The sequence below is a fragment of the Falco rusticolus genome, chromosome 1 (genome assembly GCF_015220075.1).
Source record: "Falco rusticolus isolate bFalRus1 chromosome 1, bFalRus1.pri, whole genome shotgun sequence".
Lineage (NCBI taxonomy): Eukaryota > Metazoa > Chordata > Aves > Falconiformes > Falconidae > Falco > Falco rusticolus.
Window position 1 is genome coordinate 56,751,196 of NC_051187.1, and position 576,716 is coordinate 57,327,911.

Consider the following 576,716-nt stretch of genomic DNA (forward strand, 5'->3'; position numbering starts at 1 on the left):
TGGAAAGACAGTTATGCCAGTCACAAGAAAAGCTACAGTCTGTATTTTACAAACAGCTCGGATGTGTTTCTAAAGGAAGACTGTACCTGCTACAGATTTCCATAAGCCGTCTTATGCCTGCATTCATTCCATAGATTTGATAAAAAGTGTATTTTTCAGCATGTTCCACCGTGCAAATCACTGAACAAACTTTTCCCAAGATATCCTACATTACTCCAAGGAGACAAAAGTCAGATCTGGAGCTTCTCTTTAAAAAAGGAAATATGCAAAAAAGGCAAAGCCAGCACTGCTGCAATTGTCCAGACTTCAAGTTTATCTTTTCAGTTCAAAAACCATTCTGCTACTTATCTGTACTAACTGTGTTAGTAGAAGACTGCGGTTTTTCTGGAATAACCTGCCAAAGAGACAGATTTCTTTTCAAACCTCCTTTGGAGGTTGCTTTCTGACCTCAGCAAGTCACTAAAGTCTCAGCTTCATTCTGTACGTGACGTAAGTATTTGAAACAAAAAGTCATTTATACTGCAGAAGTGTTGCTACTGTGATCAGACTTCACAGAGTTGTGCTTTCAGACGATGATTGTCCGGTGCCTAAAGCAGTTTACAAGGGAGGAAGGAAGTCCTACCTCTGTGTTCACATAAGCTACCTTCAGAAAAAAAGGTGAGCAACATAAGACCAAGAACACAGCATTTATTTACATAACATACACAATAATAAAAATGCAGGCTATTCCTGCAAATGTAGATGCAAGCTCTCACAATACGTTCTGTATTTCATTCGTTAGAGACTTACATCCATTTTCAATACATAACTTTGCAACTAGTTGTCTTACTGTCTTTCACAATAATTTTTTTTCCTCACAGTAAGAAATAAGATCACAGCAGGCTTAAAATCAAGCACACCTAATGCCCCATTAGGAGAAACATCAAACTCTCCACCCTGGAAGCAGAACTGATAACAAATTTTATTCAATATAAAAATCCCTGTCTGGAAAAACAGGAAAATGCCTGTATTGTATGAATATGCCTCACTTGTTTTAGATTACAGCATACAGCCCAGAGTGCAAGTCATCTCTCCTTTAGTTTCACAGCCCTTCAGCCAAAGCCATGGTACTTGCTGTGTGCCAGCCCTTACCCAGCAGTAACTGAGGAACAAGTGATCTTTCATTTGCCAAGCAGTAAAACCCACACAGAATAATTACCAAGCAACAGCCAACATGCTGTAAATCTAAAGTTGCTGCACAGCCATCCCCTCAAGAGGCAGGAGGTTTGCTGGCTGTGTTTCAGAGATCTGGAGGAGGCCACATCACGGTACAAGCACAGGTCTCAAAGAATAGACCTTCTCCCTGCTTGCTAGCATCATCCCTGGGTGAAAGGCAAGTTGGAATGAACGGTCTTAAATTGTATTCTCCCAGGCATCTAAGAACAATGTTGAGTTCCTGAGCAAACAAATTTCCCCTTCTTCCCTTACGGTTTTCCAAGCCTGTATGCACTAGTGATAACAGAAGGCCCTGAGAAAGGGTAGAAAAGGGCTGGGAGAAATAACAGTAGGCATACTGGGAAAGGGATGCCACAAGAAAAGGCAGTTGCCAGACAAGTCCTCTTTCCCAGGATCTTCACTTCCATGTGAGTTCATTGCACTATGATCACTGAAAACAGAACTGTCCCCCTAGGCTGCAGACCAGGATTCCGTTATCCACACAGCCCTGCTCAAAGATAAAGGCATCCAACTCCAGTAAGATTATAAAGGAATACACCTTATTGCACAATGGACTGTAAGGAACAGGAGCCACAGCATTTGGTATCCTTTCAAAAGGTATGGTCATATGGTAGAAGACACCACTTTCAGAAACTGTCTAAACTCGTGGATCAAGAATGATGGCCCAAATACTGTGAGAAAATAGCTGATTCCCCAACAGCATGCACCTGGGATACATTCAGCAGGTTTGCTCATTGCTGTCCACATCTGTCCCAGGAAAAAGTATGGGCCTTTCTGGGGTGACACGCATCCCAGCCACCCTCACACAGCCGAGTATGGGATGCACCAAGTTACAAATGGCTTTTAACAAGGACTTCCCTGAAGACAGCCTCCATGTCAAACTTTCTTGCCAAAAAAGGTGTTATACTTGATAAATGATTATGTTCAGAACACTTAGAAATTGGAGAGGTGTATTTCACGTGCTTCATAGCCATGATTTAAAGTGATCCTCATTATCACAGGGTCTGTGTCATGCCAGGCAGGTGGCTACTGAATCTATTGCCATCATAGTCAAAAGGTCTAAGTATCTCTGATACAAACCACACACAGGCCACAGCTGCCACAAAAAGCCAGGTTAGTTTGTTCAACTGAATGTTGTTGCCTTTTGTAAAGCTATAAAGGATGGAAAACTATTGCCTGCCAGAAGTCTCCCATCACCACTTCCACAACCTGCTTTGTCTGCACAAAAGAACGTCTCTGTCTCAATAGCTGTAAATTAAGTAAAACCATAACTAATATTATACTAAAGTCTTCAACAACTTCACTATATTTTTACAGGGAATGGCTTCACTTTGTTGTTTAAAAATTACCTGTGACTGAAAATGCCACCATTTCCAGAGAAATTATTAGTTTTCAGAGACAAATTAACCTTTAGTCTAATGCAACTGAATCCACTGACACTGCTCTTGGTGAATCAAATTATTCCAAAAATTCCTGTCTGTAACAAGCACTAACTAATGCCCCGTGACTACAAAACACAAGCTAACTTGTGGCAGATGTCACTTTCAGATTTATTCTAATTGAGTCCAACTCAGACTAGAAAATCCACATCAACGCACAGCACGTACAAGCTGAGAGTGCTGGTATGCTCGCCCCGTTCTACGTTTTTAGCTTGGTATAACACACATGCCTACATACATGAGCACACATCTACTCTGGAGTTTTTATCCATTAAAATGGTAAAGGGGATTACTCCTTGCACTTATTACTTGATTGGCCACACTTCTATAAGCATAGGAAAAAAAGTTTTAAAAATGCTCAGCTTTAAGTAAAATTAATCAAAATGGTTTGGGGTTTTTTAACCAGGGTATACAACTTTGTGCAGTTAGTATTGCTCCCATATTTCTTTTAGAGTAATAAATTGCAATGTTCTTTCCCTGCCTTTGCAATCCAGTTTCTTATTTTATCTCTTGATTTTTATTCTCTCCCACGTGCTCCTCCCTTAATTACAACTTCAGACATTAGAGAAAAAAATTGTCACAATGAATCAGATGGTTAGTCCATGAGGTGCGATATGCTATTTAATACTGATGTCAGACTGGCAGATCACTTGGAAACAACACTGCGTTGCAAGTCAGCTGAAGAGAAATTCACCTAAGCTTTCTGAACAGTCAGTTCCTTTAGCTGACTCCATAGCGGATTAAACTGATGTAAACCAAGGAAAGACAAAGAGACTGCCGGCAACAGTTGCCACACACAGGTTTCAAACAGATAGCATTTTCTCTGGTGGCAGCACAAGACGCCTGCAGAAAAGGCACATCAACTGGGTCTGCAGAACATGTTTATACATAAGTCAACTCTCCACCCAGGCATACCAACTTTCTACCCCTATAGGATTCTATTCTGTATGCTCAGTGAAAAAAAAAAAAAAACAAAACCAACCAAACAAACAGAAAAATACGTTAGGTTTATGCATTTGTCCTAGCAGAAAACGTTAATCCCTTGAGAATCATATTTGCACTGTCATTTCAACTATCTGCTTCTCAAGCAACAGATTCTCCTAACATTTCCAGGTGGTGAGAAGGTAAGCAACAGAGTTAAGTTAACCTAAAGGCCAGCAAGGTCCACCTGAAGTCACAGGTTGTGTTTAATCTCAGGCTGAAAAGTTTTCCCAATTTAAAGTTTATAAGTTTTGAGCCTTTCAGTAACTCTGGCCAGAAACTTCAGTTTAAAACTATTTCTGTGTTATCCAGTGTCAATTAGCTTCCCCAACAGAATCACACAGCTTGGGTTTTAATTTCAGATTGGTCCAAGATGTATTTCATGAAGGAGTAAGTGTAAGGGCAGTGTAGAACTAGAGCCTGTATAATCGGCTCTGCAGTGACTCTCCCTTTGGTTTACGTGCAGTCAGAAACCAGGCAATCCATGTGTTTTTTGAAAGGTAAATGCACATGTGAGAAACCTGAAGCAATTAACACACAAGAGAACAAAGACATGGATAGGAATTTCTACAGAGATGCAGTTAAGACAAATGTTGAGTCTTAAGAGTTCATGATTCAGCAACCTTTTCTAAATATCCTGTTGTATATTCAGTGTAATCTCTCAAAGAAGGTCTGAGATAAACTAGGCTTCAGTGCAAGTGCAGCAGCAGGGCATGCACCTGCAATCAGTAAGACTCATCCACTTATGTCCACAAGACCAAAATGAATTTTGACTAAGACTTCTTGTTTATCATATAGATACATACTGTTTACTTAGAAGTCTATCCTCTCCTTCCTGCCTAGACAGGTACTGAGCAGTTGCTGCACTCCTTTAATACAGCTGGAATAGCTGAACCATCAACCAGAAGGTAATGCTGCACATACTGTTTTGTTAGGTATTTTATGATAGATTATACTCATTAAACCTGTGATTACTGTTTGCATTTATTGTGTTCCAAGGATGGATTACAAAACAATTACCAGTCGTACAGGCCTGCTAGAAGGCTTAATTGCAGATTTGCTGTATCTGCACCACAAACTAAAAAGCAGAAAGTTACATTCTTTAGGCAAAATTAAATTTGCCCAGACATACATACCGAGGGTTTTTTTCTAGTTGTTGGATTTCACCACACTTTATTATAGAGTCCTGATACATAAAAGGCCCTATTTCTATACATAATGCTTCAGAGATTAGAAAAAAAGAAAGAAATGCAGCTACACAAAAGCTTGAAATTATTTGTAGAAGTAATAGTCATTGGTAGTGGTACCTCTGCATATCTGAGCTGTCTTTTTTTACTTACTGGTAGACTTGAGATCGAAGTCCATCCACATGTTTCTGCTAAGTTTTCTAAGGGTTGCACTTAATTATTTGGCTACATGGTAGTCCAATTAAACAAAGAAGTAAAAATGCCTGTTATATGAAAAATGTACAGATCATGGCAGGGTAGAGTTTAAAGAAATGGATGAGACCAAATACATTGTAATAAAATATATAAATAAATAAATAAATCTTTTCTCCAGTAGCTAACAATGTGTCTTTTACGTGTCAGTAAGATTTAGGCATTGTCAGTTTTCATCCTTCTGAAGGTTGCTGCTATTTATTCAGCACTTCAAAGGGATTTGGCTTCATTTCAGCCTCAGACTGTGATCTCCTCTCATAACTGGAAAAAAACTGCTTCAGATTTGCAAGAGATTTCAAGCTTTTTCTCACTAGCATAGAGATCTTTCTGAAAAAACTATGTTGTATGAAAAGTATGGAAATGACCAAGCTGGACAGACCTGTATGACTCATTTGAAGGGAGCTCTTCAGCAAAGCCCTCGTAACAACGTCATTTCTCCTGTACCAACCAATCCAGCTCCAGAGCCATGCTCCATGGGAACGACACTGAGTCATTTGTAGTGAATACACATGAGCAATACCGACACCAATTCTTCACAACAAACTGCGTACGAAGTAGATATGTGCCAGAAAGGAATCCTGATAGTCTGGTATTGTATACACACATCATAAGAGCAAGCAGCATATGCAGCAAGGTCATGGGGAATTAGGCTCGCAAGCTGTATTGGGCGGAGGCCATACTGCAACACAGTCGTAACTGACGCTCTCAGGGGAAACTAGCCTACACCTCGCCCCATTTGCAAGAACTTACAGTTTAGTTTGATAATACAGCTTGAATAATCAAGTGCTTGCGTGAGTAGGAAATGTACATACACCTATGAGTGCTGAGTGCAATCTAGCACTATAAATTATAAATAAATTTTATATCCAAACAGGGCACAGATGTCATGATTGATTTTGCAGGGGACTTAAAAGGTATCAGGTTCCTTTATAAGCCTGAGATGACCATAGCAACGTGGATTTTTACCCTAAAATTTCCTCGGAATTTTTCCACCAGGTCAAGCACAGTTTGCTTATTTCGGTGTCTCAAAGATCTGCCCTGCACTGTAGGCTAACTTTTTCCTGTTTAAGAAAGCAGCTGGCCAGTAGAGATTGGTTTGCTACCTCAGAATTTAAAGCCAAATGTGTAATTATACAAGCTATAAATAAGCGGATTTTGTGCAGCAAGAACCTCATTACAGCAGTGTAGCTATGTTGAGCCAGGAAGCGATGTGATTAACAACTGATAAGTATCTGACAACTCAATAACTTGGCTTTGCCTTATAATAATGTACATCACCTTCTAAGTTTTGTCGTTAGTGTCTATCTGTTGTTAATTGTCTCACAACAGAGGGGAAAATTGTTTCCAAACATGAGGAACAGCCAATATGTATGCACCAAACATATGCAGTCTAACAAATAAAAAACTGTATTACCTGACATATCTAGCCACTGTTTTAATTGCTGGCAAATTCCCTACTCAAAATTCTGTAAGGTGGTGCAAATTATGACAATAAAACCATTTCCAGTTATTTCCAAAGGGTATTTTTCAACAGGGCATTAACAGGAACTCATCAGACATGTGAAGATAATGAACGTCCGTTTCTGTATGTGATTTCCTTTTGAAGGGAGGGAGACAGTCACAATAGAAGGAATCTGCCAAGGGAAGAATGAAAGCGGCCTTTATGTTACAGCCCCACAGACAGCAGTCCAGCAAGAGGGACAAAGATCACTGGTCTAACCCCACAAAATCCCTCAGCCTCCGTTTATGAAACACACACTTATGAATAACAATTGAGGTGATGCAGCTGAGAGGGAGGTGTTACTCTTCTCCAATACAGGCAGTATTTATAGGAGGGACACTGCACAAAACCTCAGAGCAGCTTTGAGACCTAGAAGGATTTAAGTGAGGAGCTCTCTCCCCTTAGTCCATATATTAGGCACAGTTGCACAATCAGTGTTACTCTTCTTAAAATATCCCATATGCAAATCCAAAATGAGCAGATATTACAGACATGAACCATGTATTTCCGTGGCAATTCTTCCATGAAATCATCAGCCGGGTTGTCAGCAGCACTAAAGCCAATGAAAACACTACAGAAATTACAAAAGAAGGAGGTGATTTGTAACACAGGCAAGCATTATTCTTTGTCAGTAAGAAAGAAGAGAAAATTGAAAAGAAAAAGGAGTTCAAGGCCAGGAAACTAATTTCTCCAGCTGCTATACCAGCCAGCAAGATCAGAAAGGCTTCAACCGCAGTTGGTAATAGCTCTTTTCCTCTTGACACTCTTTGGAAACCACAACTAAATGGCCAACTGTGGGAGGAAAAAAAGTACTCTATATTGTACTTTATTTCCTATATTATTGAGCTAAAGAGTGTCTCATGAGCAAGGATTTTTTATCTTAATAGAATCAGTCCAAGTTTATAAAGAGAATACTGAGAGTTATATTTCCTAGTTTGTCATCTAAGCAAAATCTGTTTCCTTTCTTTCCTTCTTGTTACTGGGTTAAAGAGAACACTAACACAGAACCTGTCTTTCCAAAACACACCTTGATTTTTGAGAAGAATGTGTGGATGATCCTATCCAGGAAGGGTTTGGGGAAAGACACCTTGAATAGAAGAAATCCCTAAGATTCTCCAGTAGTTTCTTTCAATTAAGCTTAAGTCTCGGGCCTCTGTAGATTCCATTTTTTGATTGTCCATACCACAAACAAGAACTTCAAGAGCTTCAGCTGGCACCAAGAAGTAACAGCACATGGTACTGTTGCCTGACACAAATATTCCCATGGTGGATGGAGGTTTTTTATCTTAATTTCAAGCAAAAAGTACGTAATTAGATTTTAGGAATAAACAGGGCAAGTATAGCACTGTTGAGTTCACCAAAACTTCTTTGCACCAACATGGAAATCAAACAGTTCCCACAAAGTGAACAAACAAATAAATAGTAAAGAATACACTGATTTAATTTGCCGAAAGCGCAAGTGACATCAGCAGCTCTAGAATACCAGAATCTAGTCACAGTACATACGTTTTCCATGAGAGATTGTCCATTCCAATTTTTTCTGCTCTCAGAACAGTTGCACCCAGTTGCTAAGGCAAGACAGGAAGAGCTGTCATTTCCTACCCAGAAAACCGCCTAAGCAACCAACAGCAAACCAGCAGTCAAATCTTTCTCTGCTTTAAGCCTCCAGTGTCTGCCAGACTCCAAACTGTTTCTCCAACATGCTGTCTCTAAAATGACTTGCTACAAACTTTAAGCAAGTTTGAGCTCTCAGCTGGGAGTGCTGTTGTCTAATGTTGTCTGCTTTATTTCAGTCCAGGCTGCCTTTTCAGGTCCTTCAACACAAATATCCCAGTGCACAGATCTTTACAGGGACCTGAGCTTTCTGGTTTATTCCACAGCTTAAATGTCATGTTCACACCTTCCTCCCCTATCCACTGCTGTGTGACTCAGCAATCATTTCCCCCACACCTGCATTTCCTCTAGCATTTAGTATCTTGGCTCAGTACTCAGAAGCTGCTCTGACCTGCAGCCCACACATGCAGGTTCTGTTGCCAAGGGCCTGGTTAGCCCTGTTATCCCAGTCTGCAGACATGAAGACTGGACCTCCAACTTTTTTTTTACTAGAAAGGGCACAACCAAGGTCTGGTCTACTCTATGAACAGAAGGTATTCAAGAAAGCCAACAAAAATTGCCACGGAAGACAGACCATATATATTCTTACAAGTTGTACAGGAATTGTATTAATTCCAGCCTTCAACTTAGGTCTGCAGATTTGTGATGAAAGGAAATTTTTAACTTGACTAGATTCAGCTATGAAATATATGGCCTTGCTAAAAATGAACATTAGCTCATTTACCCTGACCATGATATGGACCAAATCATCAATCTGGACATGGATCTAGATAGACTGGACAACCTTCCAGTACTGCAAAGCCAACTGGACTTTGCATTTGTCTATTCATGTTAAGAGAGTCGCTATGTTCTTTTTATCTTTTTTGAAAGAATCAAGAGCTTAAAAATTCAGCATAAACTAAGCATTTTACTTACATGACTAGACAGTTGCCGCCTTGTCATCTTGGATCTTGGTTTGAAACTAGAAGAGAGATTTCTAGTTAGTCTGCCAGACAAATTAATGTTAATAGCAGCAGCCAGCCATGCTAAATCCTTCTCCTGTGGGAAGACCCAGGATTTAGCTGGGACTGCTCACTACAGTAGCAAACACTGGGTTCCGACTTGCAGAATTGTACCACATCTGTGAAGAGGAATTTCCTGTCTGGGGTAGCTAGGGAAAGCCATAAGAACCTGGATGTACAAGTTTCAACTGACAGGTTTTGATACTCACTAGTAGAAATACAGAAGGGCAGCAGTATGATAGTACGCAGTACCCGTTATAGGAACTTCTTCTCATACTACCACCCACACACTTCTCCCTGGTGGCTTCTAGCACAATGTTTTGCCATTCCCAAGTCTACTCACAAAGTGCTCAATAATTTTTTAAATCCTGAGAAACTTCCCCTGAAACTTGCCTGCCAAGAAGTAATACAGAAGCAAAGCAGTGTTTTGCCTCCAAGGTTTGAAACACTTTTTTTTTAATTTATATATGTTTTGAAGAACAGAGAGCAAATAGCTCTGTTGTCACTATATGAGTCACAAATTGCCTCCCCAGGCACAGACCTCAGTGATGTCAGGCCTGGGGTCAAAAGTGGATCTAAAGCAAGTTGACACTGATGTGCTTTTATTTCTGTGGTAATAACAGAGTGGCAATTTGACATCATCCAAGATGGCTATCCATTTACAAAGTGTTTTACAAGCATTAACAGCTTGCAATTAGCAATGCTTTAAACTGATAGACAAGATGGACCATTATTGCCATTTCGGGGAGGCAGCATAAATGAAGGAAGAAGGTAGACTTAAGTGATCTACACAAAATCACAGCTGCAGCTAAACTCAGACCCAACTTGCAAGCTTCATGTTGCCTTTGTCTGAAAGTCAGCAAATATGCAAGTGGGATCACATGCCATCACACATTCAGCAGTGAGATATGGGGAGTAGCATAGCCAAGTTCTTGTGAACTCATACCCCATTTAAATAGATACTGGCTGCACTGCTACATTAATACAGTCAGCCTTGTTACAGACACGCTGTTGCAGACCCAGGGAATTTGGGCATCTCTGTACCATGTTCCTCACGCTTCCATTCAGGAATTACTACAAGCCAAGCTGAATGTTTCTTTACCTGCAGCATCAGCAAGTCACATCGTCTTACTCCTCCTTGATGTCTTGTTTTCCAGAGAAGAAAACAGAAAGCTTTTGAAACTGTTAAATTTAAATTTTAGATATTATTTTCTGCATAGCAGTCACCATAACGTGTAAATATTTATGAATTTTGTTAATACCACTCCTGTCAAGTGGGAAATTTTCAGCTTACAGATCAGAAGCGCAAGCAAAGAGCTCTCAAAGGTCCTTGCTTCTCCATCTTAAACACAGTATCTTCCTTACTATTCATTCTCTTCGTTAATTAGTTTTCAGTTATTTGATGCTCCCCTTCACCCAACAGTGAGCAAAGAGGAAGTGATAAAAGTTCTTTCCTAAACCTCTCTCTCCAAGAGGGTATGTTCACATCCACTAAAATTAAGCAAATACACTCATATTAAAAGAGACCAAACTACTGGCAGGCACCCTTGAATGCCCACAGACTCCAGTGGCTTCATTCCTCATAGAAAACACTCAGCATCTAAAAGTCATCACCTAGCAATTACAGCAGGAATATAACAAAATAATAGTAAGAACATCATCCCCAACAGCCTGGGTACCTAACAGGACAGAACCATTTAAAAGAGAAAGAACATCATCTTCACAAAACTTTGTATGTTCAGATGAATGCAACCAAAAGAACTCATTAACAGTTCTCAAAAATCACATTTCACACACATTAACAAGTAAGTCCCAACAGCAAAACAAAGTTAGGAAATTATAAGCTATAAACAAATTGCTTTTAATTAGCCCAGGCAGAGCAGCACATCAACCCCACTATTTCACTTACCCCATTCCTGTGACAGCTCAAGCGACAAGCACAATGTGTTACACGAACACAGTCCGTGTTCTGCTGGGCAGCTCTCTCTGGCACTCTGCACAGCATAGCAAGCAGGGCAACAGACTTGGATTCAAGTACCCAACATCATCTTGCATTGAGCTGTAGATCGATACACAGCTAAACATGTGCATCTGAACATATACAAGTGACCTGCAGCTACTTCCCCTGCCATCGTTTTTACAATGCCCACAAAACTATACACCACAGCAATTATGTAACTTCCAGCTCTTTTTGCAGTGATTCAGACCAATGTTCTATAAAGGCTTCTTTATAGGATTTCCCTTAGAAATCTGTGTTGCAGCTACCACTACAGTGCACTTGGTCCTGGAGAAATCTGCCACTGCAGTTCCTTTGCTTCATGCTTCCCTTGGGTTTTCCACACACTGGGTTGTAGCACAGCTCTCTGGCTAGCATCCTCAGCACTTCTCGAAAAAAACAGCTGCAGCACACCAAAGCAGGTTCAGAAAAGCAGAAAACCACAATGCAGCTCCATGCCACCCACAGTAGTAGAGGCTCCTCAGCTGCCCTAGCTCACCCTTCCCAGCAACACCACCACTCTTACCACCTCCTCCTCAGCTCAAATCTACACCTAAGTCCCAAGAAGTTCAAGCTTCTCTCCAAGGTTTCCTAGCACAATCCAGGCTCTAGTCACTCCCTTTTCAAAGCCAGGCATTTTGTTTCCTCAAAAGCCTTTATGTAGTGAAGTCTCTCTTTGGCTCATGTTTAAACTTAGCAGGATGAGTGGCAATAAGATACCAGTAAGGCCCAGAAGGAACCCTCTGTCCTGTTACAAACATCCTTAAGACTGCTTTTTTAATCCATTTATGGTGCATCTTCATCAGTTTTATATATTCAAAATTTTTAAAGCAGGCTGTTTCCTGGCCCTGCAAAAGCTTCACTCAGTCTTGTTAGCCACCTGAACCTAACCGAGAGAAGTTGTGAAGTTCATTATTACAGCTAATGGCTTCATGCACGCTGCCTGGGCTGGGGCACTGCCTCAGCATGTGCTTGCCGTTCACACCAAGGGAAGCCTCTTTTGTCAATGCATTGTTCACATCTGCAACACATACTACAGCATATATAAATAGATATATTTAATTACCTCATCTCACTGATGTATTCCAACATGGTACGTCTCTCATGTGCCTCTGCCCATATCTTTCCCACGCTGTAGGGTATCCTTTATGCTACTTTCTTTCAGATCTTTATAGCACATGCTCCAAATCCATGCAAGGTTACAAGAAATCAGAGGGTAGGCATGACAAACTATAGTCACCCATCTATTCTATTTGTCCTTTTCCAATCTAGATAAAACATCAGCAGTTTTCCTGTTTTTCTTCTTCCACGACATCATCCATCCCCCACATTACCAGACCTTGCTTTCTCAGTATACCTGCCCCAAAATCCTCCAGCTGACTCTTTCTTAAGAAGTCCTGCCTCGCTCACCAGCAACACTGCCAGCCCCAAGCCTTTGCTTCTCTTCATTATTTAGTTTCTCACCAGTTCCACCCTCTGGTACCTTCCATTTTTCACTAAAGAGTGCAACTCCTCCTTAACTCTCCCTACAACAGAAACAGCAGGTGCTGTGCCATTCTGTTTCCATACCAACATTTCACCTTCTTCCTATTCTTGTACCCACTGCTCAGGACTTCACCTTTCAGACTCTGGCTTCAGCCTGTTATTGCCAGGTGCTACATTAGGACTCCTGCTTATGCAGGGATCAGTGAGACTTCAGGTGATTAGCTGAGCAGACCTCTCTCTCCTTTGCCCTTAGTGAATAGCAAACAGTGGCCAGAGGAGCTGGTGCCTTCCATATGCTCCCATCCTTGGCTGAGTTTCTTCAGGAAATTGATTGTTGTTATTTAAAGTATTAAACTACGATATTTCTTAGCCTCAAAAAGGAAGTCACTGTTCACCATGCAAGGGGAAAACTCTATTTGAATTATCTTTCACTTCACAAGCCACAAATCACAATGTGTCCATAACATTAATTACAGCATTTAGTGCAAAAATAAATTTATGTAAATAAAAGTAATTATAATAATTATTGCTACTGTGGTGCAATTATACTACCAACTGCCCTCTCAAATTATGATTGCCCTGACTTGCATTTCTAGTATCAGCTATGTCTTTATATACTTCCCCCCCGCCCAACTCAGAGGGAAAAAGAACAAGAAAGCTCCTCCCTCACACACCTTCATCACCTACCAGCATTCTAACCAAACTATCCTGTTCTGACCTACTAAACAGATTTACTAATCTTGTCAGGTTTAGCTGCTGTTCAGGAGGCAAACAGAGTGGATACAGCTGGGGGACAGGCAGTATCTGTGGCTCATGGAGTGCCCTCTGTTATGTAGTAAAAAGGACTAAATTTCCCACCAATACAAGTATTTTCAAGTTTCTCATAAACTGCAAACTGGGATCCAGTTTCACTTTGAAGACACAAAATGATAATGTTACTGAAACAGAGCACGTTCCCTGAACCCTCCAGGCTGGGAAGTCTGCAGGTACTTCACACCCACACAGGACAAGTAATTTCTAGTCAAATGTGGTTTACAGCTCCAATTGTCTCTATAGCTCCATAGCTATGTTGGTACCTATGTTTGTGTCTAAATCACAAGGCAAATATGCTCTGGAGAGTAAACCACAGTCCCAGGTACGCCACTTGCCTAAAGCGAACAGCTACACATCTACCCTTCCTGGCAAGCCACTTTCCTTCCAGTGGAAATTAGAGTGGACACAGAAGGTAAGAGTGTGGAGGAAGAATGTTACTTACTGGGTCTCATCTTAATCTGGTGTCAAGATGTATCCGGACTCTCATCCAGTTATCAGCTAAGAAGTATTCTTAAATTGCACTGGTGAGATCTGCCTTATAAATCGACACTCTCTGTTGTGTTTTACTCTGTAACTTTCTCCTCAGCATGGCTAAATAGACTAGGAAATACGACTTCAGCTAAGGTCAGGCTGCAACCCAGTAAGTGATTAAAAGGTCTTCAAGAATTGACTTCTAAGGTGTTGTAGAGAGTATATTGAACCAGTATTGCATTACGGTGCTGGAAATACCAAAGACGATCACTTTTCAGGTAAGGTGCAAAATGCAGGTTCTGCTTGCTGTGATCATTGTTAGCCTTTCAAATTTTGGAGCTTTACTCTCAGTGAACAAGCAAATGCCATTCTTTTTCACTGTTTTGAAGAGCTGTTTCTTACTATCTTGTAGCTGCATTCTACACATTCTACTCTGAAAAGAAGAAAAAAAATGATGAGTATGTTAAACTGAACTAGAGTGAGGATGTTGGTGTATAGGCAGCTTTTATGCCAAATCTGTTAGAATGCAGTTATCACAGAACAAGTTCGTAGTGCAGTAACCTCCAACACCATATATACATTAAAGACAGAAAATCCCGTGCCTGATACTTACTATGCAAATATATAATACTATCACTTCATGGAGATACATTATCACTGTCACAAAGAGATACTGTCATTTCATGACACAAGGGTTGATGCCTTACCAATATGGCTGTCCTTTTTCCTGCATGCACTATTTATGAACACGTACTGCTCTGTTTATCTGAGCTAGTATAGATCTCTTTCAAGACAACCCATCATTGTGCAGCACATGCCCATTTAACATCAAGAAAGAAGTTACAGAGTGCAAACCCAACAGGACCACATTGGTTTCTACGTTCACAAAACAATCTTGGCAGAAGACATCTTCAAAGACATACATTTTTCAAGTATGAAATATGGTGAGTATGGTCACATTTAGAAATCAGCTCTATGCCTCTTGCACACCCAAAGCTCTCCCTGAAGTATATAAGAAATTTTTTACTTCAGCAAACAAGCCACCCTTTATTGTTATCAATGACAGTCATCCACTTGAGCTGCTAAGTGATTTTTCATTATGGTAAGACAAGCAACCATGGATTTAGCTATCATTAGAAGAGCAATAAAAATGCAAAAAAGGGAAAAGTAATTTTTATGGACTGATTTTTTTAAAAACAAAAAGGGTCAGGGAACATAACATACCTCATCTAATTACTTAACAATTCAGAAGAAGCTGTAGCTTTGATTTCACTAATACACAAACGAGGTGAAAAAATACAAAATCTCTAATGAATGGAGGACAATTTCTCTGTTGCTACAGAGAACCATGCTCTTTAATACAAGATCATTAATCACGACATAGTAATTTTTTTGCACTTGGGTCTGCTGTTTGTAAAAGGAAATTTCAAACAAATCACACCATAACTTAGTTCTAATGAACACTTACCTATTGCAAATTACTACCAACATTTTTAGAACTAGAAGGGGATCTGTATGATCTTACTAATAGCTTATTAAAATGGTCAAGAGCTTCCTGTAGACGGTAAGAAGTACATAGAAAATTAGAAAGGAAGAGAGACACTAAAAGTTCTGTGATAAACTTTACAAGACATCAATTAATTTCAGTATATGAAAACCTAAGAAATTATTTCAAAATCTTAGCATCAGACACAAGTTTGACTCTCTTAAAAATAAAAGAAACATTCTAAAAAAGTTTTGATTACAATTAAGTCAGCTTAGTGCAAGTCATTGCAAGGACAAAAAATATACAAATCTGTACCATAGCAATAATTATTTTGTCTTACAGGAACAACTTGGGAATTACTTACCTTTCTCTAGACAATACATTGTTTTTGTATATACTGTGACACAAAAACTCCATTACCTTTCACCCATGAATTGGAAAAGTGGATTCTAGTGTAGTTTCTGTATCCTTTAGGCCAGTGACATCCAAGCCACTTGGCATTCTCTTTACTAACTAAATATACTTGACTTATATAATCTCATTTCATGTGTCCTCTGATTAGATTGGTTTTCTCACTCTTTAGCAGTAGGGGAATGACACTGTGCATGTTTTCTTCTCAAGAACCAGCCTAACCAGAGATGACTACTGCTGCTGCCTTTCCAACTGACTAAGGCAAATTGGATATAAATTTTCTTCTTGTCTTTGATTGTCCATACCATTACTGTTCTACATAAAATGTCTAGTATAACTACTAAATGCTTTTGTTGAACAGGATTACTAGTTATTATTATTTTCTTTTTAATAACTCAGGCATTGCCAAGACCAACTCCATAAAACACCATGTAGCTAATTTCAGCAGCTTCATAGGTCCAATTATATTTTCTTAGCAAACAAAATCATGATGGGCTACTCCTCAGCACTTGCTAAGATAATTTAGAATGGGATATATGTAGCTGCTGTCAAGAGATGTTGGCTGTGAATGATGAAGTCAAGCCATAATAAAACAGAGATAGCAGAAGTGAACAGATTTTGGAGTTTGAGAAGCAGGATGTTTTTGATCTCAGGCAAGAGCCATTCAATGTTGTATCTTGCCATCTATGCAAGGTCTGGATTTTATTGCCAGAGAATAGCATCTTTTTATTTATTAAACTAAACCACATTTATGCATGTTACTCCCAGTGTCATTAACAACAACTGTACATACACAAAAGCTACAGAAAGCAGTGGACAGATTGTAACCAATATTTTTTAAAAGAGCAAAATAAAAACATTAAGGAGAGCTTCTGATGATATTAGTATTTGGGATGTCAAGAATCTTCTCAAATGGTTTAAAGGATAGCTAACAAATATAGACAGAAGACTCTCATTCTACTCTGTTTCTTGCCTTCTATTTCATGTTTTTGACTGACTTTCCTTATCTGTAAGCTCTGCTATTTACACAGAACCCCTTCTATGGGACAATTTGGGATCTAGATCTGAAATGAGTACACGAGAACTAAACAGTTTAATCTGAAGTCAACACAATAACTTAATATGCATTGGAGTTTGTTGTGAGAATCACAATAAGAATATTTTATATTCAAAACTCATAGAAGAATCCAAATAAGCACAGGAACAAGGGTAGCACATCATAGCGAGGGTAGGTGGGTTTTTCAACATTAAGTAAAAATAATGACTTTTTTTCCAGTAACAAAAGCTAAGATTGCAAGTTAAAAGACAAAGCAAGATAGCTAGTAATCAGTAGGAAATTAACAACTATCCATGGAGGTAGTCACAATAAGGAAAAACAGTACTGGACTGGAATTAAACAGGGTGAAATAACTGAAAAGCTTTGCTCATCTGTTTAGGACTTTCAGATACAATAGCCTTGTTCGTAGTGCAGAGAAACAAAATAAGAATTAAAAGTTCAGAGAAAATGTTTTCCAAATTCTTCAGTCTGGAATTTGGTCTAAAGAAGCAGTTCTCCAAGAGTTTTACTAAGCAGCTTTGGTAAGAAAACAAGCATTTTTCTAATGAACCAATTCTACTTCATATTCTTTCCTTGCACATGTCCTGTGTAAAGAATTACTTCTTGGAGCACTTTGATCAGCGCAGTGCTCCTGATGCATTTTTAGGCATATTCTCTTTATTTTCTTGTACAGAACAGAGACATCCCCCAAAAAAACCCTCCCAAAACATGATGATCCACCAGTTTCCTTAATTTCTAGAGGAAAGTGAAAGACCAGGTGGAATATTAAGCACCATTGAGCCCACTATGACACTATTACAGATGCTATTACTCACCTCCATCAATGATTCTCCCAAAGTCTTTTGACATACAAACAAAAACTGTAAATGACACAGTCACAAGATAGAACAGCTTTTTGAGTGTGGTACAAACATCCAGGTCCCTCTTTGAATACTGTAGTTGCTGCTTTTTTATGTAGCCTTCTATCTTGGAAAAATGTAACAATCCTTACTTGAAGCTGTTTATTCTTAGAGTCAGGAACTGTTATCTCTCTAAAGGAAATCAAATCTGGGTCCTGTGAATCCTTCATAGTGCTTTCACCCAGAGCAGCAGTTCATAGCTACATCATGGAGAATTATATTAAATCCTAAATTTACATGCTATTTGTAAATTCAGACTGCACCTTCCCTGCAGTTCGCTTCCTATGCCATTCAATATCTCCTGTTTTTACCCCAAACCTTAAATGCTGTAGCACGTAACTTTAAAATGGAAAATGAAGTAGAAATTGTGGAGGGTTTTTAAAATTAGAATTAAGCATGATGATCATAATAGGGACTACAAAACATGTAAATGCATTATCTTCTTCAAAAGTATTGTAACAAGTTAAAAAAAAAAAAAAAGAACAAACAACAATACATCAGGTACAAAAGAAAGTTAGTAAGGATTAAGCCCTAAAAATACAATATCACCTTATCTTTCACAGGTGCAATGTATCTACTACTAGCAGACATATAGCCTTCTGTCTAGTTTTCACTTTAGCAACCTTTGTCAGCTTGTCACACCTGTACATTTTGGATTGAATTGCAAGATAGGGAGAGGAGTTTCTTCTCAGATCTTAAGAGAGAAATCTTGTGCATCAAATATTTTAAGAGCTGGTAAGGCACTTACAGTATTCCTGGAAACTTGGGGATATTATAGTAAATCAAAAGTCAAGAGCTACAATATGCATTTGGTGTATATGCATACGTAAAATCGTTTGCTGGCACCTACCAATCTACACAGAGTAACTGCCTGCAGCGGGATAATCCAAGTTAGTGCCCTTATCCACATGTATTTCTGAAATAAAACATACATTTCTAAAGACAATTTTTCTCTATCTACTTTTTCTTTAGTCAAACTTCCATTGAGGAATTCTGACCGATTTTGATCCTGTTGGAAATGGTCTCACAGCATTGTGCTTTCTTGGACTTATCACACAGGCTGGAAGCTCAAACATCTGAAGCTGTTGCAACATACGCAAGGTATCAACTACAGCTACTAGCTCCCATAACTGTAGAGAGGAGAGTGGGACTGTCTCTTGTTATATGTTCTTGTTCTTACAATCAGATTTCTACCCAAGCAGTTTTTACTTATCTCAAACAGTTTGTGGGATTATATTTTTTTAAGTTTCAAGGGATCTGAAAGATTTATTGAATTCTACTGCTTAGCATTATTGCCTAGAGTTAAAGGAAACATGTTAAATCCATGTTCTAAATTGACATGTTCAGAGAATTTAAAACTTGGTTCAGCACTGTTTGCCTCCGTAAATGGCTTCATTAGAATTGCATGAAGTAGACCGTTACTAAAATTGACTTCTCCCCAGATCTTAGTTGCTTTCAAATTTACACAGATGAGATGCTACAGTACAAGACAAAACATGCAAATATGTATATCTATTCACTTATGCACACCAAAACCCAGTTGTTTCTTTAAAAATTACAGATTGCAATATAGAAATTGGTATACACAATTGATTTTCTGTGTATCAAATCTGAGATATTTCCACTGTTATCGTTAGCATAATAATGTAATTTATGCATATTCAGTGATCTTTAAACTATGTTGATCAGGTTTTGTAGCTCTTTTAACTAAGGCAATGCTAAGCTTCAGGCAGGCTGCAAAACTTGATGAAGCATCACAGCTTCAACATATAGAAGACCACAATAAGTTCCAGACTGCTGTTAGAGTGGTGCTGGTATTTAATTTAGCTGGTTATAGTTGAGACCAAATTTTTAGTTTGATGCTTTAAATCCTTATTCAGTAAAGAACCCATTCAAACATCAAAAGCAATAACCCTAAACTTTAAGTATCTATTTAATTAATTGCCCATTTAATTTTTCCTGAAATCATAGACAGTAATTATGTATTGTACTTTTGACAGGTTTCCCCCACAGACCGTGTCACTTTTTTGCATATCCCTTCTTCAAGGGATCAGAAGAAAGGTTTATCCTTTGTCCATGTTCTTGCTTTTTCTATGCTTCCGACTCCAGAATCAATTGTTCTTCCTCCTTTAGTGTCTTTTATAGGTGTGGGGGTTTTGTGGCGGTGGTTTTTTTCCCCCAACTCTAGTGAAATTTACTGAAGTGTGTCTTGGGTCATGAACTACATCATCAAAAAAAGAGGAAACTTTAGGACAGCGATCCATTTATGACAGTATACTATCTACGATAGTATTGCATTACAGGGTAACCTCCTAAGTGTATGTTAGAGAACATCTAACATGAGATGTCAGATAATTTGCCCTAAGGAAGTAACAAATAAAAAAGGGTGTAAAAGCCCCCTGAAATTACATTATACACAGAATTTTCACCACTGTTAAAAAGAAAGCTGAAGTGATGACAGAATATAGGATGAACAGTATTACAGACAACATTAACATGAAAAATACGAAAATCTTTCTCTCAACTAATTTCCAAACTTTCAGGGAGTAACTTAATTGCAGTCTTATTTGTCACAAAACAAGAATTTTTTGAGTGTCTGCTTATGCTTCTTCCTCCCTGGACATATCAGCAAAATCTAGGAAATCATTAGCGGTCCTAGAATTGGAATAGATTTATTGTATATGTACTGGACAAACATAATAGCAGAGATTATACAGACAAACCAGTTCATACAGAAATCAAAAAGCTTTCTTACCTACTAAATACTCCACTAGCAGAAAAGGCAATTTGGTTTGTGACTAAAGCCCTGAAAATCAGACTTTGTTCACCCCTAGTCTGCTCTGTGATGTCCAAGTAGGTTATTTCAACGAGTTGTTTGTCTCAGTTTTTCCTCCTTAAGGGAGGTAACAAAAATCAAGCCTCCCTTGCAAATGTTTGGATTTAAAGATGAAAAGTACCATGCAGGCATCTTATAATAATCTGATGAACTAACAATGGTAAAATGATTTTTAAAAGTTAATCAACATTTATAGTTACTATAATACAGTCTTGTCATATACAAGAGTAGCATTTACAAACAGCTTATATCCAAGGAAACAACAAAAGAAAGAATTAAAGGGAAGAACAGGGAGTGGGTGGACTCTTCTTCACAGAAACTTAGAAGGCATAAAGTGACTAATAAATGTTTTTTCCATAAAGCAAATATCATAGACTACTATAATTACATCCTAACTTTTATGACATATTTTAAAATAAGTATCACACACAACTCCTGTGCAGTTTGCCTTAAAGTTTTTAATCAACCAGACACCTAGTTATTTTTTCTAATGTAATTACAGATGAGACTTAAATAAAGTATTAAAATAAATCCCTTACCTGATAGAAAACATATTTTAATAATGAATTAAAAATAAAAGACTTGTCCCTTCCAACTGCCAGGAAATACGTCAAGAAACACTACCATCTTTGAACTTGTAAAACTTGCCTAAAAATAAGTGGAAAAAAATTAACTTACAGGAGAATAACAACACTTCCTTCAAAGTTTAGTGGTGACTGAAATGGAATTTTTTTTTTATTAATTTCCTTGCACACATCTTACAAGACCAGAGTAGCTGAATTGTTTATTTCAGAAGAACTCATACATATAAGCATGATTTTAGAAAGTTCACATGCAACAGATTGTGGTAAGAGTTCATGTATTTCAGTATCACTTAATTTTACCCAACTGCACACAAGGAAATTATTCAAATTACAAAAAAGCTTACTGGAATGCTGATTTTAGCAAGTTTTTTCTAAATTCCATTTTGCTAAACTGACAAAAAAACTTTAAAAATTCTAAACCAAAATACTGATTTTTAAAGGTATATTTGTGGAACTTAAATGTAAAACATTATTCTTTTCATAAAATACAAAATGCTTGAACATGTTTAAAATACTCAATGTTTCTGAAATATTATGGAGTTGATAAATTGTCATAAATTTAACACAGGATCCCTCTAATTAAAAAAAGTGGTTCTCAACATAAATCAACAATTCCCTAGTGCACTTAGAAAAGATCAAAAGCAGTAACTGGTATCTTTCCTTCCAGTGTTAATTAGTTATTAAAAATCTTAGCTTCATTAGTACCTACTCTGAAATAGTTTGATTTTTTTTTTTTTTTTGGGGGGGGGGGGGAAGGGAAAAGGATGTTATACAAACAAATCCTACAAAAAGAAAGTCATGAAAACTAACTTGTTTTGAAACTTTTTGCCTTTATCACAGTAAAAAAAGGATATGAGACTCCATTATTTTCTTTTAAATGAGCATCTTCCTTGAAAGACCTCAGCTTTCATTTGGTCCTGAGTTGCATGTAGTTGTACGTACTGCATAATTCTACTGGCCAAGTAATATCCTTTCTCTATGTCAGTTCAGATATGTCTGATACTTGTAAGTAGAAATTAAAAAATCAGAATCAGTTCTTTGGCATAGTACAGAAGTTGACAGCTCCTACTATTTGGATTGACTGCAAGTTCTAAAGAATTTCCTGTAATTGGAGCAAGGGGGACAGGATGGGACTTCATTTCAAAACCAAGTAGATTAAATGAATGTTCCTTTATGGATTTCAAGTGTCTTCCATTTGTAATTTACTTGATGCCTTCAATACCAATTCCATTTTCACAGCTGAATATTTCCTGCATACAAGGTAATCATCAGTATAGCCGTAAACCCTGTTAGTAAACCAGCATTCTGAATAAGGAAGAATGTGAGATCCATCTTTCTTCCTGTCACTTTCTCTCGCAGCATATCATTCATCTCTGGGAACTGAAAAAAGGGATATTTTTAGGTAAATATTGCCATCTTGTGGTAGTATGCATAACTCGAGGCATTAAGAAAATTATATTGCTACTTCGGACTGAGTATTACAACTAACAAAGGGTGAAGGCAGTCACAGGAATAAGTCATCCTAATTACTCTGAAAAACCACTTCACTGAGGATGGTAACATGAAATGGTGTTTTGTTCTGCTCTACTGTGATTTCACTTGGTTTTCTCTCACGCAAACTTCCTTTTTTTGATTCCAGCAGTCTCCTAGGGTCCAACTATATCTAGGAGCAATTGCCATTGCTACATATTGTGTTTCTTCCTTCACTAGTATAAACAAAGGGAAGTGGAAGATTAGGATTCTTCTGCTTTATCTATAAGCAAATAAAGTGAAGCTGAAAATAGAGACAACTCATCAGAAATAAGAAACCTGTTACAAATAGAAGGTCTGGTGGGCTGATGAGGTAGTGGTAAAGCAAGAAAGAAAGAAGAATGTTGTGAAACACAGCATTGCATTAGATTGCAGTGAAGGGATTCCTCATTACATAACATACATCTTAATGGCTACATAACATCTATGGATAACTGATCTGCTCTTAACTGCCACAACAAAGATAACTTTGAGAGCCAATGGAGGTGATGGCAGATGAGCACTAGTGATAAAGTCCCCTGTATGGGGTGATTCAGGGTATGTTTGCTGCAGATAAAGTCAACCGCAGTGGATTTTGACAAATGTGCTCAAATAAGCTTTAAACTCTTCTCCTGTTGTGCTGAGAGTAGTATACCCAAAATGCAATGAAAACTGTGTATTTCAGTGTTAGTTTAGAAACCTTCAGGCTGGGTGACTCAGAAGCTGTATCTATCTTTGATCTGATAAGGCAAAAACACCCACTGAAGGTAATGTAACTCTTGAAGAACAGACTAAGGTTAGTGGGAACTGGCCAAACTTCCCAGAAATCATTCCAGAGCTCTGTAATCCTCTTGCATAAGAGGCAAAGACAACAAACCAGATCAGCTTCATGCCATACAGCAAGGCTCATTTGTGCACGCGCATCACTGTACACATTGTCACATGCCCGCAGCCTCACCACAGAGTGATCTTACTGGTAGAGGTTGGACTATGCCAATACTGAAGGAAAAAAGCACAGCAAAAAGGAAAGAAGGAAGGAATGACATTCTATTTAATCCTACCTGCTTCTGGACAAGCAAACCAGAAGTGTGTGAAAATCGTAACAGAAAGCAGAAAGCCAGATCTCTGTACAGAGCACTTGAATACCCTATTTCAGACTTTTCAGGGGGAAGAAAAATTCAGATAGGTAATTGATACAATCCAGAAACCTATAAAAAGAGAGACTGGGATTGGGGGGCGGGGGCAGAGGGGGAAATACAGAGAGAGGAACAGAGAGAACAGAACAACAGATACAAAGAAAAGAATGTTACCTACTTTGATGGATTCAATAACAAATTTAATTTGAGCTACTCTAAATTTATGTCACGAGTTTTACACGTCATAGTTCAGTACAGTAATATTCATTATATAAGTGAAACTAAATGAAAAGCATTAGCAATTAAGGTACTGCAAACTTGCAAAATAAACTATTTCTATTATTCATTTAACATCAACATTATTACTTACTAAATATAATATTATTACCTAAGCTGTAATAGTATTTAATGAAATAGTCACTATAACTACATAACATTTCTTAAATGCATATAGAACTAAACTGGGGTCTCAAATCTTTTCAAATTCAGGCCTCAGTCTTCCAGTTCTACACTCAAATGGATTCTCATGTGGTAGGCATAAACACCTTTGCAGATAAATCTGTTCTCACAACACTGAATTAAACATAGTAAAACTCAAAATTATTAAAGGATCTTTCTTAAGATAAAGCATCATCATAAGAGTAAATTATGGAATATTGTTGACTGCCTGTGAATCCAGATTTTATTTCCCAGCATCTAAATCTGATCTGGATCTTAGCACAATTTCTTTGCTTATAACTTCTAGCACGCTTAAAAAAATAAATGATAGACAAACCGTTTTGAATAGAGTTCAGCAAATGTTTTAGTCTGAACCAAGAAAATGGGGCTAGCACTGTTTAATTTAAACATAGAATAGAATTCAAGTCAGATTTTTCATCTAATCACTGTAGTTACACACCTTTCATTCAACTCAAAACTAAATGTTTCCTTTTGTTGACTTTTTTTTTTGCTTTTCTTTCAAAATATGGTTTAAATAGAAAAATGAACCTTTTTAAAATAAGGTGAAAATACTCTGCCACTTTAAGATGCTGAAACAAAGTATTTAAAAACTTCTTAATCTTTGATGAAACTAACTCAAATTCAAAAAAAGCTTGTCTCTCTCTAAAACTCCTTTTAAGCAATGATCTGATCAGCTCTATTTATGAGCTTTCATGTTTCATAAATAAGCATAACCATTTGTGGACCTCCATTAGAGGTATAATTGATGATTTAACATAAGTAGATGACACTAGCATGAGGAAGACAAAATACAAAATTCTACTGGAAAGACTTAGTGCAGTCTTTTTTTTCTTGCAGAAGAATAAATCACTGAATATTAAATTCTATCTCACCATATCTGCCAGAGAGATGTACAGGAACATTCCACCAGCTACAGCAAAGATGATGTTAGGAGCAAAGTTGTTGCCTACTAAGATACCAAAAGCCATTCCAATGTAACAGGAACATGCAGACAGAAAGTTGAAAAACAGGGCCTGCCGAGCACTCATTCCTGCGTTAAGCAAGATGACAAAATCCCCTAAAACAAAAGAAAAAAAAGAAAACCATCTTCAGAAAATGATATTGTGATTATTTTCTGTTTTCAAAGGAAGTCTGAAGAAAAGACATGATTCGTATACAGATTATAACCCCTTGCTGTTTTTTTCCATTCAATTAAACAATGGGATTTCCCTTCAATACTAAGGTAACTGACGTACTCTAAAGCAAGCAGATGATGCACAACTGAGCTAAGAGCACAAGAACTTAGAACTACCTATAATGATTAAAAAAAAAAAAAAAGATAATATAACAGTGTATACAGCATATATAAACAAGGCAGTTAATATCTCTCTAATATACATTCCCAACTTCCACCCACCTGCACTTGGGAACTTCCTGTGCTAGATGTGTATTTTGGTGCTTGGGAAGTTTTTTATGAGTACTTTTTCCATTCATTTGTCTAAACTTTCTTTAAATCTGTGCCAACTTTTGACCAGCACAACCTCCAACAACAGTGATTCCCACAGTATAGAACGTGTTGAATGAAGTCCCTTACCCAGTTCATGAGGAAACTCTTCGCACAAGATGGCTATGGAGGTACTAAGCCCTTGAAACAGAGACAAAGTGAAAGAAGCACCAATAGCCAAACCATCTATGAAATTATGTACAGCATCACTCAGTGTTACCATCCAAGCAATGGTCCCAATCTTTGACAGTGGACGCCCCTTAAGACACCTGCATAAGCTGCCTTCAGTGGCTTCTGCCTGGAAAAAAAAATCCACAATAAAGCAATTACATAAAACACTGAATAAAGAAGCCAACGAATCACCTTTCTGTCTTTAAACGAATGCCAATTATCAAACAAAGCACACTACTGTCTGTGGACACCAAAATGCTTGGTCCAAGAAGAGGCATATGTAGCAGAAGCAATTGTTTCCTATTTCAAAATGTTAACACACAAGGTCCAATCACCCTTCTGACTACAAAGCTTTACCTGAATGCCCTTCAGCTGAGACAGAAAGCAGTTCAGGCCATAGTGGTCTGAATGTCTCTCTGGAGTTTCTGTCAGATTAAGAGAGTGCCAAGGCTCCTCACAGCCTCTTCAGCCATCTCCATTAAGCACACACAGACAGAAGGATCTGATCACAGTGACTGACAGCATCTGTATTTCCTACCTAAAACACATGCAGACCAGTTACATACTGCCAGTACATCACGCTCTCAGAGACACACTTAGATGCCACAGTAGCAGCAAGGTACATGTGAATAGACACACAGCCAGATACTCCATAAACTTTATTTCTAGTTGTGGGCAGTGACAGTCAAGTCCAGCTATTCAAAGTAGCTTCTACAATGTTCACGTTTAATAAAAACACTAGTGGGTAATTTTGACTGTGTGAGTCAAAGGCTCAGAGCATGAAAACAGGCTAATAGAAAATAGCAATGCACATACACATCAAGGATCTCCATGCCTTCTAGAAGTAGAAGTGATCTATACATGTGGTGCCATGAAATAATGAAAAACTTGAAGCAGATAAAGTAATTTACATTTTCACTAGGAACACAAACTAACTTCCCCTAAAAAAATTCCTGATGATCCTTTCTGATAATTTCTGTACACGCATATACTGCAGTTATATAATACTTGCAAGCTTTATAGTATTTCCCCCCTAAAAAAAAAAAAAAAAAAGGATTTGCATGTAAGGCATTAACTAGTGCTTACTTACTGGAATACATAAGCAGTAATACATACATCTGTGTGCCCATAGACGTATTTATACACCTCTTCTTCTCTTGTAGAAGAAGGGTTTAGAGAAACATGTCTTCCTCCTTATGAAAAGGTCACAGATTATTCTAAGATATTTGACGTGGTAATGCCATATCAAATGCAAACACTACCAGGCAACTGTATTTTGAACTTCCTGGAAATATAATGGTTAATAAATTCTTACAAAATCTTTAATGCCAGAGCAGTAAGGTCTGTCTCATTATTTGCTCACCAGACTCTTATCTGACATACCACTTACTGACTACTTGTATGAAGGAGTTATCTTGGGACAGGACAGGATAAAAGTTCAGGTCAGCGATTTCTGAGTCAGATGCCTGTTGCACTACTTCAAACTTGTAGCTAATAAAGCCTTGATTGAGTAGTGCCACAATTGCCATAAAGCATACTTATGCCTCCTATTCAGTGCATAGGAAGTCCTGAAATAGTATTTGTGCAACTGTACTTAAAAATTGTTTCAGTCATCAGGGAAACTCCCACATAGGTTTTAGACTTGTACTATACGCTTACCTTCAGTTTTGGAGGGTTCCCTCTCAATATTTCATCTAACACACAATCAATGCCAATCATATTTTTGGGATGATTAATTTCTACCTCTACTAATTCTACCTGAAATAGGATCACTTATGAATAATAAACCTCTCTTAATCCACAAAGGCAAATTCAAAATCACTTTAAGAAAGAAATATTACAAAGCCAGCTACATAAAAATACATATATTAGGTAACTGGAAGTAAATAGAAACATGAGTATGAGAAAATCCAAACAAATTAGCAAAGCTCTTCCACCTATTCATCTAGCTCCCTGAGCTGAAGTTCTGTTTCCCCATGTTTTTTTCTGTTCCCTGGTGGCCATGTTCCAAGCTGCCTAAGAACTGATGGAGGCATTGTTTTGTCGATCATCCTGATTTCTGCCAAAAACACATCTTCTTTCTGGGGCACGTTTCTAGCTTCACTGAGGAAAGGGAGTTTGAGGAAATGCACAGAATTTCATTTTGAGTAATTCATTCATTTTTCTACTAAAAAGGTACATTGTTCTTTTGGAAACCACACACAAACGCAAAAATCCCAACAACAGCAGCAAATATTTTCTGATAAAGCAACAATAATAATCTCAGGGGAATGTATTTTGACAAGGTATATTAGCAACTTTATCACACATGATAAAGAAAAGTAGTGGTGGTTTTTGTTCTGTAAAAACTTTCTACTACCAAAAATTCTCACATCAAATGCCAAGCCCCTCCATAAATTAAATGGGTTTATGAAAAGAGTTTATTAGGATGAAAATTCCTAAAAGATAATGAAAACAGTGAGCAAATAATACAAGTGTGCAAAAACGTCACTTATATACATACTTGTCTATGTTTGTTCCCATTAAAGCACATTTGGTTTTATGTGGGAACCATGTGTGTGCCTACAGTTTTCTAAGGGCTGTAGGGGCATAAATGGCTTAGCCGCAGAACTTAAGTGAAGGACCCATTTTCTGGTACCAGTTGCACTGCTGAGAACTCCAATGACAGTCCAAAGCACTGCATATACATAAAAAAAAACCATAAAAATCTGATCTGAAGAGTTTTTTTGTTGAAATAAATAATTTACAAATATATGTGCTGAACTTTCTATGTGTGTATGAAGAAAATGAATATTGAGTAAGAAGATGATATTAAGAATTACCTGCCAAACTTATCAAGAATGGAACTGATTCTGGAAATGTGCTGAGGTTTAGGCTGTTTTATCTGTGTTTGGTTGTATTTTAAGTAATTGCAATTAATTTAGGAGAATATTGATTTACTTCTAAAAAAATCACTTTCTTGATCCAACCTTTCAAAATGCAGAAATAACTGTAGTTTAAAATCCAGGAATCAGTCTGAGAGGGTCTGTAATATATATAGCTATCTGCCATTTACCATGTTGCTTTGAAGTATCATAATTCTTGCCTGTAATCTATTTCAGATAATGTCTTGACTTCTGTAAATTATGTAAAGTACAATGACATTGCTTGTCTGAGTTTATATGCTGAACTTTATACTAGATTGTGTGCCTGATAGAAGTAGGTTAACAACTAATGCATATTCTTAATGTTTAAGATAAGGCAGGCTACTGTCAAATTTACCCTACAAATACATAGGATTCCAAAGCAAAAACATGTCTGCCTCTGCTAGACTGTTCTGACTTCGAGATGGTAGTTCAGCAGATGTCACAGAAAAGATGCCAGCTAAGGAGCTCTGTAATACCCAGCTGGACTATCAGGTCTGACTTTTATTAGTTATTAGTACAGTTCTGTATTATTTGTACCTCTGCAGTTTATGGTAAACCAAAGACATCCTTGGTATTTTTGCTCTTCTGAACACCATTTTTTCTTTAAAAGTAATGGCCACTCTTTGGTTCCCAAATTTAAGAAATTATACACAGACTCACTTATTTTATCCTACTGTGTCTCACCAGATTACTAGTTATTTTTAATGCATCTGACTCCTACAGACATGAACCAGACATGTCATTTTGTATCCTCTGGAAGTGCCCACAGGACCAAGAAAGAATCCTGACACTGCCTCCAGGGCATAAATAAAGGCCACTGTAAACTTTTGTTATACAGCTCTAACGTTGTGCACCCGAGGATAAAGGCATTTCAGCAATTTGTCTCTTGTAGAGGAATTATAGAGGACTGTATGAAAAGTTTATTTGTAAAAAGGTTGTGATGAATGGTAAAAACGTAAGGTATGAGAGAGAGAATGCGAGCCCTGGATGAGGAGAGACTAGGAGAAGGCAGTAGAGGGACTGGCATAAAGACTATCTTGGTATGAGATGATAAAAGACCTTGTTGCAGCTTGATAGTTTTGAGAGTGCTGCGACAGTTTCTGAAACAACTTTTGGTCAAAGTTACTGTTCTAAAGCCATATAATTTTAATGCATAGTAGATACAAATTTTGGGTAAGCACAAAAGTTTTCCAAGGCTGCAATTACTGCTGCAAGTGAAATCCAAAAGTATGTGACTAATTAAACATTTAGATTTACTTTGGCAGTCAGTGTGTTCTGGTATTAAAAAAACGAATATGGCCAAATCCCCATGGCTGAAAACAGCTACCTCACTTTGGCACAACTGGACTTCAAACTCCCTCCTTAAAGCCTACGTGATGATATCTGGCTACGCTGTTTGCCCTCTCTTAACTTTCAGATTACAATGACACATCAGAATTCTATTAGTTAAGTGTTGGCTTATGCCAAATTGTTCCTTCATAAATACCAAACGCCTGTAAAGTTGAACCCATAGCTACCCCTCGTGGTACTACCCCAGCTGCCCCAAAACCCCTCAGCCACATTGGCCCCTCCCTGCCTGCTAATGACCCTGAAAGGCTACCCAGCCAGCCCCTTTGAACCTGCCTGCTGGAGAAAAAGAGTAATGATGGGGTTTTGTCTGCTACCTCCAATATCAGCAGCAGACTATCTGCCACTGAGATTTCCTTGCAGCCGGCCTTGGCTCCAGAGTTAATTTTACCTGGTTACTTTCCGGAGGTTTTAATACAATATATTCTTTTCCTGGATTTGGAGAAATGGAGAGCAAGAAAGAATGGAAAGCATGAATTTTCGTAAGAACAGTAAGTAGAGAACAACTTCTGTGAAATTTTAAGTTCTTGAAGTTAAGATTGCATGTAAGAGGAGATGTATGAGCATTCCTCAAAGGATCTTGGGGTGACCTACAATACTTCATGATCACAAGCACTGCATCTAAACTAATTGCTGGAAATAAACGCTATACAGTTACAATTTATTGTTATAATATATGGTATGATTTTGTTATGTTTACATTATATGCAAGCAGATGGCTAGCCAAAATGTAATAATGGAATAGGTCCAGATAAAACTTCTGATAAAAAGGGCAGAAAAACACCACCCATACTGAGATGACTGTCTCCGCAGAGAATGGAGGGTTCTTTGATTTGTTTTATAAATCTCAAAATACAGTTTAAATATACTAATTTCTTCTTGTTGTCCAAGCATTTTTAAACATTAAGCATGTTTCTCCTAGATTGTAAAATGCCCAGTATCCACCACACTTCATGACATTTCTACAGTAAGGACAAGTACAATTTTGGTATTTAAACTGTGTGCATCGAATGTCTTGTGAGTCTGCAGGGTCAATACTGTACTTTCAGATTCTCTCCCAGCTGCTAGGGCCTGCCTCTGGCTTCCTTTTCTGTTCCTCATTGCTCCACACAAACAACTTACTGGCTAAAGAACACGGGTGGTAAACCAGAAATCTCTACTATGAAAAAATCTGCCTTAGCCACCAGAGAATTGTTTCTATGTCTTATTTTTTTTTAAATAAGGGGCAGTACTGCCTCTCCCTGTACAGGGAAAAAGAGTAAAGCAGCACACCACTTTCTCCTCCTGCTTCCATTTTCTTCTTAGACAGAAGAAAGTCATATTTGTAGTATGAAAACAAACACAGAGAAATATAGAGAACAAATCTGAAAGAGAATCACACTTAAACCAGGAGGAATGTCTTCTGTTTCAACATACTACCTCCATAATTCCCACAGTATCCAAATACACTGGTCTAGCTCAAGCAGAGCTTACAATATATTGCATGAAAATTACTATACCAGTTTACTTAATTAATCATTGATTCAGAGGAATCAGGTTCTCACACAGCTTTACATAGTCAGAAACACGATACAGAACATGGAACACTACAACATACTATCACTCTTCAAGCAAATCAGTAACAACAGCAAAATCAAAATTAACTGAATTATCTGATTAAATATATAAATGTCTGTCCTACCCACCCCAATACTGAGCTCGATTAGTTCTTTTTGTTGGCCACAAATCGAATGCATCATTCAAATTTTATAAACTTGCCCCAAAACCCTTCATTTTTTTCATAGGTCTCAAACAAGTTATAAGTTTACAAAAACTTGACAAATGTAACAAAAATTAGTATCTAACTCTCCTCTCAGATATGCTCATATATTTGGCAGGGATAAAATAAATACACACAATTTTCATACCTGTGCTGAGACCACACTGATGCTGTCAAAACCAAGATTTCCATTGCTCTCTATGATGGCAGAATTTGCGTAACACGTCCCCCCATTGCTGGATGACAGTGGTTTGGGTGGGTTAGGCTTATCCTGAGGATAATTCTGTTCTCCATTTTCAGAGTCGTTATGGCCAGTCTAGGTGACAAATGAATAAGTAGGTAGCTAATTAAAACAACAGCAAAATAACAAACATAAGAAAATAGAGACCAAAAAAGAAAGGGTGGGGGCATCACATTCATAGAATCATTTAGGTTGGAAAAGACCTTTGAGATCATCAAGTCCAACCATCTACCCAGGACTGCCAAGTTCACCACTAAACCATTTCCCTAAGCACCACATCTACATGTTGTTTAAACACTTCCAGGGACGGTGATTCTACCAATTCCCTGGGCAGCCTGTTCCAACACTTGACCACCCAAAGAAATTTTTCATAACATCCAATCTAAACCTCCCCTGGCACAACTTGAGGCATTTCCTCTTGTCCTATTGCTTGCTACCTGGGAGAAGAGACTGACACACACCTCGCTACAACCTCCTTTCAGGTAGTTGTACAGAGTGGGAAGGTCTCCCCTGAGCCTCCTTTTCTCCAGGCTAAACCACCCCAGTTCCCTCAGCTGCTCCTCGTAAGACCTGTACTCCAGACCCTTCACCAGCTGCATCGCCCTTCTCTGGGCACACTCCAGCACCTCAGTGTCCCTCTTGCAGTGAGCGGCCCAAAACTGAACACGGGATTCAAGGTGCAGCCTCACCAGTGCTGAGTACAGGGGGACATTCACTTCCCAAGTCCTGCTGGCCACAGTATCTCAGATACAAGCCAGGATGCTATTGGCCTTCTTGGCCACCTGGGCACACTGCTGGCTCATGTTCAGCCAGCTGTTGACCAGCACCTCCAGGCAGCTTTTCAGCCACTCTTCCCCAAGCCTCCCCGTTCCATGGGGCTGTTGTGAGCCAAGTGCAGGACCCAGAACTTTCTCATCGAACCTCATACAATTGGCTTCGGCCCATCAATCCAGCCTGTCCAGATCCCTCTGCAGAGCCTTCCTACCCTCAAGCAGATTAGCGCTCCTGCCCAATTCGGTGTTGTCTGCAAACTACTGAGGGCACACTCAATCCCCCCATCCAGATCAATAAAGATACTAAACAGGACTGGCCACAGTACTGAGCCCTGGAAAACACCACTTGTGACCAGCTGCCAAATCGATGTAACTCTATTCACTACCACTCTTTGGGCTCCTATTCACACAGCTCATATCCATGCTGCCTTGCTTTCAACACCATCAGTAAACATTCATATGTTTAAATGAACTCCACATGTATCTAAGTTCCTAACTTACCTCTTACTTTTAGTTAATCGGAATATATGTGGGGATTTATCATTTTTATACCTTTATACAGAACCTCCCAAGCAGAACGTCTGACCATAAGTGATCAACATTTGCTAAATATTCATGACTGCTTGTCAAATACAACTTATAAGCCTTTGTCAACTGCTCCCAAACACAAAGGGCAACACTTTTTTATATATTTTTTTTCTGGTGCAGTTAGTACAAACGAGGGAACAGGAACAGTTGATCTTCATAACCTTCAATATCAGCAACAGTTTGAATGGGGGGACCATAAGTGAGGTAAGAATGGGAAGGCAGGACAGTTTTCTTCACAAAATGTGAGAAGAGAGGACCAAAAATTTTGGGACGCCCTTCTCTCAGACAAATTCAGCCTCACTCCTGTGAGCACACAGAAGCCAAATACACTGACATATGGGTAGAAAGCAAAGCCCTGTGCAGTAGGGATAACTGCAGTGTCACTAAGGCAGTGTACTCTGTGTACCAGAGCATGGGGAACCAGCTAAGTTACTGAAGGTGAGATTCAGGCACTGTCAGCACAGTTATACTTTATAGATAACTAAGAAGGTATATAGAATCAGAGAATCATTTAGGTTGGAAAAGACCTTTGAGATCATGAAGTCCAACCATTAACCAAGGACTGCCAAGTCCATCACTAAACAATGTCCCTAAGTACTGCATCTACATGTTTTTTAAACATCTCCAGGGATGGTGATTCCACCACCTCCCTAGGCAGCCTGTTCCAGTGCTTTAATATGTCACATCGATTTCTCCTTCCCAAAGGGGAGCTCCAGGGGCAGACTCAATTCTCTCCAGCTCTTACATATTTCCACTTTTTTCTGAAGCATTTAGCTAGCACGGCAACAATTTGGCCGTTGAGAGCAACTATAGTATACTCCAGTGGCAGCAGACCACACACATCTGGATTCTATTCCCAGCTCTGCTTTTAACTCCCTTAAAAAAGTGAGATTGCTTCCACTATCCATATGGATTTTAAACAGATATATAAGAACACGCAGTAAGGCTGAATTCCTCAGATAAAATGGAAAAAAGCCACATTTTATTAACTTACCAACTCACTCATAAAATATAACAGGTACTTTAAGGCAAGGTTCATTCAGTTAGTGATATGTTTCATTACCTGGTTATAGATCTTCAATATCACTTTAAGAATCCTTTCCACAAAGAAGAGAATATAGAATCCACCAAACACAGCAACTGCTTTCTCAACATAGTTGTCTACTTTAGGGTCAAACCCAAATGCCTAACAGTGAAGAAAAAAGCAATGCAAATTAGTCTGCAATCTTAGCACATTTCCAGAACAACAATCAAATACAACCCCACACACAGATACTCTAATATACATACTTACCTGTCTACCAACCATGAGTTTTCATGAAGTTGAAATTATGAAATACCTGATCTTTTTATTTTTTTTAACTTGGGATTAAACGTTAACAGTGTTTTAATTTAGTAGAACTTTATATGCGGAATATGTAGTAGTAAAGTACAAGACAAGGAGGGTCTAACCTGTAGGCCATTAATGGTAACTAGAATTTTGTTCAATACATTTCTCTTTCTGTCTAGAGGCAGAATAGCCTTTGGTCCTTCCCATGGCACTACAAGACAATATCCCGATGGCTCTGCTATAGAGATAGTAGCTAATGATGCTGAAGCCCACCCACAACTCTTTGCAGATTGCAGCCCACACATAGAACCCACTGAAGCATGCTTCTAAAATTAATACACTTTAGAAACGAGTATGCAAACCAAATAATGATTGCCTTTGCTTACCTCTGGAATGAGCTGGAAAACTGCATTAGAAAAAAGAGTGCCAATGGCCAAACCCACAAAGTAGGTTAAAACCTTGGGAAAATATGACTTCTTTAAGAGGGGAGTTAAAACCAATCCCAGAAGTGATGCCAAGTTAATGATAGTCACAGCCAGGAACCCAAATCCCCAAACTGTGGATAAACAAGCAGAAATACAAAATATTTTAGTATAACACCCACTTCAGGCTGTTTGTGATTTTTCTACTATGGAATTGGGAAAGAGAGTGGTTCCCCTTGTTGAAATTACACTTCACAAAAATAAAAATCTTAACATGCATAGATACTTAAGATGCATACTTGCAGAAAGGAAATATCTGGAAACATTGCCTGGGACTACCATATTAAAAATGGAAACTGTGATAGTGTAATATCTGGGATAGCCTATCTGCTTCTAGTATAAATCAGGACTCTCTACAGTCAGTGAAGAGTAAAAATTAAAGCTGAAGCCAACAGTCAAAGTAGCTATAGCACAGACATAAGACAAAACTTACTAGTACCATGGTTAGATCCAATTATCATTTACTCCTAAGGAACTCCAACACAGAAAGTCTACTGTCTTAGCTGTACTAGATCCAAAAATACTTTCTGATGAAGGATAACTCCTTCAAATCATCCTGAGATGGTAACTTTCTGTTCTTAACAATCCTCCTCCTCCTCTAATTCAAAGTAGCTGGCTGGAAATGCTGCTCATCACTGCTTCTTAAACAGGTGAGGTAGCAGACAGCTGATAGTAGAGACAATTATAATACAGAAATTAAAGCATATAAAAAAAGAGGTCCTAGGTTCAAGAAGATGGACATGTGGTTTAGGTATACAATAGGGAAAACCTTTCCTAAGAAGTGGCAAAGGCACCAGGGTTCACCAATTTAGTTTCCTTCATCATAAGCATAGTCTCAGATTTTCAGAGTTCAGACACCAGGACTTGTACAAAGCCATACCATAATTATTCTGGAGTCTGAATTACAGGTTCGGGGGGGGTGGGGGGGGGGGTGGAGAGCAGAGCCAGGTGGTTGCTGTTGCTGTTCACATGTATCACAAAGTTGTGTCTCTGTGCATGACTACCGTTTTTCCCAATGATATCTCAAGCCCCTGTGAGTACAGAGAAAAAAGCTTTAAAAGTTGCACTGACTAGTCTACAACACTGCCTCAAGTGATGCCACCAAACCACCAAGTTATCCACATAGACAGTGGGTTTGTCTAAATAACAATCAAAGACAACACAATGTTGTTGATTATACCAACAACAGATTGGTATAATCCAGGAAGTTACATCATTATATGCTTTACAATACATATGCAGAGAAGTTACCATAAATTCCTTTCTGCATAGCAGAAACTAACAGATCAGATTATGATCTACAGCCTAACTTTCTTGCAACACAACCAGCAAACACACTAAGCCAGATTCCTCACCTGCAACTAGGATGGCTCTGCCTTGTTTGCACAGTGTCACAATTTTTATATGTAATTAATTTTATATTATGTCAAAACCAGAAGGCATTAGAAACATTTAAAGCATTTGCAGAAAGTAAATCAATGTCAATTAGGGCACTCATTTGTCATTTGGAGGGGGGAACACAAAACTAGATATGGGTAGATTCACTAAGCTACACAGAAGATTAATTTCCATTAATATATGACATTTCAGTTTGTAAATATGTTTTTGAAATCAAATCTATAATAAACAAATGGGCTTCCAATGCCATCGTGAGTCACAAACCATCGTTTACAGTTTGGGATTACTACAGAAGCACAAGTCTCTCAGTTCGAGTATACAGAAAGCTCCTACACAATCCTGTGCAAATGTGCATAATGTGTATTTTAAACTGAGTTAACAAAATAAACCCCCCATTTATCAGATATGAAGCATCTAGTGTACTTGCCCAACTTCACCTAACACAGGAAATTAGAACAAGTTTCAAAAATTACAATAAAAAAAGCTAGTACTAATTACTTTTTACAACACAAGACAAAGAGGATAAACCTACAAATTATGTGTGTAGGTTAGTGGATGACAAAAATGATAGAAGAATGGAGCTTAAAACCAAGCACAGAAAAACATGTTCTTGCTGAATTGTGAGAGAAGTTCTCCCAATACCATATGCTTCACTAACAAATGGTCTAACTTTCATGCTGGTACTCGTTGTTCAGAACAGCAAAACATACCGGGACACTCAACCTGAAGTACGTGTTACAAATAATACAACCATTTTGTATGCTTAAAGCAACGGGAGATGTCTCATAACACACTAAATGACCTGGACTCACAAGTAGGGAAATATTCTGAACCACTGGAAAAGCCTTTCTTCTTCCTGATTTACCAGAGATTAGAGGTACCAGAAGATAGATGTGGTTTTACTTTTAAAATTCCGTCCTAGATCTGGATGGGTCAAAGAACTTGGGATTTTACATATTGATATTTTGTTTCTGATTTACTCACCCAAATTGGGAGAAAAAGTAAGAATTAAATTAAGCAATCAAATAATCTCAGACAATTCATGAATGCATTAAGTATTATCCATCCTAGGCATTCCACAGATCCTACAATGAGCCTCAGTAATATGGAGACTAGTTTAAGCTAATTAAATTTTTAAAGATATTCAATAAATCTAAGATCTTTTTTATGCATTCTCCAGGAAGGTGCTCCTGGGTCTTCTGGCAAGCTTTTCTTTGAGTTCAGGAAGACCTGAAGTGTAATTGGAAAGGAAAAAAAAAATATTACCCCATAATTACACAATTACAGGAACGGGTACTTCAAGAAAAATACCACAAATGGGAGGAGGGGGTAAGTGATAAAATTCCAAGGCAACCAATGTTGCCAAATTTCCTGCATTATGGATTGTATTTCACAATATCACCTATGCAATCCTGTCTTAAAATCAGTTTTATTTACTAGGACTCTATCCACACCAAGCTTTCCATGAGTCCATGCTGGCTAGTAAGCCGGCTAGTCTGACTTTACGTATCAGAGCAGAACAGTCTGCTTAGGACACACACTCTCTTCCCCTGAGAATGGTGGCATGGTCAGCTTTTGCCAACTACCATTATTCCTTCTGTCTCTAGAACTCTAGCCCCAACAAAGAGACAGTCAAGACACCCAAAGCCACAAGAAACAAAAAACAAAAAATGGCAGGAGTGCAAGTAATATATCCTCCTTAAGAACACCACTGCTCATCACTGTTCCTTGTAAGAAGTAGGGACAATTGCTCTGGACCTTCCTGAGGCAGGCTCAGGCTCTTCCTTAGTTGTGTCCTGGGATGAAGAGGAAATAAGGGTACGAATACCTCTCTAAAGAAGCCAAGCAAACAGCACAAAACCTGTTTACCTTGGACAGAAGGAATGCCGCTGGGCATTTCCAGCTGTTTCATGCAGCTCTATACACCTCCCTATTATCTTTCAGAGAAGCAAGAAAAGGAACAACATGAGCAGGCCACTAAGGTCAGCTAGGTTAGGTATGAAGTTATACAAATCACAAGGAAAAAAACATGCTACATGCTGCCTGTTAACTTCTACTGTGCTTCAGCAGCACTTTTTTTTTTATTGCAAGTAGCTGTCCTGTAAAGTTTATTGTACTAATTTGTTCTGTATGTCTTGTCCATTTGTATTTTGGAAGACAGAATATTGTTAAGCATGTGGGAGTCCCTGGGCAGAAAACTCAGATAAGCACAGCTGGAATACATGCATAGAGGATTTTGCTTCATGGGTAGTAATTGAAATCAGCTGGTCTCAATGCTGCCACAATACAGATTCATTTTGTAACGGGCTGGAGGTATGCATAAATCAACACCTGCATTTGGCACTGGGCCTTACTGTGAATCTCCCTTCAAAATCGATACCAATGTGTCACAGCCTCACATACTTGTGGGTTTAAAACACCCTAACCATGGGTCTTGCAGATTTCTTGTGCTACAGCCAAGGGAGGGGCAGGGAGAAGGCTGCCTTGCTTATCTGGCTACTGGACATTGTTTCTGAGCTGGCAGGATAAAAGAAAAACAAGAGGGATGGTCTAAAACAGCTTAGGAAGTTAACTATAGGTCAAGCTTTCCATGTACAACCTACTTAAACTGCCCCACAACAAAACAAAACAAAAAAATAAAAATAAAAAAAAAAAAGAGAGAGAAATCCTACTCTCCAGTGCACGTATTATGGACTTCTTGACAATATGTGCCTTTCTGTGGTATAAGCCATCTAGAATAACCATGGTAAACTGATGCCATGGTTTCAGTGATTAATCAAATATAATTCTGATTATTCACTGACACAGCTATTTTTTAGGAATGATCTATAATTCTTTATAAATACCAACCAACACTTCTATTAATCAGAATGTTATTAATACTAGAATTTCAAAATTTATGAAAAATATTGCTCTATCTCTGCTCATAAATACTGCCATTAGGCACCTGCTTATTGAGCATCCTAACTTTTAACTTTAATTCAGCTGGTTCCCTTGGAACAATAAATTTATTTGGAATACTGAGTCAAAAAAATAGGCTACTACCTATTTAATCTTTATCAGCGCAACAAGCAACTTCATTAACCAGCTGAATCTTCCCTGTCCCACATTTTTTACTGCACTGTATAGTTCTGTGCATAATAAATACAGAAATAGGGAGAAAAACAGGAGGAAGGAAGATTAAGGCTACTCAGCCAAGTGATGGTATTACACGTGGAGGGCGCAGCACATAAAGGTGACATGAAAGCAGGAGTTGGAGTTTGGAAAGAATATGAGTAGTTTTCTTCAGTAAAACAGTCACTGGCTCCCCTAATGTCATGACTCCCACCTGCAAATAATTCCACTCAAATGCAGTCCCCCTAGTAACTTTACCTTGAGTTGCCTTGATACATGCACATCCCACTAACCCTGATTTGCCACTGCAAATCATGGGCACAAATTTCCTTTCTCTACGCCCATCTTTTCTCCTACTGACCAGCTATTAGCAAGAGTCTTTACGCTTCAAGGCACAAATCATTATCCAAATAAAACAGGTCAGAAAGTTTCTTCCTTTAATGGGCCGGTTATTCCATAACTAGCTACTTGGTTCTTTCATCTTTCTCTAAAACATTTTTAATAATCACTGTCAAGAGATAGGATATTTATTTAGCTAGTCCACTGAGCTGAAACTGCATTTCAATTTTATGTTCCCACTTTACAACTATATCCTCCTAAAAAAGATGTTCCTGTTGTGTATAGAAAAATGCTTACTACTCACCTAAGAAAATTCCACTGCAGTCACAGTATTAATGCAATAAATATTAACTAACCTTGTAAAGAACGTGGTTTAGATGTATCCACGAAGTCTTCCTGATGATCACACGGGTGAAAAATTAGCTGTTGCAAAACAGCAGGACATACTGTAGAGAAGCTTGAATTTGACACGTGGCTGTTGTTCGGTATTCCATGCAAAGAAAAAATTTCCTCACTAGTCAAACACTGGAACAAAAAGGGATTCTGTCAACTTAATACTTCAAATCAAAAAATAAGTCATGCACTGAGAAATCCAAGAATTACAACATGAAAATACTGTAATGCATTTTCAAGGAAGTGTACGCAGTGTTTGTAAGATTGCTTAATGTGAGGCAGAAGTGATCGAAGTATTTTAAGTAAGAAATCACTAATAAATGTAACATGATCTCAAAAGACCTTTTCAAACCTTATTTCCTATGAACCAGGACAGTTAAACCTTACAATATATTTGGAAAAATAGCTTCAAAGTAATTAAAATCTCATGTAATTACCAAATAATTAAGTTTACGAGCAGACTAGATACAGTTAAAATCTCAGTGAGAGTATGGCAGAAAGTGATTGGTTACTCAGTGACCACTTGTTTAAGTGACCACTTTACTTTACAACAATGCTTCTCACCTATCTCCCCAGATTAGCTGTTTAAAAATGATCTAAATGTTAGCAGCACTCAACATTTTAGATTAATTTTATAGCAATCATTGTTAACAGCAAACGTTGTTTTGCAGAACCATTCTGTAACCCAATGAAATAAACTCTTACTTGGGATCTTCACTTGTCCTCAGGACGTAACAGTATCTAATGGATCAAGGATAAACGTACTTAGTGCTAAACCAGGCCAAAGGCAGGGCCAGTTGCTCTGTTTGTTATTTTCAACCACAAAGATAAAAGGCAAACACCATGAAAAATCTTAAAATATACATTACAGAAAAATTGGTTATCTTTACATGAAAATGTTATATACTACTCTTCCACCTTTTCATTTATTCACATTCAGTATTTCCTACAATGATCAATAAGGAGTGTTCTTTTTTGAGTTTAATAAAAAGCAATTTGGTTTATTGCTGTACAAAACACATGTACCAAGGTCGAGTTTGAAGACAAAAAAAAAAAAAAAAAAAAAAAAAAAAAAAAAAGTCAAACGTTTTCCTTTTATATAAAACATCAAGTTAGAGCATACTTGTCCCTGTAGCAAATCTCAGTTTGGTTGCAAAAGTAGAGCACTGGAAGTCTTAGCAAATTTAAAACGAACGTTCACTCACTGCTCTTTTCAGTTTTGCTAGCCTTCAGATTCCACAGCACTTCTCCAATAATTCAAGATTATTATTGATAAAGTAAATTCCTTCTAGATATAAGCCAAAGCAAGTAATTTACTTCAGAAGAGCTGCTTCTGTTTGTATTTTTCTAATACTGTCCAAAAGGTGAAAGGCATGCACACATCATTTGAATGTGTCTATTTCTGATTTAGCTTGGAGGAAGAGAAGATGCAGGCCAATTCAAGTCACTTCAGCTAAATTACATCCAGGATGGTTCTGTCCTTCCTCTTTAACGATGCAGTCCAACAGAGCACTCAAGTACATGCTTGAACTTAAACATAAGTATAAACTGTGTTAAGGCCATGAGACCTTTAAGACTCAAATGTGTACGAGCAATGTGCATATACTTTCATCTTACAATGTCAATGCTCATGTCGAAGTATCACATATAAAATAAATATAGCTTGATAAAAGAAAATGTATTTTTGTTTTAAAGCATGTTGCTCCATTTAATCTCAGTGGAAGTAGTGCACAGAGAAATCATCACTGAAGATAGAGTCTAAACAGCCCAACACATAAACTCTGGAGCTTTCTATACTGGTTACATGCCTAATCATTCTACTGGTAACTCTGCATTATGAAATAATGCAAAATACATGGCTAATATGTCCAGCATGAAACAAAGAGAGGATAGCTGTGGTCTACAGGAACAGTTCCTATATAGTGCTTCTTGTACTACTTGCTTATAGAGCCATTTCTGGAAGTCTACAGTGAAAAGCCCTTACAAAAAAAAAAAAAAAAAAAAAAAAGCGCCAGTAGGAGCCATGTTCTCAGTAGAAAAACAGATTATGGAGAGAAAATAAATCAGAGACAGCACGAATTAGTAAACGTTGAGACTTGTAATTTCAGCTACATACAAACAAGTGAGAAATACCATCAGACAAGAGTTCTTTTATGTGAAGAAGAGAAACAGCATTTTATTTAATTACTATTATTATTTTGATCAGGGACAAACCCAGAGGATAATGATTCCTATAAATGATTCATTGTTTTAAGTCACCTCATACTCTCAGTAAACTCCTACATACATCCAAGAGCTAAAAAGCAAGCTTGCATGAGTTCATTGGCACAATTAAAGGATTAATTAAGAGATTCAATCTATTAGAAGCCTTGGATTGGAGCAACTCATGTTTGCACACTGCAAAACTCTGCATTATCTTTGGAAGATAAATATGTTAAGACAGCCACACTGCTGTAAAAACGTAAGCTATTTATTTTGCAAGACTGACAGACCATCTCAGCAAAAAGGAAATTTAGCCTCATGGAACAGGGGACTGAGAATGATGTCCTTGCTCACCAACTATATTGTCACGATTGTCCCGTGCTGTTCAGTAAGCCTTGTCATAGTGATTAGGTGAGGGGACTGCTTGTAACATGACTGTCACCCAGTGTTTAATATACAACTGCAAAAAAAGATAGGACTGATCATGTCCCTGAATTGTTAAAAAATCATTTTAAAAAATGGTTTTATCAAAATTGTGGAGGACTTAAATCATGAGAATTTACACAACTACAAAGTAATCAGACTTAAAAAAAAAATTTAAACCATCAACTCTGTTATTTAAAGAGATGTTTACTTTTCCACTGGTAAGGCTCTCCCCAAAATGATTGACTAATACAAGATTTAATTTTTTTTAAGATGGTAAGTGAAGTGATGCCCAACTATCTAGAACCTCTTTATGCCAGTATCTTTATAAATGAAAAGCAGATGCCAACTCACCACATCCTTTGGAGGAAAGGATGTCACAATTCCTCAGACAGAAATAATGCAGAAAAGACCTCTAACTGGAAAATTAACAAAAAATGCTAGAGTGCCAACCATTTCATAAGTGTTTCAGTCCCTTTTCTGATCTTCTGCCATGTTCTTATCTCTGTTCCACCTTTGTTTTATCTGTAGCACTCAACATGCAAAGTACTAAGACACCGAACAGCAACCTGGATGGCAGTTTCTCAATGTTGCCAGATTACATACTGCCTAGCCCACACCAGGCTGAGCCGTGGGTCACACAGTACCCACAGCAAAGACAGAATGCAGTGAATACCTATCTGACCAGTTTGGGTTTGTTGGTTGTTATTTTTTCTTTTACTTAGCCTGAGTCTGGATAAGGCAAAAAAGGGACATATGACTATGCCTTCCACAACTTACCTGTAACAATTTAAAGAATCTAATGCTGATGTGGTGACACCTTTTTGTCACTTTGCACAGGTAAAAACTGGATGCTAGGAGACAGGAGACAACCATGCCTTCAATAGGCAGCACTCCATGAGAAAAAGTCAAACCAGATGAAGCCGCTTGAATGCACTTGTGTGCTTGAGGGATTACACACGCACCCCAATGTGTTCAAGGCAGCTGAAAACTGTCCATGAATGCTAAAATTTGCTGAAGATATTGTAGAAATAAAACACTTAGAGGGTACAACAACTAAGGCTATTTGTCTTCTCACTGGCCAGACAATATCAGATCATGGTGTTGGATCAAGACCATAAGCCACACACTGTCCGACTATTCCCGCTTCTTTGAGAAAGCACAAGTTGTTAACTACCGAAATACTACCAGAAAAAGAAAAGAAAAGCAGTTACTAGCCTGGTACTAGTTTACCTGAAACACTTAAGTTATTGGTTTTGACTCATCTTGAGGTGAAAATTAATTATATCTGATCATTAATATTAATAAAGATTTTAATTTCATTTTGTCCAAAAGTTTTGTTCAAAAATTAAAAAGACACAGTATTCGGGCAGCATAACATCTAGACTGGCATAAATACAGATTTAGAAAAGTCAAAGAAGGAAACTGGAGCATGATTTTAACACCTACTGATTATGTCAAAGCACAATATAAAGATGACGTTAACAAGCTTTCTTTCTAATGCCCATTTTCCTTCCAGGTATTTTTTTACAAAAACTTTTGAGCATGTCATATAGTCCTTCAGCACACATGTGTTTGGCTATCATACTACAATGAATCCAACAACAGCAGACCAAGCATAGTTTCATGTTTTTACATCTTGCTAATAATGTAAAATACAGAGTGAGTAAACATGCCATCATCTATTATACTGAAATTGCTAATTTTTCTCCTAATAGTAGCACTAAAATATGTTGGAATTCCACAGTAAAATGTGAAAAAAAAGCAGTGACCAGTATTTGAGTTTGCTTGGTTACCCTGATTTCTCTGACAGGAAGTCTTAGCTTATAAGGTGATACGGAAAAATTGAAGAGCCAAGAAAATATAAACATAGAATAAAGAGAATTACAGAAGTGCATGATGAAAGCAAAAAAAGAGCATAAGGAATTTGAGACAGTTCAATCAAAAATTCCAAAACAGTACCCAAAAAATTTTACTTTTTTGTCTTTCACAGGAAAAAAATTAGCATCTTCATAGACATCATAGGACATAAGTCACCATAAATGCCTACATGAGTATACGTTCAAACACCATCATCAATAAATCAAATATTTTTTTCTTCTCCATTATCTTTTCAAGTCAACCTGGTATCAAAAGAAAATAGAAATCAAGCATCCATCTTCTGGCTTACATATTCAGACACTTTCAATCTTTGAGCAAATGGATCAGGTTCTGGTAGATCTTCTCTTGTGAGATTAACAGGCTTACCAAAACTGTTATGAATGAAACATTAAAACTAAACACTAATACTGGGATAAAACTAAGAGACTGTTCCTTCCTGCCAGTTTTTGAAGTGCTATATCACCTGTCCCTTACAGATCAGCTCTCCACTAAAAATTACTTCAGGCTTGGATGAGCGACTCTGATAGAGCAGAGGCCTGTTATCTAGATTGGAAGAAAGGCCTGGGAATCATCCCACTAGCTCTGGGCACTGAAGTTAAGAACTGAAAGTCTAAGATAACCTTGGTTCCTCCTACAGGCAGATATTTATGCAGCCTGAATGGATTCAGCCTACTTGAGAAAGCCCTGACTCACTCTCCAGAGTTATTTACTTTCCTCTGTAGCAAAGCAGTAGAGCTTACACCTCTGATGCCTTCCAACACACTGTTAGATTCAGCCGCTCCATGTCTTCTGTCATAACCAGTAGGTACTCTAAATTATTAACTTGTAAGCACAAAGAGTCACAGTGTTTGAAAATGATCACACGGAATGTACTTGGTATGAGTATGCATTTGCAGGTACCACCTGCCTGAAATCACTGATAAACCAAACATCTATGAGGGATCAAAAGCCAGGAGGTAAAATGCACTTGCTTAAATGGTACTAGCTCATGGAGCAGCTGTAAGGCCAATTTTAAGACAGAACACAAGTAACTCAGCAAAAAAATATACACATTTCAGTATGGTATCCTAGATACTATTCAAAATAGATGCAACTAGAACAGGCCTGTAAAAAAACTTCAGTTAAACTTCAAATGACTTATGAGGCACATGCATCTACAGTAATAAGAAAAAGCATTACTACTTTTTTTCTTCTGTAGCCTGTGCCAAAGCCTGTGTACGAGGGCTACGTGCTTTTGCAGAGAGAAAACCTGAAGGACTAAAGAATCTACTAATTTCTGTGCCTTTTTAAAGAAAGCACCTTTTCATAGCCATATTCAACACTGCAAACTTGTATTTAGCATGTGTAGTTGGGAGTATTTATGTTTTTAATACACTGTGTTGGAACAGTGTTCCATTTGTGAGATTTGGGAACAGCTACTCTGGCATATATTGCCATGCGTATACAGAATACTACATTGATTTCAGTGGCATGAACTCCCAATTAAACCTCTCACAAGAGTAAAGACATCAGAATTGCACTCCATCTAAAACAACGGGAGTTTTTCCAAGGTTTGCCTCCTTCACAGAGCAAGCAAGAGAGCTACTACTCCAAATGTAAAAAAAAATTCTCAAGGTCCCAAAAGCCATGCCTCCCCCATTTCTTAGGGAGTGGAACCAAACCAGAGCGAACAGTCAGCCCTGCTTTCCTTTCATTTTCATGACTAACTTCGTGTCCCTGATTCCTAAGCATAAGGAAGCCTCAAACAGCCTTATGATTCCCCTTCAAGGAGACAAACTAAGTCTACGACACTACAGAGACATGAAATTAAATAGACTTTTAAAGTAGCAATGAGGTCCATGTTTTGTATGGAGACACTAAACCAAGTAAAATATTTTCATGAAAAGTAAAATTCCAATTTTATTTAGTCAGTAAATTAAACATCACTTTGAAGAGTGTTTAGTTGATTGATGGGTGTACACTTTGCAACTTAGTAAGCTGCAAATTGACTAAGTAAGTAAATTTGGTACTATATATAGGGCTACAGCTTGATATATCCTTACTACATAAAGAGGACTCTGGAAACTCAGATGAAACTTTCTGAAAAAGTTTCTTTATACAAGTAGACTGCCCATAATCAAGTTTATGCTATCGCATGACAACTGCATTTTAACAAGTCCTGAAGATTTGTTTATACAACTCTCAGAGGGAAACACTAACTGATTCTCATACATTTCTTGCTGTTGCCCAGATGTTATTTACCCAGGAAAACTGCCAGTTTAAGAGCTGAGCAAGGAAGAGGTAGAGCTAACCCCACGGGCAGCCCCACATCACGGCAGGCAGCAGCTCACTGATGGGTGGCAGTTTCTCCCCTGCCGCTCTCCTGGTGGACCGGCACCTCCGCTCGAAACCCGGCCCCAGCGCCGCAGGAGCCCTTTGCTCCCTCCCCGCTTCAACGTGAGGAAACACGACGACATCTAAGAAACCGGGCAGCTGCCCACCCAGCTCGGCACCCTCGTTCCTGGACGTGCGCCTCCAGCCCAGCCCTCACCGCCGGCGCGGAACGGCAGCAGCAGCACCCGGACACACCCTGCTCCCGCCGCCACCGCGGTACCTGGTTGTGGTGCAGGTGGGCCAGCGGCAGCACCGCACCCAGGGCCGGCGCGGCGCCCAGCTGGTGCAGCAGCGCCGAGAGCTGCCCGGCCGACAGGCTGTGGTTGGCCCCGAAGACGCGCAGCACATCGTCGGCGAAGGTCGCCGTGACCGGGGCGCTCCGCGCCGCCGCCGCGCCTGGGAGCATCTCCAGCCCCGCGGGACGCGAGTGTCGCTGAGCACGCTGCACGGCGCGGCCCCTCCGTACTGCCACCGCCTCTGCGGGGCGGGAGGAGCGGCGCCCGCCGCCTCGGCCCCTCCCCGGGGGGCGTAGTGGGGCGACGGGGCGGGCGGGCAGCAGCGCGGCCGTGCCCCCGCGGTTCCGGACGGGGCGGGCGCCGCTCCCCGGCGGCCGCGCCCCCGCCCCCGAGCGAACCCCGCCAGGGGGCCGTCCCGCTTCTGGGTCCCCGCCGCGGTGGCGGGCCGCTCACCGAGCGTCAGCCTCGTCGCGCCGGCCCGAGGCTGAGGGCAGCCGCAGAACCTGCCGGTAACCCGGTGTCACCATGGAGGGGTGGCACGGGGCTGCCCGGAGGTGGCCGCACGCGCGGGCAGAAGGGGAGACGGCAAAACGCCCGGCTGCCGCCAGCCCCGGCCCGGGCACCAGGGGTCACGGCCCGTCAGCCACAGGCACGGAGGCACGCAGCCTGATCCCGGGGGTACACCCGGCTGAGCTCAGCCTGGCCGCCGCCCCCCGCCTGACCCCGCAGGCAGCCCCCGCGCCCACCTGCCGTGACCCACGGAACGCCCGGTGGGGCAGCTGAGGCCAAGGTCCAGGCACAGGCCCAGGCCCGGCGCGCAGGCAGGCACGGCCTCGCCGTACACATCTCGCCGACAGTATCTCCACAGCCGAGGCGCCTGGACCTTGGAATGAGCCGTTCGGCTGGCAGCCAGTTGGGCAACTCGCTTCTGCCGGGCCCCCTCCCTTCCTCCCACAGGCGAGACATGGATTCGTGTCGGGTCTACCTTTTAAGGAAAGTATAATGCACAAAAATAAGTATGCCATTTCACGCATGCTTCTTAACAAGAAAATTGTGACTGAGCCCCCAGAATATACCAGTGACATCACTTAAGCGGTTTAGGTGGAAACACCCATACTTCAGGACAGCAGCCTGGTATTAGCAACTCCAGCTCAGGAGAGTTTTGTACTATTAACAAGTTATTCTGTAACTGCCTGTTACAAAACTTCTTACATGTCCCTGTAGTGGCAGAAACAGCATATTTTGAAAGTGGTATGTTTTTTTTAACAAGACTCTTACTTAGACCTCTGTGGAACTGTGCTGAATTACATGAACTGAGACACTCGCCCCAGTTGCAAATTTTCTGAAACCGAGTTTGTACTCTGTATGCCAAGCAGTCTGGGTCACAGCACCATGAAGGAGGCATGATTAAAGATACTTCACAAGAAGCAAAACTCATTTGGATAAATTCTTCATTAACAACTTCCATACCACAACGCACAAAGCATCTAGCAGAAAAAAAAAATGCCAACAGCAAACTCCACTACCGGGGGTGGGTGGGCGTGGAATCTAGAGAGCACTACAGTCATATAATTCTACTACTGGAAAATTTGTTACTCTTTCTGAATTAGAGCCTGAATAACTAATATACTTTCCTGCTTCCTCATACTTTGTTGGTGGCAGCTAAAAAAGCCTGGCACAATTTAGCTGCAAGTTGTTCCAAATGACAGTCACCATCTGCACTGGGTTATACCAACAGCTGGTGGTTGAAAGACCTCCACCCCACTACCTCTCCGTTTACATGTGCATTTGCAGTTTCTTCCAGAGAAATCACACAAGATTTCCTTTGCGCTAAGGGAATTGCCAACTTTGGTCCTTTAGGTAGCAACTCTGTCAGTAGCAGAGCTGATAACCTCCTATACTTCTTCTTCAGCGGCTCTAAACATAGGTCTGGTACAGTTGATTATGGAAGCACTCTGAATTTTAAAAAAGTCTGTATTTGAAAAAGTGCCTTACCACCAGTAGATAACTGGAAAACAATGGCAAACTGATTAAAATATGTAAATCAAAACAATTGCTGGTTGCATTAAAAAAATTGTCACTGCTCTGTTCTGCAGGGCCAAAGGGTTAAATCTCAAAATGGTTATTTTAAGACTTCCTTGTTATCAGTAATAGAAACATAAAGGAGATTTAATTAGTGTAGTTAAACTCATATTTGCATTAGTTCTTAGGCCCATATTTGCTTAATGCTGAAGAGTTCAAGGAATTCCTGGTTTATTCTATTAAGAATTATTCTCTGTTGCCATTCCTCTGTGAAAACCCTGCTCCATTTCTGAGAGACAGCAATTTTTTCCCTCAAGGAGTGATGCATTCATACACTCTAGTTGTTTGTGTAGGGTCTGTACATCACAAGAACAAATCAAAAGTCTGATCTTTGTTCATGTCAAGTCTGATAAAGCTTAGCCAAATACTAACAGAGCAAATTCTCTTTTTCAACTGAAAGAACAATCTGTTTGTACACTGTAAACTAGTATTTCCCAACAGTACTTCACCGGTCCTAATTCACTATTGTCTGTTTCCTGCTTTCTTACACCTGTGTGATGTTACCGTCACGTTTAAACCATCGCAAGGTGCCAGCACACCAGATGGTGACTGGCAGTGGGCAAGACACAATCAGATTCTCCAATCTTCTAAAGGGCCAAATCCTCTCTGAAGTGGGTTCTCAGGAAATTCAGTGAAGCTGTAGCTAATTACATCAAAGCTAGCGTGATTTGTAATTGTATGTGTTATTTACTTACCTCACAGTCAGAAATCTCTCTGTTATTGTCATTCAACCCAACTGAAATAAATGTATTTGAAAATAGCAATCATATTATATTCTGTCATTTGGCAGGTAAAATAGACACCCATCCATTGTATTAAATTTGTACCCTTTTCTCTCAACGTAGTTGGATTAACTATTTAATGGGATTAAAAAAACTAACTGTAACTAAAAAACCCTTGAATTAAATAACATATTAGCAATGGATATTTCTAGGGGAAGTATCTAGGTAGATATGTAAAAACACTGGACTGAAGCCTTTTTCAAGTGTTTTCCCCAAGTAATTCTTCTGCATGCGGTTAAGTGTTCTAAGCAGTTCTGCACTGTTCATTTTTAACTTGGTCAGCAGACCAAACACTCACAGCCACTATATTTTAGCTTCCAGAGCCTCACAGTCAAATAAATTACAGCTTAATAGCACGCTAAGATAGATACTCAAGTTTCAATATTGCCAGCTCAGGAATCTTGCAGTTCTCAATTCTGCTCTTGCTAATACTAAAAAGAGTTAATGAATTAGAGCTCTAGGAACATAGTCAAAGGATATTGTGAAGATTCAAAAAAACAGAAGCCAAATAAAAAACATACTGTTTGGCTTAAAGTCTTAAAATAAAAAAGTCTGAAACTTACCAACCTGCAAATCTTGGCTCATTTTTGAAAGCTTGGGTTCACAGAGTGGCACTAGAAATATATCCTTATATATCATAGCAGCAATGTTTCTGAAATTACAGAATTAAAAGGAATCCTTCCTTTAAGGCACATGGGCCAACATACCTTGTGCTGGTACAGTAAAACATTCAAAGGGAAAAGTTTGACTCTGTAATTTTAATAGTTTAATAGTGAATTACAAGTGCTAGGGGCATGATACAGACCTCAAAGTAGAAGAGGTATAATGCATTGCTATGGGAAATCAATCCTAACTTGCTTCTTTTCTGAGGCTGCACATATTGTAACATTTGTGTATTGGGTTACTATACTGAGAAGCTTGGCTCCTGCAAAAGTTAAATTATGCAATAGATTTCATCCAGCAAAGAGGGTACTCATTCTACAACCCTTGCTAGCCAGTTCTCAGCTCTATCCCGTGAACCTGTAAATACCCTGTTTCTGATAAGAAATGTGATCCATTTGCTCCTTGGACTAGATATTAAGTAAGTATCTTTAAAAAAAAAAGTCTATCATAAAATAATCAGATTAAAGGTCTTCACTGCTTACATTTTCAATAGTAATATATAGAGATATGTAAGCCTCTTCAACCACAACAAGAATGGGAGTTGCCCTTAATGGACACATGCAGAGGAAATTATCTTCAGTCCCTACCTGTTCATTAGAAACTAAGCTTAAAGAATTCCACTTACACTTCTGAATACTACATTTCCCCATTGTTAACATAGGGTCGATATTATTTCGATCATATTTCTACTGTCAAGCTTAAAGTTGTATTGAATCTGAAGTTTTGGCCTAGAGCCATCTCTAATTTTCCATTCGTAACAGGCTTCTAACTTTAATAATCCAGTAGCTGTTGGGCTACAGCTTCAGATGCTATGCACTGAGACAGGCCTGGAGAGCTAAGCCAGCTGTAGCAGCTGTGAGTCATGAATGATTCAAGTCCCAAGAAAGGTGCACAGAGATATAGTAAGTAATAAACTTTCTTTAAAAGAGCGCCGTATTCACTATGAAGATCAATACTGGTCACATTGCTTGCATTGCTCAAATAACCTTTACCAGAAGAGTCGATTTTCTGGAAAAAAATACAGACTGTTTTGCAATTTTGAAAAAAATTACTTTTTTTAATAAAGGAAAAAGACACTACACATTCTTAACCATTAAACTTCATTTTGTAAGAAAATGGAAGTACAGAAGTTTGGAGCTCTTTTTCAAGGTAGCCTTATTTTGAACTGTAGTATTATAAAAAAGAATTTTTGCATGTACAAATTCAAAGTGAAACATTTCAGCTATTCTCCCCAGGTCTTGCAAACACACTTTGAAATTTAAATTTCCTATCGCTCTAAAACTAGATGAAAACCAACCTTAAAGTCTCAAAACCATTGATGAAACAATCTGTGTTTTGTAGGAACATGCCTAGTAGTGACCTCTTACCTGGTGATGACCTTTAAATCCACCAGAGGATCCCAGGGGACAGTGAGTACATGACTGAAAGCTACAAACTCAGATTATATTGACATATCTGCACTCAATTGTATGTATCTAAAGAACAAGGGTTACCACAGAATAAAGGAGAAGCAGTCATATGTCAATATGTATGATTAGATAAGCAGAGTAGTGTCAGCAGGATGCCTGAGACACAATATGCTGGCGTTGTATTTTACAAACTGGATTCTGCAGGGATCAAGATGAACCCTGTGGAGACAGCAATGCTAAACCAGCTGCAGGAGTCATTTAGTTTTTTTCCTCATAATCCAGTAAGGTGAAAAAGTAAGTAGAGTTTCTGGGGAGGGACCAGAACAGCCTTACCAGCTACCCATTACAGGACTTGGGGGGGGGGGGGGGGGGGTGGAATTGTTCTGGACACTTTTCTAGATCAGTGGCCTTCAATACATCTGTCCCTCCTTTTGTTCTTGGAATACAGCTGCTAAACATGCTTGAATAAGCAAATTCTTTCTGAAACCATGAAAACTCAGCTCTGAGTTGCAATTATGTCAGTATGCTTAGCACATCTCCAAATAGGTGCTATACAGGTCCCTGGGACTGCCAAACGTGCACTGAACCCAGCTTAATTTTTTCACAACTACGGATATGAGAGGGGAGGAACAGGTGCTATAAGTAGAGATATCCTTCAGAGGAAAACCACAATTGCAGCTAACACTTTCCTAGTTTGGGATGCACTGGGTTTTCATACAGAATCGGACCTTTCAGTCACTTCTCTTCCACACACTTACTTAGCACTGGTATTTTAAAAGTTCCGATTACCAGACAGTAGTCCAAGCCTGCATGAATTCTTAAGTACTGTTGCCATGCCACACTTAAGTTAAGGATATACTTAAAACTGTGGTGCAGTATCTATTAAACAATAGCCCCCCAATGATAAAGTTTTAAAATTTGAGACATGGCACTCAGACAAATATTAGTTCAGTCATTTGGGGGATGTTACTTGAACACAGAAAGCAGCTCACTTTCAACTTCATCCTGAGTGTATTTTTGCATCTAACTGCAGGAATCTGCAAGTAACAGTGTTAACATGATTTCAAAGATCTTTTGTATCATTCTATTGCAAGACCACAGCCCTATCACAATGGAGCATCGAAGCTGCACGGGATTCATGACAGCTTTTAAACTCTTTGTGCTTTCATGAACTTGTTACAAATATTTGTAGCCCAGATTAATAGTCAAACTCTGCCTGCCACAAAAACAGGTTTTGTTTTGTTGAAAAGTATTAGAAAGTAGGATTTCTAAAACTCTAGCAATTCATAATTATGCTGTAGAATATAGCCACAGGATGCCTTTGAGGCTAGATAGGAACTAAACACGATTGAAACAGGGCTGAATATTCATACTGATAATGAAAGCATTCAGGTACATTAGACAGGACTTTATAAAATGAAAGATAAAACGGTATGAACCCTTACCTATAGGTATAACAGTTAGGTATGAAGTTGCTTACAGACAACCTTACCAAGTCTGTATTTTATACACACCAAGGTGAAGCTTCTAATACCATACACAGAAGCAGCACACTAGATCAACTAAAGGTAGTTCCTTTTTCATCTTGAGGTTATTCACAACTGAAGCATTACATGTCTGCATTATTATGGACTTAGTTCACACAACAGTGGAATCCATTCCCATGCTTATTTCACAAAATATGACTGCATAAACCCAAACAAGAGAGGTGTTTAGAATATTCTACCACTAAATAATTTATAGGAAAATCTTTAACATATGCACCCAGAGGTACGGGGACACCCACAGGCTATGCACAGCACCTGAAACCTAGCATTTGAAGCATCTAGTAAAGAAAAAATAAAAGATTCTATTCAGTATTATTGTAAATAGATTTTGCCATTTTTTAAAAAGTTGTCTTAGGAATCTGAAAGCTATTAGTAACTTTACATACTTCAAGTATTTCTAGAATGCTTGTCCCTTAAAGGAAAACATACAGAATTCAGTCAGAGAGCTTTTAGTTTTTTTTATTATATACATTTTCATAAAGGGCATGGAGACATCTGACTTCTGGGATTTCATTGATCTGATGCTTGTGTGCTAGAAATCAGTGGAGTGGAATAAGCCCTGCCATAGGGTAATGCTGGCACTAGATCTTCCTTCAGCAAGTACAGCAGAAGCACCGAACAAATACCCGTTTCAGTTACATGTGTAAATCAATAAATAGATTCAACTTGCATAACAGCGTGTTCTAGAGCTCACTAGAATTTATGGGAAAAAGTATCCCTCTGTGAGGGCTCCTCACGTGCAGAAGGAAACAATAGTTCTAGTACCAAGTAGCTGTTTATCAGTGCTCATTCACTGGTTTCTCCTTTCTCCCCAACAAATTTTCTAGTTAAGCAGAATATTTCATCATCCACCCTTCCCACAGTGCCCTGTTTTCCAAGATATGTCACTGTGTTGAGCAAAGTACCAGAAAATATAAAAAAATTCATATATTCCCTTGGCATTCTCCCTTAACACTAGAGGGAAGTTGTGCATATGTACAGTGGCATTTCAGTATTATTTGACTAACTTGCCTGCAGCCTTTGGCAGTATGAAGTATAAGTTTGAACCTTCTCTCGCTGGTACTCAAAGTGTCAGAATGTTAATGGAACAGTTATTTCTGACAAGCAATTGATCTAGATGGTGGTGGTGATTTTCAAATTTGCATGCTTACTGTTTATGTAAGAATTTGTAATGCCATCTGTTACTTCCTCATGGCACACCTGTTTTAAATGTTTTATTTAATGTTAAAGTTACATGTCACAGCATGTATGAGTGTGTTTGGGTTTCTTTTTGGCAGGGAGGAGTTGAGAAAAAACATTTGTAAGTGACAGCAGATTCTTTAAATATTTAATTATTTTTGCTTTACAGCCCTGTACTCTCAACTCAGGCCTATCACCATTAAAACCTAGTTTACTGAAGCAGGAGTACTGCCAGCTCTGGTGTCTAGTCCTTATACACAACGTGTATAGAAACCAAGCCAAGCTGAAGTCACAAATGTATCAAAGCATTGATTTTAAAGGAGTTATGAGTTTACAGAACCAGAAAGATTCCATTACTTAAAAAAAATACTTAAAAAAATGTTTTGGAAGCTGTATGTTAACTTATCATCAGGTCAGCATACTAAAAAACCTCCGCAGCACCATTGCCTTTGTTTACCACAACTCAAACATGGAAGTGACTCAAACCTTAAAAATAAAAAAAGGGAAAAAAGCTCCAAACAAACAAAAACCACCACAACCTTCCAAAGTATATTTACTATCAGTTGGGGAATAGAAAGTGTTAAAATGGCTAAAGGATAACACAGAACAAACATCTGGCAAAAGTTTGATCTGAACAAGTTACATACAGATTAAAAAAGTTAGATTTGCAACTGCAGGTCACATGGAAAAAAAAAAATCACAAAAGAAATCAGAGAAGTAGTTCAATACCATTAACTGAAAGAAGCTGGCTGCAGAAGTGTTCAATAATTCTACAGCTCAATTCACACATTGGTTTCTTATCATCCTAACCCTAAACTGCTGTAGAAGATTTATAGTCAATTAACACTTTTAAAGGTCTTTCAAGACTAAATACATTATGTTAAGTTTTTTTGAGTCAAGTTATGCTCTTCTGGTATAAAACAGAGTAGAATCTCTATGGCAAAGCAGAACAAAGGACAAAATACAATCACAATTTGTAAGTCAAAAATTCAGGGAGTCCCATAGTCTCTATTTGCTTGGCCTACAAAGGTGTCCTCTCAAGCAAGCCCAGCCAAGAGAAAAGAAAGTTCAGGTCAGCTTGTTCCCCATTTGTGTGAGCTTATGAGGCAAATGTGCAGACACAATTTTCCCAAGTTCTGGGCTGCAGAAGCACACCATAAATTGCTACAGATGTGGAAACGTCCTCTCTATATCTAACTGTATAGCTATCAAAGTATATCAACATGAACAGATTATAAAATTATTCAAAAATAATTCTTATTTTTAGCACACAAACATAGGAAGAACCGAAAAACTTTGTGAGCAAATGCTAATAACTGTAAGGGCACCAATTTAAAAAAAAAAAAAAAAAAAAATGGCCTTAAGCAACTGCCCTAGAAATAGTTCATTTTGGGGGTGGGTATAGACCACCACACGATGGAAGAGCACAGCACAACCAGTTAGAAAGCTTCAGAAGTAAACAACTATCAGTCTACTGCTCAACATAATTGTTGAGATCCCTAACCTAGTTGCTGGTGGTTAATTATGATCTTTTCAGGAAAAAAGGCTCACTACCTAATTCCTGTAAGTAAACACAGTTTCAGTCCTCACTAAAGGGCAACCAAAGCAATAGTTCAATAGCAATAGGCACCTCAAGCGCAACCTTCATCCGAGATCTCAAGAACACTGAATTTAACAAGCTCATCTTCCCAAAACCTGCGGGTGAAGGAAATACGACATGACTTTTTACAGATCAGGAAATCTACAAATAGTGAAGTTCAATGATTTGAATGCAAACAAGTGAATGGAATCCACTTTGCTAACTCCTACTGCACATCAGCCAGTGCTGCTGCAACAGCAGGCCTTCTATAACACTATTCAACAGGGGCAAGGCTGTGTATAGGATTAATTCCCTAAACAAGAGAAGCAGAAGGGGTAAGCTCAAAATTTGAGAGGCATGTTAAGCACTTCACCAATACTTTTTTTGTTGTTTTGTTTGGTTGGTTTTTTAATAAATTCACCCTGGACACAGAGAACTCTGTTATTTAAGGAGATGCTGTCATTTTGTTGCTTGAGTGCAGGAAGCAAGTTAACCATTAGTTTCACAATAATGATGTGGGAGAATCACTAGTATCTCCTATTTCCTAGCAACCACATTACCTACTGTGGTAAGAGATGACCCTCCCTAATGGTTCCAAACTTTTAGCTGATCCCTTTTGTAGGGAGACAAAGGCTACACCTGTGAGATCAATGACAGGCAATGGATTTCAAGTGTGGCAAAGCTGCCACATCACTGAAATATCTGTCATCAGGTCAAGTGGCAATTGCCAAGAGGCCAGCTGAGTTTTCTTCCACAGACCAGCTAAAGCAGAGCATTAAAACATGATTATGGATTCAACAGCACAGAGGAATAATAAGGAAAGGATTTGGAAACCCTAACTATTTGGGGGCAGGAAGGGGATGTTGAATCTGTAGCTACATTGCCAGAGGAATCCAAAATTAAACAGTGGGTCTCAAAATGTAGTCCTGCATTTTAATTTTTCATGCTTTTGTCATTTCCAACATACTTATTGCAGTAAGAAACAATGATACCAAAGTCCTGACTTAACCACTCAGAGGTGTTGAGAAATCTAAAGGAATCTTCACACAGAGAAGCAACATTAGAAGCTGTCAGAAGCATTTTAAGATAGCAAAACCAGCCAACTACTCCTGCAGTGCCCATTACAGATATCACCTCAGGGCTAGTAAGCTCAGCACTATGTCCTGCTACCTTATTGTGCTCAGATTTATAGAGAACATTATTAGGAACAGATTCATTCCTTTGTATTGGTATGTATATCTTCTAGTACTTTCATGTTTAAAATTTTTAGAGAATTGGAACAGTAGTGCTAAAATATCCCATACTACACAATTAAAGATCCCAACAACACACAGAAAGTTTTGCATTGTAAAATTACAAATTTCTGTGACATTTTAGGAATTTCCAAGGCCTAAATCCTTAAAGTGCCATGTACATCACACATGCTTCACTCTTATAGAGTATTTTGTTGGTATTTTAGCATCTTAGGTTTTTTTCTCTAAAAAGAGATGTTATAAACTTCTTGTTGTGATGAAAAATAATGCTTGAATTATAGCTCAGTTACTAAACTACAACAAAAATTCAAAATGGGTTTTACTTATACCTATCTAGGTGATTGAAAGTAACACAAATAAAATTCAGATAGTTTAGTGATTGGAGTATACATACCTTTGTTTTACAGAGAAGAGAGTCTGTCACAGTGTCAGCTCATACATATTGTGACTATGTAAACACTTGCATCTCATACTTCATCTCCTCAGACATGCTATTTTCCTTACTGTTTATATAGCAAACCTTCCCTTCTCTGTCCTTCACTTGACTTGGTAGTAGTAACAAGCGAGTATTTCAAATTCAACAAAACCTCCTTGTTCTGAGAGTACAAGGGGTGGAGGAAGACACAGCTAGAGTAATAGGTTGTTCTTAGTGCCCTACACCACCCCCTTTGACAAAGCCAAGGACAGGATACTAAAGAGGCATTCAAGGGCAGCAATTCCTGGTCATTCCTATTTCAGCTCCTTCTCCACACTTTGTTACGGAGTTTCTAATGAGTAGACTGAAAGTTGAAAGTTATTTTTTAAAAAATACAAATAATGAAATAAGATAAACTTCTCTGAGACATTCTGATGACTATTACAACTACAGGAAAGAGGTGTTAGCCTCACGATAGAAAAATGCAATGACTAACAGCTGCCCTAATACTACCCACATACGGTGGTGGCTTTAATATTGCCAGGCAAAGGTTGTACATATACACAACTTCCATTTTGGTCTTTTTAATGAAGCAATAGGATTAGACTCCTTGATTATAAAATATTTGGCAAGGATATGGTCCTCATACACAAATTGGAAGCAGATAGGGGTTGATCATAATGCTAAATTGAAAAAGGAGAAAATCTTCATCTCCTGCTACAAGATTCAAGGAATATATAACTTCATATTACCTGTGAAGCTATTCCCATATTTCAGTATGTGAAAACAACTGTCAACACTCAAGGAAAATTGTGTTAAACAACCGAAACACTTCCAAATGATTTATCAAAAAAAAAAAAAAACACCACTTCCATCAAAGAGCTACATGAACACTTATTCATCTTAGCTCTTCAAATTGAGCAATTGCTCTGGGTTTTAAAGCCGTTTCATATTCTGCAATTGGAAAACTTCAGATTTCACTTTATTTTAATTTATTATCACTAATTACTACTGTGTTTACCACTGAACAGACTCAGGCTTTGCCTCAAGTAAAACCAAAGAAACTCCTCACATCTTAAGAAGAACCAGGATTTTGTATCTTATCAGGGATGGAACACTTCCTCTCTGTCCTCTCTTAAATTTGCAAGGAGAAATAAAATTCTTTAGGTAACAAAGCTGCGGTAGCATAAAGCCTAAATCAGTTTAATCATTCTAACACATGCACAGAGAGAGCAGATAGGCATGAATACAGACTAAAGAGCAGTCATAGATGACTGTTAGAAGACAAAGGAATGGAAAGCCAGGGATGTAAATCAACAAAAGATCTGATGAGCAAGTGTGCTGCTGAGCAGGGAACTGGAATCATCCTGAGAAAGTCAATGTGATGTTACTTTAAATAGTGTTCTCTCTTGCTCCCTAGCAAGTTGTACAAAATCAAACACATTTCATGCAGTAACGGCTTATGACTATATTGCATTTTTATTTTAATCTATACAACACTTACATGCTTTTTCAGGGCATTACCTTTCAGTCCTGTTAGAGCAAAACTACATTATCAGGGAATACATGGCACTGCTCCTGCCAAGAGGAAGGTTCACAGCCATCCTCTTGGCCTGCCCCCACCCTTAAATCCCAGCAACCTGCTGATCAACAGCAAGGGTTATGCCCATGCAGTTGTTCTGCTCTGACAGGTGCTGGCATTTGGCAGCATTCCCAGCAAGCAGACAGTTGCAGAGATATGAAGACTTAGCTGCAAGTCAGAAAAAAGCTCATGGAAAGATCCAAAGGATGCAAAGGTGTTAAACCTCTTCTGTCCTCAAGCAGCCAAATGCTGCTCTGAACTATGCTGGCTGCCAGCAATTGCAGGGAAGATTTTTTTACAGATGCTAGAACAAGACAAAAATCCTTTGAAATTAAGCGGAGCCAAATATTTATCAGAAAACCTAGGGGATGCCCCTTAGCTCTTCATCATCTTCCAGCTCATGACACACTAAACTATTTGACCTGCCCAAATCATGCCATCTGGATTACTTGCAGCTCCAGATCTGGCTTGAAGCAACACACCTACAGTCTTCACTCTAAATGAAGTCTAGCCTCTCCACCCTCCAACAGAAGACACGTGCCTTCCACTTTCTTCTGGCATTGCAAGGGCTGTTTTGATTCCATTGTTTAACAACTGTGATTACACAGTTTAGGGCTATACCAGCAGGTGGGATTCCCTTAAACCTGCTAGCAACGCTAAAGACAATCCACTTGCAACACTGAGCTTTCTTTTGATTTATCATGCTTAAATGCTAAGAATTCCATGTGTAAGCAGCACACAAAGCAGAAGGTTGAGTTATTTCTCCCTCCTCACACATTTCCAGAACATCAACACAAGAGCAGTCCTGAAACACTGAGTCTGAGCTAAACTTAAGCACGAAAGTTATCAATTTAAATTTCTTTGTACCTCAGCTTACTAAGATAATGTTCTTAATTACACATAGGTAGTGATGCTTAAAGCATGGTTACCATACTCAGGGAGAGAGGCCATAAGAAGTTACTTCATAGTCTTCTCAGCCAGCTTTATCTGCTTTAGTGCATCATCTTCCCCTGGACTGATGCTGTTGTCCTGTAAGTGGGTTCATTACCTGTTGCGTAGTTGCCAATTCACACACACTGAGTTGAAGTATTCCTTATTTCTTTATTCTAATTGTGCAAAGTAGGGAGCTAGGTGGTAACCCACAAATGCCTAGCTCTGACTGTCAAAACCTTACACTGTCTATACAGTTTAGTATACAAAGACATCGGCCTTCATTAGTTACAAACTACCTGACTCCTTCATTACTTAGTACTCAGTTTCCTATTTGTCAAATAATTCTTTCACTTCTCATGTTAATTATTCTGCATGCTCAGTCTCAACTTCTTTTGGGTCTGGGGGATTTCTCGAGTTGGTGTTCAATGAGTCAGCAGTCACGATCTCCCCCTGCCAGAATTATCTTTCCTTTAGTTTTTGCTGAGCTCATTCCTCATGGTGGACTTCCAGTCAGCTCATCTGTCTTGCGGTGGTGATTCCTTTTGAAGTTGTTCTTCTGGACAAAGGATTCATCAATGCTTAACAAAGAGCTTTGCAGGATATAAATTTTCAAATATACAAAATCACTTATATCTTGAATTAACTATTAACAGCTACTTTGTTTCGGTTGTTCTAAAGTCAAATTTCTAACAATACATTTGATTTTCTCAATCATTCCCTTAATCATTTGATGTCATCTCCCCCTTTGAGGCTAGAGATTTGTCCTAATCACAAACCTCATAAGCCTCACTATTCCTTTTAGCTATCATTGCATGAATCCCTACAGCTGATTGTACAATTATTCTCTCAACAACCTAAAGCAATATAGATTATAACAATAAAAATTACTATTATAATTGTAGTCTGAAGTACCGTTTGCCTACAAATCTACATCCCAGTAAGGGAGAATTCAAAAGTATGTAACACCGTTTAGCCAATTCTCCCCCAGCAAACTTCTAAGATCTCTACTAGATTTCACCACTCATTTTATTTCTTCAATTTGATTTCTAAGTCTTCCATGACATTAGGGATGTGTAACACCTAGTCAATCTGTAAAAACTTAAGACACTCTCTGAACTATTTCTGTTGTAAAATGGAGTCCATTATCTGCAGAAATTCCTTCTGGTATGCCAGACCTATGCAATTTTGCATATTGCCTCTATCCTGTCAGCACCCAGCTTCTTCTGCTCTCATAATCTCAAAGCCCATATAGTGGACTTCCTTCTTTCCAATCCGGCCCTTTTTTTCTTGAGACTATATCCTGCTAGGCCCAAGAAACTGCGTAAACTAACAATTGCCTCTAAACGTTCTTCCTGAGTATCTGACCCAATCAGTATGTCATCTACATATCATAACACTGAAATGGTTTCATACTCATGCAGCCATTGTTCCAATTCTTTTGCCAGAATATTACCAAATATTGTGGGGCGGTTCTTGAATCCTGGGAAAGGACAGTCCAACACAGTTGCATCTTTTGTCCTGTGGTCAGATTCTCCCATTCAAAAGCGAAGATAAGTGGATTGTATTTGTCCACTGGTATATTAAAAGAGGCTTCTTTCAGATCCAATACTATGAAATACACATTAGTCTCTGGTATTGAGGCGAGGAGAGTATAGGGATTTAGGATTACCAGGTGGACATCAATTGTCAGAGTACTGACTTCTCTTAGATCTTACACCAACCTGCATTTCAAGGATTTAGGTTTTTTTACTAGGACAAATGGAATATTAAATTCTGACTGACACTCTTGTCCAAGTTAAAAAAAAAAAGAGTCTATTAATGGTTCCAATCCTTGTCAGGCCTCTAACTTTATAGGATCTTGGGGTTTTTTTACTGGTTGGACTCCCGGTTTCAGTTCAGTTTTTACCAGATCCACATTTTTTGCTTGTCCTGGAATTTCGAATGCACAAACTAGCAATATAATTGCATCCAAAACTTGGTAGAAATCTCCTCTTCCATAAGTTTTTATTCATCAAGTAGGCATATTTGGGCCTTCCATGCATTTTCTGGACAAATATGCAACTGGACAAAGTCCTCAGAAAAGGTTAATTATGCATTTAATTTACAAAGCAGATCTTGTCCAATGTAAGGGACATTCTGGTATATAGAGAAATCTGTGCATTAATTTCACAATCAATAATTCCATTGGTTGTCAAAACAGCCTGTGGATCTCCCTCCTTGTTGCACCAACAACATTTACTTTGGTTTCACTTAAAGGTCCCTTGCAACTACTTACTACAGAATAAGCAGCCCCAGTGTCTATCAAGAAATCTATTGTTCCATTACCCAGCTTAATTGGAACCAGAGAATCAGCTGGGGAAACAGTGATAGATGCTTCCAGTCTCCTTCAATCTAGACCAATTTCCATTTGTAACTCCTATGGCTCCTTCTGACTCCCTTGCTTGCAATTAGTGGATGTGTCCTTCTTCCAATGCCCTTCCTGCCTGCAATAGCACATTGGTCAGCTTGGAGGGGTAATCCTCTTAATCCTCCCTGCCCTTGGACACTTACTCCTTTTCTTCATCCATGTCTATTAGCTAAAGCAGCTACAATGAGATGTGAAATTTGGTTTGACTCTTTTTCCTCGGCTTCATCTCTGTTATTATACACCTTGTAGACAACATACATTAGCTGTGAAATATCATTCCGTCTGCCCCTTCTACCTTTTGAAGTTTTTTTTTCCAATGTCTGGTGCAGATCATCCAATGAAAAGCATATTGAATAGCATCCTGTTTCCTTCACTTTCAGGGTCCAACTTATGAACTGCTTCATACAATCTCTAATAGAAGATCGAAGGAGATTCTTTCTCTCCTTGGTCTTACCTCATATAATTTTGCAAGGTTCTTAGGTTCTTTATTCCATTCTGAATTCCATACAAAATTAACCTTTGATACATTTTCAACCAATCTAATCCCATGGTCCTATTCGGGTCCCACTTCAGATCCTCTCTGGGGAGAAACTCATCAGGATTCAGGGTTCCTGTAATTTTTGAATCCAGACCATCAATTTTTCTAGTTACCTTCTTGGGCTTTTTCCAAAACTGTACTCCTTTCTTCATGGGTGAATAAATATCATACGAGAGCTTGAACATCTTCCTAATTAGGACTGTGTGTTAATATCACCGTTTTAATCATGCTATACATTCCATCAGGATTACCATGGTATGATCTTGTTTCATGTATTTCTTGTTTCCCGTTTAACAAGTCTGAGTGGGCAAATGGAACAGGTATGTACACTACCCTCTCCTTCAGACCCTACTGCCAGTCTCAAAGGTGCTTGCAGTATCAGCTTTTCTTTTCCTCTAGTCCTGCTTGAAACCAGGATCAGCTGTCATCCTACCTCAAGTTACAATTTGTCTGTTTAGGCAGATTTTTGCCATAGAAAATGGGCATTGTAGAGAAGCAGCTCACTGTTGTCAAGAAAAAGCACTGTATGCTCCATAGATTGGAGCCACAGTAGATTTGCAGCTACTTGAAAATTCTAGGAAGATTAATCCAAGTAGAAAAGATTTTTGTCCTTCTAACCAAGACATATAGATCAACATGGATACTTTTTGTCCAAAACTGTACATGTACTTTGCACAAATGTAAAAACTACACAAGGTTTAGGAGAGTATAAACACAGGACTTGTTGACTCAGACAACTTCATCCTTCATATAGTATTCTTATTTTACTGCATATAGGACAGAACTGTAAAAAGAATAAGGGTAAACAGAAACAGATTAGTAGGATTTGTTATATTTGTCCTTGGCTACGCAAAGTAAAGTTGCAACTTAAAACAACCATGTAGGCCTCTTATTAATGGAGATAATATTTGATGCACCTTCAAGTCAGAGTTTGTCAAACACTAATGGACTCATTCATAAAATTTAAAATTTCTTATGGAAGTAAATGAAGACAGTGTGTCATTACAGTGAAAAGATAAAGTACATCCTGACAAAGCTGTTGTGTTTTGTTTTTTTTACTGTAGACACCAAATGCTAGTTCATTTATTTTTTTTTTAAAACACTAAAAGAAGTTATTCAACACCTGCTGGGCAAAGAGCTAATATCTCTCATTTACATAGGGGTTAGACATGGCAGTTTCTAATCCACAGAAAGCTATTCTTAAAGAGTAACCATGCTGTAAAGTTAGATCAGGATCTGAAAGCCTCCAAATATGAGCAGAGCACTCTATTTTTTTGTGTAGTCTATAGGGCTCATTTGAAGAGGTTAATACCAACCCAGACTCCAAAAGTATACGTACAGCACACAACTAGCTACTCACACTAGTCTGTTAGTGAGAAAATCTGTACGTCTAAAACCCCTTGGGGAGGGGCAGGTAGGGTAGACAAGGCCTTTGCATCACCATTTTATCCCTGTACTAGACACGGTTAAGAATGCACATGAGCACTAGGATTAGAGGCATAGAAGCAACTACATTTGCAAAGGAACTGAAGACCTAATGAAAGAATTCAGCTATGAACCACAATCTTAGTTTCTGCCACACCAACAATGTGCCTTTCAGTCACTTACTGGGAACACCCAGTACATCAGCCTTTCACCAAGTACTTATTAAAGAGCCATTAATTACCATGAATCCAAGTGCTAGAGTATTTCAGTTCCCTCTGCTCTGATAGAAGTGTTGCTGTTCTTGATAAACCAGAACTGTAGCTAATCCTCTGGCTTTACGCCCAACTGTATGTTTGTTTTTAGTGATACAATCTGACTGTGCTGGATGTTTTATAAGAAACATGCTGTTAAAAGGACAGTTTGAAACTCTGTGATTTGTTTGGACAACTGAAAACTTGGCTGTCCCTGTTGTGGCCTTCTCTGCACAAACACAGCAACTCTGAGGAAGAAGAAAATATTTCAACACCACAAAGCAGGCATTTCAGTTTTGTTGTGAAGACTTACTTGAGAAATTAGGCAGTGTGCTGTTTCCTCTGGTCCAGTTTCCCAGCCCCCTTTTCTTCAGCTCACCTCCTTTCCCTTTCTGACCCTTCTTCCACATACTTTGCCAACCCAAACAGGGCTTCTACTTCACACCATCACCACCTCCTCTCTTCTGCTGCTGTTTCAGTCCTCCAGCTCCAACTGCGGGCAGTGAGACCAAACTGACAAGCCAAGCTAACTTGGTCTATAACTTCTCAGGTGTCCTTAAACTATACTCCTAGTGCCAGAAGCTGGTAAAGGTATGCCAGGACTTGTGCACATGGGCTCCAAGACATGACTGCCTCACCTGTGACGTGATTAACTCTCAATCATGGGAAGACATTTTACAGCTTGCATAAACATAAAAATCTTTCAGACACATCTTATGGTTGCCCAAGTTTAGAAAGCATTCCTCCCAGGTTAGGGTAAATGAAGCTGACATCTTGCTTCTGCACTTTCAAGCAGAGATACCTACTGTGGTATACAGCTTTGCTAGCTTAAGTAAGAATTCAACAGTTCATACTTATGCTCTTATCAGCCATTCTGTCACTACAACTGCACTCAAACTAAACCTTGGTGAAAGTTCAGCTTCAGAGTGGTACCATTCTGAGGTGGTAGTGCTTTCTTTATTTTTTATCAAAGTGATGATGATAATGCTGGATTTACATGTTATATACAGTGTGTATATATATATATATATATATCAGTCTCCAGGAAATAGTACTTATATTGTTGGCAAAGCAGGCAACTAACTACAGAACACATGGAAAAGTAGGCAGCAGGGACCAAATGAACAAGGTGGGTGTCAGATCTATCTTCTCTACGTTGACAACAAGAAACAGAAAACCATACGCTCCATACCTCAGCAGTCTTGCTACACTGAAGGGGTCAGGCTGTGCTCCTGATTTTATACCCCAGGATCACAATGGACTTGTCTGCAAACACAATAGAACCTTATTGTTTCCCCTCTTCACTATATAGATACTGCAAACAATATTGCCCTTAACTACAGAATGGCTGCTTAAAAACAAAAACGATCAGATCAACTGCTAAAGACTTAAGGGGAGAGACAAAATGAATCAGTTCATTTGCGCAGTCAACAGAACAGCTGCAATTACTGGCAAGGGGCTTTCAAAACAATTTCAGTGCTTTACTTAACAGCCTCAATTACCAGACGGCTCAGAGACCTGGCTTCTCTTTATTACCTAATTCCCCAAGTTCAAGGACTGAGCTTCTTTAAATCATCCTGCTAAGGCCACTGCCCTAGATTTAGAATACCAGATTCCGATTTCTGATTTACCTCTAGCCCTGCTGTAAATGACAAAACAGCTTTCCAGTTTTATATTGCCTTTACCCTGGGGAAGGCAAGAGATGCATGTACTTAAACCTAGAAAGCAACATCACTGAAGCAGCAGCAGAAGGGAAAGGTCTTGACCTGTTTCTCTCTTGTTCTGCTATGACAAACACTCTCCCTCAAGCCTTTCACTTCTTCACATTTCAGACACATCTAACCTGATCTAGTTGTGGAAATGAACAGAAAATTCAGTGAGACATTCAGCTGGCTCCTCTGGCAGCTTGAGTATGAACAGCATAGTCTTTCCTCAAGGAAATGGACTAATCCTTTGTATGTCCCCAGGTGGGAAATGCGGTCAAATAGTAATCAGATAGGGAAGTTCAGATTGAGAATCTGTAAGTATTTAGAGTTTGTTGACTGACATACAAACATAAAAAATGTTTTTAGGACACAACCTTCAAGAACAGTGAACCCTTGCAACCCAATCAAATGGCAGAAACAAGAACACACAAAGTCATGGGGAAAGATTCTGTTACTATATCATACTATTTTTTACCTAGACATATATTTGAATGGCCAGTGTCTCTTCATTCCTTTTTTCTTCCTGAACACCCCAAAAGGTACAACTAGCACTAATTCATGCTTGCTTGTGAAACCAATGATTTGCCAAGGAAGATGTCAGAAAAGCAGCTTCCTCCACTAGAACCCTTCAACCTTTGTTCAAATATGAATCTGTTCAATGATTGAAGGAGATGCCTTGTCCAATAGTGGCCTTCAAAGGGATATATAATCAAAGGTTCTCCGACATGTGAACTAGGGAGACACTTCTTGGCAAGAAAACGTCTCTGTTGTTACCGAGTTGTGCGACTACCTTGATTACCTTGAACTTAAAATAAAGATCGTAAGCAGACGCACAACATAAGTAATAAAAAAATGCAATCAGGTAATTTATGAGATTATAGTGAAATGACAAGCACATCAAAATAACAAAACATGCATTTTGTAAGAACCACTGAAAACTGGACTGTAAGAGCTTTGCTTGCGTCTGTTACTAAGAGCAAACTTCTGTTTAGCAATTTCTGAAGTTTCATTGATGTTTACAAACAGAAATTGGAGTAAATCCGAGTTGATACAATATACTTCAACAACAACTTTACTATCAGCAATGCTATTTCTGTTATCGCTTATTCATCACACCTTTTTTACCCCTCTGGGAATTCTTGCAAGAATTCCAAGACAAAACATCTCTTCGCCTTTTTTTTTTTTTTTTTTTTTTTTTTTTTTAAATGGCCAGTGTTACTTTCTGCTTCTCAGGAAACACAATATAATTGAATTTAACCAACCATGGATATTTAATTTCTTCTTTCTGTAAATGAAATAGTTCAGTCTCTGTCACAAGATCATTTTCAGTAAACTATTACATCTAAAAGTATGGAAGGTTTTCACTTCAGCTAAGCCAGCCTCCATGTTAGCAAATTTTAAAAATTCTTCAAGCTTCCTATCTTTATAAACCAATTAAGCAGAGAGATCTGCAGAACACACACGCCATCCAGGTACCTATTTTAGTTCTTTAATTCAGTCATGTTACAAAACAAAAAGCAAAACACCCAACCTTTGATAGTCATTACTACAGTTCAGAATTTGTTTGAGATTCTTGAATAGATGCTGCAGAGAAAGTATTATTGAAGTAACTAAGTCATGCTGAAAATTTAGTATCAAAAGTGTTAACTGTCCTTAAAATTAGATCTAATGTTTTAAAAACAATGTTAAAGATTAATGTTTTAATTTTGGTAATATGATGTGTTCTGAGGTGTGTTAGGTGTTAAACAGATCACTCAAAAGCATGCTTATCACTACCTTATGTCAACCCTATTCTTCAGGGGACCTAGCATATCCTCAAGTGCCACCACCGAGTTGGGGATCTTAGCAAACTTTAGGAGAAAGAAACTTCCAGAAAACTTTCCTTACTTCCAGAAGTAAGGAAAATACTTAGAAGATGGGAAATTCTTTAGCTAATTATCCTTTCTGCTGAAAGAGCTCTTAGGTTATCTTTGTTTCACCACTGCTTGACTGACTTGAAGTGCTTTACTTTCCTACATGTCATAGCATGCATCACATTTTTTTCCTTTTACCAAGTATAAGAAATTAAATAATTCCAAAAGGTACCATGCAACTGCAAAGGATGGTACAAATATAGCACACACACTTTAGAATGGCCAACGGTGCTTGCTTTTTCTAATCAGCTTTCCACATGCAATAACCAACGCAGTTATTAATACACATCTTGCAGTGCTGTATGTGGGCAAACAATTATATAACACATTGGCACAAATAATTTGCAGCATGTGATACGGTACTTCAACATGTATAATGCTCAGGAAATATTTTTGGTAGAGCTAGAAGGAGGAATAAACAGTAACTGTTGCCTTTTCTAGCTGGCCTCTGCTGGCACCACCTCTGACTTCCTTTGACAGTTGCCAGAGACTCTAACCATCTTCAAGCTCTCTATGGAAGCCTACAGCTTTATTACTTTGTCATCAATTTTTGTTCAAACCAGGGTTCACTTACAGTGCTGGAATGGTAGTTTTACACCAGGAATCCTTCCAACACAAGCAGCAGTAACAGTTCCTCTACATTAGTCCTAGAAGTTAGAGCTGCTAAAGAGCTGGGCAATCATCCTTGGCCAAGAATTTGCTAAGCATGGGAGATGTCCCACAGAGTAACTAGACTTGCATTAAAACAATAGCGTACATTTCCCTGCCACAAACTTCCTACAAAACTTTCAAGTTAGCATGGAAGAAGTTTACTAAAATAATTAGGTTAGCTAAAGATAGCAAGGTAATGTTTCTTATGGTTCTGTTGCTCTTAACTGTGGAAAAAATCCAACACGTTATATGTTAAACATAGGTCTGGCTGCACCAGGCTTGAAATGCAGAATAATCAGTCTCACTGCAATGACATTAAATATACAGTATATAATCAAGATAGGGAGCACTAACCAGCATGTGGCTGCATCACAACAGTTCAGCTAGTCACTTCACCCTAAAAATGCCCAGTTTTCGACATCACTAATGATACATTTTCTGGTTTTTACTTTGTGACTGGATTTGTCAGAAAGTTTCTGTACCAGACTGTCCTCTAATATATAAACCCCTGACTGGGATCCCATTGCATTAGAAGCTATAAAGAGCAAGGCCAGTTCCTACCCCCAAAATCACATTTGAGTCATAGCTGGTAGATGCACTTGCAATACAAAATGGGACAAACACACAGAAACCCACTAACATCAGCACATGCTTGCCTAAGTCATCCCATACAGTCTCCAGATTCTGGCCTTTTCAGTGTTTAGAATGAACAGCAGCAGTTGTGAGCAGGCACAGAAGGCTCTGACCGATGTGAAGGCATGATGAGATAACTGCAGCAGTACCCTTCCCCAGCTCTTTATCTTGCCCCAAAACAGCCTACCGTTATGCAGAGTGTTAAGCTGCAAACAAGTAGCAACATGAGTTCCTGCAGTTTACAGACAGCCTGAGAAAGTAAGTCAGCACCAGTTTTGGTTTACTTTATTTGCCTCAGACTAACTTCTGACACATCCAGTATCAGTCTACAATACCACAGGGATTCTTACAATAAGTCTTTTTTGTATGTCAAAGACACAATCCTAAGAAATGCAAGCACTTGCAGCCATTCAATTAGGATACATTCGTATTACCCAAATTCAGAGAGAACCCCTACTCCCAAGCATTGTGCTAACAGTCTTGGTAAGAGATAACACTAGCAACAGCTTAGTACCGCTACTTCTTCACTTTCTAGTATTCAGCTTGGAATTGTAACATTACTGAAGTGTTTTCAGGTAACATGTACTCCTGTGAAAACTTGCAGACAGTGAGTGAATGCCTCAAGTGTCTGGCTTTATCTCATGTATTTCATTTGCTGGGTAGGGATATAAGTTGATGTCCTGGTCTGATTTGGCATATGTTTGATGACTTTTATTTATTTATTTATTTTTAAAAACACCCTCCCCAGATGGAAAGACTTAGTTTGCCTGTCACATGTTTTCTGAACATACAAGAAAACTTCTCAGAAAGAAAAACCTGTGGACTACCATGAGACTCCTAAATGAAAGGAAGGTCCCTGCTGGAAGACCCCTATATCCAGTAAAATTGGGTCCAACATTTCTGGAGTTTTTTAAAATGTACAAAACTCCTGCTCTATCAAACTTATCGTAATCACATTCTGCCATTTTCCTCCCAAAACTGAACATCAGGAAAATCCAGGACCCCCCCCCCTCAATGTAAGCCTGCAGCCCTGCACCAGTTTAGTGATCTAGCCATGTTTTGCATGAATTCATCAAGGATCATGTATTAGCCCAGCTGTCAGTACAAAACTTTGCCTTAGGAATAAGACTCTTGACCACTTCCCCAGCTGATCTAAGTCCATGTGACTAATCATTGTGAAGCTATAACAAGTTACACTGCTGTAGAATAAATTTAGTTTCTGAAGCACACCTAAAGAAGGGAAGCGCCCCATTCCTTCTGCCCTAAGTATCTCACCCCGACTGAAGGAATCAAATGGAATCGTTTTTATTATGAAGATCTGGGGAGGGGATTAATACTTCTGTTCTGCAAAAGGTTACTAACCTGTGACCTATTACAATACATTAAAATTGGACACAACGGAGTCTGAGCATGAGATGTTTGCTGTGTCAGTAACAAGAAAGCTGTGGTAGGGGCCATTTCCAGGTGTTTTATAGTACTACCTGAAGCACATACCCCTTCATTCCTTCTTAAGGGGTTCAGAGGAAGAGCAGCACACTGTGTTCCCAAGGAACAGCTCCAACAGACCAGGTTCAGAACCCAGCTTAGCAAAGCTCACCATGCACTGGTTCTCATTCACAGGTTTACAGCAAGGCTGAGTTCTGAATCCAAAGAAAAATAGCCTGTTAATTTTCTTAATTTGCTTTCAATAGCCTTTAGAGAAACCAGCTAAGATCACAGTGCCATTGAGATGACCGGTATATACTGGATGCTTGTCCCTTTAAACCATGTAATCTGCATAAACAGTGGAATGACTCAGTGGTTTCTACTCAGTTGCTTCAAAACTGGAAGGCTCAGAGCGTGCTTTTTTCTTACACATCTGAGGAAAAATAACCTCCATGAGCTGGTATAGTAGGCTGCTACTGCCTAATGCATGCTAATTGGTGGTCATTGAATAAAGGTTCCATTTCCAGCTGAGTCTCTGCAGCTTTTGTCTTTAAAAACAGTACACTTCCTGGAGACAATCGAAGAAACCAGTTGCTACAGAGTAACGACATGAGAGGCCAGATGAAGATACCTCTTATGATTAATTTCTCCAATGAGATTTTAAAAAAATATCATACTTAAAAATTGTAATTTTAACTCTGGTTAAACTGTGGCTTGGTTACCTAATTACCAAAAGCAAATGCTGAAGAATGCTATGGCTCATGTAAGGAATTTTACATGAAATTAATCACGCATTTCCCTGAGTGCTCAGTTGATGCTTACTGAAATATTTGAAAAGTTTCAGAAACTGTGTGAAGTCATGTACTTGTCTTTTCTCACCATCTAATTAAGTAGATATTATATTTGAAAAATTTGCTAACATTTTGGTTATTTTTTCCCTAGTTTTGTTTTCTCTTCCTGGACACCACGTTTGAATGCTGACCTTTTTTTCCTTTAGTGCATCTTTCTGTTATCACACAAAGGATAGACAGAGCATGCCTTAAATTCACAAATGCGTCTCATATGAGATCAGAATTCAACCAATATAACAAATGCGTTCTGTAGTTTGCATCCATTTACAGTGTAAGCCTAATGAAAAATATAAAAAAATGCAGGGATATTAAAGGTCTGACTATTTGACTCTCCTGGAATGTTAAAGTTTGAGTTCATTAAAATGTATTTTATTTGTCAATTTTGGCAAGAACTACTGCCACTGAAAGGACACCCTAATGATCTCAAGAGGAATGTAAGCAATGCCACATTGTCAGACACAGATCTGTGATGCAGGTTCTGTGAGACTGCTACAGGAACGAATCACACTCTCTGCCTTGCCACCGATCTCAGCAACTTTCCATCGCTGAAAATACCACTAAAGATAAGCAGTGTAAGAATGGACATTTTTCCAAAAAAATTATATTTAACTGAGATTTAAACTTTCTGCAGGACCTACTCTCTTCAACTTTTCACTCAGCAAAAAAATACAGTGTTACAAATAAGGGTAAGAGATAGAGACATGAGAAAACTTAGAGACACTTAAGAGACCATCAAAAGCAGGTTACAGGTTTGTAACAGGAATCGCTCGCTTTCTGGGAAAAGCATGTCAGTCTAGTTTCCCCTCCACTCCTTGTCAGTGAAATAAATATGTTTCAGACACAAAACAGAAAGGTCTTAACTCTCTCCTGTGGCTGGGTGTGGTCATTATCACTACTCCTACAGATTTCTGTGAATTATCTTATTGTCCATTGAGACTAGGATACTACTGGTCTTTCCACATACTGCTGAAAAACAGTCCTTAATGAAGGGCTAACACAAGCAAAAGAGGCAGAACTGCAGCATGGGAGAGAAATATCATCCTTATTTCAGATTAAATAATTGGACATGAACAGATTAAGGGACAAATCTGCAGTGAAATTCAGTTGTCTAATACTCATTAAACTCTTAACAGGAGCTGTATCTAAGCCCTTTTATCTGCCTTGGCCTGTATTCTCCAGGTAACACAGACTATCGCAACATTAGGAGCTGAACCCATGCTATCCAAAACCTTCTGCAGCACATTAACCACACAGAATCATCCTTGTCTTTGCATACATAACCTCAACAATTATTTCATTGCCATAAAGGGTGAACATAGGATATGGGTTGAATCCATTCCTGAAGAACCCCAAATTCCCAACTAATATTGCATTTTCTAAGTGTATAACTTCCTATCAAATCCAGAGCCATAAGACGCTTCAGTGCCGTAGATGCCTTACCTATCAATGCCAGAATTGCTCATGGCTTGAATTTCTTCCACTCACAGTCAGTCAAACCTGCAGCATATGTTCCTAGATGACAGCAACAGCAGATGCTGCCAAGAGAGTGTACACATTGTCCCGTTGGCTTACCTTGGATTTCCAATTTGTATCCTCTGGTTATGTGCAAGGCCTTCATTTTGCAAAGAACACAGGTATACAAGTAATTGTTGTCCAAATGCAGTGACAAATTCAAGCCTACATGAATAATTAGGACCATGTGTGTTAGATTTATTACTATTTTTAAGTCACTGAAAAGAAGCCTATAGTCTGACAATAAACTTTTAAAACAGCTGAATTAGAGCTCCTATAATTAACAGAAAACTAGCTCACACTTTCTATGTATCATCATGAAGTAGTTAAACATTACTGTAGCCTAAAGCCTGGAAAAAAACAAATCAGGCTGTTAAATATATGCTTAATAAAAAGTCTGCAAAAAGTTAAGTTTGGTGTCAGATTACCAACGAAACATAGGTCCAAGTACCTGTGTCACTTCCAGAACAGAACGATAAACACCACTGCTGAACACATCTTCACCACATTGGTTGGTTAAAGAGGAAGGTGAGGGGGAAAATAGATCATGCAGTGAGTAGATTTTTGTATCTTCTTCTCTGTAATGGTTAGTGACAGTTTCCCAAAAGACATGCTATTTCCTGACTACCTGAGATTAAATCCTTTGCAAACTAGCTGACATCCACTGGAAAAGAAAGTGATAGAGGGAGAAGAAAAAAACCCTGTTCTTTCCTGGCAGCAACGAGGCACTTGACAAAGAATACAGCTTTAAATTCCCACTCTGCAAGTTTTATTTGCATGATCTATTAGGACTCTACTTCTGGTTCATCTCTTGCTTCCCCAGTGTCAGGAGCACCAGAGACAGCTACTGCCCTTTGCAAGCATTTTGGAACCCTCCCACTTCTTGGGACATACCTCACCTCTGCTCAGCTGGTGCAACAGCATTCATCACTGTGGTATCAGCAGGAGCTCACTCCTCTTTACATCTGGTGTCTGTTAAAGTGGTTCACTGCATAATGTGGGGAAAAGAAAGTGAGGTTATTTTAGGGTGTCAATCAATTAGCATTTGCAAGAAAAAACAGCTATCACATAATGAAGGCTAGGCAAATAGGACATGATTAACACATTCTTCAGAAAAGCATCTCAAGATCCTTAGGTGAATCCTAAATGTACTTGAAATCATTTACATTATATTGTAGTGTTCTCTGAGTGGACATTTAAGACCCAGTTATTACTACGTTGGTGTTTTGTTCGTTGGGTTTTTTTTGGAAGCTGGCATTTTTTCAACAGGACTGTAGGTGGCAGTAGCTCTACAGTTATTTATTTTTCCTGGTTCCCTCTTGCAAACACTTGGCTGTTAAAGAAAACAATAATAATAATAAAAAAAAAAAAAAAAAAGGACAGAAAATAATCTTTGGTCCTTTCTTGTGAAATAGGTGGTGGGAGGACAGTCAGAATCAAGAGAAAAAGACGTGTTCCCCTTCTGGTTGTCAAAATTCTAAAATGCAAAATGTTCTCATTTCCAAATTTTTCCCCCTCTCTCCTCCCCAGAAATTAGATCAGGTTCTGGGTCTAAGAGAGTAGAGTTAATTCTTTTCATGTCATGTTAGAGGGAAGGAAGGGAAATGTGTTATAATATCTTCAGAACATAATTTGTGGTTGGATTTTCAATAGTTACATAGGCCTATTTTGATGTCTAAAGGCAATACTGTACAGGTTTCCTTTAAAATGATATCATTCTACTTTGTTGGTTTTTTTTTAATACCGGACAAGTGGCAAGAGCCAAAATAGGCATTTTAAATTTTGTGGGTTTAAGTTACTTTTTTAGTTTTATGGGCTGTGATTCCATATTCAGGGTGAAGACAGTGAGAAACCCTGATGAGCGTATGTACTGGTATGTACTGGTGAGGACACTAGAAACAGCAGGGTTGATTCTCTGCCAAATTGCCCAAGTTTAGCCTGGTTGCCCCAGGGTTGGATCTAGTAAGACCAAACTAAACTGAAATCCTCTCTAAGTTACTTAATGAGTTTAATACAGTTAAGGTGCAATTTTTGCACATGTAGCTATATAAAGAACATTATGGTTACAATATCAGAGACTCAGCCACAAGAATGTCAGCATTCAGGTAAGCTGTATATTCTTATTTCATATACCAACACCTGTACCTTTTCCAAATACACCTCCATCTACATGATACCATATTTTAGTCATCCCCCTCCAAGTCACTGTTCACCAAACGAGCAGTGATACCTTGTTCTATTTTCCTTGCTCTACAAGCATTCCTGTACCTTGTTCAGTGAAACCTATTAGAATTTGGTGAGGTAGTGCTAATTTGCCCATTCATCCTCCTTTATGTTATTCATCCCTATGATAAATAAATAAATAAATAAACCTCACCAAATAACTTTATTGGATACAACCTCACAATCACCTTTTGAGTTGGTCCTCCCCTGCCAAACAGAGGATGATGTCAAAACACAGCAAGGTTGAAAGTTGCAGCCTAGCTAGATGTAGATCTAACACTACAGCAGCAATCACTTCTCTCCCTCCCACACATACATGCTATACTCTTTACTAAATATTTGATGTTGCTTTTTAAGTATCAGTTAGGCTTAGTATCAGCATCTTTTATAAAGACATCATTGGTTCCAACTCTGAACAGAATAAATCAATCTCGAGAGCAGCGTTTTGGGGACTGTTTTGCAGTTAAAACTAGTTTTATATTAAAACACAAATAAAACAGCAGTTGCCAATGCTGGACACTTGTATTTGTACCAGCAAAAGTGAAATGGTTTACATCGAATTGTAACAACCCCACTGCTACATTCAGCACTGACGCTAACTCTCATACCTGTAAACAAAACTGCAGCATATGTAGCAAAGAAAGGAATCTCTGATTCTCTTTACCCTTAGCATAAAGTTTATCTGTATGGGTTCTTGACTACTATATGAGCTATATAATTATTTATACAATTAACATAACTGGTGGATTGCAGACCTCAAACTTATTGCATTTCATGTTCTGTAAGTAGCAACTAATGCTATGGAGTAATTTTAGGTCTCTTAACAGTATTATGTTCATTCGATAATAAACATCTATTTCAGATCAATCAAAAGCAGTGAACTTACTTCAAAAAGCTAAAAGAGGAACAACTCTGTGGCCTTTATCTTCTTAAAATGAGAGTTTAGGAGTCTCTCCGGTAAGCTTATGAAAGAAACACAATGGTAAAACTCTGGCTACAGCCTACTTTGTGGATGGTGGATCACATCCTATAGTGTCTTGACACCATAGCAAATGAAAGATCAAAATCTGTTAGCTTCTGGCATGTTGGTTTCTGTAGCAAGGAAGACTTTGGGCAGATCCTCAGTTGAAGCAACTGGAGGACCGGGATCCTTAGGCATGGTGTGGCACACACTTGCTATAACCTTTCACATTTTTATGTGGACACTTCCCAAAAACTTCAAACTTTCCTTCTGATGTCATTTTCTCTGCTGTATATTGAAGCTAGCTCAGCAAATCTGATTGGCGCTGCATGTAGTATTAAGCAAATTTCAGAAAATTATGCATGGAGGTTCTGCTTTCTGTTTTTCTACATCACAGCCTGAATTTGATTGCAGAACATCCCTGTGTCACTGTTACCTGTTTTACTGCAAGAGTCAGTTCCTCTCTAGCATTTCTTCAAAAGTCTGTCCATACAGCTGGCAACAAGACCCCCTGCCACTGCACCCTACAAACAACTCATAATACAGTGTTTTTCAGACTCTTTAAGTCAGTTATCTGTTTGCCCTGACAAGCAAACTATCATATCAGTCTGCATCACATTGCTCCTGCTATCACCAAATATTCCATAGACTTATTGCTCTACCAGTTTTCTGGGCTGAGGCTTTTCCTGGACACAAGCTTGCTGTGCTTACTGTCAGTTCTTCACTTGTGGAGAATCCTGTCAAGACATGGCCTAAAAACATCAACAGGATACAGATGACATCTTCTAAGTCAGGCTCACAATTTAACATTCTCCCCACAGAGCCTAGCCCTAAGTCCCTCAGGAGCTTAAATACATTCCTTCCCACACAAATCACAAAGTACATGAGCTCTTCAGAAACGGAAAAGCTTTGCAAAAGATTTCTTAGCACACCACCCTTTTTCTCTGAAAAAAAGGCATTTACAGCTCTTGAGGAAAAAAGGAAAAAGAAAAAAAAAAAAAGAGCACAGCCCCTAAAAACAAGCACCTTTGCTCAGACTCACCCTGTCATTACGTGTCTCAGATTCCATATTTAATGAGAAGAACCAGAGTATTTTCTCTTATTACTGTCTTCCTGATAAAGCATACATTGTAGAAGCAAAAAAGCCCTGAATTTTCAACTCCTGTTAGGGCTCTTCAGGGTCTCTGTCATATGACTGAAGTAGCCTCCTATCAGATCATGAGAACTTTATCAGATGACTTGAGCACCAATATGCCTTTACTGGTATCCCCAAGCATACTGTTTCTTCTTTCTGGTGATCTATTTAATGTTGACAAAAGTGTTATTTTAAGACTAATTTCCTTAGCTCTATGACCTTCTGTTTGTAATACAATTTTTTGGCATTTAGTTCCGCTGTGGAAAACTTCCACACAGTGGCAGAGTACAGTACCCAGTTGTCAGTGTGGGTTAGTGTTTAACACAATGGATTAGATAGAAATCCACTGGGGCTTTTTTTGTTTGTTCTGTGGGAAGTTTGCATCCTTTCTTATGCGGCCAAGACAGACACTGATAAATACTGACTCCATTTACTCAGAATTTCTTCTATATTTTTTTCCTCTGGTCTTTGTTAAACAAGTTTAGATTGATGTAGGAAGTCTGACAAGCTGCTTAAGTTTTTTTAGAACTATTTCAGCAAGTCTGGAGATTCCAGAGCTGCTGTTCACAGCTCAGAGGTACTCGCCTAACAAATGCCTGACGTGAATATTACCAAATCTGGAGATTTTGGAGATTGTTCAAATTGTCAAATGTCTTTTAAGCTAGATGTTAAAAACAGAATACGTCTGTTTCTTCTATGGATTTCAGGGCAGGACTAAGTTTTAGACTGTCTCCATTAACTAGATGTGACTGTTCTGTATAGACCACCCATATTTTATTTACATTGTGTCTGTTCTTTAACGCATCTTTCAAGTGTTTCCATGCAAGCCAAAGTGGAAAATATTTAGAACTCACAATCAATGGGAGCTTTCCATTCTAGAAATGGCCATTGAATTTGGCAAAGTATTCTGTCAATTACACATTTTCTAAATAGGGTCTAGCTCAGACCCTTATAGTAGTCTTGGCACAGAAGCACATGCAGGAGTTAAAAGGAGTCAGAACTGATTTTTTGAATTTTTTTTCAAGATGATATGGCTTTGATATATGCATGGAAAGAGGCAGTTTGCATAGCTATTAAGAGATCTTAATAACAAACACAATAAATCTCAATAGCTGTTTTTTCTGTTAAGGGTAAGGTGACGAAACAGAAACACTTGTGGTTGGTTTTGGCCCCCGGGGTAAAGAACTGTAACAGGTTTGGGCATGCACTGCATGTGATCAGGCTTCTCTACTGAAATCTCTGACCTGCTCTGTTAAAGACATGAATCACAGTCTGAGAAACACTGCTAGAATCCTCAGAAAATCATGAGGCTCCTGACAGTTTGAGATGACAGCGTTCTTATTTTCAGTGCTACCTGATTATTTCATAACTTTACAGTATTTTATGGCAAGTAAGGAGTCATGCATATACTTCACACTGCAGGGAGAGACCATCAAGGACTTCAGAAATATTTTTCTTTTTAAAAGGGTGAGGATGAGGAGAATTCTTCCATTTCAGTAACATCAAAGACTTAATAAATGCCTGAGATTCAATGGTGCTTGACATTTTCAGGTCTTATTGGATGAAAATTACTGGGGATTAACTTTTTATGTAAGTCATCATGATAAAAAGCATCTCAGTAGTCCAGTTTTCAGGTTCACCTTCCTGCTCTGCATTTCTGTTTCAACTTGTGCTATTCATAAACAGAGAATCTTCTAAAGAAGGAATCACTTGCTCCATTTTTAGGGAGCCAGTATTTCTCAGCTAGAGACGCTGCTTATGTGACTTTGTCACATAAAGTATTGATAAAGAGGGGAAGACAAGTCATACATTGATTAAATCTGGGCCTGTCTCTTCCAGTTTCAAGTTTATTTAAGCCTCTTTCAAGGTTTTAAAGCCACTCTTCTAAAAGGCACAGCTTAGTGAAACTATTGGCAGTTCAGGAGACTGACTTGTGGTAGCTATCCAGTTTTAATACCCCACACCACAGGCATTTCATGCAACCAGAAAAATCACTACTGCATGTCAGTGGAGGACCAAAATAGGAGTAAGTGTTTTGCTATCTAATTCAGCAAAAACAGGATTTGGAGATTTGTTTGCTTGACATGCTGTTCATTTGTTTGCAAAGTGGAAAATAATTTAAGGGTTACATGCAATACTAAATAAGAATTTGTCACTGGCTATTACCTTTGTTTTAGCTCTTCCTACTCCTTCTCCAGTCTTTAACATAAATAGCCAGAGTTTCTTTTCTCAGAGGTTACACTGGAAGTTCAGATAGAGAACCCAGATTCTGAGACTTTTGCTCTAACCACAAGCTTGTCTTTATATTATAAATGAGGCTGATCGTATTATAGCACTAAAAATCTATTGATGAGAACTTCTTAAAGAATATTCTTTTCATTTTATAACTTTAGCAAAATTTCTTTGCTTTGTATGAAAGTTGTTGCTCCAGTGCATCTGTATCAAGCAGAGTTGTTAGGATGGTGCTGCTCTAGAGAAGAGCCGCATGTTAAAAGAGACTGCTTTTCATGAAGTCTCTGTTAATTTCCTGGTAAAAACTGTGAGGATTATAACAAACCTGGAAGAGACAGGTTTATATCCTTAATCCTGATCAAATAAACTATAATGTTTCCTCTTCTGTGCCAGAGTTCCCATATGATGCTAGTCACATCATTTAAACCAAACTTTTCACATATAGTCAGTGTTTCTCATTTTCTGGATAGTTGACTAGGACACTTAAGTACAATTGCAGAAGTACTAAAAAATACGTCTGCAGCTGAGGTCAACAGGGGAAAATGTTTTACAATAGCAAGTACTATACCAGTGTGTCCAACTTTTCTAGTCAGGCAGGTCCTGTAGTATTGTACAATGACAGATGAGTTTCTTCTAATGGCACAACCACCTCCTCCAAGTATTCTCGTGCGATGAAGTAAGATGCAGTGGGCTCCACAGCTGTACGAACTGTCCAAACATGGCGCACACAGATTGTAAGTGATAATGTGGGCATATTCATTTGTCTAGTGAGAACTGTGAGGAAAATGAGATTCTCAGTGTTTCAGATTCATCCTAACACACTCATATTTTCAATCTTCATTTCTTTGGGCTTTTGTTCTGTGTCTTTAGAATAAGAATAGCATTTTTGTCACAAGAACGTAATTCTAACATGCCTAGACCACTGTCAGAACTCCAGCAGACTCAGCTGGACTTACCCAGCAGCATTCATGAAGTCGCCACGACACCCACCTTACCTTCTTGCAGACCAATATACAGCTTGCAAAGCTAAGTCTTGCTTCAAGAAAATACTTGAATGGTTTTGCAGATGCTGCCCAGCCTTACTATTTACAGTCAGATGAGCCCACTGTCAGAACGCTTTCCAAGTCTGTGGAGAAGGCAGGGATCCTCCCTCAGCCGCCAGCCCTACACCCAGGTAGGTCAACAAGAGTTTGCTGTTGATCTGAATACAAGCAGCACTGAGTTCTCACTATGCTATCTAAGGGAGTGTCTTTGGGTGCAGCCAACTGTTGGCAGCACAATGCTTAAAGCTGGGAAGAACTGTTGTAAATACACCCAAGGGCTTAAACAGTAGTCTCATATTCTTATTTGGACGTCTAGGTAAACAGAAACAATTGAAGACTTTGCAATTCCATTTCCCTATCCTCAGGTGAGAAAAGTCACATGCACCTTCAAGTCAGGTCTCAGCTGCGCAGAGACCCTGAGTCTGTACAAGTACGCGTACCTAATGTGCTACAGCACAGTATGGGGATCCTTAGCCTTGAAAGCAAGGCGGGCCATGTAAGCATGACAGCATCCAAGAGAATGTGCTTCAGAACAGGAACAGAATTGCATGGTCATACCAGTTCTGGCTTTGGTGCTGGATATTAATTTATAGCTTAAAAGCCTCTGCACCGTGATCTTACACAGGGTAGAGAAATAATAAAAGACTGTTCCATTATCACCCAGGCTTCGGCTTCTAATCAGTAAATCAAGAGGGGAACTGAGAAAGAAACTAGAATAAGGAGAACACTCTGCTTCCTCCTCTACTATCACTCATTGCTTTTCTTGCGTAGAGTAGAAAACAGACTGAGGTCCCTCTCTTTTCCTGAAACCCTGCTCTGTCACAAGGTTGTTTTTTTTCTCATTACGGCATACTCTCTTGCTTTTCATCAGCCTGTTGCATCTTATCACAATCTTGGTTACCACCTATACTGTTTCTGATGTTGCAGCTTTAAGTACAGAATACGTTGGGAAGAAAAGTTTCTAGCTCTCACAGCTCTGGAGCAAAACTTGAGAACACTAAATTCTATGAAACCAAATCTGTAAGACTACTTGCCTTTCATAGTGCCCTCCAAATATTCTTTTATAATCTTGTATTTTTAGAAGGCTTGGTCCATTACACTAGTAATTTCCTTAGCTTACCACTCACTGTTGTTAACCCCCCATCATTAAAAAATGATAAATAAAGTCCCCTAAACCCACAGGATTTGCCTAAAGAGGCAAATGTCCATCCATTTAAAAAGATACTTTTAGAACGTTGAGACTTTGGGGGTTGTTTAAACCTAAGTTTTAAGTTTTCATCAAGACTTGAGAGAAAACTAGCCACATATCCAGAGATTCTGGGACTAGAATTTTAAGAAGAATATGACAAATTGTGGTAAAGGCTTAAAATTTGCAACAGAAACAGCTCCAAACATCAGAATCTACTTCTACCAACAGCTGACCAGAAGACAAACAAATCACTGCATGAGTTCAAACAGCAATGAGAGTGCCACTTTATGCTTTCATAATCTGTTTTCCATTATATATTTAAATGTTGAAAGTCCCGTGGCAGAGGAAATCTCTTCCATATATATGGTACAGTGCTTAGCTGTCTCAAACTTCTTTTCTCTACTGGGGCCTTAAAGAGTTTGTACAGCATAAAATAGCAGTAATATAAAAATCAAGTTAGCTAAGTTTTGCTTTCTCAACAGTCTTAACATTGGTCCTATTCAGTATACCTAACACAAAATGACCTCATAAATTGAACTGAGCATATATTTAACTAAAGTGACTATTAACAAAACAAAGTGACAATGACAACAAGAATGAAACAGCTGTTCTTGTTTGCATTAGCTAACTGGGTGAAATATTGCTGAAGCTCTAAAGCAGTCATGTTATGGGAAGAACTTATGTTTCTTGGGAAAACAATTGGGTCCCTGAACTGGGTTCTGATGGGTGTAATCAGATAAAAATTAGAAGTATATATCGTTCATATATGACCATAGTGCACTACTAGTCATAACACAGGGAAGGTAGGTGGGAAGAAAAGGGAGTGAATCCAGTGGACCGGTAAGAGCCTGCTGTCACTGAATTCAAACAGCAAAACCCCGTCCCTCTGCTTTCAGTGGCTGGTGAAGGTGTTGGGTATCTGAGCTACAGAAGAGTGAATGACTCACAATTGGTACTAGGTCCAGATTCTGAGGAACTAACTGGTAGATTATTAGAATTATTACCTGGAAGCGCAACTCTTTAACTGTGACTGCTTGCTGCAGCAATTTGTTTTTAGCTCTAAGGTACACGTCTTCACATTATTGCAGTGCTACATACCACTAATGGTCCTACAGCTTCTATAAACAACCATTTACATTCTGAGAACACATGTACATACTGTACACTATTACACAGGTAAGTAGGACAAGCCTAGGCACCGCTTTTGGAGCGGTCTGTCTTTTGCATGAAGCAGCTTCAAGGCCCAGGTGAGCTACTTAGCTAACAACAACTCACTGTGCTCCGGATAGCCCTCCATTGAGAGCAGCTACCTTGCAGCAAGTTCACACAGAATATATAAACCACCATTTCCAGTGTAACTGAGAGGTTTGCTGTGAAACACTCCTTGCTATCTGCCAGTGTAAAAGAAAGGAAGAAGGCCTGGCATTACACAGCCAAACTGAGGGAAGGCTAGGCTAACCATTCCAAAAATGATATGCATACAATTGCCTTCTCTGCTTGGTTCACTCCATGTGTTCATGCGATACCCTATACTGCATCACAGCTATAAGAGTAAATGTTGAGCAGTCATACATAAAAACAAAGCAGACTGTGTCAGAGCTGAAGTTGTTAATGTAACACCTAACGTGAGTGTTTATGCGTAGATTTTCTAAATGAATTGGCACAGTTACTTTGGGGAAGAAGAGATAAAAGTAGACTTATAACTGTATCTATCAGCTATTAATGCAAGAGAACTATAGGAGTCTGGAGGAGAAAATACAGAAAAGGCAGTCTGATGAACTCCCATCCATTCAGATCTTCACCCCACCCAGAGCACAGAACCAAGCTAACCTGTTATTTACCTCTATCTGTATCTCATGCACAAAAGTCAGCTATTACACAGACATACATGGTTCACTCACTTCTATTCAAATTGTTCAGATTAGTGCTTATCCTCAGTAATACCCTATTTGAGGTTTCGTGATAACTTGTTTACTTCTAGCTCTCTCCAAAGGTTCCCCTTTCTCTATTAATTATACGCATCAGCCTCATGGATCTCTTATTTAAGACTGCTAAATCTACTTCCCCACACCCCAACAGCTATTCACTACTGAAATCTTCTCCTGCTTCAGCTCCAGCACTTTTCCCCAGTCCACTAGAAATTTAATCTTTTAGCATAGTTACAGGTCTGAACCACTTTGGGGGTAACATCAGATTCCGTACCTGATTTGCAGTTCTGTAGGAAGCAAGTGAAAGGTACATTTGGGATGTCACCTGTGTGACTACAGGAGAGACCACACATGAATTTTGCAGGGTGTTGTTGTGTCCATCTAAGTGCTGATTAAGTACATGATGAATTGAGGCCAAGTCACCATCCACCAGAAAATGGCAAAGATGACAGACAGAAAGTACATCTTATGGATGCTGCAATGTGGGAATTCAGCAGCGCTGTTGAATTCTAGACCCTGCTCTAGCTGCAGTTCAAACTGGTTGGCTTTGCACACATACTTTGGCTATTTAGAGTTTTTTATATGGTTTCTATTCTCTACTTCATTAGATTTTGCTATATATTCTGTCTCCAAATGATGTCACTGTCTTAAAAATATGATTTTTTTTAAAGCATATTGTCTTCTTATGTCCCTGGTGATTCAAGTTACAGGAGATAATAGCAATACCAACAGCAAACATCAGCTAAGCATTGATAAACTCTGTAAGGATTGCAGTGTAAGACAATTGCTGGCTACTATCCAAGGCAAATCATTTTTTAAGTTAGAACTTCTGGATGATAAAGAAATAACGGATTAACCAGCAAGAGATTTGGATAGTATGACCTAGCATACCAATGAAGGCAGGCAGCTGAAAACTTTAAAAGGAAGTATCTCTCAGTAGCTATTTTCGACTTTTCCTCATCTTTTCCTGTTTTAGTATCAAAGTTACTACGTCAAAGGGAATGAAAAGATCCTGTTCTGATTCCACTAAATAACTCAGAAACAGGGAAAAAAATAAAAGTAGGAAACTTCAATGATGATGTTTTTCCAATTTAAGCATACCAAATAAAGGTAAAAGTGATTATTTTAAAAATCTCTGCTAGTCATTACACGTTCATCTTTTTGTCAGACATCCCTAAAGAAATAAAGCTTAATTCTCAGAAATAACACTTCATTCCTGAGGAGAAACAGTATTAGTTACACAATTAAGAAGCACTAAAACCACAGATTTCTGACCTTAGAAAGGAACCTGTACTCCCAGAGCAAACCTAGCAGAGAACATACACAGCTCCTGTATCACATATTACATATCAGGAAACATACATGTATACAACCTTACCAAGGTGAAACAGCCTGGATAAGCATACAACTAGAAAGTCTTACCTCCAATACACCCCAGCAGCTCCCAGAGACTGTAACACATCAAGTAACATTTCACAATGTCTCAGCTCAACAACATAAAACATTTGCTCCTTTGGGTTCAGCTTTGATCACCTGCTCTTCATTTGTGAGCTGATACTGTTGAGGTACTGAAGTATCTTTCTTTATGGTACTAGTGCAAACCTGTGTTATCCAGGAGAGAAGCACCACTTTATCACTGCAAACCACTCACACCTGAGTCTGTATTATCTGCACCATTTCCCTAGTGGTTGGAAACAGGATTAGAGAAATAATTGTTCATTTGGCTTTTCAGGTGAAAAACCTGTGCTTTAAAGTAGTTAATTTATCTAGAGTGTCCTATGAAGATAATTTTAGCAAACTGTGGGCTTACAGCCTGGCACTATTGTAGGCTTCAGTAGAAGTAAGATTTCTGTTATGGTGTTAAGGTCTAAGAACAACGAATTTAAGCTCTGAAAGTAATTGAGAAGAGGATTTTCTTTTAAAACCGAAATACTTGCAGAAGCTGATTAGGATTTCACAGGGAAAGCTAAGCCTGGGTACTTGGTAGTGCATCCTTTTAAAATAAGTCTATCAAGTAAGTCTCCTTAAGTTCTGGAACTTTTCCACCTTGTCCGATTTCCTGGTACTTGTTCATACAGGTTTTGCCCTGCGAGTATGCCTTTGACTAGCTGTGACATGGCACCTTTCCTTTTAAATGTATCTACTTTGAAACCTCTTGTATTTTCAATCCATCCATACTTCCTTCTTAAAAGGCTTTAGGGTCTGATTCTCTTCTCACTTACTCTGCTTACTTCGGTGCACTTGTTTCTGCAGAGAGGATTCATATTGTATCTTGAGTGTCTAGAAGGTACCCACATTTAATAAGGAACAATGTGGTTTACTGAAATGCTGAGTCATTCTGAATTCCCAGTTTGGACTGGGAATAGAACAGGGGAATGCGTTTTTAGAATGGCATCACAGAGCATGAGTGGCAATCCCAAAAAAAGCAAATGACTGTCTCTTCATACATTATGTATGTGTAACCTGTATGAGATACTGATTCTTTTATCAAGAGACAGAGAAAATACTGTGCATTTCCAAGCTCTTTAGCAGTCTCAGCACAAAAGGAGTACATCTCTGTTCCAACCTAGAGATGGGGCACAAAGCATACCATCTGCCTCTACACCCTTTCCAGGAATGAAATCAGCAACCATCTAAGAGACTAGAAGTGTTCAGCAGCACAGTCTATCTCTATGGCATGACTGGACTACCTATAAAGTATTAAACATAAACCTGTAATAGTTCTCTGGCAAAAAATATCTTTCTTCTTGTTCCAGTCAACAGGTGGCTTATGACTTGACCCTATTTCTTTTTAATCCTTTTTTGCTCGATTACAGTTCCTTGCTTCAGCACAAGAAGCAACATATAATTTCATTTATTAGGGCTTTTTAAAATCCTTTTTATAGATTACTTTCCTTAGTCTCATTCAAGTCTGAGTTAAATGACTATTGAAGTTCCACCTCATGTGGCCTTAGCATAACAGAATCCCCCACAGGCGATTTCAGGTGTGCTGCTTTCTGGGCTAACACACATCAGGTGAGCCATGCTGGCTGCTGATTTGGGTTGCTCTTCAACCTTAGCAAACCAGACATTTAAGACTCAGCATAAAGATGTTTGAACTTTAATGTTTCACATAGTATTTTTTCTGATTAAACATGGCACTAGCTGATTTTCTTGAGCCTTGATCAGATGTTTCTGGGGAACTTGGTTACTCTACTACAAACTTGGATTTCAGTATTAAGACAACCAGCATATTATTGATAGTTGGCATTGCTTAACAGAAGTTAACCAACCTTGAGTTTGCTCTGCCAGAAGCTGTATCAATCCACAGAGAAAGGGTGCTGTGTAGCCTGTACACTCTGCTCAGTGCTGTTTTCAGGCATCAGGTGGTAGCCAATCAGCAAGCCCCCTTTTATGAAATGCCCACGAAAGCCAGCCGATGGCCAGGCACTAGGTGAGTTTAAATTCACTCTATGCATAGTCTTTCTTCCTTCAGAACTTCGTTAACTAACACGAAGATGTCAGCGGCCACCAGATCGGGCCTGACTCCACAGAAGCGTTGAGAATGTCACTGCAGGCCAAGCAACACGGGCAACGACACAGTAATTCTTGTGGTGGTGATAACACCCCTGGGATGAAAAGGCTCATTTATTGACATGGCTTCCTCCAGGCTGGAGGGCCAGTCCCGGGGCGAGGGATTTCGTCGCCAGCGGGTGGGGGTGACAGGCGCTTCCCTGGCTCCGCGCCGCCCCGCTCGATGCGCGGGCTTCTCCTCAGCCCTGAGGCGGCGGACGGCGCCCAGGGCCCCCGCCAAGGCCGCCCGGCGCTGCTGGAGCCGTACGGGCGCCCCCCAGCGGCTGCGCCTGCCCAGCGCCCGCCGGCTCCCTCTCTGCCCCCCAACGGCTGCCCGCTCCCGCCCCGCCCCTCCAGCGCGGCCGTTTGCGCTGTCGGAGCGTCAGCGGGAATTTCCAGCCAGGAAGTGCGGCGAGCCGGGGGGCAGGCGGCCGCGGGGGCGGAGGCTACGCAGGCGGCGGCCGCGCAAGCCGGTGCCGCTCGGCTGCCCTCGCCAGCGGGCCCGGGGCGGGCGGGAGGGAGGGGGGAAAGTCCGCGCGGAGCCAGGGCGCGGGCGGCGCCGGCGTCGTCACGCCGGGTACATGGCGCGGCGCTGAGGGACGCGCGGCCGGGACCCGCCAGCGGCAGACGTCGGCGACGGCGACGAGGAGGAGGCGCCGCCAGCCCTGCCCCGGGTGAGCCCCAGGCGGCCCCTGACCCGCCGCCCGCTGCCTTCTTTCTCCCCCGCCCTTACCTCGGCGCCCGTTCGCCGCCGGCTCCGCTTCCTCCGTCGCGCACCGCCGCTGCCCGGCGCGGGGCGAAGCCGGGGCGGGAGCGGGCAGCCTCGGGCTGGGCTGGGCGGGAGGGAAGCGCTGCGGGGAGCGTGGCGGCGCCCCGCCGACGGGGGGGTGCTGCCGACGGGAAGCGTGTCCCCCCGTGCGTAGCGCCGGGCAGCCGCTCGCCTGCGGCCTCGGCCTGGGCGCGGACCTCCCGCTGAAGCCGGGGCGGCTGCGGCGAGCGAGAGGGGAAGGGCGGGCGGCCGGCCGGCGGCGGCCGGTGCCGTGAGGCGGCATTCGGGGCCTGCGGAGCCGGGGGCCGTGTCCCGGCGAGGCGCACACCGCCTTTCTCCCGGTGCGCGGCTGACGGAAGGGGCGGCCGCCCCCCGCTTTCCTCTCCGTTGCGGCTCTGAGAAGGTGCCCGGTTAGTGCGCGGGCCCTCACGCCTCTTCTGCGGCTTGTGTTCCTGTGAGCACGCAGGGGGCTTTTCCGCTGGTGGGTTAGACGCGGTTTTCCTCGCTGGGAAGGGGTGTCAGCGAGGGACTGTCAAGTAACGCGAACACGTTTGAACCCCCCGGTTCTGCTGACCGTGTAGCGGCTGTCTGTCGGCAAAGGAGGTGCCGCTTTTTTATGCCGGTGGTGCCGGAGGTGAGGGGCGCGGAGCCTGAGGCGCGGCGGGTCCGTGCGGGCCGGCCGCTGGCAGCTTCGGGTGGCCCTGGCCTGGGGGCCTTGCCGTGTCGCACGCTGTAACCTAAGGCTGCTTTCAGAAATGTTAGTGATTTATTTTTTTTTTCCTAAAAGGTAGTTTTGTAGTTAAGCGGTGAAACTGAAAAGCTCTTGCCGTGACAAGGAACTTTATTGGACCGGTGGCTCTGTTTCATTTGATCTTAAACCCAAGAATATTCAACACCTTCACAATTATTTTTTTACCTATTGACCCACTCTGCTTTGATGGTAACTTTGATAAAGAAGCACTGTTGACTTATTTTATGTGAACATAAAATGGGGCATTGTTTCTGAACTGTAGAACAGGTGAGCGATGTGGTATTTGGCCATTATCATAATGCAGCCTGCTGATATGTGATTTCATTTAAATAAGTAAATGTGGTGCCTGTAAGCATTTGTGAAGTAAGGTTTTATAGGCAAGGGATCATCTGCTGCGTTTCAGCTTCCTGCTTTAAAATGCTCAAAATTTTTGCTAAAGAGTAACATTCTAAAGGAAATACAGATGTATTTAACTGTTTCAAAGTACCAATCATATTTGATATATTTTGTGCTTCAGAAGTCTTCTTTTCATTTACCCTGTTCACAGGGAAAAGTAGCACTAAGTAGATGAAGTCTCAGCTGTGTTACCTTGTGCCTTACATGCGTTAAGATGCTATACCACCACTGCCAAGCTCACAGAACAGGGTTGAAAATACATCACTTGGCTTTTATTAACATCCAGAGTCTGTGCTATGTACTGTGAAGTATCAACTTTTGAAATAGTATTTCAGTCAAAGCATTTTTGATTCTTTTGTAAGAGAATGTAGCTGCCCATTCTAGCAAAGCATTAACCAAGACGTCATTGTAAGACGTCATCCTGTCTACAGTGTTTCGTAACCTACAAAAAATGACTACAAATTGAGAAAACGAAAGAGGAAAAAGCAGCCTGTAACTATCTGGAGGCAAATCCTCTCTTCTCTAAACTTTCCTGGCTCAAGAATTTAACTGACAGTTATGCTGAAATACTGTTGTCAGCATCTGCCACAGGATGTGGAGATTTCAAGGAAACTCAGTGCTGAAGTATATGCAAGGTTGGTTAAATTATTTAATGTGAAATATTATACAGAAGGGAGAAGGCCTTTTTCTTTCCACCTTCTATCCCATTTTTAAAGAAAGAAATGTTAATCAGCGGTAGAGTCATCAAAAAATGAAACTATTTTCTCATGCAAGTAATGAATACACTTTGAATAGAGTTAAGTTTGTAAAACTGAGAACAGCTTTGTATCACTTTGTGTCATGTGTTTTTAAAAAATAATGTAGCAGACAAACTTCATAACTATTCGCTTAGGTCAGTCAGCACCTTGGTAATATTTCTGTAGTATATATTTTGAAGTCAGAAAAAAGTATGTGTTGGGAGAGAGAACAGGGAATCTTGGGAGAGGGTAGAAAGCATACAATGATACTTCGTTTCTTTGCACATTTGAAAATTTCCTGCTTAATTTATTGAAAAACAGCAATTTCATTGTTTCTCAATTATGATGTATTTGACTTTCAAAATCAATTTTAATAATCAATTTAAATTATTTTTTTATTGCGGTGGTGTTACGTGAATTTGATAATAAGATACCTACAAATAAATACTACTGATGCGAATTTGCTAATTACTGGATTATTTTTTTTTTTTTTTTTTTTTTAGTTTTTCTGAAAACAATACTCTTCCTTTTCATCATTGCTTTTTCCCAGATCCTTCCTATGCCAGTATCTCTTGAATACATGCAAACTCTAGAAATAAGTGCAGTTAGGAATTCATGTTATCGTGCTTATTGTGTTGCTGAGTCTGGAAGGACAGGAACCAAGTTTGAAGGCCTGTGAGCGTGTACTATCAAGGATGCTGTATGCCAGTTAGAAAGTTCAGGTCTCCCTCCTCAATAGTTGAACGCATACAAAGTAAATGTTTTGAAGTTGTAAAGGTACAGTGAAAGGCAGTTTATTTTTTGCTAACTTATAGTTGGCTTCCTAATGTAGCTAGTGATGAGAAAATTCTGCGGTCTTCAGAGATTCTGGTTAATTACTTCTGTGCTTTCACAGTTGCTTCAAAATACACTTGCTAAAATCTTCTCATCTTTCAGTGCTGTAGATGTTTGCCAACTATATTCAGAAGCATTAGTCTTAAAGAAAATTGTTACTTATTTCCCTAGGCTCCTAATGAAAACTCTGAAGTTAGTTTAAAAAAAAATATTTCCATCATGTTGATAGCTTTTCTTTGGTTCTCGTACACAAGATCACACAGGTATTATAAAAGAGGAGAGAATGTTTCAGGTAAATAATGAAAAAGAAATTCTTGGTCCCTTTTAGTTCTGACACAGGTATTTTAGAAGTGGACCTTCTAATTTGATGTCCTTTAAATAAGCTGTGAACCTTTTATGAAATTCTGCATTGATAAGATCATAATTACGGTTGTCATTAACTGTGCCCTTAGGTCAGTCAGGCACTGAGTTTGCATCTAATTTTGAGCATAGAAATAATTCAATGAGTCTTCATCAGTGCTTTCATTTAAACATAGATAGTTTGCTGAAGCATTGCTGACAGTTTCAGAAGTAAGGCCTTAAAAGATGTTTCAAATTATTCTAGTCTCAAGGTAAAATCCTTTGTTTAGGACTTAGGTGGAGCTGACATACCTTGTGTGGGAAGGAAGCTACTATTGCTATTACTAGCATTTCCCCCCTCCCCTCCTTTCAACTTCTATGTTCTTTTGATAAGCAGTGCCAGATACTAATTTTTTTTCTTCATTTAAAGTGCAGAATTAGCTAAACTAAAACATCTCTGTATTTCATTGCATCCTCGAAGCAAACTGTACTGGTGTCAACAGATCAAGAGTAAAGTAGGTCTGAGTTGTGTGGTATTGGGTTTTTTCTGTTTGGTTTTGTTTCTTTTAAAGATCATATTCCTACCTGTTTAAATACTTATGGACAGATTGTAACACAAAGTAGAAACAAAGCGGGCAAATGGTTTTTGGGTCTTGTTAGTTTAGTCTGAGTGCTTTTTATGTCATAGATACTGTAGATAATTGAGGCTGTAGGATTTTTACTATTTCTTTGTAAAAAAATTAAAAATAAAACCAAACAAAACCCAAACCTTAGTAACCACTTTGCACCTATAGATTTGAAACCTAAGGTATAACTGTAATAGTGCTGGACTCAAATCTACATCTTTGGTTCCACTTACTGGTGTTATTTAACTGACTGTTTTCTGTCATGTTGTATTTTCAGTGGCTGTTCGAAACCAAAAGGACACTAAGAAACTCTTAGCTCACTTTTGTGATTGCAGTGGTAACAGCCCTTGCTACTTTCTGAGCCCTCTGGTGCCACCGTTGTTCATGAGATAAGGGACTGTGTCTTCAGTAAGACCCCAGAACCTGTGTGATAGTACTTGGTGATACAGCAAACCTTATGTGAACTGGACTTCTGAAGTCTTGTGTTTGCTTGTTTCTTGCTTCTCAGGAACACTGTTCTCCCCCCCTCCCCCCCAAAAAACCCAACAACAACAAAAAACCCCACCATCCAACCAAAAAGTTTGCTGTTTAATATTCATTACACTTCAGGCTTACGAAAGAGGTGTGTGTGGCTTTTTAAGTTAAAGTTTGACTTTGATGAACAACTTTGTATGAACTAGAACTATTTGTAAAGAATATTCAGTCATTCTTTTTAGTCTGCAGGAAAAAGTAACAGCATTTTAACATGATATTCAGGTTAGTTCAAGTAGCATTACCGTTCCACGTGGCTAAAATACAGTGCAGTTACTAGAGTTGTTTTGCTGTGTTGAACCTCAGTATTTTTACATATACTTAGCATTATACGTATACCAAAGTATGTTTGTCATATATTTGAATACTGTTTATTCTTTTGGTTTAAGTTGCTTTGAATGTGTTTTAACAAAAACATTCTAACTTTATTCCAACAATATCCTGGAAAAACTGTTCATATGTTTATGGCATCTTAGTGTTTCCTCCCATCATATTAGTTCACTACTTTGACATTTGGGAAAGGGGTAAAACACATAAAAATTCTGTTTGTAAAGTCACTTAATAAAGCAACCATTCAGGTTGTCTAGTTATTCTTTGCTGATGAATTTCATGATTCTATGAATTTTTCTTCAAATTCAGTAGTTATCTGGGGTAATAAATTTGAGTCCAGATTTTCTACAATAATTCTGCACCCAACAATTCTGATTCAGAGGATTGCACTTCTGAAGTCACTTTAATACTTGTGATTGATTTGATTTCCTAAATGTTTTGTAGGTTTTACACGACTGTCCAATAATGCATCCACTCATGACTGAAAATGTTTGGAAATGTTAACTTAAACAGTTTTTTAATTTTCAGAATATGTAGCCAGAACTACCAGGTCCCACCCAACAGGAAATAATAAGCAGACTTGGTTAATAACAAGAAGAGACAATCATCTGTGTTATATTAGAAAAACAAACAGTGTCTTTTAGGGTTATGTAGTATTATTGCAGCTGCAACAGTCTACGGATGAGAAGTAGTCTGCAGAGGAAAGTAGTATCTTTGATAAAAATGCCTCGCTGCACAAACCTTACCTCACTTTTATACTGAGAAACTATACTCAAATCTTTATTCAGAGATTACACGTCTTTGTAGCAGCTGAAGGAAAGTAAAAAATACAACTTCCATATGCTACTTTTGTGGAAATTGAGCACTGTGGAGTTCTATACTGAGAATACAGTTTCTGTAAAGCAGACCCCTATACCCCCAGGGTACTGAAGTCATAGATGGAAGAAGAAATATTAGTAAACTTTCAACATTTAAAGGCCAACTTCAAATTTCAAGTCTCTTTCATTACTGAGTTAAAAACCCTTCAAAAAACATAGCTGGTGGGGCTGCTTGTCAACTTGAACAAGTTTGCAATCACTTCTCGTGGTTTTACAATGTTTTTTCTTTCTTGTTTGTGCTAAAGAGATCTGTGCCAATATTGTGAGTGAAAGTATGCATGACAGTTAGTCCCTTAGTATTTTGGTTCTGTTTACTTTGCATATTTTAGAATGCTGTAGCTGTTTATCACCTTTTATTTTGAATAATCCAGGGATTCGCTGTCTGTAGCGCACCCACCCACCCTTTATTTTAAAAAGGAAAACGTATGTGTATTTTCCCAGTTTGTTCAGGCTGTGCATCAGGACAGTGTTCATCTAAATGATAAATATTAAATCTGGTATTAGCCTTTGTCTGGGGACTTCAGAAACAGTGTAATTTATTAAAATGGATACAATCAAAATGAGTAGTTGAGAACAATGTAAATAAAATAACCATTGGTAAAACCTTTTCTGTGTTAAGATTTTGCTTGATTAATATTTGGGAGGGGGCTGTCTCTTTTCCCTCTCCAGAAAATTTTCTTCTGCAGCAGCTTCACTAATAGCAACAGTAATGGAAGTAAAAGGTGCTGGTAGCTAAGGTTTAGTTGTGTAGACCTGCTTTAAGCAGGTTTGGACAATATGCGTTCAAAATGCCAGGAACCGTTTGGAATCCTGCCTGTACAATATTCCCACTGTTGTTACGTTGCTTTTAACAAAAATGGGATTTATTTTAAGGAAAGCACCTTCTATTCAGCCTTTAAAAATCAAAGTGGTTAGAAGGACATGCACAGCTTACACTAAAGGCTGCCCAGGTAACTGCTGTAGGTTCGTGACCCAGCTTATGTGTCCTCTGAAACATCAGAAGACTTAAGCCTGTGTATATGTATGGGCTACTGTTTTGTGCAGAGGTAGAAAACAGCAGTTCTCAGACTTCCTTTTTTCCTTTCCTTTGCTTCTCTAAGAATATATTCTGCACCAACGTTTTTTTCTCTGGAGCTGTACTTGCAGAATTTTGGGAAAAATAATTGGGTTACGAGGGAAATGAAGTGCTGGTTGAAGTTGAGAGGAGGTGGCCAGAGCTAAGGTGAAAAGGCCAGGTGTTGAAGGGGATGGGCAGCATCCTGACTTAGAGTGCACTGCAGTGATGAAGGTGTGAGACTAAGCATCATGGATTAATATCTCTGTTCTGTCAGAGCACCCTGCTCTGTCCTCTAGCCAGAACCATCTTATCAGCTCTTGTCCTGCTTCCAGCCCTGACCCAGCAACTCGGTGTATTGTGCAATGCATTTCCCAGCATCTCCACTTGGGAAATGCTGATCTCTAAAACAATTGTCCCTGTATAGATACACATTGCGTTTTGCAAAGGATGGAGAAGTGAGGCTCAAGGGTGGATAGTAAAGAAGTAAACAATACTAAGTAAAACACACTGTAGAGATGGTAAAGTACAACAGTTACTGGTTTTGCCTCAATATTTCATAGCCGCTACAGGATTCCAGAGAACTTGATGCTGTTCCTTAAAGCATAGTTCTCTGCAATCCAATAACTTGCCATGTTTTATAGCCCTGATGTAGCAAAAATATGCTTACAATATAATACACCAGCCACATGCTTTTGCATTTTATCTTTATTCATCTCAATTTTTAATAAGTGAAATAAGCAGGCTAAGAGCATAATCACAGCGAATTTCATTACTTTCATTCAGTGTCCAGTTAAAGAAGTTTATTTTTAACAGATAAATTCCAATGAAAGCCACGTTAAAGAGCGGAAGAACACTCTGCTAGAAAACTTGCAGGAAGAACTGTGCTTTCAGTGTATCAAGTCAGCTGAAGTGTAGTAGTTGCTTCTTGTCTTGAGGCTTGCTTTCTGAATCCCAGCCTTGAAAGGTGAGAACAGGTTGATGTAAAACCTTTCTTAAAGTAAGAGATGGGCATTCTTCAACATCAAAATTAATGTAAAGCATCAGACTAATTCCAGTTCACAAGTGTAATGAACTCTGGGTAATAAATACGATTCACTAGCATATCTTCAGTGCACCTTTTTGCAGAGTAATGCCTGAATTTCCATCTGGTTAGACTGGTCTGTGCTATAACCAAACCTTTTTCTGTAAAATATTGATCTGTCCTGAACTCAGTCTTTGTACTGAACTAATTAAAAAATAATGGACAAGTTTTAGAAGAGATGAGTTGATTCTTTGTATTTTAAAACACAACAGCAGGCAGATACCCCGATTCTCATCTTTTGCATTCATATTCTGAGGATATAAAGGGCATCCTGTCACATCAGGTTTTTATGATTTTGTTTGGTTGGGTGAAAGTTTAAGAGATGAGTGGCTGATAAGAGTTACCACCAGGCATCGCACTCTTACGATGAGGCAGGTCTTTGTGGGGTTGAGAAGTTGATAATACTGTTCCTCTTTTATCTCTCCAAATTGATTAAAAACCCAATATTTATTCAAAGAACACAGATTAAAAGTAGAGACCTGCTTACCATGTCTCCCTTTGAAGGTTTGGGAAAGGAAGTGTATGTCATCTTTTGTTTTCTTTCTCTGGTTATATCTGTGTTCAACTATTTAGGTTAATACTGAGATGATTTTATTTTCTGCTTGGAGGAATGAGAGGTCTTCCAAATTTGTTACTGTGGATACTGTTCAGGTTTTTAGTCAGGCCAGTATGAGACCAAAGGAAGAAAGGAAGGAATGATGTTTAAAATCTTAGGGTTTTTTAAAGGCATGCAGCTGTTGGGTGAGATGTCTATAGATGTTTTCAGAAATAACTGGGCCATTATCATCTGAATCAAACATTAAAGCTTGACTCCTTATAGCTGATGAAATTTGCATGGAGTTATGTTTGTCTGTAGAAAGGAAATAGAAAGCTGTCCCATTCCCTGTTTGCAAGTATTGGATTGGATACTGGTATCCAAGAGGAAAATTGTTTACCTCATTTTTAAAATTCAGGCCAGAAAATTGGAGAGAAACAGCAGAGGGAAGGGTCTGGTTGGTTACAGGCAGCTATCTTTGTTTTTAAAAGTCAGATACAGTGGATGTTGGAGAACAGCAGGAGAGAAATCTGAAATCAGATGATTGAGATAAACAAAAATGAGAATTGTTGTTCCTGGATGGAGCATTCCTACATTAATTATGTTGTTTCCATCTTAAATGCCTGATCCTTTTGAATCTTTCAAACAAATATTCAGAATACAATAAATGAACTCATGTTCTTCCAGCTGTGCCTACTTGTACCTGGTATTATTTAGTTATTAAGGAGTAGAGATGCAGAGTAACTGCCATTATGTTTGCTTGGTTGCATCATCTTCCATATATGCGTTTATATGTGTATTTTCCTAGGCCTTTTCCTTCCCCCCCCCCCCCCAACCTTTTTCACAATGGTAGCTGACCCACTGGGGGTAAAGGAATACTGCACACACACACATATGTGCTGCATACATGTCCCTCAGTTGGCACATCTGTGTGGTTTTGGACAAGTTCAGCTGGATTTTATGTTTTTCCTTTGAACTAGGAGCTAAACGACATGCCTTTAACCACCTTTGAATTTTCACACTAAAAAATACTGTGAGTTGAAAAGTTGAAGTTTCCTGTGCCCCATTATATGAAAGACTTCAGACGATCTCCAGGGTGGAGTCTGTCGTGGTTGACTCTGGTCTGCAGGTGTAAGGGTATTTTTTTATTGTAGATGCAAGTTTGCAGTACGGTTTGTGGGAATCAGAGATTACGTGGGAAGCAGGTATATGTGGTAACATGAGTTTCCACAACACAATTTTAATCCCAGTCATCTTCAAATGAGAGAGAGGTGGTTTTGACTTGACTTCTCTGAGATGCACATAGCAGCAAATACAGCTTGGATAAAAACAATCTCTGCCCCAAAATACAGCTTGTGTAAGGAAAGAATGAACAAAGGTACTCGTGGTAGATGCTAATCTTACCACTTAATGCATGTAGGAAAGGTGCTTAGAAACTCAAGCCGTAAGGGAAGAGGCCAATTAAAAGTCATACGATTAATGCTAGGGTCTGTTTTTCTGAAAGTGTCTCTTTGGTTTTTTAATCATGTTATTGACTCCCTGGATTTGCCCATTTTCTTGTAAAAGAAAGCTTAGGGATTTCTTAACTAAATAAATCCTAAGGAAATAAATTCTATTTTGGAGGCGGGGCTCACAGAACATTTTTGACAATTGTTTGGATTTGAAAGAGGAGAAGATATATAGTGAAACTGAGAGTGTTTTCAGTCATTTAGAGGGGTCATTTTAAACTGCTGGGTTAATTTTTATCTAGGCCCTGAAAAAGTAGTCAAGTGTCAGTTTACATGCACAAAGGCATATGTTTGCACATCTGAATCATGGTGTGTTTGTAATAAACTGGTGCAGCAAGCCAGAGAGAATGTCTTTAACCTCTCCCTCAAACGCTACTTGAACACAAAGGATCTGGTGTGAGAGAGATTGTTTAATACCTGGTTAGAAATTGATTAGTACCTACCTACAGGTAGCTGGGTAGTATGTGGGTGTTTACCTTGCTGCTTCTGAGTGTAATGTTCATCTTCAGTGACTGCTGTTTTGCCCTCATGGCATTGTTCATTGCATCAGTCAAAAAGCCAGAAATGACCACTTTCATCAGGTGCAATTGAAGGACTGATTCAGGTGGACGTAGGTTTTATTTCTGTATGGATTCTAATTTTTGTATCAAAGTACTTTAAATGAAAAGCTTTTGGCAATACTGCCTCTGCGATATTTTTCCACTTTGTTGAAGTCACATACTGTAGAACTGTAAATGTGACTAGGAAGCGTAGCGGGTGTGAGAACTGCCCTTCTCCCACAGGGTTCTGCTGGAGTGAGACCGATGCATATCTTGTTGGGCTTACAGAAAAAGCTGTGAGATGCTTTATTTGAAAGTTTTGCAGACAAGTATACATATAGCAAACACGCAAGTGGGCAGATGTTATTCATATTAGCTCCTTAGAATATATTTTTTTCCTGAATAAGCATATTTACCAAGGTCATTGGGTACTTCAGGTGTTTTGGAACACAATTTTGCATATGTGACTTATGACATAGTGAGTGAATAAATATGAGAGATCAAAAAACCAAGGCTTTTAGGACCAGCTTTTATTGTTTATACAGAATAAATCTGGCATTTGCACTCAGTTCGTATATCAGTGTGCATCAGCAGGGCTGTTGAGGTCTTAAGATTATTTTTTTTTAATGTGATGTCCACACCTTTAACTGGGATGTGTTTGCCAAAACCTAAATTGCAGTTATTTCAGTGATTTCAGCAACTTGTTAATTGGTGATGAGAGTTATATTTTTTCTATGAAATGGAATGTCAAATAATAACATCTTAGTAAAGTTTGTTGTATGCTGAAGGTTTTGTTACACCTTGTAAGTTTACTTTTTTCCATAAAGATTGATAATATCAATAGCAAATGACTGATGACAATAATACTTTGCAGAATGTGCTTGTGAGATAATGTGATGGACTGGTATTTTTTACGTAACTGAAATCCTGATGTATTAGGTGATGATGTACAGCATGGGTGACTGTGGCAGCTTGTTATGTCTGTTACTCATTTTTGGCTGAAATCTTAGGACCAGTGATTTGCTGTTGGCTCAAATACTACAAATAAATTTTAGCCAGTAAATATTTCTCTCTAAAATTGATAAACAAACGGGTGAGTACTTCTGTTTTTTAGGTTAAAAATCATTCTATCCTCATGGACCCCTTTTTCCTGGAAGTTGTCTGGGTATTGTCTGCTATTTCTCCATGTAAAATTTTGTTTCATTTTCTACTTGTGTGGCATGAGTGGCTATATGTTGTCTTTGGAGCTTGTTAACAAGCTGAATTGAGCCTCCATCGAAGTGGAGTACCTGAGTATTCCAATTTTCTTTTTGATATTTGCCTTTTTAGTTCCTGTGGAAGGTACATGGAGACTCACTTTTTCTTTACTGGTTTACTGCTCAGTTTTTCTTTACTGGTTTACTGATCGCTTGCCACTCTCTGTCTTACGGCAGTAGGTTTTCACAGTTCACTTTGTTGGAAAGCATGGTTCACATTCATTGTAGAATATGTGGGCCAGTGACATGTGTCTGTCTTCCATTATTTATTAACCTTATTTAAAGTGTTTGCTTGCATGCAGACATGAGTCTTTTGAGATAGTTACTACAGTTATTTTCAGATGCTCCCTTAGAGAGCCTTTGTTAGTAACATCAATGTAAGTGAAATTGTAATTCTTCCAATAACATCTCCATGAAAGGAAATAACACTGATCTTTTATAATAGACCTAATACATTCCTAAGAACATTTCCAGGGTCTGCTAATGGCTTGCTACTGGTCCCAGGAAAACTAACCCAGGCTAAACTTTCGCTTTCCCAGTATCCAGCATTTACATGTAGACCTGTGAGAGAGGATTAGGTATGTTGTGCATCCATAATTCTCATTGTCAGCAGAGTAGTTGTGAGAGCCAAGCACCAGCGGACCTCTGGAAATAAAGGTGTCCTCCAAAAGTAGTCAATATTTGACTCCTGGTTTTACTTAAAGAAAAAACATTGCATGTTCTTTCTCTGGCATCTTTATCTTGCATTTAGTAATACTTCACAAGAAAACCATCAGGGTTCATTCATGAATGCTCAGAAGTCTTTTTACTGTGTAAAAATGCAGAGTCCTGCTTTTGCTAAACAATGATAATTATTTTGCCTAAACTCTTAATGGCAGAATAGTCAGAGCAAAGAAAGAAACAAATTAATTCCTGATTTCAATACATTTTGACTTCAGAACTTGGACTGTAATTTTTAGCTGCTTGGGAGCAGGCAATGGAAAATCCTAGCTTGTAGCCTGTGGTGTCATTAGCCTGCCCCTTGCAAATACTGAGGAATCTTAAGAGTATTTTAGACATTATTAACATTATGAGTCAAATAGGAAGGGTCAGGGATGGGGCTTTTAACGCTAATGCTTTTCAAGTTTCTCTATAGCTGTACATTTTAAAAAATGAGAGTTCTAATAATGTTTTTGTGTTTCAGGACTTAAAATGGCAGAAGATTCCTATATTATGGGAGTGTCTGATCCCCAAGTAAGTAGATGTGTGTATTTTCCAAGCCCTGTATTCTTTCCTAGGTCTCTGTTTTGGCTTCCTCTTATATTGTCCTTCATTTCCTAGGCTTATCAATGTGGAGATATAAAAACATCGTAGGTATTGACAGAAATCAGATTCGGGGAAATCTAGGTGTGTTTTTTTTCCCTGTAAGGTGTTTTTTATGCGACCAGCCTTGGCACTGGTGAAATGGCTGAAATGAAAAGTAAAGCTAAGCCTGCTGAAAGAAGCAGTTGAAAAAATACTCATTTTTATTCCCCGTCTGCCTGTGATGCTTGCTCTTAAATTTCTTTTGTGGTGGACATCGGACTTTATCTGAAAATAATGCCCCTTATGCCCTAGAAAGCCCCTTTGTATCATCTTTTTGTGAAATTTGAATTGACATTGATGACTACAGTGCTCCTTCACTCACACAGATCAGTGGGCCTGGCTCTTCAGAAACTCTTCCTGATCTCATTAGGTCATTTCATGATTTATTTGAATTGTGAGAATGGTGTTTAAGTGAAAAGTCTGAGTGAAAAACAGATCATTCCTACTTACCTTAATTTCCAAAAAGAAACTACTTTCTCCTTTATGCTTGCTGCACTTTGGAAGATGATAGATTTATACCTGGCAACAATTACAGTGAGTTAAGACATATCAGTATTTAAAAAAAAAGAAAACAAAACCCAAACTGTAACTTGGCTATACTGTTTTCTTGTATTAGAGCTTGCATGAATATTTACATAAGGGATGTAGTCTGGTGGGGTTTAATCACATATGTGGAGATGAAAACTCACAGGTTCTCAGCAAGGCTTTGGGCAAGACATCTAGGATCAGATTTTCAGAATTTACCATATAAGCTCTTTTGAATATATAGTAGTTATTAGTGCATGTAAGCAAATTCCATATTTAGAAACACTGCAGTCTTGTGATACAGGTGAAAGAAACTTGGTCAGTACTGTCAGCTTTGTTTGCACTGCTGTTGCCAGCAGAAATAAAATAGATACAAAATGGTTATGTACTGCACCCGGGGTGTTTGCAGTCTCAGTATCTGTAGAGAACTTTGAAATCCTTTGCTGATGGATGCTTTATGAAAGTATGTATATATGTAGTAATGAAGAATAAATTTTCTTTCAATACAGATGTTTGCAATGGATCAGTTAGTGGGAATGAATGCATTATTTAGTAATACAAATTACATCACTTCAGACTTGCCACTACGAACAGGTAGGAACTGTTGCTATTTGATTGTGCTGTTGTCCTGCTTTTTCTTCGAGTTTCTTTTTTTGTGAAGTTCTTTTCATAGGCTTTTTTGTTTACATCATAATACTAGATCCTGAGGTTGTCAGCTAGACTTTGTATTACACCCTTATGCATCTCTTTCTTGCCCTCATGAAACTTTCAACAGTGAGGCAGATCTGATTTTCTTTTGACCTGTATAGAAACTGAAAGTTTCAATTAGTTAAATGAGAGTGACCAAAGAGCTTTAAGTGACCTGTTTTTATGAATTATTTTTTTTTTCTAAATTTGCATCTTCGGTGATCTACATGTTTGTATTGCCAGTTTGCAGAGTGCAACATGTATTTAATTTTTCTTTTGAATGGTGTTTCATTTGTTGTAGTAATTCTTAAGGTGCTTTTTTTTCCACTAATAAAATGCAGAGTATATTCAGCTTCCTGTATCATTCGAATCTGTTTTTCCTTCTTGGTGACTTCTCTGTTTCCTGTAAAGTAGCAGTCTGGTATTAAAAGTACCCAACAATTTCCTGAATAATAACACTAGTTTGAAAGTTCAGAGTCAAGTTTTGCGACCAACTGCTGAAAGTAAGCAAGTAATACTCTGCAAAGGTCTGATACACGGTTCTTACAGTACAGTTCCTGAACATCGATATCAAATAGAAGTGTGTTATATCTCAGCCAGTATTAGCTGCTTGATCCTTGGTCTGGTTTTGCTTACTGAATTTCTTCATAAGTATTACTTCATGCTTCAATTTAGAAAACTCTGGTTTTCCTGCTTAGTTTATTAGAATAGCTGATATGAAAGGAGGAAGCAAATAAAAATCTGTTTAAGCGTATGAGGTTTTTCTCGGTATATATTTCCAATATAGCTATTAATGTATTTTAACATGACAACTTTCTGTTCTTGATCTCTTTGTTGCATCAGGATGTAGCTGGTGTCTTCTGTATTGCGGATTGATTTCTTTTGTTGAAAATGCAGATCATTTTGTTTGCAGTATTTGGTACGCTTGATAGCAGTGGAGGTGTGAAAGGTAAAATGAAATAAACAGTTAACTTTTTACTTCTTAGGTAAAACTCCACCCTAAAGTAATAATAAATGCTGATTTAAAAATAAAAATTAAGGCATGCTTACTGTTCAGTGTTTCATGCTTTAAAACATTAATTCAGTTTTCTTGACTGAATAGTAGTGAAGAGGAAGGATCAAGAAACACATGATACAGAAATTCTGTTTCAAGCTAAAATATTTTGATGAGCAAAGCTCTTGACAAATATGGACAAGTATCCAACAAATTAATGTTGCAATCATTTGTTTGCAGTGTGTTTTTATTAAGGCAGATAAAATCGTTCAGTGAGATTCATGTGTGTAGGATTAAAGGGCTTGTGCATTGTATACCAAGGGTTTTTTTCACTCTTGTCCCAGAGTTTCTATGGAACAAATAAGATTATTGGATATTTTTTCCTCATTTCACCCATTTCCTCGTACACCTTTTAAGCTTGCTCTCTACTCCTCATGCCAGACTCATTCCATACAAGTTATTCTGATATATAGAACTGATATTCAGATAGCTATGTCCTGTCTAAACTAGAAAAACAGCTGTTTTTAAAACCATGTGGGGGAGTCAAGAATTCACTGAGTTCTGCAGTCACAGAAGACTCTTCCTGGGCTAAGTCTAGCTTTATTCTTAATTTGCAAAGTTGCTTAGAAAAGGCCTTTTTTTTTTTTTTTTTTTTTTATTTTATTAGTGGCACCGCTCTTGTCTCCTACTGCACTGTAGGTGGCAAGTTCCCTGTGTACAAAATGGGATTTAATAAAGGATCATGGATTTTAGGTTATCACAAACAAAAAGTTAAATCACAAGTTTTAGAAAATGTTGATCATTTCGATGGCATCAGATGATGCCACAGTGATTTTGCTTCTTGAGTAGTATCGCTATAATGCTTACTTCCTCCCTTGCTTGAAACTGTTGTGTTGTTACTACAGACTGTCTTCAGTTATAAGGTACTATGATAATTTATATATTACGCTTCAATTGCTTCCAAGCAGGAACTAATTCTTTCTTTCCACACAGCAGGGCCAGTTAAAAATTCATGTGGGGTTTTCCAAAAGTACTTCCAGCTGAGATATGGAGAGGGTAAAATAAGTGTTCTAAGAAACAATTTTTCTCTAGGACAGTTGGATGATTTAAACAGAAAGAACTGAAGACATTAGTTCTTCCTCATGGTTTGGTGTGTACCTACATCTTTCCATCTGTGCATTCATGAATGCACAATGTCAGTCTTACTACATTGGCAGGCAGGTTTAATCAGTAACTGTGGATTGCCATATCATGCCAGCATAGCTGAATCAACAAATAGCTGGGGAATCTGGGGACTTTCTGATGATAGATTTCTGCTGAAAGGTTAATATTTACAGTAATAGTAGCAAACCTTTGAGATGTCAGGACAAGGATTTTCTCCATGAGTTTGAGAGTGCTCAAGTGTCTTTGCTCACTTTGTTTTCTATCTCATGAGCATCAGTTTTAAGTAAAAAATTAGGCTTGGTTATTTTGGCTCTAAAGGTGTAGTACGTAGTTACGTGGTTCAAGTTCTACTTTTACATCTAAATCTAGAAAGATAAGTAATCTCTGTGTGCTTTTGGTGACAAAAGGATGGATCTGTAACAACTGCCATAGCAGTGCAAACTGCAGGGCTGAACTGTGTGTTTGAAATATCACCAGCAGCAAAGGCAGTATGTCATGAAGTCAGCTTCGTCTTTGGTTTGTGGGGAAGTATCCTCCCTTTGAGAGTTGGGTACTAATCCTCAATGGCATCAGGGAGCATTACCCGTGGCACATACGTAGGCAGTGTACAAGCAGATAGGCATCAGTGTGATGTCCACTATGTAGTGAAGGGAGAAAGTAACGACTTGAACTGGAGCAGCAATGGACATCGCTCCAAGCAAAGCCTTGTAGAATTTTGGGTATTTCTTACTTCCTCCTGATAATACCAGGCCATCTACAACCATGTAATCACGTAGCAACCTGTGTGCTAGTTACAGGTGGGTTTGGGAACTGGTTGTTTTGGGTTTTAGCGGCCCTAGCCTGACTAGCTGTTGGCATTAAGGTGTTGTGGTTTTAAGCCTGTGAAGTTGAAGCAGGGCTATCAGCAGCTGGGCAGTATTGCCTGGAGGCTGCTAAAATTACAGGTTTCTGATAGTTCTTTAACCTCCTCTGCCCAACCCTCTGTGGTGCTGGCTGTTGAGAAATTAGAAGGGCATAGAGGGAAAAAGAAAGCACTTACAAAAACTTTATTTCATGTTTTTTCAGAGGGAGATGATTTAGAGATTGAAGGGAGCCTGACCATCACCAAAGGTTAGATGAGCGTTCATTTTCCTCTGTCCCATAGCAGTGGCCCTAATATTCAGAAGAATGAGCAGACTTACATACTGCTTCCAGCGTTTTTTCTAAATCTTCTGTTCCTGTGTTTTGAAGAGTAAACTGAGGGGAGAGAGAGGTTAAGCAAAGCCCTTGTGCTGCTTGCTTTGAAACATCATGCTTTGATCACTGCAGAGCTGAGATGCAGCAGTGTTCCTGTGCAGGTGAATCCCTGAGGGAGATGACATACAAATGCTGCAGCAGGCCTTCAGGAAGGATAAGACACTGGGTCTAAAATCTGAGCTTTCAGCAGCAAAGTCCAGCTGCCAGGATGGGCAAAAGAGCGTTGGTGTTGGATTTAACAATCAGAACCTAGAGGCTATGGGTGTTTTTATCCACGTCCACAGAGCAAAACAGCACAGTTACACAGGTGAGATGCCTGTTCTGGGGGGTCCCACTAGCAGAGAGGAGGCCATGGAGGGCACTTGGCCATAGCTGGTTGCAGGTTAAATTGAATGGCTTCAGGTACGACGTAAGCTGTTAGATAAAGGAGCCCACTGGTCCTGAAGTGGTGCCAGGCTTGCAGGGATATCCCAGCAGCTCCACAGACCGCTTTTTTCTTGACTTTGCTATGATGGGAAGAAGGAACCACAGGGGAGCCTAAGATGGGTGCTCCTTTGGGAAGTGTGTGTGCAGGGTGAGGCCTGTCAAGGGGAAGAAAGAATGTAAGTGGTGCAAGAGTCAAGATGCAGGAGGGCCTCTGACTCAGGCAGGAAGGAAAATGAAGAAACACAGCAGTTGAAGAAGACGTGGGGAAGTGGGACTGTGAGTCAGCCTGGAGGGGTGGCAGTGGGATGCAGGTTGGTCTGTGGTAACTGAGGCTAGAAGACAGAAAAGGAAGCACTGAAGCATACTCAGGATGTGGCAGTCTGCACCAAACCCCCTCCAGGCTGGAGGACTGCATGATTTATTTGCAGTTCTTAGCCCTCCTGACTGCTGCAGTGCCAGGCAAACAGCGTGGAGTGCTCGTGCCAAAACTTGGCTCATGGCAACTGTGATAGTCATCCCTGTGTGGAGGCCAGCTCCATGACTGTATGCCACTCCAGCCTCTCTGTAGGGCAGAAGTAGAACTTAAGCTACGCATTAAGTAGTGTTCCTTCTTGTGGTTCCTTAACACTTAAAAGGGGGTTGCTTGTTAAACAAGAACTTGAAGCAAGCAGCTTTCCAGCCTAGAACGGAGGTGCAAAACATCATCGCAAATCTCTTCGTTATTAGTTCCTCTTGCAAGGTGTACATCTTCAGTTTCTTGCTGCCTGTCTGCTTATTAGCTTTGATTAGCAGAGATGCCTGCTAATAGAAATGAAATATTAAAAAAATCCCTGTGCAAAACACTGAACATTTTTCTTTTCCCCATGGGAAAGGATGAGAGAGAAAAGGAATCACTCATAGCCGGGCTGTCTGTCTACAGTATTTCTGGGAAGTAATCAGAGTTCAGTGAAGACAGCTGGGTGAGGCCTTTCACTAAGTAAAATCCTTTTTATAGTCACAATAATATGCCATTTATACTTGGAAGTTACCTTGCATATTGCTGTGGTTTTTTTAAATGGCATTTCAGATATAATGAAGTGCCTTCCGTTAGAGTGCCTTCGCTGTACTGTTGCTTGGATCTGGTCAGATGCTATACCAGAGTATTACTTGGTCACTGTGAAAAGAAAATGATTAGTCACAAAACCCAAAGTTTAAAATAAGACCTCACAAAATTTTGTTTTAAATATATTGGTATATAATTGATATAATCTGGATCAATGATAACAGACATCTAATTTGCCTTTGTACATTTACACTGCACCTTTTTTGCACATTCCTAGTATTAGTAAGAAAGATACTAAAACCCCCCCAAGGTATCTGTGTATTTGTATGCTTTTTACAAGGCTTTTTCCAAAGGGACATAAGAACCACAGTCCTAAGTTTTCAGTTTTCCTGAGTTTTCACAAGTGCCATGCAAGGTGAAACCATTTTAGTGGTACGAAGAATTACGTTTCAGCTTTCCAATATGCCAGTACAGTATATCCCTCTCTTACAAGTCTGAATTTCCTTATGCTGAGGAATGTTGGAACCTGGATCTGCTGCATCCTGGGGTACTGTTGCAGCCACTTAGCTGTTGGATAAAAAAGCATTTCTTTGTCTGGCTAATGTTTAAGAGAAAGCAGCAGTATTTTGTGCTGATAGTAACCCAGTGTATGTGCCTTGGAAATTAATTCCTAAGGGGAGAACAGCCAAAGAACAGTTACTTGGCAGATCCTGCCCTGGAGGCTTGGTTGAAAGTTGAACTACGCAGTTGTATTTCGGTGCATTATTTCTGCCAGTGCCCAGAAGATATAAGGCCTCTGGGTCATTAAAGTATAACATTTTAAATGCCTAAAGCATGGGGAGGATTAGAGGTCTGTGAACAGAGATCTTAAATTTAAGTGCAGAAAGAATGCTTAAACTCAACTCAGCTCATCTTGACTCCATGTTACAGACAAAACCTGAAAAATAAAACCACTCCAAAGCTAAGTGTGTCTCTATGTCTTTTAAAGTTTCTGAAGTCCAAACTGGTTTTCATGCTTTCTGATGTAAAATGTTGTGTATATGGTCTTGAGGCAATTGTTTTGCATGACTTCAAGATTTTAATTGTAGCACTTTACTTCTTCATAGGAGGAGTGTTGGTTTTGGAAAATAAATTATATGTGAAATTGTTGTGACTAGCATTTGCAATATGACTTTGACATGAAGCTAATTCAGTTGCTGAGTCAGCTAACTTCAACAGAAAAATACTAATTCCATCTATTAGTATATCTATCAAAACTTTAATGTTGAGAGAAGCCTGTTCAGTTAAGACCTGTGCTATTAAAGACATGAAGGTCTGTTCTATTAAAGTGAAGTTGTACTAAGGAGCTGAGAAGGATGCATGTAGTCATATTACAAACTATAAATTAATTAATCCTCTGCCATTTGTAATTATCAGTGAACATTAGGCCTGTTGGCAAACGAAAGCTGATACAAGTATGTAGTTCTCTGCTGAAGCCAAGTACTGCCTAGTTGAGTTAGCTGGATGGCAGCGTACCTGTGGATGATGCAGTTGTTCAGAGGCAGATCACACCTGGATGCTGGCAGGGCACAGTTTACTTCATATGTGGCAGACCTTGCAGGCATAGCTGTGGCTTGTGTGCTTTTGAGGTCTCACATGTCCCAGTGAGCTTGCTCGATTCCTTAGCATTAATACCTTCAATAAAGTGTAAGTGATGATATATAATTTCAACAGTAATATAGCTGGCAAAATATTGTGTAAGTGTACATAGTGAAGCTGTCATTTGGGATCTGCTTTGATAGCAACTGAATTTTTAGCATTGAAATCTGAATCTTCTTTGCTTAACAAGAGGCAGAGAAGAAGTCATACCTCTCAGAATCATCATTTTCAGTCTCAGGAGTGGCTTGCATTGTAAGAGGTATTTCATAGCCATCCACCTAGAGAGCTTTCCTTCTTGATGTAAAGAATCAAAATGATCAGAGTTGGAGCTAAGCTTTGATCAGGTGATGAATTTTTAACTCTGGTGGCACTGAGTTCTCATTGGATTTAGGGCCTCCTCAAAGGCTATTTAACTGATGAATTTTGAATTATGTTTGTGGTATGAAGTTAGCCACTGTCAGGGAGTGGTGCAAGACTGAAAGTCATTGGAGGAAGCCTTCTTTGAAAGACACAAACAGAATTTTAGTGAACATAGGATTCTATGTATTGACATCATGCTCAAAGATGGATCTCATTGTAGAGTCTGCATCTGTAGTCAAATAGAGTGTGTTCAGTGTTTGTAGAGGCACAGCAGAACAGTATATTTAAAAGTGTATCTGAAATTATTAAAAGAATGTAAATTATTTAGTCTACTCAATTCCAGGTTTGTTTTTTTCAAAGGAGTTCTGACTGTTAGGGCATGTTGAGACAGCTTAAATTCCTCCGATATTCCCATACCTCAGAGCCTCCCATTGCCTGTCTCTAGATTTTCAAAAGCACCTATTCAGTAGGAAACCCTAGGGCCAAGAGCTTGTGAGTATAGCCTTTAGAGCCCAAGGGGTTTAAATACAAAAGTTAACCTTAGCTCAGGAAGGCCAGGCTGCTTGTCAGTGGCAAGGAGAGGATCCTGTTCGTACTCACCCTTCTGAGTCTTAACTGAATGATCAGGTTGTTCATTTAGGCCCTCTGAGATAAAATTAACTTTTTTTAATTAATCCTTCCCTTCTTACTGCACTGGTCTTAGGGAATGTTGGAAATGAGAGACTGACAAGTGATGAAATTATTTGTTAAACTTTAAGTTCTAAGATGCTTAGGTGCTTTTCTTTTTTCTCAAGACATTCAAGGACATCAAATTTACCCCTGCAACTTCTGTCATAGTAATAAAAATGTAATTTCTATTATTGCTTTTCTTTCTTTTATGTTAGCAGATGGACCATACCTTCAAATCATAGAACAGCCAAAACAGGTAAGAAGAACAGTACCTTTTGAAAATCTTTAAGGTAGCTATGTCACTGTAATCAGCTTTGAATAAAATTATGACTTCAGGTGAGCACTGAAGAGGTTGAACTCTCATAACAAATGTGCCACTTAACCATGAGCAGTTTTTCCTCTCACTTTTGTAGTTAAATCATTTCCTGTTTTGTTCTGTTTTCATCTTCGTCTCTCTCTGGAAGTGTCATAAGACACAAAAAAACCCAAACACCTGAAGGTTTTAAAAAAATGTCTTGCTAAGTATAGACTCTTCATCTTATAAGTTACTTTTGCAGTACCCCAGTATTTTGAAACAAACAATTAGACCAAACATGGAAGATTTTTAGATTTTGTTTCATCTTTCTTGAAACATGAGTGGAAAAAATAAAAACATTTCATTCTGTTCCCAAGTTACTGGAATTTTCAACTTGTGTGTTGTCATAGTAAAATTCTGTTGTTCTTTGAGATTCCTTTTGTCACAGTTCACTGTTTTGAAACCCAAGAACAATAAAGATAAATACTTGAATGAAACTTTTTTGGTGACTGTGTAGCAAACACTCACTCACATTCCTCTGACAGTATGAAAGTCACCCCAATGCGCTGGTTAGTTTTCATGCACCTGATTTAGGAAGTAACTGCTGAGTGAAAATTGCCTTGAAATATGGCAGGATATTTTTCCTTTAGCTGGTTGCATCAGCAATTACAGGTATTCCTCTGGAAGCTATTGCAGCATGGAGACCCCTTTCCTGCCTCTCCCAATCAGTTGCTGAAAATCCTACCCTATGGACATGTTAAGTAGGCAGACAAACAGGGTGTCTCAAAGCTGTCCCATTTTCTTCTTGGTCTTCTGCAGAAGCATGCCACAATCCAGTCTTTCTAGTAGGAGATGATAGAGAACGCTGGTTTCAGCCACACACCAAAGACATTTTTCTGCCCGAGCATCCCTCCAGCAATAGGACACTTCATGGTCATAGGTGAAACAGCAGTGTACCGTGAACTCTTGGAAGAATACACTGCCTCTTCCATGTCGTTTTATTTCATCCCAAATCAGGCTGTGTCTTTGCATGGTGGAGCCTACAGTGTTCAGTACCTAAGGGGAAACCGAAGGGAGCAAGCAGCTCCTTTAACAGAGTACCCATGTGGCAGGCTGGGCAATAGTTTATAGCGGGGTGCTGAGGGTGATCCATCAGCAGAGTGCTGTGCTTGTGATCATTTTTGGAGCAAAGAAACAGCTGGGGGGAGTAAGACTGTATGTATGAAAATGTAGCTAGGATAGCAAGGGCAATAGACTGGGGAAGGCCACACAGATGACTGCTGGATCTGTTGGATCGACAGCGTAGAGGTGAAGAGAGACTGGGTCATACCGTGTGTCGTGACTGCAGAGGTTGTTTTGTCTTTTGGCAGCTTGAGTTCAAGCTCACGATAGCTGGGCACTTTGCTTGCAATACGCTCAGTCACTCAGTTTGCCATAGGAAGGCAAATACACGCTTAAGGATGAATTATGTTGCCTGGCCAGTATCTGAATAGAAGTCAGATCTTCACATTTGCCTGGGAAACAAATTCTTAAAACTGAAAAGGCTTTAGTGAGATAAGTGTTGAAGCTAATGATTACAGAGCAATTTTTGAACCAGGTTGTTTACCATCAGCTAATACAGACTTTGAATTCAGAGTTGTCTACTGTTAGAAAGAAGCTGAACGATTCTTGATGAAGGATACACCACTATCTGGTGCTGTTTGGACAGACACTGGGAGCCCTGTATTAGATGGAGATTTTGCCAGAAATTGCAGGACTGGGGAGCAGATCTATCCTGAAAGTATTTGAAGTTGGGGGCTACATGAAATAATGTAGGTAAAGTTACCAAATACATTTAAGAGTTGCATCTTTTGTGCCTTATACATTACCCTTTAAAGGGAATGTTACTTCCTATAAATAAAAATGGAATAAATGGACAGCTGTACTGTGGAGTGGTTGCTAACATCCTTTAGTTCCCCAAAGTATATTCAGACATCTATTTATGTAGCTGAGATGAAAGCCCAGCCATTTAAAGTCCCCTGAAGCTTTTGGGCTGTTTCTGGACTCCACTCGGAGAAACAGCTTTCACATGCTCTTCCCAGAAGGAAGAAGCATTTTTCTGTTTCATCCCTGTTCTCTTTTCTTTATGATTCTTTGGACTTCCTTGATTATTATTGGCTTCAGTTCTTTCTACCTAGCAGCAATCATGAGAGTATCTGCTGTTGCATTCTCTATGTGTTCATTTAATCTTGTTTTGAGAGTATAAATAGACCTCTGCTTCAAAATATCTTCATTTACTCAAAGAAAAATTTCAGATTGCTGCTGTGTGTAAGAGTGAAAATACAACAGTTTCTCCAGGGCAACAGTTCAGCAGTGCTTTGTTAACCACTACTCAGAAGGCATTTGAGGGATGAACAGTTGTAACTTTTCTGTTTGTAGGCTGTTTGGGCAAGTCTTGTTTGTGCATGTGCTTTTTTTTTAAAGTTTTGTTTCTAAACAGCTTTCAAGTTTCTTTTCCTTTATCTCCACAGAGGGGGTTTCGTTTCCGATATGTATGTGAAGGGCCTTCACATGGTGGACTTCCTGGTGCTTCTAGTGAAAAGAACAAAAAATCCTACCCTCAGGTCAAAGTAAGTACATAAATCATTAGTTTTGCGAACCGAATGCAAGTGTCATATGTACGTGTATAGGACCTTGCTGCATATCAACATAAATTTGTATGGAATTATTCAAAACTGACTGCATTTCAATCCCAACTTTCAAAATGTAATTGATTTTGAAAAGGAAGTTGTTTTCAGATTTGTGGAGATATTTTGGCACCATGTTTATCTGTCAGCAGTCGAGCAGTAAGCTTTCCTGCACCCACCACCTCACTGCCCTTGTGCAGACTAACGGACCTCTGCCTTAAGGTGCAGTTTCAGCACAAAACAAGGCCTGAACTGCTTGGTTGCTCCACTTCTAGCATACTGCAAAGGATGAGTCTGGTCAGTTACTCCACTCTAAGATGCTATTTACCAAGGTTTCCTTCTTTTTCTGTTCATGTTACTCCTTATTCAGTATCTCTAGGATACTAATTTCTTAAGGACTTAATTCCTTTAAAGTCAACAGAAAACTTCTCATTTTAATGGGAGCAGCATTATGTTCAGGTATTCGCAGAGCCTTTTTCAGAGCTTTTTCCCCCTGGAAAAAGTTCAAAGATGTTAATCAAAGAAACGTTCTGTGCTAGCACAATATGATTTTAACAGTGGTGATTAATCATTCTAGGATTAGAGAAGAACTGTCTTTGCCTGTGGTTCTTGCAGCAAATTATTTTTCCATGGAAAAGATACACTGTGTTTTTTCAGTATTTTCTTAACTTAATGAAAGTCTTAGTCTCGGTATTGCATTACCTCTTTGAACTATTGCACTAGAGGTTGTCTCACAAGGAGCAGGGTTAATGTGTTTTAATTCTAGTGTTATCTCTTTACTTTCTCCTTTATGGGGAGAGGAGGGAAGGGAGGAGTGGCAAGCAGTCAGCCTCTGCCTTGGTGTGTGCCACTCCTCAGTGTGCATGAGGTTCTTCTGCAGTTCTTGAGAAAGGCTGGAGTTTGGAACAGTTGCATCTCCATGATGAATCAGTATGAGCATGACTTAATGGAAAATAATCAGCATTGGCTGAGATAGCCTAGGGTGTTAGTCTTGTGAATGGAGAAGAAGCTGGGAAAGCTGTTTTCATATAGCCTTGCAAAACACCTATGAAAAATTACTAGCCCAGGCAAAGGATCTGCTTGCTTTTCCCTTTCCTGTTGTGATGGTAATGATGAACCAATGAATGACATTTCACCGATATGTTCAGATATAAAATAATTTACCTCAGTTAAGCCAGATCTTTGGATTCCAATCCAATCTGTGTCGATAATAATACAAATGATACTTTGTAGAGGTGTGATGGGTCGCACAATAGCACAACGAGGAGATATGCAAAGAGGAGCTAGTTATACAGGAGATGGAATTTCTCCGTGAATAAACTAGAAAGCAAAATGCTGTTTGGCTTTCCATCAAACCTTCTATTTTCATTGATCATTAGAATTTAATTGCATCTACAGCTTCCTCCCCAACACACACATGTGTCCCTTCCCCTCCCTCCCTCTCGTCCTACTGTGCGCATCTGTGTTTTTTCTAGTACAAATCCCCACATGGCAACACCTGCTGGGAGAGGCTGGCAAGGGAACACAAGTAAATTCCTCAAGGCCATTGCTTGTTAGTGCCTGTTCTTGATTCAAGTGGTGCCAGTAAAGACAGAAGTGTTTCACACCTTTTCCTGTAAGTCTCTTCTCTGTTTTGTCAAAGGGTGCTAACCTTGTCATAACTGAGGTGAGCACAATTGAAGATTGCTATTTTTTGTTGCATTGAGTTTTTTGTTTTGTTTTGGGGTTTTTGTTGGTTTTGTTTGTTTGTTTGTTTTTTTCTTGTGCCAAGGCTTTCACCATAAAACCTCCATTAGTTGATCGCAGTGCTGTGAAAGGACAGTAGTGTGAGTTTGGCTGTACTGTAAAAAGGAGGGTTTATGACATCTTTTAGCCTTGGCTATGATGTGGTCAGTCCAGCTCGACATTGGGATCTCCTTTCTGCTTGGCCATCTCTGCACAAAAAGCTGATGTAATTTACTGGTAGCTACCACGAGATGTCCTGAAAATAGGTATCTTCAGTGCACAAAAAAGCATTGCAGTCTCCCTATTCCCTTTTTATAGGATTATGGATTGAAGGCCAAAAGAAAACACATTTATCTGATATGACTTCTTGCATAATGTGGACTGTTCAACTTTTTTGTTGTCTGGTTTTTGGTTGGTTTTTTTTTACTGCACCCAGTTTGTAACTTGTAGCTGAGCTGGAACATACCAAGATATATCTTTCATGTAAAGGCTGGAGTGCTGAAGACTTTGCCATGTCTCTAAGCAAGATGTTTTGGTAGTTAATTAAATTAACCACGTCCTGTATAGTAATTTCCAGTCTTTGCGCTTAAGGCAAATCTGCACTGGCCAGCAAAGTGGAATTGATTTAAGACCTCCTATTTTAACAGCACAGTCACAACAAATGGAGTCTAGATAACAGTAGTAGTATTCTAGAATATTAAAAAATGGGTTGGTTTGTTAATGTTTATCATTTATGGAATTATATTCCTTTGTTTAACTCTGTTTTTGCTAACAGTAATCCTAATATCATGTACAAAATATCGTACGGTTTCAGAGGATGTTAAATAACTTTGCATGTGGTTACACAGGGCAGAGAAGTTGTAGATACTGAATATGTTTTAATGAAGTTACATTTCATGACAAGTTTCATGATTACAGTAGAAAGCTACCTAAAATTCTTCATTTGAATTTCATTTTCATCTGCTTAGTGTAAGTAACACAACACTGGAAAATGCTGATATCTAGAACAGTTGAAATCAAAGCTCCTGGGGTGCTTATTCATTGTTAGCATTTTGGCCAGGCGGGAAAACAGTCTATAGTATAAGAAGAAAGAATAAAACTGGATTGTCTAGTATTATCACCAACTTACTTAACTGTCTAAATTTTTTATTCATAATTCACTTGTTTATATGTATTTGAAAAACTGAGAAAACTACTTGTACAGAAAATTTACACTGGCCTTCTTACACATTTACCACGTGTGACCTGATCTTGCATGCTGATGTTAGTGTAAGCATATTCATGTTTTACGCTGAAATACTTGATCCAGTTTTGGGTGTGAAAAGAATTTGCTGAAAATAGTGGTGTGAAAGAAATGTCCTGAATTTTCATCTCCTTGGGGGCAAGTCTACGTGGGTGGCCGTAAACTCAAGTTGCCTATTCTCCGTGAGCGGAATGTAAATCTGCTCCAGCCCAGAAACTGAGTAACCGATGGCTCAGAGGTGTGCCCAAGCTAATGAACACCACCTCTCTGCCAAAGAGCTTGGACCTTGTGCAGTTCAGCTTGCAAATCGAAGCTGCATGCCAGTTAGGCAGCCCTAAACCCAGGCACCTGAGCAGGATGATTGCCCATCCCGTCGTGTCCTGGGGCTGTCCTAAATTATACCTCAATTTGGAGATAAGCGGTCTTATTGAAATCAGTGATTTCAGTATATGCTTCAAGTTCAAGAGGGGAATTTATGGAAGATTGAAGTTATGTTGTTGATGAACCGTTTTGGTGAAGAAAGGAGCAGCATATTTGCTTTTTTCACCCATAGGAGTTAAATTGTAGAGTGATAGATTGCTGATCACAAGTTAAAAATTCATTTAACAGCTGAATTAAGGAATAAACATAAGCCAAGAATGAGCAGACTTTCTGTTATAAATCTTGACCCCTCTTAAAAACCTGTACTGAACCAAATTCAGCCAAAGATAAATCTGGTGAGATTTGTGCTTTTTTACCGTTATGGTTAATTTGGCTGAATATGGGGCACCAAGTCCCTTTAGTCAGGCTCCTAAAGGAGAGCACCAAACTCTATTTTTGGCATGGGAGTGACCTCATGTTCAGAGGATCAGATGATCTTCAACTCCCAATTGTTTAAATTACTTTACATTGCTTATTCTTAGACCTCTAAGTAAGTGTTCAGTCACCTAAATGATTTGTGCCAAATCTGAAATACTTTGTCTTAAACTAGCAACTGAAAAGAAAAATGATGCTGCTTTCTGAAAACATATTTATAAAAAGTGAGCAGTGCCTTATCTGTGGAACGCTTCTTGTACTTGCATATTGAGGACAGCACTAGTCACATACTGAAGGTTAGTCAGGATTGGGGCTGTAGTTGTTGCAACAAAGTGATTAGAAAGAGAAATGGGCGCTTCTGTAGCTGCTGGCTTTGACATGGTCTGTTCCATCATTTGCTTTCTGTCATTGACCAGTTGGGTTCACTTCTTGGTTGTAAGAGTAACTGGAAAAAACATCTTTGAAGTAGAATAATGTTCTTATAAAATTTTTGTAAAGTTCCAGAAACTATAAAAAATTGGCTGGGGTCTGGATTGCAGGAGGATGTGAAATAACTGAAAAAACTTTCAACTCCTGTTTTGAAATTTACTCGATTTCAAGTTCATAGGGTCCTTTTAATCTTTCAGACAAATCTTCCCTCAAACAGAAACAGCAGATAAATGTGAGCCTGCAGCATTTTAACTTTTATGAGATTAGATCAATTGAATGCTGCTTCAGTACAGGATGTAATGAAGTATTACAGCTATGCTCTTCCCAGGAACTCCTTATTTTCTTTTTCTCCCCTGTCTTCAATTTGAAGCTTATTAGCTATTTTTTTCAGATCACAGCTCTGATTTTGAACAGTACAGCACCCACATGCTATCTCCTTCTCATGTTCCTGTATGTTTTTGTATCAACACCATAATCCTTAGGTTTCTGTAGATATTCAGCATTGTAATATACCTTATGCCTTTTAATGCCTTTGACAGTGTTTTTTAAGCTCTTACATAAAAGGTGATAGTTATTTATGTATCTTAGTGCCAGAATAAATTTCAAGTTATTCTGAAATTCTGGCATCAATTATTCAAAGGCACTGAAAAATTATTTCAGACTTAATTTATGGTGCATAAGGCTATTTAACCACCGAGGCTATTTTGCTGGGCAACGAGATAAACTGGATGTCTCAAAATCAAGTAGGAAGGTCTGCCTATAAGAAATATAGGTAGGAAACACTTCAGGGACATTCTGTAGCCTTTGCAGCATAGGACATCAGACTGGATGACAAAAACAGTCCTTTCTTGCTTTATGACCTACATAAGGTATTATGTTTTAAGAACTCTTGTTTTTCCCCTGGGAGGGACTACAAAGATCATGCTGAGCTGTGTAACAAGGGGAGATTGCAATCTGGTTACTGCTGCAGTTGTGTGTTCTGCTTTCAGAGGCTGGAAAGTCCTTGACGTGCAGCAGTCCTACGTACAGTTTCACTGTGGTTTCTACAGCTGATGAAGGATTGTCTTGAAATTTTCTGATGCGATACTAGAACATGCATGTTACTCATAATGAATATGATGCTATAGATGTGCTGGGACCTTTATAGCAGGAAAGGCTTATTCAGTGCGGGATGAAATGAAAATAATTTTTTAAAAGCTCCCCTCTTGAAAAGTTAATTGTAGTAGTGGTGGTGACATGTAGCACCAAGCGCAATCATTTTTATTTTCAGATGACTTTTGAAAGCTACGTAGGGATCCCTGCATTTTGTCGCTGCTGGTAAATTGTGGAAATGGTGAAGCAGTGATTATTCTGCATCCCTTTGTTGTTTCAGTCGAGGAGGGATTACAATTTGGAAGCAAGGGGAAAGCCTGAGTATCCCATGCTTTGTATTTTAGAAACTGGTACTTGTAAAATGCACATTAATACAGTATTACACAGTTAACCAGCAGGCAGTGAGTATGGAGAGGACTTTTGCACACCTGTTCTTCCTGGATTTATAGTAGAGAATTATTTTTTTTCTTTTATTAGTGAATAGGAAGACGGGAAGGGCATGTGTTGTACGTATGCAGAGTGTTTCAGCTGTGATGGAATGGGTTCAAGAGAGGGGTTAACTGGAGTGAAGGAAGCTAGCAGGACTTAGTAACATGGTGAAATCATGGCAATCCCTGGTTATCAGCATTTTATCAACAATATAACCTTAAGTATTCAGTTCATCACTGATTCATCACTTTAATGTTTATCGTGATCCTTTAATACCTTGGTTGATTAGATCTATAAGCTGCTGTAATACAAAGAACTTTGCCCAAGGCAAATTAGAAGAAAAATTAGAGGAGGAGGGAAAAAACCCCAACACTGATAAAAGGGTTAATTAAGCGAATTGGAAGGGAAGGTAATGTTTGCTTTGTTAAAAGTGGGGTAATTTTTATATTCTACATAATTTGAAAGTGGTATAGAACCAATAACTGACTTAAGTATTACTTGTGAGGAAGAAAGTAAAGTTCTAAATAATATATGTAAAGGAAGTAACTTACTAATGCAGTATGTTGTTAGTAAATTTAGGTTTGTTTTTGAGGCATTACTTGACATCACAATTTTAAAAGCTATTAAAAAGTGTGTAGTGATTAGCAACTATAACAGGGAAAAGAAGCTTTGTGGTCCTCCAGAGTTGGCTATGCTAAGGCACCCAGTTTATAATAGTTGCAGTCCTGCATAATCTTAGGTGGGGATTTAGCATATATCCACATGTACACTTAAAGGAAATATTTACTGAACTGAGTAATATGTGTTGATGTGGCGTATTGAACTAACAAAATACCTATGAATACAGATTTAATTCACTTTAAAATCTCTACCTGAAGAGTCATTGTAATGAGGCCAAAATGTTTAAAACAATCTTAATATTTAAAAATAAATTTTTAAAGTGTTTTCAAATTGGGCTAAATAATGCAAGGGTTTTTGTTAAATACGTAGATTTTCTGTATGCTTATTAACATGTAACAATGTTTATTAGGAATTCAGTGCTCTAATTGAAATTTAAGGAGAGCAATGTGGAGTAACTGGTCAGAATTCAAAACTGAGATTCATGATTTGGGAAAAGAGGTTGTTTTCCTTTAGCTTTGTTTTATTTCTTAACTTTTGGTCACTATGCCTGCCATTTGTATGTCAAGTCTAATTAAAAAAAAAAAAAAAAGTAACACACTTTTCTTTGTGATGAGCTGGTATAGTTTATTCCCATGGAAATGAATACACATTTCTCTGGTCTAAGTTCGATTGTACTTAGCTGACAGAAAATACCCAACTGGAATCATTACTTGTTCCATTTAAAAAAACCCAACCAGACAAACCCACATTTCTTTTAATATTTATTTACAGATCTGCAATTATGTTGGACCTGCAAAAGTAATCGTCCAGTTAGTTACTAATGGGAAATATGTCCACTTACATGCGCACAGCTTGGTGGGTAAATTTTGTGAAGATGGAGTATGCACGGTTAATGCAGGACCTAAAGATATGGTGGTAGGGTAAGTCTGTCAACTCATCTGTAAAGCTGGGCTAAAGGAGAAAGAATCAGCTATAAACACTGTAAGAACCAATAAAAAAATACTACTAAGTGGCAGCTAAGTGGAGCACTAGTCTTCACACTCTGATCCATGTTTTGCTTGTATCTTAAATATTAAAATAAATAGAGTTACTGTTTACCTTGGTAAAATTTGCCTTAAGCAAGCCAAATAGGCTTAAGCAAATAATTTTCTTTTGGAGTCTGTAGAGTTTCAGTCCCTTGGTGTGCAGTCCAAATTTGTGTTGAAAGCCCATTATTTAAAATATAAGTAGTTTCAATCAAAGAGAAGGAACTGTAAAATTCTGCAGAAAAGCTTTTGTTACCATTTTGATCAGTATTTTACTTTTGCTGAAGTCTGCCAATAGAGGTATAGTGAAAAGTGTTAGGAAAATAGGGTTAGTAAATTTGAAATTAATGCAAGACATGTATAAACATGAAAATACTAAATGAGTCAAACTTTTTAAGTTTAAAGCAGTAAGATTGTAGTGAAATTGTAGTTGGTCTGTTCTGGTTTAATTTAAAAGAATTAATTGTTTATATCAGTAAATGGAGCTGAGGCTCCTGTCGACGTTTTCAGGCTTAGATCAGGTTTCATGCTGGCTGTGAGTTTTATTTCTGTGATCTCAAGAATGTCTTTGTTGGTGAAGAAGATGAAGTTTAAAAAGCTGAGAAGGTTGGGAGAGAGAGATTCTTTTAAACTGTAACTTTTGATGTCCAAGCCCAGTGCACTAACTTTACGAAGCACAACAATTTAAATAGCTTTATTTGAAATGCTCCTTTTCATCTTGAAAAGTTTGGCTCATTTCCTAACCTGTCTTGTTTTTCATCAGATGTTTAGAAACAGCTTTCCTATCCTCAATTGACCCACATGAAAATTGAGTTATTGTCTTGTTTTCATACTTCTAGATCTAATTGATTTTTGAATGTGCCAGGAGATTTTTACAAAAGCAGATCTTGTATTATGGAAGTTTTGATTCAAATAGATACCTGAATCGTCTTGCTCAATGTCCAGTCTCTTGGTTAAAACATTTTCTTTGGAAAATGTTGCACTGTTTTTAGCTTAGCTTGCTCTCCAAATCATTTTGAGCAGATGGAGCTTATTCTGAGCAGTTGCTCTGCGTAACAGCCATATAGAATGACGTGTCATTGCCAAGATGGAACAAAGTGTGACAACCAGATTTTCAAGTGTTTTGTGAATTATTTCCACAGTGTAAGTCTGAAACCTAATAGATTACTATTTTTGCCAGGAGAAAATCCAATGCATTTGTACAATTGCTGCCATATGATGGTGCGCACTTTATGTATTTTGTAAGCTTGGCTATATTTTTCTTGCTGGAAAATTTGCCCTCAAGAATTAATAGTGCCTACATAAGCCTATAGAGTCCTTCCATTGGCTTCCTTGTGTGGCTGCCTCTGGCGAGAGACTGCCTGCTGCAGGTTTGGCATAAAGCATTAAGAAAGTATTTCCCCCGATCAAAATGCAACAGGTTTGCAAATCTTGGAATACTTCATGTCACAAAGAAGAAAGTGTTTGAAACTCTGGAAACACGCATGATAGATGCTTGCAAGAAAGGATACAACCCAGGACTCCTGGTGCATCCTGAACTTGGCTATCTGCAGGCAGAAGGATGTGGAGACAGACAACTAACTGGTATGTAGACATGATTTTAATAGGTCTTGTATTAAAAATAGGTTTATTTTCTGAAAACACAGATTCTTAGCCAGAAAAAGGCCGTGAGTAGGAAAACAACCTATGGCCATGTGGTTTAAGAGGTGGTGTGTTGCTGTCACGTTTTAGGGAATCTGAAAGAAAGAGTCTTTGCTGTGAATATGCACATGAGAACAGAGCAACTTCCTTTCATAGCTTCCTGTAGCCACCTCTGCATCTATATTTCATTGCTTTTATCCTGTTCAGTAAATGGATAAATAGAGTAATTTTGCATTATTGCTGCAAGACATGATATCCTTAAGTAGCTTAGGGACCTTCTTTGGAGAATACTGTTTCATTCAGTTGCATTTCACCCATATCCCTGTAAAACCAGTGGTCTCCGTTGCTTTCAGGCACTGTACAGAGGGGCCAGCCTTCTATTTATCACTCTTATACCAGGTGCTCAATGTCCTTAGTGGTGGCCTTTGTCCTTTTTGCAACCTTTATAAATTGAGAGCAGAAAATAGTAATTTTCTGCATGTCTTTTCATTATATACCATATCTTAAATAATATCTGATGCGCAAACTGCAAGATGACTGCAGTATATTGTGAATAGCTGCTTCTCTCTGCTTAAAAACAGAGAAGCCGATAGATACTAAATGAAATGGAAAACATTTCCTCGCTATTGGTGCCTTTTGATAGTAACATTTGGAAAATACTTTCTCTGTTTTGTTATGGATCCTCTACCCCTTGTGTTAATTCATCTGTCTACTTACCCGTTCCAGAACGAGAAAGAGAAATTATTCGTCAGGCAGCAGTACAGCAGACTAAAGAAATGGATCTCAGTGTGGTGCGTCTTATGTTCACGGCCTTTCTTCCTGACAGTAATGGTAGTTTCACACGGAAACTTGATCCTGTTATATCAGATGCAATATATGACAGCAGTAAGTATATTTGGGTTTAATTACCTTTCTAATAAGGGGCGAGCTTTTGTACATACAAAAATGATATGTAGATCTTGCTATACGTAGACTCATCCAGCCCTGCTGCTTCCAGTAACATATAGCCCATGGATAATTGGCCCTATGTCTATTCCAGTGCACATGGTGTCATTCTGGTTTTTAATGGATGGTGATATAAGCCGTAAAGGAAGATTTTATTTTGCTGTTAGCATGTTTAATCCTTGTATTATGAGGATTTTGTAAATTCTTAGTATATTCGTAAGAAGTGCTTGCATTTTGCAGTGTGTTCAGCTGCTTTGTATGACAAAGCCTTGTCACGCAAGATGTGAGGAAAAAATTACTTTGCTTCAGTCTTTGTTGAGAATTTGACACTTTTCAGTTTTGCTGGCCATCTGCTTGTCCTTGTTTTGTGAGACTAAGACAACCAGCCTTCTCAATCCATTTCCTTTAGACCTGTCAGTATTTTTTATATTTCTGTTATAACCCTCTATTCGTCTTTTTTTCTAAGTGAATCTTCTCACTTCATGTTTTCTCTTGTGCTTTTCGATTATACTTACTCATCTTACCTGAACCCTTTCTGCTGCCTGCATTTTCCTCCCTGTAGCTGTGGATTACCATGTTCTTGATAGTCGTTACGGAATGACTCAAATTACCTTTTTTTTTTTTTTTCTTTTCCTTTGCACAAGTCACGGCTATATCATCACTTTGTAAAGGACAAAGTCTAGGTGAAAAGATAGTAAGTGCAACTGTTCTAATATAGTGTGTTGCTTGCTATTAATTCGGGAATGTAGTGATGTAGCACAATCATTTTGCATATATTCACTGAGAGAACAGAAGTGAAGTCTGCTGTTATTATGGCACACATGACATACATTTTCTGGATGAGAAAACACAATCTTTTTATCTGGAGGCTGAGGTGAACTTACCAAGCAGTGTCTTTAAGAAATCTTGATTTTTCATTAGAAACAATTACAGGTTCCATTTGTTTTCATTACTCTGTCTCACACCTGAATAATGATAGAGGGTATTTGTAAAGCAGAGAGGAAGAGGACAAAGCATCAACAGAGCCATACGTATAAAACCTGTTGAAGTTACCCTATCCCTCTGAACCTGGCTATCAAAATATTGACTCCAACTAAGGAGATGAAATAGAAGGGAAATTTTGTATGCAGGTTTCTGCTGTTCTAAGTTGCTACATAGATGTCAGTTACTACTTTCTGAGCTCCCAAGGTGAATTCTTGGTTGTTAATTGCAAAAAATTTTTCTCAATTTTTGGTGTTTTCTAATACTCTTCATTGGCACCATTCAGGCCTCTTCCACAGACCAGACACAACTTGTGGTAGCATCGCTGCCTGTCACAGCTGCTTTTACTTGTCAGATGATAGTTCTGTCTTTGGGACCAATAGGTATCCATTGATGCCTCTGCTGAAAGCCATGAAGGTGGGCTTTTTTATCACAGTCCAGTATATTGGCCGAGGGCTGACAGTGCTTTCAAGTAAGCCACAGTGGAAAGCAAAGCCTTGCGTATTGCGTTGAAGTTCTGAGATACAGGGAACAGCTCTCGAGAATGTCAGGCTGTCAAGAAAGCAGGGAAGAAAAATTTTTATTCTTTTGTAATGCGCTCTTCTCATAAAGCTAGTACTAGTGCAGAGTGCTGGGTGCAGTTCACTGCTGTGCTACTTTAGTAATTGTGCTGAAATGGCCAGGGCCTTATTTTATCGTTCACGGTTCAGTCAAAGTTTAGAGGATGCAAGATTATGCCTTTCAGATGAAAAACTGTAGATTTCTTCATTTTTGAAAAAAACAAACACAAAAACTAGACAAATTTAGGCAGGTTGTATTGGAGGCTTGTCTTTCAATTGCATTTCTATGTGTTGTGCTTGGGTTTTTGTTGAAATCTAAAACCGTTATGAAGGTACTTTTGGGGGTTTTTTTACTCTTTTCTTTCAATAGAAGCTCCCAATGCCTCAAACTTAAAAATTGTAAGAATGGACAGAACAGCAGGATGCGTAACAGGAGGGGAGGAGATTTACCTTCTCTGTGACAAGGTGCAGAAAGGTAAGAGTCCAGAGTATTGTAAGGCACACCAGGGTGTTCACCTGGCGTATACATGAAGCCTGCTGTGCTGCCACAGTATTCTCCCACTGTGATAGTGCAGCAGGATTTGTAAGCACTCAGCCTTTCTGGAAGTCAGGCCAGCATTCCAGAAAATCCAGACAAAAAAATAAATCAAAATAGCCTGCTGCAAAGAAAATACAGCTTGTGTTGCCTCCACAAAGGACATGCTCTTCTCAGATTTCTGCCCTTGCCCATGTTCTGGGATTTTTGTGGGTGGTGGGTCCTGGGTGATGTTCGACTCTTATCAACTAACACCTGCTCAGAATTACTCTAAAGTTTCTGATTCATTATTAAGTTCCTGATTATAACGAGTAAGTATGGGCATTCTGTGTTAACCACCAATGGGAACTAAATGCATTCAGTACTGCTGCTAGTAACTTCATTTTTTTTATGTATATGCAAGTGGTAGAGATTACTTGGTGTAAACAGATACTTCTCACAGACTCATTTTGGTAATCTCTGCTCATGGCTATGACTGTGTCAGGATTGAGCCATGTGGATTTGGGTGCTCTTTTTTTGGATAGGAAGATAATGGTTAATGTGGTTGGTTGTAGTATTTGGGCTGAACTAAAAAGAAAAAAGATGGGAGTGTGGGAAATCCTTTGTAATTTTCATCTATAGGGAATACCTGAAACTCTCTGGTACAGATTGCGTGGTGGAGTGGGTGTCCCATTCTCACCTGTTTGGAATCAGTCCCTGCATATGTTGTCAAAATCATGCTGACATTTTCTATTAATACAGGCTGTCCTTTTCCACCTCTTTCTTGCAAATGTTCTTCTGCCACTTAGGAAAGAGAGAGGGCTCTGGAGGCTTTTAAAGGCTTTGGAAAAACTGTTTTCCATCGGTAGTGTATATACCCTCTGCTATCAGAAGGGCCGAGATGAAACATAACTTTTGTGCACAAAATAAATAAATAAATGTCTGACTCAGTGGAAGCCCTGAGGTGGGGTTTCCCCTCAGCCAGATCGGGGTTTCCCCTGACCTCATTGCTCTGAGAAATCTCCTGCCTGAAGGAGCTTGAGCTTGCAGGACAGCATGACTGGAAGTGGTGGTTCACAGTCTTGAGACTAGCAGGTGGTGGTGGATCAGAGGAAGCAGTTTGTCTGCTCCAAAAGCCTGTCTTGCATCAGTCACCCTAAGAGAGAGTAGGCTTTTTCTGTTTTCTTTCTTACCAGGGGTGGTGGGGAAGGAATATGCTAGTGTGCTATTTCCCAGCTTCTCCTGAAAATAAATAAATACAAAGAGAACAAATAAAAATTGTTCAGAGGAACAGAAGTCAAATCACATGTTTCTGGCCCATGCTGTGTCTGGGGGGTGTGGGATCACTGCTAACATGCCGCTCGCTCACATCACACCCTTGCCATCTCTCTGAGCTGCAGCTCTGAAGTGGCACGCTGCCAGCAGCAAGCGGAACTTGAACTGTGGCACTTCAGGTTTTGCTACGGTTTTTTGAACCGAAACTGTTGGAGGAGAGAGGGTGGTTTCTACGTTTCATGCTTCAAGTTCTCCCCTCCCTACATGTTTGTTCCAAATAAAGCTCCTCTGGAATGTTTTATAGCCCTAGAATAGGAAGAGGTAGCAAACCTAGTTCTCCTTTTACTGCTCAGTAAATAGCAGCTTCAGTGAAGTCATTAGAATTAGGCTGATCTAAAATTGATGTCAAGAACGGGTTATTTATGATGTTTTCATAAAATGGATAAAGATAATTGTCTGTTATGTACTGTTATCATCTAGCCAAAAAGTAACAGTGTTGATTTTTATCTGAAATAAACTTAGCCAAAGTTTAAACAAATGCACAAACATCCCAAAGTTGAAACAAATACACAAACATCCCAAAGAGTGTTTGTTTCACTCTTTGCAGATGATATTCAGATACGTTTCTATGAAGAGGATGAGAATGGTGGTATGTGGGAAGGCTTTGGAGACTTTTCTCCTACAGATGTACATAGACAGGTGAGTAACAGAGCATTTATAATTTGTTAATGATTTTTCTCATCTCTGTAAACTAGGACTATATTCCAATAAGTAAATTAGGTGAAAGCTTGTGTTCCATACTAATCTCTTCTCTTCTTGGTTACTTCTTAATAATAATACAGTCCTAACTGTTCTTTAGAGATGTACATTAGGTAACTAGGCAGGTTAGGAATACAGTGTGAGGAAACTGGGAGATAGACCCATTGCTTTAACATGCAGCACCAGTGTAAATTGGGATAGGATATACAAAAAGCTCATGGAGCTCCTGTGAACACACTGAGAAAGCCACCAAATAGATGCTGAATGATGAGGGGACAAACGGTGTGGTACTAACACACGTGATGCGGTGATACTTTGCATGGCAGTTGTGTCTTTCCCAGAAGGCTTTAGGACTCGAATTCAGAAGTGCAACTGAAAACTGAAATGGAAGTTTATTGTTGTGGCAGCTTTTGCTAAGAATTTTTGCCTCCCAAGCTGTTAGCCAGCTCCTACAAAATAACACAAATGTAAAAGCAAAGTTTTCAAAACCCATGCTCCATGATAGATGCAATTGTCATTGTTTCCTTCACAGTTTGCTATCGTGTTCAAAACACCCAAGTATCGAGATGTCAATATCACAAAGCCAGCATCTGTATTTGTACAACTGCGTCGGAAATCTGATCTGGAAACAAGTGAACCAAAGCCTTTTCTCTACTATCCAGAAATCAAAGGTAATTCATTAAACCTCTTCTATATATTGGAAACAGAAACTGTAGGGTCCCTAGGAATGTTTTTAATAAGATAGGACTTGTTGTATGAGGAATTTTTTTTGTAGTTGTTATTTCTAGAAAATAGAATATTTGCCTCCTGGTTCTATGCAGAGCTAATATGAAATGTGGTAGCTCTGTAATGGGTTTGTAGCGGTTTTTTGTTGGAGTGATAGGCAGTAAACCTGAGTATTTTCATAGTGAGGCTTACTCCCTGCAAGTTTCCTATATGCACATATGCCTGTCCATACAGTAGATGGCACTCTCTTCCTCTTGAGTTTCTGCAAAGCAATATACGAGGACTTTTTATTGTCGGCGCTTCCATATGAAACCTTAAACTAAAGACAGGTTCGTATCTGGTTGAAAAAGTACGTATTTTGCAGTTCTCCCCTTTTACCATCCCAGCTCACAATTTCACTGATGGTTTTTAAGTTTCCAGTTGCCTCTACTAGTTAAGTAAGCCCAAGAGACTTCTTGTGAGAGCAGGGAAAGTGCTGTTTCAGTCACTTGTGTTAAAATTGTAGTTGATTAGCAGAAGTAAATAGTTTGCATCAGGCCTGCTTCCTAAGTTGATAATGAAAAGAAGTTTTAAGTAGCAGATCTGGGCCCTTTAAAGTCTGCATTTGAAATGTTTGGTGTGAATGGCTGCAGCAGTCATGGTTTTAAATATCAACAGTGTTAATGATATGGAAATGCCTTGAGGCCCATTGAATTGGTGTTCCATTGTACTAAGACAATATTTCTGCTTAACGGTTTACTTGCCTGCAGGTTACGCTATTAAGTCCTAATCTTGCACGTTTTCAGTGCCTAACTTAGAGCTGTGTTAAATCAATACCCTGTCAAAATCTCTGGAATGTGTGTGCACCAGTGGTAGCGGACTAAGGACAGCTGAGGAGTGAGGGGGAGTGGTTGATGTCCAAGTGGATTTACCTAAGGCCTATTATAACAAAATATCAGGAAGCATGCATACAGAAAAACTTCCAGAGTTGCTAGAGGATTTTGTATTGGTAATCATTTCAAGAACATCTTGCACAAGTATTGTGGAAGGTGAAGCGTACAACTGCAGAGCAAAGTTGCCAGATTTGAAGCAGACTTATTTTATGTGCCTCTTACTGGAGTAAAATCAACTCAACGTTGTTATGTGCATTTTTGGATCCCTTACATGACCTAATCATGAAATCACCATTTATGGACTGCTTTTTTTCCCCGTGTTGCAAGTGTTAACACAAACTTAGACACGTGCATGTGGATTTGTTGTTTGTTTCTCTGCCTAGATTGCTCTCTAGAGTTTTCCCTCCCTGTCAGTGTGAGTATGCCTGGTGCGTGCATGCGTACATACTTCCAGATCATGTATGCCTGAAAATAATGCACTTGTACTTTTCAGTATACTGTTTGATGGGTTCAGCTATCTCATTTGGTGCACTGACTGATGTGCCTGTGCATGAAATTTCTTTTTGTCATATGGCTGTTGAAAACTATTAGATCGTTTGATGAATGAAGGATATTTTGTTATTTCCTCAGCAGTTCCACTGGATTTTAACCCTTGTACTGTTTGTATCCTTATTTTTGTAGATCTTTTCATGACATTTTCACTTTCCCCAGTCACTGGGATACATTTACATCTTTGTGTTTTGCTTTCCAGGGGGGCTATGCTATGGAATATTTAGACTTCTTTTCCTACTGTGGCTCAGCATGGTTTGACAGTATTATGTCCTGCCCGAAAATAAGCTATCTTTATTCTGGTGGCTTTCCTGATACTTTAAGTAAACCAATTCAAGCAAACATTGATTTCACTATTTCTTGCCATCCCTGCCCTTAAACAAAAGTTTAAAGGGCATTGCAGGTACTATGCACTGTTGGAAATCAAAGTGCCTTGTGGTTTGCTGACCCTTTGATAAGGATCCATTTCTGAAGCAGATTTGCTTGGTAGAAGAGCCTGTGCTTATATTCCCCAAAGACAAGTTTTCTTGAACCAGTCTGTGGTTTGGGGCACTGGTGCTGGTTTATGACTTGGCTTAGACATAGAAGAATTTTGGAACTGCTGATTTCTAGGGGTCTGAGTACCTGAGGCACTTTTGAAGGAAACTGAGCCCCCATCTCTGCACGTTTCCCTCCCAGTCTGAGCACAAGGCACCTGACATAACTGAAGAGGCCATGCAGGCCCGAGCAAAGCTGCTGGTCTGGCTGGGGACTTGGCACTAGCTTGTTTCTCACAGGAATTCTCACTGCTCCATTACATACAAAGTTGTTCTGTTATTTGGAGCTTGAAGAGAGTTGACTTTTCTACAGCACTCTGCATTTCCTTTATATAAAATAGTACACTGCAGTAATGCTTTCTGTATGCACATCCTGTTCTGTGTGTGGCCACCAGTAAGAGTGACTCCATATCCCATCTATTCCTTCTAACCCAGATAAGGAAGAAGTGCAAAGGAAACGACAGAAGCTCATGCCAAACTTCTCTGATGGCTATGGTGGAGGCAGTGGCGCAGGAGGCGGTGGCATGTATGGAGGGGGAGGTGGCGGTGCTGGCTCTGGTAAGGCAGCAGTTTTGGGGAAAGAGCGGAAGGGGGTCTACTTTGAGAGCAGGACAGATGTTTATTCTGATTTTTAAAACGTGGTGAGGATTTCATCTCTTTCTAGGTAGATAAGACCTGACTCACCTGTCTTTTTACCAGCGTTACTCATTTCAGTGAAGCATCTTGTTTTCTAAATATTTTGTCAGCTCCTTTGCCTTCCTACTTGGATATATCTGGTTTCTGGTGACTTTTTGTTTTGTTTTGCATTTCCTCCTTCCTTGAAGCTTTAAGTCAGGTATCCCCTTTCTAGTTGAGGGAGGCTGAGTCAGGAATCCATCATACCTTGGCTTTGTTGCTTCCTAGGGCCTCGAAGGCACTGAAATCCATGAGACAGCTCAGCTAAATACCATCTTGGGTGTTTAAAATTAAAACAGGTTCCTCATTATTTCTGAGACCAGGAGTGGAATTTGGCAAATTAACCCTGTCAGTGCAAAGAACTGTTAAAAAATTTGAGACGCTATTTAGCAAAATTTCTACTGTGCTCTATCTGTTGAAGCCAGAGCATATCTGAGATGCTGGATCATAAAAGCCTTGCTTTGATTCTTGCAGCAGAACATTAAAAACCTGTAGATCAGCAAGTGTCATCTGAACCACAATACCTTTGCGACCCTTTTTTTTAGAGCAGGGGACAGAGCAGCAGTTTTCAAATAGTTACATGCATTGCTAGCAGTGCATCTGTAGCATAATACCAGAATGCAAATCTATTGTAATCACAGAGATTTGAAAGCATAGAGGTAGCTTGTGCAGCCTCAGTTGAATTTTAGATGAAGCATACTAGTGATACTACATTTGTGTGGTCTTATGGATGCTGAGATAGAGTGTCACTAGCCAACCATGTAGAATTTATTTGGATTTTTGAAGGGGTAGGTTCACCTTCAGCCTAGAAAATTTGTTTTAATCAAATGGAGTAAAGCAGAAAGTATGTAGAAAACAACATTTCAGGTCTTTAGGTTCAGTGTTCTTCCAGATAGTGTTTTCCTTGCTTTAGGGTGCAATTGTATTAATTCTTAATCTTTTCCCTTTCTTTAGGGTTCAGTTACCCTTCATATGGATACTCTGCTTTTGGAGGAATGCATTTCCACCCTGGCACAACAAAATCCAATGCTGGAATGAAACATGGTAACACTAAAAATGTCATCTTGCAACAGCTGAATTGAGTTTAACCTGTAGTGTCCTGCAGGTCTAGCTAAGCATGCTGGGGAGGGCTGTATTTTTTTCCCCCTGAGAATTGGTGTCTCTTCTACAACCTCTGGCAGCAGAGGGGTTTATATAGATTGTACTGCCCTGAGTCTCTTTTATTCTCTCCAGGTCTACCTTAAAAGGTCTCTGTGTGTTCCCCTTTACTGCTAACTCCTGAGAAGCAGTCACCAAAACCCCCACCACAAGCTTCTGTATTCAGTGTGTTTCAAGCAACAGCCCTTTTGCTTGATTGAACATGCTGATTACAGGTCACACAAGGACTAGACCAGAGAAAAGGTATCTTCCTGTGTTGCGACAGTCTGGTACGACACAGTAGCCCAGAGAAATCACAGTAAAGTTAATGGAAAAGATCAAGTTAATAATAAGGGCATTTTTAGCTTCTTAAAATAGGGAAGTCATTTCAGATTGACCTGTTGAATACTCTGGAGTTATTTCCAAAGTCTCAGGGATGAATTTGCTGTCATAAACCCAGAAGTAAATCTGAGTAATTCTGCTAGATTTCCTGGGAATACTTCAGACTTGCATTCTTGCACCATAAAAAGAGAGGTATGTTTGTTCTTATATATAAAAGTTTATCTTCAAAGCAGAGGCTGACAAAAACATAACATCACTTCAGAACCAGTGACATTGCTATGTCTGTTCCTTTATATTGGCATCTGGAGTGTTATGATTCATGATTGTTTAATGATAACACCTATGTGGAGGTAAATTTTTGGACTGGGTTCTTTAGGGTTTGGTTTTGGCTAGTTGAGCTTTATCACTTGCATAAAAAAGCAACAGTATTAGACATTAATGAAACTGATTTTTGTTTGAAGGTCTATCAAGTAGTACAGCTGAACAAGATGGGAAGAGCTCTGATAAACAATGTGACAAATGGGACACGAAACACGACGTGAAAGTGGAAGCTATGGAGAGGAATGAGTGCAGAACCTCTGGTGATAATGAGGAGGAGGGTGCTGCTTCTTCCTGTAAAACTGAATTAATTGAAGCGGATTGCAGGTGGCAGGGTAAGTGGACAAGTAAATGTATTTAAGGTAGGTCAAACTGCAGTATGGGCAAAGCTGCTGTTAAAGGCCTGGAAACTCCATAAAGGTCTGCTTGCTGTTTTCAAAATATGGTAATGCCTCCTAGAGGAAACAGGAGGGATTCCATTCCCCCAAATCGAAGGTTCCTCCCCTTACATCCTTCTGTAAGATAATCTTCCACCTTTGTACTGCCACTGGGCAACTGAGCTGCTGCTTGTCATGCAAGGAGAAGAGATAGTTTAGCCTGCCGGGCACGTTTAACACTGCTTTATAATAAACCTGTAAGAGGAACACTGAAAGCAGTGAAAGTACGTGGAATGTAATTCAGCAATTGACTTAGCTTTTGATATTTGATAGCTTTAATGGATGAGTAAATGAATGTTGGCTGATTGTTGCAGTAGTCCCTGCAATCCTACTGTTAAATTGCATGCAAAGTAGTGTTAAAGGTTTGAATTTAAAATGTAAATGTGTCTGTTCCCATGTGACAAATACACAGTAAAATAACACTGCTGTTGGGTAGCAGTCCTAATAGCTCAGACAAAAGAGGAGGAAGGCAAGAGTAGTCAGTAGAAGTGGTTTAGCAGCAGAGCTGTGAAATACAAGAAGACTACAAATCACCCTTTACCAAACAGTAAGACATCCTTTTCCTGGATTGTTTTTTAAAAGCATTGTTGAACACTTTTTTTAAAGAATTTGAGTAATCACTATTCTCATAGTAGTGGTAGGAATTGAGCAGAAAGGAGGGTTTTGTTCTTGGCTTTTACCAAGTGCAGGGTGATCTTAGACCACTTTCGTTGTTCCCTAGGTCAGAGTGGGCACGTGGTCTGGTGTGTATCAGCCCTGTGTGGCACTTGCTATTAACAGCACTAGAAACTGTGGCTTGGGAAGCCAAAGTCGCATAGTAGATGGGTTAGTTGTAAAAACCTCCAAGATGCAGCTTCTTGTGATGTGAGAAACAGATGGTGTTCCTGAGAAAAGCTGAAGAACTTGCTGTTTGCCATTCTGGTTGTGGTAAATCCCGTGACTGAGTCAGAGAGCAAATTCTTTTGCTGATATGTGAAGAAATAACAACGTCCACGTAGCAGTCACCAAGGAGGGGCGTGAATTGTTGACCTGGATTCCCAGTAATGAATACTGTAGGCAGGAAGTTGACTGTTTCTTTATCTATTAATAATGGCGTGAAACGAGGCAAGTTCAAGCTCCAGATTATATGAAGAATAGATATAGAAGAGGTTCCATGAAATAGCTACTGCAGGTTAGAACATTTGGGTATTAAACTAAAAGATGCTATCATGTGGTATTTTGAAGGATATCTTTCCTGTGTGCTTGATATGGGAAACCAGGGAGGTTCAGCATCCAGGTTTTTGGTCTTTGGAAATGTCTATAATGAGAAAAGACTGAACTGTTTAACACCCTTTACCCTGGGTAGGTATCCTCAACATAACATCCATTTAATGCTGTTATTTAGTTTAAGAGGTAAATAGCAAATGTAAATGTGTCAGCCTGGGCATATAGTATAGGACTCACAGTGATGTATTGGCTAGAACAGTAAGCTTCATGGATAGCTGAGTCAGTCTTTGCTTTACAGAAGTGCTGTATCCATGTTCATCAGGGATAGGCTTCTGACCCAGTCTAAATGCGTAGCTGGGAAGCCAGGGTGTTCTCACCCTACGTGTGCTTTAAATGACAAAGTCTGCTTTACTTGTTTGCTCTGAAACTGTAATTTCTAACCTTACAAGGTTTTATAGAAACATGAAACTTAAAAATACAGGCTGGTTTCAGATGATACTGCTTCCCAGAATGATGACTGTGGTTTGAAAGCTCATCTGTTTCATTTTCACTGGTTTCTTGCTGATACAGAACCACAAAGGTATTGACAGAGCAGCTAGAATGACTTTTTTCCACAAATAAGTTTATTTCCTCCCCTTTTTCCCTTTTGCTTCCCCACCATGATGAATTCTGCTTTTTGATTTCTCAATGCTTGCACATTTTATCAACCTGAAATCAGGATACTAAAAATACTAAGCACTGTAAATACTGGAATGTTTTAAACAGGTGAACAGACTCTCCCTGCTGCTGCTGTAAAGCAGGAGAGACTGCGTGATCTGAGTTGGAGAGGGGGCACAAAGCCCTGCATTTATCCCATAGCTTTTCAATGAGTTTTTGTGCAAAATCTGACAAGTCACTTGGGCGTCTTGTGCCTCAGTTTCCTCAAGTCTAAACTACTCAGAACTGCATGAGAGGTTCTTCCGAGTGCTGTACAGACAAGAGTCCTCAGATGTAGTCTGTATCTAAGCAAGTTCCTGCTCCTTTTGTCTCATTACACACGAGTGCAAATCAATGCAAGTAAGCCAGTGCCACTCAAACTAGTAGCTTCCAGGGACTGACTGTTCGCACAATTCCTGCTGCCTAAGTGCTCAGCATGCACCTAGTTTTTCTTCCAAGGGACTCATTCCCTCTGTCCTTACTTACCTCTCAGGAGTGATTGGCAACCTGTCTCAGTGGATCAGTGAATAATGCTTCATTCAAAGGTCTGCGCTTCGTATATCTTTTGTCAGCACAGAACCTATCAAAAGAGGGTGGTGTTGGAAGGAAGACAACCAAAATGATGAACACAAAACTTTGTGTTTCAGGTGGTCTGTTCCTGGAGAAGGCCATGCAGCTTGCCAAGCGCCACTGCAATGCTCTCTTTGATTATGCTGTAACTGGAGATGTGAAAATGCTGTTGGCTGTTCAGCGCCATCTCACTGTTGTCCAGGATGATAATGGAGACAAGTAAGTTGGCCAACACGTACTGGGCTGAAAGTCGTGTTTTGGGTGGCAGAATGGGATAGTCAATTTGTTCTGTCCCTCTTGGGTGCCAATCATGGATTGCACCATTGCTGTAATCAAATACTGTTCCTCTTTGTGCAGTTTGGGAGAGGTACAACTGCAGTTCAGGTGTTTTTGTTGCAGCTGCAGAATAGTCACTCACACCACAACGTTCATTGTTCCAGTGCCTGTCAGAAAGTAATCTGGATGTTGAGAGTGTGTTGAACACGTTGTGAGTTTGTTTGCCATTCTCTACTTAAAATCTTGACTGATCATGAAGTTCTGTGGTTGCATCATGATACACAGTTGATGGCATCCTCAGCTTTGTGCTGAAGGAGAGTGCCCCGCTTTTTATTGCAAGTGCTTAAGTCTTCATAGGAAGCTCTGAAGTTACAGATGCAGCAGGAGACTAGAAACAATAGCTGGAAGGTCCACGCTGCTTTTCTCCCACTGACACTAAGCTCTTCCCAGAGAACGATATTTTGTGCCTGCTTACACCTGTACTGTATTGTAGTCTTCCAAGAGATGCATGGGTGTTTGTGGCAGATTTGGCTGCTAATATTAGCTTATCAGTCCTTCAGTGTAGAAATCCATTTTGTTCCTCTACAGCTATGCGGATTCTGTGGGACTTAGAGCGTGAAATACACTGGGGAACTAATGATTAGTAGTTATTTAAAAGCAAATTCAGCAGAAGTGGCTTTGAACACATGCAAAGATAATTTCTTGAATAAGCAAGTGACATTATCACATCTTCATTTTTTAGCTGGCAGGCTTTGGACACACCCTGTGCAATCACTTATGCTTCCTTAAATTGTAGCATTATTACAGTAGAAGCCATCTAAGCCTTAAGGTGTCCAGCTAGATGGAAAATTATAAGTGACTGAGACCTGCTGTCCCACTGTACTCTGTGAGAAGCAGTACTTTCACTGCACTTTCAGTGAAAATAGGACTCAGATTACTGATAAAGGACTGCAAAATCAGAGATGGGTACTTTACTTTGCTTTCTAATTGGCAATCTAATGTCTGCTTTGAGGAAAGCAAGAATATGAATGCGGCAAGAGCTAGGAACAAAATCTGCTGGCACTTTGGACAATACAGCTTCTGTGTTTTACCGGAAGAAAGCAGGGGGTAGAGGAGTACTGAGCAAGTAGGACCTGCATTTAAATATCAGGAAGGTGCCCCTCAGATCTTGACTAGCAGAGCATTTCAACAAAGTCAAAATATTTTTCAGAGTGATGGTAAATAGCTGTTTTCTTCCTGAATCAAGTACCTGCAAGTATGTGACGTTCAAGCTTATGTCGTCTTTCTCCTGGGATGCATTTTAGTCTGTGAGCATGTTATACATCTAAAGTACTTTGCAGCTTATTAACAAAACAAAGTTTTGGTAACTGTCTTCCAGCTCTCTTGCAGGAGTTGTCTTACAAAAAAAAAAGTCAAAATTCATATATAGTTTTCCCTGTAATCATTAAAATTGTATAGCAAAAACTCTAAAGCCTTTAAAGAAATGAGCAGAATTGTTGACAGCAACATCTGTCGTCATAGTAATATGTAGGGAATGAAAATACCCTTAATGGGTATAGTGTTGTGTTTTATGGCTTTGAGACAAAACACATTTTTCTGTGATTAGTGTGTATTTGCAGTGGGCACTCAGTAACACTGGCTGTTACTTTATTTATACCAGTACCGCTGCTTTCCAGAAGCCTGACAGTATTGTGGCACTCTGCCTCCACAGTGGTGCTGAAATGAATTTTTTGACGTATGACTGTTTAAGAAATGGCATTAGTTGCCCTTTCATGGTCTAGTCACCATGTCTTTACAGCATCACATGTAGTGGGCAGGTAAAATTAAAGCAGTTGCTACAGGAAGGAGAACTAAAGATAGTAGAAGAGCAAATTTGTTTCTGAAGTCAGATTTGGAAATAAAGTGCCAGATGATAGAGAAATAATAAGAAGCCCCTAGCAGAGAGCAGAGGAACAGCTCTTTTACAGTAGCGGTGGGACTGCGTGAACAGCACAGGAGAGCTGAAGGAGGGAAAGCGCCATGGTTCTGCCTGTGGCAACATCCAGAACCAATAAAATAAACCTTTGAGGATGAGTTTGGTTTTAGAAATGGTATTTTTGTCCGTTTTTAAGATATCTTTTGGTTTTGAGTGCTCTGAGTCTCAATTTCAAAATTACTCTATGCCCCAAATGGCAACAAACTTACTTTCGTCTTTCTGATGAAAGTGTAGGTCTGAGTCTATTCAGGTATTTCTGAAGCAGCATAACAAACACACCGCGTGTCCTGTGATACTGTGTGTCAGCAGCAATATGCTAAACAGAAGAGTCCAGAAGTTGGTCAGCATCTCTTAAGGGAGAGCTTGGCCAGATTTCAAAACAAAGGCCATGACTTTGAAATGAAGTCTCAAGGGAACAAGACAAATCGAGCTCTGTTGGAGAGGGGTGATGGGACTCACAACCTGACATCTTCCTGAGGACGTTTTGCAAGTACGGCTGCTCTGGCTGGTGGTGAAGGACCTGGCTCTGGAGAAGAGCACCGGAAAGGCCGTTGCATTAACCCAGAAGTGGTGAAGTGCCTTGCTACGCAGAGTCACTCGTGTCCCAAAACAGGTTTTTCCTTTGGCGTGAGGTCTCTGGCCACTGCTGCAAATCCTGTGGCTGTTAGTCACTGGGCCCGAGTCCTTAGTCATTCTTCTGTTCAAAAACGAAGAAAAGAAAAACCCACAGATCTGGGGAAACCCCCAAGGGAAAATCTGCTTTGGTGGTAGAGAGGCCTGTGGAAATTCTGAAGGAAGGTTTTGACAGTAAGTGGTGTTCATGTGCTGCATAATTCAAAATGAAAAAAAAAAAACCAACACAAAAACCAGAACAGCAAAGAATCTGGGGATTTCAACAAGTTCTGAGACAATTATTTTGTGCTACAAAATCTGTATTTATTATGCTAGTAGTTAAGTTACGCTCAGGACCAGCAGCAGCCATCCTGAGTCTGCTTTTGTGTTTGAAGGGTTAAACGCAGTTACCTTCTGACTAGCTTTTTTTAATGTTGGGATTCTTTTTAGGTGCTGAAATTCAGTGCTGAAATCATGATCTCTAACAGTCAGGTGTTAATATCAGTTAGAATTCGATCAGACGTACAGTAAAACCATAAAATTTTTGTAATAAATTCGAAAATAGTGTGAATTTTTCATCTGTCTTTTGTTTGTTTCAGCGTCCTTCACTTAGCAATTATCCATCTTCGAAGTGAGCTGGTGAAAAACCTCTTGGAAGTGATGCCTGATTTGAATTATAATGACATCATTAACATGAGAAACGACCTTTATCAGGTGTGCAGTTGTGGTGGTATACAAGTGTTGTTGATTGTTCAGCCAGTAAAAAAGAAATTGCACAACTTACAGGCTGTCTTATTTTTCTTCTATTCTTTGGAATGAACCAGATCAGACTCATGCAAACAATTTTAGAAACACAATGACATACTGTAAGGTGGTGGAGGAGCATGAGCAGGTTTTCACTGCTTTAGTTCGTAACTCCCCTTGATGTTAATAGAAATGTCTCCATGGGTTAATCGTAGAACAGGCCAAAAATACAAAATTCTTCAGTTCATGTTTTCATTGCTTGGCTTCTCTGTTACTAAACCAGCAGTATGGATTACAGTGTGCCAACTCTGGGCTTTTCTGATCTTTCTAATATAGGGTAACTCAGGATCGTGAGGCAATTGCTGTGTCATCAGTTATCTATAGGCTTGTGGGAGCTGTAACAAACTGCCCTTCCTATAGCACAGATGGTATTTGTGCCCATCGCATGAGCACCAAGATTTCCCTTTCATGTCTAGAGTCACATTGTAGCAAAAAACCAACCCAAACCAAAACAACAAAGCAAACCATCTCCATGTCTTTTACCTAGTAGGAAAACAACTGCCAGCCACAATTCTGTCCCTTCAACTTCATGTATGACAGAGTCTGAGCTTTTTTAAGAAGAGCTGTCCAAACCTGCCCAGAAAAGAATCTGGTTTCAACTGTGTGGACCATTCAGTTGTCCCAAAGATTACCAGCTGGACGTTACACAGCAACACTTTGACATTTGTGTCATTTCTTTGGCCATGAATAGTAAAAGCAGGTTTTTATTCTACACTGATAGTCCCAGAGGGTTTATTTTGACTTTTTTGTTCTCCTTCACAGTTCAGTTTTATGTTCATGTAAAGCAAGTTTGAAATGTGGAGGCTGATGAAAGCAAGCAGAAGGTTCTGAATTGAAATCTGTGCCCTCTGTTTAACAGAAACAGGAAGCAAAGCTGTGCTCCACACAGGAAAAATCTCTTAACTACAGGACCTCTACAGCTATTCCTGCCTTCTACTTACACCTTAAGCCATGGTTGGAAGGGAATGTAGGCTCGGGCTGGAATTTTCTTTCTGTACGGATATTCTGAAAGCTGAACCTTACAGATTCAGTAATTGCAAATATGTTGACAAATGTATTGACAAGCTCAAGCTTATCAATGAAGAGCTGGAATTTGTCTTTATCTGTTTATCACCAGAGGACTACAAAAAAATGATACGGAGATGGAATCTTGTCTAATTTATAGATTATTTTAGTGTTGGAAATACGATTTCTCAAACCTTATTGGAATACTTACTGTTTAAATACATACATTCCTGAGTATGTTCTGCACAATGCTCCTCACTGGCAAGACTGTAATACTTGAAACCTCTTGGCCTGAGAGCCTCCCAGTGCAGCACAAAATGTAGCTTTGCACAAAATGCAGAACGTTCAGCTGCAGTCCCCTAGCTAGTCACTTGCTGCAGAAATGCGCAGTTGTTCTGTACTTCGACAAATGCACAGTAGAGCAGGATTTTCTTCTTTTCTGTACAGTCCATTTGAGGGCTAAGGCAATCCTAAGCCCATGGCTGCAAACCTCGTATTCAGGAGCAAAATTAGAGTATAGTTCAGTGCCAAATGCAGATTTGCGTTGGCCCTGGAAAGTGTACGTATTCCCTCTGTGGTGTGAACTTGGCTATGGGGCAGCTGGAAGCAGAGTTACAGTGTCTGGGGGGGGCACAGGGATTACCTCATTTCCAAGTCACTTGCACTGCAACGCTCAAATAGCCAGGTCAGTGCCCTGGCTTATAGAGCAGGCAACTTCTTTGTTCCTACCAAAGTCCAACTGCTGACAGTGGCAAGGCAGCTTTTATTTCCAGCAAGTAGAACCCCTGTTTGTGGTGTGCAGTAGGAAAAAAAAATGTACACATAAGCAAGCTTTTAACTTCCGTTTGCTTTGGAGTAGAGTAACGTCTCGCACTAGCAGCTTTTAGGGGTTTAAGAGATTTCTGTAGAAGCAACGTGGCTGTTGCTTTAGCTTCTCATGGGCTTGTTTCTGTCACTTCTAGACCCCCTTGCACCTGGCAGTAATCACAAAGCAGGCAGAGGTGGTGGAGGACTTGCTGAAAGCTGGAGCAGATGTCAGCCTTCTGGATCGCCATGGCAATTCTGTCTTACATTTAGCTGCTAGTGAAGGTGACGACAAGATTTTGAGTCTGCTCCTCAAGCATAAGAAGGTATCTCCAATGGTCGACCTTTCCAACGGTGAAGGTATGGAAAGATAAAGGCTGTATTTTACATTTACCTCCTGGACAAGCACACCTCAATTCCTGCCAACAGTGTTTCTACACAGGTAGATACAGACCTTGGAAATAGCATCTTTCCACATTTTGCATATGCTATCCTTGGCTTTTACAGGCCTGCAGTCGCAGATGAGAGAACACAGACATGCAGGTTTTCTGGTTATACAGGATATAAAAGATTGGTAACGGCCACGTAACACAGTATAGATTTGAATTTTTGTTACTGTATATTCTCTTTAGTCTCACAAAATTTCACTGTGTTCCTCCTGAGATATTAGGTATGCAACCACTCCTCTTTAAAAAAATCCCCCTAGAAGAAAACGTTTCCTCCTTGTCTCTAACGAGTGAAATCCCCTCAAAAATAATTTCTGGACCAGTATCAAGTTTCTTATCTGGTACTTCATGACCATACAGAATTAGACCCTATAAAATTACTACAAAGGCACAATTCTCCCATTTTTCAGTGGCACAGGTCATTTGAATGTAGTACTCCTGCTCTAGTAGATTGTAAAATGTCTTAACCTAAAAATGTGATTACGGGATTCAAAACCCTGTGTGAAGTTCCTCAGGGGTGGGGGAGTAGGGGTGGTGGTGGTTGGTTGGTTTGGGGTTGGTGTTTGCTTGTTTGTTCATTTTTGAAATACAAGGCTTTATTAATCTCTTTCTGAGCTGGTGCAGGTAATTGTGGGGTGATAGGGCAGTGTGACCTTACAGCGGGAGGATAATACTAAAATATACCTATTACTCCCCAGACTTCCTAGAAGAGCTGTTCAGTAGCAGATGGGGCCAGAGCAGGGTACCTACTTGTTTAGTACCAAGATGCAGATTTTCTTTTTAAGGTTATTCTCCTTTGAGGCAAAGGGATGCTTTAGTGACCTCTTCAGTTCCTGACCTCTGTTCCACCTTGTAATCTACTGATTTTTATTTTTTTCCCATGCATGGCTTTGATTTGCCATCAGTAACACAACTAGTTCCAATTTATGCACAAAGAACATTAACGGTGCCTTCTACTCAGATAACTACAACTCTCACTCATTTTTCAATTCTCATAGATGCAGCCAGTTCAAAATTCATTGACATTTCTGTATTTTCAAATATTAATGCACGTGATGGATGGGTTTTGTTTTGTGTAGGTCTCAGCGCAATTCACATGGTGGTGATGGCAAATAGCATGTCCTGCCTTAAGCAGCTGATTGCTGCCGGAGTTAATGTCAATGCTCAGGAACAAAAATCTGGACGAACTGCATTGCATTTAGCTGTTGAACAAGAGAACATCCCTTTGGCAGGCTGCCTTTTGCTTGAGGTAAGGGCAGAATTTCTTTCTCCCAGGTCTTTTCATGTTTAAAAACTTTTGAAAATCTTTAAGTGCTTCAGGGGAACAGAAGTTTTTTTCCTGTTTGACTTGATTACTTAAATCAGGATAATGGCAAAATTATTGCTGATGTTACTCATTATTACTTGTTCAGCACTGCTGGAAACCTTTTTCCTGATTTGAGGGATTTAGAGTTTGTGACCCTGACCTGACTGCATATGCCATGTTATTGTGGCAGCCCATGAAACTACTCATGAACAACTTAAATGACTTAATCTGTGTGAGTGGAATGCGTATACAGACGCGCATAGAGAGATAGTTACGTATATCTATAAATATTTGTCTTGTCTCTTTAACACCTTGATCCTAGTGTGCTGAATTCTGCACACCCACAGCTGGCCGCAGTAGCTTTCCTTGGTATCCGTGCCACCAGCCACCAGCCCTACCGGCTCTCCCGCAGCGCAGCAGGAAGGCAGGTTTCTGTGCACACCAGTTCAGGCTCCAAACGCCGCAGGCAATCAGATGGCAGAACTACACGGGCCGCAAAGCGGCTTTTATCTACCTGACCTTTGGGTTTACGCACCATGCCTCCCGCTGTAACACTGGAGCACACAGCCACCATCTGTTCCTGCATGCAGACAGTTGTAGTTACTTTCTAATTCCTTCTCTTCAGACAGTGATTAGAGAGAGTTTTAATGGAAACAGGCATGGAGTGGTGCACATTTGCACCGTAGCAGTGTTTACGCTGACATGAGTCTCTGTGGCTGTATTGTGTAGATGAGTAGCACTTTTCTTTTTGTTGTTCAATAAAAACGTAGGGTGACGCAGATGTGGACAGCACTACATACGATGGGACAACTCCTCTTCACATAGCAGCTGGAAGGGGCTCTACAAAATTGGCAGCTGTTCTCAAAGCAGCAGGTATGAAAATAGGTATTTGCTGGAGATTTTTCTTTCGTAGTGACAATTCAGGTTAGAAGGCTGCAAGCAGAAAAGGATGTGCCAGTGAACTTGTTTAATAAGGTGAAGAAATCCGATGTTAGAAGCATGAAGGTTTGTTTCTCCTCAGCAAAGCCCTGCTTTCAGGTGCTGTAGTACTCTTCAGCACCATCTAACGGCTAAAAAACCAAATTATGTTCGTCAAGAAAAAAATCTTCAGCAGCCTTGGAAGTTTTTGGAGTGTTTCTTTTGTAGTCTTACAGCTGAACAAGCAAGAAAAGACCTTGTTACATAGTTGGGACGAGTGTTGAAATGCTTTAAAAAAAAAAAAGTCACTGAAACATAAGCTTCTTGCTGTCTCCTATTTTATATCACTGTGAGTTAGTTTTGAACATTTATCAGAACATTTTCTCAATTGTATTTAGACCTGATTTTTCTCCTTTAAAACAGAAATCCAAGCTTCCCCTTGCTTCATCTTTTAATAATATCCACATTTTCTCTGACACTATAAATAGAGGTACTGCATTGTTGCTTCATCACATACATGCTATGCTCTAGGTCAGCCAAGAATGGGACTGGAAGTCAGTGGATGCAATCATAGCTCGCTTTTTGGGCCCTAACACTCTGCTTGTCATTTTTCCCCTCTATCATGAGAGTATAATTAAAAGGAGATGTGACAGCATTTAACTTTAGTTGATAAAGTTATTTGCTGACTTAATATAAAATGTGATTCAGCTCAAGTAGCTAAATGAGCAGATTTACCTTTCAGAACTGAGAACACATATTTCAAATATTGTTGAAAAGCAACTTGAAGCCTTTTCTTGGGAACTTATCTGCACACTTTTTTCCAGGTGCAAATCCTCATGTTGAGAACTTTGAGCCATTGTTTGATCTAGACGATGTGAAAGATGATGATGATGAAGGGATTGTGCCTGGAACGACACCACTGGATATGGCAGCCAACTGTGAGGTTTGTGGTCTGTTTTTTTGCTTTTGCTTTTTTAATAATAAATGATAGTTCAGCGCTCTCAGCCAACTCCTTTCACTACAGCCACAATTATTTCAGTGGTGACAAGCTACTAATTTGCTATCAAAAATTAAACTAATTCAGCTACAGCCCCCACCCCGTGAAACAGCATTGGAAGAAAGTTCCACTTTAGTAAACTACTCCTGCTGAACAGGAGCAGGCATTTCTTGAAATAGTTGCACTACAGTCTTCAATACGGAGAAGTATTTAGCTGGCTGGGCACCTTGTGTTTGAAGGGCCGTGTTCAGAGACACTCTCTAGCGGGTTTCCCTGCTGCGTGTTCTTCAGAATTGCAGACCGCATGCATAGGGAAAACACACTCTTGTGTCCTACCCAGACAGTGATTAGGCTGCATGGCCAGTGCTTTAGTAGCCAGTTACGTGCAGTTGGTTTGGTGTAAGGTACACAAGTCAGCACCTCTCATCACGTGGAGCTGGGGAGTGGTACTAGCCTTAGGTGAAAATCTAACCCAGGCTCTTGTTTTAAATTACTAGTTGCAGGCAGGCAGAAACTAACTCCTCACTTAGTACCACTTACTGCAGACTTCCTCTGTGTCTTGAAAACAGTTGCCAGATGACATAGCTAAAGGGCAAGGGAGATTAACTTCTCAAGATCTGTCCCTCAAGCTTTGCACAGGTCTTCTACAGATCTTTAGTCATACAGACAAAAAATCCCTGGGACAGAAAAAATTGCTCATTTACAGATGGAATGAGGCCTTTATACAATACTACTGAGACTTGTCAAGATTAACGGATACTAACAAGGTTTCTGCTAAATACTAACTTTAATGTATTCTCTTAGGTGTATGACATATTAAAGGGCAAACCCTACGAGTCAGCAGTGGCTTCAGAGGACTTACTGACACAAGGTAACATCAATAAAGAAGACTTGACAATATCCCTCTAGTAACTTGAGTACTGAAAGTGTGCTTGCAGAAAGCAGTGCCCTGCATAGCTTGTAACTGAAATGGGGAGGGAGGAGAAGTACCCTCCCACCCACTCATTCACAGAACGAACGTGATTCTCTTAAGAGGCAGGGCACAAAGGAGTACATTTTCAGTATTACAGTAAACACTGGGATTGATGGACACTAAAATACTGTTTAATTTGGCTTTGGTTTTGCTTATACAACTTGCGCAGCAGTTCATTTCTAAATAATAAACTAACATATTTCTCTGTTTCCCAGGACATTTGAGAGATCTGAATGAAAGTTCCAAGATGCAGCTTTACAAACTATTGGAATTGCCCGATCCAAACAGAAACTGGTCCACTCTAGCACAGAAACTGGGTCTTGGCATACTTAATAATGCCTTCAGGTTGAGCCCTTCCCCATCGAAAACTCTGCTAGATAACTATGAGGTAATGTGGCTGTAACAAGTTCCGAAGAACACTCAGACATGTAGAGGATGTTGTCCTCCTGCACAGTGAGACAGTACAGCCCTTCGGTTTTAGCCAGCCTGTGTGATGTCTTCTGGTGTCTTCTCTCTTAGGTTTCTGGTGGTACAGTTCAAGAGTTGATCACTGCTTTGAGACAGATGGATCACACAGAAGCCATTGAAATAATTCAGAAAGCACTATCCATCCCACAAAGCCCATCTCACCTGGAGGACAATACAGCAAAAGCTCTTCAGTCATCATCACCACCCACATTTACAAAGGGAGAGACAGGTAAAATGGACAGCAAAACATCAAAACCTTTATTTAAAATGTTTTTTCAATTCTTCCCCTCCCCTGCTCCTACCTTGGACTGCTAATAGATTGCATAGCTTCTTCCACACTATGCCTGAGCTGCTTACCTGCTTCATAAATACTTCACTGCAGCACAACTTTTTCATCATAGACATTTGCTAGGCCTAGAAGAGAGGGGAATGCATTATGGTATTGATTATACTGCCTCCCTTTTCTAAAACCAGACATCTGCCACTGAGGGTGACTCCTTGGATGTACTGGGGATGAGTTTCAAAAGATAACCTAGGCAGTGCCCTCCCAGGCTGTACAAAGTGCCATTACCTTTTGCCATTTCTTTTCCCTCTCATATCTTGCTAAACAAAAACGTTTTGTGTTTGTGAACTATTCTGTAAGACCTTGATACTAGATTTCTCCTTCCACAATGTGTGGCACTCTGAAATGGCCCAGTGCTCTGTAGGCCGAGAAGCTGGGGATGGTTTAGGTTACAAGGGACCTCCAGCAGTCATGCTGTCCACCTCAGACCAGGGGCAATATAACGTTACATGAGGTTGCCCATGTTAAGTTGAGTTTTGAGCATATTCAGCAGCAGAGGTCCTATGGGGGTTTTGGGAAGGGAACTTTACTCACAGAAAAACAGAGGTGGTGAGGAGGCAGTAAATCATCAGGGATGTCCAGTCACTGCCTGGCCGTAGGGTGCTGCCAGCACCCTAATGTGGAAATTTACACCCTATATGAAAATACCATAGATAGATCTGGAAAGAAATACCACAGAAACTCCATCCTGGTCTAACATGGCCAGTTTACTCTCTGTAACAGCTGAACAGTCACAGCTAGCCAAATGTGTGCTTGTACACATATTGCCTCTTTAGATTAGATTAATCTTGAAGGGCAAGAGGGGTTCTGCTGCTTCGCAGCATGGATGGACTGCATCCAGTCATTTATTTTAAGATAGTTATTTAGAAAAATAATACTGAACTCTAATATGCTGACCACTGTTCCTAGTCACACTGAGTTCACATCACACCTTTAACTCGGATACGGTTCTCTTGCAGTCATGCACTCCTTTTGTGGCTCTTGCACAGATGACAGCTGCTGCTGACTTCTTCATATTTCAGGCTCACCTACTAGATGAAAATTGAGGATTTTTCTCAAAAAGAAATGTGTAAGTGAAATAACACAAGAAAGTTTTAGGAGACTCACCCTGGAGCAAATACTTGCACAGAGACTATGACTCTGAGAACCAGAGAACCTTTTGCCCGGCTACTACCACACTCGGGCCGAGTCCTGACTAGTGCAGTGACAGCATCAGTGTTAGCAGCCCACCAGGCTTCTCCATCGCATCCAGGCTCCAACTGCAGTCAGTCTCTGCCAGCCGTGCATCAGATCACATGCTTTAGTCAACTGAAAACATCCAGCGCAGCTTTTCCTGTTACAATATCTAAAGTTAAGGTTATTTTCTTATAGAAGAGCTTTAACCCTATATTGGTTTTCATTCCTGAGGCTTTTCTGAAAGCAACATTACTGAATATATTTCCCTTTTCTTTCTCCCCCAGACGAGCTTTATAATAGCAAATTTCAAGACAACGAAAGCATGTGTGACAGTGGCGTGGAGACCTCCTTCCGCAAACTGAGCTTCACTTATTCAGACTCTCTGAACAGCAAGTCATCAGTAACACTGAGCAAAATGATCCTGGGCTGCGGACATGAAAGTTCAGTGCAAAGCAATTATATAGCCAACTAGTAATATTCAGTTAGCAATATGCAGTTACAGGAACAAATATGACTTTTAAAATTACATCGATGTTATCCTGGCCAGAGGGAAGTGAATTCACAAACAGAAGCGCGCTGGAGGAACCACCTACAAACCTGACCCAATGGCAACTTCAGCATGCGGCTCCTTAGCCATTGCTTCCTTCTTCAAGTACATTTAATTTTATTAATTTACAAGCCATATAAAGTAACCAGGGCTCTACTACCGCATTAATACACAGGACTGGACACCGTGAATGACTGACTGACTGGGCCTTTCTGGTTTATGAGGATTTTCTTTTATAGATGAAAATCACTCCTTGTAAATGCGTAATACCAACTCACTTAACAAAAAGAGGTAAGGCGCACAGAGCAATCAAAGGATACAGTTTCTAGCTGCTCTCTTCATAATTCTTGCAGCACAGTTGCATGAAAAAGTTCATAAAATAGCTGGCAAAGAAAAATCATTACTTTAATCACAACTTGGAGAGAAAAGAGAATCCTAAAAAAAAAAGAATCTTTTATATTTCCAATACTGTATTTAAACTTAACTTTGGTGCCTCTTATTCAAAAACTTTTTCAAGTCTGGCATTTTCCTATCTGTAAATAGTTTTTTTTTATATCTGTTCCTTTAAAAAAAAAGTGCTTTTTAAATGCTTATTTTTATTTTACTTTTATAATAAAAACCTAAAATTAAGTATCTTGTCTACACTTGTTGTAATTTTTACATATCTTTCAAGTAGAGTTATTGAAGATTTATCATTTCAGTTTTAGGCACTGATACAAGATCATACAGATTTCCAAGTACTAAAATAAATAAAGGGTTGCAAGCCACCTATCTTAAAGCTGAAGTATCTTTCATGGTGAGAGACCAGGAGCATCAATACTGCTGAGCAGCTGTGCTTTGGAACTAAAGCCTCTGAGTCATGGTCTCTTTTAGTTCTTGTAATTACAGCAGCAGAGGAGCATTTCCACTGAAGCCAACTATTTAAGTGTCTCAGCAAAACCTTGATGAGACAGTGCTTCTTTGGGCTATCTAGAAACTCCGCTAATAACTGTGTTCCTGAGCAGTATTTCTGCTTGTTTCATGTTAATTCTGAGACGGTGAGTGTAACTGTTGGCCCTACTAAGAATGCAGAACAGTCACCAGATTTCATGATGAAAAAGTAGAGACCAGGGTGGTACCACACTCACTCACTTGCACCCAGTTTTCTTGGCACAAAGACGGAGACTGACAGTGGTGGCCTTGGCTCAGCTCAGTCTTCGGTAACCCAAGTGTCACTCCTGAGAAAATGAATCAAGGTAAACCTTAAGAATTGTTACGTTTAGAGTGGTAGTTGTAATGAATTAAACCATGAGTAATGAAAAAAAGCTTGTGAAATAATTTTATAGCCAGCTGAATTACTGAGTATGTTAATTACTTCCAGAGAAACAACACGCATAATAGTTGGAAATGCCATTCGTTCAGTTACTGTATGTAACCTACACATGCAGTGTCGAAGGCATATGGGTATTTGTTCAATTACTGTACTTGTTCAGTGTTCTTTTTGCGTTCCAGCTGCAAGAGAAACAGGCAAAGGTTCTCATATTCTGGAGGTGGAGGAGCTTTTTGAGCCCCAGCACAGCTGTTGTCCAAGTCTAACACCTGCTGCTGCCACAGAATTTCCAACACAACTCGGGGGGGCTGGCAGAGACTTTTTGTTGAGGTTTCTACAGTCCTGCAGGGTCACCAGGGCATCCTGGCTGTTGATTCTTACCTTTTAGTCTTATTTCTGACCAGTTCTGCTTTTAAACCGCCAGAAGACATCTGAGGCCGTACTTCATGACCAAATGCTGCATAATAGCTATTCATCAGGTTAGTGAACAGCAGGACATCTCCCCTAGTCCCTGTGTATTCAAGTGCTTTAAATGGCAGTCTGGCAGCTTCTTTCCTTGCAGCATTTCAGTTTCAGTCTATTTAACAAAAGAGGCTTTGGTCCTTTTTTCCCCTCCCTCTTTGTTTAGAAATAGAAAAATACTAATTTAAAAGTAGTCTCATTAATTCAAACAGAAACACTAAATTTTTACAGTTGAGTCACATAATAGGACAACTTTTTGCATCTGCATTAATCCTTAGCATCTTAAGTATATGTTGCAGGCACGTGAGACAGTTTGTCGAAACTAGGCAAGAGTAGGAGGTAAAACACACTGGCTAGTGTAGGACACACTACAGAAAGCGGCAAAACATCTATCTAGTAGGAGACATTTGTGTCTTCTGGTATAGTTCTCATTTGGCAGAGCAAACCTGTTGGAGAGCCTGGTGTTCACCTTAAGCAGCTCAATTAAAAGAAAATGCTGAAACGCACAGCTTTACTCTTTCTGCTTTACATTTCTTCTTACTAGTAGGTGGCCATCCCATACAGGGCATGCTGATTGTTGTGCTGATGGCACCTGGGAGAAGGTCAGGCTCCCAGCAGGTATGAGGAAGAAGGCAGCATACAGAGGAACCAGGCTTAGCAAGAGGAAAGTCTAAGTGATGCAGACAAGTCTTAACAGAAACATTTAAAGCAGGTGTATTCTTCCTAACAGGTAACTGTCAAGATAGTTATATTTATGTGCCTCATCATCGTATCTGCTTACATCAGATTTATCCTTGCACCTCCTTGCCCAGAAAGGAAGTGCTATTCCTGTTTCACAAGTGTGATGGAATAAACAACAAAAATAGTCCTGCAGGAACCCAGTAATTCACTGCCTGAGATCTCCTGCCTACACTTGGCTTACAGAGAGAAACTCATTTAACTGCTAAAGGGAGGGTAGTAATGGTGTAACTCAAGTCTTCTGTCTTCACGTTCTGCACAGTAAGTTAGCATGTGGGCCTCGCTACACCTGGTAGCACAGGGTGGTGTTCTCATTCTATTCATATTACCTTTGAGGAAACAAAACTGAGAAGGGTGGTATTTGGTAAATTCTCAAAAGTCAGGAATAATTTGGGGTTTTTTAAGATACATGCATGAACAGCAAGAATGGAGTTTCTGGAGTTGCATTTTCTCCATTAGAAGTTTTAAGAAAACTTCCCCACAAGGCTGTCAAGCTCTTATTTGTTCAGAGCAGGGCATCTCTGCGCTGCGGCTGGATGAACAGAAGTACTGACTAAGACCGTGCCACAGTGAGCTCTTCCAGTGCACCGCATCGTACTGCAGGAAGCGTATTTCCATTAGCAATTAAAACACTAAGGCTGGAGGTATGGTCAAAAAGCATCAACCAACAACCTCAAACTGATCCTTAAAAGCTGATTTCATGGGTTTGCCCTTCTGAATGCTAGTCGCACTTCCTGTTGCTTTCACAGTGACTGCACAGATTTACCTGAAAACACCTGCAATATTCAAATGGATCAGTATTAAAGTAAGAAACGTTATCTAATTAAGTTTTGGGGTTTTTTCCCCTGCTTTGGACACCCTCAGTCAAGCTTAGTATTAAATTTTAATTACAGTAAGGATTGAAATCTGAAATAACTCTGAACTTAATCTGCACTTGCAGTAATTGGAACTTGCTACCTCACTTTGCTACTGAACTGCAGCAATAAACACGAGAAACTTGTGGAATGCAGCAAAAGTTGTGACAACAGAACACAACAGGGGTACTACATTTGATGTAAAAAGCATTATTCAGAAAATTAAACTGCCCTTGATTTCAGATTGGCTGCCACAGCTGCAAGTTTCTGGTGTCGTCTTGGGATGTATTTACAAACTTGGAAATCGATGTGTTAGTGGAAAGTTCTAGGCAGCATTCTGAGATCTCACAGAATCATAGAATGGTTTGGGTTGGAAGGGACCTTCAAGATCATTTTGTGGACTGCAGGAAGGATAAGAATCTTACCTGCTGTCGTGGTTTAACCCCAGCTGCTAATTAAATACCATTCAGCGGCTCGCTTACTCCTCCTTCACCTGGAGGGATGGGGAGGAGAGTTGGAAAGGGATGTAAAACTTGAATGTTCAGATAAGAGCAATTTAATAATTGAAATGGATAAAAATGAAAGAACAGTTATAATGAAAAGAGGAAGAGAAAGAATAAAATCCAGAGGGAAAAGAAGAAAGAAACACATGGTGCACAATGCAACTGCTCACCACCCCCTGACCAGTGCCCAGCCAGTCCCCGAGCAACGATCTGCCCGCCCCGGGCAACCCCCCAGGTATATATATACCAGGCATGACATCCCATGGTATGGATTACCCCTTTGGCTAGTTTGGGTCAGCGGCCCTGGCTGTGCCCCCTCCCAGTTCCTTGAGCCCCTCCAGCCTTTTCACTAGCCAGGCCTGAGGAACTGAAAAGTCTCACAGCAAAGCCAAAACACAGCACTGTACTAGCTCCTAATAGGATAATTAACTCCATCCCAGCTGAAACCAGGACACCTACACATGGTGGTGTATGAAGTGTCTTTTCTCCCTTTTCTGGGCAAGTGGAATGCTGTTTTTCCTACATTTAAGGAAAAAGGGCAACTCCGTTCCCTCCACCCAAGTGACAGGAACGGTGGTGCCGGTAAGTTAGTCAGGATGCAATGGTCAGTACTCACCCACCATCCACAGCTTTTGGCTCTTCTGGAGCACACAATCATGTCATACAATAGAGCTGTTCTAGAGTAACGGCCAAAGGCACAGTCTGAACCTTTGCTGGCTTCAAAAGATTCCTACAGCTACAAGCAAAAGACAGAACAAGTTAATTACCTAGGAGTTGCTTTTCTGTATTCAGGGTTATGAAGCAGCGTGATGCCCTGCTTAGAGCAAGACTGTAGCAGATACATTATTCAAAGCCTGCAGAGGTTTCCCCATGGACTTATTTAAAAGCAACTGCTACAGAAATTTTTCAGCCATCCATTTGCCCTTGCTATTTTCTCAATACCAAAGAGCACTAGCAGATCAGTGGACTTTATTACACACTGCATGGGAAAACACTCATGACTCACTTAACATCAGTTAACCTGGGGCCTGCAGCAGTGCTTGCCAACATTTCAGCTGAGTCGGCGCACACATGTGCTCATGTGGGAGTAGCATCATGCTGTCTGGGCTAGCTAATACAATGAAGTTTGCCAGAAAGACAGGAGAATGACTAACGCCTCACTTCTCTTTCAGATGTGCAACCACCTCATCATCTTATCTTCAGCATCCCAGGCAAGAAACTCTACATTTGGCTCCAGTACAAACCAAAGTCTGTGGCCAGAGCACTTCCAAATGGGTAGCAGATGGCTAGATACACAAGCCACATCACTGCCCTAAACACTGGGCCTGCTGCTTCATAGAAGCTCCTCTGCTACCCTTGGCTCCTCAGCAGTGATCAGGCTGGGCAAACTATCTACAGCTTCCTACCATCTTACCAGTACCATGGAACAACTCATAACAAGAGATTGTTTTCCACTCTCTTTCACAGCAAACCGCCGGAGGGCTGGCTTACACCAACTGTCTCGCTCCTTCACAGTTTTTCGGGAAGTGAGCTGAAGCTTCAGTCCTGGTATAGCACATGCTGGTTGGTAAGACAGAATCACAGGACCAGCATGCCAGAGTACTACTATCTAGCTTATTTACAAAGGCAAAGGAGGACTGCTGCACCACTCAAAGAGAGAGAAGCTGCAATGCTGGCAAAAGCCTGGCCATCAAAACATTTGCAAAGAGGTATCGGAGGCCAGCATTTAAGGTTTTGGTATTTCACCACCACAAAAAAGGATTGAAACTTTCAGCTCCTGCATCTGACAACAGCATGATTCCCCACCAGGCCACCAGCTTGACAGACCACTTTCATTCTTATTTAGAGCTCCTGTTCTGGGTTACCAGCTCCCCACTGGGCCGTAGGGCCTGGATCGATCCACAGGCCACTGGTTCTAATACTCAAGGGTAATGTCCCTTCAGCCACAGCTATTCCCCTTGACAGAGTCAACCAGGTCCTCAGCCAGCCACAAAGTAAAAAGGCTATGCAAAGAAAGAGCAATCCCGAACCACTTTGCACTCAAAGCCCACCAAGAAATCTCAACATCAACTTCCAAAAGCAGACCCCCAAGAACAGGTCCTGGCAAGCAACCACACTCTCCACCTCTCTCCTGACTAGTCTTCAGCGTGGTGTTCCCCTCCACGCTGCAGCATGTTTCCTTCACTGTAGTGGCCTAGACCAAAGACAACTCTGTTTTTGTTACAACGCACAGTAATAATCGAAACGGACATTTACAGGTCTTTACTAACTCCACTTCCTACACTTAGATGGCCTTTCCTCACTGCTGGCAGGGACACTGTATATAAGGTTCTGTATATTTCACTTAAGTTCTTTTGGTTTTCCACCCTAATTAAACTAAACTGGGGCTATCATTTTGCTGTCTTTTAACGTCTGACTGGAAAGCAGAGTTATGTAAACCCAATACTTTGACTGGAACATGTCCTTAAACATTCAAACCACAAGCTCCTGGATGACTCAACTTACCCTTCAGAGGGTAAGAAAACTGCAATTCTGACAGCTGTAAAGGCTGGCCTGTAAGCTACAACACTGAACTGCCCTTCACTGAGACTAAGAAACTCCCTGGCCTGTTCCTCTGCACCTGACACTGCTACAGGTTAGTAAAGTGGTCTCTGCTACCCATCTCCAAAACCAAAACTAACAGAAGTAAAAGTACCGAAGAAAGACATGCCTCCAAGGCAGAAAAATTGTCCAGGCCCCAAGATATGCAAACAACAGGTTAACAATAAAGACTGGGAAAGGCACTTACTTAGAGAGGAACTCTAGATACATACACATGCTTCTTTCCTGGAAAAGATGTAGTAGAACTTGGAAAAGCTTCCAAGGAAGTGTTCCAGTAAACTGGAGCAAAATAAGTCTTCGTTGTGCAGCAGAAAGTAGCAAAGAAGTGCCCTCTAAAGCTCAGAATGGTCTCTGCAAGTCCCGACTGGGTTCAGAGCCAAATCCCTGCCATAGACCAGTTTTAGGACAATAAATTAGCCAATGCCATACATCGTTCTTCCAAAACCCGCTCTCAGATTCTGCTCTGGAAAGGCATTTGTCGTTGGCTCCTGCTAAGGGGAACTCTGCTGCTTCTGCCATTTGTGGAGAATAGCCCAGAGGGAGCCCAGAAGCAAAGGCCACCAGCACAAGCAAACCCAGTGATCCCTTGAACAAAACACGGAAATGCTGCACCCTTAAAGAATACTGATGAGGCCGGTTCCCCTCTACTGTTGCCACCAATAATATGACACTGAGGACAAGCACCACAACACTTACCAAATGCTTCCCCTAACGCTCCTGCTGCTGATCCCTAGTCAGATACAACTGGCAATGCAACAGATGGCTCCAGATGGATGTGTTGATAGGAGTGATAGATACTGTGACGATCCCTTCACCCTTGCATTCCTACCTTTGACCTGATCTGACACAAAGAAAGAACGACGTAACCAAGTGTAGCACAGCATGCAGTGGCAGAAGTACCAAGGGGAAATGGTTAACCAAAGTACATGTTACAACCACTGCTGCACGAGGGAGAAAAGAAACCAGCATCTATAAATACGTACCTACTACACCACCAGGAAACCAAAAGAAATTATTAAGGATATTAAAACAATAGAAGTGAACCTCCTCCATTAAATTCTATTTTGAACTCAAGTATTTGGCTTAAGCAGTTGCTCATCTTTCGTAACAGCGCCTAGTGCTGAATTAAAGCTTTCCAGTGAGAAAGAATGGACCCACTCTTTAGGGAGCTTTTGAGCTTCAAAAATAACAGACAATTAAAAAATTGTCTGAACCTTTTTATGCCAATCAGATAACTGTAGAAAGCAATGCTCTTCTGCGTATCAGTGCTAACAGGCATTAGTTGCATAGCCACTTCAATTACTGATCATGTACCACGTGATTTCTTTCATGATTTTGCTTGTGACAGGCTAAACAAGGTCACACATCGAAATTCATGGTTTATAGCTTCTAGCAATCCAAAAGCTCTTTTCTACACCTCTGAAACTTCATTCATATTCTGGGATGCACTACACAAATACCACTGACCTTCAGATAGTCCTCTTGATTGTAACAAATAATTCTGTAAAAGTTTTATTTATTTAACACTATTAAGTGTCATTTTGTAATTCTAGCTAGATGTTGCTGGAAGAGATTTTTCTACATCGATGTAAGAGAAAAACATCAACCAGCCTGCCCTTTTCCTAATACGCTGCAGCAATATTTATTAATCATTACTTATTCCATATTTTCTCCCCATTTTTTCACCCTTACCTTATACTGGCTACTGCTACTTTGATTCCAGGACACTGAAAAAACTGAAGGATTTTTCTTGTATTGTCAGCCCAGGATGCCTCTTGGATAACTTTTAAATTCCTTTATTGATGTCTGCATTTTCTGTCAAGCTCTATTCATGACTGTAATTTTCCCTATTTATTTTGCATAACCTATAAATATTGGCACATACAAATACATCTTTTGCTTTCATGTTTTCTTTCAACTAGGACAAGTTTTGAATCAGAAAAGCCCTCCTATGCAACTACAGTTAGTTGTTTTGGTGACCTAATAATGTATTTGTAAGCATTTTCCATTTATCATTTCCTTTTCATCTTTAAGTTTTTCCTCTTACTCAGGAGTATGTCAGTTTTGGTTAACACCCAATTCAAAAAAGCACGAGAAATCACTGAGCGATCAGTCAATAGGCTCGTCTCTTTGCCCATTAAATTTATGATCACTGCAAGAAAACAACTCCCAGTTCCAGGTTCTCTAACTGACCAATTGAGCACACAGCTGCTCGCCACACACACGCTCCAGCTGCACCACCAGCCAGCATCACCCACTTCGCACTTTTATGATGAAGATGGACATCACCCATAGAGCTTGTTCAAACACTTTCTATTCCAAAGTGCTGATACTGCTACGTGCTTTGCAAGAAAATTAATACTTGCTTGGACTGTGAGAGGAGCCTTGTGGAACGCCAGCAAGATTCCATCCGCATTTCAAACCACATCTGACAGACAAGCCCAATGTTTAATGACCTGCCCACAGCATGGCTCGGTGGCCTGGATTTCCCAACAGCCAAGCACTCAGGCTTTCAGCTCCACAGGATACCGCAGCCCCCCATGCTGAAAAAAGCTTATTTTCTTTGTCTCAAATGCCAAAATGAGACATTTCTATGGGAAACAAACATTTTAAAAACAAATTACTCAGAAACAGAATAGAAGGTGAAGCACTATTCCTTTGTACAGACTAAGGAGTCCAGTGTGCCACCACTATATCATGAGTCAACACAGTCTTCTACAGGGAACCCACACACAATTATGCAAAAGTTAAGATGTTGAGTTTCTCCTTTGTTGGGAAGAGAGGAGGGTCAGCATGGAGCACAGGGCCACTCATGAGGAATGCCAGGAGGGAACAGAATGGCTGTGCAGCGATGTCTGAGAACAGCAGCTCCTGTTCTGTATCTACTACAGAAAAAGCAGTCAGTTGTAATTCTGTGGTCCTCTCACATGACTTTTTCTTCTCTGTGCTGCCTCTTTCTTCTTTGCACCTTTGGTCAACTCTTTCCCTCATTCCTTTTCCCACAGCCAGGCATATCTCATAGTATGCCACATGATACAGGATCCCACGCAGCAGCGAAAGGTTTGTGACTGAACCTGGGAATAGTCAAAGCTAGATGCAGAGGTTATTGCTTATGTTGCATGAAAAGAGAGAAGAAAATCTCGTACTCAATTCCCCTTTCGGAAGGGGGAACAGATCCGCCTGATGTCTGAGTAGACAGCGCAGGTTTCATGTCTATTTGGAAGCCTACCTTGCAGGAGGCAGGCAGGACACCTGACAGAGTGACAGCCACAGATCTGAAAGGGTAGGAGATTAGTGCGTGCCCAATTTGGGTGCAGCTAGATCAAACAACTCCAAGTTGGGGCTTATCTGTGGAGGTGGTCCCAGCTTCACTCTCTGCCCTTCCCCCTTGCCCCCAGCATACCTTGCTGTTACCGTAAGATGAATTTCCACTGACGGCATAGTGAATCTGGAAAAAATACCGATTTTTACAGCCATAGTCTGGATACACATATTTGTGTTGCCTCTTAAGTTGGATTCAGAGCTCCAATCTCACGTGAATTGGAGAACTCAGACTAGCTCTCTTACACTGACTGACTCTTCCCATTTTATACATGGGATATATTTTTCCTGTTAGCTGAGAAAGCCTCATTTTCAATACACCACATATATTATATGCAAGCTTTGCTGTTGGTATCTTTACATTGAATCAGCAGTTAAAATTCACACATGACAGGAACAGACAATATGTGGTCCAGTCAGCTCAAATTTTACATCACTTCAGCTGTAGTAAAATTCTTCTAATTTTTTTCCTCTTCCCGTTTCACTCCTTGTCTAGAAGGAAATGAAGTGTCCTCAGACAACGTCCACCAGAGAGGTCAAGGTTAGTGACTTTTCTAGTTCTTCAACACTGGTAGGTTCCCAAGGATAAAACACAACCACTTTCTTCTTTTCAGTCATGAGGAAGCCATTATCACTAAATCTGCCTTTTATACTCCCTACATCCAGGGAAACAAAAGGAGCAATTGCAGTGGTCTGAAGAACAAATATATAAATGTCATCTCGTTGGGATACAGAGGCCTGGAAGAGAGAGAGATAAATAAATAAATAAGAGAAAATATATGTGTTAAAGAAGAACCCAGTTATGCCCAAACTGGGAAAGACCTGCATGTCAGTAAAACAGACTGAACAACCACGTTTGATCAAAATTATTCTTTTCTTCTGGAAATCTCTTCTAGAACAAAAGGTCAAGGCAACAGGATTCATATGTAACAATCATACAAAATCTGCAAATATTATTATAGCCCTCCTACTGAATACTACAGATTGTGGAAAAATGCCATGAAATGTGATCACTCTTATCCTACGAAAATAACCCAATAAATGGTAATCTGACTTGTACATAGTACTGGTATCCTATACTTACTGCAGTGAAAGAGATTTGTCCTTTCATCTGCACACTTCACTCAACGTACAAATTCACAGCTACTAAAGTAGCTGGCCTTTCCAATCACATCATAACAGAAATACACAGAAGCAAAAGATGTAAAAATCACAGTAACACAGGTCACCTCATCGTAATGGAACATGGCAGTGAAGTCCTTACACTACATTTAGAAGGCAGCTTTATTGTGACGTGTCAGGACAAGGTAGAATATTTTATATTAAGTTCTATCAGTAGTTAATCTCAGAGAGGCTTAAAAGCACAACCAGGACACATTTTGATGCAGCACTTGCCATTCACCATCATGAAATATTATGCTACATCATTTTCAACTATCAATTAACTATATATAAAAATGCAGATAAATTCTGTTAAGTGTAGAAACTATGTCCTCCTTACAAGACAAACAGCATTATTCATTTTTAAGAAAAAGCACATCCCCTTTACATTTTGTGTTTTCTGAAGAAACACTGAAGTTTTCATGTGTTTTAAAAGCAATGCTATGATGACTAGTGCTTGGATTAGCAATGTATTTGAAAGTCTGGTTAGTTTATTAGTAACTATATATAGAAGTACCAGCTTCTCAAAAAACACAATAATTTTTTAAATCACAGCTACATACTTCCTTAAAATAACGATTTTGCAATTTTCCTTGCTAGCTGCTCTTATTAGTTAGTACTGTGGAGACATGGCCATGGGAAAAAGGAGTGAAATTTCCCAATGATGCTCCAGTTGCAGAATTTTTATTATTGATGATGTCATCCACAAAAAAACCCAGCATGACTCAGGCTTCAGATTGTGCCACCAACTGAAAAAGAATAAAACCAGACCTCTTTCTTTCCTTTGTTTACTCAGGAGGCAGGCCATGCTGCTGTGAAAGAGATAAGAGGGGAAAATCTGGCCCATTTTCTTTCTGTAAAGCAATTATGCTGGTCCAGACTCAAAAAGATTAAAGAGCTCTATTCCCCCCTTGTTTAGTTTAGCTCTCAAGAGAAAAGCTGCAGTTTGGAAGCCTAATGTGAGAATGCACAGGTCCCCATCCTGCCAATCTGCTGATTACGAATTCTGCAATAAGATTTACATGCTAAGAAGTGAGGCTTAACAGAATGTATGTGTACACACACACACCCCGGGCATGCCTGCTCTCTATATATAGAGCACGCTCGCTAGTAGCAGAAGAAATCTAGGGAAAAGCAGCAAATGGACTAAATGACAGCATTACACAACACTGATGCTTTCTGTGCCTGTTCAGAAGACTGACGTGCTTGCCAGATATTAAGAAATAATCACTATTATGCAAATCAGAACCCTTAGCTGGAGGGCAGGGATTTGCAGAAGGAGGAAAGGAGCATGCAATATTGCACATTAGCAATTGTACACTGATCTGAGAGTCTGAATGCTTCAAGAGGAAATACTGCTGCCAGTAATGCACTCCACACTCAACTAGCACCCCCTAGTACTGACATATAGCACTGTCTGCAAGCCAAAACATTTGCCATGATGATACTTGCTATCTAGGGACAAAAAGAATGAAATAAGTAATGCTGCAGCAGTCAGGGGAGAGACAGTCAAAACCAATGAAATGGAGACTTCATTATTAAAAACAAAAACAACAAAAAAACCCCACAACCAACCAAACAAAATCAAACCCAAACCATGACTCTTTCTTAGATATGCATGTAGTGACACAGGAAAAAAAATCTGATTTTAAACGCAACATGGAAGCTAGAATTGCAACAGATAAGGAGAAAGAACGTTCAGTAGAGTCAGACACTGCATAGCAGGCAAACACTACAAAACAGCAAGAATAGCAAAACCAAATATAGTAATTTAGCATGACTGATGCTTACACTAAGCTGGGTCTTTTCTAATCCTACAGCATCCTTTAGCGATGAAAGGAAGTGATGGTTCGTAGGACTCTGGAGCCCACCTTCTCCAACAAGACAGAAAGTAATAACACAGCTTTTCCTTGTACAATTTCTGCATCTTTCCAGTAAGTCATTTATGGACTCCTTGTAGATGGGGACAGCACTCTGTGCTTTAACAGTCACACTGTCTTTTGCAATGGTGCATACTGACTCCAAAGAACTCCAGGTGTGCACAATGACCTATCGAGCATATTGAGAGAGCACAAAGCTTAGAAGTCACATCCATGAAAACAATCCAGTATCCTATATTTCAGATTGCTCATTGCAAGAGGTGTTCTCCTGACACTACCACCTGATTTCCACCTAGCAAGAAACTCCACAAAGATCGAAACAGTGGATATGGCATAATAATTAGGTAATTATATAGACAGAACAATAAGTCAATTTCAAACAGTCTGAATCTGTTGCTGATCTTGATTCGGAAAGCTTTTTGTTTTCTCCAGGGTTCTTCAGAGAAGGGGGTTGCCAATTCCTTTCAAGGGAGTACTGAGAAATGGAATTAGTAAGTGACTAATTTGTTGACTCGTTTTCCTCCTCTCCCTGATTAAAAAAGAGTCAAACAAAGGATTTTCTTGAGATTGCTCAGTGTTACCTGATGTAACCCAACGGGATCATCTAGAGCTTCTCCTAGATTCTAACATCACCACTAAACAGAAACAAGCTGCGTCATCTTAAAAGGGATTATGGAAGTTATAATTAATATAGTAAAATGCATTCCCAGAGATCATGCATGCATACCATGGATGCACCCTTATGTTAAAAGAAAAAAAAAGAAAAAAGCATAATTTGGAAGATAGGCACTTAATGAGAACTACAGCATTCTATCTCTTCATAAATTTTAGGCTATTTTTGAACTTAACAGGGGTCTGCAGTCAAAACCAGATTTTAACTCCTTTCAAAAGTTTCAAATTTTCTTGAAGTGCGAAATACAGCACTCATCGGAACTACCCTAGTGCCAATGCTTCTCTGACACTATCAAACTGATTCAAACCTTTTACAGTATCTCAGACCAGAAAAAAAAAATCATTAAGTGCAGTCCTACTGTAAGAACTGACTATCCAGAAACTGCAACCATTGTCTATAATTCTATATTACTATATTATCTATAAATCTATATTATTTTCTATAATAATATATAATAGATCCTATAATAGGATCTATAGTATTTTCTATAATTTCTATATTACTATATATGTCACCTGATAAATCTGAAAATTCATGGCAGCCCCCCAGAGAGCAGTGAATTAGGAACTGACATACCATACTACTAGTTCTGAAATGACTAGTGAGTCATTCCAGGTCTCTAGGTCTATTTTTCCAGCCCTCCCAGCCTTTTCACATGGGATGCTCTTTATGTCAGGAACTGTATCTCATAGTGAAAAATAGCCCCTAAATTCATATGGGATCTGGTTACTTAACAGCAACAAAATGTAACAAACTGAAAAGCAAGACTGTGTTGTACAGGACAACTCTGCAGCCCAAACACCACCTAAGAAATCCTATCAGTTTCTATAGCATTACCAGAAAACACTTAAAGCATCAGTTGTGAAATGGTGACACTGCATAGGTGACCTTGCAATTCAAGTACACCTAGATATTCTGTTGATATTTCAAAAAATAATCTAGTTCTTTTCCCAGAACAGTGTAGTTTGAGTACTGATAAGCACTGGTTGCAATCCTTTTTTCCCCCCACTTAGTCAGTTCATATAGTCTAACACCAAGGGAACAGTTTTGTTAAGTAGTGAGGTACCATTTTCACACTGTTCTGTTTAACCATCAATTCCTTTAAGATTTAAACAGAATACTGGATTTCAGACCTACACCTACAAGCTAAAAGCAAAGCAATTCATTCCCTGTTCTGTGAAGCAGTATACACTACTATAATAAAGGATGGTGTTGCGCCTAAGAAGATTAAAGACAAGAATTGTACCTCATTGTGTTTGATCATGGACTTACTGAAGTTTGTCTAACAAAGATGTGCTCATTTTAGCTTCTCCCATTTTTGTGGGAGGGACATAAAACTGGCGAGAGAGGCATCACTTACCCTCAAACTCAGCTTGTGGTCCACATGAAGATCTGAGACACCATAAATGTACAACACACCTTTGTCTTCATAGGCCACAGGCAGCAGTGGTGCAAAGAAGTTCTGGGCAAAATAATGGAGCAGTTTCCACTTACCACCATACTCTGAAAAGGGTAAGAATGAAGAAAAATTCAGATTGAATCCAAGATTGCCTTGGCACACAATCACTTCCTGCGCTCTCTGGTCCTGCTATAGCAACACAATATCCCCCTCCACCCTTTTTCTCCTCTATCAGGTGCAGATAATGACTGAAGTTAAGAGACTTGTTTTCTTCCAGGCAAAGCTCTGCTCTGGAAGGGATTTGATGCTCTTTCAAGCTTTTCTTTGAGCTTTACCAAAAAGTCACATTTTGTAAGTGTTGGTCCTATCATTGCTATGCTGTTACTCAGTTAAAGAAAGCCTTAAAAACAAGTGACATTAACAAAACTGACATAATGTACCACACATTAAGCAAAAGCTGGAGCTTCTATGTTGTTGGGAATCCAGACAAACACACTGGCATTGGTGGCATTGCCACAAACTACCACCACTGTAAAGAGACAACAGAGTCTGACTTTCAGCACTCTCCTCCTCTTTTTCAGTCCTCATTCAGTTCTTCCTTAGAAGAACATCAAAGAGCAACAAAGACAAAAAACCCAAGTTCTCAAACTGAAGAGAACTCTGAGTTAGGCAAAATGAATTTCCCAAGATCTAGAGACAACGCTTACTTTGTGGGAGTTAGTACACACAACGCAGACGTATGCCAATCAGTCCACTTTGCCTCTTTAATGGAAAGCTGTACTTCATTACTTTTACCACTTTGAAAGCCTGCCATTAACAAACTGGAAAAGCCATCAAATGTTGTGTCCTCTCCAAAAAAGCAATTTTGCCAGATGCAACACTGCCACACAACCATTTTGAAAGAGAAACTGCTTCCATTTCTTTCTCTATTAACTTTCCATCTAGGACCCACTGTCAGCATTTTAACTCTGCCCTTGCTCAACCATTACCTAGTCATTGAAATGCCCCCCAAAAGAAGTAGCAAGTCAACTGGTTTCATTCTTGTTTCTGGTTCTGTTTTATACAACAGGTTTAAAGTCCGGGGATGCTGAAAAACATTTCCAGCAATATGATTTGTTATAAGTAATTACCTCTCTGTGTTATGGTGCTTATACGAAGCTCTTAGCACTTTCAAGCATCTCATAATTAAGGACCTCATGCAGAGTAATGTAGTCTTTAAAGGGTGTGTCTGTGGCTTTCGCAGGCAGACCTGAACATGCTCTGCCTGCACTCCACATAGACATGAATGAACATTGTGGAGAGCAAAGTGTCTTAGCTCCAGCGTAGCCCCTTGCACATCACCTTGTTTTCAGCAAGCTCACAACGAGCCAGCTTGGGAACAAAGAAAATCTATCTGCCTGGAAAACCCATACAACGTTCAACTGTGCTATGAGATCAGGCTGTTATCAACCAAACACCACCAGCACTTCAGTTAATAGCACTGAAGCAAACCAAAGAGATGAAGTGTGAAAGAAAACTTCAGTAGAGGCTGCTGCATCTGCTTCAAAGCAGACAGGCTGTTAATAAACTGATGAACATTCACAGTATATTGGCGCTGTTCAGTATATAGAATCATAGAGTCCTTTAGGCTGGAAAAGACCTTTGAGATCATAAAGTCCAACCTTTAACCTAGCACTGCCTAGTCCACCACTAAATCATGTCCCTAAATGCCACACCTACACAGTTTTCAAATACCTCAAGGGATGGTGACCCAAACACTTCCCTGGGCAGCCTGTCCCAATGCTTGACAACCCATTCAGTGAAGAAACTTTTCTTAACATCCAACCTAAGCCTCCCCTGGCACAACTTGAGGCCATTTCCTCTTGTCCTATCACTTGTTACTTGGGAGAAGACACCGACACCCACCTTGCTACAACCTCCTTTCAGGTAGTTGTAGAGAGCAATAAGGTCTCCCCTGAGCCTCCTTTTCTCCAGGCTAAACCACCCCAGTTCCCTCAGCTGCTCCTCATAAGACTTGTGCTCCAGACCCTGCACCAGCTCCGTTGCCCTTCCCTGGACACGCTGCAGCACCTCAGTGTCCCTCTTGCAGTGAGGGGCCCAAAACTGAACACAGGATTTGAGGTGTGGCCTCACCAGTGCTGAGTACAGGGGGACAATCACTTCCCTTGCCCTGCTGGCCACACTGACACAAGCCAGGATGCTGTTGGCCAACTTGGCCACCTGGGCACACGGCTGGCTCATGTTCAGCCGGCTGTCAGCCAGCACCCCCAGGTCCTTTTCCCCCAGGCAGCTTTCCAGCCGCTCTGCCCCAAGCCTGTAGCCTTGTGTGGGGTTGGTGTGACCCAAGTGCATGACCTGGAACTTCTTGTTGAACCAGTTGGCTTCAGCCCATCGATCCAGCAGTCCAGATCCCCCTGTAAAGCCTTCCTACCCTCAAGCAGATCAACACTCCTGCCCAGCTTGGTGTCATCTGCAAACTTACTGAGGGTGCCCTCCATGTCCTCATCCAGATCATTGATAAAGATATTCAGCAGGACTGGCCCCAGTACTGAGCCCTGGGGAACACCAGCTGTGATCGGCCAACAGCTGGGTGTAACTCCATTCACCACCACTCTTTGGGCCCAGCCATCCAGCCAGTTTTTTACCCAGCGTAAAGTACCCCTGTCCAAGCCAAGAGCAGCCAGTTTCTCCAGGAGAATGCTGGGGGAAATGGTGTCCAAGGCTTTACTAAGGCCCAGGTAGACAACATCCACAGGCTTTCCCTCACCTACTGAGCAGGTCACCTTGTCATAGAAGGAGATCAGGTTAGTCAAGCAGGACCTGCCTTTCATAAACCCGTGCTGGCTGGGCCTGATCACCTAAAGATATGAACAAAGCCATGTTCTTGCATTCCAAGGACAACTCCTGGCAGAAAATGTTGGTGGTCTAAAGGACAATCCCACCCAAAACAGAAAGTGCTAACAAATTACTTTTTAGCATCATGACACTTGAGAAGATGAGAGATTTGGATTGGCGATGGATTATCTGAAAGAAGAGTAAACTGTGCGGCAGCATCTGATCTAAAAAATACAAGCAATGGGCCTTGTACGAGACATGGGCACTAAGCCTAACCTAGGCCTTGGGAGGGGTTGAGCTCTCTGAAGCCCTCAGGACTGCCACAACAAGACTCCCAGGGAACTCAATTGCCAGGGCAATAGATGCTGCTCACTGCAGGACCCCGACAGAGCCCACCACAAGCTCAGACAAGCTCATCCAGCATGGGCTGAGGTTTCAATGCCTGCTGATGTATTAAATTTTTGCCACAGCTTAATTTACATGATGAAAATCTAGGCTTCAACTGTCTTCAATACAAAAATGAATAATGCAATTGTTGTAGAGCAGTTTCTGTTACTTGGCATAATAAAAAATCCCATTTTTCTCCAAATGTGTCCTACTCTCAGTTTCTGCTGTGCCTTGATTTTCAACTGGATTATGTAACCACATTGCAGTGGTCACTAGAAGGAAAGAGAGGTTTGCTACCTAGACAGCAGATACAGAGATCCCCAAGAAACCCGTACAGTGGAGAAAACAACTCAGACTAAACTTGGCATTAGACTTCCGCAGGGAAACACAAACAAAAAAAACTCAACCAACAAACAAAAGCAAACAAGCCACACACTTAGAAGTTTGTACCATTTCAAAGTTCATTCTAGGGTTCAACTACTACACCTATTGTTTTGGGATGTCTGAAAACATTACTAGTCTGCTTATCTCAGATCAGCTTTTTAAGGTTGATATTTCATTTCCCTAAAAACCTAGAGCCACTTTGAAGAACCAAAGCTCAACTGCTGGAGCAGTTTCACACAGGAAGGGTCTTCCAAAGATAACTTTTCCAGGAACAGAACCTTAGTAATACAATTGTCAAAGTAACTTCAAACAGCACAGAAAACTGAAATTCATTGAAAAAAAAAAAGCCACATTCTTCAGCTCATCTGTTGTCTTGATTTCCTAAAGAGTCACGTTTCTTCATTTAAAAATAGGCAAGCTGCATATAAAATACTCCCCCTGCCCCAAAAATGGACGTAAGAAATCTGTCGACCAGGTAGGTATGTGAGAAATCTCTGGGCTTAAATTTTCATGTTACAGACATGCATGCCCAAAGGCAAGTCAAAAGTTATTTAAAACAGCCCTGAGGTGGCTCTCTCCTCCTCCCCCCACATTTAAATGAATTCTTAAAGAAATCCAAGTTCCCCAGTTGTTTCCTGATAATAACACGGGGTCTGCACTCTCTGCAGTATCAAGCTTCAGAACAGGAATCTAAAATCAGGTTTGTAAGGAGATCCCAGTACCCTTTCTTCTGACTCTTCCCTGAAGCCTTCTAAACTGATAGCAGGAGTGAGAACAAACATCTCTCCCTGTAATGGATTTTAAATTAATCACTTCACACCATTAAATGCAACCTGAGAAACATGCTGCTAGTTCTTTCCACACCTCAGTCTCAGGAATTCAGATCTGTTTTTCTCCATAATAGCCTGTAGTTTCAGCTCACCAGGGGCTCTAAATATTGAACCTGCAATGAAAGCCAGTTATCTGTTCAAGGGAATCTCATGACAACCAAGTTGAGCACCTCAAGGTGACACCTGTGTGGGAGGGAGTTAAACTGCCATGTCTATCACAGTGCTGTTCACCAAAACACACTGCATAGATGCTAAAGCATTCATCATGGCACGACCGGCTCAACCAGGCACTAACAATCAAACCCCAGTTGTGGTAAAAGCTGTTTAGTTATGAACTGAAGGCAAAAGTACTATGATGGGAGTACTGTGCTGTGTTTTCATTCAATCCCAAGCAAACACCTTAAAGGTAAATTGAAAGGAGAAACTTTTGCTACCTTCTCCCCTCCACACTACATGAGGAAACACTTTGCTGTGTATGGGAAATTAGGTAAGCCCCTCCATGGCGAGCTGTGAAACAACACAGTTAAATAAGAAGTACTCACTGGTGATACTACTGTGCCATCTAACAAGATGCAGAAACGTGTTTTTGAAGTGCAAATAAAACTAATTTCTCTGAAGTTTTGCATAATTTCTTCCATTAGCATTTCAAAAATCCTTCTACCACACTGCCTAATTAAATGAATATTAAACCTTTCCTCATTCCACTGAGGGAACAGAACAAAACAAAGGGACAGCTGTATCTCTGCTGAGTTTCTGTTCTGTAAACTAACTTCAACAACATATGAATAATTCAGGTATTTGATGTATTTTCTACAATGACGTCAGCTCTGTACTTAAAAATACATTTATGGTCTCCATGATCACTTCATCTATCAATACACTTGTCTTTACAAAGAGACATTTTTCCAAGCATCTTTTTCTCTTGAGGCACTTAAAGCCTAAGAGCATCAGCCATTGCTAGAAACATAAAAATGAACATTGGGATATTCTATTTTCTAATACAAGTCTAGAAAGTCCAGAGAGATGGCCATTATAGTTGGACGGTTGCCTTAACATTTAAATAAAATAGCCTGTTTCTTCTACTGGTTTGTTTTCCTTTGCTGATTGCAGTTACTTCGCTTGGATGAATAATAGGGAAAAAAAGAAAAAATAACAAAAATAAAAAGGGAGAGGGAAAAATATCTCCCTGAGAAAGAAGGGGAGGATGGGGGAGGGTTAATATTTTTTTAAAGCAAGGCCAAAAGGCATTTTGTTCTAAGGACAGATTGAGAACTTCACACTAACTCTTAGCATTTTCTAGTTCACTCGTATATCTTCACACAGGATATTTTTAAATAAGGATTTTCAAAAACACAATATGTGAGAAATAACTAAAATTGAAAGACAATCTACCCAAGTTCTATAGAGCTGCCACAGAACAGCTTCTCCATTTCAAAATTACTTCTAAACAAAATTTTCAGAACGTGAAACACAGCCACATCCCTCATACCACACATTCCTCCCCTATTTCTTGCTGCCTAAGTGACCTATCTCTTTGTATTTCTGACTACTCCATTTTTGTGTTCTAAAAGGAAAAAAAGATAAATATGTAAGAAGGTATCGTGCATAAATAGCATATTAGCAGAATAATTTAGTCACAAAGAGTGATTCACCTCACCTGACACTGTTAGACACCAAATCTCAGCTAGTCATCTTCTATAAAGAGCTTCTCAGAAGCTATGCTGGGCAAGAGCTATCATAGGAACTTCCATGAAAATCAAGTTCAGCATGGAGAAGATAATTCATCCCACTTATTAGGCAGCTAAGGACATGATGAATCACACTCTGGAGATAACCATCTATCCCTTAACTGACTACAGAAGAAATCTAGATGCCTAGCCCTGACATACTAAATCCCATCCTGCTCAGAACAGGATCACAGTTCTGTACTTTTTTTGACAGCACACTACTGCCTGCTGAAGCGAGAGGTTTTGATCATTTTACCATGAGGGGCAGGAGGAGCAAAATCAACCAGACTTGCTGAGATTATGGAAAGTATAATTATACACAGGTGTTCCTTCTCACCCTCCTATCCCACTAGCTCCCTCCCTGTCCATTCTCACTCAGGGTGGCTGGGTACATACATGCATCTCTACAGCTGAGACAATAAATATAATCAGAGATTTCTAGGACAGACCCTTTTGGAAACAGAATTTTTTAGCAGTCTCCAATTTTAAAATAATTGATCTTTCTAAATTTAAAAGAATGCAAAATTTCTCTGGAAAAAACTAGATGATGTATCACAGACAGTTTCAGAAAGATCCAGTTCTACATAAGAAAAACAAGGGTAGCTGAAAGTTTACCTCACAAGGGGGTTGTGCCCTCAGTCTTAACCATCACTTCCCTAACTGGCAACCTTGTCTGGCTTGATTGATATTATTTCTTTGGGAGAAATGAGAATACTGCTTAAACAAAAAAATGTATTTTTAAGAAATTGGGAGTTACATAAGATTTTAACTTCTCTAAATTAAACCTTGCTAAAACAAGGGTAAGAGTTGGTGGCTGCTAAATCTGAACTTAAACAGCAACACTTCCATAGGAAAAGAATTGCTTTACTCTTTATCCTCTTCCACTTTCACGAACTATTAGAATGATCCTGAAAAACTTTTCTGGAAAGCATTTCTAAAGGATGGACAGAAACATGTTCAAAGTTTGCAGTTCCCCGAGAGAACAGAGCCATACTTCTTATTCTGATACTTCCAGATGAGGAAAACAAAACAAGACAGACAGTTGATGCTTTTTACCAGACGGTCACAAAACTTACCCAAGGAAGCCCATGAAGGTGCCTGCCAAATGTCATTAAGTTGCCAGTACAGAGCTCCCATCGTGTGTCCTTCTCCCTTGATTATTTCACTTTGACTAAAACGATAGAATTCAGTTTCTGTCTTCATACACTGAGCCTGCATCACCTTGGCCAACAAACACATAAAAAAAATAATTTTGGTGTACTGTATTTTGCATTTTACTTTACTTTCAAAGCATGTTTGTATATATTAACATACAACACAGACTCCACAGCAATGGCACATAACTTTAAACTTGAGTCTTCAAGGGTATACACCTACAGTGCAGCAGACCTCTGCTTGAAGGTCTATTCCTAGCAGTTCCCAACAGCTTTACAAGCAGTATCTTTAGAGAAAATCTGGAAGGGCTACTTTCTGCCATCTATCCAGTGAAGATCCCTGGGCAACAGGGTCTTTGACAAGCAAATGAAAGACAAGGGAAGGAAAAATTTAAAATAAATATTTTTTTTTTATTAATGTAAATAAAAAGCCCAAGAGTTGCAAAATTACGTTAAGTTATACTATCTCCATTATACACTACCATGATGTCCACATCCCTATACTCTGAACTTATAACACACATTCCCAGCATACACTCAAAATTGTGCACCAAAAGAGCAACCTTTTTTCACCTGCACTCCCACTTCTTCTCTCCTTCCCCGCCTTGCCTTTAAAGAACACTTTTCAGAATTTTTCACTGGCCAAGTTCTCAACAGAAACCAAACAGCCTGTCATTTTCTTCACAAAATATACTACTAGGCAGAGGAAGTATTAAAAGAAAGTCTCAAAATAAAGGAAAAAAGTTATTCTTTAGGACAGCTCAAAAGGTAAGGATAACACTTCTAGTTAGCCATTAAAGCCAAGTTTACTCTCCTGTCTTTTTTGCTATTCTTATTTTGGTAGTCTTGAATTGTTTAACCTGTCAATAAAGCCCTGACAGACTTAACACTGCAGAAACTCTCACGGCCTTCTGAGTCAGGACCTCACTGTGCAAGTTTTACCCATTTTCAATTTCACAGCATCTATCTTTGTTCTCTTATCACCAGTGCCTAATGTTCTCCAGCTGTTTTGGTTTTATATAAAACTTGCTGATAGCAGCTCTCAAACGTTAAAAACTTAGTGAATGTGCAATTATTGCCATCAAGAGCGTTTCTGAAATTCTTGGAACATAAAAAAAGTAACATCACTTTAAGCTTGTCTAATAGCATTAAAAAGTTACTTAACATCACTTAAAAGTCACATAAAAATCACAAAGAAAGAAACAGGCATGAGGTAAACTACTGTGGATGAAGAGCAAAATATAACCTACTGATTTGAAAAAAAAAAACCACCAAGAAAATAGATTATCTAAAATATCAATGTCTGAGTTCATAACAACATAAAAGCTACCAATAATCTCATTCATAAAGAACTGCATTCTGTAGTAACATTCTTTTTCAAAAGCTCATGTATTCCTTGTGGCAAAAATCAAAGCAGTAAGCCTACAGCGGCCACATGAAGAGCAAAACCATACCCAGCCTGGAAGAGGGAGTAACAGGGTAGCACCAGGAATAATCCACCTACCAAGGAAGGCGAGCACATCTCTGACCCCCAGCCAGCTTCAGGAGTGGGCCCAGGCGGGGGCAGGGAGCACACACAGCCAGAGTTTCTCGCAATTGAGCCACTTTCTGGGAAATTCCCTGAGAAGTATTCCAGCCTTTCTATGACGAAAATTGCAGTCTCTCTCCAATAAATGAGACACAAGCTATTTCCAAATTAAGCTGGACTCTCCAATGCTTCAGCGTAGAAACTTTCTGTAACTGAACATTACCTAATAGAACAGGCCCAGTTTTAACCACTGAAGTACCTAACGGAACAAGTACTGACAGCTACTTATATTGAAGACATCACTGTTACCTGAGTGAGGTAAATCGTATCTTTGAACTTCTTTATGGGATCTGTGCTCTGGGGAAGCTTGAAATGACGCTCAAGCTGTTGAAGCATCTGATCATTGCCATTTTCATGGTGTTGTCGATGGAGAGAAAAATTGCTTGTATAGGACCAGTCCTCAGCGGAGGAAACCTTTTAAAAAACACAAAAGTAAGAGATCAGAATAAAAAGGCAAAATGTGCATTTAATGACTGACATGATATTCAGGGAAGGATATCCATTACAGCCTGCTGACATAATCCAAAATCTTTAAAATTGGTAGTGTATTTCTATACAGGCAGTCATGCAAGGATTTTGAATCAGTAACACCCTTTGCTTATACTACTCGTACAAATAAATGAAAACGGACGTTAGTGCTGAACCCAGAAGAGAAACTTTTGGTTCAATGGAATTGAACTTATTTGTTGTAAGGTTCAGTTTAGCCAAGGGACTTCAGAGGTTTGCTTGCATTCCTAGTAATCAGAAACATCTTACATTAAGATGGAAGAATGTACTCTAGTCAAACACATTCAGGTATAAAAGTTATAGAAGTTAGTATGGCTATAAAGTCTAATATTGTGTACATTTTCAAACCCTGCCTCTGAAAACAAATGATCATGAAATATTTTTTTTCAGCTAAGGACAACAATGCAGCATAGATCATATAGTTATTATTGTCAAGCTTTCATTGTAATTACAATCTCTATAAAATCTTCTTTATTTAAATTTGTTCCTTTTTAGGCCGAATAATTTTCATTTTTATCAGTATGGATGAACGTACTGATTATGTCTCAGATAATATACTTTGCCCAGCAAACTGAAAGGAACATTCTGAACTCCTTTTAGCTGCATGCATGAGTCTCAACACAATATTCATCTCTCTGAACAAATGGACAAACAGCATGATACGTCTGTGCTCCAAGTGGATAAATAAGATAGAATATACAATATCTAAATGTAATAGGAGGCAAACCCAAATCCTCTTACTTGCAATGCATAAAGAAAAAAATATTTAAGAAACTGGTAAAAATTATAAAAATCAATACATTTTAGAATTCGGCACAATTCAGCATTTGTAATGTTTCTTCTGCTTCTAACTCATATCCTTAGACACAACAAAATGAAATGCTGATGTTAGGTAATCATTACTAAGCTATATATTAAATAGAATTACTACTAAAACTCATAGTCTCGTAACAATTTTCCTCTTGCAACATCAAGGTAAATATATTGAACACTGAGGAGGGAAACAGTCCTGTCTCACACCCTCCCTCCACAGCAGCACACACCTCTGTCCCACCTGTGCCATACTGCACCTAACAACGTATTATCCCAACTACAGTTTTGATGCTGTAGTTTGTTGAGAGGACACTCACTGCCCTCATTAAATGAGAACAGAGGGGACACTAAGGTGTGGAAGCCCAGCCTTACCTTTTCGATTGTACTGAAGGAAGGCCAGGACTGAAATCCATATTCTGAAGCAAAACGAGTTTTAGGATACACTGTCCAGTTCCAGCAGTCATTGCTGTAGTCATAAAAGTGAGTGTCACCATAATGGGTATCATAAGGATTCTGGGAGATCCAGCCTTCTTTAACTGACTCCAAGCCATTGGTGGGACTGGATGCAATAAAAGGACGACTCTTATCTTCCTGGGATTTTAAAACAAAACAGAACAAAACCACAACACCCTCACAAAGTGATCGGCTTTTATCATCTGAATACATACACCACATTCTGAAAAGGGGGAGGTGGGGCAGGGAGAACATGACTTTTCCAAATCTATGAGTCACTGCCTAGGAAACTTTCCCCTTTGTGTCCTGACATCCATCATCTTTACTTGCTTAATTAGCTTCTTATTTATGTTCTTGGAGGACAGCTGGGCATGATATTGCTTGCTCTGCTGTTAAGGGATTCTCTCCTCACATCAAGAGGTTTCCTATCTTTATATGCTTCTAAATTCTTAATGAAAGCTATTTGAAGCGTGCCTCGTGAAAAATAAACTCAAGGAACATTAATATTTGAGTACTGTGACTTCTTTATGGAAAATCATTACTTTTGCAGTGTTTTTGCAGGAACAAGGCCATGATTTTCCCCTTTTGTACTAAATAGTCACCTAGATTTAGTCTGAACAAAGCCAAGGTATTCTGCTACTGATGCTTGCATGGTAACATTGCAGGTTATTGTCATTTTGGCTGGCTCTGCACGTTAAGATAGATGAGACTATAAGAAGGATTACATTTCAAATTGTTCAGAGCTGCCTTTATAGCCTTGTTAGATTTAGTATACTAAAACTTTTAGCAGTACCCTACAAAGTACTAAAGGAATCTTTTTGCAGGTATAATTAATTTAACACCCTACTCGTAGTAAGATAGAGGCCCACGTTAGTTACCAGTCACAAGTTACAGCAACTGGCTCCAATACAGCAAAGCACTTAGCTATGTGCTTCATTTTAAGAAACAGTCTCAATCCCTCATCTTTTTCTTTTCATCTTTTTTTTTACATGAGTAATTAATAATTAATTGAAACAATTTACTACAGGATATCCTGGATTCCCTGAAGTCTTTAGCTGAAACTTAGAAGTCTTTTAAAGTTATATAATCCGGTACTGCTAGTAGTTACAGATTTCTTCAGCTGGCTTGTATTATACAGGACCTGAAATTATTTCATTGTGTGGTTCCTTCTGGCACTCAAAACAGTTATTCTATGGCTTTAAAATAAAAGAGGGGTCTGTCTTGGACAGCAACACTACATACGTGAACTGTAACTAAAAAATAGCATCAAGCTAGAACACCTCGCTTTGCTGCACGTGCATTGGCCATCTAACTCCTGTAGCTAATCACAGAAACACCACAGTATACCTTTACAAACAACTCAGCTGTAAAAAGGCTGCTTAGGCCAAAAATCTTAAGTCACAATACTGGAATAGCACACTGAAGAAATAACATCTCTATGAATTCATTCAACTGCTGTTAAAAGGCCTGAGGATTCTTAAATCCTTCTTACAGTATCCTTCAACAAAATCAGAATAAAGGATATCTGATCATCTAGATCGATTAATTAAGAGGCAAGTTGATTTTTGTCCACTGAAAGTTAAGGCATTTGTGGAGGTATTAAAAATAGGAAGGAAAAAAGAAGCAAGATCCACTACCTTTTCAGGTCTTCCTTTACATATCACAAAGTGTAAAAGATGTAAGTAATTTTTTTAGTTTTATCCTACTTTAAGGATAATCCTTGAGTTTAGAGTTGTTTACAAGAGCCTGGAAAGTTCTATTCCTCAATAACGTGCTGTTTTTCATTTCCCAAAAGGATTAACAAACAAACAAACAAAAAAGCAAAAAAGTAATCCCAAGTCACTCAAACTGCAAACTTTAAACCATTTTGCCAAGCCCTGTCCCCTACAGTATTTTGAGATCACTTACAGTAAGAACTATTTCTCGGATGTTCTTCACATAAAGCATCACATAGTCTTTGATATAGACTTCTTTGTCAGCATAAGGTATAGAGAACCAGTTGCTTGCGATTGCTGCTTCATTTTCATTGTTACCACTCCACAAAATAATCGATGGATGGGATTTTAAACGTCTTACCTGAAATACAATTTACAGATTCAGAAATTAAGCAAAATTGCTTCTCTTTTTATTTAAAACAAAAAAACAAACAACAACAAAAAAAACCCCATTTTATTACTACTGGAATTACAAGTCCACATGCATATTACATACGCTGAGCCTACAATTCTTGCTTTTATCTGCACTGTTCACTATTTCCTTAGCTCTCCACGAGGCTCAAACTTCTGTAATAGACACCTACAGAGGGGTAAATTTTTAATATGCTTACATATATGCACACATGCACCTCCATACTCATCTACTCAGCCATATGTGAAGGGTAAATTCTGTGCTAAAGTACATTGCAATCATTAGACCTCACTCTCAGTGAATGCTCTTAAACATCCCTGAAAAAAAAGCAGTTTGGACATGAGGAAGGCCTGTACCTCTTCTTGACTTACTACTCCTGCGAGTAAGTTAAAGATGATTTAGTGAGGTTACATTTTGTGTCTGCTACATAAAGGTACACTAACAAACACTTCCAAATAAGCATTTTGGGAAAGCTAACTTTTACAGTCAGTCAATCAAAAATAGATAATGGGAAATAGAGATTTGACACACAGACAAAATACCTGATGAGAAACTTCTGCTCTTATGGATTCTAAATAATTCTTGTCAGTTGGATATAGCGCGCATGCAAACATAAAATCCTGCCAAATCTACAGGGAAAAGGAAATAAAATAATAATAAAAATTGTTAGCAAATCATTTTACATACTTCAAAAATACATCGTTATTAAGATGCACAATCTTTTGCTCAAAAAGAAGTTATTTATCTCAAAGAGAATTAAACAGAAATTTTCTATTCGTGATTCTTGGAAAGTACCATCAACACAGTAACAAACTCCATGGGGTTCAGTCTGTCCATGTTCCACTGTGGTTTTCCTCAATATCAGAGTTACAGAATATTCACTTTTAGGAATCAGATACTGACAGCCTTCATTGATGAGTGGAATATTACTCAGTAGATGGAGTTCAGTAAGTTTCAGTGAAATAATTAGAACCCATGCACTGCTCAAACGTGAAGATGGGGCAATCTCCACCTGAATGGAACAATTTTCTGTTTACTACTTTGCAGGTGTAACACTAAAACCCCATTACTTATTAAAAAGAAACAGTAACTCTTCTGATGTGGTTGATGTGGTATCAAGCACACTTAACAGATGTGCAAGTGTACTTGTTAACAAAATGCTTCCATACCAAATGCGAAAACTGGTCTTAAAAAGGGCAAATTTTACCCAGTAAGGGGGGCAGAAACAAACTAGATCCTCTAACAACACAGTGATCTTTCTCTTCAAAGAAAGAACAAGTAGGTACCACTAAAGAACAGCAAGCCTTTCAATTCAACAATGAACTCCCTTTGTACCTTGAAGAAGAACTACAAAAACTAGAAAGGAAGAAGCTTAATGAGATGGGCAAGATAACTTTCTTTACCTGTTCTGTTTTCTAAATTGCTGTAATTTTGAGACTCCTGATAGTCTGTCTCAAATGTTAACGGAAAGATCTGTTGAAGGAGCACATTAACCCAATGGAGTCTGTAGGAGACTACGCTTTTCTGAATACCATACTACCTAAGCAGTAGGAAAAGCCAGACCAGCTCCTCGTACAACTGCATTTTCCTTGCAGCAAGAACATGCTTTTCCATTACTCTTTCCAGTGTATATTCCCTAAGAAGACTGAAGAAAGGGAACAGGACAGTGGGAAGTAATGGATCCATTAATTGTTACACTCCTAGCACTGTAAAAAAAAAAGCAAAGCTATTGCTGAAGAATCACTCAGAATCCATCAGTGACTGTGTATCGTCAAAATTCTCTACTGAAATAAACTTTCTCTTGCTATTTCTCTCAGTGACCTATCACCATTTTTCCTTAAGCACAGCTTGACTAATGCACTTTTAAGCCTTTGCAAGACGATCAGAAGAAACAAAACCAAAATGTCCAGACCTACCCCCTCCAGAATAAAGATCTGATTTTCCGCACCTACTTGCTATTTTGGCTGCTAAATAAGATCTAAATCTTGCATTGAGCACTGTCCAGACACAGATCTAAGTGGCCTACTTAGTTGCCTAGTGTCAAAAATGAAAGAACTGTTACATGCTCAGAAGCCCTGAAAATCAGGGCACTCATTCAGAGGACTAAAATAGATGTCACATTTTATTTTTTTCAAGCACACATAGCAGAAGGCAGCAAGATACCATATCTGTTTCCCTGCTTTTTCTGCTGTAGCATAAGACCATACACACTTCTTGGCATTTGGCATTCTACTTATTAAAAAGAAACAGTAACTTGTAAGAAACAGTAACACAGGTGCAACTTGGGGTTCACTCATCTAGTCACTATTTCATCAAAACTTACTAGCGTGTGCCCCCAAACTCATAAAATCAAAGGTGCTCATATAGGATTATCAGTGTTTACGCAGCAAGTGTTCCCCTTACAGCTACATTTATACTCAATTATAGCTTGTTCAAAATGTCCCTTTGGATAAGGTCATCCATGCTTGGCTTCAGGCCAAGTGAAATATTTTTGTTTAAAAAGTTTGAACCAAAAGAACTCCAAACCTTTTCAGCTATTCCTATAAAGGAGAAAATACTTTTAAAATAAACAAAACCCATTTCCACAGCAGAGAAAAGCATGACTACCACCTTCTGTGTTTTGATAACTCAGAGGTGGCTGAAAGAACAAAACTCAAATACAGCAGGCCTTAAACCCCCATTGAGGTCAGATGGCAAGGTCTTTGCTCTCAGTCTGGGGCATATGCTCAGGCACTCAGATTCTTCAGCAGGGCTAAGCCCTAAACACAGTTACAGGGCTCCACAGTCTGAGTGCTGTGGAAAAAATATTATTTGATCTTGTGAAACAAAAAAATAACCCATGCACTACGTGACTATCTGCTCACAACTATTTGACTGAGTGCTGCAAGTCCCTGTTGATACCTACAGTACACAAAAGTTCTTCTATCATGCTCATCATTACAGTGTAAAACCTTCCTACATTGACATCACTAGTACCAGTCCCTCAGCTGTTCATTTCTTCCCTCATTCTTTCCCAAGGGATTAGGAAACATAGAACTGGGAAAGAGGTACAGTATATAAAGATGAGAGTTTTGGTCTGAAAAGAGCTAGAAGGCAGAAAGTTAAAGCCACAGACATGTTGCTCTGATTTTGGGACATGTAAAAGAGGTGGAGGGGAAAGACAGTAGGGAGAAAAGGAAGGGGAGATGAAGGGGAGATTCTGGGCTAGGAAGGGAAGTGGGGATGACTGAAGAACAGAGTTGTAGCCTTCATTACAAGAGAAAATGCAAGCTGAGGTTCTAATAAAAAGTCTCCAAAGTATCACTTCCAGTTTCAACAGACAGCCTCAGTAATCAGGAACCATTCAAATAAAAAAAGAAATCAAACATAAAATAATAATAAAAAATCCAGTTGATCTGACTTCCCAGGTTGGTACTCCACCATGTCCTTTGGAAAGATGGCTAGAATTTAGGTATTAATTCCCTAATTTTGTTCATTTAGAGTAAAATTTCGTTCACAAGTTCATCAGTTTTTAAGTAAGCGTTCTGTGTTTATTTTTACCATTATTCCTATTTCATCGCAAATATCATAAAATTCATCCTGTTCATATACTCCTCCTCCCCAAACCCGAAGTGCATTCATGTTAGCATCTGCTGCAGACTTCAAGAGTAGCCATAATCTGTCAAATACAAAAAGAAGATTTATATAAGTTGTGAAACTGTATCACTTAGGAGGTTCTAAGGTTATACTCCCAAAAAACCACCAAAAAACTCCCAAACATTCATCATTATCAGGCAATCTAAGACTTACAACTCTGGCAGAACCAGACTATTTTGTTACCTTCTAAGCCTGCATGTCTGGACAGAGCTTTCAAAGAGCAATTTTTTGTGCAGAAAAAGTTACATGGTCCTGTTAAAACCTACAAAATAGATAGTGTGACACATGCAAGTAAGAGCTTTTACGGAAGTACTGGCAGGACCAGATTTAGAAATCCTGTATTTTATTAATCAGGTTGTTCTTTTCTCCTTAGATATTACTTGCTTTAAATATCAATTACTTCAATTCAAATCCCGTTTCAAACACGTTCAGAAATCTATATTCTTTTCCTGAGTCCCACAGGGCATAGCAAGAAGAGAAGAGTGAGAGGAGAAGACTGACTCTGAATCTCATTTTACTCGATTCGGCCTCCATTAATTTTTCCTTAATCATGCTGGCAGCCTCTAAATTGCATGTGAATGCAGCACACTGCAGCATTCCGTTGTCCTGGTTCCTCAGCTACCCAGAGCAAAGCTTAGTCAAGTACAGCATGGCCCCCATCCCACCTGTACCTCTGGGGTGCTGCATCACTGAACTCCAAGAAGCCTGGACCAGAGGAGGGGAAAGGGAGAGAGGTTACTATGCACTTATGTCTCCCTGCGTGAGACGGGTTAGGGCATGGCTGAAGTGCACTTCCCCTGAGTACCAATGCACATGTGCCAGGTAATAGGATCAGACAGCCTGCGGATCATCCCAAAAGGCCAGTAACCTGTGTACAGCAAACAGCCACCTTCCCATCTGTTATTGCATTCACATGTCTTGAACATCACTCAAATCTATTAATGGTGTTTAATTAATTAATGTTAATTAATCCGACCCACAACATTTAGTGGTCTACCCTGAAAGGACTTCCACCCACTAATACCACCCTTTCACAGAGAGCAGACAGAGAATTAGGAGGAGGAAAACATGTTCTTAGAGAACATCAAATGTGGCTTACGTGTCATAGGTCACTCTGTCCTGGAAAGAATCTGCTGGAATCCAGTTCGAGCCCTTAATGAAAATGGGTCGACCATTGATTCTGAAGTAGAAACTCAGACCTGGTGAGCCAGGAATAGGCTCCTGAACAAGTTCTACTGTCCGAAAATAGGCCTGTGTGAAAACATGAAACAGATTTAAAGCAGACAAAAAATAAATTAAAACAAAAATAAAGAAAGAAAATCATTATAAAAGGGATTCAACTGAACATTAACAGCTTAGAATTTGTCAGGGAGTTGAAAGACATTGTCTCATCTCTAAATTTCTGCTTGATTAAAACACACTGTAATAGGGCTAAAAAGAATCCTTCCAATAAACCTGTTCACTTTTTAAAGTTGCTATCATTTTGAGAGAGAAAGCATGCACAAATGACCATGCATGTGCACGCATGTATATATGTAAGAGACAGGTGCATGTTTGCTTGCTGCAGAATTCAGTCAGAAGTCCAGCTGAAGATCAGTGAGAGGAATACAGTAGTAGCATTAGATCAGACACACTATTTTATCTACACTTTTCTCCTTCCAGAAGGAGACTGCACCAGCTCAGCATTAAGTCTTGCCCCTGAATGCCTAGCTTCAGGTTCATCCAGAAAAAGCATTTTTCTGCCTTGAAATGATACGTTTTTAATAGGTTTGGCAATCAAAGTGAAAAAGATATGCATGCAAACACAAATGCCAGTTTGGAAGTGAACGGCCCTCTGGCCATCACAGCTGTGTTTGAACAGCATGATCCAACAGTAAGGTTTCAGAGGAACCAGTTCAGCTAAATAACCACTTGCTCTGTAAGGTATTAAAGGTCACTCCAGTTAAAAGCACATCTCTAGCAGAAGCCAAACTTTTACAACTGCTCTTTCAGCCTAATATCTGGTACTGCATACTGCAGATGCTGAAACAAGAAAACACTCCTTCCTGCTGCAGGTAGAAGAAGAGTTCTCAAGAAATCATTCTGGACATTTTCTGAGACTTGACTTCAGTCAAAGCAACAATGCTGCTGAGGGGTATGCTGATTGCACTGGCATAAAACAGTCAACTCTGCAGCCATGAGAGAGCAGTTAGTGGACTGCAATAACACTGACCCCTTATTTGTAGAGGTGTCTTCCCCACCTGCCATGGAGTAGATGTGGAACAGCTGCCATGTTAGGCTCCTGTGCAGCTGCAAAGTGCTCTAGAAAACAGTTCTTTTGGGGAGACTTCAGACTTCTGCATCCTTACAGAATCATGGAATAGAATCATAGAATAATTTAGGTTGGAAAAGACCTTTAAGATCATCAAGTCCAACAGTCCACCCAGAACTGCCAAATCCGCCACTACAACATGTCCCTAAGCACCACATCTACACGTTTTTTAAACGCCTCCAGGGATGGCGATTCCACCACCTTCCTGGACAGCCTGTTCCAATGCTTGACAACCCATTCAGTGAAGAAACTTTTCTTAACATCCAACCTAAGCCTCCCCTGGCACAACTTGAGGCCATTTCCTCTTGTCCTATCACTTGTTACTTGGGAGAAGACACCGACACCCACCTTGCTACAACCTCCTTTCAGGTAGTTGTAGAGAGCAATAAGGTCTCCCCTGAGCTTCCTTTTCTCCAGGCTAAACCACCCCAGTTCCCTCAGCTGCTACTCATAAGACTTGTGCTCCACATCCTTCCCCAGCTCCACTGCCCTTCTCTGGACACGCTGCAGCACCTCAGTGTCCCTCTTGCAGTGAGGGGCCCAAAACTGAACACGGGATTCAAGGTGCAGCCTCACCAGCGCTGAGTACAGGGGGACAATCACTTCCCTAGTCCTGCTGGCCACACTCTTTCTGACACAAGCCAGGATGCTATTGGCCACCTTGGCCACACTGCTGGCTCATGTTCAGCCGGCTGTTGACCAGCACCCCCAGGTCCTTTTCCCCCAAGCAGCTTTCCAGCCGCTCTGCCCCAAGCCTGTAGCATTGTGTGGGGTTGGTGTGACCCAAGTGCATGACCTGGCACTTCTCCTCATTGAAACTCATACAACTGGCCTTGGCCCACCAATCCAGCAGTTCACAACCCTCTGTAGAATGTTTCTACCCTCAAGCAGATAGATCAACACTCCCACCGTTGTTCCAGTTTGACTTATCTAGGCCAGAAAGAAAGCTCTTTTTCTTTCTGGTACTTGTTGTTCATTGTCATAGGGAGATAAGTCTGAAATTAAATAAAGTGAAGGAAAGCTAATAGTAAATTTCAGCCAACTCGCACCAAAGAACAAGTTTGGGTCAGGAAGGCAGGAACCTCATTTTTTCTAGACTACCCCTAAGACAGCAACCACTCCTCCCTCAGATGACTATTTGCTATACCTTTCAAAAAGGTCAGATTATAGAGTACAGCCTGTTGTCTCTGCCACAAGCTACAGTTGAGACAAGTACATGTCAGTAAATCAGGCTAAAATTTACCTAGTTAAGTGTCTTTAAGATAAAATGTAATTCTGTATTTCACACACCCAACAAGGCTGAAGTTCAAATTGGAAATTACTAATCCCACTGTGGGACTGTTTTCTTAAACTTTCAACTTATCAAAAACCATATGGATAGACAGAAAATTATTTCTGGTGGTAGAGATGACAAAGAAAATCACAGCATTTTTTGCATCCTCTTTGGTGCTTCTTAGTCAACTGGACAATTATTAATGAAACACCTAGACAGTGATAATGCACATGAGAAACCAGTTGCATGATTGGAGGCTGCAGATCATTGACCTCAAACTAAACCTCTCTGCATCACAGCAATGACCAAAACACAGAAACTGAATGAACAAAAAAAACAGAACTTGCCCCAAGTCCTGTAGTGTTTTACAGTCTTGCCCCAGCAGCAATAGCGGATTAGTGGCAAGTGGGGCTCAGCATCTGTACCACTAAAGACATTCCTAGCTAGAGAAAAACTACAAAGTCAGACCACTGAGGAGACATTTCAGACTCCCTGTCCAGTATTTCTGTGCACATACATGTACTGTGGACAGTGTGCCCTTCCTTTTTTCTACTGTGTTCCCATCACAAACGGGGTTGGTTGAATATAGACCAGCACGATGAACTTAGTTTTAGGACAAGAGTCTTCCACCCATTCCTAGAATTCTGCAGACTTATCTTAACATGAGAAGTTGAATCAAAAAAATAGTCAGTATTTCATACAACTTTCACAGCTGCCCTAACTACTGAAGACTACAAAAGAAAAACTACATTATGAGTATTACACTACCAAAAAAGTTCTGATCTTCCTTCAGTGAATTCAATTACTTGGAGAAACACTCCTCAGTCTCCAGCATAGCTCTCTTTTGTGACACAAAAGGGAATGGGATTTATAGCTGGGGCTCCCAAAGTATTTGGGAGGTCCTCTTAACAGATGTCATCAGGCAGACTGGGACTGTCTCAGAATGCATTTGTAGTGGAGTATTTATATTACTAACAGCAGTAATGTGATACTGGTTTATTCATGCTCAAGTGGAAGTCATGCAACTGGCCAAATCTGAAGCAATCTGAGAGGCTGAAACACCCAGCCAGGACCACCCATGCAGCAGGAGCAAGAGGAAAAGCTCCTCAGCATCATATCACATTCCCAGGCCTCCAGGGTTTGGTGCCTTGTGTTCCCACTCCATTGCTCCCTCGGGTCAGAGCCCAGCCCCCCACCCTCTCCCACTAACACAGCACCTCTTCCTGTTCCTACAGCAGCTTCCTTCTGCCTTGTGGGGTAAAAGAAGGGCAAGGGGAGACAACTAGCATCTGGCATGTTTGTTTACATGCCTTTCTGGCTACAAAGACCTTTGCCACCTTGAAATCTGTCTGATAGATCTTGCTGCCTGAGGACTGAATGTTTCTCCCAGTCTTGTTGGAGCAACACAGAAGATGCTCTCTAGCCACCACAGACCAATCAGCTGATTCTGTGCAAAATTAAGAAACAGATACCTGTCTTTTTAAGTCATATACAAAGGCTTTGTACCCAGTTAAGTGACGTGTGGATCATATTTGGCATTCCTAGATTTAGCAGTATAAGAAGTCGTAAGGATGAAGATGCCTAGAGCTGAAGTAAGATCACAGAACGCCCCAGTGACCTAACAAATTAGCACACAGCATGAAAGCGGTGTGAAAACTACAAAGCCAAAGGGAAAGACTTCTGGAAGTCATGCTAAAAGGCCTATGGGGAAAAGAGGATGTAGGGGGAAGGAGGGAAAGGTAACTAGAGGTTAAGATCTTCCAAGTACTAAAATAGCCTCATGAAATAAGAAACTCAGTACAGTGGTGAAGAAATAAGCATACAGAAAGATGGAGAAGCAGAATCGAAAAAGCAAACAAATGCCCCACGAGGCAATGAAAGAGGTAATAAATTCCTTGATGTAGGCATGGCAAGAAAAACAACTTATCAACAGCAAAAAGGACTGGATAGACCCTCCCTCTAGAAAACCAATTTCATTCTGTGGTAGTATCTGGCTATGACTTTGTTTCACATTACTCTGAGAAACAAACTCTAACCGAAGTATTCAAATAGAAAAACAAAACAAAAACAAAACTAACCCTGTCCTGGATGTTGGCTTTACTCTGTTTTGTTTCTCTGCTGCTCTCAACAGGAGCAAGTAGGTACTTCCCTCAGCCAAAGAGGTTCCCAGCACAGCTGGCTAGAGCTCTAGAGCTCCTCCAAGTACATACTAGGGGGCTACCCGGAAATTTTCCCAAAGGATTAGTTAATGCTTTGGAGAGTACTCTAAAATATCAGAAACCAGACAGTAGCTCAAGCTAAGGGTAGCTGAATCTGACAGGAGACAAAGCTGTGTCTTCTCACATACACAGTTCTTGCCCTTTAGTTTTTGCCTGTTCAAAGTTATGTAGATACTCATATGGGGACAAACCACTTGTGAAATGTCTCACGCCTGGTTTTTTTCTTTTTAAAAAGAGGGGTGGGGGTGGGAAATGTATTCCACCTGAATACAGTACTAGGTGGACAACAGAACAACTTTCAGGAACATTTATCCCTGACTGTATCTCCTGAACTACTCAAAGTTCTTTATTAAGCCAGATGAATGTTGCTATTCAGTCTTGCCGACAAGAGAGCAAATTGTGTTAGAACATGAAAAAACTGTATATGGAGAATTTTTCCACTCATACAGCTCAGGGCAGGGGGTGGTGGGTGGGTGAGTGGGTGTGTCTGGCAGAATCCAAGAAGCTTCAGAGAACGCATGAAGGAAGACTAGACTTTACACTATGAATCTGTAAAGGCTTCGTATGCTGGTTAAATTATAATGCCCACTATGTGGTGCATTTGAGTTTTTTCCCCTCTCTTTCCCCTTATGGAGAAAAAAAGGTTTCTGAGTCTCTTTTATAGATCATAAAGTCCCTATGATAATATGCCACAGGGCTCTATGAAATATCCTGAGACACAGCTACCCAAGTGGAATCAATTAACTTTCCTATCATTGTGCAGTTTTCACACAGTAACACCAAAATTTTCCTTTTTACAGGCTTTACCTCCATATTTCCTATAACCAGTTTTTCCAAGCATAATATGCCAAGTTTATTTGGTGTGGGTTTAAAATTATTTCAAAATTAAATTGCCAATAATAGCAAAGAGGAATTATTATTATTTCATAATCAAACTAATGGCTAGCCCTATAAAGACTAAGACTCCAGAAGCTACTGCTATTCACAGGCTTTTTCACACACACAAATGTTACAGTGAATAGAAGTTTTAGATGCCTGGTGACCAGATTTGTTTTTAGTGAAGCAATACACATCAGAACCACCTAATAAATGTTAAAATTTACTTGGTTGTTTCCACACGTTGATAGCATAAGGAGCCCAGTTCAACTGTACGATTTTTTTTTTCAATGGACAATTGAAAATCACCTCTTCTAGGTTTCTTAGTAAACCCAAACAGTTATACAGCCAGTGTGTTGCAGGAACCCTTATGCAAATATCCCTGAATATTATTTTCATGGTCATATTTAAGACATTACCTCTTCTTAAACCTCAAGCACATTTATCAGATTCTAATAAATGAATGTATGTTAGCTTTTTAGGAACGTGTCTATCCCACAAATTTTTTAAAAATTGAATTAACAAGAAAAATCTCAATAATAAACCTTCACATAATTTATAGCAATCTAAGGAGGTTTTTGGTGCATGCTACAAAACCATCAGCATAATATATCAAGTTTAAAAGTGCATTTTTTTCATGAGATAGAAAACTTTAAAAGTAAACATCTTTTCCTTTCTGAGGTTTCCAACTAACTGTAAGCCATCTTCCAGTCTCAATGCAAGTAAAGACATCCCTACATGCTAAGGCTACCAGAAAACAGGTAAACATACATTGTGACATAAAAAATACCTCGTTTCTCATTAGCATTTTCACATGCATATTAGAATCCACCAAAATATTTAAGAGCTCTAGATAACCTGCCATGCAGAGCAGATGTCCTAAAAGCAGCAGTTCAATGCCTGCTGTAATCAAGATGAAGGGCCCACCTTTGAAAATTTCTCAATCTGGTATCCTGCCTCCATGATGAAAGTTGTTGTCATGTTGTATCCAGTTTGCTTTCCATGTCCATTTGGCCACCAAGCCTCCACTGCAGAACTCTGGAATGTACAAGAAGGAAAGTCAGAGCAATGGATATAAAAAGAAGCAAAAAATGCACCTAAGGGCTCAGACATCTTTGAGTGAATTACCACAGGTCTAATGAGGTTTTGTTCCTCAGCTGAGCCATGGTAACTGGGATCTCTTCAGCTGAAACTCTGAGGTGAAAATTATTTAAAGACAGAAGAATGACTTCTTCTACTGAAGTTCAGGCTATCACTTCATCTTGTGCACAATAGGCCACGAGCAAGAATACACCTGCATCCGCACATGTAACTGCTACCCCTTGCTGAGGTACATTGACAGAATATTCCTCCAAAACTCAAATATCTGCCAGGAGCAGACATTGTTCACTAGGCTCTGGATCATGCCCCTTTTACCTATCACATGCAACATTCAATACAGAGGTGACACTCCTCAGTTGTGACTCTGGTAATATGTGACCATACTGACTGCTTCACTTACGTCAAGCTTTTAAGTCAAATTATAAGTTTCATTCTTTCTTTTCAGTATTTTCTGCTTTTTCTCTGTGCTTCCTAATCACTAGTACTCCATAATTTTTACAAACATAAAAAAAAAAATACCTCCAGGATGACAGAATGATTTAATTTTCTCGTTTTCCTAGTCACAGAGTAATATTTGTATCTTCATCCCAACAGCCTACTTCTGCTGCTCAATCCTATTGCCAACATTTGCCAGTTGAGTGCACAACACAAAAATCGTGAAAGGAAAGCAATAATGCATGCAACCAAACAATGGAGGGATCAGCACTGAATAGAGTCACGTAAGGAGTGCCTCAATCTTTTCAAATAAAAGGCAGCCAGAGAGCAACCCAACAATATGTTTTGCTGTAGCTATACTTGGATACAGTCATGAATGCATCTACTAACATTTCAGCTTCCCCAACACAGAATTTTCATAACTGCTTGTGCAGAAGTACTAATCTCTGTGTTGCACAAAATCAGCGTGTGCCTCAACAACAAGGGAGTGTTCACAGCCGCCTGGCACGGTTGGAGTCTCTCATTGGCCACTAATGATGTCACCCCCATGCTCACCATTAGCTGATAAGCAAATGCTGTCATGTTGGCAACACAGCACTTTGTGTGGCAACTGCAGGAAGACTGCTATGCATCTCCAGTGATAAGCACCACTCAAATTTGCACCTACTGACTTTGCAACACAATCTGCAATGAACTGTCAACTAGAAATAAACTTCTGGTGAGATCTCACTATTTAACATGCACCACACAAGTCTGTCATACAGAGTAAGGGCTCCGTTAAGGTCATCAATACATGAGAACACATTGCAGGGCTTCTCATAAAATCAGCTGATGTGAATTCATGCAGCAAAGCCTTTTGTGTACAAAGAATATATAAAACACTGTTGCTTCTGCTCTGAAGGAAGTGCTCCCTCACAAACTTGCAGTCATACTCCCCTAACAGAATTGTTCTGAGGGTGGGGGAGCAATTAAATAAACCAAAGTAATTTTTGAAGTTTCCTATTGCAGTTCCTGCTTAATTGTAGTCCCTGAAAAGGCTAAGCAGAGACTAATGATTGTTTTAAATGAAACTGGGTATTTGTAATTGCTCATGCAACTTGCATGTCAGATGACAACAGTAACAAAAATCTTATGTTTGTATGCTTTCGTGTCAAAATAAAACAAGGCACACAAGCACACAAGTCACTGAGTGTGCATGCTAGAACATAAATACCCTGCCTGCCTTTAATGCATGCTTTTTCTCCACTCCAACAACTGACAAGAGAACTTGAGAATACATGCATAAAATGCATTCAGGCTGGGGATACAAATGCAGAGTTACACAACAATGGAGAAAATCAGCGAGCCAGTAAAATATTCCAAGGTTTGAGGGCAGACCTTCAAATGTTATTAACTGTCAGAACTGTCAGAAGCCCCAAATTCCTGCTTACAGCACATTGCTCACTCACAAATCTAACCATGCCCTGTGACAGTAAAGCAGACGGCATTGGCTCCAGTGGAGGACACCATCAGCTGTGGCTGCTGCTGTATCTGCCAGGGCTTCCACCCTGCCCACTGGCCTGTGCCCTCCACTGTCAGGTTCAGTTCTGCAGTCAGCTCTACTAGGGCCCTGATCTCTGAGCAAGAAGCCAAGACGAAGTTCATGGTTCTTTTTGCCACACTAGGCTTACTGCCTAACTCAAGACACCTACCTATTTGTCAGCTAGAACAGACAGACCGATTTTCTTCATCTCTCAAGCCTGTATCTTTTCTTAATTATGCTTGTGTGGTAAAACTCAACAGGTTCTAAAAAAAACACCAACAAACCAAAGTCTATAGGAGTTAAATAATGCTGGTGAATTAAGTCTGCCACTAGATAGTTTCCCAACATCCTGTGAAGGTAAGCAGACCAATTCCTCTTTCATCACTGGGATGTATACCAAATTCATCAGATTTCAATTGAGTTATCTCCTCATCAGAGCATCCATCACTTTCCTAAAATATCTCCTGAGTTTTGCCTACCCAAGGGACTACAAGCCAACATAAGGAAGTACTACTGCACAGAATTTCTACCAACCTTACTGCCAGACAAGTTCTTCATAGGGCTCTTTTGCTTTTATTTCCCTGTAAAAGTATCTATTGAGAGACTCGAGGAATGTTTCCTCTCTTTACTGGGAGAACCATGTATACTGCAGTACCCTCTAGCCCCAGTCAGTCCAATAAAAAATATCACAGACAAGATACCTGCTGCCAGTTACGTGAAGTGACACTGGGTATCCATAGGTTATCTACCTAAATAGTTCATTTAACAGTGGCCAGTGATGATGTGGTCTTTTTGTTTTGCAGTAAGAGAAAAACTTCATCATCTTTTTGATACTGAGCTATGTAGCCCCACAGACATCAATTTTTAGAGAGGAAAAGAACTATTGTCCTATCCTGTAAGAGGTTCAGAAATGCTGTTAAAGTCTGGAATACAGTAAGGAAGGGGAGGGAGGCCTAAAACTGACATGAAGGTCGAAAGACACATTGGAAACCAGGGGAAACATCTTGCAGTAGGCTAGGGTTACATACACACTTCCTTACCTTGTTGATGTTTACAAGCAGCACAATGCTGCCTTCTCCAGGTTGAAGCCTCACACTGAACGTTTGCTGCGTTTGCAGTTTTGGAATGTTCACAGTCACAAGACCTGCAATTGGCTTGGAGCTGACTACATCAAAAATAGACTCGATTTCAAGACTCCACTGCTGAGCACTCTTTACTAAGTGAAGGGGAAGAAAAAAATGGGAATTCAGGAACTGTGTTTATGTACCTATTAGTTAACACGATGTCTCATCAGAGAAACAATTCAAACACCTCAGACTAAATGTAACAATTTTCAGGCTGTGTTTGAACCAGACCTACAAGGTTGATCTTCTTGTTCACTGCATTTGATACCTGTGCTTCCATTTGCTGACTCAGAAGACAGCTATGCAATATGATTTATGTTTTGTAACTCTCTTTTTTTCATTGAACAGCCATCCAGGGGGTTTTCAGAATTCTGTACAGAAGTCAGAGACTGTGACACCAGTCACTTCATTAGGAAGGATTTTTTCCCCCACCAACTCCCACAGACATTATATTTGCTTTTAGTCAGCACTTGTATGAACATGGTACTCTTTGGGAAAGATCGTAATCACAAGGCAGTACAATCACTTTTGTCAATGAAACAAAACCAGTATTAACAGAAAATGAGCTGAATTCATCCCAGAGTCACTAGACAAAATGAATGGAGTTATGCTGGGGATGAAATGGGCCCACTGTGTCTAGACTTGACAGTATCTTTATGACCCTTTTGCCACTGAAGTGTGTTGGAGGAAACAAGTTAATGGTTTCTGTGAGATCTCTCTACAGTTACCTCAGACATTCCTCTCCTTTACAGGACTTACTGAATAAGGCAAGACAGGGTCAAGGGTACTCAAGATTAATGTGTAAATTTCCCACTTACTTCAGCAATTAAATTACCTGTCTACAAACACAGCCTAATTAATCCTATACTTCAAATATTACAGATGAACATTCAAGCAAAAGCAAATAAAACAGAAAACAAGGAAAACTTGAACTAATACATATTTTGTATAGACAAGCTACTAACCACTTACTTTCTCTTTTCATGTATATATTCTAGCTCTCCTTCCTCCAGGAGACAAAGAGAGCTTCCTCCAAAACCAAAGAATTACATTCAGGCCTGGTGTCATTTTTGTTGTCTTTTGTAGAATGAAGAGCACTGAATGTGTTCCCAAGTTTCTATTTACACCCAGCATTATCCAGGGAAGACCAATTTTGATAGGTGTTGAAGGTGTTAAAAAAAGCACCCACCCCACAAGTGTCAGCCATTACAGTGTGTTTTCCCTCCCCTCCAAGGGTACATAGAAACTCCTACCCACTCTTACATGCATGAACTGCAGGATCTAGGCACAGAAATCAAGAACAATGAATCTTTTGTTACAGACTCAGTGGTCAAAAGGCTATGACACCAAATCTGATGAGCAATATAACTGCATAGGCAGCTTAAATTCAAGTTGATCATTTGCTCTTTATTTTTCAAATGTTATTATGTTTGAATGCTAATAAGCTTTAGCTCTGCTTCCAAACCATCCTCTGCTGAATGAAAGATGTTTGCTCTCTCCACTTACCCAGAGAGCAAGACTTTACCTACCAGAAGGTGGAGTTGTGGGAATGTGGGAAGGAGCAGAAAATACTTTTACTGGAACTAAATTTCAGAGAGCACACAAGAGTCTGTGCTGGGGCTTTCCATGGAAATTCCAGTCACGTTAATTCTAGCTAAGACCTGCAGCTATTTTAGGAAGCTTTAAAAGCAGCCAGGGAGTGACGTCTTCCGCTTTTATTCATACACAACAACTCTCTTCCCAAGGGCTGAAATTCAACCCAGTGCAGAGGACTCATGTACTAGCCTTTACTACACTGAAGACTGGGCTCAACAGGCAGTGAAAGAAAGCATGCGGGTGGTCTACAATGGGGCCTATTACCATTTACAGAAAGTTTCAACAGAAAAATAACCACTTTTGCTTAGCTGCAATGATCTTCAGGACAAAGAAGAGGAAAATCAAAGACCACATCAAGGGAGGAAACCGGTTTGGTAGGTTAGGTAGTTGAAATGCAGGAGGCTATCCTCTCAAATCGCAGCCTTAACAAATTACCCTAGCATAGCACCACTGCTTTTCTCTTTCACACTTTGTGTTGTGTCCTGAAAACTTCGCACTCTTGAAACTCTGCTCACTGTGTACTTGTCTTCCCAACACAAAACTGAATTCCCATAGCAGCTTTGCCTTCATTTTAAACGGAGGTGAGGCATGTATCTTGTAAGTCTTGGTGAAAACACATACCAATAGAAAAGAAATTTTTCAAAACAGGAGGAACAAGGGCAAACCTGTGCTATACTATGTATATTTCTGCAGTTATTCAGGAATCTTCGGGCAAAAATAGATTACGAATTATATCATTATTAATCATTATTGTTTGTACTTAAGTACTGTTTCAATACCTAAAAGGGCGGGCTGTGGTAAGAACTACACACAAAGTCATAATAAAACAATAGAACTTTTGCTGAACTGATAAATTAATTGAGCTTAACAATAAAATTATTTGTATTCCAAAGCTGAAACAACAACAAAAAGTAGTCACAAAGTAGACTTACCAAAGAAAGAAGTCAAAGAAAAGTAAATCAGGCGATAATGGTTATAGGCCTCAATCCGAACATCTTTCCAGATACCTTGAGTCGGAAAAGAAGGGCCCCAGTCCCAACTAAATGAACACTGCTCCTGGAATACAGAATGATTATGTTACAATTGCCTGTTTTTCACACAGACATTGATGCTGTGCCAGAAATAAAAATTATTTGCTATCTAGAAATAAAATATTGCCATGCACTGAAAGAACTTTTTCAATTTCCAGAAACCCATAAGTCTACAGTATTTCTTCTCTTATTTCTTGGCCAGAACTCTGCTGCTACTTATATAAAAAATAAAATTCTGGACTAAACATCCATGTACAGCAAAATTTTATATTAGTGAGAGAGCAAAACACTACCTAGCCCACCACTTAAAAACCAGTAAAGACGAAAAAACCAAGCCAGCAGGTTACTCTCAATTCAGCTCTGAATGAACTTAGTTTGTAATGTTAATATTTAATTGTATACCTAAAACACAAAGTAAGCAGAAAACTGACAGTTACAAATGTTAAAGTATTTTAAGGGACTGTATCAAATTAAAAATCATGGGTATATCTGAAATACTTTTCTCCTATTTTTGTTGTAACATGACAGATTAGTACAAAGAAAGAGATGCCTATGTCTGGCGCATTTGTGTAGTTCAGTCATGTTCGCTGTTTCTCCCCTTTTTATGGTTCTCATACAAAAACAAAGGGAACAAAAACATGGTTGAGAAATAGCTTAGTTCTGGTTCTAACATCAGAATAACTGTCAGAAATCTAAAATGCTGGTCAAGCAGAGCAATACCTACACTGCCTTCCATTTCGCTGTTTTCAAACCTGGTCAGACCTCCAGTTAACAAATCCCTTGAAGACATCTATTCAGCTGCCCTCCAAGCTTCACACAGCCCCAGCCCCCAAAGCAAATACAATAGATCTCCTCAAAGTCTTGTACAGTGACCTACAGTTCTAAATTTAGAGACTAATAACTTACAGCCGAGGCATACTAATTTTGGCAAACCACACTGCACAATTCTGGCCTATCCCTTGCATCGCTGGAGTCAGCCTGCCTGCCTGCCTATCAAGTTGCAAAAGAGCCTTCCAGGAAGCAAGCACCGTACCTATTTCAAGTGTAAAAACAGGGTCAACACATTCTTAGAGTAATTTTCCCTTTATAAAAAATAAACAAATAATCACTGTCAGACTGTCAGGTTTCACTAATAATATTGCAGAGACTGCTATCAAAAATAGTATGTCACATGAACAATACACTTGTATCACTGAAGTCCATGACCAGTGAGAGGCTTGCCTGTTGCCATAAATTCCTATTAAGATTTAGATACGTTTACTGCACCTAACACTGAACCTCAAACATGTGAACAGCTCTCCGTTACTTTAGGATGGTAAACAGCCAGCTTACCTTCGCAATGTCCTAGTATGTTTGTTTACTTTTAAATGTGACATTGCTGCTGCTGCTGCTGTTGCCATATACTTGGAACTAAAAATGTTTCTGGAAATGTCTGGAGCAGCTTCCAAGCACAGTCTAACAACTCCTTTGAGGAAAAGCACTAGGGTACTTTCGTACAAATTTAAAGGTATACTTCAGTAGAGAATAAAATCATTCCTGGCCATTTTTGCTCTATAAATAAGACTACAATTGTTCAAGTGCCTTCTTCCTTCCAAGCTCCTCCCTGCACTGATTTCTAAGAAACAGCGGACTCAACTTTTTAGGAAGTAGTGAAAATAAAAGCAGCAGCTACTAGTAATAAAGACAATATCTTAATCCTGAAGGACCTTCTCAGGACAACATGGAGTCCATGTTTCCATTAACAGATTTAAAGGAAATTACATCCAGCTTTAAATTAACAGAATTCTAGTCATTTTTTGAGGAGGCTCTGAAAAGACTTTTTTGAAAAGATTTAAAATAATTAACAAGAAAGGCATTTAAATGGAGACAAACCCACACAAAATGAGAAAATCCAAAGTAAGATCATCTAGCCATTGTCTCTAGCTGCTGCAAGGCTATCAGAAATACATGAGATGGTACTCAAATGATAGTTTGCCATTAATAAGTTTTAACAGCAATGAAGCCATGTCTTAAATCAGAGTTTCTGTGCTTCATTCATTGGATATTTACGTTTTTGTTTTCACTAAATATTCACAACACCGTAATAAGATAAGAACAGGTCCTCTGTTAGATAACACTTCTCAGGACATGCCAGAACTGCCCAGTATAAACAGCCCAGTGCATGAGCAATAACAAACGCTCACAAAGCTGCTTGGCTGAGATTTCTACAGCCTTGGCAATAATATACACTAGAATTTGCAACAGCAAACTCTGCTTTCAGCATGCATTGCTAAACCCACCCAGTGGATCAAAATGTAACAAGTACTTGTTTCCCAATGCTATCTTACTCCCCTAGCAGTAAGTCTCCTTCCTGACTCCTTCATGAAAACAGCCTTTTAAACATTCCTGTCACCTAGATATGAAGCCTGGCCTTCTTATGCCTCCTGTATTATCAACATGCTAGATAACAGGTTTCCAGGGGGGACAGGAGGAGGAAGCTGCTATGAAAAATATGCCCTACTTATAAAATGACATTGCAGGTTTCAGAATACATCTGTAAGGACAGCACATGGTGCATTCCTCTTTCCAAGCCTGAAGCCAGAGACAGACAATTTTGCCCCTACCTTTCTGATGAAATTAGCATGGCACTCTCCTTTCTGCACAGGTGGAGGGCATGCCGGGGGGATGCTGTACACTTTGTGACATCTGCTCTGCTCTGCTGCATATGAAACGGCTGATAAGAAACGGACTTCAACAAAATTGACCTCCTTGATCACACTGGTAATATCAAAGCTCTAGGTCAAGAAAACAGAACAAAATCATTACAGTGCTGACATATATTACTTTTAATATGTTATTTTAATATCATACATATATTATTCAAAGGTATCGGCAGACTCTGGTTTTAAAGGAAAAGAAAAGCTACTAAAGCTGAAAAAAGAAAATACACAGTAACATTGTAGATACAAGGAGGTGTTACTGGGCAAACCGCTTTCCCCTTATTGAGTGCCCATTGCAGGGCGAAGCATTCTGCTTGCAAACAGGTGTGATTGAAGGATAACGACAGCAAGAGAATCTTTACCTTCCTTCCTCATTCAGAACCCATTTGCATCTTTAGAAAGACACCCTGTTCCAACTCAGAAAGCTGGTCTATACGGGTGTCCTCCCAACTCACACTGTGCTGCCAGTTTACCTACCACAAAGCACTGAGCTGCCTTTCACCTGAATGCTGTAAAGCTGTATTTCATGCCACCTGCATTCTCACCCCCAAAATGTACAGGAACACATTCTATGCCAGCACCAAATGAAGCATTTGCGGGGTTCCTCACTGGATAACAAAATTTCTTTCAGTATGGCTGGATAGAAGGATAAATGTTTGGTTTCAGAATTATCCTGTGCTATCAAGATAATATGGTTCCAACGTTTAATAGCCATTTCTTCTTCACAGTGTTCATCTGTGACAAGTCAAGTCTTGGCAATTCTTTCAACTTGTGAGCAGCTCAGCTAGCATCACTTATGTCTGTAGCATACAGTAGAAAATTACAAAGCAAAGAGCATCCCCCCAGAGAGAGCCTTCAGTGTCCTTCCTGAAGAACTTGTTGCCACGTGGAACAGGTGAACAAAGCAGAACAGTAATCCTAGACTCAATCTAATACAGTACACACTGGTTTTAAAGTGAAGGCAATTTTATGAACTGTTACAAACTGAGACAGAATAAAGTTGCAGAAATAAGGGTAAAATAATATCACTTCCCAATTCTACAGAGCCTGCTACTGGTAATCCTTTAGATACTCCCCAAATCGTAATTCATTACAATTTCATAAAAGCTCTGTGAAATTGCTCATTTCACTGATGGCAAAACTAAGTCACAGAGAAACTAAGTGATTTGTCCTAGGTCACACAGACCCAGGTGGCAGAATCTAGCTCTGTCTCAGGCCAGTACCTCTGCAATAAAACCTGCCAGAACGGTAAACACTGAGATATGAAGACACCAGATTTCCTTTGTAATTCAGTTATTCCACTAACATTCTTCCTTTAACTTTTCCTTTTTTGATTCTTTTCAGAGGAAAGCAAGGATTGTCTTTTATGCTATTACCCAGAATAATTTTAAATTTTAAAGCTATAAAGTTAGTTTTGAATGGTTTTGCCACACTCAAGATCGTGCCATAATGAGTACTCTCATGCTGACATAGGCTAAGTTCAAAAATGCAAGACAATGTTATCAAAATCCCAGTATCAAAAATCAAAACCCCTACATAAAAAAAAGTGAAAACACAAAGGCTTTACAAGACACGCAATTTCATTTCAGTATTCACATGTAAACCATTCTAATACCAATTAGTAAGTAGATTTACAGCTAATAAAACAGATTTAAGCTTACGTTTTCTTGGAGCTGTGACAGATCCCAAGAAGCAAGACTTATATTATTAGCTGAATTGATCCTCTTGCATGAGTCCACTAATTTAGAACAAGACACATTCACCTCTAGATCTGATCCTGTTGCTACTGAAAAGGTAAGCAGACCTCTCTAACAGTTATCTGATTACACATGCAGTCCTCAGGTCAACACTTTCTGTGTCCAAGCAACCATTTTTATGTATACTTGAATGCACTGAAAGTGCTCAGCACAAAAGGGCTTTGAAGAAAAAACAAAAGCACATTCAGATATAAACACATTACTTACATATCTGTTGAACATGTTGTCTGTTCTCCCAAGAGTGACATTGTTGATCAGGATCTGTGCTACTGTATCTACACCCTCGAAAATCAAATTCACTTTCTGCCACTTTCTACAGAAAATAACATATGCATTAAAAAAACATTATAATACATAGGGTTAACAACACAGAGAAAGTGTACAATATAAAAATGTATATCACCATTATCTTTAGCAGCAGTTGCCTCAACTATCTCCAAAAATGTTTGACTTACTGTGGCTATGTTATACTTTTAAATAGTAAAATTAAGATGACAGCTGAAGTGGCTCGAGTCTGCAACACAGCATGTTCACATACCCACCAGATATAAGACAGACTAGTTTCCAATTAGCCTAAGTATTATCCTTCCTCCGCTGGCAATTCATAAGTAATTTTTAACAGTTAAAAAGGACAGGAAAAAGCAATTACTAAAATGTTCTTTAGCAACAGCTTTGCAGCTGCACATTATTGCATAATTTGTTTTATTAGATACAAAAGCATTAAGCGGATTTTGAGCTGATGGATTAACTCACAGTTCTGCATGAAAGATGGCACAGAGCTATTTTAGACATATCTTTACTGCATACCTGATGTCAAAAGGAGTTTTGAATGTCCTGCTGTAAGTCCAGTTATCCAGTGAGATCCATCTGTACATCACGTCATTAAATCTATAGTATGGATCCTAACAACAGACAACAAAAAGAAAATTACAAGACTTACTTAGTAATAGTGTTACTACATGAAATGCATCATAATATCCATCAGATGAGCACTTCTTATTTCAGACAGTCTGCAAATGCAAAATCTATCTTATTTTGTTAGTTCTGATATTCCTTTTCACCTTTGAAATAATACATGAAAGCAAAGCTTTGGTAATACTTGACTTTACTTATATAGGTCAAAACCTGTTTGTTAAAATCTTCATACTCAAACTAGAGGGAGCAGAATTTGGTTTTACGTAATAAATGACTGGGCTGGAAATTAAAAAAAAAAAATCAAGACAGCTTCTCACTTAAGAGAGGAACAGAACATGATCACCCTCATAATGATGGAGAAAATAAGACTAATAGGATTTTAAGAGGCAAAGAAACAGCATTTTAGGCCTCTAGGGACAGCAGTGAACAAATCTCTACAGTTTAAAATAATTGCAAATACTCCAGTTGCTTCTTGTCAACAAGCCTTAATGTGGTAAGGCTTAATGAAATTGTCCTATTAGGAAGGGAGGGAGGAAAAGAAGCAGCAGCAACACAGTTTGGCTTGTTGTATAAAATTAAATGACTACTCTTGAGAATAATGCTGCATTTATACTGAATGTATTCTTTTCCCTACCCAGGAAGAATAAAAGGCACAGTCGGTTTAAATTATGTCCTTGACCTTTTTGGCTTCATGCTGTATTTATTACCTTATGGTGGGTCACAATGTTCCTCACCTAGGCTGAACGAATCAGTTACGTGGACCTGACAACCCACCACCTTGCACCTCACAAAAAAGGCATCAGAAAGCTACAGTGTTACATCCCCTTGTCAGTTCAGAGTTCAGTCTTCTTCAGCAGCTGCACAGCTGAATTGCTTTCCCAAAACAAAGACCAATCTCTTCTGGACTGCATGACTCAAACCCAGCTAAGAAAGAGCATAGCTACATTAAGGCTGGCTTTGATACGAGTGTTCTACAGTACCAGCACAGCTAACTAACTGCCCTGAATACCCAGATTCATGCTGAAGAAAATCTGCCCAGCTTTTTTTTTTTCCTCCTTGCTGAAGCTCAATTTTTCTCTCCATTTCAGTAGTCAGTATAGATAGTAATGACACTTCTGGATTTGAACTCTTCTGAAAAACTTTTCATATCTCATATTTGTTTTATAACTAAGAGGGTCAGGCTCTGTAATATAAACACAAACCTATTTACATAGCAGAGCAAAATCATAACATCTAAGTGACTGTCCTCAGCAGCATAATCCCTTCTGGAGTCCCACAGTAACATAAATGTCATTCCTTGAGCCCATATAGAGGGAAAGTTGTCACCTTTCCTCTACATGCTATGCTGTGTCAATCAGATTTCTTACTACAAGGGAACAAGAGTCGGGAAGGAAAGGTCTTGTCACCTCAGTAAAACTGTGACTTCTGTATTAGTAACACAGTGTACTCTCTAAAAGTTAAGTCATCTCAAACTTACCAGAACAATGACTGAATTGTAAGATATCCATACCATTACTTTCATATGCAAAATCTTTTGTGGAATATATCACAGACTTTTATTAAGATGTAAAATATAAGGCTAATAAATGCATATTAAAATGCAAAATTTAGGCTCGTAAGAGAAACTCCATTAAGATTACTGTATTGAGACAAGAAAAGGCAAGCATCAAATGTCAGAGACCATGAAACCCCACATTATGCCCTTAAGCACATTTTTAACAACTGTCTTGCTTTAACATCATATAATACTTCATTTTAGGTTTTGCTTTGGAAAATGTGCGTGTTAAATTTCAATCATTGCCACTTGTATGTGTGAAATATTTAACAAAAGGCATAAGATGCAAGTCGTAAATACACTATCAACAGCAGACTGTAAAGCCAAAACCAATTTGGTTAGTGGTCAAACAACCAACATTAGTGCCTTGTCAAAGATCAAGACCCTGCATAAAGAAAGCTGCACTGTTTTTCCCACAAAAGCATGGATAAGGAGATGTTAGTGAAGAACAAAACTGGTTGTTAAACACCAAAGAGAAGTGTAGGAATGTTTCATCAGAGGCAGAAATTACATCAGATGGGCTCTTACAGCAGTTTACAGAGCTGCTTGTTTAAATCTCCTTAGAGCCTACTGCAGATCCTTTTTCCTGAAGGGGCTTTCTTCATCTGTATTAGTCGAAAAGCCTTCTAACTTCAAGAAATGCACTGACTGCTAAACCATGTGTCATAGAAAGTGCCAATTAGCCCCTTCTGATTCATACAAATACTGTTTCCTCCTCACAGGCAACCATCCACCTTTTTAGATGGGAAAGCTCCTAGCTTTGTGTACCTTTATATAAAACTTAACAGTTTACTAATATCATTGCTACATAACTAGTAAAACAGCTTATATATCACACAGAAAAGCTGTTAAATGCTAATACTGGTTAGTCATTTTAAGCATGACAAATGTTGCTTCTTCTAAAATCAGTCACGTGGCAATGTTCAAGCTATGATTTTAAGATAATTCTCAAGGTTCAGGAAAAATGCACAACCACAACAAAGCTCTGTAAGAAAAGAAAATTACTTCTCCCATACACTTGTGAGATTACTGACTTTTTCATTATTAAATGCAACTGTTTTGAGTGCTGGAAGATGTACCTATAGAAGTCAAATTGTTTGGATTTATCTGAAACAGAATTTGATCCCACATTAAATCAGCTCACATTAAAATGAAAGTTTTATTTCAGAAAACTGGATGGGAGCATTTGAAAGACGGTAAGAAACAGACTGAACATATATTAAATATACTTCACATTCATTAGCTCAACATGTTCCTGGAAGCCAGTCACAGAGGGGTGGAGTCACTACAGCTATTTTTAGGTCCCACCAAACAAATTCTGAACCACTCAAGCTCCCTGCCTGTTTGTACTCTGCTCCCAACTTCAGTGCTGTAAGCAAGCAGCAAATCACCTGCTAAGATGAGGTTAAAAGCCCTACTACAGAGCATTAAAAGGAAGCAATTTCCAGTTCGGGTAACAGGACATCAGCAGGACTTCCAATGCACTGGCAGCACTAAACTGAAGGCACTGCCAAGCAGCTAGATGGAAGCTCCTCCTTGCAATGATTTTAAGGGGATATTGAAAAGCTAGAGTCATATAAGCTAAGAGCTTCTCCTGTTAGAGCAGGAAATGGATGAGACATGAACACATCAGAAGTGAGGCTCAAAGCCCAAGGGAGTGAGTTGCACCAGGCACACCCTGGCCCCACGAAGGGCCAGCTTCAGGCCCCCATCCAGCTGGGAGTCCAGAGGAGCATGGCACAAACACCTGAAGGACACTAGACAGAGGCAGCTGTATCCAGACAGAGGACAGCGTGTAATAAAATGAAATGTAATACAGGGAACAAAACCCAGATTCCTTTGCCTTATCCTACTTTTCTTATCTAATTTGAAATTGCCTCTTCTCTCATAAATCAACTCTGTTGATAATGTATACCATAAGAACATCCTGCCGATGTAACAGATTACCAAAATAAAACTTGCAAGTGACATTTCATGCTTTACAGTTTAATGATTTTACTGTTGCCAACTTCAAACTGGAAGCTAAATAGTTAAGATATTTATCGACATCCATGCACTCATTGATACCTCAAGCAACAGCAGTCAGGACATTTATACAATTTTCAGAAGCCCAGTTTCACATATTTGCAGCTTGAAGTCAAGCTGAACTAACAGTAGTGATGAATGCATCGTATTCTTGGAACATGAGTTTTGGAAGTTCATCCTAAAGTAATTCATTTTCAGTAGTCACTCTAACAAAGCAGTAAACTGAGTTTCACCTTATGCTCAAGATGTGTTACAGCTGAACACTGAGCCAAATACTACTGAAAAGTTAATTAACAAGCTATTAATACCCATTGCTTAATACTCTCTGAATACCCTGCTGTATTTAATAGGTTACTATAACTTTTATCTATATTAACTTCACAAGCTTTTGAAAGATAAACTGGAGTGCCATTTAATATTCATCCTAAGTTTCACTAAGGCATTTGAACGCTTCCACATATGTTCACACAACTCAGCAGAGCACATATCTTTTAATGGAAAATAATACATTATGTCATTAATGAATGTCATTTAACATGTTAGAACCATACACTACCCAATGCAATTGTTACCTAGCTTGCTTTGAAAAATTTAAGTTACAATGAAGTGTCAGAAAACACACAACGGTATATTTTAGACAAATGCAGAACAAGCTACAAAAAATACACACTACTTTCCATAACTGCAGAAATATCACTTGAGATACATAAGCTTCTGTCTCTTCTAATATATTTTAATATCCAAGTATGACCAAGACCACGGTAACCCCCTGTGTCAAGTGCATGCCCTTGTTGTATAACGGCAGAAACTGCAGTGTTGTCCAGCCCCTATATTAGCATCACAGTTGCGGACCCCCCATAACAGTTATTTACAAATCAACTGACAGTTAGTAAGACAAAACAGCCTTTCTTTATGAATGCAAACAGCTGGCAGATGAGAAAATCCAGCTACAATAGCCATATTCATCAGAAATTTTACAGGAGTCACCTGCCAGCAGAAACAGCATCATGCAGTACTTGGACAGTACATGCTAGAAGACAACTATTTCTAGCACAAAGATTTAATGCACAAGTTACCTACTCTGATACATATTGCTTATCAGAACTGTGCCTGAAAGAAAACACTGTGCTGACAGTAGTTTAAAACTAAATCTTCAGACAATCTGGTTTCTGCAAATCATTTTCCAGAGATGCAGGGTTAGCCATAGACTCACTGCAAGTTTGTAAAATGTTTGCACTTACGCCCAAGCTTTGCACTACTTTTATTCAAGTCACTATTACACTTGTTTATGTGCATTTCTCACGTCTTTTTTAAATTTTACATGTAAACAGTAGTAAGAGCTATGGAGTCCTAATGAAATTTTATTAAAACAACCCAGCTGAACACATACTCTGATGCTATCTCCTGCCCCTACAGCTTCTATCATAGTTAATCCAGCATTTGAACTGTGATGGTTGAACACAGAAGAAAATAATACTTCAGTAGGAAGCTTAAAAGTATCTTCCCCAAGAGCATTTTCTAAGATACGTGCATTTGGTGCATTCAGAAAGATGTGTCCATCCAATGTATATTTTATAAGCCAAAGAGTAAAGACATCTCTAGAACAAATGCTAAGAGGATCCAGAGAGATGAGTAATGAACCCTCAGTGTCAGATGTCTTTCAATTCAAATGCATGGCTTGCACAGCAGATTAAAGTAAGGCTACACATGCAATCAGCTAGAGCATCCCTGGGCAAAAACAGTTTGCGCATCGACCTAAATTTGAAATGAACCACACACTGATACATAAGTTGCTTGCAGCCTACTCTTGCAATCTAAGCCCCATTTTGCAGGCTTAGTATCTGGCAGCTTATTCTTGCTGCCCTCCTTCCCCTCATTTATGAGATACCCACTAAGCTACATTGTTGGAGCAGGCCCTCCCAAATTTGTTTTAAATTTGTTTTGGGGGCTAACCCATGAAAAATTCCCAAGGACACAGAAGCAAAGGATGCAGTGCTATTTGCAAATCACACAGAAAAACAGCACACAGATTTCACTAGGTCACTGAACATATGGGTCTCGCTATCCAGGATAATTTAGCTCCCACCAGCTTTGTTCCCCTATTTCCTGGTGCAGCTTTTCAGACCAATCTTCACTTTTGATTACAAGCAGTAAGCTTTTCGATTGCTGGTCTAGTGACATTTTCAGTAGGATGAGTAAAAATCCTGCACTCCACAGCAAAGAGTAGAAGGAGCAAATGAAAAAGACACTGAAGACCAAAGGTTTTGTATTTAGGCAACTGTAATAAAACTCCTAATTTTACACTTGACACAACCCCAAAAAGGGCTGATTTCCAGAAATAATGAGCACTGAAGAAACAGAGCAACCAGTGCTCTATGCCTCTAAAATTCAGGCTGTGTGCGTGCTTTTGTATAAATAGGAATATAGGAGTATGATTTTAGGCAGCTGCGTTTGAAAACATTTAGTCATAAGCATTTTCACTGCAATGAAGAAACCTCAGGACAAACATCTGAGCCACTCTTTGCAGCATAAAGCCACGCACTGCAATAACAAATTATGTCACCGACTCCCTCCAAACAACACAGGTTTGCTGCTTTGCAGAACGCAACAACTGGTGGCAGGGATTGATTACATTTAACACTATCTGTGATAGATTTAAAATCTGCCGAGGTTGCTCTTGTATTTTGGTATGTTCTCCCATTTATCTTTTAAACAAAAATGTGATTTTAAAACAATACAGTTATCCTGGTGCAAATATTTCTGTGAATGCTTCTTTCCATAAACTGGGCTTTGCTAAACTAAGAATGGGCTTAAATTGATCTTACGTTACCTGTACACACCTATACATAGAAACAAGTTGGCTCATCCTGAGCTTGGAACTAGGCAGACACCAGCTGGGTCCAGTCCAGAGGTCAAGCAACCACACTAGTGAAGTATTTCAGTTAACTCAGCTCCTCGGCAGAGTGTACTAATTCTACTACCAATTTAGCAACAGTTTCCAGACTACAGCAGGTTCAGGCATGACCATATCACCACGTGTCTGGAGCAAGTTCATGCTTGTATTCACATAAACATGTTCCAAGTGTCCACAACCAACCATCATCGATTTAATTAGCCAGGCAATCCATTAGCAAGACCCATGCTGCTGGCCAGCAGGCTGACTAAGCTTTCAAGCCTCTCTGCAGGCTTGGGATTCTGCCCAGGCAGCACATGACAGTTCATGATCGCAGCCTCATTTCCAAATATTATACTGCTGCTTAAAATGACTAGAATGACAAGTCAGTTTACAGCAATGCAGCTAAATTAGCAATCACATTTTCTAACTTCCTAAGAGTACATAATGTGAGTAGATAAATGTGAGTCTTTCATTACGTCATTATCTTGCATGCATGAGTCAGTGCATTGGTCACAGCTTCTCCTGAATGATTATTCACACTTCTTATAGCAACACCTCCCAGCAAAGGCAAACATCTGAGACATTCAGTTTATCTCATGCACTTTTGCATGGGAGAAACTGGCACAATTCTCTTCACTGATTCTCCATATATAGTCTACCTGCCCACTGCACTTTTTAAAACTTTAGGAAAGCTATTTTTAAACCTTAAATGTTCAAAATGTCACGTCACTTAGCACACAGATGTTCAAACAACAGACCATCATGGCTCAGCTTAGTGTATTCACTTTTCCAATGTTGGCTATTTCTATTACCTGGCAATGACACTCGTTGGAATCTATTATTAGTACTGGGATTCCCAACCTATGGCAACACAGAATACTACTAAAATTATCCTGCCTGAAATGGCATCACTTTCTATTTATACCTCTGTAGCTTTAGTCAGAGTAGAACAGGAAAATAATCTGGAGAATAAAAATTACAGAAAATATAAAATGTATGCATACAAAATGTATTTTTAAAATGCTTCACAAGAAACGCAACATTGGTACCACAATAAATACAATACATAGATATGTCTGATGTACTCAGACAACATATGACAGTACTTCACATTTTCTAGTACAGAAGTGTATTTATCAGTTTTATAGAGGATAACTTCACTATGTTTTATTTCTTTTCCTTGTTCAAAGTACACATTTCACTTTCCACATGCTTCCTTTTAAAAAGGCATCTTATTTTAACAATGACCCAGTTAATGCCACAGCTCGTCAGGTCCAAGCGACAAGCAGCTTACGCTGCTATCAGGGGATCTGGCTACTAACCTAAAACAGCAGTTTTGTTCATTTGTCCCAGAAAGTGGCCACTGTGTTTTCATAAATCTAAAAACTAAAAGAGACAACTGTAACCAGAAGCAGCAATGCTTCTTAGAAGTGTTAAAGGAGTACCTAGTCTTTTAAAGGAAAGTTTTATACTCATGTTTCAGAACACACTTCCCTTAGGCAGCACGCAGGTATCCAATCTCAACTGTTGCATGTGCTCTGCAAGTATTAAAAGGGATTTTTAATGGACTGAAATCCCTAGATTTCTTGCATCAACAAGCCAAACTTCACCAGGGCGGGTTTAGCTTTTCATTCTTTTGAGGCAACATTGTAGGCAAACCTGACTTACACAGGGTGATGCTTACTGTAGGTATCTGGTGTCAGCACCTTGGTTCCGTGCCAGAACCACAGTCTCACACAGCAGAGCACGGGCTTGCACTTGTATCCTTGGCCCGACCCGGGACTGCTCCGCCGTGGGTAGCCTCAGTTATCCACCTGAGGACACTGCAGCCACCAAGCCCTGTGCCACTCGAGGGGCTAAGCGGAACAAAGTCTGCCTGCCGCATCAGCCACGCCAGCAAAGCCGGAGGGGTTGAGGCGGCTCCCGGGACAGAGCGATGTTTGGGGGGGGTGAAGGGGCTGCCTTTAGCCACACTCCTGCAGACCCCTCACAGGGGCTCGGCTCTTTCCTTTCGGCAGGCTGCCCACGGCGAAGCCGCACGGCGGATGCGAGGCTCCTCGGGCGCCATCTCACCGCGGCTCCCTGCCCGGCCCTGCCCGCCGCGCCTCAGGCGCCGCCAGACTCGGCCCCGCCGCCGGAGCCGCCGCCGAGGGGGAGCCGGCGAGCAGGGCGCGGCTGCCTACCGTACCTGGATGAGGCCCCGGCGGTGCAGGGCGGTGTGCACGCAGCCCGGCACCTCCCCTCGGAGCACCACCGAGCCGTTCGCGTTGCCCAGCCGCCAGCTCCCCCGCAGGCTGCGCACCTCCGGGCCGCCCGCGGCCGAGGCGCCGGCCCGCCGCGCAGTCGCCAGCAGTAGCAGCAGCAGCAGCAGCAGCAGCAGAGCTCGGCCCGCAGACAGACGGCATGGCGGCCGCCAGGAGCGAGCGGGCTGCCCCGGTGGAGCGGCGCTCCCCGCCATGGCCCGCGGAGGCGCAGCTGCAGGACGACAGGCGGCCGGGCCGGGGGGGTTACCGGCCCCGGCGGCCCAGCCGCGTCCTCAGAGAGCCGGGGCGGTGCTTCGGGCCGTTAGCGACCGTTGGGGGTGGGGGCGGGGCGGGCGCGCGCCTCCTCCCGCCGCCCGTTAACGGCTCCTCAGGGCCGGCAGGCCGCTGGGCGGCGGGAAGCAAAGATGGCGCCGGGGAGACGAGGCGGCGCGGCCCCTGGCAGCACGGCCGGCCCGCCGCGGGGAGGCTGGGCCCCGCCGAGCGCAGCCCGCGCTGGGCGCCCCTTGCCGCCCCCTCCCCGGCTAAAGCGGTGACGGGCCCTCGCACCGCCCCCGCCCGCCCGGCTGCGGGAGCCGGTGGCGCAGCGGGGGGCGGGCAGGCGCACCAGCAGCTGAGGAAAGGCGGGGAAAGGTGCTTGGGTTTGGTTTTTTTTCCTCCGAAGAGAGGTTGAGTGGAACGCTGATAATAGGAGCAGTATGAGATGACAGATCTTCCAAATGTGCTTGGAGCTCTAGAAAAGTGCAGTAGAGTGGGAGGAACGAGGAGCAGCTGTGACAGCCCCGCAACAGGTACTCTCAGTATTGGCTCCCTCAAACCATGAGGTTTTATATGGCCTCAGGCTTCCACCTTTCCCCCCATAAAATTAGAGGCATATAAAACCAGAACAAACATCATGAAGATCTAAAAAAAAAATACTCTGGTTTCTCATAAAGCAGTGCTAGCACAGTTACTGTGTTTTTTCTTTATAAAAATTGAGTATGTTCATCTGCAAAGGAGCAGAAGGGTGAGCTCCAAAGAAACAACTATGGTACCACACTGCAGCTTTCCTAGCTTTATCCCTTCATTCACAGCCCAAACCCAGGAATTAAAGCAACAAGCTCTTAAAGGGCTCAGTGGATGGAGGGAAAGGCTGTCATGGCCTGGAGTACTCTTTTAGGGGTAGCCAGCCACCTTACTTCATGCTGTTTCCACAGAACCCTGGTGCAGAGGGGCCTAGATCACCTCTGTGAACCGGCCATGTGTCATACCATGGCATGGCTGTACTTCATGGAGCTGTTCCTCCAGATGAAGCTGCACAGCAGGTGGAAAACAGCTGTGCCATCCACTGAATCTCATCTCACCACACAAAAAAGTGCTCAGACACTCTCACAGTTCCAAGAGGGAGTAGCCCACTAGGTTGTGACCGCATAGCACAGAAGAGCAAGAACCTTCGAGACCAGATTCCCTGTATGCCTGCTCAGCTGAGAACACATTAGAAAGTATTGGATACAAATAACTATTCCCTTCACAGCTCACTGTGAAATTGAAAATGTTTGTTCCACCAACCACTCCATTACTTTAGTCATTTTGGCGTGGGTTTTGATTTTTTGTTTTATTTGGTTTTGTTTATTCTTAAAGCATGGTTGATTCAATGGATGTTCCATTTGGATTTGTGTAATTTTTACTTCGTTTATGAACCAGATCAGAATCTTAGTCAGGCAGGTGATTTGCAGTCTCAGAGTATACTTAAGTGAGGTGAAATATTTAAAAATGGAAGATCTTGCAAATTCCTTTAAAACAGTAATGCTACCAGTAAGTGTCACTTGTCTCCCTGTTACTATATGGTTGTTATTTTTCTTTTAACAGAAGTCTCAGGTCACTGTGCACACAAAGAAAGCAAACTAACTGCATGATTACTACTACACGTGATTCTGCATAGAAATGCAACTGATAGTATTCAAAGAAACTCCAGTTAACTGCAGGACTTTATTCAGTTTTTCCATTTCTGTACTTATGTCTTCTTATCGTCTATAATTATAGATTGTTAAATTTAAGGAGGAAAGAATACATAAAGCACCTTGGGATGCTAAAGATTTAGTTAGTTTAACAACATATATGCAATTAAAAACACCAAATTAGGTAAGAAGAAAGTGTGACTGACAAACATGCTGCTGCACCTGGTATGTAGCACAGGGTGCAATAGTGAACTCCAGCTGAGAATGGGGATACTAGAGTTGTTTTAGCTCGTGGCTTTCACACAGCTAATTCAGCACACCATAAGAACCCACCCAAGTTAGGTCTTTAAAACATAACTGAACATGGTCAACGTCTCTATATTTTCGACCCAAAGCCTTTCGAGCTGACAACCCTTCATTTCAATACAACATAAAATGCCAGAAAGAAAAAGTACATGATATAACCACAGGTGATTTTTTCATCTGTGGGAGCATGGCGGGGGGAAGGGGGGCGGGGGGGGCACAGTTCTGAGGCATACTGGTCCAAGAAGAGAAACAGTAGCTGCTCTTTTTGTCACTCTGAAAAAACCTCTGCTACCAACTTCAAAAAGGAATGGCTAGGACCCATACTGTTTGGCAGCAGAACTCTGTGCAGAAATTTAGCTGTTGGAACAGTTACTCTGTGTGTATTTTTAAGACTGAGTAACCCACATTCAGTATACTGACCGAAATACAGGTCCTATTTTGGTTCAACTCCCAGACATCTTTTAGTGAGGTTGGCAGAAAAGACCATCATCGTAGATCGAGTTACCCCCCCAACTGGCTTTGCATGTTGTAGAATTCAGTTAAAAACTAGTATCTTCTCACCTTTAAAAGTTCAGACTATAATAAAAACATTACACATTAATAGTAGAAAGCCTGTTTCTGCCCTCATCTGTCAATAAGTAATGCTTTCAGGAAAATCAAACATTTCTGTGTTATTTTCCTTAAATTCACTCATACAACACTAAAAGCATTTTAACACTGTAGTGCTGCTTGAGAGATCTTATAAGATATTATTTCTCAAGAAGCAGATCTACAGAGAATTAAGTTTTAATGCTACCGAAGTACTGCAAGCTGGCTTTTTTTTTTTAAATAAATCTTTTTCAGCAAGTCACGTGGTAGCTTCCCAGTAAGAAGGAAACTGCATTTCAAGATGTTTACTGTACTTCCGTGTTTTCTTTGCCTTTTATTTTTTCTGCTGAAGACTGACTGGAGCAACACACAGAAAAAAACCCTCAACCTAAAAACAATGCTGTAATTTAGTATTCTGAGAACATGCTGTTTCCTTGTTCAAAGCTTGTAATTAAGTTAAATCATGTGTCATTTTCATGTCCCAGTCTTAGGGGTTGTTTTTTGTTTGTTTGAGGGTATTTTTTAAAAAATGTTTTTACTGTTTAAAGATTCAAGAGTCATTGAAGGCTCTGGTTTTATCTTTTAAAATCTTGAGACACAAAGCAAGATCTTTTGTATGGCTTTCTTTTACCATGTACCACAGTCAGTCTCTTTCTGAAATGCCACAAATTTAGGTTACTACAATTCTGACTTTATGATACTGCAAGTGTATGTTCTTTATCAACTAAGACAAAAAGCTGAAGGCAAAACCATGCCTTTGGCTCTATTAGAGTAAATTCAGAGCGATTCCATGGAATCTGCCCAAATTCTGCTGTCTTAATCCAGAACTCTTTTGTTTGCAATTGCTATGCAATCTCTGTCATCGCAACAGCCTGCTGCAGTTTTCTCTTTCAAATTCATGTTCTATGAGTTCATGCAGAAGGTTTTAAACAAACAGGTTCTCACAGATTTGGGTGCAGTAGTTTAAGATATTACTGCCCCCACCTGTCCACCCTGTACCATTCTTCTGCTGAAGGTTACCACCTCTGAAGCAAAACAGGACCTGTGTTCACACCAGTCCATATCACGGCTTGCTATCTTTTGGTAACCATACACCACTGCGGATACTACCACCACATGCCATTTGTCAAAGATGCAAAACAACTAAAAGATCACCTGCTTTTGAACACTTTGCACAGATGCAGCAATATTGATGCAGACATGTTGGATAAATAGTGGTGTAAAAGTGGACTGGTGTTTATAGGACTAAATAGCTCCAGACAGTACAGCACATCTGTATGCAAGCCCTACAGCTCCTCAGCATAATGCCTGTCCTTTGTTTCATGACTGCCTCTGCAAAACATAGAACTGCTATGCAAAATAGTTACTCTCTGGGCTGGCATAAAGGCAATAGGGTGCAGAGAGCCCTCCAGGTAAGGATTTTTAAAGGACAGACAGCAAAAACATTTCAGCCATTATTCTGTATTTATCTTGAATTCCGTCCAAAAAGGATGTTAAAAATAAAATGAGGAAATAAGTTAACATTGCTTTTAGATGAGGACACTATTGATACATCACTAGAAGAGAACATTGTGCTAGGTTATCATGAACAAAATACAGAACAAGAATCTAAATGGTAGGCCTAAAATTTCTTTCATAATTATTGTAAAGTCTGTAGGTCATTGTAAGGGAATTTTCTTAGCAGACAAAATTACTCAACACTAACAACCACAAGTAATTAAAAATAAGTACGTGGAAGGGAAGCTACTGCTCCAGGCAAATGCTATATGGAGGAGAAAAAGAAAAAAAAAAAGTAATAATTTTAAAATTGCATAAGCAGAAAGGCAGGTGATACCTTGAGTATATTCTTAAAACTTCATCAGGTATCCAGGGCAAAAGCCTGTATTTATTCTCCTACAAAACATCTTGGTTTGAGATGGGCTCAAACAACAGGATATAGGTTTGGGGTCATCACCTTCCATAGCACAGACACAAAAAACATAAGGATCTTAAAAGCCAGCATGACTAGATTTCTAAAGACAAGTTCTTTAGAAGGTGGAATTCCCATAGCTTTTATCCGCTTCAATGTATAAGCAATTTTGAAACACTCCTGATCTGTTTGTAAGATTATGTAACATTGACCAGTGTCATTTACCCTTTATCTCATGAGCAGTGAAGTCAGTCTTAAAACTAGGCATGGTGCTGTCCAAGCTCTCCATGAACTCTCATTAAAACTTTCTTAAAACTTATCTAGCATGAAACCTGATTATCTGGCACTCAATAGGAAATCAGGAGTATGTATGGGGGCATGATGAAGCAGCTTGCTTAGCCTTTCTTAAAGGTCTAAAACGATAGACAGTCATCTGTGACCACAACACAATGTATGACTTGTCCCTAAATGTCTAAAATTAAATCCCTCAAAACATGGGTATCACAGGTAACAAACCATTTCTCCCACGAGGAAGTCTGAGAGGCTTCACCAAGTCTTACTAACGCTGTGTAGTTCTCTTGGCATTTTTCCAGCTGAGTGCAAGACATACCAGATTATGATAAACATGAAACATATATCCAGCCTACTGTTTTAATGAATGTTTTCCATGCAGGTGACTGTTGTGAGAATGTAAAACAAAATAAATATATAGCTGATAAATTGGATGATTAAACTGAAATGGATTTGGAGCTGCCAAAACAACTGGGAGCTGCATTTCTTCTTCTAGCTCTGTCACTCCAGACAAACCACTGCGGCAGGGCAGGAGCACTAGGACAAACTGCCCATTTATTTCCGAAAAGTTACCCTAATGCAAACACCAGGGAATATTAAAAATAATTTTACTGAATACTGTGGGTACATTTTTTCCCCCTCTTTAAAGATTAATGATTATTTCAGCACCTACAAGAATTGCCAGAATTCTTGATCAATGAAGTCCCCACTGAATCCCCTCAAGCCCCACTTACACAATAGTGTAAGCCAAGAGCCTTGCTACATACAAAAAAAAAGATCTTCACTTGTCTGAATGATTCCAGTGCAAACACCTTGGGTGATGGAACTACACCCTCATGCAGTCCACGGTGCTACATACCACATTGCTCACTGCACTGGTACAAACGTCTCAGGAGTAAGTTACAGAAATTGACTCATGCACATTCATCAAGCAGACATACTTTTTAATATGGGCTGTATTTTTTTCCCAAAATGACTTAGTACATAAGTAACAGTAAAAATACTACTTTATACATACCCATCTGTACAAAAAAGCATTAAGTTTGATTCTTATTGTAACAAAAAAGGAAAGACTACCACAGTAAATGAAGAGAATAAGGAGTACTAGCAGGATCATAGAGTATCTCAAGTTGAAAAGGACCCATAAGGACCAAGGCCAACTCCCCACCCCTCACAGGACTAACTATATGACCAAGTGTCATCCAGATTCTCCTTCCACTCTGACAGGCTTGGTGCTGTGACCACTTCTCTGGAGGAGCTTGTTCCAGTGACCAGCCATCCTCTCAGTGAAAAAACCTTTTCCTAATGTCCAATTTGAACTTCCACTGACACAGCTTCATTCAATTTTCTTGTGTCTTGTCATAACTCATACTATAACTACAGATTTGTTGTTTTGGTACTAGTCAAAATGTATTTTGATACTTGCACTGGAAAGCAGGCAGGCAGTAATTCTATGGCTAGAAACATAATAAAGAGCCTTAGGAATTTGAAAAGAACCTTGCCCCTTCAGCTCAGTCCTTGGCAAAAGAAGGGCCCCAACCTCTTCAGGGAGTGGCCACATTAAGATAACTACTCACACCCATTTTGTTTACAGCTAAATTCACAGCCCAGTGGATGCAAATAACCTGGTGCACAAATTATTGCCTATAATTTTGATAGCTGCTGCAAGCGTCACCTTTCCATGGAAGAGCTCTGCCTTCTCACCACTAGGGCTGCAGACAGGCATAAAGGCAACAGCAGCCTGTAAGAAAGGATCTAAAAAAGGCAAGAAATCACTGCTTGGAATGCTCTAAGATTATTTCAGGAAGTGCAAAGATCTTCAGCTAGTCTAAACTGGTAAGGAGGAAAGCTACACTACAACTTCAATTAACCCTTTGATTATAAACACTCAGCATGCATTTTGATGTCTATAGAATATTTCACGGAAGTGCCACAATATTATGAAAGTATTTTAAGCTTTAATTATTACTGAGTTAGAGTGAACAGCCACCTAAGTTTTTCACGCTTTCCACATATTAGCCAAATGAACAGCATTCAGCAAACAATCATTTCAAAAGGTATGGTACTCTGTTAAAAGGGCTGCTTCACCACAGGAAGCTGTCAGGACTCCACAAGGTTATTAAGCACTTACAAGATTCAAGATGCAAAACCATCTTAAAAACTTACCTGTCAATAAAGGTTCTATTATGTTGATTCTCTCAGCATTTTTTTGAATACAGTTTATCAGCAGTGGTCATATTGACAAATACAGTTTTAAAAGCCTGGAACTCTGCGCTGAGGAATTTCAATCACACACAAAAAAATTACTTAAAGCTATTAAGAAAATAATGTAGGTAATTTAGTCTAACGAGGTAGTTAAAGATGCCTAGCAAGTTGACAAAAATTTTTCCTCACTCTGGAGTCCTCCATAGCTGGTCACAGCCACGAAGGTTTACTTGGGAGGACAGAAGGGTACAACTGAGCTTCCTTCTGCCACCTCCTGCTTTGGCAGTTAACTGTGGACAGCTTACTACTGACACGAGAAAGCCACTGAATGACTAGAAAGATTCACTCATTGTTTAGTGAACATCTTGGTCACGATCTGGAGATTTTTCAAGACCTCTTCTGTTTCGTTGTGTTCTCTTAATACCAAGGATGCTGATCCACTGTTTATCCTTCCAGCTTCCCGGCAGTGACCTATAATCTTGTAACCACAAACTACGATTACTGCTACTTCCTCCTAGCACAAGCTTTCCAGAAAAGCTTATCAGTTAGCTGCAGCTGGCTGCCCTCTCCACTGTCCACACCTTAAATTATTCATGATGTATGTGTCAGCATATGCTATGTGGTAACTTCTCTAAACATTCAGTGAGACTGAGAACCACTGAGCTCTTCCCCTTCACTCTGTCCCCACGTAGGTGAACTCTGGCTTCCTAATCCTAGTAACATGGCAGTTGTTTCGCCTATACTCATCTAACCTAAAAACTTAACAAAGTTTCTTCATCCACTTTTTCCAGTATTTTTACAAGCTCTCCTGCTCTCAACTAGAACCACTGGAACAATTAAAAGATTATTTTCTAAGTTACCCTTCCCCCTTTCTTCGTGCTTTGCACCTCAAAAGGCATTACCTGCCCTAGCAATTCTATCAAATACTAGTTCATAATATAGGAGCACTCAAGAGTCCCCAGGCACTGCCTAGCTAAGTTACATGAAAGACATTCCCCATAGATCAGGGAAGGCAGCAAAAAAGCCCTATCTGGTAGGGTAGGCGTACCGCAAGGAATGGGCAAAGACAAGCTCCCGTCTCTAAAGGGTGGAGACCAACATTGCCGGGTGGCTGCGGGAAGCAAAGGTCAGGAGGGTTGATGGTCAGCTACAACCTATTTCTGCATTGGGTCTGCTGCTCTGTGAAACAGATGTTCTAGCTTCAGTTAAGCAGCAAATCGCAACTTCTCTTTTCATCTTCCTCTTTTTTTTTTTTTTTTTTTCCCCTCTTCCACCTCTGTAAAGGACAGCTTAATGCATGTGGCCAGTAAGATACCACATTAAGGGGGAAAAAAAAAAAAAAACAAACCACCAAACTGTTTCAAGGAAATAGTTTTAAAAGTTCCAAGGTAATGCTTTCCACAAGGCTATGTTTTCATTCTGAAAAGCTAGAATGTTTTCCTGCATCAGTCATATCAGTATCAGAAAGAATACTACGTGCAAAAATAATGTTTCAGGGTTACCTGCATTTTCTTAAAGCTTCAGTTATATCATTTATGGTTAATCCAAACAATGCATTTTTACTTCTTTCCCAATTTAGAAAATATTAAGGCTATGAAAACTCACATCCTTTGCACTGAAACAGTAATTCTGAGTGTGAAGCGCAGCACATATGAAGTAGGAGTGCAAAAAAAGCCTAGCTAAATTGAGTAACAGACACCTACCTACGTCCGCTCTAATTCAATTGCTTGTCATTGTGTGATGCTTGAAGTGCAGCTTTCAATGAATTTGGAATGGATTCTCAGGAAACAAATCATTATGTAAACAAGACTTAGAGATACAACTCAAACTGTAAAACCACTAAGAGCAGTCAGTACAGTCTACAATAGAAATGGGATCACAATCCATTTACACAAGGAAGTTCTAACTCTTACGCTTGTTAGACTGTCTGCACTTGTCCCATGGCAGCTTGTTACTGAGCTTAGAACTCCTTCCCAAGCAAACCATGAGCACTCAAACTAAAATATTTTTATACTACAAAAATTGGGGTCAAAGGAGGCTTACGCTAGTGTACATTGTATGTGCTTAACTGCACACTTTGGCTTACACATTTCAGTTAACTTCTCTTTGTAAATAAACAGTAAGAAACTTTGTCCTGCTTTTATAGTACTACTCACCAATGTAAACCCTCCATCTTCCGAGTGTATGAAAACCCCATCATTATTTATGCAAAGCTAACTGTATTAAGCACCCCAACTATTGAAAATCCCAAAGATTTTATAGCATTACCACTACATAAAAAAATAATAGTTTGCAAAATAAGCTTATGCAAAGCCACATTCATTCTCTCTTAGGAGTCTTTTATTTATTTCTATTACATGTACCAGCAGACTTTCAGAATCACACAGTGGCTTAATACACACTAATGACACACTACCTTTATAAGCTTATGTCGTAAGATTTTCTACTCTTTATTGCATCACTGAAGCAAGAAAACCTCCTCCAAACACCTATTTTAATTAAACTGGCTAAAGTATTTCTATAGGGTTTGTCCTCAGGCCCTCAAAAAAAAAATAAATCTCAACCTCTCAAGGGCTCAGCACTGTGGGTTCTAACAGAAGTCCCCTGAAACTTTAAGGAATTAAATCCTCACTGAGGTTTGCAGTAAGGAGAAAGGGTGGAAGAACACAAGTACACAAAAGCTGAACAAAACATACAAACAAAAACCCAGTAAAATTCGTACTCCCGAGTTTGTCAAGGCACGTATGTCAATTACATCAGACAGATATGCTTAAGAGATGCAAGACTAAGGGACTTCTCACAGAAACAGGGATGGAACAACTCAGTCACAAATACTAAATTCAATTTGCCAGCCAGCACTAATCCATTCTATAAAATGATATATCAGTGCCATGTTTCAGAAATTGTCTTGTTCTCCACTAAGTTACCTAAGAACTCCTACAGTCACTAATATTGATACTTTCCACAATGCTCATCTGAGTACAGACACAAAATCTAGTCCCTTATGAAGAAGAGATCTGGACCTCTTACTCCAGTAAGAGCATTCCAAACCTCACCATAGGAAAAAATAAAATGGCTCTATTGAACAGATCCTTCAGTTTCTAAGATATCTGTGAATTAAGTTTTCCTCATTCACTGTCAGAGCAGGATTAATACCATGGCAAAGAAACTGTAAACCTTGTTTTAGCAAAAGTATCCTTCCCCAAAGAATTATCAGCTTCATACTGAACAGTGGTCTTTGCCAGAGCTACGACTGACAATACCTTTGCTATTTACCTTCACAAATTTTATCAGGAGGAAGGAGTTACAGACTCCCACTAAGCTCTGTACATAAGGTTGCAAACTGCAGCTCCTTGTTTAGATGCCAAGAGGATCTGAGCTGCACAGCCAGTCAGTAAAAAGTTGTTCCAGAAAATTCCCTTAAAAAAGGAAAAAAAAAAAAGAAAACAAACCACAAAAACCAAAACAGACAGGACTCATGACTATATGGACACTTTTCTTTTTAGACTTGCATCAAATACTGTGAGATAGGATGTCCTGAGGCTTACCTGGCCAGAGGGGGAAAAAAAAGCATAGGCTTCTCTTTTCCTCAACATAGATGAAACTGTCACACTGAGCGTTTTATCAATGTTTTCTAAGATAAGAACATCACCAGTTAGGCAGTTCTCTTCAAGAACACAGGAGACAGCTTAACTTGTGCATTCCCTCTAATGAAGCATGACATCACATCCAACAGACTAAATTTATGTCAAAATTCCCATCTCAGGTGAAAGGAAAGGCATTTCCAAATTCTGTCTCCACAACCCCAGTATGCCAAAGCAGCTTCAGCAGAACCAGGCGCCCAGCTGCCCCGCCAGCATTCCTCCTGCAGGGAGGGAGAAGCATCAACCATCTTCGAAGCAACTGATCATACTCCACACATTAAGTCTGCGATGGGACAATATACAGTTCATACCGAGATGAATGAAGCTGAGGCAAAAGGCAGAACTACCTAGGTGATTTGCAAAGCCTAGGATTCTTAAGTACAGAGCTTGGGTGTTTCTGCCTCCAGCTCCTGAACTGGAACCAATCTCAACACCAGTCACTTAAAGAGAGCAGCCTGCCCTCCCAGATCAGGTAAAACCCCAGATTAAAGATCAGTTAAAAGCTGCTGCAAAACAATGTGTTCTGATCAATACCGTATGACTCCTGATGAAACTTCCCCCCTCACAAGCTAAAAACCTTTACTGTTTGAAGATACTGAATTCCCACCAATGTTTCCAATGGAAAGACAGAAAAGAAAAAAAAAGTATTTTAGGCAAACAGGATGTTTACCAGACATCCTTAAAAAATTCTTGAGTATTACTTTACACGAAGCTGTCCTATCAAATTCACTGTTTCATTTCTGGCACCTGTCACTATAAAGATTATGTTTGTCACCTCTTCTAACCCGAGACTGACAGCTGCTCTAGAAATGCTTATAGAAGTTACTGCTGCTTACCTGGAAGCTACTAAACCCCAACTTCCCCCCCCCAGCTGATACATATTAAACAAACCGCATGTCACCTCACCGCAGTACACAAAAAAGCTGACAGCTTTGAACTACCCCTGCAAAAGCCTGAGAGCTTGCTTCTAAATGACACAGGAGACCAAAGTTACTGCAACCATCACTGAGAACAGTATGTCACAATTTATGGGCACTGGCTAAACAATCATATAAGACTTAAAAACTCTTCACACATGCCTGAAAAAGCTCGCCCGTCCACACTCCGAACTGCTCCACCAGAACTGCTATTCTTTGACAGGCTAGCCTGACACTTAAAATTACAGTTTATCAACGGTATTATTCCAGATTACTTTGAAGCCAAATAGTTTTACAGTAGTCTGCGTGAACTGACAGCCAGGCATTTTCACCTCACAGTAATATGGGCAGCCAGTGTTTACCTTCCATACCTTCCCTTTACACCCCACCTTTACCCAGTTTTGTTTCCTGGATTACCATGCTTTCTCTGCATCGGTCCTGCACGGTTACCAATGTATAAGCCCTCATAGCAAAAACATTTCAGCTGTCATGCCAACTGCCTTTAAATATACAACAATTGTCTACCAAGATCCAAATCCAACAGTTCTCCCAATTTATGCCCATTTTATATTTATGTTGCAGGCACTGGGGTAAAATAGCATCCATTCAATGACACCAAGAACTGAACAGCATAAAGCTAATTATTCCTATGAGTATACGAGTAAGCAGCGTAAATTTTCAGGCTTGGAGGAATTAGTGTAACCTGTGTTCTAGTGAAATAATCTATGCCTTAAGATCCTTTATTGATCACAGACTATTAGTCTTTCCATTGTTCTAGTGCTCATTCGTGTCATTTAACGCTACTGGAGACAGATGTCTTAGTCTAGTTTTCATGTATAGAACTACACAGAAACCAGGAAAAGAAACTTTTTTTTTACATCTATAAACACTGCAAGAAATTTTCAGCCGATTCCCAACTTTTACTATGCTTTAAGTTTTATTAGGGACTTGCCAGACAGATTTCTTCTGAATTACTAGCCACATCTGACAGACCTATGGCATCTGCTTCAGATGACAGTGTCAGTTATAAAATAACTAGTATTTTACAGTGAAGGATTTCACAGAACGGTCAGGGTTGGAAGGGATCTCTGGAGATCATCTAGTCCAACCCCCCTGCTAAAGCACGTTCACCCAGAGCAGGTAGCACAGAGCCATGTCCAGGCAGGTCTGGAATGCCTCTGCAGAAGGAGACTCTACAGCCTCTCTGGGGAGCCTGTTCTGTCACCCTCAAAGTAAAATAAGTTTTTCCTCATATTCAGGTGGAACTTCCTGTGTTTCAGTTGGTGCCCGTCACCCCTTGTCCTGTCACTGGGTACCACTGAAAAGAGCCTGGCCCCATCCTCTCGACACCTGTCCCTGCTTCAACACATTGCTAAGATGCCCTCTTACTCTTCCCCAGGCTACACAGGCCCAGCTCTCTCAGCCTGTCCTCATATGGGAGATGCCCCAGTCCCCTCATCATCTTTGTAGCCCTCCGCTGGGCCCTCCCAGTAGTTCCCTGTCTCTTTTGACCTGGGGAGCCCAGAGCTGGACACAGCACTCCAGATGCGGCCTCGCCAAGGCAGAGCAGAGGGGGAGGATAAGCTCCCTCGACCTGCTGGCCACAGTCCTCCTAATGCACCCCAGGATGCTACTTTGACCTTCTTGGCCACCAGGGCACACTGCTGGCTCATGGTCAGCTTGCTGTCCACCAACACTCCCAGGTCCTTCTCCGCAGAGCTGCCTTCCAGCAGGTCAACCCCAGCCTGTACTGGTGCAGGGGGTTGCTCCTCCCCAGGTGCAGGACCCTACACTTGCCTCTGCTGAACTTGATTAGGTTCCCCTCCACCCAGCTCTCTGGCCTGTCCAGGTCTCGCTGAATGGCAGCGCAGCCCTCTGGTGTGTCAGCCACTGCTCACAGCTTTTGAAACAAAATGGCAAGAGAGAACAACTGAAGGGAGGCTGCTGAATACAATTTAAAGAGTTATTTAGAACATTTCCAGTGAATGTTTAAACCATTAGGTTACCCATTTAATTAATGCCAATTCCTTTTTGCATAACTATCAAATCTAACAGGACTGGTATAGTACATCTGCACACCTATATACTGACTAGTTGTCTTTTATTTGCCAGCTTGTAGTCCCATGCCTCCATAGCAATCAGACCTTACACTGCCATGTTCTGCTTAAAGCCAAACTTTTCAGTTAGCATCCATGATCTTTATATAAAAACTATGCGCAGTGCAACTGAGTAAATGTTTATACACACATTAATGTGTTTATACTCATTTTTTCAACCAATACAGAAGATGTGTGTGTCTGAGCAGACAGGGGAAAAAACAATATCCCTAAGCAATGCTACAGATCAAGTTTTTCCGCACATCCTGAAAAAGACTCATGTGCTTAAAGCTGTTGAAAGTTTAAGTTAAATTTGAATATGCTGACTAGAATAGTGTTGTCAAACTCAAACCCCATTTAAACACAGCAAGAAGTCCTAAAAAAATTATTCCAGAAAAACTATAGTTTAAGTGTTTTCCTTGTTACATGTTTGTTAAATCTTAGAGCTTTAGCTTGACACTTTGTTCTCAATAGTCTCAAATAAAAAACATTAAAAGAGATTTTATTCAATATAAGACTTCTAAGACTGAGCTGGTCCCTGGGTTCTTAAGCTATTTCAGGATGATAAAAGCAATAATGAGTCTTTTAACAGAGCTGGACAGGACAACTTACTCCAGTGTTTTCCCAAAACCTTCATTTTTCACATCAAGTTCATATCAAAAGTATTTTTCCCTTCATATGTTTTATAGTAATTAGTATCTACTACATACTTTTTAGACTATCTGTGGTTTTGGTAGGTAGATTACTCACCAAGGTAATTACTAATTAAGCTTTTTGTTTTGGTAAAAGTTCTTAGATTCTTTCATTGTCTCCTTATTAGCTCGTTACCCAGCTCCTCCCCTTGCACTCCCACTTGAGCCCCAAGCCCACATGTAACTTCCGCAGGAAGCCTGCACCAGACACCCAGGCACTGCTTCAAGGACAACACACCTGCCGCTCCCCACTTCACAAAGACAAGGTTTTTAAGTCTCAGCACGACCTCCGGCATGCATATAAAACATCTACAATTCACCCATCGTTCTCCCATTAAAATACACACTTTCTAATTATCAAAAATTATCACAAGACAACTATTACGGATTTACAAGAGAAATACATAGTGGTCCAAACAAGATTTCCATCTTCTGTGTAGTATTTTACTCTTTTTCCTTCCCTGACCCTTCCCTGCTCATTCACAGCTACTGCAGTTCTATAGAGCCTGGTGCCTTACATCTGACAAAACATCTTTCTAGTTGATCACACAAGTGATTTCAGTGGCTATGACTCCAAGACAAAGTAATCATCATCAAATTAACAGTTACCAAAAAGGTAAGAGCAACATGTTTGTAAGATTAAAATATAAACTTTTACCTCAGTTGTAATGCTACTGGCAGCTGTATTTTAAGTATATCCAATTTTCCAGCAAAAGGGTGTAAGCAAAAATCTTTGGTTAGCAAAGCAGAAACACCACATTAACTGCGACTTCATCAACAAATTTCAGAACATCATTTCAGTGAGGTATACGCCCTTAAAGAGAGCCCAGGTTTCTAAGTTTCAAGCCAACTAGACTTTAAAGTAAGTTCACTTTCATAGCGTAGAACCAGAACAAACCATGTCCAAACTACATATTCAAATTTTTATAAAAATTAAGGTCTAACATTTATTTTACATCTAGCTTTCCACATCCATGTGGGGACAAGGAATCAATGTACATAACTAAGCAGTGCAAAAGTGGTGCCAGTGTGAAGTCACAGATGCACAATAAAGTGATAGTACAAGACTAGAGAAAATGAAGCTATGGATGGTAAGAATGGAGACCAAAAAAATCAAACAAGGGAAAATATAAAGGAAGAGGGCAGGGAAGAGGAGAGCCGGATGTTTAATAATGCCCTTGTTGCTGCAAAGATAAACTAATGGCACAAGACAATGTTTCTTGTAGAACAAAAATCCAATAGCAACGAGTCTTTATTTATGTTTAGTCACCTGACATGAGGAAAGTGTCTGTTGCATTAAAATAGTCAATGTAAATGGCAGCATGGCTGAACAAGTCCTTTTCAATGGTAACGAACATCCCACATAGTAAAGTCACTTCAACACAGCCTCATGACAATTCCCACATCAAAACAGTACTTTATTTTATATTTTTTTGCCTCATGATTACTCCCACATTAAGATCTTTCAGCTGTCAAGTGTACAAGGCGAAGAAAAAGGTTCTCAGTCAGCAAACACAGGTGCACCAGGAAGTATCTCCACAATACACCACTTCAGATCTGCTGGGTCCCAAGTCCATCCTTGAACGCTGGGCTCCCAGCACCAAGTGTAGCACGCTACTAAGGCTACACTACTATATTAGCTTATTAATTCTGCATACATCAGGCCGAACAATGTGTCAACCTGCAACAGACTGAGCATTATAACTGAAAACGGCAAAAGATTCACTCTATTGAACTTTACATCATTATTCGATGTTAAACAATGAGGCAAACCCCAACAGTATATACAAAAACCAGCTTTGCTTTTACAAAAGATTTTGTTTCCCATATTGATTAATCCAGGCAGCTAACTCATTGGTTTATGCAACTTTATTGAAGAAAATAAAATCAATTACTAGTAGAGCTATTAGTTGATCACTCATCCATTGACAACTTGCATCATTTATTCAGTGCTATATTAAACAGTGTTTTGGAAGACAGATTAACTAATAGCTCCAGGCCTCCTAACAAAATTTAAATGAATTACAAAAATGTTCTTAGACCCTATTTTGGAATACAAGGGATGTTTGACTTCCAATTTCCATTCTCTGTAAAACAAGAACTGGTCGTTCATTTATTGACATGCATAAGATACATCACATTTTCTGTTCTGCTGATGCTATAGATTCAGTACCAATTCTCCAGACACATCAGTTATGAGCAAAAGTATGTAATAAAACCTCAGTTCTCTAACACTGGAAGGTTTGGAACAAGATGGATGTTGCTACAGCAATGTTACTTCTTTGACGGGAGAAAAATGAACATCCATCTCCCCTCCCCCCTTCAGGTGATATCTTCAGTATCTGTTAGAGCAGTGAGGAATGTTTGTTTTTAAATCTCATAACCAACTTAGAATGAAGACATTGGCCACATAATACACATGCTCCATTAAAAAAAAAAATCTGAATCTTGGGCAATTGTTCTTGTGTAACTACTTTACAGATTCTAAAAGCAGTTATTGTCCAAAGCTGGAAGAACTAAAGTCTTCTCAGATGAGCATGTGCATGAATGGAAGGAGGTAAACAAAAAAATAAAAAAGATGAGGTCTGATAGGGGAGCAGCCGGATAAGAAAATCAAAAAAGGAACAGTAATTTAAAGTTTATTCCAGCTATAATGCAGGTTATTCTGACTTTAAGGTAGCATCACATGGCATACTTCTGAGTCCATTCCCGAGATATTCTGTTGTACCTGCAAAGAAAAACAGGAATTGAGTTACTGTCAGCACGAAAATGACAATTTCCTAAACAGCTAATGATTGAGCACCACTTCATCCCTATCTCCCTATTATCTTCACACTAAAAGAAGTCTTTCTACACTAAGATATACTTGAACTGAAAAAAAGAGAACAAATCCCTCCCTAGGCTAACTGGCATATTCTCCAGTTTATATGAAACACCCCAAATTCAACACAAGCAGATTTGCAGATTTGCTAGAAGTGTGTTGTGAAAAACTACTGAAGAGGCAGGAACAGACGTCACCTGGGGTGGGAGAGGCAAGGGGAGCATTTTGTTTAAATATTGTCCTTAGATTAAAGATACCACATGCCGTAAGTAAAGACTACTTGCTTAATATCATCATCGGATACAGAATGTGAGATTTCCCATTTACAGTAAAATAACACTCAGCATTTCTTCACACTTCATATTCTCTTTCCATGTGAATACACTACTCAACTTTTAAAAACAACATAAGAATATTTAAGTACACCACTTCCACAGGAATTGAGCTGACAATTAGTTTATACTTAACTCCATGCTTGTCAGTAGAAGTTAATTTTCAACTATACAAGCAGAACATAATCCCCATACATTTTCCTAGTTTATATGCAGAAGACAGACACTGCTGAGTAAGAAAAACTTGGAAATTTGTATTGTCTAAATTCACCCATGTCTATGAGGTCTCACTACAGGGCATCCCTTTTAAAAAAGTTCTGACAAAATCTGGGTAAATACTTACCAGAACAAGTTGACAAGCTGACTCAAAATTTGGTAATTATTTCATACTTTTTTTTTTTTGGCCATGCAAGAGCAGTATCTGTGAGAAATAGTGACTAGCCAATACATTTCACACTAACCACAGATCAAGCTGTTAAATATCCAAGTTCAGTAATTGGTGCATCTGTTAGTGAATCCAGTGCCTTAGAGCATGCAGCACCCAAGTGCTGACAAGTTTCCATTTTGTTAAATGCACCATGATGTGCAGATATTCTTACCCTACAGCATAGCGTATTTCTCTGTCCATTCTCTTGCTAACCTATTGTACCTAATTGGACAAGTATATTTAGCATTAACATATATGAAAAATCAAAGAAATTAATATAATTCTATCTGTGCAAGATGTTAAGAACACATCACAAAAAAAAAGTTGTTTCAACACAGATAGGAAAAAAGTGTTAAAAGTCTTTTTTCAAGGGAAGCACCAAAATTAACCACCACACTGCTACCAAAAGAAAGCACCTAAATAACAAAGCTATCTAGAGCTAACTATATTCTATTTAACCATGGTAAGCAAAACACTGAGCAATACATACTCTGAAATACTGCCATGCATGTGAGAAAGTCTCCTTCACCCACAACTTCAAAGATACTAAGCCCCTTTGGTTTTAAATTATGCACTACCAAGAACAGGTGGTACTTTGACACACAAGTTCACTCCATTCTAGATTTTAAAAAAAGGCTCACTCAACAACTGCTGTCTGACAATCCACTCTTCCAAGGTTTGTTAAAATATCAGTCTTACACAACTCTGTACTTACTTGTCTCTGTCTGTTTTATAGATACGTGCAATCTCTGGCACTAGTGGGTCATCTGGATTTGGATCACATAACAGTGAACAAATGGATAAGAGAACTGTAAAAAAAAAGAATTCTCAATGCAAAACAGGAGCAACAATCTCAGAAACAATGGAGCACAGATCTTTGTATTAGCACAATGTCAGCACAGAAGAGAACCTGAAAAGCTTTTTCCTGATATATGGCCTAAATAAGTTTGTAACCCAATCTAAAAGGCCCAGAATGATTTAAAAGTTCCTCAGAACTGTGTTTCCTATTTACCAATACTTACTGCTGTCAGCAAGCACACACGAGAACAGCACTGTTGTCACTGCACTATGACACAACACAGCAGTCAACAACAGCACGTTATGTATTCTCATGACCATTATATTCCATGTTTTAATATCAAACTAGAACGTCCTCCAACTATTTAAAAAAATAAATATCAGACTGAATTCCTCCTCTGTTGTAAGCTAGCAATACCCTGGTCTGCACTGATAAAACTACATGTATTGTTGTAACAAAGGAGTAGCACTGTTGTAGGCAGCTATGAGGACTTCATCCTCTGCTCTCACACCAGCTTTGAAAGAAAAACAATAGTGACAGCATTAAAATGTAGTCAATCTACATTCAAATCACAAACCAACTCCATGGACAGACAGGAATTACAAGTTCTATAGACAGCGGAGCACTTTGATGGATCTTTTGAAGCCACAGTGACCAGTGGCTTTGAAGCAAAAGAAAATTTGATCATCATGGAAATATTTGAGAATAAAAACTGTTATGCAGTATAGTAAAATAAGGAAAGCAACACAGCTTCTATTGCAGCACAACATCAGTTTATCCTGAAGTAGAATCAGTAAGCTTAGCTCATGAAGTAACGTAATACAATACCAATGCACAGTGGCAGGAAGCAACACATCAGTAACACTTTTCTTTTGTTCATTTCCACAGAAATATGCCAATATAACTCTGTATTTAATTATAGACACAGTCAAAAAAACAGGTAGATTTCATTACTAAAAACTGACTTTAAATTCATCTTTAAATTAACATGCAAGCGTGTATTTACATGGACAGCTACCAGTTTCTCAGCCTTAGCTCAAATACACCCCCACTGGCCTGTTTCAGTCCAAATGCTGGCAGATTTCTCTGGCTCCAAGCTAGTAAGCTCTGCTAAGAATACTGAAGGAAGTAAGAGGCCAGACAAGGCCTTAAACAGCCATGAAGCAGAAGGTGTTAGAATAAACAAATATCCATTAAAAACGCAGGAAGGTATCATTATCAAATTGGCAAAATACAGGCTAGAATGTGTAAGGGAAATCAAAAGACCAGTAAGAACTCACAACAATCAAAGCTTTTTAGCACAATAATCAACACAAGACGGAAACATTTCTCCTTCATGGAAGTTACCTTTAGAAATAGTTAAAGCAGGAGACCACTGTGATCTTAGAATATCAAGACAAATGCTGCCATTACTGTTAATATTTGGATGATAGATTCTTGTTGTAAATGCAACCTGCAACAAGAAAAAAAAAAGTGTGTTTCTGTATGTGATGACGATGACATGACCCTTTTTTCTCAATCAAGGTATTAGTCAACTCAATTTACTCTAAAAGAAAAGGATTAAGCAGCTAAACTGCATCAGATTCAAGTAAGCGCACCTAAGCCACGTCCTCTCAGTTTCCAGTTACCAGGCACTATTTCAAACAGAGAGGGCAAGTACAAGGCTGGTTTTAATCACAGGTGCCTACATCAGGAAGACAACACAAAGTGCCTGGACCACAGTAACACTGCTATCACAGAACTTCACATTGCAGTCACTCCAACTGTGCACTTTTATACTGACTGAAAATTGGAAGACAACGCTAGTGGTTGATAAAGCTACAAAAAAGTATACTTCACAATTACTCAGCACATTAATCCCTATCCATACTGTCACATTCCTACAGACCAACCCTAACCACTAATACTTGACAGTCCCCTCAGCAAGAACTCTTAAGAGTAACACAAAGCTAATGAGTTTTCCTATCGATTAACAAAAAACAGAAATAAAACCCAACATCATTCCAAGACATTCAGAATCCACATATAAGAGTTTGCTCCTAAAACATATGTAACACACCCATTCTTGTGGTAGCCAGAGAGGGATCTATCTAATATACTGTAAGATTGAGTGAAAAAAAGTGAGAATTAGACAGTACTGCAATATAGAAGCTGACTATTTCTGTCCTGTACTCTGTTCTTTAAAGAGCACTTTTAAAGAGCCCTAATTTCACAAATGAGAAAGCAATACTTACCTTAGGTGGTTTGAAAGGGTAGTCTGTAGGAAAGTGAATTGTCAAGAAGAATACACCACCCTGATATGGACTGTCATTCTGTCAAAGCAAACAAATAATTCTCCTATTATTAATCTTTAGGACTGAGTACCGCTGAAGATGTTTTTAAATAACTAAAAGGAGAGGAAATTTATTTAAACAACTGAACTGTTTAATCCACCAACACAAGAGAGATGCAAACACATACAGGTCACTTTCTGTATGGACCTCTCCAAGTTAGAACTTCATAGAAAACAGCTTCTCTGACACAATACACTCAGGACAACTTGGCAAAAGCATTCAAATGCCTCTGAGGCAGCTCCAGAAAGTAATGTTCATAGAGCAGGGATCCTGTCAGGTTCAAAAACTCAAGTTCTGTTTTGGAGCTCATTTGTTACAGCCAGCCCAGGGGCCACAGACAGCTCCAAGTGCCTCCCATTCCCTCCTAAGTTCCACCCTTGCCTCAGGTGCTGCTCAGGCCTGCATAAAAAAAAATGTCTATACACAGCTAATTCCTTGTTCCTTGCAAAAAAAAAAAAACCCAAGAAAAAACAAAACAAGGAAAATTCATTCTACAAGCACCACCAAATAAAATGCCCCATCAAGATTAAAGTGAATTTTAATTCTGTATTTGAAATTTTTAATTTTAATACTTTCTGTATTAGAAATTCACTGTAACCTAATATGGAAAACTATTTTACATTTCCCTGCTCCAAAGAAACAACTGCAGGGATAATTCATTTAGGTGTTAGCTACTAGCAGTAAAGCAACATGTGGAAGTAAATAAGCTGATAGTAAGCAGAGAATAAATGGAGTGACTAAATAGGGATTGTGTAAGTTATTAGTTACAAGAAGATATAGCAAGTCTTTACTTGAAACTATAACTAAACTTCTGAAATAGAGCTAACATTTCATTGTTTAACCTGAAGATTACAATGCTTTTAATTCTAGATTCAAGGCTAGGGAAAATGAATTTGAGACACAGGGTACACCCTCAATTATTTGTAAATTGAATTTTCATATTAATTGCAAGAACATTTCACCAGTGTAAGGAAACAACTACATCTCACTTCATTAAATACAAAAAATGAAATTCTGCAACACAAGAGACTTGAAGTTGAAGACACATAGGTTATACCCTATCCAATCTCTACTGAAAACCTAGCAATCAAGATACAACTTCTTGTATTTGGTCAATAGATCCTATGCGAGGCCCTGAGGAGCCAGAAAGCAACCCTTTTACTGCATATATTCTGGGGACACACCTTCAGAATTTCAGAAACTCCTCTCAGAACACGTTAAACCAATGCAAGCTCTCTTACAGCTATTTAAGAAAATCACAGCCTGTGGAAGGGCCAGGTGATTAGTTCTGCAAGCCTCATCTGTTATTAAAGGCACTAAGCAACACGACAGGAGCACTAGAACTACTAACACCACAATTCTGTCCAATCTTGAAACAGGAACGCAGACCTTTTGACACCACAAAAACCACATGGGGAAAAAAGGAACTGTACTTTATTAAACCAGAAGGGGAAGCTAAAATAATAAACCGGATTTAAATTCAACCAATGTTTAACACCTTATGACCATGCAGACATCAGTCATGTAAAGTCCTACTCAGTATAGTATGGCAGAACATGCCTTGCCATTTAAGCATGAATATAGCTATTGAACAGTTTTATCTTTTTGAAGCACCTAGTTAAAATCAGTGATGACCAGGAACTTCAGAATTGAGAGCCATCTTCCCAGCCAGGTGAACCTCTAATAAGCACATATTCTGTAGCAACCTCCTAAACCCAGACTTGTAGCTAAATGTAAAGTCAGAGCAATTAAGCATCACTGATATTTAATTCCTACTCTGTAGCCTCACCAGAAGCATCACATCATGGCTGCAAGTCTACCGGCATATAATATTTGTCTTCAAGTTACAGAAGGTTTTGTTTTCTGAATATAGATAACCAGCCCTGAGAACCCCAGATGTCAAATGTTTGCACGTTACGTTTTCAGTAAAGGCAAGTACTTGCCTTCTTTACAAGAAAAAACTCACATTCAGGTTTCAGATGCTTACTGAACATTTAACATTGACTTTTCTCCTCCAGTCATAACTGGAACCTCACATTCCAGTGACTTTTCCCCCTTCTATTCCTAAAAGTACCCAAGATCTCAGTACATGACACCAGACCAAATAAAAAGTCCCTGTTCTGTTCTAAGATCCACACAAAAGCATCCCAACAAATTCCTGACACCGGGACCAGCTCCTAGCACAAAGTTCATGCCAGAGTCAAGCTTCAGAAAGTTAAATGCAAGCAAAATTTCTAGATGAAGTGATAATGCCTAACATTGCTCTAGAGATCATTTCAGCTGAAATACGTGTCCTCACAAAACATTCCCACAATAAAACCAGACTAATTTTTCCCCCCCTCCTTCATTTTCTGCTACTGTAAGGAGTACCTTTAGAACTAAAGCCTGGTAAGGGTAGTTTAAGAAAAAGTAAAACAAAAAGCCCCACAGTTTCTTCCTGAATAGGAACTACTAGTTTAATATTACATCACAAGAATTAGAATACTTACAGGTCCCATAATTGTGGCTTGCCAATGAAACACTACAAAAGAAAAACTCCGCATTATTATCTATGCATGATGTGCTTTGAGTTAGCCGAGCAAAACATAAAACTTAAGGTTACTTACTGTCATCTCCAACGGGACCTGCTGAACACTGTGCTGGAGGATCACGGGCTAAGTCACTGAGTTCCTTTAGGAAAAAAAAGGACAAACCAATACTCAGAGAAGGAACATTAACGAACTAACTAATTTTTCACTTCATATCCAGCAAAAACCCTTAACAGTTTTTTCATACACGAACACAGAAGAATGTGCAGGAACAACTATTAGAACCACTAGATCAGTAGCAAAAGTGTCTTTATAGAGACAACAATCACCAAAACCAGCAATTAAGGTAAACAGCTACAATGACTATGCTTTTCCAAATATTACTACTGTAAGAAACACCTCTGCTGAAGAAGGGACAGAAAGGAAGACAGGACGCAGAGCCCGAAGCGGGTAAAGTAACTACTTCTTGGTCAAGCTTTTCAAGGATTCACTCTTAGCTAGAGAAGGCTGAAGTGGGAAGAGAGAAAGCTATTGATGAGTCTTTATGAAACAGAAAGTGTTATGTATGTAACAGCTGGTGTCAAAACTCAGAACAGAAAGGAAAAAAATTCAGTTTCATTTTCCCCACTACCTCCAGCAGGTATTTATCCTGCATATATCAAAGTAGACAGGAAAATTAAAGAGGCTGACAAGTGTTGGGATCAGGCAAAATACCTGTATTTTTTACTTTAAACTTCACATTTAAGACAATTATTCATAATTTTAAAGGCATAACTGAGCTGAGGAAACAGTTCCCTCCCTTCCTCATTACAGAGGAAATGAAAACAAACTTCAGATGGAGGGTCCCTTGTGTTGTATCAAAATTGCTGTGATCAATCAAAGAAGCTCAGCACTAATTTGTTTAAGAGCTTCACAAGTTGTTTGTAGAGTGTCTTTTAAAAATAAATGTATACATTCACAGTTTAAGAATGTAACAGATGCCTTTTCCCTGCTCTCTCTTGAATATAAAAATGGCTTCAGAACCTTCTATAAATCTTTACTTGTCAAGGCATCTAGAAGTCATGAAAAGAGGGAAACCTTCAGTCCCTCTCCCATATATTAAGTTGCACACAAGCTATTTTGCTACAAGTCTATACAAGCAATTAAAACAAGAACTTTCCATTACTTTGTCAGACATTTAAGAAACACAGACACATCTATTATGCTGGAAACACATGCATATTTGGACGAGACAGCTAACTGTTTTGCCTGGGAAGATCCACAAATTCTGCACTTCATAAAAATTTAGTAAGTGTAACCCAACTCAAAATGAAGGGGGGAAAAAAAAAAATCTTATGTTCCCTGTAACTTAAACACCTTGTTCATTGGTAAGATGATAGCTCCTGCAAACACAGGGAGAATAACATTTCAACATGTGAGCATGCAGAAGTCCATACATTAAAAAAACCACCCAAAACACACACACCAAAAAAACCCCACCAAAACCCACTAAGCAAACTTAGTTCTGGATTTCCCCTTTCTACACATGCTAATTTTGATGAACTTTCCGATTAACCAGATTTCAGCTTTGTCCTGGAATCAGACGGATAAAACACAATTCTATCAGTTTTGATAAGCAATGGCACAATGAAATTAATATTACAGCTCATTTCACTGCTGCTATTATTTAGAAGCAACAGTTCTTTTCAGATCATCACAGTAAACTGATTTAGAATGCATTTCTCTACACTTATCAGGGGTTATTATCAGGGGTCCCTGTGATGGATTTATTTCTGCCATGATATATCACTGAACAGGTCCATATGTTGCTCAGCACCCTCCAAAAAGTTTGCTAAGTTAGATTGGTATTATCCAAGTAAAGGCAAACAAGAAATGTAGAAGATGAACAATCAACCATTTCCAAAATAGAAGAGAAAAAAAAAATCTGGTCCCTTAAAATACATTGTAGCAATAAAACAAGCAGAAAGACAAAAATGTTACTATTTTAGTGTAGTTGTGTAGTTATTACCGGATTATTTGATTTAATCTGGGAAGATCAGATTCTATTTTTTTAAAAAAAACCCTATCACAGGGACCAAGAACTATGAAAAGGCTCTTCATGCAGTTTATGAAAATTATAAAAATGAGTAGCAAGACAAGGATGAGAAAAGATCAGCATAAAGTGGACTGTCAGAGGTATGTGCATTAGACTAGAGTACTCTTCAAAAGATAGCAGTATCTTCAGAGAAACCAGAAATCAGTACCCAAGATAAAAATAAGGTATTTTAATACAGCAGGAAAATTAGAGTATATCAATAATTCAACTAGGAAAAGTAAATATAAGTAGGATTACAAATATAAACAAATACTAAATTTAATAAGTTCCACTGAAATATTTATGCAAAACACACCCTTCCGTAATATTAAGAATAATTTACAAGCTGAGACACACAAATTTAATATTCCAGTCTCCAGTTGTTCCAAAATACATGTCCGTGCAGAGTTGCCCCTTTTAACCACTTGAACTGTTCTAGAGAAAACAGGCAGTGATTTTCATAAGCTAAAGGACTAAGTTTTGTCTGGCCCAAAACACTTCAGTAAAAAACCCTAACTGTGCTAAACAAAGCAGTTCAAAATACTGATAAGGTTAGAAACGCATGAAAGACCACTTAGCATTGCAACCCCAGAACAAGTATTTCACCCACTATATTCAGAAAGAAAAGAAGCTGAGGTGGCACACATCCTTGTGCTTGCTTCTCTTAGGTGCTACAGTCAGAAGAGTGAAGTTTGCAGTGAAGTTGTTTGCTTCAGCAGAGTGTGAAGCGTCACAGAAAATGTCAAGCAAACATGAACCGCACTGGCTAGCTTTGCCTGCTTACAGTAACACCAGACCCATTTCACCTCCCTGTTAAGTGTGCAACATCGCACATCTACAGAAAAGGAGGGAGGCTTTCTGCCACACGGGAGCAGAAAGGTCCCTGTGGAATTTTAAGCACCTCCCTCTGAAAGCTACCACTGCTGAATCCAACAAACTGGAATAACTAGAAACTAAACAAGTAGAGGCACATGGGCTGTGATATTTGTTGCGCAGTTGAAGCATTTCATTCAAGGAATGGGAGCTTTTTTTTTTTAAGGTTTCCCACTCAGCAGCAGAAACACAAACTGACCTTCTCAGCTTAGCAATCAAGAGCAAATAGTCTATAACTGGAAAATACTTAAGCTGAAAAATACCTCTGACATCAAACTAAGCTTCATCATTTCCATAAGCAAATTTAATTTTTTTTTAAAAGAAACTAGCTCATGATTGTTCCCCTGCTTTCACCCATTTCTCACAAAGACCACATTAAGTTTAATTTTACAAAGAAACATTTAACCAGTGTTTTGAATTTACCTAGTATTCTAGAATTAAAAAATGTTCAAGCACTGTTCTGTAAATTTTCTACGTATAATGGCTGTATGCTTCTAATATTCCTTCTGCTGCAATACTTGTACCTCCAACTTTGCTTCTTTTTGTTTACATTCAGTTTCAGTAGCGCTCACCTTGGTCAAGAGGTATTAAGCTACATCCCGAACTCTTAAAAATCCCATAAATCAAACCCACATTTTCCTGGAGTCAGCTGCTACAGTTTTTCACTTTACAGGTGGCTTAAGAAAAAAATATAAAATCCCATGAAGCAAATTCCAAAGACTTTACATAGCAACAATAGCCCAAATTTGGTTCAGAGTGATGCGTTATGTGCCCATCGGAAAGGATTAGTCTTGAATTACAACCATGACTAGTAGTCTCTGGCACTGCCAGAGGTTTCCGGTATAGCTCCAGCATATCACCCTTTCTGTGTCCCAGTTTCCAAATATAAAGCTGTGATAGTTCCTACCTCTCCACAAGGATGATTAGTCACTTAGCATTTTACAGATTTAAAGGCCATTTAAGTGCCAATGCTACTGTTAGAGGACAACGGTAACGTAGCATATTCAATACATGCACAATTCTGCAACAGAGGTTGGGAACAGAGAGATAACTCGAACCACAGCAACAGCAGCCATCCCTGCAGACAGACAGACCTGCTTTAACACAAACTCAGACCACAGTCTTCTGCCAGTTTCCCATTCTGTAGCAAGAAGCAGTTACACTAAACAGCCCCATTCTCAACCTTCTCTCTTCTCTTTCTCTATCCACCAAAAAGCTAACAAAAAAATAAACTAATATTTTCAAGAAATAAATGCTTATAAAAAGCTAACTAATCTGCTTGCTTTGCACAAATATAATCATAACACAGAAAATAGGGCTTATGCTTCAAATGATAATCCAAAACACTGACACATGAGTGTGAACGCAGGACTACGATCCTACCATAAACCACTTCTTTTGGGGGGCAGGTGGGGAACAGAAAAGCTGCTGAAAAACCCTTGAACTGTTCCTCTCTACCAGCTATTTCAAAGATTATAGCTCTCTACCAGCTATTTCAAAGATTATAGAAGTCATACTAAAGGATGAAGAAAATTTAAAGAATGACAAAGGACACCTCATCCAAATACGCATGAGCAAGACTGTAAAGGAAAATATTAAAGGGAACTAGCTGCTTTTCTCACAGAAGTTTTCAGGTCTGAGCAAATTTTTTAAGTAGTACCATCCTGATGCCTACCAAGCTGCCTTTCTGCAAGGTACCAAGTAAAGCAGTATCTGCGGCAGCTCCTTTTGTTTCTCATTTGTCAGAATTCATACTCCCTGTGGCACTACTGCTACATTTTTCTAGTTTAAGCTGGAAATAGCCAGGGCTTATTTTTAATGATAGTAGCAGCTGACAAATACAGAGTGGCAGAAGATCAGTCCCATCAGAGTGACAGAACATCACCCATTTTCCTCCGCAAGCATAAACTCAGTTAGATTAATACTGGTTTGTAATGATTTAATATTGGTTTGTAACACATGATTTATTAAAATCATATATTGCAGCTTTCTGGTTTGTAATCAAGAAAGCATAATGGAAAAAGTAGGGTTAATTTCCTTTAAGTTTCCAGACAATAACTCATCCTACCTTGAAGGGCATGAAAGGTGATATGCAGTTAAATCAGAAGTTTAAATTAAAAAAAACCCAACATTTAAGCAAAAAAATAAAACCCCCAATATCTATTAATTTGAGTGCTTGTCTAATGTTGTCAGTGTCAAACAGGGCATTTCAAACTCCAAGCATCCAAAAATCCATCACTGCATTAGTCTTGCTTATTAGCTCACAGCTGAAAACAGCTTTAAAAAAGAAGGAAGGATTGGAAGCAGCTATAAAGGGAGGGGAAGAACATTTAAGCTTGTTTGAAGATTAAGAAGTGTCAACCAACAAAGAACTACTGCCTCATCCCACACACCTGCATCTGCAACCTTTTTGCAGCACAAAAATTAATTACCCCTGAAAGCAGAAAATAATAGTTTGAAAAAACACCAAATGTGGATTTCTAAGCTGAATAAGAAAGCAATGGCACAATACACATCACAAGACAAGTGTAACCAGCAGAAAATTATCAGTTTCAAAGAAGCTGGCCTTTTGGCTAACAATAAATGGATCGAAACCCAAGTATAAAGACAGTGCATGATACAGAAAGATGTACATTCCTGTCATTACAAAAAAAAAACCAGAAACAAAACTTAGCACAAATATGCAGAGAAAACACATGAAAAGCAGTCACAGAAAACAGCAAGGGCCGAAGAGTAAAAATAGAACAGTTTTTAAGAGACCCAAAACATGACCAGGAATGTACCAGTTGTGACTGTCCCCATCTTAATTATTCTGCTGCTTCTATCTTTCATGGTTCTTCTTTATCAAGCCTTTACTACTAGATTTTTCAGGCTACACACTGCATATTGTCTGTACAATCTATAACAGCAATATCATAATGGTGTATTAAAAGAAAAACATAGAAACATTCATTTTTTTTAAGCCTTACACTCAAGGAAGGAAATGCCAGACTGCTGTGCAACTGTAATTGAGTCACTTTGTGTGCTTGGACTATGATACAAACTACTCGGATGACTACACACTCTCTTTTCAAAGAGCCTACCTTTCAGTACACAAGCCCTCCGTGAATGAGACTATTGTCTACAGCTCTTTTCATCTATTCTGAGATCTGGAAGGTGTACAATGGTAGGTAACAGCTTTTGGCAAATTTCAGAGTGGATCTCTACTGTATTCCAACCTTTTGCAGAGTTCAACTCTGCAGCTGGACAGATCCAACTGGAAAAGGAGCTGTTATCAACCTTCCTTTCCTGGTCACTCAGAAAAGGCTTTTGGAACAAACTTTGAAAGAAGGTGGCAAGTACACACCCATAGTCATGCTCTGAACTGAAAGGTGTGGCTCATTTCCCCCAAAGTCATCAAAATCCACAGCAGCTGTCTTACTCAAGATGAAGAAAATCTGACTGCTTTACACACATCAGTTCTGTGGTACTACAACGATTACCATTCCCTGAAAATAACAGAGCTATTAAAACACCCATGTGCAGTCTAGAATGAGGGCTGTGCACACTGACTACCTACCCATTCAATGATAACTGGGTATTTTAATTCTGGCATTCCCAAGCTTTTGAATATTGGACCCTGGAACTTCGCATACTTTCCACTTGGAGTTTTTTTCATGCAAGAACCACTGAACTTCAGTTCTGTAAACCAGGACTACAATGCAGCCCCCAAAGAAGGTAACTTGTATTAAGAAGCCATAAGAGAAGCAGCAAGACACACCTAGCTAAATGAAACTGAGTGACTGGGAAACAGTGATGTACTTGGAAAGAAGTCTGAATTCCAAGTAAGGCACTCTGGCCTGATGGCTACCACTCAGGAATGAGATTTTGGCATTGCGATAGACAATTTCACACAAATGCTGGTTTAACACTCATTAGATGCTAGGGTTTGGCAGCGTTACAGGAGAGCCTTCCAACACGCTGCCCTGCAGCTCGTCAAGGGTGCAGCAGAACCCCAGTCACCTGCATCCATGCATCAACATGCACTGCCCTGGACTCCATGCAACAGGGCCCTCCTAGACGTTACGGAGCCTACAGAAACAGCTTTGGGGATGGATGGCACACGGGGCAAGTTTTTGTAGAAATTACAAGCAGCATTAATTGGGCACTTAACCTTGCCAAGTCTGCCCTTTCTGAATAAAGGTACAAGAATTCTCCATGTTCTCAAGGAAATGTATGGAAATGAGGATCGCATAACAATGTTATCAAATTAATATTCTAACAAGTAACACCACACCTGTAATCAGTGCGGTGAATTCATTGTTTAGATGTAGTCTGATCTATTACTCTTAAATTTACTACTTTAATAAACTCTGAAAATCAGCTCTGCTTTTAAAAAACTGTCTTGACTTTTACCTGTCCATGTTTTGTATGGATCCAAAGATACATGTGGAAGCTACTGCAATATATCATAGGGGTATATCCCATGAATGCAGCTATGCAGGGATGATTACACTAGCTTACCTACAGCTCTGCAATTACCCTAATGTTATTATGCTATCACATGTAACTACCCTTCATAATAGTTCTGTTTTGAACAGCTAGTGGTAGAGATGCAAAACTAAGGGCCTGTCTGTAGGATGAGCTCCACCTCAGCTATCTAGAGAAAACCAATGTCCACAAGGGTCTTGAAAAAAAAAAATACAATGAAGTAAAAAGCGTTTAAAATCGTATTTGTGAACAGACCCTGAATTAGGGGAACAGAAGGGGGCCATCACTCATCTGGTAAACTGTGATTCAGAAGATTCTCCTGAATTACTCAAGACAAGAAGAAATTAAAACTAAGGCTAAAAAGAAAAACAAAAAGTTTGGTTACCTGATTTGGAGAATTATCCAGCATTATTACTCAAATAAGCCAGCAAAGGTTGGGAAACACTGCCTTAGAGCAGGACACTCACCTATACTAGAAACTTAAAAGGAGCTCTTGGAAGAGCTCTCAGAAGCAATGAGCACCTGGCCAACCTAACTCCAGGTTACAAAGAAAGCTTGCTATAAAGTTAGTGAGCACTTAACACAATCCTCATGCCCTTCCATCAGGAAGGCCTAAAGCACTTTAGCATCTGCACTCAGTTCGGCTTGCAACTCTGGTGTCCAGATGCTTGTGGGAAGGATTAAACATTTGTCTCTTTTTACTGGGCCCTAACATTTGCAAAGCAGTCTACAATCCTTCCATCTTGCTTTCTTAAAATGAGAATTAAAAAAAAAAACTATCACAATTACACTGGAAAAAAACTGCAGAAGATCCTGAAGATGTCTAGCATATCATGTATCTCAAAGGGATGAGATTCAGAACAAAGGCTTCCTTTACACAAAATTTTAATACTAAGCTTACTGTTGGTAAGAAGGCTTTGAATAATGTTTGAATAATTTTAAAAATCCCCTCTCTTTAGCTTTCAGTCCTGAATCCTGCAATGCTCAATTAGGCCCATTCTTCACCATTAAACCTTGTCTACATCCAAGTGTTCTACAAAGAGTTGCCAACAGCATAAACACCAATTTAAACTTGTGACTAATTTTTTTTTTTCAACACAACATACTACATTTAATGTATCAGATCAGTGCCCCATAAAAAGCCCACCGAAGGGAAAGTTTTTTAAAAAAGCTCCTATACTTTCAATTTAGTGTCTGAGGCATTAATGTTAGATTCAAGAAGTTTACAAAACTCTTCAGCATGCGCAACTCAACACAGTTTAAGACCCTCTTCTGATAAAGCCAACTGGACAAAAAGCAACTGCATATAAAAATGCACTACTGTCTGCAATCGTATGTACATTCTCCTTGCTGATTTAATTTCTTACCCTAATTCTTTTTTCCCCTGCATATTATACCAGCAGGTTAATATATCACATCAGTCACAGGAGAAAATGCATGCCTGTAATTCAGCCTTTTCAATGTAAGCTACAGCATCTTAGCCTAAACTACCAACAAAAGTCAGCTTATACTGAGGTATCAGACCTAATGCTGACGCCCAGACCACATGTTCCCATCTGCCAGCTCTGATGCACAGGGGAGGGACCTCTACAAGAACACAGGGCAGACAGTTACAAAGTGGCAAAACCTTAATATTTGCAACAGAAAGATTTATCTGAGCTAGAGTATGAATGCCCTAATCTGAACCACGCAAAAACTCTGCCCTTTTCCGCTCCTCCTTACCAGCTGTCACTTGGCATCTCAGACAAGGTTAAGAACCTCCATCCCCTCTCTCTCCTCCCAACACAGTTCAACCAAGTGGACACAGAAAATGTCCGCGGGTGGAGGATGATGCCAGGCTAGAGGTTGCCTCCACAAGGAACAGAGATGCCTTTGGCAAGAGGCAGTTTACTGCTTTGTATTCAACAGCTGCTACTTACAGCTGTTTACATCCTTCCCCCACCCTTTACCCATTAATGTATGAGTGCAACGAAAGGCCTTAATGCTTCAGAGCTGGTTACAGACTGGGGAGGTGGTTGAAGGGAGCTCTTTCTGCTGTGGAGTCCTACATCAGCTCTTCTGTAGAAGAAATTTACGCAGTGAATAATAGCAAAAGCACTGGCTTATTTTAACAAAACAGATCTTTAAAAGCTGGAATGATTGTGAAGAATATCTTGGCTGGACAACGTTTATACCCTGTACATTATCCCACCCAAATCCTTCACATACTGGAGAACTCTGTTTTTAAGGTGTGCAAGAAGTACCCATCTAATGGAATACTGATCTCTGAAGTTCTGTAAATTACTTAAGTGAAATTACAATCCCCTTCTTCCCCCATTCCAATGCACATACTTGAAAACCTATGCTGACTGGGAACTTGTTTCACAAGCACAGTGCCCAATTAACAGGAGAAATCTCTAAGTTACTGCAGTCCAAACTTTCTAGTTAAGTAAGCATCAGTTTTTCTCTCTCATAAAAAATGATCTGTTCTTAAAACTCTTCCAAGACCTTAGTAAATGCTGGACTTGAATATGGGTATCAAGCCTACCCAATTATTTCCACTGTAATGACATTAATTTCATAGTATAAGTGTCACACTTGACTACTCAGATAAGCTAAATCTTAAACAGATTTTAGGTGATGACAACTTTCATCTGACACTTAAAAATTTTATTCTGACTTGTACAAAAACACTGAAGTTCTTCCATACTCCTGCCTCCTGAACTCCATTACTGAAATCTCATGATTTAAAACAAACCACTGCCTTCTGGCTCAACACGACCCTTCTAACCACCAAGTGCCATAGCTGCACTGCATTATCTACTTGAGGCAGGACTCTGTATACTCCTGGATGCTCCAAATAGTTAAGGTGAATTAACTCAAGTAAAAAAAGACAATTCAATACATACAGAAAGCACTCACAAAGGTTTAATGCATATTAACTAAGCTTAGATCAACTGCATCTCATTAGCTAGTTAAGATTAACTTTCTGAGCCCCTAAACAGACAAATCCAGACTTACTTCTAGACATTCATTCAAAGCATAAGATCAGTCACATAACTTCAAGTTATTTAACTATTTTGAGTAAGACCAGCAAACGAAATCCAAGACTGCCTGCAAAAATAAAGTATTGTAGCTTTCATTCTGAGAACACAATTTGATTCCAAACAGCTTTTTCTAGTTAGTATGGAATTTTAAAAAAATATCTTAAGTTCAAACAAAGAGAGTAGTAGTTTAAAACAAAATAAGCAGACTTTGTAACTCTGAATCACTCCTACAAATGTTTACCTTTGGTTAAACTAATGCAGATTTCTACGCTGCCTTCGTTGCTCCATACTACATCCAATCTCTGAAAAATATTGTGTACCTCCAGAGTTAGTAGCATTTCTTACTGTGAGCATCTGGGGGGGGGGGGGGGGGGTAAAGTTCCAATTAATTATACATCTAAGATTAGCAGTGGAGGCTATAGCCTTAAGCAAAATACTTATTTAGTCTCCACTCCACCACTGTCAATGAAGCCTTCTACCTGTACTTAAGTAGCCATAAATGATTTTGCCACCTTCAGCCTTCAGGATGTCAACTCCACTTCAGATTTTTCTAATAAAATACACCAACATAATGATGCTGGCTTGTGCTACGCTTAACCAAATGGACATAAAACACAGCAGGGACAAGTTTTCTGAAGGATTTCAGAGGTGAGACATTTCATGCATACATCTCCTGTATTAATTCTATTTTCAGCCTGTTCAAGATCATTACTTACACCTTTTATGCTACCTCGCTTTAATGGATGTGTACAGCAGTGATAAAATGGATGTATATCAACAATGTAACATTCCCAAGCTTTCTCAATTTTACTCATTCCCAATTCCCTACTCCTGCATAAGTGCTTCCTTACTACCAGATCACCATCATTCGAAGCGGAAGCACCAACAGGCTGCAGCAATTACAAGATGTGCATTTAGCAGGAACCACTCAACACTTCAGACCAAGACAATGTGCCACCAGCATCTATCAAGCATTTAGATACAAGCTTATGAATCAACATGAATTTGTGGAAAAAAACCCAAAACCCACAACTGGTGGGTAAATTTCATCCTCAGGAAAGGAAACAGTTAAAATTAAGATGCAGGTTCACACTACTCCATGGCAAAAGCACTCACTTCTTATAATAAAACTGCAACTCTTTTCAAAGCAAGCCTCATCAAGAAAAGCAGAGTTTTGCCAACTGAATGCAAGCTACCTTCAGAACAGATGGCACAGGTGCGACGATGAGCTCCAGCACAACACAATCTTGCTGGGGACTGACTATGTACCTGACAAGTACTTCAGTTTGGACAGTGCTTTACAAAGGGCATTCCAGAAGTACATCCCAACACATAACCCATGAATACCCATGTGCTTTCATTTCCAAGCCAAAAGCAGAATATGCCAGTTCTGTGTTAAGTAGGAGTTGAATTCTGAATGTGTAACATACCTCAGATTAAATTTACAGACACTAATACAGTCTGAAAGTCTGATTCACCCAATGTAATAAAGAATTTTATTTTGCTCGATATATCAAGTCAATAAAGCCAAAGACAGCCAAACAGACTGAAAATACCTTCACTGGTGCATCTGGGATGTCATCTGCTGCAGGAGACGATGAATTCTAGTTCTGACAGGTAATACCACAAGAAAGACTAAATCAGCTACGTGTGATTACAACGTTCTGAGGTCCTGGTCTCTCTTTAGACTCTTCTGATCTAGTGCCAACGAGTTTCAAGGTCTGATTTGTGACCTTACAATTGGAAGACAGGGGATCTCAGCTCACTGGTGACAGAGTGCCGTTCTCTGGCTTTACCAGCCGGCAAGATTAAAATCTAAATACACAACCACCCTGTTACAAAATTGGCCATGCTATATTTGGATTTCAGCCTCAATCCCATCCCAGTAAACATCTGTATTGGAAACCATGCCTGTAAAGAAAGCTACTTGCAAGCAGTGGTTTCATTCTAGCAAACCATCTTTTTCCAGCTTGGCAAATACGAAATCAAAACTGTAAACCCTATGTGAATCTGGAAGCATATCTTGTAGCATAGTGTGATTAAAGTGATTTAAAAAAGCACCTTCAAAAAAAACCCCAAACCAAAAAGAACCCTAACCCAACCGTCTCACCAGTCCTAAACTCTAGCACAGGGCAAAGGAAGAAGCTTGCTACTACACAGTGCCACAAAATGTCAATACAGGACAAGAGACTGCACAGAACAGGCCCAAACCTTGAAGTCAGAGGTGACTTACTGATTCAAGAGCCATGGTGAATGGTTTTAAGGTTTTGACCACTAGATTACTATGTAAGTGGAGGCTTGTCTTGGTTTGTGTATTGACAATATATTCCTACCTGCAGCGCCTGAATGTGTTTCATAAGCATGAGCTGATGACAAAGCATTCCAGGGAGTATCCTAGCTGTGTTTCAACTCAAGTGATATCATCCACCACAAGAACAAGTTCTGATGGCAGATTCAAAAGGAATTGTTTTCAAATTCTTGTGAGAGCACAGCCATACTCTGAAGACGACTCATTTAGCTACCACTAATCCAGAATAGGTTTTAAATTTTCAGGGATAACAGAACTATCATTTCACTCAAATTATAAATAAGCTCATTCTGACTAAAATATGCCCGCAAGCACTGCCAGAGATGTGAAATTACAGCAGGCAAACTTTATACACCCTCTGTAAAAGGTGTTTTGTGCACCGAAGTTCAGTCCCCCGATTCCAGGACGCGCTGACTTTCTGCCATCTTGGCAGGCTCCGAGATGACCAAGAAACTCCTCTCAGCTCTCGAAATACGTAACCGCTCCACGTCGCTCGCGTAGGAGCACAGATCAGCAGCGACTTCCCGGTAACGCCACTGCGCTCCCATGGCGTTTGCAATTACATCCCAGCAATTCCCAAACCCAAACTGCTATCGCCGAGGAATCCTAAAGCTGCCCAAGCACGACCTCACGTCGGGAGCCTCAGTCTTCCCCGGGAGAGGTTTAAGCCCCCCCGCCCCCCCCCAAAAAAACCACACTCCAAAAAAACACAAAAAATCCCCCCCCCCCCCCCAAACCGGCCACACTTTCATCACCTCGGCATTTTTTCCGAGTTAGCCTTGAAGTTACTCCACCCGGCTCCGATTGTGCAACGGGGCGGCGGCGGCGCGGTGCGCGCTCCCGCCGGCGCGGGGGGCGAGGCGAGGCGGCCAGCGCTCCCCGGGCGGGCCCGGCCGGCCCCGGGCTGCCGGGGAGCGAATGCGGGGAGCCGATGGCACCGCGGCGGCTGCTCCGGAGCCGACGGGAGCGCGGACGCGCGGGTGTGTGTGTCATGTTATTGCAGAAAGCGAGAGATCCCGGAAAGTACCCGAACTAGGCGAACCCGCCGCCATCTTACAATGCGGGAAAGAAGTTGCACGCCAGAGGGGAGAGACCGGCCCGAGAGGCCGGCCGCCTGCCCCGGGCTGGGCCGCCATCGGGCCGAAAGCCCCTCCGGCACACACCTACCGGCACCATCCGGGCCGACCGGCGGCGGAGGGGCAGTGGCGGCGACGCCACCGCCGCGCCGGGGTGGCTCCGGGTTGCGCTGACATTTGAGCGTCCCCAGGAGCTGCCGCTCCCCGCCCCAACCAAAGCCTTCCCTCCCACCTACCCCCCCCCCACCCCCCCGGCAGCCCTGGCCGACCTCCGAGGCCCCGGGCCTAGGCCCGGAGAGACCGGCCTCGCCGCCCCAGCCGAGCCGCGGCCTCGCCGGAAGGAACCGGCCGCTGCCCGGCCTCGCTCCGCCGGCCTCCCGCCTCCCCTCCCCTCCCCCCCGCCGAGCCCGGCTGGAGCGCCGCCGGAGCCGTGCCCTCTCCTCCCAGGGCGGGGGGGGGGGGGGGAACCAGAACTAAAAATAAAAAAGGGCCGAAGTGGGGAGGGGGGAGCAGCGGGGGGCAGGCGGAGGAGGAGCCGCGGCGCTCACCTTGTTGATGCGTTTCAGCGCCATTGTGTGCGAGTGCCGCCGCCGCCGGGCCCGTCTGTGCGCCGCGGTGACTCCGCGCTCCGCTCGCGCCGAGGGGGGGCCGGGAGGGAGGGAGCAAGCGAGGAGGAGGAGGAGGAGGAGGAGGAGGAGGAGGAGGGGGAGGAAGGCGGAGAGGGGGGAGGGGGCAGCTGCGCTTCTCCTTCCTCCGGAAACAGCCGAGGGGGGCGCCCGACCGGAGCGCGGCGGACGCCCGGAGTCCCGCCTGCCTGCGGGCAGCGAGGCCGTGCGCCGGGGAGGCCGCCGGGGGAGCGCTCCACCCGCCGCGCCGCTCCGCCGCCTCCCGTCACCGCCGGGAGGAGGAAGGGCGTGTGTGGGGTAGGGGGTATGCGAGAGGCGCCGTCCGCCCGGGAGAGAGGGCGAGAGAGCCCAGCACTGCCGCCGCCGCCGCCCGCCAGGCCCAGACGCCGCGGGAGGGCGGGAGGCGGAGCCGGAGGGGAGGGGCTGGGCGAGACGCGGCGCCGCCGCTAGCGGCCCCCCGGGGGGGGGCGAGGGGGAAGGGGCGGGGCAAGCGCACGCGCTGCCGCCGTGTCCTGTGTCCCGGCCCCGCCAGAGGCGGAGGACGGTTTCGCGGAGGGTGGGCGTCGGTGACGGCGGCGGCGCGAGGGAAGGAAGGTTCTGGGGCCGCCCGCAGTGCCGCTGTACTGCTCCCTGCCGCCGCCCGAGCAGGGCGGCCCGGAGGCTCCGCTGGGGCCTAGCGGCGCGCGCTGCTGACAAGCCCCCACCCCGCCGCCGCCCTCCCGCGAAATGGCGGTAGCGGCCGGATCTACATTTGTACGCTGACGCGACGGCGCGGTATCCCTCCGCGCGTTAATACACACGCACCCGCCCCGGTCAGCTGTCTGTCAGCCCCGACCATGCCACCGGGACGGGAGGGCGGCATGACACCTCCCCGCCCCCCCCCTTCCCCCACGCCGGGCCGTGCAGGGGGCCGGGCATCGCCTGCCCCCGCGCTCGGCGTCGGGGCCCCTTCCCGCCCCTCGCGCCCCCGGTTCCCTTGCCCGTGCCTGCGCGGCGGGCAGCGTTCGGGCAGCGGCGCGGCAGCGAGCGACGTGCCGGTGTTCTTCCGCCTCGGAATAATGCCAGCCGCTGACACCCCGTGCCGCAGTGGGGCGCGGAGCGCGGGGAGGGCCTCGGCGGGAGCCCTGCAGCGAAGGGGTTCGCCCCTGTCGAAGTAGCCGCGGTGCTGCAGGTACAGCTAACGGCCCGCGCCTGCCCGGGAGAGGAGCGGCACCGACGGGGGGCGCAGGCCCGGTGTGAGAGTGACGGGCCTGGAAACGGTTTTAGGGGCACATACCAGTGAACCGCTCCGCGTTTGTCAGTATAGGGGAAAAACCACCACCAAAGCGAAGGTACGGTAACACGGCCTGTCAGCACAAGGGCCGGGTTCATTAAGTAATTACTTAGTTTGCCGTGATACCTTCGGTGACACTTCCAGCTCCCTGGGGGCTTTTGATTTTGTGCAGCACAGGTCAACAAATAGTTCTGGGCTGGGCTCCTTTTCTTCATAGTAATAAATTCTGTACATTTATGCATAGTTGTGTACGTGGGGAAAGACCTCTATTCTGCTGCTGTGAAATAACAAGGACTGCTAGATTGCCCTTCTGTTGTAATGAGGATAGATGTATTAATAAACATGGCATTTGCTGTCCAGGGAGTATGGATGTGTAATTAGCTAAATCCATTGCACTGAACTGAGTTTGCATTCATTATAGTGCCTTTACTGCACTACTGTTAGTTTTCCTGCTATCTAGGATACTAATTATTATTTGTCTGGAGAAGGCAGCGTATTCAGAAGACCTGATTGTGTAACAACTTGTTCAGTATGAATCTTGAGAACAGCCAACAGTGAATTAGGAGAGCAATGCGCTTTTTTTCTTGCAATGCACTATTATTTTTTTGTTGTTGTTGCTAAATAGTACTACAGGACTGTCACAGTTTTTTAGTGTTCCTGTCATGTGCAGGCTAGAGAGAAAACAATGCCTTGTACTTGTAAAGCCCAGTTATCTTTCTGTGACCACCAAAACCATTCCCAGAAACTTCCTTGTGTAGTCTTCCTTTTCTGCTTATTTTAATTATACTGAACAGCATATTCAAGAGGTGTAGTCCCAAACTATTTCATTCATGTTTTTATCATCTTAAGAATATTGCTGAAAAACACTGTGCTGTTCCTTGTCTGCTCTGGATTACAGATGCTATTAAACTGCTCCGAACTGCCAGCATGTCTTTCACAGACATCCTCCTCTGTCAATTGCTTACAAACTTCTTGAACTTTGTCATTACGGTTTGTCATCTCAGGAGATTTAGGCACTTAACAGTATTCCAGTTCTAAATTTTAAATTATTATTTGAGATTAATATCCTCTGATGTGATTCTATTTTGATCTGGCTTGCGATTCGCATTTTACTACCTTATGAAAGGAATGAAGAACAGCACAAACATACAGTTGTTAGCATGTAATTTTCCCTGCTAATTTAAGACAACAGGAATTGTTAATCTGGTAAATCAAGTTTTGTTTGTGTGCCTTTCAATGGTCACGTGTTAAAATCAATATATCTATTAGCATTTGACCCCAAATAGAATTTGAAACGTATTGGATAGCGCTTGTTTCTAGCCATTGCTCAGAAACAGGTTTGCATATTTTGTTTTAGTATACCTGTTTAGACAAACACTTTATTACACTCACTGTTTTGGTTTTTTTTTTTTTTTAAACCCAAATCTGTCTATTTAAATACCTTTAAATACACTTGAGAAAAAGAGTAACAAATAATGACTTGTGTTGGAATGAAAACCAAGATGCACAGGCACAGTTCCGTGGTCATTTCTGCAAGTCACAACACACAGTCCTGTTTGGAGAACATTATGCTTCTCACCCTCAATTGTGAGACAAAAATCATGTATTTTCCTCTCAGCATTTAGAAATAGAGTTTTTACTTCAGTAGGTATTCTCAGGCAAGTAAGGCCTTGTAACCTTAATATATCAATGTGATATACACAGAGTTTCTCACATTTACCATATGCAGCAGGTGTGCTCTATCGCTACTCGCACTGACACCTCAGAGTAATATAAAATGCAAGAAGCACAGATGCTAGTTACTGAATATGGGTGTTGCAACTTATTGTGGAACTACCCAGTCTATTTGGGTTTGCTTCATTGTAATTTCATTTTTGAAGTGGCTGAAGAGAGGTATTACCATGTCTAATCCTCACACAGTAGTGGAGTTTGGTTAGATCTTCAGAGGTTTATTATGCAAAATAGCTCAGTAGATGTGGCACGGTAACAAACAGTTTGCACAAAAATACTGAGAACAGACCAGCTCACTTAACTCCATCTTTCAATGTTGTTTGCTTTTTCCAGTACGGCATTACAGAACCCTGTGCAGCCAAGTGGTCAGTGATGTCCGAAGGCTGAATTTGCCAGTCCATTTCAGCTGCTTTGTGGTGGCTGGGGAGCAAGCATGAATGGAGATTGCCTTGATATATTGTTAGAGCACTTCCCTTCCCCTCAGCATAGAGGGGACTTAAGGGCAAAGCAGCCCAGCCTTCGTTTAAAGGTTAGTGTGGTTTGCTTGCACATCAATGTCAGGTTTTCACTTCCGCTTGCCTGAGATGAGCCATTTTAAAATTTTGAGCATGCTATTCTACCTGTCTTTAAAACAGGTGGAGCGACCAAGCACCCTGGACACCAAGCAGCATTCCATACAGTATGTTTCATGTATCTGAGAGGAAGGAGGGGAAACATGACACAAAATATTTCCAAGAAGATCTTCGTTCTTACAAAATAAAAAAATGACTTCAGCAAAAGCAAGACATCCTTCTTATTAGTCCATCCAGTAGGTCATTATTAGCTCCTGTTTGGAGGAGACAAAACACAACAGCTTCTGCTGCTGGAAGACAAAGCGCTAAGATGAACAACAACAGCTGCTTCTCCCTGTTTGCATGTATTACCAGGTCTCGGTTTTCTCTTCAGCATCCTGTCCAGCTTGTTTTTCCTTTAATTATCATAAACCAAGCTTGTAGTCAAATCTCTCTTTTAATCTGAGCAAAACTCACCTTATTGGGAACCCTTTTGATTCAGTGGAGACCACAAGGAATAAGATCACAGAAGAAAGCTGATATAATAAGATTTTCCATTAGCTTTTTTTAACACAACAAACAAAAAGGCTGAATTTGCCAATCCAGGTGCCATTATGTGACAATGGAAGAAAAACAGGTTTGGGGATGTCATTGGGTTCCACCTGATCCGCGTTTTAAATACCAAAGACCAGCAGCCCTTCCTGTGTAGCTGGGGGCTTCCCCCTTTCAAGAAGGATTGCAAGGTCATAGTTACAGCCTTTGTACTGTGTGCTCATTTCCCTGGCTGTTACATCTGGGACCATTATGTCTCCTTCTGTTAGGAAGAAGAGGTAGCAAAACCCTTTAGCAGCTGGAGTCCAGCCCAAGGTCAACGCGTTAAGCACCAGATAGCTTTCTAAGGAATAGGAGACAAAAGGTAACTTTTTGTCTTAATATTCCAACGTGGCAATTTTTCATCTCCCATTGTTTCTTCGACAGCTTCTCTGCCATTCTCACTGAAACAATTTCCAAGCTATTCCACATTTATTTTGTATAGTAGTGCTTTTTGTCTCACTGCTAGGTCATCGGGCAAAACACTGAGTCCCTGCATTAAGCCATTTTAAGTTGTTGCAGGTCTAGTCAGGGAGTTGTAAGATCTAATGTTTAAGTCCACGTATGAGTCCCAGTGAAAAGCTAGAATGCTTTTTTGAATAACGGCATGCTAAGGTTTCATGACTTGCAAAGGTCTTGTGGGATTCACAGAATATAAAATACTGCAGTAACTCACACTGAGATCAACAGACCAAAGTTCCCCACAAAATTTTCCAGTCTTCAGGATTTTGTTTAGCGCTTCATTGTTTAGCACTTTTTCAGTTAATGAATATTTTTCTTTTCTCTTGAAATCCTTACAGAAAATAAGAGCTATTTTAAAAGAAGAAAGTTTTAACAACATAAAATTCATTATTTTTTTTTGCAGACCTCAACAACAAAAATCTCTGAAAATTGCTACAGACTATGTATTAGTATTCATAGAGAGTATTCATTTTTTCCCAGCAAAACTACCATTTGATCTACAGGAGATACTCCTTTCAAGTCAGCAGCAGTTTGTGTCAACAAGAATGTTCATTTTCAGTACTGATTCAGCCCTACGGATGTTGAAGCATAAAAGTCAGATGAGCACATGCACGGCATAATTACGATGCCAATTTTGAAAAATGAAAAGTTTTTTTGTCATGCAGTTAATAACTACCTTTGTTTTCTTCTTTCATATTAATTCTTTACATTCCTGAATAAACATAGATAATGTAAATATACATGGCAAAATAGCATCTTAAAATAGGGGTGTGAAGGGCCAAGCAATTAGTCATAGTTGCTAAAAAAAGGTAACACAGGCAGAATTCAGCAGATTAAACCCCCTCTCTGGAGCAAATCAGACTTTTATCAATTTCAGTAGGGCAGGGAACATCAGTTGGAGATTTCTTCAAAAAGGTGTTTAGTGGTGACCTACTTTACCCCATCCCTTTGGAAGTAGTTGCTTTTCCTTGTTATACCTGTTTTTTGACCCCTCAGGCTGTCTTCAGCCTGCACGCTAAGTCTGTAGGAGTTAACACTGTGACCAAAAATGACCAAGCTCGTACAGCAGTTTTCAGCAATACTTAATTTGGTCTGTTGTGTTTACTACAGGAGACATCAAAGGACTGTCTGAAGCTCTTTCAAGATATGTCTATTTTTATTACTTTGACATAATTGATTACTAGTCCGATTTGGACCATCCTAATTCGATTGCTCCTCCAGTGCTTGTTCCGGGATGCAAATGTACTAAGTAAACCACAGCCTTTGAGGTGTGTTTAACAGATGATTTGACCAGTGTACCTAATACACTATAAAAGTTGCTAATCTAGATAAAATGTTATGGATTAAAATTAATTATTCAAACAGGCTAGCTAACATATTTCACAGCATCCCTAGTCAGACTTCTCAACATGCTGCATTGATTGATTTGAAGTGTATGCTTCCATTCTCCTGGCTTGCTACATGCTGAGTATCATTTTCATTGTTTGATTAGAGTTACAGGAAATTAGTTAGCCTGAGCTAATCTGGACACTGATATCGTACTTTATACTGACGTATAACCGCCTCTTATCTTAGGTTTCCCCACAGAGACCAGCTGGTGTTTCTGCAAGATCTGGAGCAGGGACCCTCTCTGAGTTAGGAGCCATAGTACCACTGACTTCCTAAATGACCTGCAGCAAACTAACTTTCTTGGCCATTCCCCCTTCTTCTGAGGCAGTCCTGCTGGTGAATCATTCATATATTTGTAGCTAAATAAATATTACACTTCAGCAGAGGTAGCAGGTTGACTTTCTGTCACTCTTCATTTAGAGGCTGTTCTTCCTTGTAGAACGTTCTCTCCATTTCCCCCCATTCTGTTTTATACAAAATAATGCTGTTTCCTGCGGAAATTATTACGTAGTCTTGTAGATTTAACTGTTTGAGGCGGTACTGACCTAAGTTAAAATAATGACTTAAGTAAATAAGGAAGTCCACAGAAATACTTCAGGGATTTTTTTGTTTGTTTTGTTTGTCTTTGAACTGACAGGAGTATATGCTGTGAATTTAGACAGTGGATTTAACTAGCCAACTACCATATGGTACTAGGAGTTATTCCACTTTTCTTTTTGTCCTCAGTCTCACCTCTAAAGATGTGGCTGATCTTTTCAGTTTTTGGTATGTCCCAATTGACCATAAGATGTCTAAGAGCTTGTTTAGACCTCAAATATACAGGTAATTACAGCCAAACATATCTCTTAGAAGGAAGGAATATTATTCTTGTTGCTGTCATATTGTAATTCCAGAAATAGTTTTGATGACTCTAAATAACCAATACTGAATTTAGCCAGTTATTACACTGTTCATCATTATGGTTAGGGGGACGGATCAGGGCAGTATTTCTGACACACACAGTAGTCGTGAAGCATGGTTGTGTTGGCAAGCTGTTGAAAATTTCGCAAATTATAAAGCAAAGGAAACCTAGCTTCTGTACTCCCAACAGCTTTTATTCTTCAAGATAAAGCATACTTTTCAGCCTTTCAAGAAATATTACATAGACCTGTCAGTTTTACAAGCAACAGATGTTATTTTTTTTTATAAAGACAATGAGGGCTGCAATTTTTTTTTTTTTTTTGCTTTGGATAATGGGACATCATCTTAAAAAAAAAAAACACTGAAAAATACTTGCTCGAGGAGTTGGTAGTGTGATCCAAGATACTTATTTTCTCAGTCATAGCGATTTAAATTCAAATTAATAGCGAAAAAGATAATTTCTTAGTCCTTCCTGACTATTTGGTGGCCTATGTTAAATGATTTTATGATCTCTGTTTAGCTCCCATATTAGAAAAACATACACTGCTGCAATTAGGCATGGAAGACTCAGGTACCTGGAGACTAAACAATACACTTACCCTTACATCATTCAGGATATTTGATGCCGTCAAATCATATTGGACAGGCAATTTGAGGGTCTATGTGCAGCATCCATTTCTACCATACCTGTTTTCTGAATAATTATAACATTTCTGTCCCTGAAGCTGTGAAAATAACTCACAAAAAAGTGTAAAAAAACCTGGATAAAAATATTTTCATTCCTCTTGGGGAAGCAGTTTATAACGTACTCAAGCATATTAATAAATTAACTATAGACACCTATGACAAGACTAATTTTCAATAAAAGACTTTCTGCTCTGCAAAGAAGGGTCACTAGGATCTTTTCATAGTTTCCAAAAGCATTCTTCTAGCATGTTGTTAAAGGTGAATGCCCCTTAATTATCATGTATTTATTTTTCATTTAATTTTTTCCTTTCACAGTCATTAGGCTTACATTTTCTGTAAAGTAAGTTTTGTAAACTTGAGGTGATATTTTTGTATCCTACTTTTTGTGTTGGTTGCTTTCTCTGCTGATTCAAAGGGAAAAAAAATAAATTTTTGAAAAAATCAGTTTCACAGACCTTACAGCTTTCTGTACTGAAGTACAGAATTTATATAAAATTCTGGCAATATCTTGAAAAGTAAGTGAGGAAGTAACTTACAAATCTTCTAGATAATAGCCAACTACCTAGATCTGGAGGTGCGCTGTGTTATAGCTGACCTGCAGGCCAGAGGACAGGAACTGCCTGGAAAAAAATAGAAAAGAGAAAGCATCACTAAGGCATAAAAGAGGCTATATTAATCTTATTTACCTGCTGTAGTACTATTCTGTCATTGCCTTGGAATCAAGATAGCCACTTTTCCCCTGCTTTCATCTCCATCCATTATACATGTATTTGTTGTCTGAAATTGAAGAGGCATAGTGTTTTGTTTTGGGTGGGGTTTTTTTTGGTTGTTTTTTGTTTTTGTTTTTTTCTCCTTCTCTTTATTCTTGTGAGATGACAGAGAAGGAGTATGGGTTACTGTCAATGCCAGACCTGGCTAACTTTGAAAAGGGGAGAAAGGCTCAGAAATTTCCACAGAGCTGTTGCTACACAGCAGCCTAGAAAGGAATGATAAACTGCTGTTTTACTGCAGTGTCAGTGGACATCATGACACAGGAAGAACTTAAGAGCAGAGTGCAGTCATATTGCAGAGATCATGTACTCTGTCCTCAGCAGGGGAAGCTGGTAGTTTTTCCTGTGCTATAATTAGCCACTGCCAACAAATACACATTACGTCACAGGAATTAGTCTTGTGGCATCTCACCTTTGCCTTTCAAAATAAAGGAAGCCTCTTTCAGTGACAGCTATTACTCCAAGGGAGTAAAGCACTAAGGGAAAAAAATTACCTCTAGTTGCCTGGTCAAGGATATAGTCTTCACTGACAGCAAAGATCAATGCAGTTTAAAAGGGAATGGTGAGTGGTCCCCTACTGAAAATACATTGACATCTGTATAGCTTCTGTTCCCTGGAATTGCAGTCATAAGACAGCAGCTTGTAGTGTTTTGATAGTGGCTTTACTTCGTGTCTATTCATTTAGCAGCATGTACTTCCCAGATTGTTGGCTTTGTCCTCTGTAGGTCCTTTAGCGTAGAGAAGGATGTATCTGTTCTCTATCACTGCAGCTTCCTCCCAGGGGACAATCTGGGGATTTTGCAGCCTGGTTTATTACAACAAACCAGGCAGAACCTGCACAAATCAGTAATGTATCTAGTCTTATATGAATGAACGTATTAGTGAATCCTAAGGATACTTGTTCTGATCTGAGTAAAACCATTGTGAATTAGCAACTCATTAGAAGCCAATAAAGTTCCAAAACTGTGCAAGTCTGTACATGACCAGCGATCAGTCTGGATCCTCATGAGCAGCACATACCAGATCAGCTATCTAATGGGGACTGAAAGACTGGATGATTCATGTAATGGGTCAAAATTTAAAACTCATTGCAATATTATGTTTACTGTGAACTTGTGCATCATTAGTTTTGCTTGACTGATATTACTTACAATAGTTTCACATCATATAACTTGTTACTTTCTATGTTTTAAATAAAGGCAGTTGAAATCACTAACAGTGTAATAGAGTGGATATTCATAGTTTCATCTTGTGTAATTTCTGCAAATATTATAGTAGCTGCAGAAATCACTGCTATGGACCAGTGCTAACCGTTGCAGTTCCACTCTGGAAACAACATACAATGTAGAAAGCAACTGACCTTCTTTTGGGGATAGCTAGGAAGTTAGCACTGAATACACCTATTCTTTCTTGAGTTGGGCTTTTCTTCAGCTTTGTTTCATATCCAACTCATGGGTAACATTTCCCACTCCCCAGCAGTAGCAGTCAGAAGAAGAAATTAAAATGTTAAACCTGTGGCTGAGAGATCAAATCACAGTATTTTTCTTGCATAAATCAAAACAATGTCTGCTACTCCGTTCACTCACGCACAAAGTTGTCATGTTGGAACTTGATCCAATTCTTAGAAATCTTGGAATTTTTCTTTACATTCCTGTTTTCATTCTTTTCACAAATTAATTTGCTACAATCTGCAGCAATAAACAGCATCCTAAGCCACAGGGAATTTTAAAATTCAACGATAATACAGGCTATTAGTAGGACACTGCAGTTACTTAGGCAATTATAATAGCGCTTGCTTTCAAAACATAATAGTTACCTTGTAAAATTCTTGGACATTAGTTAGATTGGAAAGTAATATACTCCTTTAAGCAGTAATTTTATAATAATGAAAATTCTGCTATCACAAAATTACCCTACTGATTCTATTATAAATGTGATTTGTTATCTTAGGTCACTTTTCTCTCAAACACTTTGCCCACCACAGAATAGTAGATATTTTCAATAAACACCAGCAGAAGCCACTTAAGATGCCAGGTCTCTGAGTCAAGTGAAAGCATGACACTCTCAGCTTTCTTCTAAAGGCAATTAATTAAGCCCCTAGATGCAAAACCAAGAAATGAAAACTTAACCTGCATGCAATGCAACTGCAACTTACTTGCAATGTTCATAAGCATAAAATGAGTAAAGTAACCTTACACATATGGTTTTGTGGTTTATGTTTTTCAGCCAGTCTCATTTTTTGAGATCCAATTATTTAATAGTTGGGTGTTGATAGTGCTGCATAACTAACTGGTGGAGACATTGTATTAAATCAATCAGTTTCTACAGCACTTCTGAAGTGTAATGATTTTTCTTGCTTTTGGGGAAGTGGGAGAGAGCTTTGCATACAGCAGGAACAGCAGCTAATCAAACTCCATTGTGAAATGATTTGAATAGAAAGGGAGAGATCTAGCTTCCTCCTAGATAGAGGCTTGTGTCTGCTTATCACAGAAGCCAGCCCTTTGGTGACAGGGCAGTTTTTAGTTGACAATGGTACTTTTACCTGTTGCAGAGATTATTCCAGGCAGTCAGTATGGAAAATGGCAATGCCCACTCCAAGAAAATGGTTTTAACACCACAATACATTCTGTTGATAGAAAAGCTCGTTACCGTGAAAGAGTGTTCAACAAATTACTATGCTGCTTTGGCTTGTTTTAGAGATGGAAGGACTGTGTCTGCTACCTCAGAACCTTTTATCTTTTATTCTTACTTGGTAAAATAAAATAAATAAATATAATTTATAAATGTTCTTTTCCTTTGCAAATCTTAGGGTTCTAGACAGACTGGTAAGTACTATCTCATTTTACAGCTGAATTAAAGGGACAGGGAAATCAAGCAATTTTGGAAGGTAAAAAGATGAACACAACTAGCTTCTTTTCACCTATGTTCCCTCTGTTGGACCAGGACCAACCAGCTTGCAGATGCTGAAGGCAACTCTTATTTCTACTGTGAGCAGACCAATGCAGCTATATTGTAGTGATATTATGCTTAGCAGAATAAATTCTGCCAAATGTGATCTGCATCAAACTTTTCTACCATTCTCATCAAAGCCTGCGTAGTAAGTAGTAAGTTAATTGGGCTGGTTCTCTTTTGGGCTGTGTTTTGGGAATTCCATGTAAAAGACCTGAGCTAGCACTAACTATGTAGATCTCTTCATGGGGGCTCCATGCTCTATCTTATCTGTAAAGTTCTTGCTAAATAAAAAAATCCCAGTGACAGAGGATACTTACTGCTGAAAGCAATAATCATATTTTGGTATCAGTGACCCAGGTTCTATTCAAGTGTCTATGCTTGGGCTTTTTGTGCTGTTATTTTTATTTCAGCAACTCCTGTATATCCTACCCAATACCAGAGTTTCAGTGGCCAAATTCAACACGAAACACGTAAGCAGAGGCAATCTCTACTTTTTAACAGTTCACAAACTGAAGCTAAATATGCAAGAATGAATTGATGCATATTATGCCCCCTCAAGAAAGCTAGAAAACTTTCCAGATACCCAACAATACTCAGATTTGAGGCAAAGCTGAAAAGGATCCTGATAAAATCCTGAAGAAGCAATCTGCCTGTGGAGTAAGAATGTCCACATAGGGTGTTAAATGTGTGTAATTGAAGGAAGATGTCACAACTGCCTAGTAAACCTCCTGATGTTGACTAGTCTTAAGTGCTGACCTCATAACGTGGTCCCTGAAGATGGACTACTGTATAAAATGCTGTTCTTTTCTGCAAAACTGAGCAAGCCTGCAGCTTACATTTCTCCCCTTAAGTCAAAGAGGAAGTCTGCAGTCAAGTTGGAGGGTGAACATACATCTCCTGAGCTCCAGTTCGAAGTGGATTTCTATAGACTATATTTTGCCTTCCCTCCAGTCAAGAATCTCAGACAGCCTTCATTTTCTTTACAGTTTTTCCATAATCTATGACTTCAGCCTTTCATATACCGAAACCATTTGTGACTCATGTGAACTGATACCTGTGCAGACAGGCGAGGCGCAGTGAGAATGGCTCCTCTCTGCAACATGTGCAGATTGTCTAACTGTGCCGAGTGGAGCACTGATCAAAGGCAGCACAGTGGGGCTCAGCAGCTTCAATGAAATGTCAGCTGTGCTCCCAGTATCACAGCCAGCGTCCAGAGAAGACTGGAAGAACAGAAGAAAGGGAGGAGGGAAGGACAGAGGCTCTCAACCTCAATGTGAAGCTGTTTGATTTAGTGCTGGAGGATTTACCTTATTTATCTTCAGCCTTATGTATTCTTCCCTCACGAAGTTTCACAAACAAGGTTACATCATGACATCTGATGTGTAATCTTTACAGAATAATCAAGCATTTTGCTCTTTCATTATCATGTCTAATAGCAGACATTTGCCTACACAAGAAGGAATCATATTAAGACATCAGACGTAGTCATTACAAGGATAAACTTAGGTGAGGTAGGGAACTAAAATACTCTGAGATCACAGGAATATTCTCACTAGCTAAAGATGATGATTCATCAGGAAATGTTTATGCAGGGTAACAGGCAGAAAAGTAATATTCAGGCCAGAAGCACAAACAAGCTGGATTTGTTTGTCTTAAACCTAGATTCCAGTATTTGTTTTTTTGCCTTAGTTCTTTATTGTGATTTTAACTTTTGGTTAAGATTGTCCTAAACTGATCATTCAAGCAAACTAGTGAGAGAGATCTAGTACTGGGTTTGCATATCCTAGTCAATATGAGGCAAACATGACTGCCGAGTAGATTCAGCCAAAGACAGACCAGTGGGTTCATGTGACTCAAGAAACACCTATAATTACTCTTTCATTGCTTTGCCGAACCCTATTAACTTACTGCCAAAATTCTCAATTACCAATTATAGGCTGGCAGAAAAAGCACACATACGATGTGGTTTCCATACAATGAAAGAAGAGAGAGAACTGTACTCCAGTCAAGATCACATAAGGAAGGAGATACGTTTTCTAGACAAATTGCACTGTTTCAGCTCTCCTGAAGATGCTTGTGCTCTATGCTATATACTATTAGCATTCGATAGATTCACTCACAGTAGCAAAGCATCTCAAACCAAATGGCACTGGACTCGTGACCAAGAGACTAATGCACAAGTTTTCAGGTCTAGCTGGATTGTCTAAATTGACCCAGAATGGCTGCATAGTTCCCATTTTTTCACCAGCTATACAGGGGCAATTTTCTATGCCAAAATGATCAGTTTCTTTGACAAAATTAATTAACATGCTCAGAAGTTGAGCTTCTTCGCACATACTATTGCCAAACACGAGGCAGACTGTCCTCTCCTCGTAATATTAAACCTCCCAGCACTCACGTTAGCCCACCTCTGAAGAGTTACGACACCATATGAAAAACTTCATTCACATGAAGAAAAATCTGCAGTCTTTTACTTTAATATTTTTAAAGACCGTCGACATGAAACACAACTTCAACACAGGGTGACGACAAGTAATATACAGCCTGTAAATCATACCCCACCCGTTATTACAGCCCCACTCCCTCACCGCCCTAGCTGTACCTTCGAGGAGGCCTGCGTGAGGCGAAGTGAGGCCCAAGCGAGCGGCCGGACTGCACCACAGACCCGCAGGCCGGGCGCTGCCCCCCTCGCCTCAGGAGAGCGGCTGACCGAGGAGGCGTCTTCCCGGCCGTTAACGGCCGCGGCGCCCGCGCCCACCGGCCCCGGGGCCCGCCGGGCTCCACGCACGCCACCGCCCCCTCCGCGCCGTAGCGGCCGGCAGCGCCCCCACGCGGCGCCCGCAGGCAGCGCGGCCCGAGCGCAGGGAGCGGGCCGTGCCTCTGCGCGCATGCGGCGCCCCGCCCCGCCCCGCGGCGCGTGCGCGGCGGGAGCAGCCCGGGGAAGCGCGCGGGTGGCCGCGGCGGGGGCAGTTGGTGGCCGCGGAGCGCTCCCCCCCAGCCCCCGCCCGCCCCGAGGGCCGCCGCCATGGTGCTGGAGAGCCTGGCCCGCATCGTCAAGGTGCAGCTGCCCGCGTACCTCAAGCGTCTGCCGCTGCCCGAGAGCGTCGGCGGCTTCATCCGCCTCACAGGTAGGGGGGGCCGGGGGCCCGTACCCCCTTCCCGCCCTGCCGCCCCTCCGGCGCCGCGGGGGCGTGAGGGGCGCGGCGGGGCCGGCCGGGCCGTTGGCGCCTGCCTGGGCTGCGGCGCAGCCCCCGGGCCCGGCCGTGTCGGGCTGCCGCTGCCACTTCTCGCCGCAGGCACCGCCGGCTTTGTCCCGGCCGGGCCGAACAAGTTACGCGTTACAGACGGGGCGGGCCGCAAACGTTGGATCGCCGTTAAACCGCTTCAGCGGGGAAGTTACCCGACAAGACCTTGAAGATGCTCAGTGAGGTAGATGGTAACGATCAGAGCCAAGTGTAGCCGTAGGGTAAAACGAACCGGGCTCCTCGGCTCGCTTGCTCTGTGCTTAAAACTTCTCTGCGCAAGTACCCGCAAGTCGGCGGCCGTGCACTTGAAGAAAATGGGATTTTAGCTGAAGGCCTAAACCACTGCCTTTTCATCTGCTTGAAGGGTTAGGGAAAGAGTCTGTACTGATTAAAACAAAAATAGAATCTGTTTCTGGGTGCCTCGTCCATACACAAAGTTAGGGTATTTTAGTTATGCTTATTACTTAGTTATATTATAAATAATAGTATATTATTTTAGTTAATAACTTTCATAAGCATTTTCTGGGTGCAGGAGTGAAAGTGCTTTTTCATTAATCATAGCCCTATCAGAGAGCAACCAAGAAAGAAAACTAAATGCTAGCAAATTCTTTAGGTGTTCATTGCATTTCAGTGCTTTGCCAACTGGAACTATCAGAGCTCAGGCTGGGTTGGGATAATACAGGCAGAACCTCAAGTAGTGTCAAATAACAAGATTAGTTTGGTGATAATAAGTAACAGGAATGCTCTAACAGAAACTCTCTGGAAACAGAAAAAGTCTTAAAAAGTGTAGAATCAACCTTATATATTGATCTTGCTGCGTATGACTTTCTGCTGTATATGACTTTAATAGTGCTGGGAAATAATTTAATTTAGAACAGGCACAATTTATTTAAACCCAGGTTTGAGTAGTTCTTTTTCCAGCATGTTTATGCTGCATGTAAACTTAAAGCCCCATTGTCTTTCCCATGACATGGAAACCTGTTTTAAAGGAACTGTTCTTTTCCCACAACTACTGTCTTATCTCAAAATGCTGTTAATGATATTTGCCAAATAGACAAATTCAGCTGCTAAAAAGTTGGGAGGAAGGGGATGCAATAAGCTACAGAACAGTGCAGCTTCTCATATTCCTAGCATTTGGCAGTTTCCTACTTTGTCCTTTTAACCGCAAGCTGTACTTAAAATTTGTTAGTTTAGTAATAGAGAGTTTAGTCTCTTCTTGCTTCACCTGTCCAAACACACATTTCTGTAACAGGATTATTTGTGCAGTCTCTGTATTTATTCATGCTACATAGCAGTGTATATGCTACACATATATGTATATACTATGTACATAATATAATTTATTCTGAAAGCCCTGGTCAGAACTTTCTTTTTTTAATAGCATGATCAGTGTGGGAGAACTGGTTTGCTGTCACATTATTTGCCCCATTGACAGGTACATCCTTGAATTTGGAGGGAGGGCAAGAAGCCTTAAGAGAAACCTTAAGTGGAGACCAAACGTGAAATGTCAGTCCCAAAAATATTAAACAAAGGTAGAAGGAGGAACTGAGTCAGATACTGCTTTTGACACCTGGTAGGATTTAATTACGTACCTGAAAAAATCCACTGCCTCTGTTTCTTGGTGATTTCTTTCACTGTCTTGTGCCAAACACTCTAAAAAGGGGAAAGAGGTATAATTAAAAATACATAGCTATAAAAGCAACATTGTTACGCTTTTCTTTTTTTCAGCAGTCAGCTAGACTAGACTAATACCTGCTGTCATGCTTATATATCTTCCTCTTAGGGTGAATATGAATGAAAACAAAGGAAAAACCAGCAAAACTCTACAAGGTGCTTAAAGTTATGGCATAGAGTAAATGCAACATGGTGAGGCTTTTCAAAAGGAAATCCTAAGATGCCACATCCTAGGCACCTAAATTAAAAAATTATCTTCTCTTAGTGCTTAAAAATTACTGAAAGTCATTTAAACCTCATTGCTCATTGAAGAGTCTTGTACTTACCCTCAACTCAGGACTGCTCAGAACTGCTGCCAGTCAAAAGTTTAATCTGAGAAAACCAAATTGTTTCAGCCAGTGCCACCTCTTCTGCGTTGTTGTGGTGGTCTTCGTCTGTCCTGTCCTAAAGTCATAAGCCTCTAAGAGCAGGGGATTCCCAATTCTGGTAGTGACTTTGCAGCAGCAAATTATAGGATCGTATCTATTGAATTACCATTGCTGAAAGACAATGGTTAGACAATAGAGAAGATTAGATTAATATTCTCTTTTGTGTTTACTGCTACTACAAATGACAAAGGAGCATATTCTTTGGCAAATGACATACCAAAAGTGTCAAACATTTTTCTTTGCATTTTTTTGGAAAGTGGAAAATAATACTGATCTTGAAACATTAACGTGTGTTAGTATTTGTCCTTCGGTGGCATCTACTGAACTTAGGGGATCGGTACTATAAAACACTTGCTAGCATAAACCTTGTTTGCAAAGGCAGGCCAGAACCCAAATCTGGAACAGCGCAGTACTTTGCTTGTTAGCTTTTTTTATTGCTTTTATAAACTTTCCAGGCAGATGCAACTTCAGCTCCTGTAGTACATTAGCTGTAGAAACAACAGACCTTTTGTATAGGATATTGTATAGTGTACTGACCAAAAAATGTTGACACACCTGTTGTCTGTTGTGTCCTCACCAAATCACGATGGAGAACTGCTTGCTTGGAGAGAGGAAGACCATTAACACCCAGTAAAAAACTCCTGAATGTAAAAGCAATGAGGGAGGAAGGGAAGAATGTTTGACCTTGGATTTGAAAGTGGATATCTAAATTGTTGCACTGCTGCTGCTCGGAAGCCTCTTTCAGTTTCTTGTCATAGCTGCTTTACCCTTCCCTTCCCAAGTCTACTGAAATGAACAGTGTTGTCTCATGCCAGCATTGCTTTTTATCCTGGTACATGTCATTCAAACAGCATAGACACTCACCTCAAAATACCATGTGGTCAGAACTTCAAGGTTTATGTAAGAATCTAGGTGCAGGCTTATTTCTATAAAAATGACACGGTCCTGTGTGGGCTCTCTTACAGTTGGCATACATGTTAAAAGGGACTTGAATGTAACAAGTTGCTGGGCAGGAAGAGTACAGTTTTGTGGATCATTAGTTACAGTACTGAGGGAAAGAAGGGTGATACCACAGTAACAACAGTCTTTAGAACCCATTTGAACCATGAATTTGACATCTGCAGAGTGGCTTGCTAACCTACGCATAGCTTCGGCTTGAAATTTATTTAAAGTGTGCTATGTTGCTGAAAGGACTGTCACCTGTCTACCTTCATAAGCTAATAGACATATTAAAGTGGTGTGTTGGAGTCCTTTGTGTTTAGTTTGTGTAGTAATGAGAACACCCTTAAGAGATCCAAGCAAACAACAGAAGACAGCATAGAACTGCTTATTAGTTCTGAAGAGAATGCAGTTGAGCAAGACGTTTGAATTTGCTTGAAGAATTTCATCAGTTTAGAGAATATTCAATCACAGTTCCAATCTTCATTTTGACAGGTAGCTAAGACTTGTTAAAATTTTGGCTTGCAGTTCAGCTGTTAATATAAGAAGCTGCTTTTGGGTCTGCATAGGGTGATTTCCACAGAAAATAGCTAAAACATAAAGTGAAAGATATCAAAGGAGTAATTGGTGAAAGACAAACAGGGACCAACCACTTGCTTGGATTTGACTCTCAGTGGCTGGCCAGTCCCCTTCTGTTCAGTGTATGTGTTTCTTATTTTTCGGACTTGTTACTGTTGGACTAAGGGTTAAAACAACTTCTCCTTGAAAATGTAACTGTGGCCTGTGGTCCATGGCCTCCGCTTCTTGGAGTTTTCTGGGCATTTCTGTTTCATTGATGTTCCTGATACTTTCCAGGACTTATCTTTGGGATTGGTCTCTGTCTAACACAAGTCAAGTTTGAAGACTAACCTCTTCGATACTCTACTCTCCATTTCTGGCTCCAAAGACTGCCGCTTCCCATGCAGCAGAACTGATAGAGAATCTCCAGAATCAATGTAATTGCTGAATTTTGAGTTATCAGCTGTGAAAATAGTATTGTGAATTGCTTTACATCTGCTTCAGAAAGGTATGAATGGCTTCAAAAACACAGAGCAGCTTACAGTTGTAGGAAGATACTGCATTAGTTTGGGTGAAGCTTTTCTTGCGTTCCTGCCCACCCAGTCCAAAGATCCATGACTTTTTTAATTTGTGACAGTATCTTGTCTCTCATGACCTAGAACATGGCCATGTTGATTTTTCAGTCTCAAAGTCTGAGCTTCTGGCAGTCTTTTGGCAATAACAAGTCAGTTTATGATTCGTGTACACATTGGTGTCATTGCGGGAGCTTTCCAGAGGCTCCCAGATGAGAAGTATGTAAAGGAATCATTGGCTAGTGAGGGCAGAACTTTTCATCAGCAGTTAGCATGATAAAAATATTTTAAAATAACCATCATAAATAATATCCTTGTACTTCCTATTCCTGTTTGTTTCTAATTTACTTTCTCAAAGGATACAGCTATCATGTTCCTGTTATAACCTGGTGGGCTTATCCAAACGTGTCTCCCATTGTGAGGTTGTATCAGGGAGTTTCAAGCTGTATTAAGATGCCACTTGCTGTTTAGTTGCCTGTCTCTTTTAACAACATTTAATTCTGATGTGAGCCATTTCCTTTTTGTATGTCAATATTATCCCAGCTGTGTTCATTACACACTTGATAGGCTCCCAGCTTCTGGTTGTGGTGCACCTATTGGAATGTCTGTTCTGTCTTGGAGTTGAGTAGCGTTGTAGAGATCCACCTCTTTGCCACAGTTAGATACTAAATTTAGAATTTTTGTTTCACTAACCAAATATTTTTCCTCTCTGACATTCCAAGTCAGTCCTTCATGTAAGGTCAGAAAGTACGTTTGGATTCTTGTTGATGGAACACTAATGATAGAAGAGACAAACAGGCCCCACTGTCTAGGAAACTCAGTATTTTGTGTAACCGAAAACATTTAAGTATCTCAGTGTTAATTGTTATTATTTAGGGCTTACAGCTTGCTGGAGGGACTGAGAAAAGAGCAACAGAGATTAGTCTATTGTAGTGACTCCTAGCAAATTCTGTCAGTTGTGCACTGGGACTGCTGCAAGTGCAGGTGTGGAAAGACTGCTGAAAGTTCTTGCAGTGCCTTTAGTTGTGGTGTATTCCCAGATAAATGCAGTAAGTGTGGCTTTCACGACAAAGCCTATATAAAGCTCAAAGAACATAAAACTAGTCCCAGAAAGTATTACATGGTGTACTTCAAGAAAATTCAAATTATTAAGAAAAAGCCACTGTGTTCTAACTGGAAAAGTATTAACACAAACACATGCTCTATTATTACAAATAAAATCAAGCTATACAGAATAATGTAACTTCTCAGAGGTACAACCTACCTAGCACGCTTAGTCTGCTCTTGCATTTCCTTTCTTGTATGTCTTAATCTTAAAAAACCCTACACCTGTAGAACAGAATTTTGCTATGTTCTGATCCTAAATAATTTAAAAGAGGGACTTGATTACATCATCTTGTCTTACAAAATGCTTGTGCAGCTGTTTGTTCTTCAGATCATTGCACTTCTGTTTCTCATTTTACAATGTTTTTAAACTCTTCCATTTCTGTATGAGGGTTAGATCTAATGTATTCTCTAAAAATTTAGAAAAATGCTCTCTCCTTTATTGCACCATGGTACTTGATTACACTGGAGTATTGTCAGCATGTTTTGCTGGGAAAGTGGATCCATCTTCAATATCTATAGATCTTAATGCCAGGTGCTGATGAATTTCTTAAAAAGTCCAGTAAGTTTTCTTTCAGCAACATATCTAGAAAATCTATCATACTTGAATCTCTTACCTGTACTTAAATGTTCCTCAGCTTGGTAAAAAGCAGTTTTCTGTGGCTTGACATACCTTATCTCAGGACTTTTGTCTTTCTCTGTGTGTTGTAGAAACTGGTTGCAGATCTCTGAGCAGAGTGCTCTGAAAAATAAACAAGATTGGTGAAGGTTTTGCTAGTGCTTGAAAATTAAAAAGAAGCTAAAAAAACCTGAAATAAGCAGTTAAAAATTGAATTATAAACCATACTGAATAGTTCTTCATATACAGAATGTTAAGATACTGGTATTGAATATACTAACTGCATGTAATCATGCCCAGTTTACTAGTACAGTGCTGGTTTACCTTGGGTGAGCAAAACCCTGTAATTTTAGGGTTCCTCATTTAAGTATGTCTTTTATTCATTTTGGATTTATTTCTTTTCCATTGAGTCATCTTCTAGAGTGTCAAAATTAAAGTTCATTTAAATCTTGGGAGTCAAATTTTTATCTTTGCTACAGTAAAGCACAGGTTTTAATCTGGCTCTTCTAAGACTTACCCATGGAGTCTTGTTTGCCCTCAAGGGTCTTGCTGACTGAGCAACTTCATTCCCTACCCTAAGCCCAAGTCATCTGAGAGCAGTTGATGCTGCACCGTACTGTAGTGGTGTCAAGAGGCAATTTAAATTCCACCTGTATTTAGTTTCAGAATGGCTGCGGTTGTTGCCTTTCCTGGGTGTGCTGGCCCTGCTTGGTTACCTCGCTGTTCGTCCGTTCCTCCCCAAGAAGAAACAGCAAAAGGATAGCTTGATTAACCTCAAGATCCAGAAGGAAAATCCAAAAGTAGTGAATGAAATAAACATTGAAGATCTGTGCCTCACTAAAGCTTATTGCAGATGTTGGCGTTCTAAGACGGTAAGACACCTTGTGCTACTGCAGGATTAGAGATTAAAACTTGCATATTTTTATCGGTGCTTCAGTGGTGAATTGTGACATGTTGACCTGTTGCTTTTCTCTGGAGGTGAAATGTGTTCTTGGTTTTTGAAAATGGCGTGTTCTTTTTTTTTTCTTCTTCTCCACTGTAAACCTGTCTACGTGCAGAATGAAACTGTAGAAACTTGTAAGAAACACAGTAGGGTTTTTCTAGAAACACAGAGTGACCATTTGTGAGTAGATTAAAACCAAGCAAGCCTTGTTTAGTATTTGTAAATACATTGCAACTAATTAAAGGTAACTACTCTATTTTGCAAAAATAATGCTTAGAAAGTTGCTCATATTAGAATGAAAGTAAGGCTGAACCTGTGTTGGTGAGGGAGAGCATATCCTCATCTGGTCCAGAGCAGCCAGTAAATGACTGGTTTGGATAGTCCATATCCTCCAAATCAACTAGATGTATATGAGTGTTTTTCATCTACCCTCAATTTCTTTTGAATGTCCAGACTACGCTCTGTTTTTACTTCTCTGGACTGAATGCTTTCCTGTTTTTAACAAAAAAACCCTGACCTGGACCTAAGACACCCTCTCAACTACTCTCACTTCAGACTAGTAATTTCAGCAAAGTATTTCATCTTTCCTTAAAACAGTACTTCCTGGTTGCAAGTGATTAAATCTATGAAGAGCACTTTTATTAGTTCTGCAATAAACCTTAAACCATTTGTGGTTGTGCTGGCTCCTTTGGTTGCTGTTCTTTCATGGAAAAGGCTTTGTCACTAACCTTGTGTCTAAGAACAGCTATTTTGGGACCTCACAGACTTAGTTACCTGTTAGCAGTGGTTTTTTTTTTTCTTTAGTAATGTGTCTTGTATCTGATAAGAGACAAGGAGTTTGACGGTGAAACGGTACATAGCAGGAGGAACTTGCAATGTTATCAAAGTGCTCTTGGCATAGGAGGAAATATAAAAACCACCATGCAGTTGCTGTACAGAGATTTACTAATTCCTTGTGTACGTTTTCTTCCAGTTCCCTGTCTGTGATGGCTCCCACAACAAGCACAATGAATTAACAGGAGATAATGTAGGTCCACTAATACTCAAGAAGAAAGAAGTATAGCAGATGCTTAATCCACTAGATCATGACTGATAAAATGTCTTTTTATACTGCTGTAGTTGCAAGGGACAGCATTTTATTGTGATTGGTATGATTTAGTCTAATGATTGATGTAGATTTCTTTTTGGAATAAACTGCATTTAGACAGTGTTAAATCTGTCACTGTTTCGATACTTCATTCTGAGAAGAATTATGTTTGCTTTGTAAAACTGTAACTATCTGTGTAAATAAGTACTTTATTTCAACCGTAAAATGACTTCCTACAATTCAGCCTTTCTTGTATGAACATGCAATTATAAAAATGTCACTATTTCCAAGTGACAGAAGCACACCTTTCTGTTGATTTTTTTTTTTCTTTTCAGGAAAAAAATTTAAGTGCATTTAAGTGGGAAGAAAGCAGATAATAAGTTAATCCTTTGTGAATATACCTACATGTACCACTGCGGGCAGGCAGCATAGTGTTGTTGAGCTATGCTAGGTGCAGGTCTGGCCTGTGCAGTGCCTCCGGGGGCAGTCTGTTAGTCTCATGCAAAAGCTGCCCAGCTCAGAGGAGCCCCATACAGCTGGGTAGTCTCATACAGCCTCCTAGGTGGAGTGCTGTGGTTCCAGGCCGTATAAACTGTTGAGCTCGTCAGCCACTAACACCCCTTTATTTCAGGCCCCTCTGTTGATCGTTTGTGAGCTTTTGTAAGGAAATACATATTTGCTTCTTGCAAGCTGATTTGCACTGTAGCTGCTACCTTTTGTGGCAGGGACTTTTATGGGAAGAATTGGTTAAATGACAAGAACCAAGGAAGCAGAGCTGAGCTGTATTCTTGGGCAAGTCAGAACTTTGCTGTGGGGTGGCTTAATTGCAGATGCAGGTAAATAATTGCTACTTATCTAACTGCTAGGCTTCTAATTAATTCTTCTAAAGTGCTTTATTCTCCAATGAAAGACTGTATCCATCAGTTTAAAAATAAAAATTTGATCCAGGCTATAATTTTAAACAATTGTACTGAGGCAGATTTCAGCTGCTCCTTGACGGCATTTCATTTGACCCATTGTTAGGCAGGTGGGAAGCCCCGGAGCGGTGGGTGTGCCATTGCCTAAGCTGGTCACCACAGTGCTGAAACCGAAAGCAAGTCAGAAAGTAGTTCTATAACGCCTCTCACAGCAGCAGAACTAAGGTAGATCATTCCTCCTGTGTTTTTAACAGGTGTAGTTCTAGGCACCTAAACCTTGTGCCTTGCAGCAAAAGATGGCAGATTAGGATGTGATTGTGTGTTAAATGCCTGCTTTTATAAAGCACGAAATAGAACCATGGTACAATCTTTAAATGCTTTGTGGTGGTCTTACCTTACTGGATGAGCAAACCATGTTATATTAGGATATAATATTTATAATAGAGAATCTGTAATGTTAGTAAGTGTCTTATACTCAGTCTTTACTTACAGATGTGGTATATTGAACACCAAGCCCCAATTCTTGGGTTTGGTGAAGGAATTACTATGTGAAAAGCACAAGCCTGTCTTTGGATATTTTTTCTTTCCCCCTGGCTTTAAAACCACAGCCTACTGTAGCAGGCTGTTATTATATACAAATCTGTATGCGCTTCCAGCTTTTATCAGGATACTTCTGCATGTTAAGTAGTTTGTTTTCCTCCAAAGTCTGAGAAGGTAAACTGTGCACATCAATCCCATTCTCACTTCTGTTGCTCTACTCAGACAAATCCTGTTAAAGTAATACAGCAAAATTAGTTCTGTTTCTCTCACAAAGCTCTAAAAGGAGAAAGAGTGTAAGGTTGAACCTCTTGACTCCATCTCTAGCACAGCTTAATTATGTAATTTTTTTTTCTTCCTGCTTGTTGTTAGATGAGATTGCTGCTCAACTGTGGCCATGGAACAAGCAGGGGTGTTCTTTTGGTTTTGCTTATGTCTGTAGGGGAGCGGAACACATTTGTAGTTGCAGTTGTAGCACTCAGTCACGATTTCTTTGTAGAAAAAGGACATTTTAGTAATTTCCATGAGATAATAAAATTAAGATCACGAGCATGATAAATTACCATTTCCTTGCATTTCAGAATCTGTCAAGGTAATACTGTCTCTCACGGCTACATATTTTTCTATAGAAAATCTCAAAGAATTTACTAATCTGTTCAAATTATCTACCTAATGTTTACGGGGATAGCTAGTAGCTAAGAACTGAAGTGTCTGCAGAGCCCTTGACCAGTGATTGAGCGAGTTGAATCAATTACTTGCTAGGATGTGCTTGATCATGTCTTGCCACTGGGTGATTTTTCTAACCTAATTTGGAAGCTTCAGACAAAGGGATAAAATTGCCCTGAATGCTAATAAAGACCAGGACTGAGGCAGCAGACAAGATCTTCACAGTCTTGATGCAAAATCAGGGGAAGCTGAACTTGGCATGCTGTGACATGCCTTTTTACTCTATGAGAACAGTAATATTTACCATTCTTTTGATTATGAATTTGAACAATAGTTATAATAGATTACAAATAAACTTGTAAAATAAGTTTGGAGAAAGGTGCCTGACTTGTGGCAACTACTAGACAAAGTATATGCAATTGAAGTGCAGCTGGCACAAAATTTGATTTCTTGCACTCTATTTAAGAAGCAAAATGCAGAAACTGTGTCATTCATTGTTTTGTGGCTGTTATTACACCATAAGTGTCTCACAGTTAATTTTAGACTTCAGTCTGAATTCCCTAAAATGCTCAGTTCAGCTGAAAAAGAGACAAAGCAGTAATTATAATGACATTATCCCTGCATCCTCTGGCCTGTGCAACTCTGCTTCCATATGTCTAATTTCTGTCTTTTTCCATATTCTGCCTGCTGTAACTGCCCACTGATGGCTTCCAGGAATGCACTGTGCTGCTGTTAGGCCCTTCTGCAGAGGTTCTTGTGAACCTTCTGGAACTGGACACACATACTGTGCTCAGTACTCTCCCACATGATGCCAGTGATTATTTCTGCCTGAAAACTGGGAGGACTCTGCCTGTAGTTTACTGCACACTGTGGTCTAATTTTATTTCCTGCAAATAAGAGACTGGCATGGCATAAAGATTTTATTGGCATTAATATATGCATTATTAATGAATGATTTAATGGCATTTTGTTAAAAGGGAGGTGGTCTTAAATGTCATGACTTTACCCACACAAACTCTGATAAAAAGTGAAATCATATCTCTCAAAGTTAACCGCTATTTAAAATCAGCTGAAATTACCATGATACTTATTAACAAACCCCAGTCTCTTAGGTTCTTAGCCCTGATACAACATTTCTCTTCATGACAGGATGCATGTGTTTCATTCCTTTTGGGAATGCAAGGAGAGGAGTGCTATAAAACATTAATGCTTTTCATTTTACATCTGCAGGTCTATGTAATAGCTTCAGCCTAATGCTTTCTGAAGATTTAATAAAAGCCAGGGGAAAGGGGTCTTGTGAAAAACATCCATATAGGGTGGTGAGGAAAGAAAAATTGATCCAATTTCATTTAGATTAGCGAAGATGACACTTCATTGGTAGGAGTGATCTAATGAATAAATTGAGAGTGCACTGAGGTTAAGGGAACATCGTAAATGTAATTTATGAGATGCTGTTATGATGGTGAGCAAGTATTAGAGGCTATCATGAACAAGGGCTGTTTGTCAGAGGCCTGATTGCATACTTAAGCTTGTGTTCGAATTTAAATCCTTACATGTCACACATCTGTTACTGAACAGACTCCAAATTTGGCCTAGTGATCCCTCCCTACAGGAGGATTCTACTTTTTATAAAACTTTTTGAAAAAGGGAACTATATAAAGTTTCTATTCCTGTCAGTTTTACTCAAGTAGAATTATTTTACAGACAGTCACAGATGAACTGAATACCATATTCCCTCATCTTCTTGATTAGGTTTACAGACATTACAATTTCCAAATACAATAACCTCCTATTAAAACGACCCCACTGAATGACCCTTAGCATGCAAAAGAGGCAGAACAGGCACAGAAGACAGTGGGTGACACAATAACCACCAAGTGCAGCACCCTAAGCATTCTGCAGCGTGCAGTCTGAAAGCATCTTCCTTTCTGGTCAGGGGGCAAACATGAATTGAAGACTGTATATTCCCCAAGGAAGTGGAGAGAATAGCAGTGTGTATAGCAACAAAAATGTGAATCTACTTGACTTGACAACTGTAAAGGGAAAACTTACCAAAGAATTTCCTGGTATTTTTATCACCGTGCTGGAATTGTAGCCTATGAACCTTAAACAGTTAGCAGGAAGCTTTCTTTTGGGCTTGGAGAGGAAGACACATGCAAAGGCACACATACTGAGCTGCAGTTAACCTGTATAGAGGCATAGGTGGACACTCTGCAAATAATACAGTTTCAAGTAGTTTTAAAGGTATTTTTGTCCATTTTTGTCGTGTCTATTAGAAGTGGAAAAGCTAAAATAGAATTTACTAATTCTTACAAATGCCAAAAATATCTAGACTTGTCAAATATATTCTATACAGTGTCCTGTAAAATTAGTTCAGTGAAACTGTAGCGTAGAAATCTGCAGGGAGGCATTTTCCACCTTGATCATAGGCACAGTGCAACATCCTTCCTAAAAACTGACAGAACTTGCAGGTTCTGAGGAATGCTGTGCTGACACCAAGAGCTGGGACTGACCTAGTTGGACCTGGTTACTTGTACAAAACAGTAGAGCTAAGGAAGAGTTGCTGGCATCTGTCAATAGTAAACCCTAACTGATACCAAAGCTAAAGGCAAGAGCAGGATTTTGATCAACAGAGGAGGGTTTACTCCTGGCTTTAGGACAGTCAAGGAGAAGAAAAAGGAAACTGTTCTGGGAATGAGAAAATCAAATGGGAACTATACTGCAACTGACGGTGCAGGAGGTGCCTGCTACATAAAATGAAGAAAGCCACATTTGAACTTTTTGCTCCCCCTGCTGAAACGTTTTGGCAAGGTATTCCACAGTAGCGTTGCCAGTCATTTCCATAATCCACAGCTACACACAACCCGTGTTTCTGGCAAGGCCCACAGGATCAGTGGGTACGTGCCGAGGGTGCTAGTGCTGTGTCCCAGTCACCGCTTCCTCCTGACACCTGCCTTCGCACAGCAGCCCTTCTGAAAGCAGCTGAGAACCAGGCTCCTCTCACGTTGCGCCGTCCCTCTCAGCACTGTGTTTTAAAGGCTGTTCATTTAAAGTATTAGTTTTCTGATCAGAGGTATAAAAATGTTGTGGCAAATCTGAGAAGCCTCCACTCTTGAAAGTCAATCCAGCTAGCCACATCTTGGAAAAAATCAGCACTAACTGGCTATACTTTTAGAAAATACCTGGGTTTTTTTTCTGCAGTTAACCAAACGCAGGTCTGAGGAGGACATGATTGTGGCATTTTCTCAGCCAGATGAGCATTAACTTAGGACAAAGCTAATAGGAGATCCTGGCTGACCCATGAATCTTGATTTGAGAAGAGGTCTGCTGCTATTGCTGAGTTCCCCGGAAGGCGCTGAGAAAGAAAGGGACAACTCATTGCCACCTTGGCCTTGCCTTGTCAGCAGACCCCACGTGAGAAGAGCTCTCCCCTCTGTCCTACAGTGGCCAGCACCAGCACATAGCCACTCTCAGTGGCCGAAGAGCTTGCTCTCCCTCCCCTGACATCACGTTGTGCAAAGGCTGAGGTACAGAGGTGACGAAGCAGCAGCTATCCCAATCCCATACAACCCCCTCCCAGCTCTTACAGCCTTCCCACAGCCCTCATCCCATTATCAAGCTCAGTCCTTTTTTTTCTGCCAGCACCAGCAACACCTGTATTACCACAGGCTGTGATGACCCAACTGTCTCTTTCAGGACTGAAGTACCACTTACTGTTTCTTGCTACGACCAGAACTGACAGTCCCTTGAAGGCACAAAGGAGTGCGTGAGCTGTGGGGAAGAACAGCTACAGGAAAAGGCAAGCTTTGGAACCTGAACGAGGAAGGAGAGGGAATCGCCAAACCATGGCAGGACTCGCTCACTGTGTGTCACAGTTTCTTACTCAGAAGTTGCATTCTCTCAGCTGTTGAACTCATCATCTCACAGCCCAGTTTCAACCATCAAGAAGTTAATCACATTAGTCTCCATTTTCTGCTGGTTATATTCCACCTCCTAACTCCGCTCCACGCCTGAACGATTCTGATCCTTTCCCTGGCCTCACACCCACACATTTCATGTAACTGTTGACTGCTGACTGCTCAGTGACTCACTGCCTGGCCAGCCTAGTCACTGTACGTTCAGCTATTTCATCTCTTAAGGCACCATCAACACATAAAAATGTTTTTATAAAACTCCACCAGGGCTGCTTTTAAAATAGCAGAAGTAACTGGTACTTGTTTTGATTTCCTCCAGAAAGATTACAGACATGCTGTGTTTACTCAGCAGAAGCATAAGGGCTGAAGGACCATACTCCTGTAGATATCTGTCTTATGAAGGTTCGCAGGCCTCTGCCTCTTCTCCAGCCTCAGCACCTTCCTCATCCTCCTTGCTGTTTTTCTGAGCTTTCTGCAAAAGTCTGGGCCCTGCCAAGCCAATAACCAGGGCTCCAATTGGAGCAGTGATCAAGATAGCCAAGAAAGCTACTGTCAGTACATCCATTCCGTACTTTTCCAGTTGCTCATCCTGATGACTTCGTGCTGTATCCAGGGCTAGAGAACCTATTGCAGCCTGCAGGAAAGAAAACATTGCTGAGATGGAGCAGGTAACCTTTAGCACTGATTGAGGGGAGAAAAGGGACTAATCATCAGTCAACTTTATAACATAAACATAACACTTTTAGTACATTTGACCCATTTGTTTCTAGGCAGTACATAGAAAAGTAAATGTTTTATACTGAACAGAAAGGTTTTCACTTGGCTACAATTTGAATTTCCTAAGCTAACTTACGAGTTCATCTGGATTCCCTCATGTGAAGAACATTGCTTAGCTGCCATTTTAGCCACATTTCTGGAGGATGTGTGATCAATCATAAAATGGTCAGGGTTGGAAGGGACCTCTGGAGACCATCTAGTCCAACCCCCTAATGAAATGGTCCAGTATATTACGTATAGGAACTGTTACAGTGCCACACTTTGAGAATGCATTCTGACAGCAGTCAAGTAGTAGCAGCTTCTGAAAATTTAGTTCACAAATCTTGCAATAATCCTTGCCTGTTCTGATTATTAACTTTTGTTTGCAAGTAATCATGCTATTGAGGCAAAGTCTAAATGACTAAATGATCACGGAAATAAAGAAGCAGGAATGCAGCCAGCCTGAGGCTTCTCTAGCGATGCCTAGTGGCTGTCAGACTACCCCTTACCAAAATGACCACAAACTGAAAACCCATTCTGAGCCTCTGGTGTGACTGTCCCTGCAGACATGTCATGTGTAAGAGGGAAACACTTCTACCTTTGAGAGTTCTTAGAATCTATATGTAAAGGCACAACAATCTGCAACAGCTGAGAAATAGTTAAACTTCCTATGATATATGTTCAATTTGCTGTCATTTTATTAAGAGTGCAACCCAGGATGCAAGCAAAACACCTTCACATAGAAGGTTTTCCATGCACTTTTCAAGTAGATTTACCATGGTTTAGAATATGAACTGTCCATATACTACCCTGTCCTGATCCGCTCCCTGTTGGCTCCCCAAAACCACAGGGAATAAGGGTATTCAGGCCACGTGTACAACAGTATTTTAGGCACCTGTTTACTGCTGTGCTACTTAAAACTTTGCTAAGGACAATAGCTATAGCCTGGAATGAAGGTGATGTTGGACTGTTTACCTGCACAGTGGCCTTGGGAATCCATGCCAACGAGACAAATACTTTCTCCTTGAAATTAAACCCAGCAAAACACACCATCAGGAATGTTGCCATGATTCGCACAACTAGGGCAATGCCTAACGTAGCAACACAGAGCCCTGCAACAAAGACAAACACTTCTCAGAACTGTTGTGTACGGGTGCCTGAGGTGAACAAGCCTCATAAAACAGTAGCTTCACAGTGGGGTTGGTTTGGTTTTGGTTGTTGGTTTTTTTTGTTTGTTTTTTTTTTTTGGGGGGGGGGGGGGGGGTCAGCCATAGTCTACTTAGTTTTAGATTTCTTTATAGAGATTCTTTGGAAGCCAGTAATGAAAGCTGGATAGTTAGTGAATGATCTTACCAACAGTTTCAGGCCTAAGAGATGTAACAGATACTTCTGCTCCAATTAAACCAAAAAGAAAAGGTTGAAAAATGTTCCACGCAACTGCAACAATTTTTTCTACTTCCCTCTGCAATGAAAACAAAAGTAATCTATAAATTCACTAAAACATGGCCAACCAGACACAGCATTTCATTAAAGGACAAAGTGAAAATGTATCATCAAGATTGTCCAGAATTGCTCCTCCTTTGAGCTTAAAACATTCAAAATCAGCTGCGCACCTTTGGAAAGTCAGAGTGGGTCTAGCTCTGCTAGTACATACACACTTGCTATCTCAAGAAAAGAAATAAAAATCACTGATATTTGAACAGTAACAGAGCAGTTCGCAGAAAAGAGGAGGAAAATAAAGCATAGTTGATTTTCAGTATTTAGGAAGACTTAATTTGAACAGCTTTGCCATTAAGTTTCTGAGCCTTTGGGAACAGCATGCTTAAACATGTTCTTCCATTTGTATCCGCGCAGTCAGACCCTCCCAAGCTTCAGTCCTGCTCGTGCTGCACTGAGAGGCCTGTCTCTGTATAAGGAGCAAAGTTAGACTGAGCAAGTCTGAAATCCCATACCAGTAAAAAGTGTTGAACTTCCCAGTGCAATGTCTCGTACAAGGGCAAAGCCAACTTTTTTCCTTGGGTTTGAACTTTACACCTACAATTTTCCTAAATGAGCTACTGCCAGGATAAACTAGAATCTTCCCCTGACGTGCGAAGGTACACACAGCATATCTAACAGCACTTCTTTTTTCATTAAGTGGGTTCTGCAACAGCAAATGAACCTTCAGGCTAGAGTGTGTGGAAAATGTAAAGTGCAGTGCTCTGTCACTTAATGATCAGCCTAGACACGTCCTGCCCTTGCTGTTCTCTCTGGGACTCATCCTGCGACATCTCTTGCTCTTCAGTCAGTGGAATGGTAGATGACTGTAATACAAAAACTTCTGTAACCTTAGAGGGAATGAAGTGGAAATACGCACACTTCTAGATGTTTTTCTTTATTTCCCTCATTTGTCCTTGTTATCTCACCCTTTTTTTGGCCGAAAAAAAAAAATCCTCTTTACAGATGTTAGCATTATTTCAGCCTGTTTACTGCCCATTTAACTGTTCCAGCAATAGGTACAGCGTTCCTTGTTCTCTGTAGACAAGTGTTTGCCAAGTGACTTCCACCAGAACAGTAGACGGCAGTGGCCTTTGAGAAGCTCAGCAGGAAAACCTTGGTAATATATATTGTGTATACAGTATGCAGACATCTCTGAGTGTATGTGATAAAAAAGAGCTAAGGCATTTGAAATCAACATCCTTAAGGCCAAGAAGCTTCATTCCCTGATAAAAGAATTTAAATGAAGCATTTATAGTTTGTGTATACTTTTTAAGGTCCTTCCTTCTGAAATGCTTTAGAAGCTTTTCAGTAGAAAGCTTTATCAGTTGCAATGTCCTTAAGCAGCCAAGTCCCAAGATGAGGTTTTTCTTCTTTTGAAACTGGACAACACTGTAATACTTTAAACAGAAACCATGGTTTCCTTTTTTGTTTTAACAAACCTTGAGATCTTACTGAACTCAGGGTCTAGATGGGGATAATAACATGGACTGTGCTATATTTGATCCCCTTTCCTTTCTCTTCTTCTCCCCTTCTCCTAGTGCGTGTCACAACGCTACAGCTGTGGAGAGAAAGATGCCCTCAAAACCATTGAGTGTAGATGGTATCCAGCAAAGGAGGCAGTAAGGCATGCCAGGGTACAGAAATGCAGTGGGACAGCAACAGCAAGATGAAGCAGGGTTAGCAGCTAAGAGAAAGTGGCTAAAAACATTCTGTTGTATGTTTTTTTGTATGGCCTTATATCACCATTTATTGTGGGCACCCTGCCCTCTAATTTATCCAGAATACACTGGCTGGGATTTGGGAAAGATGAGAGAGGATGGTTAATTACCGTTTTATATTTTGGTCATGTGCACAACTGTATTTTAGGCACCTGTTTGTAAATCTTACCATAAAGTGAGTGTGTGAGGCTACAGGCACTCAGAGAGCCAGGACATAAAGCTTTGGATTCCTAGTCAAGTGCCTTGACAACTAAATCTCTTCTACTTAAGGCTTAAGCATGTCTAAGAAAAGCCTGTGAGCGTTTCTCTGTCAGTATGTTAGGCTCTGTATCGACAGATAATCACATACATGGTAACTTTCTGTCATGCTAAACATTAAAGACTTCCAAAATAAACGTAGATTTTTTTAAAAAATCCATATACCCCCTAAAGCTTCATAAATGCACCATTACCACTCCCGACAAATGCAAACTCCTGTCAGGCTGTACCTTCAGAGGAGTTTTGGTATGACATGCTTTATATAAACATTCACCTTTTCATCAGACCATCCCACACCTGCAACAAAAGCTAAGACTAATGTGCAGAGCCCTCCTGATCCAGGGAAGCCAAAGTAGATGCTTCCAAAAACAGCAAACATGGACAGCCCAAGTACAAAATATGATCTCTTCCATGCCAGAGATGCCTGCAGCCAAGGAAAGAGACAAACAAAAAAGTAAATTTATTTTAGAAATGGAGGAAAAAGGTTACTTCTGTTAATTGTGAAAACAACAATTTGAAAATAAAAATTGCCATTAACCATTGTGAAATAATCAAAGCTTTCAAGTGAGATGAACCGATCAGTTGAGTTGAGGGGTTTTTTGGACATTAACTCCTAAGAAATTCAGATTTTGGAAATTCAATATTTTCTTCTGACCATCCAAAAATCTTATTGCCAATAGGCTTTTTACATCACAAGGAACGTGATACTCTAACAGCCCTGCTTCAACTCTGTGGCAGCAGGATTTTCTACCTGTGCAGTCCAGAACTAGAACAGTTTCTCCAAGGAGAGGTGAAACCCTTGCCACTAGATGTTTTTAAGGACAAGTCAAATGAACATTTGCCAGGGTCACTCTAAGTTTTATTTGATCCAGTCTCACAGCAGACAGTTACATCTTTGCCATTGTTCCCCATTTCTATTTATCTGTTTAGCTCCTGTATCACACTTCTTATGTTATTTAATAATAAGAAAATCTGGTCTCACTGAGGACAATAGATGCTTTGCAAATTGACTTCAGTAGTCCAGAACATACCTACTTTCTTCCACAATTTTCTGTTCAGTTAATTGCCCCTTAATAGTAAATTAATCTACTGCTTTATAAGAGCTTAATTTTTCTTGAAAGTAACACATTCTAATTAGCACCAAATTACATGCCAAATCACTTAAAGCCTACAATTGGCCTGCTTTAATTGTTTACTTCTCTAAGATATTTCTAGTAGGCCTGGGATTAAAAACTGTGTCGCACATCAATCCAATTGATGATTATTTTACTGTATGAATTAAGTATCAGACCTTCTCTGCTTTATGTGTGGACATTTCCGTCACTTTCAATGACAGGAGAATGGTGAGCTGGGTTCCAAACCCTGCGTCAGGAAGGACTGTCAGATCATACATGGTTATTGCTGCAGTAAACAAGTAATCAACTCTAAAACGCATCCTTACCTGACAGGCTTTGCAACCTGGAAGCTGTTAGCACTGCACTAGCTTTCCCCAAAAACAGTTTCATGTGAAGCTTGGAAACGAGTAACTTAGAAACATTGTCCCTCAGCAAAGAATGCCTATTTAATAAAAAGGGGGTTTTACTGGGTTTTTACCTGATCGCGGCTTGGGAAATAGCGAACAAACATTCCCAGAATCCCCCCAGCTGCTATGCCAACAGCAACCTCCAGCACTCCACGGAGCACGTTGTACAGAGTAGAACCTATTTGGCAAAAGAAAATGAGTCTCAGTAAGCCATACACAGACCCTTCACGCACCAACCACACTAGAGACCTACAAGGCTGATTCCAGGACAGTGTCTGCTTTAAATCAGTTGGGGCGAAGGGGTTCAGGAGGGAACCTGTGGGCCTGAACGAACAGGGTTGTGCAACTTTCTCTCTGAAAGCTAATGCTAAGAAAGTGTGCCAGAGAAGCCAGAGCAAAAGCCAGTGCGAGAACATTGCCAAACCCAGGGAAATGTGAAAGCAGAACGTTGGGCGTGCAGGGACCAGACTTGGCAGCTAAGGGCACAGACAGGGGAAAAATTTCTCTGAAAGTTGTGACCCACAATTCAGAGCAGACAGTGTTATACCAAGACTTTTCATCCTGGGTAATTTCCCTCTCAATGTTCAAGTCTACACACAAACTTTGTAAGAAGATGTCATTAAGTTACAAACCAGTCAGTCATAACAGAGCACACATTCATCAAAATATTCCTGTTTGTTCTGGATTTCACCACGTACAGATTAACCAGCGTACCAGAAGAGAAAGCCATCCCAAGGCAAGTATTGAACCCTGTGATAGCCAGAATGTCATCAATGCTGCCAGCTGCCATTAGCAATGTTGGGACGCCCTTCTCCACTCCGTATCCCCCAGCTTGTAAAATCAGCATTGAGGGAACCACCACAGCAGGTGAGACTGCACCTAGAACAAAACTGAAAACACACAGGTTCAGCTTCTCTTAAAAAGAAAGCACTGAACTAAAACACGTCAAAATATTCTGACACCAGTTCTTTTAAAGTATAAACAGACCTTTACATGAGGTATTTTCCTTGCCTTTCCCTGCTAATTACAAGCAGGGATTTTTTCTATGCAGAATTGCAATCAGCTCTTACTTCCTGCCCAACTGAACAGCATTAAAAGTAAAGGGCTCCACAGACTAAGACTTGAATATACACTGCAGGCCAGTTACGCTCCTTGGTAAATGTCTCAATTGTCCCATTTAGGAACCCGGTTTAGACATGCTTAATGACTCAGTAGCCCAGTTCCTTCTCATAAAAATCAGTGTGTGGCAGAGGAATTAATCCACCTTGCTCCAGCATATAGGTCCAGACCGAGTCCACCATTTTAGATAGAACTAAGAGGAAAAGGTTTCTTCTTCCAGGATATTACTCCAGAATATAACATGCCACGTCCTTGCCTTTGACTTGTGACAGGAAGACTGTCCTATGTGTATCTCTCTACGAGGAAATGCTGAATTCCAGCATGAAGATTTTCCAAATTGTGGTATCATCTTCTGTCCCTAAAAGCCCCTGTGCTGTGGTTAAAGACTCAGGGATTGCACCATCCTTCTTCCTTCTTCAAGTGCTCAGATCACAAACACAGAAGAGTGATGATGCAAGAACCCCTCCACAGCCTGGAAATGTGACCTTTAAATTAGCCACAGAGCCAGACGGGAATGGTAAGCAAACAAACACAGGGGCTAAGCACAGCTTCCTGACCGGCACTGAACTGAAGTCTCTGCTTAGCACAGGGAACTAACTGCACTTGGATCATTTAACTGTGGCGTGAGAACAGGCACCTTCATCATACAGGAGAGAAAAGAGTGCATTACCCTAATATAAATCCCCATTGCCATGGCAAATGCATGAACAAGTAGGCAAGAACAGCAGCTGTGCACGTTTCGGAGAGGCACGGTCCAAAAGAAAGCCGTAAACAGACTGCTTTCAGCTTCCTCAGCGCCTGCAAGATACAAGCACGTTCAGACAATCAGTACCTTCAGCTTTATAGAGAGGAAATACATTTACAATCTGATATGGTTTGCCAAAAGAATCCTCAGACGTGCGGTACAGGATGTGACAGCTTTACACGGGCTCAGCCAGAGAGGCTCAAGCACAACCGCATTTGGAGTTAAAATTCCAAGCGTGGCGGTGAAGCTCACTGAATTTTGACTAAGTTTGACAAGATTCCTGTACGACACAGAAAGGCAGAAAATACTGTTTGGCTTCTTGTGCTGAACAAATTAAATGTGAGAGGCTGAACAAACGGCGATCCATTTGAAAAGCACACCCTCAACACAGCTGGCTTGCCCAGAGTCACTTGAGGTCATTTGCTCCACCCACAAAAGATTTTGCCATAATCCCACAAGTTGCATCAGCACCCCAAAAAATTTTCCCCCCAAATCCACAAACAAATCATGAAAAGTTGTAGAACTACATCAACCTGGCAGAAGGAGCCAAGCATCTCTCCTTTCAGCTGTCTCTCACTTGATACCCAGTGCAGATCAAGGTCCATTTGGCTCAGCAACTTCTATTTAAAAATTTCTCTAAAACAGAGTATTTACTCACAAGAGCTGCCTTTAATAGTTAGACACAAGCATGACTCTGCTAGGATAGGTCCCTAATTTTGATGGAGGAGCGGGGGGATATAATAAAATCACCATGTCGCGCTTTTTACCAGCACAGTTTGTCCCAGCATAATTAGGGCTGAGAATCACCACAGCAACTGACATCTTTGTCTTCACAGCTTCAATTACACGAGGAACAACCATAAACTGCCACACGGAAGAAAAATGAGTCAAGACTGAAGTTCCCTCGGCAAAAAAAAAGGTGTTGTGGAATAGAAAGAAAACCAAGCGCACGGAACTGGGCACCCAAGCTCTGTTTAACAACACACAGTCCATGCTCATACAAGCATCAATGTCTTGGAAAAAAAAGATGATAGTAATCTAGGAAACCAGGCATTTTTCAAGAATAATAAACGCCTATTTTCCAAAATACCTAAAGCACTGGCGACTCTCTAGGTTTTATTTGGTTAAGAAAAATTAGTTCATTTGTTCTGAACTAGCTATACTTAACCTAAGTTTTATATAAACATTAAGCGGTCCCTTAATCTTAAATCGATAGGGGCCAATATGGTACAGCTATATTTCAGCCATCTGATTTTGGTCAAGCAAAACCTTGCCTTCATTTATTTACAGAACATCATGTTTCACAGTGTGCAGAGGAAAATTTTTTTTTTGTTCACAGAAGCGTTACGGGCTTCATTGCGATGTAAAGCATTGTTTCTGTAGTGCAGTGGGAGTCATTTCTGCAATGAATATGTCGGCGTTAAAATGGCAATGATTAAAAAAAAAGAAGAGAAAAAAGTGAAAAAGGCACACAGGTTTGATTTTTTGGGTGGCGGATTATTTTTTTTAATTTGTGTCAACACAAGCAGTATTCTCTTTCAAGGACTGGGGATCTCTTCCATTGCTTGTTTTAGTTTGTCAGTGTGAACTGACAGGGAGTTTGTCGAGAGTGTAAACTCTTCCTGCCAGACCATGATAGAGTACATGTCCTCAAGGTGCTCTGCTCACAAAATTCAGGAAATATCTTTAAGGCAAGGGGGGAAAATAGTTACAAAATCAGTTTTCTTCAGGTATTTTTTGGTTGCTTGCCTAGTCTACAAATCCAACTGCCAATATTAACATACAATAGAAACTGTGCTTTCTGTAACGATATAATTTGCAGATCCTCTGAGACTGAACAGTTCTGTATTTTTAACAGAACCCATAATCCAATTTTTTTTGAGGGCTGTTGTACACCTTGCCTCACAGAAAGGTTGTTGCCATACCTTTGGGTCCAGGCCAAGTCCTGCTCTGGTCAAGATAATTGAAAGAGCAATATTCCTCAGTGCTGCAGACCAGCGTAGGTTTATCTGAACTATGTCACTAATGAATGGGGTATTTCGGATAAGGAAACCGGCAAGCAGCATCCCTTAAATGAAAGCAAATAAGCTCCTGTCAAATGATGTAGTTTTATTGCACAAGAAAAGCTTGCATAGCATTCTTAAAAATAAGACACCATGTTATGTATTTATGAGAGACAAGGAAACAATTAACTTTCTGAATTATTAGCTGTGTTTCAACAATGGGGACTGGGGCATGGGAAGAGAGACATATTTTAAAGCAATGAAAGTGGCCTAATAACACACCAGGTCACCAATGAATAAAGCTGCAGGATGCTGACACACAGCTTTAGTGCAAGTCAACAGAATTCAGCTTTGTTCACCAGGTACAGGTCATACCTACCATAAGCAAAGACACCTCTGCATCTTTAAAGGTATTTTTCTTGTTAACTTGTTTTAGCATGAAAAAGGGAAAATCCTTTAATATTGCACATTTACCTCAGAAGTTGAAAACTGTTAGAAAATCCTCTTAGGTGTAAGAAATGCAAGTATCACAGGAACCATAGCACTGAGTTCATTAGGAAATATAATCTAAAACAGCTAATCATGGACCAACGTAGACATTTTAAAATGCTCTGGCAATATGACTCTTACACAAAGAGGGGATAAAAGGGGGGGGAACGGGACCCAGGAACTTTGTCTTATCCTCTATTTGTGCTACTTGTAAGATCCAACCTTTTGCAAATATTAGCAAAAGTATCTAATCAGAGACTTCCTACAAAGCTATCAGAACTGTAGTTCTGGAAAGATACTGAAAAGTATGGGAAAGGTTGACTTTAAATATATATCTGCAGAGATTAATTGTAGCTCCTGATGATTTAAAGGTATATTTTGGTGGCAGAAATGTGTATTAGCAATATTAAGAAACAGGAAAACAAAAAAGACAAAACGTAAACAAACTGTGCTGGTGGGTCCCAGCTTGGTCTGAGCCTTGGCTGTGGACTTGATTTGTCCCGGAACTTGCTAAACTTTGAGACACTGTTCTTCCTACCACCTCCCGGAAAAAAAAAAAAACAGTGGCATAATTAATCTGTGGTAGCTCATGACAATTATATCAGGCTAGCATAATGATCACATGCTCTTTGCCATGTTTGCATGAGGTCCAAGTCACTGGAGCTGATCTAGAGATCTACTTAAAGCAAAAAAACTCCACCTCAAAGGATACCTTCACTGTTCTGCTCCATGTTGCCTGCTGCAGAAACCTCTCTGCAATGCATACCTAAGATACAGTGTATGAGTCGTTCCAGCAGCAATTTCACTCCTTTTTTCCTGAGACAGCAGCTCATTTATAAGGTGCTTAAGTGCTCACAGCCAGCCACGTTACACTTAGCTGCACCTAGCACAACTGGATTAAAGGCATCTAAGAGTACAAGATTGTTCTTTTTTTACACTAAAAATACAATTTACATACATTGTCTATTTCTTCTTCTGACTCATAGATTTCTCCAATTTTCCACAGGCTGGTGATCTGAACAGTGAACTCTGTCCTAAGCAACTCAACAGACGTGTGCTGTCATGCTTGAGTTTCTGTTGTTCAGTATTACTTGTCTGACAAGCAGTTTCATGCTTAACTCATAACTTTTAGATACAGATGTAATTAAAAAAAAAGTAGAATCCAAATGGTCAAGCTTTTTTTTTTTTTTTTTAAGGGGGTTGTTTACTTAGAATGGGCAGACTCCCTGTGCGTTATATTCTGCATTCGTATTATTGCAGGCATGCATGCTATATGCAAAACTTCCCTCCCTCTCATTTGAATTTCTTGCTTGTGAAACGAAGTGGTGCAAGAACATGTGTGCTGCCTGGGACAGAGCTGTGCATGAAGCCACCCGGCCCTTCCATAACCAGTGCTACTGTGCGAGGCACACCACCAGCCACCCAGGTTACAAAATCACACCCCTGCGCTACAGGGAGGTGTTCGTAGCCCACTCGGCCATGAAGTTTTACTGTCTGTCAACAGCTTTACTCATTTATGCACTAGGTATAGTAAAGGGGCAGTAGACAGCTGGTGAGAACCCAGAGCTTCATTTTTCAGCTTCGTTGACACCACGGCACTTTACAATATTGTACTGATCTAATCAAAACCTCCTCTAGGAAAGCAGTCTGAAAAGGTTCTGATGATGTTAGAATTCATGTAATTTTCACCTCCCATTTCTATTTTGTGTTTTTGTGTAAAATAATTCAGAATTATTCCTTGTGGTGAGTTTATTTTCTCAGGTTTGAGTTACCTTGAAATAAAGGAAGGAAAAGAAAGAAATTGCTTTGGACTACCAGTAGTAGAGAATTCCTGTAGTGTTTTCTTTGGAAAATATTTTCATTGTGTGAAGATACATGCGAAATAGCTCAGCAATAACTTCCTTATGAATTAATTATTCTACTGTAACAGGAGGTCTAGATTACGACTCCTGTTCGGTGACACTAAACACAAATTTTAAGTAACTGTGACAGAGGGGACTGAAGGACAATAACCTTTGCATCTGTTGGTACACAGTTCTCTGGCCCCCAAAGAGTTAAGAGCCTTAGTAACATATAGGTAATTTCAGAGCCAGTTTGGGGAATTTTGTACTTTCTCAGAGAGGACCAGATAAAAGTCACTTGGAAAAGCTACAGCTTTTGAGCGTGACACAATTTGTTTTTTCCCCCAATCCAAACATACCTAGCATGCGAGATACTACTTGATAGTTTAACCACCACAAATATGCAGGAAGAAAAGAAGGAAGGATCTCTTACCCAGAAGAGCGGGGAGAGGAGGTAGTGTTCGTATTTTAATGAATCCAAAAATTTTACCTCCAATGACAGCAAAAAAATAAAGAAACAGAATTCCAAACAGATTTCCACCTGGGAGACACTCAGTCCCAGTGATGGACCAAACCACAGCCCAAACCAGGATCACAACCGCAACTGGAACAAAACAAGAAATACTCACATTTAATCATCTCTCAGGGACAACTTTGTTTGCTATTAGATCACATTTGTTTTTCTACTAATGGAAAAGGTACCACAACTTTCAGAAATAAAATCACTTACCTTAAAAATTAGTTTAATCATAACACTATTTAATATTTGATGCTCCCTAAAACTGATGTTCTGATTTTATAGGGCTAAGATACTTTAAAAAATGGTAACAGGGACGTGGTTAGGGACCAAAACGTATTAAGTGAGCCTTGGGCCACCGTGGAAAGCATTTCACAGGTCCCAAACTTAAAGCTAGGATTTTCACTAACTTCTCTTGCATTTGCTTATCTCCCTTCAGCTACTTCAGAACTGCAGTAAGAACCTCCTGCTGTACAGCCTGGCCTATCCAAGCTAATGACTGCAGCTCCAGTCTGATTTTTAAAAGAATTTAACCACCACTTTTTGACTGGATGTGCTTGTGCAATACATTGCTATCCCTGGTGCGGGGGGGGGGGGGGGGGGGGGGGCGGGGAATAATACCTGAAGGTGGTCATGTCTCTGGACAGTCTGAAGTAGTCCAGATATTTCCCTTGATACATCAATCAGAGAGGGATAATACATGAGGGGGGGGGGGGGGGGGGAAGGTCCTGAAAAGTATTATGATAACAGTAAGCGAAAATACTATAAAATATGTGAAATATTATGGTCTTTCCAGGTTCCTAGATCTGTTCCTAAATTTATCCAACAAGAACAGGCATGCACAGATATAAAAGCAAAATACAGAAGAAGGAAAAAATGTGCTGAATAAAAGGTACTGCATTTTCAGATTGGATTTTTCCTGATCTTATTGGAGGGTGACAAGTGGCAAAGGGAAGACCGGTATAATTCCAAACATAAAAGCCTAAGAATCCCAAGTAAGAGAGAACAGAGGCTGCAGAAGCAGGCAAAGCCACAGGAATTGTCTTTTGTTCCGAAAAGCCTTAAGTAACGGGCTAGGCAGGCACTCTTCTCTGCGAGCCTTCAGTGTAGGGCAAATCAGTTTGCTTTGCAGTTAGGATTCTTGGCTTTGCATCTCTAGAGTAATAAGGAACAAAAGAAGGTATCATGTAGCGTCTTGGATTTGTTGCCTTAATTCAATAAAAAGCCATTCAGTGTGCCAAAAATACCACTGTGTTTACAATCATCTTAATGCTCTCACACCAAAATGAACTATAAAGACGAGAATTGGGAGGTCTTTCTTCTGCTGAAAGCACTTTGCAATGCAAAAGCAAACCTACCACATTAAACACAGAAGAGGGGACAGAAGAACAAAATCTATGCATTCAAATCTTTGTTTCACCTCATTTTCTTTCCCTGTTACAACACTGAAACAAAAGTGTGGTACGCAAAACATAGCTGTTTCCCTGCATTATTTTCAAGGGCAATGGACAGATACCACACCCAGAGAAACAAGTACTTCTTTCTTACGTACCATTTGTCACTGTTTGGGCCAGTAAACCTTGTGGAGGACAAGTACATATTTGCCTCCATGTTCTTGCAGGTGTTGAAGACCCTGCTAGTGGTTCCGGAGGCTGCTGAGCACAGTGATTCAAGAGAGCAGTTTCTTCTGTTTGCACATTCCCATCAGCAGCTTTGGCATCTACTGCTGGTCCCTCCTGAATGCAAACAACAAGACTGTCTCAGGAGCCGCACCTCGTACATTTGAAGTAGTGTACAAGACTTACAATCAGCTGTGATGCACTAGATCCACGCTGTCTACAGATGACTATATTAACTAAACAATTGCTGTAGGAATGGTCCAGCTTTGTAGTATATTTGGGATTTTTGGTTATGCGTTTTTGCGTGGCATAAAGGACTGAATATGAGAGACCGTGGGACATTCACCTTTTATCTGCAACTGACAGGACTCCTGTCACAAATAGCACCTGTTCGGCAACAATATCAGAATATTTGATGAAGAAACAATAACAACAAGCCAGGTTCAGCTTGATTCATATACAAGCCAAATATTAATATTTTCTGTAATTTGATAGGGTTCTGCTTCCAGACTGGATTTCACAATACAGTTAACGATTAGCATCATTCCAGTGAGACAGTGTCCTTAATATACCTGCTAAATAACTTCTGTTGCAAAGCCTTGAATCAAAATAACAAAACCTACTTCTGATTAGACAAAGGTGAAAGAAACAACCGTTGGCCAGTGCAAGCACTACTCACGTGATCCATTGCTGGAACGCTCAAGCTGGTAAGTCAAGGCAGAGATGGAGAAATACTACACTGGGAGTTACTTCCTTGCAGAATGGTTCTGTGAAGCTGTCCTCTTATACCGATTCATCTACTTATCCATATTCATAGCCAAAGCACTTTTTGACCATTTTTGGATGTGTGTCCCAATTTTTGGGTCCTTATTTTTTGACAAGTTAATCATCTACCTTCCCTTATGATTATTCACCTTCATGTCAGCTCACTGTCATAGCATGGACATGGAATTCTTGCCTATACTGCGATTTGGCCCTCTTCCAGCAATAGTTCCCCATTTCCAATTATTTTTGTCTCATCTCTCCCTAGATATACACATATAAAAATATATATAGCTCCCTTACTCAGAGTCACAGTTGGAACACAAATCTTGTGATCTTTCAGCACAGAGTTCCTGGTTTATCTACCCTATGATTCTGTGATCATCAGCTACCTGTGTGTGTAAAGACAGGCTATACAGTACTTATCTTTACAGTTAAGACTACATTGACTCTTAAGTGCCTTTTATGTTAAGAATTTTATTCTTACTTGCATTCACTACAAGTCTTTTTGAAAGCCACAGAAGTTTCCAAGAACACTGGAAATAAATACATATAGAGGTCTAAAACTATGGAGTTTCTTATTTTTATTAGGCAAGAAAAGGACGACATGCATGAACAACTTTCAGCCAGCACACTGACAGGCACAATTTGAAAGCAAAGAAGCAATCTCAAGTCCATGCAATTCTCTTCCATAGCTGACTGTAAAACGTATGCTGATGCATTTTCCACTTCAAGCTGAAATTGCAACCATTGATTAGGAGCAACCCAACATACTGCAGACTTTTAAAAACATGAACATCTGTTAATTTTAAGAAATTCCCACTGAGGAGATTTCTCTTTGTATTCCCTTCAGATGTAGAAATTTTAACAGATGTAGGAAGAAAAAGGAAAGGAAAAGGATTCCCTCTGAGTAGAACTGTACTTTGATTACCTCACTTTGCTCATGCATGGGAATCATGCCATTTTTCTCACATACTGATGGCTCGGAATCTTCATTGTCATTTACAATAGCCTCCTTTATCATTGCTGCAAACCTAATGAAAGCGGTAAAGATAGAACAGTTAGAGAGAAGCAAATAATACTATTTTCCAGCTAGAAGACTTCTCAGTGATGTTGTCTCCTTCCTCATACATCATGTGAAAAAACCCTTACAGCCCAATTTGGAACTTAATGCTTTTTGCATGCCTGTGTATGTTGTGCGTAAGAACAAGAGACAGAAACTAACAGACCAGTATTCAGCTTAGAGAGTCAAGCACTAAAAAAAACATATCTAAAATTCTGAGTTTCAGAATGAGGATGACCTGTGCTAACCTGTTATTTACTCCTTAAAAGTATGGCTGTAATACCTATATATCTATTTGTACCTCCTATCAACACACGTTAAAGGTTATTTGCTGTCAATACCACTTACCAGGACCATAATTTCTGAAAGGGTCACAGCCCCTGCGTGCACAGCAGTGCAAGCAACCACATCGTAAAGTTAAGAACAACTATAGTTTCTAAAGCATACACGTGAGAGGACGCTTTTTCCATAACTTAAACGTGACCAGATCCAACTTAATTTTCAGGGAAATTTTCAAGAACATGGTTCTGTTAGATGCCACTCCAAACACACTGACTGAATGTCTGAGAAAGAGAAGATGCCTATTTGAATAAAGATTTAGGGCCATGCACAGCTTACACTCTATATCCAGGTGAGGCTGACAGAACGTGGCTCTTTTTTGCTGCTCATACCCCCATGGAGACACTTCTCAGACCTGGTCATTGTCATTGTATTTACACAGTCTAACTGGGCTACTTCTTGTCCCATAGATGTTAACAAAAGATAGCAGTGTACTGTTCTGTAGGTCAGATTTTTTTGTGTGTGTGCAAATATTTACTGTAGTTTCAGAAGCCTGAGCCAGCAGGAATGGCACACACATACCTGAAGATAAGGCTTGCTAGTGTTCTTTTCTGTAACAGCAAACATGTGCGTATATTCTCCACAACTGTATTCCAGGGTCGACAATGTTTTCTTGAAATCTTTCACATTGCTCTAGCTATATAAAACGCCACTCAAGTTAAGCCAGAACTTTTGAGCCAAGAAATTCCTGCCTTGCTAAATTGCTGGAAGCAAGTCAGAGACCCGATTCTGATTTATAAATATATGTTTGATACTTGGAAACAATTGATGCCACAAACAAAGACAGGGGCTACTGTTAATACCTGGGTGGTTTTGTTTGAGCTGATCTGATATGAAACTGGCTTGAACATGGTCAAGGCACAGAGTAAGAATACAGAGCCATAAGTAAACACTTTTGATGTGTTCTAGGGTAATAGCTTTGCTTCCTTTCCTTGTTAAATGTGAAGTGTTAATTTACTCAAATTCCTGTACTTCCCTCTGTTTTTTAATTACTACTTGCAGAATCTCAAAGCTTTTTATGAAAAAAACAAAAGTATCTCTCCATTAGGATTGTTCATCCTTTCATGGGGGCCAGGAATCCACAAACACCAGTCCACTAAATGGAACAGAGTGCACCAGCAACCTACCCGTGCCTCCCTCCTTGCCTTCACCAACCACTTCCCCAGGATGCACGTACTTAATGTCGTAACTCTGAAAGGGGCACGTGTGGGTAAGGGACAGATGTCGCTTTGCACCGGCAACATCCCAGTTCTCAGGCTCACGTAGTTGCTGACAAGAAACATGTTAACGCTCCTGAGAAGCCCGAGTCCACCTCACAACAGCTTCAGCTCCTGCTCCCGAATGCACTGCTCACAGTAGCATAATAGGAAAGAGACGGACCAAGTAAGCAGAGTGGATGTTCTGCTTAGCACAAAGGGTTTCGAGGTGTGAACGAGAAATCTGACAGTGTACGTGCTGCTGTCCTCACCTGTTTCGTGACAAATTTTCACCCTGTTCAGTCCTGATACCGCTGTTTCAAGCAACAGCCAGATGGATTAATGAGACCAAAGCGAGCAGTTAGTTTACCCACATCATGGTGGGGTTTTTTGGGGTTCGTGGGGTTGGTTTGTTTGTTCCAAGGTTTGTTTGCTTTTGTGGGTGTGGATTGTTTTTATGGGTGATTTTTTTTTAATTTCACCCACAAACAAACAAAATCAGCAACCGAGAAATCACAGTGCAGAATTTGTACCCCAGGGTTAGGAGCCTCTGCCATGGAAACCAGCCAGCGACAGCCTTATTTTAGTAACTCCACGTAAAGCATGCTTTCCTTATTTTGAAATAGGAAAGGTTTTTGTTATAGATTATTCAGATCCTCTCATTTTATCATTTTACTTTTTTTTTTTTCCTCTTTTTTTTTGATGGTAGGGAGGCGGGATGCGCGGGAGAGGCGGGAGGTGCCCCGGTGCAGCACACGCACCCGTGTTCGCTCCGCGCCCCGCTCAGCGCAGCCACCGCCACAACTGCCAACACCCGGGGGGGGGGGGAACAACATAAAAGACCGAAAGAACCGACAACCCAAACCCCGCACCACCACCCGCAAGGCACGAGTACACCCTGCCGCCACCTCCCTCCCGCCTGCCGCAAAGCCAGCCCGCAGCCCCCCCCCCCCGCCGCCAGCAGCCCCGGTACCTCTCCCGCCGTCGCGGACACAGGGCTCCGGGCAGCAGCTGGGCAGCGCGGCGCGGCGCAGCCTCCCCGGCACGGCGGGTCCCTGGGCTCGGGGGGGCCGCCCCTCCCCCCGCCCCGCCCCCCCGGTGCCGCCAGCCTCCGCCCCGGGCCGGGCACGGCGGGGGCTCCCCGGGGCTGCGCGTCCCTCGGCGCCGCGGGCCGCAGGCTGGGGGAGGGGCGGCTGTGCAGCTGTCACAGCGCTGTCACCTCGGTCAGCCCAAGGCACCTCGGCCAGCCGCCCCTCCGCTGGGAGGGCCGTTCGTCGCACCCCGCACGGAGCAGGAATGTCGCCTCCCAGGGCCACGCTGCCACTCAGGCTGCCCACCGCAGCTGGGGGCAGGTGCAAAGAAAGGGTAAAGGCACGGATATTCTGCTCCGGGTGCATGCAGAACAATTGTATAGGAGAATATATAAATAATAATTTTAAAAAAAAAATCTAACTAGTGCATGTGTGGTGTTCCCATCAAGGCAGTTCTGCTTCCTAAAGAACCACCAAGTGCGTGCACCTCGAGGCTATGAGACAGGCTGTCTCAGCCTCATTACACAAGCTACACTGGTTGTATGAGAGCAGGTTCAAACGCAGCATGTTGCTACTTCACTTGTGGTAGCATTACAAGAATTAAGCTGACTACAAATCCAAGTGAAAAAAAACCACCCACTTTTTTTTTTTAATCACACTAAGTTTTCCATAAGAATCCAGTCTGGGAAGTCTCTTCCCCCTACCCCATAAAGAAAAGTTTGACCTGGAACCTGAAAAGTCAAAACACTCCTCTTTGTATTATCATAGGGGTGGAAGGAAAACAAACCGGATTACCCAGCTCCGTTAAAAACAGGCCAGGGAATTAAGAGGTCACAAGACCATTAAGATGCATTCTCCTTTAAATAATTCCAGCAAGCCTGCTGGAAAACCCTCAGACATTAGAGCACATTTCAGAGTTCTAGCTGTTCGCACCCCCATGAAAAATGTTGCTAATAAAGCATGAGACAGCAGTCTCTGCTGATTTTATTTTTTTCCTGGGCCACCAGCTTCTCAGACAACCACTGAAAAAAATCCGTATCTGTTCTTTCAGTGCAATGTCCTTTTCTTGCAGGGCTGCTTCGACAGAAAAAAAAAGCCATTTCTGAGTGACACCTGTATATTACAATCACCAGTGAACCAAAAATGATCAATATGCAATAAGTGTAATGAATTTTTCTCTCCGATTCTTTATTTGCAGAATACACACTGCAAGTCTCCAGTGTCACCACTGAATCTCAAGAGAGATTCTCTTTTCAAGGTAAAGCCTTCTTACTTGAGAGGCAGGACTGTGGCCTTCATATTAAACTCTGAAACCATTGAAACAGTATCCTGCCAGCCTGAACTTTAAACATACAGATCTACATCAGTGAATATTGGTGGAGCCACTTTTGATAACTTTGAATTTCTGCCTCAACTTGATCCTGCTTGGCTGCCAAGGTCACTTTGTTGAAATACTAGATACTCAAGACCCTTATAAACAAACTACACAAGCACAGAATGTTCCAACCATGATTAAAGGTAAAAGTTAAACGCATAATGAGCCTGAGGAAGCCAACATCCACAGTACTGTCTTATTTGCCAAAGTTACACTCACTTACTTTAAAACTGTAAGAAGCCTGATTTTAAGTAGACATGTTCCATCATTTTGCTGATGATAGTACAGAGCAGAGAGAACTAACTTTGTTATTTGCATAACAATGTGCTTTCAAAGTACAATTTGTAACTAGCATGGTCTCCAATATAGAAATGTCTGTCACCAATAACAAAATTATTCAAATGTTCCAACCTTCACATGTGCTATTATTTCTGTCTTTTCTCTTGTTTAAACCACACAGTTCAGGTGATTTAATGGTAGTCTCTTCGTTTTCTCTGGAGAGTCTGTCAGTACTAGCAGGAATTGTGAATATTTACCTCCCACATAATTTGCAGGATGAGAATAAATGTAGCATTTAAATCCTTTCACTCAGATTTGCTTAACACACAACTCAGATTTTGTCCTTTAAATAATATTCTTTGCTCTCTGAAATCTTAAATGTTGAATTGCTACTCTTTCATGTTTTTGGAGATACCATAAATTGAAGACATATTAAGTATGTTTTACTCCTGTGTTGCAGTATTTAGGGAAAAGTGAATCCGTAAGATCAATTTATACAGAGATCATATAGCAGTAAAAATGCACCAAAAATTTGTTTTGAAAGACATGTGCATGATCTAAATCTTTGCAAGCTATCTTAATTGAGAAACATGATCCTCACTTTTTGCCTTCGATAGTAGGGATTTCTGTTTGCAGGTAGGGTTAATCACAAGCGCCATCCTCCATCAATGATTAGTTCATTTCCAGTCACATAGGCAGACTGAAATGACATAAAAAGCAACAATAATTTTAACAAATGTGTCATGGCTATTGATTACAGGTAAACACATTTTCCTTAAATTCAAAAACCTGCTTTTTTATACAAACCCTTTTTTTGTTTTACAAAAGTATCTGAATTGATAGAATAAAAACAAATTTAGAAATGGAAGCCTTTACCTCACCCTATGATGTTATTAGCTCTGTTCAGCTAAACAGAAACTGACCATGTTTTATGTAATTATAAATATTATATAATGATAATATTCTTATTATATTATATAACATATTTTACATATTATATATTAATACATATATATTATATATTATCATATTATATTATATTATATAATTATATAATATATAATATAATAATTATAAGGGGACCTAACTGAAAATTCAGATTAGGCAGACAGTGAGGTACACAATTGAATTATTGCCATTCTTCTCTATGTCAGTACTGGAATATATTGGAAAATTGGAATTCTGTCTATACATGGTTGAAAACCCTATGATCAGACCGAAAAAAATTAGTAGCTTTAGAGAACACTAAAACCAAGATGAAAATGAGAAATCAGATTACTGATAGACAGCAGCATTAAGACTGAATTAACTCCTTTGAAGTATCATGTTATGCTCAGTAGAACTGCTGGGCAAGTCCAGAGGAATCTAGTCCAGTTTTAGATTCATAGTAAGTTTACAGCATCCAAAGTAACCTTGATGTGTGCTCATTAGCGTTGGTGGTATTTGCAGTGGTCATTAAGGGTTTTGTGTGTAAAAGCCTCAGTGGGTCTTTTGTTTTCCTTATGCTGAAAGGGTAAATTCACTCTGAGCATTAGCCCTTTTAGCCAACGTTTCCAGTGGCTCTACACAAGTATTTGCTCTTGAATAGTGAGGGTAGGTGATGGCTACTAATTCTACCTCCTTAAAATACGTTCTAGTTGTGGTGCAAACTTGCAAAAGCAGGCAAGCCCATTTCTCCCATCATTCAGAACGATCCGGGGTCAGACAATTTGCTCAGGTGTCAGGAAACCATCAGGCTATGGTACCAAATGCATAAAGCCTTGACATCGCTGTCAACATTCAGAGCACTTTTTGTATCATAGGTTGAACTTGGTAAAAGATTTAATTATTTAAATAACCCAGCTCAAAGACAGTATAAATCCTTCTAAAGAAAATTCTTGCTACTGTGAAGCAGCAAAGCAGCACAGGATTCTGTGACAGGAAATTTTATTGTTCCATACTTACTTCATCAGAGGCCAAGTACACAAAGAGATGGGCCACTTCTTCAGCAGTAGCCATCCTGCCAGTCTTCTGTCTGGCTAGAAAGTCTTTCAGTGCCTAGATACCCAAGAGCATTTGGTACATCAAAAATAAAACCCCAATTATTTTAGTCCAATTAGTATGACATGTGCGAAGCAATACTGGGAACAGGTCATAAATAACTTTTTTTTTTATTACACTGAGTAGGGAATTTATGCTAGAAAAAGAAAGTAGAAAACTAACACCAGCGTGAATTTCGGGTTGAAAAACAGGAGACTGGACCTAGACATCTGGTTCCAGAATAAAGCCAAGATAAGTCCTTCTTCCTTTGGTGGTAGATATTCCCAGGCCCTTCAAATGAGGGCTCACAGTTATCTAGTTAGTAAGGTTGAACAACCTAAGTAATTTTGACATACAAGGGCCAGAATGCCCTTTTTATCATGGTTTTGCAGTAGCTTGTGGCTGCCACATGCTACAGTAGAAACTGCCTTATACTTTTGCACTAGATACCTGTAACCTGCGGTTGCAGACACTTCCACAGATGACAGACCCTCTGTATTCACTACCCAACAGTACCCTTCTGAGGCATTTTAAGACTTCTGTCTTAAGTCCAGATTGTCCAAACTATTAAAGGCAACACTACTGTTATCATTGGCACTCTGAAATAGGGGACATTCTTGACTGCTGGCAGAAGTGCCACTATATATTTATTTTTTAAAGGGAGTTAAACATATGTACAACCATGATCAAAGTAATAAATTGCTTTCTCACCTGTTCTGGGTTAGGGCGGGCTTGGATTCTTTCCTGTAAAGATGGTGTGTCAACAGTCCCTAAGCAAAATTTTAAAATTAAATTTTAAGTCAACTGCATCAACAATCAGTTGATTGTCATTCATTGTTCAACAATGAACAAAACAGTTCATTGGTTCTATTTCTATGTCTTAACATTTATGTGAAACTTTATAATATGATTCAGGAGAAAGACTGCAAAACTATCAACATAGCATACAATTCTAAATTTCAATAGAAGGCAAGACTTTTGAGTATTAGATTAATTACTTTCCATGTCATTAAACACCTGAACCCCCTGCCTGCTTCTAACTTCCTAGATTATCTTTGAAATTAAGCATTCAAATTCTGTGTAATGCATGTATAATGTGCATGTGCTGCGTTAACAGACTAAACATACAACTTAACTACAGAAGTAACAGCTTTTCTACTTTAAATCTCAGAAATGTTTCAAGCATGTCCTGTTCTTTGAGATTGCTCATAACTTCAGCTGCCACTTGCAAGTCTGTTCTTTGTTAATGATTTCAAACTAAATGGGCCTTCCAGCACCTGTTCCCAGTTTACCAAGTAATGTAAGAATACTTACCAGGACATATGCAGTTGCATCTGATGCCTTGTTCAATGAAATCAGCAGCCACAGACTTCGTTAGACCAATAACTGCTGCCTTTGAAGTACTATATACACATCTGTTCACAACTCCTAACAAAGGGTCAGTGTGAAGGCAGCATAGAAATTATTAAAAAAAGAAGAGAGGCAAATTTGTTCAATATGCACATGGTTTTGGACCCCAGCATTTCCTGTAGCCCCTGTAGCCCCTCCATAGCAGCAGGCTAACTAGAATGCTGACTGCCAGGATTCTACTCAAGCGTACACCACAGCAAAGCACACAATCTTTCAATAGTATAAGTTTGGGGAGTAGTCTAGGAAAGTTAACAAAGCAAACAAAGATTTAGTAACAGTGGTCACCCATCTGTTAGTCAGCACCAGGCTTCCTGGGGAAGCGTAACTGCTGTGCTTGCGTAACTGTCTTTTCTTCATTAAGAGCATACATAGCAGAAAGTCACTGGAAGTAATTCCTTTTTGTGAAAATAACTTGGTAAAAGGGATGCTACGAAACATTCAGGACAGATTCAAAAGCTCAGAGGCAAGGATCTTGGTGTTTCTGCAATTTTCCATCTGTGTCCTTGTGTGTATGTACAAGTTGATGTGTTCACTGTTTTTTAATTGTATCCCTCCACAGGACTAGCACTGCCCTCTAAATTCAAAGTTATGCAATTATTTATTTTGCTTTCCCATAACTCTAAAGATTTATTAAGGAACTCTAGCAAGATACTGACCTTTAATGCTGGATGCCACAGAAGACATATTTATAATATTTCCAGATTTCTGTTTAAGCATCTGCAAAACAATACTTAGGTCATTCAAATGCAAAGCTATTTTGTCATCTACAGATCCAGCAAAATAACCCATAACAACCTCCAGAACAGCCCCACATGCAATTGGTACACAGTGTAACAAAGCTTAATTGGCATGAGTACGTGCTTACCACTTTTTGATCTGTTGACTGTAGTAGTAAAACAGAATCTGAATTTTTCACTAGCTCTCCGAAGTCATCTGGGGGTGAAGACTGACAGGAAAAGATTTTTTCCTGGAGAGCCACCTCTGAATCATTGCCCTCTTGTCACCACAGTAAGTTACCCTACATAGACATCTGCTCATGCCATCTACTGATGCAGTAATTCACTTGTCCCATTCAAACCCTTCTTGCTTTGGAGAAGCAAGCAGCTTCTACAGCACAGCTCACTAGCATCTTTGAATTGTAGGTAAGTTTCCTTAAGTTATAAACTTTTTAGGCATACCAAAACCTGATACGCCTAAAGCTGTTATAACACCACCTCTGAAAATGAAGATGAGCTAAGGAAAAAAACCAGAAAACAGCCATCAAACCAAAACACAAAAGAAACAAACAAAAAAGAACTGGAACAACACTGAAAAAAAAAAAAAGTAGTCATCATCCAGTCATGGTCATTGCTTCCACATCTGGCCTTTGCATTTACAGGAATACAAAAACCTTATTCAGTCCACAAATTTTTGTAGTCCCGAAGCTAGTTATTGTGTCAAACACAAAGTGTCCTCAAGCTGCTAGACTGTCTAATTGAGTTGTTGTTCTGATAATCAGCATGTTGGCAGCAGTGGCAACAAATTGCTTCACGAGATAGTTTCCAGAGTTCCATAAAATTCACATTAATATAGATTATTTACAAATATTTTGTAGCAGTGGTATTGTGCAGCTGTGTGCTATGGTATAATATGGTAGCACTGTATTGCAATGGCTGCCTCACTGCTCTGTATTTGAAGGGTTTTAGTTACAAATTACATAGGGCAAAACCCCTGAATTAATCTTCTCTACCATATCCTTTAGATCGGTTGTCTACTTGAAGGATTACACAATGCAGAGAATGTTTTAGAGTAGGATTGATACAATTTAAGGGCTTTCACTAACCAAACCTGCATATTTGCATTTTTATCTCAAATCCCATGCTGTCAGTGGCAACAGCTTATGCTTCTCACACTTTAATGTAGCAGAGACTAAAAATCATGGGCAACCAAGCCTCTACCTTAGGAAGGAATGTCTTGATCATGAGGTACATGCTGCGAACATTGAGGTTCATAGTGAAGTTCCAGTCTTGCTCCTCACACTCCAGAATGGTTCCATGATGAACAAACCTGGAATAAGCGCATGAAGTGGATTACTGTTTGTGTTTTATGTTTCTGTGGCATTTTACGCACATTTTTCTATTACTGTTTTGCAGTAGCTAACTCTTCCAGCCTTGAAAAGGAAGGACAAGAGCTCTACTAAAGAAAGCAAGCAACAGTATGTTTCTTCTGATGAGTATCAGGGACACCAGGCAGACTTGGTATGTGCCAAGGACTGCTTAGCAATAGAGAAATTAAAAAAAAAAAAGTAGAGCACTACTAGGCCATTGCTCACAGCTGTGCTAAGAGAGCTGAAGCCACCAGTACAGGGCACCTATAGAGTGGGGAAATCAAATGCCAGAGCCATTCTACCTTGGCCTGGGTAACAAGACTGTGCACAAGAAGTTCAGTTTTGATGAAAAGATATGGAAGTTTGTATTAAAGGTATAAACTGTATTAAAACAATAGAAATAAAGTGCGTTTAAATAATAAAGAAAGTATTTCTGGAGAATAGGGAAAACTGGAGAAATAGTAGGATCAAATGGAAGCTAGTTACCCTGCAATGTTACAGAGAACATCAATCTTTTCAATCTCCTTGGCCAGATTTTCTATCTGCTCCTTTTTGGTAACATCCAGAACTCTTATTTGAATGCCTAGAAGAACAAGGTATTTGCACTGGTTTTAGCAAAGGATCAACAGTTTACTTTTCTGAAGTGCTGAGGATTGCATCTACAATTCAAGTCAGCAGCTCGCCAGAAACAGTCCCCTCAGTGGTGCACCAAGACATAGAGACTCGTGAGTGAGAGCTGCACTTAATCATTAAGTTAGTGCAATGGTTAAATTGGGACAGCAATGGACAGCGTGTCATGCTATTTAAATTTTCAGAAGGGAATTAAAAGAAGATCAACTGATTTGTTTGTCATACAGCATCACACAAGCAAATGAGCTAATGTATTTTACCATAAAAATGTTTCCAATAAATTTGAATTCCACTATACTCTTGAACTGAGGAAATACAGAACCTGTATAATCATAACAAGATTTCATGCGCATTATTACAGAATAATAATTGGAACTATTTACGTGTCACACACTTGCAGTCATATTGCATGCCATCTATGCATGTATATTTGAAGACATTATGAATCAGCTTTATATCATCTAATTATTGAGGAAAATAATTTTGCATAAACCATTAACTTCTATTACTTGGAATAGTATCATGTCAATTATTTAATTGCAAAAACATAAGCATCGTATTCATAGACTTGTTTATGATCAGAAGGAGCCTTGGAATCTTACTGCTTTTCACTGTCTACTTATTTCAGCCTCTGACAGCTGTGGCTGTGCCTGTGCCATACTTTCAAGACAGACACTGATAAAAAAAATAATCCTTCTGTTCTCCGGAAGACTGAGATAGTTTCTGCAAAACAAGTTCAGGCACAAATCTTCAAAACACTTCTCGATAGAATCAGCGCCTCTTAACAGAACTGCTTTAAGGCCAACCAGAGCAGTGCTATCCCTGGGACAGACAAGAAGAGAGCAAAGTAAAAGAACTGCACTTCCAGGTGAGCTGTAGTATGATATGATATAATCTACATGTTTTTTTACCTCAATTTACTGAAGTAGCTTCTCTCAGCCATGGCAAGGCTGAATCCTCACTAGGGAATAGGCATACTTCATGCCACACTTTGCCTGCACCCTCAGTCCACACCGTGTGTAAAGACTGAGCTGTGCCCCCTTCTCAAATACATGAGATTTTCATCCAAAGGAAGCCTGGATTAGTGGAAGAGGAGTCAGGGTATACTCCAATAATTTTCTTAGTGGGTACAATTAGGCTCCCAGGGGACGAAGACTTGCTGCTGATCACCCTTTTGCATATCCTACATCTAGGATGAAGAGACATCTAGCACAGATCACATGTGTGCCCCAAAACATAGTTTGTTCGGTTTTTTTTACAGTTTAGTCATGTGCAACTGGTGACACACAGGCTAATGAAGGTCTGCAACTACCTGCTGAGAAACTGTAAAGGAGATGGAGCAGACTTCTCAGAGGCCCACACTGGAAGGATGAAAAACAACAGAAAGAAGCTGGAACATGGGAAAGTGTCACTGAATATATTTGGGTTTTGTGGATTTGGGTGGGATTTCTTTGTTGTTTGTTTCACAGTTTTTATTTGTGGTGGGTTTTTTTTTTTTTGTTTGTTTGTTTGTTTTTAAATGTAATTCTTTTAAAACCATGAAGGCAATCACACTGGAACAGGGGCTGACAGAGGTTGTTGAGGAAGTTCTGTCCTTAGAGATGTTCAGAACTTGACTCACCACAGCCCTGAACGATCTGCTCTAACCAGAGCCGCTTTGAGCAGTAGGCAGGACTAAATGGCCTCCAGAGGTCTCATCTAGCACACCATACATGATTCTGAAATGCTGTAAAGCTGTCCATAAAGCATCTGAGTGATGTCTAAATTATGGGAGAATTTAATTTGAAATGTTTAAAAATCTGTTTCTTTTGAAGCCAAACTGACAATTCCATGAACAGGCTTTATATGCCTTAGTTAAATGATAGAGACACTTCTGAAGAGATTTGTGTATAACTATGCAATTAGACTACAGACTGGTGATTAACATCACCACTGGAATTACCTCTTCTGGATAAAATTCAAAAGACTACAATGTGCCAAGCCTTGATGAATTATGGCTTAACTAATCATATCAAAAGGATGGAAATGGCTCTGAGTATATGGAAAATTACGTCTTTCCTTGTGAGCATATTAGCTGAGGGGAAAAAAACTACACAGTTCAAGATGTAATACTTTCCTAAAGACCCTCAGAATGAACTTGGAAAGTCCTAAAGTTCTTAAGGAATTACAAAGGGATTGCCTGTGGTGAACTCCAGTCAGTAGAGACTGATTCACTATAAATGCTGTGCCACAGAAAAATTTGCATATTTGGCTGACACCCTATAATAGGAATTCATTAAATCCACTTCCTTCCGTCAAATTAATTTGGAAGCATTTTCAGTTGTAAAACATACCCAAGTCTTATTTATTAATTCAAGACTGAAAAAAAAAAATTAACATAACGTCCCATACTCGCATCAGCTATGACTAAGAAACAGAGCCATGCAAAACCTTCTCCTTGAAGTATGGTCCTGTGGTACCAGTGGGAAAGCAGCCTTCAGGCCTGCGCATTTGTACAAACAGAGTAGGCTTACTCCATGTTGGTGGAATTAGTTTCTGAAGACATACAAATTCTACTAGACAGCAATCTCTTTAACACATTCCTTATTAAGCACGGATCACGGAAATGCAAGGACTGAATCTACTTTTTGTGTAGCTGAATGTTAGCTCTTATGATCAGAGAAAAGCGTTCCATGCCTTTCAGAGTGGTATGTTTGACAGCCTAGAGATCCCAAAAGGTAACTGGAAATGGGTGCCATTCTGGGAAGCAGAAATCAACTGCTTCTGTGACACAGGAAACTCAAAAGTTATTCCACATGCTTGGACTATTACTCTATCCAATATACTGATGTTGCAGTAGTTTTCATGCTAAATATCTGCGGTTCCACACCACAGAATAAAGTAATGCCAACATCTAAAGAATCAGTCTGGATATTTTCCATTTCTTCTGGCCTTTTGAAGTTTGCCCTATCCTCAAATCCTATTTCAGCCAGTCTACAACAAAACTTGCAAGAGCTGACCTAATGCCTACTGTAGGTCACTTACCTGGATATTTCTCCAGTTCTTTCAGCTTAGACTCATTGATGTCTGTAGCAATGACTTCGGCTCCTTCTTTAGCAAAAGCCTGAAGAATACAAGAGAAGCAGTTTAGATATTCTAGATCTTACCAGAAATAAAATCTTATTTTCTTCTAGTTTCCTTTTTGGCTTGAAATAAAAACCTGAAGGCAGCTGATCTCTCACTTTTCATTCTGGGCATGTCAAGGAGTAATGGACATCAGTTGCCACACATCCCGGGGACAGCTAACTAACTATATGTGATATAAAGAAAAAGGTCCTAAATCTGTCTTAAGTAAGGAATCCACAAATAAAGTATAAGAACAGTAACCAGAGTAAGACAACCGGTATTATTATTGCCCTTAATAGCTGCACATGCACTAGCACATAGCGCTGGAATTGTCTGTACTGCAGGATTTAAATGAAGTTATGGGATTTGACAGGTAAAGGCATGAGGAATGACGGTATAAAAACTTAACAAAAATCTTTTGTGTCCAAATAATTGGACTAATGTTAAGAGAAGCACAGATTTTCTTTAGTATTTAGAGATATTCCTGCATTCTTGATGCTCACCTCTACATTGCAATTACTGATAAATCAACAGGTACACTACCAAAGTAACCTCTGTGTCAAAAGTATTCTGACATCTCAGACTGCAGCCCCTAATCTTCAACATAAGTTCCCCAAGTGCAGCTTAAAAGGATAGTGGCATTAAACATGCCAGCCTTCTGTGGCTTGCTGAATATTTACAAAGTGAAATTATCAGGAAAATTACCTGCTTCTTGGACTAAGTGTTTTAATGTAAATGCCAAGATCAGCAGACTTCTGCATTCTTAACTGCATGCATGAGAAACTAACTAGTCTGGCAAAAATCCTACTTACAGGAGCTTTTCCTGGCTTGCTGATTACCTTACAGAGGTACTAAGATAACTCTGCTAGTGTCTCTATCTGCTACGGGAGTAGGAAGTAGCAGGGGAAGAACTGGTCAAAAGGAATTGAAAAGTAACCAGAACATTAATACATATGTTGAATTCTGTTTAACAGTAACATTTGTAAAGGATTTCTCACAGTTGCTCATTGTGAACAATACTGTAGCTGTGCTGTGAGTATCACGTAGACTTAGTTAGGCCAACTATTAACATAGGTAAAATATCTTGGCTTTACTGTAGGGGATTATTGCAGTATTGAGCCTTGTAACAGGGAAATATTGCCTTACCTCCTCATCTTCTCTCAGAAAAAAGTAGCAGAAAGATTAAAGGTACAGACAGTACCAACCATATATTGTTGGAAAAGCAGTTGCAGCCATTCTCAGATCTTGCTCTTATCCCTGTCTAACGACACCTCTCAGAGCTGAAGGCTTTTAGAAATTCCATCAGCACAAAGCACACATGAGGCAGTATAGCGACTGTATTATTCCTTGATTTTTTTCAGTGGGTAGTTCTGGCTTCATCTATGGTTAATTAGAAAGCCTGCTTGCTGCAGATGTCATTGGACAAGCTAACTTTAGAGACCTAGCTTCGGTACAGGAAAACATTTTCCAACTTACTATAGCAGCTGCTCGCCCGATCCCCTGTGCTGCTGCAGACAGTAGTATGATTTTCCCATCAAGCCGGCCCATACTGCTAACCTGTGCAGGCAGAAAATGTCACAGAATCTTTAACAAAAAGGTGAGTCAACAGCTCTCCCTGGGAATCAGATGCAAATGCATTCCAAAACCAAGACATGATTCAGAGTGCCTCTGCCATCAAATCACATCACAGGTTGTCCTGTTCGGCTGCAGTGTGACCTTGAGTCAGCCAGGGTTCTGGGAGGGTGGACTGCCTCCAACTTTTTTTTGTACGGACCTCAAAAAGGTCAAGAAGCTTGTGAGTTCAAAAGTCAAGATTTACTGTAACAGAAATGGGACTTAATTTCCCTTGAAAAGAAAGAAGTCGAGATGAAACATAAGTACAATAGCTCGTGATCTAGTGTTTCCACCGTCCATTGTGTTCTTCAAAAGCAGGTCTGTCTTCTGTTCCCCTCAAACTACAAACGCATCAACTTTCTAGGTTGCAATAAATCCCACACAATAGCCTGGCCTTGGTGTCTGCTGTGACCTGTCTTCGAACCTTCCAGCACAGCAGATTCCCTGCTCCAACAAGGCAGGGGGTACAGGGGAACAAAGCTCTGTCCTGTCACACCTCTCACGTTGCTTGCTCGCAGGGGACTATGAGCATGCTTGGGTCCAGCAGTAGGGAACCTCTGGGAGGTTGCACCTTACTCAGTGTGTAGCAGTTGAAAAGCAAAATGTAGCCCAAGCACACACTTCAAGGCCGAATTGTGTTTAAGGAAATACAGCATACAAAAGTTGCAAACAAGTAACAGCAAGTAACCACCTCTCACTCCTATGGATTTTTTGTTATTTAATGAGTAAACTACTTAACAGGATGTTTCAAGGAACTGCCTAAAAAAGGTCAGGTCACTGTGTTCCAGTCAGATGCAACATCTGGTGTGCATTAACTCTGTTCCCAATAAGCAAAGCTTTCTGCACTTTAATAATCCAGAACAAAATTTGTTTCTGTAGCTATGAGCATATAAAGGTGTCCTGAGAACCTAAAGTTTTTAAATACACACATGAATCCAACGTATTGAGTGCTGCAACTGAGAAGTTAAGATGCCATAATCTCCCCTAGGTTAGCAGATGATGCTATCATCTAGAGATGCTCAAATCGATGCTGTGACTCAGATTACCAAGTCAAATTGAGTATCCTACTTCTTAAAGCAGATTAATTTCTCTGATTTTGACCAGAAGTCCTGATTGTTTTCCCAGCAGCTTTTCTTGACAAAAGTGCTAGCAAAACTAGTGCTTCCCCAAAGAAAACAGGTTCAGCAAATCAGACTTCTCATATTTTAACTGAAAAAATATTTTTGTTCTAATATAAAAAACATTCTATCTTTTGATTTAAAGTCAGACTGAGTTGCAGACTGTTTCAAGACACTGAAATGTCTCACTGTAGGTTTCCTCTCATAACCGGGACATGCGTGCACACAAAGAAAGAAACAAAGCACAAAAGGACAGTTTAAGCAAACAATAACAGAGATGCACCTTTCTAATTAGGTTAAGCCACGATATCTTAAGATTGCTTTTCACATTGGCTAGTAAAATGAAGACATCTCTTTGAACGCCTCTGATAGTAGGATATATAAGGTTATACGAGATTAGGCCTGTCTTAGCATAACCTTTTTTGCATTGACAGCTGAAAAATACCAAGTTAAGCGAGCAAAATGAGATTACACACTCCCACCCACCCACAAAACTAGGTTGCACTCTCTAACATGCCAGGCTTTCCAAAAGGCTGCTACTCAAACACAAAAATCTGGGAAAGGACTTGCTACAATTAATAGAACCTGAGTAACTTAGCAACGAGCTCAAATGCTCCCTCAAGGCAGAAGTAGCTTTTTCTTATCCTTTGTTAGCCCGTACATCTTTTCAGTGGGGAAAAAACCCCAACCCAAACCTGATCAGTTCAAGTACTTCCCCAAATCACGTTAACACTTTGGAAGCAAAATGCACTGTAAGTATATTTTCAATGTAACAATCAGTTTTTATGATCATTAGCCACACCGATTCTATGAAGCATTTGATAGTCACTCACCAAGAGACCTCAAACAGCTTGTTTATTTACTGACCTTCGTACAAAAGGAAGTTGTAGACTTACTTTTTTTTTTTTGCTGTGCTTCTTGGGATTTGTAGTCTAACTGGTAAGTTTCTCTAGAGGAACTTAACTTCCTGTTGGAACATTGAGATGCTGCCATCTAGTGAAATTCAAGATATTTAAAGTGCGATTGTCGTCTTGCACAGGAAAGGACAAAAAGTATCACCATATTAGCTGTCCATTTTCCAAGGAATTCAAGAAATCAACAGGATTCCCACCAAAGAGGGCCACAAATCTATTTCCCCCAAGCATTCTCATTTTAGCAACATAAACTATCAAATTCCAAACTAGGGCAATACTTGCATGATGAATTTTGTTCATTTGTTGTTGTTTGGTTTTTTTTTTTGTTAAACTGGTGATTTACTGATTTATTTTTGTTTCCAGTGGTTTATATGACATTTATGGAGGCAGAGTTAATATCAGTCTGGAAAATTCGAAACAAACTAATTTAGTCATAAGCTCACACCAGACCTAAAGCTACCCTGACAGCATTCTCAAAGAAGTTTGAGTCCTGACAGTTGGGTACAGTTTCCTCAGAAAAGCCACTCCTGTGGGTAAACAGGACACACGTATACAAAGTTCAGTAATATTAAAGTTAGAAAACTATCACAATTCAGCAGAAAGATGATTAAGTCTTTGTAAATCAGGCCCCCAGTCAACAAAACCTTTAACTAGGTTTTCTAAAATCATTTATCCTTCTGTTCCCTAGCCTTCTGCCTACTAAATTCAGACAACAGGTTCCTGCTTTTCAGCTCAGTCACCAGCTTTGGACATTTTTCTAGAAATATTCCAAGCAAGCAATAATTAACAAAAACCCAAACCTTGAAACTGTATGTAGAAGAGGTAGATCTATAACATACAGCTTGTTTCCTGTCTCTGGAAGAAAAGGGCTAGCAGAATTCATTTATTAGAACACCAAAGTGGAGGGAATGAAAAAAAGCTGGTAGCCAAAGAAAATACCTTTCAATCATGGTGGGAAATTGAAAAAACCCCGAAAACAGAAAATAATGCTACCCAACCAACACAAAACCACCCACCACACAAACACCGATACTTTGCACTTATCACTGTCATGAAACAAATTGCTTCTCCACATCTATGGCTGTAGTAGGAAAGGAGACATTGCAGTGCTGAACTCAGTAATGGTATTGAGAACCTTTATATCTTTGGCTAGCAATATCTTTATAAAGCTTCCCAAAATACATTCCAAGTCAAAGATTCAGAGATAATGATGCTTTTGATGCAGGTATCTTTCTTAGGTAGGACCTTCTTATCTCATGATGATTTCATTCTTAACAGAGTTGATCTTGGGCTTTGAGTGCCAAATTCCTATCTAGTTGGCAGCAGAGGGCATGTGGGGAGGAATGGGAGGAGGATCTCTTTTGGACTTCAGCATTTCCTAACAGAGAAAGACTCAGAATTAAACAAAACACCAGTGACAGACTTGTGCACAATGTAATTATTGCAGAAAGTTATAGAGGACACAGCAGCAGAATAATGATGCAAGTGGTGGCACTACTATAAAAGATAGCTTGTTAAGATTTAACATTGTCATCTACACCTTTAGATCATTAACAAGTGACTAGCAAAGATATTTTTAAATACTTAACACATTAAAGTTTATTGTCAAAACAAACAAAATGTAGGTTGCGTACACAATGCAGATAATCAGGCTAGTAAAATAGTCCATCTTGCAACCCTAATAATTCAGTTTATTTTCCATTCACTAGAGTAGTGGAAAAATGTCAGGTCCATCTTCACTATTAAAAAAAAAAAAATTCAACACCCAACTTCAGACCAGAGCTAGAAGTATATTGGAAGATTATGCAAAAGACAAAGCTACTCTTGGTAACATAATTGGCTGAGCTGCAGGAATATTGTAAGGAGTTTAAGAGGAACTCTTGATTACGTGCCCTATAAACAGAAACTTAGTAACTTTATTTGCAATGTCCAGACAGAGGTTAAAATTGTGGGAAAGTGCAGTTTGTGGACTTAGAGAAAGCATGGTATAAAAACCACATACTGAGGAACAAAAAGTATAGTTCTTTCCAACTCAACAGCACTCTGAAGGTACAAATATCAACCACCCAGAAGATGGCTGGTTTACGAATGACAGAATGAAAAGTTTAAGGGTGAGAAGTTTCTTAGATTGGTTTGTGATCCATTCCTGTTTCCATATTATTTTTTTCTTCAATACATTGGCTTTTCTTCCTTTGCCATACAAAAAAAAGGCCCCAAACTAGAACATCATCAGATCAACAGGTTGTGGGCAACATGAATCCTGCTCCATTCTTGTTCTTGAATTCCAGCTTTTCCAGTTGTGGGAAGTAGCAAATCCAAGATAGCAATGGATTTGCATGCCACCAGAGCTCTTACCACAATTTGTGGAAGAGGCTGACAGCTTTTGACCTGAAGCTATTATCTTTCACATATGCAGATTCTTTAGTAACGGCAAAGGCAGCTTACAACAGAACACCTTTATTGGGTGACGCAGTCAGAGGCTTTATCATTCTCTGAAGTTCCAAACCAGTGCTTAAGGTGTTCTTCTGTGGGTTCTATTTCTGCAGGTAGCATACCTATACAGAAGACAAGAACATTAAAGTAACACTTAAAACTATCCCAGTTAGACAAGCAGTAGGAATATAGCAATTTAATCTTGAATAGTGTTTTAAATATGAACTATCAAAGCTTGCCTCTGGGAGCTTTGTGTTGTGAGGAAGTCTGTACTATTTCCAAGTTGGCCATCACAAGAAACAGCAGAGTCATATTTTTCTGGAAGTTTGCCATTAGTACCTTGAAAACTGGTTAACTGTGTCTGCTGGGGTCTTCTGAAAGTTTTTAGGAGCAAGTATAATAATGAGGGTAGTAGCGTTAACATGCTAGTGTAGATCACTAGAAGACTTCCCCAGAAGTCACCGGGCCAGATATAACAAATCCCGAGTAGGGCTGAGGAACAGAAGTTATCAAAACAGCTGCTAAAGCAGCTGGAGCCAGGTAGACTGGCAGATTTAACATCAAAGTCTCAAGTCTACTATCTCCAAGAAGTTTAGAAGAAAGTTAACCAGCAATTAACTGAATAGTTTTGCCAGAAGTTTGTGCTTAACCAAATGTCAAATTAAAAAGCAAAACATTTTAGGGAATCAGTTATCTAGGGAGAATATTCTCCCAATTCACCCTTTATAGTCAGCCATCAACTCTTCCACTGCAGCAAAAGAAAATTTTGTATAATCTTCAGGGGGTGAAGGATTCATTTATGTATTTAGGTTCTGTAGAGCATATATAAGCTACACAGCTCCAGCTGGTCGCCCTTTAACAGTCAGCTGACTAATCATTCAGGAAAACTGTTATCATGCAAGTTTCTGGCCAGAATACAGAAAGTGCAGAGCATTTACCTTCAACTCACAGGCTACCCCTTATATCACGCCTCTCCAGGTCTTTATAGCACGGTACCACTGTGTTACGTACCCAAGCTGGAATTATCGAAGAAATTTGTCTGTGGTAGAGGTTTTGACGTGTCCTGAATCACAGTTTGAGAAATAGTTTCCTTGAAGGGTGAAGGTATTTGCTCTTTAAGAGAATATGACACTGCCTTTTTTGGAGACCTTGGTACTGTCTCTCGAGTGGTTTCTCTTGAGGATCTTTCTTTCCATTTCAGTGCTCTTTCTTTCCATTTTCCAAGTTCCTCTTTCAGTTGAAGCTCATTACTGAAAAAAAAACCCAAACAAATCAACCCCAACCAAAACACCCCAGCATTTACTTAAGTAAATTTAAATTAATTCCTTTAAATAAGGAAAAATTCCTGAGAACAGAGAGCTCCTGCATCTTCAGGCAACTTACCACAGATACACAGATATGGGCTTGCATTGCCATATCTTCTTTCAGACACAATTTTTAGCTAAAATTCCTTCCACCGAACAATTTGAGTGTATCTTCTAGCATTTAAGAGAGCCTTATGAAAGCAATTTAAAGTTCAAAAGCCATAGAGATATATAGAGATTTTTTCACATATCCTAGATTACTCACTCCTACAGGTTTCCCAGAAAAACACACATGACATGCATAGTTAAATAGCAACAGTGTTGATCAGCTTTGTGCTTACCTTAGTAAAAGGTCATTTTGTTTCTTCAGGTGCAAGTTCTCTTTCTGTAGCTTGGCTTGTTCAGCTTTTAGAACAAGTATTTGTGTGCTCTGCACAATACCACTGCCACCACCACAAGTAAAGGGTATTTGGGATTGTTGAGAAGCTTCTTTTTCTGGCAGCACTAGAAGACAGTTTTATACAGCTGTGTCAATTATTTGGACAGTGCTTAAAACCAGGTCAATATAACTTTTAGCCTACACCTTCCTATGGTCTCACACATAAAGCCTCACTAGGTTGCAACTGTCATTACAACAGCTATTATTTTTTATACACAATGACACCTCCCAGTATTCACACTGCCAGGGAGATATTAAGAAACTTTAAATGTCGCAGTGAAGAATCTTTTAAGTTAAAGTAGTTATTATTTCAGGTATGCCATAATTATGGTTAGAACTAGCTACTCATATGTGAGGTCAGTTGAGGAAAAAGTGACAACTTGAGCTACTACAGCTGCAGCTTATCCTACCCACTGCAAACATGATTGGAGAAAAACTCAAGAACTGCTGCGATTCTAATGCAGCGTATGGACAGTAAAATGTTAGCAGCACATTTCATTTTCCAATGCACCCACAATCCTCCTCATACCCTTTGAGGTAAAAGGGCCTGCATCTCAATCTGGATTTTAACCATATAATCTTAAAACTGAATGTTTAACATGAAAGAGTCCCTCATCTTTATCTTGAATTTACCAGTAACATCTTGCTCTTTGTATGTTCTTCGAAGTTCTTCTTTTAGCTTTGTTAACTGTTGTTCTTGGTGTTCTGCAAGAGCTTTATAATTAGCAAGTCTATATGGGGCAGAAAAGGAGGAAGAAAAAAAAGTAATCCTCAGTTTAATTATTATTCCTGCAACTGTAAAGCTAGTTTATTTCCAAATGAGTTATCAAATACAAAACATAGCCGTTATACAGGTAAAACTACATAAACCTGGTTATCAGTCAGATTTTAGGTCAAGTGCAGAAAACCAAGAGTTGGACCAGAATTATTCTGTGTATCCCTTCTCTCCACTGAACTAGAAAGTTTTTTCAGTTACTGTTTTCCCCTCCCCTTCTTTTGTCAGAACTGTTACTTCATTTATGGCCGAACACAGACTGGCTGAAAAATTCTGATGGGTATGTAGGGAAGGAGTTTCATAATCAGAGATGCTTCTTCTTTACTGTCTCTGGAATCTAGCTATAATAAAAACCTAGGACACCTAAAGCTGAATGCTCACTTACTCTGTAGAAAAAAATCAAAGTAAAAGCTAAGAACTAAGTAGTGGAGTAATGTAACAAGGTTAAAATTTAAACTTACTTTGTATCAAAAAAGTTAGATTGTTTCATTCTTTCCATATCATATTTTACCAGTTGTGTTTTGAGACGATCAATTTCTGCTTTGTACAAATCAGCACCTTTATCTAGTTTTGCCTGAAAATAAAATATTTAGTATGAAGAAAGGCTTGTAACTTAGCAAGTTGCTTACTTTGTATCATTTACTATGATTATTAGATTTTTCAGGACAAGACTGGAAGCAGGAAGTTACTTCGTAGTAAGAATGCCCACATTACCAACTAGCACTATAGATAAGACTTAAACCAAGTATTACTATTACATGCAATCATATTTTAGCAAGTTTTGCTGGCTTGTTTGCCGATATAAATCTGGGAATTTTTAACTAGTATGCAAATATATTACACAAAAAGCTCATACTTCAGTTTCAAAATTTAAGATTTTTTTTAATGCTTCAGAAATACATCATGTACAAATGATAAACTTAGTTTCTAAATTTTGCCTTTGAAGGCTGCATTGGTAGAATGTGAAACTACATACTAAGCAGGTGAGTGTTTTACTCTAAGAATGCCATACAGAACAATAACTTGACTTTAAAGCCACGTTTCATCTACAGCTCTTCTCCAATATGCTTTCTCTCTCCTAGATAAAAGGAAAATGAGAAAAGTATTTTGCTCATACCTGAAGACTCTGATTCTCTTTTAAGGCAGTTCTGAGGCAGTTCTCCATCTCATTCAGTTTGGCTTGCAGATGGGTGAGCTCACTTGTTGCTGCTTTTGTTGTTACCTGTGCTTGTAACTCGTTTATCCTGTCATTTTTCTCTTTGACATTTTTTCCTACTTCACTTATTACATCTTCCAACTTCTGAATTTTTACTTCCATAGCCTATCGAGATATATCAATCAGTTAAAAGTAGTTATGCCAAGAGACAGTAACAAGTGCAGTAACAGCACATGGTTGTATTCCTAAACAAAAAGCCCAAACCACACAGAAAAAAAATCCAACACTACAGGCTCTATGGCAACTCTTGGTATCTACCTCACTGTTCTGTCACTTTTTAATATTCTGGAACACTCGAGTTGAAGAAGAAAAAAGTGCTTTGAACAAGGGTAACTGTGACATTAAAAAAACTGGGCAGAGAGAAAGAGAATCCTCAGTTCCTAGGATTAAAAACAGAATTCTTCTCTAGCTTCCAGTTTGACACTGTGAACACTGTATACCTAAAAGAAGCATCAGGAGTATCACACTTAAAATCAATACTTCAAAAACAAATGGGAATGTTTTACACTGATTCCTGAACTGACATCAATTTGTGTACAGAAAATAGGCAACTAAAATAGTCACATTGCAGGCAAGAGCTCAAACTTTCACATTGGGAATAAAGAAAAGCTACAAAAAAGAAGTGCACTCTAAGCCAATGTATGATGTGACACAGATTTACAGCTGCCATCAATCTTGATTTTCTTTTCAGTTTGAAGTACTCTCACTTAGAAAACAAGCATGAGAATAGTTTTCCTTAGAAACAAATACTGGTACCTTTTTATCTTGTTCTGCAGCCTTTAATTTGTTATGAAGCGTGTAGTTTTCTTCTTGTAATGCAAGACTGGCAGAGCCACCAGGGGCCAGTTGTTCTTTAAGAGTGTTCAGTTTCTGAAGCAACTCTTCACTTCTCTCTTTTCTCTGTTTTGATTCAACATCAGCATTTTTACAATAATTGCTAGTTCTGGCATCCAGCTCTGAAGAAAGCTGAAGGAGTATCTGAAAATAAGTAATGCCATACAGATTATTAAATAATTTTTGAGTGAGCTAGAAATAAGGTAAGTGAAGAAACAGAAAATATTTTGGCCTATGTTAATTTCACATTCTTGTTTCAGTTTCCCATTTGAAGATGCTTGCCATCAGAAGTAGAATCTTCTAGCACTCAGACTTGTTTTCATTTCCGGAAAAAGGGGAGGCAGTAACAGGCACAAGAGAAAATAACATATTGGAATTTAGCCAGTATTTCTGCATTAACTCAAACACACACTAACGTTACAGGAACAAAAAAGCTATATTGGGAAGACTTCTTGAATGTCAGTAACAGAGCAGATATTTGCAGAAGTTTAGTCAATGAATGCATTCTAGCAAAAAGTGAAACTGTTAGAGAAAACAAACAGGTTGGACTATTCTAGTAACCCATCTGCTTAACACTCCAAATAAAGAAAAACTTCACATTTGTCAGGAAGTGACAAGATTATACTGGATTTTTTTTTTTTTTTTTGCTTGTTTGGTAAAAGTTTTGATCCACATAATATGCCTGTCAGGGAATTCTTCCAAAAAGCCTGCCAACATTGCGAAATCCTGAAGCCAAGACTGACTGTTCACTCTACAGAAGAAACTTTTTCAAGCAGGCTAAACTTAACAGGATAGAACCGAGTTACAGCATTGGGGGAAGGAGGATTATGATATGAGCTCTTCATACTATTACTCCTTCTACTAGTATTGATATGAAGTGTGAACAGACCAGGAACTTCCAGGATACACTTGTTTGGAGGACCATTCCTAACAACTAATCAGAAGGTAGTTTATTCCCTCCCATGACCTGTTTTTTTGAGAAGTGTTCGATACATTTAATTGGAAAGATGAATGTCATGAAAATCTGTTTAAGATGCACTTAACCCTGTAAAACACTTGGCCTTTTTTCTGAAGAGAGCAAGAGATAAGAAGGTAAGAAAAAAGAACGGAAGGCTGAAGCACCTCTAGAATAACTTGACTTGTTGAAATTTGAAAAGGTGGGACAATATACATTACAATTAAGTTTTAAAAATGGCTAAAGTAGTTTTGAAGTTCTGACAAAGTTAGCTTGAAGAGAGTAATCTTGCGAGTATAAAGTTTGGAGAAAGTGATTGTTACGTAGCTTTGCTTGCAGAACTTAGCAGCCTGATACAATTTTGAACCTACAGTCTCCAGAATTTAGTCCAATATAAGTGCAAATAGACCCCACTCCTTTTATTGCCTAGAAAGTCTTTTACACAGCAAGTTTCCAAGTTTGGATACCTGAAGAAAGAAGCCTTTAGAAATCTTCTAAGTATTCCTACATCTCACAGTAAAGTAGGAATATAGTGAGTGCTGACAATAATGAATAATCCTCAAATAGCATTTTTTGCATGTATTGTTTTCCATCAGATTAGAGGCATTTACAGAGAGCTTACAGAAAATAACATTTCTAATTAAAGATTTAACTTTACCTTTACTTTAGGAGTCCAGAACTTAATGACTTGCAAAAGCCTTTCATTATCTTTCTCTAACTCTTCTTTAAGTTCCTCTGTGTCACAGTGAGTTCCTGAACAAGCTTTCCAGAACTGTGTTGTTTCTTTTCTAGCACTTTCTTCTTGCTGTAACTCTGCCTCTATGCAGTGAAGTTCAGTTTCCATTTCTGATAAGTCTTTGAGAATGTTCTTTAAAATGAGGTAGTTCAAGTTTAAAAATTTATTAACTATGTCAAAATATACATTTTGCCTTCTTAACTATCAGTATTTGCACAAAGGCTGTTTTAGTATCTAATTATCATATAAAAGGAATTTTGCTATACTGAAGTTATACCCTGCTGGGAAAATGAAAAGACAATCTACAATTCTGAGGCAGGTGGAAGGGGAAATGGGATCCCTGCCCACCCCACATTAGTAAAAGTTTCTGTTTTAAAAGTCATCTTGGTATCAGGTACATGTATTTTACAAGACAAACTAGTAAATAATATTCCCACTACTGTGTAACTAAATACTTCCAATTTGAGATACTTTATGAAACAGAACGTTCATATTACAGAATTAGTAGCTTAAAAAAATACAAATTCTCTCCCCTCCCCACCCCTTAAGGGAAGTCTTAACAGATAAAAGCAATGCCATTAGATTAGCACTACCATATTACCCCACGCCTTGAAATATGCAAGTCTTTGTCCGAAAATTGTTTCAAATACTACCTCTGCATCCAAATGCAAACTCTGCAACACTTCACTGATGTTTAACTCTTGAGAAGGTATTTCATTCTGGTTTAAATAAGTCTTCCCCAGATATTGAATTTGAGCTTGTAACTGATCCTGTTTTCTCTTTTCCTCAAGCAATTCCATTTTATACTTGTTAACAGTAGTATGATATTCTCTTCTCTTGGAGCAAACACGGCTGAACAGGAACTGTTGTAGAATGTAGGATGTACCAGTGAGTATACTTTAAAGCGGTATATCGCATCCAGCTAAAATTCCATATTTCATAGTTAAATCCATTTACTCTCCTAGTCCACAGGTGTCCCGAACAACTAAAAAACATGACTAAAAGTCAAGTTCACACGTGCTATATAGCAATGTCCTATAAGGCTTTTAGCTGGGTCAGCACTTGTAAAGTATGTCTGTTTTGTAGACTCCTAAAAAAGCGAAAAAGTCTAAAAGGCTCTGGACAACCTTTCATGAAACTAGACTTTGAAAAACAAAGTATTCTTTATTGTATTTATTTTCTTAGAGTTGTGAAAGGTGTAGATGATCTACAAGAATAATCTTTTAAGCTTTATTCTGGTAGAGATCACTACTTCGATCTTAAACATGTGTAATCACAGGAGTTAAGAGGCATCTACGGGGAAAAAAAAAAGAGGAAAAATATCAAACCTGAAAACCCGGTGTGAAGTTGAGATTAGTTTCTTTGGAATAGTTGTTAAAATTTTAGCTAATAATATAGACAACTGACTCAAGATTGTATCCAGTATTTCTGCATACTGGACATGAACCTCAGCCTCTCCCTGGGCCTGCCCCCACCCCCCAAACAAAAAAACCCTTAACATTCTATGGTAAACAAAGAAACAGAAAAAACTGTTTACTGTACTTCTGCGTATCGCAACATAAATTCTTTCTTGCCCTTAACTTTTTTCTGGTAATTTGAATCAGCTTCTCCACTGAACTACAAATTGGGAAAGGTCTGCAAGGCTATAGAAGTTCTCAAACTACCTGGATAATTTTGCAGAGTAAACATGCATCTCCAAGACATCTTGCATGTGTGTCTACCCCGCCCCCCCTGCTCAGTAAAATACGTATGTAGGGGTCCATAATTTCATTTATGGAGTACAGAAAGAAAATTTCTTTTCCCAATTAAAATGTTTTAAATATTAAAGAAATAATACTGTACAAAGCAGCTAAAGTATAGTAAAAAACTAAGGCTGACTAGCTTGAATGCTTCCAGTTTTCCAGGATTGTAAAGCATTTACTATCAACTTATTTTCCACAAGATACAGATTCACAAAAAACATCAAAGCTAGAGTATATAGAATCCTAATTTAATTCTGAGATCCTATTAAAAAAACCCAAACCAAAGCAATATGAAAATGCTGAATGTGTGGATGCTTATGTTGGTACCTTCAGTTTGTTCAGTAAACTCTGGAGATGACTGTTTATTTTCTCATTTTCAGCTTGAAGTCTTTTGACTCCTTTACTCTGTTCTGATGAAAGCCGAGTCAGTATCACAGCCATCAGTGCTTTCTGACTATCCAGCTCTTTCTTTAGATTAAGAGACACCGTAGAAAGACATTCATAGCTCTTCCCCATATTTGGGAATTTCTCAAGAAGCTCCTAAATGCAAGTGAAAGATTCATTCAGTTACAACAAGGAAAAAGAGTCATTAGCTGTAAACAGAAGTTTAAAATAAACCACTAAGACTCCCAGGACTAACCCCTGCAGTACGTATTGGTTTTACAACAGAAAAGTTAATAGGACTTCAGTTTTGACACCACAGGAATATGACAAAAACACTAAGCCAGGCACAACAGAAGAGGTTGTCTTAGTTTTCAGAAACATAATTTCACAATCTCAAATTATCATCATTATTTAGACCACTTGGCCACATTAAGACCCACAGAGATCAGGCCCCAAATTAAGTTGTTGCCTGTTCACAAGTTTGCCACCTGGGCTGCTCTCAGGATGGGCTCCCGAGTTGATCTAGTTGATCCTTTGTGGAAAGAAAAGGATCATAAAATTGTTTTTAGCACTCTGCCGTATAAAGGGAGACATGATCAAGCAGTGAGCAGGCTGCAAAATGCAACAGGTTTCAAGGCATGCCCAGTAAACTGCAACTCAAGCATCACATACGAAGCTAGGTTATACATTTTCAAGTAATATCAAACTTCCTAGGGATACTACCTCCATCTTTGGTTCTTAGTTGAAAGAAACAGGATTCATCAGTTTAACTCTTCACCCTACAGTAAACACTGGAACATAAGCCCTGTGTCCAACAGGAGCAAGAGAAAAATCGCACAAGAAAGAGGCGGACAAGTTATTACAAGTCAGAAGGGGGAGAGCACCATTAAAAGGCATCAGCCAGTGTTTGCTTCCTTCATTGTTAGCTCTCTGCTGCTGACGTAGGGTATAAAGGCAGTATGAATGGAGAAAGCTCCACAGAACTGATTTCTGCAAAATTCAGTCCTTTGAAGCAGCACTCAAGGCTTCTCTAGAACACAGAATGATGCCTGAACCTGCTGCACAGGCACACAGACTGCACTACAATGGTAGTCTTTGAAGCGTTTCATACATATTCATAAATCCTGGTTTATTTTGGCTTTCAACAGGTTAGTAGTATTTCTCAGATCTGTAAAAAAGTATACTCAGGATAGTCAACAAAAGCTCTGAGGAATGACAGAAGCTTCCTATTTTGAAGGGAACAGCTATTAGTGAGATTAAATTTATTTAAAACAGATTTATCTTTGATGAGGGGTAATGGAAGGGAGAATTCGAGGGGATTTTGCAATAACAAAATGAAGTGCTTTGCTTGACTAGTTATTTTCATTGGGGTGGCTGGACAGTAATGAATTCGAGTGAGATGTCTCTGAGAAGTTCAGTTTAACCTTCTCAAAACAAGATACACAGTCGCTGAACAGCAAATGAACCGATCCTGTGATTTCCAGCACAACAAGATATGCAAGCAGTTTTTATATATTATACAGAGAAACAAGGTTTATGCTCCAGAACAAGTAGTATTAAGGTTTTACATGCATCCTTAAAATAAGGAGAGAAGTTCGTTCACCTGAATTTTCAAGGTTTTTTCCTTCAGGCTGTCATCAACCACCTGCTCTGCATTATCCAGTGGGTTCACCTGAATGGACTGATCATTCAGGTTTCTCTGCTTCAGCTGGCCTAGAGCACATTCCAGTTTTGCATTTGTTTCAACACACTAAAATAAAAGCATGCATATTAAGTACCATTCAAGAAAAGAAGTTATTCATAACTTCAGTAAGCAAGTTGCAACACCAACCATCTCAGAACTTTTTTGCAATTCTGTCTTGAGCTGGTCCCGCTCAGTCCTGACATTCTGGAGAAGTTTTTGTAGCTCATCTTTTTCTTGCTGAATTGATGAGATTTGTTCTTTAAGTTGGAAAGAATGACTAGTTCTTTCAGCCAATAACCGGTCTCTTTCACATGATATGCTATTTAGCATCTCAGTTAACTGTTGAATCTGTAATAAATAGCAGGGAAAAAACCAAGACATATGATACAAAGTACTCTAATCATTGTGCCAAATGCAAAGAACACAATTTCCAGTAACTCTAAAATTCACACTAACAGCAAGAGAAGCTAAAATAATTTTAGTGCTCTTATCACTTTGAAAAAAAAATTGAAAGAAGAGGAATAGCATGACACCCAGAGAAATCTACTTCAGTCAATTCTAGTCTTCAGTAAAGTGAGAGGAAATAAAACAAGACAGTCAACCTATGCCCACATCACAAGGAAGTGAAAAGAAACAGAAGATTAGCATAAGAAACAGGCAATGGAATTATCTTTATATCTGCTCTAGCAAATAGAACAGTAACATATTCGCTCATCTGAAGCAAACTTCAGTCTACAAACGAAGATTTTGATAGGTGAAAAGTGAAGACATGGAAACTGCAAAAAGAATGAGTTTGCAAGAGCTAAGGGCAAGACTTTGAGTAACAGATACAGTTTGCAAGTGGGCAAAGCACCAAGGATTCCAAACACACTTGGGTTCATGCAGTGCTTTTTAGAGTCTGAGTAGATACACATGCAATTACTGAGTATTATATTAAGCCCACACACATTGGATAAATTGGTGTCCATTCTAATGGACCAACCAACCCAAATGGCCCTGAGCCTGAGACTAGTTGAAGATGCTTTTCCTAAACATCACTGAAGAAACATGTACAAAATCCTTTGCTAAACAAGTAAGAACATGGGCAACCATAAAAAAATGATGCTCTGAATTACAAGTAGGATTTGTCTTGAGCAAAACTTTAGTGCATCAGTGATAAAACATCAGAAGACAAAATAGCTACTAAAACCAAAACTCCTCACCTTGTTTGTTAGGCTGTCCTCCAAAGTCTCTGACCACCTCTGAGCCTTTAACAAACATTCTTCCCTTTCTTCAGCTTTGATCTTCTCATTGCTGAGGAGTTCTTGTTGCCACTTCAATTCCTTTTCTGTTTCAAGAATCTTGAGTAAAAATAGAGCAACAAATATAAAATTGAGATTGAAATAGCACGTGAAGCTACCTCTCACACACCAGGCCATTCAGTATTTCATAAGAGTCAAAATATTTAGCACAAAAAAACCCATTTAGTTTGAGTGCAAGAAATTAAGTTTTGTCTCTGAAAGTCTCTCCTTTCACTAAGCAACGCCTGCCAGCTTGCATACTGATAAATCCTTAGTAATGTAAAACATTTGCACCTTTTGTGCAATTCCTGTTTACACAGATAAGTAACTAAGTAGGTATGTTATTTGAGTAGGGTTCACATTAAGAAATTACTTGATTTTACAAGGAGAACGGTTGTCAGAATGCTGTTGATTTACTTTGGTAACTTACTAGAACTAGCCTTTCACTAAGCCTCTGAATTTCTATTGAAGTTGAAATTTTACAGCCAGACAATTGATATTCAAGAAAACAGGTGAATTGAAAGATATTGGTAGCAAGACTAAGAAAATTCTCCTCCCACCAAAGATTTGAATCAAACTAGAGATATTTGAAATGATTACTCAATATCTGAACAAGGACTGCTGCTTAATGGACACCACCCAACTTACTTGTCTTTGCTGTTGTAAAGATATGCCTTACCCAGAAGAGAAATCTAAGTGTTAGGACCTGTCAGCTTTAGTTTCAAAACTTTGGAGCTCAACTATAAAACATACCAATTTATCAAATTCATTAAAAATTCTTAAGTGTTTTGGTAATGAAACCCACGTATTTTCTGGTTCCTCATTTATTCTTAAATACAGCATCCACAGATAACATTTTTGAAAGAATTTACATCCATTTTTTAAATACCATTCCACAAGACAGAAGTTAAAGCATGCCAATATTCTTCAGTCTGAGTACATAACATTAATACTTGTAACACATTTTCCATGACAACTTCAAAAATTAACCATCTTCCTCTATCAAGTATTTATAGTTATTATATCTTAAAGATAAAGCACCTTATCAACACTCTTCTGTAGGTTCACCTCCAGTTTGTTCTTCTCTGCTCGAATACCTTCCAGTATTTCCTGGAGCTGATCTCTCTCCTGTGCTAACAAGTCACACTGTCTCTCTAGCTGTTGAAGTTTATGGCTCTCACTCGCAGTCTTTTCTTCCAGTTCTCCCAGCAGCTGGTGCCTTTCCTTATTTACCCAATTGAAGTCCTCATTCAACTTGACTACCTGTTGAAAAATATTTTAAAAAAGTATTAAATCAACACATAACAGAAGAGGAGGTTTTGCTAATAGTTAAGTTGCATGACCATGACATCATCTATTGGACCACTAAAACAGCACAAGTTATCATGGGTAGTCCTTGAGAGGACCACCTCTAAATTATTTTTAAGAGTTTATTACTGTACTTGCCTCTTCTTTCAGTTTGTTTATTTCTCCATTTAGTTTTTCTTCAGTGTTTTGCAGTTTCTCTTCTTTATTTGCTAATAAGTTCTTCTGGATATCAGCTTGCTCTTTCTGGTGCCTTAGTTCTTCCTGTAGATTTTCCATTTCTGCCAGAACTTTTAAGAACTGCAAAACAAGGTATTACATGGATGTTCACTCAGAATGACTGTTTTGCTTATCAGGAGTTAGAAACAATAAGTCAAAAGCATTTGAATTTCTAAAGAGAGCTATCTGAATAATCAGTCTTTTACTTCAGAAAAGACATTCAGTTATCATTTCCCCTATGTATTATTTAAAAACTCTAAAGGCAGACAGTCTTTAACAGTTTTAAAAATAAAAAAGTAGGCAGAAATAAAAGAGGAAAGGGAAAAATGTTGTGGGAGGAACAGATTATATAGATGACAAAAACCCCCACAAACACACCCCCCAACACAAATATATCCTACCATGAAAGATAGCCTTATTCTTGGGGCAACTGCCACCAGTTGCATAATTTGGCTAATTGTTTAGTAGCAAGATGTAAGTCTAAAATGAAAAATCTGATAATCCTCTTGTGCTAGTTTTACTTTTTGAATTAATTTGTCTATACAGAAGAAATCTGTGGTTCTGCCTGAGGTTTGCTAAAGTTCATATGAAAGCTTTTACATATCTTAAAATAATTTGCAGAGCTTCTCTTTGGGAATAAAATATTTACCAGACTTCCTTTTAACTTCAAAAATTAGCAGCTTGATTTTTGTTAACAATATTTCAGACAAATTCATTCTGACAGTGTGTGTCAACATCAGCATATTATTCATGCAAATATTTGGAATGAAGTCACTAATCTATCAGGAAGAAATAGCATAGCTCATCAGTTTCTCTGTGTTTAGCTTTCTCTTCACCAACCCAGAATGACCTGAAGTAGTAGGAGAATTAAGCTCTTAGATATCAGTAAACCTGGATTACCGCTACTGTTCAGTGCTAAATGCAAAGGGGCACTGGAGAGGACAGATGTAACAGGAACCTGCGAAGTGCTCGTCCAGCAGGTGGTTGATAACTGTGCCCGAACCCAGAGCAGAACAGTGACCAAGAGGGCAGGAGGGGAACCGACCAGGGAAAAATAGGAGACAGATTCCAAAATCTCAACTGGATTAGTACTCCAAATTTTTAGTTTACTGCTGCTAATGTGGTAGTGAAGGGAGAGGAAGACATACCTAACACCGTAAGGCTTAACGACCAAAGTAATTCAGAGTGATACAACCTGCCTTTAAAATAATTTACTTAAGCGATTTTATACATACCCTCTCTTCACTTTCATGACAGTTAGCCTCTAACCGATCTCTTTCTGTTTTACAAGTTGCTACCATTTGCTGTAGCTCATCTTTCTCCTGATTTAGTAAAGTGATTTTCTCAAGCTGCTGACAGATCTGCTCATTCATTGTTCTTGTAATTTGTTCTTTTTCTGCCAGTAGCTTGTCATATTCAGAAGTCAGGTTTTCAGTTTCTTCAGTAAGCTGAAATAATAAGTAAGAACCAGTATTAATATTTATCTCTAGCATAGGTAGAAGTAATAAATTAGAATGGTGTTTTTCCAAACCAATTATCAAATTAAGTTTTGTTGTCCCAGTAATCAGGTTCCGATTTAAGAGTGTTATTGGATCATAGTTCTAAAGCAGTATCTGTACATACAGGTTGCTCCAATTTGATTATTTTACAGAAGATACTTCCATTAGTTTACTGCTACAGTAAGCAAAGAAAGATCTAACAATTTTGCTGAAGTCAATTAAATTCAAGTGCTTTTGTCTTATTGACAGACAAAAGCAAATGCGTAAAAGCCTACAAGCCATCATAAAAATGACTCCATTGCTGTATCCACAGCAAGTAGAAGACATTACATTTGATTCTAACAAGTGCTAAGAGCCACAAATAGTGTCAGCACATGAAAATACGTAAACAAGAAATTTTATAATAGTGCAGCAAGTTAAAGGCAGTTTAGCTCATTCTTTTAGTTGCTCAAGTATTTTCTAGAGTTACATAGCTTTTTAAATTCTAATAATGTGCCTTTTAACTAACACTTGGTAAATGCATTGAAGTCAAAGAGCAGTACTGATTCCAGATAGTATTTCATCAATCACCACTAAGGCATGTTTAGTTATAAGTAAGGCTTGTAGTTTACAGGTCAAATTGCATTTCATCATCTTCTCGTTGCCTTTGTTTCTAAGGAATTATTTTGAGAAGCAGTACAGGAGGTGTGTGTGGGGGGAAGAAGGGAAAACTTTAATTAAATTTCATTATCACATTTACTGAACCCTTGCAAACTGAAGTCTGCAGAGGACGTGGGTTGCCAGTTCTGACAGAATTTTTAGTTTACTTGACAAAGTTGCATCTGACCTTCTGCTGCAGTTCAGCAGCTGTTTCCTTCAATGCCTCTTGCACTTTCAAGAGTTGATTTTCTTTCTCTGAAGTACTCTCTTTCAGCTCCACAATAGTCTCCTGATGTTGTCTGAGAGAGTTATAAGCACATCTCAACTCTTCCTGGATCTCCGACTTCTGTGGACACAACACCGTTAAAGTATATTAAAGCCTAAACAACATTTCCAAAATTTACATACAGAAGGCCACAAAAAATATTATCCTAAAGGAATAGGACTATTCTTCTTACAGCGTTAATTGCCTCCTGTATAGTTTCTCTTAGCTGGTCTCTCTCATTTTGGAGATTCTCCAGTTGCAGTTTAAGATTATCATCTTCTCTTTCTGTCAGAGTGCTCACTTCTCGACAGTCATGCAGTTTTGGAATAATATCTGTTCTCCCCATTTTTTCAGATTGTTTTTGACATTCATTGGCCTTCACTTCCTCCATTTCATGCAGTTTTCTTTGTGTCTGGCTCAACTCCTCTCGCAGAAGAAATACTTCTTGCTCAATAGATTTTTCTTGAACCTGTGGCATCTATTTTATACAGAGATAGAAGTCAACACATTTGGGGAAGTAGCTTTAAAAGAGACATAGCTGACCTTTGACAGGTTGATTATGTAAAACAAACAGAAGCTATGTTTTAGAGAGATTTGTATTTTTTCTGAATAAAGTTTGACTGAACTCAGTATGCAATTCAAGTTTCTTGGAATGGGACACACAAAAATAATGTTTGAAGTGAGGACTTCTGAAACAAGTTACCAAAAGTAGAATTTCATGACCATAGATTAAGCCTGAGGAGAAAAAAACCAGTAAAAAAGCCACACAAAAAGCAACCAACACCCCCAAAACAAAACCCAAACAATGAAAAAAGCCAGCAAAACCAGCCCCACAAACCAGAGACCTTATCCATATTTCTCATCTCAGCAGTAGTGGTTGTCAAGGTAATTATTTCTTGGTATTTGTCTGCTCTCCCCATAAATATTAATATATGCTCATACTTTAGTTTTTTCAAAGTGTATATACACACACACTTTGAATATATAGATATCAAATGTGTAATCAGCATGTCCAATTACAGAAAGCATTGGCTGCAATGTTCCTTTGATTGCCCAGAAATGTGTCAGTTCTATCTATGCTTTGAAAAAGCAGAACCACCTTTCTGATAAAATAGTTGCAGCTAAAAATTGCTTATTATAGAACCTCATCTCTGTGCAGGTCAACTCAAAACATCATGATCAAGTTAAAATTCTATTTACAGAAAAATGTCTGTCATTCTTCTACTAGTAGTCCATTTACAACAATAAGGGTGGAATATATTTCAAGTAAACAGTAATAATCCTGGTGTTTAATGGTCTGCAGTCCAAGCAGCAGGACCCTTTTCTTCAGTTTTGCGTATTATTTTCACTCAAAAATTTAAAGAAGCATGCTTTCCATTACAGCCCTAGGATAATTACCAAAGTTCTTTCTCCATACTCTTCTTTTTCCAAAAGCAAACGGTCCAGCTTATCCTGCAATGATTTGTTCTCTTGTGTAAGGGAAAAGATTTGTTCCTTTTGCACCTGAAGCTCATCACTTTCTCTACAGGTATCATTTTCTGTTTTGCCCTCAGCGAGCCCGTCTCTCTCCATTGTGATGATTTTTATTTCTTCTGTCATTTGTGCTATCTATTAGAAATGTGCAAAGACATATTTCTATCAATTCAAATCCAAAATTAAATGCAAAACTTTTGCATTTGATTCATTCAGCTACAGTATTTTTATAATCAAACCACTCTAACCAAACTAGAAAGACCCCAGAACTGAGTCTTTGGCCTTTGTCACTTGTTTTGTTTTAAATGCTAACAGTCTTTTAGCAGTTTTCTGCTCTATCGGCTGGATTTTTTATCCAGAAAAAGGTTTGAGAGCAAGAAGCCAAACAAGAAACACTTGTTGGATATTTTTTTTTATGCATTCGCTCCAAAACATGCAAATACTGAGTTGACAACCATTGACTTAATGAGTCTGGCAGTTGATATACTTCAAGAAAAATCTACTCACATACTATGGATTCTCCCGCCAGGGAAACTGTGCCACTGAAGCAGCTGTCTAACAACATTCTTAGCACCATTCTCTATCAGTTGTCAAACAAAGAGGCACAAAACCCAGTGGGATCAGCCTTCCGCTCGGTGTTGGGAACTAAGCTGCCATTTACAACCATGTGTTACACTTCTCATTGGGACTAAGCATTATAAACCACTGCCCTCATTCCTACCCTTAAGTAACCGTTACCTCTTCTTCCATTTGCTGTCTTGTGCCAGCCACTCAAACTGATAACCATGAGGCAAACTAGTTAAGCAAAGATTTACTAAAGTGTACATTACATCTTCAAGCACTACAGAAATAGACCACCAACTGGTGGATAAGAGATCAGTCAGTACTACCGTCTTGCCTTCTTTCTACTAAAGGCCTAGAAATTTTCCAAAGACAAGCAGAAGAGACTCTAAAGCAGGCTCAATTAGGCTTGTTTTCAGTGTTAGCAGACATATTAAAAGGATTTTTTTATTTTTAATTATGTAACATTTTACCTGTATTTTGTATTCTTTAATGGTTTTCCCCAGTGCCTCTTCAACACACAGAAACTGCAATTGTTTTTCAGAAATACTTTTTTCCAACTTCTTCACAGTCTCCTGCGATTGCTTGAGAGAACTCTGTGCATTTCTCAGTTCTTCATGTGCCAAAATATTCTTTATAATAGAAGACAGAAAATCCACAGAAGAACATTCAAGTGTTTTGCAACATTAGTTGGTACTCCTCAATTAAAAAAAAAAAAAACAACACACATACACAAAACCCCACTCCTCTATATTTCAGTATTGTTTTTAACTGTTCTTACACTTTTCCCCTTTACATGTACAGTTAATTTCTATAAAGGCAGAATTCCTACCATTGAAACAGTGTCCTTTATATCCTCTTTGAGTTGGTCTGTCTCAGCTTGGAGAGACTCCTCTTTTTGCTTCAGGTCATCTCTTTCCTGGGTTAAAGTTTTTATTTCTTCCTGACGTTCAGTAAGCTGCTGAATAATTGCTTGAATCTCTGAATCCTTGGCCTCCAGTCTCAACTCCATAATCTTTTCTTGCTCTTTTAATTGCTCCATTTCATTTAACTTCTGCTGAGTTTGAATAAAATCTTCTCTTACCTCAAGAAGCTGTTTGTGCTCTGCCGTTTTCTCTGCCAGTTCTTTCATTTTGATAGAGAGCTTTAGTTTGCAAAGGAAAAGGCCAGAAATTTTCATTGTAACACAGAACTGCATAATGTGTATGTGTTCTCACAGAATCTTATATTAGCTTAGAAAGCGTGAGAGATACTAGCTTTCAACAAGAGAATAGGAAGTTCATCATTCCACTTAAAGTCACTTCTTATATTCTTGTCCATGTTAAATAAACATTTATTTATGGAACCTTCCTGCAGTTTCTCCTTAGCAGCAAAAGTCTTACTAAAACATAACACCACACAGGAAACCTTAGCATAGCTTGGGAGTTATCAAATCCATAGCTAGAATATGACAGCCATATCAGTGTCAAAAGCCTTGTCAAAAACATGCATCTTTAGTTCCCTTTAAGTGGGGCTCCCTCCCCCCACCATTCTAATTGCCAGTTTATGCAGTGATTCTCTTTGGTTTGAAAGATCATCTGTTCTGAACAGAGTCCAGTTCCTAATTAGGAGACTGTTTCCTCTGACTTTATAGAGTAGGTCATAGCAGCATACTTAAAGTATTTGCATACTAAAACATAACTTAAGAATGGAAAAAGAAGAATTAAAAGGTCAAGTACAGAAGAAGAACATATAACCTGGAGCAACATATACATTTCTTTGCCTACAAAAAAGAAGAGACCATTAAGCTACACAATCCTGCAACCTTGTACACCTGGCACAGAGTAAGTAATATCCAGTCACACCAGAGGAATTTCAACATTATTTATACCTTTAAAGACTACTTCTCAAAAAAGTTTTTTTTAATATTGTGAATACCTCATTTCTTATCTGTAAATGTGAGTACACTGACACTAACCTCTGATTTCACTTCATCCAAAGTTGTTTTAGACTCCTGTGCTTCTTTGGATAGCGTATCTATTTGAAGCTTCATTTGTTCATTGTTTCCCAATACTGCTACATATTTTTGCTGTAGTTCTTCATGGAGCTGTTTAAGTGCTACATATTCCTGATCAAGCTTTACATATTTAAGTTGTGCATCTGCTAGACTGTCTTCTGATTTTCCAATTTCTTCAGTCATATGTTTAAATCTAATTTCATTGTCAGCTACGTCAGAAAGCAGCTTTTCTCTTTCCAGTTTTACTAAGTGTAGCTCCTCACATTTTTCAATAATCTGCCAACGGAAAAGCAATATTAATAGTATTTTCTAAATCAGTATGTCATAGCTACATAATAAAAAATGCTGTTCATATGCAGGTATAGGTAATAAAGTACAGGCAAACACATAGCACATTAGGCTTTGCTTTGTCAGGAGGAAGCCATCTAGCAAACAATCCTCCAAAGAGAAGGAAGGCAGACAAGCCCCTTCCAAAACCTTGAAACCCCTCCTTTAACTCTTTAGGTGTTCTTTAAACATTTAGTTTCTTACATTTGAGCTAGGACTGGACTGATATTTCCAGCTACAACTCCTAAACTGAACATTTAGATGTATCAATACTTTATGATACAAAGTTTATGAAGTTGTTAACATCTAATACATTTTGTTTATTAGTGGAAGTAGACCACTGGAAGGTTTTCATGGTTTTTGCAGAGCATTCATGAGTTTGTGAGATCACTTGCCATGAATAATTTTCACTGCGTGTACTTAGTAGCAGGTATTTAATGATAAAGAAACCTAAAAAGTGTGTCTTAAAAGGATTTGTTTGCAAACACTTACAGCAAACTTAGCAGACTAAGCCCTGACTTGCCAGGAAACAGGAAAGTTTCCTTACAAGTTTTCCAGAACTCACAAGTTGAATCACTTCTCAAGCAGCTTTTCTGCTAAAAGATCTTGAAATTTTCTCTTTGGCCAACTGGACAAAGATTCAGTTTTAGCATAGTAAAGCAGGATCAAACACCATTATACATATACACAGTTATCAATGGTGACCATGGCAATGAGGCAGACAAATATTGGACTAGAAATTCCTCATTAATTATAGTAGACTTTGTGACTAAGCATGTTACTTCAAATTTATTCCTAGGTGCAAGTATTAAATACCTGGAAAACAATAACTTGATGAACTTAATCACAAAGTCTCAGGTTATTTGCTTCAAGATAACTTTTAGCTTTAGAACTTCATATCAAGTAGGCCTCTATAAACACGTTACCAGTCAAGTACTAAAAAAAACAAGTTAAATATTTTGTTTACTTCTTTCTGCTGCATCTCAACAACATTTGGTAGAGTCTGATATTCTGAGAGCTCATCTACTTGTTTTTGTAGAAGTGCTTTCTCTTTCAATGTTTTCTCTAGTTCTCCTTTTAAGTCAGCTGCCTTTTTTTCCAGCTCCCCAAGACAGAGCATATCTAGAGAATTAAAAAGTTTAGATTAATAGGAGTATGAGAGAAAAAGTATGTTCTAAGTTAAGCAGAAGATTTATAATGCATTCCAGATGTCACATTGTACAATACACTCTTCTAGAATTATACCAATGGCCAACATGAAACTAGTGGTCTGAATTTGGTCATCACTTGTTAGGCTGACATCCAATTTAGTTTAGATTCACTCCAACAGCCTTTATTAACTTGACAGTCTTTGCGCAAAATGCAAAACATCCTGTAAGCTGCAGTTTTCCAAATAGTGCAAGAAAGTGCTAAAGCAGTTACTATGTGCCAGCAGTACCAGCCTCTCCAATACTGACAGAAGCTCAAAGTATGAGAGAACAAGAGCCAAGGTCTTCCCTATGCCCCCCACCATTATGGGGAAAAAGGAGGAGAGAGAGAGAAAAAAGCACCACCTGGAACAGTACCTTTTGGAACTTTACCCTCCATTAGTGAAGTTAGTCTTGCATTTTCTTGAAATACAGACTGCAACTCTTTCTGCAAGTCAGCTTGCATTTTTTTATAACTGGCTTTTCCTGCTTCTATTTGGCTTTGATAGAATTGGACATCCTTTTGCATTTGCTTGTAATTATTTGCGAGTTCATTCTTCAGGAAAACAAAACAACATGCAATTCACACACAAAATAAAAGTCTACTTGCTTAAAATCTAAATATTGCGTCTGTCACATTTCTTCTTGTCGCTTACAACTTTGGCCTTAATAAATTGTGGCTTATTCTGCCATGTTTAACAACGGTGTTCCTGTCAGAGTCCTATAACAAAACATACCTTACCTTAGAGGTCAGGGCCACAACTGCTTCTACTATTTTTGTCTTTTGTCCTTCAAAGCTCAAAGTAAGCTCCATCCCACTTCTGAACTTATCTCTTACTCTCTTTCGTTCTCTGGTAAAATTAGGTTTCAAGTTTTATGTCCTATTAACTCCCTAAAGACTGTTCATTTGCTCTCTCTCTCTACTGGTAAACCTAAAACTACCCCATCCCACTCCTTTGGGAGCAGCGCCTATTTTCTTTTTATCTTTTTCCTGAAGACCCATTTTCCTTGAATTCCATAATAAAAGCATTCCTTGGCACATGAGTCATTTTCTTTCTCCAAATACTCTACCACATCTTGTCTTTATCAATTATGATTGCTTTCTTCACTAGTCTGGGAGCAGACAGGTCTTTGACAGCAGTTTGTAATATACATTATGTATATAAGGTAAGTACTTACCATCTTTTCCTTCAGTTCCAAATTTTCAGTTCTGAGAAAAGCAGATTCTTTTTTGGCATCCAAGGCTATGGTTTCACTATCTAAAAGGGATTTATTCAACTGCTGAATTTCCTCAGTTAGCTTATCAGAATCTCCCTGAAAGGAACAGATAAATACTTGAAGAAATCAAGAAATATATAGACATAATAAAGCGAGTTCATTGTAACGTGGTTGAAATGTAAATACAGGCTCAGAAAACCTGATAAATTTAGTCGAGAAGGAACAGTAGCAGACTCAAATGAAAGATGGGTTAAAGAGCAGCATTTCCCATAGGTTTACTTCAGAGTACTGCTGTACAATGCTGTAGTAATTCACATTTTAAGCTTTGTAAAAAAAAAAATCTTCAAGATCTGTAGGGAAAGAAGTTTCAATTATATCAATATTACACCAATATTTAATCCACCTCCAACAAAACCAGAACCAACTATTAACCCAGCAGAAAACTCAAATTTACCACTGAAAAAGATATGTCCTTTTTTTCTGCTCCTGCTTTCTGCAGTTCTTCCACATGATTCTGTAATATCTTTATTTTGTTCTCTTTCTCTCTCAGCTCTTCCAATTTGGAGTTTATTTCTGCCTACAAGTTGGAGAAAAAGAGGGAGAAGAAAGTTCTAGTGCCCAGTTTAGTTTTTCAGGTAAGAATTTAACAGAAGCCTGCTTTGTACATAGTAAACATTCATAGGTTTTAGACATATCCTCCTTAGAGCTATTAAGACTAACCAGAGCCCAATGATGTCTAGCAAATACAGTATTTTGAGATAAAAAACCAAGCACACTATATGTAAGTCTTATTGCATGTAAATTCATGGACAGGCTCACCTCAAGTTCCTCATTGTACACTTCAGCATTTGAAACTAGACTCTTTAAGTTGGTTATTTCATGCATTAGTTGTATCTGTGGAGCAAATTGAAGCAAAATTGCAGAGGATGTTAGAAAGCACCCACACCAGTAGTTTTAGTTGCCAACACCATGAAAATAAGCAAGGTTTTATCTTTTGTATTAATGGGCAAACTATATATACACACATATCTATTTAAACAGCAAAGTCGCTCTGTTTTAGAAAAGATTCAAGTTCAATTTAATCTTAACAGCTCAAGAAGCAAAAGCAATATGATCAAAGCAATTAATGTAGAAAATGTACAGATGCAAAATTCTAGTCATGTAAGCAGTACATGTCTGTGTCTAGTATGACACAGTACAGATATTTATAATTTAATCTATTTACTAACAGGAATGAAAAGGTGCCAAAATTGAGGTAAATCAAGGCATGAACACATTGTTCCATCCTCAAGAGGCACAAGACTAGGTAGAAAAGCACTTCTAAAATTGAAGAACTCCTTTATTTTGGTCTTTGTTAGCAAAGCTTTACGATAAGCACTTAATCTACAAGCACTTCTGCAGTCACAAGCACAGGCAAGGAGAAAAATCCAATCCGTAACTAAGATCAGGGAAGAGCTTTAAAACAAGCACTCTCCTGTGAGTATTTCTACATAGTTAGGGTTTTCTTCTTACTGTACTCCTATCTGTAATCTTAAAAATCAGATGATGGTTGTAGAAGATGTGGTACGATACTACTGTCAGAAGTAGTTTAATGTCATTTTTCAGAACAGAGTTTACCTGTATATATATGTTGCGATTTAAACTGATGGATTTCAACTAATGTATTTGGTAAAGTATGTGACCTTTCAGTATTGCTGTAATTAATCTGCTATATGGGTATCAAATACATTTTATAGACTGTCTTCAGATACATATCTGAAAACATGAATCATTAAAAAACCAATTCTTGTAATAGAAGCCACTTTAGAACAGTGCACCTGTCACTAGATACACAAAAGCTTTGCAGGGAAAGTTGTGACTGAGTATTTGTTAAGTGTTGGCTTATAAGGAAGATAGCACAGTTAGTCTAGCATACAAAGTCTTCTAAAAAAGAAACTTAAATACAAGCTAAACCATAATCTGTTGTGGATCCATTTTGTTTAAGATCCATAAATCTTTGTAGGGAACACAGTGGAAGTGAGAGGCGATATTAAATTGTAACCTAACCCAATGCAAAAGGATGTAGCTTCAGCTTCAACCTTAGTTTAGTGGTCAGAGCATATTAAACAGACTAGCACGTACAAGTAGTTTGCAGAAAAGGTATTGGGAAAGAAATGGATTGGAATAATACATCCATATCTTAATACCTCAAGCTGTTGTTTTGGGGTTCTTTTTGGTTGTTTCTTTTGTTTGGAGTGGTTTGTTTTTTTTTTTCCACCCCAACTTATTTCAGTCTAGCCCTCAGGCAGCTAGAAACTGATACAAATAACACAGATTACAGGATTGGAGCATAAAACATTTGGACAAACAAGGTACATGTCCACTAACAGCACAAGAAGATAAAGAGAACTGCAAGTCAGCTTTTCTTATCTTATTAAGCTTAATCTCATAAATTATCTAGTAGGTAGGTTTACCATTTCTGACTTCCTAGTACAAAGTAAGTTTCATTTTTCCACAGACATTACTATTCACGCTATTATTTTAAAATATTTTATTACTGTTTAATATGTTGAAAGTTAATGCTTATATAGTTCAATGCATGACCAAAACCAGAGCTATCTTGGATTGTAAACCACTGTTTTGCACAAGAAATGTGAAACATAGCTTCACAAATATACTTTAACTTCAAAACAGCAAAACAACTGCCTTTTGCTGACATCTAAAGTGAAATTCATGTCATGCATATATAAAAAATATCTGGATACATATATACACACAAAAATATGTTTAACCAGACTTCAGTATGTGACGCTCCAAAAAAAAAGTCCAAAAAAGTCTGAATTTTACACCGAGTAAATCCGGCTTAAATCCTGGGTTCATGCATTCTATTGCTGAATGTAGCTTACAATACTATTTATTTGTGAATCAACATCCAAGTACACATACACCGAATAAACTCTAGAAAAAAATTGAGCATAGAGAATTCTCTGTATTTATTTCAATGCACCTTACCTCATGATCTTTTTGTGTTTGTTTCTCCAGTGCTTCAAATTCATCCATTTCCATTTTTTCTTTTAGTTTCTCCTTCATTTCATTTATTTCTAACTTCAACTGCTCATTTTCCAATACTAGGCTATTAAAGTTAGCTTGCAGGACATTGACCTCATTTACAGCAATATCCTGAAGAAGCAGCACAAGACACTTTAGAAGTTGTTGTTGGAATGTCAGTCTTATTTCTAGAAAACACAGAACAGACTAACCTTTTCTAGTGCTAATGCTTCACAGAGTTGCACAGATTCTTCAAAGTCTTTCTGAGTCTAGAAAAATAACCACTCAGTTAACTGATCTACAAAATCAAGCAAGTTTAGTATTACAATTACATTCCTTGTTGCTTGTCTTTTCATGGCTAGTCCTGTTTAAGTACCAAAGCTTACTGGATCATTTGCCACAGAGCCATAGAATCATAGAGCCATCCCACAGCTTCACAGAGATGACCATGAGACTTACTTTCTAGCCAGTTACAATAATACTGCAGACATACAGAAGAATATTGGTGTCCTACAGATAAGTAAGGCTGATCTTACTGAGAAGGATGTAATATATATGCACTGTATTAGACAACTGGCATAGATTATAAAGTTACCCAATTCATGTTAGGTCCAGCAGTCCCTTCATCTGAAATTTGATCAGGAGCCATCAGACACTGGTTGTCATATTCAAAATTCTCTAATATAGCTGAAGAGAAAGATGTATTAGAAAAATACAGAGTAGCAGTAGATTTTAAACTGGACATCAAGAATTATTTCCTTGAAAATTTTTATCACATTGGAAACAATCATTCAATGGAAAAGATGTAGCACACTGGATGCGACTTCTGAAACTCACTGTTTTTTCTTATGAAAGGAAATAACACTGAGGACCAGTCCCTACACTCACGCTGACCACCTTAGCACAAGTTAATATTCTGGATTTGCATTAGTATTCATTATTTAACTGGAGATTAGGAAAAGCATTTAAGTGTCAAGGAAAGAACAACTCAACAGTATCCTGCAAGATTTAAAGAAAAAAACATAGATCACACCACACATGCGCCCCCCAGGCTCCCCAAAAAACACCCTGTCAACCCCCACAAGCAAAACAGCTTGGTAGAAGGATTGGCAATAAGGCTGTAAGAAATTACAATCCAGCAAAAAACCTGTCCATTTATTCTTGTGTTTTCGGTTCAACTTCATCCCTCACCCCTCTAAGTCATCCTTGTATTTCTCTACCTTAATTTGATTGTTGAGTAATGACTGATCTATTCTTGTTGAGAATTTTGGAATTTGACACACACTTCCCCCCCTCTCTCCTTTTTGAGGGGAAGAACATTGTTTTAATAGATAGCCTGTGCTGAAGAATAACTTCGGCTACATTTACAAAAAAACAGGGGGCTGGAGTAGGTTGCATGGCAGAAGTATTTGTAGACCCTGCCTTTTACCTCACAGCTCTTACCTTTGGTTTTAAAAATTAAAGCTCAATATGCTGAAGAGCAGGGGTGAAAAAAGTAATCTTGGAAAGCATGTGTAAGGACTTCTTAATCCGTGCTATCAGAGAGTTGACTTATTCCCTTTGGCAAAATAAGTAATGCTTGCAAAATTATCCAACAGGAGTTTGCTACACTATTTCAGCTGGGATAGTAAGACCAATGCTCCCCTTTTTAAATAAAAAAGCACAAGCGTTACCAGTATTATTGTGCTAAAACCACTTCCCTTTCAGGCATCATTCTTTGCTGGAAAATAGGATTTCCTCATGGGCTACAGGTAACTCTTTCAAAACTGAGTTCATGGAACATAATTTGAGTAGTATAGTAGGGCCAACTAAATGTAGTTTTCATATTGTTAGCATATTAATTTGCTTTTTAACTTAGATTTATTAAAAAGGGATTATTTCTCATTTCAAAGCAGTTTTGCAGAGTCTCCTTATTTTCTCTGGATGGTACTTACAATCCTCTGTGTCTGGTACTGATGACAGAGACCTTTTCATTTTTTTTGTTTCAGTCAGCCCTGATGTAAAGTCTTCAAAACAACTCATGCTCATCTGGTTTATTTTACCAGGAGCCCAAGTAACTCTTCTTCTTCTCTTGGCCTTTTTAAAAAAAAAAAAACAAAACCACAAACACACCTGTATTTACAGGAAAAGTGATACAATGAAAGCACAAGTAGAGAATAGATGTTGCACTAAGCTAGCTCTATAACAGTACCAGCAGCTACCTAGATAGTTTTGCAGTTTCTTCAAAACTGAACTACAGCATAATGGTTTGAAAGCAAAAGCTTCCACAATCTGTTCACTGCAAGGCAACACTGAATTGATACTCACTCAGAAGTTATTTCAAGTTACCCCTTCAAAAATAAGAAAAAAAATGTGAAAATTGTCTATTAAACTTATTCCTCATTGTAAATATAACCCTATGTATTTAATATTAGCTTTCGCAAAGTGTTTCAGAGTAAACAAGATCTGGAACAGGTGCTTACATTGGCTTTCTGTTTTGAGGAAAAGGAGGCAGAAGTCACCAGCATCTCAGTTAAGTTCCGTATCCTATCTTCTTGTACTTTTTGAAGAGAATTTTTTTCTTCCAACAGCTGAGCCAACTGGTCTTTCTCCATTGCATGGATTTGAGTCTTTGAAGACACCTTCCATGAGAAGAGTATTAATCAAACTGATATTTTAAGAACACAAGCTACTCCTACAGAAGATACACAATCATAAATATTTAAGGAAAACTACACACATACATTCTTGTAAGCCTGGAAGAGCCGTCTTCAATATTTAAGAAGGAAACTGACAATGTAGTCTACAATTTGCCTGTAGACTTGGTATTTTAAGGGGTCAAAACTCCCCCAAACAATACAGTCTTAGATTTTTCGGGGGATAAAAAAACCCCATACTTTTGAGTGTAACAGTTTAAGATGACCATCCCATAATGCCAGAAGCCTGAAGCTCTTAGAGAACTGATGCATTTGTCAAATAACAGCAAGCTACCTTAATGCCTGTAGTCTTTTAAAATTTTAAGTACTGAAAAGTTATTTTGTTGTGAAGCAACTGCATTACAGTAGTAGATTTTTTACAACTTTATCATAAGCTTACAATACAGTAATTCAAAGTTCACAGGGGATTTCCCAACAAGCTTTTCTGTACTTAAGTACTTTCCTCACTACCTACTATCTCAGAAGACAAACACCTCTAGGTGCACATTCATATTGCAAATTAATTCTCTTTAAAAAAACAAGGTCAGTTATTTTTACTTAATTTTCCTACATATTTTTCTATTTTTGCAAACAAAAAGTCATATTTTAACAGTTCAATTCACCAAAATAGTACACTCAGAATTGTGATTTTTCCTATGCTTTATCTTTTATTATCTATGCCATAACAAGACTTGCAAGATTGCTCCTCAACTCCACAGATTTCTGGAGAAAGACAAACACATGAGAGAACACACTGGCAGGAAGTTACAGTTGTTCATTCTTTATGTGTAGCCAGAAGCTACATTTAAGTTTTGCCCGTAATCTTATGCAGCTGCAACTTCTTGCAACTAAGCTGAAGTTAAACATCAGTAAGGCAAAAAACCCCATGAATTAAATTGGAATCTTTAACTGACATTCATAAATTCTTATACTGCAATTATTCCTTTTGATCGATGGCAATATTACAGTGTGATATAAGGGATGACAAATTTCTATTTCTTAAACGTTAACCTACAGAAAGCAAGCAACTCAGTTGATCTCATTCAGTATCAGCTTTCACAAAGGTGTTTACTATCATCAGTTCTAAACTTCACATCTTTTCAATTTCTGTCCTCTCAATAAAAGCAACAGATATGACTAAACAGTTTACTTACACCTACAAAATTAACTTGTTTTGGTTTAAAAACAGGATGTTTCCAAATATCTACCAGTACTAATGATAGATTGATTTTAGTAAGTTTATTACATACTTCTTCCAGCTGCTTTTTCAAATCCAGAATTTCTTTGCGGTATCTCTTCAGGAGGGCATCATCATCAAGTACTTCATTAACTTTCGGAGTATTCTTCATTCTTTTGGCTGTATTGGCAAACTGGAAGAATATTCTCTCATGGGTAATAGAGAACAAATATCTCAAAACCTTATTGTGTCTCATTTCCCAACATAAGAAAAGGGACAGTTTATTAGATAAATACATAAAAAAGACAAATATTGACATTTACTTATTTTTTCATGTAAAAAAAAAAGCGAAGCCTGATATTTAAGCAAAACCATACTAAGTTATTTTTATTTCATAAAAAAACCCTCAAAAGACCACCAAAAAAGCAGGAAGACAATCCTACTTAAAGAATACAGTTCATGAATATTTAATTACCCTCCTTCCCTGTAGGGCCTAACATTTTGTGTTAACAAAGGTTTAGTTCTAGCTGTGCTTGGAAAAGGCAAATGAGAAAAGATGTTATTTCCTGCCCAAAAGGTGAGAGAAGGAGCTTTGGTCCAACTGCCAGAAAGCTCTAGTTAGACAGCTTAGTACAAGATGACAACTGGGAAAAAGAAGCGTACAAAACAAACATTTCAAGTTGCAAGGCCACAGAGGGCCTTTAGAAGATTCAATTGACTACAGATCCAACAGATGACAGTTTTCCATCCCTCCAACCTGTCTACAATGAAGCCTTGAGTCAGAATAATGCTTGAGAACCAGTAAAAAGTTTTACCTGAAGAGTACTGAGCGTTTCATCAAAAGAAACGGGAGTAATTGTACAAATAATGACCGTCTTAGCATTTCCTCCAAGGGAGTTCTGCAGAATTCGCGTCAGCTTGCTGTCTCTGTAATTTATAAACCTGATGAAAGAGGGAAGAAAGTATTAGTATTTTTACATAGAAAAAACACAGTAAACGTCTTTTCTAGAAGTAACAGGTTGTTTGAATTACCTACACAAAATAGGATTATACATAAAAGGTTTATATTTCATAGTTCATTAGTGACTGACTTAAAACAGGTATGCAAACACACATGCTTACCCAGAAGGGTCATCACAAAGTTTTTTGATAACTTGACCAAGAATGAACAAGCTCCGGTTTATATTGCAGCCTTCTTTCAGTCTGACACCTGGGTATCAAACAGTAATTATTTAAATTAAAAACAACGTTAAGATACATTTTCAATCTGTCAAGCTTCTGTGCTATGTTATGTTCATAAGGATTATCCATGAGTTAATTGTGAAATGCTGCAATGCACTATGACCTATCAGCAGCTAGTACCAAATCCTTTATAACAGCTGAAATGCATAAAAATACAACAGTAATCTAGCACAAAACCAATCTTTACATAGTAAGTAGCTGTGGCCATAAGAACTTCAATTTTGTTTCCTGTGTAGGTTTTGCAAATGCATGTATTTACACGTGTAAGTATACCAAACCAGCCTTAGAATACGAGGAACAGCTAACCCAAATGTTGTAAGATAGTGTATTAACTTGTGTTCCTCTCAGATTTTTATGATAAAAGCATTTTTGCGCTACTTCATGCTGTTATCGTCAATTATCAAGGTTCCTCTTTGCTGAAGCGAGACATCTATTAACTTTTCAACTTTACACAAGTCCCTATAAGCTTCTAAGGATCTCTTTACTGCAGGTGAATCTTTACTGAATCATGTCCACTCCATTAGTTCAGTATGACTGTTGCTGGACTTGCTATTCTGGAAAAGTTGTATTATCTAATTGTTTGCATTTTACAGCATTTTCCTGAGTAGATTCTGCCCCACCAAGGGCAAAAGAGATTATTTATAAACAATAATTAACACAATTGCACATATATCAAATAAGTTCCTTTCTATCATAGTCTCTCATAAGGGTTCATTAACAGAAGTGGTCATCAGGATAGCCTCATTTAACACTCACCTTCAGATCCTGTTTGACTAGCTCTTTCACTGCCTGCCAGATCCACCAAGTTCTACAAATTCATGAAATATTTCACAGGTTAGTTCTGAGGCATTTTAGATCCTCTAAATCTCTGCTAAGAATTTAATAAATTAAAGTTACACTCCAAAAAAGCAAGAGGTCTGTCATTATTGGAAGTAATCCATAGCTACGACACATACCAACCAATACTTTCAAAGACACAGAATAGTTCTTATGAACTCTATTATATCATTCTGAACAGTATTTCAAACATGCACTACAAGTCCCTCTACCCTCCATAACAAAAAAATAAACCGTTTCTCAGTATATAAGCATTCACTACAGATTCAAGCCATAGGAGGCTTCACAGAATCACAGAAAATCCAGTCCATCTTTCATGGGAAAGTGAGCCTAGATGAGATTATCTAGCACCCTGTCCTGTACCAGCTGTATGTCTCTTCCTTGCCTGTCATTGTGGTGATAAGGAAAGGAAGAAATGGTACACCAGAGGAGAAGCCTCACTCTAAATCTGGTTCAAAGTCAGTTAGACCTTTATAGCATCCCATAACAATTTGTTTGAGCAAGTAGCCCTCACTTTAATTAGTTTGTTTAAAATGGTAAAATGCTGTACTAACTCCATCAAGCAGCAACAGACCAAAAAGGCCAAAACCCCTTCCCTATCTCCACATTAGCAGAGGTTCCTATAAAGTCAGTTGGAACAGAGACAGGGAAGGTGTGTAAAAGGAGTAGAACCATTAAGATATGGTGAGAAAAAAAAGCAGGCAGTTTGCTCAAATACTGCACCAGCAGTGTTTACATTCAGATCTCAGAGCTTTTTCATATGAAGCCAGAACAGAAAGCTCTTTCCACAATGCACGCGATGGACTTCAAGCTTGCTAAATTGGGAAAAGCATTAATACTTTTCTCACTCCTTCAGTAGATTTGGATTCTCTTCTGAGAATCAAGAAAAGGCTGTACAGAAAAGGCTTCAGAAACCAAAACACTCCTCTAGAGATGAGCAGTGTAGTCCCCCCAGCTTAAAGTATTTCATATCCTAGTAATCCACTAAAGAGATGTTAAGTGGTGTTACTTTTGAAAAAAAAAAATATCTCCTGGCCTTTGCAGCTATAAGCCATGTGTTCTTTTAACAATTAATTCTGAGGCTAAGAGAAGCCTTAACATTACCCATTTTACAAATAAGTTCACTAGGTTTGTCAGCAGTCGGGAACAATTGCAGAGAAAGCAGTGTTTAGCAAAATGCAACAGCACTCTGACAATAGCCCCTTACACTTCTGGGAAGGGCGTGAACTCCCCAGTCCAGCATGAATTGTGTAGGAACTACTCCCATGTCAGAACTCCCTTTGGTGGGAAGATATCCTCTAGGTAACACCCCAGGAGTCTCCCTGTATACAGTGAACATATTTCTGATCACCTGCCCAAGAAATGTCTGCTAGAAATTAACAACAAACCATGCTTGTAGTGTCACAATAAAGTAACATTATTCTCTCAAACAAGTGGTAACAATAAATTCTCTACTTAAATGCCTATTTAATAACTTCTTGGAGTATAGCTTACCAAGTGGGATACCATCACTGCTCCCTCACAGTTTGCATTTGCAGGATCACTTCGTTCTCTGCTTTCAATGATCTAGAAGAGGGTACAATAAAATCTTTGTCAGTTCAAAAATAAAAAACCCCTCCTAATAGTGAAACAGTTCTTACCATTCTGAAGATGGTGTGAGAACGGCTGCTGTGTTCGTTCATTTTTGTTTCTCCATAATGGCGATTTTCTGTCAAAAAGCAATATTAGAGTACTTCTGCTTATGTTCTGGTTAACTGGACATAGCTTTAAAATTATGCTTTTTGTCTGTTATCTTAAAAACATTAATTTCTGAATATAATCTCAAAGAGATACCTCATGATGCTAGATATATTCAGCAATGCTTTTCTAAGATATCAGCTGATATTGGCTAAACAACTTACTTTCTCCTTTTCTGATCCATGCCATAACTTGTTCTGGAGCAACCACTACCTCTTCAATCAGGTCTTCTACATACGTATTCCTCTTAAGAACAGAAACAGTAATAAATCTTACTGAACTCAAACTCACTTCAATACATTAACATTACTAGCAATTATTATAGCATTTGTTCAAGTTTGCTTCCTTCTTAAAAGGAAGCAACATCAGTTGAATGTTTTTTCTGTGAACACAAGGTATAAAGGTCTAAACTTTCCTCATCAGAACTGTAGCCTAAAGACACAAGAAACATATCTAGAAAACTTGCTAAAAATAAAATTGGTAAGGGAAATAGTCTTCCGGACACTTTCTAAGGGAATCCAGGAGTCCCTTTCTCAGTAAATGTTACAAGGCCATAATCATAACTGATAAGTCTCCTTTCTTGCCAAGTTCCAAAAGCATATTTTCAGTGGCCTAAACAATCAAAAACTGGTGGTTTATTTTTCTATTTGCTACAAAGCTTTATAACTGAAGATGGCATTAATATAAATTTATGTTTCCCTACTGATCGTCTTACTGAATTGTTCTAGCCTGATGGTTATTCTATGATTACAGTAGAAGAAAATTATACCTACATCATAGATGATATGAAGATGGTATTATAGTAACTGTATTTCTGGTGGAGACTACTAACACATTAAACTAGAAGCTTAATATCATGTTTGTATAAATTTTATTAGCTTGACAGTGATTACTTGGGTGTTGTCTAAGTTCAATAAAATATATTATCCTGAAAAACTAAAAGAGATTAATTTTCTCTTACAAACATTTATAAAGATAAAGCAGCAACAGTATGCCCAACTTCACTGTTGTTATTTTACTATATCAAGTGTCCTTCTGCTAATTCCCAAGATAACAATTACACAGTTTGACACAGGAAAGTCTTCAACTAGATTCCTCTGAAGGCTGTTTTTTGTTTTAAAAAACACCTTCCTTCAATCTAAGCAGATATGGTACTTGCACTATATAACATCCACTTACATTAACATCCTCACGAATTCCTAGAGGTTTCTTTTTCCTGGTATCACAAAGCAAATCTGTAATGGTTTCATTGTAGATTTCCATGTAAGAAACCCTTAGCAAGAATTCTCGATCCGGAATCTAATGTTCAAAGAAAAAAAAATAACAGACTAACCAATGAATACCTTTTAATGCAAGTATTCTTAAGTCAATGAATATGTTTGGATACCATTCCACAGATTTCCCCCCCCCCCCATCCTCTTCATACATTAGCAATACCAATGCAGAATTATTTTTCTTCTACCCCACCTCCTTCCAGCTGCATTAACACTATATCAGTTTTAGTAGGCTATAAAAGTAAGGTAACTGTCCTACAGAAGCATGACAATAACTCTCCTACTTAAATACCCTTTCCATATCTAACCTCCTCCTGGTTAGGCTCCTTCCTCTGTGTACCTAGTCTTCTCTCCCTCTTTGCTTATATTTACCTTGCTGCTGCTTCTTCCCCTGCCTCCCTGGTAAACAATACTGGGTTGAGGAAAGGCTGCACAATGAACTCAAGGACTACAGCACCATGGAAAATTTTCTTGGCTTCAGTTACTTTTGTAGACCCCCTAAGGTACTCTACACCTCCTCAAAGGGGCAGTGAAAGTCACTTAATGATTGCCTGAAACCCTCAGGTCAGAAGCAAGTGCTCTGCAGATGATGTTTTGGAAATCACTGTTTTGACTTGCACCTTCCCTTTGCTTCCTATTACCATAGAGCAATTAGCCTATGATTCTTTTTAAAGCCTGAAATAAGTAAATTTAGTATCATACTCTTCCCACTAAAAAGTCTTTAAATACTGGTAATTTTTTTGAATTTAAAAAACAGAATAAGCAAAGCTTCACATTGCTTCACCTACCACATTGAGCGGGCATCTGTTTGTATTTGTAACCAAAGTTTAGTGTATTTGCAAGTTTAACAGCCCCCCATAGCTGTGTTCAGACTTGATTCCTACTAACAGTCCCATTACTTTTTTTTTAAACCACTCATCTTTGCAAGGATAGCAAAGCAACTGCAACATATGGTTCAAGATAAATTAGTTTCTTTCATAAGTTCCTTGATACTAATTAACTTTTATGTGACAATCACAAATATTACTAGTCCTTTCAGTCACTTCAATTTAATGGAATTGCTTACCTCACAAATGATTTTGAAAACATGTTGAATTGCTTTAGGGATAATGCCTACAGAATCTTCATTTCCCATCATTGTGTATGTCTTCCCTGAAGCAGTCTGTCCATAAGCAAAAATTGTGCCTAGAAAGATGGTTAATTTTTACTAATTACGTATGAAATACATTATAAACAGGATTTAAACACAGTTTTAAGACTTACCATTATAACCTTGCACAGCTGACTGTATAATTGGAACAGCTACACCTTCATATAACTGCTGAGTGTTGTCACTTGACTGAAATACACGATCTTGAAAAGAATTTTAAAATAAAGCATGTGAATCCATTGTATTGGATGTCAAAACCAAGCTGCCATCTTACTCACTATTACTGACCTCAAATCCAGTAAGTGGGCACCAGATTGTAGGATAGTTCAAACATAAAATGTATTGTGGCACCAGCACAGGCTTGTTTTTTTTTAAAAAAAGAGATATGAAACACAGTACCAAGAAAGATACAATGAACAGACAAGTAAAAAACAACAACAGAAAAAAATGATCACAGTTATATAGTCACCCCATTTAATCCCCAAACCAATTATGGCTACTTTATTTTTGAGGACTGTAAGCCTGACAAGACAGACCGATTAAACTCCTAGCCTGGAGAACACTTTGATTGAATCTGCATTTTGGGAAAAATCGTTGTAGTGGCTATATTCATGTTAATGAGCAGATCAGTAGGAAGAGACTCAAAGCAAGGCTGTTAGTTATGAGAATCTAACATTCACACTAGGCACTTTTCCATTTTAGGTTTAGGTTCCCCCACCTCCTTCTCCCTAAATGCACTGGACTAGCTAACGTAGTCCATTTCTAACTGGAATTAATTTGAAAAGAATCCCGCTCATGTTTTCTAAAACCACTGTACGCCACAAACAGGAACAGAGAAAGCAACATCCATCAGGAAGCTGACTTCAAAAGCACATTCCTGGTACTGACTACAACAGACATCCTGCATGCCCCAATGGCACATCTTCAAATTTATGAAGTTGGAAGGAGGTTCAAGGGTATTGCAAAAAGTTAAGGTCATTCATGTTAGTTGGCACATTCAAGTAGTATGGTAACAAAGATCCGTGTAAGCATAAAAATGAACTGCTTTTATAGTCTTACCATAACTGAATACTCTTGTACCATTCACGTCGGATATCGTATTATTTTCACTTCTCCAGTGCAGTGACACTTTATGTTCCAGATCATTTTCTCTAAAAGATGAGATGTTGTTAAGGTTATTAGGTTAGGACTCTGCTCCTGTAATGGGCCCACCCCCCTCCCGCCATGGGGTGGCAACCCCACATTTGTGACCCCACCTCCCCCTCTCCACAGTGATATGAGGATTGTTTACTTTAAAAATGGAAAAGCAAGGGGAAAGAACCATAACTACCTATAGTGAAAGACAATAAAGAATTTGAAAAATCTGAGGATGTTAGTTAAATCCGTACAGTTATTAAAACACAGCTGTGAGGAAAGGAGTAGACACTATTAACATATCAAGCTGGGACACAAAATAAGCTCAAGGAGAACCAAATCATTAAAGAGACAAAACATAAAATTACTGGAACTATGTGTGATCTAACCTAATTAGCACAGTAAAAGATCCACCCTCGAACAAAGAGTCTCCTACTGACAAAGCGCCTTCCCCACATAGCACACTCAGGGAAAAGAACGCTGTACTTTTAGAGACGGGGCTTACGAGAACCTGTGAAAATTAAGTGCGACGGCTGCTCAAATTGTGTAAGATATACTGTGTATTAAGAGGTGTGCTAGCTTTGTGGAATTACTGACCACACAGCACCCATCTCTGCGGAGACGCGTAAGAAGCTAATTACTCCGTGTGTGACCCGGCTCTCGCACACCGGGTGGAGCCCAGACCCGGGCTAACAGCGAGGCGGCAGCGGCGCTCCCGAGGGGCCCTGCTGAAGGCCGGGGGGAGGCGCAGCAACACCCTGGGAGGCCGAGGGACCTTGAGGCCGCCCGCAGCCTCCCCTCCGGCCCGGGGCTCAGGCGCAGCCCTCCCAGCCGGCCGGGGCCTCACCTGGCAATGAGTGGCCGCACACGCACGCAGACGGTCACGGCTCCCTCGTCCGCCATCCCCGCAGGCGCCGCGCGCAGGACCTGAGGGCAGCCGCCTGCCGCGCACACCCAGCCAAGCAACGCACTGGCCCAACCGCCGCCGGAGTTTAAACTACTCCCGAAGCCGCTTCCTATTGGCCCGCGCAGGACTGACGCGACGGCGGAGCATACCACTCGCCACGGGCTGACGGGGGAGCAGGGAAAGCGTGGTGCGGGGGCAGACGGCCGAACGCCTGCGGCACCCCCCCGGCTGCGGAGCGTCCCGCGGTGGTGCCGGCCAGGGCTGCGGCGCCATGAAGAGCGGCGGCCGGCGGGGTACGCAGGAGGATGTGGGGTGTTGCGGTGCGCTCGGCCAGTATCTCAATAAGCTCTCTACTGAATGTAAATAGTATACTTTCGCACATAAAAGAGACATTTGTATACAATTACTTTTTTTTTCTTTTTAAGTAAAATTTATAAAGGTATTGAAGCGCGGGTTAGAAAAACAACGTGCACGCCGGGTGAACGGTAGTTACCCCTTACAAAGCAGTGTTATTCTAGGAACCAGAAGCAGACTGTGTTTGCCCACTCCTCTGAAACAAGGCTGCTTCGTTGTGTTCTCTTCCAGTGACAACGATGCAATCTTCACAGCAGCAGGCTTAGGGGTGGGAAAGGAGGGGAAGGTAGCTACACAGAAGAGCCTACAGAAATCAGAAAGAAGACTGCCTTTCTTTTAAGGTCTACTAATTCATGTTTAAACTCTTAAAATCACATTTTTCTCCTGTGTTTTAATCCTCCTCCTCCTCCTCCTCTTCATCCTCCTCAACAGTGCCTTCTTCCTCTTCCTCTGCTGCAGCTAAGGCTTCTTCCCTCGCAGCTTTGAAAGCCAGCTCCTCTTCCAGACTGGGGTCTCTTGTCTCAGTGATTTCTGGCCCGCTGGGGTATTCTGGTTGCACTGGTGGAGGCAGTGCGGGAGTGTGGTTCTCTGGACTGTATTTATGACCCCAGCCAAAGTAGATGTTGTCAAATTTCCTGAAAAAGAAAACCGAAAGATCACATATTCTTCCCCCAGCAAAACATCAGTGGAGATAATGTCAGGCTTCCTTGCTCTGCTGTGCAAAAAGTCACTGTGGTGCAGATATCCTATAACAGAAGTATTTAAAAGACAACACCTCTTTTTAACCATCTTCTGCTTAAAAATCTCCAAATGCTAAAATGATGAAGGCTGTACTCTGTCACTCCACTATATTGCAGTATGACTCCAACTTCACACAGGTAACAGTGCTGTTCCTGACACTGCCAGCTCCAGTGCCCATTTAAAAACAGGAAGAGGTAAGGAATGTACCATGTGTAGTGGAAACAAATGAACATTGGAACCACTGAATGTAGCTGTTGTAAAAAGTACCACAAACACAAGAATACAGCTTTCAAATCGAGGACTGTGCCCAAATAATAACTGGACATTTACATCCATTAACTTTTATACCTGCCTTTCCAATGATTAATTCATTTTCAGTCTTAAATACATGTGTACTGTTGCTGTGTGTATTTAAGTGACTTCTGCATCAGTCTCTGGAATAGTTAGAATTCAGTCATGAATTAATAATAAAGCAACTTTAACTTCATTAGACAGGTATCTGTGTTTAGCATACACGGTCTGTGTTGTAACCAAGCAACTCACTTGCCAGACGCAAAGGCATATGCTCCGGGCCATCGGTTAGACTGGAGGATTGCAACAGCGTATTGCGGGATCAGGGTTGTAGAAGGCTGAGCTGTCCAAGCAGGGATGTTCTGAATTCCTGGAGGCAGCCAAACACACAGAGTCTATGAATAAATTGACTTACGAGCCTCTGCAAAATATTTAAGACTGAGCTACAAGACTTTCACAGAATTCAAGCAACGGTTATATTAAGTTGCATGTTAGAAGAACCGTAAGACAGAAAGAATAAATGTAGGCGCTGTATTTAAACAGATGGTTTGGATGTATGGGTAGGTAGTACAGGAATGCTGAGACCCATGTATAGAAAAGATCATGCTCCTGAAATTCAGTAGTACTCACTGCTGTTTCTTTTTTCAAGGACTTGTTATCACTTACGGGTAAATTATATAGTTATATTTCACCTTGAGCAAAGAATGGAGAGTAGGAAAATAATTTACTGTTGATATAATCTAATATTCAGGGTCCCATATTCCCATGATTTGCTGCAATAATATGGTACAGTATCTAAAATCTTATTTGTATATCTGTGCATGTGTATGTATATGTATTTATATATTTACACTTGCACACATACTTTTTTTTTGCCTAAAAAGATGGTGGAAAAATACCTGAATGTATTTCATGTAGTGAGCTGTCTTGAACTTGCAGTAGCCTGACAAGTCTGAGGTATTTTTTCCATTTATTCTCAACAAGATTGTTAACTACTAAACCCAGTTATTTCAGTTTTAATGTCAATACTGTTAACCATTTTCGTTTTCATCCATTTTATAAAAGAATGTGCTTACCCTACAGGGGCAAACTATATTGCTCCACAAAGTATCAGAGTTCTAAGACTGCAGGTATATATAATACCTACATGCCAGCTTTCCTAGTAACTCCCTATCAAAGACTTCATATTCCATGAAGAATACCTTCATCTTCAGAGAGTGGAGTGAGAAGAGGTGGTCCAATTTCTTGCTGTAGTTCATCTGGCTCCTCTGCTTTCTCGTCGTCTTCATCTTCTTCTTCTACTTCTTCCTCTGATTTTTGAAAAGGATTAAGCCAAACACAGCGGCCCTATAATTGATATGGAAAATAATTAATCCATGTAAGAATCACTGAAAGAATGCAAGCCAGTTAAAACAATTGGTTCAGGCACATGCACATGCAGTAAGGGAGGGGGAGAAGAAAAGAAAAATACATTTTCCGTAACAGGTATACTGTGGGCAGAATATTGTATCCTCTTGGCAGAGTGTTCCCTATACCCTTCGTCCCCCTCCTCATCCCTGCTTACTGTTTCATAATAACCCTATACCTCCGTCATCAGCTTTTTTGTTATTTTGTAGTCTTCAGTTCCTTGCCAGTTGGATTTATATCTTTGCTAGATTACCAGTTACTGCAAACTAAGAAGCTTAATTTACAGACTTTGCCCCTTCTTTTTAAAGTCTGCCTGGTTATTTAGCTACCAGTCAAAAGAACATAACAAAATGTTCCTAAGATTCTAATATGTATAGATTTTATTTTTACCACTATTATTTTGCTGGTAATAATTTTAAGCCTTATTTCCTAATATTTGCTGTTATTTTACACTAGCATTCTTGAATTGGTAGACTGGTCAGCAAGTTATCCAGCAATGATCATCAAATTAGTAATACCTCTTTCCAGCACTAGCCTGGTGTGACGAGCTTTTAAGCTTTTTCATTCGCATGTTTCACAGTAGGAAGTAAGGAACAAAAAACAAAACCAGAAGAAAAAATCAAATAAGTTCCATTTAGTATACAATTGTAAGCTATCTGCATTTTAGCATTGTACCCAAGAAAAGAGAATTTAAACATTTTTGTCAAGTAAGGACTTCAAAAGAGAAAACCCATTATAGAGGATTACCAGAAATTAGTGTTACCTATCAAGGCCTAACTCCATAATGTTATCTTTGGAATAAGTGCTGCACCTAGAAGTTTCCTAAATATATGTATTTATATGTATTTATACATCTGCTATTATGTAAATATGTGCAAAATTATTTATATATTATATATATATATCTCAAATATATTTTCTGTAGAAAATATTTCAGTTCAATACCATTCCTGGTGAAGAATTCAAATGTTCAGGTGAGGAGTGTAATTTACATTCTGAAACCCCACGAGTACTACAGTGTGAATGGTATCTGAAGTCAGTGTGAGCTGTGCCAGAACATACCTGCTTTAGAATATTCTGTACGTGGTGTACCCATGTGGAGAGAGAATCTACCATTTCAACCACAGAAAGAGGCTGAAAATCAGGGTTTTCTTCATATGTATCTCTTTCTCCACCCCCCTCCTCCTCTTCATCTCCTTCCTCCTCTGCAAACTGGTAAAATCCAATGGGAGAGATATGGGTTCCTGCTGAGATCCGAGCTATCTGTGCACGCAGGTAATTGGCCTCATTTCCAGGGAAAGGAGGAAAGCTCACAACAGGAGCATCCAGCCTACCAGTGAAGAACTTCTTGATTTTCCTGGCACAGACAATCTGGGCTGGTGTCACTGGAGGCAACTTCACCCAGGGTTTCCCTGGTTCATTACAGACAAAGTAGACATATTTATTAGCCCCAGTCCCATTTTCTTCTTTTGGGATGACAGGGGGAGGCTTATAGGTGGTCTTTGGTAGTTCGTCTTCTTTTTCTTTCTCCTCGTTTTCATCTTCAACCTCACCCATCCCTTTCCCTCCTTCCTCAATAACTTCTTCCTCTTCTGTTTCCTCATCCTCTTCACCCTCATGGTACTGTACTTCAGCTATAATATAGTTCATCTCCAGGCCCAAAATTTTGCCCCAGAAGCGACAGATCTGGATTGGCTGAACACTAGTTAGTTTTTTAAGGGCAAGGAATATGTGATAAGATTCATCTTTGCTCAAACCAATTCCAGCCTGTTCAAAATAAAAGGCTGTTTCCATCACATTAGGTAGAGGAATCTCTCCCTGGGAAAGAAGATCCGGAGTTAGAACTGAAGAACAGTATAATTGTCTATTTGAAAAATTATACATGTTATCCACTGAGCATTATACTTCACTTTCTTGTTGTGCCACTCATTCCCTCAAAATGCTTTGCAGACATTCATTCACTACATCTTTCACTATCATTTAGAAAAAATAAAAATGCCATTTTAAGGGTAAAGAAGAGAATACAGATGAACTGCAGCTTTTAGAACACAGGATTTCAAAATTCCCACTCCTAATTACTGCAAAATAAGGAAAGTCAGAATGCTTACACAAGACTTACAAAGGACCTCAGTGCTAGGGCATGTCAGCTATGTAAGAGGCCTTGACGCCCACAAACAGTGTCACTGTGTGTTTCCTTGTGTTTGTGGCAGATACATTTTGGGAAAATATAATACATATTTTATATATTTAGACACCAAACCAGCAATATTTCTTTGGAGTGAATGTTGTTCTTTTGAAAACCTTGGCATAAAGATCCCTGTATGTTTTAAAATACTGGCCCCTGCTCTTCCTGAAGTCCATAATAAGACTCCAGCTGGCTTCAGTGGAAGCAGAACTAGGCCAGTAATGATTCAATTATTTCCATTCGCTTTATCACCCTTCTCTCATTTCATGGGGGTAGGTGATTACATCACACAAATATATTAGAAGTTGTACACAGCGGGGTAGGGGATTTGGAAGAAGGAGTGCTACTTTTGTGTGGAATTTCTTTGGCCCTACCAGCTTTCTTATATCAAAGCAGATAGACAGAAATATGAAAAATTCAAGATCCCTTTCTGAAATAGCCTATTTTTTTCTATTTTTACCATTGTATACTGTTGCTATAAAATAAGTAATAGGCTATGGAAAAGGTGAAAGACTATCTCTTCTGTTGTTAGTATTTGTATTCTGCAGTGGTAATTCATTTGAATATATACTGGCAACTTCATATGAAAATCAGTATCTTGTTGATTAGTTTCCCTTGGTTATTATAATAATTCTCTTAATTTTTCATTGTGTACAAATGCTTCTGCATATAAGCATCCAAATATGGAAAAATACCTTGTTTTAAGAAGTGGCTTTTCAATTCTAGTAGTTCTTCATTATAACATTTTTTTTATTTTTTTTCAGTTGGAGAAGGAAAGAATGGAACCACAGCTGGAGCTGGAAGGATCACACATTCTCCATTCTCTATTTTACAGTAGCAGCTGTGCACAATATTCTCAAAGTGGTGTCCAGAATTATAGTCACTTTGTGTAAAGAAATGCCACTTTTAGATAAAGAAATTTGGATGCAATATTCCATGCTGAACTGGCATATTGGAGATATTGTAAACATTACTTTCTGTTCATCATCTCTAGAACATATATGATTGTAAAGGCTCGGCATATTAGATTTACTACAGGGAAAAAACCCAACTAAATAATAACCAGATGGGTTTTCTTGTTCACAGCTAGACATGGGACCAGCTCAGCTATGAAGAGGGTACATGGTACTGTGGTTGCTGTTATTTACATGATCATGAGAGGCAATACTACAAAGACCTCAATTTCCTCCCTTCTTCCTTTCCCTTCCTGACATCTTCCCATGCATTCCCTCATATCTATGATACTTATTTTTCTCTGATAATAACTTACTATCTCTTCTTCTAGTTCTTCATCTCCTTCTCCATTTGCCTTGAGGAACAAAGCTTTACGTTTTTCTGCAGCTTCAAATGTTGGAAGAATCTCATATTCATCTCGAAGAGTGTCCATTTTTTTCTGAAACCGAGCCCACTTCACATCCTTGCTGATATTCTCAATTATGTCTACAGCATTTGTGGGCTGTTCATCCAGGATCTTTGTTAGCATATTAGCAAGATGATCATATCTGTTGTGAAAATGTAAATATTATTAGCCTACTATACAAGTCTTAGATGATGTTTTTAGTATCAAAAGTAGCAGCTAATCACCTGGAGCTTTGGAGAAATTGTTGAAATAGTTAGATGAAACTGCATCATGGAGCATTATGGGAAATTAGACCTGAAATTAGTCTGATATAATATATATATGTATAAGTAATCCTGTCTTCCACTTTTGGTGTATATCATACCTGCCTCAGGAGCTGAAGCTGAATTTAAACTTGCTCTTAATCAAATCAATTTCCCTTTGACCTCTATGCATTCCCTCAGGAATTTTTATTCTGAAAGGTGTTGGACACACACAAGTATCACATAGTGATGACTATTGCATTTATAAACAGATTTATATATAAATTTATGTATAGCATATTCTCCCATGCTATATACACACACACAGAGAATTTCACCCTTGCTTAACGTAACCCTTTTCTCTTTTGCCAGCACTTTTCCCTCCACTCATACTTCCTACCCCTTTCAATTCTGCCCCTTTTTCAGACTTACAAGTTCAGGCCAGATGTTGTGCTGCTCTTCAGTAAATAGGCTTTTGCATTCTGAATTGCCAGGATTCGGGACTTGGGATCAGGGATCTGATCATCACATGGACTGTATCCTGGCTGATAAAGACCATAACCTGGTTCATGTGGCTGATAGGGTCCATGCCGGCGTTCATAGGCTTCATAGGGATCTTGTCCTGCTGCGTATGTCTGATAGGCACTTTTTGATTTCTGTGTTTGGTAAGGGTCTAATTCTAGTGCATACGACTGATACATGCTTTGCCTTGCCTCCTGTGATTGGTAAGAGTCTTGTCCCAGTGCATATCTCTGGCTGGTGTTTGTTTCGGGCACCTGTAGCTTGTAAGAGCCTTGTTCTGCTCCCTGTGGGTGATCGAGGTGTTGGATCAGGGTCTGTGGTTGATACGGTGCTTGTTCTGGTGGATGGGTCTGGCTGACACTTCTTCTTCGGTCCTGTGCTTGGTAGCGGTCTTGGTCGGGTGCTTGTGGCTGATCCATGCTGTCCCTCAGCCCCGGTGGCTGACCAGACCCTTGCCTTACCCCCCGTTCCGACTGCTGAGGCTGATGCGGGTCTCGCTCAGTCTCCAAGCCCTCAAAAGGTGCCTGCCCGGGGCCCTGCTGAGGCGGGTAGGGTGTGTACAGCTCGGCCCGGCCGGGGCCGCCTCCGGGCCACAAGTGCTCCCCGAGGCCGCGCTCCTGCCCTTCCCGCGGGACAGCCTGGGGCGGCGGCTCCTCGGGAGGCTCGGTCACGGCCTGGCTCGGGCCGTGCGGGCCGGGCCGGGGGCGCCGAGCTGCACCTCGGCCACCCTCAGCGCCTCCCGTCGCGCAGCAACGGCTGCTGCCGCCCGCGGGGCGGGGCGGGGCGGGCGTCGCTGAGGTAACCCGGCCGCTGCTGCTCGGGCCGCCCGGCGGGGCGCTGCCGTGCCGTGCCGGAACGCGTGGGGCCGCAGCTTCTGCCGGCAGGCGGCGCTACCGCCTCGTTTCTCCCCGCGCTCGGGAGGTGCCAGCAGGTTGCCCGCCGAAGGGGGAGCGGCGGGGCTGAGGGAGCCCGTTGGAAGCGGTGGCGGAGCCTCGCGCGGTTGAAGCCGTTGGAGGCGCCGCAGCTGTCGGGGCTGCTGCGCTCGGGTACCTGCTGCCGGCCGCTCGGGCGGCGCGGTGTCCCCTTTGCGTCGCCGCACGCCGAGGGGCAGCCGCGCCCAGATTTCTGAGGGGGCCATTGCCCCCGTCAGCTTTCCTCAGCGCTGGGCGGGAAGCGCCGCCCACGCCCGAGGGGGCTGCCGCTGGGGGTGGGGGCGGGCGGCGCGCCCGGGCTCGCTGCTCTCAGCCCCGCGGGTCTGGGGCGTCTGCTGAGCGGGGAACCCCAGCCTGCCCGAGCTGCTGCCTCTTTCTCTGAGGGGTTTTCAAGCCCTGCTTGTTTCCTTTTATCATGATCTACAAACACCGTTAGTACTCTGTCTTGAACGTTTGTGGTACAAGAACCTTCTAGGTGTCTGCTGGGAGCTGAAGTATGGGTCTTCAAAAGCTTAATCTTTGTTTAAAAAGAAACAAGTTACATTCACTTGTCTTCGTTGTGTGCAATAGAAAATGCAGTTTAATCTTCTCCTGTTTAGTGGTGATGTATCATGCTGTTTCCGTAAAGTACAAAATTTTTTTCTTTGAGGAGGAGAAAAGTATTGTAAATCCTGATGATTACTCTAAAAAATTGTATTTACAGAGCCAAGGAAAGAAAGCAGATGTAAATTAAGTTGGAATGAAGGTGTTCTGGTACAAAACAGTTTTATCCTGTGATGCTATCAATGTTAAGGAGACAACTGACCACAATGTGAGTAACGTCAGTTTGCAACAGTATTCAAATACTAAAATGTAAAGGGCAAATGTCACATTACAGTGGAAGAACCTGCTAACTTCTAGTAATTTAGTTACTTGAGATTTGTTTTACAGAAACATAGTAAGGCAGTGCTATATGCTTTTGTAGCGCCGTCAGGTATTTTGTGCTACAGTACTATCTACTTGAACAGCTATTTGAGGTTATGTTAATATCCAGTCCTTGTCATATGTGTAAAACTTGCTCACATGCATTATTATCTCCTTAACTGCTCATAGCTAAGTTGGTGAAGAACTCTTACTGTTTGAGTAAAGTTAATTGCACACCTAGTATTCAATAAGGAGGTTCTGAAACAAATGCATAGAGCAGGTGAGGTTTGGGGGGGGGGGGGGGGGAAAGACCTTTTAAGGAGCTGCATTTTAGCAGATGTCTACAGCTGGCCCAAGGGTAGCTGTCAAGTGTTCTCTAACAATTTAACAGGGACAATAGTATTGTCTTAGGGTATCCATGTGAAGAAGTTCTGTGTGGCGAGATTTTGGTAGCAGAGGTGCTACAGGGGTGGCTTCTGTGAGAAGCTGCTAGAAACTTCCCCTGCGTCTGACAGAGCCAATGCCAGCTGGCTCCACAATGGACACACAGCTGGCTAAGGCTAAGTCCATCAGCGATGGTGGTAGAGCCTCTGTGATGGCATATTTAAGAAAGGCATGAAGTTGTTGCTAAAGTACAATGGCATCTAGAGAAGGAAGGAGTTAGAATATGTGAGAGGAATAACTCTGCAAACAGCAAGGACAGTGAAGAAGGAGGAGGAGGTGCCACCCCAGGCACTGGAGCAGAGATTCCTCTACAGCCTATGGTGAAGACCACAGTGAGGCAGGCTGTCCCCCTGCAGCCAGTGGAGGTGGAGGGGAGCAGATATACATCTGCAGCCCATGGAGGACCCCAGGCTGGAGAAGGTGGATGCCTGAAGGAGGCTGTGACCCTGTGGCAAGTCTGTGCCGGAGCAGGTTTGCTGGCAGGACTTGAGACCCCATGGGGGACCCATGCTGGAGCAGTCTGTTCCTGAAGGACTGCACCCCGTGGGAGGGACCCACGGTGGAGCAGGACAAGAGTGTGAGGAGTCCTCTCCTGAGGAGGAAGGAGTGGCAGGGACGATGTGTGATGAATAGACCACAACCCCCATTCCCCTGCGCTGCTGGGGGGTGGGGAGGAGGTAGAGAAAATCAGGAATACAGTTCAGCCTGGGAAGAAGGGAGGGGTGGGGGGAAGGTCTTTTTAAGATTTGGTTTCCTTTCTCATTACTCTACTCTGACTTGATTGGTAATAAACTAATTTCACCAAGTCAAGTCTGTTTTGCTCCTATCAGTAATTGGTGAGTGATTTCTCACTGTCCTTATCTCGACCCACGAGCCTATTGTTTATACTTTGTCTCCCTGAACAGCTGAGGAGGGGAGTGACAGAGCAGCTTAGGTGGGCACCTGGCATCCAGCCAGGGTCAACTCACCACAGTGCTATAAAAATCTCAGCAAAATGCTCTGTTAAGATTATAAGTTGTGTTGAAGTACGGCAATACCGGAACTGTAAAATAGACTTCTTTGACATTGGTAGGTCAGTTAATGTAACTTTTAAAAAATGCAGTTTATTTTGGTTATTTATTAGAAGTAACCAGAAAAAAATTTTCAGATGGGGCATTGCAAATTTCTGTCAAATTCCAAGAGAGTTAATGCCAGAAGTACCATTGATGAATCTGACCCATTCTGAAACAGCAGTGAAACATACGTTGCCACAAACTTTAATAGCATTTATATGAAGAAATAAAAAGTTTCTGTATTGTGTTCCTACGATTCCAACAAGTAAGACAACATCATAAAAATGTTACATCTGCTGGGTTTCAGCTTGTAGAGGTTTTATTATTGACCCATTGGTCCTTGCAAGGAATGTGCATAGAATCATTTTGCAGATACATTTGCAGATCTTGCACAATGACTGCAGAGGGCGGCACAGTACTTGCAAATTACTTGTGAATGCCTTTTTATTTGGTAACCATATTTCATATTTGGAAGAAAAATTTGATTTTTAGTAACTCACTTCTATAAAAATTGTATAGAATTAAGTTGTATTTCTAGCTGTGATGTTCCATGAAGCAGCTACTCAAGAAAGGGTAACTGCTTTATCTTTTCAGTATTGTTCAGCAAAGAAAACCTATATTACAATTAATGTAAGTTAGGCCATATGTAAAATGTACAGTGGCGCAGGGTAAGGAGTACTACAGTGCAGAAGGATGTTTCAGCAAGGTGTGGTGATGATCTCTTGTTGATACAGAGAAGTCAGAAATAGATACATAATACTGCAACAGAATCCTACAGGATAATGTTCAATAGATATTTAACTATAGCTGTGCAGTGGCAGCAATGTTGGTGTGGACCAGCAAAAATTCAAGGGAGTAAAAAAATTTTGTCACCTGGTAATCTGAGTGCTAAATATGTTGTAACAAAGCTTTTGTTCAAGCTATGTTATTACAGTGACATGGCAAGGATTTTTGTTAGGGGAAGTGCAGGAAATTGAGGTTGATAGTTTTTCAGATACTGGAATGTCATGTCTTTGTGATTATGTTACCGAAGGTGATGGTATTTTTTGGGGGGCACTGTTTGATTGACTGAAAGGTGCAGTGGACACCATGATTAGTGCTTTCTGGGTGCTGCATCACTAATTTATTATAATTTTCATTGATGTATTTTTAAGATTTGGTTTCATTTCTCATTACTGTACTCTGACTTGATTGGTAATAAACTAATTTTCCAGAGTCAAGTCTGTTTTGCGCATATCAGTAATTGGTGAGTGATCTCTCCCTGTCCTTATCTTGACCCACAAGCCTATTGTTATATTTTATTTTTCTTACTTTGAAATTCTTAAATGAAATTTAATAATTTAATTTCTTACCTGTCAGTACCATCAAAGCATGGTGGTTTTTGGTTGCTATTTGTGAGGAGAAAGCTTAGTTTTCTGGCAAAGAGGGTGTGGAAGTTGTGCAACTTTTAAATACATGCTGGGTTTAACCAGTGTCAGCCTAGATACTTTGTGCTGATGCTCAGAACTGTCCATTTCCTATAAATCTCTAAGATCACAACTGCAGATTTTGGAGGCTGTGTGGTGTGATGTTTGCTAGGATGAGATGAAAAGCAGTGGTGATCCTTGCTAGTGCATTACAGCTGTGATAGAGTTCAAGTGGGCCTGACTTGGATCTGCATATGGCCCACTAGGCTTCTGTTATGTGTTCTTTGTCAACTTATGCAGAGAAATTGGAATGTCGGGTAGTGCCTTCTCTTTAAAAGGCATAACTATGCATCGTTGAGTCTTTCTGTACTATTCTCATCAACTGAACCTGTTTCAGTGGTTCATGTTGAAGATACCCAAATTTGTTCCTCAGAGCTGTACAGATTCTGATGACTGTATTGCTACAACGGTGGAAATGTGGGCTGCTGGGAGTTCGGGGTCTTTGATGACTGCAACGGTGCTACCAGATGGCAGTGGTGTGGTGGAATGAGCATCCAATACAGTCCTCTGCTCTGGCTTGTTGCAGGCTCGTTTCTCCTTGATGTACATCTAAAATTCCCCTTTCTTGGGGGATACAGGGATGAAGGGGAGGGGAGTTTTTGTTTAATGTAGAAATTCTTGGGGATTTTGTTTCTGTTAATATTTGGTTAAGTGACAACAATTTATTGTCATTAATAAAAGGGAGGTTCACTTATCACTTTGCAGTTTACTGTGATAAAACAAACATATTTATTAGAGACTACTTTCAATTTACAATGATTATATGTAATCGTTTAATTCTTATGTGAAGCTGAGCAAGTGCAAGAGGATTGTAAATCGTCACTTCAAGAGAATTATAAATTTCAGTCAATTCCTATTTGGTTTTTCCCTAGCTGTGTGTGTTACAGGACTTCTCATTGTAGAGAGAATGGATTCAATTATTTTTTCCCCTGCTGTGGTTAACCCTGTAGTCTGCAGTAGCAGTGTAAAGCAGGGTATAATGATTCAGCAGTATTTTACAAAACTATGCAAAACATGAGGAAATAAAGAACGAGTCCAGACATTTTGCCCTTTCAAACAATTAAGAGAAGGACTATCTAAGCATGTTCTTTACTATTTATCAAATACTTAGAAAATAAATACTCTAAAATCAAAATCCTTCAGAAGTGTAGATGGCATTGTTTTAATCAGGGACTCTGAGAATGGCTAGGAGGTTTTGTGAAACTTAGGAATATGCAGAAGATCTTTCAGTATTTTACTAGGATTAGTCATACATTTAAGTTCATACTTAAATTCTTTACAGGAGGGGCTTGCCACTCAATAAATATAAAAATCTACTCAAAAATCCATCTTCATATTTCAATTCTGTCAGAAAATCCATGCTACTGAATATAACTTTTAAAAAATACAACTTTTCAGGCCATGTTTTTTCAACAATGTCCAAGCAAGTTGTCCTATGTTATGCTATTTTGACTGTGCTATCTAATAATTGACTCATTTGAGGATAGCAGTATGCTCAGAAACGGTATGTTTTAATTTATATCTACTGAGCTCACAATGTAATTGCATTCTCCATTTGCAATAATACTCAAAGTTTTATAGTGAAACAAGCCTTGAAGTTCACTTTGATTTATCTTTATTGGAAATCATCACAATCTTTATAATTGTTATTTCATGAAATACCATTAGATCAATCATTTTGTCTGGAATTAATTTCTGTAAATTCTCATTCTGTAAATACTCATTCATTGTCAATTTGATGTCTAGGTTCAGTCTCCATTGTTGTAGATAACTTTGTCCCACTTTCTTTTTCCAGAGATGTAGAACTTCCTGTAAACAACCTTATTCTAGGAAAAAACATGTTAACTTGAGAAATAATTTGTTTTTCTTCTTTGTTTTCCTCTTTATTATTTGTGATAGGGCTTCTATTTTCACTTCAATGAAAATAGACACCTAGTCTCCACATCTTTTTTTCTGTCTGTGAAAAGCATGACAAGACAAAAATTTACATCAGCAATCAAAAAACTATTTAGGTGAAGTAAATGGGAGTACCTATGAAGTGTCTCTGGGATATTTTTCCCTATATTTTATATTAGTAACTTTGCTGCAATATCACTAGATTTTTGGTGCAACAATTTCCATCCTATTTTACATATAAATAAGTTTTCTACTGAAAATATGCTATAATTTAGATATTAGAATACATTCTATTAGTTTGTGTTTTTCTTGCAAAATTTTTATATAAACCATTGTAAACAATGTCTTGTTCACCTGCATTTGAAACTTGCTTCTCTCCTCTATTTTGTTGGTGAAAACTGCTTCTTTAGCTGTCTGTGTTAATAGGTGTGCAAAGCATCTGTATTAAACCGTACATTTATTTGCATTCCTTTGTCAAAATATGAAGAAATATTGTGTCTGTGTAAGGAACTGTAAGAACATCTTAAAAAGTACCCTTAAGTGTGTAAAACTTGGGGGCTATAACATTTTACTTTCAGCTGTCTGGAGTGAGATTGAGAACTCCTTGATGCTTAGAGTTAATATACATACGGTAGTGTTTGGAAGTTAAAAAGACGTGACAATCCATGCATTGACCAGGGATTGCTTAACTGAATGGTGTGGAAAATCTGTCATGATATGCTATGAATTATGCATCTCTTCAGGCTTTACTCACCCTTTTCAGAACTGAAAGAGGTCATGATTATTTCAGGCTCCAAATTTATAGATCTTCTACTGAATGAGAAAGCAGCTTCTCCCCTTTTCCTTCACTGTCCAAAGAAATAAGTGGGACTTCGTTTCTAAGGAACAGCTGCTGGATCATATACCCTTTTGCCAGCCTATGTAGAGCTCAGAAGGGGAGAGACCTGAATACAACTCCCTTCAGGCTAAGACTGAAATCATATTCCCTGCATCTCGAATAAGGGAACTGGGTTTGTCTAAGGGGACTTGGGTAAACTGTCCTCTTTCTAACTTAATATTCAAAGCTGGTTTTTTCATCTTTTATAAAGCAAACCCATGATCTTGGAGCACAGTCATGCGTAATTTCTTAGGAGATTCCAGTATAGTCAATAAAAAGATGGAAACAATTAGAGCCAATACTTCATAGCCAACAGTTGTTTTCCAGGATACAGTACTGACAGCAGAAAACATGGGGAGCAAATAGTAAAGGTGTTAAAATAATTCACAATAGAGCTTGAGATTTCTTTTAAAATACTTGAGATCCAAACACCATGTTTATCAGATAGTGCTTTACTTCCTGAAGTGACCATGATTTTACTTAGAGGGCCAAATTCCATTGTGGAGTTAATTAGTGAAATTCCCTCTACCTCAGGGACAGAGTTATAGCTCCAGCTCCTGTGTTAGGAGTCTTCATTATGTGTTTTTCATTAATGATACTCCAGAACAACATACTAAGTTTATGCACTAAATTGCAAGCTGACGGAGCTTTTACTAATCAATAAGTTGACTAACTCTTGGGAAGGGCAAACAGGTTTGGTTAATAATATGCCAGAAGTCAGGAAAACACTGTACCTAAAAATCAACAGCTAAAGGTAAAATTCATTTCACTTGTGGAGGTACCACCTTGAAAGAGGTTGGAGTTGCAGTAACAGTAGTTGTGTTCCTAAAATGGATTTCCTGAATTAGACCTTTCTGGATAAACAACAATTAAAAGAGAAGAAGCTGAGATTTTCCTGGTAGGCTTCCGAGATCTAGCCCAGAAAGATGTCTGAAAAGTCACTGAAAAGGCAAAATCATAGTGAGTTTAAAAAATTGAAAAAGACCTAGTCTGACTCTTTCAATGTCAGCTGCCTAAATTCCTACTGGCTCTGAGATTCAAAGGAAGGGCAATGTATACAGGAGGCAACATTTGTAGAAAACATTTCTCTAGTTAGATGCAACATACTTTCGGGAGTGTGTTTTGTCTAGTAATGCATTTGTTCCTGTAAACAGACAATAAAGTGAAGTAATAGGGTTTAGAAGTTGTCATTGCTTGATGATGGGAGAATGTAATTTATCTGTTGTCAGAAACAGTGTGCACCATGCTTGGTCAATATTATTCAGGCACTGAAATCTGTTAAATTGGTAGGTACACAAGAGTAAAAAATGAAAAGGATTTTTTTTTCCTTAAGGTTATTTCATGTGTTTAATCTGAAATGTATAAATTTTGCTGTTTAAAAAGTACCTCAGCTGCTCTTTCTCCATTATTTTATTTATCCTAATGTAAACATCAATTAACCTCCCTCCTGCCTGAATTAAATATGTTTAACAAGTAATCAATCTGAATTAACATCAGAAGACTTCATGCCATTTATATGTTTTTAACAGATGTGTTCAGATAATTCTGGGAACATATTTGGCAATGAAAGGACCCTGCTGTGATTCACCAGTTTCCTGGGAGAAGACTTGGGGCATGCATCATCTTAATTAAGCATTGTTGTTTTAGGCCCCTGACAATAGTGGTGAAGTTAAATAATAATTCATTAGTTTGTATTTTCAAATACTTGTGCTGATGGAGCTTTTTCATTTCATCTATAAGAAGAGCCTTTTAAAGTCTTTCTAAAAAGATTTTTCTGCTAGTACCTTTGAGGGTTAGAATGAAAAATACTTTAACAAATGCATAGTAAGTAAAAATCATATGACTACCAAGATTCAAACACCAAAAGTCACCTTGTCTGAAGTATTCAATTTTCAGTTAATATACTCAAGAATAAATCTGACAGGGATTAGTTACATGAGAGTGTGTTTCGGTTGTTATGGATTGTATAGCAGCCTTTTAATTTTAGCCAATTAGAATGTTTGCCCACACTGTCCACCCATGACTTCATTGTATTTACTGTTTTGTGCTCCTCTAACATCGGGCACCGCCCATTTGCTTTATGTGAAAGCGTATCTAGGGTAGCAAACCTTGTGCTTTATTTACATGGAAGATTTGAATCCCTAAACATGGTGAAGCCCTGTAGAAGGTAAACTCTAGATTTAAAAGTGTGGGCTGATTCTACTATGGCTGAATGAGTTTTGTAACTTGAAAACAAATCTAAAACTAAATGAATGTTGTAAACTCTGTCCATCATGAGCTTGTAAATAATGTACACCAGTGGCAGCATTTACCACTAGCTGCTTGAGTGTCACAAATGTTGATGCTCTAAAAGCCTCACCACTGGACAATTCAATCAGCCTCCTAGAAAAAGGAGATTTCCTCAAATGACTTGACAGTTACATATTTATGGCATATAATCTGTATGACATCTGATTGGACACAGGTGAAAAACAAAATGAGGAGCTTTTGGGGAGCTACAAGAACAAACATTTCTCAGATGGCAGAATCAAGGAGGTCTTTCCCTTCTGTCATTAGGTAATTGTGCCTCGTGATTACAGGTATATTTGCTTGATTTTTTTGGCGCTAATGTGCAAGCATATGGGAATACCAGCCCATGTCTTACTTGCAGAGGGTAGGAATTTCCTTGTAACAGCTGCTGTGGTGACTGGCATCTGTTAGTGTGTGGGATTTTCTTGCATCACACTTGTATCATTATGGCAGGAACAATTTTAGTATAGATTAGAGCATTAATAGTCTAATAAACTCAACTTCTGTTGTAGAAGAGATTTTATATTTGAAATATATAATTTGACACTTGTCTGAGTATTTCAAGTGAAATTACTTTAGTCTTGGGAGTTGAATGTTATCGCAACAGTAGCAAGAATTGACTCATATGTTAGATGATTGATGTTCCAAGTGTCTTCAAGTCTAATTGTTGAGAGGTACAGTAGCCTAATGTGAAGAATAGATTGGGTACCCATCCGTTAGGCACAAATTTCCATTCATTGACATGCTGCACTTCTGAAATTAGAAGCTTTTATTTTTATTTTTGGTTCTGAAAACAAGTTGCATTATAACTCCTATTGAACTGGATCAAAGATTACAAAAGCTAGTATTGCACTGAATGAAGTTCCACTGGCTTGAGCGATTGGTCTTTTAGGAGGGGCTCAGGTGAGGAAGGAGTAGTACAGCTCCTCCCTTCTTACGTGGTAAGAAAGAGTGTAGATCTCATGCTGGGCTTTCACAGGTGAAGGAAGTGTCTTCTGGTTGTCAGATCCTGGATTTTTAGTCTTTCTGCTGAGGATGTAATAGCAATATTCCCTAACAGTGTCCAAGCATCTTCTTGACTTCTTTCTTTAAAGGGAAGAATCACGGCTTTGCTTTCCAGCTTGAAAACTCTTTTGCCTCTTAAAACTCGCCAAGTAAGCATGAAATCTTACTTGTAGCAATCATCCAAGAGATTGTAAACTGAATCACGGATTTCCAACACTGGGAACTATTTTGGATCAGCAGAACTGCTTTGATAAGCAATTACCTGCATAGTTACACTAATACAAAGCTGCTTAGCCACTTTAAAACAGTGACGTGGCAATGCTGTTTAGGGTCATGATTCAGTTTAACTCAAGGGGGACATTAATGGGGGAAACGGAAGTGCTACAATGTTTGGAGGCCTCTTAGATCTTTGTATTCATGTGCTGATGATATTGGCGTTGACCATTTGGAAGGGGCAACTGGACTGAACTCTACTGTCTGCTGTTTTTTCCCATACCATATGAATTTGCTTAAATGAACAAATAAAATTACAAACCATGATACTGCTTTAGGCAGATGGACCAGGCAACAGTACAGTTTTACTAATAAAACAGTTTTTGAGAGTTATTTCATATGTATAGAAAAGCTTGCATAAATATCAGGCAAGAGCAGCGCTGATTTCCTGTAGCAGTGCACTCTCGCCCATGAAGAACAGATGTTGCCTGAAGCTTTCCAGTTTCCTCACTATGGTGAGATATTTTGTTTTCTGTGACGAGCCATGAATCATTGTGGTTGTTAGGTATGTAATGACTGGTAATAATTTTTACAGTTTTGGCTACGATCTTTAGACAAAACGATCCCAAACTTGATATGAGCCACTTGGCACAGGAAATGGGTAGGTTCCCAGTCGTTAAGTGCTCAAGGCATATGGGATGGCAGTGATGGGTAGTAGCTTTCACATTTACAGCTTCTGAAAAAAGCTGGTATGAATAGCCCACTTGCGAGTATGAAGTATTCAAAAGGCCTTGCTAAAGCAAAAGTACCTATATATATGAGCTCCAAGTTTTCTAGGTGGTCAGGACTAATGGTAGCTTAATTGCATATGCAATCATTCTTTAAAACAGACATGAAGCCATACATGTATTGTGGGTGGTAATTTATCAGCCTGAGCTGTTTTTAAATAAAAATGGTTCTATGCAACTTGTGATGAACAGGGTTGGGTTTTTTTTGTTGCTATTGATATGCTTGGATCTAACATAGTTGTTATGAGTAATTCAGCTTAATTTGAAGATCATTAATTTTATTTTTTCCCCCTAATTCAAAATGGTAGTGCTTTAAAAATCACCATTTAATGAAAAAGGGATTAGATAATTTTGGGCTCATTTTATTCTTAGTTTTTACTCAACAGATTAACAGAGTTTTTGCTTAACAGAGCTTGCTCCTAGAGGATCTGCTTCCTTTCTTAAAAAACAAACAAACAAACAAACGGCCCAAAAGCAAACCAACCCCCCCCCCAACACCCTTGTGTTTTGCTCCTTGAGGAAAACCAGGGTTTAAAAAAAATCCTTTCTTATATGTTTGCCTCTGTCATGGAAAACACATTCGAATCCTTAGAAGAGGGATGCCACTATCTATGCCTTTGAGATTGCACCATGCTCTTTCTAAATGGTAAAAATGTAGAAAATTCTGGAATGTGGTTGTGCTGGGTCAATACATTTCTTTCTCAGCCTTTCTCAGTCTTGAAAAGGCAGTGCTGTCAGTTAAACCCAATTATATTACAGAAAAAAGAATTAAACTAACATGTAACTCTAATACAAGGTGTTCAGTCTACTGTATAAATTGTCCTCTGCATGCAATGGTTGATTTTGAAGTGTTCATTGATCTTGAGTGAAGAGATGGTTAACTGCTGTTTCAGTTTGTGGGAAAGTTTCAGGTTATAGGAAGGGTTACTCCACTTTGCCAGGAGCAAATGTTTGAATAGTTTTCCCTAATGGAGGTAGCCATTCAATGTGTTATTGCCAGGAATAAGTAAATGCTGCAAAATTTGAAGCAATTCCAAATTTCAGTGAAACTCACGTTTAGGTTTCAGTTCTGTAAAAGATGTATGTTAGCCACAAAAATCCAAATCTTAAATTATGTTCCAAACTCTCAAAATTAAGGATTATTCTAATGAAGCTGAATTGTGCTATTAGAATGCTCTTTGGTATTGAAATATACAATTGAGTTTTATATTCTTAAATCCTGAGCTTATAGTGTTTTGGTTTTGCTTTTTTAGAAAAAGATTAAATTTCCATTTCTTTCCTACTTCTTTTTCTATATGTAAGCTTTTTTGCAGGTGTTTTGGTAGTTCTGTTTTGCTTGTGGTACTAATCCTTTCTCATACAAGTCTTGCTATGTTCATCACACTGAATTTTTTTCTCAGCATCAGCTAAATTTAATCACTCCCTTGAGCAGAGATGGAAATTGAACTTGCCTTCAGCACACTTCAACTCAGTAAATACTGGTGTGATAGGAGTGAGAAAATGAAAAAGGCTGCAAAACCCACTGCATGTAATCCTTTAATCCAATATTAAGGATTCTGGGTTTGTCTATACAAATATTGAGTACTGTCCAAGAACATAAAAGAAGCAGTTCAGCATTAAAAGAGATATGAGCACTGTTTTTTCTGGGGAAAGTACTGCAAAAGAAAGTATTTTTCTTCTACAAAAATCAGAGTTGTGGCTGTCCAGATGGTATTTATTTGTACTATTATGATATGAAAAATTATTTGATTCCATCCTAGTCTTCCTTTCTGGCCCACAGTTGTCCTCTGGTTAGATAACATCTGCTTTCTAATATTTACGATTGGTGTGAGTTTGGAGTTTGAATGATCTGATTATTTGCTATTCTTAACCATGTTGGTTATAGTCTCTCAGCATAATTTAGAGCCCTAATTCTGCATGGGAGCTGAAGCTGAGAGAAGAGGGACAAGGAGAGAAATTTTACTGAGGTTGAGAGATCAACTAGTAGGCAGGTATTTCACATTTTTATCCTAATGCACACTCAGCTTCTCTGCTCTGCTTAGGTTAGAAGAAATAATGAGAAAAATTTAAGGTTTATTAGGTAAAATTAAGAAATAAGAACAAAATCCCTAAATGGATTCAGTAAGCCAGCCAAGTAATTCTGAAATTACTGAGGCCTCCACCTAATTTCATAATTGACCATTCACATACCTGAGGATGAGTTGGAAGTAGCTTTTGTCAGCCATATGATGATCCTAAGATATTAAAGTCCAGTTCTACTCTGCCTAGACATGAATCTGGAGTAATTCTGCTGAGTAAAGTCTAGTTACTGGAGTGGTGTATGAAAGTGGTGCAAGACAGAAGAGAACTGGCTATATGTTAAGAGATCCTGCTATCTTTCATCTTATATGTGTGTACTTGTAGTGGAGGGCAATTCTTTGCTCTGAGAGTGGTCTAGGAATGCAAGATATGTTTCCATTGCAACATTAACCTGGCTGGAGATGTACCTTGCAATTCTTTCTCTGGGGCTGTAAACTGTAATTCTTTTTCCAGTTACTTCAAAAGAGCTTTTTCCCCTGCTTCTGTCAAATACTGGAGAAGATCTGTCCATGTTTCTCCATTTTATGTGGGGTTTTTTTTCATGATGGGGGATTTGAAGTTCATTCAGGGGTCTCTGAGCAGTGGGCTTATTTCATTCAGGACTGAGGATTCTGGCCACATATCAAGTTAATTCATGACAAAGTGAAGTCCATATTCTAACCTGTAGGTCACATGAAGTTAGGATTAAAAGTACTTCTCCAGAGTTTTTATGGATCTTTCATGGGTATTTGGGGTGTAGGCTTGAAGTCTAAGACTATCCTGGAGTCTTTGTACTTGAAGAGACTTACTTTTTGTTTTGCTTTTAAAATGTCAGGCCCTATCTGTGCCTATGAATTTCAGCAATGAGTTACATGTGGAGTTATGTAACTCATTATAGTCAGCTCTGGCATAGCTAAGAACAGGTTCTGATTCTAAATTGGTGTAGAATACAAGAACACAGAGAAGATTAATATAGAAGAAAGCACACTTTCCCTATAATTTTAAACAAAAATAAATTTTCTTATACGTTTCTTTTTTTCTTTCACAGTTTTCCCTGTGAGACTTCATGGAGGACTTCAGCAGAGGGCAAAAGTGCAGTTATTGGTTGGGCTTGATATAAGGTACAGGTTGAACTGCTTTGCTCAGTTCTTTGCATGTATGGGACCATAATGTGAAAGTCACACTGAGAAATAGCACTAGCAGCATTAGGTGTCTTCTGTGATTATTTTTACCTGTAGTTTGAATTCTTTTTTATGCATACTTTAGTTCTGGGCCCTTTTTTTAGATCTGTTCTTTTGGTGTTAGAGATCCTGATGACCTTCATGAGCACACTGGATTTGTTAGAATGCTGATGGAAAGAAACAAATCCTTAAATTTTCCTGAGATTCACTAATGTTATCTTTCAGGTTCCTAATTCTTTTGATTACTTGTTGTGTAATTTCAAAGTTTTTGATAATTAAAATATCTTGATTTTTTTAAATGCTGAAATCTTACCTTGTGTCCATTATGTTGTCTCCTTCTTAGTTTAGGGAAATTGTTGTAGTAATAGATTTTTTCCACAGTTCATTTGCACCCTAAACTACAGAAGCAGATTTTTAGTGGTGGTACATCATGGTGACTCTTTAGTCAAATAGCTCATAAACTTCTCAACCTTCTGGCTGCTTTCCTTGAATATGAGAGATACACTGTTTTAATGCTTCTTATAGGGCAGTGCAGCATGTAATTTCTAATAGTACAGAAGAACATTGAACATCTTTTGATAGGCAGCAATTTAAAAAATGTAGTTTACAGCCAAATGAATGATTAGTATGTCAAGAAAGATAAGAGCATCGTGAATTCTGTCTCAGGAGTGCCAGATAACTCTTCAAGACTTTTAGGGAAGACTTTGCATCTATAAGGTCTAGATGTATGTGCAGTTTTGGCTGTGAAGCAAGATGTATGAAAGCTAGAGTTCAGATCTGCAAGATGTTAAATGCTGTGGTCTTAAATTTAATACAATACTCTGTCTATGGCATCATTTGCCTTGAGATATAATCTAACCCCAGATGCACTTCAAGCTGTCCAAAACAATATACTTCAACGAGTGTGGCTCTGTGCCTGAGCCATAACCCTTGTTGAGGAGTATACTGCTTATGGTTAAAAGCTGCACCCACACAGCTACATATATTACGGTTGGCTGATGTAAGCAGAACTGCCCAGAAAGCAGGTAGAATGTCAGCCTGTGAGAGATCAGTTAGACACCCCCTCAACCACCTAAATTTAAAGCATAACAGTAATTCCACTGAAGCAGCATACTACAATGAACGCATAATGTACCACCAGGAATATATGTTTTGAGTTTCACTAGAGTGGTTGTTAAGAACACTGGACCTAAAAGAGTCATTCTCCAGTGACTACCTCATTGTGTTTGTGTAGGTTTTACTCTCTGCTTTCTTTCCTTTTGTAAATAAATCAGTCAGCCTTTTTGTAGAAAGTGGTTATTCATCAAAAGGACAGGCCAGTTAAAAATTTTATCAATAGTTGGTTGCTAGTCTACCTATCCAAATAAAGACCCATATTTCCTGTTCCAGGAATTTTGTGCAGTCATTAGTAATTTTTTGTTCTTTCTTATGTTGAGATAGTAATGCCATAGGGAAATTGTACTTGTTATCCATTATACTTCATCTTTTCCTCCACAGCAGGGAAGTTAGGTCACCTTACTGCTCCTGAGTTGTGTACAATGCCTGTGCTGTTTACTTAGCATAAAATAGCCACTATAGCTGAAGAACTGGAAGCATAAAGAAAATTAGCCACATAGTGTCCTGGGAGGAAGAAGGGAAGAAAAGGGTATCCTTGATTTCCTAGTCACTAGCAAACTTGGATCTGGTTTTGGCTAGACTGTAGGTAGGAGTGTAAAAAAAAATAAATTAAAACATTGCCAAGTAACGTGCCTATCATTCGGTCTGTCTCTCTGCCCACCCCCTACTCCCCCCCCACTCTGAAAAGGAATGTTTTGTTTTCCAGGATGAGTGTCCTGAAGTGATCTGATGTTTTTTCTTGGTAGTTCACAGGCACAGAATAAAATAGAATGTTACTGAGAGGCAAAGAAGATACAAAATGAGTTTTCTCAGTAGAGCAGTAAAATGCCAAATAATGTTAATGTGCTTTTATCTGCTGTCAACTTTCAGGTTCTGTACTTGCCAGATCACCGTGTGTAAAGCTGGCAAGATGTTTGATCACATCTGTGGATTTAGATAGGCAACTTATTGAAGCACATACAAACCCAACATGCCTTTTTTGTCTGTAGACTAGTGTCTTTTTAATTTGTTAGTACTTTGTATTTCTCCTATTTATAAATATAGCTGAGTAAAAAACTATATTCCACTGCTCACTTCTTTCATTCAGCTGTGTGATTTTGGACTCCACACAAGGTAAAAAGTGTTACTAAGCTGTGTTAGTGGTGTCAGGCAGGTTACCTAGAAACATGGTAGTGTTGCAAGATGCAGTTAGTGCTGGTGATTTCATACTTGCTGCTGTCTCCTATCAATGAATTTGCATCCAGTTATGGTGTTAAGTGTGTGGATCTCAATGAGAGCTTCAACTGGAGCTTGTAGTTATGATAGGCCTTTAAAATAACAGTAGATAAACTGAAAAGTATAACATAAAAGAGCCTGAGGAAGGGTCTCAAGAATCTTGGGATAAGTCTGTAGGTAAAGTGCTATGAACACTTCTTACCAAAATCTGATTGATATGACAGCATTTTACCATCATCCCTAGCTCTGTTTCTTAAAATGTTATCGCATGCCACTAAAAGCAGAGTAGGGGATGTCAGTAGCTGTGTGGTGGGTTGACCTTGGCTGGATGCCGGGTGTCCACCAAGCCACTCTTGCACTCTCCTCCTCAGCAGAATGGAGGCAGGGTGGTGTAGAGGGGTGGGATAACATGGGAAAAAAACACCTTGTGGGTAGTTAAAGGCAATTTAATGAAGCAATAGCAAAGGTCATGTGCACAGAAGTGAAGGAAAACAAAAATATGTTGTTCTCTACTTTCCATCAGCAGGCAACGTTTGGCCACTTCTTGGGAAACAGGGCTTCAGTATGTGTAGTGGTTCCTCCAGAAGACAAACATGATAAATAACAGATGTCCCCCTTTCCTCCTGTATGACAGGATGTCATACAGTATGGAATATCCCCTTGGTCACTTTGGGTCAGCTGTCCTGACTGTGTTCCCTCCCAAGATCCTGCCCACCCCCAGCCTACTGGTGAGAGGCAGGGGGGAATGTTGGAGAGCCAGCCTGGATGCTGTGCGAGTGCTGCTCAGCAGGGGCCAAAACACTGGTGTGTTATCGCTACTGATATAAGCACAGCACTGTGAGGGCTGCTGTGGGGCTCAGCCAGGCCCAATACACCTGTTACCAACACCTTGACCTACAAAGCCACTACACTATGTTAAACTGGCTCAGGTTTTTCTCCTCACCCATTGAGCCTGATTTACTGCTTTCTGTGTTCCTCCAGCACTGATGTGCTTGACTCGGGGACTTAGGAAAGGAAAACTGTTTTATTGCTGTTTCTTGGCTTTCTAGAAATGTGTCTGTGGATTCTGTACCTAGATATTGTGAACGTTTTGTAAGCTTTGATCCAGGTTCATGAAAAGTTAGTGACCTGTTACTAGATGTTGTCTCTGTGGAGTTCCCTGGGATGTAGAGGGACAGGAGAGCAAGACGCTGTTTTCCAGCAGCTAAAATGCCATATGAAACTAAGTTATTAGGAGCAGACAGGTATCTAACACATTCTGAAAAATCAATATACTGATCTATCTTTCTGTGTTCCCCTGGACACATTAAAAGTGTGTCAAATAAGCAGTGTCAATTTCAGATTGTATTATGCTTTGAAGCATGAACGTAAAGTTAATTTCCAAATTTGGCTTCTGATTTTTCCAATTTAGTTTTACTTTGTTAGATGTGGAAATGACATTATCTATTTATCAGACTTACCAGGCTTTGAACAAAATAAAGGCAAAATATATTCCTCAGCAAGATGCCTTCTAAACCAGAGCCAGCTGCTTAACTCTTGGCATGTCAGAGTGCAACTACTCTGCTGCTCAGGTTTTTTTGCACATTTCATTTCCATGTTTGAGTGACTAGACTACCTAATGCATCTTGACTTTAATAAATATGCAAAGAAACTGAGGTGTTTGAAAAGTAGCAGTTAGGTTTTTTCCTCACATTTTCAAGCCTCAATTCAGCTTGATCAACACAGCAATCGGATTATGACAGATACTTGGTTGGAGCTTTGCACTGATTACTCCAGAGTATGTATTGGATGTTGTGCATAGTGACATATTAGTGATTGTGGTGTACCAGCAGGCAGCTCTATGACTATGTATTTGGTGTATTTATTTGTATTTTTCCATGGACAAAACAATGTGAAAGTTTTATGTAAGCCTTTGTCAGTGATTAATTAGCAATGTTAGTACTGAAGTATTTTTCAGTTACAGTTTTTGTGGCTTTGTATAATCTTTCTCACTAGGCTAGTGAGAAAGGATAGAATTTTAAATATTTCTGTATGCTTACATTGGAAGAGGTTGGATAGCAGGCAAAAATTGGAGGCTGACTATGGTTTGATTTTACTGGCAGGTAAGGTATTTTAAGGTGAGTTGCAAGGAGTTAATTTTAAGTGTAGCAAGGTCATAAAATTAATTACTGCAGCTCTTGATTTTCTGTCTGCAGTGAAGAGGGGGAGGTATCTTTAGAATTTAACAATTTCAGAAAAATTATGTCTTACTGAGATTTTTTGGATGGAGTAATTACTAGGAGTAGAAATCTGTTCTGAACTGAACAAGGAGCTCTCTGAAATAACCAGACCTGGTATTGGTTTCTGTTTCCCTACTAGAAAGCTCACAAATCTGATAAAAACTGTGAAATAAATAAATGAAGTTCCATTGGCTGTACTTGGTAAAACTTTACTCCATAACATACATATATAGCTTTACTTTGCTAGTCTTTTATAACCCTTCTGCTCTGTTTTGCTTTCTGACACTTTTTATCTTATATATTATCTTATATATATATATATATCTTATCTTTATATTTAATTCATAAAGCTTTCAAGAATATTCTTTGGGAAAACTACTGTGAATATTTTTGATGTAAACTTTTGCTGTATTAGCAAGAGACTATGCTTTTGATGCTTTTGGGTGTAATTATTTTAACATAGTTCATGTTCTGGTTTTTCTTTCCTTTCTCGTCAGTGTATTTTGGCATGTTTTTATACCTTGAGATGAAGACATTGTTGCTACTTAAATGCACAAAAGATTTTTTTTAACCTGAGGTTGAAGAGTGTACAAAAATGGTCATTCCATGGCTTTCTAGTCTTTTATCCTTAGTCAGCTGCAGAGCTTTTCATGCTCTGAATTTCTTTCAGTTCCTAACTGCGCTCTTTTGGCTAGGTTGAGAGCCCTAAAATTCTGTGCTTTGTACATGGCAAAGTTTTCCTCAACGTAGTTATGGCTAGCTTGCTGCTAATGGAACTGGGGGCTGTTAGCCACAGGCACTCAAAGATCTCAGCCCTGTGTCTGAGGTGTCTAAGAAAACAAACCTGTCAGTCCCAGCAAGGTTTGGATAAGTACAAAATTGTGCTTAATTGGCTTCCCTGTAATGCGTAGACTGGATTCACTTGGCTGTAGATTGTGGTGCAGGGGAAGCCATGTGAAAGGACAAAGTTCCCTGGAGTTCAGAAGCATCTCAGAGTCGTGAAGTCGTGGCTCTGGAGTCCTCTTTGCTTATCTAAGCAGCCACTACAGTCACCACACTGCACCTTGATGTAGTTCTGTAGCAGTTTGTAGATTACAGTTGCTAAACAGGGAGCTGGAAAACATAGCAAGGTGAAGACCTGGTGTGTTTGTGGTATCAAGGCACTTAACAACTCTGAAGTAAGATATTTGCATTTAATTGTTCTCTTATTTTGTACAAAAATATGCCCTTAAAATAATATCTTCAGATGTATGATAATGTTCCATCCCTGATTCCTTATCTTTCTTTCAATTTTTATAATTGAAGTAATTGGGAAAATATAAAAGTAGTAGACTAATGATCTATTACATATACAAAAGGCAGCAACAGTATTAAAAAGATAAAGGCAAAAATCTTCAGTGAGTCCTTATATACACAAACCAGCTTCATCTTGCAGTGAAGTTGTGTTAGCTTGCATTTCAAAATTATCACACTTGAAGATGAAAGTCTGGAAGTCTTATTTTTTGAGTAGTTCTGTCGTGTTCACTGGGACAAAAAAGGTATTTTGAATGAATTAGGATAAAATCATAGCAAAGCGATTTGCACAATTGAGGATCCTGTCTTGGAAGAGAAAGAGGGAAAGCAAGGGAATGCCTGAAACTGATAGGTTGAGTTAGGGCCTTGTGTAAACTGTGTTTTGAAAGGGTAGAGAAGGTGAGGGGTATAGGGTTGGTGATGAAAGGCTGGAGAAAGAATAGATTAATTAGCTTAAACTAAAAACCTTTTGCCTGAGGATATAAACCAACCTGTAGGATTGATGTAAGCATGTAGTTTCTGTACGTGGAGGCTACTGGGTAATTACAAACTATAGAATTTCTTGAATTGTCTGATCCACTAATGCAGTTCCCAATGACAAGTGCTAAAGCATGTATGCATTTAAAAAGTTAGTAAAATTGACTGACTATAGTTTATAGGATGTGAACATACTTCAGTGTTAAAATGGTCTTACTGGGAAAGCCTGCTCCGCAAATCAGTGATTATGTAATTTTTATTGACTATAAATAGAGCAATAAATAATCTTATTAATAAAGCTCCTTGTTGAAGTCACTGAAGCCCAACGGCTGCAGAGATTCTTTACATTATGACACAAATCTTACATGTCATTGCTGAGTCTGGAATTTCTTAATGGAAATTACTACAGAAAAGGAGAATCTTTCAGTTTAGGTGGTTAATCAAGAGAGATCACACTGTGCATACTTCTATGATTCCTGGAAAGAACTTATACTAATGAATTAATTACTGTGGTGTTACAAACATCTGGCCAAAGAAGTTGGCAGCTCAAAGAATACATAAAAAAAAAAAGAGGCCAAAAAAAAATTACGTTGGAAAGCCTCTTTCTTCATTATAAGATTTTATAGGTTTTGACATCAGAACATAAGTTGTGGAGCATAAAGTTTATAGTAGTGGAAAGACTTGACTGGTGTCAACAAAGTGTCAGCAGAGAAAACCCTGTGAAGCATCATATTCTGAAAAGCAGAGCTTGTCTTTGGGTGAATAACTGAGGGTGCTTCTTTCATACTCGTTGATGTAACAAGTCATCTTTGTTCCTTCATTGCTTGTATGCAGACAGATTACAGTGAAATATTAATTAAGTGCAACTCCTTTTGACTAGCAGGAACGTAAGAGTCACCATTAGCAATATTTTGGATAATCAGCTTCTGTGCTGGTGAATTCCATGATTGCATTTGGAAGAGTGTTAGCTAGTAGAATCCTTTTAAATTGAACTCTGGATGCATAAATACTTTGTAGTCTCTTGAGAAATAATCATGCAAGTGTTTTAAAGGGGATTTTATTAATGTGCTTCAGTTCAGAAATGATTCAGAAATTAGTTTTTCCTTGTCTGCGTGGTGCATCCACTTGTTGTCTGTCATCATATGATTTGGGTTTGATTGCAGAAACACTGTTGGAATCGTAATTCAGTCAGTGGACTATTTATGTTCTTGGAGTTATGGCTGTGCATAAATAATTGCAGGATCAGCACCTAGCACTGTGAATTTAATACAGAACCATATTGTTATTTGTCTGTCTACAGTTTTTCACAGTAAGGCTCTGCATTGGAATGCATATAAGACTCAAATTCCATATACAGAATGCATGTTATTACATATAAAATAATATAAGTATGCATTCTTAATTTATACATTAACAATTACATGAACACTTTTCACTCCCAGATATATTTATTCTCTCCCTGCAGGACAAGGCCTCAAGGACAAGAGTCCAAGTACTGTTCGCCTGATGAATAGAGACTTGTTAGAACTTGTAGGGCACAAGCCCTGGGAACAAAGGAGCAAGCTAACTGCAGACTCTTGAGCCGTTGCAGTTGAGATGGCAACCAGATGGACAAAGAGGAACAAGTAGCCAGATAAGGGAACGGATAGTGCCGATAAGGAACTTTATTAATTAAGAAAGCCACGTAGGAAGAAACCCCCTAATCTTAGAATAGAAATTGTTGCTATGACAAGGCAAACTAATCAGTTCCTATTGTTTTAAAGGTGTGCCTTAAATGTCAACCAATCAGTGTTTTTTATGTTTAAGATTTAACCAATCAGTGTGTAATATGTAGAAGATAGAAACGTATATAATTGTAAGAAAATCACTAATAAAGGGACAACTTGCTTGCATCAAGCTGCGTCCTGTCTCTTCATTCGCCACATCTCCCAGCACTGGTGATGTAGGAGAATGCTTATGTGATAGACAAAGAGCTGAGGAAATGAGATGCTGAACTTCAGATTCCTGTTGTCTTTTAAATATTTTTTTCCATTAATTTTGATTACCTAAATAATTTCTGTATTTGGATACAGAAAACCTCTGAATGAAGAGGGAGTTTTATCGAGATCTCCTGAGTCCAAAAGACACGCTTTAGTATTTGGATGGCTATACCTCCAAACAGCGCAACAATCTTATTTCTGTAATACCTATTTAAAAAGGTCATTTTCTCAATTGATATGCCTGTTGAATGCTATAATTACCAAATGCATATATAAGAATTTAGAATATTAGGAATCTTAAAGGAATACTACTTCATGATTTTATATATAGCACCTATTACTTCTCTTCCTCCCTAGAATATTTGCTTTGTGGCCTTTTTCTTGAAGAAATTGTTTCTTTTACAATAATGTACAGAGCATTTAGATGCATATCCCCTATAATAATGATGGATGAGGATCTTTCTTAGTAAAATCAGGGAACACAGAATGAGATCCAGTGTCTTTTATTTCTCAGTCATTAATTTCTCATACCTAACCCAAAACTAAGAGCTAGAGGTTGCACCAAGCCATATAGTACTGGAAAAAGACCTGACATTTGAGTCACACAGTAGGCAAATTCTATGATTCTCCATTCACAAATGGCAGATACACTGGGACACTGTCTAAGAAGCATGATTAGCAAGCATGCTAGCTAGTGAGTCTGGGCATGTGTTATTTTACAGGTCCAAAAGAGTAATTCATTAAACCACAATATTTTTAAAATAATATTCCCTTGTAACAGCTATTTTATTTAGAAGTGAAAGGTAATAGTCTTTCTTCCAGTACTCCTTCCTTGCTCCCTCTGACCCTGCTGTAACATACTGTATCAACCATATTAGCTCAGGAGTTTTAGAAAACTGAAATTGTGCTCCCCGTACCATCCTGGAAAAATATCTAATGAAATCATCCACTAAGGACAAAGAAGCATCTTTTAATCTTTCAGAGATACCTTCAGCTGGTAGTTCTAAATTTTTTTTTTTCAACCCTAAAATGAGTCCTAGCTGGAACAGTAGACTAGGGACCCCACTCCATGCACAGAGACAGTAACCTACAGAGGAAGACTTTGCAGCCCCTGTTTCCTTTGACAGCATCTCTCCAGCAACTGTCTCAACCTGTCTAAGTGCTTTCTCTTTTTATTCATTTGTAACTCTAACCCTGAGGGGCTGATAGTAGGCCAGGAGACCCCAGCCACAGGCTTAGTGTTTCTTACAGGAGCGTTCTTCAAGCAGCCCTTACTTGCACTTGGTAGCCCCTTTGCTGTTTTTCTAGAGCCCCGCTCCAGTTACGGTGCTGCATTTCCTCTGAACTCTGAAGTCTGATAATTTCTCTGAACCTAGGCAGGGTTCTCAGTCCACCTAGATGCTTGATATTCTTCAAATGAGAGTAACATTTGCAACCCCTAAAAGTTTAAACTTAGTTAAAAACTTTGTAAGAGGTTGAGAGGGAGAGATACTCACAAATACTCAGTTAATAAGAGCTTTACAAATCCCATGGCTGCCCAAGAGAATATGATACTGGAATAAGGTGCAAGAGAAGGAGGAATTGCTGTATGATACTGATTTATTTTTGAGAATGCACATATATGAGGGTAGCTTTTAAATTATTGTGTGTTCTACAATGGATGACTGTATTAGTGCTAATAAACTATGCCTCGAAGCATGTTTGGTCTAGATTCTGAAAGATAAAAGGGAGAATTCCTCTGATGGATAACGGTCACTCAGGACTCTGAGTGTGTGGCGAGGCTGAGGGGAAGGAAATGGGATGTGTTAATGTAATTCAGGCTGATCACATGAAGCTGTCTTTTGTAGGGTAAGCTTTTCTGCTTACCTTGCATGGATCCCTGTGTGCATGGGGTGAACGAATTTAAATGTGACAAAGATCAAGTTTGGTATGGAACGATTTCTATTTGTCTCAGCTTTCTTTAGCCATCTGAGGTATTTTATTTTTAAGCTTGAATTTAAGCTTGCAGATATTGCAGGGAATACTGGGTAAAATCTGAAGTGACTTGCTCAAAGGCAGAAAGGAAGTCTGAAGCAGTAGAAGTTTAAATTTCAGACTTGGGTCCCACCTAGCCAATGGATTCACTTTTCTTTCTCAAGGTCCTGTTAGTTTCTGGGTACGTTGAAGCCTGTCTTGATACAGAGTCCACAAAATTATTGAAAACTGAAGCGAAGTGCTTATTAGATAATGATCAGATTCTTTTAAGGCTTCTGGTTTTTCTTTTGCTTTAGTTGTATCTGAATGGAATAATCTGATTTTTATTAACTTCATATATCTTTAGTCTCTGTTAACCTTTAGTAGAGGCAAGTTGTCCTTGTGAAGTGCATACAGAAGGTGGCCAGTAGGCTGCAGAAGATTAAGTAAGCAAAAAAGGAATTAACCTTTTTCCCTACCTCTCTTTCATCCTTTGACTATTTGTTGGGAAGGTAAAGGCACAGACTGGTTCCCACAAGCCCTGCTTCCTTTGAATGAAACCATTTCTGTGCCCTGCCTTTGTGCATTAGGCTGTGCCGCTTTTCAAATTCTGTTGCTAAAGAACATGTGTATCGTCTTACAGGTAAATCATGGTGTCTGACTTCAGAGTGGGAAGCTTGCTGTTGTTTCAGCACTTAGTGTGCTCAGCTCTTTATATGAGCCTCACAAATTACTAGGATGAAAACGTTCAGTTGAAAACCAGCCATGATATGAAGCAGCAATTAAAGATGAATAGTAAGAGTCCAACTAAAACCTATAAAGTATAAAAAAGAAACTTTAAAATCCCAGTTCATATAATTAGTTTTTTCTTCACTGGCCAACACATTGAGAATGATAAACCTGAATTTATACAAGTGTTGTCAGTTGCTTGCCAGACTGGAAAAAATATACCTGACAGATAATTGTTCCATTGCAGTGGTCTCAGCCTGCATTTCAGGGAATGGATACTTGGTGTCAATACATGTAAAGCTGTGCATAGGGAGTAAGCTCAAACACATCACTTTCTGGAGTGCCAACATGTTCATGTTCCTCAAAGACTTCCCAAACGATTATGAGGAATGATTCTGAAACATGGTGGACAGCTGCTGCACACTAACTGTATAGCAGTGTTGTAAACGCTGACAGTTACATTGGGTGACTTCATCTGAGTGAAGAAGGTTTATTTCTTTCTGTCTATAGTTTATGCTTCATGGACAGGCCAACAGAAAAAGCAGGCACCAATTTAACCCCATGAACTAGTAATTAAAGGTAAAGAACACTTCTCTGCATTGTAGAATGTTATTCCATGGGAACTGTTGCAAGACAATTTACTGACTCCTGTCCCAATTCATGTTAATAAACTTACTGGCTACAAAATTTGTAGATGTAGTGTGAAGTAATTTCCCCTGTGGAAGTGTAGCCATAAATATTGACTGAATTAAATTGCGAACACAAGGATGTAGTGAAAAGGAACTTTTAGCCAGAAGCTATGAGGTCTGTGAACTACACTGACTGAAGCAATCATTCTGTCAACAGTACGTTCTAGCCGCACTTGGCCTATTTTTTTTCCTTATGTTGAGTATAAGTAAATATCTCAATGGAAGTAATGTTCTATGGAAATGCAATAAAGCAATATCTGGTATATTTTGTTATAATCTTTTAGCAGAGACATTGGTTGCAAATTACTTAGTAGAGAGGGTATTATCTCTTGTGAATTTTGGTCTAACAGAAAAGTCAGAACACAGGTTTTACATATAAAATCATCATGAACATTGCTTTGGAGAAGAAAGTGGACAAAAGACACCATTGCAACTTACATTCTCTGTAAACTTTGGTTTAAAGACTCAAACAGCATGATGTTGCAATTGATGCTTAAGGGCTGGAATCCATCATTATTGGGGAATGGAGAAGCTACTTGAGAGAAGTGATGTAATAAGTATCCTTGAGACACTAGCGTAACACTGGTGCCCATTCAAAAGAAAGAGCAGGAATTCGTTAATACAGGAACAGGACAATAGCATGTGAAAGGGATCTTCACTTAGATGCCTTAGAAAAGTCAAAAGCATGATGTATAATTTTAGATTTCATGGTTTGTGGTGGCAGCTGAGGTTTGCTTTTCTGGCTTTTCCTTCCTTTGAACTCTGTTGACCATGTTTCTGTGCATGATGATCTAGTTATCCATTTCAACTGGTTATACTTGCGTGCAGTGCAAAGATCAGTTGGGATAAATTTCTAGACAACTTGTTTTTATTGTAAGGCTTAATCATGATTGTCATCCCCTAAAGATGTCTTTGAAATACCATATTGGTAATTAACACTGGAAAATAAGCAGCAGTCTCAGTGGGGGACTGAGGAGTAATTTTTATTTCTGTAGTGTTTATAGATGACAGTAGCAGTACCAGTACTGATGATAGGGTGAAAAATTACTGGAACTGGAGGGTACAGTAAAATTACAGAGGAGATGCCAAAATGGAAATAATAATACCAATAGAAGAGATTATTAGAAGATTAATAGTGGTGAAAACTGAGCCTGATTTTGTGGGATGCCTGGGGATTCAGTAATGCAATTAGCAGTACCAGAGTAATTAAAAGTTTGGGCAGACTATAAAGTTCTACCATCCAGAAGGTCCAGCTGGGTAATGAGGCAACTAAAGCTCTGGCAAATATGATCATACAGGGAACCTTGCTGGCATATGCAAAGTTGGCAAACAAGTAATTTTCAGAAGTGAAGCTCTGAAGCACTTCGTGGGAGTGAGTGCAAAAGGAATTCCTTTGGGTTATGTAATGAGCATTTGGACAATTTATCAGATAAATGCATGTATGAAAACTGAAACAAAATATTATTTTGGGCTGGACCTGTTCCTACTATAACTTCCAGGTTTTAAACCATGTGTACCTATATCGCCTAACTTTTTCCTCAAAGGTACTATGTATTACCTATAAAGAATTATGTGTTTGAAAGAGACAAACTGTAACTAGCTACCTAGTGAAACCCTTGCAGACTGAAGTTGTGTGGTGTTCATTATGCTGCTTTGTAGATGGAACTGCTCAGTCAACTTACGTTGTATTAAGCTGCCATTTAAATACCTAAGATGCAGTAGTCAAAGTTCACATTAGCACAGAGATAACAGATTTGTCATTTTGATTTGGAGTTGAAATCTGGTGTTCTGCCTTCTGCAGAATATAAAGATTAATTCTTGATTGTTTGGTGTTTTTTTATGTTTATTCTATTCTTAACCAGTTTCTGCTCATCTTCAGCTAAACAGTTTTCTGCCTTTGATACACTTTTTAGATGATTTTTCGTATTAACTCTTAGTAGACCTTTTCCTCACATATGCATAATAATGTGTCAGTCATGAATTGAGTTATGAGCAGATAAGTTAGATGATGATTGGTTTGTTGAAAAAAAAATTGATAATTCATAGAAGTCTGATCTGTTCTTGCAGAAGAGAATTGGATGTAATAACATACATTTTACAGCCCTTCTGTGTCATTCTGGAACTTCAAAGGTAACAGGTCAGCAATATGCCACTTTATTATTGCTGTAATGTAATACTGACGATTTGAGGAAGGACATTTCTAAAAGATAGGTGATTTAGAAGAATATAAAATTAAAATGAGAGAAATGCTGAAATTTCTTAAGCTTGAGCATTCTGTAGTAGGAACTTTGCTTGAGTCCAGAATAAAGCCTTATCCTTGATCTAATTCCAAACTACTATTAGTGTGAAGTCAACCCCCCCCATACCCTTAAAGAAATGCTCCAGCATGGCACCAAGTACAAGCAGCATGTTGATTCTAACAAATTATTTCTCTTTGCTGGTTTTTCTCTCTGTATCTCTTTGTCCATAATTTATTAATGAAGAAAAAGCTTTAGCACATATATTGTCCCAGCATTAAAACTTGAAGGAATGCACTTCTGATTATTGCCCTTGAACTATTTCGAAGAAAGCAAGGGAAATGTGCATGTTTTTACCTAACATCCATTTTCTTGGTGTTGTTTGGGTTAGAAAACCCTGAACTGTGATCCACTTTGTTTTGGTTTGTTTGTTTTTGTTTATTTTTGACTTGTTAAGATTTTTGGGAATGCTTAAATAACTTTTTTTTTCTTTGTTTCTACTGTCTCAAGGAAGATTAAATTTTCTTTCCTTCTCATGGCTATTGACACTGTGGGCATAAATTATTTCCTTTGAGGCAGCTTGAGTGACATTGTGTCTAGGAGAAATTTCATTCATGTCTGTCAAGGTGCTTTTCTTTTTTGAAGGCTGAAAAGAGGTCTGAAAGCTTGGCCATAATATTTAAAATAGCATAGGTCTATTGTGCATTAAGGACAACTGCCTATTCCAACTCAAGATGTAACAGAGTTCTTGAATATGAATTTTTATGAGGGAGAGGAAATACAGGCAAAATGATTATTCCTAAATGAAGTATTACGTCTTATGGCACATAAGTGGATATTTTGTGATGAGTATAGTCTTTATTGAGACAACTATGATCCTTGTGATTATGCATAAATCTTCAAAATGTGAGTCACTGATGTAACATACTGTCTGAATCTGCAAACGATTGAATAATAGCTGCATGATAGCAGATGCTAACTTACACCCTCAATAACATGTCAGACTTTAGTATCAGTATTACTCTTTCCTTGCTGCTAACTTATAGGAAAGTAGAGGGCTGATCATATTACAGATTTACAAAATACCAGGGTGTTTTCTTGCAGCACTCCAAACAAAGCCAAGAGGAATACCAATTTTATTTCCACCTTTCATGACGAAAAAAGAACTTGAGCTGAAGTGTTTAAATGAGACACACTTATGAATACTTCACTATTCTTGAGATCTCGTAACAGATACACAGTTGTAAATAATTCTTATTTTGTCAGATCAGGTGACGATATCTGGGGTCATCTTCTTTTTATTGACCCTTGCCTGAAATATTTCTGAAGGGATAGATTTTTTGTTTATTACCTGATTTACAAAGAGCAGGTGCTGGTATACAAAAGCTAATGATTGTTCCATTGTTTGCAGCCCTGTCAGTCAAATGCTTAGAAGCCAAGAAGCTTATCGTTAGTACTGAAATTTGAATGCCTGTTTACAACAAGCTTTGTGTCTTGAGGACTACTTACTGGTATATGTCAAATTCTACCCCCTAAAATTTACTTTGAGCTATTGTTTATTCTTCCACCATATTCATTGGGTAAGGATAGATCTTGAGCTAATGGGAACAACAGTGGCTTAGCTGAAATCCACAGCAGCACCAACTTTTACCTTGCATATCAGCTTTTCCTACAAAGCTTAATAATTATGAATAGGTGATGTTATGTGATTTGTTGTTGCTGCCTAACTGGGCAACAGGAGTGTTCTTAATAGTATAGGGAGGAATGCTTCCCACTGACAATAAATTTAATCTGTGAAAATAATTCATGTAACTGCCTCTGTAGATACAGTTTATCTACTAACCTTTCCTTGTCTTTATAGCTAGAGTTTTGAATTAGTGCCTGTATGTGGATCCAAACAAGAAGGCATGTGGTCTACACACTTTTTAATACAGAGCCTGCTCACATCTCAAAGGCATTAAGTAGGATTTTATTCAGAAGTAGCTTAATAGAAAAACTCCTTCAAAATTAAAAGTTCAGCCACTATGATGAAAGACAACACAAAGCCTAAAAGCTCCCAGCAGAGTTAATGATCTAAAAATAAGTCTAAAATTGCTAGATTTTTTTTTTTTAAGTATATTGACTTTTCAAACATGACAGATATGATTGAAGGAAAATAGTCTTTATGAAGAGAAGGCACAGAGGAAGACAGGTAAGTTCAAAGTCACCTATCTCAGTTCCTTCTAAATATGATCTTTCAAGTTTACAAAAAAAATCCATGTCTGATAAATGTCCCCTTTACATCACCCTTACAATCATAAAAAAATTAATTCTATTAATGGTAGCTTCCACACCAAATAGAGCTGCTTCTGAGCTGTTTCTTGCTGCTTCTACAGGGACTCTGGAATGAAGTCCTTTTTTAGGTGTATATTTGTGTAAGAGAATGGTGGTGGAGGAGTGGAACACAAGACAATTGTTATCCAGAGTCCTGGGTGACCAAGGAAAGAGTGGTTAGATCCCTACCTCTAATAGTAACACCAAGCTTAATGTAGACTACTGTGCTCTGTAGTCTCACATACCTGGCAAATGGAGGGGAAAGTAAATCTGCAGCACTACAAAGTAGCATGTTGATCTAACTGTGATCCTGTTGCCATTAACAGGATTTTGAATGGATCCTATAAAAGACCACTGTTTAGGCAGTTGTATGCCCTTTACAGAGTACTTGCCTGTATTCCTTTTTTGTATTCCCTTTTTTTTTCTTTTTTCCTTTTTTTCTCACACTAGTATGTCTTCTGTACTGGCTTTAATCCCTACATCCCCTTTTAATTTTTGTTTTCAGGTTACTTTGCCAGCATAGAAGAGAATGTGGTTTACCCCTTAAAATCTGTGGGGGTAACAATAACTTTTCAGCAGACTCTTCTAATGAGCATCAGCAAGGAGTTGTGCATAAGAAATTGTTGTGAGTTCACCTTTTTATTTTCAGCCTTTTTTCTGTTGGCTTTGCATCTGTAAATAGCAATTGATCAAGGGTCAGAACCAGTCTTGCCTATATCTTTACATGTTCTATTAGAGAATGCAAATTAAAAATTCAGACCAAATGTTGTAACTGGCCTTAAGAAATTACTTACAAATGTTTTCTACTTTTTTTCCTTTGGATCTGAAAGTAGAACTCGGTTCTAGTTCATATTAATTTGGGAAATGCAGAAATTTATTCTGTCTCTTGGGATGCAAAAATGATTTGGGAATGAAAGAAGATTTGTCTTTTTCAAGTATGTAGAAGTTTCTGTCCACTCAAGCCTAAAACATGGGTAAAATAACTGAAGCCAGGCAATCTGGCTACTGTAGAAGCAAACAGGCTTACACACAAAATTGTCCACAACATTCAAGCCTTAAAATTAATATGGATAGTGTGCTGACTTATTAGGGTAAAATTCTTCCCCAAACACCACCCTCCCCATCCCCCCAAACAAAAAGGAAAATTCCCACACTAATGAATTATTGTTGACTTGAGACCTTGAATTTGATTTGTTATCTGTAAGCTAATATTTAGGTAATTACTAGTATTCATGAACAAGTTTTTCTGAATTTGTCATGAATGAGTCAACACGGAACATAAGTTTCTGTTCATCACTTGATATTGATGAGATACCAGTCACACAACAGAAATAATTTTGAGAATAATTTTTTAAAACCTTCATTGCCAGAGTGAACAGAAAGCATATTTAGCAGGTGGAATGAGTTAATTTTGTTTAGAGATGGCTCAGGGCATAACACAAGGACTACCTCTATAATAACTTGTCAGACCTTCTGTCAGTATACCATATAAACTTTAAGGATGGCCATACAGGATAATGATCATATCAGAAATATGTGTGGTCACATAAACTAATAGCTAAAATGGTCTCAGTTGAAACTACTGAAGACATTCTTCTGAGAATTTGTATCACTATGTGTTAGGAATAGTTTCAAATCAGTGCAGAAGCTAGTAAAATGTGTATGTACTGCCAAGTATTTCATGTAACAGCTTAAGTCTCTTTTCTAATTAAATAGCTGATAATGTTTCTAGAAATAATCTGATTATTTTCTCCCTCAGAGTTAAATGTACTGAAAACAAACTAATGCTGCAGTGGTGACCAGGCCTCCTTCTCCAGATGAGTTCCAGATTTTTGCATTTGAGGGTGCTGAAGGGTGAGAAAAGAGATAACTTGTTTTAACTGAATAAATTCCTTATCTACAGCCTGGCTTTTAATATGCATAGATTTTAAGGCTAAAACTCCATTCTTCAAAATACCATAGAATATAAATTTGAAAGATTTCTTACATTATTTGGAAGGATACTTCACTCACTGCAGGAAATACTGCTAGAAATTCCATGGGATTTGCTATTCAGTAAACAAGTTTAGAAATTCATGGGAATCCTCTCTCTTTAGAAGTTCTGAAAGTGGGCACTCGGGACAGTGGAATAAACAGGCAACAAATATTGCCAAGATCTTGCAAATAGGTTAAAGCCCATGGAAGCTCTACCAGTAGAGTCCACCTTAATACTTTTTGATCTTGCAGCCAGAGGCAGCTCTGGAGCAGTTACATTAAAATGTTGTAATAGGTGAGAGGGAAAATTAAACTGCTCCTTTCCTTAGAGTTTCTTCAGGAAGAGCTGGAGTATCAGGTTGAGTTTCAATAACTGAAACATAACTATCTAAAGCTATGCCCTTTATGTCATCTGTTTTGTTACATTATTTTAACGTCCTTTCTGGATATTATTCTACTATACAGCGAATCTTACTTCTTAAATTAAAGCAGCAGCAACAATATAACATCTGCTGCAGACAGAAATATCACATAGAAAGGAATCTGTGTTGCTATTGTAAAAATGCAATAGAAATATTCTATATTCTTGCTTTGAGCGCTGTTCCCATGCCTCTACTCTCTTAGCATTTTCAGAATGATATTGAAAATCAAAAATTACGTGAAAAGTGCTTTACTTATCAGGTATGTGTAGAGATTTTTCTTCATAAAAGTCAGTTAATTGGTATTTGAATCCCTGTAGAAAGAATGGTGGAGACCTCTGAGAATATGAACAAAATAGATGTCCAACTCATACCTGGTTCTTACATTCACATCATTAGCTCTCAGAATACCTTGGAAACTCTAAATGTAGACTTCTGGTATTTTCCTTCAGGAGGGAAATAGAGATGAGACCATCTTCCATAATAGTGGAGGATGAAATGTGCTCGGTCTTCTGATCGCTATGAAACATGTAGAGTAGCGTAAGTAGAGGGAGCAATGGCTTCAGTGCATGATAGTATGATGCAGGATCCCTCCAGGATCCTTCCTGAGTTATTGCTGCTCTTATGTCCTCCTTCCTTCCCTATTGCCAAGGTGGTTTTATTTTGCAGAGTTGGACTCAATGTGAATAGAACAACTCCCAGTCTGGGAATTTAACAGGTGTGACTTCTCCAGTATGAAGAAGATTGAGCAAGTAAGAAAGTGGGACTACAGAAGAACTTCATAAAGCTAGGAGGCAGGCTACAGATAGTGTAGTATCATCAGTTTTATAGTTGTTGGGTAAGGATTTTTTTTTGGAACTGCCTTTGAACATGAAAGTATCAACTTAGCCTTTGGACACTAATTCATCAAAGCTAGAAATTATATTTTTGAATAATAAAACACTTAACAATAAATGAATCATAAAGATAAAACTAAGATTTTTAAATGGTAAAATTTAAAATGATAGACTGGAGTTTACAACTACAGTGTTCATAGACAACTGTGCTGAATGGTTTTCAAAGGCAACTTGTGCAGAAAATATGGATGTTCAAACAAAGCAGTTCAAATCTTATCAGAATTAATCAGAATATAGAATGATAGTATCTTTGTCAGAGTAACTCAGTTACCAACTGATCTAATTTAGTATGAATCTAAAAAACTCCCCTGAGAAGGACAGGGGCTCATATTCCAGAAGACAGAGTAGTTTTCTATATTTATTTAGCAATGGCATGTTTAAGTCAAATTTTTCCTGCCCTTTTTGCTGTTTAAACTGTATCTGCACAGAACTGGCTTCCAGGGAGAAGAGAGTGAGATGATAGTGTCTCTTTTGAAAGCATCTATTGATTGTAGGCTATTGTATAATTTTGTGGCAAATAGTAAAATAAAATCCTTTTCATCACTTTAATCAGAATCAACGGGATAGAAATAACAATAGTCTAATTTCGCTTTAATCTCTTTATGATCCAAATGATGACTGGTGCAAGGACAAGTCTTGTACAATCAAATTGGGATACACCAGAAAACAGGAGGATTCAGTCCTCGCACCTCGAGTATAAGATAACATTAAGATAAGACAGAATTCCTACAGGAATTTACTGAGTAGAGACTGACCAGCAAAAGGTAGCATGTCACTGTAGAACCAGTGTCATTTAGTGACTGCCTCAAGCTTTTAATGGCTAAAAAAGAAAAACAACAGTAGCTTTGAAACCCAAAACTTTGTAGCTCTCTGCCAGTTCGAGATTGGCCCTGTGTACTGTTTTTGCCTGGAATAGAGTTAATTTTCTTCATAGCAGCTTGTATTGTGCTGTTTTGGATCTGTGCTGAAAGCAGTGTTGTTAAGTTTTAGTTATTGCTGAGTGGTGCTTGCGCAGAGTCAAAGCCTTTTCTGCTCCTCACCCCCCCCCCCACCAGTGAGTAGGCTGGGGGTGCACAAGAAGTTGGGAGGGGACACAGCTGGGACAGCTCACCCCAACTGACCAAAGGGATATCCCATACCATATGATGTGCTCAGTGATAAAAGCTGGTGAAGGAAGAAGGAAAGGGGGCAGGCGTTCAGAGTTAAGGCATCCATCTTCCTAAGTAACTGATACACGTGATGGAGCCCTGCTTTCCTGGAAATGGCTGAACTGCCTGCCCATGGGAAGTTGCAAGTGAATTCCTTAGCATGCTTTGCTTGTGTGCACAGCTTTTGCTTTACTTACTAAACTGTCTTTAACCCGACCCACAAATTTTCCACACTTACCCTTCAAATCCTCTCCCCCATCCCACTGTGGGAGTGTGAACAAGCAGCTCTGCATTGCTTAACTGCCTACTAGAGTTAAAACACAACACGCTCCTAGCATCAAACTTCATTCTTAAAGGAAATTTATTTAATTTGAAACAGATACTGCATTTTCAATAACAGGTTGTAACATTCTGCATAATTTAGTAGTATGAATGGATGTAAATTGGATGTAAAATATGGGAATTACGAAAAGTGAGGTACTAACACAAACAAAACCACAAACTCACGTCATTAGAGTCTATCTGACTAGAGAGAGTAGCTTGTTGTGGGGCTTTTCCAAACACGGTACATACTAAGATATCAGTAATTAGATGAGTTTACATTCTTCCAGGATTAAATGTTTGGTTAATTAATCAAATTACAACTATTTGAAAAATTTTCTTTCTGAACCCCATATCAGCACTAAGATGGCTCTTTATCTCTTACATCTACATGTACAATTAAATATCTGAAACTATCTGATCATCTTCTATTCTTAGAGACAGCCCTTGCCACTCTTCTTTACTCCACTTTTATATATGTGGATTCAGTATTTCATTACCTTGAGATGGACAAAACTAAAAGTCACTGAGATAATTTAAGCATGCTGATGAGAAAGGCTAGGATAACTCTTGCATCATATGCTTCATGAAATCTCAAAACAGAGTACTTTTAACTTTCAAAGAATATACAGTCTTAATGAGATATTTGAAGTGTAGGCATAATTACTAAGATTATTATGCATAGGAGGAAAAGAGAAAATGTTGAATATAATATTCAGAAAATTATTCTAATCTGAAGGTTGTCTGCTTATGAGACTGTCTTTCCATGTTTCTGAATGGCTAGGTTGCATGGAGAGAAAACAATTTAAAGCCATTATTTCCTGGAAGCTAACTACCATATGGTTGGTTGTCAATAGCAACGGTTTACTGCTGGTAGATGGGCTGGTAGCAGTATTTTCACAAATATTGATGAATATCGATGCATTCAATGCATCAATGCACAAATACAGGTGGATGTTGTTAAGCACAGCCATAACATTTGGGAATGTGGGGGAAGCTATTGAAGACTTTCAGTCTTAATGTGGACAGAGGCACTTTAACAGGACACATAAGTACTCCTACTTTGTGGTCATAACGTAATTACTGATAATGCAATATAAAACCAGGGTTTTTTGATTAAAAATTGATATTGTCTGTGGAAGAGGATTGTCATTATATTGGTTTGATTATACATAAGTGGAAGTTTGCTGGAGACTTAGACAAAGACAAATAAGAGGTTGCACTATGTTTATATTATTGTACCTAACATCTTGCAAATTTTAGGCCTATGCATTTGCTTTGCGGCCATATTGCATACTCACAGAATCCTGAAAAAGTGCATCCACAGAGCTGCTTCGTTATTGCTGAGGGTGATGCAACAATGTTTTTATAGTAACAAGATATGTTTGTGTTAATTGAAGATGGTCTCTGTTTTGATGAGGTTGAAGTATAGTTTTGTAGCAATGGACACTTGGTTAGAAAGTTTTGGAGATCACCTGACTGTGGAGGTGGATGTTATTTCCAACTGAACAGAGATGAGATGAACCTCCTGCCAGGGACTGCTTTTGAAGGAAGCTGGTAGATTTTCCAACAGACTGTTTTTAGACAGTATGCTGTTTTTCAGGTATTATACACTGATGAAAAAGAATGACATCTTTCAAGTATTTTCACAGTTTAGAAGTATAAATGGAGTGAGGACCTAATGGAGATCAGATGTTCACCTTAGTAACCCTGTTTTATCACATTACTATTTATTTATTACTGTTTATCACTATTAAAAGGTTTTGAGGGGACAAAAGCAGAAGTGGAATCCCAATCTTAATTTCCTGTGATTTGTTAATACTTATGTAAGCATACCACTGCGATGCTACACATTTCCCAGATGCAGGACACATCTATCCTAATCCTGCCTTATTTATGCTAAGCATGTGTCAGTATCCTGTAAGTACTGTGGAGAGTCTGAAATTTGTCTGTCAGCAGTTCAGTCTTTCACTATAGATGAATGAACACTGAGCCAGTTTCAAAGCTCATGCAGGTCTGTAGCTGTGACAGCTATTAAATTCCAAATAAACACTTTTTAAAAGACTTCTGTTCCATCTTCAGTTTCCACTAAAATCAATCAGCATTGAGAATGCTCTGCTTCTTATGGAGATACTGTTTCTTATGGAGATACTGTGACAGCAAGCACATTATCAGGGAACTTGTGCATGGATCACACACATGACTAGTTTAATATCTGCTGTTTTCAGATGGGCAGGAGTAAGTTTTATGAAATCTTAAAAGCTAGAATGGAGACCTAAAGTATTGGTTAACAAAAAAGGATAATAACGTTGCCCTTATGGTTCTATTTTGCATTTTGTTCTAATAAATGCTTCCTTAGATGAGGCATATGAGCTTATAAGGGAGAAGGTAGGGGGTACCATGCTTCTTCCACGTCTATTTTACTCTGCAAGATGGTCTCCGAAGGAAGAGAGGAAGTGTCAGCAGAAGGTGTTTAATGACAGGTTCAAACTTTAGAGCCAAACATCACCTGCTTTTAACATTGAGCCCAAATGTGAGTCTCTGGAAAGGATGTCAGTTTGCTCTGATTATTTAAATAGTTTTCTCTTAAAGAACTTATTGCAAAAGTTGTCTTCTATCTGAAATTTTGTCACACTTCCAACTCTGATGAGACACTGGCAAATATATTGATCATATATACTAGATTTTTCCCTTTTGATATCCTTAACCTTCATTCTACTGATAAAAAGAAGAAAAGTGAACAGCATATTAAAAGCATCACTTATAGGACTTTTAACATTGCAGCATGCAGACAGGAACTAATTTCACTAATCATATATACTACTATGGGGCATTTCACTCAAGGTGCATCTTTTCAATTTTTTCATTTTGTTATATTCAGTTATTCCATGTGAAATTCTGACAGATTCACTGCTGGTAGATTTTCTGTAGTCCATAGGGAAGAGGTTTGTGTGTTTTTTCTTCTTGTAATTACCCTTTATTCCCTTGTCTGAAACACTTGACATAGCAACTGGTGAAAACACAAAATAATTTTGTTACTGAAGTTTCTGTATATGCAGATTTTGTGACAGTCCTCTAGCTCTTGTTCTGTGCTGTGATGAGTCTAAAGGCAGGCGTCATTTCTTGCTTCATTTTGCCTTAAATATTTCAAGCTTTACCTGTTCTTACAGCCTGGTGGGGGTTCTGATTTCTTCATAATTTAAATGATAAAGTATTGCAACTAAATTCTGCCTTTTTACTGCTGTGCTTGGAAGACAGCATATCCTGGAGAAACTTTTGTCAAGTTGATGTATTTTTTCCATCTTTTAGGCTGTTACTTGCCTGGGAATTCTGGAACAAAAACAAGAAAGAACTTTCTACTCTTTTAGTCAATGAAAATGTATTTTCCAAAAAAAAAAAGGCCTTAAAGTTATGGAAATAATTTATTCTCATGGAGATGCTTCATAACATTTTCTCCTGTGCCTTATGCAGGAGACATCTAAAGGAATTTCTTTGCTGTTTTTCTTTCTGAGAATAGTTTTCCAGACAAATTGCGGAACAGCTGTCTGCTATGAGTATCTGTATTCATTCAGAATAGTAATGTACCAGTATCGACTCCATGAGCATGCATTAGTCTGTGGTGTAATTACTTCTATCAGTTTACAGGAGGGAAGAAAACTTTGTGGTTTTCTGGGGACTCTAATCCAGAAACTAAGCTGGGAAGCAGAGGAGAAAAATATAGGCAGAATGTGCTATGACATAGAATTTTGTAAAGAACAAAAGCCTAGGATAAGGGCACAGTCCCAATTCAGTGCTCAAATGTATCAAATATGTTTGTTCAAAGGAAGTCAGGAGTGTCACCAGCTTCCAAACTGCTTTTCAAGAAGTAAATAGGGTAGAATTTGAGAAGCTAAGAGGTATGTGAAGATGCTGCATATATATTTTTTTTAAGTTATGTTATAGTTTTTAATCTGCCCACCACTATTGTATCAGTGCAGTGCTGATCAGGGGCTGTGATGTCAGCCTCATTTGATGCCAGAAGGGAACAGCTATATGTCTGCTTTATGTGGTTTGCAGTGACAGAAGTGGATTACCACATCAACTCAAGGCAGTGCAAAGCCTCAGTGCTTTTCAACACAAATTTTATCTTGTGTCGATGAATAAGAAAGAGCTCAAAGAACTTTTGCCCTGTGTGTCTTAACAGTACTCAACTACTCTACCTATCCCTGCCAGCTTCTCCCTCAGTATTGCTTCTGAGACTCTGCACTCATGTGGTACTGTTCACCAGCAATCTCCATTCCAGTCCCATTTCCCAAGCTGTTTTACCCATTTCTGCACTGCCAGTTTCTGGTCTGTAGTTCTTTATCTCAGTGTAGTCCTGCCTGTGCTCTAAATATGGTAGCTTTTCTTCATAGTATGTTCTTGCAGCTGTATAACACCTATGGAGGCAAGGTGCTGAATGGAGAGTTAATAGTTGCACCTGGTAACAAACCAGACAGGGCTTTACATATAGTCTTATCTGTAGGGCTGGCAAACCAACAGGATTTTCTAGCAGAAAACAAATTTACTTAAAAAAATAGTGCAGCATTTGATTTCCCAAAGCAAGCAAGTTTTCAAGAATAAACACATAGCCAGTGAGTCAGAGAATTACACTCACAGCAGTGGTAGCTACTCATTCAATGAATTGACTTATCAGTATTCTTTTCTTTGTTGTAATCTTTTTCACTGATTAGTATATAAAAGCTTGCCAAATTAAACATGAAAAAAATAACCTCTGAAGTAGGAAGATGTATTTAAAGAAGGTACAAGAAATACGCAGAAGGGATAGTTTTAATAATTTAACTGTGCAGAAAAAAAAGTGGACTCTACTGACTGACTACGGCAAACACCAGATTTAGGTTTTAAAGGGTACTTTTTCTGTCCCTTACGTGTCAAAGATGTGCTTTTTACCTGGAGAAAAAATCTGGGGGAAGAAAATTCTTGGGATTTTTGGAAACATAGTATGTAACTATGAGAAGATTCAAAAACCAGCTGTCCTGTGTTGACTGCTAGGAACATTGACTTGGGAATTGTGATTTGAGCTTTGACAACAGTGCTACTTAAATTGTCTTAACCCTGTGTGGGCTGCTCCATGGCTTTTGTTCTTGCCTCTGTTCCATCACCCACACATTAATGGAACTAATCTTTCTGCAACAACTCAATCTTTTCTTTGGGAAAAAATTCTGCTCAAAAAAATATTTTTTCTTGTTGTTCCAATCCGATCAGTTCTCTAGTACTGCTTGTTTGGAAGATGTCTGCAGAAACATCCCTGCCAGCAGAAGGGGTATCTAGAGGGAGGTTCCCCTTTTTTTGACAATAGTGGTAGATCAAATGCAAGTCAAGCGTTTAGTGTGAGTGACACAAGTTATTTCTTGGTTGGGCCTTGACCTTTGACTCAGTGAAATGGAAGGATGGTCACGTTTTTTTTTCATGGTTAATCATTGGAAATATAATCCATTTTCTCTTACATGTCAGTATTTCCCCACACTACAGAATGAAACACGGTAAGTGTATAGTCCGGCTGATTGTAACTATATAACCCTAGAAGTATAATTACAACAGTAAATTAATGACTTTATTTTAGAATTACAATCTAGGAGAAAATAATCAAAAAGTTGTCATTCCTTGATTTGAACTGGGATTTAGAGGCTTAAGCCTTTGCTTGTAAGTTTTGTGTCAGTTTAGGCTGAATATCCGTCGCTATCAGATGTTGAGATGTTAGAGTCCAATTTGCAATGGTCTTGGTGAGCTGGATCCTAAAGAGCAGTACAAAGCAAACTTGGATAAGTTTCCATTTCCATGAGGGAAATCTTTGCAATAATTTGTAAGTAATATAAGCAGTTGTAGCAAATTGGTTTGTTCTTTGTATAAAATGCCCTCTCCCCTAAAAAATAATACAAGAACAAAGAAAGGATTTCTTTTGCAGATTACAAAGGAAAGAAAGCTCTGTGACATAGTACAACATAGTTTCTCTACATAATTAAGTTCCATGGACTTTAATTCAGGTTTATTGTAAGAAAATGCCTTTAGTTTTATGACAATCAATATGCAGTAGAAACATAGAATCATGGGATGATTCCATGTAAATAAAATTTGTTCAGCAATGAATTGACTCAGATTGTATTGTTGACTAAGTCTTGTCTCAAGACTGTTTGTTGGGTTTTGTGTGCCAAAATGCACTAACAAAGACATTTCTGGGGGGAAGCCAGTGGTGGTGGATCCTGAGATACAGAGAAATCCTAGAAGTACTTTTCTTCACCTTTGAGATAAAACCAAAGTTGGAAGTAATCTCAGATTTGTGAAATGTTTTATGATTGAAGAAGTTTATTTACATTCTCCAGCAATGAGAATTAACTTCTTTTCCTCACCATAAGACATTTAGTGACTGTTTTAATTAATGTTTTTGTATGAGTTTAGAAAACAGAGTCTGAAGTTATGAGAGGCTGCACATCTGCTGGCTGTTTGGAGCCTGCGATTCACTGTTAGAAGCAACATATTGAGGAAGATGCAGCTAATGCAGGTTCAAACTTGAAAAAGATATACCAGATAGGAAAAAGGTAGTTGTAAGAATATTTACATGTTAGTTGTAAAGATTCTTTGGGCTGTGGAAGGGAATACATCATCATTGATGGTCTACTGCAGAATTTCTCTGGTCTTACAGTAACACACAAAAGATAATTTTTAAGCAGCTGGTCTGTAACTTGGTTTTTACAGTTAATAGAGCCCATGTGCCCTGGATAGGTAGGGTGTCCTATCCATTTTTCTGTTAAGCTATCTGCCACATTTCCTTCTTCACAAACTTTTCACTCTTTTTCCTCAATGAGCATATTTCTGTATTCTGGGACAGCAGGCTAATGTGTCTGCTGGATTCGCCATTTTTTGCTTCCTGCCCCGTAACTACTATTTTTGTGTAAGAGAAAGGGCTTGTCCTATTAAAAGTTATTTCTACTTCATCACCATCAACGTTGTGTTTTTCTCCACACTTCCTGGATACAAATTACCTGGGATGTCAGGTCTTGTACATCTCATTGTTGTGTAAATTTGTAAGCCAAGAAGTGGTTCTCTCCTGCTGTAGATGGTACTGGATAAAACAGGTCTCTGAAAAAGAAAATGGTAACTAAGCAGAGGCAGTAAGAGTCTGCAGAGTGTGAATTCATACTTAGTGGTCTACAGTAAGGCTGTGAGGTGGAAGGGAATATTTTTTTTCTTGTAACTCTTCTCAAGTGTTTTTGTAGTAGTAGAACTACCTTTTAGAGGAGTTTGTCAGGCACTCTTGTGGCAGTAGTTGTATATTCTTCCCATTTTTTTGGAAAACATATTGTCTGGATAGAAAGCACCCTTCATTTTCTTGGGACATGAGTAAAGCAGAAACAAGCCTTAATGTATCTATTGTGCAAATGCTTATAGAAACTGCATCATGATATAGAAACACTCTTCTTTAATACTGCAGTTTCAGGTGCCCCAAAGTGAAAGCAGAATGTGAATCAAATATTATGAAGTGTTTATTACACATAATTTTCTCCAACTAATGAAGGAAAATATAATATACAGTAGTCATGATCAGGCCAGTCAGGGGATGATAAGACAGTTATTTCAGGTAGGAGCAGTGGAAAACCACAAGTATTAATCATGCTTTACATCTGAGTTTGATTCAGTTTGATAGTGTAGAAATAATATTAAAATCTAATGCTGATTATCAAAATTAGAACAAACAAATCTGAATTTTTAATGAGCTCTTGCAGAAGAAAAGTTCAAGTGATGGAACTGGGAGACAGCACGTTCAGGGTGCCTACTGTAGTGAGAACCAATATATGTGAGTGTATACATATAAAATCTTCCTATGAGATACAGCAGCATGAAGATGTTCACATGAGATAAAATGTGCTGTGTCTCAAATCTCATATTGCTTTTTGGAAGCAGGCAGAGCTAGATATGGATACCAAAAAGAAAAACTGTGTGTGTAGTTATATGAAAATCCATAGGCAAAAAATTCCATAGTTTTAATGACTTTCATAGACATTAAAGGTGATCATTTGTGTTCTGAAGTATAAAGATTTTATTAGTTCAAATAAGTACAAACTTTGTTGTTCTACATACTTGTTTCACAACATTCAAAGCGTACCTTTTACTTCATGGTTTTAATAATTGCAGTGTTAGCTTAGGCTTTAGCTTTGCCAGCAGTTTTGCCTTACTTGTGATGTCCATGTTTGGTCCTCATTAAATAACTAAAACTGATCTTAAAACTCAACTTTACTTTCTACTTAAGTAGAATTCACTTAAGAATGAAACCTCAGGCACAGGCTTGTGCCTATGTCACAAAGAATGTAAGAGAAGAGTTATTTTGAAGCCAAATGCAGTGAAGTCAGCTCATGAGAACTCTTTTACACCACAGAAATTCCATGTTTGAGTATGATTGACTCCTGCCCTCACTCAGCCCTTACACAGTTCTCATCTCTTCCTAGCACTTTACAAACCTTAACAAAATGATCCTGACAAACACCTTCATACATGCACACACATCCTCTGGTGAGATAGGAAAAGACTAACTTTTTCACAGAAACACAGTAAGTTGTTTGCTGAAATTGTTCCTCAAGCTGAGAATTTAATAGAAATCCCTTTGCCTCCTCCACAGCCTCTCTTATCCTGGACGCTATGCATTCAGTGTGACTCTGCTCCTCCTTTTGTGTAAATCAAGGTATTTTCTCCTTCTTCAACATAGTTATAATTTCATGGAAGTTCTGTTCTGCTGTGACTGCTGCTGTTATTATTTATTCTGAGTGCTGCTCTATACAGCTGCTCCACATTCAGGGTCAAAACTGCCAAGATACTGCTCTCATATCAGCCTTACACCTTTTCCTACAGGCACTTTTTATTCTACTAATCTTTTTACTTTTAACAGTATGTCACATTCAAGATGGCTGATAGGAAAGATGTAAAGACGCTACACAGTGGCAATGACATAGACTTGTCTTAATGTCCAGGTAAAATTTTTTTGATGCAAGTCAGCCAGAATTAAGTGAAAAGATACATGAAGAATAGTCAGGAGAAGGCCTGTAAACAAAAGGCAATGAGATGGTATTAAATGGGGATCAATGAGTCCAGATTCCTTGGGAAAGGCTTGCATTGCAGAAAAATAAAATTTTCTCTTAATTTCCGTTCTAGAGATAAATGAAATACTGCACAAAATATCACTGAAGTTATGTGAACACAATGCAAGTCACTGCTTTGCAGACATATGCAGAGATATTAGCTCTGAATGTGTTATCTAGTTCTTGGCAGCATGACAACTGTATATTTTTCTATTTATATTAAAGCTGCTGCCCAGTAGCCAGGGCACAATATGCCTCTGCAGTTATACCAACTAAGCAAGAAGCTGCCTTCAAGCTAGTTCAGGAGTATTTGCTTGGCACTGCAGGTTCTTGAAGGAGTTTGCAGAACTTTTTCTGAAGAAAGCAAAAAAAAACAAAACAGGTGAGGTATGTAGGGAGGACAAAGATATTTATTGAGTATAAGCAATTGATCATGTATTTAGATGCCTACACTTTTCAGGCATTGTGACAGAGCACAAAGAATTGTTTCAGGAAGAGACTGGTTTGGGGCATTATATGGGTGTAAAGCAATGTAATATATAAGGGAAACATGGAAGAAACCATAAGATCCTTCTTGGAAAGAAAAAAAAAAAAAAGGGAAAACATTTTCACAGGAAAGATGAGCTCTGGTTTCATGATAAAAAGGTAGCCAATACATTCTGTAAATGAGATAACTAAGGAGGGAAGCCAGCAGGAATTTAAATGAACAACAAGCTGAAACTGTTAGAAAAATTGATCTTTGAAAGAGTGATATGAAGGAGCCTTTGACATATGGGAAAAAATGGAGTAAAATTCCAAGAGCATGAGAGATGGTACTTGAAATATGATATATTGGTTCTGTAAAAGACTTGAATATGCCTCATATAAATTATGCTAGTCAGATTCTCTGTTTATATTTTTTAGGTAATGCCATATAGGTGTCCAATTGGAATAGCAAAAGGAACTTTATAAAACTAAACTTCCAAGATATGTTTTGGTTGGTTAGGGGCTTTGACAAAGTCAGTGCAGAAGAAACCATCTTCAGTTTTTGGTGGCTCAACACCCACTTTAGATTTAAGCAGAAAAAGAATACGGAGGAGAGAAGTCCCTCAACACAAATTAGTATTTTGTCTGTATTTAGGAATTTTTAGGGTTCAGATTTTTGTGGATTAGCTAATGCTTGTTTTTCTATGATAGAATGTTTTTATAGTATATTATGTTGCCATTTTTAAATGAATCATTTGACAAATATTCTTTGTTCTAGTAGCTGAAAGCCAGGTAAGCAAAGCCTATGAAAGAGTAAATACATTCTTGTTCACAACCTGTTTGAAGAAAAAAATGATCTCCTTTTGCAAACTGGACTGTGTATTCATCCAGGCAAGGACAAGGCTGCAAAATCTTCATATGAATCTTTTTTTTTAAATAAATAAAAAGTCCTGTGTAAGCAACATTGAATTTTTTGCAATAGCTGGAAAGATCAAAAGGTCATTAACTCACCCCTCTCCACCCCCAGTAACTTTGGGACATGAATGCCTTTTTTTTTTTTTTTTCTCTTTCTTATAAATAAACAATGACATTTCTATTACAGAGAGGCAAGCAATTGCTGCAAGTGGAAAACATTGACATTGGATCAGAAATTTTGATCCATTTTTCATTTCTGCTCCGAAACTGCTTGTGACATTTTCTTAGTATTAGAGTGTGGTCTGGGAATCTGCAGGTAGCTGATTTTTCTAAGATCTGTAGTGATTATTGTGTTCATGTATATTTGCCTATTTTCTAATGCAGATGTTCATTAATTTTCCTGTGGAAAGAGATCCCAAGTGCATTTGTTGCCAGTGATTATGTTGTATCACATAATCACTGATTATGTGATACATAGCGCTTTATTTTTATTGTCCTTATTGAGTAATATTAAAAGTATGCATTAACACATGACTTGGCAGAAGTGTCTGTGCCTCAGCGAGGAGGAGTTTTCCTAGCTTCACTGCAGGAGCAGATACAGACACATCCTTGTAAGAGTAAGATTATTTACCTGTAAAATTTCTTTCAGTTTATAGCACGTCTGACTGAAACCTTCTTGAAATCATTATTGTCACCTATGAAGTGTACTCATTGTTTTGCAAGGGTGAATTGGCTTAGTAGTTGAATAGTAGTTAGAATTGGCTTCTGTATCTACTGGAGACCTGGCCTATTGTCATTTTACAGATACATTTGTTGTGTCTTTAATTAACTAGTCTTTCTATCCAGACTCAGTTCCTGTTCTACTTTACATATACACACCTTGAAAGTTGTGTATTCACCTTTAGTTGAAAGGAAATTTCTTGTTACACTTAACTACTTTTCTCTTGTCTTTTTGTTCACATTAAACAAAATAGAAGTGTATACTGACACAGGCATTCAAGAGGCAATACATTGTATTTGTTTCATCCTTTGATGATCTTGGTGTAATTACCTAAATAGGTTAAAATAGGTACAACTTATAGCACTAATAGAAAACACCAGACTGATGGCCCTTAGAAATCTGCCTGAGAAAAACAGTTGCCTTCTTTAACACCAACTTTTCCTGTCTCCCATAGGCTGTTTACTTCATGTAGTTCAACTCGTCTTCCTGATGATCTTTCCATCTCATATGTCTACCTAAGCTTGATAAGTGACAGGCAAATCCTCTCAAAAAAGTATAAGATTAACAAACTTGAAGTGTATACTGCTTTTTCTCTCTTAAGTACAAAAGACAGGCAACAGACCTTAACTATGTTTTCCCCACCTCAAATATTTGAGTTCCCTCAGGAAGAAGTGGCCTCCTTCTTTGTATAGATTTAATGGGAGTTGCTGGACAGATGCCACTCTATACATAGCTCAGGTACCATGTAAGCTTTCCATCTATGGCTTTTTATGATACTCAGGTGTGAGTGTGGGGTAGTCTTCAGTAATGCAGATAGTGGAAGCTTCTTTAAGGAAGTGAGCAAGTGCTCACCATCAGTAAGAATCGTGTGAGAGAATTTCTGGGATCTGCTGAATAAGCCTTTGGGCACCAGGTGGCTGGCTTTCACTATCCAGCGTATAATGAAGAGAAGTTCAGCCTCTTTTTATCTATAAAGTCTCTGAAGGGAGGCACTCTACTGACTAGATGAAAAGCAAATACTGCTTGCAAAAATGTGAATACATACTGATAGGAAGGTACAGTTCAGCTAGAGTTCTTGCTCTGTGCATCTCCCACAGACACTGAGATAGTATAAAATTTTCTTGGAAGCAGTCAATGGCCTTCCATTAAGTAATGCCACAAAGTCACCCATCTTTTATTAGCATCCAATAGAAAAAGAAGTAAGGAAATAGATACAGTGACTCAAGTAGCACTTTTGGTTAAGCCAGTAAAACCGGAAGATATTTTGGCTTGCTGTTTGCCAAAGCCAGACTGTAAGGGAACCCCCAGACCAAAAATTTTATTCTGTGCAGCCAGCCAGGAGCATAGACCATCAGACTGTTTTCTCTGGAAGGGGAAAAACTTCTCTTTAATTTCAGAATGGAAATTATTTTTTTCAGAGCCATTTAAGCTGGAAGTCAAAACGTTTACAACCTGAGTTCTTCTTACTAGAGTACTGTGTTATCGCAGGACCCTCACTATTACGTGAACTGGAAATGTGACAGGCATTGTTCCCATTTTCTTTTAGAATCTTTGTGATGTATTGTTTTACTTCACACTCTGCCTGATATAGTAGTATCTCTGCATTTCTCAGTGTCGTCCAACAGTTGATTTATTTCAAGTTTTTTTTTTATCCCAACAGAATGACAGTCCTGGGCACTGATATTTTAGTAACTGCTTTTTACAATAATGCATGTTTACTGTAACCTCTGTCTATGAATTAATAAGATTAAGGACTCGGACAAAGCTTTCAGTTGCTGCAAGTTATTTTAAACTGATGGTAAGTTAAATATGTAAACCCAGAAGTTTCCCAGAGGTGGTAATCGTGGAATAACAGGTCTCACTTTGAAGCTAGTGCCTAATGCTGATTTCTGAATGATATTTTACCAAGCATCAATGACAACTTGAAATATATCACACTAACAATTAAAGACATCTCAGTGAGCTAAACCACTGTCAAATTAACTGTTTGGTTCACCTGTTGCAAAATAATGAGAAGAGTTTGATGACATGTCTAATTATCTGTGATATGTTTGATTATAAAAAAACCTCATCACTGTGAACACAGTTTATTTCTTAATTTGCAGAGGCATCAATTTGACTTTTTAGAAAATAACCAATTACATGGGTATTCATTATTTTGTAGGAATTAAAATTAAACCTAGAGGTTTGTTAGAAACAAATAATTGGTATAATAAGTTTGCAAGACATCCTAACTTATGTTATAGTCCACAAAAGTTCTTAAACATTTAAGTACAAAGGACAGCTTCATTTCCATCAAAAGATGGGACATCTTTCCAACAATAGACTTCCCCATCGTGAGACTTTATACCGAGAGCACTGCAAAGCTGAACGGACCACAAACTGTGGACACTTGAGGGTGAGGAAGAAGTGTCAATGTTTGGCTCACTGTCTTAGGAACAGTGAGCTATTGCAATGTTTTTTGTCACCCATTCCTGTCCATTTTAAAGACTGTGCTATAACTACTGCTCTAGTAGAGGGTCATGGACCAGAAGATCAGTACATACAATTATTCGTGCTACATTAGTCTTTTCTTTCTTTAACTTGGTAGAGAGAAGCAAACTCAAACACAGTGATTTACTGTTGGACAAAGAACCTAGAGGGTAAGGTTCTCTACAGAGATATGAGGAGAAAAGTGAAATTAAACAAGAAGAAAACAAAGCTGCTCATCAATGAAGGAGAAAATAACTCATTTAAAAACTGGATTTCTTTTTTTTTAGGAAGGCCTATTAATGTAAAACCTTGTGAATGTCTATATAAATATGAGGTGTAATGAAATGGACCAACTGCAAAAGCCAAGGCGGACCTGTGCTTTCCTTGCAAGTGTCATATGACAGAACAAAGAAATAACTCTTCTGTTCCTGTGAGATTTGACTTTGACTTACAACTACATGTTTAATTCCAGACATCTTATAACTGGAGTTAGAAAACAATGCTAGAAGGAGGCAGGAAGTGGGAAGGAAACTCAACAGTACTAACTTTAAAAAGAAATAAAATATAAAGACTTGGTAGAAATTATTTGAGGAGGAGGTAAAAACTTACTGGAGTAGGACTATTCAATGAAAGGTCTTAAGCAAATGGAAAAGGATGGGTTATAACTAAGGTTAATTCTATTCAGTTCAAGAAAAGGCTATTTTTTGACTAACAGAAAATGTGGCAGACAGATTCACTGTCATGGAAAATTTCCAAACGCAAAAATACATGGATGTTAAACATCTGTCACTGGAATGGTATCTATATTATGGACTAAAGTGTTCAATTTTAATTTGTGTTTGTAATAGTTGTGGACAATGATTTTTCAAAAAACTTTTAACTACCACTCTCCCCTAATTTATTTTGTAACTTGACCTCAATTCCGATTTCTTAAAGGATAGTATGAAAAATAGTATAAAACAGGTTGTAAGAAATAACTTTTTTTTTCTAGCAAAGCTATCATCTGGGAGATATAGTGGCTCTATAGTTAATATATTCATAAATCAATGAATCTTCATCATAATATTAATTCTGCTTCTTTTTCTTGTTTTGATATAGTGTGTATGAAATGTACTTATTACTTTTTGAGTATGTAGCTTACACATCAAAAAAAGTAAAAAATAGTGATTCAATCCAATCAGATTATATAGAACTGAACCTAAAAAGATATTATTAAGGATTTATTTAGATTTCTGACTGTTTATTACCTGATTCAGACACATTTCTATGGTAGAAAACCAGCAATGGTCATCTGTACTGCATTGCAGATAAAACTACAGTGCTCGTTACTGCTAGGGAGCCTGCCGATGTGTTGTTTCCCATGGAGTATGACAGTACTAATTTGGCAAGGGGACAAAGGAAGTGCAGAGGGTGAACAGGTAGCTGGCAAGAGTGGTATATGGCACTCTACCTCACCTACAAGCTTTGTTTTTCCTTTTGCGCTCTGAATCAGTGTGTGTCAGATTTTTTGGTCTTTTCATCTTGTATGCTTAAACTTACAGATGTCTGTGAAAGTAACGTACACTTCAGAAGAATTCTAAGACCTGATGTTCCCTGTACTACTTTAATCAAGTGTTATGGAAGAGTAATTTACTTGCTACAAAAAAACTTTGAACAAAACTTTTAATGGTTGCCACTGAAGTTTCTGTTGCAAAGCCTATGAAAAGTTTGCATTTGCTTGAGGTAGGTAATTTTAATTAAAAACATTAGTTTAAAGATTCAGTATGTTGCACCAGCTCCTAATGGGAAAGGGATCAACATTTATAAATTGTACTTACCTTTTGTCCCCATTTTACTGTGGCTAAAAAACTTTGGTTGCAAAGGGAAGAAGGAAGATGTTCTTCTGGTTGGGTATCTAGCTACATGGTTGTATCTCAGAGCACCCAGCTATGTGCCCAAATACCTACACAGGCACATGCGTTTAGCTAGTAGATGAGTTGAAGTTTTCTTAAAAATATGGAAAAGTCTAAGTCTCTGATTCCTAGGGGGTATTTTATGCTTCTCTAAGCTGGTTTATGATTGACTCCTTAAGTTTTTTCATGTTCTTTCAGTTGTATTGTAATTGTAAGGTGTTCTGCTACATAGTATTCTCTAATGATGACTTCTTTTGCTTTTGTTTAGTTGTGAAATGATGCCCTGGCCTAAATGGTGAACACTAGCAATCACAAGGGAATAGCCAAGGCTGAATAAGTGCTTTCTCTGATGCTCATTAGACAGAGAAGTATGTCTCAGACATACAGGTGTTAACTAATAACTCTTGGTACATAAGGGAAGTGACTGATTACTGTACTTCTTGTTCTTGTAATGATGGTGTGTGTGCATTTTCTAAGATACCTGCCCAAGAATAATTCAGTGATACTTTTGTTTAGAGAGCTTTTTTCTTTTGTGCCTGTGATTCATCCATTTCAGTACCTGAATGGCTCAGAGAATGTGCATTATACTGCTCAGCTTCCTTAAGTTTCACATTAAGATTAAGGTAGTTTTCTGCCTTGTTTTGTGTGATATAATGGTTTCCATTAGATGTACTTTTAAGTTTCTGATTTTTAAAGGTAGTATTGATTGGTTAGCTGCTCAAACACCTTTAGGTACAGATGTAAGTATAGGACATCTTGTTTTAATCTTTTCTGTCTGTGGTCTTGTGAGAGAAAGCTGGGATGAAATCTTGATTTCAGTAAAACTAAAATGCAGATTAGGAATCTGTTCTTACACTGTATTTGGCAGGTTTATTTCTCATGCAAATATTAATCTGTTAAGTTACTCATAAGCATTGTCTGATCTAAGAAGTAGAACTGTTAAAACTTCCTAAAAACTATGTAAGTTACCACATACATAGTGTGCCTTATAAAAATATTGTGAAATACAGAAGGACATGGCAAATGCAATACATGCATGACTTTCACAGAAATGTGAGTGGATATAAGGGGAACATTTTTTCAATTTGTAGTGAGTTGGCCTTTGCTGGACACCAGGTGCCCACCAAGCTGCTCTATCACTCCTTTCCTTAGCAGAGCAGGGGGAAATTAAATAAAATAGAAAAAAACCTTGTGAGTCAAGATAAAGACAGTTTAATAAAGCAAAAGCCACAAACAGAAGCAAAGAAAAACAAAAGATACTTCCTGTTAGCAGGTGATGTCCTGCCACTTCCTGGGAAGCAAGGCTTCAGTACGTGTAGTGGGTGCTCTGGAAGACAACCATAACGAATGTCTTCCCTCCTCTTCCTTTGTCTGAGCTTGTATTTTTGAGCAGATGTTGTATGGTATGGAATATCCCTTTGGTGCCTTTGGGTCAGCTCTCCTGGTTATGTCCCCTGCCAAAATCTTGCTCACCCCCGTTCTGCTGGTAAGGGGGGAATTTTGGAGAGATCACTTTGATGCTGTACGAGCTCTGCTTAGCAGTAGCTAAAACACTGGTGTGTCACCAACACCTTTCTAGCTACCAATACAAAGCACAGCCCTATGAGGGCTGCTATGGGGAAAATTAACTCCATCTCAGCCAGACCCACACAATACTATCTCCACCCCTTATTCCAGGGGTCCTCAAACTTTTTAAACAGGGGGCTGGTGCGCAGATGAAGTGGCAGGCAGTTATCTGCAGCTGCTTGGTTTCCCCCCCGCCCCAGCCCCCGGCGGCGGGGGAGGGGGCGGCAGGGGGGGATGTTCTGTAAATACGGGGGGCCGGATTGAGGACCCTGAGGGGCTGTATCTGGCCCGCGGGTCATAGTTTGAGGACCCCTGCCTTATTCGATACCATTTCTGTCATGCTCAGGTCCCACGTAATTTAATACATCTGTATATGTATCTTCTAACCACCCCATCATATTTATTTCTTATTACTGAGATCCCTTCTTACCAAGACTTATACTTAACCTACATACTTAAACCATCTTTATACCTACCATACAGAATTATACATTCTTATTAACTGCTGTCCCCTGTCCTTTAACTGATAGCTATTACTCTCTCATTCCATGGGCTTCTTAAGAACAGGGTATAACTTGGGCCCTATTTGTCAAGATGGGTGCTCAGGACAGGAGAGACAGTATGTCTGATTGTTGGGCACCAACACCAGCTTGGTTTGGGTCATCGTTATGCTTGATGGGTTCCTGGCAAAACTGACTCTTTGTTGGTTCAAGTAATTTCTGCTACAGTAGTTCCTACAACATACAACTCACATCACGGATTATTTTTCCCACAAGGTTAGATCTCCTGGAGGCACACACCAGCTCTCCCCATCCTTCCACATTACCCATCAAGTACACCCAGATCCTTGAGCGAAGACAATCCCATGAATGGGTTTGCCTTTTCCCATGGGAGGAGCTATCCACACCACCTTCCCCAGCCACCTTCCTGTGTGCACTATGGGGGCCTTTTCTCCTCCCAGAGTATGTAGGGGTTTTGTTTGGGCAGGACCAGGATGGTTAGCAGGTCCTATGGTGTTAACCAGCCAAGTGGCTTCTGTTAAATTTGTATCCCAGTGCTTCCATGCCCCATTGCCCTACACTCTCAACATAGTCTTTAACAGTTTGTTATATCTCTTGATCTTTCCAGAAGCTTGTGGGTGATAGGGGATGTGGTATACCCATTTAGTGCTGTGTTTCTTTGCCCAAGAGTTTATAAGGTTGTTTTGGAAATTAGTTCCATTGTCTGATTCCATTCTTTCTAGGGTACCATGTCACCAAAAAATTTGCCTTTTAAGGTCTAGGATGGTGTTGTGGGCAGTGGTATGGTTTACAGGGTATGTTTCTAGCCACCCAGTAGCTGCTTCCACCATGGTGAGTATATAGTGTTTGCCTTGGTGCGTTTGTGGCAGTGGTCCAATTTGCCAGGCACCACCATATCAAAAACCCAGCCACTGCCCTCTGTTCCAGGGAGATTTTACTCGTGTGGTTCACTTGATTGCAGCACGTTTCACATTCATGAGTGACCTGTGTGATGGCCTCCGTGGTCAGACCCACCCCTTGATCATGACCGCATCTGTATGTTACATCTCACTCTAGATGTCCCGATGTTTTGTGGGCCCATTGAGCTACAATTAGCTTGCCCTTGTGCTTCCAGTCCAGATCCACCTTTACTTCAATTTTGACAGCCTTGTCTACCTGATCATTGTTTTGATATTCTTCAGCGGCACGACTTTTGGGCATATGAGCATCCACATGACATACCTTTAGAGCCATGTTTTTCACCCAGGTAGTGGTGTCCTGCGACAATGCAGAGGCCAGATGGGTTTACCCCGGTGCTGCCAATTGGTCATCTTCCACTCTTGTAGCCACCCCCATAGGGTTAGCCACCATCTAGGAGTCAGTATAAAGATGGAATACTGGCTACTTTTCTTGTTCGGCAATATCTAAGGCTAGCTGGATGGGTTTCACTTCTGCAAACTGACTTGACTCAACTTCTCCTTCAGTGGCTTCAACAACTTGTGTATGGGACTCCACACAGCAGCTTCTTACTTGCAATGGTTTCCTACCACATAACAGGATCCATCAGTAAACTAAGTATAACTCCTTTTATCTTCTGATAATTCATTATATGGTAGTGCCTCCTGACCACAAGCCACCTCCTCAGGTAACGCTCCAAAATCTCTGCCCTCTGGCCAGTCCATGATCTCTTCCAGGATACCTGGGAGGCTGGGCTTCCACAGTAGAGCTCGTTGCATGATTAATGCTACACATTTAATCCATGTAGCACTGGTTGTGTGGTGTGTAGAGGGGATGTTTCCTCTAAACATCCAGTGTAGCACGGGCAATCATGGTGCCAAGAGGAGATACGCTTCTGTACCAACAACTTCTGAAGTGGCTCAAACCCCCTGATACACTGCTAGTATCTCTTTTTCAGCTGGGGTGTAGTTGGCTTCTGATCCTTGATACCCCGGTTTCCAAAACCTTGATGATCAGCCTCGGGTTTCTCCTGATGTTTTCTGCCAGAGGCTTCAGGTAAGACCATGCTCCCCAGCTGCGGTGTAGAGTACATTTTGCAGAGCTGGTCCTGTCCAGACAGGACCAAGAGCTACTGTAAGAGCTATTTTCTGTTTGATATGCTCAAAGGCTTGTTGTTTCTCACGGCCCCAGTCAAAATAGTTCTTCTTTTGGGTTACTCGATAAAGAAGGCTCATAAGCTGACTATAACTTGGTATATATATTCTCCAGAGTCCCACAAGTCCTAGGAGAGCTTGTGTTTCCTTCTGGTTAGCTGGTACAGACATAGTTGCTATCTTGTTGACCACAGCCATAGGCACATGATGGTACATAACGCTGCCATTTTATTCCCAAGAGCTGAAGCTCCTGTGCAGGTCTCTTGGCTTTGGTTTGTTGTGTTGTTTTGTTTTGTTTTGGTTTTTTATGGTGAAACCAGCTTTCAGAAGAATCTGAATTACTCTTTTTCTCAAATACTTCTGCCCTGTTGCCCCACATGATGATGTCATCAATGTATTATAGATGTCCAGGGGCATCACCCTTTTCCAGTTCAGTTTGGATTAGTCCATGACGAATGGCAAAGCTGTGCTTCCACCCCTGGAGCAGTCGATTCCAAGTGTATTGGACACCCTTGCACATGAAAGCAAACTGTGGCCTGCACTCTGCTGCCAAAGGAACTGAGAAAAATGCATTGGCAGTATTAATTGCAGCATACCACTTGGCTGCCTTTGACTCCAATTCATATTGGAGTTCTAAAATGTCCCGTCCCATCCATCTGTCCCTGCCTCCCCTGCCGCCCAGGTCATGCAGGAAGAATGACAGTGCGCCATGTGGCATGCAACTGGGGCTCCCTTTCCCTCTGACTGGGGCAGGAGAGGACTGATTTCTTAGGACACCCTGATAACCTAGTTGCTGGCCCCTAGGGATGGCCCACAGAGATTTTCTTCAAAGTTTTGGAGCCAGGAAGATACTCTCTCCACAGCTGGTGCATCCATATTTGGGCTATACATCACTGCCAAGCTGTCAGAATATGATTCTGACTTTGAATCAGCTTCCTCCACCATGGCCCATGTGCTCAGGATGTCCTTTGGATCTTTGGAGACCTCATCATTGTCTAAATCACTGTAGAAGACTTCCAGCACAGCTAGTTCTCTCAAGTACTGAATGCCTTTATCTGTGGCAGTCCATTTTCCTGGGGAGTTTGCAAGATCTTCCTTGAATGGACATCTTCCCTCACACTTGAGAGGAGCCATCTCCAGAGACTGCAGATTGCTGCCTCTTTTCCAATTCCTCTCTCAATTCCGTGGTTTCTAGTAAGGGATCCCAGCTGCTGGGCTTCCTTACCTTCCAACTGCTGTCGGCCCTGTTATCCCAGCATGGGAGCAGCCAGGCAGCAACCTGCTCACCTGGCTGGCAGCTGTAATCTTTCCATGTGTCTCAAAGTTCTGATGAGGTCGGGGACCGGGTAGTTTCCACTTCCCGTCTGAACTCCCTCACTTCTTCCTTCAATTTCTTTGTTGAAGGACCTTCTTCTCGGTCAAGCCTTTCCTCTTCTTCCTCCTCCCTTACTGATCGATGATATGGATCCGTTGTTTTCCTTGTCCGCTGTTTGTTTTTCACTGCTGGGACAATTACTGTAGTTGTTGTTGTTTGGGTCCCTGTTGCATCCATGGTGCCTTCAGGTGCGATTTGGGTCCCCGCCTCAGCCGCAGCCTGGGAGAGGACCGAGCTGCGGCTCGATGGTGCAGGCCAGGCCCCAGCACAGCGACAGAAGCTGTTGGTTTCACTGGGGTAGGCAGGGCACCCTTCTGTCGGGTGGTGCGTCGGTGTGCCAGGTTGCTTGTCTGTTCGAGTGTAAAGTCCCAGGTTATGGGAGGTGATAACCATCCTAGGAATCTGTCCAAATCCTTCCACACACCCTCCCACCCCGGGACCAGCTGCCTGAGGGCACATTTCAGTATCACCTAACCCAAAAGTTGTCTTCTCTTCCATCAGGATGAGACCAAATTCCACAAAACCTGCAATATGCCAACAGTATTAATTAGTAGTATTAAACAGCTCATGTAAGGGTGAACAAGGACCTCGGGAACCTGCATAATAAAACCACCCACATCAATTGTAGGCAGGAAGAGTATGATGTATTCCTTCATCCTCTCTACAAGACAGCTCCCCCAAGCACAGCGAGGCCAGCAATGCCAGGGCAAAGGACATAGCCATCGTTTATTCTATCATGTTACTAAGTTCCCTCATCCTCCCCACAAAATAGCTCAAATTTTATTGTTTAGTATCTTCTTATGCAAAAAATAATGTGATGTTTTTTCAGTTTACTCAATCCTCTTCCAGTTCTTTTTACTTTGCGGATGCTCATAGCCTTCTTGTGTGAGAGAGAAGGGTTCCTTTCAAAGTTTTTCCAATTCTCTGTCTACTAATGAACTTCACAACTCTGTGCTTTCATATTATGTAGATAAAGTGCCTCTTGAGGAATAATAATTTTTAATCAGGGGAAACTTCAAGCAGTTAAAGGGGTTGAGAAACTTGATTTATGTAATCAGTTCAAATTTTACATGTCACAGGAATTTCAGATTTATTTTTTTCTTTCATTATTTGGTTAGAGAAGGTAAGAAGTTTTGTGGCAAAAAATATGTTGAGAGAACATTAATTTCTTCTAAACATTCAAATTCTAAAATATTGAAAAGAAGTTTTGAAATGTGTAAAAAGTATGTTAGTAAAATATATTTTTTTTTGGCTCAATATTACTTTTGTTTTAGAAATATTCATATCTGATAAGAAATACTAAAAATGTTCAATGCTATCAAGTGAGGCTTTTCTTTTTGGCTAAGCACCATTAAAAGTTTTTTGGGAAGCAAGGGATTTTTCATCTTGCCAAAATTTTTGATTGATGTCTTAGCTCAGTGGGGGTTGGAATAAAAATCCCAAAGGTTTTTGAGTAGTATAGTACTTCTTCCTACCTAGTTACATTTCTCGTCTGACCTTCTCATACTTTGAAATAACAGGTTTCTTCACCATTAAAATTACTGTTTTTCTTAATTGCCCAAAAGTGTTGCTTTGAAAATAACAATCCTGCCTTCCAGAAACTCATCCTTTCCTTCCCAGAAAAGCTAACTACATTAATCTTAATGGAGAATCTGAGCACTGGGTTTCAATGAGTATTTACTTATTAAATAAATTGATTTTGCTGTCTCTAAAAAGATGTCCTTTATTTTCATGAGGCTTTCATGGCTATCTGATAAGACAAATTGAAAAGACTCTCACATCCTTCAGACAGGAATACTTTTCCAGTTTGTAGCATTAGACGAATTGTTTGGTTTTTTTTTTTCCTTGCTGTGGTGCTAGTGGTTTGGGTTGGTTTTTTTTCCTCTGAAATGGAATGTTCCAGTCACATGATGGTCATTCAGACAAACCATTTTTTTATGCTTTAATACATATTTAAAGAAAACCTCTCACTCAGCCTCTTTTCTATTTAGATACTTTTGTATAGGAACAATTGTGTGAATGAGAATAAAGAACGAACAGTTCCTTGAATCCATTTTCTCACACATGCATCTGAAACCTGTTTCACAAAGGTTAAAGCAACTATGTTATGACTTTGCAGTCTATAGCTGAGCCATTGAGGTAATAGCTTGCTTTCTGTCTGTTTGCCTCATATTTGCAAAATATCTCCATGGGCAAAAAGCAGATTGATCGAAAATGTTTTCTTTTTCATCTCTATTCCATAGTGTCACAACTTATACCACTTTAAGATCTAGGATGTGCAGCGTCAAACATCTTTGGTAAGATGCCGAACTACTTTAAAAACATCTTCCTTGGCTTTGTCAGGACTTGGAGCTTTTCTGTACTTCAGAGAACAAAGCTTTTCTGTATTGTGAAAAGACCTTCCTTGGTGTGAACTAAATGACTCAAATAACAGAAGAGTAAGAGTGTGTGATGGTTTAGACCCTTTGTTTCAGCCCTTGATTTCCCAGTTGAGGAGGGGCTAGTGAGTTACGCATGTAATGGTGAGTATTTCTCTTCAAGTTCAACTGTAGTAAGACCACATCACTCAACCCACTAAACTGCCCTTCCGTGTCAGCTGTGGTATTAGGGGTACTTTGAGAAACTCTGTATCTCCTTAATAGTATCAGTGAAATCCTGAAAAAACACTGTAGACCAATTGTAGAATAATGCTTGTTAAGAGCTTTTAGAGTACGTGGAAAAGCAGATATCTTGCTTGTTCATACATACATTGAATTATTTTGTCTATTTAAGTGATTTTGCCTATTACAAGGTCTTGCTTTTATGCAGCTAGGAAGCAGGGTTTGTGTTTTTGAAATATTAGGACTGTGGCTGTGTTGCCTCACAATAAAGATTTCTATGCATGATGCTAGCTTTAATATGTACTGAAGGATGAATATCAGACAGTTGTAGAACAAAAGTCACTTGAGAAAGATCATGAAACCTCTGTCAATAATGTAAACAAGTGCATTAAAGCTGGTGGTTCCAAGGGACTTAGGCAGGATGCAAAAAAGACAAAATTATTCTAGCAGAAGCCAAAGACTGCAGTGCATACTGCTGCCTCTCTTGGTTGTGATCTATGTCCACAGGTAAGGAATTGATTACACCCTTAATGTGCATCGTGCTTTCAAAATGTCACAAAGTTTTGAGAACAGACCTTGGCTGTTAAGTTTCTGACAATTCTAAGATTTCTCTACAAACCCACTGTTGCACATCAGGAAAAGCCTTTCCTTTTACATTCAGTAAATTAAATAATTTTATATTTTACGTAGCTTAGTGGAAATAGCTAAACCATCATTAATGATCGAATGTTGGCAGTGCTTTTTTCTTTCATCTCTTTCAAAGCATCTTGTCATTTATAGCTCTGTAATTGTAACAAATTTTCAATTTCTGTGTAAATGGATGCCTTAGGAGTGAAACTAAGAAAAATAATGCTTTATGTTTTCTTCTTTCTACCTGAACAAATGAAACTCTATAATGAAAATATCTGAGTGGATTTTGCTCAGTTATATCAGAGTGAACCCCGTGTAATTTAATTAACTTTGTTGCATGCGATTGAGAGGAGTATGGTATTTGGTCCTAGATGCTATCTCACAGATCATCTTGTGAATTCAATGTTAACCTTGCATGGGGAAGAGAGGCATTGTACTTTTCCACTGAGAGAACCAGGAGACATTTTGAAAGCCTTTTCTAATCAAGTTGACTACTATTATTAGCAAACCTATTTTAAGCTGCCAGACATTTCTTGTGTTACATGTAAATTGAAAGCTCATTGAATCAGCAGGTTTTGTTTTCTGTTGTGTGAAGTATGCAGCACAGTGGGTCTTGCTCCATAGCAAAAATTTCAGCAGTATTATGCTAGTAATGTAAGAGAAATAAGTACAATGCTTATATATTATGATTATAAAATAATTATTTTATTATACTACCATATATGAGATGAGACATATCAATTCCCTATCATAGTTTTCAGTGTCATGTTTACCCAGTGCATTCTGCAGGTAGACAGTTTGATAAAAAAAAGAAGTATTCCTGTTAAGCATTTTTGGGGTTCCTATTGCTTTTTCATTTTAGAAGGAGACAAAGATGTTTGTACTTTGATAATATAAGACCACAGAAGACCTGGAGGGGGGATAAAAAAAAAGAAAAAACATTTATTGTCATTTGTAGGAAAGCAAGTTAAAAGAATTTACCTTTGGTCCTGATATATGCCTTTCTTCACCCACCCCCCCACCCCCCCACCCCCCGGCCTTGTCTGTTTCCAGTAAAAGCTTAGCTTTCCTGGTGTGTTCATCAAGGAAAATGCTGAGCTTTAAAAATGTACATTTAATGATGTACGTGTAATGATTTCTACAGTTTAGAGACTGCTTTCTCTCAAGAGTAAGCAAGATTAACAGTGTGTTTTTTTCCTATCCTTTTCTTACTTTTTTTAGAAGGTCTTTGAAATAAAATGAATAATCAGATATTTCTTAGAGTCTTATTTAAAAGCATTTATATTAATCATTCAAGGGCACAATGCACTTTGGGAGAAATGTAATACAGATACACAACTGTAATCATCTTTGCTGCTTTGAATCTGTGTTACAGAGTAATGTTGGCTTTTTCTTGTTGAATACCAAAGCATCTTCTGCAACTCTTATCTTGAAGATTATGAAAAAACTGAGTTATCCCCTTCCCATCAACAGAGTTTGAGACATCTTCTCACAAAAGAGGAGGAAGAGCTGAGACTAATGTTTCTTAGCTATAGTGGCCTAACTGTAGCACATTCTTTTTACGGAGGTAGCAGTAGTTCAGTAGGACCACTTTTAGGCTGCCTTACAAGTACAGTCTACACATAATAGCCAAATAGAGAAGCAAGATAAAAGAGGTAGCATTTACATTTATGGGCATAAACCTGAAAATAATGGCTCTAACAATATTTCATCTATGGGAGAAAGACAGGAAATTTCAGATATTTGTAAGGGATTGAATTTCACCAGTTTCTGACTCTGCAGTAGTGCAATTTTGTGAAGCACTCAGCCAAGATGTGGAAGGAGAAAAGAGCAAAGTACACTTTTGATTATTTATATCATGGTAAAGTCTGACCCTGTGCATTGGTAACCTGTGATAACAAGTTAATTACATATGCTAATTTAATTTGTGTGCACAGTCCTGGGTTTTTAAAAGCATCCAGCTGATGCTCAGCTGTTACAAGTTTCAGCTGCTCTCAGTATAGTTATGCTGCTTGTTTGGGGGTTGGCTGGCTTCTAAGAGCTGATCCTAGCACAGGCACCAAAGTTCCATGCCTTCCTCTTCAGTCTGATTAAATACTCCCCATGAAGAGATAGCAGATGAAATTTCCTGTTAGTTTGGGGAGAATCTGAATCATATAAAAAAAAAAAAAAAGAGAAAAAGCATTGTACAAACTGGAGCATGGCCTGACAATCAGTAACACTATTGTAGCTGAGAGCACCAGCTAGAGTAGTGCGATTGCTGGATTTCTGCCAGGGAGACACCAACCAAGGTTCAGCCATGGTGCAGGATCTTGCTCCTCACCTCATGGTTTAGCACTCTGCAGCATATCAGTGCGCAAGCTCCTTGTTCTGTGGCCTGAGCGGTATGTTAGAATTGCTACCTTTGGTGTTCCCCAACACGAGTGTACATCTCTCCAGAGGCAGCGTTTTCCAAAATCTCAATTTCATGGTTGGCAGGCAAAAGATAGCTTCTTATTCCAATCTATTCTATTACGTTTTTCACTACCCTCACCTTCAGACAGGAGCTGTGGGCCTTGCAGAGATAACAGCCCATGTATGTACTTTGTTTCCTCAGTAAAGTTAATTTAGTGTTTGACCTTAATTCCTAATAGCTCTGGCAGTGATTGGAAAGACAGAAGTAATGTTAAGTGCTTTGTATATTAAAACATCAAGACCTCTCCTAATATATCCAGAAACATATGGTAGCCTATGTAAGAGGAATTTAATTTTGTTTCTTTTTTCAATTACCCCTAAAGACAAGGGCTCCTGGGTATTTTGCAACATGACCTGCAAGCTCCTTTATCACCTCCTCAGAGGCCTCAAAAGAACTAAGGCCCTTCTGCAATCATTAGTCCACAAGCCACATTTATTCAGTAGAACAGGAACATGCATTTTGAGCTGAAGGTCATATTACATTAATTAGGAAAATGGTGACCTAGACACCTTCAAAGCTGTACATCAAAATGATATGATTAGCACACTTTCTTCTGTCGTATCAACCTCTGACACATCCCTGGGGGCTTCTGTTGAAATACTCATCTGCCCGCGTGTGTGGGGTGGATTATTAGCATCCAACTGTTTGGTTGTTGCTCATTTCTAACTCCTGTTGGTTGTTTATTTTATCACTTGAGAATTCTGGCAAGGATCTGAGCTCTGTGAATGGGCCAGGGCCACCACTGACAGGCCAAGGTGTGCTGGGAAATTGCATTGTTCTTTTCCATGGATGAAACTCATAATTTTATTCAAGGTCTTTCTCCTTCCCTGGAACTTGTGTGTATATGTGTGCATTATTTGTTCTGTTTCAAAGAATTTCTGTGTAACACCCACCTTGGTATGTCACTGTGACAAGCAAGACAAATGCATTTGCTTGCTAGAAAGCAATTAGAATTTAGATCTGTTGATCTTGCCTCATTTCAGGTCTCTAGGTCTACATTATGAAGAATTGTAGAGCTCTCTGTGTCTCTGCAACTCTACAAGTTGTAGAGCTTGCAGAGGTGCAGCCATACTGGGAAACCTGCCAGGTTGCATCAGAGCTTCCTCCTGGCCTCACGGTCAGGCTTCTTTTGAGTTGAAACAAGGAGAGGTTGACCAAAGATCTTGTTATGGCAGGAAGATGGGAGATGGTTACGGTGTGTGAGGAGTTTTGCCATCTTCTTTGGAAAATACAGAGCCAAAGGCTTCCAAAATATAAATGTTAAATGTAACAGTTTAATGATAGCTTATGTTGTTGCAGACCTTAACTGCCCTTTCATTTGCTGGCTTTCATTGTATTGTCATTCACAACTCAACATTTCCATTCATGCCTGTGGGCATATCCTCAGAAAGTGAATAAATTGTAACTTGTTTTGGTATTTCCACTAGCTCCTGTATAGCCTCTAATAGTAAGGTAATTGATACTCTAATGCTCATAATTTTTGGAATATTCTTATACCAAGGTTTTAAAAGGAAAGCAGTAAATGAAAACAGTAAATAACTGAATACATATAGTCAGGTTATGTAGCAAATTGGTTAAATCCTCCTGAGCTGATGTGTGAGCTTACACCTTGTATAGATAGAACTTGTATAGAGCTGTAACAAGCAGAATTCCAGTTGATCCCACTGTTGTATTGGGTAACAGTGTCATCTGGGACTAGAAGTTGGCCAGGTGTAAACTTAGTCACATCTCTTCCTTGTGTGCTGCTGTCTACAGGAACTGGCATAACTTAATCATGTTAGCCTAGTGGGACAGACAGCCTTGCTACAGACACTTAATTAAAGATAATTTCCTAATCAGCCAGCCTGATACTTGGGAATAAAAAGTACTGGTGCTTAGACTGTTTGAAAAGGAGATACCTTCAAAGATAAACAGCAGAAATACATTGGAAGCTTTTTTTAGGCTGTTGGATGTGTTTGGTAGTAATTTTCTGCTTTCTTATGTTGTTCATGCTATTTTGTTTTTAAAAAGCACTTATTTAGAAATATTTCCTGTACAGTAATGTATTTGCAGACTTTTTTTTTTTCAAGCTGATTCAGCAATTCAGTGTTTGTTGTTCGTCATGGGTGGTTTGTTGTACAATACGAGCATGGAAGATGCTTCTGATATGATCTTTCAGACATATAGTTTGTGCCAAAACTCAGAGCATTCTATGGTTTGTGAATTCAGCATTCAGATAACAAATACAGCAACCTATAAGAGCTAGGACAATAATTTTTCGGATTTTCAAAAATATTGGTAGAACTCTTTGACAAACTCTGTTTTTCACTTACAACTCTGCTAAATCTGGACTCTGAAACTGGACAATTTTGTTAGACATATGGCATGTTCAAATAAGTTGGGGTTTTTTTCCAGGAAATTAATTTGTTTTCAGCTGCTTTTTTTTCCATGGATTTTTCTGAAGATGAGATATAGTTCAAGTAAAAAATCACCTCACTTGATACTCTGTGATTAGTTTTTTATGTTGATTACTTAAAAACCATTGAAAAACTATTACTATCCACCTTTTCTACTGGCAAATGAAATTATTGATCTTGGTTTATTGCATTTTTAACTTATCTTTGGCTACTCTGAGGGACAGAGATATGTTTTCCAAAGACAAATGCAGTATGGTGGTTTTCTACTGAATTGTGTTTTAGCCATTCAGGGCCAAAGAGTCAAACTTCACATATATATACCTTACCTGTTTAAGAATATTTTTTAATTTCTGTATAAGATATAGAATGTGCTAGTGCAATTAGTCCAAGACACTGCAGAATAGATCAGTAAGCTGCAAAACTAAATTGTGTGTTAAACCCATTTACCTGAATAGTTGGTTTTGAACTTATATTTGCAGTCCCAGTGGGGGATACTACTCTTTCATCTTTGGCATGGAATGCAGTTAGATCTCTTCCTTGGACAATGTTATGCAGCTGTAAATGCTACTGCAACCTATAACCAAACTGATCATGGGTATTGCTACCAGTTATCCATTTTTAGGTGCAGTTTGATAAGCTGCCATGATGACTGAGAAGTCAAATGCACAACATCCTCTGACTGGTCTGTAGTTTCTTTGGTGAAAGCTTAATCCATCATTCTGTGATGCTGATTAGTGCTTGTAAGGAAGTGCTAAAAGGATGTTTGACCAGTGGCACCAGAGTATTTTGAGTGTGTCATGGTTTAACCCCAGCCAGCAACTAAGCCTCACACAGCTGCTCACTCACTGCCTTTACAGCGGGATGGGGGAGAGGACTGGAAGGGTGAAAAGGTGTAAATGGGAAAACTTATGGGCGGAGATAGTTCTATAGGTAAAGCAAAGGCATGCACGCAAGCAAAGCAAAGCAAGGAATTAATTCACTACCTCCCATGGGCAGGCAGGTGTTCAGCCATCTCCAGGAAAGCCGGGCTCCATCACATGTAACAGTTACTTGGGTAGACAAATGCCATCACTCTGAATGTCCTCCCCTTCCTTCTCTTCCCTCAGCTTATAAACTCAACATGGTGTTCTATGGTATGGAATATCCCTTTGGCTAGTTCAGGTCAGCTGTCCTGGCCGTGTCCCCTCCCAATTCCCCGTGCACCCCCAGCCCTCTGGCTGGCAGGGCCTGAGAAACTGAACAGTCCTTGACTTAGTGTCAACATCACCCAGCAACAACCAAAACCATCAGTGTGTTATCAACATTGTTCTCACACCAAATCCAAAACACAGCATTGCACCAGCTACTAAGAAGAAAATTAACCCTATCCCAGCTGAAACCAGGACAGAGGACTGATTTTTTTTGTTTTGAAGGAACATCTAGCTTCCTGAATCCATCCAACATTGCCAGAAGGCAGAACACTCTGATCACACTGTGTGAGACTGACATTGAGCAAGCTGGATTAAATTTTGTGCTAAATGGAGGCAACCTCAAAGAAGAGTCCCCTCCATGCCTTCTCTGTTTTGCCTCAGGATTAGACCTGAAGGAAGGATTAGGAGCCAGAATCTTAGATTTATATGGGAGAACTATTGAGGAACCACAGGATCAGGTGGGGAAAAAAGGCGGCTTATAAATGCCTGGTGTGAGAAGACATATGTCTGTTTTATGTGATACACGTTCACAATAATTAGATAAAACTATACCCAAAGCTTTCCCCAGTTATTCAAGTTGTTCAGACAAGGAGAAGCTGTTTAGCTGTGCTTGAAAAGGGAGGTTTGAGGGTTTTGCTTATTCATTTGGTTTGTCATGTTCAGCTGGAGACCAGACTGCTGTGGTGCTCTTTGTATGAATCTTCATGGGCTCAGGATGACCTGAATGCGGTGGAAGCGGAAGCGTATCACTTAGAGAAGTCTGGGAGAAGGGATTGTTTGTGAGATGTTTGCTCAGACAGTACTAGGGACAAATGTTGGAAGCTTTTGAGAGCATGAAAGATAGTTACACTGTTTCCCCCCCCCTTTGTATACACTAGGACACTAAGTGCTTTGTAATATGAAGGTAGCTACACATACTAGGAGGGGTGTGTGTGATTATGAATACTAGAAATGGTTCAGCCTTGACAGCGTGGGCAAGTTTACCCATAGTAATTTGGTAGTCTGGTAATTTCAAGGCAAATTTTAGCCCTCTCTGAGCTCTGTGTTGATGTGCCTGTGCTATTTTTTATGTCTAAGCTTATCTTCTGCTAGCTCCAAAGTGTCTTTACATCCTATCAGTTTTAGGGGGATTACATGCCTAACAAGCTATGAAAAGTAGTTTTGGACCCAGGGGCAAACTCTTTGGTTAGCTGTCTCTCTGTCTCTCTGCCAGTACTGGTCCTGCTTCCCAACATGTATTAGCTGGTTAGGTGACAGCAATGGCATTGTTTAGTAGCCCTGATGGTGCTGGGGTGCAGGGCACAGGGGGAGAAGACCAATTCCTTTCTGCCTTGTTAGAGTCACCAAATCCCAGGAGACCTGCTCCAGGTGGATAGCCTCACCTGGCCCATTACTTGTTGGTGATACACTAGCCTAAATGTTGCCTAAGGTTCCAAACTCAAACAAAATGAATGAGCACTGTGAACATACTAGAACACACTTCTGAATACAAAGCTTCCTTTCTTTAGTGTAAGGCCCTACTGCGTAGAGCTTTGGGCCAAGGAAAATCATTACCTTTGATCTTTGAGGTGTTGCTGCCTGCTTGAAGTTTTTCAGTTAACATCCAAGAGGGAGGTTTCAGTATTGCAGACAGGAAAGAGCTGCTGGCAAGGCTGCTTTATGAAGTCCTTTGATGCTGAACCTTTCCCTGTCCTTGGCTTGTCAGACCTCATCTGGCAGAACATCTGCCAGCCTGGAGACACTCTGCGGGAATATTTTCCTTGCATGCAGGAAGGAGCTTGCCTGAAGTCTTGGTGTGTGTAGTGTCTACAGACTTGATCTGTTGCTACTCTCATTTGCTTATGAATTTGCGGACAATGTTATAGAAGAGCTGTTGGGTATTTCAAGTGTTAACAGATTTGCAGCATTAGTGAATGCCTGTTGATTAAATGATTAGGTTTTTTAATCATCTAAAACATGTAAATCCAAGCAGGCTGGGCAACATGAGTTTTCAAAGTGAATGTACTTTGGAAATACAATTTATGTGACTGATCCTGATGTCGCTTTTTGTTTGCATCTCAAATTTTGCAGTGAAAAACTTATGCTGGGACACTTGGAAATCGTGGTTCCAGAGGCTATGTTACAGTGTGTTTGTAACAGGCAAGCTTGGTATTTGTAAATGTAACCATCTGCTTTGGGAGATCTGATTCCAATTGTAATCCAATATGCATGTTTCAGTCTTAGGAGAGAGGCAATCCCATTAGCCAGTAACAGTATACCATGTGATATATGAACCCATCTGAAACAATTTGAATGTAAATACCCACAGCAACTGCTCGTGGACTGATAAAGAATAATCTTTGATTGCACTCAACAAATCAATTTGAATTATGAACACAAAATAACTTGAATCTGCTCATGAACGGGAAGGCTTAAATTGAACTGAAGGCATAATTTAATGCAAGGAACTCATACAACATTTGTAAACAGTGATGTATCCTAAGCAGTATCTCCTGCATCTTTCATAGCAATATGCAGAAGTATTCAATAACAAACAATACATAGGAACCAGACTCTAAAGCTCATCTAAACTAGAGGAAGCAGTATGGCAGATTTAAATTTCTACCTGAGCTGGGGTAACGTCGAAAGTCTTGAAATAAATGCAACAGAAACAAGTGTTTCTACAATCTGTGTAGTTCCTGGAGAGAACAGCCTGAAAGGTTTTGAAATTTGTATCAGTGGAATAGGAGTTCTTTTTTACTGCTGTGAAAGAAATTCACCAGTATTAAAGGAGAGATACCCCTTCCAAACACCCTGAATGTTATTATCTAGATAAAAAAAAAGCAACTTGTAAAACTTGTGTTTTGCTCTCCTTTTCTATATGACTTCTTTTTGTATGTTATTTTTGAAAACGTGTGTTAGTACTGGTCAATGACCTTCCTCCATGGACACATTTAGTTACCAGACGTAAACATGCTGCAAACAGCTCATGCCATGTGCAGTTGTGCCAATGCCTCCCAACCTTGACAATAATACTTAAGGGGACTGGAAGGGAGGCTGTCAAGGGGCTCCTGCCAAATAGCCTCAGGCTGCAATCTACTGAATGCATCATGTATGAGTACCCTGAGCTTACTCAGAGTTCATTTTTCCTCTCAACATCATGCTTTCATTTGGAAGACTTGAGAAAAAGGTATTATCAATCTCTGTTCATGAAATTAATTGTGAAGAGTGTGCTTAAATGTAGTAAATTTTAGGGTTTTTTTTTTCACTCTGGTGTGTTTTGGGGGGGTTTTTTGTTTGTGGTTTTTTATTTATTTATTTATTTATTTTAAATAAGTCTATCCAATGTCAAGGGAATGACAGAGGAAACTGATGCTGAACATACTGTCTCTGGAGATTCTGGAGATATGAAAGTTAAACCTGCCCTATACCAAGGGAATGTCACTGTAGTTCAGGGAGCAATGATGTCTTTTCATCAGAAAAACATTTTAGAGGCAGACTCCAGTAGGAGCCTGGGCTAAAGTAGTAGGAACTCTTATACATGAGAAGGACTCATGTTTCAGAAGATCTTCAAGATCAGAAGATGCTGTTGAATTGTAGCTGCTTCAGAGGAGTATTAGGCCCCTTTCCACAGGAAGCTAGCTCTGTATCTGTCTGGTTTCCTTAACTCACCTCTTAGCAAAAGTGAAGAAGGTGGATTGAAGGTTGCAGCACAGATGTGAGACTGCTACAGTGCTGCACCAGCAGACACATAGAAGCATGTGCACTGCATGCAGACTACTACTTTGAGCAATCTTATTGGCACAAACTGAGGATGACCTAGTTTTCGGTACTTCAGTGAAGGGTGTCAGGAGGCTTATAATGAACTTTACAGTGACCAGGACACTTAACTGAAAATGTTTGTTCAGAAATAGTAATTCAAATGCAATCTGCTGTCAGTCACAGTTTTTGATGTGCTACTTGTTTAACAGTGTAACCCATCATGTTTCTTGAGGCTGAGATGAAGAGATGGATTTGCACCATATATCATTGTAATGTTTTCTCTAAAGCAAAACTGTGATTAAGAGCACAGATCTCTTAATTTGATGTACAGGAATATTCTGTAACTTCAGAGAACTACAGCAATGGTGAGGGTGTTTTTGATACGTTTATCCCACCAAAATATAATGACATGATAAATGGATTTCTTGTCCAGGAGGTCATATTCACTTAGTAAAGTGAAATTTTTTCACTAATTAGATACACAGGTGTGAGGAAGCCACCATTGCTTCTTCAATATTTGTCAGCCAAGGATAACAAAAGTTATATGAGGATGAAGTTTTGTATTTTTGCGATGTTGTAATTTTATATACAGCTTTTTAAGATTTATATTCTTTACAGCATATGTTTGGAATACATCACCATCAGGTTAATATGCTTAGGTTCATTTTTTGTTGTGTGTGTGCTGTCCTGAATCTTCTCAGCAGAGTTGTTAAACACCTGTGAAGATTTTAAATTCTTAAAATAGAGTATTTCAGGGGATAAATAGAAAATATTTTTTAGAGGCATTGCATGACACTTGCTGGATTACTATACACTCCTTTTTTTTAATAAAGAAAAAGCAAGGGTATTGTGGCATGATAGAAAACAGAGCTGTTTTTTCAGGAATGCAGACCATAGGAAAGCATAAAGCAGCATTTAAAAGGAAAGCCATTAATGAACAGAGCTCTTCAGTGAATTTAAGATCAGGCCTTGAACAGAAAAAGTGTGAGTCTGGAATTGTGATACATTTTTCATCAGAATACAATACTCTGTGACCAGGTTCTTCAGTTACTCCACACGTGGTGGGTTTAATGTTAAATACCGGTATACTACTTTGGGGTATTTCACCTTACGCAGGTTTTTGGTTTGGCAAACTGGTACAGCAATGCACTGAAATCACAATACAAATACAAATTACACTTAGCAGAATATACCAATTGACTATACAGATGAATCACAATACAAACATTATTCTCAATACTACTCTTTTATGATATGCTCATTGTCGCAATGCTGGGCATTCCCCATTGCTGGGAAGGAATGTGGGCTCAAGGCAGCTAAAGCCTTTCTCTTTCCAAACTTCTCTTTGTTAATTGTTCTGTTCTGATACTGTGTTGGGTTTACCTAGGTATATACTCCCCTGTGCTGGTCTAGCTACCTCAGGAAGACACTCACACTCCTTTGCTTAAGTTTTGATTAACTGAGTACAGACATTCACACAACTGGTTGATCCATGCAACTGATATAGCCATTTATCTAAAACAAAGGCTGCCCTCTGGACCCTTTTATATTAAGTTCAGCTTTCTTTGCAATGGTAATGGTCAGTGGATTTTGACTGAACTGGGTGGGAAAGTGTCTGCATAATAATGCCTAACATGTTTTTGGATGCAGACAGAGGAGTAATTTTACATGCATCTAGCTGTGGAAAATTTGGGAAAATAGCCCAAACATTTTTTTCCTGGTAAAAGTGTTTCATAGTGAAACAATTTACTGTATTTTCTGCAGAGAAGAGTTCATTGCCACAGTGGTATTTTTCTTACGTGTGAATCTCCTGTTTAAAATCTTTTGACCTTTCCTAAAGTCAGTAACAAAGGCTCTGTTGCAGTCACTGGAGGAAGATCTTATACTTAAGCACTAAGATACAAAGCTATGGGACATTCATTTAAGCAATACATCCTCCTGGAAGTACACATTCCATTGGAGTCTAATGTTCACTAATATAGAAACTTCAGTACAATTTAATTCAGGCTCTTAGAAATTTTCTCCTTTAAAAATAATCAATTCTCATATATATTTGAAAAATTGTGCTGTTGCAAACAGAGCTGAACTTCATTCATGTGAACATAATTTTGTCTATTTGCCTGGGAATAAGCCTAAATTGTAAATCAGTTGAATAGACTTGGGACTCATTAGGTCTTCATTTATAAAGGATTTTTTTTTGGCAGCTCTTAAATACTTTTGTTACTGTAAGATTAATACTCATAATAGAAAACATTGTACATTTCAGCTTCAAGAAGTACAAGAGCCTGTTACATTTCAGTAAGTGAAACATAAATGCCACAGGTCAGATACAGTTAAAACAATTATTTTTTATCCATTGGCTTATTTTAGATAATCACTACAAACATTACCATGTATAAGGTGCAAGTGTGCATTTGGACTGATGCATACATATATCTTCAGGTTCCTTTTTCTCTCCATAGCAGAAAAGTAAATGATGCCTGAAGTCTCAGATTTTTATGGCTAGGGTTTATCAGTGGAGTTACATTTGCTTTCCTGTGGTGTGAATATCTAGTCCCAAATTAGGAGAGCATTGTCCAGTGCTGCCCTTCTAGCAACTGTCACCATGAAATACTTGGGAATAGTCATCTACTGATGTGTGCAGTGAACTGATGAGGCTTGAGGCTGTGGAGACAGTCTTGGAATTCCTCCATGAAGAGCCATTGAAACTCATGTCCCTCAGAGCTTCTTTTTTCTTACGGCTGGTGTGGGTGTTGTCTCCATCATTAGTGTCGAACACCACTGTCATGCTGGACTCCATTCTGGACACAGCGTATAGGCTGCTTTGCCGGGTGGGATGAAACCTGGCTGACTTGAGCTCTAGCTCATCATAGCTGGACACCTCAATGAAGGGGCACCAGCGGAAAGCTCGCTTGAAGCCAGCTCGGAACCTGGGAGGAAAGATGCTTGGTGAAAGCCTGTGCTTGCGAGAGGCAGCCACAGGTCTTCATCTGAAAACATATACTGTGCTGAGTGGACACTAGCTCAACTAATTGTCTTGCCTCTAATCCTGCTTGTGGTGAAATCAGTGGAAGTTCACTTGACTAAATTCTGGGTAGGATAAAAAAGATAGTGGTAACATCTCATTTCTGTTTCTGACTTTCTATATACTTTCCATGCATTTTTACATTGGTGTTTTCCTGATACTCAATTTCCCTTCCTTTGCCTGTGCTTAAAGAAACAAACACCAGCTTTCATAGCACTGTCTTCACAGAAATTGTTTTGATTTGGCCTATGATGAAATCTGCACCTTTTTAATTTTCTCTTGGCAAGAATTTTTTCTCTAAAACACCATCCTGGCTTCCAAATTCCAGTATCCCTTCTGTATTTCCCTCTCTGACAGAGATGCTTAAATGGGAATGATGTAATGACTAATAATTGTTGCTACAAAATATTTGGAAAATCATTTGTAATAATGAAAGAACATCCTAGGAAGTTAAAAACTGGCTGTGAACAATGTAGAAATGGGAATTCTGAGGCTTTAGCACATTAGTGCTTGTAATATTCATACAGTATGATTTTATTTCAATTCAGAGGCAGAGATTTACTATAAATACTATTACTTTTTTGTGTGTATGTGTTTCCAGAATAGGTTATATATATACTAGAAAACCAACTTGCTGTGTGACCTGAAAAAGAGCACCTTTTCACATAGACCTAAAACTTATCAGACTTTCTCAATTGTCTTGCTTCTTTTTGTTTCAACAATCAGCTGGGTTGTTTATTGTGTCTGTAAGCCTTCTTGAGCAATGATTCAGCTACCAGAGTGATGACTGCAGATAAAAATTTATCTGCATAAAAATGAGGTTTTCAGTGGAAGTTGGCTGATCTCACAGAAGTAACTTTCTTTCCTCCTCAATTTTTTAAGTGAACCACAGACTTGTCACATGATGAAAAATGAGCAGGTAGCTTGCTATGCAGCATTTCTCTGTTTATATGCAATTATGAAAAAATATTGAAAGAACCTCTGATGGAAATGGATTTAGTGAAGGAAATTGTAAAAGCTTAACATCTTTAGATTATTATTTTTTGTCTCACCTTCTACCCTCTTTCTCATTCAGGCATGTTTTTTTCTTCATCTTGAAATAATGCTCTCTTTATCTAGATACATAAATAGTATCCTAATTAGCCTGGAAGATGAGGCTAGGTGTAGGTGTTATAACTCTGTCTGAGACTAGATCCAGCAGCAGTAACAATACTGCACAAATTGATCTGACTCCCAGCAACAGGCTGTATTTTCCTCCTGCATGAAAAGGAAGTAGACGTTCCAGCTTCTTGATTTCAATATTGAACTTAATTACAAGAAAACTTTCACCAGTATTTCATTCTTGCATTAAATTCTGAACAGAGTGACCTTCAGTCTGTCTCCAAATTGTGAAGTTTTTGTTGATTTGGGTTATTCTTTAATCTAGATGTTTAATTTTGCAGTGTATATGTGTCAAAATAAGCCACATCAGAGATAGTATTTTTTTATGTATAATGTCTTTTGTAACTCTATCATAATAACTTTTTGAAGAAAATGACAATATTTTAAAGGTTTTCTGGTAGTAATTGAGAACATGTGAGGACTGAATCTTCCTCACCCTTGATTTTACAGACACCGGATACCCTTTGAAATCTGATTTCTATTGAAATTAACGGGAAATTTGCCATTTGAATTAGGACTTATTTCTGGCATACTAAAACTATACCTCTTTTTCAACAGTTGTAAGTAATCAAAAAAGGCAGAAGGCTGTATGTAATCAGGCATTATCTTGACATTTCAAAAGACTATGAATGTTAAGCATCATAAGCTACCCTCATCAAGGAGGCAGACTCCAGTGTTTTTACACCAATAAAAACTCAGCAGGATTTGGTTGCTTCATTTTCTATATAGTCTCCTTTTGACAGGTGTTGCATGATCGTAAGTGGGGTTTTATAAGTATGTAATAAAATTGGTATAAAGCTTGTCAGCAATTAAACTTGACACTGTCTGCTCATTCAAAAGAGATTCCAAATAATATTTAAGATTACTTATTCAATACCAATCCATACTGACTGAGTTTGTGAACTAATTCATTGATTTTGGTGGTCTTTATGTAGTAATACTAGAAGAAATACTGAAAAATAGGATGGCCAGGATGACATTTATTGCAAAACTTGTCCTACAAGCTGAAATGAAAAACATGCATTCATTCTGCCATCCAGTTGTCTCAAACTGCCAAATATCTGTAAAATCTCACCAAACTCAACAAATGAAGTGCCTTTGAAATTCAGAGCATAATACATTGCTATCAAACAGTACTGTAAATTAGTATTGAGTAATGAGAATATAAATATTTTTTTTATTACCCTGTTAAAGACCTCAGAGCTCAGTAGAAATCTAATGGTGAGGTATAAAATACACAATAAATCACATTTTATATTATATTCTTCCAGCATTGCAAAACAAATTTGTGGATACAATCAGTTAGTGACATGCAGATTGCACTGTATATAGCTAGTGACTGTCTTTACATCTTTATTTTAATGTTTTGCAAGCCAAAAAATATTAAACTGCTATAGATTTTAAAGTTTGCATGTGGAAACAGGAAGGGTTGGTTTCTGAATACTGAATTTTGCTCTGAAATTTTAAGTAGACCAAAATATTTACTGGAAGTGTGCATTTGTTGTTTCAAGATTCATTTCAAGTACAAACCTAAAGGAAAGGGGGTTTTATGTTTGGTTTTCTTTCCCACTAACTGGAAACTATTCAAGCAAAAACTCTTTGTCTTTTATCCCATTTAAATCATTTATATTCTCATTGAAGTTATGCATACCAACTGTTTCATCACCAGCTCTTACCTCTTATTAAGGCAACAGTAGATAATGGGATTGTACATTGTGGAGCTCATGGCAAGCCAAAAGCTGGCCAAATAGATTTGCTGAATGTATTTCCACCGATTTAATTGTTGATAGATCCCAGTAACTATGAAGTAAATGTGATAGGGCAGCCAGCAGATGGCGAATGTCAGCACAACCACAATCATCATTTTTACCACCTGAAAGAAGGAAGTAATAATGCTATTTAATAATGTACATTAGCCTTTTTTTTTGGACTAGCATTTCAACATCCATTAATTATTTTCTTACATTTGATTATTAGAGTTAGTCAAATCAAAGATGAATATGTGATATAATTTTCTTTTTAATCTGACTGTTAAATTTCTAGTCTGGGGTTTTTATTGTTTTGTTTTTTGGGGTTTTTTTTTTCTTGGCTGGAGATGCTCCTTTTCCTGAGAAAAATAACATGAAAATGTTCTCTAAATTTATTTGTATTGATTCTTCCAAGTAATATACTTGCTTACTTATATTTGGCTATCTAAAATACTACTTTTTTCTCTACACCCAATCATGGAATAAGATTGCAGGGTGTATTGTTTGGACCTCATTTTGGCCTTTATTGACCCTGGTGTCTTTTTCTGTTGTGGTCTGCAAGTATATTCCTTGTCCTCAGTTATTAGATGTGACTTGAATAAACAGTAGGTTGTAGGAAATGAGCAACTGTAGTATCCTGTTTAATTTCAGAGGCTAACAATTTCCTTGGCTGGTGATCATTATTTGTTGTTTTCTGCAGGCATCATAACATCTGTTAGCTACCATAGTTTCCATTAGGCACAAAGGAAGAGAAGCTCCATTTGGTGCCTGACATATGAGAAGAAAAGTTGCAAGTCATGTAATACTTTCACTCCTGTCTTTCCCTCTTCAGCTATGCCAAATGCTAGCCCAGCTACCATTTTCAACACAGCATGTCACATGTTTACACAACAGATTTTGTTTTTGTAGGTTAAATGAAACTAGACATGATAGATCTGTGCTGGGAGGTCTCTTGTTCATTTGTACTGTGAATAGTGAGGAATAATAGGGATAATAGGGTTTGCTATCAACAGTTCCTTTCATTTCTCTGTACAGGGTGCTGTTTCCTACTGTCAGTAATTTTGTCAGGGAAAAAAAAAAAAAGAACTGAAATTTCTTATACGTACATGCCTTAGGTTGATATTTTTATAAAATTTCAACTAATATAATTAAATATTTTTACCTATAAATGTTATGGTGTCATGCTTAATTCATATTACAACTTCCTGTGGGAAGAATAAAGCAATTTTTCATTTAATATTAATTTAATATATGGCACCAGTTTACAAGCTTCCCTGCTGTATGGGACTGTACTGTACAAGATTTTCTTTATGAGAATACTTATTATTACTGATACATATAATAACTTAAAAGATACAAAAGGGGCATCTGTCCACACATGCAATGACATTATTAATATTTGGTTCTTCTAAAGCATTTTTCATCAGTTAACTGTAAATCGCTGCAGAGGGAAGATCAGTATTATTATAAGGGAAGGCAACACACCAAAGCATAGTATCACTTTCACCTTTGGTGACTTTATGCCGATATCTGGGACCGTACTGTATGTGAGGTGTTTTTTGGAGTAGGGAAGAGGTTGTGACTATGTGTGAATAGACATTTCTGGACTAAATTATGTGTCTGAAATGATGCCATAAAAATACATTGTCAAATCACAGACTATTGTTAAATGTCATGCCTTTTCTACTCCTTTGGATATAACTTCCACCATTCTTCTGCTGAGGATTTATGTCTCTGCCTTGCACACGTTGTACAGGTAGAAGACTTAACTCCATAGTTTTATCACAATATTTAAGCTCACTGTCTGCTGATTTACAGATGTGCTTTCCTTGTTACTGTATTTTTATAACAGTCAGGAATTGTAAGTATTACTTTAACACCATTCAGGTTTTCTCTAATTTCAGAACAGTTGAGTGTCTAATTACTTGCCTTGATACTTAATTAGCAAGTCTTGTAGTAACAGCTGTGTATGTGAAATTGTTCCTAGAATTATTTGTCATTGAAATATCATATGTATTAATTGAGGGATATTTGTCTCCAAGTTTTCAAAGGTACTAAATTGAGGGATGTTGTTTCCAAGTTTTCAAACTGTAATCAGGCAAATCCATATTTACACCGAACATTTAATCTGTGCAGTCCTTGAGAACTGAAACAGTAGAGCTTTCCAGCAATAAATGTAGTTGAATCTGGTTGAACGCTGTGTCACTCATGTCCCGGAGCTGCTAGAAAAAACAATCAGATTACAGGTTGCCAGTTTGGCATTCAAAATTGTGTTAACACCATTTTAAAAAGAAAATTATTTGTCTTTTTTCTAACATCCAAATTATTATTGGCTAGTTTTCTGTGTTATATTAAAGGACAAGGCAAGCAGTGCTTCAAGAACTTACTTAAAGGTCTCTGAAAGCTAATAAACTTTCACAGTCTGTACAAATAATAATTTTTTTATTTCAACTGCTGCACTCAAAAATTAACACAAATTAATTAAATTCTGATTTAACCCAAATGCAGTATTTCAGGTTTTCTTCAGGGAAAGAGAAATCCCCAAATAACTGTTTACACTATGACCCAAATAAATTCCTCAACTAAAAAAAATTTTGTCACAATTTCAGGCAATTCAATTCGTATTTCAAATGTTTTAATTTTTGTTTTAAGTTTTAAAATGAAAAATGGCAAATCACCAGAAAAATTACATCTTTTCTGGCAAGGCTACTGTTTTGTTTAAAACAAAACATCCACCTTTAAAAACAGTGAAATTGGCATAAAATTTTCTTCTTGCTGTTTCTGTCTGGAAATCCATGATTAAATATAACATCATCATCATCCTGAAAGCTGAAATTTCTGAAGCAAATAGTTAAACTAGACAACAAGCAAAAGGTGATTTTAGATGACCATTAGTGTTTGATTTAATTTGTGAAGTAACAAATCACTGGAATGACAGACAGTAAAGCACACTACCTTCTTAATTATTCAGGTTTGCAGCTGTTTTACATAAATAAAAAAAAATACCTTAAAAGTTAAAGTATCATTTTTCTCTCAGATAAGCCTGCATCAGTCTGAGTTTCAATGAAGTGAAAAGCAATATACTGATATATATCTATTTAGGGGGAGACATACAATGGGGTTTCCTTATCATGTGTAAAGTGTTTTTTCCTAGAACAAAAAAGTGCTAATTTTTCCAGCAAAAAGAGACATTTAAGAGAAGTCAAAGCTGTCATTCTTCCAAGTATTTATGAAGTACAGTGCCCTCATTGACATATTACCTAAGGACAAGATAAGTGAGCTGTTGCAAGTCTGTGTGGCATAAAATTGTTTGAAACGGGGCAGTTACAGTTGAATATGAAGACAACCGCAGAAATTATGGGAAGAATCAGAAAGCACTAGTCTGTCCTCGTTTCATCAGGCAAGGATGAGTATGTGTTGGCAGAAATGGAGGAAAAGAAGAATAAAAGGAAGCTGAAAAGGAGGGACATTATTCCCAATTTCCTTTCCTCTTTCAGAGACAGGCACACACACCAAGTAAGGCCCTACCATACAGTATGGTTGTAGTTCTTGTCTATACCCTTTGTCTTTCCAGTGTTATGTTTTATTTCTTGATCATCTAAATAACTGTGAACAGAAACAGATTTCAAAGTCTATAAACCCAGGACACCTTGATTTTACTTGGCATAACCCCTGATGACAGTAAACGTTTCAGGTCAGTTAGGGCACAGGGAAAATAAGTGAAACAGGCCAAATATGTATTTGCTGCAAAAGCCTGATTGTGTTGTCCCAGTACACTGTGATGTTTCACTAAAAAATTTCCAATGACACTTTGCAGGTTCAACTGCAGAGTATAAAAGAAAGCCTGTTTTGATTTTATTTTTTTTTTGAGTTCTTAGACCTGTGGCTCTGACAATACAAAGTTCTTTTATTTTGTTTCTTTTTAATATGCCTGTTCTGCTTTATTTTTTTGAGGTATTGCTATTTTTCAATTGTTTTCTCCTCTGTTCTGTGTTGCATAGAATTCATTAATAAGGGTTTGGTCTTGTACATTAGGAAACATTTCTAAAGCAACCAAACCAGGAAATTACTGAATTCAGCTGTGCTCAATGTCTAGCTCTGTTCCTGCCACCATTTCACCACAGAGCTTTCCAAAATGTGATTGGTGTGAACATCACCAACCTGTGTCCCAATGGCACTGTTTTCCCTGGGTGTTCTGCTCAATCTCCCTTTGTGTACTATGGGCAGCATCACCAGAGGAAAGGGGTTTTTTTTTGTTTTAGGAATTTTGTTAAAATTATATGTACTAAGTCTCTCAATTGTGCAATCTTTAGGCAAATCTTGAGGCTAGATTTGGAATATGATGGAAAATCAAAGTATTTTATATTTTGATTTTCATCAACATGTTCTGCTCATGTTGATGTACTTCTGCCTATGTCTATAAAAAATTATGTGCTTTAGAGTCTTGCCTGTTCCTTTAAATATTTCCTCTCTCAGTGAGAAGCATTCTTTATTTAATGAATAGTATGTAATGAGGAAAAAATGTATTTAAAAGAACAAAACAAGTATTGTTCTTTGGAATTGGAGTTTGCAGGTTTGCCTTTGTTGTGAAACCTTTGAAGCAGTAAAAGTGAAAAGGAGCTACTAGATTCTGCTACAAGTGGAAGGAGCAGCGAATATGTGTGTTCATCCCATCTCTTCCCACCCACCACCCCTCCCATTTTTATATTGCATGAAAAATAGCTAGAAAAATGAATCTGACTTATAATGTAGCATTGAAAACAGCTCTTGAAAGATTAGGAATAAAATACGCTTTTCTGAGAGACTCAATTGCTGCTGGGGGGCTATAGCAATTCACAATTCAAGGCATTGATTTGCCGTTAATACCTAAGACTTAGGCCATGCAATCACTTCCTTTTCAATCTGCTCTGCAGCTCCTTATTGCCTTTCTAAGTCATCTTTGATATTGCTACTTCTACAAGGTCAGGAATTTGGCTTCTGATTTCATTTGCACCAATATCACACACTATAGCTTCATCAGTTTCAGAACTTTTACTCCTAGGTGTTATGTAGATGTAAATGAAGAGCAAATACTTTAAGAACCCATACAGTGTAAGAATGTCTTTTTTACCCAGTCATGGATATTATTTGTCCATGAATACAATGTAAACACAGTTCAGAGAGATCTCTGGGAGTCAAAATGTATTTCTCTTTCTGATCTGTGCTCTTTTGGAAGAAGTAAAATACCATACTAACATTGCACGAAGTATTTCTCCCAACATGTTAGGATGCAATCAATAAATCCATTTCCCAGGCTGGGGAACATACATGGCACTTGCACACTAAGCACCAGAGAGAAGGAAACACCGTTATGTCTTTTGCTTCTCCACAAAGCTTATTTGGAGTAACCTATCTATCTTTTGCAGGAAAATTAGGATTCAAAGGTAACTTACTGGTACTAGTACAGAGATAGGACTGAGTTCTGAGATACCAGGTGCTGTGGGTTTTCATATAAGTTGGCAAGCTCAGGGATTTTAACCCATAGAAAGAATATAGCTGAAGGAGATGCACATTTAGAAGGAGAAAGAATCAGAAAGCTTTGAAGTCTTTCAGTCAGGTAAGGTACTTGTTAATTCCAGTGCTTGACAAATGATTTTATTCTTCTAAGTTACACTTCCCATCTATTTTTTCTCAATTGCTTAAAATAAACTGTTTTTCATTTCAGTTTTCAGAATGCCTTGCTGTGGACAGAATTCACAATCACTTTGTTATTTAAGCTGTAAAGCTGAAAAATATATTCTGTTCCAGTAGAAAGTAGCTTTGGATCAGATTGCTGTCTTACAAATGCTAAAATGTGGTGTCACCTCCCAAAGCAAGTCTTAGATACTGTAATTTTTAAATGATGCTTTTCTAATGTTGCATGGAACACAGCTTGACAGTGACTTTAAGAGTCTCTCAACATGCCAAGAAATATAAGTAGCATAACAAGTTTGTTCTTTAGAAAATTAGTCGAAGTGGCTGTTGTGGGATTAGCATTACTGGATATGGTTATCCACCTGAAATCTAGTCCTGAAAAAAGGGAAAAAGCTGATCTAGTGCTTTTTTACTTAAAATTCACACCATCACTTATTTTGCAATAGTTTCCTTCATAACCTGGAATGATTGATGGTGTGCACATCACTTCCATACTGCCAAGCAGGGATGAGATTTGGTGTGGGGGAAACAAGAGTCATTATCTTCTTTTGTTTTCCCAATAAGAGTAGTTGGTTCTTAAGTCTACTTTCTGCCACAATTCTGAGAATGTTCTAGGACCCTTAATTTTCATTGAAGGCTCTCCCAGAACCTTGCCAATGTTTTAAGACTCGACTTTTCCATATAAGACTTCAGATGGATTGACATATGTATATTTTTTTCTCTTGGAAACTAGACTTTATATTGAACAGTGGAATAAACAAAAAAGGCTATGCTGAATTATGCCAATTAATTATGCAAAACCATCCTTTCACATGATTTGCTTTATGTGGGCTCCTATCAATGGAAACTGCTCTCTTGAAACTAAAATGAGATGAGTACCTTTGCTTATCTTCAAAATAGGAGCAGGGACTCCTATTTCATATGGAAAGCCTAAAGTCTTTTGGCTTGTTTTATTTTCAGTTTATTCACTTAGGGGAATTAAATAAGTGATTTATATAATTGAAAACCATTCTAATGTTTACCATATTTCTCCATAATTTTGGCACAAAAATTTTGTGGGAGTGAATGCAAATTATTTAATACATAGTTTGAAAAACGTCTTTCTTCTCTTTTCTGTTGATGAGAATAAAACTGTATTGCCTGAAGGTGAAATTAATTATTTCTGGACTGTATTTGTTTAAAATGCATGGCAAAATTCTGCTCAGCAAAAAAACAACAGTTAAAGTTATTTTTTTATTGCCATCATAATTATGGATTTGCAATGGTAGTAACATCTTCCTGTTCAAAGGCTGAAGTAAAAGTGTTTATTACCACCTAAAAAAACTCCCAACAAATTAATGATGACCCTGTCCCCCAGTGTATTTTAATTTACATTGAGTTGAAAGGAAACTGTTGATGTCAGTGATGCTTGAGGTTTATACTTTGCGTTTGATGCACTTAGTTTATTTTAGTTATTCCACAAATGACTGTACAAAGTGATGAACTTATTAGAAGTAGACTTTTAACACACATACAGAACATTTTGGAAATACGTAGTCAGTAAAAAAGTGGTATATGCGCTGGTCAATTATTCTTGCTAAAAAGTATCAGGAGTGTCATTGTCCTGACAGCATCTGCTATTTCTGCTTTTGTACAAACATTTTAGCATGGCTTCAAGTATTAAAGTATACACACTACTTGACCATAATGGTCAACACACTGATCATTACTGCACTGGTTTGACAGTCTTGTGGAATAAGGTATAAGCTGACCCATGCTGAAACTGTTTCCTAGGAAACCTGCTCCAAAGCCTTCAGAAATAAATGAAACTCTTTCTATCCACCCCAGAAAATGAGTAATGACATAATAGTGCTTTGAATAGGTTGTTTACAATGTTGCAGTACAGAAACTTCTGAAGCATAAAGTACTTGAGTTAAAGGATTAAATTTGTTAGGTGAAGGTCTCGATAGACATAACATAGACACCCCTCTGTGTGTATGCGATAATTTTCACCTGGTTCTAAGAAGCACGTTTGGAATATTGTAGGTTCTCTGCAGTTCAGCTCCTGCCACCATTTGTGAAGCCTCTGGGCTGTTTCATCTGGTTTCCTCTTTGTAAGTTTACACTGCAGCAGGAGTTTAGTGAGGTCTCTCATGCCAGGTCGAACGGAAATAGTCACGTAGCCTTCAGCTTTAGCTCAGAAAAAGTTGTGCTGCAATTATGTTTTCTTTTTACATTAATAGCAACATGTAACGAGTGTAAAAGTGTGTAAGTGCAACACTGGGACTGCAGTTCCGCTGAATATACAGCTCTCGGCAGTGTAGTTTTCCAAGCTGACCTGTGCCAGGTTTCCTGGACTTCTCAACACACAGGTGTTGGGCACCATTCCAGAAAGCTCAACAGACTCTAAAATCAATCTGTTCATGATTTCCCTACAGGGACTCGATGAGGAAGTAGCTTCTTATGAGCTCTCTCTTACCTGTGTGTATGTATGTATATATACACACATGGAAGGCTATGCGTGTGGCTGCTATTTTGTATGTGTAAGGGGATGACTTTGACTGCAGATTAGATGAGACAAAAACAGAGACAACAGAAGACCTTTTGAGGTTTTCAAGATTTGTTTGTATGTGTTGGTGAAAGAATTCTCTTAGAACTTAAAGAACAAACTGTCTTGAATGTAGGATATTAAGGTTATCTGTCTGGAGAGTCACATCTAGAACTTGGGCAAAGCTATGCAGAGGAAATGAGGGCTGTCTTAAAAAAAACAGCCAACTCCACAGTTTTAAACATGGAGGTAATAATCTCCGTGCTTAACATGTAAATTCTGAAAACAGGACAGATTTGGTTTTCATTTTTCTTTCTGGTAGGTATCTTGGGTTTCTTATTAAGGAATGTGAATAGCTCAATTCAGCAATGCATTTAAAACCACACTGAGTTCAGTAACAGTTGAGCAGTTAGTTGAAATTTTTGGTCCGTTTGATGCAGTGTTACTTCCATTCTGAAAAATGAGACATTACTAAAGAGAAATTTTTGCCCTAGGACTGTGACTAGGCTTAATATTTCACATGAATTTTCTGCCACAAGGGATGAGAAATACTGAAATACAGAGGAGAAACATCACAGAGATTATTGGTGCACAATCCTGAGCCTACTCACTGACCATACGGAACCAGTCTGTTAACTCTGCCCCTGACCTGGAGCTGTTGCCAGCCGTTCTATAAGAAAGTTTTAAGCATAAACCATATATCAGTCTGTCAGTAAATACTTAACATGTGCAAGGTTTATTCATGGTATAAAGCCATTTTTAGACTGTACTGTTCTTTTACTCCCCTGTGGTTGCTACTTGAGGCACGGACACTGAGTGTGGAGTGATGTTTTCACAGTTCATAGCTGAGTTTTAGGGAAACTTGAGACAATGAATGGACGCTGGTACTGCTGCTGAGTGTGCTGTATCTATTTGGTAGACAGAGAGCAAAGCAGGGCAGCTTCCAGTGATTTCATTATATTTCACTGTTTTAATGCTGTTCACAAAATGATCAGGAGGTCTGACTTTATTCTTACCTCAATAGGAAAACCTGTTCAAAATGTGGGCAAATTATTAAAAAGAGAACAAATTCCCAGAAAATAAAATCCAGAAAAGGAGAAAGGGTGATGCTTGGTTTTCTGAAGTTCTAAGCCCATGAAATAGCTCTGTAAAAAAATATTTTGGCTTCAACATGCAATGAAAATAATTCCACAGTACCTCATGTCCCAGTCTTTCCCTGGGCAACTGCTAAGCATGTGAAGAGTGAGTCTACAGGATGAAAATCATGATACACAACATTAAGAATTACTTTGCTCATTCCCTGCATTTTCAGTAGGTATTCAGTCCGTATACTCAATAACAGGAAGAGTTTAACAGAACTTCTTAAAAATTAAAAAAAAAGATTTCTCAGATTATTGGTTATGTTGCCCCATAGTGCTGGAAAAAAGCCTCTCTGTGTGTATATGTTTAAGGAGGGGGTCAGACATTATCATTAATGTGTTGATTGCGCAAGAAATTAAGAATTTAATTAATTGTAAAGAAAAATGCCCAAATCAAGTTTTCCTGTCACTACTTTGTATTGCTGAGATTTTTAATAGCTGTGGGAATGTATCACTGATTAAAATAGGAAAAGATATCTTCTGCTAGTGTTTTCACTAGGCAGATATTTGTTTGATATTCTGGCCTTTATTACCCTTTAGAAGCTTTTGTTAAGCTTAGAAGAATATAAGGTTAAAAAACCCTCTGTTCTGCAAGCTTTTAACTGTAGCAGCAATTACTTGCAAGTAGTGACTTTTACTATTGTGTTGATAGCAATCTGGTGAGTCTGGCAGGGTATCTGTTTTTATGGGTATGGGACAACAGCTCAAAATATTACTGGAACACTAACCTGTGCAGTCTGGTTCCATAATCTGCTTCACGACCAGTACTGACTCACCCATGCCGAGCCAGAGAAGAATAACAGACAGAACTGCAATCAGTGCTTCACAGGAAGCATGCTACATCCCCTGGTGTAACTTCATCTACAGTGTTACAACACCAATTTTAGGCATGTGTAACAGTTGGTGACATCAAGCTCCAGCTTTATTAGGATTGGTTTGCATTTACCACATTAACAACGATATTTCCTACTTCCCATAAATTGTCAGACTTAATGGTATCATAGTAAGAGGTGCCCTGAAGCAGAATCAGAGAAAACCTGTCTTTAGCTATTTGTGCAAGTAACTTTTACCTGTTGCATTTCATTACTGAGCATGATTTGGGAAACACTTATTGGAAAGGTAGTGGAGAGAAACATTTTTTATTAGAAAGTATTAATACTAACCTTTCTCCATATCAGGAGGTACTCTGTGTCAGTCTTGAGGTCGGTCTCATTTAGTGTATTTACTGAGGAGTTTAGTACAGGAGAATAGGAGCATGCCAAATATGTTTGGTGAGAACACACTTTTGTGCAGCTTTGCTGTGACAGAGGCATAGCAGAGGAAGAACTTGGGAACTGCAGGGGCAGAAATGCGACTTCGAAGTGCTAATCGCATACTTTGTGCAGTATCTGTCGTGCTTGTGTTTCTAAGTGGGGTTGTGACAGTGACAGATATCACAGAAACTGCTGGATTGGTACTGTGCTAGTTTTGGGATTGTTTGGCACTGTTCTTCCATAGGTAAGATCATACTTGGAAAAATTCTGTGATTTGCTGAATTAAGAACTAATAACATTTTTTGCTGTGGGTTGTGGAATGAACTGTTGTGAACAAGTGAGGAAGGTACAGATGTACTGATTCATTATAGCATGACCAGTTCATCAGTTTAATGAAAAGAATAAATGAGATATTAAGATGTTCCAGATGAGGCATTTTCAGCGGAAACAGGAAAGTGTTATTACCACTGTGCAGGACCATGGTGAGACTTCATTGCTGGTGTTCCTTGTCTGGTTTTGGTCACTTGTTGCATACAGATGTTGTTACTTAAAAGAAGACCAGAAGCACTTGTTTAATTAATGTAATGAATGTAAGTGAAGGCTGAGATAGGATATGGCTATAAAAACATCTGTAGAGGTGGCACTAGTGAGGGTTAATAGGTTAATTAGTTAAGCTAACATAAAATAATGGCATAAATAGAGCTGTACATAAATAAATTTAGCCTGGGAACTGGAACTCTAGGAGCGGTGAGATTTTTAGAACACTTTCCATTACAGGTAGCAATCCAGAAGGCAAACTGGTTTTAAGATGGAGATTTGAGATGATATCAGAGGAATTCAGTTAGGGTTGACTGTGATGACTCTTGGGTTCTGAGACTGGTTCCTGTCCTGTTTTTACTTACCATTTTAATATTGAAAGCGACAAACTGACACTCAAGGACAAGTGGAGTGTCAAGAAATAGAGAAAGCTCTGGACACAGTTCAACATCTTCCAGTGTCTGGAAAACAAGGCACAGGTTTTCTTTTGGAGGAGTCCTTAAAAGCTCCTGAGAATTCCTTCTTCCTGAGTTGTTTTTTCTTTAAGCAAGAAATGTGACAATGTCAAACACTGCCACAGATAAAACTGGTGTTTAAAACCTGCTGTGTCTCTTTGATATGGAAATCTTCAAATGGATTTAATTTCTAGAGTAATGTCACAAAATATATACGACTAGGTGCAGCTAACCTCAATGGACACTGATGTGGAAGTATGAAATTGTAAAGTTAGACTATTTTTATGGTAGGGAGGACAAAAGGAGAGTTAGAGCTAATCACTTCAGAAACTTTTAGTTAAATTCTTTGTATTTCACATAGAGGAAAGACATTGTCTGAGCATAACAAGCTGCCACTTCAAGTGGTATTTTTGCCACATCTTTATCTGCCTAAGAAATAAAACAGTGGACATTTCCACTTAAGCACTGGAATTATTAAAAGGCATTTCTGGTTTATTTTGGTTGTTGACTGACAAAAAAGCAGCAGAATTTACGGAACTGGTGGTAGCTGGGGTAAATTGTCCTTCAACCTGATATTACTCAGACTTATTGCTTTCTGAATGTGCTGAACAATGCTTGCTAAATTTATGAATGGCTGCACTGAAGTACAGCTGTGATTTTCCACCATGATAAAGCCTTGGCTCACAAGGTGCTCATAATGCATCAGCATTTAGGATAAATGACAATTTAACTGTAGCTGTATGAAATTTCAGATACTCAAACAATATAGCTATCCATACAATATAAGCCATAGTGCTATGTCTGTTAGATCAGTGAGACCATTTGTTCTTAAAATAGGGTTTAATTCTCCAGCTCCTCTTCTCTGTTGCCTGTGTTCTAGTGTTCCCCTGTCTTTTTCTCTCCATTTTATTTGCATTGTCATTCTCTGCAGAATTGAAGAGTATACCCATTTACAGAAAAGAATTACTGATGTACAGAAAAATAACACAGGCACCTATTTTTGGCAGGAGGTATATGTTATGCATGATAAATTGAATTTCTGTATTGCACTGCCCCATGACAGAATGGGTAGGTGGTTTCACTTATCACTCTCAGAAATGTAGAATCAACCAAAAGGAAGGGGTGCCTTCCCAGGAGGAAAGGGCACGTGCCCCTTTGTGTATGTTTGCACGGTTCTGGAGCGGGCTTCTTGTCAGTTGTAAGCAAAGTGCTCTTGCATCACCATGGCAGTCATTTTTGTTCATGAAGCATAAGCACAAATGAATCTCCCAGGTGGAAGCATTCATGCCCCATGAATAAATAAGTAGTGGGAAAGGCACAATGGCAGTGTAAGTCTCTTTTGCAGTCTGCTGTTACATGGCTGATTTGGATGAGCTGTAACCCAGATGCCTTCCCCCTGTATCTGTGCGCTCCAATATTCGGTTCTCCCTGCACACATAACATGGAGAAGTGAATATTTAGATGTATTGAAGCCTTGGTAGACCATTATCTGAACAAAGGCCAAAAATTTCTGTGGTTATTACTGTCTGACTTTTAAAAAACATTTGTAGGTGATGACTTAGTATAAACTAGGGTGTCAGCTGTGAAGTCTGTAGTACAAAGCTGTGTTAGGGTAGTTCATTGCAGCTGGCATTTTTAATGGAGTTTATCAGGATATATTGACTTTCTATTCTATTAAACTGTTTGACTCCCTTATGCCATTTTGAAAATGGAATATAATATTTAAGTTATTAAAGATTGGAGTGCTGGTCCTCATACTGGGAAAATCTAGAAGACGGGTTGCTTAAACATCTGGGAAGGTATTAAACTTACTATGTCTTTATGCAGTCCCCTGGGGTAGCAATTATTTTCCAAGAAGTCTGAACAAATGTCTAAGATAAAGGTGGAGTTTCAAAATGGTGTTAGTAGGAAACAGGAAGTCACATGCAAGACAAATCCTTGGACCCAGAGTGTCAAAACATTTTGTTTCTTATGACTGGATGCAAAATTTCACCTGAGGTTTTATGAATGGGGCAGTATCTAGTCTGTCTGTCTAGACTGAGTGGTTGTTTGTTAACAATAAGGATCTTTGATTTCAGAATTACTTACCATCTGATACGTGAATTTATAGTGTAATATTCTCATCGCCTACTTTTGATGAATAAGCTTTGAATGATGACTATGGTATTGTTTTTCCAAATCTGTGTCAGCCTTTGTGGGTGCTCATAATTAATTCAATGTTCCAAAAGTTTTGGTACTACACTGTAATATTTTGGGCTTTGACTCGCTTGCCTTTTTTTTTTTGTTTTATTTTAATTTAACAAAATGTGTTGCTTAATGAACTACTCCGTAGTGAAACAATTCAGCTACTTTCTTTCATCCTGATCTGGTCAGCCACCATTTAATGCCAGCAAAAGTATTATTATTTCGAACTAGTGCTTTTCTTATTTTGTGCAATGTAGTATAAAATGTATATTAACATGATTTCATGTCATGTATCCATATGTGGTAAAAAAAAAAAAAAAAAGGGAAATCTGCCTTTTTAGTTGAACTAAAAGTCAGTGAGAAGGTAGGAGCTGTACTGCTGTGTAAAAAAGGAACATAAAGACATAGAACAATTGCTCCTGGATCAGGCATTTGTCCATCTACGCTACTATTCTGTCTCTGACAGTGGCAGTAAGAGGTGCTATTTAGGGAAACCCCATGAACCTGGCCATTTTCCATCTTCTATTTTCCTAATACTCCCCCAGCATCCAAAAATTGTATTAGAGAGGGGTGCATCCCTGCTTCATCCTTTCAGTATCTATTTATGAATTTATTGCCTGTTAATTTGCCTAATCTCTTTCTGAAACTTCTGAGATCATAGCACCTGACAGGAGCCTCAGAAGCTCTTTACCAACCCTTAAACTATTCTTACTTAAAGCACTCTCTTCTACCTGCTTTAAAGGGAATTCTTGTAGTTCTCCTTTAAAGGTAGTTCTCCTCTTAGTTCTTGTGTTTCAGAATTTGGTGACCAACAAACAGTTCTTCAACCAATTTATCTACCACCTTCATGATTCTGTAAACCTTGATCATCTCATCCCATGGCCTCCTGCTCACTAGGTCATTTTAATCTCTTCATAAGATATTTGGTCATTTTAGTTGGCCTTTGGACTTTCTCTAAATCCATGAAAGGAAAAAAAAAAGGATGGGTGGTGGGTGGGTGGGCAGGGAAACAGATAACAAAACAAAAGAGAAGTACATGTGTGAGTGGCTACGTGTGACGTTCATGCAGTGTTCCTACAGATGTTTGTTCAGATCCTGTCCTGTTGCTTATTTCCATAGCCTATGAAAGTGGGGAAATATTTCATGTAACTGTTTCAGAAAATTATTTAAAATTGTTGGGATGCTATTTTGTAATACTTACTTGTGTCCTTTAAAACTTCATCTGGATATTTTTGTTTATCTAGTAAAAGGTTTTCACACAGTAATTTTGAGTGATTTTTGAGTTTAGATGTAACCATTGAGTCTGACTTGGAAGTGTCCCCTGCTGCCTTACTTGATTTGGCTTCTTTTCAAATTCTTATTCAAAAGTGGTTCTCATGACATCATTATTCCTACAGTCCCACATTGTTTTGAATATTATTTTCTTTTCAGATGGAATTCTTAAGTTTTCTGCTTTTTAATTTTCTCCCCTACTGTGTTGTATATACTCTATTAACTAATTAAATGGATGCATTTGGCTGTAAAAGGATGTGGGATGTCTATTTTTGCTCTCAAAAAACCCCCGCAACACACATACAACTTCAAAGATTTCCTTATGTAGTTACGGTGGTAAACCTGACCATCTCTGTAGTGATTCCTACAATTCCTACTAGAAAACATATGGGGCTTTTTTCCTGTTTTTACATGCAAATTCACACAAAAAAAATAATTGGAAAAATGTGGATTTTAATCCTTCTTCATTGCAGTAAGAAGCTGAGGTGACACCTCAGGCTGTGTTAGGAGAAGCAAAGAATACAGGCAGAGGCATAAGTATGGAGGAATCATGAAAATTGCTGAAAAAGATGCGCAGTGACATTATCATAACCTTAATAGTTAGAGGTAAGTGGAACTGTAAGGAAAAGGTATAAAAGTTAAGGAGAGTATTTTCTGTTCTCTGTTATTCCTATTGGGACAAGGCAATGGCATCTTCTGTTGAGAGAAACGCTATTTTTTCAGAAGACAGTTGTATCAGAACTGTGTCTCTTGACAAAGACAACAGTAATTGATAGATTTTATTTACAGTACACAATTATCCCCTCTTACAGGTTGATTGAAGTTGGAAGAGGTTAGATAGAAATAATATAATGTGGAGACAACATCTGAGAGCAAGTCTGTATTTGTGGTGAATTTATTTTGGCCTAGTAAAACTGGTAGTAACATTATGAGCCACCTATATAAACTTCAGTTATGCAAGACAGTATTGAAACTGTAATTCCGTCTTGTGAAAATTGAAATTGCAGGAGAATAAATGATGTTCAGTTGAGCATCAGTCAGTCTCATGCCAGAAGCTTTAAGAAGAAGGGGCAATGACTGCAAAGTCCCCACATGTAGTGAATGTTCAGAGGTTCAAAAGGCTGATGTCAGGCAAATTTAAAAGGGTCAGTCCCTGAGACATTTGATCTGTCAAAAAAAAAAAAAAAAAAAAAAAAAAAAGTGGTAGTAGTCTCAACCAATCCGGAATTTCTAAAAATTTCAAGTCTTTGACCATTAAAGATGCTAAGTATGACTTTGTGTTGCCCAGCCTGTGGTACATACTGTGAAATTCTATGAATCCTTTGTTCTTTGATGCTTTCAGAAGGATTCAGGGTGCATCACACAGTCACATATACAAAGTGATGAGTCTATCGAACTGCTAACAACTTTCTCAAGCTTCAAATCTTTTCTTGTCAAACATCATTTCTTTTAAAGGTCTTACATTAATTAATGGTTCACTACCTTCTTAACATTAAATACCATTTCAAACAATCCTAATCAAACATCCTTTGCACTGTGATATTGCATAATATGAAACATGCAGTCAGCTATTTTATTTCTCCTTCATTTATACTTCACAGACTTTCCATATATCTAGATATTTGCATGCTAAATAGCAAGAAAACCAGATGATTTCTTTGCTTGAATAAAGGAAAAGCAATAACTCTGTTATCAGAGGCAGGCTGAGTGATAGCTTTTTTTGGATTCCACTCTCTTCATCTCCATGAATGACCATTTATGATTAATCTTTCCAAATACCAGTTACTTCATGAATCCTGCCAGAAAGCACAGCAGTGGAACTGAAGAGCTGTCATGGTGCTCTGCCAATAAAGTCGCTGATGCAGGTACAATATATCTGCACATAATTCAACCCCCTTGTTGCATGTGTTGAAGGCATGCATTCCAGTACTGTCACATTCAAAAACCTTTAATTAAGGATGTTACTCCTTGTCTCTTGGATATATTTAGAGTTCCAAAGAGGTGCTTTTTTAACGTATTCGAGGGATTTAATTAGACCCTTCATAGCATATAGTAAAAGCCAGCTTTTGTCTTCAGAGGTCTTTTGTTTTTATGACATAGGATGTTTATTTTACTTAGTCATTATAGTAACAGGTGCTGAAGTTCGGGGATGTCCTGGTTCTCCAAATTAGCTCTTAATAGTTTTGTTTCTACATCTGCTTTTGCAAAATGTTACAGAAGATGATTCCTCGTTTTGCCTTTACAAATCAGACCCTGAGCACCCTCAACTAAGTATTTGCTTCCTTTTTTTCACTGGCTGAAAGGGCAGTATTGGTGATAGCACAGCTAATTGACTAACAAAATCTTTTTCCACTTATGCTCCATAGGAAAGGTAATTTTGTAACTTTGAAAATACACTTTTGGATAAGTGATGACATGCATGGCAAAGACTGTAATGGTAATGTTGGACTTCTGTGGATAAAGATAAAGAGTTAAATGCTGGTGTTTTGAAAGATTTCCAGCATTTCTGGAAATTAGTTCAATAATTTCACTTTGGGCCAAATATGCAAAACATACTGGTTAGTTTGCTATGATGATTTTTCATCATTTTCTCTCCGTTCACATTCCAAATAATCTATGAAGTGTTACAAGGCAATAGTAGTGATAATACCAGTCAAACTGGATTTTGCTTCCTTAACAGAGGCTGGCATTTTGCCCACTTAAAAAGAGCTATGTAAAAGCAAAAATAAATAACACCTTTCATTTCATATGAGGCATTGCACATTATACTGTAAAGCTGTTTAGCCATGTCTACAGTTCTGACAGCTGAAACATGCCATAGAAAGTTTGCACTTGTCTCTGTGTCTGAAAATGTATGAATGAGAAAATGATCCTAATTTTTCCTTCCATAGATCCTTTGCCGTAATAACTTTCTCTGTGTAGTGTGTGTGGGAAAAACATTCTGATATTCCTGGCAGCGTCCTGAAAGAAATGGAAACATTAGTGTTCTCCAGCATTTGCAAAAGATCTCCTGTTGTCTCAGGACCCAATATGCTGTACTCTGCTATTGCTACAGCGTGGTAGCATATACTGCTGTTCAAACCTATTCACAGTACCAGGAAGCAAACAACAATTGAAAATGTGCTTATTATTGTGAGTTAAAAAGTCCATGTTTTGGGTACCGTTTTTTCAAATCCAAAAGGTTAAATGCATTTTAGTATGAAAAAAAGTCAGAAACTAATAGCAGAAGGGCTACTTTATTAAAGAAGAAATGTTAGGTTCTGAAAAAGAATGTTATAAGAAAGACACCTTCATGGCACTGCAGCACCATGAAAACTGAACTGGAAATAGTCATATAATGGGTTCATAAGCAATCCACAGCCTTGTTAGATTTGGCAATACTTACAGTGAAAAAGATTGAAAGAAAATAACTGGGAAAAAATAGTTTGTATTTCTCACCAAAAGTCATTGATATAAAACCTAAATTATTCAATATGAACAGGCTGATCAGCACTTATCTCAAAGATGCATGGGCCTTAATCTACTGAAAATTACAGCAAGATTCACTTTTCTTTCAGTAGGATGAGAATCTGGCCTAAAAGGACCTAATGGTCCACTAGCCCATTGTTCAAAACTCAGCATTTTAGCTCTGTAAAGGCTAAACATTTGGGCCTAATTTCTATCTATCAGGCACAGTATATGCTGCTGCATGTGGAGTAAGACATTAAAATCTAAATGTTACCTTCATTTAATGACAAACAGTAAATTTTCAGAAAGAATAGCTGGTGAGCATAGAAGACAACTTGTCAAACAATTTTTTTATTGGAGTAAATCTCTCATCACTGTTATTTCAAGTGATTTGGTGTTTCTGAAGGACTGAACTGTGATACTTTGCAACACAATTGCAGATGATGTTACCAGGATTTACTTAGTGAGATTTAATGGAACAGTACCTTTCTTTTAGCTTTGAGCTGCTCGTGGTATTTGTCAGATGTGTCGCCTGGTATTTCTCCTCCCCAGAGGGTAATCCCCACTATGGAATATGTGATGCCCATGATAAGCAGTGGAAAGCAGTAGACCAGCACAATCACAATGACATGATACCTGCAATGAAAAAGCATTAAGTTGATAAGTGCTTTCAGAGGAGCTGTAACAATGGAATGGGCTGCTAAAAGTCAAGAGTGCTACTGTAACACAAAGCATGTTTTACGTTGACTGGCTAGTCCTTGGTGTTTTCACTGTCTTTTTGAAAGTCTTGAATTGCACTGCAAATTTATTCACATTTTAATGCAAGAAATGTATGGTGTTTCTGGTGCTGATTGTGAACTTGCAGTAGCATAGATCAAGAATGTCTCTATAGTTAATCATAATTAGTGACTGCAGAGTAAGGCATGTCTGTTCATAACTAACTGAATTGATTTAACTATTGCACAGCCAAGTATTCTAAGGGCAAGCTAGGAATTTTGAGCTCTGCTCTGGACCATAAATGAAAGAGGAAAATAAGTATTCAAATGGTATGTTTACACAAAGGCCCTGGCAAGTGGCCTGTGTTACCCAGCGTACTTCATACAGCAGATCTGTTGCACGTAGGCAGCACAGATCTGTTGCCTATGTGCAACTTAGTCATTGCTGCTGATGTAATGATGGGAAAAAAAAAAGATAACTTCTGTCTCCTGTTAGTTCCTGGTTAAATGCCATCTTCAGATAAAATCTCAGTGAATGACCAGTGAAGAATCCCCAGCTGTCACTGAGAGTGACCTTTTTGCCCTAAAGAGAAGTATCTGTGCATGGCTCCTAAAAAGATAAAAATTACATATGACCAGAGCCTCTTTCACCTGCCTGAAAGAGAAAAAAAGGTCAGATTTGATTCTGGATGATTACGCAGGCTTTCAGTCTTGAACGTCCAGTTCATCTTAAATGCTAATGAAGACATGAAAGGGCAGATAATGTTTCTATGGCTAAGTAACCACTTATTCCTAATTCTGCCAGAGGGACAAACAGGATATATTCGATTTAATTTACTGTTATTCTACACTTTCAGAAAATGGAACCAGTTATAGGTTTTACAGTTTTCTTACTTAGATTGATATCTGAGATAAGTAATTATGATAGTATAATGGAATGAAGTGGGAAAATCCAAACTTCTCATGAAAAGATCCAGAGAAAAAAATCTCATTAGGACAAGGAGAAGCTGGAAATACTTGTTTTCCTGGTTAGGATGAAAAGGAAGCTTGATTTGAATTGCATGTTCTGTTCCAATTTCTGACCATCTCTGTCTGTAAAGAAGTAGCCATCTCAAGTGAAGCAATGATGGCAAACATGCACACAGGATAGAGAACACTCATAGAAGTGGAAGAGAATAAATGTATTCCACTCATCACTTAAAATGCTCTATCTTCCCAGCTTAGAAAACTTGCTTTACATTTCTTGGTGATCAATGCTGTTAGTTATTCTGCATGTAGGGTATCTACATGATACTTTGCAGCTTCTGCCAAGTCTATTGCAAGTGTAGACACCAACATGCACAAGTTTAAAAGAACAAAAGCTTACGTAAAGTGCTGTTTTGGACCACCTGGCCACGCTACATAGCAAAGAGTTCTCCCAGGCATCACCTTGGTTATGGAGTATAGGCACTGGGGAAGGGCTAACAGGAAAGCCAAAATCCATATGCTCCCAATGACCACCTTGGTAGCAGTTGCAGAGAGCCTAGGTTTCAAGGGGTCAATAATGGCCATGTACCTGTAAAAGAAAGAAAAACCTGTGCATAAGAAACTTTCAGAAATTAGGATGTATCTAAAATCAACTGAAGCTTAAGGTCGGGAGTAGCATAAAAGCAGGGATATTTGTCTTCCTGGTGTTCTGATGGCGTTGTGCTCTTTGGGTGGTTCAGCCCCCATGAAGGCACTGCTATAAGAAAAAGAAAGTTCATTGAATATTATTTTGAAGCTGTGGGACACCCAGTTAACCACGTGTATACCAGCAGAACAAATATTTCTCAAAGAGTTAGTTAATCCTGTTACTGCACAACAACATAGCTGGATCCTTTGTTACTCTGCTACATAAAACAGGGTTTATCTCTAATTAAAAAATTAACAACCAAGCTGTCAGGATTATTAGTCATCTGTCCAAAAGCTACAGGAACATGAAAAGTCTGCATGCATCTATTTCAGTAGACATAGACTGACTTCAGATCATCTGCCAGAAAGACCCAGACTGCAACTGGTTCATAAAGAGACTGAGAGAGGATCCATATGAGTGTTTCCTTGGGCAATGTAGAAACCATAAAAGCACTAAGAGAAATAGATGCATAAAGCATGAAAACATCTCATTTTCTCTCTCAGTTCCTGTCTTCTCAGGTAGAATAGCATTCTTCTTGCTGCCCTATAATTGTCTTGGAAATCCATGTATGCTGATAACTTTAAAGAATATGCAACAACTCATTAAAAAGTAATTACAATTTAAAAGCTTAGCAAAAAGGAGCAACAGGAAGGCATCAAGACAGTAAAAGTCTTGGGTTTTGTCTTTTGATGTCTGTTATAGGTGCAAAGAACAAAGGAAACAGAAATTTTGTATTATATATATACTCCATATCACATAATTAATGTGGTTTTCACATATTTCTTAGCATGACTATTGTTTTAATTTCTGGGCTAAAATCTTAATTAACGTATTTTCCACCAACTTCCCTGGTCACACTATTTTGTTTCATTTAACAACAACCAAATAATGCCTTGCAAAATCATTAATCATATTAATTAAATAAGAATACTATTCAGAATTTCTTCCATTATTAGGGGGAATGCTGATAAGCATCAGCCAGGATCACATCTAAAGAAATCTGTGTGCTTCCATAAAACCAGGGATATACTGACTATATATGTACGTCCGCATTATGTTACCAATATAGCATACTGAATAACTAACTGCATGTTCTTTAATCTGACATCCTAATGTTTTCCAAAACAACACAAGGAAATGTTTTTTAGATTAATATTTTGCCTCAGATCCAGAGGGTTTCCAAAGTATATTAAAAAAATCCTTTTATTAATGATTGAAACATCATGCTGTTTGTGAGTTAATGTAGGCGTTAACAATCAGCAATTTAAATGAAGAAATTTCCATGGGAGTATTCAGTGTATCAGTGCTTATTCAGGAAACTGAAGATCTTCCCTTCTGCAGTCATTGGTAGCACTGACATTCTGCACTGTGTTTCCCAAATCATTGCTTTTCTGAAATCAGAATTAGAAGAGCAATGATTTAGAAGCTCCTCAGGAATAACACGAGCAAGTCAAAAGGAAACTAACAAAACTGATTTTTTTTCTGTGTTTCCTTGTATTTTTTTTTTTAAATTATATGAAAATGGCTGAAGCAGATAGGAAACTGGGATGAATATGAAAACCGACTTCAATGTTTTATTAATGAGAGTTTTTGAAATTTCCAGGAGAATGTCTGGATCAGTTTCAACAGTTTGTAATCAATTACAGGGATTAGTACTAATTCTGGAAGAAGCAAACTAATTGCCAAAGAATAATTCTGGCCCGTATACTTTCACTAGCTTTCACAGTACACATGTCCAGTGATCTGATCATCTTTAACAAGATTATTGGAGTATATCAGTGATTTCCCAAAGATCCTCTTTGTTTCCATTGTACATCTCCAGTGAAGACTTAGTAACTGTCTTTGTTCCTGTCTATTTCAGGTTTTAAACACAGAAAGTAATACCACACCTATTCCAGCCTACATTTGTAGAGACAATATTTTCAGAACTTTCCTGTATTGCTTCCCTCCTTGTGTCATTTGTAAGTTCTAAAGGAACTGCAATAAGTAAAAGATGTACTATGGCTCTTCATCTAATCTTTCTCTACATTTCTTCTTCATATAGGGATGGATTGGGATAGATTAAGAGACTATTTTCTGCGTGGAAATTTATGTAGACAGTAATAGGCATTGTATGGCAGGACTGTGGGAAAAAAATCACTTTGTCTTATCAGCATTTGTAGGTTTTGTGCTGTTGTTGAGACTTTAGGTGTTGCTGCGGGGCTTAGAAGTTATAAGATCAGTTTACTTCACGCTCACAGAGAATGAATTATTTTGTAGGAAAGCTTGCATATATTAATAGATCCTATGCCAAAATGTCACTAATATGTGACTATTGCTATTTTTTGTGTCTATGTTTGTCCTTCCAACATTCAGAGATAAAAAAATTTAAAGCCATTCATGATGTTTACTTTTTGTGTTCGCATCTTCTGCCTTGGCTTTAGATCATGAGAACACTTCCTATACTGCTAGGTGACTGTCTGCACCTGTGCTTCCAACTCTAGGCAGGATTTGAATTGAACTCCATTGAAATCAATGGAAAATCTGCCATTGGTTTGAATCAATCTGGGTTTTGGATGAGTAAGTTCTGTTCTGCTGCAATTAGAAGAGTAGCACTCATTTAAAATGAAGGAAGGTGTGACATGTCCTAATTGTTACAGTATATACCTATGTTCTAAGCAGATTTGGCCCAACATTTTTAGGTACAGCTACAGGACAGTAACAATAATATTCATAAGATAATGCCCCTGATAAGAATTTGTACAGGTAATCTTCTGCATCCATATTTACCTGCTATGGCAAACAAATTTCATTCAAGATATTCCTACTTTTTGGAAATTTCCTACTTGAGAGATGAGTAATTATAGAATAGATATTTGTTTTAGCAAAATAACTCCATTTATAGTTAGCCATCAAATATGTGATAAATCCAACATTTGCCATCATTGTGGTACTCAGCCTCTAGTAGACATAACTGTGCTAATACCTTAAAATATCTAAATGCTGTTAGAAACAGAGAATGATCTAAACCAACTTCAGTTCTGAGCATCAATTTCTAGATTTAGAATTTCAAGCCTATTCATTTTGCATTGTTTTTACTGCACTTACATATTTTTTCCCACAGGGTAATTATTTCTCCCCTTCTTTACCTGCTTTTTGGTTTTTTCTTCAGATAAACTGGTGCTTTCGGTAGTATATACGAACTATGAAATAGCTTTATTCGAGTGCTGGGTGTCTTGTCATGAGAAAGCAGCAGATCCATGAAAATACACATCAGTTGGATTGTTGCCCTCTACCCCCTAGTACCCTTCTCCAAAGAGTAAGTACAACTTGGCAATGAAGATAAGTTTGTAGACATGAGTCCTGTCTTTCAAATTGAGCAAACTTGAGTGTGGGCTGCCAGATACTGTCCAAAATGCTTGATGATCTTCACCTGTAGCAGGTTATCGCCTATCAACAAGTCATCATTTTCACATGCTTGTTGGACTCTTAAGGCATCTCATAGTTTGAAATCATTCCTTTCAATTGCTAGTTTTCTTCAGATTGTACTTTGACATCATCTTATGTGCTTGTCAGCTTTCTATTACATTCACATTATTCTTATTGCCAGTTATATTATTCTTATTCCCAATAGATTAAAGCAGTAATTCCCTTTGGTTAAGATATAATTCTGTTGCTTTACCTCCCTGTCTGGTGACTGGCCTTTAAAGATATGGATTGTTTGTGTGAAATGACTCATACAGCTGTACTGAAGGAAATTTTAACTATTGGCTGGCTGAGTGAGGTAAATCAAAGGACAAAGGATCAGATAAAAAGCAGGCTACTTGTCTTTCTTGTTGAAATTAGAATGATAAGCCAACAGCCTAGCTTTTGCACAAGATAGATAACAAAAACATAACAGGCAGTCATTCTAACAAACAAGAAGAGGAGGAGGTGGAGTAGTCTTTACCATTCCCACAATAATGCCTTTGTGCAGGAAGGACTTAGCTGACCAGGGAGTACTGACAGCTCTCTACTACTGAGCCTTTGATAACAAATCTCATTTATCCTAATTTGCCAGTACACTAACAATTACAATGAAGTATCTAACTTGTTCCCTAAGTGGCTTTTCTTAGAAACAAAATTGCTTAATTAACATAGTGAGATATTGCTTTATAGCTGCAATTGTTACACTCATTCAAATTTGTCATAGAAGTTTGGTAGCGTTTTCTTACAGCAGCCATTGTTAGCATAATTAAGGATAGTGGAAAACATGGAATGACTTGGTTGCAGGCTGAAAAACCCACCTCTGTAGCTGAGCTGTCTCTGGATATTAAACTATGTAGGCAAAAGCTGAGAAAAGAATGGAGTCCTTCCTGGACTGTTTGTTAGCTGTCATTTGCAGAGGAGGTGTAGCCATTCCTGCCTATAATTTTGTTTGCTGAAAATGTTGCCTTGACATTACTGGTACCTAAGGGTGGTGAGTTGTTTGTCTATCTCTCTAGCCTCAGCCTGAAGGAGCAGTAGCTAATTTTCCAGTTGCCCCTTGCCTTTGATCTCTGTTCATTTTGGCTAGCATGTTCCCATCAGGAATGAAAGCTCCTGCTAGCACAGACTAGAGGTTCCATGCTTAGACGTTGCTCAGAAAATCAGTGAGGTGAGGAGGCTGTGGTGTAATGTGTATGTATGATGCAGGATATTGCTCCTATATATTCCAGTTACCCATGGCTGACAACTGCGTCATCTTTCATGGTGTAGCTCTGTCATTAGGGCTCATTTCCTTACCCTGTTTGATATCCTTACATGTATTTTGTATGGTAAAGTGCCATTACAAGGAGAAGCAGCAAACATGCTGTCTGAATTGTGCAGTGAATGGTGCCGCACATGATGTAGAAAAGAGAGGATTGTGTGAGTAGGCCAGGAATGAAAGGGAGAATGATGAGATACAGGATCTGGAGCAAAAGCAAAAGAGCTTAGGCTGGGGAACAGTTTACTGAATGCAAAAATTGGAATAGAAGTGAAACAAGAATAGTAAGAAGCTAATAGGAGGAGAAGCAAAGAAAGGAGAATTGTAGAGTAACAGCAGATAGAAATCAGTTTGAGGGAGGAGAGGGTAAGAACGGAAACTGGGGTAATGTAAAGGCAAAAGACATGAGAAAAATCAACCCTAGTGGACCAGAGATTCCAAGGTAAGTAGAACTTGTAAAAGAGCACAGTTTTGACAGTAGGGCTCCGTGGTGGCAAGCACTTTTGCCTCTGCAAAAAAAACTCTTTGGGGGAGAACTCCCAAAGAGCTGTTCTCTCTGTGGTCAGCCAACCATAAACTGTGTACAAGAGGAACAGCTGGACTTCTCTGATACTCCAGTGTCATGTGATGTAATGACTGTTCTGCTTCTTCACTTTTCTTTCAGGTGGCCTGAACTTATACAGTCCTTTGAAGTCAGTGAAAGTGGCTGGTGCCGAGGTCCTCATAGGTCCACCATGTTCTGTAATAGTTATACACAGACCTTTGAACTCCCACACCTCTGTCTCTAAGCACACTAAAAGATGGTAGGCATTTGAGCTGAAGGAGGGTTTATAATGGCTACAAGCAACTGAAGACTTGTTACACCTCTGAAAAGCGTTCTGTAGCTACACAAACGTTGTCCAGTGTGGTGCTGTGCCAGTGCGCTTTGCAGTCCCTGGACATGTACTGCTCAGTCAGCTACCAGCCTGGCCGAACAAAGGGCTCTGAACTCTCACTGAGGTCACTTGATTTCAGGATCAGACTTCTAACATTTCCTTGGTCCAGTGGGAGCTGCTGATAATGCCACAGATAGCTTGTTCCACACAATAAGGCAGAGATGCTGAGTCTGAAGTCCATATCAACTGAAAAGAATTAATTCATGATGCTCTTTTATCACAACAAGCAGAAACCATTATCACCCCATCCAACATAAACACTAACGCTTGGAGGATGATTATTAGATGGAATATGCACGTTTAGAAATTTAGGGTTGTAAATATGTGCAAGTAGAGACCCAAGCCAACAGTTGCAAGAATGTGGATTATTCAACATCTGCACAATATTCTATGTATTACTTTAAAGCATTTTTAGGTAGCGCTTTAGTTTCATCACTGGAATCATTAGCACATGATTTTGTTCACTGTGATCATGTTATATCCCACTGTCATAGCTTTTCTTCCAGCTTTGGCTTGTCTTAGTCTTTGTCTCTAGCTAATTACTACTGAGGTCAGCAAGAATCTTTCCATTGAACTTAATGAGAAATCAGTCAGGATGCAAGATATAGTGACTGGTGCATCAATGTGTGCTTGCTGCAGTGCTCTTTTCCTTCAAGACTGTTTTCTTATCTGCTGGGTCAGAATAGATCTAGTTTCCTTCAGAACTGCTCAGATGGGCTGGAGCATACAACTTACTGTTTGGTACTTGTTTCTTGGGATCATCAAATCAAGAAAGTGTGTTTTCACTGAAACAATAATAGACGCAGTCTTCATTTGAATAACATAGATAAATTCTTTAAGCCAGTGGTTGTAATGACAGCATAGTCATGTAGCTCTGTTACAGTTTGCAAATAACATGAGACAAACAGCTGTAAGTACTGTAAAAGCTTCTGAAGTTTGCGTATTATGGTTCTGACCGTAGAAAAGATAAAAAAAAATATCCTAATTTATATTTTTGTAAAACAGCATACACTGACTAATACAGGCAGGAAAATCTTCCCTCTTTAACACATTATTTAGAAAATTGTAGCAAAAATACGTAAGATGTTTTTAAAACATAATTAGATTCAAAATTGGATCCTACAAATGCCCATCTGGAAACACAGTTGGAACCCTTTAATCATCCAAAGTGATTTGTTTTACCCATTTACAGTGTGTTTATAAACTCATATGGAGGGAAAAAATAGTCAATTCATCCACAGATTGTAACAGGAAATCGGGGCTTGACAAAGGAAGAGACTGAGATAAAATCATAATGCTTGCATGTAAGTGCCTCATCAACAGCAGATAGCAAAGTGCACATCCTTCGTGAATGCAGAGACGCTGTTATTCCCTTTTCAAAACAGAAGCTGGTTTTAAAACTTTGTATTTGGAATCGACTGATAATTAAGAAACTTAGGTAGGGAAATTGCTATGATTCCCTGCCTTTATTTAAAACATTGTATTGGGAAATACTGCAGAGTGTCTCTGTAAGGTAGATACAGTAGACTAAAGTGGATGAAGTGAACTGTAAGATAGATTTTGGAGGCATTTTTTTGTATGATGCAAACCCAATCTTCAGCTTTTGCATTCTTTAATTTTTATCTTCTACCTATTAGCACAAGGCTCCATCTTTTCTTGTGGGAGTGGTCTGTATTCATTCATTTAGACTGACTCTCTCTGCAGGAAGAGTGGCTATGGGCATTTTTGTAGGTCTGTCTCTGACTGTTGAATAAGACTGGGTTTTGTGGCTGGAAGGATCTACAGTGAACAATGATACTACAGTTAAACAGTGATCACCTTAAAGGTAACAGCATAAAGAGAGAGTGTAGGACAGAATGATAGCTAAACAAACACATTGTACATTTTAGAGATCAGTGGGAAATATCCCAGAGGGATAACTTGGCCTTGATTTACCCAAAGGCACGTGTGCTGCTCTTGGTGAATGGCTGTTGTGCTTTGAGCAGGGGGTAACACTGCAGGTTTTCTGAAATCAGGATGAGCGTCCCACATGTTGCTTTTTGGGTACCTTTTAAAAGAAGCCTTGAAAGAGGAATATTAAAATTCTTCATTACAGCAGAGTTCTCATAAAAAGTCCAGTGCTTTCTACTTGATGAACATTTTGGTAACTGACAATGGGCTAGACTTTTCTAAATATGTAATTGATTTTATACAATGTATTCCATACCTATGCATATTGATAGAAAAGGGATAACGCTAGACTTTTCTAAATATGTAATTGATTTTATACAATGTATTCCATACCTATGCATATTAATAGAAAAGGGATAACACTTTTCTTTGGTCTGTCTCATAAAATGATGGACTGCCTTCCCCTTACAGAAGGGCTTCTCTTTCTCCTATTTGAATACAATCTACTTGGGCTATCAAGGACCAGTATTAATGCAAACAGCTCCATCTGCACAGACTACAACCCACTCTGCCTACGTTTCTGACACTGTCATCTGAATGGCTTCCTTCTTGTTTCTGCAGTTATTTTGAAAAAAAAATAAAATTTAGGTAAACATAAATATGTGAATGATACAAATTTTTCTCCTGGTTGGTAAATTGGTCAGAAATACATACATATAGGCAGTAATATTCAAGAAAAAACTCAAACCAAACCAAAAAACCCCAACCCCTGGGTAACTTTGAAAAGTGCTGTAGGCTACATTACCTAGTAAACCACAGATAGATCTTTTCAGAGTTTTCATTAAGCTATAAGTAAGGGCACTAAGAAAATGTATTTAAGACTATGATTCTGTCTAAAATGAATTTCTTATTTTAACATATGGTTTGAACTTGTCAGTTGTTGTTTTCTGCCTGGAACAAGACTTGAGGCTAGTCACAGTTGTAAATGTTGCTTATACTCCTCAAGATATTGGCGTATCAACCCCATTTTTTTCTTTTGAAAGCAGCTTGGTAAATAGAATATTTACCAGCATAAAACAAAGAGGAAAAAAATAGCTTTTAGGCCTATATTTATTCCCAAACTGTCTCAGTATGTTATAAATAACATAACTGATACAAATTTTGATCAAACCCCAAAGAGATGCTTTGTGCCTGGTCATTATGAGTTTGCACCTAGCAAGAAATGGATTACTTTCCCTTAGTCTCTGACAGTCTGAATCTTGTAGCCATTGCATCAGAATGTTCTGCAGAAGCTATTTCACCTCTTTTCTCAGAAAGAGAATTCTCAAACCTAGAAAATCATTTTAGGCTCTCAAGTCATAAAAAGTCCTTTATGTTTCACCTTTTGAGTTTTCAACCCATAATGCTTTCCCGTTCAACTTTTTCTTTTCAGTTCTGAGGACCAGCATTTTTCAGAGGGCAGCCTAGCTAGCTGAATCTAGAAATACGATGTGCTTCATCTTAAAGTACAAATTGGGAAACACAATATTTTTAGTTTGAATTCTATAGTTTGACTGGCAAAGTAATAATAGTAATCATAGTGGTAATTTTAAAAGCATATCTTGCTTTTTTTCCCTTCATGATATGCAGTGATCAAAGCTGATTCACGAAGTCATGATTGTGAAGTCATCCGTTGGTTTGGAAAAAAAAGCTGTATTGAACTTTAATTTGGGGGTAGGGTGGGTAGTATTGTGTGTAGTTACATGACGCCAGAGGCAGGTAAAGCTAACTAATAATAAAATGGCATCTTGTGGGGAAAACAGCACACTGAGTTTACAGCAACTCCATCCGTTTCTTCAGATGAAAATATTCTCAGATACGAGAGGGAGATCTCTCTGGGGAAAAGAACATGTAAACCATGAGAAACCTGAAAAGAAATCCACCTAGCTTTTTAATTTTCTTGTTCCCATGCTCATCTCTCCCTGGTCTTCATTGCAAATTCTCTCTTTTTTTACATGGGAACCTTTCCTTTGAGACAATAGTTTGAGAGGGGAGTGTGAGAGAGGGGCCAAAGGCTGTAGTTGTGTTTGGGCTGAGCTCTGTGCAGGGGATCGCAGCTGGCTGTGCAATGCATGTCTCCTGCCTGCCATTGCTTCAGCCTCCTCTGTTCACTGGTAAGCCAAGCACAATACACTTGGTCCCAAGCGCACGTACAAGAATGCAAGTACCAGTGTACGTCTTGGTGTGCATCTTTTGCTGATGCCACTACCATATGACCACAATACAGGTCATGCCTTGTGTATTCCACATCCTATCGTTAGACATATTTGAGGTTATTTCTTCATATGCACATTTCCCTATACTTCAGTGTTTCTGACCACACAGGTAACAGATATTTAACTCCCAATACAGATAATGTTATTCTACATCAAAGACGGTTGTGTATGGTTTGGCAGGAGTTCCAGTTTAAAATGTTTATGGCACATGAAGGCCTTGAGCAATTTGTCCCAGGACTAGAAACTAATGCAGAGACAGATAACAAAATGTATTCTACTGGAAAGATTATATGTTCTTCAATGTGCCAGCTGCCCACTTCAGAATTTCAGTAACAGTTTCTTTTATAGGGCTTCTGGTACTACTTTGTGATGGTAACTGCTCTTGCAGCATACCCTTGAAGAGAATGAAGAGCCTAAGTGATATTTAGAGCATCTCTGTGTGTAGACATGATGAATTTAGCTTTCATTTGATAAATTGATTCATGTGCTTATGCCTTGTAACTGGCTGTTACAAATTTGATCATATTACTTATGCTGGAGACTAATGAGTATATAGAGGGATTTATAACAGCCATCAGTAACTGAACAATGTAACAGAAAAACAGAAAACCCCAGTTTGTGTGTGTTTCTGTAGACATTAGAAATCAAGAAATAAAGTGGGAAACTAGAATAACATGTTTGGAATAAGGATATCGGTGTAATAGGCATACTAGAAACCAGGTAGAAGGAATGTAACACTGTAATAATAAGGTTCATAAAAAAGAGAGGAGATTGTGCAAGAGGAGGAATAAAACTCAATGTTAGATATAGTTTAAAATCAAGTCAGGTAAAACAAATTTATTCATGAATAATATAGAATTTTAAGGTTTGAAACTTTGAAACTCTGCATGACTGAAAAAATAAACTTCAGGATTATGCACTCAGCTAATTCGTAGTAATCATAGTGACATACGAAAAGAAATCAGAAAGGCTGTGATAGCAGGTAATGCAATAATAATAGAAGATATCGGTAGCTTCTTAGCCATAAAATATGTTCTTGGTCAACATTAATGACTGCTCTATAAAGCATCTACGAGGAGAAGCCCAAAGTATACAAGGAGCTCTTGAGTTGGTCCTGAACGGTGCCTATGGTCAGGCTTAAATGTCATTATTCTTCAAACAGTATCTAGAGTGTGGCTGGTTTTAACATCTCTGCAGAAAAAATAAAAGCAAAAAAAAGCTGCTATGGTAGTGTTTCATTTAAAATTTTAAAAACTTGAGGAAGCTTACTGGAAAGAAATGAGAAGGGCAACCAAAATGAAACAGATACTGCTAATAACAAGATCCAATCATATTCTGAAACATGGAGATTCTATATTTATCTATTATTAGTGAAGGTTAATTTGATTTTGAGTCTGTTGTTCCCAAAGTGAGTGTAGTGGTGTCAGGAAAGAGAAACCTGGGCCTGCAGCTCTTGGATGCTGCTGCTGCAAATCGTTTGATTATTTGAATTTTCAATCAAATTTTTAAAAACATCCATCCTGATGTCAATATGTTATCCATGTCAACAACGTGATGATGTCTATGGTACCAGAGGTAAGAGTGCTAATATACCTGTCTGTTAGCTCTGATTTTAATAGCGTTCTTCCTTCTAAAAATAAAGTCACAGGCACAGTTCTATGGAATAAATACAAACAGGAAGTTTCATAACAGCTCTGTTGGACTAGACAAATATAGACTAAAGTTCTCTATCTACTTGTAGGTCAAAAAGTGGTTATTTCATTCTATCAGAAGGACCAAAAAAAGAGGGGAAAAGTAGCATTATTATTATTGAAATCTTAAGGAGATTTTGGGACATGATCAAGTTTTCAGTTTTAAAAATGGTGATTTAATTTGATAATCTCCAGATTGGAAGTTAAATATTGGGCTTTCATTATTGACAGCTCACTGAGACAGCAATTATGACAGCTCCAGAGTTTACATCAACACGTGTGGGGAAAGTTTTGTGGTTAAAAAAAAGTACATGAAAGTGGAATTCTCTTTAACATTGGACTTTATTTTGTCATTCTTCTATTGCAATACCTTTGACTCTGTAGGCATCCAAACTGAAAAATGGACTGGGATTTTTGCAGAGTATAGGGCTAAGTTAGATGGGTAACATTTGGCAGAATTTGATCTTTAGAAAGGATTAGGTAAAATCCATCATTTTTCTCTTTCCTAATAATTTATTAAAAAAAAGTTATGTAGGTCTTTTTGATGCTATTATATTGATGTATGTTGAGCAGCAGTAAACCTTGTAGGCTGTTTTGCAGTAATGCAGAACACTGGTTTATCATAAATGCGATTTTATTTACATTGGTATTAAATATTGGCATATATAGGTAATTCTTTTAAATCACTTTTGCATATAAAGAAATTTAATATGTATGTAATAGCTCTTCAAAGACCAAAAGCTTGCTTGCATACTAGGAAGAGAAGAAATAGTAAGATGTGAATAGTCTCAGCAATCACTCACTGTCACTGTTAGAATACCTTGTTTAATTCCAGAGCAGTTGCTTTCACGAAAAGTTAAACTTGTTGCAACGAGGAAATCATTATAAAATTGCTGAGAGAACAATAACTGAGAAAGTTATCCTGTAGATGTACTAATAACAGGAAAAAATGGAAAAAATACATTAAGTGCTTTACTGAAGGTATTTTATTTTGTGCTATATTGCTACATCTCCAGACTTCCACTTTAACCATCAGGTATCTGCAGAGAATTTCTAGATCTACAAGCAGAACTGGTTGTATGAGGCAATCTTGGGACTGGAAATTAATTGCCAGTATACATGAATGACCTCTTTTGCATGCTAAGAACTAGTAGGAAGGGACAGCGGGCAGGGCCAGATGGCCTGAATTCTGCCCAAGTGTCTGTCTTCAGTATGTCCAAGAATTGTACCACCACCAGTAATCACAGGTGAGTTAAGACACATGACCCTTTAGGATCATGCACGGGCCAGTGGTACAGGCATATTGGCTCAAGAACTAACCTCAATTCAGTTTATCTTAGGCTATTAAAAAAGTTTATCCCCATAAGGTAACTAAAGGAACTATTGCACTAGAAGAAATGTAACTGTGGTACTGTGCAGCATGAGCTACGGAAGAATGCATGAATAAATTGCTGTGAAGCAGTACAGTGTAAAATCTTTGCAGCTTCTGATGCTTGGGCTGGCTTGGTTAAAGCTACCTGCGGCATCTCTGCAGTAGACTGCGAACAGCCTGTTGGAAAAGAAACAGAAGGCAAAGCAAAAAGACCACCAGAAGAGTGAATAAACCCACATAAATTTCAATCTATGATCAATGACCAGGTCATACAGCGGTCTTGGATACTTCATTCTCAGCTTCAGATGCAGCACACTTATCCCGCTGCAGGGGCTGCCTACTCCACAGAAATGTCAGTCCAGTAATTTCACAGTGGATACAACTTAGACAATGTGGCCTACAGAATCAGATGTGGAAAGAAACATGTACTGCCCCTGACCTCTGCTCAGTGGTGTCTAGAATCCCAGTGAGTCATTCACCCTTTGTGAGCATTTGGATGTTCTAAAACAATCAATGGAGCATACAGCAATGTACTTTTTAGTGAATTGCAATTCATGACCTTTCTGTATTTTGGGACGTTAACAATTTCTACTGGAAAATATCTGATATGATCCCATCATTTCAGTTCCCTAAGTAGCTTTATCCCAGTTCAAGCTTTTTTTTTTTTTTTTAATTTTTAAACATGAATTAAGGATGTAAGGGTGAGATTACTGGGTCAAAAATAAAGCAGAGTGTCATATCTGAAGCATTGACTGAACTTTCACAGAAGGTAAATGGGAATCAACATTTTAAAAAATGTCCGCCCAGCAGATGTGTGCCCTGCAATAGGGCAGCCTGTACACCCAGGGACATTTCTTGGCATTCACTTTGACCCTCAGTTTTCCTCCTGACTCTGCAGAATTGTTCTGCACATGTAGCCAGGAAATTCTTAAAGCTACTGAATGCATTAGGTGTGATTTAGTCTAAAAGGAAAAGCAATACATGATGCTCCTTGGTACTACAGATTGCTCACCTAAACACAGCTGCAGCATTGTTCACTGTGCTCCACCCAAAGGAATATTTCGATTGCTCTTTGAGGGCAGGTAAGCTTGGGAGATGCGGTGAGGTGGACATCGTGATTTCTCCAGGGGATTTTCAAACAAGAAATAGACCAGAGTGAATAACAGTAGTAAATTACTCCCTTCTGAGCACCAGCATCTCACATTGCTAAACCAAGGAAAACTTTTCCAATATTTTTGTGTCTGACTATGCACTTCAGACACTGTGGAGCAGAGCTATTCTTTACTTACTCTGGAAATGCACCCTTGGAATTCCCAAAGAGCTATTCACCTTCATTTCCTTTTCCTAGCATAAATTTAGGAACTTTCAGGGTAGTAAGTGCAATGTCTCTGTTGATATTTTTGTCAGAAAAAAAACCAAAAAAACTTACTCTGAGCATCCTAGTAGCTGCTCAGCTAATGACATGATCAGCTGCAGCAGTAACAGTTAAATCCTCAGCATCATAATAGGTAAAGCAAAAGCTGCACACATAAGCAAAGTAAAACAAGGAATTCATTCACCACTTCCCATCGCCAGGCAGGTGTTCAGCCGTCTCCAGGAAAGCAGGGCTCCATCACGCATAATGGTTACTTGTTACTAAAAACCTTTCCACTTTCTGAGATCCTCAAGCTAGATGAGAATATTAAGCTAAACCCAAACTGACAATGGAAGAAATCTTTGGCTGATTAAAGATAGCATCACTGGCTTTGCACTACCTCCTCCATTGTTAATGGGAAGTAACAGCTGGGAGCAAGATACATCACTTGCAGGAGGAAAGTGTACTGATTTCCTCCTGTCTTCACCCATCCCTCAAGCAGAGACATAGAAGAGTGGCTAAGAATCTAATTTTCTCTTTCATTTTTAGCTTTACAGAACAGAAATGCATCTGGCTAAGAATGCCACCTAAAATTTGCAATTATTAGAGCAAACAGAAAAGCATTATTATGAACTTGTCCACAGCACAAACAAAAGGTACAACATGTTTCCCAGTCTTTGCACCTGGAAATGAGAAATAAGTGTCAGAAGATGGATTGAACCTTATAAAATCTTAACTACTGTCACCAGAAAGTGCTGCAGTTCTGCCAAGTCAATTCAGGCAAGATGCATATCATGGTTTGAGTACGTAGGAAGGAGTTTTGTGAGTAATGTCAATACATTGCTAATAGAAATAAAAGATCTGAAATACAAAGTGATCTGTTTTTCTGTATGAAAATTCAGGGATTTATTGGATTTCTAAAGCTTGAGGTAAGTTATCTCTCCAGTACAGCAAATGTGAAAGTGATCATAAAGAAAGGAACATTTCCTAGGGGAGACTTTACAGCACCTTCTGAGAAAGATGGTCCATCAAAGCATCTCCGTTGGAAATCTGACAACTACTTCTCCCCTTTATGGAGACTACAGCTGTCCTGTAGTAGTGGTAGTAGTAGCAGAGTAATCCTTCCATTCTTTTCAAGAGCACAAATGTAAAGTTTTTCCCTGCCCTGTTTTCTTTCATAGTCACAAAGGCTTGCTTTGCTGCAAGTAATCAGAAAAAAAATCAACCATGTTCTTACCAGACCTCTGGATATGCACAGATGGCAATGTAAGTAGTCTCATTAGTTAAAATGAGGAGGAATCAAGCAGCTCAGAGCTGTTTGTGAGAAGAGCTATTAAAAACAGTCTGAAGTGATTTCCAAGGAGGAGGCAAATGCCTCTGCCAGCTGCAGAAATACAAAGAGGAGGGAAATTTGAAATCCTCTCCCTTCACACACAATCTCTAAAACTCCTTATCAGTATGAATTAGATGACGTTGCCTTTGGAACAGATACTGTTTTCACATGTGCAGAAGCAAAACCCTGAGCAATGGCTGCTGTTATAGAGTTAGTATTAAAAGATGGAGCACAGAGAGCACCTGAAGTCAGAGAGAGGAAGTGTTTGTTGTAAAAGAAAGCATGTGTAAAAGCAGTGAAAGGCTGAAGGAGAAAGACCAAAGACAGGGAGAAAAACAGTGTGTTAGGGAGAGTCCTTAAAGAAGTACAGAACACCACAATCAATGAACTACTGAGGGCTGTGCCTCTCATCACTTAATGATTGTTATCTCTGTATTTTTATTACAGCAGAGAATAAGATCTCAGTTTCTCACCCCTAAACTTTTCCTCTCTTTTCTCACCTGTCCACAGCTATTGCTGTCATGGAGTAGATGCTGGCGAAGACAGCTGTGATTGGGAAGAAGTTGTGGAAGCGGCAATAAGCCTCCCCGAAGTACCACTCGCTGTGCAGCGCGTAGATGAAGTTGATGAGAGTATTGAAAGCAGCCATGGAGGCATCAGAGAAGGCCAGGTTCACCAGGAAGTAATTGGTCACTGTCCTCATGCGCTTGTGAGCCAGGATAATCCAGATGACAATGAGATTTCCAAAAACAGCCACTGCCACCACACCACCATAAGCCAGAGACCACAGGAAAATGCGCCAAGAGGGCTGCACAAACTGATTGGAGAAGTTGGCTGCTGAGGATGCTGTAGGAGGAGAAGTATTTCCAGCTGGTGCTCCTAGTGCCTGTCCCCAGGGATCACCCGCTGCAGCAAGGCTCACGTTCCACCTGCTGCTCATGCTCACATTCCAGTTGGCTCTGGGGACAGAAGTCATCTTGGATGTTCCTCTCCTCTTTTCCAGGAATTATGTCCTCTCCCACCTCCCTCTCCCAACCCTCCAAAATCCCCACCAACAGATAGGAAGAGGAAAGAAAGAGAAAAGGAAGTGAGGCAGCACAGCAGGTACTGGGAAGGAGAGGTCTGTCAGAAAAGCTTTGGCTATGCTGTTCAAGCTGTTAGAAATGCTGTACCAGCCGAGTCAGGAGAGCTACCTCTGGGTAGAACAGCATCCTATTCCTCCTCTGTACAGACACCTCTTCCTTTTGATTTTGCTGAAGAGGGGGACTGGGAGCTAAGGCACATTTTATAGGCTTGTGAGTTCCCAGCGTCATGAAGGGAGTGGAGTGATGAGCTCCGAGGGCTGGTAAGGTAACACCTCTTTCTCTCTGTTCCCCCTCCTCCACTTTTATTTCATTCATTGCTAGCAGCAGGCACTTTCAGCAGCTGCGGAGAGTGCCACGGGGAAAACGAATTCTTGTCTCATTTATGTTGAGAGATTTGTTTCATATTGCCTTAAGTTTCATTATTGTGCTTCCTTTTTAAATAGTCTGCTTGCCCTGTCTTTGCAGGGCTCATTAGCTGGTTTAGTTGAACATTCCAGGACTGAGACTGCTTTTATTTAATGCTGTTTCCAGATGAGTTTAGATCTGGTTTTTTGCTGCTGTCTTTTCATTTGGTACATGAATTCCTTTTAACCTTTCTGTTAACAACAGATTTGTAATAGCAACCTCTTTCAGATAAATAAATACATCCTGTTGCTCTCTAATTTCACTTTTCGACCTGTAATATGTAATTGGAAAAAAAGAAACACTTACAAAACTAAAATGTGACTATCTTTTTCTTACAGCAGTAACTTCGGTGCTTGTAAAGCCATTTACATGTCCAGCAGACACTGATTTTTGTGAAAACCCTATGCAGCCCTACATACAGATGACCTTAAATATGGGTAAAGTGGTAGGGGTTTGTTTTCTTTGTGTCTTTGAAAAAAATATTTCTTTAGTTCTTTTTACTTATTTGCATTTACTCCACACTTAGTACTATTATTATTTTGAGCAAACAATATTTTTATATGCAGTGATTTCTATACTGGTAGAAAAGGGTAAATGTGGAAATTTAACACCTGATATTTTTGCATCCAAGAAATCAGTTTTCTTGTTAATATGTTAAGAACAGCTGGCATTGGGGATGCATGCTTTATGCAAGGGTTGATTGCAAGGGACTTGAACCGACAAACTTCTGTTATTCAATAGGCTGCAATAAATAGGGAGAAAATATGTTTTAGTGCTGATCTGCTCCATTCTTCAATGGTTTAGAGCTACTACTTGTCATCAGCATAGATTTCAACTGTATCACAGCAGTGGGAGTTATTCAATACCCCTATCAGCAATGACACATTCTACATTTTTTAAACAAAATATTCTTACAAAATTCAAATATTCCTGTGTGCCACTTCCTCCCTGCTGTATTTACCCAGTGGAAGTAGTGTCTGTACTTTGTCAGGTCTTCACTGCAGTTTTAATTTGAATGACTGCAATTGTGGCCATTTCTATATGCTTCTCAGCTCTTAGCAGCTAACATGATCTCAAACAGCAGCCCACCCCAGGCTTAGAAGCTCTGCTGGAAACCACCCTTTGCTACAGCATGTTTAGAGCCTACCCATGTGCTGCAGGTCCTCACCACAGGAAAACCACTGGAGTTAATCCCACGGTTCCATTTCAAGTCCTAAATCTTTTGTCTGCATCATCTTTCATCCTCTCCCTGTGGAGGCAAGTCTGAAGAAGGGAATAGCTGTTCCCACACCATTTCCCCTACAGGCTCTGTGCCGTGTTCTCAAGAGATCCCGTAGTGAGAAGCAAAGACTACAGTAGTGCTGAGCAAGCTGAACCACTCTTTAAGTTAGCTCCCCAGCAAACTGTGGGATATATTTCTCTGCCTTTTGGGCATGTATAGAGGGGACTTTGGGAAGGCAGTGAAGAATAAGCAGTTGAATAATTCAGGTGCACTGTCCTGGTAAAATCACTGAGGTGTTGGCCAGAGGGTTAGTAGCTAGGGCTTCTTGTATCATGTTGTCCAAAATAGGCCACTGGGATAGACTGAGAGAATCCCATACCTGGGCAAAGAAGTCTGACTTGTAAAAAATTATCTAAATCAGAGGCAAAATCCAAGTAAGAAGTTTAATTAACTGTGGTAAAGAAAATCTCTATGAGTTTTGAGTGTTGAAAAAATTCACATGGTGGTTCGAATGAGTGAGGACTGACTAGTTATAGCAGAAACTTGGACACTGAACTCTTGACTCTGGAAGCTTCACTCAAGATTTTCATATGGCTATGAGCCAGAAAGCACAAACCCAGACCTGTGCCCTATACCATTCCACCTTTATGTCCAAAGCAGGGACTCCAGACTGTAACCTTTTGCTATGCCGATGTGTTTTTCACATTTCCACATCAGCTGCCCACGTCCTTATGTCCCACATGCTTCTGTTGCTTCCACCCAGCTCTCCCAGCCCCAGCTCTGTTACTCCTTCTCCTCAGCTTCAGCAGAGAAACAAGGGCCTTATTTCTTACACACGGTACTTCTGAGCATGCAGCAGAGTGAAAACATACAGGAACAACATACTGTATAGCACCTGTGGTAACTTCTGTACAGAAACATAGAGGATCTGTGTTTGAACTACTTGCGCTGTATTGTTCATGGAGTCACATTCTGGTCACGTGTAAGTTCTGTCTCAGTGGTGAGTTCCCCTGAAAAATGTGCAATGTGCAGTAGTTCTGCAGCAATGCTGCAAACTAGGGGCTGCATTTAAATTTGAGTGCAGGAGTTTAATTTCTTGTTCCTCTTTTCTCACAGGAATGATGCTTGTTCTAGCTCTCTGTGTTGGAAAACTGCTTGCCATTGCATATGAGGTCTTCTGGACAGACTGTTCCCACGTGTCTTTCTCCAATCCTCTACAGGTAACCCCAAGGGAAATTGTTCTCCTCTATGCATTCCTAGTCACAGTTTGAGAAGTCAGTACATCTCATTATGCAAGAAAAGCTATAGGTAAATTGAGTCTTTGAGACTTTAAACAAAAATTGGGAAGCTTTTTGTAGTCTGTTTGTGAACCGTCAGCCAGGCCACCAACACAGTATGTGAACAAATGTGTCAGATTTGCAGTGTAGAAATGGAAGTATTGATTCCTGTCTTCCTCTTCAGGGATACCCTGAGTAAACAGGAAATATTGCACTCCTGTAGGGAACTTTTTGTACACTGTGCTCTTCATCATCCCCTCTCTTCCACACATGTGGAGAGGAGAGGAAAAACTGTGGGGTACCATTAGCATAATGGAAAATCTAGATTTTTCATTAGTCACTTGCTCAGTAAGCTGGATGTTAGCTGCTGTGCTGCAGCAGGTGCCCAAACCTGGCAGAAGAGGTGGCTGAGTATCAGGAGCTGTTTTGTTTCACGAGGTGTAACACTGAACAGTACAGGGCAAACACTGGGCAACTGGAGCAGCCTCCCATGGGGAACATTTTCAATTCCTTTTGGAGATGACTGTAAAAATTTGCTAGAATAAATTCTCTGTGGTCCGGCTTTTCTTCTTATTGAAATCCTAGAGAAGTAGTCTAGTACTATCAATTGATGCAAAACCAGGTCCTCCTGCATCCAAAAGACTGCAGCAAGGAAATAGGTTGACCTGCCCTTTAGCACCTGTGTCGCTAGCATTTTATTCATCTAATTAAGGAAGGAAGTTAGGCAGCCAGTAAGTGGCTCTTGCCTAGAGAGGAAATTCACTTGGACAATGAAGTCAGCTGTGTTTCTCCATCAAAATTTGTACTGATTATGCATATACTGATTGAAGTTTTGTCAGCTGAAGATCATCAGCATTCAGTTTCTCAAATAAGTGCAATAGCAACTTTGGTGAAAACACTTTTATTAATAATTTCTGATTAGCAAAACCTGCCTGACTGTGGTGAAACTTATGCAAAGAAGTGGTACAAAAGACAAACATTGGTTTTTTTGGTTTTTTTCTCAGTCTTCTGTAGAAAAAGAGGATAGTTGTAGAGGCATTTTGTTCTAAAACTGTTACATGTACATGATTTCTTATGTTAACTTTTGGCCTTTCCAGTTTATGCATATTCCCAGTGGGAATATTTCATTTTCCTCTGGGCAAGACTGTTCTTTAATTTTAGAGTGACTGCTTTCTGGTCATCTGCTATCTGCTGTTCTCTTTTGCCCTTCCACTGATAGCAAGTTTGTGCTTGTACAGTTGGCTGAGGTTAAACTTGCGGCTATTAGCAGTTCTGCATTTCACAGCTTCACGGAAACAGAAATGTCAAAGAAATATCCAAAGTGTGATCAGGAAAGTAGCTGTGATTGTAGTACTTTCTTTATGATATATAGCTTGAAGCTGTTTTTTCACAGTTCCAGCAAAACCTTTCCTACTGGGCCTAGAGTGGAAGCTAAACTTTTGGCTTAGCATCTTGACTACAAGGTAGATTTAGACATTTTTCTATTTGCTATTTATAAGAGTATGATATAATCTTCTACAGGTTTTTTGGTGTACTTGAAGTTTTCATCTGAAATTACTCTTCCACTAAATTAATGTGTGCTATGGGAAAGAGAGCCAGAGAACATTGTAGTGCACAAACAACAGGGATTTGTAGTAAAATAGCAGGCTGCACAGCGTATCTATTTAGCATGGGTGCTAACTACATCATTGTTAATGACAGTTCTGTTTCACAAGACCTGTCCTCTGTGATTCTTTTCTTTTGTATTTAGCACTGAGGGCATTGCTGAGTTTGCTTTTGGTTTTGGATTTGCTTGCTTGATTAGGCTTAGCCTAATGACCTCTTTCCCTGCCTCCTTCCTCCAGCCCCCAGCTAGAAGAGATGACCTTTCAGCAGCAGCTTTTCTTTTTTTCCTTCAGCTTTTATTTCTCTTGTTCGTTAGTCAGTCATGCAAACCTTTAGCTATGGCAAGACATTTTTTTGCCATTTTTGGATGCTCAACGCTGTCCTGTTTATTATGGCTGCCGGTTAGCATTGTGCTGCTGTCATTACAATGTCGGCCTACCTGGGTTTTGAACTGTTTGCTTCATAATTGTGTAGCTTACAACACAGCTGGAAAACTCAGTTCAAACTTGGTTTCTGATTATTGCTTATAAATGCAAAAGTCTTCTTCCTGGCACTGACTGAAAATGACTCAATAGGAGATCAGGCCACTACACAAGTATGTGAGTAAGGATGTTGCAGCAGAGTAGACCAAAACCAGGAGTATTGTATGTGGTTCCCCATCATAGCTAGAGGGGGCCAGAAGGGTGGGGACAATCAGAGCCAAAGAACTGATCAGAGACAAGTTTTCTTCTGGAATATGATGCTGAGGTGCAGCTTCGCTGAAACTACTTTTAAAGGAAAAATTAGCAGGTCTGAGTTAAGGGGTGAGTTATAGTAAATTAACACTAAATAGAAATGAACACTATTCTGAATTATAGATAATATTCACAAAGTATTTATTCTTCTTTGAAGAAAGAACCAGTAGGATTTCTTCAGCCACTGAGAGTTTGATCTTCTGATCCTCCTGAAAGGCTAAACACACTTGGTTTCCATTGTCACCAGCATAGTTTAGCCCTCTGTTTTATAGCTGCTGCAGATAAGGCATGGCTGAAGGGGCTGAATAGCTGGTACAGTGAGGTGCCTGCATCAAAATGTAATTTGTAGGGCATAGTTCTGTGAAAAATAATTCTTAATAATTTGCTTTCTTGGTCAGCTAGGGCTTTGAGAGGAAAATACATTATATAAAGTGCGATACTGGCAATATTTTTGAAAAAATTAGGTGGATTGATTCAAGTGGTTCTTCTACCTGACAGCAGTGCATCTGGAGAGGAGGTAAAGGCAAAGTGAAATGGGACATGATATAATAAACATTTTCTTGGGCTATTGTGACTAGTCTTCTTTCCTGCTATTATTCTTATCCTCTTCACATTATTCATTGCAGCCCCTGACACAAATTAGTGTGATATCTTCACTGAATTATTTTTTTTTTTTCTAACCACTGTACATTCTTTATTCTCTCCAGTGGGAGACAATTTATTTGCAATTGTAATTCCAGAGACCTCTGCATTTTCATCTTTCTCCAACTGCTCAAGTGCCTGTTTAATGTCATAGGTGAGATGAACTAGCAACTTACATGTATGTGTGAATTCCTGTAGATTTCTGCATATTCCTTTTTTTTTAATTGATTTAATAATTTTTTTAAGTTACATTTAACCACAGAATTATAAGGTCACATAAATCAGAGGTGAAAAGAATGTGTTTTCTTAGTTCTTGCAGGTTATGAGCCTACAGTCTTGAAACTAATGGGTAGCTGCTGTTGCCACCTGAAATTCCTGTTTTCAAGTCCACTGAAGTCAATAGAAAAGACACCTACTGGCAAAACAATTTCCTCTGTCTCCCACAGGACTCTTTCCAATGACTTGTTTCCTTCCAAACATCCAAATTAAGGGGAATTTTATTGGTGACACTTCTTTCTCCTGGTTACTGAATATATGTTATATATAACAAAATGAACATACATATTCACGCATAATAAAATGCATATTTTAAGGTCTTAAGGAGGAGTGAGTGGAATCATGGTAACTCAGTGCTGAGTGAAATCAGGAAATAAGATTTTCAGGTAGCTTTATCCATGTTATTCATAGAACATTGGTGACAAATCTGTGTTTCACTGTTACCTGAAAAGTAAAACAAGGAAGCTTCTTGACTTTTAATAACAGGACATATTGTCTTTCTATCACTGTCTATCAAGAGAATATTCAATGTTACTTGCTTCCTTCATTAAAAAGAATTTTTATGGATTCTTCTTTGTAAAGCATTACAGGCAATTCACAGTTTTAGAATAGTATCTACAGAATATTTCTAAAAATGTATATGATCTCATCCATTTTAGAAGACTATCTAATTGGGATGCTTATATGAGACCATATTCTGGCAGCATAGAAATAGTTTGCAACTCTTGTCTTTGTTATACAAGGAAAAAAGTAAAAAAAGGTATGGATTTACACATTCTTATCACTTCTGGCCAAAAATAATTTTAAATTCCAAGTGTTAGAGTGGGATCAGATCCAAGTGAATTTTGTAACTGCTTATGTCGTTACGCATATAACAACTTAGCAGAAAAGCTGTATCTGCAAGCTGTGTAGCAAATATAGGAGAGAGCCTTTTTGCAACATAGCAAATTTTGTGTCTTGAAATGTATCTTTTTGCATTGGAATTAAAGGATAAAAGAAAATATTCTCAACTACTGTCTCAAATGTGGGAAAACATTTGCTTTCTCCTATTCTACATTTTGGAATCTGAGATTTGTGCCCTGTCTGCTTCAGAATCCATTTTTTTTATCTAAGATGCAGGTGGAGAGGGGATCTGAACTTGGTTTTTCCGCATCCTAAACCATTGTTGTGGCCTACATGCTGATAATGTTATGTCATGTTATGTGCATTTGCCTATGTGACTGTCAGTGGAAAAAACCCATCAAAACAGATGCATAAGTATTATGGTATTCTTGTGACATTTTATCACAAATGTTCTATTTCTAAACTACAGAGTTTCTTAAGCCAAAATATCTGCTAGTCATCTGGTTCTCAGCAGAAATAATAATTTAAATTCTTTGTCCAAAACACAATATGATCTGCCTACATAGAGTTTTATGGAACCCATTAGTGAAATAATCATGTCTTAAGAAGTATTATTTTTCAATTATCATGTTGCCAAACTTTTTATTTTTTTTTTTCCTTGTCTCTTCTCCCTAATACTTAGTTTCTGTTTGCTGTTGTATGATCTTACTCCTCCCTTTGGAACTGGAATGAAAGGAAGAACAACTATGACCATATCGGTGGATTTCAATTTTTGGCTTCAAGCTATCAGTCAATCTCTGGCACTCTTTCTGCAAACCATTGAACCATCTTATTTCTGCTATGATATATATTTACAAAATGTTCTTATTAAATTGATTTCCTATATTCATCTTGAAAGATGACTATTTATGTAGGAACAATATACTTAGCATTTTTCTTTCCTCATTCAGAATTAGAGTTTTTCAGCACGAGAAGAGCCATTCCTATAGCTACCCCACAGAATGACACTCTGAAGTTGACTGGCCAATTGTTCATTGACTGCTGAAGATCCCATACTTGGTCAATGTTCAGAAAGCTGCATTACAGGCCAAAAAATTTGAGAAAATATGACTGATTACAAATTGACTTGAAGATTTCTAGGTCATCGTGACTTCCAAAAAGCTGTGATAGGAAAAACAAAAAAAGAGGATGAGTGATGAAGAAAGTAATTTTGTTTGTTTTTCTAATGGAAGATTTTCTAGAAATATGCTAACTGCAATTGCCCTCCTCCAAGCCTTCCAGACGGCAAATATTTTTTGCTGCAAATGATTTTGTAAATTTCTACTCTGTTTTTGCTGCTCAGTGAACTGTTTTTTTAAAAAACGTTCTAGCTTTATTCACAAGGCCAAAGAAGTTTCCTGCTGCACTTGTATTTCTATATTGCTTAGAGTTTAAGGAAAAGCAGAATGTTTGTGTTTCAAAGTTTTAGAAAAAGTAGGTCATCACTTTTAATATCCATAAAACCTGTGAAACAAATAGGTTAACCAGAGCAGATTAAGGAATCAAGAAGAAATGAACATTACAAAGAGTAGTAATAATAAAACTGAAAAGTACTACAGCAAAATGGATTATTACAGAAAATTTATTTATTTTTAAAAGGAGCACAGTCTAAACTTCACGGAAGTGACTGTAAGGAAGAAGGAAAGGACATGCTGATGCTAGGTTTGGTATACATGACATTTTCCAATCTCACTTACACTGATGTTGATCCAGAATTATTCTAATTTCTCTAAATTTCTGCCTTTTTAACTGAAGAGCAAAGTCAGCTTTTAACTCTGCACCTAAAAGTAAAGTTTTAGTTTCTCTTTTTATCTTACCCATCATTTAAAGTTCTTAGAAGTTCTCTACCAAAAATGAGTTATAGTGGAGATAGTCCAGGAAAAGCAGATATATTTTAGATATGAATCAGGCCATGATTTCTAGGTTCATCATACTTGGAGGAATAATTTGTAGTGCTGAATGTATCTTCCTTGCTTTGATCATCTTATGTAATAGGATGTGCTAGCTCCCTTATGGGAGGCTGATCCATCAAATTCTTATTCTCAGTGATTTCCTCTTCTTATATGCTAGAGAAAAGTATTTTCTGGGTTACATTATTCTCTCATTTATGAAGTATTACTAAGGAATTAGCAGAGTTCAGAAAGTGTTTTCTTACTAGTTTCTATACTTCTAACATAGCAACTAATGAGCAGAAGTTTGACTAAAAGTAACTTCTAATTAGAAATTATTTTCCAAATTATTTCCTGAGTTTTTTTGTTTAAGACTTTTGGTGAAAATATTTAATTTTTTGGCTTTGTATAAGCCTTAGTTGTGCTATGGAGAGGAGGAGAGTGAAGAGTAAGGGTATTTCTCACTTTTTGCCTCTTTTAGCATGTTGTATTTTACGTATGCTGGGTCGCTTAGTCTGTGGCTGATCTGCAGTGCCATAAATTCTTCGGGTGATATATTCTGTTAATTGGGGAAAAGGGAGCCAAGTTGTACTAGTTTTGTCTTAGCATGGAATAGTGTTCCTATTGCCTTTTCTTTTAATTGAGCTGACCTATAAAATCACGTAGCTGCTACACATTTTTGTGCTACATCAGCCCTGTTCAGTATTCTTGACACTGCTTAAACCCAGCAGGTTTTGGTTTTGAACATGTGGAATTAACTATATTTTCTTGAAAAAATAAGTAAGGAAAAGTATATTCTTAGCTAATCTTATGCTTTTTCCTAGAGAAGTGGCAGGCAAAAGATAATCAGTTGTGTTAAGAGCATTGAACTGGGTTGTGGAGACCTGCATTCTAAGTTTGGCTGTGGCACAACACAGCTTGGAGAAATCAGTTTCTTTCTCAACTTCAAAATTCCCATCCTCCTAAATCTGATTTTTAAAGTGGTCTGAGATTACCAGTTACATCAACAAAGCTTTGCTGTTATGGTTGCAAACCAAATGTCAGCAATTTTGTCCCAGGCTTTTCTGTGTAGGCCACTCCTTGCAAAAAATCCTATTGCTGTTTTGAGCACTAAATCACAAAACCTTTCTCCTATTTCTAGTGTCAGCCAGGCTCATTTGGCAGAAAAAGAATCTTGTTGCAAATGAGCTGACCTTTCTTAATAATTCAGCATGTTCCGGAGGCATTGTGAAGACAACAGAGGGAAGGCAATTAATTTTCTGGGGTGAAATTATTTAGACTAATTTTTTTTTTGTGGATACAACATATATCACCACATGAGTTTTGAACAAGCAGTAGCAAAGAGGGAGGAAAGAAGCATGAAAGCAAGACAGTAACTAAATATAATTTGTAAAGAATGCATCTTATTTATTTAGACAAGCTCCAAACATTAGCATTCACATTTGGTGACTAATTATTTGGGAACTTTGTGGAAGGTACTTAGATTTTTATCATCATGCCCTTTTTTCCTTTTTTTAATTAACTCTCAAGTAACAATGTGGCACATATTGTTTTCTGATTTAGACTCAATCTCAGTTTATTTTATGTGAAAACAGATCTTGCATGCTCTTCAGCTGTGCTATGCTCTGCTGTACTGTACTATACTAAACTATGCTGTCCTACACAGTACTATAGCTAATACTGAGAAGAGCTGATGGCAAAATTACTTTCCTTGTATACTCTTTCTAAAGGGATTATCATCTTACTTTTATGAGAGGTGTAATTACCATATTATTTAATCACTGGTTGATTTCTTCATTTATCCCGTCCAGCTTACTGACTGATGTTCACTGACTGGGCTTGCAGTCATAAATTACAATGAAAAGTAGAAACTGTTCATGGCAAATGCCTTCTTGCATTATTTTCATGAGCGTGAGCATGATTTGATCAGACAGCTTTTGTTATTTTCTGTAGTAATAGGAATATTTATTTTTAGTGGGACACTTGCCTGTTATAAAGAAAAGAAGCCATTTTCTATTTTTTTACTTTTCATTTTCACAAAAAAGTATTGAAATTTGAAATTTTTCTTAGCAAAAATTTGAAAATTTCAGTGTACATTTCCACAAAACTACGAAAGTTACTTACTTAGAATGTCTATTTCTGTCAAAAACTGTCTCAAACTAATATTTTGACTGGTCTCTTATAGTAACAGAGTTTTTATTGCTTATTAATTCAGCTATACTTTTGAAATGCATAATTGTTTAATTTTATATATGTATTTTTGCTGTGAGCGGGCTTGAACATTTCACAGGTGGACACTGATCTACTCTCCTGTCAAAGCAGGGCTCCCTTCTCAAATCTTTAAAGAACTTGAATAGTTGCCTGTTTTCAGCTGGGATAGAGTTAGTTTTCTTCTTAGTAGCTGGTGCGTGCTGTGTTTTGGATTTGGTGTGAGAACAATGCTGATAGGACACTGATATTTTCAGTGGTTGCTGGGTGATGTTCATACTAAGTCAAGGACTTCTCAGTTTCTCAGGCCCTGCCAGCGAGAGGGCTGGAGGGACATAAGAAATTGGGAGGGGACACGGCTGGGACAGCTGACCCAAACTAGCCAAAGGGATATTCCATACCATATGGTGTCATGATCAGTATCTAAAGCAGGGCGAGTTGGACAGGGCCTGCCGATTGCTTTCGGGGACTGGCTGGGCATCAGTCAGTGGGTGGTGAGCAGTCACACTGTGTATCACTTTGTGGGTTTTTTTCTTCCCTTCCCTTTGGATTTTATTCCTCTCCCCTTCCCTCTCCTTTTTATTATTGTTGTTGTTATTATAATTTTATTTTCTTTCAATTATTAAATTGTTCTTATCTCAACTCCTGGGTTTTACATGCCCCACCCCCACCCCCCAGCCCCCGATTCCTCCTCCCCATCCCACTGGAAGGAGGGGCCGGGGGAGGAGAGTGAGTGAGTGGCTGCATGGTACTTAGTTCCCAGCTGGGGTTAAACCATGACAAATAGTTATGCTCACAGCTGATGGATTAACTAAGAAGCTGCTATCAATTTATTAGTGTACCAGGCCAGGACCTAAAGACTCTTACTTTAAAGGTTTCACTTGCTCTGGACCATTAGCAAGAATTCAAGGAAGGACTCATATAGTAAGCTGCATCCCCACAGAATATCAACTTTTCTGTTGTTGTTGGGACAGCAATTGGTTAAAATATTTCTTTGCCCTTCTGTTTCAGTTACAACTCTCCACAAGGACTAAAAACATATGGTCAACTCTACCTTGCTCCTAGTTTTTCACTTCTGCAATGCCTGGCTTTAGGGCATACCAGAAAAGCATTCTACTATGAATCTTGTGTGTTCATGTATGTTTGTAATAAGTGTTATGCACATACACAAAATAAACACATACACATAGGACATTAATTGAATATACTATTGGTAGGAAAGTTGTCTAATGTGTTTAGGTGGAAGGGTACGTCTTGAGGAAGGGCTGTGGCAGCTGGATACTAATGCAGCTCCTGCAGGCTGTCATGGTCCAGCCTGCAGAGCTGCCTGTGCCTTGCCACTTCTTGCACTCAAGTAGCAATGTCTCAATACTCTCATTAGCCTCTTATTTGTTGTCTATCAGCTGAGAGAGATTTTCATGCTTGCCTTTTCATTTTTCTTTTTTTTTTGACATGAATTCCTGGAAGAGATTAATTGCAATTTTTCATGAGGATACTTGGCATTTATTCTTTCCTCTAGGCTACCTGATCCTTGTAAGCATCCCATTATGAGCCTGTTGTGGTTTAACCCCTGTAGGCAGCTAAGCACCACACAGCTGCTCCCTCACTCCCTCCCTGCACCTCCCTCCTCCCCCCACCACTGACTCAGTGGGCTGGGGGAGAGAACTGGAAGAAAAAAAATGAGAAAACTCATGGGTTGAAATAAATACAGTTTAATATACAAAATAAAATAAGGAAGGATTTTTGGTTTGGGTTCTTCTTGGTTTATAAATAAGAAGTATATGTAATTTGTCTTTTGAAAAGAAACTCTTATCAAGCAAGTAGATTTTCAAATAAATGCTTAAAATATTCCCATTCTATACAATACAAATGAGTAGTAAAGATACTGTATTTTTGAGAAAACTCAAGAAGACATTTTAATACAGTTTAATATTCTATTGCCAAGAAAAGATTTCAGAGAAGAGATTTTTTTCATAGAAGAGCTATCTCTGTTCCAAGACTGATGTTGAGAACAGAGATGTGTCCTAAACTCCCAATTGACTGTAAATTCCTGAAGATGTCTGGTATTTTAACAAGTTAATATTCAGTAAATTGGCACAAGATTGTTTTTTTTTTCCCTGCCACAGGGTTAGACATGTTTTGCCCCAATTGCACATTGCAATAATTTAAGTTCCCTTAACTAACTGACTTCAACTTTTGCAGACCCAAGTTTGCCTTATAACCAATCTATTTGTTGGATAGCTTGTTTTTCCTGGAAGACAGAGTACTCAGAAGTAAAACTGAAACACTGTGGCAAGTTTAGTGATGAAGGAGCTATGACAGCTCCGTAATTTGCAGCTAATAAGCCACTTCTGATCCTTGTTGCTGTTTTTGGAACAAGGAAACAACTTCAATGTGGAAATGATAAAGGAGTTAGTAGATAGTGCTGCTGCTCCTTTCCTGATTACAGACTCGAGGAAGGTGGATGGACATTGTATCTACATCCATAATGTGTTATTGCATTCACAATGCTGATAGTTGATAATCAGGCAATTTCTCTAACCATATTAATCTGTCGGTAAGATTTCTCTTTAATGGATACCATTCATGTAGGGCTGGCACAAAGTAACAATCTCGTAAGAATGCCTTCTAGCTTTGCTCAGCTTCTTAAAAATAAAGGTGAAAACGCTTCCCTGTTTATGCAAATAACAAAGGAAATGGCTCACTGCCTGAATTTTTTCCCCCACCCCCTTGTTCAAAGATATAAACAGATACAAGCATGGATGTCCTAAAGCCAATTTTTTTTACCTTGCAGTTGAATCATTATTGCAACACGTGTCAAATTAAAATGATTTCTATGGTACTATGAACTTATAAACTAAGCCTTGCTATAAAAAAAACCGGAGGCAACTACCCTTCCCCAATGCAATGGCTCTTATAAGAAAGCAGCTACAAGAAGGACTGTAAAAGGAGTTCAGAGATCTGGGATTTCTGAAATTAAAATATGAGTCTTCCTTAGCTTTCCTGAGGCAGGCAGGGGAAAAAAAATCTTTTGATTAAATCTCCCATATTCCTTTCAGGTTATTGTCTAAAAATGATTTGTTCTCATTCATGTAGCAAGCACTTGGGATTGAAGATGTTTTATAAATCTTTTGCTCTTTTAAAACCAATACAGATGGTGAGTGTTGATAAAATGACTGTTGTCTCACTAAATTGTTCAGATAATTTAATTTTGTCAAGTAGGATTTGTAATGGCAGGAATATGTGTAGAGGTAGCATTTGCAGGCTGAAGAAACTAATTTCTTGCATCTGACTTCATGTGTTCAGCGTGTTATCTAATGGATTTATTTCCAGATTAATCTGGCAGAGAAAGGGCCCTTCATCACTCTTGCTGTAAAGCACACATTTTCTTTTATGGATGAGAAAGATAGGGAAATCCTGGGCTGGCATATGTACTTTGAGTGAATTCTAGCATTTCCCTAATGAAACCACTATCCCAGAAAGATGAACTAGTGTTCCCTGCTGCTAAGCAGTGGTTTTGACTCATATTCTTGTTCCATACTGAGGTAGCGTATGGGATGCCAACATGGCAAAGCAAAAGGTAATTGGAGTCTGGGCCTGGGGCAGTAGTCAATGACAGCCATTAAATCCAACTTCCATTCAGGACAGAATGACAGAAAACTGGACAGAAGGAAGGACAAAAGGGTAAAAGACAAATCAACGTACAGCCAGGAAACAGGAGGTTGGAAAGAGAGCACTGCAGATAATTGGAAGTTGAACCAAATTGTTTGGGGGGGGAGGGGGGAGCAGAAAGGACTGAAAAACACACTGATCTTTACTGTGTTTATAATAACACTTGTATAATTATACATTTTATCAGACATCCACAGTGAGACCTAAAAATATTGCAGTTTTATCTGTCAACACCCAGCAGCTTTGTTTAGGCCCCTGTCTTTCAGTAGTGGGACTTTACTCAGACTGCATTACCACAGAGTCTACACGCTTCTCGTGTCTCCAGACCTCAAACGAAAGCGTTTGACTTGCAGAATGTGGAAATTATTTCTTTTGTGAAATACAACAAAGCATTTTGTTGGTGTTTTGTTGTTAGGTTTTTTTTTCCTTTAAATCTAAACTTTTGAGAATTTCTACTTGGAAAAAAATTATTCTTAATCTCTGTTGATGCTTTTGTTTTGATTCAGGACCAAAATATATACTGAAAATTCTCAGGGCTGTACACTGGAGGCTGGTGGTTTTTTGCATACTGTTCAGTTCCTGCCATCTGTTTACATGTAGCCCTAAGCCTTAAGGTCAGAAAATAGCGGTTTGATACTGTGGACAGAAAATAGTATTTTTCACTTGAAGATCACTTAAAGATTTTCATAACATAAACATTTTCTTTATCTAGTTGCATCTCCCTTACCCCAACTGCCATCAATCTGCAGCAATCAACTGTATTTTTCATTGCTGGCACTTCTTATTTGAGAAGAGCAAACTCTTCTTTTTTTAAGCTAAGTGCAAACTGGCATTCCAGGTTTATATAACTGACAAATTCATATTGATATGCTAATCAATGCATGTTGTCACCTTTCTACTGAGTTCTTTCCTGACAGAATGTTCTGCATCCCATAGGCTTTGTTTCCTGCAAGACACTTTGCTAATGCAATTAATCAGCTAATCCAGGAATCATCTCCCATCACAGAAAACTGAAATAAACTTTTCTGCTGTATATACTCTGCATCTGTGGTGGAATCATATATTCTTAGATAGATCTAGAACGTCTGGTGAATCATTACCAGGCACTAGTTCCAAATCCCATGGAAAGGTGCCACTATATACATATATTTTTTTAAGCTTGTTTATCTTTACCATTGACTTCACTGGGTAATTGGCCTAGTGGAAATGCCTCCTTCAGTTCTATAATGTTAAGTTTTGAAAAGCACACAGATACAGAAGCTCTAATTCTAATGTCTATACAGAGTATCTCCTGGTTAGCACAGAATCTGTGAAACTAGATTTAGAGATAAAAATCTTCAGCTTTTAAGAGAAAGGAAGCTCAGTGAACTGAATTACTCTCCTGAATTCCCACTGCAATAAAAATGTTTTTCAACAGCCACTGAGAGTTTCATGTAAGAAGTGATGTCACTGCTTTTCTTTTCATTCAATAAAAGAGGGCCCGGTAGTTCCAGATAAGTACAGGATGATTTTATGATGCCTCTGTAAAGATGCGCTTCTGGGTGAAGACCTGGCTACCAGGTCTTTTCCAGTACAGAGATGGATAAAGCTGAACCCTCTATGTGACTACGATCAGCTGCAGCTTTCTGTGTCAGAAACAGAAAGAATGTAAGAAGTGTAATACAATCTTTCCCCTGGTGTTATCCAACTTTTTGTTATTTGGTGGTGTCCTGGGAACTTGCTGAGGAGATCACATTTGAGGTACCATGTCTAATACCATGCTGAGACCTAGGAAAAGGGTTTTTGTTTATACTTTTGGTATATACATCATCTGGCTGTGAGTAAACAATATCCTATGCCAAAAAATATTTCAATTTGTCTCTGAAATTTGTGGCCTGATAATTTCTTTGGACTTTCTCTGATCTTTTCATTTCTAAAACTCAAGAAATAGCCATTCTCTATTCATTTTCTCCAAATCAGTTAAGATGTATTAGATGTGTTTCATTTGCAAGCAGAGGATTTCTAATATATTTAAACCTTCCCATGTGCTAACTACAGCATATCTCTCATTTCCCTTAAATATTGTTGCCTTTGTCTGCAAAACTTTTAGTTACCTGTATCTTTTTTTTCTGAATGGTTGTAGTTGCCTTATAGATTCATACTACGGTATAATAGTGTTCTGTTCTTTATACCTTAACTATTTTTAGCATCCTATTTGAATTTTGGGTGCTACTGAGCTGACGCTTTCTGATAATATTTACATTCGTTCTGCCATCTTGTCTCTGAGTGAAGACAGCCAGTTAAAGTCCAACATGATGGGCCCGTAGCCACAGGGGTGTGTAGTGAAAGCTCTTTATTCCATGAGAGTCGATACTGACACATCTGGTAGCAAAGGATCTTTATATACACGCTATGTTGTTATTACAGAATTTTAAGTTAATTTCATTTGAAAAATATACTACCCTTAGCTAGAGAAGGGAATTAAAAAAATGACATACATACCCTGAGAAATCAGAATGGAATGAGAAGGCTGTGCAGATTTTTAGCTTTCCTCCCACAAGCTGAGGATTATCAGTGGCCTGCTTTGCCTTCTAAGATCAGAATCCTAATTTTTGGATCCTTTAGATGATTGTGCTTGTGTTAGAGAATTGGAAGGGATGAGTGGCCAGAGAGAGAAGCTAGGACAGGTTGGCGGTGGAAATTTTTGAAGGAGCCACCCCTTGGGGGAAGGCATAGGTTAAAGTAAATGACACATAAGAATTGCTCTGGTGGAAGAAAGCTGGGGCTTCTGTCAATTAATTTCTTTTAGAATTATCTTTCTGTCAGCTAAGGAGATATGAAGGGGCAGGTTTTTGTTGTACAATGAGTTGATGGTTTATACCTGAGGCAGTAATACGACTATACCTGTTTACATTTTCCTGGAGTATTAAAAGAACATGTAAGCATTCCTATAGGGCTTTTTAAAAAATACAAACTGGAAAACAACAGGTTGTTAAAACCCATAGAAAAATACTATTCCCTATTACATGCTACCTGTTTTTTACATCCTATAAAAATGAGTTGATTTCTTCTAAATCTTGTATGATTTTTCTCATAGGGACAGTATTCTGAATTTTTGAAATGAAATGTTTTGTATGTTTTAGCTGGAGTTTTTAGCAATGCCTTTCAGAATTATAGAAACCACAAAATGTAGAAGAGAACTCTTGAATAATATTGGTAGGCTTAAAGCTTCCAGAGCGAGATGATAATCATGTGCAAAATGTATAGAATCTCTCTGTAAGCGATATGCAGTATGGCAGATGAAAAGCAAACAACAGCTTTAAGTAATAAATCTCCAAACAGGTAGGACTATGGATTATAAATGCATAAATGTATCCTTTATTTGGCAAAATTAGCATCAAAAAAAAGAGACAGAACATATACTTAATCTCTTGTTAGTCATAATGAGGTCACAAGTGGTGTTCCCCAAGGCTCAGTCTTGGGGCCAGTCCTGTTCAGTGTCTTTATCGATGATCTGGACAAGGGGATTGAGTGCACCCTCAGTAAGTTTGCAAACACCAAGCTGGGAGGAGTGTTGATCTGCTCGAGGGCAGGAAGGCTCTGCAGAGGGGTCTGGACAGGCTGGACCGATGGGCCAAGGCCAATTATATGAGGTTCAATTGTACGAGAAGTACTGGGTCGTGCACTTGTGTCACAACCACCCCACACAAGGCTACAGGCTTGGGGCAGAGCAGCTGGAAAGCTGCCTGGTGGAAAAGGACCCCGGGGGTGCTGGTCAACAGCTCGCTGAACATGAGCCAGCAGTGTGCCCAGGTGGCCAAGAAGGCCAATAGCATCCTGGCTTGTATCTGAGATACTGTGGCCATGGCCAGCAGGACTTGGGAAGTGATTGTCCCCCTGTACTCAGCGCTGGTGAGGCTGCACCTTGAATCCCGTGTTCAGTTTTGGGCCCCTCACTGCAAGAGGGACACTGAGGTGCTGCAGCGTGTCCAGAGAAGGGCAACAAAGCTGGTGAAGGGTCTGGAGCACAAGTCTTATGAGGCCAGCTGAGGGAACTGGGGTGGTTTAATCTGGAGAAAAGGAGGCTCAAGGGGACCTTATTGCTCTCTACAACTACCTGAAAGGAGGTTGTAGTAGGGTGGGTGTCAGTCTCTTCTCCCAATTAACAAGCAATAGGGTAAAAGGAAATGGCCTCAAGTTGTGCCAGGGAGCTTAGATTAGATTTTAGGAAAAATTTCTTCGGTGAAAGGGTGGTCGAGCCTTGGAATAGGCTTCCCAGGGAAGCAGCTGAGTCACCATCCCTGGAATTACTGAAGAGACATGAAGATGTGGCACTTAGGGACATGGTTTAGTGGTGGACTTAGCAGTGCTAGGTTTACACTTGGAATTGATGATCTCAAAGGTCTTTTCCAAACTAAACAATTCTATGTTTCTATGATAATCAAGCTTGTTGATTAGTTTGATCTTCTAATCTGCCTTTATCTGAAAAACAAAGTCTATGCCAGAAACACCTTGATTGCATAACTGAAGTCATTCTCTTGAGATAAACATTTAAGAATTACAGTGACTGAGAGAAAACTGAAGACAGCCTAAATGACAAGGAGGAAAACTATCATTTGCTTCAGAAAAGCAGGAGGGTGTTTACATTAATGTCAGTCATATCTAATTCTTAAAGGTCAACACAGTTGTTTTAGAAAACAATAAGGTAAATGGTATAACAATAAGACATCAAACACTGTAACAAAATATATACTGTCATTGAAGAAGAATGCTGACTTCTTCCAAGAGGCGCTGGAGTCGTCAATGGAAAACACTGAAGAAGGGAAATTATGTACTTGCAAACATTAATAAGAGTTAGTGGAATTTTTTTTATTAAATACATACACTATCATTCAGGAGAATGAACATATTTGCAGTTCAATAATGGCATTAATTTAAGACATTTGGGGCTGAATTTTGATTTAGAGTGGCTAATGTAGAACTGTGAGCCCTTTGTCAGCCTAGCTAGTCCAGTGGAAGCTAACAAAATGGTGTAAGGAACTGCTCAGGAGCTGATGTTTGGATCTGAGCCTGGAGTAAAGCAAAATTATTAGCAGTTACTTGAAGACAGGTGTTCAGATTACTTCAAATTATATGTTTTTGAGATTCAGAATTGTACTTCTTGGAAGAGAATGCTGCATGTTTGGTCATTATATGTTTTGGGTTTGTTAATTTGGTTTTATGCCTTGGGGAAATACACCCCAATCCTTCCTTTTGGAGCCTCTGATATGGAAATCCATGAATAAATTGTGCAGCCTGAGAGGGTTCATCATTGCTCTCATAATGACTTGTGTGTGGTGCCTCCTGGCTGAAGGAGGCACCTTCAGGTCCTTGCAGAAACCTGAAAGATTGGTGCTAATTAGAAGGAGGAGAACTGAGAACATGTAAAACACTTGGCCTGAGGAAGAAGCAGTTAGTGCATCTATAGTAGCTCAAAGGACAGAGTTCACTCTGTAGCTGCTGTCCATTAAAGCAAGCATCTGTAAAAGCAGCAGAATTAAATTCAAAGAACCCCCCCACCCTCAAACCAAGTTTTTTTAAAAATGTTTTAATTGACATATATTTAATAGTATAATTGACAATTAACATTAGTCCAACTAAATTTTTGTTAAATGTTAGTCAATCTGGTTATTTCCCTTCGAAAAAACTGGCAAAATCTTTTCCCCCAAATAAGATTGTATGAAGATATTTAGCTGGCTTAGAGCAGAAACAGCTCATTTTGCTGTTAATAAGGTCTAGCATGGTGTCTTAATTGGCTGTGCTCAGAAATGTACAGGCCAGCTAGGACAGCAACAGCATTCAGAATGAAGACCAGCCACCTTTCACAAGGTCATCCATTGCTTGTCCTTTTATGCTGTTTGAATGCAAAGATTCTAGTTTATAGGGAGATCTTTTGAAATAGGGTAAGACAGACTATCTTTCGAAAGGTTTACTTAGCAGCTGAAGCAGAAAAATAAACTCACAAAGAATAATTAACAGCAATTATCCAAATGATTTTCCAGCAGAGATTTATGTTAGAAGTATGTGGAAGTCAAAGCATGAGACAGGTTAAAGAAAATATCTTTGGGTTGTGTTCTTTAGGCGTTTACCTAGTAATCACTTCCTTTGAATGGTTCTTTTGTGAATTAAATGGGTTTAGAGCTTTTTGAAAAATGTAAGTAGAAACACTGTGCAAACTCTCGCTATTCTGAATCACTGTATTAAGAACAACAATCACCTCTTTCAGTTATGGACCCAGTCCAGCTCCCAATGTTTTTGCTAGGATGTATTTCCTCTAGGCTAATGAGCAGGGCAAAGTAGTTGACTTTTCCATGTCATTTCAGGAGAAAAACATTTTATTTCCCAACATTACCACTATATACAGGGACTCTAATAACAGTCCTGTGCCTTTTTTCTTTATGTATAAAAGCTGGTCCTTTAAGTATTATTTGTTCAAATGGTGCAAAAAAAGATGTGTTGGCTTGGAAATAAAACTGAAAGCCCAGTCTTTCTAGGACAAATAAATAGCTTAGGGGTGACAACATGTCCTCCCTGAACTCAAAGGTAAATTCTTCAGGTAGTTCATACTGTTGTTTCAGAGTACTGAAATAATACCTTAGACTGCCCGTTGTGGTTTAGTCCCAGGCAGCAACTAAGCACCATGCAGCTTCTCGCTCACCAGTGCATCTGTATGTTGCATCTCTCCCTTGATGGCTTGAGGCATCATTGGCCCACCAGCACACTGACATTTCTTCCTGGCAAAGACTGTGAACAGAAATCCCTGCAATTTGGGAATGTTGATTACAATTGCTTACCTTTCTACATTTTCAGTTGTGGTTCAAGGATAACACATGGCAGCTGTATAATCCCATTTCTCAGCTGTTCCTGTTGTAAGAAATGTTCATTACTGTGGAAAATTACTCTGACAGAGCTTTGTTTCTTGTCTCTTCCACCAGTTGTTATAATAGAACAAGCTGTAACACAGAATCATCTTAAGCATCATGGCTTAAGAAACCTTTAAGACGTGCTAGAGCCCATACTAATACTCCAAAACTTTTCTCAGTGCAGGAGGTGAGTAAGGAAATTGAATTTAGCAAAGAGGAAAAAACGAAATTCTTGAATCATCTATTTTATTCACACTGCCTGGAGCAGATATTGATAGTATAAGCCCACTTGGACATTACTTGTATACTTCTGTAGCACGCCACGGTCACGGTGTTTGAAAATCTTAAGCATTGTAATTGCAGTGTGGGATTACAGAAGATAAATGTTTAAAAGCAGATTTTTTCAATGTATTGCTTTCTGATGGATGTCACCAGCAAGTGCAAAACTTGTGTTCGCATCTGTATTTGTTCTACTAAAAGTCTGAAGAGTGCTTCTCTGACTTTACCAGTCTGTTATGTACAACAACTTTGTATTGATGTTTGCTATATAACAGTGCTATGTAATTTGTTTCTCTTTTCTTAGCAGACATTTATTTTCCTTTATAAACGTGCCAGCAATCAGATGTCTCTTAACTCCAGCATTTTTTAGCATTCATAAACAGGAAAGTTAAATAGCATTCATTAAGCCCTGTCTCAAAACCGTGCAAAACGTTTGTGATTTATGTGTTTCAAGAGCACTAGCTGCCTCTTCCCTTCCTGATGTTACCATAGAAGAGCATTAAGAATACTCAGCTGCATGTTGCAATCAAGTGTAACATCAGTGCACACCCAGAGCATTGTTAAGCTTGCAGAACTGAACAGGAGATAGGGGTGTGTGGCACAGGGACCTGTGGGGAGAGGGAAGAGTCTGTGTGCGAAGGCTAACAACTGTCATGCTTGCCTGAGGTCACTCTCTGGCTGTTTCTCTGGCATGCTTTGTCATATAGGTAGTTGCTGCCTGTGAGTCAGAGGCTGAATTCATACTTGACTTTCTGTGGTAAATCAAAGCCTGAGCCTAAGTACCTTTTGAGCTCCATTTTCTAAATTAAGGCTTGATACTACCTTGAAGCTACTTCCTGTCCTATTTGTACTCAGCTCAACAAGTAACATAGGCTTTTTTTTTTTTTTTTTAACCGTTTGAAAAAGTTGACTTCCCCTTGCTCTCCTTCCCTGTGCCATTGCTGCCTGGAACAGCCTCCTGTTAGAATACACCTGGGAGACTAGACCAAAGATCTGTTTTATCCAGGTCGATGTAAGCTGGTGGTGATGGTGTTAGGAAATGTATTTGAACAGATTCTTGTACAATTGCTTTATCTCTCAGCCCTCTCTCCACTCCTCCATAAACTGACATGAAAGGCATAAAATACCAATGATGAGATCTGTGCAGTATCTGAATCAATTTCTATCTCTATTACTTTACAAAGTCTACTTTTTTACTTCAGCTTGCTCTAAACAAAGACTATGAAAGAAAACTAAACCCTTGTAATTCCTGGACCATAAAAAGCTTGGCACTGGATTTGTAGGGCTTTAAGATAACTTAATTTAATCCACAGAAATGTCAGGAAATTAAAATAAAACACTTTTTTAGGTGTAAAATTTTTAAATATATAGTGAATTAAAAATAATTTTAGTTTATAAGAAATTATCATGATTTTTAAATTGCTTGTATTAGAACATACAATCTTTTACAATTTCTGGAAAAAAATAACGCTTTGCTGGTTTAGCACCTATCCATTTATATGTCCAGTCAAGATAACAGGACCTTAGACTTTTAGCAGTCATTGATTGCTTTGGCAGTGATTTTGGGTCCCTTCATGTTCAAGATACAAAATTTCAGAAGATACATTTGTATTTAAAGAAAAGGTTTTCTGTCTTGCATTTGAAGCCACACATTACAGGCTAAATACAGAATACCACAAGATCAAACGGGAGCTGCATTTCTGGTGACTGTTTCCACAGATACATAATTAGGCAGAAATAGAGGGCAGTGAAAAAGATAAATGAGTCAAAGTACAGAGCATGAAAAATAATATTTAGTATTTGGTAACAAATGCAAATGAAGCAACACTAAACTGCCAGCTATGGCAACCATACACAGTTGTATAAATTATTGATAAAATTTCCTAGCTTGAAGATAGGAGTTGAAGAATGCTTTTATGAAGCTCTTTTCCTTCAAAGTGATGAAGTGCTGTACCTGTTCATGCTGTTTCTGCCATGCTACAGTTACAAGTTATGAAATTCATCATTAGAAATGACCTTTATTTCAACAGCAAAGATGATCACCCGTGTTCAGTTTGTGGGATAGGGACCTGTGCAAACACAACTACTTGCAGAAATTTGGTTTGTAAGATTTGTTTAGGGAAACACAACTAACAACAAATACTGAAGGCAGCATTTGGAAACTTTGCATGAAAGTGGGACCAACAATATAATACCTTTTATGGTTGAAGAAATAAGCCAAATTTAAATTAATTTCCATCCCTGTCATTGTTGTCCAATGGAAACAAATAACACAGTATGCTGCTGTTACAGCTGAAGTGACATGCTTCTCACAGCTTTCATTCCTTGAATTGATTGACTGAAAAGTTTTCTGTAAATGAGGACTGGAAAAAGGAGCTCGGGAACTTGAGGCAGAGTACAAAGGCAGCTGTCAGTGATGCTAAGGAGTTAATAAAGCACAGCCTGGAGGTGATTCAGAGGTGCTACCTCCTGTGTCCTGCTTAACCCTTGGCACCAATCCCCACTCTGCGCCACAACCTTGTGAACAACTGTAAGGATAGATAGGAGGTGGTACTGACAGATAAAAAAGCTGCAGTCAGCTTTCTTCTGATTCCTGAGTGCCTTACTTTGCTCTTGAGAGTACAGTGTTATTGTAAGACCTAGTTTATTTTCATTCAGTACCATTTTTCATGTAGTTCCTTTGGGATGAACTACAGCAGAAGAATAACTGTCTGCTAATTTGCATCCAGCTCCTATTGCAGCAAAGACCAGGATGGGTTTTGCTGCTTATTTCAGCTGAAGCCATGTTAGGACCTTAGCTTTGCTCTGGAGGCAAGAAGTGATTAATTACTCCAATGGAAAAGTGTGAGCAACATAGAAATTGCCAGGAAAGTAAATGGCCATCCACCAAGCAACCTGATGTTTGAGAAGAGTGGCAAGAAGATAAATGATCCACATGAAACCAGTATGTAAGGAGAGTATGTTGGCCCAAAATTTGTTGACTAGGTGGAGCTAGGAGCCCAGGGTTGTACTGAAAACTTCGCCATTCGATTACCCACTGACCTTGGACAGTTATTTTTCTTCAATACTCTTTGAAAAATTCTTTGAAGTCTATGCTGAGTATCAAAGCTAGACTACTAAGAAAAATACATTAGCACTATTCCTGATGTATTCTGTTAAAAGAGCGACATGAGCACCATCTCTTTATGCCTCTTGATCTCCTTTCAAAGGAGAATATGCAGGCTATATTGTAATAGTTCCTAGACTAGGAATGTGATGTGCATTATACTGCCAGACTTGCTGCTACAGAAGGTCTTATTCCCTGCATGAACGAGGTGCTCATGTGCACTAGCTCGTTTTGTCTGATGACTACACGGTGGTTGCATTTTTGTCTCTTCTTGAAGGGAAAAACTCAATGAAATACAAACATAATTCATTAACTGAATCTTTTCCTACACTAGGGATTTTTTCTGCAAATATTGCATGGAAGTGTCTCCTCTTTGGTGCTGAGATATTTCTGTTCAGTTTATTTTATAATATCTTGTTATTCTGTTTATGAATATGCTTAGATAGTCTTTTTGTTCTTAAAAATATTGAATGCAGATATCCTCTTGATATAATTGAGAGATAAAGAATCACTAACAGAAACTAAAGCAATGATTAACTCAACCTATTGAATAAGCTTACTAAGAAGTAGCAAGCTTTCTGAGACACCTGGGATATAAAGATAGGGAAGTGGGGTCACAGACCATTGCAATGAAAACCATATAGCACAGAGGACAAATGAAGTTATATAAACATACAAGTAGTGTGCATGTTCCCCAAGAAAGTTCAACTGAAATTCACCAACTCGTCGACCACTAGAGGTCTCGAAAGGCCCCGGGAAAATCCCCCAGGAGTGAAATATTCATACACAAGTGTCGTATGCATATGTTAATAACTTCTGGGATGTAATTATAATATGTATTAGATTAATATGTATCTTTTCTAAATAAATTGAGAAACACTGGTCAGATAAGTGGGTATGATTTGAGATGCTAATCTCCATGCCCCCAAAAGCTGCAATAAAGAATGCCTGCATTCTGAACTTACAAAATGAAGTCTTAGAGGGTTGTCTTCTTGCTGGTTTTTCAGTATCACCCTGAATAGGAACATTTTTTGCTTCTATTCAGAGGGTATCTGAATAGGATTTACCTCTTCTCTCTTTTTGATGCTCTAAAAGTTTAGTGTAATTGGTCTCTTAGTGTAATTGGTCTCTTGAATTTATGTCTGCATCTGTGGCTGAATTTTATTTATCTATTTTTGAAGGGTCAAAGGCAATACACTATGGGCTTTTTGAAGTATGTGCTTACTGTCTGGCAAGTTCTACAATGCCTTGAATTATATTACTTGGAAATTGAATTGGCTGGATTTAGAAGTAGTTTCAATACCAAAGGGTACTGCAGTTCTAGTGTCCTTTATACCACCTAAGGTAAGGTTATTATTTCATCTGCTTCTGCAGTTGGGAAGACTGAGACTCCAACTCGCTCAAAACTGCCGCCAGTAGGATTTTGAAGATTGCCTGTGCATTTCCATGACACTGTTGTAAGGGTCAGCAAAAGCAGCTATATGATACAAATGTGATTTGCAACAGATGCTAATGTGATTTGTAGTTAAAAATAGATATAGGTCTAGAGTACTGTTAATAACAGCAGGGAGTGCGTAAAGGTAACTCTAAGAGCTGTAAGTGGCGAGTGTGTGGAAACATGTCTCTGTAGGAATTATATGACTCCCACAGAATTATCAGAACTTGGATATACAACCCAGAATATTATCCTGGGGGTTAATGTATCATAAATAATGTTTCTAATTGTTCTGTAACAGAGTTTATGCTTTTCGGTCATGTGGCTGTTACTGCTGACCATGTCATAGCCAGCTAGCTAAGAGTCCTCGTCTGCAAAGTGTGCCATCACTGTGAAATAGTCTATCTTGCTGGGTGCTGTAGTGAATCAGATCTATCTCCAACTTCCTGAAGGTCTGGACCACAAGGCTGCTCTGGACTTGGCAGTCTTCTGCTGCAATTGGGCCAGTGTCCACTAAAAGGCTGAAGAAGAAGTGAAACTGGAAGAGGGTGGGCTTGTAGCCCAGAGGTGAGAGCACTTGTCTGAATGATCTGTGTTCAGATACTTACCTCGGTGCTCATCATTGTATTTGATGCAATGATTAGTGAAATATGTATCACAGAATCAAGTGTTCCCTGGGATGGAAAAGGCTGCAAATGCAGTGGGCTGGTGACTTAACATGTGTCAGGGGTGATAAAAGAGAATGGTTAGCTTTAGATATTAAAAGCATTTATTTTGGTAGCTGGGCAATACACCTTTTGAAGTGTTTATTCTCTAGGGCTGGAACATAATTGATTGAGTGGGAAGAAAAACAGCTGGTAAGATTTGATGAAACAACTTGTTGCATACATATTTCTGCACAAAACTAAAGACAGCAGTGTCATGGGAAGTTATGGTGATGTGGGTCCAAAGAAAGCTATGCAAAGTCCACAAAAGTTGTATCTTGTTTCTTCTGATACTGTGCCTTATGTGTGTTCTCAGCCAATTACTGTGTATGATAGCTAGCTTGAAGACAAAAAATATTTTAAAGAATGGCTTTGGGCATCCCATTCATAAAATGACAGTGTTCACCTAGTGTTTGCCATGCTGCCTGCATGTGAGAGAACTAGTTTGTTGCTAGAACTGGCTTTATTTTAACTCAAGAAAGTTAGCTTGTGTCTTGTTTTGTTCCATGCACATGCAACTGCAGACATTACTTCTTTATATGTGACCAGGGAGAGGGATAAATCTTAAAAAAGACCCCACAAAACTCACACACACCACACACACACACACACACCACACACCACACACCACACACACACACCCACACCCACACACACACCCACACACACCCACACCCACACACACACCCCCCCCCACACACACACCCCCCCCCACCCCCCCCCACCCCCCCCCCCCCCAACCTATATCCTAGGAATTTTAAATAGTTTAATTGTTCTAGGAGTCAAATAAAAAATAGCAAACTATACTTTCTGGGAATAATGTCTTTGTTAGGAGGCCTTTTTTTGTTGTTGTTTGATCGTTTTTGTTAATAAATACCTGTATTACATATATGTTTTTCAGTACCGAAAAGCCTTAACATAGGTTTACATCTGTTCTTCAAATCAAAAAGACCCTAAACTAAAAAAAGGTAACTCAAACTCAAAGGACCCTAAACAACTTTGAGTTAGCTTTTAGCTCTTTAGTCTGTAACTCCGATTTGAAAACCATCCCCTCAGCCCTCGGGCCGTATGTTTTACTGAACTCTTTTCCCAACAGCCAGTAGTTCGTGTGGTGTTTGGTTCCCCGCAAAAGACTCATCACTACATGTCTTGTATGTTCTCTCTGCTCAGATATCACTACCCTTGTCTGGGCTTAGAGTGAACATAAAAAAACCAAAACACAAAAACATTCACTAAAGACACAGTGTTTATCAGAGCCACGGTACCTATGATATGCCTGTTACTTATTATACATTCACAGAGGTTTATACTGTAGCAATATTCAGCAGGAAAATATTCAGTGTCTGTCTCTCGTTAGAGCTGGGTTTCTTCTTGCAAGGCTGAAAAATTATCCTAAACCCAAAACTTAGCAAAGTTGCAGTAGAGAGCCTGAATCTTCATAAGCTCTTTAATCACATCAAGAACTCTGCACCTCATCCTCAGAGCGCAGAGATTTTCACTGACCAGCATACCCACCAACAGACGGGGAGTTCAGATTGCTCTGATTCTTGGTTTGGAATCATTAGATTCTTCTTCCTCATGGGATATTTGCTGCCTTGAGCCATCTGACAAGAAACATACATGCAGCTGAGACACTGATGTGATGGGGAGAGGGATGGAGTGTTTCTAACAGCCACAAACTGACAGGTCCACCTCTGTTACTCAGGCAGAGGGTTTGATGAAGTCTTACGCTGGAGGACCCATGGATCAGTTGCCATGAGTGGGTCTGGTCTCTCACTTCTATGTGCATTCAGAGACAATTTGGCAAATAAACTGCTTCTTGTATCTGATTTCAAATACATCTCTATGGCAGATCTTTGGTTTTGAGAAAACAAAACATGTTTGTTTCTCTCATCCCAGTAAGTTGTACTTGGTGAAAAGGCCAGTTGCTCTGACAACCTGTAGAAGACTAGCAGCAATTTCTGACATTTTGTGCATTTCTTGCTATTGAGGTTTGACTTTACATTTCAAACCAAAGAAATAAAAAAAAGATTCTTTGGAGAAATTACTTCATGTTAGAAGGGGAAAGGGGAGGAAAAAAAATGAGAGCCATTACTCAGTAATCCTGTTTTTTCTGCTTCTACCCTGGTCTCCATCAGTATTAGGATATTATTTCTTTATTTTAAGCAAGCATACAAGTGAACCCTAGCAAGCGTCAAGGCTGAAACATTTCATATACAGAATAATTCCTCCAAAGGTGTCATTTGCTGAAGTGTGCAGAAGGTATTTACATGGCTGGTAAACTAACACCACCAGCACCAGCAGAGTGAGGAAAAGGTTTTGTACAAAAAAAATTTCACATCACCTGGAGTTAAAATAAATTACAGATTCAATTCAAGCAGGTTTATCAGTCTGTGAAACTAAAACTAACTACATCTTTATGTCTTTAAGATTTCAAGAAACAAAACTACCTTGGGATCTAAAACTGACCTGATATAAGGGAAGAAAATGACAGAGGGTAGCTGACAGATGCCCAGAGAAAGTGTGAAAGAATGAAATTTCGATGTTTGTAGTTTCTTTCAATATTCCCACACACTTTCTATCTTTAGCAGTCTATAGCAGCATGCATTGCTGTTCTGAGATTTAACACAAAAAACCCAACCCAAAACCAAAACCAAAACAAAAAAGAAGAGTAATGATAATATGGCATTCATTTGTGGAAATAAACAACAATTTAAAATTGGACAAAGGGAAGGATAAATGCATTAAGATGAATTAACATGCTGACACTTAGTGTCAGAAGCAAATGAAATTAAGTGAAAGATGCTTTGATACTTTAGCTGGGAGGAAGCAGCACTAATGGTCTTGAGTAATTATTGCAATTGAAAATTCCTGCTGTGATCAGTATATATTAGATGTTAATATTTTGATAATACTCCATCTTACTGTTTAAATTAACTAATTGATGATACTTTTATAAATACAGCCAAAAGCATATTCAAAGGTAGTATTAACTGATATTCCCTAATAAGCCATTTACAACATTTATTGCATTCTAAGTATGCTTCAGCCTTTTGATGATCCTTATAATGCTCTGAAAAAAACCCCCTAAGTTCTTACTGGCACTGATCACTTTTTTTTTTTTTTTTTTTTTTTTTTTTATAACCAGGAAGCCAGAAGGAGGACTTATGATTAACTTGTCTGTCCTTCTTCTGAGTATCTCAGGTGACTGAGTTCTACCCAGAAATTCCTTCAGGAAAGAAGATGAGCTCCCTCCAAAGCTGACAGGACCACCTCATTCAGAAAAATGTTCCATTTCAGTTCAATAGGTTCAAGTTCAACTATATCTTCTGGTAACCTACTACAAATATTTATTCCCTTGACCACTTCTATTGGTGTCACCTAGGTGTACCCTTTCAGAAAAGTTGGTTCTTGTCTTCCAGTCAGGGTTGCAATTAGGTGAAACTGTAGTATCCTCTACCAGCCCTCAGCTGTGGGATTGTTAAATCCACAGCACGTTTCCTGATGTCCCTCCTTCTATCTTCGCTTTCGTTCAAGCTTCATCAAACTGTTCCCTCTTTTATTACCACTCTCCAAGCCCATGCACAGTATTTACATCTGTCCAATTGCCTCTTCTACTTTTTTGTATGGCTTATTTCCTCTGTGTTTACATTACATTGTTTCCTTTATGAGAAATGGGAGCATTCTTCTCACATCTTGTATTATCAGTCCTGGTAACTTGATGCAGCCAGGACTAACACCTGAACAGTCCTCGTACAATTTGCTATCAAATTCTATCAAGTGTCTAAGGAACACATGGGACCTGTGACCCTAAGGAGCTGTAGCAAGCCAACAATGCTGCCAGATTCCAAGGCTTTGTTCTGCATCAAGAGATGCTAGACATTTTCAGTAAACAGCTTAGGCAAAATGATGTATTTTCCCAAGTCATCTCCTGTGAAACATCTGAAACTTCCCCCTGCAACCCTCAAAAGATCCAAAGTTGGGACTAATCACTATATACCATGAAAGTAACCTGATTTCACTAGTGTGGACTTGATGCTATGAACACATGTATACAAGCATAAGGTTTTTTATTTATGTCTTATTGAAGCTAGCAGATGCACATATAGTTGAATGTTTGTGGGATTAGGCCTAAAGTTTATGTATTATTTAGAAAATGGTATATTTCTGGAAAGAGGTCAGTCTTTGAATGGGACCAGGGGTAGAAAATGGAAGTGTTATTATGGCAGAAATAGTGCTGGGCTGCTGCAGTTCCCTCTGTAGGACTCTTCCTTCACTGGCAGGAGGATTTGGTGGTACTTCTGAGCAGGGAGGAAAAGGTGTATATATCAATAAAGTGTGCTGGGGGGCAGGAGGGGAGGACACATTTACAATTCATTAGTTTGACTAATGTATTGAAGTAATTATTTGGTGTCTTAGTCCTCTGGAGATTGCAATGATTTGTTTTCCTTCTGCAGAACCATGCAGTTGTCATACAGCCCTGATATTAATTTTACCCCTGGCTCTTGCAGCATGAATACGGTATCTTGAGAATTTCTTAAGACTGACTGTGACTTATTTATTACTCCTTTAGAACATGTATCTTCCTAAAGTGTGTTTTTGAGGCTAATCTTCACAGAGTAAAAGGAATTTTTTGAGATACTGCTGGGAGAAATCTGGAAATTTGTGACTTTTTTTTATTTAAATGAGATCCTTGGCTATTTTAAATCAAAGCGTTTCCACTACTATCAATGTTGTATCTGTAATTTACATCTGGTCCATATCTATAAATTGTACCTGGCTTAGAATTCTAAGATTTCTTTCTGGAGGCATTACTTCTATGTTTTCTTCCTCTCTGTCCATCCTCCCTTCCCATTCTCTCTTTACGTTTACTAACTGAATGTTAATATGAAGTAGAATTTTCATTCATTGAACAACTTGTTTATTGTCATGCCTCGGTCTGGTATTTCTTTAGAAGACACACACTGATAATATCCACTCTATTAGATTCCTTACAGTTTAGGAAAAAGTTCCTATTCTTCTGAACCATGAAGAAGATATGATTTCTGAAGTGTAAATAGAAACTATGTGGTTATTGGATGTTAGCTTCTTTTACATTACAGAAAGCCTTTGCAATATATCAAAGCACAAACCTTTTCAATTGAATAGCCCAAGTCACTGTCTAGATCACATTGTGTCTTGAGACAAAGCATATTTTCAGGTAACTTTTACACATTGTAAAAAATTCTTTATATGTATATGGTGCCTATATAGCATCTATCTATGTGACACAGTCATTGCTATTTTTGCAATATTTTTACGAGCTAGCTATCATTTGCAAATGATCTTCCATTTATCTGATTGTTTACTGATTTATCCACAGTCACAGAGTAAATCTACAGCTTCAACCAGGAGCTTCTACCTTGGACTGCTAAACATTAAATCTTCCTTAGCCTGTTTGCAACCCAGACCTTTATCTCCTAAATGTCCCTTCAGACTTTTCTTGTCTTTTAGATCTGCCGCCACTGAAAAACCAGATACTTAGAGTTACAAGAGCAGTATCAGAAATTCTGCTTAGATTAATGATCCAAGGGCTTTTTATTAAGATAAAGTGAAGAAAACCTTGCATATTACTTTAAACAACAAGAATATCAGTGTCCCATGGTAGAAAGTGTTGATGACCGGCTCTGTTGGCAGATGTCCCGTGACTGGGCTACTTCTCCACTTAGGTAGCTCACCAAGTTAAGATAAGACCATTGCCCATTATATTAGTTGTATTTTGAAATTAGGTTTTGAAGTTCAAGTCCTCTCAAAGGGAAAAGAATATTTTCAGCAGTGAAGTAGATGCATGGGTTTGGAAAGAACAACTAATGCTTTATAACCATTTCACATCACAAGTCAGATCATATATAGCCTAAATACAGATTTAAAAAAAATGCTGTATAAATTTATGTGTAAAATTACTGCATAGATCACTTCAACCAAACCCATCTGTGTTAATTCCTGACTGCAAGCTGCATGTACCACAGTGGGATTAGCAGCTATTTCCCAAACATATCAGGTTTTCTGCAGTGCAGTCACTGAAGCAACACTGAACTCAGTCATGCCTTGTTTTCCATCAGCATTGAATAAGTAGAGAAAATATAATCACATCTGACAGATGGAAAGATAAGGGAAATGGACACATTCACTTCATTTTGAGAAATTAAGTGCTGGGATTCCACTCTAACCGCAATGTAAGAAAAGTCTCACTGACATTAGGAAGATGTGACCTGAATCCTACACCATTTTTCTTCACACATCCAAAGAGAAAAAAGGCCATTTTGCATAAAAATGGTATGTCCCGTTGCTAGGAATTAATTGGGGCAGCAGGGATTCCTTCTTTGCCCCACGACCTCAAAATCCCTCCACTTCTGCCTCCCAATGGCCAAACAGGTTAAGGTTAGTGCTGTTGGACTGGATTAAGACCAGGTTAGTGCAAAGGGATAGGGTTTAGGGGCTCCAAGGCAAGGGCTTACTTTAGGGACTAGTGAAAAGAATTAGAGTAAGGGGCTAGGGTAAGGGGTAGGGTGTAGGGTTAGAGATACGGGTTGAAACCTGACTGAATTGGTCTCCGAACACCGTCCCAACCCCATTGCTGTGATGACTCAAATCCCCATGATTTTTTTAGCAGTTATCCTCAGCTTGATGCTCAGAAGGGACCTAAGGAATGCTGACCTATCGACAGCTGTATCAATAACATGGTTATTCATACTGTTCATAGAAGAAATATCTTTCTTTTACCTGTTCCTTAAAAAGAAAATGGAAGGTGATGCTGGATGATTAGGCGTGCATCATGGTCATCATCATGCAGACTAAATTAAAGGTGAATCTTTCTGAATTGTATATTTTGATTTACAATTTTAATGTCACTTCTGTACTTCACTTCCAAGGTGACATTCTTAGAGTCATAGAAATGTCAGTTGGAGGGATACCTGAAGGCCATCCAGTCCAACCTCTGGTGAAAACAGGAATAAAACAACAAAGAAAGTTTGTTGTTCATATACTGGGCTATCAAAATATTTTACAGTGTAGTAAGAGCCACCCAGGTAATTATTACAGTCCATTGATGATGGGAGAGTGTAATATTTAAACAAGTGAATGGCAGCATTTTCACACAATTCCTTGAAGATAATCCTCTGTGGGAAAATCCACTCTGAGGGTAGCAAAAGATTTCATATGACAACGTACAAATGAAGAAACCAGGTTGTGGAACAGAGAGAAATCTGGTATATGGTATCAAACCCAACATGGCAAGTCAGTTTATGAGTGGTCACTGGGTTCCCCTCCACTAAACAGTCTTGCTGAATCAAACTGCCAGGAAAGACGAGAACTTGGATGGATGAACATCAAAAAGTTTGTGTGTGAGTCTGATCAACAGTGGGAGAAGCAAATGATTGATCCTTCCTAAGAGAGGAAGGGAAGACCTAGTTATTTGACAGAGATGAGAAAGGAGAAAGAGTAGCTGTTAACTTCATTACAACTACAATGGAATTTTGAAGTCATGAAATGGGTTCAAACCCATACAAGACACCTACTGGCATTCAGATCTGTTCTGTATCAGTTTATTTGTTAGGAGATAAGCGTGAAATTGCAATTTATTTGCAATTGATACTTAAAGCTGTTTGCCATTAATATATATTGATTCAACTAAGTCAGCTTTAAGGCTGATTTCAGTTGAATTGGTCTAACCCTTAGGGTCAGGCAAGACCTTTCAAATTCTAGACAGGAATGATGCATTACCTTCTGAAAGACTTATCAGTGGTACCGCTTTTCACTGCATTTCAGCATGTGAAAAATATTAACAGTTATGACTAATAGTTACTCTGTACACTAGAAAATAAATATTATTATGCATCTTCTTTTTATAAATAGGATTGTATCTTGCCAATCAAAATTGATTGTTTCTTGATAGAAATATAAAAGGAGAAGGTAGTGGCACAAAAATATAAACTGCTTGGAACTTGATTGTATTTCCTATAAAATTTTAGCTGAAAGTGAGTATGAGCTGGCTTGGGTAGGGTTACAGTAATATATCTTAAGCTAGCTAGAACAGAAAGTAATAGGCAATGAATAACAGCAGTCTGTTCAGAAATCGGTATTAGGAACAGTTTTATTAAATGTCTCCTGGTTTAAGCATTCAGAGAGGGTATTGATCAGTAGTTTAATGAAATCTGAGGCTAGTATTGAAATGAGAGAGAGAGATGCTTGCACTAGTTGAAGCAGATAATAAAATGATAATTTCAAGAAAGTATGAAGTTAAATATAGATGAAAAAATAACAAGGGGAACATTGGTGAAATAATAAAAAGAAGAGGTAAATGATATCTCAGCGATACCTTATAATAATATATGTTAGTAGGAAGAGACTCACATGAAAAGCAGTTATAATGAAGGAGTTCTAGGATGACAGAAACGTGATAGAAAACAATGTGCTTATGATGTGACCTCAGAGAGAATCCATTCAAAGTTGACTTGCCATGCAAAAGCATCTAAGGTAGGAAACTCTTCTTGTGTGACATAGATGTGACAGCTCGGAGCAATTTATTATCAGAGAAGTTACAAAGCTTAGGAATTTTAAAGACTCTGGAACCAGAGATGGATAGATGAATTTAAAACTTAAATATATGTTATGGAGCCCAATGCTCCTTCATCCGCTTTCTAGATCTTGCATGTGCCATTTTCAGGTAGTGTGTTTCTTGGGTTTATGTACTTCCAGCTGGAGTGCTGTTGTTCTCTACTTCAACAACAGAACTGTGCTGTACACTAAATGACAACGCTTTTAACCCTGCACTTGGTCATCTGCAGATCTTTCCTTCAAGAACCGAGACCAGTGATACAGAAGTTTCCTCCAACAGGGTATAGCTTTAATCTTATCCGCAGTGGAAAAACCTGAAAAAAAGGCCTGGATTATTGATTTTTTACAGAACCAATATTAGAGTCATTGATTTAAGACAGCTTTTTCCGTCAAAGGTTTAGGCAGGCCAAGATGCATTAGGCCTAACTCACTGGTCTTGTGTGCAGCCGTCTGCTGCCTACTGGAATCAGTAGTACCTGAAAATGTCCTGTCTGTTTCTTCAGGAACAGTTCTAATTTTCCTGACATCTCTATTGCTATTTCCTATTGTGATTCCCCTCATTACCCAGACCAAATTTCTGATCCCAGCATGCACAATTTGCATCTGTACTGTGTGCTGTATACCAGTAATCGGGCTATCGTACCAAGGTTAGATTTGCAGGGAGAGCTGTATTTTATATTACAAAAACAGTCTTGCTTCACTTAATCCTAGGTTATCAAAGCAGTGCTACTACTATATGAATCACCCAAACCTGTTTCCTGAGATCCTGAAACACGGTGATAGACTAAATAACCAGTGTAGCGCTACACAACTGTATAGGCAAATTTTAAATCAGAGGAAAGCAACTCACTGGGAGGTATGTGTAACTAATTCACTTAATTGAAGAACAAATTTTCCCAGAAAAGTTTAGAAGTTGAATGTAGATACAGGAAAAAAAGGAAAAAAAAAACCCCAAACCTCCACCAATAGTAACAATGAAAATAATTAGCTGACTTTCTCTGTTCTTCCCAGGAAATAATTGTCAGAAGTCAGTACTACTAGCTATTGGGAAATGTTTAAAAGTGTTAAAGATCAAAATCGAAAAGGGCTGCTCTAATTGCTCCAACTAACTTGTTAGTGCAACAGCTAATTACAGGTGAACTTCAATTATGTAGATGTAATGAAGGTTACTCAATAGTTTCAGATAATTAAAGTTTTGTGCAAATGACAGACATTTCAAAGTAATCTATTGAGAGGATTTTCATTGTCTAAGGAAACAGATTATCTCAATATCTGTTATATTACTTAGGTTCAAAGACTCTAAAATAATCTGTTCAGTGAATTCAAGAGTGCATAAAATAGGAGTGAAGTTTAACAATGTTGGCAAAAAAAATAAAATAATTAAGCTGTCAGGACTGTTCTCCATAGCTACTCTAATACTGATGTGCATGTACTGAGATTGCTTATGGCAGCCTGAAAATAAACGAAGTAAAAACAACCCCCAAAATACAGAGCTAAGCTATGTAATTCCTTGCCACAGGCCGTTTGAGATGCTAGAAGTTTGCTGGTGTTCAAAACTGATTGGATACATTAATAGAAGAAAAAAATTATCTTAAAAAAAAGATGCTAATTGTGGTTCAGGAAATTTCAGAACAAAGGGCTGAAAGCTGGGAGGCAATTCTTGGGGAATATGTTTCTCTCATTTTCCTTCTACTTTTCCCTAGGAATCCTCTCTTGGCCGTAGCTGAGTACAGCATACTAAACCAGACAGATCTTTCATCTGACATTTTACGGTTGGTCCCATTTTCTCACTGAATCTTTTTAAACCTAAAGCTGTTACTTTATTTAAACCTAGTAAGTGTTCCTCACCATCTCAGATCTTCCCCATTACCTCCCAGGAAATATCAGCAGGGCTCATAGATGTGTTCACTGAGTCCACGTGGTCCATAAGACAATGAAACCTGTTTTTCATAAAATGGTCTCATTTAAAAAGGAAGGCATTTTCTGGGAAGAATGTGACTGTAAATAAACAAGATAACTTTGCTTTAATATGCACTTTTGGACAATAAAAATATTTATTATTCTGACACGTTTCCCATTCCTTCCTTGCAAGTTTCCATTTGTCTATGTTCCTGACCTCTTAAAAATTGAAATAGAGTTATGCACAGGAACTAGCTCTAGAAATTGTTTGACTTAGAAAAAAGCTCATGGTCCTATAGGGTCTAGAATATCCTATCTATAGGATATTGCTTGAGGAATAGTGTGCTTTGAGTAAAATAACATAGCTCTGATGAATTCTCATCATGCAAAGGACATTCTGCTTTCCAGATAAATTTAGGTGCATCCGATATAGACAATTTCCTAGGAAAGTTGATTTCTTTGTAGTCCTACAGTAGAGCACACCTGTCCTTTAATCTTTGATAGAATTATTTCACAGACAATCCTTACTTCGTTGTGCTTAGTTGGATGTTGGGTGAGGCTATCACTATGCAGGCTAAGCCTTTCCCCTGGTACGGATTTCTAATGGGGTGGACTCAAAGATCTAAACTGTAACAAATGCAATGACAATATTCCCTGTCGTTTCAGTGACCTTTGACACAGCTGTTGGTGTACTTATGTTCTGTGACTGCAGCCCCTTAGATCAGGGCTGTGGGGTCCTGGGAGAGTACTAAGAGAGGAGACACCAAGGAGATGTGAACTTTTGCATGGGGGGAGTTAAAACAGAATTATGGGAATTCTAGTGCATGAAGTCATCCCTGCTCTTACTGACATTTTGCAAGGCTATGTTCAGTGACAAATCATTAAACTACTCTGTCTTGAAAACAGCAGCAGAAAGCTCAGCTGTTGCTGTTTTTCTTTGGTTTGACTTTATTCATATGTGTCAAGATTCTAGAAAGCTGTCAGTAAAATTTCTGTCTAAAATTGCCAAGGGTTGGCATCTTCTATAATACAGACAAGTATTTTTATTGGCTCTTAATTCAGTATATTTATTAGACATCCAATGACCTAAGTAGCAAAGTAATAAATCACATACAGACACCTAGCAGCTTTCCAGTTAATTTTTTTAAGAAATCTGCTGTATTGAGTTCTACTTCTCTTCCTGTTATAAAGATTGCTTACCACCTACACCTTAGCAGTACTGTTGATACTCCAGACATTGTATTTCTTGTAAAGCTGATTTCTTTGCAATATTGAGAGTTCCTTGCTAGTTTTGTATCAGGAAGTTTTTTCCTCTGTTTTCATTTCTTTGCGTAGGAACAGGAGATTGTTGCATTTCAAACTGCCTTGCATATGTTTGTATGAAGTAAGGATATGTTTCTCAAAGAAACTTGGTGGAGGGAATTAAATAACTCAGATGAACATTTGTCACACAAATGCTGATCATGGATATGATCTCTAAATAGCTTATCTTCCCCCTGTTTCCATTACCTCCTATAAAATATATATTACAATTAATTCCTAACAGCTATGAATATGAATATGAAACCCATTTGCAAGGTACTGCTACAAAACTAGATGGTACAGTGAAAAAGGGAAGAGAAACCAAGATGTCTGTATTCGATTTCCACTAATGCCAGAGGCCATTTGTGCTTTGCATGTACAGAGCACTTCATGTTACTATTTATCAGAGATATGTAACTGTTCCCTCTTTTTATCATGTAGATGATACAAATTTTACAATTTCCTCAGGAAATCAGTGTCAAAATTGACATTAAATTCTTTCTGGTTTGTTCTTCTCCTTTAATATACATCAGTTTTGTTAATATAATTTCTGAAGAAGATGTCAATAATTCATCACTATTCATCTCCGTTAGAAAATGAGAGGGCTCAGGGAGAGAAAGTTGTCTCACTGAAGCCAGATTTATATTTTGTCCCAGGAGAATAAGTCTGACTATCTTGGACCTACAAATGTAACCAGTTATTAAAATGCTGCATGCACCTCAATAATACAGTTAACCTAGGTATTAGTCACAAAACAAAACATACATAATAATAAAATCACTTAGCAGCTCTCCTGTTTGCACACATATTTCATCTGTTTCTGAAGGTTCAGGCTGCTGTCACTGAACCATTCTGTTTACCTGCTCATGTTTATTCATGTATAAATGACTACGGAATTATTGCTTAAAATAAGAAAGCTCTTTTTAAATGTTTTTTCCTACTGTGCTGGCAGTCTGACATCTGTACCTGAAGTTTGGAAAACAAAGTTAACAGGTCATTTGAACAAATTTAACATGGTCTATTCAAAATTGTGCTCTTTTCTCATGCCAAGTGATAGTAGTGTCCATTGATTTCCAGTGATGCTTGTGTTCCTTCTAAACATTTCAAATAGAAGGAATTATAATATTATTATAATACACTGGTCTCCAGCAGGTATCCCTTAGCTTAAAATTGGCTCCATTGTGGAGTTATTGGTAGTAGCAAATATCCTGTCTGCTTGATTTTCAGAAATAATTTTTGAAAAACAATTCTTTATATAGATGAACTTGAAAACTGAAGTTCTGCAGATGTTCTTACTGATGCCATTCTGCACTTGTGCTGACATATTACTTTCCTAGAAAAGTCACAGGAGATTTGAGTGAAATTTTGAATGCTGTAGAAGCTTGACACAGTGACAAATTTACAAGACTCCCTGCAGGGTCTGAGCTAATTTTAGATGTAATTACAAAGATGCGTTTAACTGCTTGTGTCTAATTAACATCAGAAGGCACAAGTGGGATTTTTATAATACTGAAATTCATGAAAGCTACTTTATTATTTTGGTATAAGTCTAAAACAATTCTATCCATCTTCAGTATCTCTAAATCAACTGGATACTACAAAAAAAGTGATCTCTTCCTAATTGCACATGCTATTATATGAACCATTCTTCTAGTAAAGCATGAACTGAGTGCCGATGGGCTACAGTCTACACTGGGAAGTAACTTTTATGGTAACAACTTACAGGATGCTGTCCTACATTCTACATCCAATGACAGGAATTAATTCAAAAAGTAAACAGCATTTTTGTATCCTAAGGGACAAAATGAAAATACCATGGAATATTGCTGCTGTTGAAACATTTATCCAGTTAAAACAGAACTAATGTACATCTAATTCCAAAACAGAAATAGTAGTTGTGAATTTAATTACTAAAGGTGAATCTCATAATAAATTCATAATATATTCATAATAAAAGCCAAAATTGTTTTGGTTCAATGCCTGCTAATGATCTGGTGAAATACAAAATCAAAAACACATGTGCAAACATAAATGTGCTAAATGTTCTCTCATGCTAGAGAGGGGTTCGGTTTCCTATATTTTAAGAGGAATAATGTTTATGTAAACATTGTAACACACATTGACATGGAAGTACTTTACCAGTCATGCATAAACACTGTGGTCAGTCCCTTCCAGCTGCTTGCAACATGTATGAGACAAACTGCACAGAATGCTCTACTAAGACTTCTTGTGTTTCAATCCCCGTCAGCTCTGCAGTGTGATTCAACCATGCATCAGCAAATTGATAATCTGGGGAGGGGAATAAGGGAGTTTAGCAGGAAAACAAAAATTGAAGGCATTTGATGTTGGCTGGTTTCATTTCCTCTGATGTTTTTCTTCATGATTTTCCTTAATGTCAGGTTGGAAACGGAAGCAGTGGGCATGATACTGAATGACTGACAGGACTCTGCATGGTGGGAGTAAAAGAACTAATATAATCAGAGCCTTAAGCAGCATTTAAGTTGGTTCTTAACACTGTTACAGAGTGATGTCTTGGATACTGTCAATGACTCAGGTGCTAAACTTTTTATGAATGCTTTCCTTATTTTTTCTGTGGGCTACCAGACATAAATTGTGCTGTGTCAGGTATCAATAACAACAGCCAGTTTTCAACCAAAAATAAAGCAGTCATAGGGTTAGCTGGTAGTAGAAGAGTCTCCCAAGAATGTTTGCTTCATGCAGGTCATGTAGAGAGATACCAGAGGAGAGGGAAGTACCTTGCTCATATAAGAACAATCTTACATAGGCCTGGGAAAAAAAGTATTCCCTGTTCCAGGATAGGATGTAAACAGATATTCTCACTGCTCATTTAGGAGCTGTGGCCAGCAAAGGTGATCTCACTTGATTTCAGATATCTGCACGGTGGATTTCTGCATCTAAGTTAGTTGTCTAAGCTCCCTGTGTAGCCAAGTGAGACAAGTTCGCACCTCCAGGGTGCTGTGCATAAACAGAGCTGAATCATCCCCAAGAGGATCCTGTTGCTTCCGTCTGATTTCAGAGAGTTTTGATGAGCATCTTCAGAAATAGCTAGTCAAGTGGAGACTCTTGTTCACTTAATGAACTGAACTCAAATACACACTACTGTTTGTATTACTCTTGAAAAAGGGAATCTTCTACCTCATTATTCAAGATTGTAGTGTTGGCCTAGTCTTGTGAGAATTCAGCCATGTGTATAATATTTATTTAGATAATACTATAGGGTTTTTTTCATTGTGGAATGTCTAATGATGAGTGGAACTATGAACAGTAGTAAGGTCTATTGGCAAGATTATGCATTGCAGGCAGTACAGAAAAATCTAGAATGTGAGAGTGATTCTTTGTTGGAAAAGCATAAAACGTTACCATTTATTTGATGAAGTCAGGTGATTTATTTACCATGTATTTGATTTAATTTTTAAAATAATAAAAATCATACCTCATCAGAGATCAGCAGACCTGTTCCTTGCATTGTTTTTAAAAATCAATAGAATTTCAGTTGTTTTAGTGATGAACATAACTGAGAGGACCAAAACTCCAGGTAATGTTTTTGTTCAATTTAGTTGATTGTGCTATTAATTATTCTTATTGCTTGTTTTACCATCTTTATCTATAGTTCATGTAAACATTCAGAAATACTTGTGGACTTTTTTCATGTTGGCTATTAAGTATGCTAGAAATTATTATGTTTTGTTTTCCCTTCTTTCATTTCACATCTGTAGCTGTAAACGGAAGCTGCCTGTAAAAAAAAGGAAGATTAATTTTCTGTATGAAATTGCTTTAACTTCCAGGTACTTCTTTCTTCCCTCCTTCCCCTCTGTTGGTCCATTCTGCCTTGTATAACGCAACCCCAGTAATAACTCTGCTGTTCTGATGCTGTTCTTTGCCCTGACAGGAATTTTACCACATCCCATGCAGTTTCTCAACTGTATTTTGCTGCTTGTGCTGGTTTTTAAGCACTTGTAGCTACAAAAGCAGCAAATTTTTACTGTGGTTTACATAGGGAGCTAAAGCATGGCTACATCCTTAGTTAAGAGCATCTATTATTATTCCCTTAAAAATTTGTACCTAGGCAGCAGGATTTATCAATGTTCAATGAAGGGATAAGTTTAGTTTCACTGTTTTAGATGGTTTAGGAAATAATTCACTTTGGTGTAAGTCTTTAGAAAAGAGGGCTTCTGCACAGTGGACATGATCTCACAGACAGAGCCCATGGTAAAAGCTTTCTGTGCAAAGACCTAGAAGACACCATAACTAACACATGGCTTATTTGTGCTCCCTCCTGGTTTGCTTTGCTTTACTTTAAAATATTCAGAGCTGGTGGAAACTTTTTCTTGCCTGTAGTTGTTATGTCTTCTCATATGACTTTTGTAATCAGAATTGTGAATTAGAAAGGGCAGAGAGAAAAATACTGAAATTTAACATCCTGTTTCCTCAGGTCTGTATTCTTGTTAATCTGGGAACAAAAATACTGGACTTAAACCAAATACGTAAAGACAGAACTAATTTATTCTAAATTGTTTTTTGGCCCTCTTATCTTTGCTATGCTTTTGATGTGGTATGGATATATTTCCAGCTATAAAAGTTACTCTTTCCATTTATAATCTAATGTAACTTGTCAGTCTCTTGGATAGGGCTGAGAAATTGCAGCATGTGTGCATGTGAAAAACTTTCAGCTATTCTTCAGAATGTAAAAATTAGTATTTGGCATTAGGGCATACTTTGCTACATCAGGATTTTTTTAAGCCTCTTGTCTAATCCCCTGTGCAGTCCAGGGCAAACTTTAAAATACAGGGCCTTGTCTAGCTGAGTTTTGAATATACCCAAGGGTGGAGATTCCACAGCTTCTCTGGGCCCCTAATCCAGTGCCTGACAATCATAAGTGTGAATTTTGTTTTTCCATTTATACAGGTAGAATTTCTCTTGCTTAAACTTTTGACTGGTTTCCCTTGTTCTTTTCTTGGGAAGATATGTAGTGTGCCAATCTTACCTATTATTGATAATGCTGTCTCAGAATAAAAATATATTTGCCAAATCCTGTATTTCATTCCTCATTGCATGTGGTAAAACAGCCTTGAAAACTAGCACTTACAAAACAGCTGATGAAACAATACTAATGACTCTGTTATTTATTATTTATATGTGGAGTGTTGCATTTGTGATGCTTATTTGATTGAAATCGATTCACCCTGGGTTAACATCAACAGTCAACTGTTCTAATCATTGAATTATATACATTCCCTGCTCTATTTTCCTACCTTTACTGTCTAAAGTAAATTGATTTTTAGAATATGTACTCTATTAGATTTCTGATATATAATGATTAGGGTCTTGTAAATAGTTTTTTCCAGCCCTCACATGCTTGTATTTAGGGATTATATTTAATTGTCCATTGCGAACAAAAGAAGAAGGCAAATACAGAAAATCTTTCCATGTGAAAGCAGATCCTAACTACACAACTGTTCTGTACTGTTCTGGAAAGAAATAAGGTTGCATTCAGCTCAGAGAAGAAAATGCTCAGGATTTTCTTGTTTATTTTTTGGTGCAAATTCTCTGAGGCTCAACCCCTCCCCTGCATTCTTTCTCTAGAGAAGTTAATTTGCAAGTAGCAAGAGATGAGACTCTGCTGCAGCTTGCCACAGCACTATACATACAATTAAAAAAAGAAAAATCATACCATAAATGTCTCAGACAGACAAGTCCAAACTGAGATCCAAGTCTCATGACTATTCAGAAACAGCTGTAATCATTTAAATCCTGAACACTGTTGAGCCACACGAATGGATTTTACCGTAGGGTGGCTGGCTTAGCTTAAATTGCTTTCACTTGTTCTCCTTGAGCTGAAAATTACTTATTTAACAAGTATGTTAGTGAGAGCAAGATGTAGGGTTCCTAAAGGAGGAAAGGCCTTTACTATATTTGCAATGAATAGCACAAGTAGCTTTACAGTTCCTCCTTCAGAGACCAATTGTTGTTTTACTTGAAGAACAACTGCACGAGGATAAAAATACAGAAATGTAAAAATGCATTAGAATTTCACTTAACATCTTTAACCTTGTAAATGCTGACATAACAGCGAAACCTTTATGCAGTTATAACATATGTGAACTTGGAAAAGGAATCTTTCCCAGCTGTAAAAGTCTCCCTCAATTGCTTGCCCAAGCACAGGAAAGGGAGGTCTAGGTAACAAGTCAATTGCTCAGGAACATTAGCCTTTTTCTGATAAAGCTGCAGAATATAAATGGGAATATCAATTAGGATAAAACAGGTTTTCATTTCATAACAAATATTAAATATGAAATATTGCCAATTAGTAATCATAACCATCATTGTGTTTTGATTATAAAAAAGTAAGATTGTATGTTTTTTAGTTATTATTTGATATCATCATACTAGTGTAATTTTAACCACTCCCTTAAGGAAAAAAATAAAATATAAAAAGGTTTTTCACTTGATTGCATGGAATTAAATCACTGTGGTTTATGTAACGCTGAAGGAAAATGGACAACTGTCTCATGACAGTTTTGAAAAGCTGTCCTCTTTGCTGACTGGAATCCCAATTACGGATTTATTGTGTTCTTTGGTAGCTGCTTAGACTTCTTTTATGTCTTGGCCCTCCATTATGGATGACAGTATATTCACCTATTTTTTCTCTGTTTTCCGATAGTACCTGCAAGACCCAGGCATGGGACACAGTAGAGAGGATCACGTGTTTGACTGGGAAGCTGAACTGGGTGCTGCTCAAACTAGACTCAGTGAATGTTTGTGGCCAACTTACAGAGAACAGAGAGCTTCCGTGAGAACTTACCTGTCAAAATAAATGGGGCAAGTGGGGAGCAGAGCTTATCTCAAGGGTCTGGAGTTTCTTCCTTGTTTTATTGTAACCTATTGTGGAACACTTCTGTTTCTTGCTTCCTTGAAAGTCACCTGCAGCCTTTACCTTGGTTTGAATAGAAACTAAATCCCACACTTCATTTTTGTTATTTCAGTTCATATATTTTATCAAATAAGGATAATAATCAGCATTGTTAGAAGCTACAGAATTCCTAAATGATATTGTTAGAGTAATTACAATACTAACAGCTGTCAAAACTAACCCTTGAAATCTCTTGGTTTTTCCTTCCAATGTTGTTAGCAGTTATGCCTATTGACTGTCTCATTCTTAACTTGAATTTTAAACTAGCAGATTTACTCTTTGCACTTCTTTACCTTAGCCAGTGTTATTGTGTGTGATGTATCCTGTGTATTCAAACAAAATATATCAGATTATTTGAATTTATTTCCCTTGGACACCGTAGCAGTAATGAGGTTAAATAATCAATTGCTAAATTCCTAATTCCAGTCAAATTCTAGTACTTTTCCATTAAAAAGGCATCGGTATCGTTACTAACATTTTCCCTATGTTGATCAGAGACTCCACAGTTTCTACCTACCTGGCAGTATTTGACACGTTCCTTGATATCATTTGCAGTCTGTTGGTTCCTAATGTAGTATCATTAGTTCCTTTCATAGTAATGTCATTATCTCTGGAAATAAAATAACTTTCCGGCCAGGAAAAGGATGTCATCCCTCCCCAGTAATCTCACCTGAGTGGTCTCCTCTGCCATCCCTTTTCCTCGCAATTCCATTCACCAAAACAGTGTGTTACACCTTGTTACTGCTTGGGAACAACCTCTTGCCCGCCTGCCTTCCTGAGGAAAAGTTTCCCCCTCCTGTCAAACGAGAGTCACAAGGTGCTCCCCAGCTTCTGGGCAATGGAGGGAGAAGGAGGTGGCCAGAGGGACAGGAACAGAGTGAAGTGAGGTGTTGCAGGAGCACTGGGAGAGGCAACGGAGATTGACCTGTCAGCCTGTAGCTCCTGTGGGAGCCATGTTGTGCATGGGCTGTGCACAGAGGTGAGAGCCAGCTGGTGTGGTACAAACCCAATGACAGGAACAGAACTTCTCACCTTCCAGGATGGAGGCTGGAAGGATAGATGCATGGATGAGCCTAGACACTTATCTCCTTAACAGTCAAAGCGTGTTAAAACTAACTGCCCCTTTCTCTTGCTGCGGGGGGTGAGCCTAGGAGAAGGCTGTAGATGCTAGGCTGGTCTGTCAGCCCAGGATAGAAAGCTAGCTTGACATCAGACAGTTACAAAAGCTGAATACACACGTTTTCATCTTTCTGTGACCATAAATCAGGTGCAAACTGCATCACCAGTCAGGGCCCCTGTATGGAAACAGATTGTTGTCACATTTGTGAGAAGAATAGGATTCTTCTTAAAGTATGTGTAGATTTGACTTTCCATTCACAGAAAAAAGCATATAATATTCCCATTTCTTTGCATAAAGATTTATGTGGGATTGTAGGGCATTATCACAATTGTTTTTAATAGAGTTGAGACAAAACCACTTTGAAAACAGTATTTCCCTTTGTGACAGTTACTGCATGATCTGATGGAAAAGCTTCCTAAATCAACAATGAAGTGACACAAAGAACAAAAGCCTTTGGCTTTCTGCCTATTAGACTGCCCCAAAGCAGCGCTAGTAAAGTATTTGCAGGACTTGCTATTTATAGTGCCATTTATATTCACTATTTTCAGTAAGAAAAGTAACTGTCTCCAAGCAGTGTACAAGATAAATGGCAAAAAACCCCAAACAAACTAACAACCCTGTAACATCTCTTACTGCTACCACCACCACATAATAACAAGTGAAAAACAATGAGAAGACTAACTGACTTAAGAAACTGCAGAATGATGAGTAGTTGGAGGGAAGTTATTTTTTAATTTCAGAAAAGGGCAAACCAAATTTTTACTGGTATATATTTGAGAAGTAATAATTGATCTTAGAGCACTTAAATCATATTTATTCAAACGTAAATCATACCTTATCCTTAGAATAATTTTTGCAATGGTAAGTGATCAGTTAGGATTTCCATTATGTATGAGGAAATGAATTGGCAAAGATGTGAATGATTTGAACATGCTCACATCTGGTGTACTCATCCATAAATAGAACCTGGCCTTCTGACACCCAGATCTTTCCTTGTCATGTGGCCAGAGCATCTGGAAGCACAGAGCCAGCGTTCTGATTTAAAGATGCTGTGGCTAACTGCAAAGGTTTTTTTGTGAAATTAAAAATTCTTGGGAAACACTGGTTGCATGTGGTAGCAAATAGAGCATGAATAGGAGATGTAAGGTAACTCTTAAACACTGTTTTCAGTTCAGTACTAAAGCATCTCTAGTCTGTTGGTTTTCTCCTCCATGTGTCTGATGTGGATGTCCACCACTGTGACAAACTACAATAAATAAAAAGCCGTCACCATGTCATCACTGTATAGTTGTCAGCTAATGATATGAAGGGAGTGAATGTAGAAGGGAATGGATGTCAGTAGCGGGCAACTACAGAATTTTGCTGCATAAACTGGGATTACTGATAACAAAATAGTGAAGGGGCACATTTTGTTCTCTACATCTACTATCATGCCAATGTCTTTTTTTTTTTTTCTGTTTCTATTTGTTAAGGGGAAATACATGACTAAAAATTAAGTACATACAAAACTGCTACATCAAGAGTAAGATAGAGCAAGGAAGCCAATTCATGGAATTTATAATGTGATCAAAGTATGAAGGAAAATTTGACCTTTGAAGAATGACAGCTGTAAAAAGGTAATAAATAGGACACCTCACACCGCTGTTTTCTGTGCATGGGTTTGGGTTTAAGGAAGAGAGTTCTATTGTGCAGATTTTGCCTCTGTGAAACCTAAACATGGGAAGGATATGATTTACCTTTTATTTCAAATATCTGATATGCTGGTATAAGTATGTCTCTGAAATCTATTGCTAACTAGCTGTGCAGAGAAGAGAGGAAAAGCTACATTAAAAATGACTATTTATGGTTTCTAACCACTGTTGAGGTGAGCGGCAGGAACATAGAGATATCTACATGTAGAGGTATCTGTGTATGTAGACACATGAAACTTATAAAATGGGAAAAGGAGGAGAAAAATCCATACATACTTAATTTCAAAACACACCAAACCCTTGTTTTCATCCTCAAAATGGTCTGGTACCAAGACAAGGAGTGACCTGAATTCAGGTGAAAGATTCAAGCCTGAAAGGCATTTTTCTGATGGAGATGCATTATTTGTTTATTGTTTTATAAGTAAAAGTGTAACTATGTGTCCTGGTTTCAGCTGGGATAGAGTTGGTTTTCTTCTTAGTAGCTGGTGCAATGCTGTGTTTTGGATTTGGTGTGAGAGCAATGCTGATAGGACACTGATGGTTTTGGTTGTTGTTGCGTGATGTTGATACTAAGTCAAGGACTGTTCAGTTTCTCAGGCCCTGCCAGCCAGAGGGCTGGGGGTGCACGGGGAATTGGGAGGGGACACGGCCAGGACAGCTGACCCGAACTAGCCAAAGGGGTATTCCGTACCATAGAACGCCATGCTGAGTATATAAGCTGAGGGAAGAGAAGGAATGGGCGGGGAGGGGGGATGACACAGACATTCAGAGTTATGGCATTTTTCTTCCCAAGTCACCATTACACATGTTGGAGCCCTGCCTTCCTGGGGATGGCTGAACACCTGCCTGCCCGTGGGGAGTGGGGAATGAATTCCTTGTGTTTTTGTGAATGAATTTGCTTGTGTGTGCAGCTTTTGCTTTACCTATAAAACTGCCTTTACCACAAGCCACGAGTTTTCTCACTTTTATTCTTCCGATCCTCTCCCCCATCCCACTGTGGGGGGAGTGAGCAAGCAGCTGCCTGGTACTTTGCTGCTGGCTGAGGTTGAACCATGACACTATGAAACAGTCACTGAAGTCTTAAAACAACTATTCTGCTATGCCAGAGTGGTTGGACTCCAGTGCTGAAGAACTAGCTCAAACAGAAAGTACACTCCCTTGGTGTCAAGACCTGGTTTGTCCCAACTCAGTTTGGTTTTTCACTGTCTGAGAGACAAGCAGCCATACAGAGCTCCTCTTGGTTCATTTATCTCAGTGTTGCTGCCGCTGGTGGTGACTCCACCATTGGCAAAGTGTCCCTTAGTCCTTCAAAAATGAACTAACATATGTCCTGAGGATGTTACAGCTGTGGGAACACAACCTGGACTGGGACAGGGCACTGAAATTCTTGCTGTAGGATAGTGTGTTGTAGTTTAGTTTTGAAGAGGTGGGAAGTGATTGCATGTGATTAATAAAAGTCAGAATAACTTCAATAATTAGCACAGACATCTCTCTGCAAGCTGCTTCCATGGTGACACTCTATAAAAATTAATTACTGGGGGTGTGACAGGATGGAGGGGATGATGTGGAAGTGACAGTATAATGTGGGGGACAAACAAACAATAATAGAGAGGGGTATAAGTAAGGTAGCAGAAAGACCTGTCTTGCTTTTGAAAGTGACTGGAGCTAGGAGACTTGCTTTGAACCATTGGTAGTGTGGAAGAGGGAAGAGAGGCATAGTACAAAATAGGACCTACTGTTTTGCTGGAAATTTCTCTTTAACCAGGGCCCTCTTACATCAAGTGTGATACAGGAGCACAGGGAATCTAGAGATTTGGGTACCCATTTGGGTAGGAGCGTGGTGGAGAAAAGAGGAGACTAGGAGAGAAAGAGCATGCAAAGGAAAAAACTTTTAAGATTATCAGTTTCAAACTGAGTCTCCGGGTTTATTTTTTTACTCAAGTTTCCCACGTTCTTGCAGTGAGATTCCTAGATATGACAGTTACCCTCTCCTGTTTGGTTACCTCCCTGGTAATGGGCCAGGTACTACTCATACAGAAGGAATCACAGGTTTTGTAGCTGGGCTAGAAGCAAATCTTTAAACTATATTAATTGAAATGCTGAAAATTCATTTGCTAGTAGTTCAATAATGAAGCAAATTCAGTTGAAGTTCCCTTTGCTGTGTTTATGACAAAATGCAATTCCCCAGTGCAATCTTAAAGAAAAGAAACATTCAGAGTATTCAGGATTTTGCAAGGAGCAGGGAATCTGAGGTGAGCATTACCAGCTCTGAGATGACATGCTTCATATGTATGAGTCTTACTAGTGAAGAGAGAAGCTGCTGCTCTATTTTAATAATAAAAAAAAAAAGCATTCTCTCCATCTTTCTATTTAGCATACTGCAGACTTCAGTTTAATGCACTGAATTGCCTGGCGATGATTCAAAGCAGCAGGTGGAGAGCAGGGTTAATGGCAATCAGGGCTGCGTGGGTGGTGGTTAGTGGGTGCACCTGGAGGGGCTGCTTCTGGGGAGATGTGGAATAGTCCTGAGATGGGCAAGGGAGCAGGCATTGCTCAGTACTTTAGAGGCGCCTTTTTCTAAGGAGAGCGTATGGTGCAAGTAACCTGCCTTGGGCTATTAGCAGGCTGGGAAAGGAGATTATTAAAGAGCTTGAAGAAATAGGAATATTGTGCAAAGACAAAGCCTTTAACGCCCCATGCAAGAAGCATGTGGAGCAGGGAGTTGTGTTCCTACCTGTAGCTAAAGGCTCTGAATCAACGATGACCTTATTCTCATGAATTCTTCTGACCGCTGTGGGGGACCAGAGCAGCTCCTAGCAGTTTTCTTTCTATCAATGGTAAGCGTGGCCTTTGACCATATCATGTATTTAGAAGATACAAATAACTAAAGCTCATGTAGTCTGTTCTTTTCAGTGTTCCTGCAAACAAGATTATAAAGTAGTTTAAAAATCCCCAGGGTTCTTAAAGCATGTTAATCAGCACTGAAAACACAGCTTCAGGGTGGAGCAATCAGAAAAATTTTCTTCAACATTAACACACTTTTGATACTCAAAACAGACTCTCTGCACATCCTGTGTAATTCAGATCTGTTTAAATTGTATCACATACATTGCTGGGAAATACTGGTGATGTTTTCCATGTGCAAGTAAAACCTATCTGTACCCTCTGCATAACGGCCTGCATTTAAAGCTTAGGTGATTCTTGATTAGGTGAGGAAAGAAGTTTGTTAAAAACAATGAAAACTTGCAATAAATCTTTTCCTAAGCTTTTGCATTTATGTTACATGTAAATGTAATCCCAAGGGAAAGAAAAAAAAAATGGAGAAAGCACAGGAAAGTTGACTGTTACAGTATTAAATTCTACTGAAGCTTCTTCTAGTTTACTTTTTTCCAGCTAAATTGCTTTGATTAGGTAACTGGGTAGTTCTAAGAAAGTTATTTGCTGAAAGGTCTTGTAGCTTGGAATGTGGGTTGCCGTTAGGTCTAGAAATGCAGAAGTTAAAACAGTTACAGCTGACTTCCGCTGCTCCCTTTAATAATGCCTGTTCTGTGGCGGTGTTCCAGCAGGATTTACTCCTTTTTATGTCAGCTGGGGAATCCTGATTGCAGAGAGGTGGTGCCTAGCTGTTCCGAGTCTTACGCATGACTTCATAGCAACAGTAGAAAAACTTTAATTTCATGTACTATTGCAAATATCACATAGCCACCTGCCTTATCTTCTCACTGAGCAACAGAAGCTGCTTTTTACTGATGTATGTGATGTGGCTCTGAAGCAGACACTCTATGGTTAGAAAATAGTAGGTTTTAGTACTTTTTTTTTTTTTTTTTCTCTGCTTGGATAACTTTAAATTCAAAGGTAGTACCACAAATATTAGTTGGTTTACTAATCAGTTAACTATATACTAATTATTACTGTAATTGTGAGCTTGCATGATAAAGTTCACAAGCTTTTTTTGTTTTATTTTTGCTCTTGCTCTTTTTATTTACCCAAGGTTTGTATAGTAAATAGCAGGAAATCTTACACACAACTTGTCAATGCTAAGTTGCCTTTGTATACCTAGATGAAATTATAATCACAGAAAACCATGTATGAGAGGTCTCAGAGCTGTATTGTAGGCTTCTTCAGGCGCAAAACATATCTGATTATGTGAGAGGTACTGCCAAGGTGGGGGGTGGGGGGCGGAGAAAATGTGTTTGAAACTTCTCTACAAATTTGTTTCACCTCTTTATTAGTCTGTGGATCCTTCCTAAAGGTGTTTGCTTGTAGTGCCCCATTTTGGTCAGTGTTTCTGCTGGTAACTTAATGAGGATGAACTTCAGGGAGTGTTTTAACAAAGCATTTGTCTGAGCAGTGCCAAAGAAAAGTTGGGAAGGTACAACCTGAGTAAAGTCTCTGTCTCAACAGAGAAACAAGGAGGGATGTGGGGAGGTGAGTCATGCACACCTAAATTTGTGTTTCATATTTGGCTCATTAGTACCAAATGATCTGACCTGTAGCAGTGGCAAGTTCCTAGGCCTCTTGACAGAGGATACCAGTTATTACAGCACACTCTGTTTTCAGGGTTTATTCCTTGCGTTACACGTGATGCTGGGATATACTGGTTCCTTGCAGTGTTTACTCTCAGTGTTTCCTCAATAGACAAAGCTAAAAATGTAAATGAGAGAGGTGTCAAGCTTTACTCCTGTCAAACTGTTTGCTGTCTGCCTCTCTGGAGCTCTCTGCACTACAAACGAACACTTCCAAGTCTTGTGCTTGGCTGATTGTGCTCTATTGACTCGCTGTGGACATTGGATTGTTTCTGATCAGGCTGCTTAAAATGCAGAATAAAGCCTCTTTACAAATTAAATCTTCTTTGTACCTGTGTTAACTTTCTAATCATATAGATATGATTATATTAACTGGGATTAGTGCATGTAGTTCACTGCTGGCTCTTGACTGATCAGGTAAGATGATTATTAATTATACTGAGAAAAAAATAGGCTGGGGAGCATTCGCTTTCAGCCCTAAGTTTGGGGCCAACTGCAACAATGCTGTTCAGTAATTTCTAGTGTGTTAATTAAGAAAGTCAGGTGAAAGATGATGCTGCTAATCGTTCTCCCTCTGAGAGCTTGCCTTTGGAGCACTTCAGAAACAGTAAAGAACTAATGGAATAGTAGTCATCTACCAATGGATTGATGTTATTGTCTCTGCTTTTGTGGATGAGAAAATCAGTGCAGTAGGTGTCATCCTGCAGAGGAAATCAGTGTAGAACTGAGACTTTTTGATCAGGTCCTAGCTCCCAGGACTGTGCTTAGAGGTGTTGTAATACAGGGAAAATCCAGTGAAAATGCAGATGTGAATACCAAGAAACCAGAGCAACCCTTTTAAAGATAAATAAAAATGCACCATCTATTGACAGAAATGGCTTTCCTAAGTGAGAATGTTTGCTTAGTCCCCCAACTTCATTTTTATTTCAGCTCTGTCACTAGTAGAAACCCAAGCAAACTAAGGGAAGTTCTTTGCAGTTTTTCTCCCCCCACCACCCCTTTTTGCTTCATGACTGCTTTTAAAGTCTAGGTTCAAATGCATGTGTCAAAGGATTCATGACTTTGCTAAATGTAAGTTTTAAATTGTCTCTCTATTTCACAAACTCTCTTTGAATCTTATATAATGGGCTGTCTTTTGGAAGTGGTGATTTTTTATTATTTTCAAACGGCATAATGGCAATTTCTGACTGCTTTTGTAATCATCATTGCTTGTCACTTTCTTCTAGTGTAAGTAATGACTATATGGCTAAACTGTCAAGATGCCATGTATTTCTTTCTCTACTGCTGTTTCAACCTGTCATTATGTAATGAGTGTCATAAATTGTATCATCTACTGTGTAGTCATCTCTCACATAGCCCACTTCTTTTAGCATTAACTTAATGAATAATATGGAGGAAAAAATATCTCAAAATTATGTGGCCAATTTAGCAATCTGTGTATGTGAACAATCAAATTTTGTGGCTTTTCAGCCTCCATGTTCAAGTGTAATTCCCAGTTCTGCTGAAATGATCTTTGTAGAGGACTTTGCAGTCACTTCAGGAGGAGAAACAGCTAAAAAAGAAGTTAACTTGTCCTTCATTGTGCATCCTAACCAGAGATTGTGCTTTAATTAATGGCTATGTGTTTTGCATCAGTTGTTATTGTGTCTTACTGTAGAAACACTTAATTATTTTTTTCTTTATGGGAGTCTGTGTAAATATCTCATTCTTAATAACTTGATATAGCCAACATCATGGCTGTACAGGAGACCTTACCAATGTATGCCACAGATGTACATGGTGTCTGAACTGATGGAGTTCACTGTGCAAATAACAGGCACGCAATACCGTCTGCTGCCAAATGATACCATGCAATCAAAACCAGAAACCATGTTCTGAACATTTCTAAATTCTTGCTTAAACCCATGTGCCAAGGCCTGTGGAAAAGGTATAGAAGTCTTCAGGTTTGGGAAGAGGGGTGTGAAATCTAGACTGAATGAGAAAAGGACAAAAGGATGTACAGAAGGACAAATGAGAAGCCTGCATTAGAAAGGAAGAGAGAAGAAAAGAAGGATAAAAATGTGAACAGAAAAGAATTGTTGACATAAGAAAAGAGCATGTGGGAACATGGGTAAGCAGCAAGATGCTTAGAAAAGGAGGGAGACACTATTATTTACCTAGCTGCTGACTCTTGCTTTTTAAGAGCTGTTTGTTGGTTTTCATCTAACTAAACTACTTGGAAGCTATGAGGAAATATTGATACATCTGTGTGTGTGTATATATATTGAAAAAGCCCAAAAATAAAGTATGACTAAGCGTACAAAATCAAATTCTCAGAAGTTAGGAAATGCAAATGATCCTTGACCTTAACCAATCCCACCTGTGCATGAGTTGTGATAGTCTTTCATTATGATTACATATGAATGGTTATTAAAAAAATAACCAGACAGCATCAGGATTAATTAATTTCATTTAATCAAAGAGCATGAACCACTTTTTATTGTAATCTATTAGTACAGGCTTAAACTTCCTCACCTGGCCTGGCAATCTAATGGCAAAAGTAAAGTAGCTCTGTTTTGAAGGTATTTACAAATAGTTTTAGACAGCACAGTTCACTGCTTGCTCTGACACTTGACTGCATTTCTTCTTATTAAAATGTCATTGCAGGAAGTTACCCAAGTACCTCACCAGAAGAATACATATTAAAAAAAAATATTCTACAAGGTTCTTGAACTGCAACAAAGAACTGCTTTTCATAAATAAAGAAAAACATAATTGTAATGCTTTCTTCTCAAGCAATTATCAACTATCTCTCACAAATAACTATAAAAAATCAGCCTTTCTCACATCACTGTGCATGAGGCTAACTTCTCAGACCAGCAATATTCCAGTGACAGTAGGAGTGTTTATTGGAAAAGAGTTAAATGATTGTAGGAGGGAATTTGTAAACCATTGACATACATCATACAGCCTCTATTTTTTCTTTTCTTTCATTCTTGTATAGCTTTTCTTTAAAAGGTTAAACACTGATTCACCTCAGTATGGATAATGTATGCACAGGTAAATTTTGTAGACTAATTCCCATGTGGGGAGTAAGATGATGGTGCCAGCTGCTGACTGGAGCAGAATCAAAATACTGCAGAATTTCATTTATTGATCCATTTGTTCAGGAGCGCCATTACAGGGCAGTAAGGCACATAAACTAAAAGTGAAAGGAAAGAACAGTAGTACCTTACAGGAATACTGTTCATTTAGTAATTTGTAAAGTCACGTTGTGCTTACATACAAGCACACTTCTGCAGCCAGTGCTCCAAGCTCTTCTGGAGTTAGCAGCTCCTCCGGCAGGTACCACTGTTCTCCTTTGGTTTCTTCTAGTCCATGTTTATGTAGTCCACTGAGCACAACAGGATTGTGCTCAAGTGCTGTATTTTATAAAAAGGCATACTGTGCACAGAAACGATCCAATAGGACTTCTGGTCTGTACTAAGGTGCAGTTTTGCATGGTTATGGTGGTTGTAAAATGAGTTAAGCAGCAAGTGGGTCCATACCTCCTTAGAACCTCCAAACCCTGTGAAGGGCCTCTGTGTGGCTCTGGGCTTACTTGTAAGTGTATTTTCTGAGTGCCAACTATTGCTCAGCACCTTTATGCTTCAGTTTAGGAGGGGGGTGTTTTATTGCTGATCCTGTTATAATAAATGAAGCCTTGGCAAATTCCAGTACCTATTAATTCCCTGCAGCTGCCTGTAATCTTTTAATGTTTGCTAGCTACTGCAGGAAAGTCTTGTGATGCAGACTACAAGACACATTCTCTGGAGGAAGATCCCTCCCTGCAGGTAGCTATTACAAATTTCCACTTGCTGCCTTGCTGCATGCAGATGGCTGCTCTCACCACTGGCCGCTGCTGAGCCATGCAGCATGGAGCCACCATGGGAGCAGCCCTCCCCACGCTGCACTGTGCTTTGCTCGCAGCCCCTGGAGAACCACTACCAGTATTGCTTCTGCTGGTGGCACCACCAGTGGTACAGCGGCACAGAAAGGAGGGGGATGTCTGCATCCTTATCAGCTCAGGAGACATTGTAAACCTGTCTTTATCAGTGCTTGTTACAGCAGCTGTTCTCACTGGTGTCGTCCTAGTGCCACCTTGCCTCTTTCAAATACGCTTTGGAAGATTTAAAGACGGCAAGCTGAGAGCCAGGATCACTCCTGCAGTAACTGAGCACAGAAACACCTTAGTGGATCTTGCCAGCCCTCAGCAGCCCCTTGTGCCAGGGCTGTCCTTTCCTTTGTACAGCGTGTGCCTCGGGGGGCTTTGGGGCTGGTGGGCAGGAAGGGTGGAAACCTGCTTGGAGGTGTGGTGGTGGCAGGAGTTCCCTTGCAGCTGCGGATCCCTTGCAGCAGAAGTTCTTGTTTCAAAAGGGCTAGAATGAGGCAAATCCTCAGTCTTTTGGTTTATCTGCTGTGTGCCTGTGACGAGGCCAGAGTAAGAAGTCTGCCACTAAAGCTGTGGAGCTCCTGTTCTGCTCTTGAGTTTTTCAAACTGCCTTTCTGATGGCAATGCCCAAACAATGGGTGACTCAAGCACCACTGTGCTGAGAGCAACGGGAGACTGCCTGCTGCTGAAGCCCCTTTCATGGCAAGCCACCATTTTAGCTGTTTTGATAAAACTTCATAGTGCCAACCTGCATTTGCAATGTGATTTAGGGCAGCCTGGCAATGTCTAGACACCACAATAGTGATATTCCCTTCCAACATGTGTTGGCAGGAACTTCTTTAATGATATTAGAGTTAATTTCCTGTATGCAATCAGTGATTGCCCAGCAGTTAAAGTATAATAGCTCTTTAAGGGCCTCTGCTGCTGTGCTGTTGCCCACTATGAATGGAGGCATTTGGGGAAAGGGAGCTTCTCTTCTGGATGGGAATTTATTACAGAGGGAGAGTTGGCCTTTAAAACAAAGCTTGGTTTGGTCCATTTGGTGAGGTGGACCCTTGTGGGGGTGCCAGGAATTTTCCCTGAAGAGGGGATCCCTGCAACAGCCCAGGGAGCTCTGCGTGCTGCTCGCCCGGGACTGCTGCAGAGCAGCTTCCCCAGGCCCAGGGCACTGGGGCATCCATCTTCTCGGCCAGGCTGGCACTAGGAGAGCTGCTCCTTTCCTCTGCGTGTTTTGCCATGCTGCTGCTGACAGTGGGACTGCACGGCTGCCAAGGCCTCAAGCAAGAGGCAAGGATTTGCTTACGCTGCTGGGGGTAATTGCAGTTTAGCGCTCTGGCAGGCCCGGACCCAAACAGCTTAGTATCTATTCTGCCACCAGCCTTCCTGTCTCTCTGGTCCATCCTCATATATGTGAACAGTGCCACCTTGGGAAGTACCCCTTTAAACATGAATGAAGCCCTGCTGGGGATTAGTTTTTGTGAGAGGTTACAGACTGCAGAAGACTGACCCTGGCAGGCTTCTGCTCATGTGCCCGAGTTGTCCTCTGACCCTGAGCAAATGTCTCAACTTTCTGGTGCTTCACTGTTCACATCCTTCCAGTAAAACGTGTTTCACATCTTAAAACGCTGCTATGAAGTAGGCTAAAATGTCTGTGCCTTTAAAATACTACTGGGGTGGATAACACTGGTCAGACTGGAGAACCTGAGCTGGGCACCTCAGTGCTTTGCAGAATCACCACAAACCAGTTCCCCTGGGGTGGGATTTAATCCTTCAGTAGGGCACTGACAGCTTGCTGTGAACAGTCACTTCACAATTAGCAACAAGAGACTGTTTACTACTAAGGTCCTTTTAAATGTCAGGCAAAACTGCCAGGAACCTGCAAAGAAATATAGTGCTGAAGGTTAAGGTCATTGGGTAGCAGATTTGAAGTGAATATTAAAATTTATTAATAAAAGAATTGGGCTACACAGTGTACATAAACTTTAAATCCATCATTTTACTTGGATTTAAACTTAAACAGCTGGATACAACTTTTTTTTTCCCCTTGCACCTAGGGTAGCACTAAAAAACCAAGGTAGTTATAAGATAAATGATTCAACTGCTCTTGTAACTAGGAAAACTACTGGAAATGAACCTTTATTTCATGCAGCACCTGTGTCTCTCTGAGCACTCTGATACAGCTGTCAAAGAATTATTATCCGATTAATAAAGCCATGGTCTGAGAAAGTTACCTTTAAAAAAAAAAAAAATGCTAAGAGCAGTAAGTGCTATCTGTTGTATTGGTATGAAAGTCCTCCCTAATGCTGTCACTCCCACCTGTAGCTACTCACTGCATAAACTCAGAGCAATTTATCAGATTAAACACTTTGGGGACATAAAGCCTAGCCGTTATTACAGTCCCGTGGGTCTTGCTGCCTTAGAGCAGAGCCTGTTTTTTTCTGGAGCTAGATGTCACGGTGCTCCCAGGGCACCCTGCGTACCACTGGATGGGGTGGGTGTCCTTGGCAGGAATCAGGGTGTCAGTAAGGAAAGAAAACAAAGCAGCAAGTCAGCTGCTCCTGCAGCAGACAGACTGAAGGTGCAGCCTTCTCAGCCTCTACAACAGAGCCAGGTTCTGCCTGGTTTTGGAAAAGGAGCAGGTTGGTAGCAGCTCCCAGATATTTCAAATCTGGCTGCTCCAGGTCCCACTAACTCATAACTCAAAACTCCTTCCTCTCCCATTCGTGTTCCCCATAAGTCGCTTCCTTCAAGCGTTGCTCATGGTGGAGCTGGTATGCTAGGGCCAAAACTGCTGCTCTCTTTGGTCTCATCAACTTACCTCCTTATCAGAGTCTAGCTAACAGTGGAACCAGCAGCTTTCAGCCCTCCTCTCTAGCTTAGGTCAGCCCTTTTAGTCCATTCCTTTACCTGGGATTTTTTGCATCCTGAGGCAATGAGACTGAGAGGACCACGCAGCCATAAAGCTCCATGTGAGCATCTTCTGTCATGTTCCTCTGCCAAGACCTCTTTCACAGTGTGTCCAATTGTCATCCCTTCATTAAGACACTAGAGGAGAAATGAGGGGAATGAAAGGAAATGTCTTGTTGACAAGCTGCCCCACCCAGCTGTTGATCTGATTCAATGGAATAACTGCAAGAATAGGTTGAACTTGCAAACAGACTACCAGGTTTGGTTTTTATTTTTTTTAATAATCGAACAGGAGGCCCAGAGAGGTTCAAGTGTGAGCACATCAATTTAAACTCTTGCTTACTGTCTTAGAAAGAAATTTTAGTGTGTATGGGAGAGGGTAAGTTGTGTATGGGATATTAAAGTGCACATCATAATCTCGTTTTGAACTCTGTTAGTGTTGGTCAGCTCGACCGAGAAGAATGCCGTGACAGCACTGAAATAGAGTATGAGGTACAAGCAAGGCCTGATGCTGTGATGCCATTTTACTGAGCCACCTCATGCCAGTTTGCTCTTGAGCAATCTTGAATTATAAACGTGCTTCACTTTTGCAGGGTAATTTTAATTATTCAAAATGAAGAGTTTGGGGAAGGTGGGAAGGAGGCAGTGTGATATCAGGGAACCAAACTGCAGCAGCTACAAGCTGGGAGTAGAGAAGTGCAATAAACTCTGTCGAACTTGCTCTTTTGAAATGAAAATAAATCCAGTAATCAAAGAACTACGGAGGTGACTTTAATCTCCAGTTCCTCCTCAAGCAGACTGATCTACAAAATCTAATTCTGTGTTGCACTGTATGTACTTGGACTCCTTCTCATGAGGGCTAAGTAGTATTTTTCCTCCACTGACTGTTTTTCCTGCAGATCTTTTCTGATGTAAAATTTCTTATCTAGTCCAACCTAGAGATAAAGCATTATAGTAGAAAAACTGATGAGCAGTCTATACTTGAGCAAAAATCTGCAGCAATTTCCCAGGGAACAGTCTCACTGGGGATGGCTTTTGAGCCAAAGGAGGGGCAAAATCTGTAGATTCCTTGCAGGAAGGGTCAGCACTGGACAGGTATTAATATTTCCTTAACTTCTGATGAAGTCTCACCAGACGCTCAACACAGCTTGTCCCGTGCATTACCAGGACTTTCAGAAGCTGAAGTAACTCTCAGTTTCTTGCGAGAACGTACATCAAAGGGTAAAGCACTGGATCTATCTTGAGATGAGTGGCTGAAGAGAAATTGTCCCCAAACTCACTTTTCTAAAGTCTAAAGCCTGATGAGTAAAGGTCACTTTAACCTTCCTAGGATTTATGGCCCACCCCTTTATTACAATTTAATGTGCCCTTATGCTTGGCAAGGTGTGGGAAACTGGTAACTGGACACTCATGCCCTTTGCTCCGTGCTGGCCACCCTCGGCATGGCTGCACCAGCACAGCGGCAGTGCGTCACGGGGCCGAACAGCTTGTAGCATAAATTGGTCCAGGTTCCTGCCAGGGCAGCACGGATCAAGCACTGCTGTTCCCTTCCCCTCTCCCAGGAATTTCTGAGCTCAGCCTGTGGATTTCCTGCCAGCCCTGCTGCTGGGGGAAAGAGTCTCTGTTGTCACTCAAATGTTGTTGGCAAAGGGTTTTCCCAGAATTTTTGACCCTTCCAATTTTTGTCTCCACCCCTGGACTGGCATAGGAAGACGCCTGCCTTTTATCTGCCTGCCTGGCCTTTTTTAACAGATAGGTCTTTTAAACCTGGTGTCCAATGAGATTCCTGTTGACAACAGTGATCTGAAAGGGACACTATTATATAGTCTAAATGATTGCTGGGTTAAGGACCATCTTTGTTCTTTTCTTGTGATGTATAAAGCCAATAGATACTCCTACACAATACTGTAAGGCAGATAGTGACATAACATAGACACGTTCTAATGTTATCGTCATCTTCACACCTGATCTAGCAGCCACCTCCCTGTAATACCACTGAATGCAAGGAATGGAGTGGTGCTGTCATAAAAATCGATGAGAAAACAAACTTTTTTCTTTAAACAGTGTGTACATTTACAAACTTTCCTTACAAACTAGAACAAAGCTGATATGTAATATCTTACTGCTGAATTTTTAATAGCTTGATCCTATAATGTTTTGTGGCAATCTATCATAGAAACATATAATGTGGTAAATAAGTAAAACAGTTGTGTCAAAACACAGATCTGACATGTCTGCTAATGATTTACCTCACACAGTGCCAACACTGGAACTGAGAGTTCTGTAATGCAGAACTCCTGGCATCCAGGCTGGTCAGTAGGTTTTGTTCAGGGCCTTTAATTTCCCCACTTTGATAGCCCCCATTTTGGCTGGTGCCCAGTAGACATGGTTATTAGTGCATTTTGCAACTTGTCTTTGGATACGGAACTGGCAGTATTACCTGTTGCAAAAACTTCGTGGTTTTGCCTTGCATACTATTTTCTTCTCTCATGTTTGTTGAGAATGATGAAAGGATATATGGCATATTTAGACACTTAAAAAAAAAAAAAAAAGTGCTTCCTGATGTTGTAATACTTAAGGCATGATGCTTTATTGAAGGGAGGCACTGTTTCGGAACAACATTATGGGATTTGTACATTCAAGTAAGCATGAAGACAAATAGACCCAGTATATTTCCTTCCATATAGCAATAATACAGACAGGTCACACTTACAACACCTAAGATTTTTAATGGAGAAAAAACCCCATAACTATGGTTTTGGAGCCTGTTAGGCTGTTGAAGTGGCATAGCCAGATGTAGCGAATCTAGACATGAACCATGTCTTTTGGGAATGTGGTATTGTATACATGTCTTGTGCAAAGACAGAAAATCTTATGACTGCATGACATGTTTAAACATTTGACTCTGCTGACAGCACAAACCAAAGCTTCTCTGAAGGCAACAGCCATAACTGAACTGTGAGTACTGCTCCAGGTACAAGAGCATTTGTCTTTTGGGAACAGCCAGAGCTTGGACACTTGTTCCAGAAAGCTGTCAGGGCTTCGGGAACAGCATTAATTTGGGTAGCACATGGTTTCATTAGCCAAGCATTCTTGAAATGTATTTTATTTCTGAGTCTTTGTTGTTCATTTAAAATGCAGTTGTGTTGACAGATTTCAGGATGCTATTGCGAGAACCTAAGCTGCTGTTCAGAGGTCAAGTGGCTCCAGGCAATTTTCTTTAGGACCACATGTAACTTCTGACAGTGGAGGTTTTTTTAATAAGCAAGAGAGAGGGAAAGATCTTTGTTTACCTTAAGACAGATGACAGCATTGTGCCTAGGCGTTCCTACAAGCTGTTGTAAAAAGGGTTCAAGTCCTTTTAGCAGATGGAATGCAATGGAGATTCTCTGGAAACAGTCTGTAGTTGCAGAGTTGTATTGGCTAATTTGGACTGGGAGAGACCAAAACACTGCAGTGTCCTACACTTTGAATAGGAAAATATTTCCTGACCATCATTTTCACTATATTTTAGCCTAAACAGTGGTTATAAATGTATGAAAATAATTTCTGAACTACAGATAATATTTATATAGAATTTATATCTATATTTACGTAAACTTCTGTATTTATAAATTAATTCTAAATGAATCGTTATTTTGGGATGGGGGGGCTAGCACACAGCACCTTGATCCCTTGGCGATACCATCCATAAGATGCTTTAATAATACCAGCCTGAACCAAACTACTGTTCTTGTTGGACTTAAAAAATATAATAATAAAATAAATATCTGAAGAGGTGAAGTATCTAGGAGTTTCTCTGAAAAGCGTTGGGAAGTGTAAGGATGAGATTCTAGTACAATGGTTGAAGACAGGTTTCAGATTGATTAAAGGAATCCTTTGGCTGTAAAATTCTCAACACTTAAGAAGGAAAAATACTTACACACCTCCCTAACTGTGAGAATCACTGAAAAGACTGAGGCAACAGGTTTGGCAATAAAAAGTACAGCACTTGGTCTGACATCTCCTTTTTTGACCTCCTCCTGTTAATAGTTGTCCTTACCATTTAAATAGGGTCATATCTCTCATCTTCAAGACTATTTTATTTCTGATTTAGAACCTGAAGCTTGTGCCCTTTTCCTCGGTTTGGCTACTTGAACATTTTGGGTTTGCTCATTTTCTCTCATATTTAAGAAAATACTGTGTCTGACTGCAAAATATTGTAGAAGCTGCCCATATGGTGGAGAGTTGAGTCATCAAAACCTGAATGGGTAGTTGTTTAATAGTAGATCAGATCTGGATGCTCATTTCTTCAATCGTTGTACAGCATACAGTTTTAAACACGCATTAGTAAACATTATCATGTGATGTATTTTTGCCAAAAGACAGCACCAAGATCTGGGTTGCCTTGTCCTGTGTGCTGAATAAACACAGGTGAAAGACTTGGAGGTTATCCTCTGACAAAACCAATCAACCAACATTTCCAGCAGAGGAGAGGAAAAGGAAACAGTGATGACATCTTGTTTTTCATAAATTGTATTCTTGTGCCCCTGTGTTCCAGCTTTTCAGGTTTGTACGGGGCGCCATGTGCTCCTCCCTTTCCCTTCACTTCAGCAGCTTCCCCACCCCTGCAGAGGGGCGGGCTGGTCCCCCTGCAGCAGGTCAGCCTGAGCTCTGCCAAGCGAACGGCAAGACTGCCTCTCTCCCGTGTTTGTTTGTTTTTTCTTTAAGAACAGGGGTGTTTCAGAGCAGACAGTCGATGCAGTTCATTCTATTGACTCCAAGTACAGCACATCGCTTCACGTGAAGCAACGCAAACATTGCTGAGTTCAGAAACCTAAAATAGCAGAGTTCTGATGACTGAATATTAATCCTCCAAGCACAGCACTTGCTGCACATGGCTCACAGAATTAAAGGGCAATCTCTCAGCTGTCAAGACTGTCTTCTTGAAATCAGAGAGAAAAGACTACCTGAGGAATAGCAGTTGTTGCTATGACATTAGTTAGTGAGACAGAAGAGTAGGAGAGGCATCAGTGGGTCATCTCCAGGCATCACAAAATCACACAAGTCCAAAATTCAGCATATAGTCAACTATTTACCTTGCTAACAAGGTTGGGAGCTCATAAGATCTATATATCCTAGTGCTTGCCAAGTCCTGAAACACATGTAATCATGGATGTAGAAATGCTTAGGAAGTTACAGGTGCATGTAGTCTTTCCAAAAAATGCTGTGCAAGACCAGGGAAGTTGTTTGCTAGGCACTTAACAATATGATTTTTTTAAAAAAATTATTATTTTATGTACTCAGTGCTTTTGAATACATGTCAGAGCATTAGTTTTTTAATATATATTCCGTGTCAGTAGGTGGAAGAGACTTTACTAAGTGGGAAAATTAGGTCTGAATGATGCTGTGTGTTTTGTGATAAGCAAATTTGGCCTTTCTTTTGGTATGTCACAATGCTGAGATGCTTTTATGTCAGTAGACACCAGAGCAGGTTGGACTAGGTCTCTAGTATTTTTTTACTTGTTAAAAACTGTATGTAATTTTAAAAGCCAAGAGAGTAATTGTACTCTAATTATCGTCAATGCAATTGTGTCTCTGTTTAGTGTAACTCCGCTCTTAAAGGAAGAACACTGCTGGAAATGGGATAATTCAGTTTGGTGAATGTTCTGTAACGATGCAACTGAGTAAATTTATTGTCATACTTAAACCCTTCAGGAAGGTTTTCTGGGTTGTCTCTACAGCTGATTTATAGGCTCAGATGACAAAGGACAGACAGTACTTGGAAGTGTGCATCAGTCATCTACAATCAGGGAGAAAACTTCATAGTGCTTTTTTGCCATCTCAGTTAAAAGGTTTGCAAGAAATGTCCTCTCCTTCTGCAAGAGAACATGGGACTTGGAGAGGAAAACATGATATTGCAAGGGCCCAGGGAAGTCAGTGAGGGGATATATACCTAAACTAGAAGCTCCATTGCAACATTACTGTCTAATCCACTGAACAGTTTTGTTTTGCAAGAATACAGACCTTCACATTTTTAGCCAGCACATGGAAGCTTGAAAATACACCTACCTGTTGTATATCTTTTGTACAAGTGGATTGTTCATAATTACCATTTAAGCAGTGTTTTATCACCTTGCTTGGATTGTTTTGCCTGAGCCTTTGAAAAATGCTGTGACAGTGGAAGAGAGTGCTGGGTATGTTATATATGACAACAGGTCATGCAGTGTGCTTCGTGAGCCCAACCCAATGTTTCTTTATGGGTTTGGGGATACTAAATTGCTACTCCGTCTGTCTAACACGGTTGTAAATTTGCTGTTTCTTTTCTGTCATAATTTTGGGGAAAGGAGTTTTAAAAGCTGTATTAGCTACTGTATTTCAGAGGGGCTTCTCCTGTAGCATCACTAGTACCAAAGCACAAGAAAGGCAAGCTGCTTAGCGAAAAACTTTGGTTTGCTTTAATGAACATAATCTTTACTTCTGGGTGCCTGTTAAAGGCTTTTGAATGGTATGTATAAGTAGTCAGCATTCTGTTCACCAAGAATCTATTGAATTAATTGTGACTCTAAGAAAAAATAGTTTTGTCTTAAGATCCTTTATTCTCAGTAAGGTACACTTCAGCCTTCTGGTTCTCTGTCTCTGACAAGACATGGGTTTCACCATTATCCCAATGTGGTCAAACATTACCTTGCCAGTGGTACCAGCAGCAAAATCAAGCTGTTAGCATTGCTGAACAGAAACTGCCTTAATAAAGGCTATTGTAAGTCTCTATTTGCTGCATATTTTCATATATAATCATAGAATCACTTGGGATGGAAAAGACCTTTAAGATCATCAGGTCCAACTGTTAGCACAGGACTGCCAAGTCCACCACCACCACGTGTCCCTGAGCACCACACCTATGTGTTTTTTACACCTCCAGGGATGATGATTCCACCGCCTTCCTGGGAAGCCTCTTCCAAGCCTTGACCACCTCTTCCGTGAAGAATTTTTTTCCTAATATCTAATCTAAACCTCCCCTGGCACAACTTGGGGCCATTTCCCCTTGTCCTCTTGCTAGTTATCTGGGAGAAGAGACCTACCCCACCTGTCTACAACCTCCTGTCAGGTAGTTGTAGAGAGCAATAAGGTCTCCCTGAGCCTCCTTTTCTCCACCCCAGTTCCCTCAGCTGCTTCTCATAAGACTTGTGCTCCAGACCCTTCACCAGCTTCGTTGCCCTTCTCTGGACACGCTGCAGCACCTCAGTGTCCCTCTTGCAGTGAGGGGCCCAAAACTGAACACGGGATTCAAGGTGCGGCCTCAACCTAGGCATTTTTTCCTCCAGAAAACCCCTTTCTGTGCTAATAATGACACTTAATAAAAAGCTAATTTCTGCATTAGTGTATCTATTTAAAAGTGAGGTTTTTCTCTGAAGTTATTTCATTTAAAGTTATGGAGTACTTATTTGTTGTTTTGAAGTTTGGATGATGACACAAATATTTCTTTATTGATGGCAGCCTTACCCTAATCTATTATCAACCAAATATCAGGTAGAAATTCTATGCTGCACGTGATTTTCATGAGGTGTGATTAATCAATACCAATTCATCAAAGCTCAGTCTGTTAATTCCAAAAGAAAATAAATATAATTAAAGACCAGCTGTCAATACACCTTTTAGCAGGAATTGAAGCTGTGTTTGAACCTTCTAGTAACTGGAGAGAAGCTGGGCTCAAATAATTCTAAGCTTTTGAACTTTAACAAGTTATTGCTAGCACTAACTTTTTATTATCGTAGCATTTTTTCACGCTTCAGAACACTACTTGATGTTCCAAGCTACAGTCAGCTCAGGTACAAAATTAGATTGGTCTGTTAATAGTTGATGTTGCAGAAATCAGTGGAGTTAGCATCAACTGGAGATTATGTGTTGGGGCTCTCACAGCTTATTTTGTTCATCCACAGGGCTGCTACTGATATTAAAATTTAGACAGGATATATTTTGTGTTTGCAATCTTCCTTTCACTGTTGTTTGTGGGTTAAAACTTCTTGGCTTCACAGGGCTGAATTCACAGAATCAAATCTAAGACTGGTATTGTTCAGTAATCATTGAAAATGTTTGGTTCTTGTAGGTTCTGGTTAACACACACACACACCCCACCTACCCCCATACTCCTCTTCTTCCTTGGTATCACAGGTTCTTTTGACTGCTCTATGAAACTCACTGAGATGGCAATTGTCACTTCATTATTTCTACAAAGAAATAAATTGGTAGAGCATCTGTGTGGATGGAATAATCAGGACAATAAATATTAAACAAAATTATGGATGCAGGAAAGGTTTATGGGATTATAATGCAAAACAAATCAGTAGATTGTATCTTAATATTGCTTAGTCAGTATTCAGAATTTAAACATGAAATAATTACATCACCCAGTTTGATATTTTGCAACTAAGTGCTAATCAAGATGATCTGAGCAGAAAAATTAGCAGCAGAAACTAGCAGGTATTTAAAATTCCTCTCAAAAAATTATCTAGAAGCACTTTTCTTCAGAAGCCATTTAAGTTGGTCATTTCTGATACAAACCTATGCCAAATGTTTGGATCTACAGCATACATACGCTAGGATTATTAAGCACTGGGGAGTTCTTCACAATAATTTAGCGATTCATTATCCTTCTGTAGATCCCACTCAGGCACTTAACTGACTGTGGTGTGTGCAAACTTAATCTGCTGCAATGCAAAATAAAAGAGATTCACATCATTGACCACTGATTGTGATAGAAGTTGACTTGCAAAAACCATGTGAGGAAAACTGTTTTTAGAATCCATCTGGACATCTGGAACCTTACGTAGGGTGGACCACAAAGAGCAACAAAATAGCTTTTCTTCGGCACGAAGGTGGTTATACTTACCTGTCTAACGTAGCCCTGTAACAGCTTAGAAGTGCGAGTAAAGCCAGGTACCATGACTCAGCCATAGATAAAATAACCTTCCAGCTGAGATGACTATAAGGCTTTTAACTGCCTAGATATTTGTATTTGTGTTTGTTCATATTCCATTAACCATATACCTTCATGGAGTACTGCATAGAAATAGAAATACCTGAGCTTTAAGTGAGCTTGCTTGATACTGAAAGCAACGCTGCGATGTTAATATGGTGCTGTGCTGCTCAGCGAGGTAGATTAGCTATGCTACTTGGCCCCTGGTGACTGAGCTCATTCAGACATGACATAGAGACGTGGAATTAGTTTGGAATTGCTGTTCAGAAATTCCCAAATAACTCGCATCGTCTATATACACTTCTATTTCAGTTCCACCTGCTTCCTAATTCTACCAGAATAAGATACTCCTATTCTGCCACACAATTTTCTACACGTGGATTACTTTAGGAATAGTTGTCATGTATTATAATTATGCCTTATGTTATTCTATCTTAGCTTTCAAATGTTGCTCATCCTTACCATTCAAAAACTCAGAAGTATGTAATGTTTTGAAAGGCAAAAACTGTAAATCAAGTAATTCTAAAATGATCAATAATTCTGGCACCTACATTGAGAATATAAGTAGAAAGTTATATGACATTGTTACCCCTAACAGGTGACTAATGAAAAAACATGGGTTTTAAAGTAAACTGTCCAGAGTTCAACATTTGTGCAAGCTAAAAAATACAGAAGAAACAGCTGAATCCTGGAGTATGGTCGGTATTCATCAGAGTCACTGTAAAGTATAGATCAAAACCCTGCCAACTGCAACCAACAGCTATGGGCAGATCAGTAAATAACACATTTAGTATCAACCCACTGGAAAATGTACAACCATATAATTTCTGATAAGGTTTGTCACAAAAAATGTTAATACCTCCTCCCCACAAACAGAAGCTGTGAAATTTCTGCAATTATCTTAGCACCAGGTATGAGTGTGGGCTATGATATACAAAGACACTGTATCTGGAAGAGGGATTTTGATCCAAAAATCATTGAAGACTGGGAGAGTATGTAAATATCACTGTTGTTCCTCCTCTGGCATGCAGTCTCGTATGGGCCGTCACTGGGCATAGCACACTAGACTAAATGTGCCTTTGGTTTGTTATGATATACAAATATTATACTCGTGGGTGAGCTGGAGTAAGGAGGATTGATTCAGAAGTATATTCCAGATAGTAAGTAGGGAAAATTAAGGATGACTATGCAGAGGCAAAACAAGAAGACCAGCAATGACACAAGTGCTGCCACAGTGCACTGTAACTTTAGACAGGATTTGCAAAGTGGGTTTTGCTGGCTGCCTGGTTTTCTCAAATGAATTGGAAACTTTATCTGAAGTTCCAGATACATGATTCAAGCCAAACTAAAGGACAGTAGCTTGAAAACAGACTTTGCATTTTGTGTGCTGGTTCCCCAGGCTGCACTTCAAGTGCTGTGATGCCCAGAGAGGGTAGAAATCTGGAGCAAGATGCCAGCCCTTCTGACAGCAAGCAGAAGACCCAGCACAAAGTACGTGGTTGTATCTAGTCTGGTACATAATGGTGAGGCAGTAAAGGATTTCCTTTGTACAAATTAAGTCAGAGGTTTATCAAAGAAAGTGAGGAAATAAGGTCTTGGGTTAAGAACTACACTGGGACTGTCCTCAAGTTTCTAGATCCTTCTCCTCACCTGGGTACATCTGAACAAGTTGATTAAACGGTTTCCTACCTGGCAGGAGGTGTTTGCTTTCAAATCCAGCCTGAATCTCTCTTATTTTGAATTTGTCTTTTGAAAACATAAGGATACACTTACGTAAAGTCATCAAAAGGCTGACTTTCTCTTATTTTGTGCTTTGGAAAACAGCTAGCACAATAGGGCTCCATCTCACCTGCTGTTTCTGGATTCCTAATTATTGCCAAATAATACTGTGGGCAATATATTATCACCTGAAGCAGAAACAAATCTCTCTTTTTGCCAAGCAGAAAGACATTTGGCAGGTGGCTCTTCTTGCCAGTGGCCTAAGACGTGGCCCAGCACATGCATTAGGATAATGTGTTTACAGCATACACAAGGCCTCTTTAAACAGAGGTGCGGTGATCCAAATGGCGTACAAGCAATTACGCTTGCAGAGTTCTCGGACCACTACATCCAGGTCTGTTGCCAGGAAACTGCTCCTGTTTTTCTCACCTCATTTTTGGTGTCCGTCGCTGCTCCTAGCTCCTAGCCAATTTCCATTTTCTGCTGCACCCTGTAGTTTTATTTGGTGAAACCTCTGCCTCAGCTTTGGTTGTCCTGAATATGCAGTGCTTGTGTTTTTGCTGCTGAGTACAGCATAGTTCAGGGGTGGAAGTATCTACTAGCACCACTTTTTGTGTCATGTTGATGACGACCAATGGCCCCTGGAGTCAGTTCCTGATACTGTCCAGTTAAAATACACCAAGCAACTATGTACTCTTGCACTGTGTCTACCAACCCTTCTGGTTTATTACATACGTGAGGCAAATTATGCCGATATTTTTCCATAGCACTATGTGGGGAAAACATGCACAGCAAAAGGACTCTGCTAGAAAGCAGAATCTTTACCCTCATTTCAGAGGCAGAAAAACCAGAGCACCCTGGTCTCTGAACCTGGGATATTGCAGTTCAGCAATTAAGCTGCAAATACAGAAGCAAAAGAAGGTAGAGAGAGATCATGACAAAAATTTTGCTCTGAACTTCTCATGCAGGTTAAGATACCTTTGTAATGGCAAAGCTTCAAAGGCTGAAAATACCTCCATATTTATTGTTACTTATTTTACTCCATATTAAACAATATTTATTGTTACTTTTATGAAGAATTGTGCTTCCCTAACACAAAATGCCCCTGGGGCAAATGCAAAACTTGAAAGTGAGTAAGGAGCCTCACTTCAGTATCACCTCTGATGCTTTTTCTTAGAATAACTTTCAGTGAAATATGTACCCAGCTGCTTTTGGATTAAAGCTTGGCTGGAGCAGCTGCTAGCCCTCCAGCACAGACAGTGAACCCCCAGTTCCACTGGTACAGCTGTGCCCCAGCAGCTCACTACTGCCATTAGGCTGGGAGAAACAGCCAGGGAGCGCTGCCTTCTGCTCTGCCTTGGTGCACCAGCGCTGAACCAGGGCATGAGAGGCCGGGGGAAGACATCGCATAAAAAATAAGCAAATCAGCCTTACACAGGCTGGGGAGCCTGCTGATGGCAGGAGACCAGCACAGAGGCTTTTTGAGCCAGGTTTACTGGGGAACAGCTCCATAAAATATTTTTGTCAATTTATGTGCTTGTGGACTGAGTGGTCTTTCTGTAGAAGGAATGGACTGTTATGCTTAATAATTGATAATACATATACTTAAATGTTAACACTTAGTAATATTTTCTTTGTGAAAAGAAAAAGATATTATTTTTTTAGGTAATTTGGGTATTGACAGTGGTATGACAGTGGTCTTTGGCCTCCTTCATAAATACATACAGTCTGGGACAAGCTGCTGAATGGACAAATCAAAGTTAAGCCTATAAGTAAATGAGCCCAAATATAATGCAAATTGTGCTCTCACAATTAGCAAAGGAAGTTTATATTACACAGAAACAACTAAGAAAGAAAACAAGTAGGTTTTCAGGGATAAGAAAAAAAAAAAGGCAGGCCATAACATAATTGTCAGCCTCATGCACACACGAAACTAAGTCCATATGAAATCGTACAGACAGCATAACATTTATGGACCCTGTGCAGATGCACAGGTGGCCTGAAAATCAAACCAGGAGCCTGCTGGTAGAAATTAGCATGTGCTGCTTCTTTTCTGGGTGGCCAGGAAAAGCCTTTTGACTGGAAATGGTTTAAGACCAGCCCTCAGTTTGCCAGAGGTTATCCACTTAGCCCTACAGAGTGGATGGCCTCAGCATTTGGGGCTCAGAGCATTAAAAGAGACAAATGATGAGATGCTTTCCGTAAAAGTTAATGTGGCCAAGTGTTTATGCAGTGCTTTTATTTTTTGGGTCAGCCAAAGAAGCCAGCATGCCTCAGAGGTTGGATTGGCAATCCATCATCTCTGTGAGGAACTGAAAAGGGAAATGTACAAGGCGGCATAGTCATGTTAGATCTGTCACTGTCGAAGTCCAGATGGCTGTGAGATACTGAGCTATGAAATGGCTTCAGAAAGCTAATATAAACCTCTCTCCTAGTAACCCATAAATCTTTTTCTTCCTTTCCAGTAATATTTTTTGAGACAACTAGTCATCGCACAGCGTTGAAGGTCCCTTGAGAAACACTAACTGCTTTCCAGTACTGTCAGCTCAAGCCCCCAGAAGTTAAAAGTACTTTGAGTTCAGATGATTCTCTGCAGTTTAGGCTAATCTGAAGGTAATGAGTTTAGGCTGGATGCCACAGGCCTCAACATCATTTGGCTACCAACCATTTCATGATTTAAGTGAGCTAATGGTACTGATCGGACAAAAGATTAATTTAATTATTCTTTATATTACATTAACATCTAGAAACACAAAAAAGTTCCAGTCATGCTGTACTTGATGCCATTTATAAGTACAGTAAGAGGTTATCTCTGTCCCAGATTATATTATCAAAACCGGAGTCAATAGACAAAGGGCAGAAGCAGAAATGAAAGTTGAATACGCTGAAGTAGCTACCCAAGGTCGTGCTGCAGACTGCTGGCCAAGCTGGTGTCTCCCAGTTTCCAGCCTTGTGCCATGCCTGCAGATTCAATGTATGTTGCTGATACTTCTGACGGGGACAGTAAAACAGCACTAGTCAAAAGCCTTAAGGGAGTCTGATGGCAAACCATATCGATCTGTCCTGCAGTTAACCAGTTGCATATTTATCCCCTTGAAAACAAATGGGGAGGAAAGCAAGCAGGCTGCAAAGCAAGCTAGCCCCTGACTTCTGAGGAGCGGTACAGGAGTGTGCAGCTCAGAGCTCATCATGGCAGCCACGTATTTTGGGTGGCTGCTGTTGCTATGTGTGCAGATGGTTTGGCTGGGATGGGACAGAAGGCTGGGACCAGTAGATAAGCAGCACCAGAGATAAATTCATAATGAGCAGTTGTAGCTGTGCTATGATTTTTTTTTTTTTTTTTTTGTCCCACAGTATTTATTATTCTGTTCAGCTGTGCTGCTGGGCCTGGCCCTGGAGGTGTGTAGCAGTGAACTGAACCGAAGTCTGCCACAGGGAGAAAACTGAACTGTAAAAGAACTGGAGCTATTTTTATATGGTTCAGGGGTGTGTTGGAGGAAAAAAAAAGATGGGGTGAATTCTGCTTCATTTTAGGCTGAATTTGAACAGAGAGATTTAGAAAGCGTTCAAAAATTAGGTTTGTCTCAGACCGATACAAAGTAATAGAGGCTGGCAACCAATTATGACAGAAGTGGCAATAATGTTTCTGGCCTAAGTGCCAAGTGAAAACAGATTTCTGTCAGTAGCTCCACTGGAAGAAATTATCTGTTTCTTATTAAAAAGAGCTGGAATGAAAGTGTGGGATGTTATGGCAAATATCCATAGCTAAGGCATCATTATACTTAAAGCTTAACTGGGTAATACTAAAGAAACTTTCTAGCTCTAAACACCAAGAGTTACAGAACTAGAGAATAAAATGTGCCTTTGTAGAAGTGTGTATTAAATATGATCCATACCAAACTATAATTAAGGCTGCACATTCAGCTTTGTCATAGCTTTTCTTAATTTGAGTGCTAAAGTGTTCAAACTTGACAATGAATTAAAGAGGTAGGAGAGGAAACATTTTAGCATCCAAATCTTCTAAACAGAGCCTCATGAACAGAAACCAAGCTTTTAAATTAGACAGGCCCAAACCATCAGGGTCGATGGTTCCTTCACATCATAGTTGGTAACTGAGGATCCCAGGACATAATCTCAGACTGTAATCATTACACTAACTTCTTTGGGAATCAGGGAAAATAAGGCCCTTAAACTATATTAAGGAAGGTGCATACATTAGTGTTTCTGGCCTGAAAAATTCATATTTATCTTATTTAACACTTGTTTAATCATTACTTCATGGCTGAATACCTCTCTAGCCAGCAGAGACTGCTTATGAGGTAATCCAGCCTTTTGGAATCCAATATGACCAGCAGATACATCAGACTCTCAAGCAATATCATAGGTATTCCGGTTTAGTAGGCTGCTTAGTATTTGATTCTGAAGTACTTCACATTATATGGAACGTATTTGAAACTGTGTTATCTCTTGCTGCTGCTCTTAGCATAGTACTCTAACTGAGATTAATTTTATTGTGGTTCAGAGGTTCAGTCGGTTCAGTTCTCCCTAAGACAATCTGGTACAACTCCATTTACTTTGGCAGATTTTGGTCTTTAGTCAAACAGATTAAATGTTAGAGGCTTATTCTGACACTTGCCTTTGAGTAGGACATTAGTATGTGTGTGTTCCCTAGGTCTCTCTGCACGGGGCAGGAACGGGCGTAGTGACACAGTAAAGCTGCTTCTGCAGAAAAGTAATATTCAGAGATGGTAACAGGGTCAAGCACTGACCTTCAGGAGCTATTCATCACAAAAAAGGCTGAAATGATCAGGCCTACTGTAAGAAAAGTCTGTTTACTGGAACAAGAGGTGTGACAATGAGAGCTTTCCAAACCTTTTGGTGTGTCTCAGAGTGTTATGTGGCCAAATTAAGCAGGGACTTTGTGTTTCCCCATTTCCTCCCTCTTACTCTCCTGCAGCTGAAGTCAATGTACAGCTGAGTGTGACGATAAGGGACTGCGTATGTCTGTGAAGTGGTTGAAGATATGGTTCTTCCTGGCCATCTGTCCCCCAGAAATGAGTGACCCCATAAGGGAAGCAGGATAGAACTGTGACCCCAGACATCACCTTCACTGTCCCAACACATGCTGCTGTAGCTATTTAGCTGAAAGTATGCTTCAGCACAAAACACCAGGTTGCAACCGCAGCAGCTGAGGTATGAGTGGGCACAGCTCTACTTTTGCTGCCCCTGCTGTGAGGCCAGGCAGTAACGTGCAGCAGAAGGCTGGGAGAGCAGCCAAGGGGTATGGGCATCTTACGGAAACACAGATGTTCGAGTCAGTGCATGCAGTTCTGAGCTCCAGCAACATCCTGCTACACTTAGTCAAGAGACACAGCAGAGCATCTACTTGCCGAAACAACAGCAGAACAGCAGACAACCTTGCATGAAGGCTGTCTTGTACTGCTAGTAATGCTCACAGCTGCAGCTGTCTTAGCAGGATGTTATTACATGCCAAACATCAAAACATCTCCAGCCAGCCAGCATAAACCCAGTGTTGGGCGCTTTGGCCCATGACAAACATCGCACCGTTTCTTATGGCAGAGTTCAGTGGGGCTCTTCTGGACCTGGCCAGCATCCAAAGTCCTTTCTCTCGCCCTGTCTTCCACCTCCCTGCTGAACAAAAGGAACTGGCTATTTCTAGCAGTAGTTGTCATATGGTGATCACAGACTAAGCTATCTAGACTAAGAAAATGAAAAATGTACAAGGTATAGTAAAGGAGGCTAAGCCAGGACCTTTTCTGTTCTACTTGGCCTAGTTGTGTTGTGATGTGACTGAATAAATAGCATGGATGCAAAAGTATAATGTGAGTCTTAAAGCTGATTGGCAAAGAATTCTTGTTAATTGAGCCTGTCACCTTATTAGTTGCTTTACAGTGTGTAAAAAGTAGCTTAAAAAGAGTATTTGTTGGCCCTGGAATATCCCATTGGACATTAAAATGTTAGTGCTGGTCATCTCCAGTTTCTTGCAGGAAGACCATCTGGATACCTCTGAGCATATGCATTATGATCTCTTAACTGTGAAATACTTAATGAAGTTTTATTCTTTCTACTGTCTGTTATTTATTGGAATTAACTAGATGCCTAAACTATACATTTTTGTAACGTACCTAGGAATCTTTTCCTATCCACCTCTTGATCCAGCCTCCTGGGTAGTTCAGCATGGCCCTTCCTATTTCAGCATTTAACAAGTTTCCCATGGTTTTCAAACTTTCAAGAACTGAATTTGTAAAACAAAACAAAAAAAATCAAGGTAAATGGAGAAAAACACATCAAAAAATAAAAAGCAGCACTCTTTTCAAAGAGTAAAGACAAACACACAAGTCAACTTCTTTAATTTTCAGATTACATTCCTTTTCTATAATGCATTAGTTATTTCAGCCTGTTTATAGACATATCACAGATCTCATATATCATAACAATGGGTTCACCACTCCATACCTTGCATTTAACTCTTTGCAGATTTTTCCCTCCTTCACAGTCATCAGAGCAGGAACAAATTAGAAATTTTTCATCTATAGGAGCTTCAGTAGAAGAGGTAGTTCTATTGAAGTAATCTCAGATGACATTAAAATAGGAAAAGTGATTTGGCTAAATAACTCGTTTGCTTGCTTTGCTGGTGTAACAAAAGCTGTTAAAGTCCAGGTCTGGTTCTGTTCTCACTCACCTGGCTGCAGAGTGGTAAAGTCAGTGGAAGCAGTTGTGGTGTAAATGGAGTCAGCATGGTCTAGGGATGGGAGCAGGTGCAGGGACAGCCCTTACTGGAAATACTGTACTGGAATTTTAACTATTGAGTCTACGGTACAGGGACAGATATGCTCCTGTAGCTCAGCAGAGACAAAGGTAGTAGGTCAGAGTGAGGGCCACCACACTGCAGGGATTCAGCACACGCTTGTTCAAACAGTTCAAACTAAGTGACTGCAATTCCTCTAGTATAAGAACTTTGCAGCCCAGTGCAACACGGTATTTGCACAGGACATCTAACTTTATACCAGCACCTACTGGAAGAATTATTATCCTTCCGTGTACTACTGAGCCCTTAGGAAATAACCGTCTGAGGAATACACCAGGGGCTTGACTGTCCTCTCACCCAAGCTGGTGAAATACACTGTGATGGGAATGGAGTAAGAGAGGTGTAAGTACAGGCAAACTGAAGCCCTGCAAATTTAATCTTCCACTGTGCTTGTCAAACACGCTGCAGTGGCCCACTGAGATCTAATAGGAGCTAGGATAAATGTTACTTAATGTTACAACTAAAGCTAAGAAAATGGTGGAGTATGTGATTTCACATCAGGCAACACAATTTCATTCCCCTGCATTCCTTGCAATTGTAGCACTGTGCTTTATGGTTTACTTTTAGCCTTTCAAAGTGGCTAAAGCCTCCTAGCGTTGTTTTCTGCTAACTAAAAGTAGTGAAAGCATTCTAAACTGGAGATTTCTTTCCCTGTAATCCTGAGTAAGGGACAACAATAAACAGAGTTCATGATTTACTGCCAGCTGCAGTCTCTTTTGCTTTTTATCTGCTTGCTTGCCTGCATCAAGGTGACAAGCAAAGTAAAATCCTCTTTTGGTACAGCTCAAGATCTGTGAGCACAAGAATACATCGTGAAAAGAGCTGTGAATATTTGTAAAAAATGATACTCAGAAGTTACAACTTCTGTGGCCATGTTTATTATCCAGAATTAATTTTGGGATCTGCTGAAATACAGCAGGCACTTTGATTTAGACTCCTGCTTTGCCTCTGCTGTCTCTGTTTCAAAACCAGAAACCCACTGCTGGCAGGGGAACACTGGCGCTGGTTATCTCCATCAGGCACGGCCCCCTCCCCACTGCTGTGGGCAGGAGAAGGCAGTGTTGGTGCATGTGCTAGGCTGAGCCCACTCACACGGCACAGCAGCAGTAGGAGAAAACACAGAGGACGTAAGAAATGGCTATGCAGGCTGCGTTTTAAGTTGCATGGCCATGGCTTTGAGGCAGCTGCTGGCTGGCAGCTGTTGGCAGTGTGCACCGTGGCTCTGGCCAGGCTGCGCAGGGGCTGTGCAGAGCTGGCAACCTGACACCTATAAATAACAGTGATGACAGTTATTACAGTCAGCAATAAAAGTGCAGTGTTTCGTGTTCCCTTGGATTTCAGTTGTTTATTCATTCTTGCCTTTTTCAGCTTCTCAGCCCTTGGTAGAGACCAGTGGTGCTGTCATCAGTTGAGGGTGTGCTGCCTCAGCTCCCAGCCAGGGACTAGCAGAGAGCAATGGGGAGGGGGCTCGGTGTGGGGAAGAGGGATCTCCAATTCCTGCCATGCGGAGGGCTCATGCTGAAAGAACAGGAGGGCACGTTCCCCAGTTCAGGGAACTCATTTTGGGTTTTGCTCTGCATCCTGCGCTCAGCTCACACAGTGAACTGGAAATGTCAAACCAAGACTTGCCCTAAGAGATGCTCACCCAGATACACCCTTGTTAGACCAGCTCTGAAAGTCAGTGCAAAACTTTGGCCCAAACATTTGCAGAAGAAGTTTTTCTTTAGCTGTTACCATTATTTCTCTTATATGTCCAGCTTTGAGCAAGTTTTTGGTGTACATAAAACATTTGGAAAGTGAAGCCCAATTCCCAGTGTTGCTTTCCATCACAGAAAATAAGTTTTCTGATCTGTTTTAACCTTCAGTCTTGTGATGCCTCCTAGGTGCTTTTCCACTTCAGTCATTTGACTGTATAAGTGGGAAAAATCAATGACAGTTTCAATTTACTGTTGCTAACAGAATTCAGCTGGTGACTAAGAGACAGCCACTTTTTTAAAAAAAATAAATCCTAAATACTACAATGATAGCTGAATATATTTAAGAAAATATACCTCTGCTGTTGTTAAATCTAGTAATGATCTCCTTTGGGAGGTAGACACAAATCTCTGAAATGCAAAACACCAGCATCCATTTCAAAGTTGAGTGTATTAGTCATGGGGGAAATAGAATTTTTCTGCTACATGAGGACTTCTGAGTGTCCTTCATTCCTATGGGCACCATAATGCAAGTTGCATAAAATTTCAGTCTCAGGACTGGAAGATAATGGTCACTTCATACAGACTCCCTACACAACACCCAGAAATTCATTAGTAGTGATAAATGTCACTGTATTTCCACAACTTACATTTAATTTATTTTAGTTATAATTCTTTTTATTCTAACCAAAATGTTTGCATAGTTAATGAGAGAAAAAGAAAAGGCTCTACCTGATGGATTTTTCTTGTTACAAAATAGGCATAGTAAGTTGCCACAGGTCAGTGTGGTGGTTTTTGTTTGGTAATATGCATGAATTTGTGACTTCTGTTCAAAAAAATACTGACTATATTCTTCATGAAGAAGTTGTTGGACAATGAAGAACCAGAAAGAGCTTTGCTGATGGTGCAGAAAGTCTTGCTGGTTGCCCCTTGTTGAACTTGGTGGATGACTTCATGCTGGTTGAGCTACAGCTCAGGCAAATCTTGTGCCGCTGCCAAAGCAGCGGCAAAGGTGAGATGGAGCTCTCAATCAAGCAGGAAGTACACTCCCAATATTCTGTAAATAGTCTGTTATGATCCTGTCATTGCTCCAGTAAAACCATTGTTGAACTGGAGTTTCAACAGTCTGTGATTTCCTGGGAAAGAAAATGCCAAGGAAAGTCTCCCGATCTCATTCTATAGCTTTTAGATCCCCGGTGGCATTTCACGAGAGTATGATGTAAAGCTCAGAGGTCCTGCTATTCCAGTAACTGTGCTTCAAAACATATCAGAAATGGTCTTTGTTAATTATCTGTGAAAGCTATCACAATTTATCTCTCTGATTTCCCTTGCCAAAACCACTGGATTCTTGTGTGTCTTGTGTTTTATTATGCAGTATAAGCTCAAAGGCTGAGAAACCTTTACCCACTGACAGTGATGGGTAAACTTACATTATTTACACTGAGCTGCTCCTGCAAGGTGGGAGAAACATGAGTTTAATTTGTGCCAAGGTCCTTGTCGGATAAAATCCTAATAATAGTTAATATTAGTTACCTGTGGCCCATGCTGATAATGTCAGCTATAGTGACTTTATCTTCACCAGACAGTGTTTTACTGAATGAATCACAGATGTCACTGTGGATCTTTGTTATGAGAAAATAAAAAGAAATTGGTGTGAATGCTTTCCAGGCTAGTTAAGGGTAAGCAGAATAAATGATTTTTAGCATCTTCACCATCTAGAGATACTTGTATTCACTTGCAGAGAGACAAAGGGAATGGAAAACTGTGTTATTCTTGTGTCACAAATCCATTTCTCAGGTACGGCTCTTGGGAATGAAGCATGGCACAAAAAATCCACATTAAACTCTACCTGCTATCAGCGTTCCCCAGCACAGTCACGCAAACCCCTTCGGGGGCGCAGTTCCCGCTGCCACAGGGGTTGAAATCTGGCCTGTGCCTGCGGTGGGAGGTTCTGCAGCCCTGACTCGGGCTGAACCAACCCACCTGGCTCCGAAGTGCCCCCCACAATAACCGGGGCCCTAGGGCAATGGGTGCCACTGCTTTGCCTCTGGGTCCCCCCTGCTGTCCTGCCCCACAGGCCCTGGGAGAGACAGCATCCTGAGCGGGGCAGAGGCTCGGGGACGTACCCACGGTGCTGAGAAGTGTTTCGTTTTCCAGACTGTGCCAAAGCTGGATGGCAGGGAGAGCATGGGGACTGAAAGGCAGCATGGGCCACGCTTTGGGTGCCTTCAGGGAAGGCAGGCATAGGCAAGCACAGGAGCCAGCTAGAAACATTTTGTAAAATAGCCACCCTACACTTTATTTCACAGAAAAATAAGATGTTACAGGGAACAGAAAACAATGTGCTCAAACTCTCCTCTCTGCTCTGTGAGTGTAGTGTAGCACCGCTTTGTTACATAGAGGCTTTCACAGCAAAATGGACGCTTTCAGAAGAATAAATCAGCTGTTATGTTTCACTTTTCCTCTGATGCTGTTGGAGAAATGTATGTTTGAAATTAAGGATCTTCACAAACCTGGTTCCCCTGCTGTTTTTTGATTCTCCCAAGTGAATTTGTTTCATTTCATTTGTAAAAGAGACACACAAAAAGAACTACAGGTCTAGCAAACGGCAAAGCCTCAGAGGGCATGCAGTGTGTCCCTGCCTGTACCATGCTGCCCACAAAGCTTTCCTTCTGCCTGCACATAACCTTGAGGATGAAATGCCAGTTGGACTCTCTGTAAAAGACAGTTCACTTGGAAATGTAAAAATATTTCAGCCTATATCGTATCCTCACTGTGGGTGTTGGGCATGCAGCAGCCTGTTGTACAGAATTGACTCAAAGACCTCCAGTTCAGCATTATGGTCGCTGGCAACAGCCGTAGGATGTTAGGGAAGATAAACCAGTTGTATCCTCTTAGTAACTCTTGCCTTTAATACTTAACAACTAGTTTTTAAAAAAAAAAAAAAAGGTTAAACACATCACCCAGACTAATCTGTGCTTAGAAACTGAGGCTTACAGAAAAAACTTTGTTAAAGAGTCTTCCAGTGTGGTATTTTACAAAATGTATGAGTTTAGTTGGCAGAAATACTATTTAAAGTACAGTAATTGATTATATTGAGAATAATAGCAGTGTTTCTACTAGTGAGGACGTTTGAGGATCAGTCAAATACTCTGCCTGGCTTTAGCAGATATATGCTATGGCAACCTCTCCCTGAGGTAGGGGACACTTTGATCATCTGTGTTATAAATTGTATGAAAAGAACCCCTAGCAATTATGCCAAACAGATTTGTTCTGCATAAAATGAATACAAAAAATAGCATTATGTCTGCTTAAAGAACCTTGTCATTCTTGTGAAAAATAAAAATGAGAGAGGTTTCCTTCTGTAAGTGACATGAATCCAGTATATCTGAACTGGGCGGAAGTAAGTTCCAAATGGAAAGCAAGGAACAAGACTCCACCCAGAGCACACATAGCATTTTTAATTTATTTTCTTGAGCACATGCAGCATAAAGCCCTACATTTCAAAGGAATGCATATCGCTTAATGAGGCAACTGTGCATACCTGAAATAAGTATTGATACTGACTTTCTTCAGCAACAGGGGTGCATGCCTCTGTCCCTTATTGGCCTTGGCAAGCTTTTTGTCACCAAAGCAAAGCATGAGATGACTCGCTGTTACAGCTTCTGTGAATCCATCCTGTTTTCAGTGTTAATAAAGAAGCTGAGATATCTTGCCTGGAACACAAACACCCCCAAACCTTCTGGAAATACACATACACGGTTATCTTTTACAAGACGTTTCCCCTCTGGAGCCTGAAAACCTGTGACATGAAAGACTGTGGCAGCTGTCGCTTTCTTTGCCATAGGTTATACCCCCCTTTTCTGTCTTTGCTGACTTCAGTCCCCCTGAGCCCCCTTGAAAGTGTTGACTGAAATGGCCGCTACAAAGCTTTGCCACATCTGAGGCAGCAAATGAAAAGGTTATACTGGGGGAGAAGGATGATGATGGAGGTGAGTAGGAAGCGGGGGGTGAAGAGAGCTTTCTTACTGGCTCCTGCCTCCTCCCCAGTCAGACTGCTGGCCCTGGCACCCCTTGATCTTACCAGCTGAATGTGTATTTCCAGTTAGCTTCTGGGAACTCTTCACACGCACCTGCACTAGCTGATGTGCATGGGCCTTTGAGGGAAGTGCAAAAGCAGATTTCATACTTCTGATGATATGGTTTTGCTTCAGCCATAAGAAAAAGAGTATGAGTAGGAAGAAACGGAGGGCAACTGTCATAAATTAAAGATGGTATTTCACAGCAGCTTGCTATCAACCAAAGATCCGGGCTCTGTTTGTGACAACGTTTATGTTTTAAGACTCCTGATTCTTTGAGGAAGTCACCACAGTAGCTGAACTGATCAATCTTTGTATTGCTAAGGAATTGCAAAACAGTAAGCAGTCAGTATTATTGGAATAAATGTATGTTGACAGCTATTAGCCCAGAGAATTATTATGCATGCAATCTGAAGAGCCCAATGTATTGGCTCTAGAAGCATAATCCCTGTGCATTGGTCTCTCTAAACAGTGATGATGTGATCAAACATTATGGATAGGCTATTAAACAGGCTATCTGACCCACAAATTATACTCTGGAAGTGCTTGGTATCAGCCACAATAATTCAGCAGCAAATAGCATAAATCTGCTCTGCTGCATACATGAAACCATTCCCACACTGCTTACAAGCAACATATGGGGAACTCCTTGGGTGGCTTTGCTATTGCACCCTTCTGAAAAGCCTCAGACCAAGTAGTATTTTTCTCAGGGTTCCTTTCAAAACAGTGTTACTGGCCACTTATGTTCTGTGCTTTTAATGAGGTGCAACAGCAGCCGTGCTTCTGTGCAGCACCATGTGCACCTTCAGTCCCTGGTGGCAGTGTGAGAAGCCAAATCTGCCTTTCAGGGTCACCCTTCATATGACATTTCTGCAGAGCACAAGGCCATGAGCAGCAGCCACCCACCAGCTTGCTACCCTGGGAAGCACCCACCCTGACAGTTTGTATTCACACGTGTTTAGTGACTGAATATCTTGCCGCAGTCCTGAGACAATAAGCAGGTACTTCGTATTCAAAATCCTGTACAGGTTGTGAATTTCAAGTAGGTAAGCAAATGAGGGCTTGACCTTCCAAGAACTGGATCTGTGTGTCCCAAGAACTGTTTCTTTGCTGCATTTTTCCATCAAATTCGCTACCTCTCAATGTGAGAGTTCCCATAGGCTTGAGCTCTGGTGCCTCTTGGCAGAATGGAGCCAGTATGCTCACTTTGCATTTCCAGAACAAACGCAGCAAGGCAGCTGTTAGATTCATGGATTGATCTTTTTTCATCTGTGGGAAAAGCATGAGGTTTTGGCTTAAGACATATATTCCTACATTCTCCAGTCCACAAAAAGATAAATGAGAGGGAGTATGGGTGGAGTAAGGAGTCAAATACAGGGTATAGTCAGATTTAGATAAATCTGTTTATTCACACCCCTTAGTATTATCTAAGGGGGCTTTTCTGGCTTCTACATGGCGCTAGGCATGCTTTGGCTGTGCAAAACACTTGCCAACACCAAATTTCTGAGCTGTTTGTGGAGGAGTACGTGGCTAGACAGTTTTAAGGAGAGACAGTGGCTTTCCCAGATTTGTAAGGTTTTGGCACTCTGATATTAGGGGCTCTTTAGTCAAAGTGAACGGGAATATTACAGTAACCTAAGCCAATATCACACTCATCATTTCTTATAGTTCCACCCTACTGCAAACATTTCCATTTCTGAGTGCCAGGGGGTGTGCAGGGGGACAGGAGGTGTTTGAAGCATTTGGCGATGCAGCATGGCAGGCAGGCACATGCATTGGGCCACGTAGCAGAGAGGCAGCAGTTGCAACCTGTTTTGCAGGTTTTAGCAGGGGAGAGGAACTCCATGAGATGAAGTGCAGTGAGGCAGAGGATTTTCACACAGGATATGCAACACAACAGGCTCGCTTTGCTTCCAGGCACTTGAGCCGTGCTTGTCACTGCCACCGCAGCCCTGAGGCAGGATCAATGCGACTGCAGATGAGGCACAACTGCTGCTTATCTGACCAGCCCCAGCTAACCAACACCACCTGAACCAGGGTGCACACATGTCCCACTCCTCCCGCATCTCTTCAGCAACACAGACTAGCACGAAGGGATGCTCCCCACAGAGGACTGCATGAATCTAGCCTCTTATTTCAAATCCTGTTATAACACTGTATTATAAACCACTGACAAGCCATGCTGTTGTTAGCAAAAGGGTCTTCAGGTACTTCTAACACCAATTTGTTTACCAGCATGCAGCTGCTAAGTGGGCACACAGCCTGTTTGTTGTTTACCCTGTGGGCCGCAGCACAAGTATCTGTAATAGGTAATGGGTGGGCAGCAGCACAGTTTGCAGCCGTGGGAGCACACAGCCCAACTGGCAGGCTCACACTGTTGACCGCGTGCATGGCTCTCTGGGGACATAATTACGTCAGTGTTATGAGGGAGAAGGGATAAAAATCTTACTGTGGCAGCAAAGGTAATAAACAAGAGCAGCTGTCTCCCTCAGCGGGGATAAAAGACAAGTAAAAACTGTCAGACAAAAGCAGGAGAAATTCCGTTCTGTGCCAGTTGCTGTACCAGCCCAAAGAGGACTGACTCTCGACCACAGAGCTGGCTCTGATCACACCTGTGACTTTCTTCTTACCAAGAAACTTTCACTTAGCTCTTCTCGCCACGAGATTCACTAGTGTCTCTCTTTTCCATTTCCCTCTAAGTTATTTATTTGCATACTAGGTTCCTATCCCAAGAGTCTACTTCTTCAGGGCCCAGCCCACATCCCTCCCACATCCCTTTTGGTCTCCCCAAGAACAGAGGAAGCCCACCTACAGTCTCTCCCTCATTTGAATGGCTTTTACCAGGTCAGGAACCTTTCCTGAGTCCTTAGCTTTCAGCAAAGCTTTTACATAATATATCTAAAATACTGTCTAAACAATGTCTAATCTGGTTGAGGACAACAGAGCTAAAGCCCTGCTTCAGATTAATAAAGCACGTTTAAATACCTTGCTGAATGAGAACCTTATTTTCTCCAAACATTTTTTTTCTCTCATCCCCACTCTATAGTCACTGATTTCTGTTACAGTCTGAGAAACTTCCTTAGCATGGCCATAGAGACCGTATTTTTTTCTGCCCTTGGAGCAGCATATTGGGTATTTCTTGTGTATTTTCTCTCTGTCCGTGTTGGTGTTAACACACCTTTCCTGTGTAACCGAGGGCAAAGAAACTGATTTTTAAGCCAACGTTGCCCTCTAGTGAACAATGAAATAAACACACTTTTTGGAAAAGGGGGCTGCAAGAGTGCTTTGAGCCCTTATTTTCATTGAGTGGAGCTATGGCATTGAAGTTTTGGGAAGGAATTCAGCTGAGGATGGGGAACTGTGTGGATGCCCAAGTACTGAGCTTAAAGTTTTATATGAGCACTGAGACAAAACATAGAGCCAAGGTTTAAAACGCCATCCTTATCAGGGCAGCAGGGACACACTGTGGACATTACTCCAGCTGTATGGTCAGTTACCTCCAGAACAGGTAGGACAGAAATGGTATGAGTCGTCTAGTATAACCTCGTCTCCCCTGTGTGTGTCCACATATGACTGGCCTGCAGGCATGAGGGAGTTGTGCACCCCCTTAGGCATCACTTCCAACTGCTGCATTTGCCCCTCTAGCCACAAGGTACAGAGGGCTGTTTCCTGACAGGAGGCCTCTGTGGTGCACGTGGCCTTCTGAGAGAGAAAGATTTGCTGTCCTTGGAAAAAGGAGTCCTCCTTGCAACCTATTTCCTTTCAAACCACCAGGAGGTCACTGTTTATGAAGTGTCTTCTCACAAACTGTTAGTGCAAAGTCAGTGTTCTGACTTTGTTCTTGTTTCCCCTTGTTCTTGTTTTGCATAATGAGCAACCTTTAACTGGTGGGTGATGGTTTCACTGCCCTCTGCATGATTTCACTCACATGTACAACTCTAGTGGTCTGTTAGGACCTTACACAGCAGATGGGACTGGATACATGACGGAATCCTGCTCTTTGTGGAAAGGGTAGGCAGTTAATATTTAAAAAACAGCCACCCAAGTACAAGAAAATGCAGGAGGCTAGTACTGTCATGCTGTTTCAGGCAGCTACAAACTTAGACTGGGATGTTAGAATTCAGTGCAGAGCTCTTTCCATAAATATTGAATGCTGGAAGATAAAGACAAAGGAGAAAAGCCAAGGCCAGTAGGAAGGAAGCAAGCAATAAACCCGGTAATTGTCTATATACACATGCAGAGTGTATGGGAAATGAGCTCAAAGTGACATTACAGGAAGGAAATTATGACTTGGCTGGTAATGCAGAAATGTAATGAGATAAATCAGAGAGCTGAAATGTTAATATTGATGGATGCAATCTCTGCAGAAGGGACAAAGAGGAAAAATGAGAAAACGTTGCACTGTACATCAAAATCTTGTGTGCAAGCTGTGCAGCATAGAGGGATAATGAAAGAAGTGGTAGTGGTGATTTTTTATGAGACAAGATGGGAAAGAGACAATATAAAAAGAAACATACAGGTAGCTCCACATATAGATCACTGACTTGGAATTAAAAGGCTGATAAACTGTGTCTGAAAAAGATATCAAAGCTGATGGTGTTGCAGAGAGATGAGTATGATGAACTTATTGTCACTATACTGACATCTGTTATCCATACAAAGAAGAATCAGCGCATGATGGAAAAGATTCTCATTTTCAAAAAATCCCTGAGAAGTAAATTTTTTCTGAATCCAACATTGCCCACTAAGGAAAGCATTCTTGGAAGTAGTAATTTATGAACCACTGATGTTCATTGTATTGCTCCCAAGACAGAGATGCCAATAGTCTCCACAATCTGTGAAGGTGAGATGTAGTTATAATGAGCAGTAATGTCATTCTTTCTTGAGGTTCCTATACACACAGAATAATCTACAGCTAGGTTCCTTTCTTCTTTAAACTCGGTGGCTCTTAAAAATCTATGATAAGAGTACTAACACTAGATTTAGTAGATGTGTGTTGAATCCTATGGCTCGCACAGGAATATCCCTTCTGTAAGACTGTAGGTTATTCCAGGTTTAGAAAAGGACCCTTTTTAACATCCCTTTTGAAGGTATTCCATCTCGCATGGGCTGAGTATAAATGCAGAGCAAGAGCGATGCTATAGTGAAACGCCGGATTGCTTGACTGAAGAGGAAAGGCTTGGTTTCTACCACTGCTGAACATCTAATACAAAAACATTTGGTAGAGCAGAGCTGGAACCCATGTTGCTTTCTCCCAGTTGAGTATTCTACCCATTAGGCTTTCACTGGCATCAACGACTCTATATAATTATTCTGAAGCCTGACTGCCTTTTGAAGAAGAGCAGCCCTTGTCTTCTTTCATCCCAACACGCTTTGCACATTGGCATTGTTACATATTTGTTGCGATGATTGAGATCCCCCCAAGAGCATTGTATTCATGTCCCAAGTGTTGGCTAAATGCTCTGTGGGCTTGGATACTGGTAATGAAGGCATCCCTGAGATGTCATCAACTGGCAGTGATAGCATCACCACTACATGTGTGCTGTGTGGCCTCCAGTGAGTCTTTGAGAATGCCTGCTAGCTCGGGTCCCCACTAAATGTGCACACAAACAAACACACACTCATGCCAGCAGGATCTTACTGACAAAAACCTAAGACAAAGTTCAGGCACTTCCAAGGTTATGCATGAGCTGTGGGGGCTCTGAAGACCTGGACTGAGCAAGCACTGGCTTTTAAATAGTAAGCAAAGATTTCTGGCATAAGTATTTTTATACTGCAAAGAGTAAGAAATTAATAGTTAATTTGGCAAATAGAGTATTTATATTGCCTTACTCAGATTATGATTATTGTGATAGTTTTTACTTCTGCATTAGTGGTTATAAAGAGGTAGAGTAAGAAAACTGTTGTGAAAGAAAGTAAGAAAATCCATTGTGAAATAGGACAAGAGAACCATGGAGAAAAGAATACAGTGGTAATTGGGCTGTTTGAATAACGAAGAGAGTTATTAATTGAATACATTACTTAATTAACTCTAGAAATTATTTCCAACTCCTGAATACTCTTTAATCACTTGGCTGTATTTTATAGAAGAATAAGGGAATATGTTCAAGAAAAACAGAAAAGAATACTAAAATAGAAGAGAAACAAGAAAAGAAGCATTGAGGCCAGGTTCTCATTCTGGCTTCTTAGTATTGGTCTGGCAACGTAAAGCAGCCATAAAGCAGGCTTAACTGATTAAGATGGCTTTATAGATGCTTTGCATCAGCTGAACAGCACAAAGTAGCTAAAAGCACGGGTAGATCTAGCCCTCCCTCATTAAAGCAATGATGTCCTAAGACCAGGGGTCAACACTAAAATTTATAGACACAAAAATAGATGCTATGAAGGAAATTGCAAAAAGGCCAATATAGAAATAATCTGAGATAATCAAAGGAAAAAAGAAAACAAAACAAAAAAGAGCTGAAATTTAAAGAGTTGGAAGAAGAAATTATTAAGGCTATTGTGCAGTAGTACCCAATAACTATACCTGTCTATCAAATAGCACAAGTTATTCAGATGACATTTCGTGAAGTCACCAACTTAAATCTACCAGTAGCAAAGTTATGAAGAATGCTTTCATTTGAATTGTTACAGTCTCAAATTAATCACCTTCAGCTACATTTCTGCCTCATTTATGTATGTTATCAAAACTATTTGCTTCATGCAACTACTTTTGGAAAAGAAATAGAAAATCAATTCTTCAATTGTAACTTCAGGTATTTCAGGGCACCAGATTCGGTATGTGAAAGTCAGTGCACTGACACCGCAGGTGTTGGGAGGTTTGCTGCAGGAAAGGACTGAGGTGTTATCAGGAAACCTATCTGACCTCTTGCAACCAAACCATCTTGGTCAATTTGGTCTTGTCATTAACTCGTAGGTGAACATGTTCGGTGTAAATCTGAGTAACATCTTCCAGCATCTAGAGAAAAGCACAAATATACTTATGGATATTCTCAGCAATGATAAATTGGCTTCATTCACTTCATAATTTTAGGTTAATACCTCCATTTGAACCACGTGGCATTAATAAAGAAAACTCTGCTCTATTTAAGATTAGTATCAGAAATTCAGATACGAGTTTCCTTCCTTTATTTTTCTGACATCATCATGTTGCTCCTTTTATACAGTTAAAGGGGAGACTCTTATTTTTGTGCTAGAACAGATCCAAAAATGCCTGACCTAGTCCACAGAGCTCCACTGTGGTAAGCACCGTAAAAATGCATACTGAAGAATAATGCTAGTCACAACAATTTTACAGTTTAAATAGTGAAGACAGACAACCAGTGAAAAATGGCATCACTAAGAGCTGAGATGAAGAGGCCAGAACTATTAAGTGAGACAGATAGCTAGAAATGAAACACAAGCCCCCTGATTCCTAAGCTGGTGTCTCTCCCCTAGATCACAGCACTACTTTCATGAGATTACTTTAGAGCTTTATACTGAATCCTAATGGACCGAAATATAAAGCCTTTCTTATTTAATGTTTCCTCAGCTTAAAACAAGATTTATATGTTCCAACACAAAATATCTGCTCTAGGAAATGGTGTTTTAGCCAGGGTGAAGACACACTATTTCTCATTTGTGTGTGTCATACAGTAAGACTCTGTTACTGTATCCTTCAGTGATTTTTATAACTTTATATAGTATTTTCCTATCATGCCAATAAACAAAAAATAACCTGCCCCAGTAAGGTTCAACCCCAACTACTCCACCATAACAACACTGTAACTTTTATTCCAAGACAAAATATGATGCAGCTTGTATCTACCTTTTGCAGAATATGTCCGAAGACAAGACAAAAGTAATGATTATTAAAACCATCTTTTTACTTGGATGTGCAGGAACATACCGAAATATCAGCATGAATTTGTGGTGGAGTAAAGGATAAAATATTAGCTTTGCATCAACCCCATCACAGGTTGTACTTGAAAGGCAGTTGTTCATATTTAGTCTTTCAGATTTTAAACATAAATTACTGATGCAGAGACTATATTTACATGGAAATTACATTCACCTGCACTGTGGACTAATGACTTTCAGAAAGCTACAAAGTTAGACACTCTGAACTTCAAATACAAAAATTATGTGGCATGGAGGATGTTCTTGCTTTCTTCAGAGTTGTACAAGAAATTATTGATAATCATCTCAGATAATAAATAATGATTAGGAACAACAGGAAAATGAAAAGATCTGCAGTATTGTGCTGCGCAATATGTAGGCCAGGTCATTACATCACAGCTGTCATTCTTGCAAGACTGTGAATAAAACCAAGAAGAATAAATCACAGGCTCAGGCTTTTTTCTAGCTTAGGTTTGTTTCTCTTTTTTTATTATTTTGTTTTATATTATTTGCTTGCTTGTTTGACAACGGAGTTACGTAAAGACTATATTGGGGGGGTCTCACCATGCAAGATGCTAAAAGTCTTTTTCAATATAGAGGCTGTGAAAGTAACTGAGTCCTTAAGCAAGAAATGCCTAGGAAGAGATTAAACCACACAACGCCTTATTACTGGGAGCTGGAGTAGAGGGCAAAATGTGTCTGTTTCTGCTAATGCACTGCATTTCAAAACCTAAATATAATAGGCTTAGTACCAAAGTCAAATTTTAACTGAAACAGAAAAGCAATGTTTTCTCTGATTCACACCCTGCAAGTTACGTTTGTAAGGAGGTTTTAATGTAGGTTCATAGAAAAATCCAATAATTGGTTCTTCGTATAATCACAAAGGCCTAATCCTGTGCTCATTAAAGTAATTGATAAAACTCTCACTGACGTCAGTAGTGTGGGACTGAGCACTAATACAGCATATTGGCTTTTGGACATGTGTCACATGTGAAAATTAATAAATTAAAGGCACAGAGAAACATACAGAAGCTACTCAGAAGAACATCTTTTCAAAGACTGAATACTGTGTCCTTATCTCACAGACACACACAGGCAGTGAAATGGCTGATCCAATCCAAGGCTCCTCCTGCTCCAGGATAATGGTGATGCCCTTAGTCCATGATGGGAGATGTAGTGAGGGAAAGAGAAAGCTTATAGATGTACTTTAGCTCAACAAGGAGAAAACACACTTTTCTAAAATGGAGAAAAAGAAAATGAGAATGCATAATAATTTTACCAACCACACGACAGATGTTCTCTCAGCATCACATGAACTAATTACAGTATCAAATAAGCAATCTCTGACTTCATTTCTTGAAAAAGCAATTCTACATGCAGAAAGACAAAGCTGAATAAGGGTTTAGTAATTTACGACCAGCCGACATGCTAAGCATAGTAACTGTAGCTTACAGAAAGTAATACATTTTGCCCAGAATACTTCTCCTAGGTTAGTAACTGCTAGCAGCATGGTTTTGTTCCTCTACTTGCTGTCAGTCCCCAAAACACCAGCTGCGCCTCTGCACCCTTTATTTTCTCCAGCTTTCATGGCAGGCCAAATCCTGGGGTTAGGTAAAGTAACAGAGTGTAAATGAATTTATGTTAATATTTTTGTTTAGCTTTAAATGGCAACAAGTAAAGCAGTTAACCTGCAACTCTGACTTCCTTTTTTAATGTTAATCACGTTTGTTAAAATAATGCCTAAAAACTAACCAAAAATGAAGTTCCATTGTGCTGACACTGTATAGAAATGGTCTTCTGAACCTCTAGTCATCTGAATGATCTTTGGCACTTTTCCTCCCGCATCTTGTATTCTAAATGATTTACAAAAACTAGTGTAATAACTGCCTTTTGTTCCTTCAGACTGTGAATAGGAAGCTAGTCTCATCAACAGTCATGAAATGCCTCTTTTCTCTCACTTTCTATTACTCATAAACCCCATAAAACCCCACAATCAAATGCTCTTGCAGGATTACACCCACACAAAACTGGACCAGGAATTTAGGTTCCTACTGACCCAGAATTAAACGTGCAAGCAGGTTCACATCTAGGGATTTGAATCCAAACTCCTTCCCATAGAAATTCAGAGGATCAGATCTGAGATTCTAGTTTTGCACCATTTTTAATCCTAATAATTCTAACTTAATCGAAGACTCAGCTACAGAACTGTACAATTTTAATCAGGACACTCCTGACAAATTTGAAAGTGAAAATACGAAGCTGAGAGTAACATTTGCAGCTAGAGCCATTCATTAGTAACACATTTTGTATCGAGCAGGCATTGAAAGAACCTCATTTTTCTCTCAGCCTGCTTCTGCACTGTTGTGACTACTAATTTCAGTGGAGTTATCCCTAACTCACCCTAGTAAAAGTGGAAAAATGATCCATCTTCAAAATGGGAACCAAGATGGCCTTATATAGGCAGCGTTAATTTGCATTTGTTCTCTGTTCTTTGACAAAAGGGTAGTTTTTATTTCATCCCAAGTTTTATCTTAAAAGTAAGTAATTGCCTAAGTCATCCCCAATGAAGACTGGGGCTTTGGTTGCTGAGTACATTTTCTGGTTTATATTTACTGTTGTGAGGCATCCTAGTTTTGTTAAACATGTTTTACAAGGAAACAAACTGGGATTGCCATCAGACTTTTTAGACATTGCCTTGATTCTGTTTGAACCTGAGCACATTTTCAAGCTCCCCAAATAAAGCCTCATTCATCAGCAAACAGGTCAAATGTGACTCTACAGCCAGCTGCAGACCCACGGGCAGTTAGAAGGGCCACATCAATTCTCGAGGCCGTCTAACTCAGAAAAGTGGATTTATAGCCAGGATGCTTTGGTCTGCCTACTGCGAGAGGACAGACTACAAAGCTTCACAGCTTATGGACAGAGAGGTAGAAGAGGTCAAGCCGTTTGCCATATCAACGTCAACAGGTACGTTTAAAACCCGTGATTTAAATCCAGGCACAAACCTGTTTGGTTCTACCTGAGTTTCCAGCATAGTTCTGCTACACATGGGAAGAAAGCAGTTCTCCAGCTTTATAAATAGATAAAACCTCCAGGCTTACTTAATAACGACATCATTGGGACGTATTCCCTAGATGAAGCAGAAAACTCACATTTTGTCTTGCTAGGATGCAAATTCAGTTCCTTGACAGGGATTCAGGCTTTATGTGTTTGGAACATAACGTTATGTGGTGAGGGGCCTGCAGGCAGCACGGCCATGGACCCCTGCCCCCATGCTGCCAGCGCCGTGCCCCGGTGCCTCCCGGCAGGACGGAGCTGCCCTCACAGGCGAGGCCTGGCGCCAGTGCACGCTGAGGGGGCTGCTTTGTCCTCCCACAGCCCCATTTAGAGGCCACGATCGTCGTCGACTGCGGCTGATCACAAAAAATGACCTTTGTGAGAAGAAAGGGGTCATAAGTACAAGAGGGATGAGACCAGCCGCTCGGGGCACACCGGTTGGGTTCCTCACGACGTTCCTCTTTTGAGTAGACCTGTTAGCAGGGGAGACCCTCCAGAGGGCCTGCGACGGCGCCTTCTGGTCGAGGAGAAACGGAACACAAAAAGCGCGATTCGCTGCTGCTGCTGCTGTGTTTATTTTTACCCTGCTCTTTAGCCCTTCCTCGCCGAGGTTTTCGCGGCTGGCTCCCCAGGAACGGCCCGGTGCCCCCCCGCCGGCCACGCGCGGCCGCGCTCCCGCCAGGCCTGACAGGAGAGGGGCCGGGGCGCTGCCTGAGGCGGCCGCGGGGCTCTGCCGGCGCGGTGGTGCGAGCGGCCGCTAGAGGGCGCGCCGCCGCCGCCAGGCAACCCGGTCGCTCCCGCCTCCAGGCGCCGTTTATGCCGTTACGGGCCCGCTGAGGGCTCCGGGGATCCGTCCCTGGGCCACGGCGCTGGGCCCTCCGCCCCGGGCGGGGCGGGCGGCGGCGAGCGCCCCCCGGGAAGGGTCCCCCTCTGCAGGGCCGGGGGCGCGGGGGCGCTTGCGAGATAGGAGGGGGAAGGCGGCGTGAGAGCGGGCGGCGGAGGGGCGGCCCCTCTTCTCGCCTTCGCGCGGCAGCCCCGCAGGCGGGGGCGGCGGGGGGCGCCTCCTCGGGCACCTCGCCCCGCCCCTGCCGGCCGCGCCACCGGCCGCGCTCGCCCCCTGCCGGCCGCCCGCCCCTGCCGCAGTGCCCCTGCAGCCGGCCGGCCCCCCCGCGCCCCCCGCGGGAGCCATCTTCTCCGCCCGCCCAGGCGCGGCAGGCGGCGGCGCTCCCCGGCAGCCCCGCGGCAGCGGCGAGGTTTGCCGGGAGCCTGCTGACCCGGTCGCGCGCAGCCTGAAGCGGGAGGCGGCGGCAAGCGACATTCAAGCCGCGTGCGGCGTGCTGCCCCGGGGGAGCAGCTGCCCCGAGCACGGCGCGGTGGCCGCCCCGCTGCCACCCTCCCGCCGAGGCCCCCAGAGGCGCCCGCTGCGGGGTGCGCAGCGCCGTGCCCGGCCGTGCCCCGCCGTGCCTGGCCGTGCCCCGCCGTGCCCGGCCGTGCCTCGCCGTGCCCGGCCGTGCCCCGCCGTGCCCGGCCGTGCCTCGCCGTGCCTGGCCGTGCCCGGCCGTGCCCCGCCGTGCCTGGCCGTGCCCGGCCGTGCCCCGCCGTGCCCGGCCGTGCCCCGCCGTGCCTGGCCGTGCCTCGCCGCGCCGTTCGGAGACTGTGGATGTCGGGGTTAGGGCCAGGCTGGGGTTCCCTTGCGGTGTGTCCCTGTTACCCGCTGGCCAGGCTGGCATCCCTGCGAGCAAGCGTTACCCACCCAGCCAGCTGGTCGGAGCACGAAGCCACCAAAAAACTGGGTCATCCTTTCAGGAAAGGAAGCGTTTGACTGCCAAAACTTCCGCCGTAGGTGCACGATGGGGATGTGCAGACAGGTCCAGGTGCTTTTGAAGACTCTGCTGCTCGTGTTCCATCGTTCAGCTTGTACGTACCCACGATATGCTGGCCCTGAAGAGCAGTTATGTAGAAAAGCCAGGGGCTGTTCTAAATGCCAGTAACACACCTTACCTACCCACCCATCCAGGAGAAGGCCTGCACCCACAGTGGAGTTTCATAACTGCCACCAGTAGCTGTTTCTCCAGGGGGTTATTCCCAACAGTACTGCTGGGCTTGGCCATCATCATCATCACATCATCACACCATCACATCAGGCCCAGCCCGACACCTGCCCGGTGGTTCGTGCTGTGGGTTAGGTCACTCCTGACAAGCCCACAGTGATTTCATGAAGCACACCAAAGCGCTGGTGAATAGCTAAGGTCAGGCATTTTACAACAGCGTGTATTTGCCTACGATCTTGATACCTATTCCTCTGCAGCTTGGAAAAATAGTTTAAATCTTTCTCACCTTCTCCCATATGAGCAGAGATGGCATTTAACTACAGGAAAGTGGTGATTGGGTAATGGTTTGGATACAATATCAGAAAAATATGGGCACAAAAGAGTTAGAGGCAGCAAAAGCAGATATTCTGCCTAATGCCCTCAGCTACCATTAAGAAACGTGAAAATCTAATTGTACTGAATGGAAATGTACATCTTCATCGCTGATTATGACACGGAAGAAAATTACTATATGATTGGCATCATAATGGCCAATGTTGAAATGTGATGACACGCCAATATGATGTACATCTCCATTAGGAATGATAAATCAAAGGTTATTCATTTGTGCTTGATTTATGCCTGGGAAATGCTACCGAGGGAAATCTTGATTTAAATCTCTCGTCATAAAAGAAAGCCACGAGTGCCCTCTTCTGGCAACAGATGGTAACTGTAGGCCCTGCAGTACTCCCTGTTGATTTTTATTTCTGTATATAATTTAAATTTTCGGTCTTTCATTATCCCTTTTACCACCACCATGGTCTGTCATATTTTCAGTAATATAATTCATAGTCCTTTCTTGTATTTTATCCTCTGTTTCAGAAGTAGACTGGATAACATTTAATCCTATGAAATCTCCCTTCTCACATCCAGAGGCCTTAATCTTGCTGGTAATCTTATTCCAGGAATACAGCAGAAAACTGCACAAGGTCTGTGCAGTTTATTACTGAGCATGGAGGAAAGGATTCATATTCTCTGAGTTAGATGAGAGACACAACCTCATGGGTATATCGAGCAGGATCTAAACCACATGAGAAAAGAATTATTAATGGGACTGCACTTAAATTCTTTGCTGAATTGTTGGCTTATCCTAGGCAGCTACTCTGTAGTTGCCTGTATTTAATAGCTGCAGAGAGAAGAGCAGAACAGGAGACAAGAGGGAGAAAATGGCTCAACTTCTTCCTTGCTACTATTTGCTGTGCCCCCAAGCCATCTGCCACCTTGTTTTCCTTGTGGACAACATAGTATGCTATCTGTCACTCACGGCTGTATTGGAGCATCAGCTCTGACCTCTGTTACATGCACGTAAATCCTCAATCTTTCAGCTGCCTATACCACCCCACCTCCAATTCTTAAATCTTTCAGCTTTTAAAAGGCATCTTTTCCCACTTTTCCATGCAGCTAAAATTCTTGCCTAAGTTCTCATTATTTAACAGCTCAGTTGCTGCAACATCCTTTTCTCTGGCCCTGACACATGCAGGCTTGCTTTTGCCCTAATCATACTGCATGCGGCTGCTGTTGCTTCAAAGATCATTTTTCCAGCCTGTCTCTTTGAACGTGTCACTCCTCTCTTGGCATCCCTGCACTACCTCCCCCCTCCCCTGTCTCACATCAACATAAGCTGCCTATCTTCATTTTCAAGGCCCCCTGGGATCCTACCTATCATCCTCATTGTCAGGAGGCAGGAACAGGGAACAGAGCAGCTCCAGTAACTGCCCTGCCTGAGCAGACTTCCAGCTCCGCCGTGCTTGGTCCTGAAATGCCTTTTTAGAACAGGATGTGAGTGAACAGGGTTGGTCAGGAGCACAGAAAGGGGGTCACTGTTAAAGGCAGTCAGCTGCAACATTTAAATGCTGCTAAAACCTTAAAATGGACCATCTCCTTTTGTTCAGAGTTACCATCTTCTTGTGTTCAGCTCAAAGCAAGCCCTTTCTCGTTTTCTCTCTCATACTTGGAAGGTACCCTGCATAAACGCCCTCAGATTTATGTTGGTAGCACTTAGAATCTCCTTAAAGCTCTCCTTTGCCATGACGTCTGCAAAAGCTTTGATAACCCTTAGACTGCTAGTGAGGCTGTCAGCCGCACAGAGCATTCTTATTTCCTTTATTCTCTTTCTGTCTGTTTGTATCCATCTGTGGTCTCTTGTCCTCTGTTTAGTTTGTAATCACTTTGGGACAGGACCATCATTTTGTTCGATGTTTACACAGCGCTTCAGACAATATTTGTTTTTAGGGTTCCTGTGTGGTCTAATAATACAGACAATAAATAAAAACAGTAACAGCCTGCGGCAGGTGCTCTCTTCTTGCATAGACCTCATTGATTTCAGACTGTGGGCTGAGCAAATTGCATGAATGTGGCTTGGGTCTTGCGGGTAACTGAGCAAAGGGCAGAAACAGAAGAGCAGTGCTGTGTGTTCCATTCTAAATGCTGGCCAAAATGCCTTTAATCAAATCCGCTCTCCACCCTTTTTTTTTTTCTTCTTCTTTTTTGTCAAGCAGTGTAGAGCAGATCCAGGGGCAACCTTTTAGCTTCATGTCATTTTCCTCTAGGAAAGGGCAGAGGGGGAAAGAAGGCAAAAGTTTATGGGCTTTTGTTTCTTTCTGAAAAATGCAACAGAAGGGCTATAAACAGAAGAAGGAGGAAAAAAGAACAGACATTTGAAGATCCTTAGACCTCACCTTTTGCCTTTTGTAGTTGGTAGAAAACTACTTTAACAGCCTAATCCTCAGGTATTTTCATAGCCAGTGGTAAACTGAATCTTTGCCTGAGTTTCTTAATCTGTAAATTGAACATCTCTTGCTTTAACTAACACAGGGGGTGTAACCCTTCTATTGTAAGTCCTTCGAAGACTGACGAGGGTATGTCATGAATTGTTACTATTCTATGATAACGTGGGTTCAGTTTTATTAGCAAAATGGGTTTAAAGCTTATTTGATTCTACTGCCTGCTCTGACCAACCTCTGGAAATGCCCAGTGCTTGCTAGAGAGAAAAGGGGATAGGACTATATAGCAAAACACTCAAAAAGGATTCTCTGTGGCTCTGAATTACAAAGTTATCCGTAGAGAGCTCTCTTTAGGCTGATATAAGTCATAAAGTAAGCAATCTTTGGGATCAGATCAGAATCCAAATTATGCAAAAATGAGCTAAAGTACCTTAGCAATACCAATACACCACAGAACCTCAGCCTGTGTGGTTTGCAGTACCAGCCAAGGGCAGGCAGAAGGGAATTACTGGGAGTAATAAAGCAGGGTTCAGTGTTAAAAATGCTCTATCAAAGTATTGGATATATAGGACAAGTATCAAGTGGGATATAAAGCAACTGTATGAAAACCACAGAAAGTTGAAGTTTTAGTCTGAGCCATGCTTAGGGTGATAATAGGGCCTTACATTTTATTTAGTGTTTTTTAATCTGAAAGCTCCCCAAACACTTTCAGAACAGTGATTAAGAACGTTAAGGTATTCTATTGTGTTACAGAACATAGTCAATGATACTATTAAAAAATAAACATATGATTATCACCCTGTAAAAGCTAGATAAGTACCACTTGTTGAATTGTTTCCCAAAGGGATTCTTAATAAAAGACAAAAAGGGCCTCAAAAGAAGATCGTAGGAAACAAACCTCAGTGTGCATAAGAGAAGCCAGGATGAGTAATGGGACAGATAGCATGATGCAGTAGACACCTGTAACACAAGATACTGGTTTGTAAAGTCAGGCTCATCCTCAGTGAAAATGCTTTGCTCATTGGTACTGATCCCCTGCAGAGCCAGCAGTCCAAGGAAGATTTCATCCTGAGGGAGAATTACTAAAGACCTTAAAGCAATGCAGCCTCTGTCAACTGCTCTGAACTGAAGCTTAGGAGGATCATCAGGTTTATGTTGATTGCCAAAATATGACCAAAAGTTACATGCCTGAAAGAACACAGATGCATGAGCAAACAGAAAATACAGCAAAAAAAATCTTTCTGTGAGAACTTAAGCATAATGTTTAAATATAGCCTTGGTTTAAGTATGAGAAACATTCAGCTTCCCCTAAGTCACTCTTTAAAATTCTTTTTCCTGTCATATGCCCGTCTTTCCTCAGCTTTAAGCTGACCCTGGTGTCTGTAACCTGGCTCCTTTTCTGTCCTGATTACTGTCACTAATGGGCAGACTTAGGCAGGACTTGATGATTAAACAGTAATATGCCATTTTTGTTGATGTCACAGAGACCATCCCACAGTGACATTCAATTTGGGAAATACGGAATTATATCTGTTATGGCCTGAATGATTTTTTGGAGGGTTTGTTTGGGGCTTTTTTGGCTTGGGTTTTGTTGAAGGAATCACAGTAGGTGGAAAGCAAGGCAGTTAATGAGACTGAACAGGCATAAGAACATAGTAGTTAGATGGCATGCTATGGGCCAAGGTGAAAGTATTTATTTATTGTCTTGATCAAATGGCAACATAAGCTTTTTCTTTTTCCTGTTGTTAGTCTTATAACGTGGAAAACATTTTCTTTCCCTGTGGAACTCTTCCAAGTCAATCCACTCCCGTAAGGAAACCCAACCTTTAATACTTCGTAATAAATAAAACATCAGGAATAGAGATATACAGCAACACATTATGACAAATATTACCAAAAAGCATGCACAGATCTGTTCAATAATGTCTCTTTGGAAAATTCCTCTACTGATCTATCTAAGCACTTAAGAATTTAGTATTTGAGCACCTCACAATCACTAATGGATTTTAGTCTCCCTTCACTCCAAAGGCAAAAAGGTGTATTGCCCTTCTACAGATTTAGAAGTGAATAGTCAGTGACTTGCCCAGGCTCATACATAAATCTTTTGGTGGAAGTGGGGCTTGGAGTCAGGGTTTCTGTGTCCTGGTTCAGTACCTTAAGCCATCTTTTTACCCATTTACAGATGTACATTGTAACATTTAGGAAAGGGCTGTGTGGTGTAGAATGCTGTTTGGCCTTTTTAAGTATCTCAGGTTCTTCTAGTTCAGACTAATCATCAGGAAGAGTTTGCTATTAGCTTAGCCTTTAAAAGAAGCTGCTCTCCAGTGTGGTACATACATTTGCCCTACCTTAGGAGTTGTATGCAGCCCTACAATGATTTCTATGTTTGCAGCCCACCCTCCAAAGGAAATTTTCTTGGCAGAGTTCGGGACCAAGGTTTGCAATGTGTTTAAAAGCACTTTGCAGCATATGGCTTGGTTGGGAAAGTTCTACACAAGCAAAGTGATAAAAAAACAATCAAATGAAAAAACCTCCCTCTGGCCAAGATCTAAAAGAGTGGATGGCACTCAGTTGATTCTACACCCATGTTTAAGTTCTCTAACCCCTACCTAAGGGAGCACTTAAGCACTTTAGCCTTAAATGCATGAGCAATCATGTTGCCTCAGGGTAGGGGGTTACGGAGAATATACATCTGCTTTGCTGGGTCAGGACCCTGACCCGGAGCCCGTGGATATTTGATTCTTTTGAAAACCAGGCCATTTCTTTAGCACTTTACATGGATTTGGGAGTCTAATTTTAGGCAGTTGTATTTTTAAAATCCAGGCCTAAATACACTCCCCACAGGAAACACAGTGTCCCTGATATTTGGGTCAGAATGCTCCCACCAGGGATAATTTCTTTAAACCACTGGCCAGCAAAGAAAGAAACCAACCCAAACAACAGCCCTGGCAGCACCCTCCCCCCGCAAGCTTTTCCTATCCCCAAGGTTAGTTTGGGACCCTGGGTACATTTTGAATGGCTGTTGATACAAAGTCATGCTCTTTTTTTCCTTTTCATGTCACTTATTTAAAGAGGAATCTTGAAGCAGTTGTTTACTGCAGCAACGCTTAGGAAGAAAAAGAATAGCGAGTGTATTTTCAAATGCCCTTAGCAGCTTTCTTTTTATTTTGCTCTCCAAGCCCCTGCTATTCAAGTTCTCTTCTTCTCAGAGCCCTAACAGCTGAATTGTTCTATGCACCCAGCTCCCATTAGCAAAAGGAGTCATGCACATCATTCCCATGAACCACTCTAACAGCATAGTCCTATATGACAAGATGTGCCTCAAAGAGAGAGTATGCTAGATAAATATTAACCAGTGTTCTTATTTTAACTTACATTTAGAATAGCATTCAGTTTTTAAAAATGTACACACATTATTTGGTATTGGTCATTTTTGTTTTACCAGATTAAGAAATTAGATATGCCAGGGCATAACAAATCTGCATTAGTAGCATGGGGTTTGCCGTTTTATGTTGGAGAAAAATGGGGGGGAGGGGGCCTGACATTTGGATTTACTGTCATACCTCCATCATCCACAAACCCTAATTTCTCAGCAATAAGTTTGTGTTCTTTGCTTTACATTAATTGCATTGAAATTTTAGTTAATTATTCAGGTTCTCAGTAGTCACAACTCTTTTAATACCTCTTGCTCCATGCAGACAATCTGAGGTCTGACTGTGCTTAGATTCATATATGGAGAGATAGCATGATTTTGTTACATGGCAGAGATTCCCTTGAAATCCTCCCACCTCCCAAGAAAGGTTTGGTTTAATATGAATTAAAGTATGCATCTGACTAACTCTTGTTTGGGAAGCATATCAGTTCCATTGGTTGCATCAAAACCAAGCTCAAAAGTATAATCAGAAATTTATATACTCTCATTACATAGATTCAAACATGCTGCATGGTATAAAAGAAATATTTTTTGTTGGGTAGTGTGGGAGGAGAGAAAAACATGTTTTTCCCTAATGTCAGACAATTAGTTTCTGATTTATAGCTTAAAACACATCAGTTGGTAAACCTTACAATTTCACCTTAGCTAGCGTAGCTGTGGATGGCTTTACACAATTCTCATGAAAATTTAAAACCATTTTCTAAGTCTAGTAGACTTTGTCTTCTCTGTTGTCAATGACAGTGAATTCTAGTGTCTAGGTGTGGATTTGTTTAAAAACACCTTCTTTTGGATGAGTATTGGGGGTTTTATTAAATTAGTGGACCTCTCATTCTTCATGGTTAACAGGAGTGATTGACAGTGACATGGATATTTTACTGTAACCATTGATACCAGTAACTAGAAAAACAAGCAAATAGTTCCACTTTTGTAATAAAATGTAGAAATTGTGTATCTTAAATACTTCAATCCACACTTAAAATAACCATGCAACCATGCTGGAGTGCATGGATATAACTTTAAAACATAGCAACCTTAAAGGTGGAATGCACCCCTGATAACTGAAATTCTCCAAGCAGTAGTTACCATTTACTCACAATTTCGGACAATGCAAAAACATAAAAGCTGCTGGTTCCAGAATTGTTGCATATTACCACCATTCATCAAAGTGTTGTCTTTGTGGTCAGTGTCTTTTCTTCCCCGCTTTATATTATTTTTATATTCTTTTATCTCCAGCTTGGAGTCTGTGAGAATCTGCACAATAACAAACCAGTGAGTTCATGCAGCAAAGGACTGCTGCATGGATAAGAGAAAAATTTCAAGTACTGTGCTTCCAGGAGGCTTATTTAAAGCATAACAAAATAATTAAAAATTGCTTGACCATACCTTTTTAATTGGCTCCCTGATAGAAGGGTTAATAGGAATTCTAATACCTGTGTAAAAAAAAAGACAGATAAAGAAAACAGTGTAATGTAAAATAATTCAGATTGTCTCTGTGTAAATGAGGCAATAAATGCCTGCAACACGAAGCTCAGTCTGACTTCACAGCAGGGCCTGGTGCTTAATTGAAAGTCCTAACTAGACCCATTTATCAAAGGAATCACTCAGAGGGAAATTTAATTATCACAATTAATCTATATTTTTTTTAGAAAGTCTCAGCAAAGCACATCGAAAATTTCTTTGGGAACAATTTTACAGTGTTATCACCAAAAAAGTCAAGTGCCAAACTTCTCCCCCCTCAGAGGGAAAAAAAAGGCAGGCACGCAGAGGGCACGTTGTTGGAGGAGCTCCTTGTAACGCCACTTAGGCACAGCCGAGAGTAATGAGCACCGTCACAGCAGGAGCTCGCAGGGAAAAATTTCTTCCTAAGTCATAAAACTGCTCCTTTTGCAAGGTGGAGAGAACACCTGGCTTTTGGAGGGAGCTGCCCCACAAGGTGCCCATGGACTCTGGGTCCTTGCCACGGTTTTGCTTGGCTCTGCAGAAGCCCCGGCACCCCTCACTGCCCGTGGGCCCCTGCTCATGGTTTGCCTCAGCACCTGCACAGAAAAGCCCAGAGGCACAAGGTGGCCTCTACTCAGTAACTAGCATGCCATGCTTTGGGAAGGTCAGGAACCAGTGGCACATGTCGGTTTAAGCACTTGTGTGGGGAGGAGTTGTCTTTGGTAGCATTGCCCGTGCTTGCATCAGCGTTGAGTTTGTTCCAGTGAGCAAAGGGCCAGTCTGAAACCAGGGTATTTCTCCTGAGTAGTCGGTGATATTCAACTCCCGGCTGGCTTTGCCTTAGCAGTTGTTCAGGTTGGGAAGGAAGGTAGCTCTGAGCTGAGGTCCTACACAGGTTTTCACCTTTGGCATTTCCCAAAAGGTTTTGCTTGCTTTTTAGACACCAGGTAACATTTAACAGTCTAGCTAATTTTTCTTTCTCATTTTGAAAAACAGCCCCTTCCTTTCATGCAGAGCCCTACCTCCATGCCTCCAGTGTAGCCATGCAGAAGGCTACTTGTGGAGCACTTGTGGAGCAGATAATGAGTAGAGTTACATCTATGTGCATCACATGGCACTTGACATATCTGTGTGGAGATGAAAAGAAAGCCTCAAGAAAGCATGCAAGTCTGTGCTGTGATAAAAATCCCCTTCAGTCAATCAGCGAGCTGATAGCCGATAGGTTTTTAGGGCTTCTGGACACTAGTGCAGCAAGCGATAGGCAGGAGTCTGCTCCTTCACTTTGACAACGTGGGGCTCCAGCACTTGCATTGGAGGCAGGATGCGAAGAACTGGCATACTTTTACTAGCTGCGATGAAGGGCAACAGCAGGCACTTGAAACGACAGGGAAAATAGGGCCAGAGATTTTCTTTCACCTTGCGTGGCTTGCACAGCCCCACACCTACTCATGTTTCCCCAGGCTTAAAGTCATATGTCCATAACACGTACTAAGGTAGCCTAATTTTCCCTTCCATTCTTCAGTCAGACAACATTAGAAATTATGACCCATGTTAATATTTTTGTGCGTGCCCTTTTTCCCTCTTCAGTGGGAAAACTTGCAGCTTGGTCTCCCAGTGTCACTGAAGTTGTTTACTGCCTTTTTTTTTTTTTTTTTATTGTGCTTCCTACATTATTCAGGTTATACTAATCACCAGAGGGGAAGGAAACAACTCCAGAGCAGATTGAATTACCGTTTAATTGGGCATCCTGTGAAATAAACATTGTGACTTGGATAAGATTAAAAATGTGAGTCACAAGTTTGGTGAGTTTTCAAGTGTTAGGGAATGCTGTGAGGGAATCAGGCAAGAACAGCAAGGAGAGAGCAGCTAGGAGCAATGCTCAGCAGAACAGCATCTGCTGGACATGGTTACTTGTTTTCACTAGCATCAGACTAAAGCTCCAGTGGATGGAATTGGGAAAAACAACTGACAGCTCTTAATTTAAGAAGAATTACATTTTCAAATAAATTTCATTTTATATGCATTTGCCTGTACTGAACACATCCGTGAAAGCCCTCTGGCAATATACCACTGTCCAGCTCAGCTAAATTCTTGGATATTAAAGAGGAGTACTCAGAAGTGCTTCTGTAGAAGGACTTCCGCAACAGGTTTGGCACCTTCCATGCCCTCTCCGTTTATGTTTGATGCTTTGCAGTACTTCTGGTGAGTAGAGTTGCTGGAAGAAACAAATTGTAGACACAGAAATGAAGACTATATTGTAGAACATTCATGAACATATGAATCCTAAATGTGTAATCACAGCCATTCACGTGAGCCTCACTTGATTTACTTGCACAAACCTGCTTGCTACATTTAGGGACAAAGCTACTAATTCAGCAACTTAACAAAACATCACGTCAAGCTCCTACTTCACAAGCTTACCTAAGTTCAGCTGTCCTGGACTGCTTTTTCCTTTGCCTCCCTCCTAAGGCAAAGGAGAGGTTGGCTGTGGTGGAAGATTTTGTGATGGAGCCAGCTGCCTGGCAAAAATTGGCCAGACACCAGACCAACGTGTCCGTTCCGCACTGCACCCCCGTAGCAGCCGATGGAAGCCATTGCTGGTTGCTGTCTCCCAGCGGTGGCTGCGCACCAGCCACCTGGGAATGAAGGGCTCGCAGCCTGTGACAGTTCCTGGAGCTCTCTGAGCCTCAGGATATTTATTGTGGCTTGGAAATCGCAAAGGTTGTTGGTTTGCTGTTTACCACCAGGTGGCCTAACTATTCCACCGTTCATGAAGAACCAAGACTCCATTAGAGAACAGCAGCTGGAACTTTTTAAGCTTTACATATTTTTCTTCCCAAGCCTCCACCTCCCCTCCTTCCTCCTCATTCAGTTGATTAAAAGAGATCAGGGCTGCTCTGATTTCTCAACTCAATCCTTTTCTCTAAGTAATTGAGAAAGCTTGTGCTTCCAGCGGTCCAGCTCTAGCTTCAGAGATCGAGCTCAGCCATCTCTATTTACCTCTTAGTCCAAATGAACTCTTGCCATAACAACGCAGGTACCTTGGACTTTTCCTCATGCTTCAGTAACTGGACATTGATTCCTTTGTTTGTTGCCTCTGATATTTCTCTGGTAGCTGGTTTTGTGACCACCCAGGAGTTCTGCCCCGACTGCGTAAGCTGGATTTAGAGATGCCTTGTGTCCCTGGAGCATCGCGGAGCAGATTCAGTGGGCCGGAGGATCTCATTCAGCAGATGGGTTTTGATTTATAAAAACCATAGACAGCTTGTGACTTCAGCAGTCCCCCCACCTGGTAGTTTTGGGGTAGCCATTTGGGAGCTGGCCGAGCTAACAGCTCCTTGGGTTTCAAGAGTGGCTGGTATTATGGTTCACTCCATTAAAAGTCCTACCCTTCTGGACTGACTTCCCAGCTTGGACTGAAAGGAGCTAGATTTACTGATCCAAAACCAGGAAGGTGTTAATCTTGGGCTTTTCTTGAATGAGAAGGGTGGGCAAAGCTCTAGCTGTCACAGCAGTATGAACTGAGAACAACTACACTGGCACCAATATTACATTGACATGCAGGTATTGGGAGGCCACTGAATGGCTTCTTAGGAGAAGGAAGCATGATTTCAGGAGAAGATGAGTTATTTCACATACTGCAACACTGATGGCTCAGTTTTGTATGTTCTACCATTTACACAATGCCTGAAAGCTTTCAGAAGTAACTCAGTATCTTTCAGAATCTCAGTAACTGAAGTGTAACAAAGATTATTTGGTTAAAATATCCATGATTCATTTGTTAACCCACCTTTGTAATTAACGCATTTCTGGTTTGATGTGGGCAGGGAGAAGGTAGAATGATGGCAGGCAGGAACATCACATCACAGAGCAGCAACAGAAGCATCTTCCCAAGATCAGTTCAGGTGAGATCTGAAACCGGTGCCTGACAATCCCAAATCCAAGGGGGATGTAGTTTCTGAATGCCCCCTATCATAACACAATTGCAGCACAATACATAACTGCATTGGGCAGATTTTCCTAAAAGATGTGGTGATTGAACTTTTAAAAATACCAGCCATTTGGAGAAAATTTCAGGAGTCTTTAAATTACTTTGGTAAATGGATTAGTTATAAATAATAAATTCCTGGAAATTGGTAGAGACTTTCAGTTGCATCACAAAAATGTCATGAAGTAGCACTGGATATTTCAGCTGCTTTAACCTAGCCTTGGGCACAGAAGGTCCAATTCTGATCATTTGCAGGATAAGCAATCAAATTCAGGGTAACGAGGCTTAAGCCAAGGTGTTACTCTGGATTTACACCTCTGCAGATAGAATCAGATGCTATCTCGTAGTCTATGCATCCTCTGAGAATAGAATTAATTTTAAATTCTCGTATCATCTGCTTGCTTGTGCACTTATTTGCTAACTGTCTGACTGAGTGAGCTATTCTGGGTCAGTATGATTTAGGCATCCTTTATTACACAGTTTCCAATTCAGTACATTTTTTAATCAAGACTAAATTGAAGTCAGGTTCCAGGTACATATAAATATAATATATATTTAGTGAATACATTGCGAATCCCCAAGTCTAATTTTGAACATAACTATAATAGAACAAAAAATATGAAGGTTCCTTTTTTTTATAGAGGAGTGTTAAAATATTGCCACTTCTTAAAGGCAAGTTAAGGCCTATTTTCGTATTTTTAAAATCACATTAGCTAAAAGCTTGTTAAGGAATAAATAGTCCAGAGGATAATTGAGACTTAGCTGGCTTAAGCATTAATGAATCAAAATCAGATGCCAGATCATTAATTAATTCTACAAATTATAATGTTGCCATTACTGGCAAATACTATGAGAACTAATACCAAGGAGCAAATTAAACTGCATAGTTTTTCTTCTTACTATGTAT

General features: G+C 39.4%; 10 protein-coding genes and 4 long non-coding RNA genes across 34 annotated transcripts; 5 read left to right on the plus strand and 9 right to left on the minus strand.

The window, feature by feature from the left end:
- Positions 1-21,333: 21,333 nt before the first annotated feature.
- On the minus strand, positions 21,334-48,054 carry SLC39A8 (solute carrier family 39 member 8). Its single transcript, XM_037380155.1, has 8 exons — positions 47,756-48,054; positions 40,620-40,788; positions 35,317-35,486; positions 34,664-34,786; positions 32,147-32,314; positions 25,906-26,113; positions 25,205-25,389; positions 21,334-22,608 (listed from the first exon to the last, which is right to left on the minus strand). The coding sequence occupies exons 1-8, from the start codon at positions 47,939-47,941 to the stop codon at positions 22,462-22,464; spliced, it is 1,356 nt and encodes a 451-aa protein (XP_037236052.1). The 5' UTR covers positions 47,942-48,054; the 3' UTR covers positions 21,334-22,461.
- Positions 48,055-74,573: 26,519 nt separating this feature from the next.
- On the minus strand, positions 74,574-96,842 carry LOC119144642. Its single transcript, XR_005103180.1, has 3 exons — positions 89,504-96,842; positions 75,407-75,495; positions 74,574-74,672 (listed from the first exon to the last, which is right to left on the minus strand). It is a non-coding gene; the product is annotated as an uncharacterized LOC119144642 (long non-coding RNA).
- Positions 89,337-148,934, plus strand: NFKB1 (nuclear factor kappa B subunit 1). Of its 2 annotated transcripts, none has more exons than XM_037380168.1 (24): positions 89,337-89,444; positions 102,121-102,170; positions 103,316-103,400; positions 111,238-111,278; positions 113,828-113,926; positions 121,089-121,237; positions 122,763-122,926; positions 123,710-123,868; positions 125,840-125,944; positions 127,866-127,957; positions 128,550-128,688; positions 131,136-131,258; positions 132,330-132,419; positions 133,316-133,507; positions 136,159-136,300; positions 139,544-139,658; positions 141,716-141,917; positions 143,083-143,252; positions 144,080-144,182; positions 145,052-145,170; positions 146,029-146,095; positions 146,413-146,585; positions 146,717-146,896; positions 148,471-148,934. In XM_037380168.1, exons 2-24 carry the CDS (start codon positions 102,129-102,131, stop codon positions 148,654-148,656), a joined length of 2,937 nt encoding a protein of 978 aa, XP_037236065.1. In that variant the 5' UTR covers positions 89,337-89,444; positions 102,121-102,128; the 3' UTR covers positions 148,657-148,934. The 2 variants fall into 2 exon arrangements, with proteins under 2 accessions (XP_037236065.1, XP_037236074.1); XM_037380177.1 differs by having other exon boundaries at positions 111,241-111,278; positions 146,717-146,894; positions 148,469-148,934.
- A 116-nt stretch (positions 148,935-149,050) lies between these two features.
- On the minus strand, positions 149,051-216,124 carry MANBA (mannosidase beta). Of its 3 annotated transcripts, XM_037380193.1 has the most exons (20): positions 207,597-207,963; positions 198,825-198,919; positions 198,225-198,330; positions 196,165-196,335; positions 193,463-193,586; positions 190,851-191,026; positions 187,680-187,790; positions 181,173-181,324; positions 179,978-180,095; positions 176,980-177,066; positions 176,219-176,386; positions 174,230-174,448; positions 172,787-172,951; positions 170,872-171,016; positions 163,594-163,736; positions 161,472-161,729; positions 153,214-159,257; positions 152,520-152,581; positions 149,863-149,948; positions 149,051-149,114 (listed from the first exon to the last, which is right to left on the minus strand). In XM_037380193.1, the coding sequence occupies exons 1-17, from the start codon at positions 207,864-207,866 to the stop codon at positions 159,033-159,035; spliced, it is 2,733 nt and encodes a 910-aa protein (XP_037236090.1). In that variant the 5' UTR covers positions 207,867-207,963; the 3' UTR covers positions 149,051-149,114; positions 149,863-149,948; positions 152,520-152,581; positions 153,214-159,032. The 3 variants fall into 3 exon arrangements, with proteins under 3 accessions (XP_037236090.1, XP_037236109.1, XP_037236100.1); XM_037380212.1 differs by lacking the exons at positions 149,051-149,114; positions 149,863-149,948; positions 152,520-152,581; positions 207,597-207,963 and adding an exon at positions 214,867-216,124 and having other exon boundaries at positions 157,628-159,257; XM_037380203.1 differs by lacking the exons at positions 149,051-149,114; positions 149,863-149,948; positions 152,520-152,581; positions 161,472-161,729 and having other exon boundaries at positions 157,628-159,257.
- Positions 208,219-219,063, plus strand: LOC119144636. Its single transcript, XR_005103179.1, has 2 exons — positions 208,219-208,460; positions 218,672-219,063. It is a non-coding gene; the product is annotated as an uncharacterized LOC119144636 (long non-coding RNA).
- A 4,425-nt stretch (positions 219,064-223,488) lies between these two features.
- On the minus strand, positions 223,489-254,090 carry UBE2D3 (ubiquitin conjugating enzyme E2 D3). 8 transcript variants are annotated; one of them, XM_037380258.1, is made up of 7 exons: positions 254,068-254,090; positions 231,573-231,636; positions 231,456-231,487; positions 228,868-228,945; positions 227,981-228,086; positions 226,550-226,643; positions 223,489-224,982 (listed from the first exon to the last, which is right to left on the minus strand). In XM_037380258.1, coding segments are annotated over exons 2-7 (357 nt in total). In that variant the 5' UTR covers positions 231,574-231,636; positions 254,068-254,090; the 3' UTR covers positions 223,489-224,936. The 8 variants fall into 8 exon arrangements, with proteins under 8 accessions (XP_037236155.1, XP_037236138.1, XP_037236201.1 ...); XM_037380241.1 differs by lacking the exon at positions 254,068-254,090 and adding an exon at positions 245,870-246,014; XM_037380304.1 differs by lacking the exon at positions 254,068-254,090 and adding an exon at positions 245,591-245,611.
- On the plus strand, positions 246,140-257,356 carry LOC119144680. Of its 4 annotated transcripts, none has more exons than XR_005103185.1 (3): positions 246,140-246,251; positions 249,285-249,480; positions 249,587-257,356. It is a non-coding gene; the product is annotated as an uncharacterized LOC119144680 (long non-coding RNA). The 4 variants fall into 4 exon arrangements; XR_005103187.1 differs by having other exon boundaries at positions 246,156-246,244; XR_005103188.1 differs by lacking the exon at positions 246,140-246,251 and adding an exon at positions 246,838-247,118.
- Positions 257,357-260,175: 2,819 nt separating this feature from the next.
- CISD2 (CDGSH iron sulfur domain 2) lies at positions 260,176-268,726 on the plus strand. The gene is made up of 3 exons (XM_037380401.1): positions 260,176-260,381; positions 267,053-267,264; positions 268,309-268,726. The coding sequence occupies exons 1-3, from the start codon at positions 260,279-260,281 to the stop codon at positions 268,396-268,398; spliced, it is 405 nt and encodes a 134-aa protein (XP_037236298.1). The 5' UTR covers positions 260,176-260,278; the 3' UTR covers positions 268,399-268,726.
- Positions 268,727-274,687: 5,961 nt separating this feature from the next.
- SLC9B2 (solute carrier family 9 member B2) lies at positions 274,688-295,267 on the minus strand. Of its 2 annotated transcripts, none has more exons than XM_037380349.1 (12): positions 295,169-295,267; positions 290,216-290,318; positions 288,456-288,639; positions 286,820-286,990; positions 283,979-284,121; positions 281,979-282,106; positions 280,904-281,079; positions 280,261-280,367; positions 278,942-279,091; positions 276,566-276,674; positions 276,188-276,324; positions 274,688-275,090 (listed from the first exon to the last, which is right to left on the minus strand). In XM_037380349.1, exons 2-12 carry the CDS (start codon positions 290,306-290,308, stop codon positions 274,851-274,853), a joined length of 1,638 nt encoding a protein of 545 aa, XP_037236246.1. In that variant the 5' UTR covers positions 290,309-290,318; positions 295,169-295,267; the 3' UTR covers positions 274,688-274,850. The 2 variants fall into 2 exon arrangements, with proteins under 2 accessions (XP_037236246.1, XP_037236236.1); XM_037380339.1 differs by lacking the exon at positions 295,169-295,267 and adding an exon at positions 292,856-293,986.
- LOC119144717 lies at positions 280,968-283,142 on the plus strand. The gene is made up of 2 exons (XR_005103200.1): positions 280,968-281,056; positions 282,890-283,142. It is a non-coding gene; the product is annotated as an uncharacterized LOC119144717 (long non-coding RNA).
- Positions 294,081-307,470, minus strand: BDH2 (3-hydroxybutyrate dehydrogenase 2). Of its 4 annotated transcripts, XM_037380364.1 has the most exons (12): positions 307,383-307,397; positions 305,484-305,591; positions 305,294-305,374; positions 303,737-303,815; positions 300,569-300,665; positions 299,934-300,042; positions 298,862-298,942; positions 298,653-298,713; positions 297,901-298,014; positions 297,298-297,356; positions 296,512-296,604; positions 294,081-295,267 (listed from the first exon to the last, which is right to left on the minus strand). In XM_037380364.1, the coding sequence occupies exons 2-12, from the start codon at positions 305,490-305,492 to the stop codon at positions 295,214-295,216; spliced, it is 837 nt and encodes a 278-aa protein (XP_037236261.1). In that variant the 5' UTR covers positions 305,493-305,591; positions 307,383-307,397; the 3' UTR covers positions 294,081-295,213. The 4 variants fall into 4 exon arrangements, with proteins under 4 accessions (XP_037236261.1, XP_037236270.1, XP_037236278.1 ...); XM_037380373.1 differs by lacking the exon at positions 305,484-305,591 and having other exon boundaries at positions 307,383-307,470; XM_037380381.1 differs by lacking the exon at positions 307,383-307,397 and having other exon boundaries at positions 305,294-305,401; positions 305,484-307,360.
- A 1,408-nt stretch (positions 307,471-308,878) lies between these two features.
- On the minus strand, positions 308,879-347,104 carry CENPE (centromere protein E). Of its 4 annotated transcripts, XM_037380422.1 has the most exons (44): positions 347,035-347,104; positions 346,113-346,204; positions 345,167-345,256; positions 344,970-345,088; positions 343,809-343,928; positions 342,794-342,875; positions 342,533-342,600; positions 342,387-342,458; positions 340,812-340,863; positions 339,936-340,023; positions 339,629-339,755; positions 338,887-339,006; positions 337,424-337,582; positions 336,896-337,037; positions 335,557-335,648; positions 335,174-335,230; positions 334,926-335,093; positions 332,754-332,828; positions 332,389-332,511; positions 331,896-332,030; positions 331,095-331,272; positions 330,497-330,651; positions 329,164-329,478; positions 328,039-328,350; positions 327,680-327,838; positions 326,571-326,780; positions 325,366-325,650; positions 325,095-325,253; positions 324,005-324,217; positions 322,692-322,850; positions 322,287-322,508; positions 321,168-321,305; positions 320,113-320,313; positions 319,885-320,031; positions 318,225-318,437; positions 316,809-317,018; positions 316,078-316,287; positions 314,387-314,608; positions 313,532-313,735; positions 312,876-312,988; positions 312,273-312,370; positions 311,542-311,704; positions 310,908-311,146; positions 308,879-310,018 (listed from the first exon to the last, which is right to left on the minus strand). In XM_037380422.1, exons 1-44 carry the CDS (start codon positions 347,088-347,090, stop codon positions 309,921-309,923), a joined length of 6,660 nt encoding a protein of 2,219 aa, XP_037236319.1. In that variant the 5' UTR covers positions 347,091-347,104; the 3' UTR covers positions 308,879-309,920. The 4 variants fall into 4 exon arrangements, with proteins under 4 accessions (XP_037236319.1, XP_037236328.1, XP_037236336.1 ...); XM_037380431.1 differs by lacking the exon at positions 332,754-332,828; XM_037380439.1 differs by lacking the exon at positions 326,571-326,780.
- Positions 347,105-347,388: 284 nt separating this feature from the next.
- LOC119153762 (radial spoke head protein 4 homolog A-like) lies at positions 347,389-354,925 on the minus strand. The gene is made up of 6 exons (XM_037400594.1): positions 354,107-354,925; positions 353,343-353,574; positions 350,950-351,705; positions 349,683-349,827; positions 348,733-348,850; positions 347,389-348,083 (listed from the first exon to the last, which is right to left on the minus strand). Exons 1-6 carry the CDS (start codon positions 354,613-354,615, stop codon positions 347,840-347,842), a joined length of 2,004 nt encoding a protein of 667 aa, XP_037256491.1. The 5' UTR covers positions 354,616-354,925; the 3' UTR covers positions 347,389-347,839.
- Positions 354,926-426,835: 71,910 nt separating this feature from the next.
- TACR3 (tachykinin receptor 3) lies at positions 426,836-467,950 on the minus strand. Its single transcript, XM_037400735.1, has 5 exons — positions 467,241-467,950; positions 450,918-451,106; positions 449,321-449,471; positions 430,277-430,473; positions 426,836-427,344 (listed from the first exon to the last, which is right to left on the minus strand). Exons 1-5 carry the CDS (start codon positions 467,714-467,716, stop codon positions 427,005-427,007), a joined length of 1,353 nt encoding a protein of 450 aa, XP_037256632.1. The 5' UTR covers positions 467,717-467,950; the 3' UTR covers positions 426,836-427,004.
- Positions 467,951-576,716: the final 108,766 nt, after the last annotated feature.

Bases quoted from the DNA above. Each gene is read 5' to 3' on its own strand.
- SLC39A8 (XM_037380155.1), bottom strand. From the start codon at position 47,941: ATGCTCCCAGGCGCGGCGGCGGCGCGGAGCGCCCCGGTCACGGCGACC. The intron at 40,789-47,755 runs GTACCGCGGTGG...TTTTTGTTCCAG, and splicing joins CCCACCTGCACCACAACCAG to TGTTTGACTAGTGAGGAAAT. The intron at 26,114-32,146 runs GTATGAAAATTG...TTTTTTTTCCAG, and splicing joins TCAGTGTGGTCTCAGCACAG to GCAGAAGCCACTGAAGGCAG.
- NFKB1 (XM_037380168.1), top strand. From the start codon at position 102,129: ATGGCAGAAGATTCCTATATTATGGGAGTGTCTGATCCCCAA. The intron at 113,927-121,088 runs GTAAGTACATAA...ATTTATTTACAG, and splicing joins AATCCTACCCTCAGGTCAAA to ATCTGCAATTATGTTGGACC. The intron at 133,508-136,158 runs GTAAGTGGACAA...TTTGTGTTTCAG, and splicing joins AGCGGATTGCAGGTGGCAGG to GTGGTCTGTTCCTGGAGAAG.
- MANBA (XM_037380193.1), bottom strand. From the start codon at position 207,866: ATGGCGGGGAGCGCCGCTCCACCGGGGCAGCCCGCTCGCTCCTGGCGG. The intron at 176,387-176,979 runs GTATTTTGTCTG...ATTGTATTTCAG, and splicing joins GAGCAGAAGTTTCTCATCAG to GTAAGACGTTTAAAATCCCA. The intron at 172,952-174,229 runs GTAAGGCTGGGC...GTTTTTTAAAAG, and splicing joins CCTTCAGTACAATCGAAAAG to GTTTCCTCCGCTGAGGACTG.
- UBE2D3 (XM_037380241.1), bottom strand. From the start codon at position 245,893: ATGGCGCTGAAACGCATCAACAAG. The intron at 228,087-228,867 runs GTAAGTATTGCT...TTCTTGTTGCAG, and splicing joins ACCCTTTCAAACCACCTAAG to GTTGCATTTACAACAAGAAT. The intron at 226,644-227,980 runs GTAACTTCCATG...TTTTTTTTACAG, and splicing joins TGCTTTAACTATTTCTAAAG to TTCTCTTATCCATTTGTTCA.
- CISD2 (XM_037380401.1), top strand. From the start codon at position 260,279: ATGGTGCTGGAGAGCCTGGCCCGCATCGTCAAGGTGCAGCTGCCCGCG. The intron at 260,382-267,052 runs GTAGGGGGGGCC...ACCTGTATTTAG, and splicing joins CGGCTTCATCCGCCTCACAG to TTTCAGAATGGCTGCGGTTG. The intron at 267,265-268,308 runs GTAAGACACCTT...GTTTTCTTCCAG, and splicing joins GATGTTGGCGTTCTAAGACG to TTCCCTGTCTGTGATGGCTC.
- SLC9B2 (XM_037380349.1), bottom strand. From the start codon at position 290,308: ATGATAAAGGAGGCTATTGTAAATGACAATGAAGATTCCGAGCCATCA. The intron at 288,640-290,215 runs GTAATCAAAGTA...GTTTGCATTCAG, and splicing joins CCATGCATGAGCAAAGTGAG to GAGGGACCAGCAGTAGATGC. The intron at 284,122-286,819 runs GTAAGAGATCCT...CTTTCATTTAAG, and splicing joins TCCTCTCCCCGCTCTTCTGG to GGATGCTGCTTGCCGGTTTC.
- BDH2 (XM_037380364.1), bottom strand. The intron at 298,714-298,861 runs GTAAGCACGTAC...ATTGTTTTGCAG, and splicing joins AGTCAACAGATCAAAAAGTG to ATGCTTAAACAGAAATCTGG. The intron at 298,015-298,652 runs GTCAGTATCTTG...ACCCTTTGTTAG, and splicing joins TGTGGCATCCAGCATTAAAG to GAGTTGTGAACAGATGTGTA.
- CENPE (XM_037380422.1), bottom strand. From the start codon at position 347,090: ATGGCGGACGAGGGAGCCGTGACCGTCTGCGTGCGTGTGCGGCCACTC. The intron at 324,218-325,094 runs GTCAGATGCAAC...TTATTATTTCAG, and splicing joins CTGCTGAACTGCAGCAGAAG to CTTACTGAAGAAACTGAAAA. The intron at 310,019-310,907 runs GTACGTAACACA...TCTTCTGTATAG, and splicing joins CTTCGATAATTCCAGCTTGG to GTATGCTACCTGCAGAAATA.
- LOC119153762 (XM_037400594.1), bottom strand. From the start codon at position 354,615: ATGGATCAGCCACAAGCACCCGACCAAGACCGCTACCAAGCACAGGAC. The intron at 353,575-354,106 runs GTAAGTCTGAAA...TTTTCACAACAG, and splicing joins ACAACATCTGGCCTGAACTT to ATATGATCATCTTGCTAATA. The intron at 349,828-350,949 runs GTATGTTCTGGC...TATCAATTATAG, and splicing joins TACAGAATATTCTAAAGCAG to GGCCGCTGTGTTTGGCTTAA.
- TACR3 (XM_037400735.1), bottom strand. From the start codon at position 467,716: ATGACTTCTGTCCCCAGAGCCAACTGGAATGTGAGCATGAGCAGCAGG. The intron at 451,107-467,240 runs GTGAGAAAAGAG...TTTCTTTTACAG, and splicing joins ACAGCAATAGCTGTGGACAG to GTACATGGCCATTATTGACC. The intron at 427,345-430,276 runs GTAAGAGCTGGT...CTTTCCTCCCAG, and splicing joins TACTGTTGCCTTAATAAGAG to GTTCCGAGCTGGCTTCAAGC.